General features: G+C 40.5%; 13 protein-coding genes and 1 long non-coding RNA gene across 25 annotated transcripts; 4 read left to right on the top strand and 10 right to left on the bottom strand.

Moving 5' to 3' along the window:
* Positions 1–8,040: 8,040 nt before the first annotated feature.
* Positions 8,041–24,665, bottom strand: wrap53 (WD repeat containing, antisense to TP53). 2 transcript variants are annotated; one of them, XM_057854973.1, is made up of 12 exons: positions 22,369–24,665; positions 18,762–20,357; positions 17,037–17,170; positions 16,816–16,951; positions 16,654–16,749; positions 16,472–16,580; positions 16,220–16,308; positions 14,066–14,289; positions 12,399–12,613; positions 12,230–12,333; positions 9,867–10,007; positions 8,041–9,228 (listed from the first exon to the last, which is right to left on the bottom strand). In XM_057854973.1, exons 3-12 carry the CDS (start codon positions 17,152–17,154, stop codon positions 8,988–8,990), a joined length of 1,473 nt encoding a protein of 490 aa, XP_057710956.1. In that variant the 5' UTR covers positions 17,155–17,170; positions 18,762–20,357; positions 22,369–24,665; the 3' UTR covers positions 8,041–8,987. The 2 variants fall into 2 exon arrangements, with proteins under 2 accessions (XP_057710956.1, XP_057710955.1); XM_057854972.1 differs by having other exon boundaries at positions 8,042–9,228; positions 17,037–17,235.
* A 30-nt stretch (positions 24,666–24,695) lies between these two features.
* gigyf1a (GRB10 interacting GYF protein 1a) lies at positions 24,696–56,249 on the bottom strand. Of its 5 annotated transcripts, none has more exons than XM_057854967.1 (24): positions 56,001–56,249; positions 49,802–50,453; positions 49,672–49,735; positions 40,706–40,835; positions 40,525–40,620; positions 40,329–40,446; positions 40,153–40,261; positions 37,880–38,079; positions 37,579–37,808; positions 37,224–37,515; positions 36,997–37,154; positions 36,755–36,926; positions 34,028–34,329; positions 33,786–33,886; positions 33,602–33,702; positions 33,446–33,519; positions 31,230–31,367; positions 30,949–31,161; positions 27,922–28,124; positions 27,688–27,842; positions 27,447–27,610; positions 27,328–27,372; positions 27,100–27,244; positions 24,696–24,878 (listed from the first exon to the last, which is right to left on the bottom strand). In XM_057854967.1, exons 3-24 carry the CDS (start codon positions 49,704–49,706, stop codon positions 24,811–24,813), a joined length of 3,249 nt encoding a protein of 1,082 aa, XP_057710950.1. In that variant the 5' UTR covers positions 49,707–49,735; positions 49,802–50,453; positions 56,001–56,249; the 3' UTR covers positions 24,696–24,810. The 5 variants fall into 5 exon arrangements, with proteins under 5 accessions (XP_057710950.1, XP_057710953.1, XP_057710954.1 ...); XM_057854970.1 differs by having other exon boundaries at positions 34,106–34,329; XM_057854971.1 differs by having other exon boundaries at positions 34,163–34,329.
* Positions 56,250–57,146: 897 nt separating this feature from the next.
* Positions 57,147–71,984, bottom strand: plaa (phospholipase A2-activating protein). Its single transcript, XM_057853584.1, has 14 exons — positions 71,757–71,984; positions 71,179–71,372; positions 68,779–68,879; positions 68,592–68,712; positions 66,311–66,478; positions 66,110–66,245; positions 63,198–63,367; positions 60,935–61,086; positions 60,651–60,870; positions 60,516–60,581; positions 60,376–60,447; positions 58,074–58,181; positions 57,844–58,008; positions 57,147–57,771 (listed from the first exon to the last, which is right to left on the bottom strand). Exons 1-14 carry the CDS (start codon positions 71,915–71,917, stop codon positions 57,203–57,205), a joined length of 2,403 nt encoding a protein of 800 aa, XP_057709567.1. The 5' UTR covers positions 71,918–71,984; the 3' UTR covers positions 57,147–57,202.
* Positions 71,985–73,923: 1,939 nt separating this feature from the next.
* rcor2 (REST corepressor 2) lies at positions 73,924–90,116 on the bottom strand. Its single transcript, XM_057853585.1, has 14 exons — positions 89,875–90,116; positions 85,822–85,971; positions 82,214–82,270; positions 80,535–80,615; positions 80,403–80,455; positions 80,170–80,331; positions 79,980–80,104; positions 79,846–79,912; positions 79,541–79,780; positions 79,393–79,470; positions 79,272–79,329; positions 77,437–77,504; positions 77,209–77,358; positions 73,924–75,186 (listed from the first exon to the last, which is right to left on the bottom strand). Exons 2-14 carry the CDS (start codon positions 85,943–85,945, stop codon positions 74,851–74,853), a joined length of 1,599 nt encoding a protein of 532 aa, XP_057709568.1. The 5' UTR covers positions 85,946–85,971; positions 89,875–90,116; the 3' UTR covers positions 73,924–74,850.
* A 3,406-nt stretch (positions 90,117–93,522) lies between these two features.
* On the bottom strand, positions 93,523–198,811 carry LOC130927970 (protein phosphatase 3 catalytic subunit alpha). 2 transcript variants are annotated; one of them, XM_057854124.1, is made up of 14 exons: positions 198,485–198,811; positions 160,682–160,882; positions 145,297–145,421; positions 142,817–142,928; positions 142,583–142,728; positions 140,169–140,308; positions 135,668–135,745; positions 132,773–132,867; positions 120,298–120,423; positions 120,153–120,224; positions 114,926–115,010; positions 112,720–112,817; positions 104,596–104,625; positions 93,523–97,443 (listed from the first exon to the last, which is right to left on the bottom strand). In XM_057854124.1, the coding sequence occupies exons 1-14, from the start codon at positions 198,543–198,545 to the stop codon at positions 97,241–97,243; spliced, it is 1,572 nt and encodes a 523-aa protein (XP_057710107.1). In that variant the 5' UTR covers positions 198,546–198,811; the 3' UTR covers positions 93,523–97,240. The 2 variants fall into 2 exon arrangements, with proteins under 2 accessions (XP_057710107.1, XP_057710109.1); XM_057854126.1 differs by lacking the exon at positions 104,596–104,625 and having other exon boundaries at positions 93,524–97,443.
* Positions 198,812–212,369: 13,558 nt separating this feature from the next.
* Positions 212,370–233,753, bottom strand: LOC130929192 (transmembrane protein 151B). Its single transcript, XM_057856200.1, has 6 exons — positions 232,176–233,753; positions 223,603–223,944; positions 223,404–223,538; positions 221,254–221,393; positions 221,153–221,192; positions 212,370–221,082 (listed from the first exon to the last, which is right to left on the bottom strand). The coding sequence occupies exons 1-6, from the start codon at positions 232,242–232,244 to the stop codon at positions 219,952–219,954; spliced, it is 1,857 nt and encodes a 618-aa protein (XP_057712183.1). The 5' UTR covers positions 232,245–233,753; the 3' UTR covers positions 212,370–219,951.
* Positions 233,754–235,139: 1,386 nt separating this feature from the next.
* spag17 (sperm associated antigen 17) lies at positions 235,140–268,119 on the bottom strand. Of its 3 annotated transcripts, none has more exons than XM_057853673.1 (50): positions 268,018–268,119; positions 267,830–267,872; positions 267,498–267,751; positions 266,037–266,177; positions 265,886–265,945; positions 265,675–265,803; positions 265,473–265,608; positions 262,544–262,723; positions 262,194–262,378; positions 261,979–262,131; positions 259,730–259,784; positions 259,535–259,662; positions 259,284–259,469; positions 259,120–259,218; positions 257,035–257,182; positions 256,758–256,964; positions 256,640–256,677; positions 255,103–255,219; positions 254,876–255,030; positions 254,701–254,804; positions 254,580–254,629; positions 253,694–253,951; positions 253,504–253,618; positions 253,228–253,437; positions 250,977–251,092; positions 250,803–250,893; positions 250,587–250,720; positions 250,432–250,516; positions 248,810–248,967; positions 248,623–248,743; positions 247,132–247,361; positions 246,913–247,068; positions 245,609–245,721; positions 245,419–245,549; positions 244,142–244,275; positions 243,906–244,073; positions 243,737–243,844; positions 239,830–239,881; positions 239,669–239,759; positions 239,552–239,602; positions 239,392–239,483; positions 239,186–239,263; positions 238,997–239,075; positions 238,025–238,065; positions 237,805–237,953; positions 237,547–237,725; positions 237,424–237,484; positions 237,208–237,355; positions 235,932–236,096; positions 235,140–235,861 (listed from the first exon to the last, which is right to left on the bottom strand). In XM_057853673.1, exons 3-50 carry the CDS (start codon positions 267,606–267,608, stop codon positions 235,833–235,835), a joined length of 5,925 nt encoding a protein of 1,974 aa, XP_057709656.1. In that variant the 5' UTR covers positions 267,609–267,751; positions 267,830–267,872; positions 268,018–268,119; the 3' UTR covers positions 235,140–235,832. The 3 variants fall into 3 exon arrangements, with proteins under 3 accessions (XP_057709656.1, XP_057709657.1, XP_057709658.1); XM_057853674.1 differs by having other exon boundaries at positions 250,587–250,717; XM_057853675.1 differs by lacking the exons at positions 261,979–262,131; positions 262,194–262,378; positions 265,473–265,608; ... (4 more) ...; positions 267,830–267,872; positions 268,018–268,119 and having other exon boundaries at positions 262,544–262,717.
* A 184-nt stretch (positions 268,120–268,303) lies between these two features.
* Positions 268,304–277,682, bottom strand: LOC130927745 (salivary glue protein Sgs-3-like). Its single transcript, XM_057853737.1, has 11 exons — positions 277,521–277,682; positions 274,694–274,765; positions 274,420–274,608; positions 274,260–274,343; positions 274,150–274,188; positions 274,042–274,086; positions 271,159–271,200; positions 271,001–271,105; positions 270,897–270,921; positions 270,748–270,830; positions 268,304–268,552 (listed from the first exon to the last, which is right to left on the bottom strand). Exons 1-11 carry the CDS (start codon positions 277,579–277,581, stop codon positions 268,542–268,544), a joined length of 756 nt encoding a protein of 251 aa, XP_057709720.1. The 5' UTR covers positions 277,582–277,682; the 3' UTR covers positions 268,304–268,541.
* Positions 277,683–280,918: 3,236 nt separating this feature from the next.
* Positions 280,919–288,842, top strand: cct7 (chaperonin containing TCP1, subunit 7 (eta)). Its single transcript, XM_057856089.1, has 12 exons — positions 280,919–280,997; positions 281,534–281,617; positions 281,685–281,754; positions 281,821–281,927; positions 284,053–284,231; positions 284,293–284,464; positions 284,558–284,722; positions 284,786–284,974; positions 285,104–285,201; positions 285,271–285,403; positions 285,470–285,676; positions 288,465–288,842. Exons 1-12 carry the CDS (start codon positions 280,992–280,994, stop codon positions 288,690–288,692), a joined length of 1,638 nt encoding a protein of 545 aa, XP_057712072.1. The 5' UTR covers positions 280,919–280,991; the 3' UTR covers positions 288,693–288,842.
* On the bottom strand, positions 288,775–303,315 carry hspa12b (heat shock protein 12B). Of its 2 annotated transcripts, XM_057856088.1 has the most exons (15): positions 303,145–303,315; positions 302,942–303,062; positions 301,930–301,993; positions 301,624–301,706; positions 301,398–301,522; positions 299,492–299,678; positions 299,215–299,319; positions 299,032–299,148; positions 296,527–296,704; positions 293,798–293,884; positions 293,451–293,555; positions 293,123–293,381; positions 292,870–292,973; positions 290,178–290,368; positions 288,775–289,348 (listed from the first exon to the last, which is right to left on the bottom strand). In XM_057856088.1, exons 3-15 carry the CDS (start codon positions 301,973–301,975, stop codon positions 288,899–288,901), a joined length of 2,037 nt encoding a protein of 678 aa, XP_057712071.1. In that variant the 5' UTR covers positions 301,976–301,993; positions 302,942–303,062; positions 303,145–303,315; the 3' UTR covers positions 288,775–288,898. The 2 variants fall into 2 exon arrangements, with proteins under 2 accessions (XP_057712071.1, XP_057712070.1); XM_057856087.1 differs by lacking the exons at positions 302,942–303,062; positions 303,145–303,315 and having other exon boundaries at positions 301,930–302,149.
* On the top strand, positions 296,168–305,624 carry LOC130929138 (uncharacterized). The gene is made up of 4 exons (XR_009066826.1): positions 296,168–296,736; positions 298,592–301,742; positions 305,064–305,281; positions 305,482–305,624. It is a non-coding gene; the product is annotated as an uncharacterized LOC130929138 (long non-coding RNA).
* A 921-nt stretch (positions 305,625–306,545) lies between these two features.
* On the top strand, positions 306,546–319,382 carry paip2b (poly(A) binding protein interacting protein 2B). Of its 2 annotated transcripts, none has more exons than XM_057856270.1 (4): positions 306,546–306,710; positions 313,620–313,786; positions 315,486–315,668; positions 318,149–319,382. In XM_057856270.1, the coding sequence occupies exons 2-4, from the start codon at positions 313,631–313,633 to the stop codon at positions 318,203–318,205; spliced, it is 396 nt and encodes a 131-aa protein (XP_057712253.1). In that variant the 5' UTR covers positions 306,546–306,710; positions 313,620–313,630; the 3' UTR covers positions 318,206–319,382. The 2 variants fall into 2 exon arrangements, with proteins under 2 accessions (XP_057712253.1, XP_057712252.1); XM_057856269.1 differs by lacking the exon at positions 306,546–306,710 and adding an exon at positions 309,491–309,675.
* On the bottom strand, positions 319,376–328,260 carry nagk (N-acetylglucosamine kinase). Of its 2 annotated transcripts, none has more exons than XM_057856267.1 (11): positions 328,186–328,260; positions 327,921–328,005; positions 327,750–327,848; positions 327,535–327,676; positions 324,518–324,628; positions 324,178–324,290; positions 324,019–324,106; positions 323,856–323,953; positions 321,389–321,467; positions 319,550–319,772; positions 319,376–319,488 (listed from the first exon to the last, which is right to left on the bottom strand). In XM_057856267.1, exons 1-11 carry the CDS (start codon positions 328,212–328,214, stop codon positions 319,458–319,460), a joined length of 1,098 nt encoding a protein of 365 aa, XP_057712250.1. In that variant the 5' UTR covers positions 328,215–328,260; the 3' UTR covers positions 319,376–319,457. The 2 variants fall into 2 exon arrangements, with proteins under 2 accessions (XP_057712250.1, XP_057712251.1); XM_057856268.1 differs by having other exon boundaries at positions 319,550–319,748.
* Positions 328,261–328,963: 703 nt separating this feature from the next.
* Positions 328,964–345,104, top strand: dok1b (docking protein 1b). The gene is made up of 5 exons (XM_057856381.1): positions 328,964–329,313; positions 335,865–336,182; positions 336,261–336,348; positions 336,414–336,586; positions 338,869–345,104. The coding sequence occupies exons 1-5, from the start codon at positions 329,257–329,259 to the stop codon at positions 340,183–340,185; spliced, it is 1,953 nt and encodes a 650-aa protein (XP_057712364.1). The 5' UTR covers positions 328,964–329,256; the 3' UTR covers positions 340,186–345,104.
* Positions 345,105–459,912: the final 114,808 nt, after the last annotated feature.

The raw sequence follows: 459,912 nt of genomic DNA, 5'->3' as shown, positions 1-459,912 counted from the left end.
TGCGCAAAACACAGTATGCTTGTTTATTTTAAGGGTCTGCAAGGTCGTCTTTTCACCAGGACGAACCTCGCACAGGGTTCAAGTTGGTGTAGATTTAAAATAGGGCTTCTACTGCCATCTTGTGGTCACTGAGAGTAGCAACACACAAAACTTCCAATTCATTGATGTGCCTCTTGCACCCTTATTTATTTTTTATTATTAGGGTCCGAGCACCAGGGGTTAATTTGTACCGGATCCTGCCGGAACAAGATTCGGCACCTCTTGATTTTGGCCTCCCTGTGTTCCGGGACTTATTTGGGCAGATCAGGCACCTCTTGTGTATAGAAAAAAATAAAAATACAACCCTTAGCAAACAGTATGGAATTGTATTGACTTTTGGGGCAGGCGGGGCACAACATATTGATGACCCCTAAATGCAGTGTCAGCAATAAAATTAACTTACAAGAATATTTATAATAATAAGTTGACAATGAGTATGGGTTTTTTTGTTTCCCATCAGGGGACTTCTAAATCAGGCTGCTTAGGCAATAATTTTCGCCGAGCTCGTCATTCACTGAATTTGGTACTCCCGCCAGTGTCGTGCCAATGTAGTTACCCCAGTCAAAAATTGTATCCCCTGGGCGGAACCATATGGAGGTAGATTTGTGTCTTTATTATTCAATCAAAAAAGGTTTAATCAAAATATATATTTTCAATCGATGAAAAAGTCCCTCCAAAAAAAAAAAAATGTGTTTGAATGCAAAAATAAATTCGAAACTCAAAAAAATTTGTTTGAAAACTATTTTTCTTTTAATTTTTTTTTTTTGGGGGGGGGGGGTAAGTCGTTTTTTTTTTTGTTTGTTTTTTTTTTTAAATTGAAACAGCTTTTTTTGATTGAAGCAATTTAATTTTGCTTTTGGACCACACTTTGGCTTGGACGTTTTTGTCTTTATTATTCAATCAAAAAATAAGTTGCTTCAAACAAACTAACAAAAAATGTGTTTTCAAACGAAAAATCACTTCAATCCAAAAAAAAAAAAAAAAAATTCAATCATAGAAAAACAGTTTTTGAATGCGAAAAAATATTTGAGACTCAAATATTTGCATTTGAACACATTTATTTTTTAATCAAAAAAGTTTTGATTTTAGCAATCCTTTTTGTGTTTGGGTAGGACATTTTCGTCTAAATCATTCAATCCCAATAAAAGTTGCTTTAATTAAAAAAAAAAAAAAAAAAACGTTTTTAATCAAAGAATAAAATAATTTGCAAAAATATTTTTTTTAATTTCAAATATATATATTTTATATTGACATGTCACTTTTTTTGAAAAGCAAAAAATTTTAACCTTTTTTTTTTCCAGTGGAAAAAGTTTTGAACGCACTTGTTTTTTTTTTAAGTGGAAAAAGTCGAAGTCAGTTTTTTTTTTCGATTGAATCATTTTGACACAAAGATCCAACTTCAACGCTACTTCCGACATGTTTGAGTGGCAGGTGACTACGCCAATGGCATGAAAGCATGAAGCAAGAGTAATGGCCACCAGTGCTCCATCCAGCCATCGGATTCTGCTCGTGTCCAAGCCGAAAATAGGGCACCTGTACGGGGGTGTGACATCGGCATCTCACCGGATGCACCATACTCTTGCACCCATATGCGGATTTTAAGGGGGGGCCCGGCTCCCCTGGTGGCCGAAAAGTGTCATTGCATGTAAATGACTTTCCTATATATATATATATATATAAAAGTTGTATAGGATTAAAACAGCAACAAAAATAAATGAAATGAACAAAAAAAAAAAAATTGTTATAATGGGTCAAAAAAAAAATTCAAACCGATCATGTGACTAGCAACTTAGACGGTCATTTACTTTGCATATCAATTTCAGCAAAAAAAATATATATATATACTGTATATGCACATATATTTTTCAAATTATTGTTTTTCTTTGATCGAATTTTTTTTTTTGACTGAAGCAACTTTTTGGGGGATTAAATTATTTGGACAAAAATGTCCTACCCATATTATGGCCCAAACACAAAAGATTGCTTCAATCAAAGAAAAATTTTGCGATGAAAAACTAAGTGTTCAAACGCAAATTTTTCAATCTCAAATATTTTTTCGCATTCAAAAACGTTTACTATCATAAAATTATTTTTTTTTTGATTGAAGTGATTTTTCTTTTTGAAAATATATATTTTTTGAAGCAACTTATTTTTTGATTGAATAATGACAAAAATGTCCTAGCCAAAATGTGGCCTAAACACAGTCCAATATTACTTCAATCAAATAAATTGCTTCAATATAAAAACATTTTTTTAAAATTGACTTCAATTTTTAAAAAATAAATAAATAAAATAAAAATAAAAAAAGCTTTCGCATGCATTTTTTTGAGTTTCACATTTATTTTTCCATTCACTTTTTTTTTTTCTTTTTGATTTGAATTGACTTTTTTGGGGTTAAAAATATGTATTTTGATTCAAGCAACTTTTTTTTTCATTGAATGATGAACACACAAATCTACCTCCATATGGCTCCGCCCAGGGGATACAATTTTTGACTGGGGTAACTACATTGGCACGACACCGGCGGGCATGTTGGGCAAGTTGCTTCAATCAATCAACAAAACAAAACAAAAATTTGCTTCTATAAAAACCTATATTTTCAAACAAAAAAAAAAGTCGCTTCAATTAAAAAAAAAAAAAAAAAAAAAAAAAAAATTGTTTGAATGCAAAAATAAATATGAAACCCCAAAAACTAAAAACAAATGCATGTGAAAGCTATTTTTCTTTGACTAATTTTTTATTTTTTTATTGATGCAACTTTTTGAAATAATGTTGATTTGTGTTTGGGCCACATTTTGGCTAGGACATTTTTCTCTTTATTACTCAATCCAAAAATAAGTTGCTTCAAAACATAAATTTCAATCACACAAAAAGGTTTTTGAATGCAAAAAAATATTTGAGATTGAAAAATTTGCATTTGAACACTTCATTTTTCATTGAAAAAGTTTTCTTTGATTGAAGCAATCCTTTTTGTGTTTGGGCCATATTATGATTAGTACATTTGTGTCAAAATCATTCAATCCCCCAAAAAGTTGCTTCAATCGAAATAAAATATTTTCAACCAAAGAAAAAAATCGTTTTTAAAAATGTTATTTTTCTCTAATATTTATATATATTTTTAATTATATGCAAAGCAAATGACGGTCTAAGGTGCTTGAAAAGTAATTTCAACCCATTATAAAAATGTTTTTTTGTTCGTTTAATTCATTTTAGCAGTTTTATTGCTTTCCAACTTTATATATATATATATATATTAGGGCTGTCAAACGATTAAAAATTTTAATTGAGTTAATTACAGCTTAAAAATTAATCGTAATTAATCGCAATTCATCGCAATTCAAACCATGTATAAAATATGCCATATTTTTCTGTAATTTATTGTTGGAATGGAAAGATAAGACACAAGATGGATATATACATTCAACATACGGTACATAAGTACTGTATTTCTTGTAACAATAAATCAACAAGATGGCATTAACATTATTAACATTCTGTTAAAGCGATCCATGGATAGAGGGACTTGTAGTTCTTAAAAGAAAAATGTTAGTACAAATTATAGAAATTTTATCTTAAAACCCCTCTTCAAGTTTTCGTTTTAATAAAATTTGTAAAATTTTCAATCAAAAAATAAACTAGTAACCCGCCATTGTTGATATCAATAATTACTTACACAATGTAAGGGGTACTGAAACCTATGAAATCAGTCGCACCCAAGCGCCAGCAGAGGGCAGCAAAACTCCATAAAACACAAGTGAGCGTTTTACTGTACTGTCATTTAAATCTGTCTGAGCGGAACATCTGCGTTAATTGCGTCAAATATTTTAACGTGATTAATTTTTTAAAATGTCCGTTAACGCGATAATTTTGACAGCCCTAATATATACATATATACATATATATATAAATAAAGGAAAGTCAATTACATGCAATGACACTTTTCGGCCACTGGGGGGGCTGGCCCCTCTGCCCCCCCCCCCCCTTAAAATTTGCTTATGGCCGGATCCTGCCAGAAGAAGATTCGGCACCTCTTGATTTTGGCCTCCCTGTGTTCCGGGACTTATTTGGGCAGATCCGGCACCTCTCGTGTATAGAAAATAAGAATACAACCCCTAGCAAAAATGTTTGAAATCACCAGTCTCGCTTAGACATTTTATTATGTAGAACAAACTCAGATAAAAAGCTTGAAAAAAAATAATGAATTAGTTGAAAAGTGCAACTCCTTAGCAGAATTTTTCTGTAAATTATTGTTGGAATGGAAAGATAAGACACAAGACGGATTTATTCATTCAACATACTGTACATACGTACTGTATTTGTTTATTATAACAATAAATCAACAAGATGGCATTAACATTATTAACATTCTGTTAAAGCAATCCATGGATAGAAAGACTTGTAGTTCTTAAAAGATAAATGTTAGTACAAGTTATATAAATTTATATTAAAACCCCCTCCTAATGTTTTCGTTTTGATAAAATTTGTAAAATTTTCAATCAAAAATTAAACTAGTAGCCCGCCATTGTTGATGTCAATAATTACACAATGCTCATGGGTGCTGAAGCCAATAAAATCAGTCGCACCCAAACGCCAGCAGAGGGCGACAAAACTCCAAAAAACACAAGTAACAAGTGCAAATTGCTCTGTGCTGTCATTTTAATCTGTTTGAGCGGGGCATTTTTGCGTTAATTGCGTCAAATATTTTAACGTGATTAATTTAAAAAATTAATTTAGGCCCGTTAACGCGATCATTTTGACAGTCCTAATAATGATTGATTTTTTTTTTTCATTCTGTTTTAAGTTTTTTTTCCATTGCAAGCGAAGTAAATGAAGATATTACTACCAAAGCATTTGTAATTGCAATCATTTTCTGGGAGAAATTCAGCATTATCTGACAGAATTGCAGGGGTGCCAATACTTTTGGCCAGCACTGTAACAAAGGGAATTACAGATATTTCTGCACTTAAATACAAAACTGTTTTTCTGAACACCCACTAGCTTAATGCTATCATATAGTGGAAAACACCATTCAGTCGCATATAAAAATTAGCCTCGCTTAGGTAATATTGATAGACAAGAAATATAACACTCTCGGGGATATGCTCTTTGCCTAAAACAAGTTAAATCAACAATTGTATTTTGCCGTTAGATTTTTCTATCAACTTTGAACGCCAGATGTTGGTTTTAAAGCGCAGAACGAGGCCGCGTCCGCCTCCTCCGGCGCCCTGACCTTCAACTCTCCTCCACAACTTCATCCTCTCCCCGGCGACCGTGGCTGCGGGCCTTGAACTTTGCACGCACAAAATGAGAAATGTCTCCCGCTGTCGATCATCCGTGGCAAAAAATAAATAAAAAACGAGAAAACTCAAGCTGAGATTTCTGCGAATAATGCGTATACGTGTGTGTATGAGTCAGTGTCAGTGCACGGCAGCGGCTGATAGATCTCGGTTGCGCGTCTTTATCCTTCAGCATCAGTGTGTTCCTGAGTGTGTGATTCATCTTTCTCTCACACACACCAGCGACTACAACCACCGAATTTTAGAGGCAACACAAAAGCTGGCGGTCTTGAACAATAAATGCGAGAAAAGTGTGAAATTTCCCGACCGTGGATGACGTCAAGGTTTCTTTGGTATCTTGAATTTTATGGCCGGTTTTGCCGGCGCCTCCCCGCACTTGATGACACATCCCTTGATTTTTCTTGTCCTCCCTGTCGTCTTTGTACCCTCTTATGCTCCCCCGAGGCGGCGACGGTCGCTTAGCAACAGCCGCCGCAGAGCAGCGCAGTTTGCCCCAACCTGCAAGCAATACCCCTCCGATCTCTATAATGTAACTACAGTGGGGCAAATAAGTATTTAGTCAACCACTAATTGTGCAATTTCTCCCACTTGAAAATATTAGAGAGGCCTGTAATTGTCAACCTTGTAAACCTCAACCGTGAGAAACAGAATGCGGGAAAAAATAAAATAAAATCACATTGTTTGATTTTTTAAAAAATTATTTGCAAATCATGGCAAATCAATACCAAAAATTCATCTCAATACTTTGTTATTAGGGTTGTTCCAATCATGTTTTTTTGCTCCCGATCCGATCCCGATCGTTTTAGTTTGAGTATCTGCCGATCCCGATATTTCCCGATCCGATTGCTTTTTTTTTTTTTTTTTTGCTCCCGATTCAATTCCAATCATTCCCGATAAATTTTTTCCGATCATATACATTTTGGCAATGCATTAAGAAAAAAATGAATAAAACTCGGACGAATATATACATTCAACATACAGCACATAAGTACTGTATGTTTATTAAGACAATAAATCCTCAAGATGGCATTTACATTACGAACATTCTTTCTGTGAGAGGGATCCACGGATAGAAAGACTTGTAATTCTGAAAGGATAAATGTGACTTTGTATATTGTGACTAAATATTGCCATCGAGCGTATTTGTTGAGCTTTCAGTAAATGATACTGTAGCCATTTAACTGTTCTGGCCAAATGCATGATGGGAAGTGCAACCATGACTGTGCGTACTGGTACCAATTGATATGTCTTCTCTGCGTTGGGAAATAACATAGGGTGTTAAGAAAAAGATCAATTACTACCTTTCTTCCCCACATTGCTTCCCACGATATTTCTAATCGTAGGGAGAGGGATTGTAAGGCTTTAGCCAATTAAAAAAAGGCTCCAAAGGCTGCCAAAATTCACTCTACTCGTTTTACGCTGCCTTATAGCTCTATATATAGGTAAAACGGCGCCATTACAGGTTTAACGCGACAATGCGTGAGTGGGTCGTGCAGCGCATGCGTTAATTGCGTTAAATATTTTAACGTGATAAATTTTTTTTAAAATTAATTACTGCCGTTAACAGGATAAATTTGATAACCCTACCTTAAGCCTAAACTAAAGACTCTGGATGAGTGTAACATATCATGTCTAACGTTAAATACAATTGGAAAACGACTTAATCAAAAAATATATATATATATATTAAAAAAAGGCATGTCCGATATTTTTTTGCCGATTCCGATACTTTGAAAATGACGTGATCGGACCCGACCGATCGGCGCCGATCGACCGGGACATCTCTATTTGTTATGTACCCTTTGTTGGCAATAACGGAGTTGCTGGTATTTTGGCCCATTCCTCCATGCAGATCTCCTCTAGAACAGTGATGTTTTGGGGTTGTCGTTGGGCAACATGGACTTTTAACTCCCTCCACAGATTTTCTACGGGGTTGAGATCTAGAGACTGGCAGGACCTTGAAATGCTTCTTACAAAGTCACTCCTTTGTTGCCTTGGCTGTTTGTTTGTGATCATTGTCATGCTGAAAGACCCAGCCACGTCTCATCTTCAATGCCCTTGCTGATGGAAGGAGGTATTCACTCAAAATCTCTCCATACATGGTCCCATTCATTCTTTCCTTTACACAGATCAGTCGTCCTGGTCCCCTTGCAGAAAAACAGCCCCAAAGCATGATGTTTCCACCCCCATGCTTCACAGTGGGTATGGTGTTCTTCGGATGCAATTCAGTATTCTTTCTCCTTCATACACGAGAACCTGTGTTTCTACTAGAGGCGTGCGAAATTTCCGATTCTTAGATTATTCGCGATTCGGCCATGGAAGATTCGAGAACGATTCACAAATATCCTAATTCCGATTATTGAATTATAACAGGTAAAGCGGAAGTAAAACACAGTCAGCGCGGTCTTTGGGACGCAATGAGGAACGGACCGAGAGTAAATATCATGTCGTTGAATATCATGAGTTGAAACAGGTGCCATTAATACAGGTAACGAGTGGAGCCTTGTTAGACCTCGTTAGAAGAAGTTAGACCTCTTTGACAGCCAGAAATCTTGTTTGTAGGTGACCAAATACTTATTTTCCACTCTAATTTGGAAATAAATCCTTTAAAAATCAAACAATGTGATTTTCATTTTTTTCCCCCACATTCTGTCTCTCATGGTTGAGATATCCCATGTTGACAATTACAGGCATCTCTAATCTTTTCAAGTAGGAGAACTTGCACAATTGGTGGTTGACTAAATACTTATTTGCCCCACTGTATAACTATACTAGAACTATAATAAAAAAGCCACAGGATTGGACGTGTATCACTGTCAATGGCACAGAGTTAGCGCAAACGTTTTTCGCAGCCAGCCTTCACCGTGTACAGACGCACTCTCTGAGCTCCTGAAGCACTCTAGAATCAAATCGTCAGAGAGCTCCAGTTAATTCGCGCTGAAAACGACAAACTCAAGCAGGCGTCGAGGAGAGATATGTTCGCATCAAGAGGCTGGAAATTTTGGCTGACGATCTCGACCAGTGCCGACGCGCAAATGAGCTCATCATTTCTGGATTACAACTGACGCCAAGCAGAAGTTGGAGGTCTCCTTGAATGGCTTGATTAAAAACAACCGATAAGCGCTCAGGGCCAGCAAGCTCGACTCCCAGTATGGCTCCAAAGAATTTGAAACCTGGAGACTTGAATGAAATAAAATCTAAACCCAGATTGTTGATCGTGTTATTGTACAGTTTTGTGGCCATCTGATGTATGTCCCATGTCTGAATGTGCGTCTTTAGTTGTATGGGGGACGGGAAATTGATAAGCATATGCTTCCTCCCGTCCGCCTTTGTCTTCTTCGGTTCCTTCGGGCAAATCATATCACATTTTGTAATTGTCAATGATTGTCAATGATACCGATGATGATGACAATAAAATTATTCATTCATTCATTCAAACCATTTGTTCTATGAAGAGCAAGATATCCATTTTTAAATTTGTGTATTTTGGACAAAAGTTAACATGAACAAACTCCGATTTGGATTTTTTGGGCAAATTTTAGGCACATTAAACTCAGTGGAAACTCTTCCATTAAAGGATTATAGCGCCCCCTGCAGCTTTGGAAGGCTGAAGAAAAATTGTCCTTATGTACACAATTTAGGAGTTCAATTCTATGCGTCTGAATGACCCTCGTCAGGTTTCGCGGTGTCGCGGGCGCACGGTCCGGCCCACCACAAGCTTAGTCCGTTGTCGCCCCGGTTCTCCGGCGTCCTGTCGCCCCGATTCTCCGGCGTCCTGTCGCTCCCCTCGCCGTCGGAGCAAGACGACGACGAGTCTCCCTCGCCGTCACTAGGCCACAGGAACTGCCGCTGGCCGCTGGATGTGGCGAGCAGCGGCATTGTGGGGTGGATGCTGAACACCAAGTAAAACATAAGAACAAAAACGTTCCTACGCTGGCGAGGTAACCTGAATTTTCGCATACAGTGTATCACAAAAGTGAGTACACCCCTCGCATTTCTGCAGATATTTAAGTATATCTTTTCATGGGACAAGACTGACAAAGTAGTCTGTGTGCAGCTAATATAATGCAGTTCATTTATTTTCCCCTCAAAATAACTCAAAATTTAGCATTTTATTTTTTAACCCCCTGGCAACAAAAGTGAGAACACCCCTTAGAAACGACATCCCTATATGTCCAAATTGAGTACTGCTTGTCATTTTCCTTCCAAAATGTCATGTGACTCGTTAGTGTTACGAGGTCCAGGTGTGCATAGGGAGGTGTGTTCAAATTTGTAGTGCAGCTCTCACACGCTCTCATACTGGTCACTGAAATTTCCAACATGGCACCACATTTTTAATGCTCATTTTTTTGGAGTTTCTAATTAATTTTCCGCACTAGATGGAAGCCTACGGAGATCAAATCCATCTAACAACACTCCCGGAAACAAAGCACAACGATGTAAAACTTCATTAAAATCCACCCAGCTGTTTCAGAGTCAATAGGGAACAAACACACAAACAAAGTTCCATTTAAATATAAGTATACATACCTGATTCCATTGGCGCAGTCCCAATGTGCCGGGAACTTGAGAAGAGGCTGCAGTAGCTCCTCAGTGCCAGCAGGGGGTGAAAGAGTGTCCCACACTGACACTGTGCCCTCGGTGTCCCCACTCAGCAGGTACCTGCCTGACCTGAAGTGACGTCAAACACAAAAATATTACGATATGATATCCCAGTTTATTGTTGTCACCGAAATATTCTTGTAACTATCTCTAACTAGCGTAATTTTCGAACAATAAGCCACTACATTTTCCCTCATTTTGATTCCTGCAGCTTATAGTCCAGTGCGGTCTATTTGTTGATTTATATAGGTATATAACACTTTATTTGACAGCAGCATCAAAAGCTCTGTGCTAATTATTTCTTCAGTTACTGTTCCAGTTGTTTCATGAATTGCTTGTTATGGTATTTGGCGACACTTTTATTTGACAGCGGCGTCATAAGACTGCCATAAGACCGCCATAATTAAGACATGACACGATCATTAGGATTAATGAATGCTAATGACATATGTCATTAAGTGTCAGCCGGCAAATTATGTCACTAACTCCATTTATGTCCATCTCAGATCTTTTACATTCATTCAAAAGTGAGATAATTTGCCAGATGACATAAAATGACATCTGTCATAAGCATTCATTTATGCTCATGGCAGTGTCATGCCAAAATTATGATGGTCTTATGGCAGTGTTATCGTGCCACTGTCAAATAAAGTGTGACCAAATACCATAAATAGCAATTAATGAAACAACTGGAACAGTAACTGAAGAAATAATTAGCACAGAACATGAACTGTCATTGTTATTGACATTTGTAGTGATGCAATGCATGCTAGGAGGAATGTTGGACGATAACAGTGCTGGCAGTAGGTGGCAGTAGAGGTTGACTGTCTCCCCCCCAGATAGCAGTGATGGCCGAATGAAGCTTCTTGAAGCAATAAAGCTTTGCAGCCAATTGGGTCAAAGCTTCCTGGTGGTTCATTTTGTCTTATGACAGTTTTATGGCACCACAGGCAAATAAAGTGTGACCAATTACCATACCTAGCAATTAATGAAACTACTGGAAAAGTAACTGAAGAAATAATTAGCACAGAACATGAATTTTCATTGTGATTTAAATCTTTGGCGCTGCAATGCATGCTCGGAGGCATGTTGGACGAAAACTGTTGACAGCAGAGGTTGACTGTCTAAACTAAGGGAGCAAAGGTGGCTAAATTAAGCTTTTTGAAGCAATGAAGCTTTGCAGCCAATTAGTTCAAAGCTTCATGGTGGTTCATTTGGTCCTATGACAGTCCTTTGATGCCACTGTCAAATAAAATGTGACGAAATACCATAACTAGCAAATAATGAAAAAACTGGCACAGTAACTGAAGAAATAATTAGCACAGAATATGAATTTTCATTGTTATTTACATCTTTAGCGCTGCAGTGCATGCTAGGAGGCATGCTGGACAAAAACAGTGTTGAAAGCAGAGGTTGACTGTCTCCACCAAGGGAGCAGTGATGGCCAAATGAAGCTTCTTGAAGCAATGAAGCTTTGTAGCCAATTAGTTCAAAGCTTTATGGTGGTTCATTTGGTCCTATGACTGTCCTATGATGCCACTGTCAAATAAAGTATGACCAAATATCATAACTAGCAATTAATGAAACAACTAGAACAGTAACTGAAGAAATAATTAGCACATAACAGGAATTTTTATGTATCATTTACATTTGTTGCACTGCAATGCATACTAGGACGCATGTTAAACGGCAACAGTGTTGACAGCAGGTGGCAGCAGAAGTTGACTGTCTCCCCCAAGACAACAGTGATGGCCAAATGAAGCTTCTTGAAGCAATTAAGCTTTGCAGCCAATTAGTTCAAAGCTTCATGGTGGTTCATTTGGTCCTATGACTGTCCTATGATGCCACTGTCAAATAAAGTGTGACCAAATACCATATCTAGCAATTAATGAAACAACTGGAACAGTTACTGAAGAAATAATTAGCAAAGAACATGAATTTTCATTGTGATCAGCATCTTCAGCACTGCAATGCATGCTAGGACGCATGTTGGACGAAAACAGTGTTGACAGCAGAGATTGACTGTCTGCACCAAGGGAGCATTGATGGCCAAATGAAGCTTCTTGAAGCAATGAAGCTTCATGGTGGTTCATTTGGTCTTATAGCAGTTGTATGATTGTATGTATGATGGTGAACCAATTGAAATAATGGAATTATATGTATTCTTATGGGAAAAAAACGCTCGACATACGACCATTTCGACTAACTAACAAGGACCTGGAACGAATCAATTCCATATATAGAGGTTATATACTTCCAAAATTAAGCCAAGGTAGTGGCTCACCACTTACAGGTCGAGATCGAAGTAGATGCGCTGATTGGTCGCCACATTCCTTTGAAGGGAAAACACCACCTGTCCGGGTTCTCGAATGTCCCAGCACAAGATCTCGGGATCCTGCGCACATCACGTTATTTTGTCAAGCCGAATTTGATTGAACTTGATTTGGTTTCGCCACGTACTTTGCGGCCGCCCGTGTACAGATAGTAGCCGTCGGGAGAGAAGAGGAGGTGGGTGAGGCCGCCGTGGTGGCGGGCGGGAAGCAGAGCCAGCGGAGAGCCATCCTGGCACGAGTAGAGGCCGGCGCAACGCGAGTACGAGCCGCAGGCGTAGAGCGACTGGCAGGGGCTGAAGGCCAAGCAGGAGATGATGCCGCTCTGGCCGCTCTGCTTCTTTGCTGCCGGTCGATCAGCGAAAGGAAAGATTTGTAATCAGCGAAGAAATTCACGTCTCCATACTGAGAACATGGAAGTCCGAGACATTTGAGCTTTGAAAAAAATCGACAGACCGCAAGAACCAAAAGTGGTATTTGCCATGTGGCAAACTGGATTTTGCCATGTGGCATTTTTTTTTGGGCATGTGGTAATATTGATTTTGCCACATGCGTCAATGTCATAGCCTTACTTGGGTAAGTAAGTGTATAATCAAAAATCACAGCCACACATGTATTTCTGCCACTTAAAACAAATGGAAAATTTAGACGTTCAAAGCCGTCAATGGCATAGCCTTATTTGCGTGCCAGTTGAATGTCAATGCACTGTAATGGTAAGTGTACGGTCAAAAATCACAGCCACACGTTTTACTGCCATTTAATATGAATGGAAAATTTGGAGGTGCACAGCTGTCAATGGCATGGATGTGCATGCCCTACAAAAATGCCATTTACTCCAAAAAATTCCATTTTGCCACATACTTAAAAAAGCCAATTGTCAAAATAGATTTTGCCACATACCAAAAAAATGGCACATGGCAAAATCCATTTTGCCACATGGCAAAATCCATTTTGCCACATGGCAAAATCAATTTTGCCACATGGCAAAATCAATTTTGCCACATACCAAAAAATATGCCACATGGCAAAATCAATTTTGCCACATACCAAAAAATAGGCCACATCGCAAAATCAATTTTGCCACATACCCCAAAAAAATGCCGCATGGCAAAATCATTTTTGCCACATACCCCAAAAAAATGCCGCATGGCAAAATCAATTTTGCCACATACCAAAAAAAAATGCCACAATGCAAAATCAATTTTGCCACAAACCAAAAAAAAAAATGCCACATGGCAAAATCAATTTTGCCACAAACCAAAAAAAAATGCCACACGGCAAAATCAAGTTTGCCACATACCAAAAAAAATGCCACACTGCAAAATCAATTTTGCCACATACCAAAAAAAATGCCACTTGTCAAAAATACATTTTGCCCCTTACCAAAAAATACCAAATGTGAAAATACATTTTGCCACAGACCAAAAAATACCAAATGTCAAAATACATTTGGTCACATACCAAAAAATATACCTCAAAATCCATTTTGCCACATGAAAAATCCATTTTGCCACATGGTAAAAAAAAATGCCACATGACAAAATACATTTTGCCACATGGCAAAAAAATGCCACATGGCAAAATCCATTTTGCTACATGTCAAAATTCATTTTGCCATATGGCAAAAAAAGCCACATGGCAAAATCCATTTTGCCACGTGGCAAAAAAAACGCTACATGGCAAAATCCATTTTGCCTCATGGCTAAAAAATGGCGCATGGCAAAATCAATTGTGCCACATGGCAAATACCACTTTTCATTCTCAGCCCTGTTGAAAAAACTCACTATCCATTCTGACCTGCTGTTGGCCGAACTTCGCAATCCCTGCCGGGCCGCTCGGTGTGGAATACCCTGACGGTTTTGTCGAAGCCGCAGTAGAGCCGCGAGCCATCGGGAGAGAAGCCTAGCGAGTGGGCGGCCGTCAGCTCGTCCAGGTGGTTGTAGGGCCGGAAACTGGCCCGCACCTCCCCGGAGAAGGCATCCCACAGGTGCACGGGGTTGTCGCGGCTACTGCTCGCGAGGCTGTGAAAACACTCGCTTTATGACAAGGGTCTAAATCTAAATATTTTGAAAATAAATTAAGTTTAATTACCGTATTTGTCGGACTTTGAGTCAAGAGTTTGTTTTCATAGTTTGGCCAATGGTGCGATTTAGACTGTGGAGTAGTGCTGCAACAATTAATCGATCAACTCGAGTAATTTGATTCGGAAAAAAGCTTCAAATCAAAATTTTGACGTTTCGAGAACTCATTTGATTTTAGAATGACGTTCCAATGGCTTGTCTTGAAAATGTTTCATTTAGTTTTATTAATTTGTGCCCTCTAGTGGCAGCAGTGATTATGCCATAAATCATCGAACATGGCTGAATCCTTCTGCTCCCTGTTAAGACCAACATAAGGTATGGTTTTTGTTTTGAGCTAATATGTTTATGCAGTCGTTATTTAATTTAGAAGTACATTTAGCAGTTTTTTTTTTAATCTATCATCATATTATAGCAAGCATAAACACTTGTTTTACATAACCTAAAATTCATTCTGCATCGCATTAGATGTTCTTATTGATCTTTCTAGTTAATAGATTAATCGATTACCTAATTAATAGATAGCTGCAGCCTTACCCTGGAGCGACTTATGTGTGAAATCAAAACAAACTATTACATGTGATGGCTCACTTACTTATTTTTCACCTTTCTGTCATTGTTTGCATACTATCCTCATTAATATATGAAAACCTATAATTCTTTGAGTGGCTTTAGTTCAAGCAGACACTCGTTTTTTCATCTGTGTGATTTTGACAAGGATCAGATCACATTTGAAATGTTTGAAATTACCACTGTATTTTTATTTTAAACAGCTTTTATTCTGTTCTTGTGTTGGATTATTTCTAGGGCTGTCAAAATTAACGCGTTAACGAGCGGTAATTAATTTTTTTAATTAATCCCGTTAAAATATTTGACGCAATTAACGCACAAATGCCCCACTCAAACATATTAAAAGGACAGCAAAGTGAAAGGTGTAATTGTTGTGTTTTTCGGAGTATTGCCGCCCTCTGCTGGCGCTTGGGTGGGTGCGACTGATTTTATAGGCTTCAGCATCCATGAGCATTGTGTAAGTAATTATTGACATCAACAATGGCGGGCTACTAGTTTATTTTTTGATTGAAAATTTTACAAATTTTATTAAAACGAAAACATGAAGAGGGGTTTTAATATAAAATTTCTATAACTTGTACTAGTTATTATCTTTTATTTATTTTCTATAAATGTTTTATAAATATTTATATATTTTATTAATTTATACATTTATCTTTTAAGACCTACAAGTCTTTCTATCCATGGATCGCTTTAACAGAATGTTAATAATGGTAATGCCATCTTGTTGATTTATTGTTATAATAAAGAAATACAGTACTTATGTACCGTATGTTGAATGTATATATCCATCTCAGTCTTATCTTTCCATTCCGACAATAATTTACAGAAAAATATGGCATATTTTATAGATGGTTTGAATTGCGATTAATTACGATTAATTAATTTTTGAGCTGTAATTAACTCGATTAAAAATTTTAATCGTTTGACACCCCTAATTCAAATAAATTTCCACCCAAAATGCGACTTTTATACGTTTCTTTCCCCTCTTCATTGCACATTTTTTGGCTGGTGCGACTTATAATCCGAAAGATACGGTAATGAACTCTGATCAAGATGACCTTCTGCCAGAAGTGGCTTGTCTGAGACCCTGAACCTTAGCTTATCTCTCATACACTCTCCGCTGCCAAAACTGGCCTTGAATGTATGTATATACAAAGATAAATTGCCCAGAGCTCATTGGCACGCTCTCGGTGACATGTCAGGGAATGGCAAGTCTCTCAAGGTTCTCTTAGTCTTCATTAGCAGTCACATTTGCACCCTGAAATAAGCCATTGGTAGAAAAGAGGCGGCGGATGCTCACAAGCAGGAGGTCGGCTCCAATGAGTTCATGTTGGGGAACCAGCAGTAGTCATAAATTGTGTCTCCTTCAGCCATCTTAAGGACTGGACTCTGCCATGAAGAGAAAGTAGGGGTATATGTATCAAAATAAAGGTCTTAAATAAAGAAAAAATACCTAACTCACACTTAATTTATGAAGTAATTCTTTAACATTCCACTAGAGGGAGCCAAAAAACAACTCTTCAAACGTTCTAAGAAGCTTTTTCTCACTCACCATCTCCTGCAGCACCTCCCAATCGTAGGTGTAAACTTCTGGAGGAAGGTTGTAGACACGTAGAACGTTGTCTGCGCTGTTGCTCAAGATGCAAGAACCATCCGGAGCCCTGGAAGATTGCACTTATTCCTTATAACTATTGCATGTAAACACTTTTTTTTTTCTGATGTGATTTTAATTACCACTTGCAGCCTTTGAGGTAATTCTCTGGGAAATTCGAGTATTCACTCCAGGAACGAGTCAGGAACTGAGGGGTCTGGGAAAAGTCGAAGGGAAGGCTGAGGAGCAGAAAACAAATCATGAGTTACCTTAAAACAATTGCATTTAAAACAGATTTAACTTACTGCTGTTCTTCATTAGGACTGTCTTTCGTTCCATTAAGGTTATCTTCTGGTTGCATCTCTTCCTCATGGCCTGCTTCGAGATCCTGCTGCTGCTCAGTGGCCACAACTAAAGTTGTCAGCTCTTCATCTGATGTTTCTATGAACAAGTGAGGAATCAATCTTCCAATGTGCTCCAATTGTGCAGAAATTCTCTGAAATTAAACCCAGGGAAGGTACTCTACTTTTGTCATCCTGTTCCATCTCTGCTTGTGTTGTGTTAGCTTCTTGCAGATCAGGAGGGTGGACGTCAAGATTTTCTGATTCTAGGTCCATCCCCTCCATTACTTCGCTGTCAGCCATGCCTTTGTTCCCTGAACTGTCAAGTACGCACAGGCCTTCTTGGTAAAAATGCTAGTGGGCCAGGACATAGCACCCACTAGCCTGAAAATAAAACAAAAATACTTTTTACATTTACTTGAGTATTTATAATATATATATATTATATAATAAGCAGAATTTAAGGCGGGGGCAGGCCCCCCCAATGGCCGAAAAGTGTCATTGCATCTAATTGACTTTCCTATAAAATTGTAAAGCATGATAAGAAACAACAAAAATTAGTAAATGAATAAAAAAGATATTTTTATAATAGGTCAAAAAATTTTTTTCGAACAGATCATGTGACTAGCACCTTAGACGGTCATTTGCTTTGCATATTTTTTTTTTTTTAATTCGGGGAGGGCAATTTTATTTTTCAAATTATTTTTACCTTTGTTTGAATTTTTTTTTTTTTTTTGATTGAAGCAACTTTTTGGGGGATTTAATGACTTATGTCCTACCCATAAAATGGCCCCTACACAAAAAGGATTGCTAAAATCAAAGAAAACTGTTTTAATTAAAAATTAAATGTGTTCAAATGCTAATATTTGAGTCTCAAATATTTTTTTCTGATTGAATTTTTTTATTTTTTTTTTTGATTGAAGTGGTTTTTCGTTTGAAAATATATATTTTTTGTTTGATACAACTTATTTTTTGATTGAATAATAAAGACACAAATGTCCTAGTCAAAATTTGGCCCAAACACAAAACAACATCACTTCAATCAATTGCTTCAATAAAAAAGAAATTTGACTTCAATCCCCCCAAAAATAGCTTTCAAATGCAATTTTTTGAGTTTCAAATTTATTTTTGCATTCAAACACATTTTTTGATCGAATAATGAAGACACAAATCTACCTCCATATGGCTCCGCCCAGGGGATACAATTTTTGACGGGGGTAACTACATTGGCATGACACCGGCAGGCGTACCATATTCAATGGATGACGATCTTGGCCAAAAGTATAGCTGTCCTAAGCGGCCTGATTTAGAATTCCCCTCAAGAATAATGGGAAACAAAAAACGCTCATTTTCAACTTATTATTATAAATATTCTTGTAAGTTCATTTTATTGCTGACACTGCGTTTTGGGGTCATCAACATGTTGTGCCCCCACCCGGCCCAAAAGAAACTCCGCCTGTACTGCGTGTATATAAGTTTTATGAGCCATTTTATTTTTTTAGTCCTCGATAAACTCCAAATAGAAGATGGTGTCATTATAAAAATGTTTTAAAGTAGCTTTTAGCTATATTTAAAAATATTTAGGCTATGAAATAAAAAAAATATATAGTTACAAAAGGTTTACGAAAAAACAAAAACAATATTTTCATTTTTTAAAGTAGCCCTCAAACCACAATAAACGAGTTGTACGTTCAATTCAAGCGCCATAAATGACGTCATTAACTGTGCGTCCAAATCACTCGCATTGAGCCGCAAATTTAGTTGACGCCAAGTTTATTGTATATTTATATCATACATAAATACAACTTATGTCCCACCACGAAAAAAATGCTTACAAGAATATTTTTATTAATTGCACGAAAGAACGTCGTCCGTCACATTAGCGTTAGCATGCTAACACTGCTACTTACCCGACTCGTAGCTTTTCCTTGCTTTGGATTTCTGAAAAAGCGATTTAAATACTTCATCCAGGATGCGTTTAAAATCCAGCCTTCGTGGAAAGAAACTTGTGGAGCTTAAATGCGCTCACTTAAAAGCCGAGAGCTCGACAACATGTGTAGCTAATGGATTCATTCCTAACTCTCGCGAGACTATGTCACTTCACGTGGTTTCTTGAGTCAGTGAATCACGCCAAGTCAGTCGCTAACTGCTAGTATTTATTTTGCTCTTCAAACAAAACCAAAAAACAAACAAAAAAATCAAACTATTTACATTTCTTTCAGTTTATCCTTCTCCATTGGAAGAATAAACGTTCATTAATCGCTTTCAAGACTACAGTAGGAGCCGAGCTAACTGGGTTACTTGATGTTGAGAGTTCGAGTCAAAACCAAACCGAACCAGATGCAACCATTTTTAAAACACTATAATAAATTCCAATCAAATTTTTGGTTAAGATCAGCCGCATTGTAGACAAATCAGTCTCCATTAAAAAAAAATATCAAATCCAACCGCCGATGTATATCGCTCTTATTTCTTAAATTTGTAATTCCAAGAAAATACTAAATCTAAAAATGCAGCATTTGTTGCAATTTGGGAAGCGAAGTACCGCAATTTACAGTAAAGAATTATAAGGACCTTTAAAAATCACAATTCAACTTCTGCTCTGATTTTAAACAAGTATCACAAGAAGACATCCAACCCATTAGAAGTGGGAAGGATGGCAGTCAAGTAAATTTTTTTTTTCATAAACGTGGCATTCGTACAGTATTTGCAGATACCACACAACCGGGTATCGGTGAATCACTACATTTTATGACGATCTGGCTCAATTTGGCTTTCTCTTTCTAGTCAGCTCAGCTCCAAACAGTAGACCACACATATCATATTTAGTCTGCATCAGCCGCCCATCTAAAAACTATTCTACACTGGGGTGAGAAAAAAAAAAAAAAAAAAAAAACACACAAAACACTTCCTCACCCACCCTAAAAAAAAAAAAAAAAACTAAATATATGTACATACACAAGGGTCAAGAAAAGCTTGCTGCTTTGTTCTTGAGATAACCAGAAAGCCCGTTACAAAGGCCGTCGTGCAATTTGTCCGACTTAAAATTCGTGAACGTTGTCAGTAAATCCGTTCGGGACTCAACTGTACAGTTTTAAGGCATGTTGAAGTGGAGATTTAAAGCAAAATTGATGCAGGAGAGGAAAACTCAAACACAACATACATATTAACAATATTTACAAGGCCCCCACTTGAACTGGGGTGCACATCTGTAGAATCTAAGCGACATGATAACATGTCAGGACTATTTTTTTCATGTTTTTCTTCTTTTTTTAGTCTTTAGTCTTCAGTCCACCCAAATCCACAGCTTCGCCGATGCTTCGTCTAAACTCGAAGCCAAGCGGGATTTTGTCCTTCCCGTTCAAACAGGTTAGGCTAAGGTTGCACCTGTCCGAGGCGGGTCACGATGGTTATGGCTCACAGATGGATTCCTCAAGCCTGAAGGCTGCGAAACGCTTAGAGTTCACTGGGTCGCTTAATTTTTGATCGCTGGAAAAGGTTAACTCCTGTAAGAAACAGAATCAAACCTGAGGATGTTGAGCAACAACTCAAAAGCAAACAAGCAAGGGCGTAGGTTTAGACTCAACATTGGTCGGGACGATATAACAGCATAACCTGCATGTACACTTTTTGCTGGGGACGCCATGAGAATTCATAGATTAATTGCAAATTTAATCACAAAACTTGCCGAAAGATTAAGGTATCTGAATCATCGATTCGGCGCAAAAGTATTCCGTTTATTAACCTACCACTACAACCTCATTCGCCAACCAAGATCATGTATCAGTTCCATCGACAGCATGAGAATTTATAGATTAATCGCAAAATTTGATGAATCCCAAACTTAATCTTTCAGCAACTTTTGTGATTAGGGTATCAAAACTCATCGATTCGTTGCCAAATGATTCAGCTTATTAATCCACTATAGAACCTCATTCACGACAAAAGATCATTTTTCAGTATCATTGACGGCATGAGAATTCATAGATTAATCGCATAATTAATGGCAAAAATTGCCGAAAGATTAAGGTATTCAAATAATTGATTTGTTGCAAAATGATTCCTTTTATTCATCTACCATACCCTCATTTACGACCAAAGGTTGTTTCAGTTCCACTGACAGCATGAGAACTCATAGATTAATTGCAAATTTAGATTCATCGCATAACACATCGACAGATGAAGGTATCCGAATCATTCATTCGGCGCTTAAGTATTTCGTTTAATCTACCGCTACCTCGTTCGCGACCAAAAATTATGTTTGTGCCATCGACGGCATGAAAATTCATAGATTAATCGCAAAATTAATCGCAAAAATTGCCGAAAGATTAAGGTATCCAAATGATCGATTTGTCACAAAACGATTCCTTTTATTAATCTACCATAACCTCATTCACAACCAATGATCATGTTTCAGTGCCATGGACGGCATTAGAATTCATAGATTGATCGCAAAAGTTGCAGGTATCCAAATTATCAATTTGTCGCAAAATGATTCCTATTATTAATCTACCATAATCCAATTCACGACCAAATATCATGTTTTAGTCCCACCGACAGCATGAGAACTCATAGATCAATCGCAAATTTAGATTAATCTCAAAACTTGCCGAAAGATTAAGGTGTCTGAATCATTGATTCGGCGCAAAAGTATTCTGTTTATTAATCTACCGCTCATTCACAAACAAATATCACGTTTGAGTGCCACCGACTGCAGGAGAATTTATAGATTAATCGCAACATTTGATAAATCCCAAAATTAGATTCTTTCAGCAACTTTTGTGATTAAGGTATCCACCTCATCGATTCGTTGCCAAATGATTCTGCTAATTAATCTACTACAACCTCATTCACGACAAAAGATCATGTTTCAGTACCGTTGACGGCATGAGAATTCATAGATTAATTGCAAAATGAATCACAAAACTTGCCGAAAGATGAAGGTATCCAAATCATCGATTCGGCGCAAAAGTATTCCGTTTAATCTACCGCTACCTCATTCGTGACCAAAATTCATGTTTCAGTGCCGTCGACAGCATGAAAATTCATAGATTAATTGCAAAAGTTGCCGAAAGATGAAGGTATCCAAATCATCGATTCGTTGCCAAATGATTCCGCTTATTAATCTACCACAACCTCATTCACAAGAAAAGATATTTTTTCAGTATCATTGACGGCATGAGAATTCATAAATTGCAAAAGTTGCAGTGTTTTTTCATCTGTGGTATTTTAACAAAGATCAGATCACATTTGACTGTGATTTAATGCAGAAATGTGACTGATTCCAAAAGGTTCAGATACATTGTCATACCACTGTTGAAATTCCAGACCTCTGCCCATTTTCTAAGTGGATGAACTTGCAAAAATCACAATGGGTGCAAATACTTCTGCTCCTCACGGCATAACATATATAATGCCAATAACATTGCTTAAAAGTTTGTGGGGACAATTTAAGCATTTGTTACGTCCCTACCATTCCTATGCAAACCTACGCCCATGCAAAGAAACTAGTCTTACCAGTGCCGAAATTTTGGACTTTGGATTCATTCTTCCAGCCGCGGCAACATCCTTTTGAGTCCTGCTGGAGCCGCTCACCAAAAAAAAAAAAAAAAAAAAAAAACATTTTTTTTTTGTTTTTCCACTCCAACATGAGGCGTGTGGAGTTTTCCTTCATCCGTTCACAAGCAATCTTGTAGTCTACTTTGAAAGGTGATAGAAAAATATGGTTATGTACAGGAGGCTCCAGTCTTTCAGTTCATTTTGGAAATTTTTCAGTGACGCAACCATCCTCCCGTTGTGCTCCTGTCCCCCCCTCCCCCCCTTAAAAAAAAAAAAGGTACCTCACAGCTTGAATTGAACAAAGTGCATAGGTGAGTTGGTTCGGGCAGGGTGAGCGCTGGTGAGGACTGAGCCGGGGGACTCGTATTGCCTCTCAGTTCTTTCTCCGACCGGTGTCGCCCTTGCACTCCATCAAATAAACAAAAAAATACAAAATAAAACAATCCTTGGATTTCCCCCAGTATGCCTCAGTCCATAAAAAGCTCCAGTTAGGCAGAGGTGTTGTCCACGTTTCCTCGAGATCTCCACTCAATGTCCGTCATGGCAGAAGCGCACTTGCAAACCCTGCCCATTTTACATGGAAATTTAAAAAAACAAAAGGGGGGGATGCACCCACTGATATCCATGTGGTTTGTAAACAACCAAAGCTCCAGTATGGAATAGAAAAAGTCCATTTTTTTGTGTGTTTTTTGTCGTTTTTTGATTCATAGTCATTTATACGATCATATTTGTAGAGGCAGTGTGTTCAACTGTTATCAATCCACAGTTTTTTTTTCCTCCTCCACTATTTAAAAAAAAAAAAAAACTTTAAAGAACCTTTGAAGCGTTCTCATTTCCATTTTTTTTTTGAAATCTTCAGAGGAAAAAAAATATATCAGCACGGGTTTGTCTTTTTTTTTTTTGGAATACATTCAATATCTTAAGAAATACACTTCACATGGCGAGAATGAAACAAAAAGAATGACGACTCGAGAAAAATAAACAAAAAATAGCAGCCCCAAGTGCTCGTTATCTTAGTCCAAATACTTTTTAAACTTTGTATATATCCATATATATATATATTTCTCATATAAAAGAAATTATCAAATTGCAACGATAAACAAGTAACGTAATGCTAACTTTACATGCACCGTTAAGATGCTGTAAATAAACAAAAAACTCTCAAAAATTTTCATTCACGAGTTCGAGAGGTGACAAAAGGCAATATGATCGCACCCCCGCTAACCTTCCGATGGATCGCCCCTAAACCGAACTGGAAACATCAAGGATATATATTCATATATATATTTATATATATATAAAAAACATACACTGTGCTGAGCACTGACACACGTTACACTCTCTCTCAAAAAGAGCTAATGTCTTAATGGCCACGCACCCGATCGAAGTTCTTAGGCACAAATGTGCATTCACACACCAAAAAAAAAAAAAAAAAAAAAGCACAATTCAAAACGAGTACCTGTAGTCTCGACAGTAAAGGAAGAATCTCACGCACGCTCCTGTGATTTCATTCCATTCAAACGCGACCGAAAGGAGTTTATCCCCACCGAAAGTGGGGATAAAGAGCTGCTAAGAGAAAGGATGTGTTGTGCAATTGCCCTCTCTCAAACTCGACGCTTGAACATTAAAGTACACACACACACAAAAAAAAAAAAAAAAATCATAAAAAATGGCCACTTTTGTCTCTCACATATTGGTAAGCAACTAAAAAAAACACATTGTGCACACTGATGTTATACCGACAAAAAAAAAAAAAAAAAAATCACGCATCAGTCAATCCCACACATTCACAAAAATATCCACTTCTACGGCTAACCCCCTCTTTATTTTTTTTTTTAAAGGATTTTCTTGTTTTTTTAGGCAAGTGCAAATCTTCAAGTTTTTATACTCCTTTTTTCAATAGCTTTACTTGTTTTTTATAGAAACGTAAAAAAATGCAAAACAGAAATATCAACAGTGTTTGTCTTTCGAGAAAAAGGATTTGCTCTCAACTTAAAGGTCCCCGACTTTGAAACGCTCGCCCCCCCCCCCCGAAAACCATCGCCCGTGCTAATACTTCCAGTTGTGATGCACACTGATTCTCAACACGCACGCACGCACGAAAAGAAATATTCAAATCCCGATCTCAATAAAGTGCATTAGTTCATAGTAAGGTGCTTAAAATGTCGAACGCCAGAGGATACCCATGTTTCTTTGAAACACCCCCCCCCCCCACCACCCCCCATTGCCCCTGCTTAAGTGATCAACTGGTGCAGCAGGGAGCCCCTTTTTCCGTCACAACCCCCTGACCACCCCGGTCCCCACCCCCGGGTTCCCCTAGCAGTGCACATTCATCATCAGGTTTGTCTGATTAAAAGACAAGAAGGCCTCAGGTAGCTATTGCTGCTGCGCTGCGTCACATCAGTAATCCTCCACCATCTCCATCTCATTCAGGCTCAGACACTCGGCCGTACTGTGGAATGAGTAGCCTGCACAGGGAAGGAAGCGGGTGTTGCATCAAAGCGGAGCCCGGCGCAAGTACCGTCCTAGGGATGTCCCCATCACGTATTTTCACATGCGAGTCCCGATACCGATAAATAAATACAGTGGTAGCTCAACTTACGAAATGAATTGGTTCTCGAAGTAGTTTAACTTGAAAATTGTGTAAGTTGAGACGCGTTTTCATGCTAATCCGTTCCAAGCCCCCCAAAATTAAGACAAATCTTCTATAACGCTTAAAAATGCATGAAAACACGCAACAAATACGTACATAGCCCCTCGAGGGATATCGACAAAGATAAAATAAATTTGTAACAAAACAATCTGGTAAACATTAGCATTATATAGCACGTAAGCTACCAGACTTTTGCTATGCAAGTTAGCTAGTTGTTGTAAACATTAGCATTTTGTAGCATTTCAGCTGGCAAACATTTGCTATGTAAGTTAGCCAATTGTTGTAAACATTAGCATTACATAGCTAAAGTTATCCAGTTGTGGTAAACATTAGCATTATATTGCATTTAAGCTAGAGGACTTTTGCTATGCAACTTAGCTAACTGTTGAAAACATTAACATTATATAGCATCTACGCAAGCGGTCTTTTGCAATGCAAATTAGCCAGATCTTGTAAATGTTAGCATTATGTAGCAAATAAGCTAGCAGACTTTCCTATGCAAGTTAGTCAATTGTTGTAAACATTAGCATTTTATAGCATTTCAGCTGGCAAACACTTGCTATGTAAGCTAGCCAATTGTTGTAAACATTAGCATTACATAGCTAAAGTTCGCCAGTTGTGGTAAACATTAGCATTATATTGTATTTAAGATAGCAGACTTTCCTATGCAAGTTAGCCAATTATTGTAAACACTAGCATTATACAGTATAGCTAAAGTTAGCCAGTGGTTGTAAACATTAGAATTAAATAGCATTTAAGCTAGCGGACCTTTGTTATCCAAGTTAGCCAACTGTTGTAAACATTAGCATTAGTTACTATTCAAGCTAGCAGACTTTTGCTCTGCAAGTTAGCCAGTTGTTGAAAATATTAGCATTATATGGCATTTAAGCTAGTGGACTTTTGCTGTGCAAGTTAGCCAGTTGTTGAAAATATTAGCATTATATGGCATTTAAGCTAGTGGACTTTTGCTGTGCAAGTTAGCCAACTGTTGTAAACATTAGCATTATCAAGCACTTAAGCTAACAGACTTTTGCTATGCAAGTTAGCCAATTGTTGTAAAAATTAGCATTATATAGCATTTAAGCTAGCGGACTTTTGCTATGCAAGTTAGCCAGTTATTGTAAACATTAGTATTATATAGCATTTCAGCTATCTAACTTTTGCTATGCAAGTTAGCTAACGGTTGTAAACATTAGCATTATTTAGCATTTAAGCTAGCGAACTTTCACTACGCAAGTTAGCCAGGTATTGAAAACATTAACTTATATACCAGATCTGGTAATCTATCTGGTGTTGTACGTAAAAGTCTTTCAAAATCTTGTATGACCCTGCAGGCTTGAGAAATTGTATTTTTGGACTATGAGTCAGTTGTTTTTTTTTTCCTGTTTGGCTGGGGGTGCGACTTATGTGTGAAACTATTAACACATTACTACCTTTCACATGTTATTTTCACTCTAAACCGCAAGAGGGCGCTCAAAGCCTGTGTTACAAAACTGGCAGTAATCTAAGAAGGTATGAACAAAATGGCAATGAAAAGAAAATCATATTCTGCAATTTACAAGCTGCAAGTAGTTAAATAAGTAGCCAAAAACACTAATCGAGTAGCAGAAAGAAAGTTTGGAATGCAGAGGGTTCGTTCCTGGCGGTAATGAGCGTTTTGTTCCAAAATGAACGCGTACTATAGCATCGGTGCTAAAGTAGTTCAGTGGATGGAGACACACATGAGAAACCTTGATAAATGAATTTTCTTAAAAGTTTGGGACACTGCAATAACGGCTCTCACGCCTCCTGTGTCTAACACTTCCGAGCATTTTCAAGGGTTTCACAGACCCGTACAAACCTTGTACACGATTCGGACCCTCTGAAAACGACGTGATCGGATCGGGACATCCCTACAACGTGCGCAAATTAATACACGTCTTTGCAAAATCCCAAACGCGGGAAATAAACTCAAGATTATTACGTGTCAGGGTTTATGAACCTGACGGGCTGTTGCTATTAATACTCCGACAACGAGGACGTGCGAGACGACATACCTAAGATGCTGGGATCAGTGTGCAGCATCACGGGCTGTTTTTTTTTCATCTTCCCTCCTTGGCTGTCGTAGAGACCAACCTTGCCCATGTGGTTGGCTTGAAACATGGACTGCAGGGCGCTTGCATTCATTCCTCGCATTGAGTCCTGTCAAAAGAGCGCGAGTTGAAGGTGGAATTACGTGACGTTCTTCGCATAGCTACTCAGTCACACCAAGTATTACTGCTTACCTGCAGAGGGAAGTTCATGTTCAGGCCAGCCACCTCTTTTGATAGCTGAAAGAGAAAATGAGAGCATTTTTATGTGACCGTGACTGCAAGTCTCTTAAATTCTTAGTTGTGACGTTTACCTGCTGCTGTTGTCTCTGTTGGTTGGCTTTCTGTTTGGCACGTCGTTCCAGAAACTGTTTGGCGAACTCTTTGGCTTCCACGGTGTCCCCCAGGTAGGACCGGATGAAGTCCAGCACTGCATAGGGAGACTCCACCTCCTTCAGGTAAGCCACAATCGTAGCAACTGTGACATTAGAGAGTCAAGCGCTGGAATTAAATTCCCGCCTTTTGACAGCCGAAGAGCAAAGGGCAAAATTTTACCATCCGGAGAAGAGGAGTTGCAAGCGGAGGTGTTGAGGGCGTGCAGCATCTGCTCACACCAGGTAGTGAAGCCATCTTGAGGCTTCATGCCCTGCAAGAGCTTTAGCAGCTTCTCCTCCTCATCCGTCCGCTTACGACGCATCATGTACTGCTCGCTGGGAAGGTGCCACACAAATGAGTTGGCGCCGAGTGTAACGATACAGGAACAAAAGTACTGTAAGCGTGACATTCAACCTGAGTGAAGGGCTGCTGCGACTGTTCTTCAAGCCCAGGTTATTGTTGCCGTTGCCGCGCAGGCTCCCCTGGTTCTTCACAGCCTCTTCCCACATGCCCATACTCCCACTTTTGCCCTCCATGCCTCCAGGACCTCCCCAGATGCCAACGCTGTCCACCCACTGGCTTCCCATGGACGAACTTCCCATTGACATGCCCGAGTGCTGCAAATCAGAGAGAAAGAGAACGTTCCAGTGCTGCAACGATTAATCGATTAACTCGAGTAATTCGATAGGAAAAAAGATGCAAATCAAATTTTGCTGCTTCCAGTATTCCTTTAATTAGAGTGTTTTGAAAGTGTTTGCATTTATTTTTATTGATTTGGGTGGATACACTGCTCTCCAGTGGCAATAGTGAATATGACATAACTCATTTAACATGGCTCATAGGCTCATAGTTCATAGGTATATTTAGCCGTTTTTTTGTGGGAATATGTGTTTGAAGAATTTGTTAAGAGCATTTTATAGCATTTAAGCTAGCGGACTTTCGCTAAACAAGTTAGCCAGTTGTTGTAAACATTAGCATTATATAGCATTTAAACTAGCAGACTTTTGCTATGCAAGTTACCCAATTCTTGTCAACATTAGCATTATACAGCATTTAAGCTAACGGACTTTTGCTATGCAAGCTAGCCAACTGTTGTAAACCTTAGCATTATATAGCATTTAAGCTAGCGGACTTTTGCTATGCAAGTTAGCCAACTGTTGTAAACATTAGCATTATGTAGCATTTAAGCTAGCAGACTTTCGCTAAGCAAGTTAGCCAGTTGTAAACATTAGCATTATATAGCATATAAGCTAGCGGACTTTTCCTATGCAAGTTAGCCAATTGTTGTAAACATACATTACCATCATATCACATTTAAGCTAGCTGACTTTTGCTATACAGGTTAGCCAGTTGTTGTAAACATTAGCATTATATAGCATTTAAACTAGCAGACTTTTGCTATGCAAGTTACCCAATTCTTGTCAACATTAGCATTATACAGCATTTAAGCTAACGGACTTTTGCTATGCAAGCTAGCCAACTGTTGTAAACCTTAGCATTATATAGCATTTAAGCTAGCGGACTTTTGCTATGCAAGTTAGCCAACTGTTGTAAACATTAGCATTATGTAGCATTTAAGCTAGCAGACTTTCGCTAAGCAAGTTAGCCAGTTGTAAACATTAGCATTATATAGCATATAAGCTAGCGGACTTTTCCTATGCAAGTTAGCCAATTGTTGTAAACATACATTACCATCATATCACATTTAAGCTAGCTGACTTTTGCTATACAGGTTAGCCAGTTGTTGTAAACATTAGCATCATATCACATTTAAGCTAGCTGACTTTTGCCTTACAGGTTAGCCAGTTGTTGTAAACATTAGCATCATATCACATTTAAGCTAGCTGACTTTTGCCTTACAGGTTAGACAGTTATTGTAAACATTAGGATTATACAGCATTTAAGCTAGCGGACTTTTGGTATGCAAGTTAGCCAGTTGTTGTAAACATTAGCATTATATAGCATTTAAGCTAGCGGACTTTTGGTATGCGTGTATGAGCAAATGTTTTTTATGCAATCGTAATTTAGTTCATAGGTATATTTAGCCGTTTTTTTGTGGGAATATGTGTTTGAAGAATTTGTTAAGAGCATTATATAGCATTTAAGCTAGCGGACTTTTGCTATGCAAGTTAGCCAACTGTTGTAAACATTAGCATTATGTAGCATTTAAGCTAGCAGACTTTCGCTAAGCAAGTTAGCCAGTTGTAAACATTAGCATTATATAGCATATAAGCTAGCGGACTTTTCCTATGCAAGTTAGCCAATTGTTGTAAACATACATTAGCATCATATCACATTTAAGCTAGCTGACTTTTGCTATACAGGTTAGCCAGTTGTTGTAAACATTAGCATCATATCACATTTAAGCTAGCTGACTTTTGCCTTACAGGTTAGCCAGTTGTTGTAAACATTAGCATCATATCACATTTAAGCTAGCTGACTTTTGCCTTACAGGTTAGACAGTTATTGTAAACATTAGGATTATACAGCATTTAAGCTAGCGGACTTTTGGTATGCAAGTTAGCCAGTTGTTGTAAACATTAGCATTATATAGCATTTAAGCTAGCGGACTTTTGGTATGCGTGTATGAGCAATTGTTTTTTATGCAATCGTAATTTAGTTCATAGGTATATTTAGCCGTTTTTTTGTGGGAATATGTGTTTGAAGAATTTGTTAAGAGCATTATATAGCATTTAAGCTAGCGGACTTTTGCTATGCAAGTTAGCCAACTGTTGTAAACATTAGCATTATGTAGCATTTAAGCTAGCAGACTTTCGCTAAGCAAGTTAGCCAGTTGTAAACATTAGCATTATATAGCATATAAGCTAGCGGACTTTTCCTATGCAAGTTAGCCAATTGTTGTAAACATACATTAGCATCATATCACATTTAAGCTAGCTGACTTTTGCTATACAGGTTAGCCAGTTATTGCAAACATTAGCATTATACGGCATTTAAGCTAGCGGACTTTTGGTATGCAAGTTAGCCAGTTGTTGTAAACATTAGCATTATATAGCATTTAAGCTAGCGGACTTTTGGTATGCGTGTTAGCCAGTTATTGCAAACATTAGCATTATACGGCATTTAAGCAAGCGGACTTTTGGTATGCAAGTTAGCCAGTTGTTGTAAACATTAGCATTATTTAGCATTTAAGCTAGCAGACTTTCGCTAAGCAAGTTAGCCAGTTGTAAACATTAGCAATATAGAGCATATGAGCTAGTGGACTTGTCCTATGCAGGTTAGCCAATTGTCGTAAACATTAGCATCATATCGCATTTAAGCTAGCTGACTTTTGCTATACAGGTTAGACAGTTATTGTAAACATTCTATTTCTTTCTTTCTTTCTTTATTTATTTTCCCTTCAGGTATGATTCAAACCGAAAAGGGCAGACGGGAGAAGCCGAAGCTTATTGAAACCCGCCCCCAGTTTCAGAAGCCTACCCGCTCCCTCTGCTGCTGCGCTCTCTGCTGTTGGTGCTGCTGCTTCAGGAGCCTTTCCGTCTCCTGCTGCATCTCCAGCAGAGTCAGACTTTGGGGCTTCCCAGTTTTAGAGAGCCCGGAGGAAGAAGCCCCGCTCCAGCTGGAGCCGCCTGCCTGCTGGGGACCCTGTTGCAGCAGCTTCATTATCAGCTCCTGCTGCTGACGACACTGAAGCTAAACACAGCAAACACGTTACGGTCGCATTCGACCAAAACTGGATTAGACAGAAACTTTCTTTTCACCTGCTTGCGTCTGAAGAGATCCTCGTCCTCCCTTCGTTTTTGTTCCTCCTGTTGTCTCCTCTTCTCTTCCCTCCTTTTGCGTTGCTCCTCTTCCTCCCGCTTCGCCCTGAGTTCAGCATCTCGCCTCTCCTGCTGGAGCTGGACGCAATACAATAAACCTCACCACCGACTTCAATAATCTTTTGATCTGATACTTGGTGATTCTTTGGGTCACACCTTATCAGAGGTGGCCGAGCTTCATTTAGTAATAGCCGAAGACGGTGCACGCTCATGTCGGATTTAAGCTTGGATTTACTTACGATTTAACTACGAAAGCTGCACCGCATACAGACAGGACTATTTACACAAAATAAATGCTACCAGCATAGTTTCTCTGCTTTTAAACAAGAATCGAGACTGTTTTACGTCCATATCTATGAAGAATTTGGAGATTTAAGCATTTATTCACAAGAACTTTCACCAGAAAAGCTTCTTTTACGCCAGGCGGCCGCTAGCCTAATTCGCTAACTTAGTAGCATGGTACTTCGTCAACATACATAAAATAAACACTAACTGTACGGTTTCTTTGCTTTTAACGAAGAAGAGACTTTTTTTTTACGTCCAGATCTATGAAGAATTCGGGGATTTAAGCATTTATTCACAAGAATTTTCAACAGAAAAAGCCCTTTGTGATATGGCGGCCGCTAATTTGCTTGCCTACTAGCATCATAGTTCGCAATATTTACGTAAAATAAATGCTAACTGCACGTTTTTTTTTTTTGCTTTTAACCAAGAATCAAGACGGTTTTACGTCCATATCTTAAAAGAATTCAGGGATTTCAGCATTTATTCACAAGAATTTAACGGAAAAAGCCCTTTGTTTACATATGGCGGCCGCTAATTTGCTTACTGACTAGCATCATAGTTCGCAATATATACATAAAATAACTGCTAATTGCATTTTATTTTCTTTTAACCCAGAAACAAGACTGTTTTACGTCCATATCTAAAAAGAATTCAGGGATTTAGGCATTTATTCACAAGAATTTTCGTCAGAAAAGCTCAGTTTACGCCAGGCGGCCGCTAGCCTCATTCACTAACAGAGTAGCATGGTACTTCGTCAATATACATAAAATAAACGCTAACTGTACGGTTTCTTTGCTTTTAACCAGGAATCGAGACTGTTTTACGTCCAGATCTATGAAGAATTCGGGGATTTAAGCATTTATTCACAAGAATTTTCAACAGAAAAAGCCCTTTGTGATATGGCGGCCGCTAATTTGCTTACCGACTAGCATCATAGTTCGCAATATTTACGTCAAATAAATGCTAACTGCACGTTTTTGTTGTTGTTGCTTTTAACCAAGAATCAAGACTGTTTTACGTTCATATCTTAAAAGAATTCAGGGATTTCAGCATTTATTCACAAGAATTTAACGGAAAAAGCCCTTTGTTTACATATGGGGGCAGCTAATTTGCTTACTGACTAGCATCATAGTTCGCAATATATACATAAAATAACTGCTAACTGCATTTTATTTTCTTTTAACCAAGAAACAAGACTGTTTTACGTCCATATCTAAAAAGAATTCAGGGATTTAGGCATTTATTCACAAGAATTTTTGTCAGAAAAGCTCGGTTTACGCCAGGCGGCCGCTAGCCTCGTTCGCTATAAAGGAATATTTTATTTTATAATAAGTTGTGATTGTATATAGAATTCATTAATTATCTATTTACATATTATTTATAATTGATTCTGCATGTTTTCCTCAAGTATTAAGTTTCCGATGTTAAATTGAGTGATTTATTAGCTGTTGAAAACAGTAAATTGAAAAAATTAAGCTGCTATTTTGGTCAAAAACTTATATGTTAAATATTGCTACTGAGCCTGAAAATATAGGTGATCCTCTCTGCATTTGGTGATTTTCGTGCATCTAGTGTCAAATCTGAGACTTTTATAGCCATTTTAAGTTGCGTTATACTTAAACAGAAAATAATTAATCGGGATTTTATAAGGGAATGACTTTGAATTTTTTTATGCCGCTGCTCATGGAGACTCTTATATGGCTAAGGTAGGTGCCTGTTTTGGTTTTAGGTTGGTAGCATCTTTGGTTTTGTAAATATTTGAAGTTTTGGAAAATAGGCCCCCTACGAATCGGCCCCGTGTCATGTCAATAGGTTATGAAGTCTATGACCTCACGCATAAAGTCAACGAAAAAGCCAGAATCTAAACAGACCTTTTGAAGCTGTTCCAGAGTTGGACCCTGAGTAGAAGGATTCATTGTTATGTCCCAAAGACTGGCTTCACCACCTGCGTGAAAGCGACAATTTTACGTCATCAGCATTTCTGGATTTGCCTCGATTTGATCTCCCGGCTGCAAACGAGAGCCCACCTGACGGCTGTGAAGCTGAGGTATGCATGTCCCACATGGACCCTGTATCTGGCACTGACATCGACCTGTTCATCGAAGGCATCATACCCTGCTCACTGCATCTATGATCCGCAAAAAAAATAAAAAATAAGGCGGAGCTAAAAACACACCAGCAAATGGTCCTTCTCGGTTTTGGCGCCCTTACCTGTTAATGAGCTGAAACAATTGTTGCTGCTGCAACTGCTGATAAAGAGCTGCCGCCGCCAGCTCCTGCTGTTTTTTCAGACGCTCTTGATCCAGGTTTCCCTGAAGGCGCGACAAGAGAACTGTTAGCTCGTAACGTGTGGCGACGAACGACAAATCAAGCACGTCTAACTACAAACACTGATGAAAGTCTTTTCTGCATGCATGACGTCTGAAAGTCCTTCAAATATGAAAAGCTATTACCGTGGCCTGTCTATCCATCTTCCCTCCCTTCTGCATCCACCCCTTCCCATCGTCTATGTTGGCTGAGCTCTGACTCACAGTCCCGGCGGGCCCCCGGGTGGGCTGCGGGCGCTGCGTTGGTGGTGGCTGTCTCACCAGCAGGGGCGGCGGGGAGGGACCCGGGGCGAAGGGCACGCGGCCCCACATCTTGATGACTTCGCCCAGGGGTTGGAAGCCCTCGTCGCAGCCCCGCTTGACCAAGAGGGTCATGGTAAAGTAGCCAGCTTGGAACCATTCGCACATCTCCACGGTGGTAAACGGACCTAGGAATGACCAGTGTTTTAATTAGTGCTGCAACGATTAATTGATTAACTAGTGTAATTCGATTAGAAAAAAAGATTCAAAAAAAAAAAATTCTGAGTCGAGTATTTGTTTAATTAAACTGGCGTTGTAATGACTTGTTTTGAATGTGCTCGCATTTACTTTGATTGATTTGGGTGGAAACACTGCCGTCTACTGGCGACAGGGAATATAACTCATTTCTCATGGCCGAATCCAGCTGCTCCCGATAAAGACCAACATACGCAGTTTTTTTTATCTAATTTTTTTTTAATGCATTTGTAATTTAATTTATAGTTATATTTAGCTTTTTTGTGGGAATGTGTGTTTGAACCATTTGTTGAGATCATTATAAAAAAATATCTATTTTATAGCATTTAAGCTAGCGAATATTGCTATGTAAGTTAGCCAATTGTTATTAATTAAAGTGGCGTTGTAATGGCTTCGAAAGTGTTTGGATTTAGTTTGATTGATTCGGGTGGATACACTGCCCTCTAGTGGCAACAGTGAATATAACTCATTTCACATGGCTGAATCAAGCTGCTCCCTGTAAAGACCAACATGCGCAAAGTGTTTTTTTTTTTTTCCATCTAATGTTTTTTTAATGCATTTGTAATTTAGTTTATAATAATAGTTAGCTTTTTTGTGGGAATATGTGTTTGAACCATTTGTTAGGATCATTGTAAAAAAATATCTATTTTATAGCATTTAAGCTAGCAAACTTTTGCTATGCCAGTTAGCCAATTATTGTCAATTAAAGTGGCATTGTAATGGTTTTGAAAGTGTTTGCATTTAGTTTGGTTGATTCGGGTGGATACACAGCCCTCTAGTGGCAACAGTGAATATGACCCATTTCACATGGCTGAATCCAGCTGCTCCCTGTCAAGACAAACATAAATTTTTGTTTCAGCTAATGTTTTTGTAATGCATTCGTAATTTAGCTTATACATATATTTAGCTGTTTTTGTGGGAGTATGCATTTGACCCGTTTGTTAAGAGCATTGTTAAAAAAAAACATTAGCATTGTCTAGCATTTAAGCTAGCGGACTTTTGTTATGCAAGTTAGCCGACAGTTTTTTTTTTTTTTTTTTTTTTTTTTAAAATACCGTTTGCAGTTCAGCTCTGTTATTTAAAATTTTTCATGTTCCCTATCTGATTACTCGATTATTCGATCTAGCTAGTTCATCAATTACTCGACCACTAAAATAATCGATATCTGCAGCCCTAAATAGGAGCCTAATTATTTGATAGGCTTAACCCTTTACTAACAGCCACCGGGATGGTGTGCTTGTCGACGCATTTACGTCATTGATGACGCAGACTATTTTTACCAGTAGTGACAGCTCGAAACTAAAGAAGTATTTGTTTAATTAGAGTGGCATTGTAATGGTTTGTTTTGAGAGTGTTTGCATTTAGTCTGTTTGATTTGGGTGGATACACTGGATAAAAAAATTAACATGGCTGAATCCCGCTGCTCCCTGTTAAGAACAACATAAGGCTAAGTTTTTGTTTAGGCTAATATGATTGTTTATGCATTATAGGTGTATTTAGCTATTTTTTGTGGGAATATGTTTTAACGATTTGTTAAGAGCATTATTTAAAAAAATCAAAACTGCATTTTATAGCATTTAAGCTAGTGGCTAAGTTCAGGTATTTTTAATTATTTTTTAATCAAAGTGCAATTTTCTGCTAGCTTAAATGCTATAAAAAGCTAAGTTTTTTTTTTTTTTTTTTTTTTTTTACAATGCTCTTAATAAATCGATCAAAAACATTCACACAAAAAACAGCTTATTATACCTATAAACTAAATTTTGAATGCATTAAAAAAAACATTACCTCATTGCTAGTCTTAACAGGGAGCAGTTAAATCAGCCATGTTAAATGAGTTATGTATTATTCATTATTGCCCGAAATGGGAACACTGTCAAAACAAACCATAACAACGCCACTCTAAACGAATACAAACGTTCAAAGCTTTTTTTCTATCGAATTACTCAAGTTAATCGATTAATCATTCCACCACTAAATATGGCGTATAATACATGTTATTGGATAATTATTGTGCGATTTAGAGGGTATTTATGGGTAGTTAAAGGGTTAATTCTGATTTACGTGGAAATTCTGGTTACGTTGCCAGCATAGGAGGGAAAATCGCTTGAAACCCATTTTCGATAGGATTATATAAATTACATATACTGTAAATATGATTGGTCACTGAGAGCAGAGGGCGCGGTCAGCTTGTACTGCGGGCCCTAGCTGGACCCTTCTCCTAATAGGAGACAAGAAATGGAATGATTACAAAAAGCGATGTTGGCTTGACAGCTTGCATCACTGTTCCAACAGGAGTAGAGGAGTTTTGATCATTTACGACCCAATGTGAAGATGCAAAAATCCACATTCAAAGAGTACCCTGAATCTCTCCCTGCGGGTCTTTGTAGAACCACTTCATGGCTGCCTCGTGTGACAGGGGCAGAGCGGCTGCGGTGTTCCTGCTCTCCAGCTGCTGCTGCTGCAGAGCCTGCGTAAAACACTCTTCTTCTAAAGATGTGTCCTGCAGCGACGCCACCATCTTCTCTGCCTCCTAAACAGATACACGCAAAACAGTCAATTTGCTAATATGCTAAGAGAAGTGAATTCGACAAGATGCATACCTGTTGCAGGTGTTTCATGCCCTCATCGTCCTCAGCGTCTCCAACCCCGGATGTAGGCGGGAGGGGAGCAGCAGAAGATGGGGGTGGTGGAGGCAGCACGGAAGAGGAGGCAGTGTTTGGGCCCGCTTGGGTCTTGGATCCTACAACCAGAGCCATATCTGACACAAAGCATTGACGTTTTAGACAAAGCTTAAGACATTTTCGAGGCGGTTTGTCAGTTTTTGTACCTTCGCTTGGTGCGCTACTATCTTTTAAAGGGTGGCTGTTGCTCAGCTGAGCGTTGTCGGCTGGTGGACCGCGGTTGCTGGCCTGGGGCTCCAGGGATGGAGGGGCACAATGGGTAGGAGGGGAGGAGGAAGTCGCCGCTGGCTTTGCCTCCGCATCAACTGAAGCCGATGTGGCTTCTTTACTCTCTTTATCTTTATCGCCGTCGATCCTCTCGGCGTCAGGAAGACTCTCCTCCTCTTCTTCCTCAATGCCCTTAAACTCCTCCTCTAAGATTGTATCCTTGCCACTCTTCTGAGGGACGACAATTACAGGTTGACATCGCCACTCCATTCAAAGCTCACATGGGTTACTCACCTTCATTGGCATGAACGCCCCAGAGGAGTCAAACGTTCCCATTCCGCCATCCTCTTCATCCATGCACCACTCAGGAAGGCCGTCCCTATCGTCTTCAGGCCCGTCGCTCCCCGCGCGCCGACGGCCGGGGCCCCCGGCTTCGGAACCTCCGAAATCAAAATCAAACTTGCGCCGGCGACTGTCGCCCGGACAGCCGTGATCCCGCCAGCCTGCTGAGCGGGGACCGCCGTCTGACAAAGTACCCACGAGTAAGTCATAACCGCAAACACAGAGCTAGTAAAAATATTTGCGTTCATCAGACCGTCTCTGCGAGGTCCGGCGACTCTCCAGTTGCTTCCCGGCTCGGGCTCCTCCCCTTCTTGCTCCTCCCGGAGGGTGCGCCAGTTATCGCTGTCAGCCCTTGTGTACTCCTTCCTTCCAGGGCCCCCAGGACCTGCAGACTCTTCGAAGCCGGGACGGCCCCCCTCCCGCCGGAGCGGTTTCTCAAAGCGACGCTCACCTCTGAAATTGGAACCAAACATGGTTTCCGGGGGCAAAACTCTTTCAGTGCTATTGACAAACTACTATCAGTTCACACAGGTCAAATGGATTTAGGGCTGCAGCTATGAAGTGCCATTTGTAAAGCAGCACATGCTGAAAATTACAACATTTTCTCACATTTAGCGCCACACAGTGTTTAAAATGGTGTGAAATTTTTAGTCACTTTTTTTTTTTTTGCACATTTACAACATTATTTAGCAACTTAAATATTTTTAAATAAGAAGCTTTGGTCCTGATTGTTTAAATCCAGAACTAAATATTTGATTTAAATCTTAAATTTAGATCCTAGATCCTAAATGTTACATCAGGAAACATTCGGAGCTAAATATTTAGCTTAATACGCAAATTCACATGACTGGAGACCGGAAGTAACAGAATAAAAGCTAGTGGAGCAGCTGTCTGTTTACGTTGCTTGAAAATGAATAAAACCTACTTAACGGTTGCAGTCTGCTCTTGGAAATGAGTCATTGTGATAATAACAACAAATAGGTAAAATAAATATTTAGCAAAAACTATTTAAAGAGTATTTTGTGTGCTCCAGCTTTTATTTTGTTACTTCCGGTCTCCAGTCATGTGAATTTGCATATTAAGCTAAATATTTAGTTCCAACCGTTTCCAGATTTAGCATTGAGGATACAAATGTAAGATTTAAATTAAATATTTAGTTCTGGATTTAAACATTCAGGTCCAGAACTTCTTATTTAAAAACGAATATTGAGGTTGCGAAATAATGAGTGCAAAAAATTTTGACTAAAAATTTCACACCACGTTTTCAACACTGTGGCGCTAAATGTGAGAAAATGTTGTAATTTTCAGCATGTGCTGCTTTACAAACGGCACCCCATATGCAGCTATCGATTATTATAGTAGTCGATTAATTGATGATCTAATTAGTTGGAATAATTGCGTAATCGGATAAGGAACATGAAAAATTAAAAATTTTTTTTTTTGCTTTTAACCAAGAATCGAGACTGTTTTACGTCCATATCGATAAAGAATTCAGGGATTTCAACATTTTTTCACAACAATTCTACGGAAAAAGCTCTTTGTATACATATGGCGGGCGCTAATTTGCTTACCGACTAGCATCATATTTCGCAATATTTACGTAAAATGAATGCTAACTGCAGGGTTTTTTTGCTCTTAACCAAGAATCGAGACTGTTTTACATCCATATCTATGAAGAATTCATGGGTTTAAGCATTTATTCACAAGAATTTGCAACGGAAAAAGCTTTTTATGATATGGCGGCCGCTAATTTGCTTACCGACTAGCAGCGTAGTTCTCAATATCTATGTAAAATAACTGCAAACTGCCCGTTTTTTTTGCTTTAACCAAGAATCGAGACTGTTTTACGTCCATATCTATAAAGAATACGGGGATTTCAGCATTTATTCACAAGAATTTAATGGAAAAGGCTCTGTTTACATATGGCGGCTGCGAATTTGCTCTCCGACCAGCATTATAGTTCGCAATATTTACGTAAAATAAATGATAACTGCAGGGTTTTTTTTTTTTTTTGCCTTTAACCAAGAATCTAGACTGTTTTACGTCCATATCTATATAGAATACAAGGATTTAAACATTTATTCAAAAGAATTTTCAACAGAAAAAGCTCTTTGTTATATGGCGGCAGCTAAATTGCTTACTGACTAGCGGAATAGTTAATAATATTTATGTAAAACAAATGATAACTGCACGGTTTTTTTTTGCTTTTCACCAAGAATCGAGACTGTTTTACACCCTGATCTATAAAGAATTCAGGGATTTAAGCATTTATTCACAAGAATTAAAAAAAACAAAAAACAAACTCTCTTTGTGTTTCCACTCGGTCAGCTTTGACGGAGATAGGCCCCCATTAAATCGGCCCCACGCCCCGTCAATACATTATGAAGTCTATGCTTAACCTATAACTCATATCGTCCAACTCCAATTTACCAATATATGCGGTCGTCAAATTACTCGAGTTAATCGATTAACTGTTGCAGCACAAAGTCTGAAAAGTTTCAGAAAATAGATTTCCTTTTTCCTTACCGGTCATCCCAACTCTGGCTACGATGTATCTCTCTGGAACTTCGTCCAAAGCTCACCTCGGCATCTTCAATACTTCTTTGGTAGAATCCACCTTCCCCACGGCCCCGGCCTATTTACACAACAACAAATAAGCAAGTCGCTTTATTTGAAGCCCTTTCTAAAGAGAGAAATCTTACCTCTGCTGCCCCGTGTGGCGCCTCGTCCTCGGACCGCACCGGCCGGGGAAGCTCCGCCCGCCGGCCGACCCAAGAGCCGCTGCACAGCCACGCTATTTACAGACATGGAGAAGTTCCTCTGCGAGGAGAAGGAAGATGATCTATGTCAACCAATGGAAAGGCTTTCTTCAGTATGCCATTGATTGAAAAGGCTGACCTGCTCCTCCTCAGTGAGAGGCACCAGTGCCAATGGCTGCATGGGCTCTTCTTGCAGAACAGCAGCAAACTCCTTATCCTGCATCTCCTCCGGGACCTTAAATAAACAACAACGGAGTCTTAGGGGAAACGCGCTACCAAAATAAAGGCAGATCTTCATATAGAGAGCAGAGCAAACTCACCTTGTTGTCTTTGATATAAAGTGCTAACATCTCCTCTCGGCCGTAGCGGTAATCGGCCAGCTTGTACTTTGGCATGGCGGGGGAGGGAGGGGGGGACGTCACACTCCCCCCACTGGACAGTGCACGTAGCCTGGGTTGGGACGGGAACAGGTAAACGTGTGTATAATCTAGAAAAGTAGTTAACTCACTAGGTGCTGCTGAATTAAATGACTACCTTTTACATAGGGGTGCACGATATCCATTTTTTGAAACCGATACCGATATCGATAACTTCCTGCTCCTTAAGGCTGATACATATACGATAACCGATAATATATATATAATTTTTCAATGTAAATTCACCTGAGTTTTTGAGCTCCTGTAGGTCAAAAATACTAGTGGTGGATTCAGCATAGATTTGCCTTTGGCCTGACCAGAATTTTCATGATGACATGAACAGGAGTTACGTGATTATTATCATCTAAAAACGTGATAAATATCATGTAAAAACAGGATAACTATCATGTAATAACGGGACATCTATGATGTAAAAACATGATTGCCATCATGTAAAAATGTGATATCTATGATGTACAAATTATTATGACATCATCCCAATAAATCCAATAACATTATATAGTTATGTAAAAGGAGTGGAAACAAACGCACACATCCCAATCCACCAACACCGTCCCAAAATATTAATAGGCCCGAATTGGGCCTCCCGATAATATACAATGTTATTGGATTTATTGGGATGATGTCATAATTCCTATTATCGGACCGATAATTATCGTACACCTCTACTTTTACATATTATGCAATTATAATTGTTTACATCTGAATAATTGAAAAAAAAAATCTACCCAACCAATCGCCCGCACCAAAAAAAAAAAAACAACATTCTGTGACGAATTAACTCCTACCCTGAATGCACTCGGCTTTTTTCCAATTTGCTACAAGACAGACGAGGTTCCAAGGCCGGGAGCGGAACAATGGCTCCATTCACTTGCCTCTCAGAGGCGCGTTATTGACTCACGGGCCCACATCTAAACCATATGTACCTCGGAGAGGACGTGGGCGTAGGGTGTTAGCATAGTGAGCGTGTGGCAAAGCCAACAAAGTCAAAACTTAGTATGAACAACAGCCGCAACCTTTTATTTTCACATAAAATCTCATGAGCATAATACACTGCTGGTCAAAGGTATTGGCACCTCTGCAATTCTGTCAGATAATGCTCAATTTCTCCCAGAAAATGATTGCAACTACGAATGTACCGTATTGGCCCGAATATAAGATGGCCCTGATTATAAGACGAACCCCTCTTTTTCAAGACTCAAGTTTGAAAAAAAGACTTTTTGAACACCAAATTAATTTTTATCCAGAAAATAATGACAGTACATCTGAAACTGATGATTATAACAATATATTTGAGAGAAAAAGCATGTTATTTTGCCTCAAAAATCCTAATATCTGAACATTTAAATATGTAAACTACAGATGTCCTGATCGATCAGGTCAGATCCCGTCATTTTCAAAGTATCGGAATAAGCAAAAAACTATCGGACATGCCTTTTTTTTAATATATATATATATTTTTTAATTAAATCGTTTTCTAATTGTATTTAACGTTACAGACATAATATGTTACACTCATCCAGAGTCTTTAGTTTAGGCTTAAGGTAGGGTTATCAAATTTATCCCGTTAACAGCAGTAATTTTTTAAAAAATTCATCACGTTAAAATATCTAACGCAATTAACGCATGCGCTGCACGACCCACTCATGCATTGTCGCGTTCAATCTGTAATGGCGCCGTTTTACCTGTATATAGAGCTAAAAGGCAGCGTAAAAGGAGTAGAGTGAATTACTACGCACAATCATGGTTGCACTTCCCATCATGCATTTGGGCAGAACAGTTAAATGGCTACAGTATCATTAACTCAGTACTTCTCAAATAGTGGGGCGCGCCCCCCTGGGGGGGCGCAGAGCGATGCCGGGGGGGCGCATGTGTCCTCGGGGAACATGCTTTTTTTTTTTTTTTTTTTTTTTGCCGGACTGGAATAAAGTGTACTTGCACATGCACTCAGTGGGTGGCAGTGGCGCTCTCATTTTCAGAGTGCGTGCAGTATTTTTGAACTAAGGAAGAGCACTCAGCACACAGAAAACAGACATGGAGAGCAGTGCGCCGCCGCCGTTTTCGAAAGCCGTTTTCCGACCGGACTCACTCACACAGCGACCCACTGTCTTGTCCGGTTCTCACGTCGCCGCCCGAGAAGTGCCATTTTCGGCTTGGGATCGTCACGACGACCGCCCTCACCTACGGTTCTACCTCGGCCGCCGAGAATGCGCTTTTTTCGGGCCGTTTGCCTTTTAGCTTTGACTTTTAATACAGTGGGGTGATGAGGAAAGACTACTGTTTACTGTGTCTGAAAATAATTATAGCGGACTGCCAGAAGCCAAATCAATTAAGACGCCACTTAAAGACATTCGACCCCAATCTCATAGATAAGCCGCTTGATTGTTTTTCAGCGAAAACGTGCCGAATATTGCCAACAATAGTCCTGCTTTGTCAGTGTTATATCAGTAAACCAGTGAGCATTGTTAGCATGCTCATTGCATAATGACTCCAAACCATTGCAAAGGAGGTAATACTGAGTGTGAGCAGCAAAAATAAAAACTGTCCTTCTGTCCAAGGACACTCTTTTTTTCCTTTATTCATTTTTGTTTTTTCGGTCAAATTTTTTGGCATATTGTCCTCATGAGTAAATTTTTCTAATCAATTTGAATTTGTTATTATTTACGGATTTTATTACATTTTATTTTTCTGTATCAAATGGTCAAAAATACCTTTAGTGTATTTTTACAGTTTGAATGTGACTTTTTTTTTTTTAAATTCAGGCAAATTGATGCACGTCAAGTCTTCTCTGTTACAAACAAAACAATGTTAATAAAGTTATACTTTATTATAAGTTGATCTGTTACTTTTTTTCTTTATTAGAAAAAAAGGACACAATGTTAGGCAGATGCGTATTTATAATAGTAATTTTATAGACGAATAATACTATTTACAGTGGCGGCGGAGAGTTTGGGGGGGCGCGAAACATTTACGTCTTGCTTGGGGGGGCGTAACAGAAAATAATTGAGAAGCACTGCATTAACTGAAAGCTCAACAAATACACTAGATGGCAATATTTAGTCACAATCTACAAAGTCACATTTATCCTTTAAGAATTACAAGTCTTTCTGTCCGTGGATCCCTCTCACAGAAAGAATGTTAATAATGTAAATGCCATCTTGAGGATTTATTGTCATAATAAACAAATACAGTACTTATGTACTGTAATGTATATTTTCGTCCGAGTTTTATTCATTTTTTTCTTAATGCATTGCCAAAATGTATATTGATCGGGAAAAATTACCGGAAATGATTGGAAGTGAATCGGGAGAAAAAAAAAAAAAAAAAGCAATCGGATCGGGAAATATCGGGATCGGCAGATACTCAAACTAAAACGATCAGGAGCAAAAAAACATGATCGGAACAACCCTAATGTAAACTAAAGCGCAATCACATTTGTAAATGAATGGCTTCTGTTTTTTGAAATGTAAATAAACCAATCTATTGTGATAAAACAACAAAATTGCAATAACTGCATTAACCATCAAAGTCTAACTGTGGCTGTAGTCTTGAAACAAATCTGAATAAGGAAAAAACACTGCAATAAAATAATGCAAACTGGATAAACTTGAGAGTAGCTGAGATCTCTCATGACAGAACATCGCTTCAATATTTGGCGCCATCTAGCGTTGTGAATGGGTATAACGTCTAGACCGCGAATATAAGACGACCCCCACTTTTTCAGTCTTATTTCAATGCAAAAAAAACACTATCTTATATTCGGGCCAATGCGGTAATATATTGATTGATTTTGTTTGCAATGAAAAAACACAAAAGAGAATGGAAAAAAATTAAATCATTATCATTTTAAACAAAAGTCCAAAAATGGGCCGGACAAAATATTGGCACTAGGCATGTACCGGTACGATATTCTGACGGTATAACTAAGGGTGTGACCAAATATCGAAATGGTGATATATCGTGATACTTTGCAACCCAAAACGTTATTGATACGCTCCTGCCAAGAATCGAGATAATAGTTTTGAAAAGGTGTCAATGTCAGAGCACTCACAGTCATTCGGTCCGATTTTCGGGGCATTTACAGGTCACTTGCTGTTCATTTTAGGGCATTTACAGGTCATTTCCTGTTGAGTTTGAGTCACTGCCAATCATTTGGGTGATTCCCAGGTCACTTCCTGTTTATTTTGAGTTAGAGAACTGGAACTGACCCATAAAATACCCCAAAATCATTAGGAAGTAACTGAAAATTAACAGGTAAATGACCTTAAATGGCCCAAAATTACCTCATTGGCTGCCACTGATGGCCATAGACGTTCAATCCGTTTGAAGTGGGAGGGATGGCAGCGAATGAACGAATGTTCATTCGCTGCCACCCTCCCAGTTCAAATGGGTTGGACGTCTACTAGTGATAAACTCATTCCAATTCACAGCAGAAGCTTGTTTTTCTTTTTAGTAGTTGTTTGTAGAATATCCTAAAATGATTTCCTGACCAATGTATCGATAATCGTTGTATCGCCATATCGTCAGATCACCGTTATCGTGAGCTTTGTATCGCAAATTGTATCGTGAGGTACCAAGAGGTTCCCACTCCTATTTGCTAGCAATGAAAAAACACAAAAGATAATGGAAAAAAACTAAATCATGATCATTTTACAGAAAACTCCAAAAAAATGGGCCCGACAAAAGTTGTGGCACCCTTCGAAAAATCATGTGAACCTCATCTAATTGGTGTAACCAACAGCACCTGTCACATAACAGGTGGTGGCAATAACCAAATCACACGTCCAGCCAGTTAAAATGGATTAAAGTTGACTCAACCTCTGTCCTTGTGTGTATCACATTCAGCATGGAGAAAAGACAGAAGTCCAAAGAATTGTCTGAGGACTTGAGAAGCAAAATTGTGAGGAAGCATGGGCAATCTCAAGGCTACAAGTCCATCTCCAAAGACCTAAATGTTCCTGTGTCTACCGTGCGCAGTATCGTCAATAAGTGTAAAGCCAATGACACTGTGGCTAACCTCCCCGAAAAAAATTGACGAGAGATTTCAACAAAAGATTGTGCGGATGGTGGATAAAGAGCTTCGACTAATATCCAAACAAGTTCAAGCAGTCCTACAGTCCGAGGGTACAACAGTGTCAACCCGTACCATCCGTCGGCGTCTGAATCAAAAGGGACTCTATGGTAAGATACCTAGGAAGACCTACTTCTGACCCAGAGACATAAAAAAGCAAGGTAGGAGTTTGCCAAAACTTACCTGAAAAAGCCAAAAACGTTTTGGAAGAATGTTCTCTGGTCATATGAGACAAAAGTAGAGCTTTTTGGGAAGAGGCATCAACATAGAGTTTACAGGAAAAAAACGAGACCTTCAAAGAAAAGAACATGGTCCATGGCGAAACATGGCGGAGGTTCCCTGATGTTTTGGGGTTGCTTCGCTACCTCTGGCACTGGACTGCTTGACCGTGTGCATGGCATTATGGAGTCTGAAGACGACCAACACATTTTGCAGCATAATGTATGGCCCAGTGTGAGAAAGCTGGATCTCCCTCAGAGGTCATGGGTCTTCCAGCAGGAAAATGACCCAAAACACACTTAAAAAAGCACTAGAAAATGGTTGGAGAGAAAGCACTGGAGACTTCTAAAGTAACCAGCAATGAGTCCAGACCTGAATCCCATAGAACACCTGTGGAGAGATCTGAAAATGGCACCCTTCAAATCTCAGAGACCTGGAGCAGTTGGCCAAAGAAGAATGGTTTAATTTTCCAGTAGAGCATTGTACGAAACTCATTGATGGATACCGGAAGCGGTTGTTCGCAGTTATTTTGTCTAAAGGTTGTGCTCCCAATATTAGGCTGAGGGTCTTGTGTCTGACAGTTCTTTGCTCTTCTTTCTTTTCTCCATGCTCAATATAGTACACACAAGGACACAGGACAGAGGTTGAGTCAACTTTAATCCATTTTAACTGGGTACAAGCGTTAGTTATTGCCACTACCTGTTTGTGCCACAGGTAAGTAACAGGTGCTTTTAATGACATATAATTAGAGAAGCATCACATGATTTTTCAAAGGGTGCCAATACTTTTGTCCTTTTTAGAGATTTGTGTAAAACGATTTTGATTTTTTTTTTTTTTTCATTGTCTTTTGTGTTTTTTCATTGAAAGCAAATAAATGAAGATATAACTCCCAAGGAATTTGCAATTACAATCATTTTCTGGAAGAAATTGAGCATTATCTGACAGAATTGCAGGGGTGCCAATACTTTTGGCCAGCAGAGTATGTGCAATTTTTTTTTACTGTTTTTTCTGGACTATAAACCGCACCATTAAGGATAGATTGGTTAATGACAATATATAAAAGAGGTGATATATCGTGATACCTTTTAGCCCAAAAGGTGTCTCGATATGCTCCTACTTTAATAGAATAAAATAGCCATTTATTGTCATTATACAGTTGTACAATGATATTTTGGAGCATCTCCCTTTACAGTGCAGGATAAGTTCAAATCTCAAAAGTGACTCCTTGCAAGTATAAAAGAATAAAATCTAAATTGATGATCATTTGTTTATTTTAGCTCCCGGGCCACAAGTTTGAAACTGTTGAGCTACAAAATAGCCTAACAGAGAGAGAGAGGTAAGCAGCTGCAGATGTGTCAAAAGAGAGAGAGAGAGAAAAGCATCCTCTTGTCTGGCTGCGAACCAAAAACGTTCACAGCAGTTGCGGCCTGCTCCAAATGGAGTGTGACCAAACGGCAGGCTACACCTCCCATTAATCGCTACACAAACATCCACTGGCAAGGAGGCCGCGAGAGGAAATGGAATACTCGGGAGCATATTTGGCATGAAGGGCGAGAAGGCTCCTTCAACTGTATTTTACATGGTTCGTACAGCTTTTTCATGTCTAAATTCAAGCACTTTTTCAGGAATTTGAAGGTTAAAGTTAACCTGTTTTTGGTTTTTGCCGTCAGTCAGCTGCGGCCACGGTTGCCCACACAAAAGCCTGATCAAAATCTTTTTTCATCAGCTTTTTTTGTTGTCGTTAATCGGCCGATGTTGGTAAAACGTTTATATGTATCGGCTGGCCGATAACTTGGGTTGACCTCTAGAATTAATAATCATCAACCAAAAAATAATCGCAAGGCAAGTCTTACAAATAGTCCACAAACTAATCGGGAGAAAAATAAGGAGCCCCTGAAGGGACATCGACAGAAATTAAATAAATTTGGTGCGCACCAGATTGGCACTATCTAGTAAAAATTAGCATTATTTAGCATTTAAGTAAGCGAATGTTTGCCTAAGTTAGCCTACTGAAGTTAACCTGCTGTTATGAATATTAGCATTATATAGCATTTAAGCTAGCGGACTTTGGTATGCAAGTCAGCCAATTGTTGTAAACATTAGCGTTATATTGCATTTAAGCTAGCAGACTTTCCAATGTGGGTTAGCCAACTGTTGTAAACATTAGCATTATAAAGCATTTAAGCTATCAGACTTTCCTATGTAAGTTAGCCAATTGTTGTAAACATTAGCATTATATAGCATTTACTATAGCGGACTTTAGGTAGGCAAGTTACCCAATTGTTGTAAACATTAGCATTGTGTAGCATTAAAGGTGGCGGACTTTTGGTATGCAAGTTAGCCAATTGTTGTAAACATTAGCATTGTATAGCTTTTAAGCTAGCTGACTTCCGTATGCATGTTAGACAATCGTTGAAAACATTAGCATTATATACCATTTAAGCTATCAGACTTTCCTATGCAAGTTAGCCTATCGATGTAAACATTAGCATTAGATATCATTTAAGCTAGCAGACTTTCCTTTGCAAGTTAGCCAATTGTTGTTAACATTAGCATTATATAGCATTTAACCTAGCTGACTTTCCTATGCAAGATAGGCAATCGTTGTACACATTAGCATTATATAGCATTTAAGCTAGCAGACCTTCCTATGCAAGTTAGCCAATTTTTGTAAACATTAGCATTATATAGTATTTAAGCTAGCAGACCTTCCTATGCAAGTTAGCCTATTGTTGTAAACATTAGCAGTATATAGCATTTAAGCTAGCAGATGTTCCCATGCAAGTCAGCCACTTGTTGTTAACATTAGCATTATATAGCATTTAACCTAGCCGCATTTTCCTGTACAAGTTAGCCAACTTGCGTGGCAAAAGTCCACTAGCTTAAATTCTATATAATGCTAATGTTTACCAGATATATATAGCTATAAGGCTAGCAAATGTTTGCGATTAAAGTTAGCCAGTTGTTGTGAACATTAGAATTATATAGCATTTAAGATAGCAGACTTTTCCTATGTAAGTTAGTCAACTGTTGTTAACATTAGCATTGTATAGGATTTAAGCTAGCAGACTTTCCTATGCAGGTTAGCCAATCGTTGTAAACATTAGCATTATATAGCATTTAAATGAACTGAATTTTCCTGAACAAGTTAGCCAATTTCAACAATTAGCTAACTTACATAGCAAAAGTCCGCTCGCTTAAACGAACGGAATTTTCCTGAACAAGTTAGCCAATTGCAACAATTAGCTAACTTACATAGCAAAAGTCCGCTCGCTTAAATGCTATATAATGCTAATGTTTCCCAGACAATTTCTGGTGCGCACCAAATTGCTAAAATGAATTTCATTTCTGTCGATGTCCCTTTAGGGGCTCTGTCCAAAAATAATGGTTTGGTAGAGCCCTAAACACTCACAAGCATTTTCAAGACGCAAAATTCAAGCATTTTTCAAACCTTGAAAACACGACAGTAACATCCAAGCATTTTCAAGGACCCGGACTAACCCAAATTTTAAGAACGCATCGATTCTCGTGGTTGTAGAATGCAATCAAAGTCTCTCACCATTCTGGGCCAAAGTTGAGAGTCTCAGCAGTCATGTTCTTCACGTCCACACAGAAACGAGTATCTGGGAAGCAAATGCATTTTTCGTGTCATGACTATCGTTTGCGTATTATTACGCGAACGCGCTTACCCTGTCCAGATATTTCGGAGCAGGCAGGACTGGGCAGGACCAGGCTGGAGCTGGCTAGGTTTAGTTAGGCTTGGGTGACTTGAAGGCTGAGTGGTGCTTAAGCTGTGGTCACAGGGCTCCCCCCCTCCCCAAAAAAATACACATCCACAAGAATAGCTGCCAGTTGTAGGTGCTTGAGAGGTACCGGGTTATCAGTCCGTGATCGGTAAGGAAGGTCTCCGACCACTGATTGGAGAATGGAAGCTCCTGCTACTCACAGCCGATTAAGGTTGTAAAACATTGAAAAGAAAACTTTGGAAATCATCAATGGAACAAGAAAATAGAAGAATTGCTAGGATTTTTGTTTCGATATCCTTCGCACTCTGGGTTTTTACAGCAGTTAGATCTCACATTTAAGGTCCCAACCTGAACCACTTCATCCAAAAAGGAACATTTGCAAAGTCACAGGCTACAGCCGACAAAAAATAAACAAAACAAAAAAAACAAAAACAAAAAGAAAGCTGGCTGCTGGAACAGCTGCCGAGAGCAGAGGCGACACGCACTCCTGTTCCTTCCCTTTTCTCGGTGCCTTTCTCGCTCGCTCCGACTAAAACGTGGATTGGCAGAGACCCTCCAGGTAATGCCTTGACTTCCTGTCCTTTCCTCTGCGCCCCTACAAAAGAAGAATAAAACAAACTAGTAAATTAATAATTGGTCAGCATCAGTTTTAGTGACACAGGTGGACAAAAGCGGTAGTGTTTTGCCTTAGGGAAGACCAGCACAGTGTTGTAAAATCATGATTTCTTGGTCACCTGCAGATGGATTAAACAACATTTTTCTTTCCAGTGGCTGTGTGAAAGAGGAACATCATTTTTTTTTGTGCAAGCACATATGGCACACACAGTGCTTCTGAGTTGAAGGAGATCGTACCCTTTCTTGTAGGCACCGTCTAACTGTTTGCATTATTCTAACACATTTAATTTAATCAATCAGGGAATAGTATCGTTTCTCGTAGTTACTGTTGGACTATTTGTATTACACTATCAAACCCAATATAAAATAAATAGCACTTAGCATCAGGGATAAACAACGCCTTCTTATCACAGAAGCCCACCGGTGCGTCATGATTGACGCACCAACTCTCGCAATCCCGGACAGTCCAGAACAAATGGCGGGACGCTCTGTCCCAACACAAGGAACACAGAAGAACGCTCGATATCCACCTGATAACACGACTGACAAGACTCCAAGAGCCCCTTTGACTCTGAGTTGGGAAAATCCACAACCCTCGTTGCCCGGACAACAGAAACTCCCGAATCCTCTTGTCCAATCCACAAACAAATAATAATCCCAAATAGTGCTGCAACGATTAATCGATTAACTCAAGTATTCGATTAGAAAGAAAGGATTCGAATTAAATTTTTCTGCTTGGAGTATTCGTTTAATTAAAGTGGCGTTGTAATAGTTTTGTTGATTTGGGTGGATACACAGCCCTCTAGCCTGCCTCATTTCACATGGCTGAATCCAGCTGCCCCATGTTAAGACCAACATAAGCCAAGTTTTTGTTTGAAATGTTTAATGCAGTCGTAATTTAGTTTACAGGTATACTTATCCGTATTTGTGGGAATATGTGTCCGAACCATTTGTTAAGAGCGTTGTTAAAAAAAAAAAAAAAAAAGTGTTTTATAGCATTTAAGCTAGCAGACTTTTGCTATCCAAGTTAGCCAATTGTTCTTTTGTCTTACATAGATACTTATTTATAAAGATGTCCCGATCGATCGGGTTCGATCACGTCATTTTCAAAGTATCGGAATCGGCAAAAAAATATCGGACATGCCTTTTTTTTAATATAGATATATTTTTTAATTAAATCGTTTTCTAATTGGATTTAACGTTACAGACAAAATGCCTTACACTCATCCAGAGTCTTTAGTTTTGGCTTGAAGTAGGGCTATCAAATTTATCGCGCTAACGGCGGTAATTATTTTTTTGAAAATTAATCACGTTAAAATATTTAACGCAATTAACGCGTGCGCTGCACGACCCATTTACGCATTGTTGCGTTCAATCTATAAAGGCGCCGTTTTACCCGTATATAGAGCTAAAAAGCAGCGTAAAATGAGTAGAGTCAATTTTGGCAGTCTTTGGAGCCTTTTTTTAATTGACTAAAGCCTTACAATCCCTCTCTCAACAAGTAGTCTTGATATAAGTTCTTACCAAATGCGCTACTGCCCTCCAGTGGCCAGTTTTATTGCTTTAAAATGGATTTTGAGCGTTGCGCTTTGGAGCCAAGTTGCATCAGAACCTAGAGATGTCTCTTGTGAAAAAAACGTAAAAGACGTATAAATACGTTTTTGGGACACTGAAACAATTAAAAATAGAATGGATTTATACGTTCTTGGGAGCAAATGAGTTAAGGACATCTGTCATAAGCATTCAGTAATGCCCATGATAGTGTCATGTCATAATTATGACAGTCTTATGACGCCGCTGTCAAATAAAGTCAACAAATAAACCCCACTGGACTATAAACTGCAGGATTCAAAATGAAGGACAAAAGTAGCGTCTTATAGTCTGAAAATTACGGTATGTACAAAAATAAGCATCATGTTTATACAATTTTTAATGACTACAACCTTTAAATGAATGCTTTTTAAGGCCTGAATTTTCACCAAATCTTTTAATGCTCTTCAATGACTTGCATCAACCGTATATCAGAGCATTTGCAATAATATTGCAATATGTCTGACTCATCGCACAGGCTGCAATTTGATTGGTCACTTGCAAAGGGCCCAGCAGAGCGTGTGTGTGAGGAAATGTAAGCGTCGGTGGGAGGGAATGTGTTTACCTCAAAGTTGATAGGCTTGAATCATACTAATCAAATTTATACACAGTTTTGATTTGCATTACAGAAAGAAAGTGCTCGCTGACAGCCATAAATTTAGAAAAGTGGTACTTTCAAACGCCCTTGTAGTGGGCTTTTCTCCCATTAGGCTTTGCAAGTTTTCTGGGGAAAACTCTGGAACATTTTGCATTTAGTTGTGTTGTGCTGCTGCTGTTATTGCAGGACTAAAACAGTTTATTGGCGTCCGTTATGTTACATTTAGAGTGTGAGGATCACTCAGTAAACATCCTAAAAGGCAAAAGCTACCTTGATTAACAACTCGTACAATATTTACAAAACTTTAAGCTGCAGCAGGGTCCTTCCGGGGTCCTACCATCAGTCAGGGGCAGCCACAGTTGCCTGATCAAAATCCTTTTTTAATGCCTTATCTTTCAGTTGATCGGCCGATAGCAGAATTTGGAAAAAAGTCAATATATCGGCCCGATATATCGGCCACCTCAAGTATAAATAAATCAATAATAATCATAATAATAATAGTTAGGGCTGCAGATATCGCTTATTTTAATAATCGATTAATCGGTATAAAAATAAATAAATAAATGCTATCAAACGCTAACGTTTGGGTTTTTTTTTTTTTTTTACAATTCTCTTAACAAATGGTTCAGACATATTCCCACAGAAAATGGCTCAATACAACTATAAATTAAATTACAAATGCATTAAAAAACATTAGCTCAAACAAAAACTTAGCTTATGTTGGTCTTAACATGGAGCAGTTGGATTCAGCCATGTAAAATGCGGCAGACTAGAGGGCAGTGGAGCCACCCAAATCAATAAATGGCATAAAAAAATGAATTAATGAGGATCTGAGTACAACAGAAGAACAATTGGCCAACTTATGTAGCAAAAGTCCACTAGCTTAAATGCTATAAAATCAAACGTTTTTTTTTTTTTTTTTAACAATGATCTTAACAAATAGTTCAAACACATATTCCCACAAAAATGGCTAAATACACCTATAAACTAAAATACAAATATATTTTTTAAAAAAAACATTAGCTCAAATAAAAACTTTTAGTTTATTTAAGTTTATTTTGGTCTTAACAGGGAGCAGCTGAATTCTGAATTTTTTCACCATTGTACAGATATTTATCCGTAAATCTCATTGAATATTTGGTGATTGAGTTAGGGTCGCACCAAATATTATTTTGGTAGTTGATTAATCGATGAACTAGTTAGTTCGAATAATCGAGTAATCTAAGTACAACAAAAGAACAATTGGCTAACTTGCGTAGTAAAAGTCCGCTACTTTAGATGCTATAAAATGCTAACTTTTTTTTTTTTACAATGCCCTTAAATGATTCAAACACATATTCCCTAAATACACCTATAAACTAATATACAAATGCATTAAAAAAAACATTAGCTCAAATAAAAACTTAGCTTATTTTGGTCTTAACAGGGAGCAGCTAAATTCACAATTGTTTCACCATTGTACAGATATTTATTTGTGAATCTCACTGAATATTTGGTGATTGATTTAGGGTCGCACCAATGATTATTTTGATAGTCCCTTAATCGATGAACTAGTTAGTTCGACTAATCGAGTAATATAAGTACACCAAAATAAAAACTGGCTAACTTACATAGCAAAAGTCTGCTAGCTTAAATGCTATAAAATTCTTTTTTTTTTTTTTTTTTTTTACAATGCTCTTAACACATGGTTCAAACACATATTCCCACAAAAAAACGGCAAAATACACCTATAGACTAAAATACAAATAAATTTTAAAAAACATTAGCTCAAATAAAAACTCAGTTCATTTAGGTTTATTTCGGTCTTGACAGGGAGCAGTTGAATTCAGAATTGTTTCACCACTGTATAGATATTTATTCGTAAATCTCATTGAATATTTGGTGATTGATTTAGGGTCGCACTAACGATTATTTTGGTAGTCGATTAATCGATGAACTAGTTAGTTCGAATAATTGAGTAACATAAGTACAACAAAAGAACAATTGGCTGACTTACATAGCAAAAGTCCGCTAGCTTAAATGCTATAAATTGCCAACTTTTTTTTTCTTTACAATGCTCTAAACAAAAAGTTCAAACACATATTCCCACAAAAACGGCTAAATACACCTATAAACTAATATACAAATGCATTCAAAAAAACATTACCTCAAATAAAAAGTTTATTTTGGTCTTAACAGGGAGCAGCTGAATTCAGAATTGTTTCACCATTGTACAGATATTTATTCGTAATTCTCATTGAATATTTGGCGACTGATTTAGGGTCGCACCAACGATAATTTTGGTAGACGATTAATCGATTAACTAGTTTAGTCCTGCAAAGATTAATCGATTAACTCGATTATTCGATTAGAAAAAAGAGATTCTAATTAAATTTTGCTGCTTCGAGTATTCGTTTAATTAAAGTGGCGTTGTAATGGTTTATTTTGAAAGTGTTTGCATTTAGTTATATTGATTTGGGTGGATACACTGCCTTCTCGTCTGCCTCATTTCACGTGGCTGAATCCAAGTCATTAAATCCTCCAAAAAAATGCCTCAATAAAATGTATATTTTCAAACAAAGGTAAAAATCATTTGAAAAATAAAATTGCCCTCCCCGATTTTTTTTAAATAATATGCAAAGCAAATGACCGTCTAAGGTTCTAATCACATGATCTGTTCGAAAAACTTTTTTGACACATTATAAAGATATCTTATTTGTTCATTTACTAGTTTTTACTGTTTCCTTTAATGCTTTACAACTTATATACATATAGGAAAGTCAATTAATGCAATGACACTTTTCGGCCATTGGGGGGGCTGGGCCCCCTGACCCCACCTTAAACTCCGCTTATGTTTACATATAATGTCATGGGTTAATAAAGCCAAGAGTAAAGGGAAAATAAACAGCCAGCAACACCCAACCAAAACTCGCGTGAAGCCTCGCAACCACATTATTTAGTCATGGAAGTAATTTTACCGCGTCTAGGTGAAAAAATCTGACTCGATGGTCCAGATCAGCGATTTTGTCGCGCACCACCACATTTGTGTGGCGAACGTAGCGACCACCGATGGTCGGCGTCGATGGCTGAGGCCTCCGAGGTTCAAATGACACCAGCAGCAATGATGGCGGAAGGGGGGCGGAGTGTCAGACACGCACTCCTCGGGCCTGCTCGCACACTAGCTCGGCATCCGCGCTCACCATCATGCAAAGTTGACTAGGACGACGACGATAAGGAAGAAAAAGGAGCAAAAGCAGCGTGCGACTCGTAAAAGTGGCCCGCGCGATGCTGCGCTAGCACGGCGGCTAATACTAGCTAGTTAGCTTGCGAAGAGGAACAGAGCCCAACACCGCGGCTTACCTTTACTTGTTCCGAAACACAAGCACCTCCCGGGCTGCGTCGCCTACAGCCAATGTACTGCACGCATTGTAGGCTATTCTCCGAACACTTGTAAACGCATTCGACACAATCGAACTCCCGTGCTCGCTCCGTGCTCAATGTCGTATTTTTGTTCTTCCTCGCCTTCTTCCAACGGTCGCATCAATGTATATGTGTGTGTGAGAGAGTGTGTGTGCTAGTCTTGTTGTTTGTGTTTCGGAAACATGGCCGTCCGTGTCGTACCACGTGACTGCACACTGACAAGCAGCGGCCCAATCAGAGTTGGGGATAGGACACACACTCGTTATTCTTCTAAAAAGAAGAGAAAAATTAAATCTATGAATATTAATTCAATTTTACCTGACACGGAAGTCGATTGCTTATAACGCTTCTACTTTTTATACAGTAATTTACAGCGTAAATTCTCGGCGGGATAGTCCCCTGCACAATTTGGTCTGCGCGTGCGCAGCAAGTCGGCCATCTTGGCTAACAAACGACGGCACATGCAGTGGAACAAAATAAATATAAGTGATTTTTTTTAAACCAACTTATGTTGATATGTCCTATGCGTAGTGTGAGACAGTGAGGTGAAGCGACATCAATGGGAAACGATATACTAATAACTGTAATAATTTTCGGCAGGACAGTAACATGATACGGTCCCTAGCACAATTTGGTTTGCGCATGCGTACCAAGTCGGCCATCTTGGCTAACGAATTCAGTGGAAAATAAATATAAATTGACTTCTTACCAAACTCATTCTCATTTAATCATTTTTATATTTGTCTTCAGCGCATTGTAGGCCAAAGGAGTGACGCTTCGTCAATGTGAAACGATATACTAATAACTAAGTTTGTTCGTTAATGTCTTCATTCTGCGAGTACATACTTATCTTTACGTCCACCATAGAAATACTCTGATTAAAGATGGCCGCCAGTTTTAGAAATCTAGGATTATATATGACAAAATCTGTTAAACTATGCAAATTAGTTGTATTTATGCACAGCTCCTTGCTCTTAAATTGCTGAATAAAATATGCATTCTACATTCAACTCAACCGAATGCTATATTCAAACACTATTACTTTTTATTAATTGGTGGACAAACAAGTCAATGTCTCCAACACACAATCAGCAGTAACAGCTCAACGTCAAAGTATTTTATTTTTTTGACAGTCTGTCTCATCATTGCAGTTCTTGTAAAACCAGCCGACAACACTCGCCGAGCTTAGAGGGATCGGAAACGGATGAGTATTGGGATATTTGCACGTTGACTCCCAGGGAGCGGGCCAAGTCCCGGGCCGTTTGGTCAGCGGCCACGGTGGTTCCCAGCGCGACAAGCAGCCGAAACACGGCTTCCTTGTCCTGTATGGTCTCCAGAGCTCGGCTGGCCACAGACAAGCACTGCGCTTTGGCCTCCAGGTCGGGTTGCGTGTGCAGGCAGCCGGCGTAGTTTAGCACCAGCGTGGCCAGGGCGATGTGGATGTTCTTATTGCACACGGCGGCTAAGTCTGCGGCCCGCGACAGGACGGCCTCGCGCTGGGCCAAGAGGAGCGCTCGGCCGTGCCCGCTTCCGAAACAGTTGCACAGGATCCGCAGCGCCAGCATCTGATTGGCGGCGCGACCTTCGGGCCTCATCAGGCTTAGGAGGTGGTTGCACAGCTGGACGCCCTCCGCCTCGCCGCACAGAGACTCGTTGACCTGCGGGTGGCGCACAGCCAGCCTTAGAATGTCCAGGACTGGGAATACAATATCTAGATTTACAGAGAAGAAACACTTGTTTTCAGCTCCAGTTTCCACCAGCAAAATCCCCAAATTATTGATACCTTCAGGCCAGTGCGAGGCCTTCCAGAGAAGGCTAATCTGCTGAATTGTTGGCGGGCATTCATTTGGCGAGCTGACGGAAACCAGGAGCCTCTCCAGACTTTCCAGGAAGTCTTCAGAGAGCTTGTGTTCCTGAGGAGCTCCTGCGTTCAGCTCTTTTAGCTTGCCTAATCAAGAACGGAACACATTCAGAGGACATCAAATGCTAGCATAAACAATAGAATCTGCTTACCAACAATTTGTGAAATATTGGCTTGCTCAAAGGTCACCCCATCCGTCTTGGGGAAGTAAATGTTGGTGATGTTCTGTTGAAGGGCTGCTGAAGAATAAGCACCTCCACCTGCCAGAGAAACTCGATCAAAATGCTAATCTAGCTGCTATGCGGTGTTGTTTTTGTCAATGATAACAAGGCGATAACAGGCTAAAATCGTTTTGGGAGACAAAAACATAACGAGCCTGATGCCAGTTTTCGTCAGACATGTTCACAATGTGTGACATTTTATGTGTAGTTAGCCGTTAGCCTGCATCGTAGCAGTGTCTGGTTGTGTCACTCATGTGACGTACTGCACCCTCCAGAACTCGCCAGTGTCCTCACCTCTCAAGGCTTGCACGCGTGGTACGATCTGTTTTCTCATCTTGGCAAGAGAGAATATGCGATGTTGCTTTGCCTTTATAGGTCTATGCTGAGCATAGCATTCGCGTTAGCATTAGCGAGCGTCCTCTTAAACTCTCGGACAATCAATCTTTACATACATACATAAAATAATTTACCGTTTTCCTGCTGAGTGTGTAAAAATCAGCAAGTTAGTGTTGTCCTTGTAGATGCTACAATATGTGCTCGTCTGTCAAAGTTCATTTGAAATTGTTGGAAACCTTTTCATTTTTGGAGATTTTTTTTTTTTACTTTTACAGACGAAAACATTTTGGGTAAACATCGGCTAAAACTAGACGAGTCTTACGTTTTACTCAACAAAAATAAGACTAACACACTTTTTGAGATGACTAAAATGTGACCAAGACTAGGGCTGCAGCTATCGATGATTTTAGTAGTCGATTAATCTATTAATCTGAATAATCGAGTAATTGGTTTCGGACTAATAAATAAATGAAACTAAACACAAACACTTCCAAAACTAACCATTTAAATGCCACTCTAATTAAACGAATACTCGAAGCAGCAAAATTTAATTCAAAGCTTTTTTCCAATCGAGTTATTCGATTAATCGTTGCAGCACTAAGACTAAAAAGTAGGGTTGTTCCGATTATGTTTTTTTGCTCCCGATCTGATCCCGATCGTTTTAGTTTGAGTATCTGCCGATCCCGATATTTCCCGATCAGATTGCTTTTTTTTTGCTCCCGATTCAATTCCAATCATTCCCTATAATTTTTCCCGATCAAATACATTTTGCCAATGCATTGAGGAAAAAAAATGAATAAAACTCGGACTAATATATACATTCAACATACAGTACATAAATACTGTATTTGTTTATTATGACAATAAATCCTCAAGATGGCATTTACATTATTAACATTCTTTCTGTGAGAGGGATCCACGGATAGAAAGACTTGTAATTCTTAAAGGATAAATGTGACTTTGTATATTGTGACTAAATATTGCCATCTAGTGTATTTGTTGAGCTTTCAGTAAATGATACTGAAGCCATTTAACTGTTCTGCCCAAATGCATGATGGGAAGTGCAACCATGACTGTGCGTAGTGCCACCAGTTGATATATCTTTTCTGCGTTGGAAAGTGACATATGGTGTTAAGGAAAAAATCAACCACTACCGTTCTTCCCCACATAGCTTCCCATGACATTTCTAATTGTTGAGAGAGGGATTTTAAGGCTTTAACCAATTAAAAAGAGGCTCCAAAGACTGCCAAAATTCTCTCTACTCATTGTATGCTGCCTGTTAGCTCTATATATAGGTAAAACAGCGCCATTATAGATTGAACGCGACAATGCGTGAGTGGGTTGTGCAGCGCATGCGTTAATTGCATTAAATATTTTAACGTGAATAATTTTTTAAAAAGTAATTACCGCCGTTTACGCTGTAAATTTGATAGCCCTACTTTAAGCCAAAACTAAAGACTCTGGATGAATGCAAGACATTTGGTCTGTAACGTTAAATAATTAGAAAACGATTTAATTAAAAAATATATATATATTAAAAAAAGGCATGTCCGATATTTTTTTGCCGATTCTGATACTTTGAAAATGACTTGATCGGACCCGATCGATCGGAATAAGTATTATCGTCCAAAAGACTAAGACGAAAATGAAAAGGGCTGTCAAAAACAACACTGCTGCTACGCGGAGGCGTTAGCTAAGAGTTAATCAAGCACTACGGAGTTAGCTTCAAGCTAAGAAATCAAGGTTAAATGCATTTTATTTCACAGTTGGGTGTGATGATCATGTTAATTTGGTTATTAAAGACAGTTTTGACCAATCAAATATTTCCGTGTCAATATTTTTTCTGAAATTTCATGAAAACAGGTTTGCGCTGCTGATAGTAAGGTGTGGAATTCACCTGTGAAGGGATCTGCCACACCTTCAGGAGCAACCGCATCAGTGCCAGAACCAGGGATGTAACGACCAGAGCCTAGGAGATGTTGTTAGACCATGTTAATCGGGAAACTAACACCTCCTTTAAGACAGAGAATACAGCACCTGTGAAGGGATCGCCCCCGAAATTCGGCCCTCCGTCCGAAGATCCGGGGATGTACCGAGCTCCTCCTGCCGGAACGACAAAGAAATCCGTTGTACCTCCGTTTAACGTCTTTACCAGAAAGGAGTCTTTCTCACCAGTGAAAGGGTCGCCACTGGCAGGCTGTGTGGGTCCCACCACGTGTCCTTTGGTGTTTTCGATGATAAAATTAGCGACCTGGTCCAGGAACATGGGGCTGAGGTCGTTCTTCTGCAAAAAGTTGTGCGCCGTCAGCCAGGGGTCCTCCGATACATTGTAAGGCAGCTTCATGGAAGGACCTCCCTCATTCACGTCAATCGTGAAAACGTAATCGTACTCCTGCAGATGACATAATACTGTGTGAACGAGGAGAACGTGCCAGGGTGATCGAACGTAGTCTCACCTTTCCTTCATACATGACACTTTTGGATGTCTGCTGGTTGGAGCCACCGACCACATCGCCGATTTTCACCCAGCGGCTGTCACTGACACTCCACTGGTACGCCTCCACCTTCTGCCCATCTTTTATCAGTCGAGTCTGCCCGTCACGATTCCCTAAAATGACAAAGATTGTAACGATTCCAGCCAGTTTGTCTCAAGGGGATTTCGATTTAGTCTACCTGGCCTGTTGTCACTTTTAAGCTCAGAAGACAGGTTGTGGTGAAAAAGCCACCATAAAATACACCAAACTACTGACAGGATGTGACTTTTCTTTTTAAGTGTTAACTTGTCCCTTCAACTATTCCAGTTTTATCATCTGTGTAAACTAGGGCTAAATTTTTTAATCGAGTTAATTACAGCTTATAAATTAATTAATCATAATTAATCGCGATTCAAACCATCTAGAAAATATGGCATATTTTTCTGTAAATTATTGCTGGAATGGAAAGATAAGACACAAGATGGATATATACATTCAACATACGTTATATAAGTACTTTGTTTATTATAACAATAAATCAACAAGATGGTATGAACATTATTAACATTCTGTTAAAGCAATCCAAGGATAGAAAGACTTGTTCTTAAAACATAAATGTTAGTACAAGTTATACAAATTTTATATTAAAACCCCTCTTAATGTTTTTGTTTTAATAAAATTTGTAAAATTTTCAATCAAAAAATAAACTAGTAGCCCGCCATTGTTGATGTCAATAATTACACAATGCTCATGGGTGCTTAAGCCCATAAAATCAGTCGCACCCAAGCGCCAGCAGAGGGCGACAAAACTCCAAAAAACACAAGTAACAATTTGGCATTGCACTGTGCTGTCATTTTAATCTGTTTGAGCGGGTCATGTGCGTTAATTGTAGGGCTGCAGCTATCGATTATTTTAGTTGTCGATTAATCGATGAACTATTCAGTTCGAATAATCGAGTAATCGGATAAGGAACATAAAAAATTAAAATACCTCAGCTGAGCCTCAAATGGTATAAAAAAAAAAAAAAAATCATAAAATGAAGATCTATGTACAACAAAAGAACAATTGGCTAAAATCTGCTAGCTGAAATGCTATAAAATGCTAATTTTTTTTACAGTGCTGTTAACAAATGATTCAGACACATATTCCCACAAAAAATGGCTAAATATACCTATGAACTAAATTACGAATGCATTAAAAAAAACATTAGCTCAAACAAAAACTTAGCAAATGTTGGTCTTAACAGGGAGCAGATGGATTCAGCCATGTGAAATGAGGTAGACTAGAGGGCCGTGTATCCACCCACATCAATAAAACTAAATGCAAACACTTTCAAAACAAACCTTTACAGCACCACTTTAATTAACCGAATACTCGAAGCAGCAAATTTTAATTTGAATATTTTTTTTTCATCGAATACTTGAGTTAATCGATTAATCGTTGCAGCACTAGTTAATTGCCTCAAATATTTTAAGGTGATTTAAAAAATTAATTACCGCCCGTTAACGCGATAATTTTGACAGCCCTAGTGTAAACCAAATGGAACATACCCGTCAGGTTTTTTTTCTTTTTTTCTTTTTTTTTTTTTTAAACTTCATGCATGGAACCATACTGTGGGTACACTTACAGTATGTCTTACATGTACTGTATGTCTATGTAAACTGTATGGAGACAGAAAGGTGCCATTGGATGGTTGTCTGAGGCAATGAACACCTTTAGAGGTCATTTTCTCTCCCCCCTTTCAAATAGGCTTGGCCAGTTGGACAAAACAGTTATTGCTTGTCGAACAGTGAACCGCTCAGGCAGGCAATCGGGCGGACAACCTTTTTACATCTTCCAAAAGCTGCAGTTTGCCTACGTACAAGGGACGGTGTAATAAAAATTTCCCGGGGCTAGGTGTTGGAGGTTGTTGCCGAAGCAATTTTTCCATTCTGCGCCGTGATTGCGCCCACATAAGAGTGAGCCAATTCCTTTGCAAGACCCACCAAGAAGTCCACCAGTCTCTCATATTCAAGAGGCTACTTGCAGCTACCCAGAGTGAAACCCCCCTCTTCGCACCTAAGCAGCAACTCCATAGGAGTGTGTAGGGGGGTGGCCTGCTTGATTGCTTCTTTGAGTGGTCTATTGTTTGACAAAGCCGAGTAGTCAGTTGGTATCGGGGTCATTTGACGCCTTTCTGGTATGTCTCTATAGCCAAAAAAACCCCCGGGACTTCCAGTGTTAAAAAAAATAAATAAATAAATACCGGGCTCGTCAAGGTGTTCCCGTCCAGGAAGCTCCTCCAGTTTGATGTCTCCGAGGTCTCCCGTCTTGGGGTCTATGGTGGCTTTCGAGAGCTCATCTTCAAAAGCCTGAAGGTCCTCTGCGCTGGCCATGCGATCCTCAGCCTCTGTAAAAACTCGGATGATGCCATCACTGAAAGGGGAGAGAAAAGATCGAGTCAAAAAATGCCTCGGAAAAAAACAGACCGAATTTTCCGCAACTTCTACTTCTGTTGAAGGGAATAGTACCCTCTCCCATATTTACTGTTTATATTACTCTAACACACCCAATATAAAATAGCATTTATTTTTAGTGCTGCGACGATTAATTGATTAACTCAAGTATTCGATTAGAAAAAAATATTCGAATTAAATTTGGTTGCTTTGAGTATTCGTTTAATTAAAGTGGCATTGTAATGGTTTATTTTGAAAGTGTTTGCATTTAGTTTTCTTGATTAGGGTGGATACACTGCCGTCTGGTCTGCCTTTTTTCACATGGCTGAATCCAACTGCTCCCTGTTAAGACCAACGTAAGATTAGTTTTTGTTTGAGCTAATGTCATTCATAATTTAGTTTATAGGTATATTTAGCTGTTTTTTTGTGGGAATATGTGTCTGAACCATTTGTGAAGAGCATTGAAAAAAAAAAAAAAAAAAAACTTTAGCATGTTATACCATTTAAACTAGCGGACTTCTATGTAAATTAGCCAATTCTTCTTTTGTTTTACAAAGATCCTTATTTAAAAAGATTTTTTTGTATTATTTATGTTATGTATGTATATATGTACATACAAGTTATGTATGTATTATTATGTATTTTAATTTTTCATGTTCCTTATCCGATTAGTCGATTACTCGAACTAACTAGTCCATCGATTAATAGACTACTAAAATATTCCATGGCTGCAGCCCTATTCATATTATAGTTTAAGAAAAACAAGCAGAATACATTTGATATAATGGACTCTGAATGATTGGAAATTGCAGCACCAAGATTTGGGCATAACAGAAACAGGACGCCTTGTGACCACGGAAGCCCAACGCGCATGTCATGCAGCTGAATGAGCGAGAGTGATTCCGACAAGCAGGTGATAGGCAAGACATCTACAAGCCCACGTCTGCACCACCAAATCCCGTAATCAGCTCTTCTGGACAGTCCAGAAAAAATGGCGGGACATCCTGTTTTGCCACAAGGAACGCCTGATAAGAAAAGACGCCACGGCTGATAATTTGAACACTCAGCAGAAGGTGGAGGTGCGCAAAATCTCAAATATCCGGTAGCTCTGCAACGTCCTCATGGAGGAGTGGAAGAGCATTCCAGTGGCAACCTGTGAAGCTCTGGTCGACTAAATGCCCAGGAGAGTAAAGGCAGTTCTGGATAATAGTGGCGGTCACTAGAGCAGGGCGGTAAACCGAAAATTTACCGTCACCGAAATTCTTAACGATGACCGACGTAATTTTGACCATGTCGGTAAATTCGGTAAATTAATAAAACAAGAAAATATAGTCTTTTCATCCCGCTTTGATTCTGTGTTGTTCGTCTATGTTCATTCCCCTTTAACAAAGCAGTGAATGTGCTTACGTAGGGAGTCACGTGATCATCAGGAAGCCAATCAAACAAAAGCCCGGTAAGCTAACGCTACAAGCAAAACGTGATGGAGTGTGGCTTAAGGGAGGTTCACCAAACTTTCAACCGACATTTAGTAGACTCTTGGTGGCATCCAGACGGGCTTTCACCCGCTGTCCTCCTTTGTTCTCACGATTTCCGGAGATGGTGCTTTCAGTGCTTTCTACTGGTAGCCAGGCTAACGCTAGCTAGCGGCTAACGCTACAAATGAACGTTATGGAGTCGGATAGCGGCTCTAACCTTGTCGAAACCGCTGAACTTAATGAGTGGATTGGGCACGGACTGCATCTAGCAATTACTATGTGGCGTTATTTTGTATCTCTGTCTGTGTGTGATTCCTCTGATAGCTTTTGTGATGGTAAAGCATTCAGCATAAAGTACAATCCAACGGCAAAACTTATAATGACCGAGAAATGGCCCCAGCTATTTTTATTGTGCGTGCATTTATTAAAAAATGCACTGGGGGGAAAAAAACCCTTAAACCATAAAGTAAACACTTGTATTTAATAATTATGTCACAGCAGCCATTAATAATAAGTTGTCTTTTTGAAGTGTACTGTTCAGGCTGCAAGTCATTTGTGTTACAATTACATGTTTGCACAGGCATATTGATTTTGACAATGTACATTGTTCAAGTCATACACGCTGTTATAAATGTTCATACTTGAATTCTTATTGCTTACAATACATTTTTATAAACTTAATGTTTAGACTGCATGTATAATTGTTAAATACAGTATATCAAATTGAATGCTGGTAAATAAATCAACAAGAAATAGTTAATCTGTATTTCATGCATTGATTCAGATTTTCAAATTATATAACAGTCCGCTTGGGCGAATTTATCGTCATTTATCGTTATCGAGATAAATCTGCTCAATTTATCGTGATACATGTTTAAGGCCATATCGCCCAGCCCTAGCGGTCACACAAGACATTGAAAGTTGACATGTTGTATGTTAATATTGACAAATTTCACTACGGCAGTACTCAACTTGGACATTTAGGGATGTAGTTTCTAAGGGGTGTACTCACTTTTGTTGCCAAGGGTTTAGATCTTAATGGCTATATTTTTTAGTATTTTTGAGGGGGAAAATTTTTAAATCTATTATATAAGCTGCACACAGACTACTTTTCATTGTTTCAAAGTGTCATTTTATCAGTGTTGTCCCATGAAAAGATATACTTAAATATCTGCAGAAATGCGAGGATGTACTCACTTTTGTGATACACCGTCTGCTAAATACTGTCCTAAAATTCTAAGAGTTACCTTGCGCCAACAGCAATGTCCCCATTCGGTAGGATGCAGCAGCACCATACAGACTGAGCGGGAAGGCGGATCGTCTGAGTACATTCTCCACTCCTCCATATTCTCACAGTTCGGTCCTCTCCTGTGCTGACAAAATCTAGTGGAAAAACTCACCATGAGCAGGTGTTCACCGGACAAAAATCTGATTAAATGTTAACAAACCTTGACTATTAGGGAAAATAGCAATGCTGTAGATGTAGTTAGTGTGTCCGTAGTACACTTGCGCACATTCTCCCGACACCAGCCACCTTCTGATGCTGGTGTCATTGCTGCAGGAGAAGAACTCAGTGCTGCTGATCACTACAAGTCCACGTACACAGTCCTCGTGACCTGGAAGGGAAAAGAACAAGAGGAGTAGTTTCTTTGAATTGGCGCTAAGAAATAAAATGGAATTTTCCCGCCTTTAGACGCAAATCTATAGAAAAATGATGTCATGCGTTTGTGCTAGGTTTATGCTGAAAATATCTTCGTTTGTGCTACTATCATTTTTGAGAAATTAACAATACTTTTATAGGTCAATCTGAGGTCATCCAGCCCCTAATATTGATTAAAAATGGCTAAAAACGGTGTCAATCAATTGTGCTACGTTTGTGCTTTGTAGATATTATGCTATTAATTTATAGTGATGACGTCAGGTTTTCCTGCAAAACATCCTGATAAACTTTTGAATTCATTTTTCCATTAATGATTGCATGTTGTCCAGGCCCCGAGGCAGCAAAACAGCCCCAAATCATGATGCTCCCTCCACCATGCTTCACGGTGGGGATGAGCTGTTGATGCTGGTGAGCTGGTGAACACCATTTTTCTTCCACACATGACGTTGGGTGTTACTCCTAAACAATTCAGCTTTGGTTTCATCAGTCCACAAAATATTCAGCCAAAACTTCTATGGCGTGTCTAAGTGCCTTTTTGCGAACATTAAACGAGCAACAATGTTTTTTTAGTAGCCTCTTCCATGGAGTCTATTCTTGGCCATAGTTTTACATAAAGTTGATGTTTGCACAGAGATAGTGGACTGTGCCAGTGATTCCTGTAAGTCTAGCAGACACCATGGTTCTTTTGTACCTCTCAGAGTATTCTGCGCAGAGGGTTAACTTAATTATTTTCCCCCTTCTGTCATTGTTTGCATGCTAACCTCATTAAAATATGAAAACCTATAAATGTTTGGGTGTTTTTAGTTAAAGCATACACTGTTTTTTCATCTGTGTGATTTTGACAAAGATCAGATCACATTTGTTTTATGCAGAAATGTGAGACATTCCGAAAGGTTCAGATACTTTTTCATACCACTGTATATGCTGTATAGCACTTTCACGGCGCATTCTGCCCCCCAGACTATCTTTAATTTGTCAGTTTTATCCTGGAGACCCCGTTTACAGACACTGCGCAACCGATTTTGTTTCAACCTAGCCTTAAAAAGAAGGTAAGAAATCATGTTTATTAGTCGAAATTAGTGCTGCAACGATTAATCGATTAACTCGAGTATTCGATTAGAAAAAAATATTCTAATTAAATTTTGCTGCTTCGAGTATTCGTTTAATTAAAGTGGCGTTGTAATGGTTAATTTTGAAAGTGTTTGTATTTAGTTTTATTGATTTGGGTGGATACACTGCCCTCCAGTCTGCCTCGTTTAACATGGCTGAATCCAGCTGCTCCATGTTAAGATCAACATAAGCAAGTTTTTGTTTGAGCTTATGTTTTTTTAATGCATTCGTCATTTAATTTATAGGTATATTTAGCCGTTTTTTGTAGAAATATTAGGAATATGTGTCCGAACCATTTGTTAAGAGCATTGTAAAAAAAAACAACAACAACAAACAAAACGTTAGCGTTTTATAGCATTTAAGCTAGCGGACTTTTGCTATGTAAGTTAGCCAATTATTCTTTTGTTGTATATAGATCCTTGTTTATTTATTTTTTTGAGCTCAGTTCAGGTATTTTAATTTTTCATGTTTGTTATCCGATTACTCGATTATTCGAACTAACTAGTTCATCAATTAATCGACTACTAAAATAATCGACAGCTGCAGCCCTAGTCGAAATGTCTATCATTTTTAGCTTAGAATCAATAATTGATGTATAATATTTAGTTTTGTTTTTATTTTTTTTTTAAACGACTCTTTTTAAACTTTTAAACAAATTACCTCCCGATGAAAAAAATAGACTGTAAATAGGTCATGGATATCTACCTCTAAGAGTTTTTACAGCACAAACGTAGCACAAATGATCCACACCATTTTTAGCCATTTTTAATTGAAATGGGGGGCTGGTTAACCTCAGATTGACCTATGAAAGAATTTTTAATATCTCAAAAACGGTAGCAGCACAAAAAAAAAAAAAATCACAAACGAATGACATTTTTCTATAAATTTGCATCTGATGGAGGGCCAACTTCAAGGTGATAAATGGAACAACTATACAAGTCAATGAAGTTCTGAGCTACCTGTAAATGTCTTTTCGCATCGTCCTGCTTTCCAAAGCTTAATGGTTCTGTCGGCCGATCCTGAAAGCATTAGTCCTTGTTCAGGCAACATGGCCACCGCCCATACCGCTGCAGAATGACCCTGCCGAGAAGTCACTGATATTCAAATAAAGTTCAAGCTAGCCATCGCCGGACTCGTGAAACATACCTGCAGTGTCATCATGCATTTTTCACTGAGCCACACTTTGGCAGTGGTGTCCCAAGAGCCACTCAAAAGTGTCCCGAACTTCCCGGACGATAATGTACAAACTGCGGACGTAATACATTCAAAAGGTGAACCGACAGATTAAATAGTATGTTCTAGAACATTTCAATATCAAGAGAAAGTTCATTTATGTCATAGGATTTCACCCCGAACAAACTAACTAGTAGATAGATTATTCGATTACTTAAATAATTAATAGCTGCAGCCCTCGTTGTTTTGGCTTTGCAAGCAGCCTATAATTGTAAAAAGCAGACAATGGCACGAGTCACTATGATCTGAATCACAAGCAAGTCCAGAGTCTTACCTGTTGTGGGTAAATCAAGTCACGAGGTGTTGAGTCGTGTCGAGTCAAGTCGAGTTGAGTCATAATTAGGGTTGTTCCGATCATGTTTTTTTGCTCCGGATCCGATCCCGATCGTTTTAGTTTGAGTATCTGCTGATCCAGATATTTCCCGATCCGATTGCTTTTTTTTTGCTCCCGATTCAATTCCAATCATTCCCGATCATTTTTCCCGATCATATACATTTTGCCAATGCATTAAGAAAAAAATGAATAAAACTCGGACGAATATATACATTCAACATACAATAAATAAGTACTGTATTTGTTTATTATGACAATAAATCCTCAAGATGGCATTTACATTATTAACATTCTTTCTGTGAAAGGGATCCACGGATAGAAAGACTTGTAATTCTTAAAGGATAAATGTGACTTTGTATATTGTGACTAAATACTGCCATCTAGTGTATTTGTTGAGCTTTCAGTAAATGATACTGTAGCCATTTAACTGTTCTGCCCAAATGCATGATGGGAAGTGCAACCATGATTGTGCGTAGTGGCACCAATTGATATATCTTCTCTGCGTTGGGAAGTAACATAGGGTGTTAAGGAAAAGATCAACCACTACCGTTCTTCCCCACATTGCTTCCCACAATATTTCTAATTGTTGAAAGAGGGATTTTAAGGCTTTAGCCAATTAAAAAGAGGCTCCAAAGACTGCCAAAATTCTCTCTACTCATTTTACGCTGCCTGTTAGCTCTATATATATGTAGGTAAAACGGCGCTATTATAGATTGAACGCGACAATGCGTGAGTGGGTCGTGCAGCGCATTCGTTAATTGCATTAAATATTTTAACGTGATTAATTTTTTAAAAAGTAATTACCGCCGTTTACGCGATAAATTTGATAGCCCTACTTTAAGCCAAAACTAAACACTCTGGAGGAATGTAAGACATTTTGTCTGTAACGTTAAATACAATTAGAAAACGATTTAATTAAAAAATATATATATATATATATTAAAAAAAAAGAATGTCCAATATTTTTTTGCCGATTCCGATACTTTGAAAATAGCGTGATCGGACCCGATCGATCGGGACATCTTTAGTCATAATGTTACGTCGAGTCGAGTCTCGAGGTCATGTCGAATCGAGCCAAGTCACAAGGTTGTAAAGACGAGTCATGTCAAGTCAAAAGGTTGTCGAGTCAAGTCCAGTCGAGTCACAGGCAAGTCATGAATCTTACCTGTTGCTGGAAAATCAAGTTGAGTCAAGTCACAAAGTGTCGGGTCAAGTCGACTCGAGTCATACCGTTATGTGGAGTTGAGTCTTGAGGTTATGTCAAATCGAGCCAAGTCACAAGGTTGTAAGAGGAGTCATGTCAAGTAAAAAGGTTGTCGAGTCGAGTCCAGTCGAGTCACAAGCAAGCCCCGAGTCTTACTTGTTGTGGGCAAATCAAGTCAAGTCACAAGGTGTCGGATCAAGTCGAGTCAAAATGTTATGTCGAGTCGAGTCCCGAGGTCATGTCAAATAGAGCAGAGTCACAAGGTTGAAAAGACGAGTCATATCAAGTCAAAAGGTTGTCGGGTCAAGTCGAGTCATAAGTAAGTCCCGAGTCTTACCTGTTGTGGGCAAATCAAGTTGAGTGAAGTCAGTAAGTGTCGAGTCAAGTCAAGTCATAATGTTATGTCAAGTTGAGGCCATGTCAAATCGACCCGAGTCACAAGGTTGTGAAGACGAGTCATGTCAAGTCAAGACTCAAAAGGTTGTTGAGTCGAGTCAAGTGGAGTCACAGGTTGTGAGGGCATGGCGAGAGTGGTCAAGGCAACCAAGCGGATCACTGGCAGGTGGGAACCAATCTACGATCCAAGTTTTTCGAGTGAGCTCCTCGAGTCTCGAGTCATTGTCTCACAAGTCGAGTCGAGTCTCTGAACCTCCCAGCTCAAGTGAGTCAAGTCCGTTTTCTTTCTTCAAGCCCGAGTTGAGTTGCGAGTCCCTATGACTCGAGTCCAATTGTCTGGTAAAAAGTTGGAATTGATTTGAAACACATCCACACTCACCTGTGTTTTTGTGGCCTACTAGCGTGTACAAAGGCTTCGGTTGGTCCAGTGTAAATACGCAAATGTTGTTATCATTCCCCCCGGTGGCGATGAGTCCTCGGGGGTAAATCTCACTCGGTGCAATGATGCATACACACGATACAAAATTGGAGTGGCCGGACATGCATTGCATCTCCGTGAAACCATTGTCCGGACTGTTGAAAAAAGAAATGACAAAAGAATTTTAACACTGCAAGAAAGAAATCCTGAAAGGTTAAGTACTAACAAAAATAATTATCATAATGGAGAAAATTCACGATTAACTAGATTAATCATAGAAAAATAACTACAAGACACCACTTAAAAATTAACTTGACTTGATTTTGCGCTTCAAATAATGCTGCATCTGAATGAATGACAACGCTAATTCGAGAACTTTGTACAACGGCCATGAAGCCAATTTAATAGAATTTAAGAGAAGCGAGATTAATTTTAATTTGTGATTTCTTTTCCTTATGAGTGATTCTGGAACATTTGGGACAACACAATAACTTTATACCCTGTTTTGTATACTGTTATTGCAGGCTAACGCTAGCTACCTTGAATTTGGAACCCAGATCCTTCCGGTCCGGTCTCTGGACACAGAAACGAAGCCTCCTTCTGGGAAAACAGCCGCCGCGAGCCCCCGAACGTCCATTTCGTGGCCCGGAATCGAGCACCTGAGTCTGTAAGAGTTGGACGACGCCGCATTTTCCTCCATTTTTACACTTAATCCCAGAAGAAACGTGGGAAGAACCCTGGTTGCCTGTCACCACCCGGGATAAAAGCTAGCGGAAGCAGAATGACGTCATTGTGTTAAAATTACCAATCGAGAGCCTTTATTTTGTAAAAAAAAAAAAAAAATAATTATAATAAAATAAAAAATACTTATGTTTACTTGTATTTTTATTTGATTTTTTTTTTCAACCTTTATTTAGTTTGTGTTTAAATACAATTCACTCCAAAGAACAATATTCACTCATGTTCGCAAATCAAATTAGCTTAGCATCTCACATGACTTCTGGCGCCATTTAATTTGGCAAGAAATTATTCGGAAATTAACTGTACAATTGTTTAGAAAATTAACCACGCAATATTATATTTTTGTTACAAAACGACGGCTTAACACAATCAAGACAATGTTATTCGTCTATTCCCGAAGCAAAAACTGAAGAATCCCTAAAAAATGACACATTAAATATGGCGACGACGTCGACGTTCAACTCCACGTTTAATGCAAGTGTTTACTTTTCCACTCGTTAAAATCACCAAATATATATTTTTAAATGCCTACCTTTAACACCATTCCAATTTATCCGCAAAAACGGGGATTTTTCATTCCACACGAATTGAATATTAGACCACATTTGAAAGGATAATAACGTAAATGGTCTGACGTCACGGCAGTCGTTGTACACTCGTGCAGTTTTGCATCAAGGCTCGTCATTAACTTATCAGATATGCTCTAAAAACATAGTAACTTCGGTACAACAGATCAATAACCTTCAAACTGTTCTAACGGCTTGACTGTTATTTAATAAATTAACTCAATTGGCTGCCACTGACGGCGATAGGCGTCCAATCCATGTGGATTAAAGGCTAGCAGCGTGGCTTCATATCTATCGAAATCATTATAAATGCCATTGACAGCTATGTATGTCGATTCAATTGATGCCAATGTACTTGAATTCCATTGACAGCCATGTATTTCCTTGCCATTGACGGCCATGTACGTCAATGCCATTGACAGCCATGTATGTCGATTCTGTTGATGCCATATATGTTGATTCCGCTCATGCCAATGTACATGAATTCCATTGACATGTGTAAGGGGTACACGCAGGTCCACGTGTGTGAAGAGGTGCGTGGAAAAACCTTCCCTTCCCTCCGATGCCTTCATGTGGGGATGCTGGCAGATGTGCTGTTGGCTCGAGCTCAAGGCACATCGGTTAGTGTCCCTGCACTGTCGAAAGTGAGCGCGGCGTGGGTTTGCGTCCCAGCCTGGTAAGAGAGGTGGGAGCGGGGCGCGGCGCGTTTTACACCGGTTACAATGGTACCGTGACCCGGATCGGCAGCAAGGGTTTTCGGGGGGGTGAGTGTAACGGGTACCTGCAGGTCCGCGTGTGTGAAGCGGTGCGTGGAAAAATCTTCCGATGCCTTCATGTGGGGACGCTGGCGGCTGTGCCGTTGGCTCGAGCTTATGGAGGGAATTTTGTTTTCTTCAGGCAGTCATTTTTGTATATCTCACTGGAACAGCACCAAACAAAAGTTCCAGCATCAACGCCTTGCCCAATGCAGATTCTTTACTCTTGACATGATGATGATGCTGGAACTTTGGATTTTTTTTTCCTCAGAATGGAGTGATTCCATGTACCTATTTCCCTGCACTTGCTCTATAAAAGTAACATTTACCGACCACCACAATGTTTTCTATTCATTTTTAGTGTTTCTGAATGCTAGAGTTGCACTGTTGAACTAATTCATTATTTTTTCACGCTCTTTATCAGAGTTTGTTCTACACAATAAAATGTCTGAGAGAGTGCCTGTCCCAGATTAGTGATTCCATACTTTTTGCTAGGGGTTGTACATCCATGCTATTGACATCAATGCACGTCCATGCCATCGACGGCCATATACGTCAAAATATCAACAAAAAGCGACCTGAAATCAGTAGTACGTGACCCTAAGCTACTTTCTAGTTACAATTCCCGAAATTATTTGTTGAAAGTGTGCAAAAGTTGAAACCGTGTGGACATTTCTTTATTCTAGAAAAGAAAAATGTAAACAATTTCTCACATACAGCACACACAATATTCTTTTCACGTGAAAACAAAAATACAGGTTTCTTTTCCTTGCACATTATTTAAAAAAACCAAACCAGCTTCGTGGACAGCAAACTTTTTTAACCCAACTTTACGGTCAGTCCTGACATGCCACCAAACCACTGAAAAATTTGGATAAGGTTCATTTATCAAAACATATTAGCAGCTGTCATAAGAAGGTCAGTTCCCCCCACCCCCTTCCTTGTTTGTGCTTTTAAAGCGACAACTGACTTTGGCTGAACAAGTTGCGAGTTGCAGGAGACGAGGTAAAACGACTCGCAACTCAAGTCGCACGCAAAAGGCTCCTTAGTGCTTTGTCAATAATAATTAACAACCTAAACAATCATCTACCCTATACTTCATAGTAAAAATCTAGTTTGAAATTAAAGAAAAAAAATCAAGCACACACATTTCAATCCAGTTCATACCAGGAAAACATGAGAGAATTCAAGTCAAAACGCAAAAGCTGTTTAAACGACAGGTAGTGTTCGGAACCATTAAATCGTGTTGTAACGTAAGTGGTCTGGAGGTAGGTGTGACAGTGCAGATATAGTACAAACACTTAAGAGCTGACATTTTGGAGCGCAGTGTTTAGAAGACACTGAAAACTTTAGTGGATGAGAGTCGCAAATTCTCAAAGGGGGAATCTTTCCATGGGAAACGACAAATTTGGCTATGAAAGATAAGGTGAATAGAGCTGCTATTTGAGCCAAATTCTGAAAAAGTACATTTTAAAATGGTGGTCAAAAGTTTCCAATTTGGAATCTTTCCAAAATCACTTCCCATGGAAATTTCCATCTTTTACGACCCTTGTGCACGTGTTTCACCATTCCTAGTGAGAGTTGGCCTGTTCCACTTTGATGCCCACCAGCGACGGCGGCACCTGCATGGCGACGGAGGGCGAGGAGCTGGGTGGAGAAGCCCGCAGGCTTCCGGAGGACGAGGTGACGGCGGGCCGAATCAGGGGCGGCGGCGGGTGGTTGTGAGGGGCCCGGTTTTGCAGCGGACGGGTCTGCAGCGGCGGGGGCTGGCGCAGTAGGCTCGGCGGGGCTGAGGGCGGCGCCGGGCGCAGCAGCGGGGGAGGCTGCGAGAGAGACGAGGGCGTCTGGTTGGAGGAGTGGGGCGAGGAGCTTCCGGTGGCGTCTGAAGAAGAGTCTTCCATCTTGACCTTAAAGTGCATACGACAGGATAAAAAAAATCTTAAAATAGCATTATTATCAGTGCTGTCAAATTTATCGTATTAACGGGCGGTAATTATTTCTGTAGAAATTACTCTGGGGCTTTGCTGTGTGGAGATACAGGCTTAGCCCCGCCCAGGTTGGTTTGGGGACATTTTCGGGACAATATCAGGTCGATTCCTGTTGATTTGGGGACATTTGGGAGACACATCCTGGTCATATCAGGTCATTTGCGGGCGTGTCCTCGTCAGACCAAGTCATTTGGGAACATTTGGGGGCGTGTCTTGGTCATATCAAGTAATTTGGGGACATTTGGTGGGGTGTCCTGGTTATATCAGGTCATTTGGGGACATTTGGGGGGCGTGGCCTGGTCATATTAGGTCATTTGGGGACATTTGGGGGCGTGTCTTCGTCATAACAGGTTATTTGGGGATATTTGGGGGTGTGTCCTGGTCATATCAGGTCTTTTGGGGACAAATGGTTAGGCGTCCTAGTCATATCAGATCAATTGGTGACATTTGGGGGGCGTGCCCTGGTCAGATCAGGTCATTTGGGGACATGTCCTGGTCATATCAGGTCATTTGGGGACATTTGTTTTTTGCCATTGAAAATGAATGGGTAATTTGGACGTCCATGGTCGTCAATGGCATCGACTTCCAGTTGCGTCAATGGAATCCATTGGCATCAATAGAATCGACAAACATGGCCATCAATGGCATTAAACAAAGTAAATGTATGTAGAATGTAAACAAACCAAGAGGTGTGACAGCTAGCCGACATGCTAAACCAAACCAAGTGAAGACTCAAAGTCTTATTTTGCTTTTCGAAGTGAAAAATCACACAACACTAGCCCGGACATGTCACACGGCGGCGGGGTTGTCGACTGTCTTCGCTGATCGGCAACCTGCCCGGCGGCGAGCAAGATACGGTTCGTTCCGCTGCTCCAGAGAGGAGAGATCGCCGGAGAAGCAGCTGGAGAGTACCGCCAGAGAAACCGGCTGACGTCGGAGGAGCACGTAGCTGCCACTTGGTCAACACGAATATGGAGCAAAACAATGATTTACTACACGGCGAAGACGTAAACAGTGAGTCTCGAGAGCGACGTGCAGTTGTTGTGCAGCTAACATGACAGGATGAGTCTGAGGAGAACTTTTCCACATGTCCGTCCATGATTAAACGTAAGTAAATAGTCCTTTATTTAAAGAAAGTTTGTAGTGTTTACTTTTTAATCGTTGTATTCGCGGCCATTTTTAACACAAAGTTGCAATTTCTGATGGGGTTCAAAAACACCAGGCAAACGAAGAGGGCAATAAGCCAAGTATAGAGGGGGGTGTGCAAACAAGCTGCCGGTCGTCGGCCGAGTGGCATTCTCGGCGGACAATCAGCCACAAAATGCAAGCCACCTCCATATTAAAACGTGTGCCATGATCCCAGAATTTGACATAATACAAAATATGACGTTTTACTCACTTCCTCGTAAGTCCAATGGTGCCACAGTATTAGGGTTTGTTTTGGCCAATGAACGGGAACCTTTTGAAACCCAAAAAGGCTCACATGCCTCTCCCTGGTGCAGCACCAATTTTCTACAGCCGTTTGGCTGGCGTGATGCCAAAAATAAAGGAATGAATCAGCAAAATTAGCTGAATCCGCAGTCCATCTGCATGTTATAAAGCAATGCTGTATTCTGAGATGCTGACCCGGGTGACGTCACATTCGCATTCGTCCTAAACCAGAGACTGAAGCCGGAAGTCACTCATTTTCATGGCGCGGGATTCAAAAATTGAATATATAAAACGATCGCTTCCACACACAACCAAGTGGTCCATTTCATTCAGGAGCATAAAACACTGCGTTAAATATGAAATAAACATGCTTTTAGGTGTCATACGCACTTTAAGGAAGCAAAAGGTTGGACACTGGGATCTTCCCTGTCATTTTCATACAGTATCGGTGCTGTGCTCATTTTTACCAATCTTTCATAGACATACCTGAGTATGATTAATTTTCCTCACCTCTTCCTCCTCTGCTCTTCCTTCACTCATGGCCACCATCTCATCGCCGCTCCGCCTCAGGTCCCGGGTAGCCACTTGCTCGGCGGCCCACTCCCTCAGCACTTCGTCCAGGTTGAACCTGCGGCGGTAGCTCACGAAGAACGAGCTCACCTGTCAGTGCAAGCGAGACCGGGTGACGGTGACCGCGTGCCTGTGTCTGGGGAAAGTGGGGTGTAGGAAGAAGCTTACCTGAGCTGACGTCTTGTTTCCAATCACTTCGGCGATGGCTGTGAAGTCTTTGCCGTACCGGCGGATTGCTGCAAAGCAACGTGATAAGAGAAAAATTTGAGTGCTACTTGTAGTGGTCCGATGTACCGTAATTTGCACACCCACCCACCCACCAAATTTTACACGAAAACGACATTTGTTCATAAACAAGCCACAGTGGACTAAAAGCTACAGCTGTCACTGCATTATGGGAGATTAACAGCAAAATACAGTGGGGCAAATAAGTATTTAGTCAACCAGTAATTGTGCAAAAACTCCCACTTGAAAATATTAGAGAGGCCTGTAATTGTCAACATGGGTAAACCTCAAACATGAGAGACAGAATGTGAAAAAAAAAACTGAAAATCACATTGTTTGATTTTTAAATAATTTATTTGCAAATTAGAGTGGAAAATAAGTATTTGGTCACCTACAAACAAGCAAGATTTCTGGCTGTCAAAGAGGTCTAACTTCATCTAACGAGGCTCCACTCATTACCTGTATTAATGGCTACTGTTTTAACTCATTATCGGGATAAAAGACCTGTCCACAACCTCAGTCAGTCACACTCCAAACTCCGTTTTTGGGGTTGTCGTTGGGCAATACAGACTTTCAACTCCCTTCACAGATTTTCTATGGGGTTGAGATCTGGGGACTGGCTAGACCACTCTAGGACCTTGAAATGCTTCTTACGAAGCCACTCCTTTGTTGCCCTGGCTGTGTGTTTGGGATCATTGTCATGCTGAAAGACCCAGCTATGTCTCATCTTCAGAGATTTTCACTCAAAATCTCCCGATACATGGCCCCATTCATTCTTTCCTTTACGCAGATCAGTCGTCCTGGTCCTTTTGCAGAAAAACAGCCCCAAAGCATGATGTTTCCACCTCCATGCTTCACAGTCGGCATGGTGTTCTTCAGATGCAATTCAGTATTCTTTCTCCTCCAAACAAAATAACCTGTGTTTCTACCCAAAAGTTCTATTTTGGTTTCATCTGACCATAACACATTCTCCAAGTCCTCTTCTGCATCACCCAAATGCTCTCCAGCGAACCACAGACGGGCCTGGACGTGTACTTTCTTCAGCAGGGGGACACGTCTGGCAGTGCAGGATTTGAGTCCTTGGCAGCGCATTGTGTTACTGATAGTAGCCTTTGTAACTGTGGTCCAAGCTCTCTGTAGGTCATTCACTAGGTCCCCCCCATGTGGTTCTGGGATTTTTGCTCACTGTTTTTGTTATCATTTTGACGCCACGGGTTGAGATCTTCCATGGAGCCCCAGATCGAGGGAGATTATCAGTGGTCTTGTATGTTTTCCATTTTCTAATAATTGTTCCCACAGTTGATTTCTTTACACCAAGCGTTTTACCTATTGCTGATTCAGTATTCCCAGCCTGGTGCAGGTCTACAATTTTTTCTCAGGTGTCCTTCGACAGCTCTTTGGTCTTGGCCATAGTTTGGAGTGTGACTGACTGAAGTTGTGGACAGGTGTCTTTTATACTGATGAGTTAAAACAGGTGCCATTAATACAGGTAATGAGTGGAGCCTTGTTAGAAGAAGTTAGTAGTGTTTAGTTAGTGTTTGTAGGAGACCAAATACTTATTTTCCACTCTAATTTGGAAATAAATTCTTTAAAAATCAAACATTTTTTCCACATGCTGTCTCTCATGGTTAAGGTCTACCCATGTAGACAATTACAGGCCTCTCTCATCTTTTCAAATAGGAGAACTTGCACAATTGGTGGTTGACTAAATACTTATTTGCCCCACTGTATATGCTCTCTGTATTTTTGATTATTTATGATGTATATGAGTCGTTCACCTTGCACAGCTAGCAATTGCTCCTCAGTTGTCCAACGAGCATTCATCTTGGAGTTGGGCTACAAAAGAGGAGCATGTCAGTTCGGAGTAACAAGCAAATGCCAGGAGAAATATATATATACCTCAATAGGTCTGAAACTGTCAACACCTTCATTGAGACTCAGTTTCAAACTGCTGTTGCTCTGTTTAATACTTTGGACCTGAAAGCGCAGCAAGTGTTTAATTGGCAGGTGGCACATAGACGTCGAATTTCCAGGGGAGGCCAGGCACCTGTCGCTTGAGTGATACCAGCTGCGTGTCCAGCTGTCTTATGGTCAGCACACCGGAGTCTTGCGAGGCGGACAGAGACGTGATGTCGGCCTGCTCCAGGTGCATCCCCTTAGGCGGCCGGCGACGCGCCCGGAGAGGGTGGTGGCGATACTGAGCCCCGACGTTTTCCTTCTTGATCGGGCCGGAGCGACCGGGTATGACTTTGTCCGAGGTGGTGTTGTTGGCGTTCTGTTTAGCTGCCTGTGCAGAGACGAGAGTTAACTGTATAGACTTTTCGGGAGACTTTTTCTCCCGTTAACGCTCACCTCCTTCTTGGCGTCGAGCTCAAAGTCACTGTCGCTGCCGGGTTCTCCTTCCTCCAGCTCATCATTGCTAGATTCGAAGAACACAAGTTTCATACTCCCCGTTCGCTTCTTTTCGCCGTTGTTGTTGTCCTCACCTATCCTCTTTCTCTCTCTTGCTGACCAGCCTCCTGGCCTGGCGATCCATGACAGAGGTTCTGGTTCTCGTCTTCTTCCAGCCGTAATAGTACTTCACCAGGCTAGATATCAGCTTATCTGGAAGCTAAAAAACAAATGATTCTCTCCCATCAAGTTTTATAAACATTGACGCGTCATGTGGCGTCTCACCATCTGCTGAATGCGGTGGAAGCTCTTCCCGTGGAAGCTGAAGGCCTGCTCGAACAGAACTTTGTCCTCCACCGTCCACTCGTCGGGGAATGGCGTAAAGTTGGCCAAGTCGGCCAGCGAGCGCTCCACGTCGTGCTTGTGCCACAGCAACATGCCGAGCGCCTGCCGGGGAAGCGTTCGCACGTCCGATCGCATTCGCGGTGACAATAGCGAGGACGTCCGATCTACTCTACCTGTTCCATGTTGTAGCCGTGTTTTTCTTTCGCCATCAGGATGTATTCATCCACTGCACGTGACCAGAACATAAAAACAATGAAGATTTTGCGAAATGTGTAAAAGCGTGCAAATGCGGCGAAAGTGCGTACGCATTGCATCCGAGAGCTGTCCGTTGGGACACCAGACCAACATGCTCCTTTGGTCCTTCTCATCGTAACGCGCCGGGCTATCTGCAATTGAAACTGGATTTCAAGACTCGTTTTATCTCGGTAACGCTGCCAGGTCAAACAGGTTTGGTGATCACCAGACGACACAGGAATCACATGTCTGTTGTGATCATAGTACTAGCTTAACTCAAATGATCATTTCAGACCTCATAATACTCCTACGTAAGGGCACTCGCAAGTAGGGGTGTGTCAAAATATCAATATTGTGATATGTCATGATTAGGGCTGCAGCGATCGATTATTTTAGTAGGCGATTAATCGATGAATTAGTTTGAATAATCGAGTAATCTGATGAGGAAAATCAAAAATTAAAATATCTGCGCTGAGCCTCAAACCGTACAAACGCTAATAATGAGGATCTAAGTACAACAAAAGAACAATTGGCTAACTTGCATAGCAAAAGTCCGCTAGCTTAAATGTTATAAAATGCTAACTTTTTTTTTACAGCGCTCTTAACAAATCAAACACATATTCACTCAAAAACCAGCTAAATATACCTATACGCTTAATTACATATGCATTAAAATACATTAGCTCAAACAAAAACTTATGTTGGTCTTAACAAAGAGCAGCTGGATTCAGTCATGTGAAATGAGTTATGTCATATACACTCTTACCACTAGAGGGCAGTGTATCCACCCAAAGCAATCAAATTAAATGCAATAACTTTCAAAACCATTACAGCGCCACTTTAATTAACAACAATTCGCGAACTTACAGAGCCAAAGTTCGCTAGCTTAAATGCTATAAAAATTTTTCTTTAACAATGATCTTAACAAATGGTTCAAACACATATTCCCACAAAAAATCTAAATATAACTATAAACTAAATTACAAATGTTATAAAAAAAAAATATATGAAAAAAAAAATGCGTATGTTGGTCTTTACAGGGAGCAGCTGGATTCAGCCATGTGAAATGAGTTATATTCACTGTTGCCATTAGAGGGCAGTGTATCCACCCAAATCAATCAAACTAAATGCAAACACTTTCAATACCATTACAGCGCCACTTTAATTAACAACAATTCGCTAACTTACATAGCAAAAGTTCGCTAGCTTAAATACTATAAAATATTTTCTTTAACAATGATCTCAACAAATGGTTCAAACACATATCCCCCCCCCCAAAAAAAACTATAAACTAAATTACAAATGCATTAAAAAAAAACATTACATGAGAAAAAAAAACTTTGCGTATGTTGGTCTTTACTGGGAGCAGCTGGATTCAGCCATGCGAAATGAGTTATATTCACTGTTGCCACCCAAATCAATCAAACTAAATGCAAACACTTTCAATATAAGCCATTACAAAGCCACTTTAATTAAACAAATACTCAAAGCAAAAAATTTTAATTTGAATCTAATTTTAAACACTGGTCATTCCTTGGTTCGTACACCACGGTGGAGATGTGCGAGTGGTTCCAAGCTGGCTACAAATCATTTCAACACCACTTTAATGAATGCTCGAAGCAGCAAAATTTAATTCAAATTTTTTTTCTACTAATTACTCGAGTTAATCGATTAATCGTTGCAGAACTAGTCGTGATACTTGTATATACAGTATATACCGCTCTTTGTACTTCTTGAGTTCAGCCCTTACCTGGTTTAAACTCTGGGATCTGGGCCTGGTAGTCTCCTCCCACTCGAATCATGCTGTCTGTGGAGGAGAGAAATTGTTATTTCTCTTGTTTTATCATGGGTGTGGTAGGTGAGGCTCAGAAAATGACACGGCTTCTGTTTAACAAGCGGCCGGGTAGGATTGTAAGAAGACAACCATGACACTGAAAAACTCTTGGTTCATTGACCTGAACCAATATTCACACATCCAAATGACAACACTCAAAACAACTGTAAAAACAATCTAATACGAAAACTACCGTAATTTTTGCCCAATGAGGGACACCTGACTATTAGCCGCCACCTACCAAATTTGTAAAACAAATGACATTTGTTCATAGATAAGCTGCACTGGACTATAAGCCGCAGCTGTCCTCACTGTATTATGGGATATTTAAACCAAAAGATATTAATCGGTAACACTTATTAGACAGAGGCGTCATAGGACTAAATGAACCACCATGAAGCTTTGAACCAATTGGATACAAAGACGCTTTATTTGGTCATCACTGCTCCCACAGTCAACCCCTGCTGCCACCTCCTGTCAACACTGTTGTTGTCCAACATGCCTCCTAGCATGCATTGCAGCGCTACAGATGTAAATAACAATCAAAACACATGTTCTGTGCTCATTATTTCTTCAGTTACTGTTCCAGTTGTTTCATTCATTGCTAGTTATGGTATTTGTTAACACTTTGTTTGACAGTGGCGCCACAAGACTGTCATAAGACAAACCTAATTATGACATGACACTGTCATGAGCATTAATGAATGCTTATAACATGTCATTCAGGGTTATCTGGCAAATTATCACACATTTGAATGGATGTAAATGGAGTTAGTAACATAATTTGCCAGATGACACTTAACTCATTTGCTCCCGGAACCGTATAAATACGTTCTATTTCCAAATGCTTCAGTGTCCCGATTACGTATTTATACGTCTTTTGCGTTTTTTTGTACAAGAAGCATCTAGAGCTTTCGATCTATCGCCAAAACAAAAAACAAGCCTCAAAACCCATTTTAAAGCAATAAAACTGGCCACTTGAGGGCAGTAGCGCATTTGTTAAGAGACCACAACTCAATTCAAACAGTACAACTTTATTAGGGAAGCTAGCAGAGCCCCTCCGCAGCTTGCTGCTCACTTCCACCGCACGCTCGAGGGTCCTGCACGGAAACGCGCACGGCCAAACCAGTTCCCCCCCAGGAACATAAGTTCCCCTGGTGAACGAGACAGTGGTCACCACAAAAAAAGACTTTAAAAAAAATCCATCTTTACGAGACAGTCGGCAATGAGGGAAAAGTTTAACCGCTGTCGCAGCCACCAAACGTCATCTCTCAGTTAGGTAAGTGTGAATAAATTGTTACTTTGCGATGAAAAGCTCTATTTGGCTGGTTGTTCATGTTATTTTGTAAAAGGAAAACATTATTCAGATGTTTGGGATGTCACTGAAGCTAAAAATAGCCGTGTTAAAGTCAAAATTATGTTTGAAATTTTTGCGTTTACAAAAAGCTCATTTTCTCCGTTTTTTCATCAGAAATTGGAAAAATGCTCAAACTAAGCTATTTTCTAATGCTGATTTCTAAAGAATGAAATAACGTATGAACTTACTTTTTTTCTGCTGAAAGAAGAGAGTCTAATCTTTCTTTTGGTGGGTTCCATGTTTATAAAGCAATAGAACAGAATTTTTTGTGGGCCGTGCAAAATCAGTCAAAATCCAGTAAAATGGCCTTGCTCCGGTGAAAATGGCTGGGAGTGAATGAGTTAATGACTTCTGTCATAAGCATTCAGTAATGGCCATGATAGGGTAATGTCATATTTATGACTGTCTTATGACGCCACTGTCAAATAAAGTGTTACTGATTATCCCCCCCGAAAAGCAAAAAATTAGCAGCAGGATTAAAAATGAAAAAAGTAGGGGCTTTTAGTCCGAAAATTATGATACTCGAAAGCGAATGAATGGGCTGAAGAGGATTTTTTTTTTTTTTTTTTTTTTTTTTTTAAACAAATGTGCTGACGTAGACATAATTATTTTTTTCCGGACGTATTAGGGCAGGATCCTCGGTTTAGAAAAGTTTTTTTTTTTTTTTTAATGTGTCAGTGTAGAGACGACCTAAATCAAAAGCTAATATGCTTCTCCAAAACATAATTCAAACGAACACTAAAGACGCTGATTAGCATAATGGCTAACTAGCATAGCGCAACGTCTCATCAGGAAACAATCCAAACAATTGGCTTTATTTACTCACTTCTGACGTAGGCACACTTGATCTAACAACACAAAAGACAATCCAACTTTCGAGACTTTGTAATATTATTGATTGAGCAACCCAACATGAGTGTAGCAGTGAACTCTCTCTCTCTTGCTCGAATCATTGGTGCATGCGGAGCCTCGCATTACACACAAACAAGGACCCAAACGGGACTGCTCATTGCTGCTTGCAAAAATCGACGATCAAATTAGTTGGCAACTAATTTATAAATCGATTTTAATTGATTAACGTAATTTTCAGACTAGAAACTGCTACTTTTTTCCCCTCAGTTTGAATCCTGTGACTTTGTAGTCCAGTGTGGCTTATCTGTTGATTTATTGGGTTAATGGGTAACACTTTATTTGATAGTGGCGTCATAACACTGCCGTAAGACCGTCATAATTATGATATGACACTATCATGGACATTAATGAATGCTTATGACCGATGTCATTAAATGTTATCTTGCAAATTATGTCATTAACTCCATATATGTCCAGCTCGAACATTTTACATGTATTTGAAACGGGATAATTTGCCGGATGACACAAAATGACATCTGCCATAAGAATTCGTAATGCTCATGGCAGTGTCATGTCATAATTATGATGGTTTTATGACAGTCTTATGGTGCCACTGTCAAATAAAGTGTTACCAAATACCATAACAAGCAATTAATGAAACAACTAGAACAGTAACTGAAGAAATAATTAGCAAAGAACAAGAATTTTGATACGTTATTTACATCTGTAGCACTGCAATGCATGCTAGTAGGAATATTGGACGACAACAGTGTTGATAGCAGGTGGCAGCAGAGGTTGACTGTCTCCTCCAAAGGAGTAGTGATGGCCAAATGAAGCTTCTTGAAGCAATGAAGCTTTGCACCAAATTAGTTCAAACCTTCATGGGGTTCATTTGGTCTTATGACAGTCTTATGACGCTGCTGTCAATTAAAGTGTTCCCGATTAATATATTTTGGTGTAAATATCCCATAACACAGTGAGGACAGCTGAAGCTTTTAGTCCAGTTCGGCTTATCTATGAACAAAAGCCGTTTTCATGTCAAATTTGGTGGTTGGCGGATTATATTCAGGTGCGCCTTATAGTCCTAAAATTACGGTAGTTGTTACATAAGCATTAATTAATGCGCAAGACAGTGTCATGTCATAATTATGTTGTTTGTCTTATGACAGTCTTATTACGCCACTATCCAATAGATTTTTTTCTATCCATATTGTCTGATCTTGATTGTTATTTTTTAAGTTAGGAATGTCACAATTTGAAATTCCTTCTAAACAATGTTGAAGCAGTAACATAACATTTGTTTGTTGGACCGAACCGTGAGCGTGCTCCTCATCGCTGCTCTCCTCCTCGGAATGTGGCTGGCTATTGCCATTGGTTACGGTCTTGGCTCGGCTCCTGGATAGGACGCCGGCCCCGGAGCGCTCCATCACTGAGGGCATGGCTTCCTAAGAGACCGCTAAGGACCCTAGACACATAACAAATAGAAAAAAATGTATTACATTATTTGACTGAACAAAAGATTTTTGAATAGAATGAGTTTTTTTCACCCGAAATTTAAACGTTTTAACAACAAAAACAGTTTTTATGTCGGTAGTATTTGCTGTAAAAACAAAAGAATGCGAAAAACAAGCTACGCATTTTCAATTCTTCTCCTATGAATGAGTTTATCACGAGTAGACGTCCAATAATTAATCTATTATGAAAATAATCGTTAGTTGCAGCCAGTGTTGTTTTCGTCAATGATGACAAAAATATTTCGTCGACGAACAATTTTTTCATGACGATGACGAGACAATGACGAGCTAAAAACGTATCTTCGGAGACTAAAACTTAACGACAATAATGCCAGTTTTCGTCTGACGAGACGAGACAAAAATGTGCCGTAGTTTTGTCGCTTGTTCACAATGTGTGACATTTTATGTGTCGTTAGCCTGCCAGGTTGTGTCACTCATGTGAGTTGCTGCGACCCCCCAACTCATCAACTAGTCTAGTGTCCTCTCCAGTCTCCCCATTGCTTGTTTTGAGACACACAGTAAGATTTGTCTTCTTATCTCGGCAATAAAGAATATTATATGTTGTTTTAGCCTAGTAAGGTCTGTGCTGAGTGCTAAATGTAGCTCGTAGCGTTAGCATAGCATTCACGTTCACGTTAGCAATAGCGAGCGTCCTCCTAAACTCTCGGACAACTTTTGTACAAACAGTTCAGCAGGTCACTTGGAGTGAAACTTTTGAATTTTACAGACGAAAATACTGAGTTAACGTCGACTAAAATTAGATGAAATTAGTCTGAGTTTTAGTCAACAAAAATTAGACGACGACAGACACATTTTGAAATCATAAGCGGATTTTAAGGGGGGCCCTGGTGGCCGAAAAGTGTCATTGAATGTAACTGACTTTCCTATATACGTATATAAAAGTTGTAAAGCAATAAAACTGCAACAAAAATGAATGAAATGAACAATGGACAAAAAAAAAAACATTTTTAAAATGGGTCAAAATTATTTTTCAAGCACCTTAGACTGTCATTTGCTTTGCATATAATTTAAAAAAAAAATCAAAATTAGAAATACAAGATTTTTAAAAATGTATTTTGTTTTCTTGTTTTCTTTGATCGAAAATTAATCGTTAATCGATTAACTCGAGTATTCGATTAGAAAAAAATATTCGAATTAAATTTTTTTGCCTCGAGTAGTCGTTTGATTGAAGTGGCGTTGTGAAGTTTTATTTTGAAAGTGTTTACATTTAGTTTATTGATTAGGGTGGATACATCGCCCTCTGGTCTGCCTCATTTCACTTGGCTGAATTCAACTGCTCCCTGTTAAGACCAACGTAAGCTAAGTTTTTCTTTGGGCTAATGTTTTTTTCATGCATTCCTAATTTAGTTTATATGTATATTTAGCCGTTTTTGTGGGAATATGAGTCTGAGCCATTTGTTAAGAGCATTGGGAAAAAAAAGTTAGCATTTTATAGCATTTAAGCTAGCGGATTTTTGCCATGTAAGTTAGCCAATTGTGCTTTTGTTGTACATAGATCCTCATTTATTTATTTTTAATACCGTTTGAGGCTCAGCTCAGGTATTTTATTTTTCATGTTCCTTTTCCGATTACTCAATTATTCGAACTAGTTCATCGATTAATCAACTACTAAAATAATCGATAGCTGCAGACCTAGTCCTAATCATAATGTGGCCCTAACACAAAAAGGATTGTTTCAATCAAAGAAAATTTTTTCAATGAAAAATTAAGCGTTCAAATGCAAATTTTTCAATTTCGAATATTTTTTCGCATTCAAAAACTTTTTCTATAATTGAAATTTTTCTTTTTGATTAAAGGTATTTTCTTTTTGAAAATCTTTTTTTTTTTTTAAGCAACTTATTTTTTGATTGAACAATAAAGACAAAAATGTCCTAGCCAAAACGTGGCCCAAAAATAAATCAACATAACTTCAATCAAAAAAAAAAAAAAAATCTAAATAGGTTTCACATGCATTTTTTTTTCCAATTTTATTTTTGCAATCAAACACATTTATTTTTGATTGAAGCTACATTTTATTGGGTTGAAAATATATTTTGATTGAAGCAACTTTTTTGGGGGGATTGAATAATAAAGACACAAATCTACCTCCATATGGCTCCGCCCAGGGGATACAATTTTTGACTGGGGTAACTACATTTGCACGACACCGGCGGGCGTACCATATTCAATGGATGACGATCTTGGCGAAAAGTATTGCCTAATTTAGAATTCCCATCAAGAATGATCAAAACGCTCATTGTCAACTTATTATTATAAATATTCTTCCAAGCAGGGCCGGCCCAGGCCATTTGGGTGCCCTAAGCAAAATAATGCCAAGGGGCCCATATTTTTGGCCTACCATTTCGTCACAGTGTACTGTGAAACCCATACATGCAATCCAACCAATATGTCCATATTTTGTATATTAATCAGATTTTGTGGCACTGCATTCTTCAAACTTCTCACCCCAAATTATTGTCAGTACTTACAGTAGATATCACCAAATCTTTTTCTAAAAGAGGAAAGAAGTTAAGGAAGAACTTTTATCTTTTAAGCTTGTAATCAAGTATCAAAACTCACAAAAGTCAAATAAAGCAAACTGTAGTAAAAAAAAATATATATATATGAATTAAACAATTGCCAGATTGCCCCCTATCTGGGCCCCCTAGTGGTCAGGGGCCCTAAGCAGCTGCATAGTCTGCGCATAGGCTGGGCCGGCCCTGCTTCCAAGTTAATTTTATTGCTTACTCTGCGTTTCGGGGTGATCAACATGTTGTGCCCCCCTGCCCCAAAAGTCAAATTCCGCCTACGTTTGAAATTACAAAAATATGACTGATACTAATAAGCATTTTCATCCAAAAGACGAAAATTAAAATGGCTGCCAAAAACAACACTGGTTGCAGCCCTAATTGTCACACCCCTATAGGTCAAATGAGGACATCCCATCGCATTAGCATCCAAAAAACGCACAATCAAATCCTTAACATCCCCTAAATTTGTTACCACCTCAAAAAAGGTTTTAAACAGGAATTGTCGGGTAACGCGAGGCTCTGTAAGGGGGTCTTTGTCTGTCAAAACGCCCCCCTCTTTCCGCCCCCAAAACAGCAACAGCTGTCCAGACATGAACACCCCAGTAATTGTTCAAAATATATTTCTCTGTTTTAGCTGGTGCGTTCATATGACAGCAAATGACTAATCTCCGCCTAACTTTTTTGCTTTGTAATTGTATTTTTTTAAGAACAGCACTAAACTGAGAGCGCCTGCAGTAGCCTCGGTCACACTGATGGTAGCCTCGGAATTATTACATACACAGAAAATAAATTTTTTAAAAATTATAAAAAAAATTGAGCAGAACCAAAAACGTTACCGAAAGCCGATAGTTGATTTTTAGCCGCATTCATGTTTTGATAATACGCACTATATCATTACTCAACTCGTAATAACCCCGAATTCAACGGTTTTACGTATTTATAAAGCCCAAAAACCCGCCATACGGGCTTTAATTACGAATTCCCTTCTTTGTTTGTGGTTCTTGTGACAAACACAAGTCCGTCCCTTTTGTTTTCAACACGCTCAACGTCGTCCCGGGAGCGAGTCAATCTCGTGGAAGTCATTTAAAGTCGCCCTTTTTGGCTCAAATACCTCCGTTCCTTTCGTGGTGTTTCGTCGCTTCGTATAAAGTTGATATTTATTTGAAAATAAGGCCCGTAGTCCTGTTTCATACTCCGGTGTGTGTTATTCAAACATAGTTGGGATGCTAGCATTAGCCACTTAGCTCGTTGAGGCTACAACCTCCGCGTTACATTAGTAACGTTTACTCCTAGTTGAGAGTCAACATAACAGTCGCGTTGTACCTGCGTGCCTCGTTCCTCTGCCGGATTGGAAACTTATGTATAGCTCTCAATTTCACGCTGGCTTTGATAATCTCCTCCGGACTTCCAAAATAAGGAGTTATTTCCCCAAATAACGCGTTAATTCCTCAAATTGAGTACAATGAACGCAAGCGGCGGCGTGGAGCACAAATGGAAGCAGCCGGCGAGCCGCATATCTCCCTCGGAATTGGCCGGTGCTCCTCCGCCGACCAGCCTCGCCAATTGAAGCGAGGGCGAAATAGTCCGCGTTAAAGTCGTCGGTCTATCTCGAATGGTGCTCGCCTTCACGGTTGTTGAAAAATTGAAATACCCGCGTTGGAATGTTTGGCGTATCGATCAAAAACATCAGTTGGGGACTACTTTCACGAATGCCTGCGGAGGGATGTGTCAAGTGTGCATCTCTGTACTCCGGCAGGCTGTCCAGACTTGCACTCGTGTATGCAGGGTGGGGGAGTTGGAGTTGGGGTGTGGTACTGATAGTGGTGGGGGGCATTTTCGCGATGTTTCATGATCCATGCCTTCTAGAGACTTTCTTCTGCATGTGTGTGCTATCCACATCTGATAGTGGTACATAGTCTCCCATGCATGCGTGGAAGCTGCAAAAAAAACAGAAATACACATACTCCTTCATTCTTCATGGGCTTCTTCCACACTCCATCCATGTTTCTGTTGCCGTGTCACTCTCAGGCCTCCCTTCCCCTCCCCCATCCTAGCACAATGCTACTTTACACTTGCCTCCTCCTCTCAGTCAAGTCCAAGGTGCTCACCATTCCTCTTCATCCTTCCATCCTGGAACATAGATTGGGATGTGATAGAGTGAAGTCATCCTGGTGTCAAGTGACTTTCAAGAGAGGACGACCTCCCTCGATTGCCTCTTCTGCATGCAAATACGTGTGGAAAATGGAGATTCATGTTTTAACTCTTCCAATTTTTTTCTTACATTTTTAAAAACAGTGGGGCAAATAAGTATTTAGTCAACCACCAATTGTGCAAGTTCTCCTACTTGAAAAGATTAGAGAGGCCTGTAATTGTGAAAATGGGTAAACCTCAACCATGAGAGACAGAATGTGGGGAAAAAAACAGAAAATCACATTGTTTGATTTTTAAAGATTTTATTTCCAAATTAGAGTGGAAAATAAGTACTGTAATTTTCGGACTATAAGCCGCTACTTTTTTCCTTAATTTTGATACCTGTGGCTTATAGTCCAGTGCGGCTTATTTGTTGATTTTTTTTTAGGTAACACTTTATTTGACAGCGGTGTCATAAGACTGTCATAAGATTATCAAAATTATGAAATGACACTATCATGGACATTACTGAATGCTTATGTCATTAAGTGTCATTTGGCAAATTATGTCACTAATTCAATTTTTGTCCATCTTGGATCTTTTGCATCCATTCAAAAGTGAGATCATTTGCCGGATAACACTTAATGACATCTGTTATAAGCATTCATGAATGCTCCGGACAAAGACATTTCATAATTATGATTGTGTAATGACAGTCTTATGGCACCACTGTCAAATAAAGTGTCAGTAAATACCATAACTAGCAATTGATGAAACAATTGGAACAGTAACTGAAGAAATAATTAGCACAGAAGATACATTTTGATTGTTATTTACATCTGTAGCACTGCAATGCATGCTAAGAGGCATGCTGGATGACAACAGTCAATAGCAGGTGGCAGCAGAGGTTGACTGTCTCCCCCAAGGGAGTAGTGATGGCCAAATGAAGCTTCTTGAAGCAATAAAGCTTTGCAGTAACTGGTTCAAAGTTTAATGATGGTTCATTTGGTCTTATGACAGTCGGTCGTATGATGCTGCTGTCAAATAAGGTTGTACCGGTTAATATCTTTTGGTGTAAATATCCCATAATACAGTGAGGACAGCTGCGGCTTATAGTCCAGTGCATCTTATCTATGAACAAATGCCATTTTTGTGCCAAATTTGGTGGGCTGTGGCCTATAGTCAGGTGCGCCTTATAGTGCGAAAATTAGGGTATTTGGTCATCTACAAACAAGCAAGATTTCTGGCTGTCAAAGAGGTCTAACTTCTTCTAACGAGGCTCCACTCATTACCTGTATTAATGGCACCTGTTTTAGCTCATTATCGGTATAAAAGACACCTGTCCACAACCTCAGTCAGTCACACTCCAAACTCCACGATGGCCAGGACCAAAGAGCTGTCGAAAGACACCAGAGACAAAATTGTAGACCTGCACCAGGCTGGGAAGACCAAATCTGCAATAGGTAAAACGCTTGGTGTAACGAAATCAACTGTGGGAACAATTATTAGAAAATGGAAGACATACAAGACCACTGATAATCTCCCTCGATCTGGGGCTCCATGCAAGATCTCACCCCGTGGTGTCAAAATGATAAGAACGGTGAGCAAAAATCCCAGAACCACACGGGGACACCTAATTATTAACATTCTTTCTGTGAAAGGGATCCACAACTTGTAATTCTTAAAAGATAAATGTGAGTTTGTATATTGCGACTAAATATTGCCATCTAGTGTATTTGTTGAGCTAAACAAAACGTTTGAATAGTTTGACCAAAGCTATTATGATTGGGAAGGCCAGTTCTCTTTGCATTGAGCGCTTTTCTTTTTGTGAACAATATTTTTTTTGAGAGATAGGAATATTATTTTTGTTTTGCTTTCAGTAAATGATACTGTAGCGACTTAACTGTTCTGCCCAAATGCATGATGGGAAGAATGATAGTATGTAGTGTCCACCAGAAATAATTTGGTAATCTGGTGTGCACCAGAAAAAATCTGGTTCACACCAGAAACCATGTGGTGCACCCCAGAAACCATCTGGTGCACACCAGATAGTATCTAGTGCGCGCCTGAAACAATCTGTTAATTTTATGAACACCAGATAGTATATAATGGGCACCAGAATCAATCTGGTAATCTGGGTCACATCAGAAACAATCTGTTGCACACCAGATAGTTTGTAGTGCCCACCAGAAACAATCTGGTGCACAGTAGATCGTATTTAGTGCGCAACAAACAATCTGGTAACCTGATTCACACCAGAAACCCTTTGGTGCGCACCAGAAACAATCTGGTGCTCACCAGACAGTATGTAGTAGTGCACACCAGAAACAATCTGGTAATCTTATGCACACCAGATAGTATGTAGTGCACACCAGACACAATCTGGTAATCTTATGCACACCACATAGTATGTAGTGCGCACCAGAAACCATCTGGTAATCTGGGTCACACCAAAAACAATCTGGTAATCTGGTGCACACCAGAAACCATCTGGTGCGCACCAGAAACAATCTGCTTCACACCAGAAACCATCTGGTGCGCACCACATAGTATATAGTGTGCACCAGAAACAATCTGGTAATCTGGGTCACATCAGAAACAATTTTATGCACACCAGATAGTATTTAGTGCGCACCAGAAACAATCTGGTGCGCACCACATAGTATGTAGTGTGCACCAGAAACAATCTGGTAATCTGGGTCACATCAGAAACAATCTGTTGCACACCAGATAGTATGTAGTGCCCACCAGAAACAATCTGGTGCGCACCAGGTGTTTTCTAGTCCGCACCTGTTAAACATTAGCATTAATATAGCATTTTAGATAGCGGGCTTTTGCTATGCAAGTTAGCCAATTGTTCTTTTGTTATACTTAGATCCTCATTAATTTATTTTTTTACATTGTTTGAGTCTAAACTAAGGTGCTATTTATGATGTGTTCCCCCGCAATGGTTCATAGGTAGTTTCCGAGCAATGCCGGGCCAAACCGCTAGTGTTAATTAAAATGAGTGGAGTCGAGGATGGCTGGAGTTGAAATTCATGCACATTTTTATTGAACAGTTATATAAAATACTAATTTTTCATAGTTGCAAGTGCATGCCTCATCTGCCAACAGTTTTGAAGTAAATTACAAAAAGCAAGGCTTCATGTCATGTAGTGAATTACTTGGGCACTTAAGCAGTTTCTTAAAAAAGATCAACATATATATATTTTTTTTGTTTAAAGTATTGAGCAGTATCAAACCTGTAACTGATATACAAAGCAGAGTTTCCAAATAATAATGGTTAGAATAGAAGAACCAAATGACAAATTCTGTGGCACATTTAAAAAAAAAAACTTTTCGAAACCTGTTATATGACACCGAGGGCTAATCATGCATTTTTGAGCTCCGACATGGTAACCAACACACCTCACGAGAATTTTCAAACATGCGTAAATTGGACATGTGTGCACGTACAAGCGCCGCTGAAAAAACAGGAGTCGTCATCTTAAAAAAGAAGGCATAGCGCGTCGTGGTGTTAAATGTTTCCAGTATATGTTCACTAAAGAGCAATATAGTTCAAATATTCCCATTTTCTTTTTCAGTTCTTTGACTTTTTAGAAAACATGCATAGGCAGACACTTGTTTTTTTTTTCTTTTTACACAATATAAGTTTCCTATTCTCACTTTGTTCGTAATACTTCAAAAGAGAAAATGAACACTCGTTTCCAGCAAGCCTTATTAAATCGAACCTTTCCTTCTGAAAACATATTAGCAAATGATAAATGAAAATTCCAGTTATGAAACTCAATAAAATATCGCTCCTTATCGAGTCATTTAGCCATTATACAGGAGAGAGAAAGAGAAAAAATCAGGTCAAAGCACACACCAAAAGAACCTGAGGTAAGCGTAATATGTACATAACCATAAAACGTTCCATTATTTGGCATTTCCACAACATTCTTTTTAAGACTGCCTAATTCATTTCAGAGCTATAATATAAGAAGAGCAACAAAAAAAAAAAAAAAAAAAAGAAAAATCATCAATAAATAGTTCTTAGTTTGTACACCCTTACATTATATTTTTTTAAAAACGGCAGCTCGTTCTGTCCTTTTTAGTGCTGTGTTTTTGTAAACGTACAATAGTTAGTAAGAAGGTAAATGTACGGAGCCCTTAAAGGGACATTGACAGAAATAATTTTAAACAATCTGCTGCGCACCAGATAGTATGTGGTGCGCACCAGAAACAATCTGGTAATCTGGTGTGCACCAGAAAACATCTAGTGCGCACCAGAAAAAAATCTGGTAATCTGATTCACACCAGAATCCATCTGGTGCCCACAGAATAGTATATATTGCACACCAGAAACTACCTGGTGCGCACCTCATCACATGTAGTGCGTACCAGAAACAGTCTGGTAATCTGTGTCACACCAGAAAACAATCTTGTGTGCACCAGATAGTATGTGGTGCGCACCACAAAATATCTGGTAATCTGGTTCACACCAGAAACCATGTGGTGCGAACCAGAAACAATCTGGTGCACACAGAATAGTATATAATGCGCACCAGAAACAATCTGGTGCGCACTACATAGTATGTAGTGCACACCAAAATCTGGTGCGTACCACATAGTATGTAGTGTGCACCAGAAACAATCTGGTAATCTGGGTCACACCAGAAACAATCTGGTAATGTGGGTCACACCAGAAACAATCTGGTGCACACCAGATAACATGTAGTACGCACCAAATTCTGGTGCGTACCGCATAGTATATAGTGTGCATCAGAAACAATCTGGTAATCTGTTTCACACCAGAAACTACGTGGTGCGAACTGGAAACAATCTGGTAATCTTGGTCACACCAGAAACCATGTGGTGCGCACCAGAAACAATCTGCTAATCTGGTGTCCACCAGAAACCATCTAGTGCGCACCAGAAAAAATCTGGTAGTCTGGTTCACACCAGAATCCCTCTGGTGTGCACCAGTTAGTATGTAGTGCGCACCAGAAACAATCTGGTGTGCACCAGATAGTATGTAGTGTGCACCAAAAACAATCTAGTGCATACCACAAGTATGAAACAATTTGGTGCGCACAGAATGGTATATATTGCACACCAGAAACAACCTGGTGCACACCACATCATATGTAGTGCGCACCAGAAACAGTCTGGTGCACACAGAATAGTATATAGTGCGATTCAGAAACAATCTGGTGCACACCACATACCAGAAACAATCTAGAAATCTGGGTCACACCAGAAACAATCTGGTGCACACCAGATAGTATGTAGTGCGCACCAAAATCTGGTAATCTGTTTCACACCAGAACCTACGTGGTGCGAACTGGAAACAATCTGGTAATCTGGGTCACACCAGAAACCATGTGGTGCGCACTGGAAACAATCTGGTAATCTGGGTCACACAAGAAACAATCTGGTGTGCACCACATAGTATGTAGGGCGCACCACAAACAATCTGGGTTGTATCGCATAGTATGTAGTGCGTACCAGAAACAATCTGGTCATCTGGTTCACACCAGAAACCATCTGGTAATCTGGTGCACACCAGATAGTATGTGATGCGCACCAGAAACAATTTGGTGCATACCAGATAGTATGTAGTGCGGACCAGAAAGAACATGGTAATCTGGGTCACACCAGAAATAATCTGGTAAACTGGTGTGCACCTGATAGTATGTGGTGCACACGAGAAACAATCTGGTGCGCACCAGAAACCATCTAGTGTGTACCAGATAGTATATAGTGTGCACCAGAAACAATATGGTAATCTGGTTCACACCACAGAAACCATCTGGTGCGCACCAGATAGTATGTGATGCGCACAAGAAAAAAACTGGTGCATACCAGATTGTATGTAGTGCGGACCAGAAACAATCTGGTGCATACCACATATTATGTAGTGCGCACCAGAAACAATTTGGTCATCTGGATTACACCAGATAGTATATAGTGCGCACCAGAAACAATCTGGTTCAAACCACATAGTATGTAGTGCGCATCAGAAGCCATCCTGTGTGCACCAGATGGTTTCTAGTCCGTATCTGGTAAACATTAGCATTACATAGCATTTAAGCTTGCAGACTTTTGTGATGCAAGTTGGCCAATTGTTGCAAACATTAGCATTATATAGCATTTAAGCTGCAGAATTTTTCAATGCAAGTTAGCCAATTGCAACAATGCAACAATTGACTAACTTATAGCATAGCAAACGTCAGCTAGCCTAAATGCTATATAACGCTAATGTTTACCAATTTTTTCTGGTGCGCAGATGGTTTCATTCATTTTATTTCTGTCGATTTCCCTTTAGGAGCTCCGTATAAATGAGCAAGGGTCTTCCGAGAAGAAAAGAAACAAGAAAAAAACCATCCTTATCGCTCTCGCGTGCAGAGTGGCGTCCGACCAAGCGCCCTTGGCGCTTTTAGCAATAACTTAGCAGATTTGACGAATAATTTGAAGGCATATCCAAAGACTAGCAAGTGACATGACACCCTCCCCGGTGCGACCCGTACATGCCTTACTCCCGTTCCCGCCCCACCCGGAGCCCCGCCCTGGGGATCTACTGGATCCCTCCGCCGCCGCTGGTGCTTCCTTTGCTGTCCGTGCCGTTGGTCTCCGAGCACAGCGCCTTGTTGAGCGAGTTGAGGCTGGCGTCCGAGGGGAGTGCGTCCCGCCGCGGCGGCATCCTCTCGTTGATGCGGTCCAGACCCTTGGCTTCCTCGAAGCTGGTGATCTTGTGCTGGGGCGAAAAGCCCTTGATGGCTGAGGAAAGGAGAAGAAAAAACAAGCACAACAGGCTGTGATTTCCATAAAGTTAAGGTGAAAGAACAGCACACTGTCCCACCTTCACCGATCGGACCCCCGCCATAAACCTTTTCAAAATTTTGGGAGGAAAAAAATAGACACCAGAGTACTTTCAGTTGGCAGAAAGTGACAATTGAGCCCAAGAATGTGTTGTGCTTTGGGAATTTGTAGTACAGGTAGTCCCCGGGTGACGACGTACTCGACTAATGTGATTTTCTGACGCCAGAGTGTCGTCCGCCATTTTGTCGCCAGTATTTTTTAATTTTTTTAGTTGCATAAAAATCTCGGGGGAGGGCAACCGGGTATGTTGTCCCGGGCCTCAGGACCATAGGGGCCCCTGAATGACCCTTAATTTATTTTACTTTATATTCACTTGCACAATTAGTGGTTGACTAAATACTTATTTGCCCCACTGTATTTATTTTTTATTCAAATCATTGTCTGATTTAAAATTATGTTCTACTCGATATATACTTAAAAACTTAAACATTAACAAAAAATTCCCTTTTGTTTTTTGCACAACGTGAGCGTTGAAGTCCCCCAGGAGAACAAGGGAGTCCCCAGAGGGGGCGCTCTCCAGCACACCCTCCAAGGACTCCAAAAAGGGTGGGTACTCCCATGGGCTCATGGGAAAGGGAACGAACCCATGTTGCTTTTTCGGGCTGTGCCCGGCTGGGCCCCATGGGGACGGGCCCGACCACTAGACGCTTGCCTTCGAGCCCCACCCCCAGGCCTGGCACCAGAGGGGGACCCCGGTAACCCGCGTCCGGGCAAGGGAAACTTGAGTCCATTTGTTTAACTCATCATTAGGGGTCATTTTGAGCCATGCTTTGTCTGGCCCCTCACCTAGGACCTGTTTGCCATTGGTGTCCTCCATCATTAAACAAAATACAATACTTTTAGGCCTTTTTGGGTGGTTATTTTGAGATTTAGAGGTACCTAAAGGGTTAACTCTAATTCCCGTGGAAATTCGGGTTGCGTCGCCAGCGTCGGAACAAAACTCGGGGACTACCTGTATTTTCTTTTACATTCAACTGATGGCTTATAATGTTTTGCGTCCTTTCTGTGTTTGCTCTTGTGAGGCACCACTTGTCAAATAATGGCCACAGAATCCATGTTGGAATTCTTGTCGAGTCTTCCAAGTGTTTACTCATATACCCTTCATATCCCACTTTGTCGTTTTCACCCCCACACCATTAAAACCTCGTCACTTGACAGGCATAAGAATTTGAATATCCCCTAGAAACGCCACATTGTTCCCGCTTGGCATCGGGGTGAACGGGCCGCCTTTTATGAGCATTTTTAAGCTAGCGTAAGTTTGCTCAAAAAGGTTGCCCGAGGACCCCGAAGACAGGTTGCGGGCTGGAGAAAAGGAATTCATCGGAGACAAAGACAGAGGGAAAGAAAGTAAAGAGTCGTGGAGACATTCACGTCCACAAATTCGAAACACGATGAGATTTGCGCTCACGTACAAAAGACAGTACAGAGGAAATCGGGGTGCTAACCACTTGGCTCGTCTGCTTGGAGCATGCAGCAAATCGGGGGCGTCGGGGGAGGAACAACGACATGAAAGGTTTGAAGGACAAGGTAACATAGACTTCACCATCAGTTGACAAGACACGTCTTCCCATTGGGGGCCGACCCAGGCAGAACGTTTGGCTTTCAGTGTGATCAACTCAAACACACGCTGCGTTCAAACGCCGGATTTAGGTGGAAATAGGACTATGTTTCACTGCATAGAAGCAGGCAGTAGTATCTCAAGAGTAATTTGGTCGAGGACTCAAGGTAATTATTATATTAAACAGCACCATATGAGCGCTTTGAAACGTGGAAAAAAAATGAATGGAAAAAATTTGCGTAGTTTTAGCTTGAAATATTTACGTCAAATGAACAATAACTGCCTGTTTTTTTGTTGTTGTTGTTAATTTTAACCAAGAAACTAGACTGTTCTATGTTCATATCTATGGAAATTCCAGGATGTACATATTTATTTACAATAATTTTTTTCAATTTAAAAAGCTCTTTTTTTTTTTGTGATGGCTACTATGTTGTATCCATACACAGTAGCGTACCTTTACAGTCAAATGATCACGTAATTTTCGGCTAACTGCCCGTTTTTTTGGCCAAATTAAAGTAGTAATTCAGATATTTCTGCGTCTATACGAAAAACATTCACCTTTTACGTGTTTTATTTTATGTAATATTTCAATCTAAAAATGACGAGGGCCAGATACACGTGCTGAGGCAACAGTGACATCAGAATTCAACAATCAAGTTTGTGATTGTATATTGAGTAAAATTAGGACTATTCTGCATGCTTTCCTCAAGTATTTAATTTCTGATAATCTGAAAATTGCAGCAGAGCCGAGAACGAAAAGTGGTATTTGATATTTGGCAAAATGGCTTTTGTCATGTGGCATTTTTTTTTTTTTTTTTTTGTTACGTGGCAGTTTTTTTAGTATGTGCCATTTTTTTGAGTATGTGGAAAAATTGATTTTGTAATGTGGTATTTTTTTTAGAATGTGGAAAAAATTGATTTTGGTATGTGGCATTTTATTTGGTATGTGGCAAAATTGATTTTGGAAAGTTGCATTTTATTTGGTATGTGGCTTTTTTTTTTTTGGTATGGGGCAAAATGAATTTTGGTACATTGAATTTTTTTGGTATGAGGCAAAATGGATTTTGGTATGTGGCATTTTTTCGTTATGTGGCATTTTTATTTGGTATGCGGCAAAATTGATTTTGGTATGTGGCTTTTTTTTTTGGTATGTGGCATTTTTATTTGGTATATGGCAAAATGGATTTTGGGATGTGGCATATTTATTTGGTATGAGGCATTTTTTAGGTATGGGGCAAAATAGATTTTGATATGTGGCATTTTTTTGGGGTATGTGGGAAAATGGATTTTGGAGGCAAAATGGATTTTGGTATGTGGCATCTTTATTTGGTATGTGGCAAAATGGTTTTGGAATGTGGCATATTTAATTGGTATGTGGCATTTTTTAGGTATGTGGCAAAATGGATTTTGGTATGTGGCATTTTTATTTGGTATGTGGCAAAATGGATTTTGGTGGAAAATGGATTTTGGTATGTGGCATTTTTTGTATGTGGCAAAGTGACTTTTGACATATAGCATTTTTTTGTATGTGGCAAAATTATTTTTGGTATATCAAAATGAATGGTAAATTCATCAAGCCGTCAATGGCCTGCAAAAATGCCATATACAAAAAAACAAAAACATATACCAAGTCATTTTGCCACATAAAAAAAGATATTTATCAAAAGCCACTGTGGCAAAAAAAAAAAAATGCCACATACCCAAAAAAAATTGCTACATACCAAAATCCATTTTACCACATACAAAAAAAGCCACATACCAAAATCAATTTTGCCACATACCAAAAAAAAAGCCACATACCAAAAAAAAAGCCACATACCAAAATCCATTTTGCCACATACCACAGCACCAAAAAAATGCCACATACCAAAATCCATTTTGCCACATACCAAGAAAATGCCACATTCCCCTAAAAAAAGCCACATACCAAAATCCATTTTGCCACAAACCAAAAAAAATGCCACATCCCAAAATCCATTTAACCACAAACCCCCGAAAAAATGCAACATACCAAAATCCATTTTGTCACATACCAAAAAAATGCCACATGCCAAAAGCCATTTTGTCACATACCAAATACCACTTTTCATTCTCACTATCTCTCGAAAATTGAGTGATTTATTGAAGTTTTATTCGAGAGTTAAAAACTTGCACTAAATAAAAAAACATTGAAATTGCTATTTTGGGCAAAAACGTATATGATATGTTAAATATTGCTATTGATCCTAAAAATATAGGTGATTATCTCTGATTTTTGTGAATCTAGCGTAAAATTTGAGAATTTTATAGCCATTTTAACTTTTGTTATACTAAAAAAAATAATTAATCGGGATTTTATTCGGGAACGACTTTGAATTTTTTGATGTCGCTGCTCATGGAGACTCATATATGCCTAAGGGAGGCGCTTGTTTTGGTTTTAGCTCGCTAGCGACTTTGGTTAAATATTGAATTTGAACTTTTTGAAAATAGGCCCCCTACGGATCGGCCCCGAGCCCAGTCAACTGATAGTGAAGTCTGTGAAGTCCAATTGTTCCAAAGAAAACAAATTCCAAAGATTTTTGTGTTACGTCCCCCGTTATCAAGGCTGGACTTGCAGTTTACGCCTTTCCATTTGCACGGAAATGGGCATGTTGGCTAGTTGTTGCTGCATAGCACAGGTCAGACGCAGGTTATTAGCACACGACACAGCAGGGCCACAAAGGAACCACATAGAAGAGGAAGCTGAGAAGGGTTCCTCCCACCACGTTCTTCTTGTTGTTCTCGCCCAAGTGGCCAAGCGGGGAGGTCAACGTGGAAAGTCGTTTGAGCATCCCGCCAAAATCTCCAGCTTTTGAGCTCATGTGACACCAGCCGAATACCGAGAACGTGAAAGAAATGCTCAAACGGCTTTTCGTAAAGGGGACCGATTTCGACGTTAAAGCAATAACAAGGCGGTTTCAAAGGGGAAGTTGAGAAGCTTGGATGCTTTTTTGGAGCGGGCGTGTCCAAACTTTGTCCACATTTTGAAAAAAAATGACTCATTTAATACTTTCGTGACTAAGTATTGTTTACAATCACGATACGATACGATTTGCGATGCAAGGCTCACGATAAGGGTTATCTCACGACAATTATCCATACATGCGTCAGGGAATCATTCTATATTATTTTATTATTCAAATGACTTTTGTGATGGGAAATACATTCACACACCTAGGAGAAAAAAACCCTATTGAATAGGGTCCTACAAAATAGGAGGCACTACTGAGCAGTGCAGCCACATCCTTATTCAAAACCAAAATGAATCTTCTAATTGGTCCAATTCGACCAAGTGTGCCAAATTTTATGGCTCTATAAGCTGCCGAAGTCCCAGAAGAAATCCCTTTTAATGGCTAACAAAGGGTCATCGGACATGTCAGACGTCAGACACGTGGACATGGGCCTTAAAATGAAATATTACAAAAGGTCTTGTAATTAAAATGACCAACCTGAAAAGAACTAGACATGTATAAGTAAAATGACTGACTTTCTGTTGCCACTAGTTGGCGCTGCAGAGTTGATGCAAATGACCCATGACAAGCACGGGAAGTTTGGCACAGATACGTTGTATGCCTGCCAAGTTATGACTGTTCAAAATTTGTGGCGAGACGGTCATTTTCACTTTCCTGTTTGTACCCCTCTGCTTCAACGAAATATCAATATTTTTCATACGGCACCTCAAAACATGTCTTAAGGCTCCCCTGAAACAGGTTTGAGGTAAACTGATTTTTTTCCCTTGTAGGAGGAGCCTGTCTAGTAAAAAAAATGCCATTTCAATGCAATCGTGTTCAGGCTGGGATACCTCTCATACATGCCAGATATGAAAAAGACTTAACCTTGTATCAGGGAGTTATTAGTCATTTACTGAAGATGGCATGTTGCCAAAAAATATCCAACTTTGGCACCCTGCTTAGGTCAGACACGTGAGTGAAAACTCACCATTTTTGAAAATTTAAGCTCTTATGTCTCATGAACAGTCTCACCAATTTTGAGGAGGATCAGACTTATGCACCCTGTAACTCGATATAAATTTCACATTCAATCCAAAATACCTGTTGGGTTTGGAAAATGGGTGCACGAGACTTTTTGGAGCAGTTTTGCACAAAGTATCGACTCCCCAAATTTCATTGCTATAGGTTAAAAAAACCTAATAGAAAAGGTAAGGCTTCGTCTTTCTTTCCTCCCTGCTGCCGCTTGCTGCTATCTTCGTCTAGTCTAGTCTGTCTGCTTTTTTTGTATTTCCTCTGTGGATCAACCGTGCTGGTCTCATACGAAAATGGATCTGATTAGTTGGTCTCTCAGCGCAATTGACAAGATTTTTTCAACAAGACATGGTGCACCTGGACAGCCGTCTTGCCCGGACGGGACCTTCGCCGCTGGTTATGTGAGAGATTCATGGGATCACTGGAAGCCAGCGTGTCTTACTGTCATGTCAGTAGAAGATATCAAGGATATTTGGCGTGTTGTTTGTGGCGTTCCTTCTGCTTGGCTTAGAAAGTGGCCTGCTCTACCGGAAAGTTTCCAAGACGGCAGCTTTCAAGGCAATCAATAAATTGACCACGGATCAAACGGTGCGATTCAAGGCATCGGAAGGTCGCGTCGAGGCTCGGACCGAGAACTGGCTGCGTGGACTCGCAGTTCGGTCCGAGGAAGGATGGAGAAAAGTGGATGCTGCCTTGCGCCAGGTGACGGAACAGTCGGGGCAGACCGCGACTATTGGCAATGACTTAAGGGACCTGAGATCTCGCCTACACCATGAGGAGCAGGAATTTGACTGAAGACCAGCCATATTTCAACATATTAAATTACTTATTTGGCTTAATTTGATTATAATTTTCCATTCCTTTCCCAAACACCCTTACCCCACCATCCCCTTTTCCTGGGGAGAGCCGCGCAGATGGCCCTATATCTTGCGCTTGATCCCTTCCCAAGGCCGGTCGCAGGGCCCTGCGACTCTTATTTTGTCTACAGACACGTACAAATACTGATACATTTGCGCATACACACACTCACACACAACTTCCCCTCTTCATTCCGCCACCGCCTTTTTCTTACTCTACCCTCCCAGTTCAAACGAAATGGACGTCCACTAGTGAAAAACTCAATTATAGTATGTCGTAGTATAGTAAATTTCCTGATACATGCATCGCTAACTGTTGTTTCGCCATATCGTGAGATAATCGTGAGCCTTGTATCGCAAATCGTATCCTACCGTGAGCTATCCAGAGGTCCCACCCCTATTGGACACCCCTGTTTTTACGCCAATTGACTCTGAAGATGTTCCCCTTTCAAACATGCGTGGCCACAGGGCTTCCTACGTACGAACGCACGCACGTCTCTCGCACAGCTACCACGACGCCCGGCGTCGTTCTAGCCCAGACACCCAACACACGCTACTCAAGCACCAGCGAGATGGATGGAAATCCCGTACAGCCCCCTCTTAGACGGGAGGGCCGCCGGACCTGGTTATTTACCTTCGTCAGCCTCAATGGCTTCAATAGTAGCTGAAGAGAAGAAGAGGGGGGTTGCAAAACCAATGAGAGAGGTGAGCAAAGAGGAGGTCATTTTCGTCAATGCCGACAACACTTATTATCTAAACATTTCTCGTCGCGAAGGACATGTCAGCACAGAAAGAGAAACAGAAAGAGATAGATGAAGTGTTCTAAAGGCCTAAAAAAACATTAAACTCTCACAAACTCACAAAAAAATACTAATAATCACAAATGCACACATCTATACACAAAACCACCCAAGTAAATCTGACACACACAAAAAAAAAACGAAGTATCCAGTACTCAAAATTTTCTAAATGTACATGGCGGAAAACACAGACAAGACTGAAAAAGCAGTTTTGGCTCTTGCACTCCTCTTTAAAAGAATCTGCTGTATTTTAAGCCAAAACAACTGTTGTGTTTGATAGAACAATATGTCTATATGCTGCCATAGCAGATTCATGGCGCATTAAGCCCCCGAACAATTTTGAATTTGTCCGTTTTACCCTGGAAACCCCCGTTTACAGACGTCGCGCAACCGCTTTTGTTTCAGCCTACCCATAAAAAGAAGGTAAGTAATTGTATTTGTTATTCGAAATGTCTGTCATTTTTAGCTTAGAATCCTTAATTGATGTCTAATATTTCTTTTAAAACAAAAACAACTTTCAAGAATTATTCACTCGCATATTTTAAACTTTTAAACAAATTACGTCACAATTAAAAAATTAGCGTCTGTAAAAAAGTCACTGATATCTACCTCATAACTGTCAGGGAAGTTCAAGTTTGAACTCCGAGACAAGTATTAATCAATAGCTCAGAAAGAGAAAGAATCAAACTCAGCCAAGGATTGCCTGTAGAGCTGAAACGAATCCTCGAGCAACTCTAGTAACTCGGGTTTAAAAACTGATCCGAGTAATTTTATTCACCTCGAGTAATCGTTTATTTTGACAGCTCTAAGCATCACGTTTTGCTCGGACTACTTTTAATGCGGGACAACGCGCTGATGTCACGTGCGTAGAGGAAAAAAAAAAAAAGAAAAACAAAACAAAAACTTACTGCAACCGACAGCCGCTACAAACGACGCCGACGTTGCTAAATAGTAGCCCGCACGATGCTACGTTGGTAGGTAGCGTCTAATGAGTCTCATAGGCTACGTTCATACTACAGGTCTTAATGCACGAATCCGATTTTTTCGTGTTTTTCCGACTCGAGTGAGGCATTAACTTGACGGTCTGAACGTGACAAGTCGCATAGAACGGGACCATTTCAAATCCGATCTGGGTCACTTTCGTATGTGGTCTAAATCCGATCTGGACCACATTTTTCCAGACTGTCGCGGCGGTCTGTACTGTCCAGTCCCGCAAATCGGATTTAATGCAGCAATTACGTCATCAAATAGCGAGAGAGTCGTTACCGTAGCGACGCACCTGTGCGTTATTAGCGCCTAGCTTGCAGTGAACATGGCTTTTGGGGAAGGGCTGAGCTTGACAATAGTCATAAAAAATAAAAATGGGTTGAGGATAAGCCTGAGAATGCTCAGTTTTCTCTCTGTTCCAAGTGAGCAATATTTCAACATTGCCTCCACGGCCGAGAGTCGGGACAAACTGCCCGTATGTGTGTGTGACGTGCACAGACAGTGCGTGCATGCTATCGATCCATATAAACTTTGAATATAAGCCTAAACGGGGATTATTTATGTCTGTTATTTGTGTCCACCTTTTGAAAAGCAAAATATGATATCCCTGGAATGACGGATGACGTCTGTCATTTGTTTTGATGCTTCTGCGCATGCGGGTCTTCTTGCTTAGCGTGTGTCGGACTGCGAATTAGTGCGCATGCGTAATACTTGAACGGTCTCAATGGATAGAGGCAGTCTGAACGGGCACGCCAAAAAAATGGATATGACAAAAAATCGGATTCGTGCATTAAGACCTGTAGTATGAACGTAGCCATAGAGATAACATGTATGTTGAACTAGATGCGAAAGGACAGACTCGGCCGCGTCTAGGCAGCGTTAGTAAACAGCCGCCATCTTAAAGCAGTAGAGCGCCAAGCGCTAATAAAGAGCGCTAAGCGCTAATAAATAAAGATTAACGTTACTGTAACTAACTCAAGCAACGTTAGCCCTGCGGAGGGCTAGGTTTCTATTAATTATGACCACTGTCGATGCGTGGCTAACGTGTCTTATATACAGGCTTTAACATAACAACGTTGTGGAGTGATGAGGGTATAAAATAAAAACTCAATCATGCTAACTATCAATTTTAGCTCAGTAGGCATTGCTGGATAAAACACTAAGTAGCACTGGTCCCTAATGTGCTCCAATACAGCCTGTATCATACATTTATTTTGAACACTGCAAAAACTCAAAATCCTATCAGGACTTACAGTTTAGACTAACTTAAAACTTAACTAGAACTTAAAAACGGCTTGACACAAATTGAAATCCAATTGAAACACGTGGGAAAAAATCCTAACTTTTAAGTGATGTGTGTTATCAAGCGTAACGGCATTTTTAGGTATATATATATATATTTTAATAAGATCTAAAGGTTTTTGAGTGAAAGCAGTGAATTAGTCTTTTTTTTTATTCTAGTTACATCTGAGATGCAATTGTTGGCTGTTTTCAACAATATACATCGAAAATAAAGACATTGATTGACTGAAAATGGTTCAAGATTAGATAAAATGTCTTGTTTTCTCATATATATTTATAATTGCTCTTCACCTAAAAATATATTTGTTTTATCCGATTACTCGATTAATCGATAGATTTTTCAGTCGATTACTCGATTACTAAAATATTCGATAGCTGCAGCCCTAATTGCCTGCATCGAAGACTTTATAGAACACAAGATGTATATCCAGGGTACAATGGTGTGCTCCAGCCAGATGCTTTGAACACGCAGGAGAGCAAAGAAGTACAATAGAGGCTGGACATTTATACTGTTGAAAGGGCGTTACCTAAGGATGCTTACTGTGAAACGATACCTACGAAAACGAAAGTGAAACTTAAGTATCAACTCTGGTGGTTTTCCACAGAAAAACATCATGAGTTATGACCTTGGGAACTTAGCCGTAGCTGGCACGAGAGGGGGTAAAATCAGATAAGGCTGTTGACAGAAACTCTTTGTATTATATTCAAAGAAATACATGTGGATACAGCCTCACAAATGAATATAGTATTAGCGCAGTTATGTTTTATAAGCATGAATAAAATATTCTTTCACAATAATTTTCGCTTAATTGTATTTTTTTCGTTACTGTCGCATTTTCCCCAATATTTGAGGTTATAAATAATCGTTCCAAAGTTAGAAAATTCAGAAAAAAAAACGTTTAAAAGGGTAAATATATGAAAACATTTCGACCGATCCTTGATGTCTGCGATTTCTGCATCGTGACCCTTGTTAGATTACCATGTTTCACCCATAAAATCCCCCCAAAATCCGGTTGTGGCCATTCACAGCTGTGTCTTGATACTCGGTGATACGTGTGACACAGAGTTTTTGGATCAAAACAAGGTAAGTACGCGATAATATTTCGTTAAAATCATGGCGTCTTTAATTCTGCTCTCGCGTGCTCTCACCTCCAGTTAGGGTTTTGCTGTTAAAAAATGTATATTTTTTTTTCTAACAAATGCCCTCCTTTTCAAAATTTTTCTTCCCCCAGACAATTAAGATTTTAAGTAGGGCTGTCAAAATTATCACATTAACGGGCGGTAATTAATTTTTTAAATTAATCACGTTAAAATATTTGACGAAATTAACGCACATGCCCCGCTCAGATTAAAATGACAGCAGTGTAATGTCCGCTTGTTATTTGTTTTTTTGTTATTTGGCGCCCTCTGCTGGCGCTTGGGTCCAAATGATTTTATGGGTTTGGGAAGTGAGCATGGTGTAATGACATCAACAATGGCGAGCTACTAGTTTATTTTTTAATTGAAAATTTTACACATTTTAATTAAATGAAAACATTAAGAGGGGTTTTCATATAAAATTTCTATAACTTGTACTAAGATTTATCTTTTAAGAACTACAAGTTTTTCTATCCATGGATCGCTTTAAGAGAATGTTAATAATGTTAATGACATCTTGTTGATTTATTGTTATAATAAACAAATACAGTACTTATGTACGGTATTTTGAATCTATATATCCGTCTTGTGTCTTATCTTTTCAATCCAACAATAATTTACAGAAAAATATGGCATATTTTATAGATGGTGAATTGCGATTAATTACAATTAATTTTTAAGCTGTAATTAACTAGATTAAAAATTTTAATCATTTGACAGCCCTAATTTTAAGCTTTCCAATGATGTATCACACATGCATATCAGACAATTTTGAAATTTGGCCAAATTGGGGGTCTCAGAGCGGAACTACAAGTCACCTGAGTGTTTTCCGCCATATACTTTTGTGAGTTTTTATCAAATGGCCAAAACGTGCTTTGCACAGCCTGAAAATCAAAGTTTGGCCATAAAAACTCAAGTTGTGTACTGCATTAAAACGACGTATCCAGTACACAAAATTTCAAATCTACTTAAAAAAAAAACAACAACTCCTACACTCACCCCAAACTTTCAATTTTGTTCAAAACTTCTCATACATTCTCAAAAATCTTTCACAGTAAAACTCATATCACAAACTCACACACACAAAAAAAGCTCTCAAGTTAAGGTAGCGTTAATGTTATTTTAGGCCTAGATGGCACCTCACAGAAGAATGCGCCATTGCTTCAGGAGTACTCGTGTAAAAGGTGACAGATGTCAGAGCTGACCTGCCGATTGTTCTCTTACGGAGCACAAATGAACATGAGTGGATGTACACACACATAAAGCGGCAGCGCGGGAAGTCGGATGGCGCCGCATCTCGAATTCGCGTCGTGTATCCGTCACTTACCATTCTGAAATGAGTGGGGAAAATGGCACAAGGAGACCAATACACACGAAAGAAATGGGAGGATGATGTCGACAATGTATAGCTGCACGCAGGCGTCTAGTCATGTGATTGTACCTGTGTGCTACAGGAATCCGGAAAGCTCTCTCTGGCTCAAATAGGAGTTACAATTTTGATATCAGTCAAGGGTTCTCAAACTATGGAATATTATTACTTATTTTGAAATCTATTAAACATTTATAATTGATATATATAGCTTTGCATGTAATAAAAAAAATCATTGTTATTCTTTTTCTCTTTAATCTTATTTTCCTCCTTTTTTGGGTAAGCTACTCATTTGACACACTTTCACCTATTGACAACCATTCCAACTTCAAAATATCACAAAAATTCAGGTTTTTTTGCCAAAATTAGCGTTTCCTCCAAAGCATTTTTTATGACCAAAAAAGTCCCGTTCATTTCCTGTGGCACATTCAATATTTCAGTTTGGACCTAACCCTTTTTCATCACATTCACATTAACTTCAATATATTAAATATTTCATATTTTCAATTCTTCACATTTTTCATCAAAACTTCAGAAAGTTTCACAAAAATGTCAGTGTTTTTCACCAAAACTTCAGAAAGTTTCACCAAAGCACCAGGAGGTGTCAAAAAGACCTTGGATAGTTTCACCAAAACCTTGGTTTTTCACCAAAACTGCAGAAAGTTTCACCAAAACCTCACAATATTTGACCAAAACATGACAATATTTGACCAAAATGTTACAATTTTGCACCAGGACTTCAGTTAATTTCACCAGAAAATCACAATTTTGCACCAAAACGTTGCAATTTTGCACCAAAACTTCAGATAGTTTCACCAAAACATCAGGAGGTGTCACAATAACCTCAGAAGGTTTCACCAAAGTGTCACAATATTTGACCAAAACATGACAATATTTGACCAAAATGTTACAATTTTGCACCAGGACTTCAGTTAATTTCACCAGAAAAATCACAATTTTGCACCAAAACGTTGCAATTTTGCACCAAAACTTCAGATAGTTTCACCAAAACATCAGGAGGTGTCACAATAACCTCAGAAGGTTTCACCAAAGCGTCACAATATTTGACCAAACCGTCACAATATCTGACCAAAACGTCACAATTTTGCACCAAGATGTTCGTTTCACCAAAATGTCTCTGTTTTGCACCCAAATCGCTGATGTTTTGTACCAAAATGTCGCTGTTTTTCACCAAAATTTCACAATTTTAGACCAAAACTTCACAGTTTGAGACCAAAACCTCACAGTTTTAGACCAAAACTTTCAATAATTTCACCAAAACGTCAGATAGTTTCCCCATAACTTCCGATAGTTTCACCAAAACATCGCTGTTTTTCACCAAAACGTCGCTGTTTTTCACCAAAACGTCACCGTTTTGCACCAAAATGTCGCTGTTTTGCACCAAAACCATCAGTTTTAGACCAAAACTTCCAATATTTTCACCAAAACGTCAGATAGTTTCAACAAAACCTCAGAGTTTCGCCAAAACATCGGTGTTTTTCACCAAAACATCAGTTTCATCAAAACGTTGCAGTTTTGCACGAAAATGTTGCCCTTTTGCACCAAAACCTCAGAGTTTTAGACCAAAACTTCCAATATTTTCACCAAAACGTCAGACAGTTTCACCAAAACATCACAGTTTCACCAAAACGTTGCAGTTTTGCACGAAAATGTTGCCGTTTTGCACCAAAACCTCAGAGTTTCAGACCAAAACTTCCAATATTTTCACCAAAACGTCAGATAGTTTCAACAAAACCTCAGAGTTTCGCCAAAACATCGGTGTTTTTCACCAAAACGTCGCTGTTTTTCACCAAAACGTCACATTATTTGACCAAAACATCACAATAATGACCAAAACATCACAATATTAGACCAAAACTTCACAATATTAGACCAAAATTTGAAAAAGTTTCACCAAAACGCCTTTGTTTTTCACCAAAACTTGAAAAAGTTTCACCAAAAATCACAATATTTGACCAAAACCTCAGTTTTTCACCAAGACTTCACAAAATCTGATCAAAACTTCAAAAATGATCAACCAAAAAAATCAACCAGAAGTGACCCTAAAGGGTTACCTGCCAAAACAAAGTTATCATTGCACTTCCTACAGAAATTGCATTTTCTACTCAACTATGCTACGCTATATTTAAATCAAGTCACAAAGTTGCATTAATTGAACTAGTTTAGTCTAAACTGGACATCCATATTATCATACAAATAAGGAAATACATATTTTTCCTAATAAATATTCCTTGCTTATCGTATAACTGACATTTTACTTACGACACCTCCTTATCGATATGTTGTGTTCTCTCTTTTTTAAAGGTTCATGTGGTATAGTAGTCAGGTTAAATTAGTGTTTGGATTATGACCTGAATTTCTGTGCCCAAAAAGTTTGAGAACCCATGTTTTGTACAGGACTTTTTTTTAAAGAAAAACATTCCAAACAACAACTCAGTGATTCTATTCTAGGGATGTCCCAACATATTTTTCCCTTTCGAGTCCTAATCCGATACCTCGGAAATGTAGTAAAAAAAGATTTAAACATATGTCGTATAAAATGCACTGTAAATATTGTGTGTGTTTTTGCCTTTTTTTAAAAAAATCCGCTAAAAACGATGCGATCGGATCGGGCACATCCCTACTACATTCGCTATTTAACGAGCAGAGCCAACCGGATTCCTGTGTGATTTTGTGGATAAAAAGGCAGTCAACTCCCCTTTTCATTCACAACAGCTTGACAACTAACATTGGTTCACTGCTGAGATCCAAACGACTATTTCTTTTTTTTTTTTTTCTTATCTCAGATAAAAACATCCGTTTCTGGTGGCGAATTGGTGGCGCTGTTTGGAATTCAACATGAGATGGCGAGCGGGACATCTAAACTGGTCTCACAAAATGAATAGGGCGGGGAAGCGGGGGGATAACGGAATACTTGCACAACCGATTATACCTGCAGTTGCTAGGGAGAGAGGAAAAAAGAAAGAAAAGATAGATGATATTTGAAAGCCAAGCAGTAGAACGGACAAGGATGCACGACATCATTTGCTCAAATGACACGGTTAGGGTTTTAATCTAGCGGTTTCCTCGGGGCGTCACCCGGCGAGCGCCGGGACCTGGGAGCGGGCGAGGACGCCTTCCGGTGGTGCACATGCGGGCTTACCGTTCTGCAGCTTTTCCTTGCCGCCGGACAGCACGCCGCTGGGTAGCATGCCCGTCGGGGTGAGTCCCTTCAGCGTCAACACGCTCTCACTCTCCTCTCTTGACATGTAAAGACACAAGGTACAAATGATGCAAGCTCCTGTGATGTTTTGTCTTGCTAATATCATCAAAAGTCCCAAGAAAAGTTATGGTTGAACGGGGTTGGTTGTCACCCCAAAAAAATTTTTTTTCACCAAAAATTTGATTTATGATCCTGCTGATTTCAGGTCACTTTCTGTTGATATCAAGTCACTTCTTGTTGATTTTGGGACATTTCAGGTTCACTTCCTGCTGCTAATTTGACATAGATGGCCGTCAATGGCATCAACTCACATATGTGTCAATGGAATCCATGTACATTGGCATCAATAGAATCGACATACGTGGATCTCAATGGCATCTGTGTACATGGGCGTCAATTAAATGTAAATGGCATTGGAAATGAAGGAGAAATTTGGACGTACATGGCCGTCACTAGCATCGACTTAAATATATGTCAATGGAATCCAAGTACATTGGCATCAATAGAATCGGCGTACATGGATGTCAATGGAATCGATGTGCATAGCCGTCATTGGCATCGGTGTACACGAGCGTCAATGAAATGTAAATGCCAATGGAAATGAATCGGAACTTTGGACGTACATGGCTGTCAATGGCATCGACTTACATATGCGTCAATGGAATCCAAGTACATTGGCATCAATAGAATTGACATACATGGCCAAAAATGGCATCTGTGTACATGAGCGTCAATGAAATGTAAATGCCATTGGAAATGAAAAGGAAATTTGGACGTACATGGCCGTCATTGGCATCGACTTAAATATCTGTCAATGGAATCCAAATCCATTGGCATCGATAGAATTGACGTACATGGATGTCAACGGAATGGATGTGCATAGCCGTCATTGGCATCTGTGTACATAGGTGTCAATTAAATGTAAATGCCATTGGTAATGAATGGGAAATTTGGACGTACATGGCCGTCTATGGCATCGACTTAAATATGCATCAGTGGAATCCAAGTAAATTGGCATCAATAGAATTGACGTATATGGCTATCAATGGAATGGACGTGCGTAACCGTCATTGGCATCTGTGTACATGGGAGTCAATCCAAGGTAAATGCCATTGGAAGTGAATGGGAAATTTGGACATACATGGCCGTCAATGGCATCGACTTACAAATGCGTCAATGGAATCTAAGTACATTGGCATCAATAGAATTGACATACATGGCCGTAAATTGCATCTGTGTACATGAGCGTCAATGAAATGTAAATGCCATTGGAAATGAATCGGAAATTTGGATGTACATGGCCGTCAATGGCATCGACTTACATATGTGTCGACGGAATCCAAGTACATTGGCATCAATAGAATCGACATACATGGCTGTCAATGGAATGGACGTGCATAGCCGTCATTGGCATCTGTGTACATGGCCGTCAATCCGATGTAAATGCCATTGGAAAGGAATGGGAAATTTGGACATACATGGCCATCAATGGCATCGACTTACTTATGGGTGAATTGAATCCATGTAAATTGGCATCAATATAATCGACATGCATAGCAGTCAATGGCATGGACGTACATTGGTGTCAATGGCATGGACGAACAGAGCTGTCAATACAATCCAAGTACATTGGCATCAACAGAATCGACATGCATGGCCGTCATTGGCAAGGACATAACTGTACATTGCCGTCAATGGCATGGACGTGCATGGCTGTCAATGGCATCGACTGCATTGACGCCTATGAATACAAATGTCATCGACAGCCATGTATGTCAATTCTATTGATGCCATTATACTTGGATTCCATTGATGCATATGTAAGTCGATGCTATTGACGGCCATGTACGTCCAAATTTCCCGTTCGTTTCCAATCGCATTTATGCTGCATTGACACCCATGTACACAGATGCCATTGGCATGTCAATTCTATTGATGCCAATGTACTTGGTTTCCATGGCCGGAAATTAACTCTTAATTGTCTGGGATTGGCTGCCACTGACGGCCATTGACGTCCAATCCGTTTGAACTGGGAGGGTTCATTCGTTCATTCGCTGCTACTCGTGATAAACGCAACAACGCCACCCTCTGGTGGTCGAGTTATAGCAAGTGTGACAACCACCCACCGTTCACCAGGAATCGTTACCTGAGCACAGAGAATACCCGTGCCATCTTCCCAATGGCGCGGATCTTGTTGCGGATGACTTCCTTGCGTGCAGAAGCCGTGGCACCTGCGGGTGAGTCACAACTGATCAGCTGCCGCTCAAACGCGCACACTTCCAAGTGGTGAAATGATGTAACTGGGCTTTTCAGATGGAGCCACACATCACAGCAACGGTGCATACATGCCACCGGTGTTACATCATTACTCACAAAGTATCCCGTAAACTTCAGAAAAGTATGACAGTGGTGCCTGGAATTACGAGCCTTGTTGCCGTTGTGGACTAAAACTACTTGCAAATCTCTTATTTTAATTCATTATAAATATAATCGTCCTCTGTCATGGAGGACTACAGATATAAGACAATATTAGCTGAAGAGTGGATCAGCTCTATACCCTCAGAAGGGTTTTCAGGGGTCATGGGAGTTCGCCCAACCAGTGTACATGTGATTTGGGACTTGGAAAAGGCATTCGACCGTGCCCCCTGGAAAGTCTTGTGGCGGTTGTATGGGGTATTGGAATTCCTGATAGGGGTTCGATCCCTGTATGACTAGTGTCAAGAGTTTGATCCGCGTAGCACAGCCGAAGCGTTGAAGGGGTCCGGTTTTGTGCCCTTAGCATTGCATCTCTGCTTTTTGCAGATAATGTGGTGCTGTTGGTTTCATCAAGCCGGGACCTCCAACTCACTGGAGCGGTTCGAAGCCGATTGTGAAGTGGTTTGCATGAAGATCAGCACCCCCAAATCTGAGACCATGGTCCTCAGTCAGAAAAGGGTGGCGTGACCTCTCCAGGTCGGGGATGAGATCCTGCCCCAAGTGGAGGAGTTTAAGTATCTTGGGGTCTTGTTCACGAGTGAGGGTAGGAGGGAGTGGATCGGTGCAGCATCTGCAGTGATGCGGACTCTGCACCAGTCTGTAGTGGTGATTTACCTGTCGATCTACGTTCCTACCCTCACCTATGGTCACGAGCTGTGGGTTGTGACCGAAAGAACAAGATCGCGGATACAAGCAGTCGAAATGAGTTTCCTCTGCAGGGTGTCCGGGCTCTCCCTTAGAGATAGGGTGAGAAGCTCTGTCATCCGAGATGGACTCTGTGTCGAGCCGCTACTGTTCGCGTTGACAGGAGCCAGTTGAGGTGGCTCTGACATCTGGTTCGGATGCCTCCCGGACACCTCCTTGGAGAGGTGTTCTGGGTATATCCCACCGGCGGGAGGCCCCGGGGACGACCCAGGACACGTTGGAGAGACTATGTCTCTCGGCTGGCCTTGGAACGCCTTGGGATCCCGCCGAAAGAGCTGGTTGAAGTAGCTTGGAATAGGGAAGTCTGGGCTTCCCTGCTAAAGCTGCTGCCCCCGCGACCCGACCCCGGATTAATCGGTAGATGATGGATGGATTTTGTTCGTTCCATAGTTGAATGTGTTGAAGACAAAATCACGCAAAAATTATCAATGAAAATCAAATGTATCAACCTAAGGAGTTCTGGAATTTGAGTTATACGCAAAATAAAGTGGAAAAACACATTGCAAGCTGATCTAACTTTGATGTAACACCCTTTAAACAAGTGAAAAAAGTCAAAATGAGGCTTCCGTGTACCTGCATGACCTCCCTGGGACAACATCTGGGCATTTTCCCAATGAAACGACAGAGCGTGTCCTGGGGGATCTCCTCCCAGATCTGGACCAGGGCATCACAGGACAGACTGAGGAGCCACTTGGTGGCCCTAAACATAATGTACCAGAGGTGTTCTATTGGGTTTAGGTCAGGTGACCGTAGGGCCCGGCCAATTTCATCAATTCCTTCTTCCTCCAGGAACTGCCTGTATACTCTAGCCCCATGAGGTTGGTATTGTCATGGACCAGGAGGAACTTTGGCCCCACTGCACCAGCCTAGCTTATTACAATGGGTCCAAGGATTTCATCCAGATACTTAATAGCAGTCAGGGTGCCATTACCTAAACTGTAGAGGTCTGAGCGTCCTTCCAGGGAAATCCCTCCCCTGACCATCACTGACCCATCACCAATTCGGTCATGCCGGCATCTCCACGTTCTCCACGGCATCTCCGGACCCTTTCACTGCTCTCATCGGTGAAGAGCACAGGGCCAGTGGTGCAGTGGCAAATTCTGATGGTCTATGGCAAATGCCAGTCGAGGTCCACGGTGCTACAGGGCCCCATAGCGGATGTCGGTGCCTCAGACCATCCACATGGAGCCTGTTTCTGATTGTTTGATAGGTCATTTTGTAGGGCTCTGGTATTACTCCTTGAACAAAGGACCGGATACCGATCCTGCCAAGGTTTAAGGACCTTCAACAGCCCTGCCTAGCTCTCCTGGAGTCACCACCAGGCTGCCAGGTGGCTACTCAGACTGTCCAGGAGCTCACTGATACCCTGGTCCACATCTGGGAGGAGATACCTTAGGACACGCTCCGTCGTTTCATTAGGAGCATACCTAGACCTTGTAGGAAGGTCATATAGGCAAACGGAAACCTCATTTTGACTTGTTTAAAGAGCATTAAGTCAAAGTTCAGGATCAGCTTGTAGTGTGTTTTTCTACTTTCATTTTGAGCATCTCCAAATCCATGGATTGATACATTTGGATTTTCACACTCTGGAACAATTCGCAGCCTAGTGTGAAGATGTCGGGCTGTGAATCGGCCCCTCCAAATCTGAGACAATCGTCCTAAGTCGGGTGGAATGCCCTCTCCGGGTTAGTGATGAGGTCCTTCCCCAAGTGGAGGGGTTTAGGAGAACCCAAGGTACTTATCTTATCTTGATTATCTGATGAATCAAAATTGTAGGTAAGAACAAGCTTTAGATTGCTTTAAACAGAGTTACGAGCCAATTTAACTCATAACTCAGGGCACCACTGTCGTTTAATTGTAAAATTTTCGATTTATTTATTTTCCCCTGGGATGGCGACATGACACTAAGGCACAATGACGAGCCCCGGTCACAGGTTAGTCGTTTTTGAGTTTGGCAAGCTGCTGCACACACTGGCTCGTGTTTGTACCTTTTTTGGGGGGATATATTAGCTGTCCTTCTCATCAAACACCCACAGAAGAGGAGACAAGAAAAAGGGGATAGAGAGGTCAGTGATGGCTGCAGCATGAAAATGGTGGCGAAGAGGAAGGCAAGGGAAGGGGACAGAAAGCAAAGAGACAACCACAAGCATAAAAAAAAGCGATGCCTTGAACACAAAAACTCTGGAAAACAGAGAAGAGAAATTAGATAAAGTAAAAACAGAATGTGACAACATCACAGCATGTGAGAGGAAATGATAATGGAAAATGAGCGCATGAGTGATAGAAGCTTTAAGGAGAAAAAAGCTAAAGAAATAAGTCGATATGAATGAAAAGAAACGCCAAGGGCAGAGTTTGAACTTCCTGTTTGGCGAGACAAGGACACTGCCATTATGTCATGTGACTTTATTTTGAATTACATAGTTACTGTAGCGCACCTGATAACGCTATAAAACAAACTATTACCATTTCTTTAGCATCAATGTTGACGCTGCTCTTTGGCAAGTTAGCATGTCGTGCTAAGTGCTAATGCCAACTAAGTGCTAAAAATAGTGTCAGTTGTTTGTGTTTTAAAAATTTTTGTTTGTGCTGCAGCGGTTTTGTCGATATTCTACTTTTAATTCCTACTGATAATGTCACGCAGCCCCCTTATTTACTGCAAAATACACCGGAAGCAAAACTTTATGTTTAGCGAGGACAGAAGACGTCATATTAATAACAAAGTAAAAAAATAAGGTACTGTTTACCCGACTAAAAAATAAAAAATACAACTTGAGACAAGATGGCGGACGAGACTATAATGTTGACTTTTTATGGAGCCCCTGAAGTGACATCGACAGAAATAAATAAATTTTAGCAGTCTGGTGCGTACCAAAGTGTTTCTAGTGCGCACCAAAAACTATCTGGTAAACATTAGGATTATACAGCATTTAAGCTACTGAACTTTTGCTAAGCAAGTTAGCCAATTGTTGCATTGTTGCAATTGGTGCGCAATTGGTATATAATGCTAATGTGTACAACAATTGGCTAACTTGCATAAATTGGCTAACTTGCATAGCAAATGTTAGCTAGCTTAAATGCTATTTCATGTGAATCTGTACAACAATTGGCTAACTTCCTGAGCAAAAGTCCGCTAGCTTAAATGCTATGTAATGCTAATGTGTCCAACAATTGGCTAACTTGCACAGCAAAAGTATGCTAGCTTAAACGCTATATAATGCTAATGTTTACAACAATTGGCTAACTGGCGCAGCAAAAGTGTGCTAGCTTGAACTCTATATAATGCTAATGTGTACAAGTTGGCTAACTTGCACAGAAAAAGTGTGCTAGCTTAAACGCTATATAATGCCAATGTGAACAACAATTGGCTAACTTGCGTAGCAAAAGTCAGGTAGCTTAAATGCTATACAATGCTAATGTGTACAACAATTGGCTAACTTACACAGCAAAAGTCCGCTAGCCTAAATGCTATTTAATGCTAATGTTTACAACAATTGGCTAACTTGCAAAGTCTGCTAGCTTAAATGCTATCTAACTCTAATTGTGTCCAACTAAAGGCTAACTTGCATAGAAAAAGTCCACTAGCTGAATTGCTACATAATGCTAATGTTTACAACAATTGGCTAACTTGCGGCGCAAAGTCTGCTAGCTTAAATGCTATATAATGCTTATGTGTACAACAATTGGCTAACTTGCGTAGCAAAATTCAGCTAGCTTAAATGCTATGTACCGCTAATGTGTCCAACAGTTGGCTAACTTGCATAGCAAAAGTCCGTTAGCTCAGTTGCTATATAATGCTAATGTTTGCAACAATTGGCTAACTTGCAGAGCAAAAGTGTGCTAGCGTAAATCCTATATAATGCCAATGTGTACAACAATTGGCTAACTTGCTTAGCAAAAGTCCGTTAGCTTAAATGCTATGTAATGCTAATGTGTACAACAAATGTAATTACCTAATCACCCACGACTGACATAATCTTTTATATAGTTTGCGTCTGATGGGGGGCCAACTTCACAGAAGTTCGATAATAGATTTTGAATTTATTTTTTAAGCGAAAGACTTGATTAAAGGATTTCCTTTACGTCATACTCAGGGAATTCCTTATGTGTTTATATCTAATCCTGTCATAAAATTTGGCGACTTAAGTCACATAACCCCAGTCCTCAACCGATTACCGTGGTCAAAGTTCGCTTACCGTCAAGCTCCTCGTCGGTCGTCAGCTCGTCGTTGGAGCAGATGCTCAAGACGTTCACGAGCATCTCAGTCACTGCAGAAACGAAAACCCAGAAATCTTATTTGTCTGTAAAGCTTCATGGGGAAATACATTAAAGCTAGCCGACCCTTCTCGCCGACAAACGGCAGCGACCAGGTGAAGACGTCCATAAAGTTGGGCAGCCAGTAGGGGTGAGGCGAGCAGTTGAACTGTCGGATGTTCATCACGTTGTTCTCATACTTCAGCACGGCCGCTGCGAGAAAACGCATGAGATTTCAGGGAGCGCATATCAGGGATGCCGAACACTGTCTGGCGAGCAATTGGGATCAGGCGTAAACGGACACCGCCGCTAGGTCACCGAAGGGGACTTCCCCCCGCGGTGGGAATAGCGAGGAGGCTATCACCTCCCTAGCGAGAAAAATTGGGGTCAATTACCCTCTCACACTATAGCGGAAAGCTATGGGAACCTTTATGTAGAGTCTCATAGATATCACATGTAAATAAAACATAACACGACAGACTCGACAGCGTTAGTAAACAGCCGCCAACAAAAAGCAAACTTCATATAGTACAGCTTACGAAATCTCCATCAGAGATGAAACAACTACCTATGAATCATTGCGGGGGAACACATCATAAATAGCACCTGAGCTGAGTCTCAAACGGTATAAAAAAATAAAAAAAAAATGAGGATCTAAGTACAACAAAAGAACAATTGACTAACTTACATAGCAAAAGTCCGCTAGCTTAAATGCTATAAAATGTTTTTTAAAGAATGCTCCTAACAAATGCTTTAAACATATATTCCCACAAAAAAAATGGCTAAATATACCGATAAACTAAACTACGAATGCATTCGAAGAACATTAGCTCAAACAAAAACGTAGCTTATGTTGGTCTTAACAGGGAGCAGCTGGATTCAGCCATGAGAAATGAGTTGCATCATATTCACTGCTACCACAAGAGGTATCAACCCAAATCAATAAAACTGAATAAATTCAAATCTTTTTTTCTATATGAATTTCTCGAGACGTCCAATCCAGTCAAAATGAATTGGATGTCGAGCACCGCTAATGGTAGCCAGTGAGCTAACGTCAGTACTCTTCTAATGAAGGATTTTGGTAGCAACCTGTTGATTTTTTTTTTTTAATCAGTGACACGTTTTTAAAACGATCTTTAAGCAGATTGAACATCTATGGCAGCCAATGAGTTCATTTTGGGTCATTTCCTGTTGATTTTGGAGCATTTACAGGTCATTTCCTGTTGATTTCCAAATCTACCACTCAACTACATAAGTTTGTGACTCCAGCTTTCAGCTAACAAAAAATCTTGTAATCCTGATACTGAGCTCATATTTTTCCCAGATCCTGTACTACTCGTCTGCCTGCCCGTTCACCTGTTCTACAGAAGTGACTCAAGAATGCCCCCAAAGTGACTCAACATGAACAGGAATTGACCTGTAATTGCCCCCAAACCCAGGAAAACTGGCTGTGAATGCTCTGGTTTCAGTGCCATTGACGGCACTAGACGTCCAATCCAGTCAAAATGAATCAGATGTCAAGCTGCATCGATGGCAACCAGTTAGCAAACGTAGACAGTGTTCTAATAGAAGATTTTGGCAGCAACCTGTTGAATGTTTTTTTTAATCAGTGACACCTTTTCAAAACGATCTTTAAGCAGACTGAACATCTATGGAAGCCAACTTTGTTCATTTTGGGTCATTTCTGGTTGATTTTGGAGCATTTACCTGTTGATTTCCAAATCTACAACTCAACTACATATGTTTGTGACTCCAGCTTTCAGCTAACAAAAAATCTTCTAATCCTGATACTGAGCTCTGATTTCAGTGCCATTGACAGAGCTAGACGTCCAATCCATCTAGCTCTGCCAATGGTGTCTATGTTAGCCATTGAGCTAACATAGACACTATTCTAGTACAAATTTTTGCTAGCAACCTGTATAAACAGTGGCACCTTTATATAATGATATATCGATCATATAGATAATTTTTTAGGATATAAAGTATTGCGATTTATCATCATTTCAATTTATTGTCCCAGCTCTAATAAAAAAAGGACACGAACAAAACTAACATTACCATTTAATTCTAATGTTTTTTAAATGCATGCATGAGTAGCCGTTAGATAAACATTACAGAGTGCATTAAAATCATCAAGGTGGCGCTTGATTGAATGCAGCCATGGATGTTGATGAGGAGGCCGAGTGCATTGCCTTTAAAGGAACAGGAACCCCCCAACAACCTGCGCTGTACAAAACAAACATGTCCCCCTGTTTATTTTGGATGTTGTAAAGACAAATGTCACTCCTTGCTAGGAGGGCAGGCCGCTAAATTTAACACCGCATAACAGCCGCTAGGTGTCTCTGCTGAGCCGACAACGGGCGGGATCCAGTTGCGTGGGGGTAGCTGAAGCCGAGACTGCTGCCACGGCAACACCGAGAGGTGACGCCTGCTCATTAATTATTTATCGGGGAGTGCCTCCAGCCTGTTTCCCCAGTAACGGCCGCTGTTAATACTGCTGCGGTGAGCTCCGCGGAGATTCCCAATATCCTGGCCTGACTTAATGCGTGTCACATGCGTCCCCGAGGGCTCCGGGATCAGGTTGCGCTGCGTCGCTTCTCCAGTGTGGGACTGTGAGCTATATAAGTCAACCAAAACTATGGTGCTTTAGTATCACTTGAAAAGAAAATGGCAACGTCAATGTTATAAACAGTACTAGTTGTTTGACTCAAGCACTTAGCCACACGGTTGCTAAACATCATATGCTATTGTTTAGCCAAAAATGGATTCATTACCTTATTACTTACTATACATCAATCACAAAGCCACTGGAAACAGAAATGTTGTTTAATCCATCTGCAGGTGATTGAGTTTATGACACTGTACGGGTGGGTGTGCACTGGTCCTCATGAGTAAAGCAGTCTTCCTTAAGGCAAAACAATACCGCTTTTATCCAACGGTGTCGCTAAAATCAACCAAAACTGAAAAGTTAGGAAGTGTTGATTTAAGTACATTTTTGTGTATCTGTACCCAAATATGAAGTCCCCGTTAGCAGGCGACTGTGTGCCGGATCTGGCCTCAGCTCGCCAGATCCGCATAACAATAACGTCAGTGCGCCAGATGCGGCCCGGGTCAGCACTAAGACAGTCCAAAGGATAGGTTACGCTCTGTTCTGGGGCGGACCCTGCAGACCGGACTCGCTAAAAATCTGAACTATAACGGTCGACGTGTGATGTCACTATCAGCACATCTGAAAGGCAACTAATCAGAAGAGCACATAGGAGTCACGACTCGTCAGCGGACGGCAAATTTGTATGGTAAGTGCTTTATTCAAAGTCCTTGTCGCGTTTTGAAGTCACTGTTCGACTGTTCAACAAGTTATTCAATCAAGCGTTAATAAAATGGCCAGAGTATTGAAGTGATCCGCCATGTCTGCAAGTTAAGTCATTCAAAATTTGTTGCATACAACATATGGAGGGAGAAAGTATTTACTCTGTGTTGCTGTAAATGTTTCAATGTTTGAATACTATTATTCAAACTGAGCCCTTCCTGCTTGTGTTTGCGTATTTATGTCACTGCCTTGATTGCACAGATGGGTGAGGTTGGGACCAGGTGATCATTGTCAGCAGCTTACTTAAACTGGTCCTTGGCCTCACACCATCGTCAAATCTACAACTCAACTACACGAGTTTGTGACCATAGCTTTCAACAAACAAAGAATCTTGTAATCCTGATACTGAGCTAATGTTTGTTTTTTACCTCTGAGATCATGTACTACAAGCCTGCCCGATCAGCTGTTCTATCACCAAACTGCCCACCGGATTCTTCGGACACTATCTACCACTCGCTTTCATCGACAATTAATTAGGTCCCCATTTACCCCAGAACCTTAGCAAATACAATATGTTGTTAACAGTCTAAAAATGGGTCACCTTTAATGTGGAGTTGCTTGTTCAAATCAAAATACTTTGTGGAAAAACATTGTTGTATTGACATTATTGCTTTTAATAGACAAATTGAATTTGAAATATAAACACATTACAGTATGATATATTGAACAAAATATACCCCAAATCTAATACTGAATCTGGAATTGGGTAACATATGTGCCACATCCGGGCAATACATTAATGTCGTGTCTGCTACTTTGGACCAGTTCTGGCCCAAAAATGGTTGCTGATCTGGCAAGGGAAAAATTTTCCGTTCGCCCGTTAACGCAGAATTTTTTTTCACCGATTTTTCGATTAAAAAAAAAAAAAATTCAAAATTTTCAAAACGTATCTAGTCCAACAATTTTTGACCAAATCACATAATTTGGACATCAAAATTTCCGGGATGGTAAGGGGCATAAAAGTTGTGTACAGAATTTGGATAAAAATGTACGGTTCCCCGGAAATTTGCCCAAAAATTTCCCATTCATTTTTAATGGGATGCAACGTTTAAATTTCCCATTCACTTTCAATGGAATTTTCATTGCATTGATGCCATTGACCACCATGTATGTCGAATCTATTGATGCCAATGTACTTGAATTCCATTGATGCATATGTAAGTCGATGCCATTCACGGCCATGGACGTCCAAATTTCCCATTCATTTCCAATGGCATTAACATTGCATTGGGCCAATTTAGACAGATGCAATTGATGGCCATGTACGTCAATTCTATTGATGCCAAAGTACTTGGATTCCATTGACGCATATGGATGTCGATGCCATTGACGGCCATGGACGTCCAAATTTCCTCTTCATTTTCAATGGCATTTACTTTGTTTAATGCCATTGACGGCCATGTTTGTCGATTTCTTTTGATGCCATTATACTTGGATTCCATTGACGCAATTGTAAGTCAATGCCAATGACAGCCATGGACGTCCAAATTACCCATTCATTTTTAATGGCATAAAAAGAAGTGTCCACAAACCAACAGGAAATGATCAGATATGACTAGGACACACCCTCAAAATGTCCCCAAATGACCTAATATGACCAGGACCTGATATTATCCCTGAAACCAACCTCACGGGGCTAAGATCTGTATCTCCACACAGCAAAGACCCAGAGTAAGTTCTCCAGAAATTGCAATTTCTAGTTTTTAAATGCGTTTATTGCTGTTGTGAAATTAAAATGCAATTCTGCATAGTTTGAAAATAACATTCTTGCATTTAATGCTCTATCAAAAGTGCAATCTCATCTCCTAAAATTTATTCTGCAACGCACTAAATGTCCCTAACACAATTATTCGAACTAACTCACACATTTAATCGATTACTTAAATAATCGATAGATGCAGCCCTAAACGAGTTTGCCTCATATATAGGGCTGCAGCTATCGAATATTTTAGTAGTCGATTAATCGATGGACTACTTAGTTCGAATAATCGAGTAATCGGATAAGGAACATGAAAAAATACCTGAGCTGAGCCTCAAATGGTATAATTTTTTTTAAAAATGAGCATCTGTGTACAACAAAAGAACAACCGGCTAACTTACATAGAAAAAGTCCGCTAGCTTAAATGCTATAAAATGCTAAAGTTTTTTTTTGTTTTTTTACAATACTCTTAACAAATATTTCAGACACATATTCCCACAAAAAAATGGCTAAATATACCTATGAACTAAATTAAAAATGCATTAAAAAACATTAGCTCAAACAAAAACTTAGCTTATGTTGGTCTTAACAGGGAGCAGTTGGATTCAGACATGTGAAAAGAGGCAGACCAGAGGGCAGTTCATCCACCCTCATCAATAAAACTAATTGCAAACACTTTCAAAATAAACCATTAAAACGCCGCTTTAATTAAACGAATACTCGAAGCAACAAAATTTAATTCGAATATTTTTTTGTGATCGAATACTCGAGTTAATCGATTAATCGTTGCAGCACTACTCATATACAAGACCAGCTTAGTCTCCGATCAGATAATCAATCGGCATAAACCACCCCTCTCGTTCGGAATAGAATCTTGATCGTAATTGGAATAGAACAGTCCGAATACGGTGTGTACATGAATGTATTTCAATCTGAATAAGTGTCCATGTAAACATACCTAATGTCAAACTAAAGAAACAAGGCTGCAAGAAACAGAAGGGGAGCCCGCTAATGGCCTGAGCGATAACAGATGGGCGTACATCTGTAGCGGGGAATACTCCTCTCCTCTGTCGAATCCCCTTTGAGCGCACCTGCCGCCAAGCCAAATGATAACGTGCCAGGAAGAGCTCCGTTTGACCTAACGGATGCTCCATCCATCCATTCCGGCATCCAAAAACAAGACAAGAAGCCATTATGCAAGCTGACTCCAAATCCAGCCACCGCGATCCAAGGGGCCGTGTTTTAAAAAACTAAAATTATTATAACTATCCCCCTTAGCGCTGGAAGCCTTTGTGATATTTGGCTTTTATTACAACCGAACGGCAAAACCATTAAGGCTTGTTGGCTTTCGGGTGCACTCAATAACCATGCAGCAGAAAACATTCCATTAATTTGAAACCACAAGCAATATTGCCAACTCCCCCACCTCACTCTCTTATGCACACACATACCTACACTTCGCTCCCTCAGTCAGAAGCACAGAACTACAGTGCTTTTATAACCTGTTTGTACACCAAAACGACTGGAATTCTCATGCGACGCGGGCTCTCTTTCGTTTGACACCCATGCACGTACGCATTTCTCGTAAGCAGCAACTAACTGTTTGCATTATTCTAACACACTTAATATAATCAATTAGGGAATAGTGTGGTTTCTCGTATTTACTGTTTGATTGTTTGTATTACTCTAGCACACCCAATATAAAATAAATAGCACTTATCCCATCGTTTATGGAAAACAAGCAGAATATAGGGCATAAAATATACACAACGCCTCCTTATCACGGAAGAACAAAGTGTGCGTCATGAAAATTATTGGCGCTGACAAGCCCACATTTGTCCCACCAACTCTCGCAATCAGTTCTCCTGGATAGTCCAGAACAAATAGCGGGACGCCCTGTCCCAACACAAGGAACGCCCGATATCCAACTGATAAGACTTCAAGAGCCCCTTTGACGCTGAGGTGGCAAAATCCACAACCCTCGGTACCCTGATAACAGTAACTCCCGAATCCTCCTGTCCAATCCACAAACGGACAATAATCCGAAACACACCTTTATTCCTGCCGCCCTGCGAGAGCCTTCAAAAGACTGAATGTTTAGCTAAGCGTTGTCATAGACTTTAGGGCTGCAGCTGTCGATTAATCGATGACCGAGTTAGTTCGAATAATCGAGTAATCGGATAAGGAACATGAAAAATTAAAATACCTGCGCTAAGCCTCAAACGGAATATAAAAAAAAATAATAATAATAAGGATCTGTACAACAAGAGAACAATTGTCTAACTTACATAGCAAAAGTCTACTAGCTTAAATGCTATAAAACGCTAACTTTAAAACTTTTTTTTTTAATTTATTTATTTTTTTTACAAAGTTCTGAACAAGTGTTTCGGACACATATTCCCACAAAAAACGGCTAAATATACCTATAAACTATAACAAAAGAATAGTTGGCTAACTTACATAGCAAACGTCCGCTAGCTTAAATGCTATAAAGTGCTAACATTTTTTTGCAATGCTCTTAACAAATGGTTCAGACACATATTCCCACAAAAATGGCGAAATTTACCAATCAACTAAATTACGAATGCATTAAAAAAACATAAGCTCCAACAAAAACTTGGCTTATGTTGGTCTGAACAGGGAGCAGCTGGATTCATCCATGTGTAATAAAGCAGAATAGAGGGCTGTGTATACACCCCGATAAAACAAAATGCAAACACTTTCAAAATAAAGCATTACAACGCCACTTTAATTAAACGAATAGTCGAAGCTGCATAATTTAATTCAAATCCCTTTTTCTAATCAAACACTCGAGTTAATCGATTAATCATTGCAGCACTAATAGACTTCACCTCCACCCCTTTCACAGGGAAGGGATATTAATTAGATGGGTTTTTTTTCGGCCAGCAGCAGCCACTGTAGCTTTCTTTTTTTTATGAGTTTGGCTGTGCTTGTGGACAAAAGCAGTAGTGTTTTACCTAAAGGAAGGCTCCATTTTTGTTTATTTTTGTTATTTCCTAACTAAGAAATTTTTTCAGATATATTTATTATTTATTTAGACAATGTTGAGTGTCAAATGTTTATTTTTTTTTCTATTTCTGGAAAGTTTAGATATTATTAACAAGTTTGTATTGTGTATGTTATGTAATTTAAGTTGTGTTCAAATATTACTATTTAAATTTGCAAATAAAATCCAGACATTTATTCTGGAAGTTTTCAAAATGTTTCTTTAGTAGTTTTTGAAAACAAAGGTTTGAATCGAACGGTGTATCACCTGAACCAATACATATGAAAGTAAGTATAACACAGATTTATTTTGCAATGATCAATTAATTAGGTTCATATCACCCAATCTGTACGGTCTGATTCATGTCCCGTCCCCAACAAAAAGTGTTCGTGCAGGTTATGTTGATATATGGTTCCTACCAATGTTGAGACTAGGGCTGCAGCTAGCGATTATTTTAGTAATCAATTCACATAGTACAGCTAACGAAATCTCCATCAGAGACGAAACAACGACCTATGAATCATTGCGGGGGAACACATCATAAACAGCACCTGAGCAGTCTCAAACGGTATAAAAAAATAAATAAATGAGGATCTATGTCCAACAAAAGAACAATTGGCTAACATACATACAAAAGTCCGCTAGCTTAAATGCTATAAAATGCTAACTTTCCTTTTACAATGCTCTTAACAAATGTTTCAGACACATATTCCCACAAAAAAACGGCTAAATATTCCTATGAACTAAATTATGAATGCATAAATAACATATACTCAAACAAAAATCTCACGATATGGCGAAACAACAATAATCGATTATTTTAGCAGTCGACTAATCGATTAACTCGTTAGTTCGAATAATAAGTAATCGGATAAGGAGCATAAAAAATTATAATACCTGAGCTGAGCCTCAAACAGTATAAAAAAATAAATACATGAGGACCTAAGGACAGCAAATGAACAATTGGCTAACTTACATTGCAAAAGTCCGCTAGCTTAAATGCTATAAAATGCTAACTTTTTATTTTACTATTTTTTTGCAATGCTCTAACAAATGATTCAAACACATATTCCCACAAAAACGGTTAAATATACCTATAAACTAAATTATGAATGCATTAAAAAAACATGAGCTCAAAAATAAACAGCTTGCGTTGGTCTTAACAAGGAGCAGTTGGATTCAGCCATGTGAAATGAGGCAGATCAGAGGACAGAGTATCCACCCTAATCAATAAAACTAAGTGCAAACACTTTCAAAAGTAGACATTTACAACGCCACAGTAATTAAACGAATACTCGAAGCAATAAAATTTTCAATTCGAATACTTTTTTCTAATCGAATACTCGAGTTAATCGATTAATCGTTGCAGCACTAGTCGAGACCAAACCTACGCCCTCGTTATGAAGTCTATGGCGTTGTCGGTTTTCTCGGGAACCTTTTGTTGATTTCTGATATGGTGACTTTGGAACAAGTTTGCCTCCTCGCCTGAGTCTGTTTCGCCTTTGTTTGATTGCTGTCGACACGAATAAATTGTCAACTTGTTCTCGCTGAGCCTTCTTTAAAGCTTTCAGAATGGATCAGTACAAAATGGTTAAGACTAAGGTGAACGCGCGGAGTTTGGCCTTCTGGCCGGATTGTTGGGGTCTCGCCGGCCAACCGAAAACCATCCGGCACATCCCCTCTCTGTCTAAAAAGACATTTTCCGTGTAAATTGCAGGTCACTTTCCACGTTAATGTTGCAGTATTTATATCTGAAAACGGCTTTAAGTCCTCACTGAACCGCAAATATGCACAGATATAAGTGGATGCAAACGAGACGGTACATGCCTGAGTCAAAACAAGTGACAGACAGCTGGGTCAGCAGCTGACACTTGCTCCAGAACTGGCTGGTGAGCAGAAAAGCTGGACCGAGGCCCACCTCACTGCATAATTACGCAACAAGTTTTCTCTACCGCCTGCTCCTTATTGACAGAAGCGTGGAAAGTCTCATTAGTTCATCGGGCCGACCCCGCGTTGAATGAATTGATGGGACCTACCGTTACCGCTGCCCCCCTTTCAAGATTTATGTGCGCACTAGATTGCGCATCAATCACGAGCGGCGCTGCCCGGGCTCGGGCGAGTTGTGAAGAGCGACCGATTCATTACTGAGGTTTACTTCAAACAGTGGACCCAACAAATATGACTGATTAGAACAGGAGCGAGCAATCTAGGGTCTCTTAAATTTGATAAAGGATATATCTTTATATGGGTTCAATTAAACAAACATGCTCCTCTTAAATTTAAATTTGTGACAATTTATCAAAACGGTTGTATACTGCGATACTTTGTCACATTTTAATAAGGTGTCACAGGGAATAGAGTCTATATTAGCTCGTTGGCTGCCATTGACGCTAGCTCATTCGCCCCTCCCAGTCAAGATACAGTCGTATGAAAAAGTATCTGAACCTTTTGGAATTCCTCACACTTCTACATAAAATCACCATCAAATGTGATCTTTGTCAAAATCACACAGATGAAAAAACAGTGTCTGCTTTAACTAAAACCACCCATTTATCGGTTTTCATATTTTAACGAGGATAGTATGCAAACAATGACAGAAGGGGGAAACATAAGTAAGTGAACTCGGGCTGCAGCTATCGATTATTTTAGTAGTTGATTGATCGATGAACTAGTTAGTTCGAATAATCGAGTAATCGGATAAGGAACATGAAAACTTAAAATGCCTGAGCTGAGCCTCAAACAGTATAAAAAGTAAATAAATGAGGATCTATGTACAACAAAAGAACAATTGGCTGATTTACATAGCAAACGTCCGCTAGCTTAAATACTATGAAATGCTGAAGATTTTTTTTTTTGTTATATACATTTTATATTAAAACCCCTATTAGTGTTTTCGTTTTAATAAAATGTGTAAAATTTTCAATCAGAAAATAAACTAGTAACTCGCCATTGTTGATGTCAATAGGGGTGGCGTGGCTCAGTGGTTAGAGTAGTTGTCCCCCAACCCAGAGGTTGTGGGTTCAATTCTCCGCCCTGATGAACTCGCCTAAGTGTCCTTGAGCAAGATACTGAACCCCACGTTGCTCCTGGTGCTGCGTCACCAGTAGGTGGATGGCGAGATAGTGTAAAGCGCTTTGAGCGCCTTGAAAGGTGGAAAAGCGCTATATAAGTATAACACCAATAATTACACAATGCTCATGGTGCTGAAACCCATAAAATCAGTCGCACCAAAGCGCCAGCAGAGGGCGACACTACACCAAAAAACGCATGTAACAAGTGGACATGACACTGTGCTGTCATTTTAATCTGTTTGAACGGGGCATGTACGTTAAATGCATCAAATATTTTAAATAGGGCTGTCAAATGATTAAAATTTTCAATCGAGTTAATTACAGCTTAAAAATTAATTAATCGTAATTAATCGCAATTAATCGCAATTCAAACCATCATAAAATATGCCATATTTTTCTGTAAATTTATATATATATTCTGTAAAATAAATTGTTGGAATGGAAAGATAAGACACAAGATGGATATATACATTCAACATACTGTACATCAGTACTGTATTTGTTTATTATGACAATAAATGGCGGGCTACTAGTTTATTTTTTGATTGAAAATTTTACAAATTTTATTAAAACAAAAACATGAAGAGGGGTTTTAATATAACATTTCTATAACTTGTACTAACATTTATCTTTGAAGAACTACAAGTCTTTCTATCCATGGATCGCTTTAACAGAATGTTAATAATGTTAATGCTATCTTGTTGATTTATTGTTACAATAAACAAATACAGTACTTATGTTCCGTATGTTGAATGTATATATCCATCTTGTGTCTTATCTTTCCATTCCAACAATAATTTACAGAAAAATATGGTATATTTCATAGATGGTTTGAATTGCGATTAATTGCGATTAATTAATTTCTAAGCTGTAATTAACTCGATTAAAAATTTTAATCATTTGACACCCCTAATAAAAACCTAAAAATGTTTGGGTTAAAGCCGACACTGTTTTTTTCATCTGTGTGATTTTGACAAAGCTCAGATCACATTTGATGGTGATTTTATGCGGAAATTCCAAAAGGTTCTGATACTTTTTCATACCACTGTAGAAAAAGAAGCAACAGGTTGTGACATTGTCAACGCTAGCTCATTCGCCCTTCCCAGTCAAGACAGATTGGACGTCTATCACCGTCACCAGAGCATTCACAGACAGTTTTTCCAGTTTTGGGGGCAATTCCTGTTCATTTTGAGTTACTTTAGAAACATTCTTGAGCCACTTTCTTTTAAGTAACCCAAAATAACCTGTAAATGCCCCCAAAAGGAACTCGTATCCTGGCTTGGCTGCCACTGACGGTCATAGACGTCCAATCCATTTTAAGTGGGAGGGTGCCAGCGAATGAACGAAGTCTACTCGTGATAAAGTCATTCCAATTCAGCCTTGCATTGTTTTCCACCCCCCTAAAAGCTACTTACCTTTGTTGTTATAGACATCAAGGTAGTTGGGTGCAGAGAAAATGGTGATAAGGGACGGGAAGCCAGTGGTCTGACTCTTTCTGTACATGCGATATCTGGTGAAGAAAAACAAATGAGGATTAATTTCCCCGTTAATGTGACAATAGTTCAAATAAATCAATGAATTAATGGTAGACATTCGCGTCCTACGAAGGAAAGCCTAACTACAACGCCCTTAGGGATATGATTAGTGTAATCGCCTGACATGGCGACCTGTTTGTCTTGTAAGGTGATGCATAGTCAAGCGGGGGTTACCTGATGTAACCCTAGGAGGTCTTGCAAGTCAAGTAACTAGAAGCAAACAGTGTGACTTTCAGGGAATCTGTGCTGACCAAGCTTGGTGCATTGCATTCTTTAGCTTCGGATGATTAATGCACCGTATCACACCCTTGCAGCAAGTTTATTCCTATTTTTTTTCTCTAAAGATGCAGCACCTTCGAAGCAAAACACAAGTGAATCGTGGGTGTGCGGCCCCCGGGGGCTGCAGCCCCTTGTGTCGAGGTGTCCCAAGCGTCCCTGCAATGATAAACAAGAGCGTGCCGCCATTGCAAACCCTGGACGAAACCATTTCAAATGTGAATAAACTGTTGAATAAGATTTTTAAGCAAGTAATAAAAATGTTATTGTCAGCTTTTTGCTAGCACGCCAAAAAATTCATAAAAACAATGGTAATAAATGCGGTCAAGGCTGCTTCTTTCATATTTCTGCTTCTGTCGTTATATCATTATGATTATTTTGAGGTAAAATAAGCTCCATTAAATACAGTATTTTTTTAAGGATTGAACCAGCCCTCGCAGTTTGGCGCAACTTTTACGTCACAGTTCAGGGTGGTGGCAGATCGTCCCCCTTAAAACGTGCCTCGTTTTTTTTTGTGTGTGTAACTTTTTTTGTGTGCTGGGCATGGCTGACAGAGATTTTTTTTAATATCCCGGGATAAGAAATTCATTCACACGCCTAGGTGAAAAAAAACCTATTTATGTGTGTCCTACAAAAAAGGAGGCTCTTGTTTTTTATTCAAAACCAAGAATCTCCTAATTGGGCCAATTCGAGCAAGTGTGTCAAATTTCGTGGCTCTAAAAGCTGCCTAAGTGTTTTGTTTTATGAGAAATTCATTCACACACCTAGGTGGAAAAAAACCTATTGAAGAGTGTCCTACAAAAAAGGAGGCAATTATTATTACACAAAACCAAAATGTATCTTGGGACTGGGCCTTTACAAGCAACTGTGCCAAATTTCATGCCTCTAAAACAGGGGTGGGCAAACTGGTCCTCAAGGGCCGTAGTGGGTCCTGGTCTTTGCTCCAGCTGATCCAGCAAGGACAGTTCAACCAATGAGGTTTCTGCTGAAACAGGAAGCACCTGACTGCGATCAACTGATTGCGCTTGCAAGACACCAGATTGGTAAAAAGGTTTCCTCTTGATGGGTCGGAACAGAAACCCTCACCTACTGCGGCCCTTTGTGGAATAGTTTGCCCACCCTTGCACTAAAAGCTGCCTAACTGCTTTGTTTTGTGTTGTTTTATGATAAATTTATTCACACACCTAGATGAAAGAAACCCCTATTGAAGAGTGTCCAACAAAAAAAGAATGCAATTATTATCATTCAAAACCAAAATAAATCTTCTAATTGTGCCAATTCGTGGAAATGTGCCAAATTTTGTAGCTCAAAAAGCTGCCTAAGTGTTTGTTTTATGAAAAATTCATTCACACATCTAGGTGAAAAAACCCCTATTCAAATCTGGAATGAATCTTGAGCCAATTTGAGCAACTGTGCCAAATTTCGTGGCTCATAGTGGTGGCAGATCATCCCCCTTGAAATCCGCTTCTATTTTTGTGTGGTACCTGTTTTTTATTTTTACCATGGATGACAGAGATGATTTTGTACATACTGAGATAAGAAATTCATTCACACACCTAGGTGAAAAAATCTTATTGAAGAGTGTCCTCCAATCATTCGAACTCAAAATGAATCTTCTAATTGGGCCAATTCGAGCAAGTGTGCCAAATTTCGTGGCTCAGCGTAGTGGCAGATCGTCCCCCTCGAAACTCGCCTCTTTTTTTGTGTGTGGAACCTCTTTCGTGTTTTGGGCATGAATGACAGAGATGTTTTTGCATAGCCTGAGATAAGGGATTTAATCACACACCAAGGTGAAAAAAAACCCTTTTGAAGAGTGTCCTACAAAAAAGGCTGCAATTAATATTCAAAACCAAAAAGAATCTTCTAATTGGACTAATTTGAGCAAGTGTGCCAAACTTTGTGGCTGCCTAAGTGTTTTGTGTTTTATGAGAATTTCATTCACACACCTAGGTGAAAAAACACTATTGAAGAGTGTCCTTCAAAAAAGGAGGCTATTGTTTTTATTCAAAACCAAAATGAATCTTCTAACTGGGCCAATTCGAGCAACTGTGACAAATTTCTTGACTCATACATAAATAAATAAATACAGTATTTTTTTAAGGATTGAACCAGCCCTCGCAGTTTGGCGCAACTTTTACGTCACAGTTCAGGGTGTTGGCAGATTGTCCCCCTTGAAACTCGCCGCTTTTTTTTTTTGTGTGTGTGTGGAATTTCCTTTGTGTTGTGGGCATGGCTGACAGATGTTTTTGTATATCCTGAGATGAGAAATTCATTCTTACACCTGGGTAAAAAAAAACCTTAAAATAAAAAACAAAAAAATGTAACTGAAATATAGTCCTCCAACCACTATGAACTAGTTCTATCCAAATTCGTACATGTTCTTCGATCTCCAGCAAATCTACTCCCCTCATATCTCTTTTTACATGCTGTTGACTTTTGTTTTTGTCATACAACATTAAGCAAACCACCCATGACGTGATAAGAGAAGATACAACTCACCCGGCATCCTGCGCTTCATGGGCCCGGATGATAGATAGTAAATTATTGTGATGTAGGAAGTCGCAAACGGCGGGATAGCTGCAGCATAAAAGACAGGGAAAAAATGCATTCAGTTTATTCACAGATCAAGAAACACAACTACCGTATTTTCCGGACAAATATATTGATACACGAGGCATGCCCTCTACTTCGAGATGGTGCAGTAATTCAAAAGTGAAAATAAAGATCAAGACTTGAATGGATTTTGGTAGTTATTTGGAGTGAAATCCAGTGTTTATTAAATGCGAGTACAAAATAAAATTGTCGTGTGTTTTTTCAAACAATGCTGAATTGCACTTTCATTTCACAAGAGCAATAAATGCATTTAAAAATAGAAAACAGAACAATTGGCTAACTTGCGTAGCAAAAGCCTGCTAGCTTAAATGCTATTAACTCAACTTGACATAACCTTATGACTTGACCCGACGTTACTCGACATAACCTTATGACTCGATCCGATGTGACTCGGCATAACCTTATGACTCCACCTGACATAAACTTATGACTCGACTGGACATAACCTTATGACTTTACTCGACTCGACATAACCTTATGACTCGACCCAATGTGACTCGGCATAACCTTATGACTCCACCTGACATAACCTTATGACTCGACTGGACATAACCTTATGACTTTACTCGACTCGACATAACGTTATGACTGGACTCGACATAACCTTATGACTCGACCCGACGTGACTCGACATAACCTTATGACTCGAAATAACTTGACATAACTTTATGACTCGACATGATCTTATGACTTTACATGACTCGACATGACCTCATGACTTGACTCGATATAACCTTATGACTTGCCCAGACTCAACATTACCTTATGAACTGATCTGACATGACTCAACATAACCTTATGACTCAACCAAACGTGACTCAACATAACCTAATGCCTCTATGACAGTATGACTCAACCCGATGTGACTCATCATCAACTCATGACTCGATCAGACATGACTCGACATAACCTTGACTCGACCCAACGTGACTCAACATAATCTAATGCCCCTATGACATTATGACTCAACCCGATGTGACTCATCATCAACTCATGACTCGATCAGACATGACTCGACATAACCTTATGACTCGACCCAACGTGACTCAACATAATCTAATGCCTCTATGACATCATGACTCAACCCGATGTGACTCATCATCAACTCATGACTCGATCAGACTGGACTCGACTTAACCTTATGACTCGACCAGACTCGACATAACCCTATGACTCGATCCGACATGACTCGACATAACCTTATGACTCGACCCAGACTCGAAATAACCCTATGACTTGATCCGACGTGAACATAACCTTATGACTCGACCCAACGTGACTCGAAACAACCTTATGACTCGACCCGACTCGTCGTGGAGTACCTTATGACTGTACTCCACTGAACCTTATAACTCGACTCAACATAACCTTACGACTCGACTCGATATAACCTTATGACTTGTTCGATGAATTGTGGCATATTCACCGCTGCCACTGGAGGGCAGTGTATCCACCTAAATCAATAAAACTAAATGGAAACTCTTTCAAAACAAACCATTACAACAACACTTGAATTAAACGAATCCTCGAAGCATCAACATTGGATTCGAAGCTTTTCTATTATCGAATTACTAATTAATTGTTGCAGTACCTGACTGAACATTTTTAAAAATAAACAGTAGCACATAATAGTTAAAAAAAAAAATCACTATAGTCGAGTAAATGGGTCACATCAAATTAATGGGAACGGTTATATCATAGTTTGTCTCCAAATTTCACCCAAAAGTTTTTGTGAATAGCATACCACCACCATTTGCAGGGAAAACACTGTATGACATCACCTAAACGCTATCCGCAGTATTAGCTCGTCGCCGAAGAAAATGCATACTTGGCGACCGAAGGCATTTCTGACTGCTTGCGCTAACTCGCCGCAGGCCCGCCACAGCCAAAGACGCATCACTCAGGCCGTAATGAACGGCAGGGACTGCTGAACGCATTAGAGGGAGGGCTGCTCCTTGTGGCTATGTGCCAGCTCATTACATTCTGTGTCGGCCCGGGTCCGGCCTGCTTCTCGCGTTTCTTCTGTTTGCTCAGATATTCAACTCAATCGAAGCTAATGTGGGTTACATAAATCCTACCGAGAGTCTCGCGAGCGTCACGCTCGGCTCGACGACAGACGACTTTACCGGATCAAGAATATGAAGACGCGAGAGATGATGATTCGGTAGGAAAGCATCGTTGAAGGAACTTGCTTGGCATACCATGTAAGCTAGGATCAAATATTTGGTCTAATTATAATAAGCTAGGGCTGGGGAATCGAGCCAAAAAAGGATCAGAAGTTTATTGCTCATATCAAACAATCTCAATTCCTTTTGCGAGTTTTTCTTTCAGTTTCTTTTTAACTGGTAGTTTTAAATAATCTGCAATGAAAACATTTCATTCACATATGAAGAGCCGTAATTGATTTGAGAGTTAAACCCAATGGAGCTAAATTTCATTAGCGTGTGAATAGCGTCTTTGATTGTATATTAGCAGGTCTATTAATCAGACAATTGGGCTCGAGTCGCAAATTTGACAACTCGGACTCGATTCGATTGAGCTGTGAGGGTCCAAGACTCGACTCGAGTCGTGAGACAATGACTCAAGACTCGACAAGTTGACTCGAAAAACTTGGTCACCTTTGCCGCTCTCGCTACGCCCTCACGGAGCAACCTGTGACTCGACTCGACTCGACTCGACATTATTTTATGACCCGACTCGACGTGACTCGACATAACCTTATGACTCTATATAACATTAAGACTCGACGTGACTCATGATAAACTCGTGACTTGACCCGACCTCGAGATGACCTTATAACTTGAGCCGACTCCACATAACCTGATGACTTGACTCGACTCGAGGTAACCCTATGTCTCCTCTCGAAGTGACTCGACTTGACCTTATGACTCAACCCGACGTGACTTGAAACAACCTTATGACTTGACATAACCCTATGACGACCCGACGTGACTTGACATAACCTTATAACTCGTCCAGACGTGACTCGACATAACCATATGACTCGACCTGACGTGACTCGACATAACCCTATGACTCTATATAACATTAAGACTCGACCCGACGTGACTCATGATAAAATCATGACTCGACCTCGACATGACCTATAACTTGATCCGACTCGACGTAACCATATGACTTGATCCGACTCGACGTAACCATATGACTTGTCATAACCTTATGACTCAACCCGACGTGACTCGACATAATCTTATGACTCGACCCGAAGTGACTTGACATAAACTCATGACTCGACCCGGCTCGACATAACCTTATGGCTCAACCCGACGTGACTCGATATAACCTTATGACTCTATATAACATTAAGATTCGACTCGTCATGACTCAACATAACCTTATGAGTCGACCCGACTCAACGTAACCTGATGAATCGACCCGACATGACTTGACATTAACTCATGACTCGACCCGACTCGACATAAGCTTATGGCTCGCCCCGACGTGACTCGATATAACCTTATGACTCTATATAACATTAAGACTCGACTCAACGTGACTCGACAAAACTTTATGAATCGACCTGACTCGACATAACCTTATGACTCGACTCGTCTCATGATAAACTCATGACTTGACCCGACCTCAACATGACCTTATAACTTGAGCCGACTCGACATAACCTTATGAATCACCCGACTGGGTAACTTTATGACTCAACCCGACGTGACATGACATAAACTCATGACCCGACATAACCTTATGACCCGATTCTATATAAACTTATGGCTCGACCAGAAGTGACTCGATACAACCTTATGACTCTATATAACATAAACCTCGACCCGACAAGACTCATCATAAACTCGTGACTCGACGTGACTCGACATAACCTTATGAATCGACCCGACTCGACATAACCTTATGACTCAACCCGGCTCGACGTAACCTTATGACTCGACCCGACGTGACTCGACATAACCTTATGGCCCTATTCGACATAACCTTATGACCCGTTTCGACATAACCTTGTGACTCGACTCGACATAGCCTTGTGACTTGACCCAACGCCACATAACCTAACGGCCCCATTCGGCATAACCTTACGACTCAACTCGACATAACCTTACGACTCGATATAACCTTACGATTCGATTCGACTAGACATAAGGGACATAACTTTGTCCTTGTAAATTCGGATCATAGTGACTCATGCAATTGTTTTCTGCTAGCTATCCGACAAACTAGTCAAGCTGCATATCCACCATGTTTGGTCGATAAAATATGTGAGAATGGATTGACCTAAAAAAAGAAAAAATCCCAAGCCCCAATCTCGTAAAAATAACCGTCAATACTTGGTCAGGTAGACCAACTGTGTTTTCTCCAGTTTTGTAAGATACTTTTATAACAACCAGGTAGCAATACTGACCTGTAGAAGTAGGAGCAACCTCGCACTGTGTTATGTGTGAAATGCTCCTGACTCTTCTCGTTCCCAAAGTCCTCCAGGGGGTCGGACCAAAGCAGATCACACATAGGCCCGTATGCTGGAGGCTCTTTGAATCTGTCTAACTGCGAAAAGAAACATTGGACGTCAGCAAATTTAAGTCACATTTGTCCTTGTAAAACCCATGAAGTGGGAGGTTCATTTCTGAATCTACATATTTTGAAGATGGGATGAGGCGATGAGACAGATTGCAACCACGTACAGGAGGTCGTTTTATATCAGATTTGGACAAGATCCTTCTCAGTCTGAACAGCTCAAATGGGATTTGACTGTCCGTGACGCAACTCTAACATGTCAAGTGTGTCAACAATTTGGCCCAGTGATGGCAGAGATGAATGACGGAGATGTTTTTGTATATCCTGAGATAAGAAATTCTTTCACACACCTAGGTGAAAAAAACCTATTGAAGAGTGTCCTACAAAAAAAGGAGGCAATTATTATAATTCAAAACCAAAATGAATCTCTCTTAATTAGGCCTTTTCGAGTAAGTGTGCCAAATTTCGTGGCTTTAAAAGCTGCCTGAGTGCTTTGTTTTGTGTTATTTTATGAGAAATTCATTCACACATCTAGGTGAAAAAACCCTACTGAAGAGTGTCCTGCAAAAAAGGATGCAATTAGTATCATTCAAAACCAAAATGAATATTCTAATTAGGCCGATTCGAGCTAGTGAGCCAAATTTCGTGGCTCTAAAAGCTGCCTAAGCGTTTTATGAGAATGTCATTCACACACCTAGGTGAAAAAGACCCTATTGAAAAGCGTCCAAGAAAAAAGATTCCATCATTTTTTTATTCAAAACCAAAATTAATCATCTAATTGGGCCAATTAGATGATTAAACTGCCAAAATTCTTGGCTCAGGGTGGTGGCAGATCGTCCTCCTTGAGACTCCCCCATTTTTTGTGTGTGTGTGGAATGGCTTTTGTGTTGTGGGCATGGCTGACAGAGATATTTTTGTATATCCTGAGACAAGAAATTAATTCAAACACCTATGTGAAAAAAACCCTATTGAAGAGTGTCCTACAAAAAAGGAGGCAATTATTATTATTCAAAATCAAAATGAATCTTGTAATTGGGCCTTTTCGATCAAGTGTGCCAAATTTCGTGGCTGTAAAAGCTGCCTGAGTGCTTTGTTTTGTGTTGTTTTATGATACATTCACACACCTAGGTGAAAAAACACTACTGAAGAGTGTCCTACAAAAAAAGATGCAATTATTATCATTCAAAACCAAAATGAATCTTCTATTTGGGCCGATTCGAGCAACTGTGCCAAATTTCTTGGCTCAGGGTGGTGGTAGATCGTCTTCCTCGAAACTCGCCCCTTTTTTTTGTGTGTGGAATGTCTTTTGTGTTGTTGGCATGGCTGACAGAGATGTTTTTGTATATCCTGAGACAAGAAATTCATTCACACACCTAGGTGAAAAAACCCCCGATTGAGGAGTGTCCTACAAAAAAAGGAGGCAATTATTATCATTAAAAACCAAAATAATTCTTGTAATTGGGCCCTTTTTGAGCAAGTGTGTCAAATTTCGTGGCTCTAAAAGCTGCCTGAGTGCTTTGTTTTGTGTTGTTTTATGATAAATTCATTCACACACCTAGGTGAAAAAACCCTACTGAAGAGTGTCCTACAAAAAACGATGCAATTATTATCATTCAACACCAAAATTAAATCTTCTAATCGGGCCATTTCGAGCAAGTGTGCCAAAGTTCTTGGCTCTAAAAGCTGACTAAGAGTCTTGTTTTAGGAGAATTTTATTCACACCTAGGTGAAAAAGACCCATTGAAGAGTGTCCTACAAAAAAAGATGCTTTAATCATTTAAAAGGAGCAGACAGGTTGTTAAGACTGACTCTAGTGACATTTTTTCCCCACTTTACAGTACTTCCCAGATAGCAACTTATTTTGTAGCTCCTGAGAGCAGCAAACATCATCCGAATAGACACTTTGAAGAGTTCTGGCTTGTCCACTACTACGGCAAGTCTATGGTCTCCATGGCATCCAGCATATGCCATATGAATAACGAGGCTATAATTATAACATATTGCCGCTTGATTTCAGTCGCACTCAGCTAAGATTGCAGATTACCGGCTGAATCGCGCGATGGACACTTGAATCTATGACGCACATTCTCTGATTAGACACCCACAATCCATTTGGAATTATTGAATTAGCTCGCATCCAGGTCTTCCAGCCGTTTTAATTAGCGCCAGGATTCATTGCGCCCGGGCTGTCGTCGGCGTTACTTTCCCCGAAGTATGTTTACCGAGTCGGTCCGCCCGCTATTATAACACACACACAGACTAGCAAAAAAAAAAAAAAAAAAGTGTCTCAAAAAAGCCACATACTTTCCTGATGTCGTCAAGATTCGTGATTTCTGGAGAAAGTCCTCCGTGTACACAGAGGAACTGCTGGTTCATAAGTGCAGCCAGGGGAAGGCAGTCAAAGGCGTCCATACACGCGTCATACACCCTTTCTGAATACTTAATTCTACCTAGAATATAGACAGGGAAACACACACCGTTTCAGACAAGCGTACAGGAAAAAAAAACAAGCAATATAAGAAAAAAAATGCGACTTACATTCCTGCTTAAATGTGAAATACTCTGTTAAATGTCTACATTCGTGGTTCCCGCGCAGCAAAAAAAGGGTTTTGGGGTAGAGGATCTTTAAGGCCCACAAGTACAGCACACACTGCAAACACGAGAAAAACAACAGGCGGTTGAAACGCAAAGCATCATGGTCTGCTTACGGTGAAACATTCACGCAGCTGTGCTTGGCAAATTGGCTTCAGAAGATGACAGACTGACTAATGTGGAGGCAGGAGACCGACTGAGTACTACATGCATTTAAAACCACTGCAACATTCTATTAGCATGAAAAAAAACCCAGCATTTTCTTGCTAGCCTAAACACCGCCAGGGAACCTGACCTATATTTGCAATTGGTGCTGCAACAATTAATCGATTAACTAGAGTAATTTCATTAGAAAAAAAGCTTCGAATCAAATTTTGCTGCTTCGAGGATTTTTTCCGAGTGGCGTTGTAATGGTTTGTTTTGGCAGTGTTTGCATTTAGTTTTATTGATTTGGGTGGATACAATGCCCTCGAGTGGAGAGACAGTGGGAACCAAAAGTGGCATATGCTATGTGGCAAAATAGATGGCAAAAAAATATTCAACATGGCAAAAAAAATGCCACATGTCAAAAAACATTTTGCCACATGTCAAAAACCATTTTGCCACTTGGCAAAAAAAATGCCACAGGGCAAAAATGCAACAGGGCAAAATTAATTTTGCCACATGGCAAAAGAAAATGCCACAGGGCAAAATTAATTTTGCAATATGGCAAAAAATATGTCAAATGGCAAAAAATGCCACATGTCAAAAACCATTTTGCCACATGGCATAAAAATGCCATATGGCAAAACCCATTTTGCCACTTGGTAAAAAAATGCCACATGGCAAAAAAAAATGCCACATGGCAAAAACCATTTTGCCACATAGCAAAAACCATTTTGCCACATGGCAAAATTAATTTTGCCACATGGCAAAAAAAACAGCCACATGGCAAAATGAATTTTGCCACATGGCAAAAAAAATGCCACGGGGCAAAAAATGTCACAGGGCAAAATCCATTTTGCCACATGGAGAAAAAAAATGCCACAGGGCAAAATCCATTTTGCCACGTGGAAAAAAATATACCACATGGCAAAAAATGCCACATGTCAAAAACCATTTTGCCACATGGCAAAAAATGCCATATGGCAAAAAAAACAATCCACATGGCAAAATGAATTTCGCCACATGGCAAAAAAAAATGCCACATGTCAAAGACCATTCTGCCACATGGCAAAATGAATTTTGCCACATGGCAAAAAAAATGCCACAGGGCAAAATCAATTTTGCCACATGGCAAAAAAATGCCACAGGGCAAAAAAGTGCCACAGGGAAAATCAATTTTGCCACATGGCAAAAAAATGCCACATGGGAAAAAAACATTTTGCAACATGGCAAAAAAAAAATGCCACAGCGCAAAGACTATTCTGCCACATGGCAAAAAAAAATGCCACATGTCAAAGACCATTCTGCCACATGGCAAAAAAAATGCCACAGGGAAAAATCAATATTGCCACATGGCAAAAAAAAAAAAAAAAAGCCAGATGGTACCAAAAAAAAAATGCCACATGGAAAAATCAACTTTGCCACATGGTAAAAAAAACTCCGCATGGCAAAAAAGCAGCTGTATCCAGCCATGTTATATGAGTTGTGTCATATTCACTGTTGGCACTACAGGGCAGTGTATCCACCCAGATCAATTAGACTAAATACAAACACTTTCAAAACAAACCTGTGCACGATTTATGATGAGAATTTTATATTACTATGAGAATTGTAAATATGTGAGCATTCATAGCATTTAAGCTAGCGGACATTTATGAAGCTAATTAGGCTATTTTAATCTACTAAATTTACATATTGATCAGAGTAGATGGACGTTTGAACACCAATCGTTTGTGTCAAGTGTTTTATTGCTAGCTTTACAAATTGAAAGAAGTAAAAAGCTTCAAAAAGCCCAATTGCTTTGTTTGCTGTCCGTCAAGCTGAACAACTTCACGTTTAGTGAGGACAGAACAAGTCATGTTAATGAAGTAAAGTAAAAAAAAAAAAAAGATGCTGTGAGGTACAATAACAAACTGTTTGTGAGATAAACAAAGCAAAAAAAGACTTGACAAAATAAATAAAGTCGAAATCGAGTCAGTCGAGTACGTCGTAACCCGGCGACTTCCTGTACAGTGTTAAACTCTTTCCATTTATTCCCTATAGTCTACTTTCATCATATGGTCACGTTTCTCTTGGCTGCACACTTTCCTATCTATGTGCATTTTATTTTGTCCAATCAGACTCTAGCCTCATGTTACCATGGCGATGTAACCTGCCCAGAGCTTTCAGAAACAGTCGCGTTGGCCTATCGGTTTAAACTACATACGTACATGACTCGTTTAAATTCACAGCAGAATGATGAAAAGAGCCACACGATTTGAACAAAAAACAACAGTACTCACTTCAATACTGAAATACCCTCTGTCGACGTAGTCCCCCAGGAAAAGGTAGCGCGTGGATGCCGGTGAGCCTCCCACCTCAAAGAGTTTCATCAGGTCAAAAAACTGCCCGTGGATGTCGCCGCACACTGCATTTGCCAAACACAAACAGACATGAGGAAGATGGAAAGACAACGAGAACGTATATGAAGAGGTATCTGCCATGTTGCAAAATGGATTTTGCCATATGGCAAAATCTTGTGACATTGTTTTTTGCCATGTGGGATTTTTTTTTGCCATGTGGCAAAATGGATTTTGACAAGTGGCATTTTTTTTGGTATGTGGCAAAATGGATTTCGGATTTTGGAAAATTTGGACGTGCATAGCCACCAATGGCATAGCCTTGCCATGTGGTATTTTTTTGCCATGTGACAAATTTGATTTTGCCATGAGGCAAAAAGTATTTTGCCATGTGGCATTTTTTTACCTTGTGACATTTTTTTTTGCCATGTGGCAAAAAGGATTTTGCCATGTGCCATTTTTTTGCCATGTGGCAAAATGGATTTTGACACGTGGCATTTTATTGGTATGTGGCAAAATGAATTTGGATTTCGGAAAACTTGGACGTGCATAGTCGTCTATGGCATAGCCGGACTGTCAGCTGAATATCAATGCGTTCTAATGTTAAGTGTATGGTCAAAAATCTTAGCCACACGTTTTTCTGCCATTTAAAATGAATGGAAAATTAGGACGTGTATAGTCATCAATGGCATGGACGTGCATGGCCTTCAAAACTGCCATATACCCCCCCAAAAAATGCCAAATACCCCCCCACTCGAAAAAAAGGGCAACAAACCAAAATCCATTTTGCCACACACCCCCAAAAAATGTCATGTCGAAATCCATTTTGCCATATGGCAAAAAAAACGCCATGTGGCAAAATCAATTTAGCCACATGGCAAAAAAATGCCAAATGGCAAAAAAAAAAAAAAAAAAAAAAAAAAAAAAAAAAACATGGCAAAATCAATTTAGCCACATTGCAAAAAAATGCCAAATGGCAAAAAAAAAAAAAAAAAAAAAAAAAAAAACATGGCAAAATCAATTTAGCCACATTGCAAAAAAAAAAAAATTTAAAAAGCCACAAGGCAAAATCCATTTTGCCACATGGCAAAAAAAATGCCACATGGCAAAATCCATTTTATCATAGGGTAAAATAGCGACATGGCAAAATCCATTTTGCCACATGGCAAAAAGAATGCCAGATGGCAAAATCCATTTTGCCACATGGCGAAATCCATTTTGACAGATGGCAAAAAAAATGTCACATGGCTAAATCCTTTCTGCCACATGGCAAAAAAAACACCACATGGCAAAAAAAAAAAATCCCACATGGCAAAATCCTTTTTGCCACACGGCAAATACCGCTTTACAAGCCTTTTCTTCACATCCTTGTTCTTACTTTCTTGTCAATCTTAGCTTTCCTTCTTTTAATTTGGCAAGCAAAGTAGGATTTCTGCAGACACCTACATAACTGAAACGAGCAGAAGAACCAGTTTTGTCGCTTTCTGAGAACTCGGGATTTGGACCTTGGCAGGTGGCTGCCCTGGGGCACCGTTTCCCTTACCCCATTTTGAAAAAAAAAGGCATCCTAAAGCTATAGCATCCCGTTCTCTTTTCACAGGTTCTTTAATTCTCTTCATGAACAGGAGATGACGACACACACTTCAGAATGACCCATATTTTGCATGCTTCTATAAATTGGATTTTTGTACTGTGTTCTTTGACCGTTCAGCCTACTGGAAACCTTGAAGCCATTCAACAGCCTTAACATGAGCACAGCAGGCCTTGCCAAACACATTGGCGGAAAGCGCTGGAAAACGTGTCATCGCCTTTACGGACAGATACTCGCTTTGAAAAATCCATCCCGATGTTGCCTGAAGTCTTTTCACCCCCACGTAAATTCCGCGGAATACTTCATCCAGCTCGATTAATCCCTAGTGGGCTCTCCTGGATTTATACGACGCAGCAGTAAAACATTACGCCAAACAAGTTGAAATGGCTCCTGGTTAGCGAATTGGGCCAAACGCCACGAGACGGGAACCGCAAATCATTCAATGCGGATTACTTTCCTGTAACCTTTGTGACCTCACACTCCATTACACCCAGGAGAGGAGGTGGAGTGGGTGTCAAAGGCAGGGCTGTGATTTGCGCCAGCTGCCTTTGCTCGTGTGCCGCTCAGATTAAGGATCTGCCGGTCAATTTAGCGGAATCTGTAAAGGTTAGCTCAGATGGCTGAGTAACCCTTGATTATGGACTAATACACCTCACAGGAAAAAATCAGAGACGATATAGGGCACTCTATAGAAAGACAGCGAGAATGAAAAGTGGTATTTGGTATGCAGCAAAATTGATTTAACCACCTGGCATTATTTTTGCCATGTGGCAAAATGTATTTTGGCATGTGATATTTTTTTTGCCATGTGGCAAAATGGATTTTGTATGTGGCATTTTCTTTTTCCAAGTGGCATTTTTTTTTTTTTGGTATGTGACAAAATGGATTTTGGTATGAGGCAATTTTTTTGATATGAGGCAAAATGCATTTTGGCATGTGGCATTTTTTTGCCATGTGGCAAAATGAATTTTTCAATGTGGCATTTTTTTGCCATGTGGCAAAATATATTTTGGCATGTGGCATTTTTTTGGCACGTGGAATTTTTTGGGGTATGTGGCATTTTTTTGGTACGTGGCATTTTTTTGGTATGTGGAAAATGGATTTTGGCATGTGGCATTATTTTTGGTATGTGTCAAAATGAATATTTCCATGTGGCATTTTTTTTTTTTGCCATGTGGCAAAATGGATTTTGGTATGTGGCATTTTTTTGCCATGTGGCTTTTTTTTGTATGGGGCAAAATGGATTTTGCCATGTTGCATTTTTTTGCAATGTGGCATTGTTTTTGGTATGTGGCAAAATATATTTTGGCATGTGACATTTTTTTGGCACGTGGAATTTTTTGGGGGTATGTGGCATTTTTTTGGTTCGTGGCATTTTTTTGGTATGTGGCATTTTTTGGGTATGTGGCAAAATGGATTTTGGTATGTGGTAGGTTTTTGGGGTATGTGGCATTTTTTGGTATGTGGCAAAATGGATTTTGGTATGTGGCATTTTTGGGGGATACTGTATGTGTCTTTTTTTTTTTGGGAGGTGGCAAAATGGGTTTTGGTACGTGGATTTTTTTTTTTTTTTTGGTATGTGGCAAAATGATTTTTTCAATGTGGCATTTTTTTTGCCATGTGGCAAAATGTATTTTGGCATGTGGATTTTTTTTTGCATGTGGAATTTTTTTGGGGTATGTGGCATTTTTTTGGTACGTGGCATTTTTTTTGCAATGTGGCAAAATGGATTTTGCCATGTGGCATTATTTTTGGTATGTGGCAAAATGAATTTTTCCATGTGGAATTTTTTTTTGCCATGTGACAAAATGCATTTTGGCATGTGGCATTTTTTGGGTATGTGGCAAAATGGATTTTGGTATGTGGCATGTTTTTGGGGTATGTGGCATTTTTTGGTATGTGGCAAAATGGATTTTGGTATGTGGCATTTTTTTGGGGATACTGTATGTGGCCTTTTTTTTTTGTATGTGGCAAAATGGGTTTTGGTATGTGGCATTTTTTCTTGGTATGTGGCAGAATGGATTTTGGTATGTGGCATTTTTTGGGGGTATGTGACAAAATGGATTTTGGTATGTGGCATTTTTTTTGACATGTGGCAAAAATGTATTTTGGCATGTGGCATTTTTTTCCATGTGGCATTTTTTTTCCATGTGCCAAAATATAATTTGGCATGTGGCATTTTTTTGCCATGTGGCATTTTATTTTGGGTATGTGGAAAAATGCATTTTGCCATGTGGCATTTTTGTTTGGTATGTAGCAAAATTGATTTTACAATGTGGCATTTTTTTGGGCCGAGTGGCAAAATGTATTTAGAAATGGATTTTGGTATGTGGCATTTTTTGGGTATGTGGCATTTTTTTAGGTATATGGCAAAATGGATTTAGGTATATGGTCGTTTTTTTTGCCATGTGGCATTTTTGTTTGGTATGTAGCAAAATTGATTTTACAATGTGGCATTTTTTTGGCGGTATGTGGCAAAATGGATTTTGGGATGTGGCATTTTTTTTTGTATTTGGCATTTTTTGGGTATATGGCTTTTTTTGCAGGCCATTGCCTGGCATGCCTGAAAAATGCCAAATGTAGAAATCATTTCCTGACCTGTGTATCAATAATTGTTGCATCGCCATATCATGAGATGATCGTTATTGTGAGCCTTGCATCGCAAATCATACCGTGAGCTACCCAGAGGTTCTCGCTCCTCTTGAATACTTCTAATAAATGTACCAGAAAACCAAAGACATGAAGGTAACAAAACGTCCTCTGATAGTGGAACGACCCTTTTGCCATTTCCTATTGTGAAGAGCAATTAACAATCTCGAAAATTTGATTCCGCGTTCAAAATCTTTTCTTGCAAACAAAAACAACGGAGCAAAGGGATAATTAAGCAACCAACAAGTACAGTGAAATGTGTTAGTATATTAGACAGCTATTTTGGCTTTCGGCTGTTTTACGACACGCATCTACAAATAAAAGAAAAAGGCAACCAATTATAGTGAGCTGCAGGACAGTGTTGGAGAGCAATTAAGTCTTGTTACAGGTCTCACGAGACGGGTGAAGAGAATCAACTCTCCTAGAGTGCGTCGTAAACTTCCCTGTTACTATTTGGATTTCATTATACCCACACATTGACACAATTTGAATGCGCCTGCCGCAAAAATGGAGCCTTTGAAGCCTTAGATCTCTAAAAATGTCCTCAGTCGCTTTTACAGTCGAGCCAGCACTACGCGCCGGACCATTTTAAATAGCTTGTTTTGCGCATCCTGGTGCTTTTACTGGCCGGCTCGTCAAAGTCACAGTGTCGATATGGCGTCAACAGGAAGTGGCTAAATATTGTTTTCTTGTGTCAAGACAATGGGGAAGCTCTTTTCTTTATTTGCAACCCGGATTGTTAATAGTGGAGAACAGGGTTGTTTTTGGCAGCCCTTTTAATTTTCGTCTGCGGCTACATCCACACTAGGACAGATAATGGCCTTAAACGTGTAGTTAGTTAGAGTATACGGCATGTCGGTTACACGAATGTATCTCTTCGTATTTTTGTTGCACTGTAAATGCACAAATCTGAATAGATACAGGGTAAGGTTGGTGAATATTAGTAGTGGACCTCTCTGACTACTTCCATACTCAAAACTATGCCTTTTTACTGTTTCAATGGTTGGAAAAATGAATTAAAAGTCCTACATGTATACAGTACTTTTATCAGGTTACAGTTCTCATTTTTGTGGTACTGTAAATCCACAATTCTCATTCAGTTCTGGACAAGGATGGTGAATATTAGAAGTGGACCTTTCTGACTAGTCCCACACTCAAAACTATGCATTTTTACTGTACATATATAGCTAATTTGAATTAGAAGTCCTACATGCAGACTTTGATCTGGATACTAGGTTACAGTTCTCATTTTTGTGGTACTGTAAATCCACAATATTGAATAAGTTCTGACCAAGGTTGGTGAATACTAGTCATAGATCTCTCTGGCTACTCCCATACTCAAAACTATCCATTTTTACTGAATGAATATTTAGAAAAATGAATTAAAAGTTCTACATGTATACAGTATTCAGGTTACACTTCTCATATTTGTGGTACTGTAAATCCACAATTTTGAATAAGTACTTGTCAAGGTTAGTCAATATTAGTAGTAGACCTCTCTGACTACTCCCATACTCAAAACTATGCATTTTTACTGTACCAATATTTGGTAAAAATGAATTAAAAGTCCTGCATGTGAACTTTAAACAGGTTACAGTTCTCATTTATGTGGTACTGTAAATCCACAACTCTGAATAAGTTCTTGTCAAGGTTGGTGAATATTAGTAGTAGAACTCTCTGGCTACTCCCATACTCAAAACTATACACTTTTACTGAATCAATATTTAGAGAAATGAATTAAAAGTCCTCCATGTATACAGTACTTTATTCCGGTTACAGTTCTCATATTTGTGGTACTGTAAATCCACAATTCTGAATAAATTCTTGTCAAGTTTGGTGAATAGTAGTAGTAGAGCTCTCTGACTACTCCCAGACTCAAAAATATGCATTTTTACTGTTCCAATATTTGGAAAAATGAATTAAAAGTCCTGCATGTGCACTTTAAACAGGTTACAGTTCTCATTTATGTGGTACTGTAAATCCACAATATTGAATAAGTTCTGGCCAAGGTTTATGAATATTAGTAGTAGACATCTCTGACTACTCCCAAAAACAAAACTATTAATTTGTACTGTTCAAATATTTAGAAAAATTGAATGTCCTAAATGTGGACTTTCATCTGGTTACAGTTCTCATTTTTGTGGTACTGTAAATCCACAATTCTGAATAGGTTCTGGCCAAGGTTGGTGAATATTCGTAGTAGACCTCACTGACTACTCCCATACTCAAAACTATGCCTTTTTACTGTACCAATACTTGGAAAAATGAATTAAAAGTCATGCATAAGAACTTCAAACAGGTGACAGTTCTCATTGATGTGGTACTGTAAATCCACATTTTTTAATAGGTTTGCTGGTCTGCAAGGTTGCTGAATATTAATAGTAGACCTTGATGACTACTCCCATACTCAAAACTTTATTGTATCAATATGTAGAAAAAAGAATGAAAAGTCCGACATGTATACAGTACTTTGATCAGCTTACAGTTCTCTTGTTTGTGGTACCGTAAATCCACACTTTTGAATAAGTTCTGGTCAAGGTTGGTGAATATTAGTCGTAGTCCTCTCAGACTACTCCAATCCTCAAAAACTTGGCTGTATCAAAATTTACAAAAATGAAGTAAAGGTCGTACATGTATCAAGTACTTTGATCAGGTTACAGTTCTTATTTTTGTGGTACTGTAAATCCACATCTCTGAATAAGTTTTCGCCAAGCTTGGTGAATATTAGTAGTAGACCTCTCTGACTACTTCCATACTCAAAACGTTCTATTTTTACCGTTCAAATATATATAGCAAATTTGAATTAAAAGTCCTACCTGTCAACTTTGATCAAGTTACAGATTACAGTTGTCATTTTTGTGGTACTGACAATACTACATTTTGAATAAGTACTGGCTAAGGTTGGTGAATGTTAGTAATTGACCTCTCTGAATATTCCCATATGCACAACTATGTATTTTTACTACACTAAAATATGGCAAAACGAATTTAAAGTCCTGCATGTGAACTTTAATCATGTTTCATTTCTCATTTATGTGGTACTGTAAATCCACAATTTTGAATAGGTTCTGGCAGGGCCGGCGCTAGTTATTTTGGTGCCCTAGGCATAAATGCTTTGTGGTGCCCCCCCAGCGATAGAAATGAACAATATCTGAACATTTGTCAGTATTGCTTTATTTTACGAAATAACTTAGTTGTCAACAGTAATATTTCACAAACATTCACATTCACAAATGTTTCACAAACTGTCAAACCAAACAAAAACAAAATGAAACAAAAACCAAAAATAATAGATAAATAATAATAATTAAGTCCTTATAAAAATAAAAAAAACTACCAATGGCACCAAATACTCAAATAAACAAAACTAAATAATTTAAAATAAAAAATATAAATTCCTCAACTATTTACAAATAAACATCTGTAAATGAACATAAATAATGAACTTTAAATACAAACATTAAAGTGCAAGAATCAGTTGTTAGTGGCCCTACAAAGTTTTATTTTAAATGCTATATATTGTTGTTATTACTACAATTACTATTTTTTAGGATTTTTTACAAACTTTTTTTTTTTTGGTGCCCCTTCAGGCAGTTGGTGCCCTCCGCGCAGTGCGTGTTATGCATATGCGGAGCGCCGTGTCTGGGTTCTGGCCAAGGTTGCTGAATATTAGTAGTAGACCTCTCTAACTAATCGCATCAAAGACTATACATTTTTACTGTACCAATATTTTTTTTTAAATCATCAAAAGTCCTACATGTATACAGTACTTTGATCAGTTTACAGTTCTCATTTTTGTGGTACTTTAAATCCACAATTCTGAATAGGTTCTGGCCAAGGTTGGTGAATAATCGTAGTAGACCTCTCTGACTACTCGCATGAAATATGGGGGACGGGAAACTTATAAGCATATGCTTCATCCCGTCTGCCTTTGTCTTCTTCTTCAGTTCCTTCGGGCAAATCATATCACATTTTGTAATTGTCAATGATTGTCAATGATACCGATGATGATGACAATAAAATTCCATTCCATTCCATGAAAGACTACATTTTTACTGTACCAATATTTAGAAAAATGAATTAAAAGTCCAACACATATACAGTACTTTGATCAGTTTACAGTTCTTATTTTTGTGGTACTGTGAATAATAGAATTGGACCTTTCTGACTAGTCCCAGGCTCAAACCTACGCATTTTTACTGTTTCAATATTCAAGAAATTTTGAATAACATGTAACTAAATGTGGACTTTGATCTGGTTACTAGGTTACAGTTATCATATTTGTGGTACTGTAAATCCACAAATCTCAATCGGTTCTGGCCAAGGTTGGTGAATATTCATAGAAGACCTCTCTGACTACTCTCATACTCAAAAGTAAGCCTTTTTACTGTACCAATACTTGGAAAAAATGAACTAAAAGTCATGCATGTGAACTAAACAGGTTACAGTTCTCATTTTTGTGGTACCGTAAATCACAATTCCAAACCAAACAATATTTGGAGCCATTTTGGGGACATGTCCTGTTGCATAGCTGTCAAAGGCATCGACTTATATGGGTGTCAGTTGAATGTCATATTTGGGGACATTTCGGGGACATGTCCTGTTGCATGGCTCTCAATTGCATAGACTTATATGGGTGTCAGTTGAATGTCATATTTGGGGACATTTCGGGGACATGTCCTGTTGCATGGCTGTCAATTGCATCGACTTATATGGGTGTCAGTTGAATGGGCTATAATGCTAAGTTTTTGGTCAAAAATCACAACCACATAGGTTTTTCTGCCATTGAAAATCAATGGGAAATTTTGACGTACATGGATATGCATTGACTTACTTGGGCGGCATTTGAATGTCAATGGGCTGTCAAGGTAAATGGTAAAAAATCACAAGGACTTATGTATTCATTCCATTGAAAATGAATGGGAAATTTGGACAAACATCAGCTCTAATTAAACCCACCTAGAAGCCACGAACTGTACGTATGTAAAAAACTGGCATTCGTCTTGTTATGTTCTAGTCTCCCAAGCCACGTTTTTAGCTCGTCATCGTCATGAAACAAATTGTTTGTCGGAAAAATATTTTCGTTATCGTCATTACTGACAAAAACAACCCTCCATGGAAAGTTTTAAAATTTGGGAGAAAATTTATACAAGCGAGTTGCCATTGAACGACATGGGATCCACACAATGAAGCCGGACAATGCCGGCAAGCAATAAAGAGCATTTCTATTCAGACAAGGCTAAATCATTTCCAGGTGATTCATCTTGCTTCATGTAGTGAAGGATGCTTATTGCTATGGAAACGCCAGAGTAATTGAGTCTTGTCATTGAGAAATGCAAGTAATCTAAGGGGAGGGAGGATTGAATAGTGGCACGCTCTTCTTCTTTATTCTGGCAGAGAGACAATCTGTCCGTCATTCGGCTTCAGTCCACCTACAGTCGTGCCGACCCCCCCTCCTTGTCGCTGCAAACGCGAGGCGAGAATCCAGCCCACATAAGAAGAACAGGTGGGAGTAAATTAGCCGGAGCGAGAAACAATTCGTTCTGACCACAGCTTGCTTGTTGCGCTAAAAGCGAGCTCCCCGAGAAGCGGCACATCAGCAGGCTGCAGCTACTGTGAGTGGGCGGGCGGGCGGGCATTACACAATGTTGCTTCAGAACCTACACAGGCCACTCCAAGGCCGGGCGGGCGAGCGGGGGGGCTCATTGAGTGGCAGAAGACTGGGCCGGATCGGAGCCGTGACAACAACAACACGCTTTTATCACGAAGCACTCCCGCGCAAAGATCGTACAAGGCGGACGGGCTTAATGTAAGTGCTATTTTCACAGGTCAGCCTTTGAGGTATGACAGAAAAATACGATTAAACGACTGGGATAAAAGCATTCCACGCTTATAGGGATTGACAGGAACCGCCTTGATTGGTCACGGCTGTGAAAACCTTTCTCAAAAACTTGTCAAACTTGCCTAAGACCTGCATTAGGGGAACCATAAGACATTTGTTCAGGTATATGATGAACAAGGAGAGGGGTCCAAGCAAGAAAGTGAAAAAGACCGTCACCCTTTTGTTCCACCACAAATTTTGATCAGTCATAACTTGGCAGATATACAACATCTCTGCGCAAAATTCCCATGCTTGATGAGAGTCATACTCTGAAGGGGTACTATAGGTAGGGTTGTCACAAAATATCGAAATGGTGATATATCATGATACTTTGTATCCCAAAAGGTTATCAATATGCTCCTGCCAAGACTCGAGATATCGTTTTAAAAAGGTGTCAATGTTTACTGAGGGAATTTTCATGTCTTCTTCGGGCAATCATCTTTGTAAATCTCACTGGAACGGCACCAAACAAAAGTTCCAGCATCATTACCTTGTCAAGAATAGGCATTGGACAAGGTGTCAAGAGTCAAGAATCTGCATTGGACAAGGTGATGATGCTGGAACTTTTGTTTGGTGCTGTTCCGGTGAGATTTACAAACGTGACTGCCTGAAGAAACCATTAAAATTCCTTTAGTCCTTGATGATATGGGGCTGCTTGTCGCGCAAATGCACTGGGGAGATCGCTAAGGTTAAATCTTCAATAAAAGCACATGTTAACATTGAAATTTTAGACAGCTTTCTTATCCCTTCAATTGAAAACATGTTTGTCATTTTCCAAGATGACAATGCATCCGGCCAGAGTTACAACTGTTAAAGCATTCCTTGGAGAAAGACTCAGCCAGTCAATGTCATGGCCTGCAAATAACCCAGATCTAAACCCTATTGAAAACCTGTGGCGGAAATTGAAAAAAATGGTCCACAGCAGGGCTCCGACCTGCAAGGATGATCTGGCAACTGCAATCAAAGAGAGTTGGCACCAAATTGATGAAGAATACTCATCAAGTCCATGCCTCAGAGACTGCAAGCTGTCATAAAAGCGGTGCTACTGAAGCAAGATTGACGGTGACCAGCCCACCTCTGCACCACCAAATCAGTTCTCCAGGACAGTCCAGAACAAATGGCGGGACGCCCTGTCCCAACACAAGGAACACCAGAGAATGCCCGATATCCAATGGATAACACGACTGATAAGACCCAAAGAGCCCCTTTGATGCTGAGGTGGCAAAATCCACAACCCTCGTTGCCCTGACAACAGCAACTCCCGAATCCTCCTGTCCAATCCACAAACAGACAATAATCCCAAACACACCCTTTCGTTCATTCGCTGCCATCCCTCCCACTTCAAACGGATTGAACGTCTATGGCTGTCAGTGGCAGTCAATGCCAGGCAATTAGGTAATTTTAGGCCATTTATGGTCTAACTGGAACAGCACCAAACAAAAGTTCCAGCATCATCACCTTGTCCAATGTAGATTCTTGACTCTAGACACCTTGTCCAATGCAGATTCTTGACTCTAGACACCTTGTCCAATGCAGATTCTTGACAAGGTGATGATGCTGGAACTTTTGTTTGGTGCCGTTCCAGTGAGATTTACAAAGATGATTGCCTGAAGAAGACATCAAAATTCCCTCAGTTAACATTGACACTTTTTTAAAACGATATCTCGAGTCTTGGCAGGAGCATATTGATAACCTTTTGGGATACAAAGTATCACGATATATCATCATTTCGATATTTTGTCACACCCCTACCTATCGTACCCCTTCAGAGTATGACTCTCATCAAGCATGGGAATTTTGATATGTTGTATATCTGCCAAGTTATGACTGATCAAAATTTGTGGTGGGACAAAAGGGTGACAGTCTTTTTCACTTTCTTGCTTGGACCCCTCTCCTTGTTCATCATATACCTGAACAAATGTCTTAAGGTTCCCCTAATGCAGGTCTGAGGTCAATTGACTTTTTGCTTTTGGAGGAGGAGCCTGTCTAGAAAAAAAGAGTGTTTCCTGTTCCCAGCAGGGGGCGCCGGGCCAAATGGGTAATATTTCAATCAAGTTGTTGGTTTGGTCTCGACATTGGTAGGGTTGCTATAACAGCATAACCTGCATAACCCAGGGACTACCTGTAGTTGTTTTCCTTTTAGTAGTTGTTTTGTAGAATGATATCCTGACTCATGTATCGATAATTGTTTTATCGTCATATCGAGTAGCATGTGCAGTATGCTACGAATATTTTTTAAAATAATTCACTTTACAGTTCAACCAAACATATATTGCCGGAAGCCACTGACAACTTACGGATATTGACATTAATATCACGATAATTAGCATCAAAACATACAAACGGCGCAGCCAAGTACTGTATTCTCTATGTTCCAATTAAAAATTCATGAGTGGCAAGGGATTACTGTTCTGTTTGTAAAAGCATGTTGCCTGGTGATGTGGCTTTATAAGCTTTTTCTGACAGGCAACAAATGTGTGTTTGCGTGTGTGTTTGTGACTGCTACTCTAATTGTCATAGCGCCCCCCGCCCTCTGGAAAACTCCACCGGCCATCTGGCGTGACCAGGAAGTAAGTGTGCGACATGTCGTGGCTCCACGCGTCAACACAAAATATTTACAAATGACTTCTCTGGCCTGAGTGATACAGCGGAACAATGAGTACTTGGCGGCAACTAATGAGCTATTACTTGTATTTCAGATTTTGTCCCATCCAGTTGCCCCAACTCGGATCTTACGTAAGAGACACTGTCACTTCTTTGCTTTCTTCAAGCTCTACAGAGCGCACGAATAGCCTCCGAGGAAGAGTCATGGCTGCTAGGGTGCTTTAACTACAACTACAAGATGCAATTTCCGGAGAAATTGTTTGGGGATGCTTTGCTCTCTTCCAGTGGGTCAATTTCTGTAGTTTTTTAAAGTCACTTCCTGCTCATTTGGGGGGATTTTCTGGTCACTTGCTTGTGATTTAAACAGACAATTGGACTCGAGACACAGGGACTGGGACTCAAGTCAACTCGACTCGCAGCTCGACCTGGACTTGAAGAAAAAAAAAACTGACTCATTTTAGCTGGGAGGGTCCAGGACTCGAGATTTGACTCGACTTGTGAGACAATGACTCGAGACTCGACAAGGTGACTCGAAAAACTTTTCCACCTGCTAGTGATCCGCTTGGTCGGCTTGGCTGCTCTTGCTACACCCTCACAGAACAACCTGACACTTGACTCGGCTCGACCTGACAAAACCTCGTGACTCGGCTCGACCTGACAAACCTCGTGACTCGGCTCGACCTGACTCGACGCAACCTCAGGACTAGACGTAACCTCGTGACTCGGCTCGGCTCGACGTAACCTCGTGACTCGGCTCGACAAAACCTCGTGACTCGGCTCGACAAAACCTCGTGACTCGGCTCGACCTGACGCGACAAAACCTCGTGACTCGGCTCGATCTGACGCGACAAAAACCTCGTGACTCGGCTCGATCTGACGCGACAAAACCTCGTGACTCGGCTCGACGCGACAAAACCTCGTGACTCGGCTCGACCCGTCATAACCTCGTGACTCGGCTCGACCCGTCATAACCTCGTGACTCGGCTCAACCCGACATGACCTCGTGACTCGGCTCGACCCGACACGACCTCGTGACCCGGCTCGACCCGACATGACCTCGTGACCCGGCTCGACCCGACATGACCTCGTGACCCGGCTCGACCCGACATGACCTCGTGACCCGGCTTGACCCGACATGACCTCGTGACCCGGCTCGACAAAACCTCGTGACCCGACTCGACAAAACCTCATGACCCGACTCGACAAAACCTCGTGACTCGGCTCGACCTGACTCGACAAAAACCTCGTGACTCGGCTCAACCTGACTCGACAAAAACCTCGTGACTCGGCTCAACCTGACTCGATATAACCTCAGGACTCGACATAACCTTGTGACTCGGCTCGACTCCACATAACCTCGTGACCCGGCTCGACAAAACCTCGTGACCTGACTCAACATAACCTCGTGACTTGGCTCAACCTGACTCGACAAAACCTCGTGACTTGGCTCGACCTGACTCGACATAACCTCAGGACTGGACAACCTCGTGACTCGGCTCGACTCAACATAACCTTGTGACTTAGCTCGATTCCACGTGACTCTGCTCGACATTATCTCATGACTCGGCTCAACCTGACCCGATTTAACCTCGTGACTTGGCTCGACCGGACTCGACATAACCTCGAGACTCGGCTCGACTCGTCTTTACAACCTCGTGACTCGGCTCGACTCGTCTTTACAACCTCGTGACTCGGCTCGACTCGTCTTTACAACCTCGTGACTCGGCTCGACTCGTCTTTACAACCTCGAGACTCGGCTCGACTCGTCTTTACAACCTCGAGACTCGGCTCGACTCATTTTTACAACCTTGTGACTTGGCTCGACTCGACATTGGATTCGCCTTTAAATCGGCAAGTGAATCTGCAGAAAAGGCCACCCGTTGGCTTTGGTTAAAGAGGACTGACCTGTAGTCTACCACTGGAACACAAGTCGGGGCTTGATCAACTCCGGCTGTGTCGCCTAATCGAGGATGTATGGTGCCCGAACAGAAACACCCAGTGAACCCCGGATAAATCACTGATGATGCGTCCCAGTGCATGCTTGAGGTGTCTTGCACAATGAGCTTGGCCCATGTCTGTTAATTTAGGGGGATTCTCAGGTCACTTTCTGATCATTTTGGAGCAATTTCTCTCCGTGTTTCTTTTGGGTCAGTGTGACTTGACTGTGACTGTTAGGTTGAATGTGCCATTGGAAATGACTCAGGCTTTTTGTTGCAAAATGTGATGGTCAAAGCATTCTCACAAGGGATGTCCCAATCGCATACTTTTGCACCTGAGTCTGAGTCACCTGATTTTGAGAATCTGCCAATACCGAGCCCCGATCCAATACCGAGAAAAAAGATGTTACAGTCTCACTGTGCCGCCTTCATAACATGTATTAATTGTAAACAAGAATAACATAGAAAAATGCTTGTCTTGATTAAATGCTTCATTGAGTGAGTCCACTCAAATCAACGCACGCTGCTGAGAACAGCCTCTCACTTACACAACTTATGCAAGTTTAATGATGATTAACACATTAACACAGGACAGGACATCCCCAATTTTCATGACGACTATAATTTATCACTGCAAGACATGAGTGCGTCTTGGCTCCTACTGACCTGTCACCGGCGCTTCAATGTCCAGCAGGTTCTTCTCCGAGCGCAGGATGGCGGCCCCCTCGCCGATGAGCCTCAGCGCCACCGCCTCCTCCACGCGTCCCTCCTTGGTCAGATGAGCTTTCAGCACGTCAACTTTGGGCTTGCCCTCGCCATCAAACACCTCTTTGGCCGTCAGTCGATGACTGGGTGGGAATGGAACGGCTGCGGGACGATACAAAAACGTCTAAATTTAGACTCCTTTAGCAAAACGCAAAGAGTAAAATTTCACGGTCATTTTGACGGAATTTGTCACCGCTACTAGGCATTTGAAAGGCCAACACACTTGCAGAGCCTGCCTTCATTTAAAAATAAGACTTCACTTTGTGCGGGCTTTGCACTTTGAACAGGTGTGACGCTTTAAGCCAAGACTCGTGCACTATGGGAGAGTGTTTGAGTAAGTATGCTAACATCCATCCTTCCCTGAAGGTGACATCAGCAGTAACCAGACCTTTACTTTGGCGTCCTATTGCCAAGTGAAACGATATTTGCTCTCCCAACTGACCCATTTTTAAATCTATTTAACAGCTGTGCGTTACGACATATTCAAAGTTAGGGCTGGGAACCTCCGGGTGCCTCACGATATGATACTAAACCCTAACTCGCTCACACATAACTCCACAAATGCAAATGCATACACAAACATATATTAGCTGAAACAACTTACAACCTTATGTGGGCCAAACCAGAGCGCAGTTCTCCTTTATCCATGTCAGACGAGTCTGCTCCTCAGTCATACAAATGGACAGTCTAGCCAGACACAACACTGCCACCAGAGGGCAGTGTAACCTCCATCATTAAATGGAACCGTATGCTCTAATAAGCCAGAATAAACACATAAAATATTGCCATTGATATAAAAATCTATCATTTTTAGTACATGTTTGAACCTACGGAGGGCGCCATGGTTTATGTGCGCAATGATGACGTAGTTTTTTCGCTATCACTAGACGAACACTACCGGTGTTCTGCAATTCCTTCCTAAGCGGCGAGACAACCAACATATGCGCACATTGGTTAAAAGGTATCTAATATACCTTTTCCACTGAAACTAGTGGGTCAACGTGCGTTTTTCCAAGCCGATGCATCCCACTAGCAATTGGCATTTGGCACCTTTCCCATTGACGAAAAAAAGCCGTGTTTTTTTTTTCACCCGTCTAACCCCCACTCCTCCTCAGCTGTGCGTGACGTCACCACGCTAAGATGCGCTTCGACAAGTGCGACCAAATTCATTCAGTTCAAGGAAGTTACAATGCAAAGCAACATGGAAGCCTCCTTTCCGTTTGTGTTGTTTTCATGCTTTTTACTGCCCACAAAATGGTCGAAATGCAGCAAAGGATCATCAACACTCTGCTTGTGCTGAGGCAACGTACGCAACGTAAATTTTGGTTTGAAATTGAAAGGAGTCGTGTACGTCACAGACGGAGGAGAAGAGCCTTTGTTTCATCTGTTATGGCTATTGCTAATGCTGCGACACCGACTGTTCACCGTATGTGGATCCGGGCTAGAGCACATGGTTTTTGTTTTTTGTTATGACGCATCACGTACTAGCCTACGTCACCACGTAGATTAGGGTGTTGACTGTTGACCTGGGGTTTTGCTTTCACACTGCATGGCGATCAGAGCCGAGGTGATTTTAACGCGGGTCGCTTGGCGGGTTGATTGACACGGGTCGAGGCGGGTCGCTGCACCTTTCCCACTGCCAACAAAAGCAGATTGTTAGCGGGTTGACACGGGTTTTTTGGCCAGTGGGAAAGGGGTATAAGTTAAGGCATCTTTAGTATGTTCTGTCTGAAAACTCACGGTAGAACTTTAGGTGTCAAATTCGCTTCTTGTAGGACAGCTCGCCGGTGTAGCACTTTTTTTTTTTTTTCCTACTTCCGTCTCGTCTCATCCCGGTCCTTTTGCCTTTACCACTTTTCTTGTGAAATATCGACACTGCTGTCATGCACATTAATGTTCCTCTCGGGTTCGAAATAAAAGGATTGAACAGATGACATGTTTATGCTGCTAGAGTCATACTCTGGAAGCCCGGTAGCACAACCCAGTGACGTCAACAACAATGCCGACCTACGAGTTAAACACATTTTTACAAATTGTATTAAAATGAAAACATTCCAACACATTGTCAAGGACCACAAGGTGGCTGATGGCTAGAAATCCGAGCAGCTCTTGAATGCGACACCAACCGTCGCTTCAAAACACGTCGATGGACTATTTTGTTCGCCTTCGTGAAAACACAGAGAAACAGGCAACTTTTTGGATAAAAACTACAAAGGTAAATAAATGAGAAAGCCCTCAAAGCCAGTTACCTTGTTGCTGAACTTGTTGCTAAATCCAAAAAGTTCCACACTGTGACAGAAACATTAATACTACCTGCCTGCAAAGCCATTGTCAGCAAGATGCTCGGCCCACACGCAGTTAAAGACATTGCTAAAGTCCCCCAGTCTGATCATTCTGAGCTTTTCAAGCCTAACTGCTACATAAAAAAAAAAAACAGAGAGACAGAGCTCTTGACGAATATTCCTGCCAGGATATCGGCTTTGTGTTCATCTAAACAGGCTCAAGTTTCACACTATTTATAAATATGGACAAATTATTTAATAATTAAATATACTGTACATAAAGTAATCTCAGAACATTTTTGATATGTAGTGTGCCGCGAGATTTTTTCCAATGAAAAAACATGCCGTGACACAGAAAAGGTAGACAAACACTGGACTAGACGTCCAATCCATTTGAACTGGAAGGGTGGCAGTGAATGAACCTTCCCACTTCAAACGGATTGGACGACTATGGCTGTCAGTGGCAGCCAGTGCTAGGCAATGAGTATATTTCCGGGCATATAACGTCATTTCCTTTTGATTTTCAGTCACTTCCTTTTTCTTTTGGGGCCTTTGCGGGCCACTTCCTGTTGATTTTGGGCTACTGAAAACAAAGCGACTCACGAATGTCCTCAATTGAATAGGAAGTGACTCAACATCAACCTGTAAAAACCCTAAAATGTACAGGGATTGACCTGTAAATGCCCCTAAAAGTGCACTTGTTTCAGTGCCACTGACGACGGACAATCCAGTTAAAATGAATTGGAATCTAGCGCCATCAATGGCAGCCAGCGAGCTTGTAAATAAAATATTAGGGAGCTCGAACTGTTGATGAAAGAAAAAAATGACTGAGCCATCGTAGCATTCTGCTATTTTAAGCTAACTTGGGTAAATATCCTTCATTACCGTAATGGATAGCTTTCATATGAATCATCCATACAGTAATAGTAAGCTATGTCCCACGACATACAGTAAACATGATTGCGAGCATTGCCTCGAAAACATCTTCCAATCCTCCACTGACTGATTCAAACACTGTTACAGGCTTGAATGAACTTGTGGTTCATTGCCTTGGATGAAATCACATTAAGACAACTGCCTGATTGCTAGTGTATTGACCAGATACGCAGCAATTACCGCGCCGGAGAGCTCAATCCCGCCATACGCAGCATCTTCCCATCTCAGCCCCGAAAAAGCTGACTGTACGTGGTGGTAAGCCCCCAGGGAGTAAGCAATGCTCAGGTTGTCACTGTCCACCCATAAGTCAAACTTGACGCAGAAAAAACACTGTCCAGCAGTGTTGTTCTTGGCAGCCATTTTAATTTTTGTCTTGGTCTTTTGGACGAAAATACTTACAGTGGGGCAAATAAGTATTTAGTCAACCACTAATTGTGCAAGTTCTCACACTTGAGAATATTAGGGAGGCGTGTAATTATCAACACGGCTAAACCTCAACCATGAGAGACAGAATGTGGAAAAAAAACAGAAAATAACATTGTTTGATTTTTAAAGAATTTATTTGCAAATGATGGTGGAAAATGAGTATTTGGTCGATACCAAAAGTTCATCTTAATACTTTGTTATGCACCCTTTGCTGGCAATAACGGAGGCCAAACGTTTTCTGTAACTCTTCACAAGCTTTTCACACACTGTTGCTGGTATTTTGGCCCATTCCTCCATGCAGATCTCCTCTAGAGCAGTGATGTTTTGGGGCTGTCGTTGGGCAACACGGACTTTCAACTCCCTCCACTGATTTTTTGAGTGGTTGAGATCTGGAGACTGGCTAGGCCACTCCAGGACCTTGAAATGCTTCTTACGAAGCCACTCCTTTGTTGCCCTGGCTGTGTGTTTGGCATCATTGTCATGCTGAAAGACCCAGCCACGTCTCATCTTCAATGCCCTTGCTGATGGAAGGAGATGCTCACTCAAAATCTCTTTATACATGGCCCCATTCATTCTTTCCTTTACACAGATCAGTCGTCCTGGTCCCTTTGCAGAAAAACAGCCCCAAAGCATGATGTTTCCACCCCCATGCTTCACAGTGGGTATGGTGTTCTTCAGATGCAATCCAGTATTCTTTCTCTTCCAAACACGAGAACCTTGTTTCTCCCAAAAAGTTCTGTTTTGGTTTCATTTGACCATAACACATTCTCCCAGTCCTCTTCTGGATCATCCAAATGCTCTCTAATGAACCGCAGACGGGCCTGGACGTGTACAATGCTGCCCAGATTGCTAGAATGTTCTGTTTTTATGCATATACAGTACAGTGCATATACAGTGTATATATATATATATATATATATATATATATATTAGGGCTGTCAAAATTATCGCGTTAACGGGCGTTAATTAATTTTTTAAATTAATCACGTTAAAATATTTGGCGCAATTAACGCAGATGTCCCGCTCAGACAGATTTAAATGACAGTACAGTGAAACGCTCAGTTGTGTTTTACGGAGTTTTGCTGCCCTCTGCTGGCGCTTGGGTGCGACTGATTTTATAGGCTTCAGCACCCATTACAACGTGTAAGTAATTATTGACATCAACAATGGCAGGCTACTAGTTTATTTTTTGATTGAAAATTTTACAAATTTTATTAAAATGAAAACATTAAGAGGGGTTTTAATATAAAATTTCCATAACTTGTACTAACATTCTTCTTTTAAGAACTACAAGTCCCTCTATCCATGGATCGCTTTAACAGAATGTTAATAATGTTAATGGCATCTTGTTGATTTAGTGTTATAATAAACAAATACAGTCCTTATGTACCGTATGATGAATGTATATATCCATTTTGTGTCTTATCTTTCCATTCCAACAATAATTTACAGAAAAATATGGCATATTTTTTAGATGGTTTGAATTGCGATTAATTGCGATTAATTATGATTAATTAATTTTAAAGCTGTAATTAACTCAATTAAAAATTTTAATTGTTTGACAGCCCTAAAATATATATATATACACATATACATATGTATATACATATATATGTATGTATTGTATATATATACATGCGTATATACATATACACATACGTATCTACATATGCATATACATATATACATACGTATCTACATATGTATACATACGTATATACGTATATACATATGTACATACATATATACGTATATACATATGTACATACATATATACACATGTATATACATATATACACATATGTATATATATATACATACGTATATACACATGTATATACATATATACACATATGTATATATATACATACGTATATACACATGTATATACATATATACACATATATACATATATATACATATATACATACGTATGTATATATATACATATATATACATACGTGTATGTATATATATACATATATATACATACGTATATACATATATTCATATATATACATACGTATATACATATATATACATACGTATATACATATATATACATACGTATGTATATATATATATATATGCATATATATATATATGTATATATATATATATATATATATATATATATATATATATATATGTATATATATATATATATATATACACAGTATATATAGGCAGGACACCTGCCTAAAACTTTTGCACAGTACTGTATGTATGCAAGAAATCTGGTTGCTATGATGACACTGGGGAAAAAAAAAAATCCCTTAACTTCTATGAAATTCTTCATTGATAGCCAACCTTAATTTTGTAAATTATTTGCTTAGAACTGTTGAACGTATCCAATTTCTGGTAGACATGGACAAAAAAAAATGCTCTGTGAATTTAAGCTAACACGCGAGCGCGCTTATGTCAACTTAATAATGAGAGGACTTGATAAAATAGTAGGCCTGGAGGCTTCAGCCACTTCGAAATTGGGCGCGTGGCACTTGATGATGCATTAGTCATGGAAGGCAGCCTGAACAAAACGCTTAGCTTTGTAGCTAAGTGTATTTGAGTGAGCTGATTACATCTGTGCGCAGTAAGGGAACGACGGCAGATAGCGGCAGGTGCCTCGCGCGGATGGGCTGAAGTAGAAATGGAAAAAGCAGGGAAAAGAGGACTATCGGGAGCATCGGCGGTAATAAAGATGCAGACGGGAAGTGAACACAAGTGTCGCGAGGGAGCCGTAGAGACGATCCCTGATAGCGCGACTTCATTTGCCCTCGGCAAGCTTTAATTCATGCCCCGAAATCATACACCCGGGGCTAAATTAGCAATCAGTTGTGATATAATGTCATAGTCATTTATATTCAACGCTCATCAGTGCGATAACTGCAATCATAAGATATCCAACAGAGATTTAGCTCTTAATTTGAACGACGAGCGATAACTCAGGTGGATAAAAAGCCAATTCTTTCTGTCTTGGTGAAGACTGTAGCTGTATATCAAGTGTCAACATAAGGCAAAATAATTTGTTTGGGTTAGTTTTGACTGTTTTTAACTCAATTTTGGGTGTGGAAAAAGACAAACTAATCTAATATTCATATTAAATCAAGTTTTGGAAATATGAAAAACACTGTACTAAACATGTGTACTTGTTTTATTTAAAAAATCATATGTACTATGAAATATATACCGTAATTTTCGGACTATAAGGCGCACCTGACTATAAGCCGCCACCCACCAAATTTGACAAGAAAACATTTGTTCTGCTGTCAACACATTTGTCGTCCAACATGCTGCTTAGCATGCATTGCAGCACTACAGATGTAAATAACAATCTAAATTCATGTTCTGTGCTAATTATTTCTTCAGTTACTGTTCTAGTTGTTTCATTAATTGCTAGAAATGGAATTTGGTAACACTTAATATGACGGTGGCGCCATAAGACTGTCTTAAGGCCAAATGAACCACGATCGCTTGAAGAAGCTTAATTTGGCCATCACTGCTCCCTTGGGGGAGACAGTCAACCACTGCTGTCAACACTGTTATCGGCCTACATGCCTCCTAGCATGCATTGCAGTACTTCAGATTCATGTTCTGTGCTAATTATTTCTTCAGTTACTGTTCCAGTTTCATTAGTTGCTAGTTACGGTATTAGGTAACAACAGCGGTATCATAACTCTGCCATAAGAGCAAATGAACCACTATGAAGCTGTGAACCAATTGGCTTCAAGAAGCTTCATTTGGCCATCACTGCCCCCTTGGGGAAGACAGTCAACCACTGCTGTCAACACTGTTGTTGTCCAACATGCCTCCTAGCATGCATTGCAGCGCTTCAGATTCATGTTCTGTGCTAATTATTTCTTCATTTACTGTTCCAGTTGTTTCATTAGTTGCTAGGTATGGTGTTGGTAACACTTTATTTTGACAAGCAATTTTTTTTTCGAGCAACATATGAGGTTATGTGTGAACATCTTATACGCATATCAATCTATATCTCTCTCTCTCTCTCTCTATATATATATATATATATATATATATATATATATATATATATTAGGGCTGTCAAAATTATTGCGTTAACGGGCGTTAATTAATTTTTTAAATTAATCACGTTAAAATATTTGACGCAATTAACGCAGATCCCCCGCTCAGAGAGATTTAAATGACAGTACACAGTGAAACGCTCACTTGTTGTGTTTTGCCGCCCTCTGCTGGCGCTTGGGTGCCACTGATTTTAAAGGCTTCAGCATCCATGAGCATTGTGTAAGTAATTATTGACATCAACAATGGCGGGCTACTCGTTTATTTTTTGATTGAAAATTTTTAAAATTTTATTAAAACGAAAAAATGAAGAGGGGTTTTAATATAAAATTTCTATAACTTGTACTAACATTTATCTTTTAAGAACTACAAGTCTTTCTATCCATGGATCGCTTTAACAGAATGTTAGTAATGTTAATGCCATCTTGTTGATTTATTTTCTTAATAAACAAATACAGTACTTATGTACAGTATGTTGAATGTATATATCCGTCTTGTGTCTTATCTTTCCATTCCAACAATAATTTACAGAAAAATATGGCATATTTTATAGATGGTTTGAATTGCGATTAATTAATTTTTAAGCTGTAATTAACTCGATTAAAAATTTTAATCGTTTGACAGCCCTAACATATATAAAATATGAACTTCCGGTATCGATATCGGATCGGGATCGCAATATTTGGCCTTGGTATTACATGGTATCGGATCGAATCCAAAATCACTGGTATCGCCCATCACTAGTCGCGAAATATACAGTAGGATTTATTTGGACAAAAAAATATGTGCAAGTTTGCATAATTCATCTTTCATCCCTAATCCATTTACATGTAAACATTTGACAGCAAGTATTTAAGGTTGCATACAAACACCCGCGCGAGCTACTGATCAGAAACAGACTTAATTGAAGTCTTGCTCGTCATTTCGGCGTAACCTGGCTCCAAATTGAAGAGCCTTTCACTTCATTAGAATGACCTAAAGTCAATGTCATAATCAATGACGTTCATTAGTGCCTATTAGCGTGACGCTAACAGTTCTTGACCGCGGCTGCTAACACGCAAGCTTTTTTTTTTTTACAGCGTCAACAAGCAGGTGAGGAGATATTACATGAAAGTGAGTAAAGCGGGTTGCCAGGGAAACAGCCCTGTAGAGTCAAAGTCTTAATCTTTTATCCATCAAAGCTTATTACGTGATGGTCGGAGGATGAAAAATGAGAGCAGCAAATACATGCAACGTCTTGCGAAACGACAGACGAGCGTAAATTCATGCACCATTCTGATGAGTGTACACAGTGATTGAGAATGCGCAACGTTACTAAGATGGACAAGCCAACTAGAGCGTCCATCATGGCGCAGCTGTCAAGCCGACGTGAGCCGTCAATGCTTTTGAGACCCGAGTGACATGAGGTCCGGCGGTCGCCGTTAATCCTGCTGTTTGTTCAACAGATTTTAACCTCGGCGATTGCGCGCTAGCGAATGATCAAACCCACCCCCCGCGATCAATTAGTGCGACTAGAGCAGAAGCCCGGGAGGCGTGATGACTGTACAGTATGGATGCCAAGTAAGGAGGGATGACAGGAAGTAGGTGGAGGATGACGAGGGGGAGGGGAGCCGGGTGGTCACTGTGTGAGGGAAGTCCCTGCAGTGGATTCCTGCTGGAAAATGGTTGCGCAGCGAGCCATCAGAGTGGCAGCAGATCAATGACACAGTTAGAGGCCACCAGGGACCCCGATCACAGATGCCATATACGACAGCGGTGACGCTGGCTGGGGTGGAGGGCGCATGTCTGAGAGATCAGTCAATGAAACCATATGCAAAAAAAAAAAAGGGAACAGAAAGACTAATGATGGTACACCATAGGCGTGAATGATATTGGAAAAAACTATTGTTGCGATTTTTTGGGGGGTTTGCGATATATTGTGATATTATATTGAGATTTTTTTTTTAATTACATTTTTTTTTTTTAAAGACATTTTCACTAGATGACTTGAATAGCTGTTTGGAAAGACTTTGGATGACTCACCATCACCACAGTGTACAGTGATCCCTCATTTGTTTTTGTCCACAAAATTGCCCATACATTTTTTCAACAGCTAATAAATCACTCAATTTTCACATCAGAAAATTAATACTTGAGTAAAACATGCAGAATCAAATATTAATAATTTATAAATAGATTATTATTAATTCTATATGCAATCACAACTTACTATAGAATAGAATAGCCCTTCAGTGTCATTATACAGTTGTATAGTTAGTTATATAGTTGTAGTGACTGAGGCTAGTGGCCTCCTGACGTAAACAGAGCTTTTCTGGGGAAAATTCTTGTGAAGACATGCTTAAATTCCCAAATTCTTCATAGATATGGACATAAAATAGTCTTGATTCTTGGTTAAAAGCAAAAAAAAAACAAAGAAAAACATGCATTTAGAGTTTATTTTACGTACAGTTGGGCAAATAAGTTTTTAGTCAACCACCAATTGTGCAAGTTATCCTACTTGAAAAGATTAGAGAAGCCTGGAATTCTCAACATGGGTAAACCTCAACCATGAGAGACAAAATGTGGAGAAAAAAAACAAACAGAAAATCACTTTTTTTTTTTTTTTCTAAAGAATTTATCTCCAAATTAGAGTGCAAAATAAGTATTTGGTCACCTACAAACAAGCAAGATTTCTGGCTGTCGAAGAGGTCTAACTTCTAACGAGGTCTAACGAGGCTCCACTCGTTACCTGTATTAATGGCACCTGTTTTAATTCATTATCGGGATAAAAGACACCTGTCCACAACCTCAGTCAGTCACACTCCAAACTCCACTATGGCCAAGACCAAAGAGCTGTCGAAGGACACCAGAGACAAAATTGTAGACCTGCACCAGGGTGGGAAGACTGAGGTAAAACGCTTGGTGTAAAGAAATCAACTGTGGGAGCAATTATTAGAAAATGGAAGACATACAAGACCACTGATAATCTCCCTCGATCTGGGGCCTCCATGCAAGATCTCACCCCGTGGCGTTAAAATGATAACAAGAACGGTGATCAAAAATCCCAGAACCACAAGGAGGGACCTAGTGAATGGCCTAAAGAAAGCTGGGACCACAGTAACAAAGGCTACTATCAGTAACACAATGCGCCGGCAGGGACTCAAATCCTGCACTGCCAGACGTGTCCCCCCTGCTGAAGAAAGTACACGTCCGGGCCCGTCTGCGGTCCGCTAGAGAGCATTTGGATGATCCAGAAGATGACTGGGAGAATGTGTTATGGTCAGATGAAACCAAAATAGAACTTTTTGGTAGAAACACAGGTTCTCGTGTTTGGAGGAGAAAGAATACTGAATTGCATCCGAAGAACACCATACCCACTGTGAAGCACGGGGGTGGAAACATCATGCTTTGGGGCTGTTTTTCTGCAAAGGGACCAGGACGATGGATCTGTGTGAAAGAAAGAATGAATGGGGCCATGTATCAAGAGATTCTGAGTGAAAATCTCCTTCCATCAGCAAGGGCATTGAAGATGAGACGTAGCTGGGTCTTTCAGCATTACAATGATCCCAAACACACAGCCAGGGCAACAAAGGAGTGGCTTCATAAGATGCATTTCAAGGTCCTGGAGTGGCCTAGTCAACTCCAGATCTCAACCCCATAGAAAATCTGTGGAGGGAGTTGAAAGTCCGTGTTGCCCAACGACAGCCCCAAAACATCACTGCTCTAGAGGAGATCTGCATGGAGGAATGGGCCAAAATACCAGCAACAGTGTGTGAAAAGCTTGTGAAGAGTTACAGAAAATGTTTGGTCTCCGTTATTGCCAACAAAGGGTACATAACAAAGTACTGAGATGAACATATGGTATTGACCAAATACTTATTTTCCACCATGATTTGCATATAAATTCTTTCAAAATCAAACAATGTGATTTTCTGGGGGTTGGGGTTTCCCCACATTCTGTCTCTCATGGTTGAGGTTTACCCATGTTGACAATTACAGGCCAGAAGTTGCACAATTAGTGGTCGACTAAATACTTATTTGCCCCACTGTACGTAGTTTCTATGGGGTGTACTCACTTTTGTTGCCAGGGGTTTAGATATTAATGGCTATATTTTGAATTATTTTAAGGCGAAAATAAATGAACTATTATATAAGCTGCACACAGACTACTTTTCATTGTGTCAAAGTGTCATTTTGCCAGTGTTGTCCCATGAAAAAATATACTTAAATATCTGCAGAAATGCGAGAGGTGCACTCACTTTTATAATTGTGTTTGGAGCAACAAGTGCGATGTTTTGACCTCTGCCCGATTCTCCATTTCCCGGAGAAGCCACCCTGACAGTTCCTGAAGAAGATGTTCCCCGCCGGCTTCGCCTGACTGAGGTCTGCGCCCGCCCCCACCTTCCACAATGCCGTGACACGGGATTAGCTTTCATTAGAGACGGAGCTGTAATCAGCTTTGGAGCATAGCGACAGCGGAACAATGAAAGGCTCCGATAATCTACAGTATTCCTGCACAAGAAACCCCCGCGGCGCATGAAAGCGAGATCACTTCACCTTCAGAAAACAAGTTTTCCGAAGAAACGCGACGGGATTTTTACCCTATTTTGAAGACAGACCCTAGCAAGACTGCAGTGTCGCCTGCGGCGCTTGCTAAAAATGATTGGCGGCAGTTGATGAGAGAAGAATTTGGCCCAGTTTGTTTAATCGAATTTCTATTTAGTGTAGAGCTTTTACTCATCCTCAAGCTAATGGCCGCTTCCGGTGGAGAGAAATGCGAGTGCCGTTGATAATGAAACCCACTGGGGATGAAGTACGCTTCCTATGGTTAAAAGCCTATACCGCAGAGAGACCATAAAAAAAAGGACTTTTAATGGAAAATGCTCATGATTTTTAATAAATATGCTAAATGATGTAGCGCCGCTAAGTGTTTCTGCCGGAAGTCAACCAGCAAAGTAGGTTGGCAGGGATTTGTAGGCCTGTTTGTATTCCTGTCAGGGCAAAGACAGTCTTTTGAACATGCACAGACCACCTTTGTGAGCTGGCCCGCCACTCTCCATCAAGCTGTCAACTGGTGCTTGTAGTGGGAGGGACTGACCACACAGTTCTATTGCGAACATATGTTCCCCCACTAACCCTGGAGAGCCCGCCCGACCAGTAGTACTTGTTGTTTGAGTGACACGCTAACGGGGGACGTGACAGACTGTCGTTCCAACAACATAAGGTTCTCGTGCAAAACAACATAAAGTGCATCGAGGTATCGTACAGAAAGACTTGTAGTTCTTAAAAGAGTTATAATAATTTGATATTCAAACCCCGTCTTATTTGCATAGGTCGCCATTGTTGTTGACTGCGCAATGCACTTTGGGTGTTAACGTCAGCGTTGCAGTACTTTCACGGTGTCACTCGTTAGCTGCATGTTTTCCGAAATTTCCGGGTTCGCGGTGAGTCAGCAACCAGCACACTTTTGCTCAATAGACGATGTTTATTGATTCGAAAATGCAGAATTAATGAGATTTCTTGATTACAATCCCACAAGAGCAAGCAACAAGTATCAAAACAAGTGGTAACGATGACGTTAGATCTAGTTTGTCAATCCCAGAATCCCCGCGTTACCGTTACAGCACAACAAACTGTTCCTTAACAATGAAAATCGCTTACCGTTGACAAATGAGCGGTGAGTCAAACGCTCCGGTTGAGCGGCGAAGGAACAAAGCCAAGCGACCCGTACGTAATCCTCTGGCAGACTTCCGGGGAGTTGGGGGAATCTCCCGACTCTTATAGGCACGTCTGACATGGGGACACGGGTGGCCACTCCCTGCTCCCACGAAAACGCACCACCCGAACTCGTGAGACCCCCCCCCCCCCGCAAGATTCCCCCCAAGTTGAGGCTCCCAGCGGTTAAAGTAGAATGTTTATTTAAGTTATCTCGTGAGATTCCCTCCTAACTATGAAACTCACGCGCGTACTATGGTGCAAAACAAGTTATCTCGTGAGATTCCCTCCTAACTATGGGACCCAAGGTGAAAAACAATAGAAGTTGTTACAATCTAGGTCACAGAAGCAATCATACATCACAAAGGAATAATGTGCTAATGTTAAGGCATCACATAATATTTTCCCCCATCACTGCATAAACATGTCGTCGTGTCTCCCCTTCCAATTTGAACCCGTGCGGAAAATTGATGACCAGAACAGCACTGTCGATATTTCACAAAACGAGCAGCAAAAGCAACTAGAGACTGCAATTTCTGGAGAAAATACTCTGGGTCTTTGCTGTGTGGAGATACAGGTCTTAGCCCCGTCCAGGGCTATCAAGAGAATGGACAAAAATGCCAGTCAATGGCATTAAACAAAAGTAATTGCCATTAGAAATGATTGGGAAATTTGGACGTCCATGAACATCAATGGCAGCACCCTCCATAAGCGTCAATGGAATGGGGGAGTTTTGGGGGACACGTCCTATTCAAATCTGGTCATTTCCTGTTGATTTGGGGACATTGTTTTTTGCTATTGAAAATGAATGGGAAAAATTTTGGACTTCCATGGCCGTCAATGGCATCAACTTACATAGGGGTCAATGGAATCACAGTACATTGGCATCAATAGAATGGACAAATACCCCGTCAATGGCATTAAACAAAGTAATTGACATTAGAAATTAATGTGAAATTTGGACATCCGTCAATAGCAGCCCCCTCCACAAGTGTCAATGGAATGGGGGACGTTTGGGGGACACGTCCTATTGATATAAGGTCATTTCCTGTCTACTTGGGGATATTGTTTATTTTCCCTTTTAAAATGAATTGGAAAAATTTGGGACGTCCATGGCCGTCAATGGTATCGAGTTACATAGGCGTCAGTCAATGGCATTAAACAAAGTAAATGCCATTAGAAATGATTGGGAAATTTGGACGTCCATAAACGTCAATGGCAGCACCCTCCATAAGCGTCAATGGAATAGGGGAGGTTTGGGTGACACGTCCTATTGATATCTGGTCATTTCCTGTTGATTTAGGGACTTTTTTTTTTTTGTCATTGAAAATGAATGGGAAAATTTTTGGACGTCCATGGCTGTCAATGGCATCAACTTACATAGGGGTTAATGGAATCCAAGTACATTAGCATCAATAGATTGTTTAATGACATTGACGGGCATATTTGTCCAAAGTAATTGCCATAAGAAATGAATGGGAAATTTGGACGTCCATCGCCGTCAATGGCAGCACCCTCCATAAGCATTAATGGAATGGGGGACGTTTGGGGGACACGTCCTATTGATTGACATCTGGTCATTTCCTGTTGATTTAGGGACATTGTTGTTTTTTTTGCCATTGAAAATGAATGGGAAAATTTTTGGACGTCCATGGCCGTCAATGGCATCAACTTACATAGGGGTCAATGGAATCCAAGTACATCAGCATCAATAGAATGGAGAAAAATGCCCGTCAATGGCATTAAACAAAGTAATTGCCATTAGAAGTTAATGGGAAATTCGGACGTCCATGGCCGTCAATGGCAGCACCCTCCATAAGTGTCAATGGGACATTTGGGGGACACGTCCTATTGACAGCTCTATAAAATACTGCATTTATTTATTTATTTATTTATTTTTTAATTGGAAAAAAAAAAAAAAATCCGCGATGGACTGAGGGCACAAAGATTGAAACGTGAAGTAGCAACAGATCACTGTACGTCAAATTTCTAAATATCGGCTTGATATCGGCCGGCCGATATCATTTCTCAAGCCAACTTTTTGTTCATACCTAATCACAGTTTGACACGAACGCGCCTCTCAGGAAGGCCTTGGCAGCTGAGTGGTGGCCATTTCTCCACTGCAATTACCACACTCGTACGAAGGGGATGAAGGCGGGTCTATATTTGCACCCGCACTTAGTCAACGGAGCATACCGGACCTGAGGATGACCCAAATTAAACACCAGCACCAACAAGGTTTGTTGAAAATGACACCTGCTTGTCCTAAAAAAAAAAATACCACTCTCCAACTATCACGCTGGTGTGTTAATTGGGGCAAACCCTAGTGAGGATGCAGGAATAGCACTCTCGGATATGTGAGGAAGCATTCTACCACAGAGGTGGGTTGAGAAGCCAAAAATTTTACTCAAGTAAAAGTAGTCATCATGAAGAACTGCTTACAATGTCTGATTTTTTTAAAATGTTTTTTTTCTCAGCACAACTTCATTTGCGCAGGGTTTCCCCTACACATAAAAGATTGTGGCGCACTGCCACACCAAAACAAAAGCCGCCACGCCTTGCAAATTTAAATAATCGGTCCGATAATAGGAATTATGACGTCATCCCAATAAATCCGATAACATAATATATTATCGGCCCTATTAATAATATTTTTGGCACGGTGTCGGATTGGGATGTGTGCGTTTGTTTCCACTCCTGTTTTTCTAGTATGCAAAGCTTTGTTACTGTTTTTGTTTTGTTCATTATAATAATGTTCGTGTCATCATGAAAATTCTGGTTCGGTCAAAGGCAAATCTATGCTGAATCAACCACAAGTATCTTTGACCTACAAGTGTTCAAAAACTTAGGTGAATATACATTGAAAAATTATATATATATTAACAGTTATCGGTATCGGTTTCAAAAAATGGATATCGTGCACCCCTAAATTTAAAGATTCATTTTAATTTATAATTTTTATATGCACATTTATCAAGGTTTCATCAGCCGTGATTGCGTACATCAGTCTGCCGAACCAGCCCGATAGCACAGATATAAGTATGCCAGCCCCTCTGCTACTGGATGCGTTTTTGACGTAAGCGTAGCTTATTCATTCGACGAAAGGTCCGATCCAAAATACTGTAATGCCCCGGATAGGGGGAAGAAGGAGAGTATTGGCTTACCACTTCATTGTGGCAACAATAATAAAGAAAAAGTATAACAAAATAAATGCGGGCTGCCGTGACATGCGACCGCTATCTTTTGCTATCTCTTCGCCTTAAAAAAACGACAACAAAAAACCTCTCATCTGCAGGGCATGGCAGCTTTTATTTTGGTGTGGCGGTATGCCACAGTCTTTTATATGTAGGGGAAACCCTGGCGTGGTTAAACTACCCTAAGAAGTACATTTTTCTCAACAGGTTACTCAAGCTAATGTGAGTAAATGTAACACGCTACTACCAACCTCTACTCAAAAAATGAAAAAACTCCAAGAGCGGCTTTTGATTAAAGTACTGAATCGCGTCTAGTAGCACGCCGTGTGTTTTGTGGTTGACTTTTATTCCTGGCATAGTGACAGCGGTATTTCAGAGGACAGGTGGCGAGGCAATGGGATGGCGCAGCCAGCCACCTCCTCCTGCTTCTTGCCAAGACAACAAGAGCCCAAAAAAAAAAAAAAAATCCCCCGTCCCTTACCGTGGCTTCCTGGTCTCCCTCGCCCACGCCCACTTCTCAAGCTGTATCAGGGCCATGACTGCGTAGGCGTGGCAGGTTCTCCCTCTTGCCAGGAATACCCAACAGCCAAGAAGTGAAGGACTAATCTCTCCGACAAGCGAAGGAATTCTGAGTCAGCACGGTATATAAGTGAACTCGCACACCTTGTCTCGCCATTACCAGCTCCCCAGTGGTGCTCCGTATAACAGGAGAAGCTGTGACGGAGCCCCTGAAGTAGCTGCGATTATGCAAGCCCGGAGGGCTAAAAGGGACTGTAGAGTAAATCATCCTCCTCTGCCGCCAGCCTGACCTCCATACTGCAGAGAGAGCACTTTCCAAATTCACTGGCAGCGTATTATGCACAAGGCACCATCTGTGCAGGCTTTACCGGCAGCCGCGAGATTAAAGGTAGTTAGCGTCACATTCGCGACCCCGCGTTCAGTCAGAGGGTCGGGGCCTTCTTTCAATAACACAGGTTGCGGCTGCCCAGGCAATCGTGCTGATCCCAGTCTCCTCTTCAGTCCAAAAACATCCGCTCAGAGATGTCATTTTGATGTCAACACATAAACCTGACTTGTTGTTCAACTCAACAACAGAGCTGCATTACTAGTGCTGCAACGATTAATCGAGTAACTCAGAGGAGGAAGGACAGCCGAGGAGGTTTTACAGCTCCTCTAAATTTTTCTACAACGTATTAAACGCTCGTAGTACGATTACTCGATTATTCAAACTAACTAATCGATGGATTAATCAATTACCAGAATAATCAATAGCCGCAGCCCTATGCATTACCATTTTAAATATGCTCGTTGAAACAGTTTCCTTCACTGTAAAGTCTAACAGACCATATGGTGCGTGCCCTCATATTTGCTGTGTCACAACACATTTTATTTATTTTACTCAAGAGCAAATACATCTCAATGGAGGCGGCCCTCTATGTATACGCCATCTGTTTGGGCTCAAAAGAAGGGCTGGCTCTGAAACAAACAGAAATGAAAGAATGCTACATGCAGCTCGCGGATTATTTCATATACCATACATAAAATACATACAATACACATATATATGCCGGATGAAACAAAACGATGTCTGTCATCAGCATTCAATAATGCTCATGGCAGTGTCATGTCATAATTATGATGGTTTTATGACAGTCTTAAGGCGCCACTGTCAAATAAAGTGTAACCAAATTCCATCACTAACAATTACTGAAACAACTACAACAGGAACTGAAGTAATAATTAGCACAGAACAAGAATTTTGACTGTTATTTACATCTTTAGCACTGCAATGCATGCTAGGAGGCATGTTGGACAACAACAGTGTCGACAGCAGGTGGCAGTAGAGGTTGAATATCTCCCCCAAGAGAACAGTGACGGCAAAATGAAGCTTCTTGAAGCAATGACGCTTTCCGGCCAATTGCTTCAAAGCTTCATGGTGGTTCATTTGGTTTTATTACAGCCTTATGATGCCACTGTCAAATAAACTGTCACCAAATTCCATAACTAGCAATTAATTAAACAACTACAACAGGAACTGAAGTAATAATTAGCACAGAACATGAATTTTGACTGTTATTTACATCTGTAGCACTGCAATGCATCCTAGGAGGCATGTTGGACAACAACAGTGTCGACAGCAAGTGGCAGTAAAGGTTGAATATCTCCCCCAAGAGAACAGTGATGGCCAAATGAAGCAATGACGCTTTCCAGCCAATTGGTTCAAAGTTTCATGGTGGTTCATTTGGTCTTATGATGCCACTGTCAAATAAACAGTGACCAAATTCCATGACAAACAATTAATGAAACAACTAGAACAGTAACTGAAGAAATAATTGGCACATAACAGGAATTTTTATGTATTATTTACATCTGTTGCACTGCAATGCATACTAGGACGCATGTTAAACGGCAACAGTGTTGGCAGCAGGTGGCAGCAGAGGTCGACTGTCTCCCCCAAGAGAACAGTGATGGCCAAATGAAGCTTCTTGAAGCAATGAAGCTTTTCAGCCAATTGGTTCAAAGTTTGATGGTGGTTCATTTGGTTTTATGACAGTGTTATGATGCCACTGTCAAATAAACTGTGACCAAATTGCATAATTAGCAATTAATGAAACAGCTAGAACAGTAACTGAAGAAATAATTAGCACATAACAGGAATTTTTATGTATTATTTACATCTGTTGCACTGTAATGCATACTAGGACGCATGTTAAACAGCAACAGTGTTGACAACAGGTGGCAGCAGAGGTTGACTGTCTCCCCCAAGACAACAGTGATGGCCAAAAGAAGCTTCTTGAAGCTTTGCAGCCAAAGCCAAATTAGCAATTAATGAAACAACTAGAACAGTAACTGAAGAAATAATTAGCACAGAACATGAATTTTGACTGTTATTTACATCTAAGATGCTAGGAGACATGTTGAACGATAACAGTACTGACACCAGGTGGCAGCAGAGGTTGAATGTCACCCCCAAGAGAACAGTGATGGCCAAATGAAGCTTCTTGAAGCAACGAAGCTTTGCAGCCAATTGGTTCAAAGCTTCATTTTGGTTCATTTGGTCTTATGATGCCGCTGTCAAATAAATTGTTACCGGTTAATATCTTGTGAATACCCCATAATACAGTTTGGACATCTGAGGCTTATAGTCCAGTGCGGGTTATCTATGAAAAAATGCCATTTTCATGTCAAATTTGGTGGGTGGCGGCTTATAGTGGAAAAATTACGGTACTGCACAGGGCACATCTTAACTCAAAAATTCATGGGCGCAAATTAAAAAAGTATATTTTAACAGCTCATTTGAGCATGATCGTTAATGACTGAGCCCAACAACAACAACAACAAAAATCAAAGACAAAAAACAAACCAGACCAAATTTACTAGTCACACTGACACGAGCGAAATTTTAGGGGCAAAATGCCCCTATTCAAGCTAGTCTGGAGTTCTGTACAGGATGGAAAATTACCATGAATGCAGTTTTGGGGATGGCGGAGGCCAACTGGATTTATCTTCAGCCAAGTGCAACCCAAGCGCTGGCTTCAAATCACTTAGTTACACCATTTGTGGGCGGGTCGGCCGATTTGTACTTCACTTTGGCCCAATGCATTCCTCCGTGGGGTTCGCGTTACATTCTATACAGGGAGAGCAGCCTGAAGCATCATGGGTGTTTTGTTATTACGACATTGGGCTGACATGTAAGCATTGCAAAGGTGCAGAAAAATGCTAACAACTAGCGCAACGAGGCTAAGTAAGGATATACTGTATGCACACTGCTTTAGTTAAGTTAAGCTAGGCTAAACTGATTTGGAACAATAAGATACAATGAAATATGAAAAAAGCACGTTATTTTCAGGATGCAGCTATCGATTATTTTAGTAGTCGATTAATCTATCCACTAGTTAGTACAAATAAGAGAGTAATCGGGTTAGGAACATTTAGTGTGTTTCAGAATGTAAAACAAAGGCTTGCTAAGATTGCACTTTCAAAAGAGCAATAAATGCAAATACGAGGGCTGTCAAACTATTAAAATTTTTAATCGAGTTAATTACAGCTAAAAAATTAATTAATCGCAATTCATCGCAATTCAAACCATCTATAAAATATGCCATATATTTCTGTAAATTATTGTTGGAATGGAAAGATAAGACAAGATGGATATATACATTCAACATATGGTACATAAGGACTGTATTTGTTTATTATAACAATAAATCAACAAGATGGCATTAACATCATTAACATTCTGTTAAAGCGATCCATGGATAGAAAGACTTGTAGTTCTTAAAAGAAAAATGTTAGTACAAGTTATAGAAATTTTATATTAAAACCCCTCTTAATGTTTTTGTTTTAATTAAATTTGTAAAATTTTCCAATCAAAAAATGAACTAGTAGCCCGCCATGTTTGATGTCAATAATTACTTACACAATGCTCATGGGTGCTGAAGCCTATTAAATCAGTCGCACCCAAGCGCCAGCAGAGGGCGGCAAAACTCCATAAAACACAACAAGTGAGCTTTTCACTGTACTGTCATTTCAATCTGTCTGAGCTGGTCTTCTGCGTTAATTGCGTCAAATATTTTAACGTGATTAATTTAAAAAAATAATTAACGCCCGTTAACGCGATAATTTTGACAGCCCTAGCAAATACATAAATAAAATTCCCGAGTGGTTCTACAAAACTTTGCAGAATTGCACTTTCATTTAGTGCTTAAACGATTAAAGCATCTGCTTTTCCCGTCTTTCCTTTGTCTGTCTTCGTCTTTCTTTCGGGCAAAATTCCACACTCTGAAACTGTCAATGATTTTGATGATGATGACAACGACAATAAATTCATTCATTAATCGATTAACTCGAGTCATTTGATTAGAAAAAAGATTCAAATTAATGTTGCTGTTTCTCGTATTCGTTTAAATAAAGTGACGTAGTAATGGTTTGTTTTGAAAGTGTTTGCGTTCAGTTTTATTGATTCCGGTGGATATACTGCCCGCTAGTGGCAACAGTGAATATGACATAACTCATTTCACATGGCTAAATCCAGCTGCTCCCTGTTAAGACCAACATAAGGTAAGTTTTTGTTTTCGTAATTTAGTTTATAGGTATATTTAGCCGGTTTTTGTGTGAATATGTTTTTGAACTTTTTGTTACGAGCATTGTAAAAAAAAAAAAAAAAAAAAAAAAAAAAAAAATTTGCATTTTATAGCACTTAAGCTAACGGACTTTTGCTATGTAAGTTAGCCAATTGTTATTTTGTTGTACTTAGATCCTCATTCATTTATTTTTTATATACCGTTTGAAGCTCAGCTCAGGTATTAAATTTTTTTATGTTCCTTATCCAATTACTCGATTACTCGCACTGGCTAGTTCATTGATTATTCGACTAAATAATGAAATAATTGTTAGCTGCAGCCCTACTTTCACTTAAAAAGAAATTAAAATTCCTGAGCTTAGCCTCAAATGGTATAAAAATAAATAAATAAATAAATGATCTAAGCACAACAAGAGAACAATTGGCTAACCTATAGCAAAAGTCCGCTAGCTTAAATGCTATAAAATGCTAACTTTTTTTTTTTTTTTTACAACGCTCTAAACAAATCGTTCAAACAAATATTCCAACTATAAACCGCTACTTTTTCCCGTCATTTTGAATCCTGCAGACTTATTTGTTGATTTATTTGGGTTATTAGGTAACACTGTATTTCACAGCGGAGTCATAAGATTGTCATAATTATTACATGACACTATTATGGGCATTAATGAATGCTTATGACAGATGTCATTAAGTGTCAACTGTATAGTCATATGGCGCTCCTCTCAAATAAAGGGTTACCAAATACCATGACTAGCGATTAATGAAACAAGTGGAACGGTAACTGAAGAAATAATTAGCAAAAAACATGCATTTTGATTGTTATTTACATCTGTAGCGCTGCAATGCATGATAGGAGGCATGTTGAACGACAACAGTGTTGACAGTAGGTCAATCATGCAATCATGGTGGTTCATTTGGTCTTATGATGCCGCTTTCAAATAAAGTGTTACTGTTTAATATCTTTTGGTGTAAATATCCCATAATACAGAGAAGACAGCTGCGGCTTATAGTCCGGTGCGCCTTATAGTTACGGTATTTTACGGTAATTACGGTAAATATACCTATAAACTGAGTTATGAATGCATGAAAAAACAAACAACGAACAAAAACTTTCCTTATGTTGCTCTTAACAGGGAGCAACTGGTTTGAGCCATGTTAAATGACTTATGTCACATTCATTGTTGCCACTAGAAGGCAGTGTATTCAATGCAACTAAATGCAAACACTTTCAAAACCAACCTTGACAATGCCACTCTAATTAAATGAATACTCCAAGCAGCAAAATTTGATTCGAAGATTTTTTCTAATTGAATTGATCGAGTTACGGTCATCGATTAATAGCTGCAGCACTAGTTTATTTATATATTCATACGAAGGAAAAAATTTGACTGCAATTTTTTCAATCAGAATGCCAATTTTAATCTTAATCAGCATCGAGAATTTCTTTTCAAACTGTTCCTATTGAAAAGGTGATATATCGCAATTCTTTGTAGCCCAAAAGGTTATCGATACGTTCTAGGACTGCAGCTGGTGCCGTAACGATTAACTCAAGTACTTCGATTAGAAATTTTTTTAAATTTTACTGCTTCGCGTATTCGTTTAAGGTGTTGTAATGGTTTGTTTTGAAAGTTTTTTGCATTGAGTTTAATTGATTTTGGACGATACACTGCCCTCTAGTGGCAATGGTGATGATGACATAATTCATTTCACATGGCTGACTTGAGCTGCTCCCTGTTAGGACCAACATAAGCTAAATTTTTGTTTGAGCTAATGTTTTTTTAATGCATTCATTATTTAGTTTATAGGTATATTTAGCCATTTTTGTGGGAATATGTGTTTGAACCATTTGTTAGAGCATTGTAAAGAACCAAAAGTTAGCATTTCATAGCATTTAAGCTAGCTGACTTTTGCATTGTCAGTTAGCCAATTGTTCATTTGCTGTCCTTAGGTCCTCATCTATTTATTTTTTACACTGTTTGAGGCTCAGCTCAGATATTTTAATTTTTTATGTTCCTTATCCGATTACTCATTATTCGAACTAAGTAGTTCATCGTTTAATCGATTACTAAAATAATCTATTATTGTTGTATAGCCATATTGTGAGATTTTTGTGAGCCTTGCATCGCAAATCGTATCGTGAGGTACCCTGAGATTCCCACCTCTAGTTTTAAATGAGTAACAGACCAAAACAAGCTCATTGTTGATAGCATTTACTTGAAAAAGGCTCAATTCAATTGCTCGATAACAGGTTATTTCTTCCGACTTCAGTGTTTTCATTTGTTTCTATATTAGAAAACCTTTGCAGCATCTTCACCGAGGGGCCTCGTTGCTTGCAGCAATACTCGTGAGAGAGGGAGTTCCCCGCCTACAAGCTTCACCGATTCACTCCGCTATAGAGCGAAAGTGCATCGGGGGAATCAAACAATTGCTCATCGCGATGCAGGACTCCCCAGTGATATCCAGAATAATCAATGGGAGCCGTGGGACGTACTAACCTCCACGCAATCTGGCCAACGGAGGCTAGCTGTTAGGCAGGCTGATGAGATATGCGATTGCCTGGCCGACTCTCAATGAGTGGGCTTCATTTACAGCCTCAGGCTTACGGCATAGCGCACTTTATCACAGTGAAAAAATCATTTAACTGCAAAGTAGAGAAATTGAATGTACCAGGAGTGAATGAACGTGCGGTGTTAATGAATTTTCACGTCAAGGATAGAGCGGCAGATGAACGCCAAGTCTTGCCTTGACAACAACATAAAACACTGTTATGATTCTGCCTCTCTACACTTCCAGCCTCTGCAAAGTTTGTTTTGAGCGAGTGGGCCGGGTCGTCATCCCTCCTCCTGCCACGTGGGCAGGAAAGGCTGAGTGGCCTGGCTCCAGTGTTACCAACCTGAAGAGGTGGGTCGTAACGTTTACTCAGATACATTTACAGCAGGGCCTAAAACTAAACGTGGTTTTTGCCATGTGGCAAAAAAATGTTGCCATGTGGTATTTTTTTGCCAAGGAACAATTTTTTTTAGCCATGTGGCAAAAAAAATTGCCATGGGGCATATTTTTTGCCATGTAGCAAAAAGTTTTTGCCATGTCGCAAATTTTTGCCATGTGACAAAAATTTTTTTCCCATATGGCATTTTTTTTGCCATGTTGCGTGCAAAAATTTTTTGCCATTCGTCATTTTTTTTTTGCTATGTGGCCATGTGGCATAAAAATTTTGCCATGTGGCATTTTTTTCTCCATGTGGCAAAAAAATTGTCATGTGGCATTTTTTGCCATGGAACAAAACTTTTTTGCCATGTGATTTTTTTTTTTGCCATGTGGCAAAAAATGTTTGCCATGTGGCATTTTTTTGCCATGTGGTAAAAAAAAAATTCCGTGTAGCAAAAATTTTTTGCCATGTGGCAACATTTTTTTACCATGTTGCAAATTTTTGCCATGTGACAAAAAAAAATTTCCCATATGGCATTTTTTTGCCATGTTGCGTGCAAAAAAATTTTGCCATGTGGCATTTTTTTTCCATGCGTCAAATTTTTTTTTGCTATGTGGCCGTGTGGCAAAAATTTTTTGCCATGTGGCACTTTTTTTCCCATGTGGCAAATTTTTTTTGCCATGTTGCATTTTTTTTTGCCATGTGGCAAAATTGATTTTGCTTTGTGGGAGGGTATTTGGCATTTTTGGGGGTATATGGCTGTTTTGCAGGCCATACAAGTCCATGCCATTGACGGCTATGCACGTCTAAATTTTACTTTCATTTTAAATGGCAGAAAAACATGTGTGGTTGTGATTTTTGACGATACACTTTACTTTAGAGCTTATAGACATTCAATTGGCACCCAAATAAGGCTCTGCCATTGACGGCTATGCACGTCCAAATTTTATTTTCATTTGAAATGGCAGAAAAACATGTGTGACTGCGATTTTGACCATACACTTTAAATTAGAGTGAATTGACATTCAACAGGCACCCAAATATCATTAATCACTAGTTATGCAATTTGGTCACAGTTTATTTGACAGTGGCATCATAAGACCAAATGAACCACCATGAAGCTTTGAACCAATTGGCTCCAAAGCTTAATTGCTTCAAGAAGCTTCATTTAGCCATCACTGCTCCACCTACTGTTCACACTTGTCGTCCAACATGCCTCCTAGCATGCATTGCAGTGCTACAAATGTAAATAACAGTGAAAATTCATGTTCTGTGCTAATTATTTCTTCAGTTACTGTTCTAGTTGTTTCATTAATTGCTAGTTATGGTATTTGGTTAACACTTTATTTGACAGTGGCTACATAATAATGACATGATACTTCCATGAGCATTAATGAATGCTTATGACAGATGTCTTTTTGTGTAATCCGGCAAATTATCTCACTTTTTATTGGATGTGAAAGGTCCGAGCGGGACATAAATGGAGTTGGTGACATAATTTACCGGATGACACTTAATGACATCCGTCATAAGCATTCAGTGATGCCCATTATAGTGTCAAATAAAGTGTTACCTATTAACCCAAATAAATCAACAAATAGGCCGCACTGGACTATAGGCCACAGGATTCAAAATAAGGGAAAAAAGTAACGGCGTATAGTGGGAAAATTACGGTATATCACCATTTTGATATATTGTCACACCCCTATTGGACAATAAAGCTAACGATAATTAGCATAGATTTGCTTTATTTAGCTCTGAAAATAACTAAACAATTGAAAAACCTAGCTTGAAAAAAAATGAAGGCATTAGAATTGAAAACACACCTAGAGCACCACGTGGAAGAAGAAGCTTCACTCGACGCCGTTCAGCCTGTGATCAGCGAATGCCAACCAATGTAAATAAACCTTGAAGCCGCCACTCACCTCCAGCTGTATTTGTATAGCTGGAGTTTCTCTTAAGTCCACACAATGAGGTTAGTGAGCTAACGACACCTGAAAGATAGGAAAACTTCTCCCTCGGGTTGTCATTTCAAACAGCAAGGCTTCAACAACAACACTGTGTCATGCTAACGCCCAGCTGTAATTAGGGCTTTTCTCAATTAGCCACATTTTTGCTCATTTGCCTAATGGCCGCGAGATATAAAATATAGCAAATCCTCGCCGTTAAAAACTGCAGCCTCATCTAAATGCCATCAAAGCCCTTGATGCCATTAGCAGATTAAAAACCAAACTAGTCAAACTCCCAACTGAACCTGCGGCGGAATTCTGTGCTACACCCTACAAGTCAAATGGGAATAGCGCTACTTTGACAGCTTATATGCTTTATTTAACACTCTGAAAGCAATGATGTACTCGACCGTACGGGCAAGCTCGGCCCACAAGCGGGTGCGTTTGTATGTATCTGCGCCAAAACCGCATGCAGGGGCTTGCCTAGCTTGCGCGCACTGTAGAATTACACTAAGGTATGTTGTTTTCATCACATGGCGTCTCCTCATGATAATAACAGTGACGTGTGTATGTGTGTTTTCTTACATAAACAGTCAGGCCAACTAAGGTGTGGCATGTATTTTATAAAAATGGGAGATTTATATGCTCATAAAGTGAAAAAATAAGCCAACAGAACAAGGAAGGCTGACATACTGACCTAATTCCATTATAGGACACTTTTAGCATGCTATGTGTGGATGGAGCATACTGTACATACAGTAGTAGGGGTGTGATAATATATCATCCATCCGACACCTGATTTTGAGAATCTACCGATACCGATTCCCGATCCGATACTGGTCTTGTGGCGCAACTGTTACTGTGATACCAAATACCATAACTAGCAATTAATGAAACAACTAAAACAGTAACTGAAGAAATAATTAGCACAGACCATGAATTTTGATTGTGATTTACATCTGTAGCACTGCAATGCATGCCAGGAGGCATGTTGGATGATAACAGTGTTGACAGTAGGTGGCAGTAGAGGTTGACTGTCTCCCCCAAGGGAATAGTGATGGCCAAATGAAGCTTCTTGCAGCCAATTGGTTCAAAGCTTCATGGTGGTTCATTTGGTCTGATGACAGTATGATATTGCTGACAAATAAAGTGTTATCAGTTATTATCTTTTGCTGTGAATATCCAATAATTCAGTGCGGCTTATATCTGAACAAATGCAGTTTTCGTGTCAAATTTGGTGGATTGCGTCTTAATAGTCAGGTGCGCCTTATAGTCCGAAAAGTACGGTCTTCCAATAATCAAATAATTGGATAAGGAACATAAAAAATTAAAATACCTGTTAAAATACCTGAGTTGAGCCTTAAACAGTATTAAAAAAATAAATAAATAAATGAGGGTCTAAGTACAACAAAAGAACAATTGGCTAGTGTAAATGCTATAAAATGCTAATTTTGTTTTGTTTTTTTTGCTCTGAACAAATGCTTTAAACACATATTCCCACAAAAAATGGCTAAATGTACCTATTTAAATTATGAATGCATAAAAAAAAATTTTTTTTAAAAACTAGCTCAAACAAAAACTTGGCTTATGTTGGTCTTAACAGGAAGCATCTGGATTCAGCCATTCAGCCAATTAATTGTTGCAGCACTACTAAATACAGTCCATTACAACAACATTTATCGTAGCGCTAGCTGCTATGGTGCTTAGCAGTCCCGAGTCGGGCTACAGCTATCGATTATTTTAGCAGTCGATTATTCATAGAACTAGTTAGTTCAAATAATCGGGTCATCGAATAAGGAACATAAAAAAAATTAAAATACCTGAGGTGAGCCTCAAACTGTATTAAAAAAATGAATGAATAAGGAGTACAACAAGTACAACAAAACAACAATTGGCGAACTTACAGAGCAAAAGTCAGCTAGCTTAAATGCTAATGTTTTTTTTTTTTTTTTTTTTACAATGCTCTTCACAAATGGTTCAAACACATATTCCTGCAAGGAAAAACGGCTAAATATACCTATAAACTAAATTACAAATGCATAAAAAAACATTAGCGCAATTAAAAATTTGCCTTATGTTGGACTTAACAGGGAGCAGCTGGATTTAGCCATGTGAAATGAGTTATATTCACTGTTGCCACTAGAGGGCAATGTATCCACCGAAAAAAAACAAACAAAAAAAACTAAATGCAAACACTTTCAAAACAAACCACTACAATGCCACTCTAATGAAATGAACAATCGAAGCAGCAAAATTTGATTCGAAGCTTTTTTTCCTAATCGAATTACTTGAGTTAATCGATTAATTGTTGCAGCACTACTGAAGTAGTACAGTCTATTACAACAATATTCAACAATTCATTCATCGTAGCGCTAGCTGTTATGGTGCTTAGGAGTCCAGAGTAGGGCTGAAGCTATCGATTATTTTAGTAGTCGATTATTCGATGAACTTGTTAGTTCAAATAATCGAGTAATCGGATAAGGAACAATACCTGAGCTGAGCCTCAACCGGAATAAATAAATAAATAAATAAGGATCTAAGTACAACAAAAGACCAATTGGTTAACTTACATAGCAAAAGTCTGCTAGCTTAAATGCTATAAAATATTAACTTTTTTAACAAATGGCTTTGGCTAACAAATGGTTCAAACAAATATTCCCTCAAAAAAAAAAAAAAAAAAAAAACGCAAAATATACCTATAAACTAAATTAAAAATGCATAAAAAAACATATTAGCTCAAACAAAAACTTAGCTTATGTTGGTCTTAACAGGGAGCAGCTGGATTCAGCCATGTGAAATGAGTTATATTCACTGTTGCTACTGGAGGGCAGTGTATCCACCCAAATCAATAAAACTAAATCAAAAACACTTTCAAAACAAACCATTACAACCCCACTTTCATTAAACGAATACTCAAAGCAGCATCATTGCAGCACTAGTCCAAAGTGTACCCCGCCTCTCAGAAAAAGTCAACTGGGATCAGTTCCAGCACCCCCGCGAACCTAATGAGTAACTCGACGTATCCACACTTCCCAGAATGTAGAGAATACATGCCTGGCAGTATTGTTGCATGTTCAAGAACCCATTAGCTCGGAGTGCTAGCCTTTCCTCCCTACTGACATGCTAATATTGTCGCCCGTCCAACTGTTTTTTTGTGAAGCGCTAATGCTCACAAAAGGGGAGGCGTTGATGTCCCGCGGCCATGAGATGAAAGCCGAGTGTTGACTTTTGATGAGAGCACTATCAAAAATGGGCACAATGGCGCACATTCAAACTTCAGCTTGTCATTCCTAAAGTTGTTGCTGCTCCTTCACATCCATTTGTTAACGTGAATTAGCAGGCGTAATGCACAGAGTCAGATTACAACCTCCGGGCAGAGCCGCCTTTATCCCCCTATATGGAGCTTAATCTGACCAAATCCATCGCTTTGCCGTGCCCTAAATCCACAACAGAGCCTAATTCCTCCTTAATCTAATGAGTGGCAAAGGTTGGAAGAGGATGCACCTCCACAACCGTGACGCAAAAGACGCGCCAAGGGAACTGCAAGGGGAAGATCAGACAAACAGGCTCAAAATGTGAATAAGAGATGTCATCGTTGAAATAATTGATCAGCATTTGAAAGGGTTTTTTTGCATCTAATTAACTCATTTGTTCCCAAAAATGTATAAATACTTTCTATTTTTAATTGTTTCAGTGTCCCAAAGACGTATTTACGTTTGTTTTTTTTTTTCCACAAGAGAAATCTCTAGGTTCTGATGCAACTTCGCTCCAAAGCACAATTCTGAAAATCCATTTTAAAGCAATAAAACTGGCCACTGGAGGGCAGTCGCGCATTTGGTAAGACCCGCAACCCGATTCAACGGGCTGCACAGCTGGGGCCAGAGCCGGCCCAGCCTATACGCAGACTACGCAGCTGCTTAGGGCCCCTGACCACTTGGGGGGCCCCCCCAATTTGGCAATTGTTTAATTTATATTAGGGCTGCAGCTATCGAATATTTTAATAGTCTATTAATCGATGGACTAGTTAGTTCGAATAATCGAGTAATCGGATAAGGAACATGAAAAATTAAAACACCTGAGCTGAGCCTCAAACGATATATATATATTTTTAAATGAGGATATGTGTACAACAAAAGAACAATTGGCTAACTTGGATAGAAAAAGTCTGCTAGCTTAAATGCTATAAAATGCTAAAGTTTTTTTTTTTTTTTTTTTACAATGCTCTTAACAAGTGGTTCAGACACATATTCCCACAAAAAACAGCTAAACAATTTAAACTAAAACTACTAACAAACTAAATTAAGAATGCATTAAAAAAACATTCACTCAAACAAAAACTTAGCTTATGTTGGTCTTAACAGGGAGCAGCTGGATTCAGCCATGTGAAAAGAGGCAAACCAGAGGGCATTGTATCCACCCTCATCAGTAAAGTTAAATGCTAACACTTTTAAAATCAACCATTACAATGCCATTTTAATTAAACGAATACTCGAAGCAACAAAATTTAGTACGAGTATTTTTTTCTAATCGAATACTGGAGTTAATCGATTAATCGTTGCAGCACTAATTTATATTCTATTTAGTTTACTACAGTTTGCTTTATTTGACTTTTGTGAGTTTTGATACTTGATTACAAACTTAAAAAAATAAAAGTCCTTCCTTAACTTCTTTATTTCCTCTTTTAGAAAAAGGTTTGGAGCTATCTACTGTAAGTTCTGACAATCATTTGGGGTGAGACGTTTGAAGTATGTAGTGCAAGAAAATCTGATTAACATACAAAATATGGACATATGGGTTGGATTGCATGTATGGGTTAAGTACACTGTGACGAAATGGTGGGCCAAAAATATGGTCCCCTTTGCATTATTTTGCTTAGGGCCCCCAAATGGCCTGGGCCGGGTTTGGCTGGGGCGCCGGCGGAAGACGACCAAGTGCGACGACCAGGCACATCCAGGATGCCAGGCGGCGGACCACCGAGCACAACAACCAGGAGGACGCCCGGGATGCCAGGCGTGGACGACCGAGCAGAACTACTGGGACCACCAGTGCAGTGGGAGATGCCGTTGAGTCCGTGTTGCTCGTCAAGCAGAGCCCCGCCACCGTGCTCGACCGCTCGCGTCCCCTGCTACTCAGCCGGAAACGCGCACGGCCAAACCAGTTCCCCCCCAGGAACACTACATGCCCCATACAAGTTCCCCAGGCGAACTCTGCCATGAGGCAGTGGTCACCACAAAAGAAACACTCAAAAAAATCCATCTTGATGAGTCAGGCGCCAATAAGGGAAAAGTTTACCCATGCTGCCGCGGCCACAACAGTGTCATCTCTCAGTTCAATAGTTATGTGTAAATAAATTGTTACTTTGCTATCAAAAGCTCTATTTGTCTTGTTGTTTATGTTATTTTATAGAAGGAACACATTATTCAGATGTTTGGGATGTCACAAATGCAAAAAATAGCTGTGTTAAAGTCAAAGTTATGTTTGAAATGTACGCTTTTACAAAAAGGTCAATTTCTGTTTTTTCATCAAAAATTGGAAAATTGCTCAAACTAAGCTATTTTCTAATGCTGATTTCTAAAGAATGGAAAAAGATATGAACAAAGTTTTTTTCCTGCTGAAAGAAGAGAGTCTCATCTTATTTTGGTGGGTTCCGTGTTTATATAGCAATAGAACAGTTTTCTGTGGGCCTTGCAAAATCAGTCAAAATCCAGTAAAACGGCCGGGAGCGAAGGGGATTGCACCGGTGAAAATAGCTGGGAGTGAATGAGTTAAGCATTTCTTCAGGTTTTGAAAGAGCAACCAAAATCCTCAAAAACGGCTAACATGCCGAGGTTGTCTTTTTGACAAATACATCCAGTGTAATCCAATTCCAACTATAAATCAACCTTTGAAATCTATTTTGAAGCAAATAAAGACCCAATCCAGATATGCACGAGGTGGTAGACACACAAGTAGAGGCATACGCTGATGATAAGGATCAAATACGTGGCTCTTGTTCACGTTCTGGGCTAAAAATGACTCCGGTTGGCTGCCGGTTTACACTTGCGCACATGCATGTCCGCGCACGCGCCAGGTGGCCTCCCAGCAAAAGTCAAATTGTCGCATGCGATCCATCTCCACTCACGGTGACGAGGAGCCCGCTGCCCCGCCGGGGACTTGGAAGGCTGGCGCCTTCACAGAAAAACACCATCACTGTCATTTGGAGCGTGGCACCTTAACACACCGACTTGTGCCGCTAGCTAAAATTTGAGCTACGGCTAGATGACTTCAGATACAAAAAAGAAGGGCACTTTGTGGCATTTAGTGTTAAAATATCAATAACGTATTTAAAATATTTACATAAGATAAAATGAGTCCAGCACCTACAACTACTGCTAACGGCTAACATGCTAACAAACAACTATAGCAACTGAAGTAAACTCAGTAGACAGAAGAGAAGAACAAATATATTATTCCACACCTATGAACATAGTGGTGCTATCGTTAGCTAATTACTGTAATTTTCGCGCTATAAGGCGCACCTGACTATAAGCCGCCACCCACCAAATTTGACACAAAAACGACATTTGTTCAGCGATAAGCCGCACTGGACTATAAGCCGCAGCTGTCCTCACTGTATTATGGGATATTTACACCAAAAAATATTAACCGATAACATTTTATTTGACGGCGGCATCATACGACTGTCATAAGATCAAATGAACCACCACGAAGCTTTGAACCAATTAGCTGCAAAGCTTCATTGCTTCAAGAAGCTTCATTTGGCCATACTGCTCCCAGCACTGTTGTTGTCCAACATGCCAGGACCCACAGCAGCCCTTGAGGACCGGTTTGGAGACCCCTGGGCTGGACTATCGACTTGTTTGACAGAAGCAAACTCAGACATGGCTAAAGAATAGCTGCGCTCTGGTTTGGCCCAAATAAGCCTGTAAGTTGTTTCAGCTAATATCCATGTGTGTATGCATTTGTAATGTAATTTTGATCGATTTGCTATGAGAATTGTAAATATGTTAGCGTTCATAACATTTAAGCTAGCGAACGTTTGTTAGGCAAATTAGGCTAATTTGAAAATGAGACAATAATGAGCTAAACACGTCTTGCTAGACTCAAACATAGCGCAATGAATGCCTGTTTTCTAGAGATGCGACCGAAACCCCAAACTTTTTAACTGTAGTGTATCATATGGGATTTTTCATTATGTACAATCCGGTTGAAAAGTTTGGGATCAAAGCGACCCCAAACCTTTGAACGGTAGTGTATTTACAGTACGGTACAGTAGTGTATTCGTGTATTTAGGCTGTAAGTTGTTTCAGCTAATATGTTTGTGTATGCATTTGTAAATAAGTTTAGATCAACAGTTTGTGGAGTTGCGTGTGAGCGATTTGCTATGAGAATTGTAAATATGTTAGCATTCATAGCATTTAAGCTAGTGAACGTTTGTTAGGCAAATTAGGCTATTTAATCACGAGACAATAACGAGCTAAAAGCGCCTTGCGAGACTAGAACATAGCGCGATGAATGCCTGTTTTCTAGAGATGTGACAGAATTCCTTTAGCTAAAAGTAGCTAAAACTGCATTTTTTGGTTTTCAGCCAACATGTCCGCGGTTTGGAAGTATTTACATCTGGCAGTAAGTTGTTTCAGCTAATATATGTTTATGTATGCATTTGTAATTAAGCTTACAGCTACAGTTTGTGGAGTTACATGTGAGTGATTTGCTATGAAAATTTTAAATATGTAAGCGTTAGTAGCATTTAAGCTAGCGGACTTTGTTAGGCAAATTAGGCTAATTTAATAAGGAGGCAACAACGAGCTAAACGCATCTTGCGAGACTAAGACATAGCACGATGAATGCCTGTTTTCTAGTGATGTGACGGAATTTCTTTGGCCAAAAGTAGCTAAAACTGCATTTTCAGTTTTCAGTTAAAAGACTGCAAGTTTACCCCCTAATAGTGTGAAGAACCGTAGTCTCAAGAAACAGAAGCAACACTACCGGCTCACAGCCAACATGTCCGCGGTTTGGAAGTATTTACATCAGGCTGTAAGTTGTTTCAGCTAATATATGTTTATGTATGCATTTGTAATCAAGTTTACAGCTAGTTTGTGTAGTTACGTCTGAGTGATTTGCTATAAAATTGTAAATATGTTAGCATTTGTAGCATTTAAGCTAGCGAACGTTTGTTTGGCAAATTAGGCTAATTTAGTAATGATAATAACGAGCTAAACGCGTTTTGCGAGACTAAAACATAGCACGATGAATGCCTGTTTTTGTAGAAATTTGATGGAAAACCTTCGGTCGAAAGTAGCTAAAACTGCATTTTCAAACGAGTTCCATCCCTATGCTGGCGACATAAACCGAATTCCCGCGGAAATCGGAATTAACCCTTGAAGTAGCTCAAAATAGCTATCCAAAGACTCCAAAAGTATTGTATTTAGTTTAATGATGGATGGATGGATGGATGGATGGATGGATGGATGGATGGATGGATGGATGGATGGATGGATGGATGGATGGATGGATGGATGGATGGATGGACGGACGGATGGATGGATGGATGGATGCCCTCTGGTGGCAGAGTTGGGTCTGGCTGGACTGTCGCCTTATATGACTGATGGATGAATAAAAGACAGCTGCTGTAGGTTGTTTCAGCTAATATATGTTTGTGTATGCATTTGTAATTAAGTTTACAGCTACAGTTTGTGGACTTACGTGAGAGAGATGTGCTAAGAGAATTGTAAATAGCATTCGTAGCAATTAAGCTAGCGGACGTTTGTTAGGCAAATTAGGCTAATTTACTCATTTTAAATACCTCTTGTGATCAACAGATCTTTAGCAACTCCATTAACATGGAAGGGATGCAACCAAGCAGTGAACAGATGATGCAAAAAGCTCCTTATTGCATTCTCAGTCACGAGGCTATCGAGCGGTGCCAATGCACCGAAAAAAGTTGGATGCGAAGCTCGTAACGGGACCAAATGGGCGGCGGACAAACAAGTGACTTCACACCTTTTTAGCCTCGAGGACCTTTGTAAAGCTGCTTTGTACACACAACACAAAGCAGCCGCGTTGTCAAAACACACACTCGTGGTGCCAGAGTAGTTCTGCTTCACTGGTATTTTATATATATATATATATATATATATATATATATATATATATTAGATTAGAATCAAGATTTGATCAAAATTAAGGCAGAAAACAAACACGTGACAACGCACGGAAGGGTCTCGTTTAAGCATCCTGAATATATTGTTCAATCTCTTCAAAAGCCATACTTGTCATATCTATTTTTAATTAGCCTTCAAGTTGTGGGAGACTGTCTGGGGGTGATCTTTTGAAAAATTCAAAAGCAACTGAGACATGATGCATCTGTCTTTTAATGCTCGGCGATAGAAGAATTTTGGCCGGTTTTGCAAGAATTCAAAGGTTCTTTGATGATCTTGAGATTTAGTTGTCTGCAGTCTGGCGATCCAACTCTAAATTGAATTAGTGGGGTGTTCAGATAGGACTTCAATCATAAAATTCACGAATTATTGACGCTAACGTGCTCATGTTTGTTTCCCCTGAGAATGGGAGGTTTCCACCACACGGCAGCAGTTACGAGTACAGTTATTTTACTGTATGTCTGCATTTGTACCTTCAAGGTTTTGCATTGTTCATACGGGTGCGCCGATCACGTATTTTTGCAGCCAAGTCCGAAGGACCTGATTTTAAGAAATCTGCCGATAATGAGTGCCCATCCAATACCAAATTAAAAAATATATATATTTGAACAAAAATTCCAGACGTGTTACAATACTGTGCCATTTACTAGACGTTAGACGTTATACCTATTCACGACGCTAGATGGCGCCAGATATCACTGAAGCGATGTTCTGTCATGACAGATCTCAGCTACTCTGAAGTTTAACCAGTTGGCATTATTTTATTGCAATATTTTTCCTTATTCTGATTTGTTTCAAGACTACAGTTACAGTTAGACCTCACTTTGATGGCTAATGCAGTTATTGCAATTTTGTTGTTTTATCACAATAGATTGGTTTACTTACATTTCAAAAACCAGAAGCCATTCATTTACGAATGTGCACTTTAGTTTACATATTTAAATGTTCACGCTTTTTCTCACAAATATATTGTTATAATCATTTGTTTCAGATGTACTATAATTATTTTCTGCATAAAAATTAATTTGGTGTTCAAAAAGTATTTTCTCAAACTTGAGTCTTGAAAAAGAGGGGCTCGTCTTTTAATCAGGGACATCATATATTCGGGCCAATACGGTATAAATCTACAGTGCAGGAATTGAAAACACATCACAAAATAACCGGAATTAACCTGCTTGGCTTTATTTCCAGGGCAGAATTGCACTGGAATTGTGCAAAATGGCTTCAAAATCCGACAAAAAAATAATTGTTACGCAGTTGCCACGGGAACCAACAGGTTCCCATTGATTAAAATACTTTTTCCAAGCGATTGTTACTGAAAGAAATAGCCTCGTATGAATCCAAATCGCTAAAATCCACATAGTACTAGAACTCTGAAATCCCCTAAAATGCACCTTATCATATTCAGAGCGTGTGTGTACAGGTATCAATAAAGTAAAGGACGTCACATACAAAAACAGTACAGAAATGGGGCGGGTACGGCGTGTATGGGGGGGGGGGGGGTAATCCTTGTCAGCATGAGAGGAAAACTCGCATGCAACTGGCTGCATTGCTTCGATTGGGATCTTTAACGCGTTCTTCTGCGAGATTGCAAAGGTGGAATGTCAGACGTCCAAGGCAGAGTAAGGCAGACGACAGGAATAGTGTGAAAAAATCCCGCCCCCCATAGACAATTTTTTTCTCAAGCAATGGTGGGGGGCGAAAAGAAACCCGAGTAAAAAACTATGCTTTATGGTACATGCAAAATGCGTCCTCAGATTGAAGGCAACGCTTGTGCACAATGTGTCATACGTGCGTGCGGGCTGCAATGGTGGCTGCTGGAAGGGAAAAAAGGTATTATACGGAGCTCAATTGGGTCTACACATCGGAGCAAGCCTCACTTCCTCGTACGGATCTGCTGTCACCGTTCGGCTAACACCCTTCTTTTTCCTCCGCGACCAGCCAACCGACTGCGAATTCGGCTAGAATTAAAAATAATCATAAATAAATAGGAAAACAGAGCTACTCACATTTCACCACCCTGTCCGTCGTGGATAACTTGGGCTCGTCATTCGGCTTGTTTTCGGACATTTCCAGTGTGAAAGTATATTGATCTCGAGCAGAAAGTAGGCGGAAAACGCTTTGACGGCGTCGCTCTCGCCGGATAACTCTCTCGGTGGATCGCGCCGAGGAAGGAAAGACAGCGCCGGGGTCTCAGTCGCTCCTGTCAGCGGCCAAAAATACAGCGACGAGGTTTACGGGTTTACGGTTTCACTGCTCCGGCTGCGAGGTCTGATTTACTGTTACTCCGCTTACAGTTGCCTCAACGCAACGCGGAGAGAGAGAGCGAGAGAGAAAGCACGCAAACGTGCTGGTTCGGTGAACCAACCCACTCAGAAAATGAACCGCTCCTATTGGTCCACAGCGTCCTGTACCACGCCTGTATATTGCTTTTATATAAGATAATTAGATGGAGCTTTGCAAGGCGAACCCCCATATAGCAGTGGCATCGTTCGGCATATTTTAGGAGGGCTTCAGCCGATGCATCAGTCGATGCCATTGACAGCCATGCACGTCCATGCCATTGACGGCCATGTAGGTCCAAATTTCACATTCATTTTCAATGGCAGAAAACCTGTGTTGTGATTTTTGCCCCCCAAAATTACCATTACAACCTATTGACGTTCAGATGGCACCCATGCAAGTCGATGCCATTGCCGCCCATGCAACAGGACGTGTCCCCGAAATGTCCCCAAATGAACAGGAAGTGTCCAGACATCAATGGAACGTGTCCCCGAAATGTTGTCAAATCGACAGAAAGTGACCTGATGTTAACAGGAAGTGTTCTCCCAAATGTCCAAAAATCAACATGAAATGACCTGATATCAACAGGACGTGTCACTGGAATGTCCCCAAATAAACAGTAAAGGACCTGATATCAACAGGACGTGTCCCCGAAATGTCCCCAAATCGACAGGAAGTGTCCTTATATCGACAGAAAGTGACCTGATATTAACAGGAAGTGTTCTCCCAAATGTCCAAAAATCAACATGAAATGACCCGATATCAACAGGACGTGTCCCCGGAATGTCCCCAAATAAACAGTAAATGACCTGATATCAGAAACGACCCGATATCAACAGGACGTGTCCCCGGAATGTCCCCAAATAAACAGTAAATGACCTGATATCAACAGGACGTGTCCCCGAAATGTCCCCAAATCAACAGGAAGTGTCCTGATATCAACAGGACGTGTCCTCGAAATGTCCCCAAATCAACATAAAATGACCTGATATCAACAGGACGTGTCCCCGGAATGTCCCCAAATTAACAGGAAATGACCTGATATCAACAGGACGTGTCCCCGAAATGTCCCCAAATCAACAGGAAATAACCTGATATCAACAGGACGTGTCCCTGAAATGTCCCCAATTTAACAGGATGTGTCCCTGAAATGTCCCCAAATCAACAGGATGTAACCCGATACAAACAGGACATGTCCCCAAAATGTCCCCAAATCGACAGAATGTGTCCTGACATCGAAATGACGTGTCCCCGAAGTGTCGTCAAATCGACAAAAAGTGACCTGATATTTACAGGAAGTGTCCCCCAAATGTCCACAAATCAACAGGAAGTGTCCTGATATCAACAAGACGTGTCCCCGAGATGTCCTCAAATCAACAGGATGTCGCCTGATATCAACAGGACATGTCCCCGAAATGTGACCAAATCAAAAAGTGACCCGATATCAACAGGAGGTGTCCCTGAAATGTCCTCAAATCAACAAGAAGTGACCTGGTATCAACAGGAAGTGTCCCCCAATCGACAAAAAGGGACCTGATATCAATAGGACGTATCCCTAAAATGTCAACACATCAACAGAATGTGATCCGATATCAACAGAACGTGTCCCCGAAATGTCCCCAAATCAACAGAATGTGACCTGATATCAACAGAACGTGTCCCCAAAATGTCCCCAAATCAACAAGAAGTATCAACAGGACGTGTCTCTGAAATGTCCAAAAATCAACAAGAAGTATCAACAGGACGTGTCCCCAAAATGTCCCCAAATTAACAAGAAGTTTCAAAAGGAAGTGTCCTGATATCAACAGGACGTGTCTTCGAGATGTCCTCAAATCAACAGGATGTCGCCTGATATCAACAGGACATGTCCCCGAAATGTGACCAAATCATAAAGGGACCTGGTATCAACAGGAAGTGTCCCTCAATCGACAAAAAGGGGCCTGATATCAACAGGATGTATCCCTAAAATGTCACCACTTCAACAGGAGGTGACCTGATAAAAAATGGATATGTCCCTGAAATGTCCCCAAATCAACAGGAAATAACCCAATATTAACAGGACATGTCCCCAAAATGTCCTCAAATCAACAGGATGTGACCTGATATCACCAGGACGTGTCCCCGAAATGTCCCTAAATCAACAGAATGTGACCTGATATCAACAGGACGTGTCCCTGAAATTTCCCCAAATCAACAAGAAGTACCAACAGGACGTGTCTCTGAAATGTCCGCAAATCAACAAGAAGCATCAACAGGACATGTCCCCGAAATGTCCTAAAATCAACAGGATGTGACCTGATATCAATAGGACGTGTCCCCGAAATGTCCCCAAATCAACAGAATATGATCTGATATCAACAGAACGTGTCCCTAAAATTTCCCTAAATCAACAAGAAGTATCAACAGGACGTGTCTCAGAAATGTCAAAAAATCAACAAGAAGTATCAACAGAACATGTCCCCAAAATTTCCTTAAATCAACAAGAAGTATCAACAGGACGTGTCTCTGAAATGTAAAAAAATCAACAAGAAGTATCAACAGGACGTGTCCCCGAAATGTCCCCAAATCAACAGAAAGTGACCCGATATAAACAGGACCTGTTATAAATGGCTAAAGTTCACATGCTAGTGTATCAATGTTACATTTCGACAGTCACTTTTAACATGCAATTTGAATCAGTCGGTCACCCATTCCGCACGGTGAATGACTTAGAGAAATTAGCCAATTGGCCGTACCCAAACCTTTGCTTCTAATTGATCGGCTGCGCGACTTGGAAAGACTGCCGGTAATTCAATCTGCATTGTTTATGTGCACCCCTTGGAAATGAAGAGACTGCAGATTCCAGCCACTTGATTTGATTAGCCATCTTCTGCTGAAGGGACAAATGCTGGGCAATCCTTTAAAGCCGTCCGTCCAACCGTCCGTCCGTCCATCCGTATGCAATGACGTGGACCGCTTGCGACACGTTCTATTATTTCCTGGCTCATTGTGCCAAAGATTGATGGCTTCATCAGCTTCTGCCATTGATCCTCAACTCTGCTAAAACAGGACACGGCAATAAGTTCCCATGAGCCCAATAAGTGCCTCCAAGCTCTGTTTAATTGACTTTTCTTAAGGTTGCTAAACATTGCAGCTGTTCAACCCCCAGACAGCTCATTGCTCTTTCACTGCCTTGAAACATTTTCTGGAAAAGTGTGGAATGCTGCCTCTAATAATAAGAGTCAAGCACTATCTGTTACGTGTTCTAGTTAAGGAGTACAGGTGTGCCAACATTTCGCAAATCAAATCATATCGTGAGGTCCCCAAAAAGTCCTACCGATATAATAAAGTGTGTAAAACGACCATTCAAACTTTCTCTCCCGCATCGGCTCATTGAGAATTGTGCCTCTGGAGAAATTTGGACAGTGATGCAGCTGTAGCAAACGTATCTATATCCCCTAGCAACAGTGCTAATTGAGACTGAGAGTACAGATGGAGCGTGGTTTGATCAGACGGAGAGTAGATTTTTTTTTGTTTTTAGGGAGGGCGGGCAGCTCGGCTCGCAAAGCCTCTTGGCAAGAGTCGTGGATGTGGGTGGGGTTTTTATCACTGCAGTTTCATGAGAGGGTTCCCTCCCGTCCGGCCTCCAATTAATCAAGGCGTGATGCATTAGCGATTTGGGGCGTCGGCGGGCGCAGCAGCACTGTCGATAAATCCGAGACGGATCACTCCCCTGCTTCACGCACCGGTTGAATCACTCACGGAACCTGCGTCACATCCGCAAGTAACTGGCGAGCCCTTGGCAGCGTGCTTCTTTGTTAATTAGCTGTGAACGCTCCAGAGGGGGAAACTGAATTATTCAGTTTAGAGCACAACTAGGATATAAATACAGCAACAACAACAAAAAAATACTTCACGATGGTGTCAAACTTAAGGCTAGAGGGACAAATCCAGGACAGCTCAAGTGTGTCTACTAGGGGTTTGACAAGACATCGAAATGGTGAGATATCGTGATACTTTGTAGTCCGAAAAGTTATGGATACACACATACGAAGAATTGATATATTGTTTCAATAGGTGGGTGGGGGTGGGGTTGTTGTATCCAGCGGCCACAGTCCCCTCCAGGGTCGGTTTGGCCGAAGTCGTGTCTCCTCGTACCGGGTACCGGGGAGGTCCTCCCTGGTGTCATACCACGCACCCCTCCTGGTCCGGGGGTTGGGTGGGGGGTTGCGCCTCCGTCCGTTTGGTCTGGTTTAGGCCCTGTCTGCCTCCCCGGGACCGCAGCGGCTGCCGCTGCCCTCCCGTCGGCGGGGTTGTCAGAGGTGCCTCCTGGGGTCCGTGGGGCCTGGGGTGGGGTGGATATCCGCTTGTCTGCGGAGCTCGGTGTGGCACCTGTCCAGGGTGCAGGGTGGGTGCTTGGGCTGCGGGGAGGGGTGGGTGGGTGGATGCAGGCGCACTGGGGGTGGTCTGGGGCGGGGGTTGATTGGGGCCCTGGCGCTTCCCCTGCGGGAACGTCCCTCTTAATTCACGCACTCCTCACTTTGGGCTGTAAATATCTTTCACCCTGGCACCTACATACTCATTCATGCCTCCGGGGAGAGTCGGGACGGGGCTATACAGTCCTGGATCGGCTCGGCTCCCCCTTGATTTTAATGCATCACACACAAAGGTTGTAGGATGGATGGGACCTGTTGGGGGGGTGGAGTGACATCATGCCTCCTCACGGCAGGCCCCGCCATTCCTGCACCTATTATACAACCACACACATCATACTCCACAGGGGAGCTCCAGCAAAGGGCGGTGGGACGGGTGGCTGGGTAGAAATTCCATGCAGCGGTCCCACTGCCCCAAGCCGAGCGCCCCTATTTTAATGCATACACTGCACTACCCTCCCCACACAATCCAATCACGGTGCTGGGTAATGGCTGCTAGTCGGGGACCTGGCAGCCACAGTAATAGGGTGGTAGGTGGGTCCCACACTTTTTCTCTATGCCGTGGCTACCGGGGCGTCGCCTCCCCTCTGCCTGGGCTGCCGGCCACGGGTGTAGGGGGGAGGTCGGGGCTCCGGTCTCGCGTCGCCCCGCAGCAGCTCCTCAGGCATTCTCCTGCTTCCGCCTTCCCCTCTCTTCTCTGCCTGGGAATTCACCCTACGCTCCGGCGCGGGTCACTGGCTGGACGCCGGTGTGTCGGCTGGATGTTGCCTGCTCCGGCGGGGAACCCTGCCCTGCCTTGGGCTTGGTGGGACGCTGGGGGTCCCGTGATGTGCTGTGCCGGTTGGGGGTGTGTGGCTGTGGTTCGTGGGCCGAGTGGGCATGGGGGTTGGTGATGCGTCCCCTCTTCCCATCCCTGAAGGCTGGTTGATGGGGGCGCAAATAGCCCGGGGGACCACCCTGGATCCCTAGGGGATGACGATGGCTTCTTTGCTGGGCTGCAGGAGGAGGGATGGGCTGCGCTGGCTTGCCCGACAATTAATTGACTGGACTGGACGTCAATGGCACTGAAACCAGAGCATTTCTTGTGGGTATTTACAGGTTAGAGTTACTACCTATTCATTTGACAACATTCTTGAGTCACCCCCTTTTCAGTAACCCAAAATCAACAGGAAGTGACCTGTACATGCCCCAAAACTCAACAGAAAGTGACCCATAAATGCCCCAAAAGGTAAAAGACTTGACAGAAAATCAACAGGAAATGACCCGAAATGCCCCGGTAACCCAAAATCAACTGGAAATGACCCGTAAATGTCCCAAATTCAACAGAAAGTTACCCTTAAATGACCCAAAAGGAAAAGTAAGTGACCGAAAATCAACAGGAAACGACTCATTGCCTGGTACTGGCTGCCGCTGAACATTCATTCATTCGCCACCAATGTCCCGCTTCAAACTGATTGGACATCTACACGTGATGAACTCATTACAATATGCAGCAGAAAGTACAGTGTAGGCTTAATTTTCAAGAATTCCATGATTATACTGTATTAAAAAAAAAAAGATGTGATGAGACACTGCTCTCTTGGACATCCTGGATAAATCCCATCATGCTCTGCGTGCAGTTTCCAAGCAACACAGCCAGTCATGGCTGAATTACAATATTCCACTTGTCCCAGTCCTGCCAATGACTTCTTAGCTGCGCTGAATGCATTAGCCAACAGGTGTACTGAGTGTGTGTGTTTGTGTGTGTGTATATATACTGTATATATGCACAAAGCTTATTATGATGGCTGGATGCGGCACTGGAGTGCGCTGAGCTATTATCCGCCTTATGTTTATTAACGAGCAGCACAACTGCTGAATGGCTTTTTCGCAGGTGTCTGAAACAGCAGCCAAGCCACTACGCATCAATTCCAGTCGGTATTAAATGTGGCCGCTATCGCCGGGTACCGTCACTCAGTCTTTTGACGTAGCGGCTCTGCACTTGAAGAGTGGCTTGTGACAAGAGGCGCTTGATGTTGTCATGGGTTACCTCGGTAACCAGAAAACGTATTGTCCTCAATTGACCGTTGGAACTGCAACATTAGCTTTGTAGTGGCTGTGTATTAAAGCTCACGCTCAGTGGCGGAACAAATGTATTGGCTCAGGTCAGGTGCGATAAGTGTAAACGGGCCCCCCGAGTGAACCTACGGCGGGTGGGGATGCTGTTATATTAGTGGTAAAACAATTGTGAACAGGCCCCGAGTGCGATGAGCATAAACGGGACCCCACAAGTGGTTTGTCTGACGGGGTAAGGGTGTGCTACTGGACAATTATTCGCCGGCCCCTCCACATTTTTGCTGGCAAGACAATCGTCCGGTGTGCGTGTGTGTTTGTGTGGTGTCAAGTGGAAATTTTACGACCCACGCCCAACCACGTTTTACCCTCTCTTCGCCCAACTATGCCCGCAAACCAGGCCCCCTAAAGGCCTTGGTGGGGCCGGATGGGGGGTACAGCATATTTTAACATTTAGATACTATATTAAATCTCTGCGTATCATCCTACCTTTCCGTTTGACCCACCCCTCGCCCAACCACGCCCCTTTACACCCACAAACAAGGCCCCCTAAAGGCACGGGTGGGACCGGATGGGGGGGTACAGTATATTTTTACATTTAAACACAATATTGCAGCTCCTTGCATCATCCTACCTTTCCGTTTGACCGACCCCTCGCTCAACCACACCCCCTTTATACCCACAAACCAGGCCCCCTAAAGGCATATGTGGGGCCAGATGGGGTGGAGTACAGTATATTTTAAAATTTGAACACTATATTACAGCACCGCGTATCATCCTACCTTTCCGTTTAACTCTCCCTTCGCCCAACCACGCCCCCTTTTACGCCCACAAACAGGGCCCCCTAAAGGCCTGAGTGGGGCCGGACGTAAGGTTGGAGTATATTTTAACATTTGAATACTATATTATATCTCCACGTATCACTCTATATTTCCGTTTGACCCACACCTCACCCAACCACGCCCCCTTTACAGGCACAAACCAGGCCCCCTAAAGGCCCGGGTGTGGCCAGACCTTTCTATTTGACACTCCCCTCGCCCAACCATGCCCCTTTACGCCCGTAAACCAGGCCCCCTGGAGGCCAGGGTGTGGCTGGACGGAGGGTACAGTATATTTTAACATTTAAACACTGTATTACGGCTCATCCTGACTTCCTGTTTGATAATCCCCTCCCCCAAACAAGCCCCCTTTACGTTCGCAAACCGGGCCCCCTAAAAGCCTTGGTGGGGCCAGATGGGGGGTACAGTATATTTTAACATTTAAACACTATTTTACAGCTCCGCATATCATATTACCTTTCGGTTTGACTCTCCCTTCGCCCAACCACGCCCTCTTTTACGCCCACAAACTGGGCCCCCCAAAGGCCCAGATGGGGAAGATGGTGGTGGTTGTGGTGGGGGGGAGGTTACAGTATATTTTAACATTCAAACACTATATTACGGCTCAACCTGCCTTTCTGTTTGATACTCCCCTCCCCCAACCAAGACCCCTTTACGCCCGCAAAGTGGGGCCCCCGGGGCCGGACGTGGGGGTACGGTATATTTTAACATTTATATACAATATTACATTTCTGTGTATCATAGTACCTTTCTATTTGACACTTCCCTCGCTCAAACATGCCCCCTTTACGTGCGCAAACTGGGCCCCTTAAAGGCCCAGGTAGGGCCGGATGGGGGCACAGTATATTTTAACATTTAAACACTGTATTAGAGCTCCGCGTATCATCATACTTTTCCGTTTGATTCTCCCTGGCCCAACCACGCCCCTTTTACGCCCACAAACCGGGCCTTTAGGGGGCCGGCTGGTGGGGGGGTTATAGTAAATTTTAACATTTGAACATTATATAGCGGCTCATCCTGCCTTTCTGTTTGATACTCCCTTCCCCCAACCACACCCCCTTTACGCGCAAACTGTGCTGCCCCCAGCACCCTCCTAAGCTCCGCCCCCCCCTTTTTTTTTTTTTTTTTTAAAGAAGTTTAGTTTTGACTCCCGAAAACTACACGCGGCTGTTGCCACGTGGGCCGATTTGTCGTATTCAAGCACCTCTGTGCGAGTGAGAGCACACGCTAACATCTTGATAGGAGTGCAGAGTCCGTGTAAATGCCAAGTGGCACTCAGCCATTTTTGTCGCCAGGCGGTGAAATGTTAAATAAGGACAACGTGTGTTTGGACTGCTAATGAACACAAAGGAGCGCAGGGCCGAGGACACCGACGCTGCAGTTGGGGGCAAACTCATTTCGGGTCAAATTGTTGTTATGCCCGCTCGAGGCCTTTCTGACTGTGAATCATAGGGTTGCAAAGCTGTACTGTCATCTTTTTCGCAGGAGTATAAGCTAGCTGCTGTGTGCGCTAATGTGAGTTTAACATAAGGATTAAGACTACTAAACACAATTTTTTGTTTGTGATGCAGTAGACATTAGGAACAAAAGCCACCTTAACTCATTGGCCACCATCGACGGTGCTTTCCAGAAAAGGCGATTTTCTAGTCATCAGTGAAGCGCTAGTTGGTAAATCAACGCAGCCAGCCAACAAGCAGCTCCCTAAATGACACGTTTGCTCTAAAAGGGGAAGATGTCTAATTTCATAATTACACTGATCGCGGCACAACTTGTCACTCAATGTGCTGTTAGCAAATAGGCCTTGCTCGAAGAAGGGAAGATTACTGTTGTTGCGCTACAAAGATAGAATGAGGAAGCGCTCATGCTATTACGTCTGCTCATTCAGGAAGCATCAGGTGCAACCATCTTGCTCAAGGACACTTGGAACCACCCATCAGAATGTAATGGAATCGTCTCCGACTGTTTTCTTTTTGACAAAACATCGTTACGTAGCAAATGACGTGTGCAGATTGAAATAGCTGCCCATCTAAGTCATTCACTGCCATTGGCATTGCTAGACATTAAATCTATTTCAGCTAATATGACTGGCAATGACGGCAGTGGACATCCAATCCAATTTTGTTTGTATACTCAATGTTACGCTCGCAATGGTTCACGGGTCGTTCTGGCAACCATGACCGAGAGTGTTGGTTGCCGTTGTTATGTTCTGTTTTTTTTCTGTTCAATATAGGTGCAGTCTCTTGGGGAAACATAAAAACTCCTCTAGAGCAGTGATGTTTTGGGGCTGTCGTTGGGCAACACGGACTTTACACTCCCTCCACAGATTTTCAATGGGGTTCAGATCTGGAGACTGGCTAGGCCACTCCAGGACCTTGAAATGCCTCTTACGAAGCCACTCCTTTGTGCCGTGGTTGTGTGTTTGGGATCATTGTCATGCTGAAAGACCCAGCCACATTTCATCTTCAATGCCCTTGCTGATGGAAGGAGATTTTCACTCAAAATCTCTCGATACTTGGCCCCATTCATTCTTTCCTTTACACAGATCAGTCGTCCTTGTCCCTTTGCAGAAAAACAGCCCCAAAGCATGATGTTTCCACCCCCATGCTTCACAGTGGGGATGGTGTTCTTCGGATAAAATTCAGTATTCTTTCTCCTCCAAACACGAGAACCTGTGTTTCTACCAAAAAGTTCTATTTTGGTTTCATCTGACCATAACACATTCTCTCGGTCCTCTTCTGGATCATCCAAATGCTCTCTAGCGAACCGCAGACGGGCCTGGAAGTGTACTGGCTTCAGCAGGGGGGCAAGTCTGGCAGTGCAGGATTTGAGTCCCTGGCGGCTCATTGTGTTACTGATAGTAGCCTTTGTTACTATGGTCCCAGCTCTCTGGAGATCATTCACTCGGTCCCCCCGTGTGGTTCTGGGATTTTTGCTCACCGTTCTTGTTATCATTTTGACGCCACGGGGTGAGATCTTGCATGGAGCCCCAGATCGAGGGAGATGATCAGTGGTCTTGTATGTCTTTACACCAAGCGTTTTACCTACTGCAGATTCAGTCTTCCCAGCCTGGTGCAGGTCTACAATTTTGTCTCTGGTGTCCTTCGTCAGCTCTTTGGTCTTGGCCATAGTGGAGTTTGGAGTGTGACTGACTGAGTTTGTGGACAGGTGTCTTTTATACCGATAATGAGTTAAAACAGGTGCCACTAATACAGGTAACAAGTGGAGCCTCGTTAGAAGAAGTTAGACCTCTTTGACAGACATAAATCTTGCTTGTTTGTAGATGACCAAATACTTATTTTCCACTGTAATTTGGAAATAAATTCTTTAAAAATCAAAGAATGTGATTTTCAGTTTTTTTTTCCACATTCTGTCTCTCATGGTTGAGGGTTACCCATGTTGACAATTACAGGCCTCTCTAATATTTTCAAGTAGAAGCACAATTGGTGGTTGACTAAATACTTACTTGCCCCACAGTAGTTTCACACACACAAATTATAAGTAGAGTTTTCCTATAATGACTTTTTAACCGACGTCGTCCAACTCCCAAAATCCAATATCGATATCAAACTGATACCGATATATGCGGACGTGGACGTAACACATTATGGCGAATTGCATTGTGATGCCCCACTGGATACTTTAATAATGATAAATGTAACAACTTCAAGGTTTTCCAATAAACATTCTATGAAAAATAAAACTTCAACTGAATTTTTGGAGAAAGTGCCTATATTGCACTGCTAAATTCATTGTTGAAATCAAAATAGTGCACACATCATTTTTTTCATTGATGAAAAAAAAAATCACATTGTAAGCAGATACTAACAATGTTACTCATTACTTTTTTTCAACAAATACTTTTTTACTTGTACATGAGTACGTTTTTAGATGACTACCTTTTACTTTTACTTGAGTAATATCATTTAGAAGTAACACTACTCTTACTTGACTCAAATTTTTTTGCTACACTGCCTTATAGTGGTATTGATTCATGTACATACCTTTGTCCACAGAGTGGATTTGCGCGTGGCATTTGTCAGCGTGAAAGCACATCAGAGGCTCTCGCTCGCTCCAAACCATAAACCACATTCAAGCCTCGCCACTGTAAAACAAACACAAGCGGGGAGGAGGGAGGCTTGCAATCGGAGCGCGCCGCCTGGAACTGTTCAATTTCAGAGCCATGAATATTTCACCGAGATTAAACTTCCAAATGTGACTGGCGTTATTAAGGCTGATAAATAATTGAGAAAGCCCTAATTGCCTTGTTTTAACTTCACAAATACAAACAACCTGCTAGAAGTCTACTGTAGATAGGCTCTCCAAAGCAAGAAAAAATGAAGTTTAAAAAAAATGATCAACTGCTTTGCTTGGCATCTGCAACCAATCGAGAGCTGAGCCAGCCGGAATAAGTCATTACACATGTTTTCCACCGTCCTTGTCCCCAAAATGTGAGGAGACCAGACCAGCACATCACAGGATCCATCCCAATTTTGACACATAAATGACTGAAGGTTCACTTTATCCTCAGCTGTGACATGTTTTCATTCATCATTTTTTTTTTTTTTTTGCTGGTGCAACTTATACAACCTCTGGCAAAAACTATAGAATCACCACTCACTCGGACATTTTAACATGTCAAATAAACTCAGATAAAAAGCTTGAAAAAATAATGAATTTGTTCAAAAGTGCAACTCTTTAGCATTCAGAAACACTAAAATAAATTAATAAAAACATTGTGGTGGTCAGTAAATGTTAATTTTATGGAACAAGTGCAGGGAAATTTATATATATTCTTTAATTCAATCGTTTTCTAATTGTATTTAACGTTACAGACATAATATGTTGCACTTATTCAGAGTCTTTAGTTTAGGCTTAAGGTAGGGTTATCAAATTTATCCTGTTAACGGTGGTAATTAATTTTAAAAAATATTTATCACATTAAAATATTTAACGCAATTAACGCATGCGCTGCACGACCCACTCACGCATTGTTGCGTTCAATCTGTAATGGCGCCATTTTAGAGCTAAAAGGTAGCGTAAAATGAGTAGAGTGAATTTTTGCAGTCTTTGGAGCCTTTTTTTAATTGGCTAAAGCCTTACAATCCCTCTCCCTACGATTAGAAATATGGTGGGAAGCAATGTGGGGAAGAAAGGTAGTAATTGATCTTTTTCTTAACACTCTATGTTATTTCCCAACGCAGAGAAGATATATCAATTGGTACCACTACGCACAGTCATGGTTGCACTTCCCATCATGCATTTCGGCAGAACAGTTAAATGGCTACAGTATCATTTACTGGAAGCTCAACAAATACACTAGATGGCAATATTTAGTCGCAATATACAAAGTCACATTTATCCTTTAAGAATTACAAGTCTTTCTATCCGTGGATTCCTCTCACAGAAAGAATGTTAACAATGTAAATGCCATCTTGAGGATTTATTGTCATCATAAACAAATACAGTACTTATATACTGTATGTTGAATGTATATATTCGTCTGAGTTTTATTCATTTTTTTCTTAATGCATTGCCAAAATGTATATGATCGGGAAAAATGATCGGGAATGATTGAAATTAAATTGGGAGCAAAAAAAAAAAGCAATCGGATCGGGAAATATCGGGATCGGCAGATACTCAAACTAAAACGATCGGGATCGGATCGGGAGCAAAAAAACATGATCTGAAAAACCCTAATATATATGGAATCACTCCATTCTGAGGAAAAAAAAATATGGAATCATTAGAAACCAACAAAGAAATAACAATCAAAACACATCTTTAGTATTTAGTAGCACCACCTCTGGCTTTCATGACAACCTGCAGTCTCTGAGGCATGGACTTGATGAGTATTCTTTATCAATTTGGTACCAACTCTGCAGTTGCCAGATCATCCATGCAGGTAGGAGCCTTGCTGTGGACCATATTTTTTAAATTTCCACCATAGGTTTTCAATAGGGTTGAGATCTGGGTTATTTGCAGGCCACAACATTGACTGGATGAGTCTTTCTCCAAGGAATGCTTTAACAGTTTTAGCTCTGTGGCATGATGCATTTTCATCTTGGAAAATGACATTTTCAAGAAAGCTGTCTAAAATTTCAATGTTGGCTATGCTCACACATAGCCAACCAAAATCACATGGGTGTTTGTTTCTCATGATTCCATATTTCTTTCCTCAGAATGGAGTGATTCCATATATATTTCCCTGCACTTGCTCTATAAGATTAACATTTACTGACCACCACAATGTTTTTTTATTCATTTCTTTTAGTGTTTCTGAATGCTGAAGTTGCACTTTTGAACTAATTCATTATTTTTTCAAGGTTTTTATCTGAGTTTGTTCTACATGATAAAATGTCTGAGTGAGTACTCGTCCGAGACTGGTGATTCCATACTTTTTGCTTGGGTTTTTTGTACACCAAAAAGTATAGAAATCTTAAAATACTCGAGAACAGATATCTTATTATCAACACCAAAGAATGTTTTAAGAAGCAGACTTTATTTGCATCCTGCATGTTTATTGTCATCACGATCCGCAGTGTCATGTACCACCGAATGACCACGCCAGTGAAACTCTTTTAGCAAAGAGAAGGCAGATTCGTCCTTGCATATTGCCGTGGTTGGTTCGCACCCATTCAACTCCCTTAAATGTGCTAACTTCGTTCAGTTTTGGTCCTAAAAAATTATGGGCTTGATTTAACCAGTTGCTTTTTTCAGTTATTACACATCAGTGACATCACAGTGCTTTTCGTTATTGTTGTTGTTAATCAGCTGCCAAGGACGAACGACCTGCTTGATTATCACTGTATGCAAAACTTTGCACTAGTTGACATCCACGTGCTACTAGTGCTATTACTGAGGTGCTAGGAGAATTTTACATCAACTAGCAGGATTACTAGTATATTGTTGATTAGTATTGGAAGCAGGACATCAAAATTGAGTTGTTTCAGCCTTTTTGCGGCGCCTTGAGATACGAATGACCCGACTTCTAACTTTTTTTTTGGTTCTACCTTGACTTGCAAGCAGAAATTTGAGATAAGAGTTCTATATGGTTGCATCACTTTGGGAAAGAATGAAAAATTACGAGTCACTATGATCCGAGTCACAAATAAGTCCTGAGTCTTATCTGTTGTGGGCAAGTCGAGTTGAGTCACGAGTTTGTGTCGAGTCATAAGGTTATGGAGAGTCAAGACGAGTCATCTCGAGCTCGGGTTGAGTCGAGCGGAGTCACAAGGTTGTAAAGACAAGTCAAGCTGAGTCGCAAGGTTGCGAGTCAAGCCAAGTCACGAGGTTGTGTCGAGCCAAGTTGAGTCAAGTCTCGAGGTCATTTCAACTCGAGCCGAGTCACAAGGTTGTGAAGACGAGTCCAGTTGAGTCACAACGTTGTAAAGACGAGTCAAGCCGCGTCACAAGGTTGTGAAGACGAGTCCAGTTGAGTCAGAACGTTGTAAATACGAGTCAAGCCGAGTCACAAGGTTGAAAAAAAACGAGTCGAGCCACAAGGTTGTGTTTAGTCGAGTTGAGTCATAAGGTTATGGAAAGTCAAGTCGTCTCGAGGTCATGTCGAGTTGAGCTGAGTCACAAGGTTGTAAAGACAAATCCAGCCGAGTCACAAGGTTGTAAAGACGAGCCGGCCCGAGTCACAAGGTTGTGAAGACGAGTCCAGTTGAGTCACAACGTTGTAAAGACGAGCCGAGCCGAATCACAAGGTTGTGAAGTCGAGTCCAGTTGAGTCACAACGTTGTAAAGACGAGCCGAGTCACAAGGTTGTGAAGACGAGTCCAGTTGAGTCACAACGTTGTAAAGACCAGTCAAGCCGAGTCACAAGGTTGAAAAAAACGAGTCGAGCCACAAGGTTGTGTCTAGTCGAGTTGAGTCATAAGGTTATGGAAAGTCAAGTCGTCTCGAGTTCATGTCGAGTTGAGCTGGGTCACAAGGTTGTAAAGACGAGTCGAGCCGAGTCACAAGGTTGAAAAAACGAGTCAAGCCACAAGGTTGTGTCTAGTCGAGTTGAGTCATAAGGTTATGGAAAGTCAAGTCGTCTCGAAGTCATGTCGAGTTGAGCTGAGTCACAAGGTTCTAAAGACGAGTCGAGCTGAGTCACGAGGTTCTGTCGAGTCAAGTCTCAAGGTCATGTCGAATCAAGCCGAATATAGGTTGTAAGGACGATTTAAGTCAACCAACTCAAGTCCGTTGTCTGCATTTTTTTTCTTCAAGTCCGAGTCGAGTCGTCAAATTTGCGACTGAGTCCAAGTCCCTGTGACTCGAGTCTAATTGTTTGCAGTTAAAGATAGTTATGACTTCATTTTAATGTCAATGCATTGTAGTGCTGAAAGATTGTAAAGACCAGTCGAGTCACAAAGTTGTAAAGACGAGTCGACCTGAGTCACAAGGTTGTGAAGACGAGTCCAGTCAAGTCACAAGGTTGTGAAGACGAGTCGAGCTGAGTCACAAGTTTGTAAAGATGAATCAAGTTGAGTCGTAAGGTTATGGAGAGTTGAGTCATGTCTCGAGGTCATGTTGAGTTGAGCCGAGCCACAATGTTATAAAGACAAAACGAGCCGACTCACAAGGTTGTAAAGACGAGTCGAGCTGAGTCACAAGGTTGTGAAGACGAGTCGAGCCGAGTCATGAGGTTGTGTTGAGTTATAAGGTTATGGAGAGTCTACTTGTCTCGAGGTAATGTCGAGTTGAGCCGAGTCACAAGGTTGTGAAGACGAATCGAGCTGAGTCACAAGGTTGTAAAGACGAGTCGAGCAAGGTCACAAGGTTGTGAAGACGAATCAAGCCGAGTCATGAGGTTGTGTTGAGTTATAAGGTTATGGAGAGTCTACTTGTCTCGAGGTAATGTCGAGTTGAGCCGAGTCACAAGGTTGTGAAGACGAATCGAGCTGAGTCACAAGGTTGTAAAGACGAGTCGAGCAAGGTCACAAGGTTGTGAAGACGAATCAAGCCGAGTCACAAGGTTGTCGAGTCACAGGTTGTTCCGTGAGGTCGTAGCAAGAGCGTCCCAGGCGACCAAGCGGATCACTGGCAGGTGGGAACTAATCTACAAACCAAGTTTTCCCAGTCAGCTTATCGAGTCTTGAGTCATCGTCCCACGAGTCTTCAGTTACTGCCTCACAATTCGAGTCGGGTCTCGGACCCTCCCAGCTCAAGCGAGTCAAGTCCGAGTCTGCGTTTTTTTTTTTCTTCAAGTCCGAGTCAAGTTCCGAGTCGTCAATTTTGCGACTCGAGTCCGAGTCTCTGTGACTCGATTTCAATTGTCCGCAATTATAGTTATGGCTTCATTTTATTGTCAAAGCATTGACGATGATGGGAATGTTGCCTCTACTAGGTCTTGAAATGAGTTGAGCGTTCGTTCTAGTGCTGCAACGATTAATCGATTAACTCGAGTATTCGATTAGAAAAAAATATTCCAATTAAATTTTGTTGCCTCGAGTATTCGTTTAATTAAAGTGGCATTGTAATGTTTTATTTCGAAAGTGTTTACATTTAGTTTATTGATTGGGGTGGATACATTGCCCTCTGGTCTGCCTCATTTCACATGGCTGAATCCAACTGCTCCCCGTTAAGACCAACGTAAGCTAAGTTTTTCTTTGGGCTAATGTTTTTTTAAATCATTTGTAATTTAGTTCATATGTATATTTAGCCGTTTTTTGTGGGAATATGAGTCTGAACCATTTGCTAAGAGCATTGGGAATTTAAGCATTTAAGCTAGTGGACTTTTGCCATGTAAGTTAGCCAATTGTTCTTTTGTTGTACATAGATCCTCATTCATTTGTTTTTAATACCGTTTGAGGGTCAGCTCAGGTATTTTAATTTTTCATGTTACTTTTCCAGTTACTCGATTATTCGAACTAACTAGTTCATCGATTAATCGACTACTAAAATAATCGATAGCTGCAGCCCTAGTTCGTTCATTTGCAAATGGACTGGACGTCTATTGACGTCAATGGCATGAGTTAAAGCAGAGTCAGACCAAGCCATGATAACATTTACTTTACATGGAATCGGTATCAGGAGCAAAAAAATATTATCGGTGCATTACTATTTAGTTCCTAGCATTATCATGGGATGAATTGAATTCGTATCTCAAGGCATTCGTGTAATCTCATAACCGTGCAATTCTATTTTATTCGACCGGCCAAATTTTTGACGACTATAAAATCAAGAATATTGAATAAATCCTCCATCAGATTCAGATTTGGAAGTGTCTTCTACCCTGTCTGAGTCACTGTTACATCAAGGCTCTTAAAAGTGCATTACGGAACTTTTCTGCCCTCTAGCGGCCGTCTCAAACATGTGCGTTCTCAATTTTCTGGGCTTTTTAGTGTCAAGTGGTAGCACATGAAGGCAACGTAGGACATATCCATGTTTAAATGTCTAAGCAGGGGTGAGTTAAGTGGCCAAGTGGTTACAGCATATGCACAGATTATAAGTAGAATATAGTATTATATCGTATAAGTGCTTTCCATCAGTACATTCTAATCATAAGAAAAATAGTTCCGAGTGGCCGATTGAGTTCTTTGTGCAGCCCGCCTTCATTCGTGTTATTTATTATTCAATGTGTGTGCTTTCAATCCGTATGGAGAAGAGGGGGAAGTGTTCAAATACAGTAGCAGGTGAGGTGCACGCACTTAGCTGGCCTTCCTCCAAATTCGAGCAGAAGAAGTAGGCCAGGGAACTGATCCCTCCCATCGGCCAAATGGAAAGTAATGGAGGCCAAGTTTGCTATTCTTGAGTCACGTTCGTACTTGTGCTGATGTCGGAGGCGGCGTGGCTTCTTATTGACGTCCTGGTCAGCACTTGAGTGGAAAAAGCTCGACGTGGACATTTACTAGATTTGGAAAAGCACCAAATTGTACGAAATGTCGGCGCTGTTTTACAGACGGAAGACGCTTTTGTGTTTCGTCGGTACAGAAAGGCCCGGTGTGGAAGAACTGGACTACGAGTGTCGTGGCATGGCGGATGCTCTTTGTGGTTCCCCTCCTACTCCTGCTCTTGCATAGATAGAACTTAAACTTTCGGATTCCCTCTCTCTGGCTGTGCTGGGATTCACTATTGAGTTAGTGGATTTTCACAACTCTCAACAGTGCCCGCCATCCAGAGATTTTTAATGGATGGTAAAGTCCCTACACAGAGGTACCTTGACTTAAGAGCGACCTGAGGTTTTCCAAATTTTTCTGCAGCGGTTTGGAACAATTCTTCATAGACTTGACCATCAGTTGATGAGACAGCTACTACAGATATTGCGGGGGGCCGGGCTGGCAGAGCTTCATGGCAGCTTTCACCGCGATAAACTCAAACACACGCCGCCTTCTAACGCTGGATTTAGGTAGAAACAGGACAAAGGTTTTCAGTGCATACAAGCAGGCAGGAGTTTCTCAAGAGCGGTTTGCTTAAGGATTCTAGGGAATTATTATAATTATGTATATAATTATAGCACCAAGCATACACTTTGAAATGTTGTGGCAAAAAATGAATGGAAACAAATTTGCGCAACTTTAGCTTGAAATATTTACATAAAATGAACGATAACTGCCCGTTTTTTTGCTTTTAACCAAGAATCTAGACTGTTTTACGTTCATATCTATAAAAATACTGGGATTTACGCATTTATTAACAAGAACTTTCAACTTAAAAAGCTCTTTGTTTTGTGCTGGCCGCTATGTTCTATATATGTATACACAATAGCGTACCTTTAGCTTGAAATATTGACGTAAAATGAATGATAACGACCCAGTTTTTTTGCTTTTAACCAAGAATCTCGACTGTTTTACATTCATTACATATATAGAAATTCCAGGATGTACACATTAATTTACGAGAATTTTCAACTTAAAAAGCTCTTTGGTTTGTGACTGCCGCCATGTTGTATTTTGTATCTATACACAATAGCGAAACTTTAGCTTGAAATATTTACGTAAAATGAACAATAACTGCCCATTTTTTTGCTGTTAACCAAGAATCTAGACTGTTTTGTATTCGTACCAATAGAAATTCTGGGATGTACTCATTTATTTACAAGAATTTCCAACTTAAAAAGCTCTTTGTTTTGTCACAGCTGCCATGTTGGATTCTGTATCAATACACATTAGCGTAATTTTAGCTTGAAATATTTACATAAAATGAATGATAACTGATAATTTTTTTGCTTTCTACCAAGAATCTAGACTGTTTTACGTTCATATTGAAGACTGTATCATAGGATATTGTGCCATGCCCATATTTGGCCATGTTTGTGTGCTCCAAATATTACTTTGAACAATCAAAATGGGTATCTCTTGATACAGTGTTATCCATAGAAATTCTGGGATTTACGCATTGATTTGGAAGAATTTTCAATTTATAAAGTTCATTTTGTGACGGTCGCCATGTTAGATTTTGTATCCATACACAATAGTGTAACTTTATATTCAAATAATCAGGTAAGTATCGGCCAACTACCCATTTTTGGCCCCAAAAAAATAGTAAGATAAGACATTTCTGCGTCCATACAAAAAAAAATTCGGCTTCTACGTGTTTTATGTGATATCACATTTCAATCTAAAAACGACTAAGGCCAGATAGCCGGTAAGACGTGCTGAGGCAAATCAACCAAAATAAATTGTGATTGTATACAGAAAAATGCAAAATTTGCTTTGTTGAATCAAATTAAGATGATTCTGCATGCTTTCCTCAAGTATTAAGTGTGTGATGTGGAAATTATGATTTATTAGCTGTTGAAAACATGTCAAAATTGCACTAAATAAAAAAAAATTAAGTCGCTATTTCGGGTATAAACTTATATATGTTAAATGTTGCTATTGATCCTGAAAATATAGGTGATTATCTCTGCATTTGGTGGCGTTTGTTAGCATAACTGAGAGTTTCATAGCCATTTTATGTTTTGTTATAAAATTATTAATCTGGATTTCATTAGGGGACGACTTTGAATTTTTTTATACCGCTGCTCATGGAGACTCATATATGCCTAAGGGAGGTGCCTGTTTTGGTTTTAGGTCGCTAGCGGCTTTGGCTTTGAAAATATTTGAATTTTAAGTTTTGAAAATATGCCCCCTACGGACCGCCCCCGTGCCCCATTTCTGGTCAACTGATATTGAAGTCTATAGTAGCAGATTAGTTGCCGTCTTTTAGCAAACTGGCTATGAATACGAATATGTTAATTTGATATGTGTTATTTGAACTGTATAAATATTGATGCTATTTATTGCTATTTGCTTATATGACCAAAATGAATAGAATCAATCTGAATGAATGAATGATTTGCCTATCTTTGGGATATAACCTCTAACAATTTTGTATGTGTGCTTATCTTAATTTCCAGCTGTTTTACAAGCATTTCATTTGTTACTGCAGTCCCTGTAATCTGTAACAAGACACCATTACTCTTGCAAATGGATATTAGAATGTTATTTGCTCTCAGCAAGAAGGAATGAGAGCGGTAAGCTAGGTAACCCACCTAGGCAATATAAACCACTTTTAGGTCATAACCTATGCCCCAGTATGGTATTAGGTCGAGTCACGCCCCTGATTTGTGTGTTGAACCAAACGTTGATTAAAGTCTACTAGCTTAATGCTAACGCACAATCTCACAAACCACACACAGGCTAACAAGAGTAGCGTCATTGTTAGGGTGTTATAGACTGCTCAATTCTACGCAAAACTTCAATCCCAGACGTGCAAAATCAACTATTATAGTTGTGCTCGTCTTCCTTGTGTTTACGTGCAATAGTCTGGAGTGCTATTTTTCTTATTCCGAAAAGATGGAGTTTGCCTTCATATCAAATGGGTAATGGTCACGAAATGAAGTAAACCCGTAAGTCAAGGCGCCGCTGTATAGTGATTACGAGAATGAATCCAAACACAGCCGAGTGTTTTGGAGGTTCAGAGACGGTCGCCGGCATGGCAGCTCTCGTCTCCGTGGATGATAAGCACGGGGAAGAAGAAGGCATCCTGATAAGAAGGCGGACGATCCCTCTCACCCGTGCCCGCGCTACCGCCCGGCTCCGTCTCCTCGTCCCCCTCTCTGTCTCCATTGTCCCCTCTCGCACCCTCCACCTCCTCGTCCTCATCCCCGTCTCCCTCCAACACGCCTCGGGTCTCTTCGTCTTCCTGCCTGGATCCCAAACCCAAGAACCCGCCCGCGCTCCCTCCTCCAGCTCCATCCTCCCGACTTCCCGCCAGGCCTCCCCCCACGCTGCGGGAATGCAGCAGGCTGTTCCGTCGCCCGCCGCCCAGCCTCCCTAAGGAGAAGCCGCTACGACTGAGCACTAGCCGGCCGCCGATCGCCCCTCCGCTGTTCCCGGCCGCCCTCAAGCCCGCAACCGTGGCGTTGAGCAGGGCCGTGGTTCCCATGGGCGCCCTCAGTCGGGAGGGAAGACTGGAGCTGGACGTGGTCCGTCGACATCTGGGGCAGCTCTGGAGGAGGTACGTTGAGTTGAACACGGCGGGAAGCGCCAAGGGTGGGCGGTTCCCCTCCAGGTTGGGGACCGTCCCCGGGGGCCCGGACACGGGCGTGTAAGCGGCGGGGTTTGTCCCTCCGCTAGTGTCCAAGTCCATGAGAATGGCCTCAGAGTAGCTGGGAACCAACTGTTGGTTACAGCGAATGTGCCACTCCAGTTCCGTCATGTCCACCGTGTTGACCCGTGAGATGGATCTATAGCTGGACCCGTTCATAGCGATCCCCACCCCGCCGTTTTCAATCTCTCCTTCGCCTCTGCCGCCCCCTCCCGGTCCGCCGCCACCCCCTCCGCCGAGATCCTCGTCCTCCCCAAACAGCTTCTCCACATGGTAGTGCACGTAGGCCGTGCGGTACTCGGACACCACCCGCAGCGGCCACGACAGCAGGAAAGCGGAAGCCAGCCAGAACACTCTGTACCTAGAGAACCACGGCTGGTGAGCGGGGTCCGGGAAGGCCAGGATGTGTTCGCGGAAATCCACGTTCTTCAGGTGCATGCCCTCCCTGGCTTCCATGTAGTCATCCAGGCCCTCGTTCTCGCCGAAGAATCGCGCTCGCTTGCGACAGGAAGTAGAATTGAGGTGAGAACGTGTGAAAGGACTCCCCATTGCCTTCCTTCTCACTTACCTGGGTGAGATACGCAGCCTCAGCACGTGCGCTGGAGAAGCTGAGGATGAGAGAAGCGCTCAACTTTCAGAAGGAATACAACGTGAACATCGCGTGCTAACCTGAAGCACTTGGTGAAGCGGAGACGGACTGCCGAATGCAACTGGAGGTCCAGCAGCTCCTTGGACACATCTTTGACACCGTAGCGGGCGTAGTCAAATTCTGAGCTGGACGCGTGAGTGTTGACCCGCTCGTGGTAGACCTGCATGCCGTCAAAAAAATAAAGGTCTCCAATTTTCACTCGGTAACAGATTTAACCAAAAGAATATGACAGAAATCATTTAACATGGCTGAATTCAGCTGCTCCCTGGTAAGACCAACATAAGGCACGTTTTTGTCTGAGCTAATATGTTTTTTAATGTATTTGTAATTTAGTTTATAGGTATGTTTAGCCGTTTTTTGTGGGAATATGTGCTTGAAAAAAAAAACATTAGCATTTTACAGCATTTAAGCTAGCGGACTTTTGCTATGTAAGTTAGCCAATTGTTTTTTGTTTTTTTTTGATGTACTTAGATCCTAATTTGTTTATTTTTTTTATACCGTTTGATGGTAAGCTCAGGTATTTCAAATTTTTTATGTTCCTTATCCGATTACTTGATTATTCGAACTAACTAGTTCATCGATTATTCGACTACTAACATAATCAATAGCTGCTCTACACGAAAGCCTTACGGTATGTCTGGGTGTCTATGTATATTCGATATTCTTTTGCAAGTAAAGTTGCAACAACTAATCGATTAGTGCTGCAACGATTAATCGATTAACTCAAGTAATTCAATTAGAAAAAAGCTTCGAATCAAATTCTGCTGCTTCGAGTATTCAATTCAGGGGTCGCGTTAACCGAATATTTTCCGTCGTTGACCGATTTTTTAAAACGGTGACGGAAAAAAGTAAGTATGTTTAGCCATTTTTTGTGGGAAAATGTGCTTGAACCATTTGTTAAGAGAATTGTAAAAAAAGGGTTTTGCTATGTAAGTTAGCCAATAGTTCTTTTGTTGTACTTAGATCCTCATTTATTAATTTTTTTTATACAGTTTGACGCTAAACTCAGGTATTTTAATTCTTTATGTTCCTAATCTGATTACTCGATTACTGTAATTTTCGGACTGTAAGCCCCTATCTTTTTCACTAATTTTGAATCTTTCAGCTAATAGTCCTGTGCGGCTTATTTGTTGATTTATTTGGGTTAATAGGTAACACTTTATAATACAGCGGCGTCTTAAGACTGCCATAATACCATCATATTTGTGACATGACACTATCATGAGCATTGATGAATGCTAATGACAAATGTCATTAAGTATAATCTGGTAACTTACGTCACTAACTCCATTTATATCCAGCTTGAAACTTTTAGATCTATTAAATAGTGAGATAATTTGCCGGATGACACAAAATGACATCTGTCATAAGCACTCATTAATGCTCATGACAGTGTTATGTCATAATTATAATGTTCTTATGACAGTTTTATGGCGCCACTGTCAAATAAAGTGTTACCTAATACCAGAGCTAGCAACTGATGAAACAACTAGTTGAGTAACTGTAGAAATATTTAGCACAGAACATGAATTTTGATTGTTATTTACATCTGTAGCGCTGCAATGAATGCTAGGAGGCATGTTGGATGACAACAGTGTTGTCAGCAGGTAGCAGCAGAGGATGACACTCCCCTCCAAGGGAGCAATGATGGCCAAATGAAGCTTCTTGAAGCAATGAAGCTTTGCAGCCAATTGGTTCATAGCTTCGTGGTGGTTCATTTGGTGTTATGGTGCTGCTGTCAAATAAAGTGTTCCTGGTTAATATCTTTTGGTGTAAATATCCCATCATACAATGAGGACAGTTGCGGCTTATATGCTAGTGCGGCTTATCCACGAACAAATGCCGTTTTCGTGCGAAATTTGGTGGGTGGCAGCTTATAGTCAGGTGCGCCTTATAGTCCGACAATTATGGTATGTGTATCACTGCCTTGATTGTCCGATTGGACAGATGGGTGAGCCTGCAACTAGGTGCCGGTGATCATCGTCAGCACCTTACTTACTGGCCTCATATCGCCAGATCGTCAACTCAACTCCACGAGTTTGTGACGCCAGCTTTCAGCTAACCAAAGAAGTTACGGTATTCGAACTAACTAGTTCATAGATTAATTGAGTACTACTACTACTACTTAAATAATCGATAGCTGCAGCCCTGAACTAAAACTGTTACTCACCTGCGTGGTCGTGTACGCGTCTCCGTTGCGATATCTTGTCACCTGCCTAGTCCTCCTGACGTAGTGGTAGCTGATGGCCTTCCACCAAATGCAGGGTGTGGCCTGCTGGAGCCGCTGCACACGTTCGTACACATCCTGCCAGGCGACAAAAACGACATCGAAACTCCTCCAACGTCCCCTCCCAAAAAGTTGGACATACCTGGAATTCAGCGTGAGCCAACACCGCCGTCTTGGAGAAGCAGTGCCAACACTCCACCAGGTAGACCACATAAAGCATCGCCAGGAAGGCCAGCGGGATGTAGAGGTAGCCGCTGGAGCACGGGCTCTCCAAGCGTTGGACATCGCTGTAGTAGGCGGCCGAGGTAGAGTTGCCGTCGGCGGCCACCACGCGCACTGGCGAGGAGCTGAGCACTGGCACGCGGCACATGGCGCACCAGATGAGCGTGGCGAAGCAGCCGTACATGAGGAGGGTCAGAAGGAGGCACTTCCAGTGGCACTCCCGGCACAGGGACGTCGCCACAGACTGCTGGACCGGACGTTGCTAAGAAGAGGGTGAGACGGCGCGCTCTATGGTTTGATATACTCATTTGTCCAATCAATCAAGCGGCGGCCGTGTGTTGCTATGTTGGCTCATACTCATATAAGAAGATCTTTAACTTTTTCAGGGACAGTGGTCACTACACTGGACCCCTATTCAAACCTCTCTGACTACTCACAAACTCAAAACTGCATTTTTATTGTACCAAAATTAAAAAAAAAAAAAAAAGAATTTGCATGAAAGTCATGCATGTGTACTTTGTGTACAGGTTACAGTTCTCTAATGGTTCACTCATGTTATAATTGATTGTATCAATGACCTGTTTGCATTAAAATCACTACATGCTTTATAATCACGACACTTTTGTAATTATTTTACTGTAGGCCAGTTCTTAACCTGGGTTCAACCAAACCCCAAGCGTTCCGTGAGCAGGTCTAAGGGGTTCGGTAAAGGTTAAGACACACAGGGTCCTATTTTCGTACACTGACCAAAGGCAAAGTGTCGTTCTAGACTAAGTTTCGGACTTGTTTGCCTCCAATTTACAAGCTTACTGTAATTTAATTTCTTTCAGCAACTACTGTAGCCCCCTCTTTTTTTTTTTTTTTTTTTTTTAATTAAAAAAAAAAAAAAATAGCCCTCTATCTAATAAGAGGAGAAACTGGTTTGCTCAGTGGACGTTTGACACGTAGTTGGTGCGAGCTAGCATTACCAAAATTAAAAACATTTTAGTCATATTTTACACAATAAAAATAGTATGTGAATCAAGGATGCAACACAAAAATGAGAATGTAGAAATGAAAACAAAAAAAATATTTCAATGTGAAATTTAAGAGCAAAAGGCACAATTATTCAGCAGGGCCGAAAACCAAAAGTGGTTTTTGCCATGTGGCAAAATTTTTTTGCCATGTGGCATTTTTTTTTTTTGCCATGTGGGTTTTTTTTTTTTTTTTTTTTTTTTGCCACATGGCAAAAACAAACATTTTCCCACATGGCAAAAAACATTTTGCCACATGGCAAAAAAATGCCACTTGGCAATTTTTTTTGCCATGTGGCAAAAAAAAATAGCACACGGCAAAAACATTTTGCCACATAGCAAAAAAAAAAAATGCCACATGGCAAAACATTTTTGCCACATGGCAACTACCACTTTTGGTTCTCTCTGTCTCTCCAATTATTTGTAGTATATTTGAAATTTCAAGTGATTTGAATGGGAATTCACTCAGACATTAGCTTGCTACAGCTTAGCTATATCGATTTTGTATTTGAAAAAGTTTGCTTTATTATTTAATTTCGAAGGGTTCAGCGTATGCACATGTGAAACATGCGGGGTTCAGTGCCCTTAGCAAGGTTAAGAACCACTGGTCTAGGCTAATTAGGGCTAGGACAGATCAGTTGTCAGCTCGCAGGTCTAACATAGCAATCACACCCGCTGAACAAAAATCCGCCTGATGCAGCCGGGATCATCAATCCAACAGTCCAAATGAAAGGTTACACAATGTTCCGGGGCGGACCGTGCAAACCGGACGCGCTAAAAATCTGAAATTTAACTGTCAACATGTGACGTCACAACACCGCGCACCCTGAAGACCCTGATTTCGGATTAATTTTTTCCTTCATTTTGATCCTGCGGTTTATAGTCCAGTGTGGCTTATTTGTTGATTTATTTGTGTTAATAGGCAACACTTTATTTGACATAAGACTGCCATAAGTCCATCATAATCATGACATGACACTATAATGAGCATTAACGAATGCTTACGACAGATGCCATTAAGTCTTGTCCGGCAAATTATGTCACTAACTCCTTTATGTCCAGCTCGGATCTTTTACATCCATTGAAAAGTGAGATAATTTGCCGGAGGACACAAAATGACATCTGCCATGAGCATTCGTTAATGCTCATGGCAGTGTCATGTCATAATTATGATGGTCTTACGGTGCCACTGTCAAATGTATTACCAAAACACTACGTTTACAATTAATGAAAGAACTAGAACAGTAACTGAAGACATAATTAGCAAAGAACATGAATTTTGATTGTTATTTACATTGTAACACTGCAATGCATGCTAGGAGGCATGTTGGACGATAATAATGTTGACAGCAGTTGGCAGCAGAATTTGACTGTCTCCCCCAAGGGAGCAGTGATGGCCAAATGAAGCTTCTTGAAGCAATAAAGCTTTGCAGCCAATTGGGTCGAAGCTTCATGTTTGTCTTATGACGCCACTGTCAAATAAAGTGTTACCGGTTAATATCTTATGGTGTAAATATTAGGGTTGTTCCGATCATGTTTTTTTGCTCCCGATCCGATCCCGATTGTTTTAGTTTGAGTATCTGCCGATCCCGATATTTCCCGATCCGATTGCTTTTTTTTTGCTCCCGATTCAATTCCAATCATTCCCGATAATTTTTCCCGATCATATACATTTTGGCAGTGCATTACTGTATTTGTTTATTATGACAATAAATTCTCAAGATGGCATTTACATTATTAACATTCTTTCTGTGAGAGGGATCCACGGATAGAAAGACTTGTAATTCTTAAAGCGTAAATGTGACTTTGTATATTGTGACTAAATATCAACATCTAGTGTATTTGTTGAGCTTTCAGTAAATGATACTGTAGCCATTTAACTGTTCTGCCCAAATGCATGATGGGAAGTGCAACCATGACTGTGCGTAGTGGCACCAATTGATATATCTTCTCTGCGTTGGGAAGTAACATAGGGTGTTAAGGAAAAGATCAACCACTACCGTTCTTCCCCACATTGCTTCCCCTGATATTTCTAATTGTTGAAAGAGGGATTTTAAGGCTTCAGCCAATTAAAAAGAGGCTCCAAAGACTGCCAAAATTCTCTCTACTCATTTTACGCAGCCTGTTAGCTCTAAACATAGGTAAAGCGGCGCCATTATAGATTGAACGCGACAATGCGCGAGTGGGTCGTGCAGCGCATGCGTTAATTGCATGAAATATTCTAACGTGATTTATTTTTTAAAAATTAATTACGCTGTTTACGCGATAAATTTGATAGCCCTACTTTAAGCCAAAACTAAAGACTCTGGATGAATGTAAGACATTTTGTCTGTAACGTTAAATACAATTAGAAAACGATTTAAATTTAAAAAATATATATTAAAAAAAGGCATGTCCGATATTTTTTTGCCGATTCCGATACTTTGAAAATGACGTGATCGGACCCGATCGATCGGGATGTAGTAAATATCCCATTATACAGTGACGACAGCGGCTGCTTCTAGTCCAGTGCGGCTTATCTATGAACAAATGCTGTTTTTGTCAAATTTGGTGGGTGGTGGCTTCTAGTCAAGTGCGCCTTATAGTCCGACAATTACAGATGGGTGAGCCTGGAACCAAGTGCCAGTGATCATCGTCAGCACCGTACTTACTGGCCTCATATAATCACCAGATCGACAACTCAACTGCACGAGTTTGTGACTCCAGCTTTCAGCTAACCAAGAATCTTGTAATGCTGATACTGAGCCCGTTTTTGTTTTTGCCTGCTTGCCTTCCAGAACACCTGCCTGCCCGTTCACCTGTTCTATCACTAAACTGCCGAGCGGATTCTTCGGATACTATCCACCATTCCTTGTTATCATCTCATACTCATCGTGAAAAACGAAATATTTTCGTGATTGTCATTAGATCGCCGTCAATAGCAATGGGCTCAATAAGTGCCTTGTATAAAAAACAAAAAAGAGTTTGTAACGACCTTCCCGCTTGGTAAAGGGTGTCACATTTCATAGTGTGCAAGCTTGCGGCTGTGACCAAAACAGATGCATTACCGCCACGAATGTATCACAGCATTAGTGCTGAAAATTACACACAGACACAGTAAATGCTTGTCTAAGTGCACGTGGCCTCAATTGCACTGAGAGGACATCATATTTCGATCATCACGATGCAAGTTAATAATTTAGCCAGGCAGGATTTCTTCGAGACAGTTTACGAAAGGCACACATTCTGTCGTCTCTTTGCCGAAAAAAATCCTAGCGTCTAATCCCGTCGGAACGACTCCTCTCCTGTCCTCCTACCTTTGGTTATGTAATCATTCTCCATCTTCGAATTTTCTCTCCCTCCTTCCTTCTGTCTAAGAGTTCACTCTCCATCCTCCTCACCCCCCACGTCTCCGCTGCTACATCCTGCCTCCCTCGGAGACTGTCTCTAAGTGGATCGGAGTGGGAGAGTCACCAGGCAGTGTGAGGAATCTTCATGGAATTTGTATGAAGTCTTCCTCGTGTAACGATGTCGGCTAGTTTGCCACAATTTTTCCGTCCTCAATGAACATGTTCCGCAAATTAATTTCCGTTGTCTCGACAGTGGAACCGACAACCTCTCGGTTACGCGTGGCCTTCACCTCAATTGCGCTGCTGATGTGACTGGAGAAGCTATAATTAGCAAACCCCAGCATGTAGGCGGCCAATGAAGTGAGGATCTAAAAAATGGGCCGCCAAAGTAGGCCTGAAACACATTCTGAGCAGAAAAGCAGGGGAAAAACTCTACACCGTATTTGTTTTTCGGGGCACAGAGATACGTGCAGTCGTGACCAAGGGTGGACTGACATACGGGGATAACGGATTTACCCTGTGGACCCATGGTCAAATGAGCAGACCCTAGTGTGCTCGCGTTGTTCTTAAAAACACTCTCAAGCCAGGTAGGAAGAAGGATGTGTTTGGGATTATTGTCTGTTTGTGGATTGGACAGGAGGATTCGGGAGTTACTGTTGTCCTGGCAACTAGAGTGTTGGATTTTGCTACAGCAGCATCAAAAGGGCTCTTAGAGTCTTGTCTTATCAGATTGATATTGGCCGTTCTCCTGTGTTCCTTGTGTTGGGACAGAGCGTCCCGCCATTTGTTCTGGACTGTTCGGGAGAATTGATTGCGAGACTTGGTGGTGCAGACGTGGGCTTGTCAGTGTCAATCCTGCTTGGTTAATTGCATGATGCACAGTTTGGGCTTCCGTGATAAGAAGGTGTTGTTTATCTCTTACGGCCTATATTCTGCTTGTTTTCCTTAAACTATGGTATTAGTGTATTTATTTTATATTGGGTGTGTTAGAGTAATACAAACAGTCAAACAGTAAATACGAGAAACAATACAATTGATTGTATTGAGTGTGTTAGAATAATGCAAACCGTTTAGTCGTCTCTGATTACTCACATATTCAAAACTATGCGTTTTTACTTTAGGAAATTTCAGAACATTTGAATTAAAAATCCTCTATGCATACTTTAATCAGGTTACAGTTCTCATTCTTGTGGAACTGTAAATCCACATTTCTGAATAAGTTCTGACCAAGGTTAGTGAATATCAGGAGTGGACTCCTCTGTGTTTCTGGCTGGATGGATTCCAACACCCTCCATGAAGTGGGCCGGTCTTTCAATGACTCCTGGACTACTGCACCCCCCTAGTCCTCCCCCGCTTATGACCAAAACTCTAATAAAAGGAATGAATGACTCCACTGCACTTTGGCAGCTGACTATTGACGAAAGGTAAATGAGATAAGTGCTTGAGTGCGAGGTGGGAGGATGAGGCCATATCGTCCACGCTGCGCCAGCCCAAAACAGGAAGGCCGCAGTAATGGGAAATGAGGGTAATGATGGCACACTTGATCCGATGCATCACTCAAGCAAGGAGTGCTATAAAGGACTGAAACTAAAAAAATAAAGAAAAGATGTCCACTCTGTAAGCATGCTTATATATTCCCCTTTAAGAAATGTCAACTTTTATTTTCCACTCTGTCATATTAGATGATCCAAAATGTAGCCAACTTGCGAACTGAAAGTGCTCATTAAATGCTAACATTAGCAAAACATTTCCACCCTGTCATTGTTCGGTTTACCAACAAGCTTTACTGTTCGCTCATAGTTTCACTATATGGAACATTAGGTGCAGATTAAATAGTTGTCCACCCTGTCATTATGGGATAACTGGCCGTTAAAGTAACATTTAAATGATGCTGAAATAATAGACAGTTGCAAAATATTAAGACGTATGCTTTGTAACAATGAGTTACTAGCCTTGATAGCAATTACTTTACAGTTAAGTGAGTATGCAATAATTGAGTACCGGAACTAAAATAATGATTTTATTTTTTAACGTGGTATCGGTATAGTATCGACATGGCCAAAAAATTGTATCGTTGCAACACTATTGCTAATTGAATGGTGTACTTTTTAAACGTTAACATTGGCCAAAAATGTCCACCCTGTCATCACGTTAGTATATTTGACTGTCTGCTTGCAAGTACAATGCTTAACAAATAATGTTGTAAGTCTGCTAACATTAGCAAAACATGTCCACCCTGTCATTGTTCGCCCTATCAACAAGCTTTACTGTTCGCTGATTGTTTCACTTTTTGGGAAATTAAGTGCAGATGAAATTGTTGTCCACCCTGTCATTATAGGATAACTGGCCTTCAAAGTAACATTTAACTAATGCTGAAATAACTGACAGCTGCAAAATAGTAAGACTTGTGCTTTGTAAAAATGAGTTAGTTTAACGTGGTATCGGTATAGTATCAGCATCGTCAAAAAATGAGATCATTACAACAATATTGCTTATTGAATAGTGTGATTTTTAAATGCTAACATTGGCCAAAAATGTCCACCCTGTCATCACGTTTGTATATTTGACTGTCTGCTTGCGGTTAATGAAAAAGCAAGTTGCTTAACACAGAACACTGTCGGTCTGCTAACATTAGCAAAACATGTCCACCCTGTCATTGTTCGCCCCTTCAACAAGCTTTATTGTTCGCTTAGTTTCACTATATGGAACATTAAGTGCAGATGAAATAGTTGTCCGCCCTGTCATGGGATAACGAGCCTTTAAAGTAACATTTAACTGATGCTGAAATAATAGACAGTTGCAAAATATTAACACTTATGCTATGTAACAATGAGTTACAAGGCTTTATAGCAATTACCGTAATTTTCAGACTATAAGGCGCACCCAATTATAAGCCGCCACCCACCAAATTTGACACGAAAATGGTATTTGTTCATAGATAAGCCGCACTGAACTATAAGCCGCAACTGTGCTCATTGTATTATGGGATATTTACACCAAAAGATATTAACCGGTCAAACTTTACTTGACAGCGGCATCATAAGATTGTTTAAGACCAAATGAAGCACCATGAAGCTTTGAACCAATGAGATGCAAAGCTTCATTGCTTCAAGAAACTTCATTTAGCCATCACTGCTCCCTTGGGGGAGACAGTCAACTTCTGCTGCCACCTGCTGTCAACACTGTTGTTGTCCAACATGCCTCCAAGCATGCATTGCAGCGCTACAGATGTAAATAACAATCAAAATTCATGTTCTGTGCTAATTATTTATTCAGTTACCGTTCCAGTTGTTTCATTAATTGCTAGCTAAGGTATTTGGGAACACTTTATTTGACAGTAGTGCCAAAAAAATGTGATATGACCATTAAAATTATGACATGACACTGCCATGAGCATTAATGAAGGCTTATGACAGATGTCATTTTGTGTCATCCGGCAAATTATCTCACTTTTGAATGGATGTAAACGCTCCGAGCTGGATATAAATGGTGTTGGTGACATAATTTGTCGGATGATACTTAATGACGTCAGTCATAAGCATTCATTAATGCCTATGATAGTGCCATGTCATAATTATGAATGTCTTATGACAGTCTTATCACACCACTGTCAAAAAAAGTGTTATCTATTATCCCAAATAAATATAAGAAATAAGCCGCACTGCAAGCCGCATTCAAAATGAGGGAAAAAAGTAGCGGCTTATAGTCCAAAAATTACAGTTCATTACAGTTAGGTGAGTACGCATTAATTTAGTACGCATTGATTTGTGGCATCGGTATAGTATCGGCATGGCCAAAAAAACTGGATCATTGCAACACGATTGCTAATTGTATGGTGTGTATTTTAAACGCTAACATTGGCCAAAAATGTCCACCCTGTCATCACGTTCATATATTTGACTGTCTGCAAGTACAACGCTTAATTAACACTGTAGGTCTGCTGTTTAAATTGTAAATAATTAGAATTTTATTTGGCGTTGGCTGACTGAAGGACATTCAGCACCACAATAACAACAACAACGCATCGTGCACATCGGCATGCCTGTTTAAGTGCACTTGTGTCCTTGACTCAGTGGTAATTGGGGTCTTTTCCATCATAACACAACGTCCGCTAAAAAGAAAAAAAGTGCGCAACTTGTCATCGTCCTTACCTGCTCTCGTCCTGACCCTTCCTCCAAAATGGGCTCTTGTGCAGAGGCCCTCTCCTCCTCCGTCCGCATCTTCCTCGCCTCCTCCCCCCTCTAGAAGCGGGCACAGGCGGCGGCAGCGTCCGAAGCCAGGGACCTCCTCCCGGGTGGAGCAGCTGGCTCGGTCACCCCATCCGCCGCAAGTCGGTGTCCGATTTCACCATGGCGGTGCCTGCGGCAAACGGGCATCATATAGTCCGCCTCTAGCAGCTCAAGGTTCCTTCAACCGGCTCCGTCATTCTGCATTGAGTGGTGAAAAAAAATACAAAAGTCACGCCGTGTCCTTGTTGCTGCCGCAAAACGGGGAGACGCAAAGACGACTGTTATCGCCGCAAAACAGAAGACGCCGAGGATGACAGACAGCGCCGCTTCTGCTTTTGCACCTTGCGCTTCTCTGACGTCATCTCCAGTTCACACACGGAGGCGCGCGACATATCTTCCCCACCGTGCGCGCGCAATCATTCTGCACGTGGCCACGCGGATGAGGAGAGCGCTTTTAATTAGATGCGCAAATGGCCAAAGAGCGCTTAGGTACGACACATAGGATGCGGGAAGTCACTTATAGCAAGGGATGCTGAAGATCTTTATTTAGTTTTTCCCATCCAAAAACAGCCGTGGGACTCATCTTCAGCCCGGGAGTTTCATGCCACAGACCGGCCCACTTTATATTATGACCTACCGTATTGAAATATTGTAATAATAATCATGCTTTCAATTAATTGCATGCGATCAATAGTAAACTTGTGATTAGTGGAATTTTTTTTAAATGCAAAAAATATATATAATTTTTAAACACACCTATGTATGAAAAAGTATCAACCTTTTGGAATTTCTTACATTTCTGCTAGGGCTGTCAAAATTATCGCGTTAACGGGCGGTAATTAATTTTTTAAATTAATCACGTTAAAATATTTGACGCAATTAACGCACATGCCCTGCTCAGACAGATTTAAATGACAGTACAGTGAAATGCCCACATGTTAATTGTGTTTTATGGAGTTTTGCCGCCCTCTGCTGGCGTTTGGGTGCGACTGATTTTATAGGCTTCAGCACCCATGAGTATTGTGTAATTATTGACATCAACAATGGTGGGCTACTAGTTTCTTTTTTGACTGAAATTTTTACAAATTTTATTAAAAGGAAAACATTAAAAGGGGTTTTAATATAAAATTTATATAACTTGTACTAACATTTATCTTTTAAGAGCTACAAGTCTTTCTATCCATGGATCGCTTTAACAAAATGTTAATAATGTTAATGCCATCTTGTTGATTTATTGTTATAATAAACAAATAGAGTCCCTATGTACCGTATGTTGAATGTATATATCTATCTCGTGTCTTATCTTTCCATTCCGACAATAATTTACAGACAAATATGGCATATTTTATAGATGGTTTGAATTGCAATTAATTGCGATTAATTACGATTAATTAATTTTTAGCTGTAATTAACTCAATTAAAAATTTTAATCGTTTGGCAGCACTAATTTCTGCATAAAATCACCATCAAATGTAATCTGATTTTTGTCAAAATCACACAGATGAAAATACAGTCTGCTTTAACTAAAACCACCCAAATATTTACAGGTTTTCATATTTTAATGAGGATAGCATGCAAACAATGACAAATGTGGGGGAAATAAGTGAACCCTATGCCTAAGGAGACTTAAAGAGCAATTGAAACCAATTTTTACCAAACAATTTAAATCAGCTGTGTGCCCAATAAAGCTGCCCTGCCCACTATAAAACATACACCTGGTAAGAATTGTCTCGAGGGGAAGCATTGTCTGATGTGCATCATGGCTCGGTCAAAAAAGCTGTCTGAACACCTGCGATCAAGGATTGTTGATTTGTATAAAGCTGGGATAGGGTTCAAAACCATCTGTAAAAGTCTGAATGTTCATCAATCGACAGTCAGAGAAGCTGTCTACAAATGGAGAGAATGGTTTGGCACTGTTGCTTCTCTCCCAAGGAGTGGCTGTCCACCAAAGGTGACGCCAAGAGTTCAGCGCAGAATACTCAGAGAGGTAAAAAAGAGCCATAGATTGTCTGGTACTAGACTTACAGAAATCACTAACACAGTCCAATATCTCTGTGCACACATCAACTATATGTAAAACTACGGCCAAGAATGGTGTTCATGGGAGGACTCCACAAAGGAAGCCACTGCTGTCTTAAAAAAAACATTGTTGCTTGTTTAATATTCACAAAAAGGCACTTGGACACTCCAAAGAAGTTTTGACAAAATATTTCGTGGACTGACAAAACCAACGTTTAATTGTTTGGGAGTAACACACAACGTCATGTGTGGAGGAAAATGGAACAACTCACCAACATCAACACCTCAACCCCCACCTTAAAGCATGGTGGAGGGAGCATCATGATTTGGAGCTGTTTCGCTACGTCAGGGCCTGGACAACTTGCAATCATAAATGGAAGAATGAATTCAAATGTTTATCAGGGTGTTTTGCAGGAAACCCTGAGGCCATCTGTCAGACAGTTGAAGCTAAAAAGAAGATGGATGCTGTAACAAGACAATGCTCCAAGACACAGAAGTAAATCAACATCAGAATGGTTTCAGAAGAACAAATTACACGTTCTGGAGTGGCCAAGTCAAAGTCCAGACTTGAGATGCTGTGGCATGACCTAAAGACAGCAATTCATGCCAGAAATCCCAGGAATCTGACTGAACTACAGCAGTTTTGTAGAGAAGAATGGGCAGCTACGGGAAGTGTCTGGTTGAAGCTATTGCTGCCAAAGTGGGTGCCACAAAGTATTAAATGTGATGGTTCACGTACTTATTTTTCCCTCTTCTGTCATTGTTTGCATACGATCCTCATTAAAAATATGAAAACTTGTAAATGTTTGGGTGCCTTTAGGCAAAGCAGACACTGTTTTTTCATCTGTGTGATTTTGACAAGGATCAGATCATATTAAATGGTGATTTTATGCAGAAATGTAAGAAATTTCAAAAGGTTCAGATACTTTTTCATACACCTGTATGTTCTTTACAGTCTAAAAATGAGTCATCTTTAATGTGAAGTTGCTTGTTCCAATTCAAATATTTGCGGAAAAAAAATGTTATGGTGTGTTAATATCTTAGCTTTAATAAATGGCATAAAAAAGAAGTGCTGTCATTACTGGTCTTACTAGACAAATGCAATATAAACACATTACAGTATGATATATTGAACAAAATGGACCCCAAATTTCATACTGAAAACGGTTTTGATACAAATCTGGCCCAGTGCTGGCCCAGATTGGGAAACGTGTGCCATATCTGGGCCATTAATTAATGTGGTTTCTGCTACTTTGGACCAGTTCTGGCCCAAAACTGTTTGCTGATGCGGCAAGTGAATCCATACTGAGTTTGGCCCTTTTTTCAGAAAGATATTGGGGCGAAATTTGCAGGACATCTGGCCCATGTCCGCTCCAGTTATATTTTGCTATCTGGGTAGTCACCCTGCCTTACCTTCCCTATGCAAACCTACGCCCTTGAATAGCGACGATTATGTTCAACACTGTTTGGAAACTTACCCAGTGTGTCTTTAAATTCAAATGACAACAAACATGCATACTGTGGTGATCACTGTTTTATTTGAAAGGACAGATGTGCTCTTCACAGACTAGCAGTGCGTTTATGATGCCCTGTAAAAACAGGAGATAAATTAGGAAAACAGTGCGTGTGTGAAATTCCAGGTTTTGACGTGGACAGTACCTATGACTGCAGCAGTAACGGGCCTTTGTATGCTAGGCAGGTTCTGTCGACATTCCCGGGTTATTGGGAGGCTTCGGGACTGTTTGCGTGCTACGGAACGTCTCCTGCATTGTAAACTGAGGTTACCGCTTAAAAAAAAGCTATACAAGGTCGCCGGAACGATGGGTATTCTTGTCAAGGAGGTTTACTTTGAGCACCGTAATTTTTGCACTATAAGGCGCACTTGACTATAAGCCGCCACCCACCAAATTGACACGAAAACGACATTTGTTCATAGATAGGCCGCACTGGACTATAAGCCGCAGCTGTCCTCACTTTATTATAAGTGTATGTCATAAGACCAAATGAACCACCATGAAGCTTTGAACCAATTGGCTGCAAAACTTAATTGCTTCAAGAAGGTTCATTTGGCCATAACTGCTCCCTTGGGGGAGACCGTCAACCTCTGCTGCCACCTGCTGTCAATACTGTTGTTGTCCAACATGCCTCCTAGCATCCATTGCAGTGCTACAGATGTAAATAACAAAAATCATTTTCCATGCTAATTATTTCTTCACTTACTGTTCCAGTTTTTTCATTAATTGCTAGTTATGGTACTTGGTATCACTTTATTTGAAGGTGGTGCCGTAAGACTGTCATTAGACAATCATAATTATGACATGACACTGTCATGAGCATTAATGAATGCTTATAACAGATGTCATTTAGTGTCATCCGACAAATTATCTCACTTTTGAATCAATGTGAAAGATCCTAGCTGGAGTTAGTGACATAATTTGCCGGATGACACTTCAAGACATCTGTCATAAGCATTCAGTAATGCCAATGATAGTGTCATTTCATAATTATAACGTTCTTATGACAGTCTTATGACGCCACTGTCAAATTAAGTGTTAGGAAATACCACTACTAGCAATTAATGAAACAACTGGAACAGTAACCGAAGAAATAATTAGCACAGAACATGACTTTTGATATTTACATCTGTAGCATTGCAATGAATGCTCGGAGGCATCCTGGACGACAAAGCGTTGACAGCAGGTGGCAGCAGAGGTTGACTGTCACATTTTAACCCAAATAAATCAACAAATAAGCCGCACTGGACGATAAGCATCAGGATTCAAAATGAGGGAAAAAAGTAGCGGCTTATAGACCGAAAATTATGGTATTTTTTTCCCAACGCTATCAATTTTGACTAAAGAGGAAGAATGAAAACAGGAATAATCCTTTTCGACCATGATTTCAAGACACTACGCCGAGTATATTTGAAGGATATTGGCCTTGACGGGCAAATAGATGATGTTGGTCTCTGTTGGGATGACGATGTTCTCGGTGATGTACCTGGCCGGGTCCGCGTAGTCCGCGTGTGCGTCACACATGGCGTACAGCTCGATATCTAGTTCAACATGCAAGCCTGCGGGTACCTAAATCAGACCGGTTGTACGTGTTTGAGTACGTAAATGTAGCTCACGTGATTTTGTTTGGAACTCACAGGCCCTGGGTGGTACTTGACACGGAGGCCTGAAGAGATCGGCGGTTGTTTCACATGGAACCTGGACGAGAAGCCGAGTGTGAGCTCACTCGACGGTTAAAACCGGTTATGTCGTCGTCCCACCTGAGGGTGTCGACGCCGATGTTCTTCATGACCACGGTGACGGCAGATGACGTGCCGTCCTTCAGCAAGCCGAAGTCGACGCTGGAAGGACGTAGCTCAAAACCTCTGATGATAGTACTTGCGTTACATAGCGAAATGGTGCGACACCTTCGCCGCACTGGCTCCTCCACAGAGCGGAACTGGAGATGGATTTCCCAGAAATGGGTCAACGTATAAACATTGCCCTGGCTTGCTCTCAAACTATTCTGGCTGTCTCACGTGATCATTGGGCACACTGAAGGGTTTGGAGCTAATAATCGATGGTGGAAGTCTGACTGCCACCCGCCTGGGCTCCCCGATGACATTCATCTGGGCCGAACTTAGAGGCCTGGAGGTATCCGTCCGAATGATCGGCGCTGGTAAGGACACTAATAGAGACACAGCACAGTCAGAATCACATTCATATTAGAGTTCCTGCTGAAAATGCATTAAAAAGTACCTGATGCAGCTGGAGGTGTCATTCCATCAATCCTGCTGTAACTGAAGAAGTAAATCATTAGCTTCTTCTTCTTATCATGAGACCTGAACAACTAACTGTGTGACGTAGGCTTTTTAACGATTCGAGCATGCAACATAGGCTTCAAACTCGGGAACATACATTTAGTCAGCTTAAGTGAAATGTACTATCCGGCTCGAAGGACCAATTAATGTGTCGGAGGTTTTGTGATAGTTGTGGAAATCTTGACAGTAGATTTGGGTGGCTCAATTTTCTAACGCACACTAGCTGGATTGCCGGCCAGAGCGCTACTCCATGGCCAGGATGTCAAAGGACAGATGAAAGAAAGCAGAAAATTGAGGAGGCAGATTGCAGTAACTCAAATTTCCTATATCCAATATTGGCAGATCCAATTTGTATAGCAAATGGCGACAATGTCCGCTGCATGTAGATGGTTTGAATGGGATGTGGCAGGCAACAACGCTTGATATTGCTTAGTAGGAAATAGTGCAGGTGAGTATGTAGATGAGTGTGTTACAGCACAGCAGTGATAGCTAGGCTAACATACTAACAAGCAACACACAGTGGACATGGAAATTACACGTTAGCAATTCGCTAATTAGCTTAGCTAACATACTAACAAACAACACACAGTGGACATGGAAATTACACGTTAGATTTTCGCTCATTAGCTTAGCATTTAACGCTAACCTGTAGTATCTCAAAACAACAACAATAAATGCTAAACAACATGAGACGGTTCATGCACTCAACTCTTATAGACACACACCAGACTTGAAAACTCACTCAGGACATTTCTAGATCAACGTGACCCGAAACTACTGGCGGACAACTGAAAGGCGAGGAGCAACAAACTTCTTCTCTTGCTCTAAATTAACTTGCGCACATGCAGGCACACAGAACAGGATCCAAAACGTAACCGCCGGAGCCTTTTGTACAAACTGTACGACAAACCTGGGTGGCAATGAACCGGGAACACGTGGTGGTGTAGGAGAAGGTGTCGGGGCCGAGGGTTGTGGCGTCCTCATGCCGTCTAAAACAGAACGCAGAATATAGTTTGCCGTTTTCCTGTGACTCGTAAGGTTCCTCACATTATTGGCTAATGCAACTTAGACGCCGAAGCCCATAAAATATTGTACTTACTGAACTCTTCATCCGTCCGGGACGTGTCTTCCGTATCGTCTGACTCTATGGACGATTGGACGCTTAAGATTGGCTTCTTTTTCAGAAGATTATGGAATACAACGATATTACAAGTAAACACCAATGTACACTATATGAACCAAACAAACATCCAAATGAGGAATTTTGATTGGGCGCTGGGACGGACAATCGGTCAATACTTTCCTGGTGTAATAAGATGTTTTCCGGGTGAAAGAACGGCACAATAAATCGCTTTCTCAGAGCTTCAACGCATGCCTTCACTTCACAAAGTTCCATTCTGAAGGACACATTCACAGAGATTATCAGTCGTTTTGTTTTCGATTCAAGTAAATTTGTGAGTCATACCTGTACTGTTCCAGTATGTCTGGCCACTGTGACTGTTTAACCTGGGCAGAGCTGCAAGAACACCAGAGTGATAAAAGCTTCCAAAGACGTCACGTTGCGTACCAACGAGTTCTTTACCGGATGCTGTCTGTCATTTTAGGATCCTCTAACTTGTCAAACAGTTCAACTGGTGTATGCACGGATTGGCTGTACAGACTGCCAAAGTCCCCTGTGGACATACGTGACTGTTTAACCTAGACAGAACATTCAACTCGAACATTACTAATAAACACTCTTACCTGTGGTCCTTTCTGCAATAGTGCCGGCTTCCTGCACATCCTCTGTCAGAGACTTTTAATGAACAAAGTCTAGTGTCATACTTTGTATAGTACAATTTTCGCTAATTTTGAAGCTACTGTCGATGTTTTTTGTGTAATTCCACTGTCCACCACTAGATAGAGCAGGGCTGAGAATGAAAAGTAGCATTTGCTATGTGGCAAAATGAATTTTGTGATGTGGCATTTCTTTGCTATGTATCAAAATGGATTTTGTCATGTGTTTTTTTTTTTGCCATGTGGCAACATTAATTTTGCCATGTGGCATTTTTTGGCTATGTGGCAAAATGGATTTGCAATGTGACATTTTTTGCCATATGGCAAAATGGATTTTGCCATGCGGCATTTTTTTTTCCATGTGGCAAAAAGAATTTTGCTACTTGGCTATTTTTTTTTTTTGCCATGTGGCAAAATCCATTTTGCCATATGGCAAATACCACTTTTGTTTGTCGCTGTCTCTCCATTATGCCACATGGCAAAAAAATGCCACATAGCAAAATCCATTGGCAATCCATGGCAAATACCATTTTTGTTTGTCACCGTCTCTCCATTTTGCCAAATGGCAAAATCCATTTCGCCACATGGCAAAAAAATGCCACATGGCAAAATCCATTTTGCCACATGGCAAAAAAATGCCAAATGGCAAAAATCCATTTTGCCAGATGGCAAAATCCATTTTGATAATTGGCAAAAAATGCCACATGGCAAAAAAATACCGCATTGCAAAATCCATTTTACCACAGGGCAAAAAATGCCACATGGCAAAAACATGCCACATGGCAAAATCCATTTTGCCACATGGCAAAAAATGCCACATGGCAAAAAAAATGCCATATAGCAAAATCCATTGGCAATCCATGGCAAATACCACTTTTGTTTGTCACCGTCTCTCCATTTTGCCAAATGGCTAAATTCATTTTGCCACATGGCAAAAAAATGCCACATGGCAAAATCCATTTTGCCACATGGCAAAAAAATGCCAAATGGCAAAAATCCATTTTGCCACATGGCAGAAAAAATGCCACATGACAAAATCCATTTTGATAATTGGCAAAAAATGCCACATGGCAAAAAAAATACCACATTGCAAAATCCATTTTACCACATGGCAAAAAATGCCACATGGCAAAAACATGCCACATGGCAAAATCCATTTTGCCACATGGCAAAAAATGCCACATGGCAAAAAATGCCACATGGCAAATCCATTTAGCCACATAGCAAAAAAATGCCACATGGCAAAATCAATGTTGCCACATTGCAAAAAAAAGCCACATGACAAAATCCATTTTGCCACATACCACACAAATATCACTTGTGGTTCTCGCTGTCTCTCCAATTTTTGCTGAAGATAATCAAATGCCTCTTTCCCACGGGTATCCAACTCCGGTCCTTAAGAGCCCTAATCTAGCTTATTTTCCATGTCTCCCTCCTCCAACACACCTGACTCAAATAATCAGGATCGTTATCAGGCTCCTGCAGGGCTTGCTGATGAGCTGATTATTTGATTCAGGTGTGTTAAAGGAGGGAGACATGGAAAACAAGTAGAGCTGAAACTATTACTCTAATAATTCAAGTAACTATTTTTAAATTTGATCAAGGAATTTTCTCTATCTCGAGGAATACTTTAATTTTGCCAGCTCGAAGCATGACGTTTTGCCCGGACTACTTTAAATGCGGCACAACGCACTGACATCACAAGTGTTCGGGAAGAAAAGAGAGGCGGCGGATATATTTGATTTCAACCACGCATGAATATAGAGGTAACGACGAAGAAGCCGATGAAAGCGAGGAGAAAGGCACCAAGAAAAAGCAGAAAATGTCAAAAGTGTAGGAGCATTTCAAGATGGACACAAGGTGAACACTGTTTCATGTGTTCACTGTAAGACAGCGCTTTCATACCACTACCGCACGTTTTCAATGCTGCAGCACCACCGAAAGCACCCCGTTTACTCCGAAAGCGGAGGAGTGATACTCGTGACAAGGTCAAATTAAGTTAACGTAGCGCTAACAAATAAGATTAACATTACTGTACTGTTACTGTTGTTACCGTAACGCTAGCCAGCTAGCTAGCTAGGAGGTTTCTATTAATTATGACTACTGTCGATGCGTGGCTAACATGTCTTTGATACAGGCTTTATTTAATCTGTAAAAACACATCACTGTAGAGTGATGCGGGTGTAAAATAAAAACATCATAAAGCTAACTGTTAATTTTAGCTCAGTAGTCATTGATGGATAAAACACCAAGTAGCACTGGTGCCTAATGTGCTTCAATACAGTAGGTATCATACATTTATTTTGAACAAAACTAAAAAATCCTATCAGGATTTACAATTTAGACTTTGATTTAAAACTTAGCTAGAACTTAAAAATAGCTGACACATATGGATATTCAAGTGAAAGACGTGGGAAAAACACATAACTTTTGATGTGTGTTATCAAGCGTAATGACATTTTTAGGTAAGAAATAAGTTGTTTTTTTTTTTTGGGGAGTGAAAGCAGTGAATTTGTTGTTGTTTTTTCTAGTCATATCTGAGATGTTGGCTGTTTCAACAATGTACATCCTAAAATAAAGACGTTGATTGTCTAAAAATGGTTCAATATTAGGTGAAATGTCATGTTTTCTCATGTATATTTATAATTGCTCTTTACCTAAAAAAATACCGTAATTTTTAGACTATAAGGCGCACCTTACTATAAGCCGCCACTCGCCAAATTTGACACAAAAACAGCATTTGGTCATAGATAAGCCGCACTGGACTATAAGCTGCAGGTGTCCTCATTCTATTATGGGATATTTACACCAAAAGATAGTAACTAGGAACACTTTATTTGACAGTGGCATCATAAGACCAAAAGAACCACCTTGAAGCTTTGAACCAATTGGCTGCAAAGTTTCAGTGCTTCAAGAACCTTAATTTAGCCATCACTTCTTCCTTGGGGGAGACAGTCCACATCTGCTGCCACCTGCTATCAACACTGCTGTCGTCCAACATGCCTCCTAGCATGCATTGCAGCCCAACAGATGTAAATAACAATTAAAATTCATTTTCTATGCTAATCTTTTCTGAAGTTACTGCTCCAGTTGTTTCATTAATTGCTAGCTCTTGTATTTGTTAACACTTTATTTAACAGCGGCGCCATAAAACTGTCATAAGACCATCATAATTATGACATGACACTGCCATGAGCATTAAATAAAGCTTATGACAGATGTCATTGTGTGTCATCCAGCTAATTATCTCACTTTTGAATAGATGTAAAAGATCTGAGCTGGACATAAATGGAGTTAGGGACATAATTTGCCGGATGATACTTAATGACATCTGTCATAAGCATTCATTAAGCCCATGATAATGTCACAATTATGACGATCTTAGGGCAGTCTTATGACGCTGCTGTCAAATAAAGTGTTACCTATTAACCTAAATAAATCAACAAATCAGCCGCACTGGACTATTAGCCACAGAAATCAAAATGAAGGAAAAAAGTAGCGGCTTATAGTCCGAAAATTACAGCATTTTTTATCTGATTACTCGATTGATCGATGGAGTTTTCAGGAGAATATTCGATTACTAATAAAATTGATTGCTGCAGCCCTAAAAAAAGCTGGATAGGGGCTCTCAAGGACCAGAGTTGGATACCCCTGCTCTATCCTCTCCACATTTTCACTTATCGCAGATGGACATTGATCATGTCTCTCGTAATAAACATGTACAGAGAGTCCCCGAGTTACGACGTACCCGACTTATGTGATTTCGAGTTTACGTCACCGTCTTATCCGCCATTTTGGCTCCTGTCGTTTTATTTATTTTTTAATAATGTTGATTTGTGACGGGGGACTACCTATACTTTACTATGCTTCGCACCTGACTGAGCAGCACCCCAGCTTGGGCTTGCTCCACTTCACTGCGAGGATCCTTAAGCATCACGTCGGAGGACCACTGCGCCTTGACCATCAAACTTTCAATATATTCCTACAAAAACAATTGTCACGTATGAGCCAAACAATTCATAGCGTTTTTATCCAGTACTTGCCTTCAGTCGCATGTCCACCATGTTTCTGAGCTTTTTGCTCAAGACGCTATGCTGGTAAAGTTCCCTAATTTCCAAGATTTTAGGACAGCTGCGTATGGCTACACGTGCTACGGTGAACTTTCGCGGGCTGAGCCCTGAAGTGCTCCCGAATAAAGGACTGGAAGGTTTCTGCGAGAGATAGAAGGCGCAGTCAAAAGATGTGTTGGTTTTCGTACGCTCCATTTACTCTCTGGTACCTCGGAACCAGGTGAAAGATGACCGATACTGTTATGGCGGTTCGGAGGTATGGAGTCACGGTCCAGCTTCGCGTGGACCCATTTGGACCGAGCGCTTTCGATGCTAGGTTTCAGGATGGTGATGCCATATTCACCTGGAAGATTCCCAAGCACACTCTGGAGTAGGGGTGTCACAATATATCAAAAAGGTGATACATCACAATACTTTGTAGTCCAAATGGTTACCGTTATATCATTTTAAAAAGGTGTCATGCTACGATGCCATTGACAGCGCTAGTTCACTGATCTAAAAACCACTCCTTCTACATGTGCGCTGTCACGTCAGTACAATATTATGTGATTCCCTTTAGTAATGGGTCGTTGTAGTAGATGGTAGGTTACAGTTCTCATTTTTGTTGTACTGTAAATCCACAATTCTGAATTAATTCTGGCCATGGTTGGTAAATATTAGTACTGGACACCTCTAGGTACTCCCATACTCAAAACTATGCATTTTTGCTGTACCGATATTTAGAAAAATGAAAGTCCTAAATGTATACTTTGATCAGGTTACAGTTCTCATTTTTGTGGTACTGTAAATCCCCAATTCTGAAATAATTCTGGCCAAGGTTGGTAAATATTAGTAGTGTTCTCTGGCTACTTCCATACACAAAACTATGCATTTTTATCTCTACCACTATAGCGCAAATTTGAATGAAAAGTCCTACATGTGGTCTTTGATGTGGTTACAGGTTACAGTTCTCATTTTTGTGGTACTGCAAATCCACAATTTTTAATAAATTCTGGCCAAGGTCGCTAAATATTAGTAGTAAGACTCTCTGACTACTCCTATACTCAAAACTATGCATTTTTACCATACCAATATTTAGAAAAAACAATTAAAAGTCCTATACGTATACTTTGATCACGTTACAGTTCTCATTTTTGTGGTACCGTAAATCCATAATTCTGATTTAATTCTTGCCCAGGTTGGTAAATATTAGTAGTGGACCTCTCTGACCACTCACAAACTCAAAACTATGCATTTTTACCATAACAATATTTAGTAAATTTAAATGTAAAAGTCCTACATGTGTAATTTGATCTGGTTGCAGTTCTTTAATGGTTTACTCATGTTATAGTTTACTGTATCATTGACCTGTTTGCACTAAAATCATTCCATGGTTTAAAATCACGACAGCTGTAATTATTTTAAACAAGGACTCGGGTTATTGTTATTCCCACCCCTTCTCTGTAGTCATTTACGTCACTAAAACGTCAAACTGACTGTCACTTACCTCGTGTGTCGGGCAAAGGGTCTTTCAAAAGAGCCACATTAGGGTCCAGGTTGGCCTTGTACAACAGCTCCTCCGCAGTGTGTCTACTAAGTAGCTCCGTACCGGAACCGTCCTCGTGCACTACGAACAGCCTGTGTTTAAAGAGAAGTCAAGAGGTGGAATATCGCACTAATACATGTGTATGTGTCACCTGGGACAATGCTCTCTCAGTATCATCTCTTTCTCCCTGTCATCCTCTTCTTCGTCGCGTACTGTGTTTGAAGGTGGGTGAACGCGCGCTGTCACCTGGCCATCTTCCAACACCTGGTGACAGGGAGAATCTTGGGAATTTTCTTTAACTGTAACGATCAGAAAACTTGGTGGTAGCGAAGGCCACCAGCGGAAAGAAAAGGCAAGCCCGCCAGGCTTATAAAGCTCTGAGGGAAACACTGAATGACATAATTCGTAGAAATTGGTTATCCAGAAATGACCCACACATATAATGTACTCGTGACTCAGCGGTATTAGCTTAGCAGAAAGATGCTACATGTATTTTATTCATGCTTATAAAACACATAACTGCTGTGAAACTATATTCATTTGTTAGACTGTATTCATCTATGTTCTTGCGCTGCACATGTATTTCTTTGAATAAAATACAAAGAGTTTCTGTGGACTGCCTTATCTGATTTTACTCCCTCTCGTACCAGCTACGGCTAAGTTCCCAACGTCATGACTCATTATGTTTTTCTGTGGAAAACCACCAGAATTGATACTTGAGTTTCACTTTCGTAGGTATCTTTTCATAGAAAGCAACGCCCTTTCAACTAGGGGTGCACGATATCCATTTTTTGAAACCGATACCGATAACCTCCTGCTCCTCAAGGCTGATAACGATACGATAACCGATAATTATATATATATATATATATATATATATATATATATAAAAAAGTTTTCAATGTATATTCACCGGAGTTTTTGAACACCTGTAGGTCAAAAATACTAGTGGTTGATTCAGCTTAGATTTGCCTTTGACTGAACCAGAATTTTTTACATTATTATAATGAACAAAACAAAGACAGTAACAAAACTTTGCATACCGGAAAAAACAGGAGTGGAAACAAACGCACAAATCCCAATCAGACACCGTGCCAAAAATATTATTAATAGGGCCGATAATATATTATGTTATCGGATTTATTGGGATGACGTAATAATTCCTATTATCGGACCGATAATTATCGGACCGATAATTATCGTGCACCTCTACTTTCAACAAGCATATAGACCCTTGACTGTATTCTTATTATACTCCCGCGTGTTCACAGCTCCTGGCTGGATCACCCATTGTACCCCTGATATCTATCTAGCTTGTGTTCTATAAAGTCTTCGAAGCAGGCAATCCTTGGTTGTGTTGATTCATTTCTCATTTGAGCTATCTGTTGATACTTTTCTCAGAGTTCAAAATTGAATTTCCCTGACATATATGAATTATCATCTTTTACAACTCACCTGAAAATAGTTTCCATCCAGGTCCGTTATGTCGCAGACCACTTTGTCAGTGTGACTCATGATGTAAGCAGGGACGCCATCCTTTGGGCGGCCACTGGTGTAAACACACTTGCCATCGCTTTGGATGTTCAGGAAGCCGACGCTGCCTGGGATCACCTTGGACAACAAAGAAGTGTTATTTGAAAGCCCATGAAAACTAACCCAACATGAGCAGCCCACCTGATAAACTCCTTCGTAGTTGCCGGTGATAATCGTTCCATCCGCCAAGCAGATTTCAGCCATGTGTCGTTCGGGGTACATGGACACAGTGGCGCAAGCCTCATTCTCCACCAACAGGACTTTCTCTTTGTGAGCCGGGCTCCCAACTTCGTGTGTTTTGGAGTTCATTGCTGCAGATTCATCAGGAGACTGGCCGTCTACTCCAGTGCAGCCATTGACGACGTCATCAGCTGGGAAGAATGCATGTCACGTCAGCATTGACTCGTCTCAATCAGAGACTCCTCGCAGGAATCCCTGGGGTTCGGTTTGAAGGGATTTGTATCCTTTCCCATATTTACTGTTTGACTGTTTGTATTGTTCTAACACACCCAATTTAAAATTAATAGCATTGATATCATAGTTTAAGAAAAACAAGAATATATTTGATATTATTAATAGTTGGAATAATTGGAATTTGCAGCGCCAAGACAATGGGCAGTAAGGGCATAACAGATACAGGATGCCTTCTGACCACGGAAGCCCAACACGCGCGTCATGCAGCTGACTGAGCGAGATTGACGCTGACAGGTGACAGCAGGTGATAGGCAAGACATCTACAAGCCCATGTCTGCACCACCAAATCCCACGATTACCTCTTCTGGACAGTCCAGAACAAAAGGCGGGACATCCTGTTTTGCCACAAAGGAACACCTGACAACATCCAAGACTCAGCGCGGAGGCTAACAAAATCTCCAAAACTGGTTGCCTTGGCAACAGTGACAAACCGACTCATCGGCCAAATCTGCAACGGAAAATTACCCTAAACAACTCCCAAACACACCCTTCTTCTGGACCATAGCCCACATCACCAGCATCTTCAAACAACTAAAGTCTTTCGCTAGTATAGTCTTTTCTCGGGAATCTTTTGTTGACTGATTTTTGGTTGGCATCGGCAACAAAAAAAAAACATATTTACAAAGATGGACGATGAACTGTATCTTCCTCAGGCTGTAAGATCCAGTAGCAATTTAATTTCATTATCTTTTCAGTTTAATTTAGCTATTTTCAGTTTGCTATGTTGATAATTGCAAAGTTTGTTTACCGCTTTTTGTCTTACTGTGAATAAAGAGGAAATGACGATCAGCCCGCCATGATATTTACATCATCAGCCTTCACGACGTGACCCAGGAATTGAACGGCTGCACACATGCCACATCCCGGGTAAATCATGGACGTTATACCAGGACGCGACCCGGTTAATCTCCGTGTCAGTCGACCCGGGAAATTGCTTTCAGACATGAGGGCTGCCCGTTTAAATCCCGAGATTTAAACGGAGTTCAGTGTATGAAAGGGGCTTAAGATAATTATGAAAATCTCCGGTTCAACTCAGAACAACGGAATTTAATCACTTGCTTGATCACATTTGATCACTTATGTATTTGTGGACATTTTGGGGAAAGCTGTCTTAGAGCAATCACTTCTGGTCTGGGGCTGTTACGTATGCTCACTCACCTGTGCTTGATGGCCTTCCTTGGTAAAACGTGGTGATCCTTGTCCCGTCTGCATGATCCACACTCATACCTCCATCCGGTTTCTGCACCATCACCACCAGATCTTCCCGGCTCAGCATCACCTGCAAGCGAAACACAGATGATCCAGCAAACGTGGCCACTTCGTGAGCCTGCTATAGAAGTCTCACCTCTTGCGTGGCCGGGTCCGACGTCTTGTAGATGAGCAGCGTGCAGTCAGGGCTTTGTTCGTGCGTGTTAGCGACTGTGCTGAAACACATACCGCAAGGAGTGGTCGTCGTCCAAAACCCTTGAGGGGGCGTCGTCACTTGCTTCTCTGGATTTTGCTCTAGAGGAACACGGAAAACAGTGAAAACTAGGCCTGCAAGCAGGACTGAATGGGCACTCACAGTTGGGCGCAACTCGGACGGCACACAGCTCAGAGTGGTGGCATATCGTCCCCCTCTCATGTTCTCATGAGGTTCTAACGTGTGCTTGAAACTCACCTCTTTTGTATTATGGGCATGGTTGACAGAGATGTTTTTGTCTATCCTGAGTTGAAAAATACATTCACACACCTAGGTGAAAAAACCCCTTTTGAAGAGGGTCCTACAAAATGAGCCACTACTGAGCTGTGCAGCCATGCCCTGATTCAAAACCAAAATGAATCTTCTCATTGGGCCAATTCAACCAAGTGTGCCAAATTTAATCTTTTATTGGTGAACATAGGGCCGCCATGGCAACAGACAGACATGTTGACATGGGCCTTAAATGTTGTATTACAAAAGGTCTTGGAATTACACTGACCAACTTGAAAGGAACTGGACATGTAAAAAAATTGACGTCCTGTTGCCACTAGTTGACGCTGTAGCACTAGCTGGTGCTTGAGCCGTAATTAACACTGAGCAAACGCAGATATGTCTGACGGTGACGCCAGTCAGGGACCTGGCAGCCACAGTAATAGGGCAGTAAGTGGGTCCTACACTTTTTCTTCAAGGCTCTGATCCCGCGCCGCCCCGCTTCTCAGCCCTCTCCTGGTTCGCCTTCCCCTCTCTTTTCTCCCTGGGTATCCTCCCTGCGCTCCATCGCGGATCGCTGGCTGGGTGCCGGTGGGTCGGCTTGGTATCGCCCGCTCCAGGTGGGGATCCTGTCCTGCCCTGCCCTGGGCTTAGTAGGCCGTGGGGGTCATGCAGTGTGCTGTGTCGGTTGGGGGCCTGCGGCGGTGGCTCGTGGGCCTTGGGGGTGGGCGTGGGGGGTGGTGGCGCGTCCTCTCATCCCATCCCTGAAGCTCGGTTGATGGGGGCGTGGATGCTCCAGTGTACCACCCTGGATCTGCGGGAGGAGAGATGGGCTACGCTGGCTCGCCCCCCACCTGATTGGCTGGGAATGGCCATGTCCACCCGTTTGCAGGACTATCACATGTCTGACGGGATTCACGCATGACCAGGTGCAATTAGACACAGTCAAGTACAGAAACAGTGTCAGGATTAGCGATCAGGCTGCATAGAATAGGATGCCAACATATCCATACTCACAAGGGATTCACACCAATACTGGGTTCTACACCTCACATGGCTGATTTGTGTACACTTCACCCCTCCCAATCACGTAGCTTTCTGACTCACCCCCCCAAACCGGAAATACAACTAGCCAACAATGGCACCAACATATTCATAGTTAGTGTAGGCGTTCAATGTATTTCTTGGTGTTGTTTGTGCTTCTTCGGTCTCTCTCTCCTTCTTTTTTCTGTCCCCCATAACCCTAACAATAACAGGTTTAAAAAGAAAAAAATGAAGTTGATGTGTTTTCTTACCATCTGTGCCGACATCCTCTATTTCCTCCACCCACACCGGGCCGGAGTCTGAACTGGAACTGACCGTACCGTCGGCAAAAAGCACCTGCAGCGTGACAAAAAATACTGTAGTGAGAAGTTACAACCACTAAGAGTGAGGCGGATAGCTTGTTTACTTCGCTGGAGCCGTCCTTCATGTATCGGATCACGGTGCCCTGGCTGGTGATGGTGCGGGACGCCTCTTTGGCGAAAGAGGGGTCCTGGGGCCCTGCAGCGTGAAAGCTCAGTCGCACCAGCATGTCCCGCCCTTCTGAAAACATGCAAATTTTGGTGTTAGTGTGCTGTTTAAAAAAAAAAAAAAGATGTTTAAAGAAGATAAAGACATCACAGACCGTCTTCACGCATGAACTGCACAAGCAAGCCATTCGGTAGAGAAAGATTGAGGCTGTTGAGTGGACCCAGGGGCAAAGGGCTTTCACACCGCTTCACGCAAAAAAAGCACAACACAGCAAAAACTTCAGTTTATACATCCCACACTTGTTTTGTACATTGAAACCATGTAAAACCTGCTCCTCTGCAGGCTCGGCGTCGTTTTTCAGGTCGTCTGTCTGTTCTGCGTCCACTTCCTTTGCCAACTCTTGCGGTGCTTTCTCCGTTTCCTCTGGACTCGCGACCACAGTAGCTGTGGGATGTCATAATTGCGGTAAATTTAAGATGGAGAACCCACTAACAAACTGACAGGAGATTGTGCATATTCAAATTTGAAATAGAACTAGGCCTGCAACCAGGACTGAAAGAGCCCTCGCAGTTTGGCTCAAGTTGGACGTCACGCAACTCCGGGTAGTAGCAGATCGTCCGCCTCTTATCATGTTATGAGAAGCTAACATGATTGAAACTCGCCTCTTTTTTGGGGATTGGAAATACATTCACACATCTAGGAGGAAAACCCCCTATTGAAGAGGGTCCTACAAAAAAGGAGGCGATACTGAGCTGTGCAGCCACGCCCTTATTCAAAAGGAAAATGAATCTTCTAATAGGGCCAATTCGACCAAGTGTGCCAAATTTCGTGGCTCAATAAGCTGCCTAACTTTCTGAAGAAATCTACTCCTTTTAATGGCGAACAAAGTCCTTAAAATGTAGTATTAAAAAAGGTCTTGTAATGACACTGATCACCCTGAAAACATGACATGGATAAGTAAAATGAGTAATTTTCCGTTACCACTAGTTGGCACTGTAGGGCTGATGCAAATATCCCCCTTAGAACCGTTCGGCGAACGACTCTCAACAATCATAGGAGGTTTGGCGCAGATGTGTTGTATGTCTGCCAAGTTATGAATGTTCCAAAAATGTGGTGAGACAAAATGGCAACGGTCTTTTTCACTTTCCTGTTTGGACCCTTCTGCTTCAACAAAACCTCAATATTTTTCATCAGGCACCTGACCACATGTCTTAAGGCTCCCCGATGCAGGTTTGAAGTCAATTGATTTTTTTTTCCCTTGAAGGAGTAGCCTGTCTAGTAAAAAAAAAAATAAAATAAAAGGACGTTTCCAGTACCCAGCAGTGGGCACCAGGCTTAATGAGTAATATTTCAATGCAGTTGTGCTTAGGCTGGTATACCTCTCATACAGGCCAGATATGGAAAAAGACTGAACCTTGTATCAGGGAGCTATTAGTCAATTGATTTTTTTCCCTTGGAGGAGGAGCCTGTCTAGTAAAAAAGGGTGTTTTGCTCTTCCCAGTAGGGGGCACCAGGCTTAATGGGTAATATTTCAATGCAATCGTGGTTAGGCTGGGATACCTTTCATACAGGCCAGATATGGAAAAAGACTGAACCTTGTATCAGGGAGTTATTAGTTGTGACGGCCCTTGGCCGTTTAATAGTCAATTTTCTGAGACTCTTCCAGTCAGCTGATCGTCGCCTCCACCAGCTGGCTGCTTCCCCTCCCACTGTGACGACAGCTGATCGACGCCGGACGGACCGACGACGTCGCCGCCGCTGATTGGCCATGAAAAAAGGCGCCAAGCTTCAAAAACCTGCCGCTGTCAACGCTCTGGGAGGTCGCATTTCACAGCATTCTGCCGTGGTCCTCCTCGCCAGCTGTTTGCTCGCCATTCACTCTCGTTTGCATTTGATCGATAGTTTGATACACTCCCGCTTTCTCGGTGAGGTCTTTTGTGTTTATTCGTTATTGGATCGTTTTTGTTCACCACTGTAAAGAAGAGCACTGAAGCAAGTAGGGGTAAGTCGCCATTTCTGTTCAACCCGTTTTCTCCTGTTTTGTTTAGCGTACGAAGCTAGGTTAGTGGCTGTCTTTTCTTTGTTCTTTTTCATGATCAGGGTTTAGTTAGCGTGAAGGGTTTAAGTGTAGATTCCTTTTGTTTGTTGTTTTGGCCTGGGCTTACCCTGAAGCCGCGCTTCATCCACATTTTGTACATATTCATTGCGAGTTTGATTGTTGTGTAAATAAATCTGTGCCACTTGTGAATTTGTGTGGCTCGTTTTATGTTACGCCCTTCGCGAGCCGTCCTTGGGACGTAACATTTGTCATTTACTGAATTTGGCGTGTTGCCAAAAAATGGCCGACTTTGGCACCACACTCAGGTCAGGCCTGTGAATGAAAACTCAACATTTTGATAACTTAAGCTCTCAAATGTCTCATGAACAGTCTTACCAATTTTGAGAAGGATCCAACAAACTCCCTAGGTGTCAATGTCTTAGATATACATACATATAAAACCTTTGCAAAACAATAGAGCTCTCACACCACTTGGTGCTCGGTCCCTAAATATCCAAGAATTTGCTAGGAAGGTACACACCTTTGCAGATTTCTGGCGGTCTTTTATAAGTGTACGACAGCCGGACGCCGTTATCCAGCAAGGCCGAGAAGGACCGCTTGCACGTTGATATCTCAGGAGGCTTTTTTGGAGTGCTGTCACTATTAGCTTTAACTTCATTTCTCGCTGTATTGATGTGTGTGTAGAAGTGATGAGCATCCTTTCTCACAGCCACCTTCAACATGCTGGAACCTACAGTAACATAAATATAAATGATTGCCGGTCAGAAAAAGCTGCTTAACATGGGAATTACTTTACGTTCAACGAAGCTGATGGTCTCTATGGTAATGTGCCCGCCAGATGCTGTGAAGAGGTAGTGGAGACACCCTGATAGATGGACCAACATTCCATCCATATGGAAGCCTGTGAATCCCTAAATGAAAGACACACAAAATAGTTTCTCTCTAGCATTTTGCATGTTTATTAGCACTGTTCACACAGTACTGACCTCATCTTCGTCGTCTTCTGTACTGGAAAGCGTCTGGTCAGAGGTGGTGGAATCTGTGGACGTACGTTTACTCTTCCCTTCTGCGGTGTTAGATTTGGTTTTTTTGGCCTCTGGCACTTTCACGTCCTCCGTCGGCGGCGGTGGTGGCGGTGGCGCCTGGGGCTGTGACTTCGCCGGCTTCTTGGCCGGTTCTTTTCCTCCCTTCTTCCCTTTCTTGGATTCTTCGTCCTTCAACCGCTCCTCTTCCAGCTTGATAGCCTGTTAGTTTGGATGACTGCTCAATATAAAGAGCTACCGTAATTTCCGGACTATAAAGCTCACTGGATTATAAACCGCACTGGCCAAATTTCACAAAATGTTATCAATAAATCCACATATATGCCGTACCTGACTATAAGCCACAGGTGTCCATATAGTCCAATATATCTATTAACTAAATAAACACGTATAAACACCAGCAACCCGGGTTGTCTAAATGCTTTTTAAAAACAGGCTACCACAAAGATATATAATGGTTTTTTTCCCACATTCTGTCTCTCATGGTTGAGGTTTACCCATGTTGACAGTTACAGTCATCTCTAATATTTTCAAGTAGGAGAACTTGCACAATTGGTGGTTGACTAAATAATTATTTGCCCCACTGTAGCAGGTTTGTTGTAATATCCTGTGGCAAAAAAGTCCAAGTGCTAGATAAAAACGGCTACCGCCCAATTAATGTGGCCAGGTCCCCGACTGGCAACCATTACTGTGAACCGTGAATTCCACTCCTTACAAAATGATCCTGATGTGATTTTATCTTAAAAATTCCTCCACAACATTGTAATTTCCATGTGTGTTCTCAGTTTTGTGTGTGTGTGTGTGTGTGCGCGTGTGAGTGGTTACAAACTTTTAGTGAGGTTTTTGTGATGTATGGCTCTTCCTGTTCCTCTGGCCAGCCTGAAACATTTTCATCAGTTATTAAAACCGTGATAGACAATATTGCAGTCACACTTTTAGACGATCCGTACATTGCGATGGAGGATTTGTATTGGCTTTTTCCAACAACTCTCTCTTCATCTCCTCTTTCTCGATCCAATCTGTAATGGTGCCTGCTACGTGCTCCAAATACCTCCTATTATGAAAAATAAACACAAAACATGGATGTCTTTTGCTGTAAGTAAAACAAAAGTAAATCACTCTTACCTAAACTTGACATCCGTGTGAATAGCTACATTCCAGAATTCCTTGCAAGAACGTTGGGAACTCATGGGATTGTGGCAGAAAATGTACATCACGTTATTATGACTGCCTCTGAGTGTGTCTAGGCAGCGATATTGCTGAAAAGCTGATTGGAGGACCTAAGCGGAAAAGACAAAAAGCTCACATTTTGAACATTTCATAAGTTGATGTTTTCAATGATTGCAGGTCACCTGAGCAAAGACAGAAGCTTCATAGTGTTCAACATAGCACCAGTCTGAAAGCGACCTACGTCGGCAATTCTGAATGTCAGACAAGTCGAGCTCAATTGCATGGTGATTGCCGCTTTTCTAGGGTAGGAAAAAACAAGCAAAAGTGATGTTAAAGTCAAAGTTTCAACTTCTACGTCTCGGCGAAACTGTATTGGACCTCCACGAAATTGGCTCCCCACAAGATGAAAATTTATATCAAAATGATGTCAATCGTTTGAGCCATGTTTGTGCTGTAGCTGTTTGTAACCAGCCATGTGGCAAAGTTTTTGCCATGTGGCATTTTTTTTTGCCGTGTTGCAAAATGGATTTTCCCATGTGGCATTTTTTTGCCATGTGCCATTTTTTTGCCATGTGGCAAAATTGATTTTGCCATGTGGCAACATTTTTTTGCGATGTGGCATTTTTTTGCCATGTGGCAAAATGGATTTTGCCATGTGGCAATTTTTTTTTGTAGCAAAATGGATTATGGATTATGCAATGTGGCATTTTTTTGCCATGTGGCAAAAAAATTTTGTGGCAAAATGGATTTTGCCATGTGGCATTATTTTTGCCATGTGGCAAAATGGATTTTGCCATGTGGCATTTTTTTTTTTTTTTTGCAATGTGGCATTTTTTTCGCCATGTGGCAAAAATGTTTTGCCATGTGCCATTTTTTTGCCATGTGGCAAAGTGGATTTTGCCATGTGGCATTTTTTTTTGCCGTGAGGCAAAATGGATTTAGCCATGTGGCATTTTTTTTTCCATGTGGCAAAATTGATTTTGCCATGTGGCAACATTTTTTTGCGATGTGACATTTTTTGCCATATGGCAAAATGGATTTTGCCATGTGGCAATTTTTTAGTGGCAAAATGGATTTTGCCATGTGGCATTTTTTTTCCATGTGGTAAAATTGATTTTGCCATGTGGCATTTTTTTGCCAGGTGGCAACAAAATGTCACTCAGCGCCCCATTCACTTTAAAATGGACCCGGAGCGGTGCCCTTCGTATGTGCTATGTTTGCGCTGTTAAAATTTTCGTTTCTGCTGCGATCGTTTTATTGCTATTGAGATATTCATTCCGAGCGATGTCGTCACCGGAATGGAACCGCAAAGGTTGCAGCACAAACTAATTTTTTTACAACAGAAACAAAGCACACATGTACCTCAAAAGTACCTATAAAATAATTGTCAATATGTCAAAAACGATAGCAGCACAAACTTTTACGGTACAAATTAGCATAAACGTAGCACAAACGAACTGCACCTTTACGGTTCCGTTCCCCCGTAGATGGGGGACTGTGTGACGTCATCACCACAAATTAAGAGGAGAATATCTACAACATCTATCCATATCTATCTGAGGGCTTTTTTTTTTAACTCAGATTGACCTATGAAAGAAATGTAAGTATCTCAAAAACGGTATCAGCACAAATAATTGACATCATTTGTATATAAATTTGCATCCGACGCTGAGCCAACTTCATGGAGGTCTGTTTAGGATCTCATTAGATGATGAACACCTTGGTAGAGCGAGAGCCGTCATCTAAAAACGTCCGCCCTGCAGCAAAGAAAAAGGAAAAATAAAAAGTAAACTCAAAGGCAACACATTTCAGTAAAAAACCCTATCAATTAACGCACATTTCTTGCGCAGGATACGTAGCTTCTGCTTGGCGAAAGACAATGGGTTGTCCCAGGGGTTGACGGGGTGTTTTTTTGTGTGTTGCACCATGCCCAACAGCCTAGAATCTTTTCCCAGAACGCCGTCTTCATTCAATCCGGTCAGCTGCATGCTCTCAAACACGCTCTGGTGTAAGAAGCGTTCCACCTGCGGCCATGACACCTCGTCTGTGGAGCACCGTCCTAGTCAAGAAGAATTTACGATTTCACAAAAAACAACAATTTTTCCATTTCAAACCATCGGTGCATTGGCGCTGAAGCTGCTGCTTGATGGCCATCCAGCACAAGGTGTTGGAACGCCGCCGAGCTACTGAGTTGATGAGTTTCCAAGCGGGCGAGCGCATCATCATGGAAGCCTCTTCCTGGGCTGGATCCAAGCCTGGAATCTTCAACAAATAACCCGTATGCGAGAAGTGAGGCATTGCAAATAGATGACGGCAAAACAGAGATGATCGTAAAACATCGACAGCATATACAAGTACACAATCATGAACTGATGCTACATAAACGTCTGTATTCGGCAATTAAAATAATCTATAAGAGCAAATTACATTGACATGAGACGTCAACTTTTTACATTTTCACATTTGTACATGATAGTATCACGTTTTTTGAATGTTAAGATCATGTAAAAACGTGAGTTATCTTGTAAAAACTAGTTATCAGGTTCTTACATACAGTGATTATCACATTTTTACATGATAGTTTGCATGTTTTCGCATTTTAGTATGACGTTTTTAAATGATTATATCACATTTGTACGTGATAGTTCTCAAGATTTTAAATGATAGTTTTCACGTTCTTATAGTTTCACGTTTTTAAATGATAAACACATGTTTTTACATGATCATTATCACATTTTTAATTGATAATGATCACATTTTTACATGTTTTGGCATTTTTTACATTTTAGTATCACATTTTTGCATGTTATGATCATGTAAGAAAGTGAAAGTTATCTCGTAAAAACAAGTGATAAAGTTTTTACGTGATCGCACTGTTTTTAGATGATAATTACCAGGTTTTTAAATGATAGTTTTCACGTTATTACCTTATAGTTTAACGTTTTTAAATGATAAACACATGCTTTTACATGATCATTATCGCATTTTTAATTGATAACAATTAGATAGCTGCAACATGTTTGGATCATATTTTTCGCACTTTTAGCTGATAGTATCATGTTTGTAAATGATAAATACCACATTTTTACATTTTGCATGATAGTATCACGTTTTTACATGATCATTATCATGTTTTTACATGATACATTTCACGTTTTTACATGATAGTATCACATTTTCATATCATAAATACCGGAATTTTACGTTTTGCCTGATAGTATCACGTTTTTACATGATCAATATCACGTTTGTACTTGATAGTTTTCGCGTTTTTACATGATTGTATCAGGTTTTTAAATGATAAATACCAAATTTTTACACTTTGCATGATGATATCACATCTTCACATGATTGTTTTCACGTTTTTACATGATAACTATTCTGTTATTAAGTCATAATTACCATATTTTTACGTTTTTGCATGATGGTATCATGTTTTTACTTGAAAATCTTCAGTTTTATAGATAGCATTGCGTTTTTACATGATAATGATTAGGTTTTTACAATATAATCACATTTTTACATGTTTTGGCATTTTTTACATTTTAGTATCACATTTTTGCATGTTATGATCATGTAAAAAAAGAAAGTTATCTTGTAAAAACTAGTTATAAAGTTTTTACATGATCGTACTATGTTTTTACATGATAAATATCAGGTTTTTAAACAATTACGTTTTTACATGATAGATGCCACATGTTTGGATAATATTTTTCTCACTTTTACCAACAAACCCATGTTTGTAAATGATAAATACCTCATTTTTACATTTTTCATGATAGTATCACATTTTTACATGATCTTTATCATGTTTTTACATGATACATTTCACGTTTTTACATGATTGTATCAGGTTTTTAAATGACAAATACCACATTTTTACACTTTGCATGATGATATCACGTCTTTACATGATTGTTTTCACGTTTTTACATGATAACTATTCTGTTATTAAGTGATAATTACCATTGTTTTAGATTTTTGCATGATGGTATCATGTTTTTACTTGAAAATTTTCAGTTTTATAGATAGCATAGCGTTTTTACATGAAAATGATTACGTTTTTACATCATTATCACATTTTTACATTATTGTCATCATGTTTTTACATGACAGTTATGCTGACCTTATGATAACATCATGTAAAATCGTAAATTACAGCAAATAAAGGAGGAATAAAGTCAATTATCCGGACTCACAGTTAAGCCAATAAACCGCAGCGCCCTTTCGTCGTGGTGTCTGATGATGGACGGATGTTCGATTGGCATGTCCTCTGCGTCAAACTGCTCCTTAAGCATCTAACAGAACGCGTATGACAGGCTGGAGAAGAATAATTTACGGCACGCGTTGCGCCTTCACGCACCTCTTTGTTGTCTTCATTCTGTAGTGTCGTCAACAAACTCTGCAGAAGGTCTCTCTTCTCTTCTTCTCCATCCACCTGAGGCAGGACCCCTCGCAGCATTTGCGCAACCACGTGATGATCCAAAATGGGAGCAGTCTGAGCGTCCGAGTCGTCTGGCGCTTGCGGCTGTTCGCTCGTGAACACGACCTGGATGCGCAAAAGTTAGAGCGCGATCCTGATGCAACCCCAAAAACGTCGGCGGACGCCCCGACCTGCTCCAGCATGCAGTGCAAGATGAGCGGCACGGAGCAGGCCTCGGCCGGGACGTTCTCCAAAAGGCCGTTGTAGTGATTCATGTCCACGTCAGTGGTGAGAGACGGGCTAGACGACGGCACCTTCTCTGTCAAACATAGAAAATGACTAGTGATGGACTTGGTGCTGATGATGTAGGAGAGGAAAACTCTTACTTGGAGCGGGTGGGCGGCCTGGCTTCTTAGAGCGCGGGGACACGGCAGTTACAGTCTAGAAGGAAAAACACAAAAGGGAGTCAAAACAGGAAGCATCTGACGACCGCTAGATGTGAGCAAGGTCATCATTGGTGATAAGTTAGGTCTTTGTACAGGATGGGTGATTGCAGGTGCCCTAATGGCAAGAGTCTCCAAATTATTCCACACAAGACTGCAGCGTAGCTGCAACCACAAAATCCAAAGCTTTTTAAGTTGAAAATTCTTGTAAATAAATGCGTACATCGCGGAATTCTATAGATATGAACATACAACAGTCTAGATTCTTGGTTGAAAGCAAAAAACTCCTGCCTCCTTGTATGCAGTAAAAACCTTTGCCTGTTTCCACCTAAATCTGGCGTTAGAACGCAGTGTGTTTAAGTTTATCACAGTGAAAGCCACCACAACGCTCTGCCTGCACCGGCCCCCTACGGGAAGGCATGGCGCAATGTCTGTAGGAGCTTTCTCGTCAACTGATGGTTAAGTTTATGGCAGACATTCAAATGCTGGTCGACGGCGTAGCATCGACAACATAGCCCGAAGCAGAAGCGTAAACCAGGCGTTACAAGTGTAAATTAGCCAAAATTAGAAATATTTGGTCTAAAAACGATGCAGAAAAATTCACGCGTTCGTTACATCTAGATTGGATTATTGTAACTCCTTACTTGCAGCTTGTCCTAAAAGTTCCCTAAAAGGTCTTCAACTAGTCCAGAACGCAGCAGCAAGACTTTTAACAGAAACTAATAGAAGAGAGCACATCACACCTGTGCTCCAATCCCTTCACTGGCTTTCAGTCGAGTTTAGAATTAAATTTAAAATCCTCCTTCTTACATTTAAGACCATTAATGGTTTGGGGCCATCTTATCTCACCGATGCTCTGGTTCCATAACGTCCCAACAGAACACTCCGTTCTCAGAATGCAGGTCTACTAGTAGTTCCCAGGGTCTCTAAAAGTACAGTAGGAGCTAGAGCCTTTAGCTACCAAGCTCCTGTCTTATGGAATCAGCTTCCAGCTAGTATTAAAGAAGCCGATACAGTCTGTACATTTAAGATTAGACTAAAAACGTTCCGATTTGACAAAGTTTATGGTCAGGCTAGTTGAAATCGGACAAGACCAGGGGTTCCCAAACTATTCCAAATCGGGCCGCTGTGGGTGCTGGATTTCTTTCCAACAAAACAGGATGACACATGTGGACCATCTGGTGTTTTACAAGTGTAATCAGTTGATTGTAGTCAGGTGCCGCTTGTTTTAGCGGAAACCTCATTGGTTAAACGGTCTGTGCTCGATCGGTAGGAACAAAAAACAGGAACCACAGGGGTCCTTGAGGACCGGTTTGGGAACCACTGGACTAGACTCACAGTTCAGTCTAAGCTGCACTAGAAGCTATAATGCTGGGGTAAGTACAGCCACCGAGTCCTATCCCCTGTTTCTCACTCTGCCTACCACTTGTCTTTACTTTATTTCTCTTTTCTAATTCTAATATCTAGTTGACTAGTCTCTTCATCACTAGTCAACCGGTGTCCTCTTTCCCCCCTCCCCTCTGGGGGAGGGGCTATTGTTCAGCCGCAGCCTCCTGACTATCCTGACCCCGTGTCATCCGCCTAGATGGACCCCCTCTTGTTTCTTCACTCCAATGCATCTCTACAAACTGGACCTCCTGCTGCTAATACCCACCATCAGTCCTGGTGCATCTATAGCCTGTCCGTCCTGGGAGTGGATCTCTCCTGACTGTGGTTCTCCCCAAGGTTTCTCATTTTTTCCCAAAGGGTTTTTGGAGTTTTTCCTTGCCGATATGGAGGGTCTAAGAATGGGGGATGCTCAGGACATTCACTTCATCTAGTTCAGCTAATGTTTCTGACTGTGTATCATATTGACTCTGCAAAGCCCTCTGAGACAACCTTGTTGTGATATAGGGTTATACAAATAAAATTGAATTGAATGGAATAGTGCTGCTTGTTTTAGCAGACACGTCATTGGTTATCCGGTCTGTCCTTGATCGGTAGGAACAAAAACCAGAACCAACAACGGCCCTTGTGGACCGGTTTGGAGACCCCTGCCTTACGGGGTTAACTTGTGGGCTGGCATCAGCCTTAGTATAATAAAAAAAAGTGTATTATTGAGGGGTGTTTGTACCGAATCTCCTCAAACGCATTTTGCGAAACTGCATTTTAATTGTCATTTCTTAATAGATATGTTAAACTTAGTTAAGTACCTCAGCAGGTTGTATAATGTCCTGCCCCGAGAGCACAGCGGGCACACGAACGAAGTTGACGCTGTCCAAATAATGCTGGTGCTGCCTGCGCCAGTCCAGACAGTCGTAGATGAGATTAGCCACGTCCTCGAAAATTTTGCTCCCCACCGCCATCTGTGGGCAGACGGCAGGCGTCAGCGCCCGAGATAAACGGCGGATGCAAATTGCTGACGCACCACAGACTCATAATCCTGAGGATCATAGGGAATCAGTGAATCTGGGACGGCGTATTCTAGGTGGGCCACGTCGTGAAGTCTTGAGTTGACCCCGCCGTTGTCTAGAACTTGTCTGAGACCTGCCCAGAAGTGATCTAGCAGCTTTGCCTGCGCAGCCATCGCCTCTCTAACGGCAATTTCATCCGCTGATGGGAGCGAACAAAGTCTTTCTTAACATTTACTAAGATAGGGAAGTAAATTCGGCCTATTAACACTTCTAACACTGAACCAGATGCACAAATTTCATACTGTTTCGACCGCTTTAAAGTTATTTAATGAATAAACTGCCATTGACAATAAGGGATTCTCACCGCTGGGCTCTGAGATTTCCTCATCTGACTCACTGGGCTCCTCAACAGGCGTATGCGTGGCGCTCAATCTGATGACATTGGCAACGTGCACGCCGGCAGCATCCAGCGTGCCCACTAGCTGAGGCTGGTGAAAACCCAGGATTAGGACGTAGTGTTGAGGGCCGTCCTTCGGCTCGTCGTCTTTGCGGCAACACAAACAAAACGCACGCGTGGTTACGCGAAAGACCCTCGTTAATTCGCAGAACAACAGTATGGGATTGAAAATAATTCATCGTTTTAAGGCAGGCTATGATAATGCTAATTGATGGTAGCTTTGCATATAATACAAATTGTCTATCCATATATGGTATTCCCAAACCGTTTGATCCAATGACGCCGTTCCTACACCAAAACTACCAGATTTCTCATGTGGCCTTTATTTATTTATACATGAATTTAGTTATAACAGTTTTTGTTAAAAACTTACGGTGCAGCCAAAATTTGCCAAAAGCATATCCATTCATTTCTAATGGCCAAAATTTCCCATTGATTTACAATGGGAAATTTGCCATCTATTTCAACAGGACCAAAACTTCCATTCACTCCTATTAATTTCCAACCAAAGTGACCTCGAAATCAACAGGAAGTTACCCAATATGAACAGGAAGTGACCCAATATCTACAGGAAGTCCGAGATGCCTCTATACCAACAGGAAGTGGACGGTAGCCTTGCATGTAAAACACAAAAGCTATCATCTACCCTCATCCCCAAAAAATTATTGTTTGCGCCCCCAAAAATTTTTTCTCAACAATTTTTTTCCAAAATGTATTTCATCCAACATTTTTTATCACATTCACATCAACCATCCATCAAAAATTTCAGGAAGGTAAAGGGCATAAAAGTTGTTTACAGAATTTGCCAAAAACTCTCCCTTTCATTTCTAATGGGAAACCTTTGACGGCTATGAACGTCCTTCCATTCATTTTCTAAAGGCAAAAATTTGCCTTTCAATTTAAATGGCAAAAAACATGAGTAGTTGGGATTTTTTACCAAGAACTTAAAATGACAGCGCATTGACTTCAACTGGCGCCAATGTAAGTAAATGCCATTGACAGCCATGCACGTCCATGCCACTGACAGCCATGCACTTCCACGCCATTGACAGCCATGTACGTCCATGCTATTGACGGACATATACGATGATTCATTGACTTCCTAATTGTATTGACGGGTCACATCAGCCAGCCACCTGTCAAACGCTTTCAAGGAGGGGGCAGTCCTACAGTGCGCATCAGTTATTCGCATTCACAATCACACAGATGAAAAAACAGTGTCTGTGTTAACTAAAACCACCCAAACATTTCTAGGTTTTCATATTTTAATGAGGATAGGATGCAAACAATGACAGAAAGGGGAAAAATAAGTAAGTGAACCATCACATTTGATATTTTGTGGCCCCTCCTTTGGCAGCAATAACTTCAACTAGACGTTTCCTGTAGCAGCAGATCAGTCAGGCACATCAATCTTGGCCCATTGTTCCCTACAAAACTGCTGTAGTTCAGTCAGATTCCTGAGATTGTCTCGCATGAATCGCTGTTTTTAGGTCATGCCACAGCATCTCAATGGGGTTCAAGTCTGGACTCTGACTTGGCCACTTCAGAACGTGTATTTTGTTCTTCTGAAACCATTCAAAAGTTGATTTACTTCTGTGTTTTGGATCATTGTCTTGTTGCAGCATCCGTCCTCTTCTTAGCTTCAACTGTCGGACAGATTTCCTCCGGTTTTCCAGCAAAACATCCTAATAAAGTTTTGAATCAATTCTTCCATTAATGATTGCAAATTGTCCAGGCTCTAAGGTAGCAAAACAGCCCCAAATCATGATGCTCCCTTCACCATGCTTCACGGTGGGGATAAGGTGTTGATGTTGGTGAGCTGTTCCATTTTTCCTCCACACATGACGTTGTGTGTTACTCCCATACAATTCAACTTTGGTTTCATCAGTCCACAAAATATTTTGCCACAACTTCTGTGGAGTGTCCAGGTGCCTTTTTGCGAACATTAAACAAGCAACACTGTTTTTTTAGACAGCAGTGGCTTCCTCTGTGGAATCCTGCCATGAACACCAATCTTGGCCTTTAGCAGACACGCTAGGGTTCTTTTTTACCTGTCAGAGTATTCTGCGCTGAACTCTTGACGTCATCTTTAGTGGACGGCCACTCCTTCGGAGAGAAGCAACAGTGCCAAACTCTTTCCATTTGTAGACCACTTCTCTGACTGCCGATTGATGAACATCAAGACTTTTAGAGATGGTTTTGTAACCTTTCCCAGCTTTATACAAATAAACAATCCTTTATCGCAGGTCTTCAGACACCCATTTTGACCGAGCCATGATGTACATCAGGCAATGCTTCTCATCAAGACGATTCTTACCAGGTGTGTGTTTTATAGTGGGCAGGGCAGCTTTAAACCACTCATCAGTGATTGGACACACACCTCACTTAAAATTTTTGGTAAAAATTAGTTTCAATTGCTCTTTAAGTCTCCTTAGGCAGAGGGTTCACTTACTTATTTCTCCCTTCTGTCATTGTTTGCATGCTATCCTCATTAAAATATGAAAACCTATAAATGTTTGGATGGTTTTAGTTAAAGCAGACACTGTTTTTTCATCTGTGCGATTTTGACAAAGATCAGATCACATTTGATGGTGATTTTATGCAGTAATGTGAGAAATTCCAACAGGTTCAGATACTTTTTCATACCACTGTAGCACCAAAACTTCCATTCACTGCTATTGATTTCCAACCTAAGTGACTCGATATGAACAGGAAGTGAACCCTAAATGCCCGCAAATCGATGGAAGTGACCCGATATACCGACCGTCACGGCAAAGCTACCATCCCAATGTCTTCAGAAATTGCATTTTCCAGTAATAATAATAATATTGATTACTTATGTACTTGGGTGGCTCGACATCATCCCTCCGTTTAAGCTTCGTTTTGGGTTTAGGAGGTGGCTCTTCGACTGTCTTCTTATCTTTGCCTTTGCCGGCTGGTTTTGGAGCGGCTTTAGGAGGCATCGCAGCAATCTTAGAACAAAAAAAGTCATGACTTTAGAGTAAAACTAAAGAGCAGATTTTGTTCACATCTCTTACGTGCTCAGCTTTTCTCCGTTGCTGGTCGGCTTCCTTAATCTGCAGGAGCATAAATTTGACTATTGGGCCCATGAGCTCAGCCGGGATCTCTTCTCGGGCCTCGAGCAGCTCCCTGGCGGGCTCGGTCACCTGAAAGGAAACACGTAACAAACATTCGAGGAGTTGAAAGATGAGGTTGCCGCTCAACATTGTGTCTTTTTTAATCACAAACCTCGTAGTACTGAGGAAAAGCGTCACGCTTTTTCACCTTGGGATTACCGTATTCGCGAATCTGTGAAGACCAAAGTTTCAGATTGGACGGCAGCGACATTCACACACATACGCAGATATTCATCAAACAGATCTGAATTATAACAGCGTACTTTGGCTTCGGTCTCCTCCCTGGTGAGCGAAGTGAAAAGCTTGCGTTGTGGTAGCTGGACAGCCCGGGCAAGGAACCGGATCAGCTCTTCGTCTTTCGGACCCTGACCCACCACCAGGCACACGCATGCTTTCCAGTTCTCCTGAAACAAGAGCAAGGATGCACAATGTTTTCTTGTATAAAAAGTTTAATTCGCAACATAAGACACACATAACAAGCATATTCTTGCATTTTCATGATGTGACGCAGCATTGTATTGATGCCTTTTTTGTAAAGAAAAAATGCTTAAATGCAAGTGGTAAAAAAAAAACCTATTTGATTATAGGTGAAAACGTGAAAAATTGTCAATTTTTGTAGTAAATGTAAAATATGGTCATAGAAAAAGATGCGAACCTTATTTTAGAGTTTTTAAATGGCATTTTGGTCAATAACGATTGATTTTGTGGGTCCTAGTTTAATTTCTACAACCCCTAACAAAAAGTATGGAATCACCAGTCTCGTACGAGCACTCACTCAGACATTTTATCATGTAGAACAAACTCAGATAAAAAGCTTGAAAAAATAATGAATTAGTTCAAAAGTGCAACACTTTAGCATTCAGAAACACTAAAAGAAATTGTCCAATACAGATTCTTGACTCTTGACACCTTGTCGAATGGAGATTCTTGATTCTTGACAAGGTGATGATGCTGGAACTTTGGTTTGGTGCTGTTCCAGTGAGATTTACAAAGATGACTGCCTAAAGAAAACATCAAATTTCCCTTAGTCCTTGATGATATGAGGCTGCCTGTCAGGCAAAGGCACTGGGGAAATGGCTGAGTTAAAATCTTCAATAAATTCACAAGTTTACATTAAAATTTTAGACAGTTTTCTTACCCCTTCAATTGAAAATATGTTTGTCATTTTACAAGGTGACGATGCACCACAGAGCTTAAACTGTTAAAGCATTCCATGGAGAAAGATTCATCCAGACAATGTCATGGCCTGCAAATAGCCCAGAACTCAACCCTATTGAAAACCTGTGGTGGAAATGGAAAACAATGGTCCACAGCAAGGCTCCAACCTGCAAGGATGATCTGGTAACTGCAACCAAAGAGAGTTGGCACCAAATTGATGAAGACTACTCATCAAGATCATGTCTCAGAGACTGCAAGCTGTCATAAAAGCCAGAGGTGGTGCTACTAAATACTAGAGATGTGTTTTGATTGTTATTTCTTTGTTTGTTTCTCATGATTCATGAATCATCAGTCTGTGTTTTCCGCCATACACATAAAAAAATGAAGAGATTTCTGTCATAGCGTTAAAAATGCCAAAAATTATTATTATTATTATTTTTTTTTTTAACAATTCTTCCAAATTCATATTCATTGTGATACAGCTGAATACAAAGCAAAACAAAAAACGTTTGAATATAGCTTATGGCAAAGTTTACAGCATTTTTGTTGCTATCAAACAAACGAACCTCGTCAAAAGGTGCATTGGCGAGACCACTCTCCCAAGTTTGGACGTCGCCCCCCTGAGCAGCGGCGGTCTTCTTGGCCGCTGCGCCTTTTTTAGCTGCCTTGGGTGCCATTTCGCCTCAAACAATGGCCAAAAATTGAACTTTAACACCTAATTCGTGGCCGAATTCCCATGCTCGACCGTGCTGTCAACTCGCGTCCGTGTTGCCATTGACGACCACACAGAAAGCGATGGCTGGGTTCTATCTAGCATCCACTAGATGGCAGTATTGCATGGTTATATTGCATGTGATAAAACATCAACAGGTGTCAATTCGGAATGAAATTTACTTACTGTTCATTTAAAAGGTTCCAGTTGTAAACTTTATACCAACCAACTGATGGGAAAACGGGCATTAAAACAAGTTAATTTGTTTTTGAAATGCTTAAGTAAAGCTCTCCAACAACTTCAAAATCAATTGTTTTAGACGTACTCGTTCTAATTAGCAATTCTTGAGACAGAAAAGGGGCAAGAAAACTTACTATTTTCGCTCACTCGCCTCCTCATTAAGTATTGGAATTTGTATGTAGCTTCTAGTAACCAATTTTGATGCAGTTTATTGACGCTAAAATGACATAAACTCAAATAAATGAAGCTAGCTTTCACATTGACAAGGTGCTGCTTCTTCATTGGCTGTTCAGTCAATTAGGCATGATATCATTGGTCAATACATACACGAGTTGACTTTTTTTCCCCTTCTTTTTGACAGGAGTAACCCGAATGAATAAATGGATGAATGAATGAATGAATGAATGAAAGAGTACTGAATTTGAGTAATAAAAAGCTTTATTTTAATCATTCTTCAAAAAAGATATTCTCAATATCCGAACAGCGTGTAGTTTTTCTCTCTCTTCTATACACACAAAGATGTACACAGTAATTTAAAAAAACAAAACAAAAAAACAGTACTTTATTTTTAAAGGCAATTGTCCAAATTGCTTTGGATTTTGTTTGGTCAAGGTGAACATGTAAAGTTTACTTGAGGCTGGACAGCAGCTTGGCCTCTTCATTTTGTGGCTGAAACATAACCAAAAAACGACCAGTTTTTAGTTCCAAAATGATTGGGAACAAAAGCATGCAAATACAAACATAATCTGCGATAAAATCCAGACTGAGTTTGGAAGAACGTCCCGTAATTTTCGGACTATAAGGCGCACCTATAAAATGAATATAAGCCGACACCCAACAAATTTGACACGAAAACAACATTTGTTCATAAGTAAGCTGCACCAGAGTATGAGTCGCAGCACTGTATTGTGGGATATTTACACCAAAGGATATGAACCGGTAACTCTTTATTCGACAGCGGTATCATAAGACTGCCATAAGACCAAATGAACCACCATGAAGCTTTGAACCAAATTGGCTGCATTGCTTCAAGAAACTTCATTTGGCCATCACTGCTCCTTTGGGGGAGACAGTCAACCTCTGCTGCCACCTGTTGTCAACACTGTCGTCGTCCAAAATGCCTCCTAGCATGCATTGCAGCGCTACTGATTCATGTCCTGCGCTACTTATTTCTTCAGCTACTGTTCCAGTTGCTTCATTAATTGCTCGTTATGGTATTTGGTAACACCTTATTTGACAGTGGTGCCATTAGACTGTCATAAGAACATCATACTTATGACATGACTCTGCCATGAGCATTATTGAATGCTTCTGACGGATGTCATTTTGTGTCCCCCAAACATCCCTGACTCCATTGACGCTTATAGGGGGTGCTGCCATTGATGTCCATGGACGTCCAAATTTTTTCCATACATCTTCAATGGGAAATGTTTTTTTTCCCCACAATCAACAGAAAATGACCAGATATCAATAGGACGTGTCCCCCAAACTTCTCCAATTCCATTGACGCTTATGAAGGGTGCCGCCATTGACGGCCATGGACGTCCAAATTTCCCATTCATTTTCTAATGGCATTTCAGCATGTTTGTTCATTCTATTGATGCCATTGTACTTGGATTCCATTGACGCTTATGTAAGTTGATACCATTGACGTCCATGGACGTCCAAATTTTTTCCCATTCATTTTCAATGGGAATTTTTTTTTTTTCCCCAAATCAACAGAAAATGACTAGATATCAATAGGACGTGTCCCCCAGATGTCCACCATTGCATTGACGCTTATGGAGGGTGATGCCATTGACGTCCATGGACGTCCAAATTTTTCCCATTCATTGTCAATGGGAATTTTTTTTTTTTTCCGAAAATCAACAGATAATGACCAGATATCAATAGGACATGTCCCCCAAACTTCCCCAATTCCATTGACACTTATTAAGGGTGCCGCCATTGGCGGCCATGGACGTCCAAATTTCCCATTCATTTCTAATGGGATTTAATTTGTTTAATGCCATTGATAGGCATATTTGTCCATTCTATTGATAGCCTTGGGCGGGGCTACGATCTGTATAACCACACAGGAAAGACCAAGTGTAATTTCTCCAGAAATTGCAGTTTCTAGTTAGAAGAAGTTAGACCTCTTTGACAGCCTTGCTGTCTTGCTTGTTTGTAGGTGACCAAATACTTATTTTCCCTTTTAATTTGGAAATAAATTCTTTAAAAATCAAACAATGTGATTTTCTGTTGTTTTTTTTCCCCACATTCTGTCTCTCATGGTTGATGTTTACCCGTGTTGACAATCACAGGCCTCTCTAATCATTTCAAGTAGGAGAACTTGCACAATTGGTGGTTGACTAAATTCTTATTTGCCCCACTGTACGTGTATGAGGTATAACTGACATCATAACATTTTTTTGTTTAAACATGATCTTCTCCATTATCAGAGGTCTTTGCTACTTACGTACATGAACACTTTGAGGAACTGCCTTTCTCATGAAGGCGTTATCTGTCCCTTTCCGAGGATTTCTGAATGTTTCCCAAGTCATCGGACGTGCACTAAACACTTTCTTCCTTTGTGAAATTCCTTCAAAATGACTCAATTTCCTTCTCAAGCTTACACACGACACAAACTGTACACGCACAAGACCACGGTGACATTTGGTAGGCGCACAATAGCCAACCGTTTAAAGCAAACCAGTGTTTACTTAAGGAAACGTCTATCTTTTGGGCCCTGCTTCTGGTCAGAGGGCGGCTGCTCCAAATCACAGGAAACACCTTCCGCGGCCCACAATAAGATATTAAAAGCCCGTGACTTCCCGCCTCGCCAAAAGAGAGGAAGTACGCCACGCACGGCGAAGGCGGCTCACCGTTCTCCTCGCCACCTGACGACTTGACGCCGAGAAGCATGACGCCGTCTTTGGTGCTTTCTGGGCGGCTCTGGAAAGACGCGCTGCGGACACGCATGGAATCGTTTAAGAGCGTCCAGTCAACACGGGATTTTATACTTGCAACTTACTTCTCAGTTCCGGTATCAATCGTCTCTGGTCCCAGAAAAACAAACAATAAATTCAGCATGGTATCGAGTGGATGTACAAAATCTGTTACACGTGAGTGATATACCTGTGTGGTCGTGGATCTTCTTGCATTTGAACCGGAAAACGATGATGGCGGCGGAAACGACCAGTAGGATGGGCAGTAAAATCCACCAAAGTCTTTTATCTGTGGCTGTAACACCTTTGCTGTGAGTTGTTCGATAGCAAGAATTAGCACAACCTTACCTGCTTTTGCAGTCTCTTTGTCACCGCCGCCGACCTGAAGACCTTTTAAAACAGAATCAGGATCAGCTTTTTTGTAAGGAACAAAATGGGGTCTTTTATTGGTCAATTTGAGGTCAACCATCCCCTTATTTTGATCCAGATCAGCTAAACTAAAACACAGACTTGGACTTGACACGCTTGTGCTGGGAGGGTCCGAGACTTGAGACTCGGGACTCTACTTGTGAGGCAATAACGCAAGACTCAACTTGACTCGTGAAAGACTCGAGACTCGACAATCTTACTCGAAAAACTTGGATCGTAGATTAGTTTCCACCTACAAGTGATCTGCTTGGGCGCTCTCGCGACACCCTCACGGAACTTGTGACTCGACCTGACTCGACTCGACGACCATTTAACTTGACACGACCTTTCTTTGCAACCTTTTTACTCGGCTCGACTCGACTCACTTGAGCTGGGAGGGTTGGAGACTCGACTTGTGGGGCAATGACTCGAGACTCGACAATTTCAGTCGATAAACTAGGATTGTAGATTAGTTTCCACCTACCAGTGATCTGCTTGGGCGCTCTCGCCACGCCCTCACGGAACTTGTGACTCGACTTGACTCGACTCGGCAACCATTTGACTTGACACGACTCTTCTTTACAACCTTGTTACTCGGCTCAATTCGACTCACTTGAGCAAGGAGGGTCCTAGACTCGAGACTCAACTTGACTCGTGAGAAAATGACTTGAGACTCAACAAGCTCACTCGCAAAACATGGGTCATAGATTGGTTGCCACCTGCCAATTTTCGGCTTGGTCACCTTGGCCGCTCTCGCTACACTCTCACAGAACAATTTGTGACTCGACTCGACAGCTATTTGACGTGACACGACTCTTCTTTACAACCTTGTCACTCGGCTCAACTTGAGTCACTTGACCTGGAATGGTCCGAGACTCGACTTGTGAGACAATGACTCCAGACTCGACAAGCTCACTTGTAGAAAATGGATCATAGATTGGTTCCCACCTGGCAGTAATCCGCTTGGTCGCCTTGGCCACTATTGCCACGCTCTCACGGAACAACCTGTGACTCGACTTGACTGGACTCGACAACCATTTGACCTGGCACGACTCTTCTTTACAACCTTGTTACTCGGCTCGACTCGACTCACTTGAGCTGGGAGGGTCCAAGGCTTGACTTGTGAGACAATGACTCAAGACTTGACAAGCTCACTCGTAAAAAATGGATCATAGACTGGTTCCTACCAGCCAGTGATCCACTTGGTTGTCTTGGCTGCTCTCGCTACAACCTCACAGAATAACCTGTGACTCGACTTGACTCGACTCAACAAACATTTGACAACACATGACTCTTCTTTACAACCTTGTTACTCGGCTCGACTTGCTTGAGCTGGGAGGGTCCGAGACTTGAGACTTGACTTGTGAGGCAATAACTCGAGTCTCGACTTGACTCGTGAGACAATGACTCAAGACTCGACAAGTTCATTCGTAAAAAATGGATCATAGATTGGTTCCCACCAGCCAGTGATCCACTTGGTTGCCTTGGCCGCTCTCACTACACCCTCACAGAACAACCTGTGACTCGACTTGACTCGACTCAACAAACATTTGACTTGACATGACTCTTCTTTGCAACCTTGTTACTCGGCTAGACTCGACTCACTTGATCTGTGAGGGTCCGAGACTCGAGACTTGACTTGTGAGGCAATAACTCAAGACTCGACTTGACTCGTGAGACAATGAATCCAGACTCGATAAGCTCACTCGTAGAAAATGGATCATAGATTGGTTCCCACCTGCCAATGATCAGCTTGGTCACCTTGGCCACTCTCGCTACACCCTCACAGAACAATTTGTGGCTCGACTCGACAGCTATTTGACGTGACACGACTCTTCTTGACAACCTTGTCACTCAGCTCGACTCGAGTCACTTGAGCTGGGAGGGTCCAAAACTCGAGACTCGACTTGTGAGGCAATAACTCGCGACTCGACTTGACTCGTGAGACAATGACTCCAGACTCGACAAGGTCACGCTTAGAAAATGGATCATAGATTGGTTCCCATCTGCCAATAATCCACTTGGTCGCCTTGGCCGCTCTTGCCACGCCCTCACAGAACAACCTGTGACTCGACTTGACTGGACTCGACAACCATTTGACTTGACACGACTCTTCGTTACAACCTTGTTACTTGGCTCGCTTGAGCTGGGAGGGTCTGAGACTCGACTTGTGAGACAATAACTGGTGACTCGACTTGACTCGCGACACAATGACTCGAGACTCGACAAGTTTACTTGAAAAACCTGGATCGTAGATTGGTTACCACCTACCAGTGATCTGCTTGGTCGCCTCAGCCGCCCTCACCACACCCTCACAGACAACCTGTGACTCGACTTGACTTGACTCGACAACCATTTAACTTGACATGACTCTTCTTTACAACCTTGTTACTCGACTCGATTCGCTTGAGCTGGAGGGGTCAGTGACTTGAGACTCGACTTGTGAGGCAATAACTAGAGACTCGACTTGACTTGTGAGACAATGACTCGAGACACGACTCGTCTGGACAACCGTTGCCCTGACATGACCCGTCTTTACAACCTTGTGACTCGAATCAACTCGACCTCGAGACTCGACTTGACTTGCCAACAACAGGAAAGACTCAGGACTTACTTGTGACTCGGATCATAGTGACTTGCGCAATTGTCTGGCATTTTTGTGGCAGACAGCCAAACGGCCTTTAGTTGATGTCATCGCCGAAAACAACCAAGAGTACCCAATAACGCCAATTGAGTTTTCATTTGTCGCTGACAACACGTATGACTGATTTGAAAACAAATAATGCCTGTAAAAAACTATGCTGAATTTCAAAGACTTCTCACCTGGACTTTTCTGTGTGGTCAGGCCTGTCTCGAGTCGAGGCTTGACTGAAAGTACAGTGAAGTGTTGAAAACAATCTCATGATGGACGGATTTGACGAAATACGCTACCGTTGTCAGGTTGCAATGCAGCCATGGTTGAACTTGGTCCTATGTACATGTAAATGACATTGAATTATAAGTTCTGTTAATGTCAAGCATGCAATGTTGAGCACATTTACCATGAGTCTGTTCGTTCACGGCAATCGTCTGCGAGCTGGCGCCGCTGGGCTGAGTACTGTTTCTTGGTACAGTTTCTGTCGATGCTGATGAACAACGAAAAATCCAACGTAAAACAGAAAATAAAAGCAATATTTATGTTTGTATGTGACAATGCCTTACATCGACTTTTCTCGTCTGTCCCTGCTGCCGACGAGATGGACGTCACGTGGAACCGCGTCGGCGCGGGAGTCGTCACCGCCTTCGCCGGGACAGTTTTCACAGGTCTTATAGTGGTTTGGGCCAGAGGCGCTACCGTGGCCGGTGCCCGGCTCGTCGGCGCTTGTGTGGGAGCCTCGGACTTTGTCAGTGCTGTTCAACGATCCAAAGAGCGCCACATAGGCAATTTGATAACACTTGTGGTCTCCAATATCGTACACATGCAACTTTCATTCACCTTTTTTTGTCGTGGCTTTGACAGTCGTTGCACTCCTTGACGTCTGGTTCTCGACAATATCATTGGATGATACTTCAAAGCAGAAAAACATGGAAAAGCGACAACGCAAATGAATCTAAGGATCACAGAATGTCCATTGAATTGATGTCAAAATATGACAAAAAAATAAAACCAGTTTTGTCGACAGTCAAATCCTGAATGCCAGCAATTTTAAAGCATTTTGCCTAATTTCTAAGACCCGCAAAATATTGCTTTCTTTTTGTATGCATAGAAATCTACCAAGTGAAACAATTGAAACATGTTTTTGAATAGTTATTTTGAGATTTGGGGGGTATTTGGTGGTACTTAAAGCAACACTTGGTAACTTTTCAGTTTTAGTCCATTTTAGCGACGCCGGTGGACAGAAGCAATAGTGTTTTGCCTAAAGGAAGACTGTTTTCCATGAGGACCAGAGCTGTGTTTCCCATGAGAACCAGCGCACACCCGCACAGTGTCGTAAAATCATCAATCAATCAAAAATCAATCTCCCTGTCGCTTGTAGATGGATTAAACACCATTTCTGTTTCCAGCGGCTGTGTGACGGATGAAAAGTAATAAGGTGATGAATCCAGTTGTGGCTAAACAATAGCATATAACGGTTAGCAACCGCATGGCTTTAGTGTGGCTAACCCGTCTTCCCTGTTTTCTGAGTGAATCTCGGATCCACGCGGGCTCCAGTAGGTCTCCTGCAATATTTGCGGCGATTGTGGTATAATTCAGTGGAAGATTCATATGAAAAATCCACGTTTTGCCACAAAACAGTGAAGTTTGGTGGTGGCAAAATCATGGTCTGGGGTTACATCCAGTATGGGGGTGTTCGAGAGATCTGCAAGGTGAAAGGCAACATAAATAGTCTGATATATCAACAAATCTTAGCTGCCTCTTACATTCCTAACCATAAAAAGGGACAAATTCTGCAGCAGGATGTTGCTCCATCGCATACTTCAATCTCAACCGCAAAGTTCCTCAAGGTGAAGAAGATCAAGATCCTCCAAGGACTGGCCAGCCCAGTCACCAGACATAAACAGGATGAAAGAGGAAGCATGGAAGACGAAACTCAAGAATTTTGATGAACTCTAGGAGGCATGCAAGACTGCTTTCTTTGATGTTCCTGATGACTTCATCAATAAATTGTACGAATCCTTGCCGAAGCCCATGGAAGTCATACAAAATATTAAATTTGGACCTCACAGCACCACTCCTTAATTCACATATGTTATGTAACATATTTTTGTATTTGAAGTACATTTTTTGTTCAAATTTCACACTACAAAATGGATAAGCGACAAGACTTTTGTCAGGGACTGTACTGTACATCGTTGTGTTTAACAAATGAAGGTGTTGGGTCTAAAACACCTTCTTCAATTTAGCTGTTGACCCAGAGCGAGGTGACAAAGGCAGAACACAAGGAGGCAGGAGTCAGAGAGTAGACTTTTACCAAGCTGCAATTTGGGGAGAGGTCTGAGACTGTTGTCCAACCTGGCAGTTTCGATCGGGCAAGTTCCTCATTCTAGTCATTGATTAAATTAACAGTCACACTCATTGATTAAATTAACAGTCACACTCTTGAGCGAGCAAGATAATTTTGTTTTGAACACACATTTGCACTCGAAGTAGCTCGGTGGAAAAGTACTGAGACGTTGTGGGATGAATCAACATATGTGTGTGTATCTATTTATCAGCAGAATGTGAGCAATTGCCGGTAATAAAAATGTAAGCACATGATTATGGGCTAAAACGGTATTCTTCAAATTAGTTGTGGGAGAGCAAACTTGTATAACCCGCTGAGTATAATGGTGATACAATCAAGCATATCTTACAAAAGTGGAAGGATTTCAAGATGAATCTCGCATCCTTGGACACTCCTTATTTAGAGGTTAACTGAAGGTCACGTGAAGCTCATTTGTAAAAAGCCCAAAACCCGAGAATGGTATGCACAACAATTGTTTAATTTCTGAGTTATTCCGGCCATCCTCGCCCACCCGTCAAAACAGTTGACATCCTCATGAGGGGGGCAAGTTAACTTTGCATCAGACTGAATCTGCATCCTGTCCAGCGTGCTATTGTTGTCCCCTGACCTCTGAATCCGCACTTCCTCTCCTCACACTTGTCATCGTCTGGCGTTTCTAAGTCTTCGGCCCTTTCGCAGCTCGCTCGCTTCACCCACGACGTCTGTTTCCTCCAGATGTTTACCGTTTCTTGCCCCGTGAGAGCGACGGAACTTTGGTTATCTACCAGTGGATCACCCATCAAGCCAGCGCAAGCAGATAAAGCTGTTTTGGCCGCGCAATGAGAATATAAACATAAAACTTCAAGAGACTTTTTCCTCTGCGTCAACCCCATTGTCGCTCTTTCCCTGGAGATCTCATTTAGTACGCGTCCGTTTCGGTGGTTCAAAGCGCCAATGTTTCTGGGTGGAGCCAGTCAAAATTGCCCTAAATTGTTAGTGGATATGAGTTAAATCCCAGCCTTCAAATTGTATATAGACCAGATATAAAATACTAAAACATGCAGTTTCTGATTCAGTTTACCTGTTGGGAGACTAAAATGAAGAAAAGTAAAGCCTTAAAATATTAAAAATACCATATTAAAAATGCCATTTTTCTCTTGATGAAAGCTAAATCTCAATTAAAATCAAATTGAAATTCATTTTTGGGATATTATCTAATAGAAGAACAATTCAACAGTTGTAACCGGAGTAATGTTAATGTTAATGACTGCGCATTCTAAACCATACCACCATTTGGAAAGAACATAACAGCTAAAAATGATCTAAATGAAAACTTACCTGGTGTAAAAATATGCACCGACGCAAGCAGGAGGAGGATAAAAACCCTGATGGTCTTCATGGCGGCTTTGTGCCTGTGACTTTGACAAAGAAAGGTGTTCAAGCTGGGCCGTGCCGCCCCTCCTGCTTATTTGGGCACTTCCTTCCTTCCTCCCAGGCTGACGCAGAGCAGTCAGGACGGCTGCGGAGAGCAACAAGAGGGTCAAAACAAGGAATCTAGGGAGCGCTGAACTGTTAAGCTGTAGGTAATGTCGGCTCAAAATGGAAAATTAGCAGGAGCTGCTCTCCAGGTTTAAATGAATTGGATGTCCATCAATGGCAGATACTGGTCTTGATGGGGAAGCTCAAAGTTTGCGTGCTGGGTAGGGAAAGAAACTAGAGTGCCAGAAGTCTAGTCTCCAAACACAAGCCGCTACGATAGAAAAAAAACACCAGAAATAGAAGCTCGATTTTTCGCTAGTCGTTTTTACTTTTTTGTTTGTTCATATTATTTTGAATTAAGCAGGACATGTGTTATTTTTTTCTCATACAGTGGGGCAAATAACTATTTAGTCAACCACTAATTGTGCAAGTTCTCCCACTTGAAAATATTAGAGAGGCCTGTAATTGTCAACATGGTTAAACCTCAACCATGAGAGACAGAATGTGGAAAAAAAAAAAACCCAGACAATCACATTGTTTGATTTTTAAATAATTTATTTGCAAATCATGGTGGGAAAAAATTCCCAAAACTTCATCTCAATACTTGGTTATGTACCCTTTGTTGGCAATAACGGAGGCCAAACGTTTTCTGTAACTCTTCACAAGCTTTTCACACACTGTTGCTGGTATTTTGGCCCATTCCTCCATGCAGATCTCCTCTAGAGCAGTGATGTTTTGGGGCTGTCGTAGGGCAACACGGACTTTGAACTCCCTCCATAGATTTTCAATGGGGTTGAGATCTGGAGACTGGCTAGGCCACTCCAGGACCTTGAAATGCTTCTTACGAAGCCACTCCTTTGTTGCCCTGGCTGTGTGTTTGGGATCATTGTCATGCTGAAAGACCCAGCCACGTCCCATCTTCAATGCCCTTGCTGATGGAAGGAGATTTTCACTCAAAATCCCTCGATACATGGCCCCATTCATTCTTTCCTTTACACAGATCAGTCATCCTGGTCTCTTTGCAGAAAACAGCCCCAAAGCATGATGTTTCCACTCCCATGCTTCACAGTGGGTATGGTGTTCTTCGGATGCAATTCAGTATTCTTTTTCCCCCAAACAAGAGAACCTGTGTTTCCACCAAAAAGTTCTATTTTAGTTTCATCTGACCATAACACATTCTCCCAGTCCTCTTCTGGATCATCCAAATGCTCTCTAGCGGACCGCAGATGGGCCTGGGCGTGTAGTACTTTCTTCAGCAGGGGGACACGTCTGGCAGTGCAGGATTTGAGTCCTTGGCGGCGCATTGTGTTACTGATAGTAGCCTTTGTTACTGTGGTCCCAGCTCTCTGTAGGTCATTCACTAGATCCCTCCGTGTGGTTCTGAGATTTTTGCTCCCCGTTCTTGTTATCATTTTGACGCCACGGGGTGAGGAGGGAGTTGAAAGTCGTGTTGCCCAACGACAGCCCCAAAACATCACTGCTCTAGAGATCTGCATGGAGAAATGGGCCAACATACCAGCAACAGTGTGTGAAAAGCTTGTGAAGAGTTACAGAAAACATTTGGCCTCCATTATTGCCAGCAAAGGGTACATAACAAAGTATTGAGATGAACTTTTGGTATTGACCAAATACTTATTTTCCACCGTGATTTGCAAATAAATTCTTTAAAAATCAAACAATGTGATTTTCTGTTTTTTTTTTCCACATTCTGTCTCTCATGGTTGACGTTTACCCATGTTGACAATTACAGGCCTCTCTAATATTTTCAAGTGGGAGAACTTGCACAATTAGTGGTTGACTAAATACTTATTTGCCCCACTGTATATTTTGAATTAAAAGGATATGAGAACTATCATTGCTGATAATTATTGTTTTTCATGTGTTTTATCCACACTCGTTGACGGGGGGGCAGCCGGGTATGTTGTCGCAGGCCTCAGGACCATAGGGGCCCCTGAATGACCTTTAATTTAACCTTTACATTCACACATTTCTTTTTTATTTAAATCATTGTCTAATTAAGTATTATGTTCTACTCGATATATACATAAAAACTCAAACATATTAAATATTTCAAATACTGTAAATATAGTATATATAACACTGAACGCTTACATTCGCGATCACCGTGACCGAAGCCCGAGCCGAGAAGAGAGAGGGTGATGGGAGATCAGAGATATATGGTAGTCTTTGGGGAGCAGGTGTGCAAGGCTGAACAGACTCAGGTCCGGCGACGCATTTTCTTGTCTTTGCCAGTGTCTGTAGCCGGAGGAGAACGAGCCTTTAGTAAAATGAAAATAATAAGAAAACTACCTACGCTCCACCATATCACAAGGCAGGCTGAACAACCTAGCCATGTTCTCCATTGAGCGTGAGCTTGCTCAAAAACTGGATTTCAGTGATGTTATAAATGACTTTGCTGTCAAAAAATCTAGACGCATCTCTGTTTGAGGGCTTGATAACCCCAAGGATGTGGAGGGGGCGGGCACAGGATGTTGAGTTATAATGTTATGTTGCTTAGCAGGCAGGCTTAGCACTCTCAGTTGTATTGTACTGTAGCCTACATGGGACAATAGCTGGAAATTGTTTGTTTTTATTGTGTCACATCACATTACGGTCTGTTAAATTTAACTGTTCATCTCAAATTAAATTATTTGAAAATTTACACTGTTGTTGGTCGCAAAGTATTAAAAGTACTGCGTATGTTTTCGTGACAAGCCGGTGGCAGGGGTGGGGTGGGGTAGGGTGTGTGGGGGCCCGATAATGGTCTCATTTCCCCGGGCCCCTGCAAGTCTTTTGACAGACCTGCTTATATCACTCGAATAATGATGTAATTAATTCAGGTTTGAGTGAAATTATGATAATAATAGTAAGTTTTTGCATCCAAAAAATTAAAATAATTAAAGGGTGACGGTTATCGGGCTGGCTGTTGTTCTACCAATATAGTGTCCCTTTTTTTTCAGGGAGTTGGCGGTCACTAAAAGGGTTAAAATGTTTGGAAATAACTTTTCCCCACTTCAATTCATTAGACAACTATTTATCTTTACTAGAAAGGCGGAAATGATTTAATAACATTTCAATGAGTTATAAAAACCGTGTCTATTTTTAGTTGCGAGGGAGAAAACGGAACATTAACCTCGAATTTAAAGACGCCACTGTGTTTTATGTTGATTTCGTTTCGTAAAACATTTAATTAAAACCGTTTGTTCTATTATTATTCGTTTGTGTTGCCGTGACGACGCAGTGTTCACTTTCCCGCATGCGTTTGAACGCACCACCGCAAAGCACTGTGGGATTTTACGCCGGTGTAAGCTTCTCGAAGGAACTGCAAAGATGATGGTGAGTACGTTAGCATCCATGCCTTTTTTCCACGTACAATCCGTGTCCATCGAAGTATTTAATGGCGTGGGTTCGCTTTCTGAAGAACCTGAGCTGAAATACGATGACGTTCTTGTTCGCGGGGAGCCATTATTTGGGAAGATGACATTTTTAAACGGCGAGAAGTGTTAGCATTGTCAGGCTAACAACTGTCAATGGGCGTATAGGAGACGTGCTGTGATGTTAGCGATTGCGAATTACAGTAAAATAAATGAACGAAGCGGAGATGTAAACGCATTGCAACCGTTTTAATGTTTAGGTTTTGACATTTTAGTTAGCTGCTAGTTTCTTTGTTTGGGTGGAGGCTGAAGTAGTAGCATGGGGCTAACGTAGCATGAAAAAAAGTGACATTTTTTAAATAAAAATCTGCAATGCAGTTTCTGTTGACATGGTCATAAGAACGTTATTTGGCAGCATTTGCCTTCAAAAACAATTATATATTGATAAATGATGAAATGACCTGGACTCATTGTGGTATCCATGATGCTTGTCCACAGCCCACTCCGGTTATCCTGCTAAAGGAAGGGACAGACACGTCCCAGGGAATCCCGCAGCTCATCAGCAACATCAATGCCTGCCAGGTTTGTTCATCTTGTGATTATTGCATGTGGAAGCAGTTTAAGGATGCGTTTATATATATTTTTTAAGGTTATATCCGAGGCTGTCCGGACTACTTTGGGGCCCAGAGGGATGGACAAACTCATGGTAGACAACAGAGGTGAGACAGATAAGCAAAAGATTTTGTTTTGGGAACCTGTGTTAATAGTAGTTATGTTATTCCCAGGTAAGGCCACCATTTCCAATGACGGCGCTACCATCCTGAAGCTGCTGGATGTGGTCCACCCGGCTGCCAAGACCCTGGTGGACATTGCCCGGTCTCAGGATGCCGAGGTTAAAATTATCTGAAATTTGCACCTCTGTGAAGTTTGCCCCCACATCAGACTCAAATTTATATAGAAATCATTTCTATTGTTTGTGCTGTCAAAAGTTTCATTTCATTCCACTATTTTGAGATAGTGATCCCTTGCTATATCGCGCTTCATGCCCTCAGTCCATTGCAGATTTTTTTGTATACATGTACAAATCCTTGTTTTCTTTGATATATAAAGTGCGGCAATTAAGTATTTAGTCAACCACTGATTGTGCAAGTTCTCCCACTTGAAAATATTAGAGAGGCCTGTAATTGTCAACATGGGTGAACCTCAACCATGAGAGACAGAATGTGGAAGAAAAACCCAGAAAATCGCATTGTTTGATTTTTAAAGAATTTATTTGCAAATCATGGTGGAAAATAAGTATTTGGTCAATACCAAAAGTTCATCTCAATACTTTGTTCTGTACCCTTTGTTGGCAATAACAGAGGCCAAACGGTTTCTGTAACTCTTCACAAGCTTTTCACACACTGTTGCTGGTATTTTGGCCCATTCCTCCTCGCAGATCTCCTCTAGAGCAGTGATGTTTTGGAGCTGTCGTTGGGCAACACGGACTTTCAACTCCCTCCACAGATTTTCTATGGGGTTGAGATCTGGAGACTGGCTAGGCCACTCAAGGACATTGAAATGCTTCTTAAGAATTCACTCCTTTGTTGCCCTGGCTGTGTGTTTGGGATCTATGTCATGCTGAAAGACCCAGCCACGTCTCATCTTCAATGCCCTTGCTGATGGAAGGAGATTTTCTCTCAAAATCTCTCGATACATGGCCCCATTCATTCTTTCCTTTACACAGATCAGTCGTCCTGGTCCTTTTGCAGAAAAACAGCCCCAAAGCATGATGTTTCCACCCCCATGCTTCACAGTGGGTATGGTGTTCTTCGGATGCAATTCAGTATTCTTTCTCCTCTAAACACGAGAACCTGTGTTTCTACCAAAAAGTTCTATTTTGGTTTCATCTGACCATAACACATTCTCGCAGTCTTCTTCTGGATCATCCAAATGCTCTCTAGCGAACCGCAGACGGGCCTGGACGTGTACTTTCTTCAGCAGGGGGACATGTCTGGCAGTGCAAGATTTGAGTCCCTGGCGGCGCATTGTGTTAGTGATAGTAGCCTTTGTTACTGTGGTCCCAGCTCTCTGTAGGTCATTCGCTAGGTCCCCCATGTGGTTCTGGGATTTTTGCTCACCGTTCTTATCATTTTGACGCCACAGGGTGAGATCTTGGATGGAGCCCCAGATCGAGGGAGATTATCAGCGGTCTTATATATCTTCCATTTTATAATAATTGCTCCCACAGTGGATTTCTTTACACAAAGTGTTTTACCTATTTAAGATTCAGTCTTCCCAGCCTGGTCGAGGTCTACAATTTTGTCTCTGGTGTCCTTCGACAGCTCTTTGGTCTTGGCCGTTGTGGAGTTTGGAGTGTGACTGGATGAGGTTGCGGACAGCTGTCTTTTATACCGATAATGAGTTAAAACAGGTGCCATTAATACAGGTAACGAGTGGAGCCCCGTTAGACCTCATTAGAAGAAGTTAGACCTCTTTGACAGCCAGAAATCTTGCTTCTTTGTAGGTAACCAAATACCTATTTTGTACTCTAATTTGGAAATAACATTGTTTGATTTTTAAAGAATTTATTTTCTGTTCCGCCTTATATGATGCTATCAGCGCTCGCTGGTTTACTAATGTAATACTGGCAAAGCGGGACGATTGTTGACGATATTCGGTACATTTTTGCTGAAAAGGGTTAGGGTTACGCTTCATCATATTTCCTAGTCTTATCTCTTCATATCTCCAGTGCTCTTTACTGTGTGCTCTCGAATTGTTCAAAATTACTGTGCACACTCTGAAAATGTGCGCGCCACTGCCCCCCACTCAGTTGATGTGCAATTACACTTTATTCTAGCACAGCAAATGTATGTTCCCCTGAGAATTGTAAATATCTCAAAAACAATAGCAGCACAAATGATTGACACCATTTGTATAAAAATTTGCGTTTGATGGGGGGCCAACTTCACTGAGGTAAAATTTCTTCTTTCAAACCTGAAAATAAGTTAAAAATCCACGATTGTGCTTCAACTCAGGTAGGTGATGGCACCACGTCGGTCACGCTGCTGGCGGCGGAGTTCCTGAAGCAGCTAAAACCGTACGTGGAGGAAGGGCTCCACCCTCAGACCATCATCCGAGCGTTCCGCACCGCCACCAATCTGGCTGTCGCAAAGATCAAGGAGATCGCCGTGCCTGTCAAAAAGGAGGACAAACAGTGAGGTCTTCTACTATTTTGCTAAAGTGAGATAGTTTCTATATCTTTATGGTTGCTTCAGAGAGCAGAGGCAGTTGCTGGAAAAGTGTGCCGCCACAGCACTTAACTCCAAGCTGATTGCTGGTCAGAAGGAGTTCTTTTCCAAGATGGTGGTGGATGCCGTCACGTTACTGGACGAGCTGCTGTCTCTTAAGATGATCGGCATCAAGAAGATCCAAGGAGGCGGTCTTGAGGTGGGGTTCCTCCAATTTTTTTTCATCAGTAAATAAAAAGGAAATGGGCTCCCACTGTATTTCATGGAAGTGAAACATCCATTTATCATCCAGGATTCCCAGTTGATTGCCGGGGTGGCCTTCAAAAAGACCTTCTCCTACGCCGGCTTCGAGATGCAGCCCAAGCGATACGAGAATCCAAAGATCGCGCTGCTCAACGTGGAGTTGGAGCTGAAAGCCGAGAAGGACAACGCCGAAGTTCGAGTGAAATCCGTGGAGGTACGACATCCCCGACACGACTTTGCCCGAGTTTGTTCTTCATCCTCTGATGATAATCCACAGGATTATCAAGCCATCGTAGACGCGGAGTGGAACATCCTTTACGACAAGCTGGAGAAGATCTACAAGTCGGGAGCCAAAGTTGTTCTTTCTAAACTGCCCATCGGCGATGTCGCCACTCAGTATTTTGCGGATAGAGATTTGTTCTGTGCCGGGAGGGTCCAGGAGGAAGACCTTAAGAGAACCATGATGGTAGGCCTTGTTTCATGACCATGGTTGAGTCAATTCTGGCTCAAATTTGTCATTTTTCTGGGACCGTTTTTGTTTAAAAGAATATTAGAAGTACAACAGAACAATCTAAACGTGTCACGTAAACTCCAGGCCTGCGGGGGGTCCATCCAAACTTCAGTTGGTAATTTAACAGACGACGTCCTGGGTCAGTGCGAGCTCTTCGAGGAGGTCCAGATTGGGAGAGAGAGGTAATACTCGTCATGTGGCTTCCATTGCGACTGGTTGTCGGTGACAAATGCGATGGATCTCTGGCTCAGGTTCAACTTGTTCACGGGTTGCCCCAAAGCTAAGACGTGTACCATCATTCTACGAGGCGGGGCGGAGCAATTTACAGAGGAGGCGGAGCGTTCGCTGCACGACGCCATCATGATCGTGCGAAGGGCCATCAAGGTTCGGGAGAAGACTGGAAGAAATTTCCGTTTTCAGGACTCCCTCAAATTTTTCTCTCTCTTCCAGAATGACTCGGTGGTCGCAGGCGGAGGAGCTGTGGAGATGGAGCTGTCCAAGTACCTGCGGGATTATTCCAGAACCATCCCGGGAAAGCAGCAGCTGTTGATCGGCGCCTACGCCAAAGCCCTGGAGATCATCCCCAGACAGCTGTGCGACAACGCCGGATTCGACGCCACGAATATCCTCAACAAGCTTCGCGCTAAACACGCTCAGGTAGGAACGCTTGAAGTAGGTCATCTCTTACTAGTTTTAAGACATGCCTGTGCACTCATTAGGAGTAGACTCTAAAACCACTGAAAAATGACAAAGGTTCTTCCTCTAGTTTCACCAATCAGACGTAACAAAGTCAAATGACCACACACAAAGAGGCTTGCATTTGGAAGTCCTACGATCACGCCGGCGTGATCAATCACGTGCTGTTAAGATATAAACTATTTCACATAGAGCGTTGTGGTAAACATTACTCGAAAGTGCAGATTTCAAACGCTTTTATAGACGCTACTCACATGACGTCACAACCACGCCCCTGCAGATCTCTCGCACACCCCTATACTGGATGTAACCCCAGACCATGATTTTGCCACCACCAAACTTCACTGTTTTGTGGCAAAAGGTGGATTTTTCAGATGAATCTTCCATTGAATTACACCACAGTGGCTGCAAATATTGCAGGAGACCTACTGGAGCCCGCATGGATCTGAGATTCACTCAGAAAACAAAGCTGCAAAGCTTCATTGCTTTAAGAAGCTTAATTTGGCCATCACTGCTCCCTTGGCGGAGACAGTCAACCTCTGCTACCACCTGCTGTAAAAACTGTTGTTGTCCAACATGCCTCCAAGTAGAGGTGTGCGAAATTTCCGATTCTTAGATTATTCGCGATTCGGCCGGGGAAGATTCGAGAACGATTCACAAACATCCAAATTCCGATTATTGAAATATGTCAAGTAAAGCGGAAGTAAAACAAACTCAGCGCGCCGCGTGGTCTTCAGGACGCACTAAGGAACGGAGCGAGAGTAGCTAAACATCATGCATGTCATTACCCGGCCCCTCGGGTAATGCCAATGCTCAACTCGCGGCTCTAGCTCAACTCATGCCGCGAGATTAAAAAAAACAAAAACATACCTGACTGCTGCCGACAGCTGCTACAAAGTACTCCACATAATGCTATGGTAAATATCATATTTATATAGGACTAGATGCAAAATAGCAGCACCTGTACAGAAAGCTAGATGCTGGCGTTAAACAGCCGCCATCTTAAAGCAGTAGACTTCCCTGCAAGTCTACTACGAACCTAATTAACTTTTCATCTAAAATACTCCTAAATAGGTAAAATATTGACTTGAATCTATCTTTAAAATTGTTTTCTTTTACAGGTCGAAAGTAGACAAAAGGGAAATTATGAATGAAAAATTCATGTTCTGTGCTAATTATTTCTTCAGTTACTGTTACTGTTAATGAATGCTTATGACAGATGTCATTAATCATCCTGCAAATTATGTCACAAACTCCATTTATGTCCAGCTCAGATCTTTTACATCCATTCAAAAGTGAGATAATTTGCCGGATGACACAAAATGACATCTGTCATAAGTATTCATTAATGCTCATGGCATTGTCATGTCATAATTATGATGGTCTCATGATGGTCTGATGGTGCCCGTGTCAAATAAAGCGTTACCAAATACCATAACTAGTAATTAATGAAACAACTGGAACAGTAACTGAAGAAATAATTAGCACAGAAAATTAATTTTGGTTGTTTTTTTCCATCGGTAGCGCTGCAATGCATGCTTGGAGGCATGTTGGACAACAGTTTTTACAGCAGGTGGTAGAATAAGTTGACAGTCTCTGCCAAGGGAGCACTGATGGCTAAATTAAGCTTCTTAAAGCAATGAAGCTTTGTAGCCAATTAGTTCAAAGCTTCATGGTGGTTCATTTGGTCATATGACAATCTTTTAATGCTGCTGTCAAATAAAATGTTACCGGTTAATATCTTTTGGTTTCAGTATCCCATAATAAGCTAAGGACTGACTGCTGCGGCTTGTAGTCCGGTGCGGCTTATTTATGAACAAATGTTGTTTTCGTGTCAAATTTGGTAGGTTGGCAGCTTAGTCAGGTGCGCCTTATAGTCCGAAAATGACGGTATTTTCACAACATTAGTGGTTGAATTGTTAAAAAAAAAATTGACAAAAATATCGCATATCGGCAATTAGTGCTGTAACGATTAATCGATTAACTCGAATATTCGATTAGAAAAAAATATTCGAATTAAATTGTATCGCTTCGAGTATTCGTTTAATTAAAGTGGCGTTGTAATGGTTTATTTCAATAATGTGTTTGCATGTAGTTTTATTGACTGCCATCTGGTCTGTCTAATTTCGCCAGTCCAACTGCTCCCTGTTAAGACCAACGTAACTAAGTTTTTGTTTGAGATGTTTTTTATGCATTCATAATTTGGTATATAGGCATATTTAGCCGTTTTTTGTGGGAATGTGCGAACCATTTGTTAAAAGCATTGTAAACGTTAGCATTTTGTAGTATTTAAGCTAGCGGACTTTTGCTATGTAAGTTAGCCAATTGTTCTTAGATCCGCATTAATTCTTTTATAGCGTTTAAGGCTCAGCTCAGGTATTTTAATTTTTCACGTTCCTTATCCGATTACTCGATTATTCGAATTAACTAGTTGATCGATTAATCGACGACTAAAATAATCGATAGCTGCAGCCCTATAGGCAATAATTCATGACACAATATGTCGCCTACTAAAATTCTTGTAAATACACAAAATTTTAAACTTTTGATTTAATGTGTGTATTAAAATTGATTATAGACTGGTAGACAAGATGCAAATAAAATCTGAGACTAGTCGGGAGGGAAATTAGCCAAAATTCCCGTCCCTAGGCTGAAGTATTAACCACTGTGGAAGGCTGCCCCCTGGTGGAGAAGATCCACGTGGTGAATTAGACGTTCAGATATATTTGTTGTAAAAATACATGTGCAGGGTGGCATGTGGTACGGCGTGGACATCAACAACGAGGACATCGCCGACAACTTCGCCGCTTGCGTATGGGAGCCGGCGATCGTTCGGATCAACGCGCTGACCGCCGCCTCTGAGGCGGCCTGCCTCATCCTGTCCGTCGACGAGACCATCAAGAATCCGCGCAGTACAGTCGACGGACCGCCGGGCGGAGCGAGGGGCAGAGGCCGCGGACGACCCCACGCTCACTAAAAAAACCTTTCTCCCTGTTTTTGAGGTCCAAATGTAACAATGTCAGCGGGATGTTAGTTTATAGGTAACAAAGCACTGAAAGTCTCTGCAAGGTGTGCATCTATTTATTGGCCCGTTCTTTACAATAAATGCACAGAGGAAATCAAGTCGACTCAGGTGTGATACTTCTAAAGTAGTAAAGCCGATTACGGTGAAGATCTTGCTACTCAGTTAGAAAGGAAGTCAATGGAAGCCTTGACCGAGCGTTTGGAAACTACATCCAAGGCAGTCACTTTAATTTCCGTATCCCCGAACTGCATAGTGGCCCTGATCTCCCTCCTGCCCGCCCCTCGTGCCGGGGTGGAAACCAACGGCAGTTCTAGGGTCACCGTCCCGCATTTTCTGACCCCGGGGTCTGATATGTACGTGACGTCGTCCGTGGCGCTGCAGTAGACGTTGATGATGATCTTCCTCTGGCACGGACGAGCGGGCGTGTAGCTCCGTCTCACCACCTCGCCCAGAGCCACCGACTGGTCAACGGAGACGAAGCGGTCCAGGATGTCGGTGCACCAGTGCCGGTCGTCCTTGATGATGAGCTTCTCCCTGGGGTGGCGCCCCTCCACGAAGCGATTCAAGACGCCCACGCCGTACGTCAGCGGACATCGACGCACTCGCACCTGGAAATGCACGGTTAGTAATCAGCTTTTAATTATTGGCGGTAGCACTGCAACGATTAACTCGAGTAATTCGATGAGGAAAAATTGCTTTGGATCAAATTTTGCTGCTTTGAGGATTTGTTAAATCAAATGGCGTTGTCAAGTGTTTGCATTTACCATTATTGATTTGGGTGGATACACTGCCCTCGAGTGGCAACAGTCAATATTGCATAACTCATCTAACATGGCTAGATCCAGCTGCTCCTTGCTCATGTACAACCTAACATGAGGTTGTACGTTTTTGTTTGAACTAATATGATAGTTTATACATTCATATCTAAATTTTGAGGCATATTTTGCAGTTTTTTGTAGGAATTTTTTTGAACAAACTAAGGGCTTAAAAAATGTTAAAAAAAAAAAAAAAATGTATAGCATTTAAGCTAGCAGACTTTTGTTACGCAAGTTACACTTGTTCGTTTGTTGTACTCCATTTTTTAACACCCTTTGAGGCTAAGCTTATTTTAGTCAAGGGTGTAGGTTTGCCTTTTCAGGATGCTCAATTTGTCCCCACCAAATTTGAAGCAACCTTATTTGCATTATATGTTTATAAAATTAGTTCAGTAATATCATCAGCATTTCTCCAGAAATGTTAGTTTTAATAGTGCTAATCAATTTTGCAATTATTTGAAGCAGTTTATATATAAATTGAATTTTGAATAATGAGTTAAGAGACTTTCAGACAATCCTGAGTCTAACACTGCCTCTGAACGATGAATCGACTTTCAAAATAGTTGTGAAGCGCGATCATTGATAAGTTCTCAATTAATCGTAGCAGCCCGAGTAGCCTCACCACAGTGGGATCCAGTCCGAACAACACCGCCCCCTTCAGGATGGTCAGACCAACATTGTGCGGGATGATGATACGGCATGTGCGTCCCAAGGCTTTTTGAATGGCTTTCTGCAGCATGGGCGACTCTGCAAATCCGCCTACGAGGAATAGGAAACGAACGCCACGCACCTCGGCCTTGGACATCAGCTCCTCTGCAGCAAAAGACGGCAAGTCAATGTGTAAAGATGACTTCGAATGATATACAGTGGGGCAAATAAGTATTTAGTCAACCACTAATTGTGCAAGTTCTCCCACCTGAAAATATTAGGCCTGTAATTGTCAATATGGGTAAAACTCAACCATGAGAGACAGAATGTGGAAAAAAAAAACAAGAAAATCACATTGTTTGATTTTTAAAGAATTAGCAGATCATGGTGAAAAAAATATTTGGTCAATACCAAGTTTATCTCAATACTTTGTTATGTACCCTTTGTTGGCAATAACTGGTTAACTGTTGCTGGTATTTTGGCCCATTCCTCCATGCAGATCTCCTGTAGAGCAGTGATGTTTTGGGGCTGTTGTTGGGGAAACACGGACTTTCAACTCCCTCCACAGATTTTCTATGGGGTTGAGATCTGGAGACTGGCTAGGCCACTCCAGGAATTTGAAATGCTTCTTGTGAAGCCACTCCTTTGTTGCCCTGGCTGTGTGTTTGGGCTCATTGTCATGCTGAAAGACCCAGCCACGTCTCATTTTCAATGCCCTTGCTGATTGAAGGACATTTTCACTCAAAATCTCTCGATACATGGCCCCATTCACTCTTTCTTTTACACAGATTAGTCGTCCTGGTCCCTTTGCAGAAAAACAGCCACAAAGCATGATGTTTCCACCCCCATGCTTCTCAGTGGGTATGGTGTTCTTCGGATGCAATTCAGTATTCTTTCTCCTCCAAACACGACAATCTGTGTTTCTACCAAAAAGTTCTATTTTGGTTTCATCTGACCATAACACATTCTCCCAGTCCTCTTCTGGATCATTCAAATGCTCTCTAGCGAACCACAGACGGGCCTGGACGTGTACTTTCTTCAGCAGGGGGACACGTCTGGCAGTGCAGGATTTGAGTCCCTGGCAGCGCATTGTGTTATTGATAGTAGCCTTTGCTACTGTGGTCCCAGCTCTCTGTAGGTCATTCACTAGGTCCCCCTGTGTGGTTCTGGGATTTTTGCTCACTGTTCTTATTATTTTGACGCCACGGGGTGAGATCTTGCATGGAGCCCCAGATGGAGGGAGATTATCAGTGGTCTTTTATGTCTTCCATTTTCTAATAATTACTCCCACAGTTGGTTTCTTTACACCACGCGTTTTACCTATTGCAGATTCAGTCTTCCCAGCCTGGTGCAGGTCTACAATTTTGTCTCTGGTATCCTTCGACAGCTCTTTGGTCTTGGCCATAGTGGTGTTTGGAGTAGTGCTGCAACGATTAATCGATTAACTCGAGTATTCGATTAGAAAAAAAAGATTCAAATTAAATATTGCTGCTTCAAGTATTCGTTCAATTATTGTGGCGTTGTAATGGTTTATTTTGAAAGTTTGCATTCAGTTTTATTGATGTGAGTGGATACGCTGCCCTCTAGTCTGCCTCATTTCACATGGCTGAATCCAGCTGCTCTATGTTAAGACCAACATAAGCCAAGTTTTTGTTTGAGCTAATGTTTTTTTAATGCATTCGTAATTTAGTTTATGGGTATATTTAGCCATTTTTGTGGGAATATGTGTCCGAACCATTTGTTTTTAAAAAAAATTAACCCTTAAATACCTGCAACATGAAGCAATTATCAGAGAATCCCAATAATTGAAATATAAGATCCTAATGAAACCTTTTTTTTCCAAATTTGTAAAAAGAAAAGTCAAAATGAATATGTGTAATAAGCGCTCTGATATCAATAACCCTTGCTAAATCCGGTTTGTTTTTCTCGTGGAACCCGCAGATGCATGTGTTGACTTGAATCCATCATTTTTTTTTCAAAAAGAATTGTCAAAATTCTGAATTAGTCTCAAAATCATGAAAATTTAGTATCAAATGTGATATGTTTGGCAATAAAGGGTTAAGTTAGCGTTTTATAGCATTTAAGCTAGCGGACTTTTACTATGTAAGTTAGCCAATTGTTCTTTTGTGGTACATACATCCTTATTTAATTATTTTTTTATACCCTTTGAGGCTCAGCTCAGGTATTTCAATTTTCCATGTTCCTTATCCGATTACTCGATTATTCGACAAACTAGTTCATCGATTAATCGACGACTAAAATAATCGATAGCTGCAGCCCTAGTTTGGAGTTTGACTGACTGAGGTTGTGGACAGGTGTCTTTTATACCGATAATGAGTTAAACCAGGTGCCATTTATACAGGTAACAAGTGGAGCCTCGTTGAACCTCGTTAGAAGTTAAGACCTCTGACTGCCAGAAATCTTGCTTGTTTGTAGGTGACCAAATACTTATTTTCCACTCTAATTTGGAAATAAATTCTTAGAAATCAAACAATGTGATTTTGTTTTTTTTTTTCCCCCTCATTCTGTCTCTCTTGGTTGAGGTTTACCCATGTTGACAATTACAGGCCTCTAATCTTTTCAAGTAGGAGAACTTGCACCATTGGTGGTTGACTAAATACTTATTTGCCCCACTGTAAATTTGGAATTCTTTGCTTTCTCCTCACCGATATGTCGCACGATATTTCCAACGGTGGGCTGGAAGAGTTCGTTCATGGCCTCCTGGGTGAGTCGCAGCATGCCCTGCGACGACCACTTGACGATGTTCATGCTAGCACAAATGATGATGGTTAACTCATTGATGGCATTGACTAGAGTTCTCTAATAACTTTCTAACCGATATCCTGATATTGTCCAACTCGGAAAATCGTGCACTGAATATTTTGGAGAATATACGGTATTTTGAACACAGCTACTGACTTGCTTCTCCTCAGTGCAGCCTCCACGCTCTGCCCTCTGTGTCTTTTGTAGTAGTCGATGAAAGAGAAGGGCAAGGAGATGTTTAGGGCGTTGGTCCTGCCCGGCGCCGCCGTCCGCTTCCTGGCCTCGAAGGCAATGGTGAGGTCCACCCAGGCGGCCGGCCTCTTGGCTTTAAAGCTCTGGATGAAGTCTTCGCCAAAGATTTGGCTCAGCATGGACTCGAAAGCCAGGTCCACGCCAACGGAGCCGTGAGGACCGCCTGAAAACAGATTTTCATTTTTGGGGGATTTTCCACTAGAAATGTCAAATTCGCAGAGGGAAACTGCACCTGAGGCCTTGTAGAGTTCTTTCAACGTCCCTTGCGGCTGCTCGATTTGATGGACCGTCAGATCCACTGTTCCTCCTCCGCAGTCTGCTACGATGTACTTGTCACCTGCGTAAGACTTTAGTCATTCGTTTTGGGCTACAAAATGTCGCCTTTTCGATATATTGTCACACCCCTAGTTAAAATGCCTCAGTCTAGCACGAGCAGCTTCCAGGCATGTTAAGATAGCTGCACTCACTCCAAGGCAGTGTTTTTTTTTTTTTTTTATGATAAGTGACGTCAGCTGAAGTTCGGATTGAACGCTCCGAATCATCGCCAAAAAACACAAGGGAGATTAACGTAAACCTTACCGGTCTGCAACTCGGACCACAGCTCTCCAGTTCCGCTCTCCACGATGAAGGTCCTGCTGTGTCTGGATCGCCTCAACTGCTCCCTGGCTGCGCCACAGCAAAAAAGATAACACGCTTTGATTGACACGCATTGAACATTATGTTTGCTTTCATACTTGAGCGACTATAGTCAGAGGACGATGAGGGATTTTAAAAATAAACATCCACTCGGCCATTTGACCAAGTGCATAGTGGGGGAGCTGTTTTTTTTAAGTTCCCTCAGAAACCCCCACAGTGATGACTGCAGTAAGGAAAATAAAAATGTGATATATATGTGACTGAATAGCTTTGTCTTTAGTTCTTTGAGGCCACCATGTGTTCGAAAGCAATCTTATTAAGGCTGGAAGAGTTAACAAACTCATTGATTGTCGCTTTGCCTGTAATGCAGCAGTATGATATTGTAAACGTCGACTAGCTTAAATGCTACAAATGCTAATGTATTTACTAGGGTTGTTCCGATCATGTTTTTTTGCTTCCGATCCGATCCCGATCGTTTTAGTTTGAGTATCTGCCGATCCCGATATTTCCCGATCCGATCGCTTTTTTTTTGCTCCCGATTCAATTCCAATCATTCTAGATAATTTTTCCCGATCATATACATTTTGGCAATGCATTAAGAAAAAAATGAATAAAACTCGGACGAATATATACATTCAACATACAGTACATAAGTACTGTATTTGTTTATTATGACAATAAATCCTCAAGATGGCATTTACATTATTAACATTCTTTCTGTGAAAGGGATCCACGGATAGAAAGACTTGTAACTTTGTATATTGTGACTAAATATTGCCATCTAGTGTATTTGTTGAGCTTTCAGTAAATGATACTGTAGCCATTTAACTGTTCTGCCCAAATGCATGATGGGAAGTGCAACCATGACTGTGCGTAGTGGCACCAATTGATATAACTTCTCTGCGTTGGGAAGTAACATAGGGTGTTAAGGAAAAGATCAACCACTACCGCTCTTCCCCACATTGCTTCCCACAATATTTCTAATTGTTGAGAGAGGGATTTTAAGGCTTTAGCCAATTAAAAAGAGGCTCTAAAATTCTGCCAAAATTCTCTCTACTCATTTTACACTGCCTGTTAGCTCTCTATATAGGTAAAACGGCGCCATTATAGATTGAACGCGACAATGCGTGAGTGGGTCGTGCAGCGCATGCGTTAATTGCATTAAATATTTTAACGTCTTTAATTTAAAAATAAATTACCGCCGTTTACGTGATAAATTTGATAGCCCTACTTTAAGCCAAAACTAAAGACTCTGGATGAATGTAAGACATTTTGTCTGTAATGTTAAATACAATTAGAAAACGATTGAATAAAAAAAAAAAAAATATATATATATATATATTAAAAAAAGGCATGTCCGATATTTTTTTGCCCATTCCGATACTTTGAAAATGACGTGATGCCGATCGATCGGGACATCTTTAGTATTTACAATTCTCATAGCAAATCGCTCACACGTAACTCCACAAACTGTAGCTCTAAACTTGATTACAAATGCATACACAAACATTTCTTAGCTGAAACAACTTACAGCCTTATGTGGGCCAAACCAGAGTGTAGCTACTTGCTATCCTTTATCCATGTGAGACGTCTGAGTGCTCCTGTATGGAAGCATTATTGAATGACACTCCAGCCAGACCAAACTCTGCCATCAGAGGGCAGTGTATCCTCAACTATTAAACAAAATACTTTTGACTTTTTAGACAGTTTTTTGGGGGGGTTAATTCCGATTTACGCGGAAATTCAGGTTACATCGCCAGCGTAGTACTGAACTCGTTCGTAACCCGGGGACTACCTGAACTGTGTAATATTCCTTTATTTATTTTTTTATGTGGCGTTTTGTCCAGATGCTAAGAGGCACATTTCTTTACAGTTTTTTGCTAAAACCGTAGTGTTCAGCCAAAATTTGCCAAAAGCATGTCTATTTATTTCAATGGGCAAATTTTCCCATTTACTCCTGGTCCTCCATAAATTATTTGCGTCATTTCCTGTTGATTTTTGCTCACTTTCTATTAATTTGGGGGTCATTATTGAGTCACGGCTGAATCCAGCTGCTCCCTGTTAAGACCAACTTAACGTAAGTTTTAGTTTGAGCTTTTTTTTTTTAAATGCATTCCTAATTTAGTTATATTTAGCCGTTTTTTGTGGAAAAATGTGTTCTAACAATTTGAATTAAAAAAAAAAAAAAAAAGTTGCATTTTGTCGCATTTAAGCTAGCTGACTTTTGCTATGCAAGTTAGCCAATTATTTTGTTGTGCTTGATCCTCGTTTGTTTCATACTGTTTGAGGCTAAGCTCAGGTATTTTAATTTATTTTTAAATTAAAGTGCAGTTCTGCATAGTTTGAAGAAATACTGAATTCATTTTTATACGGAACGCGATTATCGTAACTCACGCGATTAATCACAGCTAAAGGAACTGAGAGTGGAGTAAAGGGGGGGAAAAAATTACAAGCCAGGAGTGGGTGAGGTCATAGTTTGGCTACACCTTGTTCCAATTACAATATCCTGTGTGTGTGCATGTCTGAGAGATTGAATGGTCCCTCAGTTATTTGTAAGACGAGCTGTGTAGCGGAGAGGGGAAAAAGGGGTTAGGACTGCACCGAAATATTCTTGAATAAGTAATAACTCCCTGTCTGAACGCTTGTTTCCATTTGATCCAACACACAAGTACCTTGTCTGAAGCTGGTGTCAAAAGGTCGTGATACATTTGCATCCAGGCCATTAACGATTGGCTGCAGACTCAGGTCCATCACCTGGTGGAGGCGCAGTTTCCGACAGTAAATGGAGGCCGCCTCTGGTTCCAGAGCGATGAGGAGTTGCTCGGGACAGTCTGGGGACACCAGACCCGCCTGCGAGGGGGAAAGGAAGACCAAAGGAAATGGTTAGCGAGCTATTTTGGCTTCAAAGTCATCAATAATAGCGAATAAAACTATCAAAGGCATGATTATCCTTTAGTTAAAAACAATTAAAACTGTTTTAAAGGAGTAGACACAATAAACATTGTCAAAGTAGCATGTAAGAAGGTTGCAAATCTGTACTAATGTTAGCTTTATCTCAGGGGTAGATGCTAGCTGTTTAGCTAGCTGTTACTGTTGACAAAGAGGACGAACCTAGTAATGTAAATAAGTGAAGACAAAAATAATTGTCTTAATTTGGTCATATGGATAGTTTTGCAAATCCGGAGTAATTTTAGCTTTTCCTTAAGCGTAGATGTCAGGTTTTTAGCTAGCTGTTATTGTTGACAAAGAGGACAAGCTTACTTATGTAAATAAGTGTAGATAAAATTAATGGTAGTAATGTGGGCATATGCATAATAGGGCTGCAAATGTGTACTAATGTTGGCTTTTCTCAGAAGTAGATGCTAGCTGTTAGCTAGCTGTTACTGTTGACACGCGTACTAATGTTAGCTTTTCTCAGGAGTAGATGCTAGCTGTTAGCTAGCTGTTACTGTTGACAAAGAGGAAAAAATACGTATGTAAATAAGTGAAGACAAAAATAATTGAAATGTGGTCATATGTATAATAGGGTTGCAAATCCGCACGAATATTAGCTTTTTCTCGAGTTATTGCTAGCTGATTTGTTAGCTGTTTAACTAGCTGTTATCTTTGTCAAAGAGGAAAAGCTTACTTTTGTAAATAAGTGAAGATAAAAATAATTGTAGTAATGTGGTCGTATGCATAATAGGGTTGCAAATCCGCACGAATATTAGCTTTTTCTCAGTTTTTGCTAGCTGTTTTGTTAGCTGTTTACCTAGCTGCTATTTTCGTCAAAGAGGAAAAGTTTACTTATGTATATAAGTGAAGATAAAAATAATTGTAGTAATGTGGTCATATGCATAGTAGGGTTGCAAATGCGTACTGATGTTAACTTTATCTCAGGAGTAGATGCTAGCTGTTAGCTAGCTGTTACTGTTGACAAAGAGGACAAACTTGCTTATAGTAATAAGTAAAGACAAAAACAATTGTCTTAATGTGGTCTTACGCATGATTGGGTTGCAAATACACATGAATATTAGCTTTTTCTCAGGACTTATTGCTAGCTGTTTAGCTAGCTGTTATTGTTGACAAAGAGGACAAACTTCTTTATGTAAAAAGGTGAAAACAAAAACAATTGTAGTAATGTGGTCATATGCATAATAGGGTTGCAAATGCTTAATAATGTTAGCTTTCTCTCAGGCATAGATGCTAGCTATTTAGCTAGCTGTTATTGTTGACAAAGAGGACAAAATTGTTTATGTAAATAAGACAAAAATAATTGTGGTCATGTATGATAGGTTTGCAAGTCCGTAGTATAGTTAGCTTTTTCTCAGAATAGATGCTAGCTGTTTAGCTTGCTGTTACTGTTGACAACGAGTACAAAAGTTATGTGCTTATGTAAAATCAGTAAAGACAAAAAAATTGTCTGGAGTTATGCTGTTTTGCTAATTGTTTAGCTCGCTGTTAATGCTGTTCTGACAAAGAGGACAACATTATGTAAATGTATTAAGAAAATACTTATTGTATAATATGTATAAAGGGCTTGCGTGAGTGACACATTCAATCTTTGATAACTGGCTACTCCAGACTTATTTGCTATTTTAAAAATATTTTTCAAGCATTTTTTCAGGACTCTCAGGATAAGTAAATCGACTCAGATCTGGCATGTTTTAGTATTTTCTATGTGGATTATTTAAAATATAAAAGGGTTAGATGCACAATATTTCTGGAGTGAACCTCATTTGTTCTGGTTTCTTATAGGAGGACATCAAGTTCAATGGAAGATCTCAAATTTCCAAGCAGTTGTAAGTATATGATAGGATGGGGATGGACTGGAGGTCAACCAGAAGAGGTCAAAAGGTCACGCTGGGTAAACTACAGTCATGCGCAAGATGTAAGGCACCTGTCAACTTTACGAGGGCTCATAAACATAGGGTGAAGGGTGATGGCGGGGTAGGCTAATTAGAATGGTCTATACTGTACATACGGTAGGCGTGTGTGGGGGTTAACACTGGGCGGTGTCTGCTCACAACTTCCCGTGTTTGTGTACCGGTCTCGCTCATTGTTCCCTGCTGATGACATCATGACCAGCAGGAAGCACGCGTGCACACACCCGAGAACTGTCCAAAGCGTGCGTCCACGTGATATTGTTTACGGAGTAGATGTAGATGCTATATTGTTTGGAAGTTTGCAGCACTAACCAGGTATGCGGCCTCCCTCATGAACTGTTTGGCGGGTTGTCGCCACACGGCAGGAACGGTGATCACCCATCTGATATCGTCTCCCTCTAGCAGGGTGGAGGTCTGCTCCTTCACTTCCTAAAACGAGGAGCTGTCATGACCTTTTCGGTTCAATCGCAAATGTGCAATACTCCAGTGTCCTACTTTAAGTGCGTGCTCCCTGAAGAAGCGCAGAGCGTGAGCAAACACCTCAATGGCTCTCACCCGCCGACCATTAACCGCCTCCAGCTCTGTCTCCATTGTGAGATCCTAGGTTTTTTTAAAAAAGTGCTTTTTTAGTTTGCATTGTCCTACAGTTTTTGCCCATTTAAAAAAAAGCACAAAAGTTCCCGAGATAGTTAAGCAGTGTCTGACCAAGTCGTGATAGCAATTACTTATACTGCAACGGTATCAGTTAAAAACTAGTCTGGAGTCCGCTTACACAAGCACTATGGATCTTCATCTTGAATTTATCAAAGTAGAGCCAGTGCCGGGATTCGTCCGGATCAAGGTCATGGTAAAAGTCCCGAGCTGCGAACCCAAAACTGTGGAAGCGCAAGTCAGGACTCAGCAGCAGACAAGTGGGGCTCTTCTGATTGGCCACACCAGGGTCCCCGCCTTCCCAGCGCCTGTCCGCAACAGAAGAGATTTGAATAGATTAGATAAAATAGATTACCGTTTTTTTCAGACTATAAATCGCCACTGAGTATAAATTGCACCTGCCTAAAAATGCACAATGAAGGAGAATAAAAACATATAAGTCGCATTTTTGCACAACGTCGCATGGAGATCGCGGACAGTGCCTCTGGATTGGCAAACTGGGGTGGTGGTCCCCCTTTTTAAGAAGGGAGACTGGATGGTGTGTTCCAATTATAGAGAGGCCATACTCCTCAGCATCCCCAGTAAAGTCATGGTTGCTGGAGGGGAGGGTCCGTCAGGCGGTCGAATCTCAGATTCAGGACGAGCGGGGTCATTTTTGTCCTGGCTGTGGAACAGTGGACCAGCTCTATACCCTTGGTAGGGTCCTTGAGGGTGCATGGGAGTTTGCCAACCAGTCTACGTGTGTTTTGTGGATTTGGAGAAGGCGTTCGACCGTGTCCCTCAGGGAGTCCTTTGGGAGAGTGCTTCAGGAGTACAGGTACCAAGCCCCTTGATAAGGGCTTTCTGATCCCTTTACAACCGGTGTAAGAGTTTGGTCCGCATTGCCAGCAGTAAGTCGAATCCGTTCCCAGTGAGGGTTGGACTCGGCCATGGTTGCCCTTTGCCAACGATTCTGTTCATAAGTTTTGTGTCCTCAGCACTGCATCTCTGCTTTTTGCAGATGATGTGGTGTTGGCTTCATCAAGCCGTGACCTCCAACTCTCACTGGAGCGGTTCGCAGCCGAGTGTGAAGCGGTCGGGATGAAGATCAGCACTTCCAAATCCGTGATCATGGGCCTCAGTCGGAAAGGGGTGGCATGCCTTCTCTGGGTCGAGGATGAGCTCCTTCGCCAAGCGGAGGAATTCAAGTATCTTGGGGTCTTGTTCACGAGTGAGGGCAGGAGGGAGCGAGAGATGAGAGAGAGGCGGATCGGTGCAGCGTCTGCAGTGATGCGGACTCTGCATAGGTCGGTTGTGGTGAAGAAGGAGTTGAGCCAAAAGGCGAAGCTCTCGATTTACCAGTTGATCTACGTTCCTACCTTCACCTATGGTCAGAAGCTGTGGGTCGTGACCGAAAGAACAAGATCCTGGATACAAGCGGCTGAAATGAGTTTCCTCCACAGAGTGTCTGAGCTTAGAGATAGGGTGAGAAGCTCGGCCCTCCAGGAGGGACTCTGTGTTAAGCCGCTTCTCCTCCATGTTGAGAGGAGCCATTTGAGGTGGCTCGGGCATCTGGTTCAGATGCCTCCTGGACGCTTCCCTGGAGAGGTGTTCCGGGCATGTCCCACCGGCAGGAGGCTCTGGGGATGACCCAAGACACTCTGGAGAGACTACGATTCAACTCCGGATGGATGGATGGGTGGATGGATGGAAAATCCAACACCAAGAACAGACATGTCATTTTGAAAGGCAATTTAAAATAAAAATAGAATGTTACATGACTCATAAACAACATCCTCAGAATGTGCCTGTTATGTTATGGTAACATAGCTATTAAGAGTTATTGTGATAACTATAGTGTAAAGAACATGTTAACAAGTTTACCAACTATCATCTTGCGGTTTAGTGGGAAAATAGCATGTGAAATGATGTAATAATGTGTTAATAATTTAACTCATAAGTCGCACCCTTGCCAAACTATGAAAAAAAAAAAAACCCCGACTTATTGTCCGAAAAATACGGTAAACTCCAGGAAGCTCTTTACTTACTTCATCATGTGTATGGCATCAGAGTCTTCTGTGAAGCTGAAAGCGTAGCCGCTTGACGTTGTCCCAAAGTCAATCGCCACAACCACAGAGAACGGACAAGCCATCCTTGGTCTGGCCTCCGCCCTCTAGAGGCAAAAATGACTATTTTAAGACCATCAGAATGTGTCTGAGTATACATGTAAACTGAATCTACAAAATGAAAAATATTCTCAGGTGGTGTCGTTACCGGCGAGGGTGACGGTGTGAGCGGAGTGATGGCGCAGTCATTTCTCGAAGCAGCCGACGATGAGGCAACTGATAAACTATCACCTACAAAGAAGAAAAAACCTTACATTGGAAAATCAAGTGAGTGGAAAAAGGGAGGCTGGCATGCGCTGATAAATGAACTGCTTATAAGCGTCTGGTTTTTTTTCTGTAAACACACTTGGTTTGGGATTAAATGAGAAGAAATGACCGGAATGTCTCTGGAATGCCAAGTGAATAGTAAAGTGGAAGAAGCTTAAGTAGAGGTTGGTGTGTGAACGCATCTCACATGACAATTGATGACTGCTGGGGTCCGACTGCTCCGCATCAGCCATCTTTGCATGAGCCACAATCTGGGAGGGACCAGAATATATCATCATGTCACATTCTCAGTCGTAAAACACTATTAACATTATTTCCTATGATTGATGACCGTGGCGATTGCTCTAAGACTGCAAGGGAAGTTTAGTTTCCCCCAGAATCCATCCATTATCTGCCGCTTAATCCGAGGTTGGGGTCGCGGGGACAGCAGCTTTTGCAGGAAAGCCCAGACATCCCTTTCCCCAGCCACTTCAGCCAACTCCTCCGGCGGGATCCCAAGGCATTCTCTGGCCAGCTGAGAGACACGATCTCCCCAGCGTGTCCTGGGTCATCCCCGGGGCCTCCTGCCGGTGGGAGATGCCTGGTACACCTCTCCAGGGAGACGTCCAGGAGGCATCCGAACCAGATGCCCTAGCCACCTTAACTGGCTCCTCTCAATGCGGAGGAGTAGTTGCTTGACATCGAGTCCCTCCCGGCTTCTAACCCCTATCTCTAACGAAGAGCTCAGACACCCTGCGGAGGAAACTCATTTCCACCGTTATTTCTGTTTGTTCTTTATTATTGCTGCTTGTGTTTGGAGACTTGACTTCTGGCACTCTAGTTTCTTTCCCTACCAAACCCACTCATTGAAAGGCCAGCATCCGCCACTGATTGATGAATATGTAGCAGAAAATGTGAACATAAAAGAATTTCGACGCCATAAGCTTCTACTCAAAAGCTGTGCTGATCAAAATCCAAGGTGATACAACACTGCCACCTACAGGGACCTGTTAGTCAGTGGTTTACCAATTTGAATTTCGCAGATAAGCTGGACAACGTTGAAAAATAATAATTCGAGTTGTCGAATGAACATGAAGGAGTGAGTTTCAAGTTGGAGCGATGATGAAAAAATCCTACGAAATGCAAATCTGCCGTTATTCGCGCTGTTGGAACATGCAACTGAAAAGCCTGAATTCCATGCGATTTAAAAGCCGACTCACCCCCTTGAGTGCTGCAGCAACAAGACCCTTTTCGGTTGAGGATGCCTTTCTTCAAATCCCAAATTGTTGGAGTTTCTCCCTCGAACAAAAGTGTTCAGTGCTCTCTTCTCGGCCCTCTGTGCTGGAGAGGCAGAGAAAAGTAGTGAAGCACACTCAAGTAACAGGAGTGGGAGGACTGTGACAGCACAGGGGAGGGGATTTACCTCCATTTTTGTGTGTGTGTGTGTATGGAACTGAGGGTCCTCCAGCCTTGAGTGGAGTCTGGAAGCCATTACCTGCCCCCTGAAAGGGACCCCACCATCACATTGCGAATGTCACCCGTTCCACTCTGTGTTTGACTCTTGCATTTGCTGCGTTTTAGCAGAAATGTGGGCTGACACAAAAACATAAAACAGATGCCGAACAGTTTGGAGGTGGACGCAGGAAGCCAAACATAGGAAGGGAGGGCGTCAGGTGACAGGAAAGGAGCCATGTACAGAAATCTTCTCATGAATTCCTCGATATCTTTGGAAGTCCTGAGCAAACTGAGGCACACCCTCAACGCAAGCACGTCATTCCAGAATTTTGCCTTCAAAATTCTTGAAAAGTAAAACTTTGCTAATCTAATACTATGGGTAGTAAGGCTTCTTTCACCCATTTTACTCCTCAATTGTAACATTTTAATAACATGATGGATATATATCGTGTTTACAGTATTTTTGGGAGTATATTTGCAGTAATAACGTTAGCTTTTTCTAAAGAGTAGAAGCTAGTTGTGCTTATCAATAGGGCTAACTTTCTCATGTAAATAAATGGCGATAAAATGATGTCGTGACTGGCCTACTCATGAGGCATTTTCAACATGTTTGACAAGCGTCCTCTACTGGAGATTTTAGGTACTTCAGTTTAAAGGAAATTAAATGCAGATGTCTTTAAATTAATTTCCCGAGCAAAACATACACGGACTACACCAGGCCCCAGGGCCGGCCCAGCCTATACGCAGACTATGCAGCTGCTTAGGGCCCCTGACCACTAGGGGGCCCCCCAATCTGGCAATTGTTTGATTTATATTCTATTCTGTTTACTACAGTTTGCTTTATTTGATTTTTGTGAGTTTTGATACTTAATTACAAGCTTAAAAAAATAAAAGTTCTTCCTTAACTTCTTTCTTTCCTCTTTTAGAAAAAGGTTTGGCGCTATCTACTGTAAGTACTGACAATCATTTGGGGTGAGAAATTTGAAGTATGCAGTGCAACAAAATCTGATTAATATACAAAATATGGACGTATGGCTTGGATTGCGTGTGTGAGTTTCACAGTACACTGTGACGAAATGGTGGGACAAAAATATGGGCCCCTTTGCATTATTTTGCTTAGGGCCCCGTAATGGCCTGGGCCGGCCCTGCCAGGCCCAACCATGTAGCTTTGAGCCCCGCCCCCCCGACCAGAGAAAATTGATGAAATATAATTTTAAAAAATATTTTATATTTTGCCAAAACACTGTAGAAGCTATTGTTTGTAAATATAAATGAGTAGCAACTTACATGTAGGCTGTAAGTTGTTTCAGCTAATATACGTTTGTGTATGCATTTGTAATTAAGTGTACAACCACAGTTTATGGAGGTACGTGTGAGCGATTTGCTGTCACAATTGTAAGCATGTTAGCATTCGTAGCATTTAAGCTAGCGGATTTTTGTCAGGCAAATTAGGCTAATTTAATCGACTAAATTTACATATTGATCAGAGTAGATGGACGTTTGAACACCAATTGTTTTGTGTCTAGTTTTTTATTGTAAAAATACTTGTCGTTTTGAACATAAGTGTACAAATGTGTGTTACAGCTTTGCAAATGTTCAAAAGTGGAGGAATTTAAAAGCTTCAAAAAGCACAATTGCCTTGCTTGATGTCTGTCAAGCTGAACAACTTCACGTTTAGTGAGGACAGAACACGTCATATTATTGAAGAAGTAAAAAATAAGATACTGTCAGGTACGATAAGGTACTGTTTATCGAAAACCACGTAAGTTGAGTACCTCGTAACCCTGGGACTACCTGTATCCTTATAGCACTTGTTGCATTTTGTTCATACAGTAACACAATCACATTCATATTATTTTCTTAAACTGTTTGCCTCTCTGGCTTCAGGATCACTTGATGGCGCCATAGAGCAAATGAACCACCATGAAGCGTTGAATCAATTGGCTGCTATGCTTCATTGCTTCAAGAAGCTTCATTTGGCAATCACTGCTCAATATAATCTATCAAACCCGTTGGGAGTGACAACCTCTGCTGCCACTTTCTGCCAACACTGTGGGAGTACAACATGCCTCATGCCTCCCAGCATGTATTGCTGCACTCCAGATGTAAATAACATTTAAACTTCTTATTCCGTGCTAATTATTTTTTTAGTGTTCCAGTTGTTTCGATAATTGCTAATTATGCTATTTAGTTTATTATGTGTTAATCTTTGTTTCGTTTTAAAACCGTGAGTTTGAATGACCTTTGATTTCATCAGTTGCCATTATTTGTCAATTTTAAGTGTGGACTGTTCATCCCAATCCAGGTTGGAAACTAAATATTTCGTATATGTAGCCTATTGGCTAGCATTCCTGGCATCCAATTGGCTAAAAGGGGCCTCTACTGTATGTGCATGTGTGTATCCCAGCGTCCTCTCTTCATCTCGTGTTCCGACAGCTTTACATCCAGGTAATTGTATTAACTTTTATTCTTGCTTTTTTTACATTATGCACAACTCAGATTTTATGTTTATTGTGCAATAATCTAATTATAGTATATATTTGTTCCATGTTTTGATGCATTTTTATGCATTATAAAAGCGTTGTGTCTGAATTTTGGGGGCCTTTGAACAGTTTAAGGCATTTACATGGAAAACGCGTCTCCCCTTACAGAGTTTCAAGTTACGAAACTACTTCCAGAATCAATTAATTTCGTTTGAGGTACCACTGTACTTTATATCGTAAAAACTTTCTGTGTAGCGGGAAAATTTAGTTTCCGTGTATTCTTTTTTTTTCCTCAAAGCAATTTGGCGCCCCCGCCACTAGATAGCGCCCTAGACAACCGCCTAGCTCGGGTATGCGCAGTTTAGTCTTCCTTCTTCTTTTTCAAAATTCGTTTCAATTTGTTTTAATATTTTAAAAAATCTATATATTTTTTAGAATTACATATATGCATTATTGCCCATTGTAATTTTGTTTAAAATTTGATAACTGAATTTTTCCCCCTAAAAAATAAATCCTTCAAATAATTGATTTAATTGATTTAAAATTGTTTATTGCCCATTGCAAAATACGTACGAACAGTACCAACACTACAATGGAAGTGTAGACATTGATAAAATAAAAAACGTTTAGGGGGCGGGGGAAATCGTAATTTGCGCATGAAAAGGTTAAATACATGCAACAAACTTTACTTTTCCATTAATTTGTTAAATATTTCCACGCTAAAATAATTTAAAAGGCACAAGAACACGAGGTATATTTTTTTGTTTACTTGTGTGAATGGGGACATGGGGCGGGGCGTGTTCACGGATTGACCAATCACAATGCAGCCAACAGTTGTTTGACGCCGATTTTGACCAATGGACAGCACGTTCAGCTGCACGGAGGCGACACGGCACAGGGCTCTTCTAGCCTGAACGCTGCAGTGGCTTTCTCTTGCTTTATCGCCAACAAACTGTCAAAGAAGCCACGTGTTTGTTTCCAAACCACAACACAAGCGTGACATCCGGAGCCAAAGACGACCGTTTACCCTTTTAATTCAACCCCTCGTTTGGTGAGTCCGTGTTTTATGTTTGTGAAAAGTCTGCGATAAGTGTAAATGTAACTGTTAAGTAGTCAGTTCCTTTCTGCGACTGCACGAAAAACCTTTTTATGACAATTGTAACCAGTCAACATGGAGTAGAGCCGCCCCAACCTCCTCTTAACGTCTCAAAATAGCTTGTTATTCCGTCACTAAGCTCTTAACGAAAGCGATTTTATGTCTTTTTAATGATGCAAGAGGTTTTACGAAGCCACGCAAGCATTTGTTTTTGCTGTGAGTAATGACGCGTTCCGGGTACCTCGGAACTTTGGGTTTCTCAACCACGAGAATCTCCTTGACTGGAAAAGCAAGACCCACATGAGCACACTATCACCCCCATTAAAGTCCTCGTTTCAAGGACACGTGAGGGAGACGATTAAACGGGACGTCACTGTGGTAGTTTCGAGTGAAAAAACAACAACAAGGACTTATTTGAAACACCGGTTAAACCAGGAATTCCGACTTTCTCGTTACGTCAACGCACATTATTTACGGAGGTCCATGAACTATACATTGTTTTCTTTTACGATATTTTAGGGTTTTTGCTAGTTTTTAGCCAATTTTGTATTCTTTCCACTTTTTTTTTTTGTGCTACTTTTCGTGGTTATGGTGTGCGGGGGCGCATTTTTGGGTGACTGCCTGTTCATTGATCACTCTTTGGATTTTAGAGCTTTCTCAGAGCACATCTTGTTGATATTGGGATGTTTTAGTCAAATTTTGATTACAAAATAGGTTTTCATAAAAAACTAAACCACTTTTTTGTGCGTCTTGATTTCCTCCGTTTATTTTAATGTGTCAATGATGTGAATTGGATAAAAACTTAAAGATATATACAGATGATAGATTTTGGTTCCAAATTTTCTTGACGGAAGTGAAAATCGACTGGGATGCAAATGAGCTTTAAACATAACAAACAAGCCTAAGGAATAATCATGAATCAAACATCAGAAATTACAATCACGTTATGAATGTACCGTAATTTTCGGACTATAAGGCGCACCTGATTATAAGCCGCCACCCACCAAATTTGACACAAAAACAGCATTTGTTCATACATAAGCCACATTGGACTATAAGCCGCAGATGTCCTCATTGTATAATGGGATATTTATTTGGCCCTCACTGCTTCCTTGGGGGAAACAGTCATCCTCTGCTGCCACCTGCTGTCAACACCATTGTTGTCCAACATGCTTCCTAGCATGAATTGCAGCGCTACAGATGTAAATAACAATCAAAATTCATTTTGTGTGCTAATGATTTCTTCAGTTACTGTTCTAGTTGTTTCATTAATTGGTAGTTATGGAATTTGGTAACAATTTATTTGATAGTGGCGCCATAAGACTGTCATAAGACCATCATGGTGGTTCTTATTGGCTGTAAAGCGTAAATGCTTAAAGAAGCTTCATTTGGCCATCACTGCTCCCTTGGAGGAGACAGTCATCCTGTGCTGCCACCTGCTGTCAACACTGTTGTCGTCCAACATGCCTCCTCGCATGCATTGTAGCGCTATTGATGTAAATAACAATCAAAATTCATGTTCTGTGCTAATTATTTCATCAGTTACTGTTCCAGTTGTTTCATTAATTGCTAGTCATGGAATTTGGTAACACTTTATTTGACAGTGGCGCCATAAAACTGTCATTAGACCATCCTAATTATGACATGACACTGCCATGAGCATTAATGAATGGTTATGACATATCATTTTGTGTCATCTGGCATATTATCTCAATTTTGAATAGATGTAAATGATCTGAGCTGGACATCAATGGAGTTAGTGAAATAATTTGCCGGATGATACTTAATGACATCTGTCATAAGCATTCATGAATGCCCATGATAGTGTCATGTCACAATTTTGACTGTCTCATGGCATTCTTATGACAATGCCGTCAAATACAAGTATTACGTATTAATCTAAATAAATCAAAAATTAAGCTTCAAGCTGCTGAAAAATAATGACATACTTTTTATGAAGAATATCAAAATTTTGAATAGATTTGAAATATTTATACATACGTATGAAAAATTCACCAAGAATTATAATTGTGTTGATGGCTAGCCCATGCGATGAATCTAATACAGAGTTACCATTAAAACATTTTCTTTTGTTGGGTTGGCGCCCGTGTGGCGTCTCCGCTCGTCTTCGTGGCTGTCGCGTGCTTGGTGGGGCTCACGTGCAGCTGGATGTGATTGGGCGCGCTCGGGTGCTGCTGCAGGGATTGGCGATGGGGCAGCGTAGGGTCGGTCGCCAACGGGCTTACACTCACAAGGGATTCACACAATTACTGGGTTTTAAATCACAGAGCTGATTTGTGTACACTCTACCCCTTTCAATCACTTAGCTTATAGACTCCCCCCACCCCCATCCCCTTCTTTCCCTGGTCAACAGCCCCCCCACATGGTGCCAACCGGAAATACATCTAGCTGACGATAGCACCAACATATTCATAGTTAGTGTAGGCGTTCAATGTATTTCTTGTAGTTGTTTGTGTTTCTTTTTTTTCTTCTCTTGTGTTTCTTTTCTTCTGTTCCCCCATAAGGTTGCAAGATTCAAGGGGGCCGAATACTTTTGCAAGGCACTGTATATATATATATATATTGTGAATCAACAGATTGGACAATTTGGGAAATAACCAGTCACATTTTCCAGAGAGCATTTTCTTTTATTATTATTATTAAACCTGTCCTTTTCATTTGAATGTATAAATAAAAGCAAAAATGTCGAATTTTGACATTGGGGAAAACCTACAGACGCACACGCACAGGTATCACGTGATCTTCCCCCAGATCGCTCACGTAGCAAGGCGGCTAACGAGATTTAGCCGACTGGTGCACCATCGCAAATCCCGACGGACGCACTCCGCGACGCTCAGCGACAAATCCGACGTTTGTGTCACGTCTCGCTTGGAATTGGACTTTAAAAGCGCGATGCCAGGTAACTGGGAGGGCTCTAAACGTCGAGGCCGCGTCGTTTCGCCCTTTGTCCGCGCGTTGCAGGCAACCCCCGTAATAACGCCGCCTTGTTGTTGTTGACTCGCTCCTGCCGCGATGCTGCCATGCTGTTAGCATCGCGCTAACAGCCGAGCCGATCGCTCGTCTTTTGTTTGGCGCGCACAGTTTGCCCTTGGATTGTTTTCAGGTGCCGCAGCGTTGCGTTTACGGACCAGCTAGCGATAGCATTTGTTGTTGTTGATGGCGGCCCGCTCGTTAACAGCGCTGCTCGTCGCTTATTAACGCCCCCTCGGCTAAGACGACGGTGCAATCCTCTGAGCAACTTTGCAGGTAGGCCCGGGCTACCTGCTTTAGCCAGTTAGCAGATGCTACAGTAGGCTGGAAGCCACGACGGCACCCGTTACATAACCTGTTATGAAGCCTCGGATGCTACGCGAGGCTAACGCGTCTGTTTTCGCATCAGCTAGCCACCCGACACCACCGCGGCCTATTACGAAAAACAGATTGTCGCTGCTTCCTACATTGGCAACCATTGACGGCAGTACACGTCCAATTCCTTTTACTTGGGATTCTTGGATAAGTACTATCGTACCAACTATCTTTTTTTTGTCCCCTAAACGCATCATGTAATACATGGCTTTTCATGCCATTCACAGACCTGTAAACTGTTTTTATATATTCCATCAAATAATACCTCTACATTTTGATTGAAGGTGGCTGCATTAGATAAATGTTCTGGACTTCATCGCTGAACTAATTGATTAATTTCCAGCTGATAAAGTCAAGCCGATAATGTTAAAGTACCGTATTTTTCGGACCATAAGCCGCACTGGAGTATAAGTTGCACCAGCCCAAAAATGTGCAATAAATAGGGAAAAAAACATATAAGTCACACTGGAGTATAAGTCGCATTTTGGGGGGAAATTTACTTGATAAAATCCAACACATAGAACAGATATGTCATTTTGAAGAGCAATTTAAAATAATACAATAGAGAACAACATGCTGATTAAATGTTATATGATGCATGAACAACAAAATGTGAACGTGTTCATCATTTTAACATAACATAGCGATTAAGAGTTATTCAGATAACTATAGCATAAAGAACATGATAAGTTTACCAAACCATCAGTGTCACGCTAAAACACCAAAATAACGTGAAATGATATAATATTGTGTTAATAATTTCACACATAAGTCGGCTCCAGAGTATAAGTTGCACCCCCAGCCAAACCATGAAAAAAAAAAAAAAAAAAAACTGCGACTTGTACAAAAATGAAATTCTTTGCTACTTTTCTCACATTAAATGTGAACAAGTAGTAAATTCCAACATCTAAACAATGACAGATTGTATGACAATATGAAATGGTAAGCTTTTGGCAACAATTTCCATAATTTTCGCACTATAAAACGCACCTGTTTACAAGCCGCACACATCAAATTTGGCACGAAAATGGCATTTGTTCATAAATAAGATGCATCGGCGTATAAGTCGCAGCAGTCCTCACTGTATTATGGGATATTTACACCAAAAGATGTTAACTGGTGACCAGAGGTTGCGCTAGACTTTTTCGTTGTCTCATTTTGACTGACAGGGTCATAAAAATCCGGTCATAATCAATTTTTACCCGTCACTTAAATTTTTAAAATGATAATAATGATGTGTTCAATAGTGTTTAGTTTTCATTCATTTTTAATTAATATTCTGTCCGAACAAGCTTAACAGAGAATCCACACCGTGCCATCACACATCAAGCAGATGAATATAACTTTTTCTCCGCAGTGACAAAAACAGCTGACTGTGGCCCCAGTAGGTAGGCTACATATGGAACAATGAAATTAACAGTTCACCTGCTGTGGCCTGAACGCAGTCTCACACCTTCCTCCTGGTGCGCATGGACTTGAATTGTGTGCCCGCTTGTGCAGTCCCTCTTTTTTCACCTCTTTTATCAACACCATCGCCGTTTTGTGGTTTTTTGAAGAAACTTCGGACACTCAGTTGCCTTGACATTTTTCCGAGTAAGGCCAACGACGTCATGCATCAAGAGAAAATAGCTAATTAATATGCTCACTCACCACCATGTGGTCTGGGGTGTGAATTGCAACCTGTCCAAATGACAGATGGACTTCAGTTTTTTCCGTCACCATTTTAAAAAAACCGGTCAACGACGGAAAATATTTGGTTAATGCGACCCATGCTGGTGACTCAAGACTGCCATAAGAACAAATGAAACCCCATGAAGCTTTGAACCAATTGGCTTCAAAGCTTCATTGCTTTAGGAAGCTTAATTTGGCCATCACTGCTCCTTTAGGGGGAGACAATCAACCTCTGCTGCCACCTGTTGTCAGCGCTGTTGTCATCCAACATGCCTCCGAGCATGCATTGCGGCGCTACAGATGTACAGTAAATAACCATCAAAATTCATGTTCTGTGCTTATTATTTCTTCAGTTACTGTTCCAGTTGTTTCATTATTTGCTAGTTATGGTATTTAGTAACACTTTATTTGACAGAGGTGCAGTAAGACTGTCGTTAGACCATCATAATTATGACATGACAATGTCATGAGCATTAATGAATGCTTATAACAGATGTCATTTAGTGTTATCTGGCAAATTATCTAACTTTTGAATGGATATAAATGATCCAAGCTGGATGTAATTGGAGTTAGTGACATAATTTGCCGGATGACACTTAGTGACATCTGCCATAAGCGTTCAGTAATGGCCAGTAAAGTGTCATGTCATAATTATGACGGTTGTATGCCGCCGCGGTTAAATAAAGTGTTACCTATTAACCCCAATAAATCAACAAATAAGCCACACTGGACTAGCACTGCAACGATTAATCGATGAACTCGAGTATTCGATTAGAAAAAAAGATTTGAATTAAATTTGGCTGCTTCGAGTATTCGTTTAATTAAAGTGGCGTTGTAATGGTTTGTTTTGAAAGTGTTTGCATTTAGTTTTATTAATTTAGGTGGCTATACGGCCCTCTAGTCTATCTTTTCACATGGCTGAATCCATCTGCTCCCTGTTAAGACCAATATATATTTTTGTTTGAGCTTTTTTTTTTTTTTTTTAATGCATTCGTAATTTAGTTTATTGGTATATTTAGACATTTTTTGTGGGAATGTGTCTGAACCATTTGTTAAGAGCATTGTAAAAAAAAAAGTTGGCATTTTATAGCATTTAAGCTAGTGGACTTTTGCTATGTAAGTTAGCCAACTGTTCTTTTGTTGTATATAAATCCTCATTTATTATCATTATTTTTATACCGTTTGAGGCTCAGCTCAAGAATTAAAAATTTGTTCTTTATCCGATTACTCGATTATTCGAACTAAATAGTTAATCGATTAATCGACTACTAAAATAATCGATAGCTGCAGCCCTACACTGGCCTATAAGCCGCAGGTGTCCTCACTGTATTATGGGATATTTACACCAAAAGATGTTAACCGGTAACACTTTATTTAACAGTGTCATCATAAGACTGTCATAGGAATAAATGAAACTCCATGAAGCTTTGAACCAATTGGCTGCAAAGCGTCATTGCTTTAGGAGGCTTGATTTGGCCATCACTGCTCTCTTGGCGGTGACAGTCAACCTCTGCTGCCACCTGCTGTCAGCGAAGTTGTCGTCCAACATGCCTCCTAGCCTGCATTGCGGCGTTACAAATGTAAATAACCATCAAAATCATGTTCTGTGCTAATTATTCAATTCAGTTTATGTTGCACTTGTTCCAGTAATTGCTAGTTATGGTATTTGGTACACAACCCGTTGTCATGAGACTTGTATCGTGAGGTTCTGATATGCCCTTTTGAGGATTTTGTGACGCCTCTTCTTTCCTCTGCCTTCTCTAAAGCGGTCGAGGACCATAAATGTGCCAAAAATAACGTCCATTCCGACCTTCATTTCTCCCGCAGAGCCGGCCGAGATGAGCGGTCCCGAGGTGGCCAAGACACCGGGAGGAGGCGCTCCAGGGAAGGAGGGTAAGGAGCCAGTGGCCAACGGGCACGCGGGCGACAACAATGACGCCAACCCTTTTGCTGAATACATGTGGATGGAGAATGAAGAGGAGTATAACAGACAGGTTTGTGCATCAAGCACATCTATCACAATGCATGTATCAATAAATATTCGTGAAGTTCAGTTACAGGCATAACAGTGGAACCAATCAAAAAAAGGGAACCGACAGGTTTCTATTAATCTTATTAATCTTCTACTAATCTATTTGAATAGTGTCTACGTTAACTCACTGGCTGCCATTGACGATGCTAGATATCCAATTCATTTTGACTGGATTGGACGTCTAGTGCTGTCAATGGCACTGAAACCAGAGCAGTCTTATGTCGGCATTTACAAGTGACTTCCTGTTCATTTTAGTGCATTTATAGGTTGCATTGTTGATTTTGGGTTACTGAAAATGTAGAGACTCAAGAATGAATAGGAAGAGACAAAGGAAGTAACCTGTAAACACACTAAAATGACCAAGAAGTCACCTTTAAATGCCCACATGAGATTACTCTGGTTTCAGTGCCATTGACTGCGCTGGATATCCAATTCAGTCAAAATGAATTTGATATTTAGCGCTGTCAAGTGAGGTAATGTAGACACTATTGTAATAAATTATGCAATGCCTCAAATTGTCCAGTAACCCAAAAATCAACCAAAAGTGACCCGTACGTTCCCCAAAAATGAGCCGGAAATGAGCTATACGTTCCCCAAAAATTTGTCGGAAGTGAGCTGTACTTTCCCCCAAAATTTGCCGGAAGTGAGCCGTATGTTCCCCAAAAATGAGCCGGAAGTGAGCTGTACGTTCCCCAAAAATGAGCCGGAAGTGAGCTGTACGTTCCCCAAAAATGAGCCGGAAGTGAGCTGTATGTTCCCCAAAAATTTGCCGGAAGTGAGCTGTACGTTCCCCAAAAATTTGCCGGAAGTGAGCTGTACGTTCCCCAAAAAATTTGCCGGAAGTGAGCCATCTGTTCCCCAAAAATTTGCCGGAAGTGACCCGTCCGTTCCCCCAAAATTTGCCGGAAGTGACCCGTCCGTTCCCCAAGAATTTGCCGGAAGTGACCCGTCCGTTCCCCAAGAATTTGCCGGAAGTGAGCCGTCCGTTCCCCAAAAATGAGCAGGAAGTGAGCCGTCCGTTCCCCAAAAATGAGCAGGAAGTGAGCCGTCCGTTCCCCAAAAATGAGCAGGAAGTGAGCCGTCCGTTCCCCAAAAATGAGCAGGAAGTGAGTCACCCGTTCCCCAAAAATGAGCCGGGAGCGAGCCGTACGTTCCCTAAAAATTTGCCGGAAGTGACTGAAAATCGACGGCAAATGACCTGAAATGGCCCAAAATTTTACGTAAAATTATCAGGAATTTTTGTAATCACTTCCTGATGATTTTGGGGCATTTATGGGTCACCTCCTGTTCAGTAACACAAAAATCAACTGGAAATGACATCTAAATGCCCCCCAAATCAACAGGAAGTCAGGCAAAATGCCCAAAAATGAACTCTTAATTGTCTGGCCTTAGCTGCCACTGACTGCCATGGACGTCCAATCTGTTTTAAGTGGGAGGCGGCGTTCATTAGCTGCCACACTTCCACTTCAAATGGAATGGACGTCCACTAGTGATAAGCTCATTCACAGCAGAAGCATGAAAAGTTTTTGTTTTTCAGTTATTTTGTGGGATGATTTCCTGACCCAGGTATTGATAATTGTTGTATCGCCACATCGTGACTTCAAGGAGAAAAAGTACGGCTTATCGTTCGGGTTGGATTCCACTGACTTTTTGCCCCGCAGGTGGAAGAGGAGCTGCTGGAGCAAGAGTTCTTGGACCGCTGCTTCCAAGAAATGCTGGAAGAAGAAGACCAGCACTGGTTCATCCCATCGCGTGATCTCAACAACCAGGGGGTGGAGCAACTGCAGCAGCAACTCAACGGCCTGTCCGTCAACGAACACCACAACAATCTGGAGGAAGTGGCGGTAAGAAAAACAAACCAAAAAAGCCACGCGCGTTTAAGGCTGTTTTACACTTGCGGCAGCCCAGTCGGAAATGACGCGTGGCAACTAGGGTTGAACGGGATTGGAAAAAACTGACATTGCGACTTTTTGGGGGGTTTGCAATGGATTGCAATATTAAAACTAAGAATTTCCACCAGATGACTTGAATATACTGACGCTCTAGTTGACTCATCATGACCAAATTGTATTCCTATAATGCTGTTTAATCCAGGCTAAGGCTGATGTCTGTCAAATAGAATAGCCCTTTACAAAAACCTGAGGTCCACAAAGTGCTTCAGAACAAAGCAAAATATACTGCATGATAAACTGAAATTAGAAACATATTTCATCGGCGCTTTCGGCGTCTGTGTTATTTTTCAGATTTAATGTTATTTTCACATTAAACCGCAAGAGGGCGCTCAAGGCCTGTGTTTCAACATTGGAGTGACACTGATGGTTTTAGTGAGCTTGTTAGCATGTTCTTTATGCTAGTTATCTGAATAACTCTGAATAGTTAGCATACCGGGCGCTTTCTCAGTTCGTTGTCGATGCGTCATGTAACGTTAGCATACCCAGAAAATTCAAGATGACTTGTCTGTTCTAGGTGTTGGATTTTTTTTATCTAGGGATGTACCGAAAGCAAAATTCTTGGCCAAAACAAAAAAAAAAAGAATATTGGAAACTTTTGGCCAAAAAATACACAAGCATGTAATTATTTTGTTTTAAAAATTTATTTCGTTTTCCAATTTTGAATAAAACCGGGACACTTAGGTGACCATTCAAATTAGAGAGGGGGCCAGTGCCCCTGTGCCCCCCCCCTCTTAAACCGCCACTGGTAGGGTGTTTTCCCAGCTGCAGTGAGCGCTGGCGTCGTTATAGCATTCTGTTTGGTGAAAGTGAAAAACGGGTCTCACGCCTCCAATTGCTAAGCTAAATGAGATCTCAAAGTACGTTTGTGTGGAACTGTAGTTCACAACAACAAACTATCCCGTTCTCACCGAAACTAGTAAAGCTCTATATAAGAGCTTTGATATGTATATCGAGTTACAGGGTGCATATCTAGGACATTGGCACTACACTGCAATTGGCTCCTCCTCAAAATTGGTGAGAGTGATAATGAGACATATAATATCTAAAGTTATCAAAATTGTGATTTTCAATTCACGGACGTGGCCTTGGCGGGGTGCTAAAGTCTGCCTTTTTTTTTTTTTTTTTCCAAAACGCAAAATTCAGTAAATGACTCATAACTCACTGATACAAGGTTGTCTTTTTCCAAATCTGGCATGTATGAGAGGTATCACAGCCTGAACACGACTGCATTGAAATATTACCCATTAGGCCTGGTGCCCCTGTGCTGGGAAGAGGAAACACAAACACCCCCTTTTTTATTTTATTTTATTTTATTTATTTATTTATTTATTGTTTTAACTACAAAATAGCTTCCTCCTCCAAGGGGAAAAAACAAATTGACCTCAAACCTGCATCAGGTGAGCCTTAAGACATGTGTTCAGGTGCCTGATGAAAAATATTGAGGTCTGGTTGAAGCAGAGGGGTGGAAACAGAAAAGCCAAAATCATCGTTGTCATTTTGTCTCGCCACAAATTTTGAAGTCATAACTTGGCAGACATTCAACATATCTGTGCCAAGCTTCCCGTGCTTAATGAGAGTCGTACCCAGTAGGGTCCGGTAGGGGTCATTTGCATCAACCCTACAGCACCAACTAGTGGCCAAATCACTAATTTTACTGACGCATGTCCATTTTTTCCTAGTGGCTAAATCACTAATTTTACTGATACATGTCCGTTTTTTTTTTTTTTTTTTTTTTCAAGTTGGTTGTTGCAGTTACAACACCTTTTGTAATACTATGTTTTAAGGCCCATGTCTCCGTCTTTTGCGTGACGACCCTTTGTTCGCCATCATTAGGACATATATTTTTTCAGGGACTTAACCAGCTTACAGAGCCACAGAATTCGGCAGACTTGGTCTAATTGGCCCAATTAGAAGATTCATTTTGGTTTTGAATAAGGGCGTGGCTGCATAGCTCAGTAGCTCTTTTTTGTAGGACCCTCTTCAATAGGGGTTTCTCCACCTCTGTGTTTAAATGTATTTCTAATCCCCCAAAAAAGTTTCGAGCATGTTAGGTTCTCATGAGATGGTGAGAGGGGGACGATCTGCCACCACCCCGACCTGTGTGCCGTCCGAGTTGTGCCAAACTGCGAGGACCCGTTCAGCCCTGAATTCCCCCCAAAATGCGATTATCAAATTAGTTAGCGACTAATTTATTAATCGATTTTAATCGATTAGCCTCCCTGGCAACAGAACATAGACTATACATAGACACACGCACACACACCGTATGGCTCTCGTGAGGTCTCATTTTCAAATATTTTGGCTATTTTGGATGACTCTCTGGATCAAAAAGTTTCTGCCTCCTGGTTTAATCCCTCCTCTCTTTTTCGCAGAGGAAGAGCATTTTGAATCCCGAGGCAAAGGAGTTCGTCCCAGGGAAGAAATACTAGGAGTCCCCCTCACCCCCGTGGAGCCTACACGCAGTCCTCACATATTCTCAAAGACTCTGGTGGCGATGAGTGAGCACACTGATTCTCATACACACATGAACACACACACACACACACTTGAAGAACCACTGTGTGGGGAGGCCCAGTCGGGGGGTGGGGGGATGACTTTTTCAGTTTGTTTGTTTGTTTTTCCCTTTTTATTTCCTGTTTGTTTCTTGTAAAAGGGGGCGGGGTGTAACATGTCCAGCCCTTACGCGGGCACTAGTGCATCGCTGTGAATACACAGAGGCTCCACTAAGCACACGGACCCCCACGGATGTCTCTTGAGAATAAGAGGCAGCTACCAGAGTGATGGCACACTCAACAACTTGAATCCCCCGCTCCTCCCAAAGTGTAAAAATAAAGTTGAATTGACATTAGGTGTAAAATTGGGGTTTAAAAGCCATGTGATTGTAGGTTTCCATACCAGTCAGGTGACTTCTACTTGTACTTCCGGGGGACTCCGTGGGCGTCTCGTCGCTCTGTTCAGCCATCACGAGCCGATCCGTTCACGCCTGCGACGCCGCGAGGAGCTCCTCGCGACATGGCAGACAGCAAAATGACGGGGTCAAAATCCCGATATGTATCCAGACTCGCATCGATTTTTGAAATAGTTTCTCCTCCAGTTTGCGTTTTATCCTCATCTGAGGACGGCGACGTTTTGTGTCTACTGCTCGGTCCTGTAACGTAGGGAGGAGATTTGTAGGGGTGTTTTGTCACCGTCACTGGCCGCCTGGTTTAAAAGCTGCGAGCCCCGCGTGGCCTCTTGTACGATCTGTTTTGAATGAGGAAGTTATTCTCTCGAGCCTGTTACATTGCAAGTCATAGGAAGAAGCTGAATAGGAAAAAAAGTGTTCTCAAGTTCTCAAGCTATTTTTTTTTTTTTGTGTCTGCATAAATGTGACTAAGCGGTAAAAACATTTCACTTTGATAGTATCAGTCATGTCTCGAGTCAAAAAACTTCCTCACGCAGCAGAGCTAATGGGAATGTTCGCCAGGCGGATTGTGCAACGTCGAGATCATTGATGGTGAATTTTGTTTTGAAGTAGTCGACAGAAGCCGTTAAAAAGTAAAGAGGTCCAAAGACACACAGAGTATGAATTTCAATTAAAATAACAAATAAAGATGCTAAAGACAACTGGTTTTGGTGTTTTTTTTAATCAATATTGACGATGAAATGCACAAAATTCAAAGCTGGGTCACTTCTTCCGGATTAGCTGACATCACCGCGCTGTACGTGACACCTGAGGATGAGAAATCTTGAGATCCAAATTGTCTCTACAACACGGGAGATTGCGCTCTTACTGCTCGCTTTTCCAGGAGTGACGATAGAAGACGTCAACATTGGCTGCGTAGTCCATTTTGAAGACTGCGCCTAAACTCTGCGCTCCAAGACTGGCGCCGCCGAGCGCCGAGGATTGCCTTAACGACAAGAGGCTGTAGCCGCGGAATCGGCCCTTGAGCTCGTCGGATGACGCCGCCAGATCCAGGACCTCTGTGAAGCCTACAGAAGGAAGGAAATGGTCGTCTGACGTTGTGAAAAAGCAAAGACGGGTTAATTTGTGCCGGATCAAGATCCTGCACCTCTTGATTTTGGCCTCCCTGTGTTCCGGGACTTATTTGGGCAGATACGGCACGTTTCGTGTATAGAAAATCATAATATACCGTATTGGCCCGAATATAAGAAGGCCCCTATTATAAGACGACCCCCTCTTTTTGAACACCAAATTAATTTTTATACAGAAATTACAGTACATCTGAAAAAAAAATGATTATAACAACATATTTGAGTGGAAAAGCATGTTATTTTGCCTCATTCAAATCTTAATATAAGCCTTTAAATACGTAAACTAAAGTGCAATCACATTTGTAAATGAATGGCTACTGGTTTTTGAAATTTAAATAAACCAATCTACTGTGAAAAAACAAAATTGCAATAACTGCAATAACCATCAAAGTGAGGTCTAACTAACTGTAGTCTTGAAACAAATCTGAATGAGGAAAAACATTGCAATAAAATAATGCAAACTGTTTAAACTTGAGTAGCTGAGATCTTTCATGACAGAACATCGCTTCAATGATATCTGGCGCCATCTAGCGTCGTGAATGGGTATAACGTCTAGACTGCGAAAACACTTTTTCAGTCTTATTTCAATGCAAAAAAACCCGGTCTTCGGGCCAATACGGTAAAAACGTTTTTAAAAAATGTATAAAAATATGCATAAATTAATTTATAAACGCATGCAATTCTTTGGATTTGTTCTGTAAAATTTAACGTCATTTGAAAGAGTCGGAGATTTGTTGATGCACTGAAAAGCTAGACCAACAAATGCACCTGACACAAAAAAAAAATTGGAAATTTGCGGCATCTGGGGAGCAAATAGCCAGGATCAAACATGCCAAAAAGACAGTTACATTTACTTTTTTTGTTGTTGTTTTTTTTTCCAAAAAGAAGGTTTAAAACGAGTCAGAATAGCAACAACTGCCGATGAGGCCAGCTGCAGCGATCATGCTAATAGGCAGGACCGGGTGCAGGAGGAGGCTAGCGCCGCAGCAGCTAGCCAGGTTCATGGACAGCCAGCCAAGCCGGGGCAGGAGGCACCAGCTGGTCGGGTTCAGTGCCACCCGGAGTGGGAGCCAGCTACAGGGACCGCAGTCAGCCAGGTGGACCACCAACAGCCAGAGCAACAGGCCAGTACCCTTGGGAAATTCAGGTTTGGACTGCACAATTTGTAAGGCGGTGGGAACTTTGGAGCTAGGGGAGGGGGGGCGGTGAAACTTGCAAAAGAATGGGTTTGTGTTATTTATTGTAATCTATTATTATTTTAAAAAAATATTTTACAAGTTAGATTGTGCGTTACTGTAAGTCCCAACTGTGATTACGTGGGAACTTGCCCGCGCTGTGCAGAGTACAGCCTAAATAATTGTAAATTGTTGTCAAAACATTTATACCATGGATATTATCTGAAATTGAAGCTTGTAAGTCCCACAACATGGCAAGTGGGCATTTGTGTGTTGTTTTCAGCACTATTTTCTGCGTATGTTCCGGGACCTGTGCCCGTCTCGTCATCCCTACGCTGTTATGTGCACCCTATGATTTACAAATTAAGCACTGAGTAAAGAGGACGGATGTTGGATGCTTACCAGGTTTCAGAAGCTCCCAGCTCTTCCAGACGGAGCCCACACACAGGATGGGCAGGCCGAGGTCGCCGCACAGGAGAGGCTAAAGTAGTAAAGTAGAGTCTTTAATCGATAAAAGCATTTAAAATATCTATTGAAGCAGTATGAATGCTGGGCTATAAGCAGAGTTGGGTAGAGTAGCGTTACTTCAAAGTAATATTACTCTAGTAAAAGTCATATAAGTAAAAAAGTGGTGAAAACAATACTCAGAACCTGAGTGCCCTCTAGTGGCGAAAACATTTCCAATTATGAAACTAAAATGATCACTTCTCCAGTTTCGCGTGGTCAATCGGCGCCAAGTAAAAGCAAGAATCTCCCGCAAATGAATAGGCAGTGACTCCAACTCAACAGAAAGTGACCTGTAAGCACTCCAACGATCTCTCGATAACCTTTTGGGATACAAAGTATTACAATATATCACCATTTCGACAATTATTGATACACGGATCAGGAAATCATTCTGGATTCTAGGAAAACAAGCTATTTTCATCCCTCTGCTGTGAATTTGAATGAGTTTATCACAAGTCGACGTCCAATCCGTTTGCAGTGGAAGAGATGGCAGCGAAAGAACGAATGTTGATGGCCGTCAGTGGCGAACAAAGGGGCAATGAGTTTGTTTTGGGACGTTCCACGTGATTTCCCGTTGATTTTCGGTTACTTTCAGGGCATTTACAGCTCACTCCCTGTTGATTTCGGAGCAAAATTGGGTCACTTTCTGTTGATTTTTGGTTACTGAAACGCCTTAAACGCAGGTTTTTTTGGAAATCCCCCCCCCCCAAGATGGTAAGGAGCATAAAAGTTTTATACAGAATTCACAAAACTGTCCCATTCATTTCTAATGGGATACCATTGACAGCCATGTTTGTCCAAATTTTCCATTCATTTTCATTGGAAGGAAAACTTGGGTCCTTGTGATTTTTGACCATTTACCATTATAGCCGATTGACATTCAACTGGCGGCCATGTACGACAACGCCATTGACAGCCATTCACGTCCATTCCATTGACGACCATGTACGTCCAAATTTCCCATTCATTTTCAATGGCAGAAAAAGCTGTGTGGTTGATTTTTGACCAAAAACTTACCATTGTAGCCCACTGACCTTCAATTGGTACCCATGTAAGTCGATGCCATTGACAGCGAGGTACGTCCAAATTTCCCATTCAATTTCAATGGCAGAAAAACGTGTGATTTTGAATTTTGACCAAAAACCTACCATAGACCATTGACATTTAACTGGCGCCAATGTACGTCGACGTCGACGCCATTGACAGCCATGAACGTCCATTCCATCAACGACCATGTACGTCCAAATTTCCCATTCATTTTTAACGGCAGAAAAACCAGTGCAGTTGTGATTTTTGACCAAAAACCTGCCATTATAGCCCATGGACATTTAACTGGCGCCCATGTTCGTCGATACCATTGACAGTTATGTACGTCAAAATTTCCCATTTTCAATGGCAGAAAAACCTGTGTGGCTGGTTTTTGACCAAAAACCATTATAGCACATTGAAATTCAACTGGTATCCATGTACATCGACGCCATTGACAGCCATTCATGTCCATTCCGTTGACGGCCATGTACATCCAAATTTCCCCATTCATTTTCAATGGCAGAAAAAGCTGTGTGGTTGATTTTTGGCCAAAAACTTACCATTATAGCCCATTGATATTCAACTGGTGCCCATGTACGTCGATGCCATTGACAGCCATGTACATCCAATTTTCCCACTCAATTTCAATGGCAGAAAAACTTTGGTTATTGTGATTTTTGACCAAAAACCTACTATCATAACCCATTGACATTTAACTGGCGCCCATGTACGTCGACGCTATTGACAGCCATGTACATCCAGATTTCTCAATAATTTTCAATGGCAGAAAAAACTGTGCGGTTGTTATTTTTGACCAAAAACTTACCATGATAGCTCATTGACATTCAACTGGCAACCATGTAAGTCGATGCCATACAGGACGTATCCCCAAATCAACAGAATGTGATTGGACATCAACAGGACGTGTCCCCAAAATGTCCACAAATCTATCGGAAGTCATCTGATAGATCTTTAGCTACCACAGCAAAGCTCTATCATAATTTCTCCAGAAATTGCAGTTTCTAGTACTCTTAAAAATCTGTGCAAATGCCCAGCAAACATGCATCTTGGGAATTGTCATTGCATTGGAATGTTCTATGATTGCCTGCCTGTATTTGTAATGCATTATCGCCCTCTATTGGCTCTCTTGGGTAATTAGTGTAAACCTGATTTATCATTATTCAAGCATCCAGAACGGCATCACAATTAGCAATAATATGTCCATAATAAGTCCAAGACCCCATGTATCGGATTTTTGGAGTTGGACAACATCGGCATATATGTTAAAAAGTCATTTTCGGACAACTCGAGACACAATGTGTAGGTACGTTACCTCCTGCGCTGCGGGTAAGACTGCTTCCACATGTTTGGCGAGGACTCTGCCAGCTTGAGTGAACACGTATCGACAAAGCGCATCACCGGCCTCGGCTCCTTTTTCCAACCAAGTTTTTTGTCAGTTTTCCCCACTTGAAAATGACAACGATCAAATGTTTTACCTTCAGCCAGCTTCTTACAGAACCCAGCAAAGTGGGACTTCTGGAAGTTTCTGTAGAGGTGCGGCAGCATCCCCATTAGATCTGACACCTAGGGATAATCCCCCGTCATTTTTGTGCTCGAGAAACTAACAGTGCTTTGACGGTTAAATGAAATCTTACCGCAAAATATTCCTCCATGGCTTTTCTCACATGTGTAACATCATGAGGAGGCGTGGCCAGCTTGTCCCGAGCGTCAAATACCGTTTTTACAGCCAAATGAGCGATCCAGAACGCTACGGATAAGTTGAGTAGGACACACATTTTGAAATGACCTCAGACTGAGAAGTATCGTCCAAAAGACTAAGACAAAGGCAATAATTAAAAGGGACCGCTATATTTTAATTATCAACATCGACCAATACCGCAGTCCAGTATCAGGACCCAAAAAACGGTATGTGTGCAACACTAAGACACAAGTCTAACCAAAGGTGGACAAATATCATGAGGTGGACCTTCTCACCTGATCCTTCGTCACCCATCATGTGACCCCAACCCCCACAGCCAATCTGGGACCCATCTGGATTAACTAATTTGCAGTTTGAGCCGGTCCCAGATATTAAGACAACGCCTCCTGGTCAGAAAGAAAGACAAAGTCACCTTTGCACTCCAGACCTGATCAAGTAGTAATCTAGCAAAGATAAAGCCACACCTAAATAGGCAAATGTTGACGGACTGGAATACGGGGGGATTTCCGTACACTCAACAATCTAAAATATATAATGTCACCATTATCATCATTTAATGATCTGATTTTAAAACCGGTCCATCTATATGTGCGTTATGTTAACTGTTACGTCAGTACAATATTATGTGATTCCCCTGAGAAACGGGTTGTTTTAGTGGATGGTACATTACAGTTCTCATTTTTGTGGTACTGTAAATCCACAATTTCTATTAGATTCTGGCCAACGTTGGTGAATATCAGTATTAGACCTCTCTGACTACTCCTGTACTCAAAACTATGCATTTTTACTGTACAAATATATAGCAAATTTGAATTAAAAGTCCTACATGTGGACTCTGATCTGGTTACAGTTCTCATTTTTGTGGTACTGTAAATCCAAAATTTCGAATAGATTCTGGCCTAGGATGATGAATATTAGTAGTAGACCTCACTGACTACTGCCATGCTTAAAAAGATGCATTTTTACTCATCCAATATATAGCAAATTTGAATTAAAAATCCTACATGTAGACTTCGATCTGGTTACAATTCTCATTTTTGTGGTACTGTAAAGCCACAGTTCTGAACAAATTCTGGCCAAGGTTAGTGAATATTAGTAGTGGACCTCTCTGACTACTCCTGTACTCAAAGCTATGCATTTTTACTGGACCAATATTTAGAAAAATGAATTAAAAGTCCTACATGTATACATTAATCAGGGTACAGTTCTCACTGTTGTGGTACTGTAAAGCCACAATTCTGAATAGGTTCTGGCCAAGGTTGGTGAATATTAGTAGTAAACCTCTCTGACTATTCCCATACTCAAAACGATGAATATTACTAAACCAATATTTTTTTTTAAATGAATTAAATGTCCTAAATGTGGACTTTAATCTGGTTACTAGGTTACAGCTCTCATTTTTGTGGTACTGAAAATCAACAATTCTGAATAAGATCTGGCCAAGGATGGGGAATATTAGGAGTAGACCTCTCTGACAACTCCCATGCTCAAAACGGTGCATTTTTACTGTGCCAATATATAGCAAATTTGAATTAAAACTCCCTACATGTGGACTTTGATCTGGTTACAGTTCTCATTTTTGTGGTACTGTAAAGTCACAATTCTGGAGAAGTTCTGGACAAGGATGGTGAATATTAAGTGGACTTCTCTTACAACTCCCATGCTCAAAACTATGCATTTGGCTCGTACAAATATTTAGAAAATGTGAGTTAAATGTCCTAAATGTGGACTGTAATCTGGTTACTAGGTTCGAGTTCTCACTTTTGTGGTACTAAAAATTCACAATTCTGGCCAAGGATGGTGAATATTAGTAGTAGACCTCTCTGACTACTCCAATGCTTAAAACGATGCATTTTTACTCCACCAATAGATAGCAAATTTGAATGAAAAGTCCTAAATGTAGACTTTGATCTGGTTACAGTTCTCATTTCTGTAGTACTGTAAATCCACAATTTTGAATAAACTCTAGCCAAGGTTAGTGAATATTAGTAGTGGACCTCACTGACTACTCCTGTACTCAAAGCTATGCATTTTTACTGGACCAATATTTATAAAAATGAATAAAAGTCCTACATGTATACATTGATAAGGTTACAGTTTTCATTTTTGTGGCACTGTAAAGCCACAATTCTGAATAAGTTCTGGACAAGAATGGTGAATATTCGTAGTAGACCTCTCTGACTACTCCTATACTCAAAACGATGCATTTTTACTGTACCAATATAGAGAAAATTTGAATTAAAAGTCCTACTTGTGGACTTTGATCTGGTTACAGTTCTCATTTGTGTGGTACTGTAAATCCTCAATTTTGAACACATTCTGGCCAAGGTTAGTGAATATTAATAGTGGACCTCTCGGACTACTCCTGTACTCAAAGCTATGCCTTTTTGCTTTACCAATATTGAGAAAAATGAATTAAGTCCTACATGTATACATTTATCAGGTTACAGTTCTCATTTTTGTGGTACTGTAACTCCACAATTTTGAATAAATTCTGGCCAAGGTTGGTGAATATTTATATTAGACCTCTCTGACTACTCCTATACTCAAAACTATGCATTTTTACAATACCAATATTCAGAAAAATGATTTAAAAGTCCTACATGTATACTTTGATCAGGTTACAGTTCTCATTTTTTTGGTACTGTAAAGCCACAAAGTTCTGGACAAGGATGGTGAATATTAGAAGTGAACCTCTCTGACGACTCCTTGACTCAAAACGATGCATTTTTACAGTACCAGTATAGAGAAAATGTACATGTGGACTTGGATCTGGTTACAGTACTCATTTGTGTGGTACTGTAAATCCTCAATTTTGAACAAATTCTGGCAGAGGTCAGTGAATATTAGTAGTGGACCTCTTGGACTACTCCTGTACTCAAAGCTATGCCTTTTTTTTTTTACCAATATTGAGAAAATTAAGTCCTACATGTATACATTGATCAGGTTACAGTTCTCATTTTTGTGGTACTGTAAAGGCACAATTCTGAATATGTTAGTAGACCCCTCCGACTACTATACACAAAATGATGCATTTTAACTGTACCAATGTATCGCAAATTTGAATTAGAAGTCCTAAACGTGGACTTTGATCTGGTTACAGTTCTCATTTTTGTGGTACTGTAAATCCACAATTTTAAATAAATTCTGGCCAAGGTTAGTACATATTAGTAGTGGACCTCTATGTGTTGCTTGCTGGACGACTTCCAACACCGTCCATGAATTGGGCCAGTCTTTCAATGCCTCCCGGGCCAGTCCGCCCCTGATTTCAACAAATTGAGTGTGTAATCACCGCGATCGCTAGCTGTAGCCATGGCTCCGATAGCATCCGTCGTGATAAAATAATGTTGGCTAAGATTGGGAAACTGGTCCTTCATGCGAGCGATCAGTTTCTCGATCGCGTCCTTCTGCTCACCCCCGCTCAGAGACATGCCCTGGACACACAAACACACATTGATTAGATCATTGACGGCAACAGATGTCCTAATTTTTATTTATTTGACAGACTAGCGAGCGCAGTGGCGTGTCTGGATTCAGTCCTGCGCTCGTCTTGGCATTCTGGACCATTTTGTTGATGGTTTCAATACATATGTCAACTCCCACCAACTGTACAAACACAAATACATTTATTAAAGCAATGGTATTGCACACAGTCTTAGTAGGATTACCAAAAATTACCCAGTGGTTGGTGGAGGGTCCGTCAGTTTCTGCAAGAATTCTTCCATCTTCTGCCAAGAGTATAGCTTTGGAGTGGGTACCCCCGCTGCACATAAGACCACAAATAGACGTTTAGACTTCATCTGAACTCAACTGTAAAGCCAAAGAATGTGACAATAAAACCAGCAATGTAAAGTAAGCTAAAGTCTTCAGGAAATAATAAATTCTACACGCCTACAATTATCACTTTAAAACACTTAAGACCGTATTTTATCTGAATTCTTACCCTTCTACACCGCCGAACACTGATGCCATGCTTCACTTCCTGTTTCGTTCTTCATGATAAAGCGCTGAGTTGGACATTTTTCAACTGCCATGTTCACTAATGACCAGTAGGTGGCAGCATTGTGCACAGGAAATTCAATCAACGCGGCGCGTGATGCCTTGCAACGAATCCAAATGTAATTGCTTCCCCACATGCGTACAAGATGGTTTTTATTTTTTTATGACGCGAAAAATGACTAAAATCGGCTAAACACTGCTTGTTTTGATCTAGAAAACAAAACAGTAGACATCTGCAGTCCATTAAAAGGTGATTTTAGGGTGAGTCCCTTAGCAACATTGCTTTAAATTAGCCAAGGAAGCGAATTTTAGAAGTGAATAACTCCACTTTTTGTTGTTTGATTGTTGCTTAATTGCTTTTTAATTATATATTAAAAAAAAAAAAAGGCGTGTTAAGTGCGAGGGCTGAGAGCTAAAGAGACGTTACGCAAGAGTGTGAAAGAAGAGGAAGATGAGCACTATCAAGTGAGCGTTCAGCAACAGAAAAGGAGTAATTTAACTTCAAAATAAAATATTTAATGGTTAAATCCATAAGGTTAGTGTGACCCGGCTTTTATTTAAGCGTGATGAGTTGTATGCTAGCTTAAACTACGAGTAAAATAAAGTGATTAACTCTTAATTAACTCCAATTGAGTCGGTTTAGGGACTTTTTTCCCCCTTTTATACTGAAAAGTTAAAGGAAATATGTTGTTATTAATGCAAACTTTTTTTCCACAGTCCGATTTTAAGGCAGCCGTCAGATGCGTCAAGCTGAAGATAAGTTTACGGTCAACATTTTGGACCTTTTTTTTTGGATTCCGGACGGGACCACCTAGTGGTCGTTTGGGTGTTTTAATTTCTTTTGGTCCATGCTATTTTGCCGTTATCGCTTTTTTCACGGACAGTCAGCGGAAGTGAGAGAAGTGGGGAAGTTGTGGGGGATGTAGGGTTGGGGCGGGGGGGAGAAAAAGAACAACAAACTCAATATTTTTTTTTTTTGTTGCTGTCAAGTTCAAGTCAAATTTGGGCCGGGGTCATGGACACCCACATTAAGGAGGGACAACTTTATGTACAGCACCAAAAGTTTGGCAAGGTAATTATTTACTGTTTTTATCGTAGCTAAATGTTTAAAAATAAAGCGAAAATTCTTAGTCATGAGCTGTCAATATTGGGCGATGCTATTTGACGTTGATAGGCGTCCAATATTTCACACGAGTTTATCACAAGTAGACGTCCAATCCAAAGGCGTAGGTTTGGTAGGGACGATATGGCACATAACCTGAATGTAAACTTTTTGCTGGGGACGGGACATTCATAATCATCAATTTAAACTAAATCTGTATTGATTTATACTAACTTTTATGTTAATTGGTTTAGCCAACACTGTTCAATTCAAACCTTTGTTTTCAAAAACTGCTGAAGAAACATTTTAAAAACTTCCAGAAAAAATGTCCGGATGTTATGAGCAAATTTATTTGAACATAACTTAAATTACACAATAAATACAAGCTTGTTAATCATCTCGTAACTATCCAGGAATTAAAAAAGAAAATAAACATTTGTCTTAAGTTGTCTACTTAGATTAAATATAACTGAAATACCGTAATTTTCGGACTATAGGCTGCTACTTTTTTCCTTCATTTTGAATCATGCGGCTTATTTGTTGCTTTATTTGGGTTAATAGGTAACACTTTATTTGACAGCGGCGTCATTAGACTGTCATAATTATGACATGACACTATAATGGGCATTGTTGAATGCATATGACCGATATCATTTTGTTTCATTCGGCAAATTATGTCACTAACTCCATTTATGTCCAGCTCGGATCTTTTACATCCATTCAAAAGTGAGATCATTTGCCGGATAACACTAAATGAAATCTCTTTTAGTATTCATTAATGCTCATGATAGTGTCATGTCATGATAATGATAGTTTAATGACAGTCTTATGGTGCCACTGTCAAATTAAGTGTTACCAAATACCATAAATTAATGAAACAACTGGCACAGTAAATAAAGAAATAATTAGCACAGGACATGAATTTTGATTCTTATTTACATCTATAGCGCTGTATTGCATGCTAGGAGGCATGTTGGACAGCAACAAGTGTTGACAGCAGGTGGCAGCAGAGGTTGACTGTCTCCCCCAAAGGAGCAGTGATGGCCAAATGAAGCTTCTTGACAGTCGTATGACAGTCGTATGATGCCACTGTCAAATAAAGTGTTACCGGTTAATAACTTTTGGTGTAAATATCCCAGAATACAGTGATGACAGCTGCGGTTTATGAACAAATGCCATTTTCGTGCCAAATTTGGTGGGTAGCGGCTTATAGTCAGGTGCGCCCTTTAGTGCAAAAATTACGGTAACTTATTTGTCAGGGAATAACAAAAAATAAATAAAAATGGAGCTGTCCTTCAGGTAAAATACTACTGCCACAAGCACGGCCAAACTCAACCCAAAACAAAAAGAAAGCTCCTTTGTAAGATGCTTTAAGACCACATAAATAAAATAAAAAGTAAAACTGGGCAAAGGGGGGCTAACCTCGGTTCACTACATTTCTCACAGTTAATTTAACGTTAACAGTAGGAAACATATACAGGAGGACACAGGAGCAGATTCCTACTCGAGTTTTGCAGGTTAGCAAGTTCACAAAATTTAATGTTATGCTAACTCTGATGCAGGACGGACTTTCAGTAGTGAAATTAGTGGTGTGTTCCCCACTTCCACAACATTGATGTATTCTTACATTTCTTAAAGTGGCTCCTGCTGGCTGAAATAAACTTCTAATATCCCTAATATGTAATGTGTATTGGGTCAATTCATCAGCCAATGTGCGTTTAGGAGGAAAATATGGACATGGAGGAGTTACATGTAAGTCTAAACTAGGGTTGTTCCGATCATGTTTTTTCGCTCCCGATCCGATCGTTTTAGTTTGAGTATCTGCCGATCCCGATATTTCCCGATCCGATTGCTTTTTTTTTTTGCTCCCGATTCAATTCCAATCATTCCCGATAATTTTTCCCGATCATATACATTTTGGCAATGCGTTAAGAAAAAAAATGAATAAAACTCGGACCAATATATACATTCAACATACAGTACATAAGTACTGTATTTGTTTATTATGACAATAAATCCTCAAGATGGCATTTACATTATTAACATTCTTTCTGTGAGAGGGATCCACGGTTAGAAAGACTTGTACTTCTTAAAGGATAAATGTGACTTTGTATATTGTGACTAAATTAGGGCTGCAGCTATCGATTATTTTAGTAGTTGATTAATCGATTAACTAGTTAATTCGAATAATGGAGTAATCGGATAAGGACCATAAAAAATTAAAATACCTGAGCTGGGCCTCAAACAGTAATAAAAAAATTTAAAAAGGAGGATCTTTGTATAATAAAAGAATAACTGGCTGACTTACATAGCAAAAGTCCGCTAGCTTAAATGCTATAAAATGCAAACTTTTTTTTTTTTTTTTTTTTTTACAATGTCCTTAACAAATGGTTCAGATACATATTCCCAACTAAAAAACCTAAATATACCTATAAACTAAATTACGAATGCATTGTTAAAAACATTAGCTCAAACAAAAAAATAGCTTATGTTGGTCTTAACAGGGAGCAGCGGGATTCAGCAATGTAAAATGAGGGAGACTAGAGGGCAGTATATCCACCCAAATCAATAAAACTAACACACTAACACCTTCAAAATAAACCATTACAACGCCACCTTAATTAAACGAATACTCGCAGCAGGAAAATTTAATTTGAATCTTTTTTTTCTAATCGAATACTCGAGGTAATCGATTAATCGTTGCAGCACTAGACTAAATATTGCCATCTAGTGTATTTGTTGAGCTTTCAGTAAATGATACTGTAGCCATTTAACTGTTCTGCCCAAATGCATGATGGGAAGTGCAACCATGACTGTGCGTAGTGGTACCAATTGATATATCTTCTCTGCGTTGGGAAGTAACATAAGGTGTTAAGAAAAAGATCAACCACTACCATTCTTCCCCACATTGCGTCCCACGATATTTCTAATTGTTGAGGGATGGATTTTAAGGCTTTAGCCAATTAAAAAGAAGCGCCAAAAACTGCCAAAATTCCCTCTACTCATTTTACGCTGTCTGTTAGCTCTATATATAGGTAGAACGGCGCCATTATAGATTGAACGCGACAATGCGTGAGTGGGTCGTGCAGCGCATGCGTTAATTGCATTACATATTTTAACGTGATTAATTTTTAAAAATTAATTACCGCCGTTAACGCGATAAATTTGATAGCCCTACTTTAAGCCAAAACTAAAGACTCTGGATGAATGTAAGACATTTTGTCTGTAACGTTAAATACAATTGGAAAACGATTTAATTTAAAAAAATATATGTATTAAAAAAAGGCATGTCCGATATTTTTTTGCCGATTCCGATACTTTGAAAATGACGTGATCGGACATCTTTAGTCAAACATAATGAACAAAAATTCACACTGAAGTCATTATATAACGCAAATAAGGTTGCTTAAAAGTTGGTTAGGACAATTTGAGCATCCTGAAAAGGTGGTAGTGTTTTGTCCCTACCGTCCCTATGCAAACCTACACCTTTGGTCCAATCCATTTGAAGTGGGAGGGTTGGCAGCCAACACTGAATTGATTAAAAAAATACATAGTTGCAGCTGGCCTTGTGGTGAGCTAAATTTAGTGAGCTGCACAAACACGCAAGACGTGTTTTTATTTATAACCTTCTTCACCTTTGTACTTAGTACTTTACACCTTCTGCATTTTATCAGGAAATGATGCCATTGAGACAGGAAGCTTGTTTTCAGACAGATCACCCTCTAAACCCCACGCAAGCTCCAAAAAAAAAGGGTCTTTGTCTCTCTTGCGCGCTCTTTTCTGGTCATATGACAGTGACCGACAGAATGTTTTGACCTTGCTTCCTGCCGAAATTGATATTCATAGTTGTAAGAATGTGTTCTTTTTTAATACATTGTTATAGTGCGCTGATGGAAACATTTTTTAGTTTCTGTTTCTAACTTTTTCCTGTTACTCATTTCCTGTTTTCTGCTCATTTTTCCATGTGCCAGATGAACGCTTCTTCAGATATTAGAACAGAACAGAGGTGTGACAATATATCGAAATGGTGATCAGTGAGGAGCAGAAGTATTTTCACCCCTTGTGATTTTGCAAGTTCACCCACTAAGAAAATAGGTAGAGGTATGAAATTTCAATCATACAACGGTATGATAAAGTATCTGAACCTCTTGGAATTTTTCCACATTTCTGCATAAAATCACCATCAAATGTGAACTGATCTTTGTCAAAATCACACAGATGAAAAAACAGTGTCTGCTTTAACTAAAACCACACAAACATTTATCGGTTTTCATATTTTAATGAGGATAGTATGCAAACAATGAAATAAGTAGGTGAACCATCACATTTAATATTTTGTGCAGTAATAACTTCAACCAGACGCTTCCTTTAGCTGCATATCAGTCTGGCATATTGATCAGGACTAATCTTGGCCCATTCTTCTCTACAAAACTGCTGTAGTTCAGTCAGATTCATGGAATGTCTGGCATGAATTGCTGTCTTTGGGTCATGCCACAGCATCTCAATGGGGTTCAAGTCTGGACTTTGACTTGGCCACTCCACAACATGTATTTTGTTCTTCTGAAATCATTCTGAAGTTCATTTACTTCTTTGTTTTGGATCATTGTCTTGTTCCAGCGTCCATCCTCTTTTTAGCTTCAACTGTCTGACAGATGGCCTCAGGCTTTCCTGCAAAACATCCTGATAACCTTTTGAATTCATTCTTCCATTAATGATTGCGAGTTGTACAGGCCCCGAGGCTGCAAAACAGCCCCAAATCACATACCTGTCAACCCGAGGCCATTGGCAATCTTACAAATAGTGACGTATGCCCTTACAAGTTGGTGACTAATCTTACAACGTCGTATTTAGCGAGCAATATGAAACAAAAATAAAACTCCGTTTTTAAAATAATATGAATTTATTGGTAATATTTTAACATATAACCTGGTGCAATCAATATCTTCAGCTACATCATGATTACTAAAATTTAACAGTTTGTTGTAATTGTATGTAGCACTTTTGGCAATTTCTATCATGTCTTTTGATGGCTGCACTTCATCTCGCAATTCAGTTTGACTTGAAGGTAGTTCGTTAGTGTGTCCAATTATAAATTAACAAGGTCAATTGATAAAAATTAACTTACTGATGCAATCTTTGAGTCAGGGAACATTTGTTTAGCTAATTCTGGGAAGTGATTAGCAATAGTTGCGGGCAAATTGTTTGTTCGGCAGAATAAAATCTCCGTTTTCGTCACTTTTCATTCTGCAGACTTCATTTTTATGACCAGTGTTGTTAATCTTACTTTTAAAAAGAAATTAATTACAGTTACAACTTACTTCTCCCAAAAAGTTAAGTTAGTAACTCAGTTACCTGAATGTAAGAGTAATTAGTTTCTTGGCAAAGTAACTTGTGTTACCTTTCATGCTTTTTTTTTTTAACCCCCCCCCCCAAAAAAACCCCCCAAAACAAAACAAAAAAAAACATACTAACCTTTGCTATGTTTGGAAGTCATTTAATGTTGTGAATCAACTGTTAAAGTTGTTAAAATTGCTCCTGTTTTTGCATTAGTTCCTGTTGAAATTCGCCCTCCTGGCCAAGACTCACTCGGGAACAGCGACAGCCAAAACAAGTGCTGCTTGGCCGACGCTGCCCCCGCGCGCGCCAACCGGGAAGGCAGAACTTCCCGCGTTCTCTCTGACATTAACCCTTTGTACTGACTTCATGTTCCAAAAGTTTGAAAAAGACTCGCCGAAAGCAGGTTGACAATTTATTCGTCGACAATGGTAAAAACAAGGCAAAAACAGACGACGGAGGGACAATGCATGTTTCAACATGTTTCCAAACAGCAAAAATCTGTGTTATCTCAGTGTCCAGTCTTTTTAAAGTCTTTGCTGAAGCGGGCCGGGTCAAAGGTGTGTCCGAAGGTGTGTCTGGGCGTTGCTTTTGGGTCTTCCCCTCTGTGGCCGGTTTTGGGCGGCTTAGGTTCGTGCGCGGATGGGACGCCCGCTATCAACTTTGTTGTCCGGGCTGGCTTGTACTTGTTTTAGGACAAACCGCTTTGTCCTTGGAGTTTGCCGGGAGAGCTGATTGCAAGAGTTGGTGCGTCAATCTTGTTCGTGACGCATGCGTTGGGCTTCTGTGATAAGACGGCATTGTGTATCTCTTCTATTTCTTCTCATTAAACTATGGTGTGCTATTTATTTTATTTTAGTAGTGCAGTCCTACCGTAAATATGAAAATGATACTATTTCTTGATTAATTATATATTACGTGTGTTAGAGTAATGCAAACAGTTAGACGGTGCCTATGAGAACCTGTACCATATGTATGTGTTAGACCATATATGGTCCTTCTGGTCCTCACTGTACTGTAGATCCAATCCGTTAGACGAGGGAGCAGAAGTTCGGAAAGAGCTTGGTTTAGGGTTCCCATCCTTAGAACAGGTTTTAGCTAAAGGACATGTAGAATGTTGAAAAAAAAAAACAAGAATTAAAAATATTTGGCAATGGCTTCTAATTTTGTTGTTGTTTTCCCTTTAGAAATGGAAAAAGAACTGGTTCGTCCTTTACCCGGCCAGTCAAAACGGCATCGCCCGCCTTGAGTTTTTTGATTCATCCGGGTCGGCAGGTGTGGGCAATAGCTCGGGTGCGAATTCCAATGAGAAGACCAGAAAGCTAGACAAGAAGATTATCCGCTTGTCCGAGTGCATTTCCATCCTGCCGGCGCTGACTGAGAACTGTCCCAAAGACAACATGGCGGCGTTTTGCGTGGAGACCAACGACAAGATCCACGTCTTTGCTGCCGAGAAGAACGCCGCCAAGGAGTGGATGGATACCATGTGTGATATTGCATTCCAGGTATCCTTTTTTTCTTCGGCTTCTCAGGCCTTTAGCTAGCAAAGAATTCACAAAGGCAGCATTGGTTGTCCGCGACAGGGTGGAAGTGGCGCAAATGGGGAGTCAGATGGGGGAGCACAAGACCTGATGATGTCAGAGAATCTCATCTACTACTCCCGAGAGCAGAGTGAGTACACGACGGAAGCTTAAAAATGTAACACGGAGACTGATTTCTAAACAATATATCCTTAGCAAATGAGTTCTGGGTGAGCGTTCAGAGAACAGAGGCTTCGGAGCGCTGCGGCCTGGCCGGCAACTACTGGCTGAAAGCCGAAAGCGACGTCCTCATCTTGAAAGAGCCCAAAACGAAGCGGGACGTCCTCGTCTGGCCGTACAAGCTGTTGAGGAGATACGGGCGAGATCGGGTGAGTGCCAGAAGTCTTCCTCTGTTTCACTGTGTTGCTGTCTATGAGGAAATTGTGTTTGAAAGTGCAGAGTTGACAGGATGGAAAGATTGCAAGGTGTCAGAAAAACAATTTTGTGAGAATGTCATGTTGTGGTGACAAGAGCGAAGTAATGGTAAGAAGAAGGAAGCAGTGACCTGCAAAATATAATTGGTAGAACTTGACTTTTCACTTTAACCATACGCAGAGAATACGTATTATTAGGGCCTGAGCACCAAATGGTGTGAAGACCTATTGTAATGGAAATGATTCATATGACCAGGACAGACACCCCAAATGTCCCCAAATGACCTGATATGACCAGGACACGCACGACCACCAAATAACCGGATATGACTAGGACATGCTCCCAAATTGTCCCCAAATGATCTGATATGACCAGGAAACGCCCCCAAATGACCTGATATGACCATGACATGCCTCCCAAATGTCCCGAAATGACCTGATATGACTAGGACACACCCTGAAATTGTCCCCAAATGACCTGATATGACCAGGAGACGCCCCCCAAATGTCCCCAAATGACCTGATATGACCAGGACATGACCTCCAAATGTCCTCAAATGACCTGATATGACCAGGACATGCCCCCAACATGTCCCCAAATGACCTGATATGACCAGACATGCCCTCCAAATGTCCCCAAATTAACTAATACGACCATGACAAATGTCCCTAAATGACCTGATTTGACTAGGACACGCCCCAAAATGTCCACAAATCAACAGGACGTGACCTGATATCAAGAGGACGTGTCCCCCAAATGGATATCAACAGGAAATGTCCCCCAAATGTTGCTAAATTAACAGTTAGTGACCTGATATCAACAGGATGTGTCCCCTAAATGTCTCCAAATGAACAGGAAGTGACCTGAAATCAACAGGACGTGTCCCCCCAAATGGATATCAACAAGACATGTCCCTAAAGTCACAGGAATCACCTAATATCAGTGACTTGATAGATCTGTATCTACCACAGCAAAGTCCTATTGTAATTTCTCCAGAAATTGCAGTTTCTAGTTATTATTATTATTATTGTTTTTAGGGGCGGATAAAAATGGACAATTTGGAGGCCTTAACTCACCAAAATTTGTACATACATGAGGCTTGGCATAAATTTCGATAATTTTGCGACCTTGCGAGAAAACGTGATAAATTGGCTCAGTGGCGCTCCCCTTTAAGTTTTTTTTAAAAAGGCCTCTCCTATTACGTTTTTCTAACGTAGAACCATGAAATTTGGGGAGTCAATATGTTGTGTAAAACGGCTCCAAAAAGTCTCTGCACCCATATTCCAAGCCTAACAGGAAATCGGATATTTTGGATTGAATGTGAAATTTATATCGAATTACAGGATACATATCTGAGACATTTGGACCTAGAAAGTTAGTTGGATCACCCTCAAAATTAGTGCGACTGTTCATGAGACATATGAGATCTAAAGTAATGAAAATGGTGAGTTTTAATTCACGGGATTGACCTGCGCAGGGTGCTAAAGTCGGACATTTGTTTTGAAGCAATGAAGCTTTACAGCCAATTGGTTCAAAGCTTCATTGTTCTTCATTAGGTCTTAGACCTTATCATGCCACTATCAAATAAAGTTTTACCGGTTAATATCTTTTGGTGTGAATATCCCATAATACAGTGAGCACAGCTGTGGCTTATAGTCCAGTACGGCATATCTATGAACAAATGCTATTTTCATGTCAAATTTGGTGGGTAGCGGCTTGTCGTCAGGTGCGCCTTATAGTCTGAAAAGTTCGGTATACAACATATCTGCGCCAAACTTCCCGTGCTTCTTGAGGGTCGTACCCTGAAGGGTCCTGTAGGGGTCATTTGCATCAACCCTACAGCGCCAACTAGTGGTAACAGAAAGTCACTCATTTAGTCATTGTAGTTACTCATTGTAGTTACAAGACCTTTTGTAATACTACAATTCAAGGCCCATGTCCACATGTCTCTGTCTGTTGCCGTGAAAACCCTTTTTTTCATGGACTTCGGCAGCTTATAGAGACACAAAATTTGGCACACTTGGTCAAATTGGCCTGATTAATTTTGGTTTTGAAGGAGGGCATGGCTGCACAGCTCAGTTGGGCCTCCTTTTTTGTGGGACCCTCTTCAATAGGGTTTTTTTTCCCTAGGTGTGTGAATGTATTTCTGATTCCCAAAAAATAAGAGGCGAGTTTCAAGTTTTACAGTTGTTTGGTTTTCATGCTAAATTGAAATCTTTTTATTTTCCTCCTCCAGGTGATGTTTTCCTTCGAGTCTGGCCGGCGCTGTGACTCAGGCCCCGGTAACTTCACCTTTGACACCAAACAAGGCAATGAGATCTTCACGCTAGTGGATCAGGCCATCAAGTCCCAAAAGGCCCTAGCTGAGGAGCGACCCCTCAGCTGCCCCATCTATTTTGACCCAGATTGCCCGCCGTCACTGCTGCACATACGCAATCCCGTGGCGCCCGGCAGCGGGGATAGCAGCAGTTGCGGCAGCTGGGAGGCCGACGGCGATTCTGGCGGAAGCAAACCGGGTTCTGCGGATGGCGTGCTCGGTAAGCGGGAAGGTTTAGATGGAGGAGGCGGGACGAGAGGGCAAGCGAGCAGCGGTGCGGAGAGACACAAAGGGAGAAGTTTACCAGAACTGCCGGGAATCCAGGGGTTCGCGAGCGGAGGGAACACGCCTCCGCGTTCTCCGAAAGGTCAGGGGAAGGGCAAAGGTACTTCCTCGGCCGACGATCGAGCCGCTCTTTATTCCGAGCCGGTGGACGCCATCCGTCTGCCCTCGCGTTTAGCCGACAGTCTCTATTCTGACCCCGTGGACAGTATCGGGTCCGCGCAGCCCGTGCCTCGCCTGCGCCCTACGGGTGACGAGTCCTCCGGAGGGGCGTCCCAAACAGAGCATCAGCTAGCAGGTAGCAATCCTAAGAAATCCCAGGATCTTTATTCACATGTGTATGACCACATAAGTCTGAAGCTGAGCCAGAAGACCAGCGCATTAAGTCTGAATGAGACAGGAGGCGGCGCGAGAAGCAGAGGCGCGAACAATAACAAGCGAACCATCGGCGAGGGAGGTCAATCCCCTCGTATTTCTTCTCAGGAGCACATTTACGACGAACCAGAAGGATGCGCCAAAGGAGTTCCGAACACGAGCAATTCAGCGGGGATGACTGTTTACAACGAAGCACGTTTGGAGCCTCAGGGCTCGAAGAAGCAAGAGGAAGCTGCTGCCCCGTCTGGACCGGAGGGAAACTACACCAACCCCTTTCAAGGAAAGTCGTCCGAGTTCCAAAAACAGCTTCCGACTCCGAGATGGCCCAAACCCGTCACCGCCCCCAAACCCAGCGGGCTGAATTTTACTCGGAAAGATCCCGTACCGTGGCCTCCGGGGAAACATTGCGAGCCTGTTGATAACACCAACAACAGCAACAACATTAGTGACAGAGACAGCGGAAGGGATGTGGAACTTTATAGCAAAGTCTCAAAACCTTCCAAATTATGGTCACATCAGTCCAAGCCGAAACCACTGAGCTCGCCTGATATTATCTATGATAACTTGGGAGATATTTGACAATGACCTTTATCGATTCTTTGCCATCAGGAAGCATGCAATGTGAAAGAAATGGACAGAACTGTGGTCGTTCAATGTTATTTGATTTTTTTTTGTCACTGTATCTACATAACTTTGAATTTCCTGCAATATGTTTATATGTAAGAAACAGCTGCGCTGTCTGTAAATATAGCTAACAATAAAGTATAGCTTGAAAAGACTCTGTTCTCCACTACCGATAAACAGACATTTTGTTCTGAGCTGAGTAAGTCTGACCTCATCCACAACTTCCCCTTTCTCTGCCACGCTGTTTTTTTTGTTTCGCTCTGTTTCCAACCACTTCATTACACCGTTAAGGCGTGAAGCAGCAGCTTTCTTCTCGTCTTCTTCCTCTCGCACACGTTCTTCGCCTTGATTAGAATTCAGACAAAAATGTGGAATGAGCATGAGCTGGGATGATGAGGAAGGGTCCACTAGCAGCCAAAAACAGCCTGTGAACAGGACAAAAAATATGGCAGACACTGACTCGATGAATGCTGGCAAGAGGGGACTGTATGTGTCAGTTGGCTTGCAAAACAGGGACAGACTGTTCCATTTGTTGCTCCAATCTTAAATCCACTTCGTCACTCTGCTTTTTATTTCCTCAAATGCTAGCGGAATGCTTTGAGAACAGCTTGAAGGATAGATAGATAGATTGGGGCAAATAAGTATTTAGTCAACCACTAATTGTGCAAGTTCTCCCACTTGAAAATATTAGAGAGGCCTGTAATTGTCAACATGGGTAAACCTCAACCATGAGAGACAATGTGGGAAAACCCACCCAGAAAATCACATTGTTTGATCTTTAAAGAATGTATTTGCAAATCATGGTGGAAAATAAGTATTTGGTCAATACCAAAAGTTCATCTCAATACTTTATTATGCACCCTTTGTTGGCAATAACTGAGGCCAAACATTTTCTGTAACTCTTCACAAGCTTTTCACACACTCTTGCTGGTATTTTGGCCCATTCTTCCATGCAGATCTCCTCTAGAGCAGTGATGTTTTGGGGCTGTCGTTGGGCAACACGAACTTTCAACTCCCTCCACAGATTTTCTATGGGGTTGAGATCTGGAGGACCTTGAAATGCTTCTTACGAAGCCACTCCTTAGTTGCCCTGGCTGTTTGTTTGGGATCATTGTCATGCTGAAAAGACCAAGCCACGTCTCATCTTCAATGCCCTTGCTGATGGAAGGAGATTGTCAAGTTCAAAAATAGATTCTTAGGTAGACATTCGTAAAATTACCCAAAAATAAGGAGAGAAGACACTCAGTTTTCTTGGCCAAGGAGAGCAAAGAGGAACTAGATAGAGAAATGCTAGATTACGCTGTACAGTCACCAAAATGTATCTAGCCCCCCCCCCCTTTGCTCTCTCTTTTATTTGTCCTGACACAGAAAGGGTGCCACCCTAAAGGGAGTGGGAAAGCAAGCTGGAGACACCCATGTGATTTTGGTTGGCTATGTGTGAGCAAACTAAATACACGTGTGTAAGCAAGGGCACAGGTAAAGTGGTCAGAATGACCCAGACACTTCAGTTATTCAACACTGCGGCCATGGAAGATGTCCTCGAATGGAAAATTGTCCTCGAAAGTCTAGACGTAAGATGCTGACGATGTCCTAGAAGGTCTAGTTACGCAATGTTGCGGCCATGAAGCAAGGCAGTTGTCACCCCGACCCTCTTTACTCTTTGTAACACTTAAACATTATACTACACCCTAGTATAGCAAGCAATAATCATTTACTGGTTATATCAATAAGAAAAAATATGGCAATATGTATTATGCACAAGCAAATATTCAATCAATCAAGCAAATATTCAATCAACCCTCGATAATTAACTCAACAGAGATTTTCACTCAAAATCTCTCGATACATAGCCCCATTCATTCTTTTCTTTACATAGATATGTCGTCCTGGTCCCTTTGCAGAAAAACAGCCCCAAAGCATGATGTTTCCGTCCCCATGCTTCACAGTGGGTATGGTGTTCTTCGGATGCAATTCAGTATTCTTTCTCCTCCAAACATGAGAACCTGTGTTTCTACCAAAAAGTTCTGTTTTGGTTTCATCTAACCATAACACATTCTCCCAGTCCTCTTCTGGATCATCCAAATGCTCTCTAGCGAACCGCAGACGGGCCTGGACGTGTACTGGCTTCAGCAGGGGGACACGTCTGGCAGTGCAGGATTTGAGTCCCTGGCAGCGCATTGTGTTACTGATAATAGCCTTTGTTACTGTGGTCCCAGCTCTCTGTAGGTCATTCACAAGGTCCCCCCGTGTAGTTGTGGGATTTTTGCTCACCGTTCTTGTTATCATTTTGACGCCACGGGGTGAGATCTTGCATGGAGCCCCAGATCGAGGGAGATTATCAGTGGTCTTTTACGTCTTCCATTTTCTAATAATTGCTTCCACAGTTGATTTCTTTACACCAAGCGTTTTACTAATTGCAGATTCAGTCTTCCCAGCCTTTTGTCTCTGGTGTCCTTCGACAGCTCAACCCAAAACCCTTACCCTGGCCATAGTGGAGTTTGGAGTGTGACTGACTGAGATTGTGGACAGGTGTCTTTTATACCGATAATGTTAAAACAGGTGCCTTTAATACAGGTAACGAGTGGAGCCTCGTTAGACCTCGTTAGAAGGAGTTAGACCTCTTTGACAGCCAGAAATCTTGCTTGTTTGTAGGTGACCAAATACCTATTTTCCACTCTAATTTGGAAATCTTTAAAAATCAAACAATGTGATTTTCTTTTTTTTTTTTCACATTCTGTCTCTCATGGTTGAGGTTTACCCATGTTGACAATTACAGGCCTCTCTAGTATTTTCAAGTAGGGGAACTTGCACAATTGGTGGTTGACTAAATACTTATTTGCCCCACTGTATGGCGGAAAACACAGACAAGACTGAAAAAGCAATGTATTTTTTTTTGTTACTCTCGCATTTTCCCCGATGTTAGATGATAAATAATCGATCTAAACAAAGAAAATTAGAAAAACGTATGAAAGGGTAAATATATGAAAAAGACTCCTTGATGTCTGCGATTTCTGCATCGCGACACTTGCTATATTACCATGTTTCACCCATAAAATCCTAATAAAATCCATCTGTGGCCATTCACAGCTGTGTCTTGACACTCGGTGATACATGCTACATGGAGTTTTTTGATCGAAACAAGGTAAGTACGCAATATTTCGTTAAAGTCATGGCGTCTGTAATTCTGCTCTTGCCTCCAGATAGGGTTTTGCTGTTTAAAAAAAAAGTTAAAAAAAAATAAAAATAAAAAAAGCCCTCCTGTTCAAAAATTCTCTTCCCCCAGAAAATTGAGATTTTAAGCTTTACAATGTTGTATCACACATGCATATAGGACAATTTTGAAATTTGGCCAAATTGGGAGTCTCAGAGCAGAACTTCAAGTCACCCAGGGCCGGCCCAGCCTATACGCAGATTATGCAGCTGCTTAGGGCCCCTGACCACTAGGGCCCCCCCCAATCTGGCAATTGTTTAATTTATATTCTATTTTGTTTACTACAGTTTGCTTGACTTTGTGAGTTTTGATACTTGATTACAAGCTTAAAAAAATAAAAGTTCTTCCTTCTTTTTTTCCCTCTTTTAGAAAAAGGTTTGGCGCCATCTACTGTAAGTACTGACAATCATTTGGGGTGAAAAGTTTGAAGTATGCAGTGCAACAAAATCTGATTAATATACAAAATATGGACGTATGGGTTGGATTGCATGTATGGGTTTCACAGTACACTGTGACGAAATGGTGGGCCAAAAATATGGGCCCCTTTGCATTATTTTGCTTAGGGCCCCCAAATGACCTGGGCCGCCCCTGAAGTCACCTGAGTGTTTTCCGCCATATATATAATATATATATATGTGTGTGTGTGTAGAGAAAAACGAGTGCTCAATTACTTCCTACTTGAATAGCTTTCCGGCGATGACGTAATCACAAAAAATAAAATAAAAAAGGAGCATAACATTGAGAGGTGGATGCGTACCCAGCCCATCTGCACCGGAGTCACGCACACAAAAGAAATAGTCAATCTGCTACTTACAATGTTGGTGTATCTTGGTAAATTTGTCTGATCGACACCAGCTGAAGACCTCAGTCTTCACTTTAAATATATATGATAAATATAACCTCCAAACGTGCAACAGGCAAGACATCAGTGATCGAACGGTTAACGCTTGTACTTTTCAACCCTTTTCCAAGCGAGCATTTATATTGCTAAATGCAACCGTTAGAGAGACTCGGACCCGTTTCGCCTGAATCACAGGTAAAACCTCACGCCGTTCACCGTAACGTTGGATCGCTGGCAGGGTTCTTGCTCATATTCATAAAGGTATGCGGGAGCTGACCAGGTCGACTATGGGATACAAGTACTGGAGTTGGGTGTTCATGACTGGATGCAACACCTCAAAATGACCACAAGACGGCAGCACTTTCATATATATCTGGTAAATAGAGTAGCATGAGTTAACACTTGACCAGGGGTCTGCAACCCTGGTCCTCGAGAGCCGCTATTCAGCTTGTTTTCCATGGGGCTGTTGTAAAAAAATTGGATTTGATTTAATTTGACGTATGTATGTATAAACGTATGTATATACAGGATGCCCATAAAGTCTCTTTACCATTTCAAAAATTTATTAAAAATGCAATTGATTAGATATTTTATCCAGATTTGTTCTATTGTATTCAAAGTTTATTGAAGTGTTTAATACACTTCTACATGGGCACCATTAGTTGCACGAAGCACATCAAGACGGTACTCGATTTCTTGCCATGTTCGCTGTAGCATAGCCTCATCAATTGTGGCAATGGCATCAGTAATCCTTTGCTTGAGGTCAGTAATGTCCCTTATCTTTGTTCGATACACGATATCTTTACCTCAGCCCAGGCCATTTGGGGGCCCTAAGCAAAATAATGCCAAGGGGCCCATATTTTTGGCCCACCATTTCGTTACAGTGTACGGTGAAACTCATACATGCAATACAACCCATACATCCATATTTTGTCTATTAATCTGATTTTTCGTTTCTCTGCTCCAGAAGGATAAATTCTCTTCGACATATTCGTTCAAGCAAGTCTGAGCACCAATCATCGCAAAGCAGGTTCAACGTCACTCCCCAGGTTGCCAGATTGGGGGCCCCCTATTGGTCAAGGGCCCTAAGCAGCTGCACAGTCTGCATATAGGCTGGGCCGGCCTTGCCGTAGCTCCATAGAAAGAAGTCCAGGGGAGTGATATCTGGTGAACGTGGAGGCCAAGGAATTGGCCCATCCCTTCCAATCCATCGGTCTGGAAATGTTTCATTGAGGAACCCACGAACATGCAGCCCCCAACGTGGTGGTGCACCATCTTGCTGAAAAGTGATGGTTGGTTGAAGGTCATTCAGTTGTGATGCCACATATTCGGTTAAAAGGTCAAGGTAAACATTTGCAGAAATTGATGTCTCGATGAAGAAAAAAACACAAATGCTGTGTAATAAAAAACTTTAATAAACACTGAATACAATAGACCAATTCTGAATAAAATATCTAATCAATTGCATTTTTAATACATTTTTGAAATGGTAAAGAGACTTTATGGACACCCTGTATGTACATTTGTATGTATGTATGTATACATGTACATGTATACATACGTACGCATAAGAAAGTATGTTTGTATGTATGTATGCATGCATGCATCTATGTATGTATTTTTGTGTGTACAGTATGTATGCATGTATATATGTATGTATCTATATATATTGTGTAAACATGTATGCATGTATGTATGTATGTAAATATGCCTGTATGTATGTATGGATGTATGTTTGTATGTATGTATGTCTGTTTATATGTATGTATGTCGGCATGCATGTATGTAAGTATGTATGCATGCATTTATATAAGTATGTAGGTATGTTTCTATACAAGTATATCTGTACTGCATGTATGCATGCATGAAGAAAAAAAAAAAAGCCTTACTATACTTGGTCGTTTTTGGAAAGAAAAAAAAAAGCCTTACTATACATGGTCGTTTTTGTAAGAAAAAAGCCTGATAAGACTTGGTTGTTTTTGTAAAGAAAAAAAAAAAGCCTTACTATACATGGTCGTTTTGGTAAAGAAAAAAAAAGCCTTACTATACTTGGTCGTTTCTGTAAAGAAAAAAAAGCCTTACTATACATGTTCGTTTTTTGCAAGAAAAAAAAGCCTTACTATACATGGTCGTTTTTTTAAAGAAAAAAAGCCTTATAAGACTTGGTTGTTTTAGTAAAGAAAAAAAAAAGCCTTACTATACATGGTCGTTTTTGTAAAGAAAAAAAAAGCCTTACTATACATGGTCGTTTTTTTAAGAAAAAAGCCTTATAAGACTTGGTTGTTTTAGTAAAGAAAAAAAAAAAAAGCCTTACTATACATGGTCGTTTTTGTAAAGAAAAAAAAAAGCCTTACTATACTTGGTCGTTTTTGTAAAGAAAAAAAAAAGCCTTACTATACATGGTCGTTTTTGTAAAGAAAAAAAAAGCCTTACTGTACATGGTCGTTTTTTAAAGAAAAAAAGCCTTACTATACATGGTCGTTTTTGTAAAGAAAAAAAAAGCCTTACTATACTTGGTCGTTTTTTGCAAGAAAAAAAAAGCCTTACTATACATGGTCGTTTTTGTAAAGAAAAAAAAGACTTACTATACATGGTCGTTTTTGTAAAGAAAAATAAAGACTATAGTTGGTCGTTTCTTTCAAGAAAAAAAAGCCTTACTATACATGGTCGTTTTTTGCAAAAAAAAAAAAGCCTTACTATACTTGGTCGTTTTTTGCAAGAAAAAAAGCCTTACTATACATGGTCGTTTTTGTAAAGAAAAAAAAAAAGCCTTACTATACATTGTCGTTTTTGTAAAGAAAAAAAAAGCCTTACTATAGTTGGTCGTTTCTGTAAAGAAAAAAAACCTTACTATACATGGTCGTTTTTTGCAAGAAAAAAAAGCCTTACTATACATGGTCGTTTTTGTAAAGAAAAAAAAAGCCTTACTATACATGGTCGTTTTTGTAAAGAAAAAAAAAGCCTTACTATACATGGTCGTTTTTGTAAAGAAAAAAAAAGCCTTACTATACATGGTCGTTTTTGTAAAGAAAAAAAAAGCCTTACTATACATGGTCGTTTTTGTAAAGAAAAAAAAAAAGCCTTACTATAGTTGGTCGTTTCTGTAAAGAAAAAAAACCTTACTATACATGGTCGTTTTTTGCAAGAAAAAAAAGCCTTACTATACATGGTCGTTTTTGTAAAGAAAAAAAAAAGCCTTACTATACATGGTCGTTTTTGTAAAGAAAAAAAAAGCCTTACTATACATGGTCGTTTTTGTAAAGAAAAAAAAAGCCTTACTATACATGGTCGTTTTTGTAAAGAAAAAAAAAAAGCCTTACTATACATGGTCGTTTTTGTAAAGAAAAAAAAAAAGCCTTACTATACATGGTCGTTTTTGTAAAGAAAAAAAAAGCCTTACTATACATGGTCGTTTTTGTAAAGAAAAAAAAAAGCCTTACTATACATGGTCGTTTTTGTAAAGAAAAAAGCCTTACTATACTTGGTCGTTTTTTGCAAGAAAAAAAAGCCTTACTATACATGGTCGTTTTTGTAAAGAAAAAAAAGCCTTACTATACATGGTCGTTTTTGTAAAGAAAAAAAAAGCCTTACTATAGTTGGTCGTTTCTGTAAAGAAAAAAAACCTTACTATACATGGTCGTTTTTTTTTTTTAAGAAAAAAGCCTTATAAGACTTGGTTGTTTTAGTAAAGAAAAGAAAAAAAGCCTTACTATACATGGTCGTTTTTAGTAAAGAAAAAAAAAGCCTTACTATACTTGGTCGTTTTTTGCAAGGAAAAAAAGCCTTACTATACATGGTCGTTTTTTTAAGAAAAAAGCCTTATAAGACTTGGTTGTTTTTGTAAAGAAAAAAAAAAAGCCTTACTATACTTGGTCGTTTTTGTAAAGAAAAAAAAAAAAGCCTTACTATACATGGTCGTTTTTTGCAAGAAAAAAAAGCCTTAATATACATGGTCGTTTTTTGCAAGAAAAAAAAAGCCTTACTATACATGGTCGTTTTTTGCAAGAAAAAAAGCCTTACTATACATGGTCGTTTTTGTAAAGAAAAAAAAAGCCTTACTATACATGGTCGTTTTTGTAAAGAAAAGAAACAAGCCTTATATGACTTGTTGTTTTTGTAAAGAAAAAAAAAAGCCTTACTATACATGGTCGTTTTTTAAGAAAAAAGCCTTATAAGACTTGGTTGTTTTTGTAAAGAAAAAAAAAAAGCCTTACTATACATGGTCGTTTTTGTGCAAGAAAAAAAGCCTTACTATACTTGGTTGTTTTTGTAAATAAAAAAAAAGCCTTACTATACTTGGTCGTTTTTTGCAAGAAAAAAAGCCTTACTATACATGGTCGTTTTTGTAAAGAAAAAAAAAAAGCCTTACTATACTTGGTGGTTTTTTGCAAGAAAAAAAAGCCTTACTATAAATGGTCGTTTTTGTAAAGAAAAAAAAGCCTTACTATACATGGTCGTTTTTGTAAAGAAAAAAAAAGCCTTACTATAGTTGGTCGTTTCTGTAAAGAAAAAAAACCTTACTATACATGGTCGTTTTTTGCAAGAAAAAAAAGCCTTACTATATATGGTCGTTTTTTTTTTAAGAAAAAAGCCTTATAAGACTTGGTTGTTTTTGTAAAGAAAAAAAAAAGCCTTACTTTACATGGTCGTTTTTTGCAAGAAAAAAAGCCTTACTATACTTGGTTGTTTTTGTAAAGAAAAAAAAAGCCTTACTATACATGGTCGTTTTTTGCAAGAAAAAAAGCCTTACTATACATGGTTGTTTTTGTAAAGAAAAAAAAAAGCCTTACTATACATGGTCGTTTTTGTAAAGAAAAAAAAGCCTTACTATACATGGTCGTTTTTTAAGAAAAAAGCCTTATAAGACTTGGTTGTTTTTGTAAAGAAAAAAAAAGCCTTACTATACATGGTCGTTTTTTGCAAGAAAAAAAGCCTTACTATACTTGGTTGTTTTTGTAAAGAAAAAAAAAGCCTTACTATACTTGGTCGTTTTTTGCAAGAAAAAAAGCCTTACTATACATGGTCGTTTTTGTAAAGAAAAAAAAAAGCCTTACTATACTTGGTCGTTTTTTGCAAGAAAAAAAAGCCTTACTATACATGGTCGTTTTTGTAAAGAAAAAAAAGCCTTACTATACATGGTCGTTTTTGTAAAGAAAAAAAAAGCCTTACTATAGTTGGTCGTTTCTGTAAAGAAAAAAAAACCTTACTATACATGGTCGTTTTTTGCAAGAAAAAAAAGCCTTACTATACATGGTCGTTTTTTTAAGAAAAAAGCCTTATAAGACTTGGTTGTTTTAGTCAAGAAAAAAAAGCCTTACTATACATGGTCGTTTTTGTAAAGAAAAAACGCCTTACTATACATGGTCGTTTTTGTAAAGAAAAAAAAAAGCCTTACTATACTTGGTCGTTTTTTGCAAGAAAAAAAAAGCCTTACTATACATGGTCGTTTTTGCAAAGAAAAAAAGCCTTACTATACATGGTCGTTTTTGTAAAGAAAAAAAAAGCCTTACTATAGTTGGTCGTTTCTGTAAAGAAAAAAAACCTTACTATACATGGTCGTTTTTTGCAAGAAAAAAAAAGCCTCACTATACATGGTCGTTTTTTAAGAAAAAAGCCTTATAAGACTTGGTTTTTTTAGTAAAGGAAAAAAAAGCCTTACTATACATGGTCGTTTTTGTAAAGAAAAAACGCCTTACTATACATGGTCGTTTTTGTAAAGAAAAAAAGCCTTACTATACATGGTCGTTTTTGTAAAGAAAAAAAAAGCCTTACTATAGTTGGTCGTTTCTGTAAAGAAAAAAAAACCTTACTATACATGGTCGTTTTTTGCAAGAAAAAAAAAGCCTCACTATACATGGTCGTTTTTTAAGAAAAAAGCCTTATAAGACTTGGTTTTTTTAGTAAAGGAAAAAAAAGCCTTACTATACATGGTCGTTTTTAGTAAAGAAAAAAAAAGCCTTACTATACTTGGTCGTTTTTTTATAAGAAAAAACAAGCCTGAATATGCATGGTAGTTTTATGGGGGAAAAAAGCCTTATTATACATGGTCGTTTTTGTAAAGAAAAAAAAAGCCTTACTATACTTGGTCGTTTTTTGCAAGAAAAAAAAGCCTTACTATACATGGTCGTCTTTTTAAGAAAAAAGCCTTATAAGACTTGGTTGTTTTTGTAAAGAAAAAAAAAAAAGCCTTACTATACTTGGTCGTTTTTGTAAAGAAAAAAAAAAAGCCTTACTATACATGGTCGTTTTTTGCAAGAAAAAAAAAGCCTTACTATACATGGTTGTTTTTGTAAAGAAAAAAAAAGCCTTACTATACATGGTCGTTTTTGTAAAGAAAAGAAAAAAGCCTTATATGACTTGTTGTTTTTGTAAAAAAAAAAAGCCTTACTATACATGGTCGTTTTTGTAAAGAAAAAACGCCTTACTATACATGGTCGTTTTTGTAAAGAAAAAAAAAAGCCTTACTATACTTGGTCGTTTTTTGCAAGAAAAAAAAAGCCTTACTATACATGGTCGTTTTTGCAAAGAAAAAAAGCCTTACTATACATGGTCGTTTTTGTAAAGAAAAAAAAAGCCTTACTATAGTTGGTCGTTTCTGTAAAGAAAAAAAAACCTTACTATACATGGTCGTTTTTTGCAAGAAAAAAAAAGCCTCACTATACATGGTCGTTTTTTAAGAAAAAAGCCTTATAAGACTTGGTTTTTTTAGTAAAGGAAAAAAAAGCCTTACTATACATGGTCGTTTTTGTAAAGAAAAAACGCCTTACTATACATGGTCGTTTTTGTAAAGAAAAAAAGCCTTACTATACATGGTCGTTTTTGTAAAGAAAAAAAAAGCCTTACTATAGTTGGTCGTTTCTGTAAAGAAAAAAAAACCTTACTATACATGGTCGTTTTTTGCAAGAAAAAAAAAGCCTCACTATACATGGTCGTTTTTTAAGAAAAAAGCCTTATAAGACTTGGTTTTTTTAGTAAAGGAAAAAAAAGCCTTACTATACATGGTCGTTTTTAGTAAAGAAAAAAAAAGCCTTACTATACTTGGTCGTTTTTTTATAAGAAAAAACAAGCCTGAATATGCATGGTAGTTTTATGGGGGAAAAAAGCCTTATTATACATGGTCGTTTTTGTAAAGAAAAAAAAAGCCTTACTATACTTGGTCGTTTTTTGCAAGAAAAAAAAGCCTTACTATACATGGTCGTCTTTTTAAGAAAAAAGCCTTATAAGACTTGGTTGTTTTTGTAAAGAAAAAAAAAAAAGCCTTACTATACTTGGTCGTTTTTGTAAAGAAAAAAAAAAAGCCTTACTATACATGGTCGTTTTTTGCAAGAAAAAAAAAGCCTTACTATACATGGTTGTTTTTGTAAAGAAAAAAAAAGCCTTACTATACATGGTCGTTTTTGTAAAGAAAAGAAAAAAGCCTTATATGACTTGTTGTTTTTGTAAAAAAAAAAAGCCTTACTATACATGGTCGTTTTTTAAGAAAAAAGCCTTATAAGACTTGGTTGTTTTTGTAAAGAAAAAAAAAAGCCTTACTATACATGGTCGTTTTTTGCAAGAAAAAATGCCTTACTATACTTGGTGGTTTTTGTAAAGAAAAAAAAAGCCTTACTATACTTGGTCGTTTTTTGCAAGAAAAAAAGCCTTACTATACATGGTCGTTTTTGTGCAAGAAAAAAAGCCTTACTATACTTGGTTGTTTTTGTAAATAAAAAAAAAGCCTTACTATACTTGGTCGTTTTTTGCAAGAAAAAAAGCCTTACTATACATGGTCGTTTTTGTAAAGAAAAAAAAAAAGCCTTACTATACTTGGTGGTTTTTTGCAAGAAAAAAAAGCCTTACTATAAATGGTCGTTTTTGTAAAGAAAAAAAAGCCTTACTATACATGGTCGTTTTTGTAAAGAAAAAAAAAGCCTTACTATAGTTGGTCGTTTCTGTAAAGAAAAAAAACCTTACTATACATGGTCGTTTTTTGCAAGAAAAAAAAGCCTTACTATATATGGTCGTTTTTTTTTTAAGAAAAAAGCCTTATAAGACTTGGTTGTTTTTGTAAAGAAAAAAAAAAGCCTTACTTTACATGGTCGTTTTTTGCAAGAAAAAAAGCCTTACTATACTTGGTTGTTTTTGTAAAGAAAAAAAAAGCCTTACTATACATGGTCGTTTTTTGCAAGAAAAAAAGCCTTACTATACATGGTTGTTTTTGTAAAGAAAAAAAAAAGCCTTACTATACATGGTCGTTTTTGTAAAGAAAAAAAAGCCTTACTATACATGGTCGTTTTTTAAGAAAAAAGCCTTATAAGACTTGGTTGTTTTTGTAAAGAAAAAAAAAGCCTTACTATACATGGTCGTTTTTTGCAAGAAAAAAAGCCTTACTATACTTGGTTGTTTTTGTAAAGAAAAAAAAAGCCTTACTATACTTGGTCGTTTTTTGCAAGAAAAAAAGCCTTACTATACATGGTCGTTTTTGTAAAGAAAAAAAAAAGCCTTACTATACTTGGTCGTTTTTTGCAAGAAAAAAAAGCCTTACTATACATGGTCGTTTTTGTAAAGAAAAAAAAGCCTTACTATACATGGTCGTTTTTGTAAAGAAAAAAAAAGCCTTACTATAGTTGGTCGTTTCTGTAAAGAAAAAAAAACCTTACTATACATGGTCGTTTTTTGCAAGAAAAAAAAGCCTTACTATACATGGTCGTTTTTTTAAGAAAAAAGCCTTATAAGACTTGGTTGTTTTAGTCAAGAAAAAAAAGCCTTACTATACATGGTCGTTTTTGTAAAGAAAAAACGCCTTACTATACATGGTCGTTTTTGTAAAGAAAAAAAAAAGCCTTACTATACTTGGTCGTTTTTTGCAAGAAAAAAAAAGCCTTACTATACATGGTCGTTTTTGCAAAGAAAAAAAGCCTTACTATACATGGTCGTTTTTGTAAAGAAAAAAAAAGCCTTACTATAGTTGGTCGTTTCTGTAAAGAAAAAAAACCTTACTATACATGGTCGTTTTTTGCAAGAAAAAAAAAGCCTCACTATACATGGTCGTTTTTTAAGAAAAAAGCCTTATAAGACTTGGTTTTTTTAGTAAAGGAAAAAAAAGCCTTACTATACATGGTCGTTTTTGTAAAGAAAAAACGCCTTACTATACATGGTCGTTTTTGTAAAGAAAAAAAGCCTTACTATACATGGTCGTTTTTGTAAAGAAAAAAAAAGCCTTACTATAGTTGGTCGTTTCTGTAAAGAAAAAAAAACCTTACTATACATGGTCGTTTTTTGCAAGAAAAAAAAAGCCTCACTATACATGGTCGTTTTTTAAGAAAAAAGCCTTATAAGACTTGGTTTTTTTAGTAAAGGAAAAAAAAGCCTTACTATACATGGTCGTTTTTAGTAAAGAAAAAAAAAGCCTTACTATACTTGGTCGTTTTTTTATAAGAAAAAACAAGCCTGAATATGCATGGTAGTTTTATGGGGGAAAAAAGCCTTATTATACATGGTCGTTTTTGTAAAGAAAAAAAAAGCCTTACTATACTTGGTCGTTTTTTGCAAGAAAAAAAAGCCTTACTATACATGGTCGTCTTTTTAAGAAAAAAGCCTTATAAGACTTGGTTGTTTTTGTAAAGAAAAAAAAAAAAGCCTTACTATACTTGGTCGTTTTTGTAAAGAAAAAAAAAAAGCCTTACTATACATGGTCGTTTTTTGCAAGAAAAAAAAAGCCTTACTATACATGGTTGTTTTTGTAAAGAAAAAAAAAGCCTTACTATACATGGTCGTTTTTGTAAAGAAAAGAAAAAAGCCTTATATGACTTGTTGTTTTTGTAAAAAAAAAAAAGCCTTACTATACATGGTCGTTTTTTAAGAAAAAAGCCTTATAAGACTTGGTTGTTTTTGTAAAGAAAAAAAAAAGCCTTACTATACATGGTCGTTTTTTGCAAGAAAAAATGCCTTACTATACTTGGTGGTTTTTGTAAAGAAAAAAAAAGCCTTACTATACTTGGTCGTTTTTTGCAAGAAAAAAAGCCTTACTATACATGGTCGTTTTTTAAAGAAAAAAGCCTTATAAGACTTGGTTGTTTTTGTAAAGAAAAAAAAAAAGCCTTACTATACTTGGTCGTTTTTGTAAAGAAAAAAAAAAGCCTTACTATACATGGTCGTTTTTGTAAAGAAAAAAAAAGCCTTACTATACTTGGTCGTTTTTTGCAAGAAAAAAAAAGCCTTACTATACATGGTCGTTTTTTGCAAGAAAAAAAGCCTTACTATACTTGGTTGTTTTTGTAAAGAAAAAAAAAGCCTTACTGTACATGGTCGTTTTTTAAAGAAAAAAAGCCTTACTATACATGGTCGTTTTTGTAAAGAAAAAAAAAGCCTTACTATACTTGGTCGTTTTTTGCAAGAAAAAAAAAGCCTTACTATACATGGTCGTTTTTGTAAAGAAAAAAAAGACTTACTATACATGGTCGTTTTTGTAAAGAAAAATAAAGACTATAGTTGGTCGTTTCTTTCAAGAAAAAAAAGCCTTACTATACATGGTCGTTTTTTGCAAAAAAAAAAAAGCCTTACTATACTTGGTCGTTTTTTGCAAGAAAAAAAGCCTTACTATACATGGTCGTTTTTGTAAAGAAAAAAAAAAAGCCTTACTATACATTGTCGTTTTTGTAAAGAAAAAAAAAGCCTTACTATAGTTGGTCGTTTCTGTAAAGAAAAAAAACCTTACTATACATGGTCGTTTTTTGCAAGAAAAAAAAGCCTTACTATACATGGTCGTTTTTGTAAAGAAAAAAAAAGCCTTACTATACATGGTCGTTTTTGTAAAGAAAAAAAAAGCCTTACTATACATGGTCGTTTTTGTAAAGAAAAAAAAAGCCTTACTATACATGGTCGTTTTTGTAAAGAAAAAAAAAGCCTTACTATACATGGTCGTTTTTGTAAAGAAAAAAAAAAAGCCTTACTATAGTTGGTCGTTTCTGTAAAGAAAAAAAACCTTACTATACATGGTCGTTTTTTGCAAGAAAAAAAAGCCTTACTATACATGGTCGTTTTTGTAAAGAAAAAAAAAAGCCTTACTATACATGGTCGTTTTTGTAAAGAAAAAAAAAGCCTTACTATACATGGTCGTTTTTGTAAAGAAAAAAAAAGCCTTACTATACATGGTCGTTTTTGTAAAGAAAAAAAAAAAGCCTTACTATACATGGTCGTTTTTGTAAAGAAAAAAAAAAAGCCTTACTATACATGGTCGTTTTTGTAAAGAAAAAAAAAGCCTTACTATACATGGTCGTTTTTGTAAAGAAAAAAAAAAGCCTTACTATACATGGTCGTTTTTGTAAAGAAAAAAGCCTTACTATACTTGGTCGTTTTTTGCAAGAAAAAAAAGCCTTACTATACATGGTCGTTTTTGTAAAGAAAAAAAAGCCTTACTATACATGGTCGTTTTTGTAAAGAAAAAAAAAGCCTTACTATAGTTGGTCGTTTCTGTAAAGAAAAAAAACCTTACTATACATGGTCGTTTTTTTTTTTTAAGAAAAAAGCCTTATAAGACTTGGTTGTTTTAGTAAAGAAAAGAAAAAAAGCCTTACTATACATGGTCGTTTTTAGTAAAGAAAAAAAAAGCCTTACTATACTTGGTCGTTTTTTGCAAGGAAAAAAAGCCTTACTATACATGGTCGTTTTTTTAAGAAAAAAGCCTTATAAGACTTGGTTGTTTTTGTAAAGAAAAAAAAAAAGCCTTACTATACTTGGTCGTTTTTGTAAAGAAAAAAAAAAAAGCCTTACTATACATGGTCGTTTTTTGCAAGAAAAAAAAGCCTTAATATACATGGTCGTTTTTTGCAAGAAAAAAAAAGCCTTACTATACATGGTCGTTTTTTGCAAGAAAAAAAGCCTTACTATACATGGTCGTTTTTGTAAAGAAAAAAAAAGCCTTACTATACATGGTCGTTTTTGTAAAGAAAAGAAACAAGCCTTATATGACTTGTTGTTTTTGTAAAGAAAAAAAAAAGCCTTACTATACATGGTCGTTTTTTAAGAAAAAAGCCTTATAAGACTTGGTTGTTTTTGTAAAGAAAAAAAAAAAGCCTTACTATACATGGTCGTTTTTGTGCAAGAAAAAAAGCCTTACTATACTTGGTTGTTTTTGTAAATAAAAAAAAAGCCTTACTATACTTGGTCGTTTTTTGCAAGAAAAAAAGCCTTACTATACATGGTCGTTTTTGTAAAGAAAAAAAAAAAGCCTTACTATACTTGGTGGTTTTTTGCAAGAAAAAAAAGCCTTACTATAAATGGTCGTTTTTGTAAAGAAAAAAAAGCCTTACTATACATGGTCGTTTTTGTAAAGAAAAAAAAAGCCTTACTATAGTTGGTCGTTTCTGTAAAGAAAAAAAACCTTACTATACATGGTCGTTTTTTGCAAGAAAAAAAAGCCTTACTATATATGGTCGTTTTTTTTTTAAGAAAAAAGCCTTATAAGACTTGGTTGTTTTTGTAAAGAAAAAAAAAAGCCTTACTTTACATGGTCGTTTTTTGCAAGAAAAAAAGCCTTACTATACTTGGTTGTTTTTGTAAAGAAAAAAAAAGCCTTACTATACATGGTCGTTTTTTGCAAGAAAAAAAGCCTTACTATACATGGTTGTTTTTGTAAAGAAAAAAAAAAGCCTTACTATACATGGTCGTTTTTGTAAAGAAAAAAAAGCCTTACTATACATGGTCGTTTTTTAAGAAAAAAGCCTTATAAGACTTGGTTGTTTTTGTAAAGAAAAAAAAAGCCTTACTATACATGGTCGTTTTTTGCAAGAAAAAAAGCCTTACTATACTTGGTTGTTTTTGTAAAGAAAAAAAAAGCCTTACTATACTTGGTCGTTTTTTGCAAGAAAAAAAGCCTTACTATACATGGTCGTTTTTGTAAAGAAAAAAAAAAGCCTTACTATACTTGGTCGTTTTTTGCAAGAAAAAAAAGCCTTACTATACATGGTCGTTTTTGTAAAGAAAAAAAAGCCTTACTATACATGGTCGTTTTTGTAAAGAAAAAAAAAGCCTTACTATAGTTGGTCGTTTCTGTAAAGAAAAAAAAACCTTACTATACATGGTCGTTTTTTGCAAGAAAAAAAAGCCTTACTATACATGGTCGTTTTTTTAAGAAAAAAGCCTTATAAGACTTGGTTGTTTTAGTCAAGAAAAAAAAGCCTTACTATACATGGTCGTTTTTGTAAAGAAAAAACGCCTTACTATACATGGTCGTTTTTGTAAAGAAAAAAAAAAGCCTTACTATACTTGGTCGTTTTTTGCAAGAAAAAAAAAGCCTTACTATACATGGTCGTTTTTGCAAAGAAAAAAAGCCTTACTATACATGGTCGTTTTTGTAAAGAAAAAAAAAGCCTTACTATAGTTGGTCGTTTCTGTAAAGAAAAAAAACCTTACTATACATGGTCGTTTTTTGCAAGAAAAAAAAAGCCTCACTATACATGGTCGTTTTTTAAGAAAAAAGCCTTATAAGACTTGGTTTTTTTAGTAAAGGAAAAAAAAGCCTTACTATACATGGTCGTTTTTGTAAAGAAAAAACGCCTTACTATACATGGTCGTTTTTGTAAAGAAAAAAAGCCTTACTATACATGGTCGTTTTTGTAAAGAAAAAAAAAGCCTTACTATAGTTGGTCGTTTCTGTAAAGAAAAAAAAACCTTACTATACATGGTCGTTTTTTGCAAGAAAAAAAAAGCCTCACTATACATGGTCGTTTTTTAAGAAAAAAGCCTTATAAGACTTGGTTTTTTTAGTAAAGGAAAAAAAAGCCTTACTATACATGGTCGTTTTTAGTAAAGAAAAAAAAAGCCTTACTATACTTGGTCGTTTTTTTATAAGAAAAAACAAGCCTGAATATGCATGGTAGTTTTATGGGGGAAAAAAGCCTTATTATACATGGTCGTTTTTGTAAAGAAAAAAAAAGCCTTACTATACTTGGTCGTTTTTTGCAAGAAAAAAAAGCCTTACTATACATGGTCGTCTTTTTAAGAAAAAAGCCTTATAAGACTTGGTTGTTTTTGTAAAGAAAAAAAAAAAAGCCTTACTATACTTGGTCGTTTTTGTAAAGAAAAAAAAAAAGCCTTACTATACATGGTCGTTTTTTGCAAGAAAAAAAAAGCCTTACTATACATGGTTGTTTTTGTAAAGAAAAAAAAAGCCTTACTATACATGGTCGTTTTTGTAAAGAAAAGAAAAAAGCCTTATATGACTTGTTGTTTTTGTAAAAAAAAAAAGCCTTACTATACATGGTCGTTTTTTAAGAAAAAAGCCTTATAAGACTTGGTTGTTTTTGTAAAGAAAAAAAAAAGCCTTACTATACATGGTCGTTTTTTGCAAGAAAAAAAGCCCTACTATACTTGGTGGTTTTTGTAAAGAAAAAAAAAGCCTTACTATACTTGGTCGTTTTTTGCAAGAAAAAAAGCCTTACTATACATGGTCGTTTTTTAAAGAAAAAAGCCTTATAAGACTTGGTTGTTTTTGTAAAGAAAAAAAAAAAGCCTTACTATACTTGGTCGTTTTTGTAAAGAAAAAAAAAAGCCTTACTATACATGGTCGTTTTTTGCAAGAAAAAAAAAGCCTTACTATACATGGTTGTTTTTGTAAAGAAAAAAAAAGCCTTACTATACATGGTCGTTTTTGTAAAGAAAAGAAAAAAGCCTTATATGACTTGTTGTTTTTGTAAAGAAAAAAAAGCCTTACTATACATGGTCGTTTTTTGCAAGAAAAAAAGCCTTACTATACTTGGTTGTTTTTGTAAAGAAAAAAAAAAGCCTTACTATACTTGGTCGTTTTTTGCAAGAAAAAAAGCCTTACTATACATGGTCGTTTCTGTAAAGAAAAAAAACCTTACTATACATGGTCGTTTTTTGCAAGAAAAAAAAAGCCTTACTATATATGGTCGTTTTTTTTAAGAAAAAAGCCTTATAAGACTTGGTTGTTTTAGTAAAGAAAAAAAAAAGCCTTACTATACATGGTCGTTTTTGTAAAGAAAAAAAAGCCTTACTATACTTGGTCGTTTTTTGCAAGAAAAAAAAAGCCTTACTATACATGGTCGTTTTTTGCAAGAAAAAAAGCCTTACTATACTTGGTTGTTTTTGTAAAGAAAAAAAAAGCCTTACTGTACATGGTCGTTTTTTAAAGAAAAAAAGCCTTACTATACATGGTCGTTTTTGTAAAGAAAAAAAAAGCCTTACTATACTTGGTCGTTTTTTGCAAGAAAAAAAAAGCCTTACTATACATGGTCGTTTTTGTAAAGAAAAAAAAGACTTACTATACATGGTCGTTTTTGTAAAGAAAAATAAAGACTATAGTTGGTCGTTTCTTTCAAGAAAAAAAAGCCTTACTATACATGGTCGTTTTTTGCAAAAAAAAAAAAGCCTTACTATACTTGGTCGTTTTTTGCAAGAAAAAAAGCCTTACTATACATGGTCGTTTTTGTAAAGAAAAAAAAAAAGCCTTACTATACATTGTCGTTTTTGTAAAGAAAAAAAAAGCCTTACTATAGTTGGTCGTTTCTGTAAAGAAAAAAAACCTTACTATACATGGTCGTTTTTTGCAAGAAAAAAAAGCCTTACTATACATGGTCGTTTTTGTAAAGAAAAAAAAAGCCTTACTATACATGGTCGTTTTTGTAAAGAAAAAAAAAGCCTTACTATACATGGTCGTTTTTGTAAAGAAAAAAAAAGCCTTACTATACATGGTCGTTTTTGTAAAGAAAAAAAAAGCCTTACTATACATGGTCGTTTTTGTAAAGAAAAAAAAAAAGCCTTACTATAGTTGGTCGTTTCTGTAAAGAAAAAAAACCTTACTATACATGGTCGTTTTTTGCAAGAAAAAAAAGCCTTACTATACATGGTCGTTTTTGTAAAGAAAAAAAAAAGCCTTACTATACATGGTCGTTTTTGTAAAGAAAAAAAAAGCCTTACTATACATGGTCGTTTTTGTAAAGAAAAAAAAAGCCTTACTATACATGGTCGTTTTTGTAAAGAAAAAAAAAAAGCCTTACTATACATGGTCGTTTTTGTAAAGAAAAAAAAAAAGCCTTACTATACATGGTCGTTTTTGTAAAGAAAAAAAAAGCCTTACTATACATGGTCGTTTTTGTAAAGAAAAAAAAAAGCCTTACTATACATGGTCGTTTTTGTAAAGAAAAAAGCCTTACTATACTTGGTCGTTTTTTGCAAGAAAAAAAAGCCTTACTATACATGGTCGTTTTTGTAAAGAAAAAAAAGCCTTACTATACATGGTCGTTTTTGTAAAGAAAAAAAAAGCCTTACTATAGTTGGTCGTTTCTGTAAAGAAAAAAAACCTTACTATACATGGTCGTTTTTTGCAAGAAAAAAAAGCCTTACTATATATGGTCGTTTTTTTTTTTTAAGAAAAAAGCCTTATAAGACTTGGTTGTTTTAGTAAAGAAAAGAAAAAAAGCCTTACTATACATGGTCGTTTTTAGTAAAGAAAAAAAAAGCCTTACTATACTTGGTCGTTTTTTGCAAGGAAAAAAAGCCTTACTATACATGGTCGTTTTTTTAAGAAAAAAGCCTTATAAGACTTGGTTGTTTTTGTAAAGAAAAAAAAAAAGCCTTACTATACTTGGTCGTTTTTGTAAAGAAAAAAAAAAAAGCCTTACTATACATGGTCGTTTTTTGCAAGAAAAAAAAGCCTTAATATACATGGTCGTTTTTTGCAAGAAAAAAAAAGCCTTACTATACATGGTCGTTTTTTGCAAGAAAAAAAGCCTTACTATACATGGTCGTTTTTGTAAAGAAAAAAAAAGCCTTACTATACATGGTCGTTTTTGTAAAGAAAAGAAACAAGCCTTATATGACTTGTTGTTTTTGTAAAGAAAAAAAAAAGCCTTACTATACATGGTCGTTTTTTAAGAAAAAAGCCTTATAAGACTTGGTTGTTTTTGTAAAGAAAAAAAAAAAGCCTTACTATACATGGTCGTTTTTGTGCAAGAAAAAAAGCCTTACTATACTTGGTTGTTTTTGTAAATAAAAAAAAAGCCTTACTATACTTGGTCGTTTTTTGCAAGAAAAAAAGCCTTACTATACATGGTCGTTTTTGTAAAGAAAAAAAAAAGCCTTACTATACTTGGTGGTTTTTTGCAAGAAAAAAAAGCCTTACTATAAATGGTCGTTTTTGTAAAGAAAAAAAAGCCTTACTATACATGGTCGTTTTTGTAAAGAAAAAAAAAGCCTTACTATAGTTGGTCGTTTCTGTAAAGAAAAAAAACCTTACTATACATGGTCGTTTTTTGCAAGAAAAAAAAGCCTTACTATATATGGTCGTTTTTTTTTTAAGAAAAAAGCCTTATAAGACTTGGTTGTTTTTGTAAAGAAAAAAAAAAGCCTTACTTTACATGGTCGTTTTTTGCAAGAAAAAAAGCCTTACTATACTTGGTTGTTTTTGTAAAGAAAAAAAAAGCCTTACTATACATGGTCGTTTTTTGCAAGAAAAAAAGCCTTACTATACATGGTTGTTTTTGTAAAGAAAAAAAAAAGCCTTACTATACATGGTCGTTTTTGTAAAGAAAAAAAAGCCTTACTATACATGGTCGTTTTTTAAGAAAAAAGCCTTATAAGACTTGGTTGTTTTTGTAAAGAAAAAAAAAGCCTTACTATACATGGTCGTTTTTTGCAAGAAAAAAAGCCTTACTATACTTGGTTGTTTTTGTAAAGAAAAAAAAAGCCTTACTATACTTGGTCGTTTTTTGCAAGAAAAAAAGCCTTACTATACATGGTCGTTTTTGTAAAGAAAAAAAAAAGCCTTACTATACTTGGTCGTTTTTTGCAAGAAAAAAAAGCCTTACTATACATGGTCGTTTTTGTAAAGAAAAAAAAGCCTTACTATACATGGTCGTTTTTGTAAAGAAAAAAAAAGCCTTACTATAGTTGGTCGTTTCTGTAAAGAAAAAAAAACCTTACTATACATGGTCGTTTTTTGCAAGAAAAAAAAGCCTTACTATACATGGTCGTTTTTTTAAGAAAAAAGCCTTATAAGACTTGGTTGTTTTAGTCAAGAAAAAAAAGCCTTACTATACATGGTCGTTTTTGTAAAGAAAAAACGCCTTACTATACATGGTCGTTTTTGTAAAGAAAAAAAAAAGCCTTACTATACTTGGTCGTTTTTTGCAAGAAAAAAAAAGCCTTACTATACATGGTCGTTTTTGCAAAGAAAAAAAGCCTTACTATACATGGTCGTTTTTGTAAAGAAAAAAAAAGCCTTACTATAGTTGGTCGTTTCTGTAAAGAAAAAAAAACCTTACTATACATGGTCGTTTTTTGCAAGAAAAAAAAAGCCTCACTATACATGGTCGTTTTTTAAGAAAAAAGCCTTATAAGACTTGGTTTTTTTAGTAAAGGAAAAAAAAGCCTTACTATACATGGTCGTTTTTGTAAAGAAAAAACGCCTTACTATACATGGTCGTTTTTGTAAAGAAAAAAAGCCTTACTATACATGGTCGTTTTTGTAAAGAAAAAAAAAGCCTTACTATAGTTGGTCGTTTCTGTAAAGAAAAAAAAACCTTACTATACATGGTCGTTTTTTGCAAGAAAAAAAAAGCCTCACTATACATGGTCGTTTTTTAAGAAAAAAGCCTTATAAGACTTGGTTTTTTTAGTAAAGGAAAAAAAAGCCTTACTATACATGGTCGTTTTTAGTAAAGAAAAAAAAAGCCTTACTATACTTGGTCGTTTTTTTATAAGAAAAAACAAGCCTGAATATGCATGGTAGTTTTATGGGGGAAAAAAGCCTTATTATACATGGTCGTTTTTGTAAAGAAAAAAAAAGCCTTACTATACTTGGTCGTTTTTTGCAAGAAAAAAAAGCCTTACTATACATGGTCGTCTTTTTAAGAAAAAAGCCTTATAAGACTTGGTTGTTTTTGTAAAGAAAAAAAAAAAAGCCTTACTATACTTGGTCGTTTTTGTAAAGAAAAAAAAAAAGCCTTACTATACATGGTCGTTTTTTGCAAGAAAAAAAAAGCCTTACTATACATGGTTGTTTTTGTAAAGAAAAAAAAAGCCTTACTATACATGGTCGTTTTTGTAAAGAAAAGAAAAAAGCCTTATATGACTTGTTGTTTTTGTAAAAAAAAAAAGCCTTACTATACATGGTCGTTTTTTAAGAAAAAAGCCTTATAAGACTTGGTTGTTTTTGTAAAGAAAAAAAAAAGCCTTACTATACATGGTCGTTTTTTGCAAGAAAAAAAGCCTTACTATACTTGGTGGTTTTTGTAAAGAAAAAAAAAGCCTTACTATACTTGGTCATTTTTTGCAAGAAAAAAAGCCTTACTATACATGGTCGTTTTTTAAAGAAAAAAGCCTTATAAGACTTGGTTGTTTTTGTAAAGAAAAAAAAAAAGCCTTACTATACTTGGTCGTTTTTGTAAAGAAAAAAAAAAGCCTTACTATACATGGTCGTTTTTTGCAAGAAAAAAAAAGCCTTACTATACATGGTTGTTTTTGTAAAGAAAAAAAAAGCCTTACTATACATGGTCGTTTTTGTAAAGAAAAGAAAAAAGCCTTATATGACTTGTTGTTTTTGTAAAGAAAAAAAAGCCTTACTATACATGGTCGTTTTTTGCAAGAAAAAAAGCCTTACTATACTTGGTTGTTTTTGTAAAGAAAAAAAAAAGCCTTACTATACTTGGTCGTTTTTTGCAAGAAAAAAAGCCTTACTATACATGGTCGTTTCTGTAAAGAAAAAAAACCTTACTATACATGGTCGTTTTTTGCAAGAAAAAAAAAGCCTTACTATATATGGTCGTTTTTTTTAAGAAAAAAGCCTTATAAGACTTGGTTGTTTTAGTAAAGAAAAAAAAAAGCCTTACTATACATGGTCGTTTTTGTAAAGAAAAAAAAGCCTTACTATACTTGGTCGTTTTTTGCAAGAAAAAAAAAGCCTTACTATACATGGTCGTTTTTTGCAAGAAAAAAAGCCTTACTATACTTGGTTGTTTTTGTAAAGAAAAAAAAAGCCTTACTATACTTGGTCGTTTTTTGCAAGAAAAAAAGCCTTACTATACATGGTCGTTTTTTGCAAGAAAAAAAAAGCCTTACTATACATGGTTGTTTTTGTAAAGAAAAGAAAAAAGCCTTATATGACTTGTTTTTGTAAAGAAAAAAAAAGCCTTACTATACATGGTCGTTTTTTAAGAAAAAAGCCTTATAAGACTTGGTTGTTTTTGTAAAGGAAAAAAAAGCCTTACTATACATGGTCGTTTTTTGCAAGAAAAAAAGCCTTACTATACTTGGTTGTTTTTGTAAAGAAAAAAAAGCCTTACTATACATGGTCGTTTCTGTAAAGAAAAAAACCCTTACTATACATGGTCGTTTTTTGCAAGAAAAAAAAGCCTTACTATATATGGTCGTTTTTTTAAGAAAAAAGCCTTATAAGACTTGGTTGTTTTAGTAAAGAAAAAAAAAAGCCTTACGATACATGGTCGTTTTTAGTAAAGAAAAAAAAAGCCTTACTATACTTGGTCGTTTTTTTATAAGAAAAAACAAGCCTGAATATGCATGGTAGTTTTATGGGGGAAAACAGCCTTATTATACATGGTCGTTTTTGTAAAGAAAAAAAAAGCCTTATTATACTTGGTCGTTTTTTGCAAGAAAAAAAAGCCTTACTATACATGGTTGTTTTTGTAAAGAAAAAAAAAGCCTTACTATACATGGTTGTTTTTGTAAAGAAAAGAAAAAAGCCTTATATGACTTGTTTTTGTAAAGAAAAAAAAAACCTTACTATACATGGTCGTTTTTTAAGAAAAAAGCCTTATAAGACTTGGTTGTTTTTGTAAAGAAAAAAAAAAGCCTTACTTTACATGGTCGTTTTTTGCAAGAAAAAAAGCCTTACTATACTTGATTGTTTTTGTAAAGAAAAAAAAAGCCTTACTATACTTGGTCGTGTTTTGCAAGAAAAAAAGCCTTACTATACATGGTCGTTTTTGTAAAGAAAAAAAAGCCTTACTATACATGGTCGTTTTTGTAAAGAAAAGAAAAAAGCCTTATATGACTTGTTGTTTTTGTAAAGAAAAAAAAAGCCTTACTATACATGGTCGTTTTTTAAGAAAAAAGCCTTATAAGACTTGGTTGTTTTTGTAAAGAAAAAAAAAACCTTACTATACATGGTCGTTTTTGTAAAGAAAAAAAAAAGCCTTACTATACTTGGTCGTTTTTTGCAAAAAAAAAAAGCCTTACTATACTTGGTCGTTTTTTGCAAGAAAAAAAGCCTTACTATACTTGGTTGTTTTTGTAAAGAAAAAAAAAGGCTTACTATACATGGTCGTTTTTGTAAAGAAAAAAAAAGCCTTACTATACATGGTCGTTTTTGTAAAGAAAAAAAAAGCCTTACTATACATGGTCGTTTTTGTAAAGAAAAAAAACGCCTTACTATACATGGTCGTTTTTTGCAAGAAAAAAAAGCCTTACTATACATGGTCGTTTTTGTAAAGAAAAAAAAAAGCCTTACTATACATGGTCGTTTTTTGCAAGAAAAAAAAAAAAGCCTTACTATACATGGTCGTTTTTGTAAAGAAAAAAAAAGGCTTACTATACTTGGTCGTTTTTTGCAAGAAAAAAAGCCTTACTATACATGGTCGTTTCTGTAAAGAAAAAAAACCTTACTATACATGGTCGTTTTTTGCAAGAAAAAAAAAGCCTTACTATATATGGTCGTTTTTTTTAAGAAAAAAGCCTTATAAGACTTGGTTGTTTTAGTAAAGAAAAAAAAAAAGCCTTACTATACATGGTCGTTTTTGTAAAGAAAAAAAAGCCTTACTATACTTGGTCGTTTTTTGCAAGAAAAAAAAAGCCTTACTATACATGGTCGTTTTTTGCAAGAAAAAAAGCCTTACTATACTTGGTTGTTTTTGTAAAGAAAAAAAAAGCCTTACTATACTTGGTCGTTTTTTGCAAGAAAAAAAGCCTTACTATACATGGTCGTTTCTGTAAAGAAAAAAAACCTTACTATACATGGTCGTTTTTTGCAAGAAAAAAAAGCCTTACTATATATGGTCGTTTTTTTTAAGAAAAAAGCCTTATAAGACTTGGTTGTTTTAGTAAAGAAAAAAAAAAGCCTTACTATACATGGTCGTTTTTGTAAAAAGAAAAAACGCCTTACTATACATGGTCGTTTTTGTAAAGAAAAAAAAAGCCTTACTATACTTGGTCGTTTTTTGCAAGAAAAAAAAAGCCTTACTATACATGGTCGTTTTTTTAAGAAAAAAGCCTTATAAGACTTGGTTGTTTTAGTAAAGAAAAAAAAAGCCTTACTATACATGGTCGTTTTTGTAAAGAAAAAAAAAAGCCTTACTATACATGGTCGTTTTTGTAAAGAAAAAAAAAGCCTTACTATACATGGTCGTTTTTTAAGAAAAAAGCCTTATAAGACTTGGTTGTTTTTGTAAAGAAAAAAAAAAGCCTTACTATACTTGGTCGTTTTTGTAAAGAAAAAAAAGCCTTACTATACATGGTCGTTTTTGTAAAGAAAAAAGCCTGATAAGACTTGGTTGTTTTTGTAAAGAAAAAAAAAAGCCTTACTATACATGGTCGTTTTTTGCAAGAAAAAAAAAGCCTTACTATACATGGTTGTTTTTGTAAAGAAAAGAAAAAAGCCTTATATGACTTGTTTTTGTAAAGAAAAAAAAAGCCTTACTATACATGGTCGTTTTTTAAGAAAAAAGCCTTATAAGACTTGGTTGTTTTTGTAAAGGAAAAAAAAGCCTTACTATACATGGTCGTTTTTTGCAAGAAAAAAAGCCTTACTATACTTGGTTGTTTTTGTAAAGAAAAAAAAGCCTTACTATACATGGTCGTTTCTGTAAAGAAAAAAACCCTTACTATACATGGTCGTTTTTTGCAAGAAAAAAAAGCCTTACTATATATGGTCGTTTTTTTAAGAAAAAAGCCTTATAAGACTTGGTTGTTTTAGTAAAGAAAAAAAAAAAGCCTTACGATACATGGTCGTTTTTAGTAAAGAAAAAAAAAGCCTTACTATACTTGGTCGTTTTTTTATAAGAAAAAACAAGCCTGAATATGCATGGTAGTTTTATGGGGGAAAACAGCCTTATTATACATGGTCGTTTTTGTAAAGAAAAAAAAAGCCTTATTATACTTGGTCGTTTTTTGCAAGAAAAAAAAGCCTTACTATACATGGTTGTTTTTGTAAAGAAAAAAAAAGCCTTACTATACATGGTTGTTTTTGTAAAGAAAAGAAAAAAGCCTTATATGACTTGTTTTTGTAAAGAAAAAAAAAACCTTACTATACATGGTCGTTTTTTAAGAAAAAAGCCTTATAAGACTTGGTTGTTTTTGTAAAGAAAAAAAAAAGCCTTACTTTACATGGTCGTTTTTTGCAAGAAAAAAAGCCTTACTATACTTGATTGTTTTTGTAAAGAAAAAAAAAGCCTTACTATACTTGGTCGTGTTTTGCAAGAAAAAAAGCCTTACTATACATGGTCGTTTTTGTAAAGAAAAAAAAGCCTTACTATACATGGTCGTTTTTGTAAAGAAAAGAAAAAAGCCTTATATGACTTGTTGTTTTTGTAAAGAAAAAAAAAGCCTTACTATACATGGTCGTTTTTTAAGAAAAAAGCCTTATAAGACTTGGTTGTTTTTGTAAAGAAAAAAAAAACCTTACTATACATGGTCGTTTTTGTAAAGAAAAAAAAAAGCCTTACTATACTTGGTCGTTTTTTGCAAAAAAAAAAAGCCTTACTATACTTGGTCGTTTTTTGCAAGAAAAAAAGCCTTACTATACTTGGTTGTTTTTGTAAAGAAAAAAAAAGGCTTACTATACATGGTCGTTTTTGTAAAGAAAAAAAAAGCCTTACTATACATGGTCGTTTTTGTAAAGAAAAAAAAAGCCTTACTATACATGGTCGTTTTTGTAAAGAAAAAAAACGCCTTACTATACATGGTCGTTTTTTGCAAGAAAAAAAAGCCTTACTATACATGGTCGTTTTTGTAAAGAAAAAAAAAAGCCTTACTATACATGGTCGTTTTTTGCAAGAAAAAAAAAAAAGCCTTACTATACATGGTCGTTTTTGTAAAGAAAAAAAAAGGCTTACTATACATGGTCGTTTTTGTAAAGAAAAAAAACGCCTTACTATACATGGTCGTTTTTTGCAAGAAAAAAAAGCCTTACTATACATGGTCGTTTTTGTAAAGAAAAAAAAAAGCCTTACTATACATGGTCGTTTTTTGCAAGAAAAAAAAAAAGCCTTACGATACATGGTCGTTTTTGTAAAGAAAAAAAAAGGCTTACTATACATGGTCGTTTTTGTAAAGAAAAAAAAAGCCTTACTATACATGGTCGTTTTTGTAAAGAAAAAAAAAGCCTTACTATACATGGTCGTTTTTTAAAGAAAAGAAAAAAGCCTTATAAGACTTGGTTGTTTTTGTATAGAAAAAAAAAAAGCCTTACTATACATGGCCGTTTTTTGCAAGAAAAAAAAAGCCTTACTATACATGGTCGTTTTTTGCAAGAAAAAAAAAAGCCTTACTATACATGGTCGTTTTTGTAAAGAAAAAAAAAAGCCTTACTATACTTGGTCGTTTTTTGCAAGAAAAAAAGCCTTACTATACATGGTCGTTTTTGTAAAGAAAAAAAAAGCCTTACTATACATGGTCGTTTTTGTAAAGAAAAAAAAAAAGCCTTACTATAGTTGGTCGTTTCTGTAAAGAAAAAAAACCTTACTATACATGGTCGTTTTTTGCAAGAAAAAAAAGCCTTACTATACATGGTCGTTTTTGTAAAGAAAAAAAAAAGCCTTACTATACATGGTCGTTTTTGTAAAGAAAAAAAAAGGCTTACTATACATGGTCGTTTTTGTAAAGAAAAAAAACGCCTTACTATACATGGTCGTTTTTTGCAAGAAAAAAAAGCCTTACTATACATGGTCGTTTTTTGCAAGAAAAAAAAAGCCTTACTATACATGGTCGTTTTTGTAAAGAAAAAAAAAGGCTTACTATACATGGTCGTTTTTGTAAAGAAAAAAAAAGCCTTACTATACATGGTCGTTTTTGTAAAGAAAAAAAAAGCCTTACTATACATGGTCGTTTTTTAAAGAAAAGAAAAAAGCCTTATAAGACTTGGTTGTTTTTGTATAGAAAAAAAAAAAGCCTTACTATACATGGCCGTTTTTTGCAAGAAAAAAAAAGCCTTACTATACATGGTCGTTTTTTGCAAGAAAAAAAAAAAGCCTTACTATACATGGTCGTTTTTGTAAAGAAAAAAAAAAGCCTTACTATACTTGGTCGTTTTTTGCAAGAAAAAAAGCCTTACTATACATGGTCGTTTTTTGCAAGAAAAAAAAGCCTTACTATACATGGTCGTTTTTGTAAGGAAAAAAAAAAAGCCTTACTATACATGGTCGTTTTTGTAAAGAAAAAAAAAAGCCTTACTATACATGGTCGTTTTTTGCAAGAAAAAAAAAAAGCCTTACTATACATGGTCGTTTTTGTAAAGAAAAAAAAAGGCTTACTATACATGGTCGTTTTTGTAAAGAAAAAAAAAGCCTTACTATACATGGTCGTTTTTGTAAAGAAAAAAAAAGCCTTACTATACATGGTCGTTTTTTAAAGAAAAGAAAAAAGCCTTATAAGACTTGGTTGTTTTTGTAAAGAAAAAAAAAAAGCCTTACTATACATGGCCGTTTTTTGCAAGAAAAAAAAAGCCTTACTATACATGGTCGTTTTTTGCAAGAAAAAAAAAAAGCCTTACTATACATGGTCGTTTTTGTAAAGAAAAAAAAAAGCCTTACTATACTTGGTCGTTTTTTGCAAGAAAAAAAGCCTTACTATACATGGTCGTTTTTTGCAAGAAAAAAAAGCCTTACTATACATGGTCGTTTTTGTAAAGAAAAAAAAAAGCCTTACTATACATGGTCGTTTTTTTTTAAAGAAAAAAAAAGCCTTACTATACATGGTCGTTTTTGTAAAGAAAAAAAAAAGCCTTACTATACATGGTCGTTTTTTGCAAGAAAAAAAGCCTTACTATACATGGTCGTTTTTGTAAAGAAAAAAAAAAAAGCTTTACTATACTTGGTAGTTTTTTAAGAAAAAAGCCTTACTATACATGGTCGTTTTTGTAAAGAAAAAAAGCCTTACTATACATGGTCGTTTTTGTAAAGAAAAAAAAAGCCTTACTATACATGGTCGTTTTTTAAAGAAAAGAAAAAAGCCTTATAAGACTTGGTTGTTTTTGTAAAGAAAAAAAAAAAGCCTTACTATACATGGCCGTTTTTTGCAAGAAAAAAAAAGCCTTACTATACATGGTCGTTTTTGTAAAGAAAAAAAAAGCCTTACTATACATGGTCGTTTTTGTAAAGAAAAAAAAACCTTACTATACATGGTCGTTTTTGTAAAGAAAAAAAAAAGCCTTACTATACATGGTCGTTTTTTAAAGAAAAGAAAAAAGCCTTATAAGACTTGGTTGTTTTTGTAAAGAAAAAAAAAGCCTTACTATACTTGGTCGTGTTTTGCAAGAAAAAAAGCCTTACTATACATGGTCGTTTTTGTAAAGAAAAAAAAGCCTTACTATACATGGTCGTTTTTGTAAAGAAAAGAAAAAAGCCTTATATGACTTGTTGTTTTTGTAAAGAAAAAAAAAGCCTTACTATACATGGTCGTTTTTTAAGAAAAAAGCCTTATAAGACTTGGTTGTTTTTGTAAAGAAAAAAAAAACCTTACTATACATGGTCGTTTTTGTAAAGAAAAAAAAAAGCCTTACTATACTTGGTCGTTTTTTGCAAAAAAAAAAAGCCTTACTATACATGGTCGTTTTTTGCAAGAAAAAAAGCCTTACTATACTTGGTTGTTTTTGTAAAGAAAAAAAAAGGCTTACTATACATGGTCGTTTTTGTAAAGAAAAAAAAAGCCTTACTATACATGGTCGTTTTTGTAAAGAAAAAAAAAGCCTTACTATACATGGTCGTTTTTGTAAAGAAAAAAAACGCCTTACTATACATGGTCGTTTTTTGCAAGAAAAAAAAGCCTTACTATACATGGTCGTTTTTGTAAAGAAAAAAAAAAGCCTTACTATACATGGTCGTTTTTTGCAAGAAAAAAAAAAAGCCTTACTATACATGGTCGTTTTTGTAAAGAAAAAAAAAGGCTTACTATACATGGTCGTTTTTGTAAAGAAAAAAAACGCCTTACTATACATGGTCGTTTTTTGCAAGAAAAAAAAGCCTTACTATACATGGTCGTTTTTGTAAAGAAAAAAAAAAGCCTTACTATACATGGTCGTTTTTTGCAAGAAAAAAAAAAAGCCTTACTATACATGGTCGTTTTTGTAAAGAAAAAAAAAGGCTTACTATACATGGTCGTTTTTGTAAAGAAAAAAAAAGCCTTACTATACATGGTCGTTTTTGTAAAGAAAAAAAAAGCCTTACTATACATGGTCGTTTTTTAAAGAAAAGAAAAAAGCCTTATAAGACTTGGTTGTTTTTGTATAGAAAAAAAAAAAGCCTTACTATACATGGCCGTTTTTTGCAAGAAAAAAAAAGCCTTACTATACATGGTCGTTTTTTGCAAGAAAAAAAAAAAGCCTTACTATACATGGTCGTTTTTGTAAAGAAAAAAAAAGCCTTACTATACTTGGTCGTTTTTTGCAAGAAAAAAAGCCTTACTATACATGGTCGTTTTTTGCAAGAAAAAAAAGCCTTACTATACATGGTCGTTTTTGTAAGGAAAAAAAAAAAAGCCTTACTATACATGGTCGTTTTTGTAAAGAAAAAAAAAAGCCTTACTATACATGGTCGTTTTTTGCAAGAAAAAAAAAAAGCCTTACTATACATGGTCGTTTTTGTAAAGAAAAAAAAAGGCTTACTATACATGGTCGTTTTTGTAAAGAAAAAAAAAGCCTTACTATACATGGTCGTTTTTGTAAAGAAAAAAAAAGCCTTACTATACATGGTCGTTTTTTAAAGAAAAGAAAAAAGCCTTATAAGACTTGGTCGTTTTTGTAAAGAAAAAAAAAAAGCCTTACTATACATGGCCGTTTTTTGCAAGAAAAAAAAAGCCTTACTATACATGGTCGTTTTTTGCAAGAAAAAAAAAAAGCCTTACTATACATGGTCGTTTTTGTAAAGAAAAAAAAAAGCCTTACTATACTTGGTCGTTTTTTGCAAGAAAAAAAGCCTTACTATACATGGTCGTTTTTTGCAAGAAAAAAAAGCCTTACTATACATGGTCGTTTTTGTAAAGAAAAAAAAAAAGCCTTACTATACATGGTCGTTTTTTTTTAAAGAAAAAAAAAGCCTTACTATACATGGTCGTTTTTGTAAAGAAATAAAAAAGCCTTACTATACATGGTCGTTTTTTGCAAGATAAAAAGCCTTACTATACATGGTCGTTTTTGTAAAGAAAAAAAAGCCTTACTATACTTGGTCGTTTTTTGCAAGAAAAAAAGCATTACTATACTTGGTTGTTTTTGTAAAGAAAAAAAAAAGCCTTACTATGCATGGTCGTTTTTTTTAAAGAAAAAAAAAGCCTTACTATACATGGTCGTTTTTGTAAAGAAAAAAAAAGCCTTACTATACATGGTCGTTTTTTGCAAGAAAAAAGCCTTACTATACATGGTCGTTTTTGTAAAGAAAAAAAGCTTTACTATACTTGGTCGTTTTTTGCAAGAAAAAAAGCCTGACTATACTTGGTTGTTTTTGTAAAGAAAAAAAAGCCTTACTATACATGGTCGTTTTTGTAAAGAAAAAAAAAGCCTTACTATACATGGTCGTTTTTGTAAAGAAAAAAAAAAGCCTTACTATACATGGTCGTTTTTGTAAAGAAAAAAGCCTTACTATACATGGTCGTTTTTGTAAAGAAAAAAAGCCTTACTATACTTGGTTGTTTTTGTAAAGAAAAAAAAGCCTTACTATACATGGTCGTTTTTGTAAAGAAAAAAAAGCCTTACTATACATGGTCGTTTTTGTAAAGAAAAAAAAAGCCTTACTATACTTGGTCGTTTTTTGCAAGAAAAAAAAGCCTTACAATACTTGGTTGTTTTTGTAAAGAAAAAAAAAAGCCTTACTATACATGGTCGTTTTTGTAAAGAAAAAAAAAGCCTGACTATACATAGTCGTTTTTTAAAGAAAAAAAGCCTTACTATACATGGTCGTTTTTGTAAAGAAAAAAAGCCTTACTATACTTGGTTGTTTTTGTAAAGAAAAAAAAGCCTTACTATACATGGTCGTTTTTGTAAAGAAAAAAAGCCTTACTATACATGGTCGTTTTTGTAAAGAAAAAAAGCCTTACTATACTTGGTTGTTTTTGTAAAGAAAAAAAAGCCTTACTATACATGGTCGTTTTTGTAAAGAAAAAAAAGCCTTACTATACATGGTCGTTTTTGTAAAGAAAAAAAAAGCCTTACTATACTTGGTCGTTTTTTGCAAGAAAAAAAAGCCTTACAATACTTGGTTGTTTTTGTAAAGAAAAAAAAAAGCCTTACTATACATGGTCGTTTTTGTAAAGAAAGAAAAGCCTGACTATACATAGTCGTTTTTTAAAGAAAAAAAGCCTTACTATACATGGTCGTTTTTGTAAAGAAAAAAAAAGCCTTACTATAGTTGGTCGTTTCTGTAAAGAAAAAAAACCTTACTATACATGGTCGTTTTTTGCAAGAAAAAAAAGCCTTACTATACATGGTCATTTTTTTAAGAAAAAAGCCTTATAAGACTTGGTTGTTTTAGTAAAGAAAAAAAAAAAAGCCTTACTATATACATGGTCGTTTTTGTAAAGAAAAAAGCCTTACTATACACGGTCGTTTTTGTAAAGAAAAAAAGCCTTACTATACTTGTTTGTTTTTGTAAAGAAAAAAAAAGCTTTACTATACATGGTCGTTTTTTTTTTTTTTAGGAAAAAAGCCTTATAAGACTTGGTTGTTTTTGTAAAGAAAAAATAAAGCCTTACTATACATGGTCGTTTTTTGCAAGAAAAAAAGCCTTACTATACATGGTCGTTTTTGTAAAGAAAAAAAAAAGGCTTACTCTACATGGTCGTTTTTGTAAAGAAAAAAAAAAGCCTTACTATACATGGTCGTTTTTTAAAGAAAAAAAAAAGCCTTACTATAGTTGGTCGTTTCTGTAAAGAAAAAAAAGCCTTACTATACGTGGTCGTTTTTTTCAAGAAAAAAAAGCCTTACTATACATGGTCGTTTTTTTAAGAAAAAAACCTTATAAGACTTGGTTGTTTTAGTAAAGAAAAAAAAAGCCTTACTATACATGGTCGTTTTTGTAAAGAAAAAAAAAGCCTTACTATACATGGTCATTTTTTTTAGAAAAAAGCCTGATAAGACTTGGTTGTTTTTGTAAAGAAAAAAAAAAAGCCTTACTATACTTGGTCGTTTTTGTAAAGAAAAAAAAAAAGCCTTACTATACATGGTCGTTTTTTTTACAGAAAAAAAAGCCTTACTATACATGGTCGTTTTTGTAAAGAAAAAAAAAAAGCCTTACTATACATGGTCGTTTTTTGCAAGAAAAAAAGCCTTATTATACATGGTCGTTTTTGTAAAGAAAAAAAAAAGCCTTACTATACTTGGTCGTTTTTTTAAGAAAAAAGCCTTACTATACATGGTCGTTTTTGTAAAGAAGAAAAGCCTGACTATACTTGGTCGTTTTTTGCAAGAAAAACAGCCTTACTGTACTTGGTTGTTTTTGTAAAGAAAAAAAAAAAGCCTTACTATACATGGTCGTTTTTGTAAATAAAAAAAAAAGCCTTACTATACTTGGTCGTTTTTTGCAAGAAAAAAAAAGCCTTACTATACATGGTCTTTTTTTGAAGAGAAAAAAAATTGTATTTTTTTGAGCTCTCAAACAGGCTTCATTCCAATCACTCTCAGCAATATTTTCTTTCAGGTCATTTCTCCAAGCATTCAATGTGTCAACTGATGACTCTTTACAGTTAAAAATAAGTAAATTATAGATCTTTGACAATAGACCATCTTTTGGTTGCTTGTGCGTTATTTCCTCGATCGGTGATAGATTGGGAGAATATATGGCATCTCCAAAGTTTGTGTAAATGAAATTTCTTACTTGCAAATATTTGAAAAAATGTCTGGAGGGGATTTGATATTTTTCACATAGAGAGCTACAGTGCCTTGCAAAAGCATTTGGCCCCCTTGAATCTTGCAACCTTTCGCCACATTTCAGGCTTCAAACGTAAAGATATTAAATTTAATTTTTTTGTCAAGAATCAACAACAAGTGGGACACAATCGTGAAGTGGAACAACATTTATTGGATAATTTAAACTTTTTTTAACAAATAAAAAACTGAAAAGTGGGGCGTGCAATATTATTCGGCCCCTTTACTTTCAGTACAGCAAACTCACTCCAGAAGTTCAGTGAGGATCTCTGAATGATCCAATGTTGTCCTAAATGACCGATGATGATAAATAGAATCCACCTGTGTGTAATCAAGTCTCCATATTAATGCACCTGCTCTGTGGTAGTCTCAGGGTTCTGGTTAAAGTGCAGAGAGCATTATGAAAACCAAGGAACACACCCCCCTTACGAAAAAGTCAAAAATGGACTTTCCCCAAAAGTCCAGTTTTTTTGCATATTTGAGCTGTGCCGAGAGTCCTGACGTGTTTTTGGAACGTTTCCCGGCGCTCCCTGGCCCAAAAGTGTTTTTTGACCGATTTTGAAATTTTGAAAAAATGCGTAACCACCCCCCCTTACGAAAAAGTCAAAAATTGACTATACCCAAAAGTCCACTTTTTTTGCATATTTGAGCTGTGCCGAGAGTCCTGACGGGTTTTTGGAACGTTTCCCGACCGATTTTGAAATTTTGAAAAAATGCGTAACCACCCCCCCTTACGAAAAAGTCAAAAATTGACTTTCCCCAAAAGTCCACTTTTTTTGCATATTTGAGCTGTGCCGAGACTCCTGACGGGTTTTTGGAACGTTTCCCGGCGCTCCCTGGCCCAAAAGTGTTTTTTGACCGTTTTTGAAATTTTGAAAAAATGCGTAACCACCCCCCCTTACGAAAAAGTCAAAAATTGACTATACCCAAAAGTCCACTTTTTTTGCATATTTGAGCTGTGCCGAGAGTTCTGACGGGTTTTTGGAACGTTTCCCGGCGCTCCCTGGCCCAAAAGTGTTTTTTGACCGATTTTGAAATTTTGAAAAAATGCGTAACCACCCCCCCTTACGAAAAAGTCAAAAATTGACTTTCCCCAAAAGTCCACTTTTTTTGCATATTTGAGCTGTGCCGAGACTCCTGACGGGTTTTTGGAATGTTTCCCGGCGCTCCCTGGCCCAAAAGTGTTTTTTGACTGTTTTTGAAATTTTGAAAAAATGCGTAACCACCCCCCCTTACGAAAAAGTCAAAAATTGACTTTCCCCAAAAGTCCACTTTTTTTGCATATTTGGGCTGTGCCGAGAGTCGTGATGGGTTTTTGGAACGTTTCCCGTCGCTCCCTGGCCCAAAACTGTTTTTTGACCGTTTTCAAATTTTGAAAAATGCGTAACCACCCCCCCTTACGAAAGAGTCAAAAATTGACTACACCCAAAAGTCCACTTTTTTTGCATATTTGAGCTGTGCCGAGAGTCCTGACGGGTTTTTGGAACGTTTCCCGGCGCTCCCTGGCCCAAAAGTGTTTTTTGACCGATTTTGAAATTTTGAAAAAATGCGTAACCACCCCCCCCCCTTACGAAAAAGTCAAAAATTGACTTTCCCCAAAAGTCCACTTTTTTTGCATATTTGAGCTGTGCCGAGACTCCTGACGGGTTTTTGGAATGTTTCCCGGCGCTCCCTGGCCCAAAAGTGTTTTATGACCGTTTTTGAAATTTTGAAAAAATGCGTAACCACCCCCCCTTACGAAAAAGTCAAAAATGGACTATACCCAAAAGTCCACTTTTTTTGCATATTTGAGCTGTGCCGAGAGTCCTGACGGGTTTTTGGAACGTTTCCCGGCGCTCCCTGGCCCAAAAGTGTTTTTTGACCGATTTTGAAATTTTGAAAAAATGCGTAACCACCCCCCCTTACGAAAAAGTCAAAAATTGACTTTCCCCAAAAGTCCACTTTTTTTGCATATTTGAGCTGTGCCGAGAGTCCTGACGGGTTTTTGGAACGTTTCCCGGCGCTCCCTGGCCCAAAAGTGTTTTTTGACCGATTTTGAAATTTTGAAAAAATGCGTAACCACCCCCCCTTACGAAAAAGTCAAAAATTGACTTTCCCCAAAATTCCACTTTTTTTGCATATTTGAGCTGTGCCGAGAGTCCTGATGGGTTTTTGGAACGTTTCCCGGCGCTCCCTGGCACAAAAGTGTTTTTTGACCGTTTTTGAAATTTTGAAAAAATGCGTAACCACCCCCCCTTACGAAAAAGTCAAAAATTGACTATACCCAAAAGTCCACTTTTTTTGCATATTTGAGCTGTGCCGAGAGTCCTGACGGGTTTTTGGAACGTTTCCCGGCGCTCCCTGGCCCAAAAGTGTTTTTTGACCGATTTTGAAATTTTGAAAAAATGCGTAACCACCCCCCCTTACGAAAAAGTCAAAAATTGACTTTCCCCAAAAGTCCACTTTTTTTGCATATTTGAGCTGTGCCGAGACTCCTGACGGGTTTTTGGAACGTTTCCCGGCGCTCCCTGGCCCAAAAGTGTTTTTTGACCGTTTTTGAAATTTTGAAAAAATGCGTAACCACCCCCCTTACGAAAAAGTCAAAAATTGACTATACCCAAAAGTCCACTTTTTTTTCATATTTGAGCTGTGCCGAGAGTCCTGGCGGGTTTTTGGAACGTTTCCCGGCGCTCCCTGGCCCAAAAGTGTTTTTTGACCGATTTTGAAATTTTGAAAAAATGCGTAACCACCCCCCCTTACGAAAAAGTCAAAAATTGACTTTTCCCAAAAGTCCACTTTTTTTGCATATTTGAGCTGTGCCGAGACTCCTGACGGGTTTTTGGAACGTTTCCCGGCGCTCCCTGGCCCAAAAGTGTTTTTTGACCGTTTTTGAAATTTTGAAAAAATGCGTAACCACCCCCCTTACGAAAAAGTCAAAAATTGACTATACCCAAAAGTCCACTTTTTTTTCATATTTGAGCTGTGCCGAGAGTCCTGGCGGGTTTTTGGAACGTTTCCCGGCGCTCCCTGGCCCAAAAGTGTTTTTTGACCGTTTTTGAAATTTTGAAAAAATGCGTAACCACCCCCCCTTACGAAAAAGTAAAAAATTGACTTTCCCCAAAAGTCCACTTTTTTTGCATATTTGAGCTGTGCCGAGACTCCTGACGGGTTTTTGGAACGTTTCCCGGCGCTCCCTGGCCCAAAAGTGTTTTTTGACCGTTTTTGAAATTTTGAAAAAATGCGTAACCACCCCCCCTTACGAAAAAGTCAAAAATTGACTATACCCAAAAGTCCACTTTTTTTGCATATTTGAGCTGTGCCGAGAGTTCTGACGGGTTTTTGGAACGTTTCCCGGCGCTCCCTGGCCCAAAAGTGTTTTTTGACCGATTTTGAAATTTTGAAAAAATGCGTAACCACCCCCCCTTACGAAAAAGTCAAAAATTGACTTTCCCCAAAAGTCCACTTTTTTTGCATATTTGAGCTGTGCCGAGACTCCTGACGGGTTTTTGGAATGTTTCCCGGCGCTCCCTGGCCCAAAAGTGTTTTTTGACTGTTTTTGAAATTTTGAAAAAATGCGTAACCACCCCCCCTTACGAAAAAGTCAAAAATTGACTTTCCCCAAAAGTCCACTTTTTTTGCATATTTGGGCTGTGCCGAGAGTCGTGATGGGTTTTTGGAACGTTTCCCGTCGCTCCCTGGCCCAAAACTGTTTTTTGACCGTTTTCAAATTTTGAAAAATGCGTAACCACCCCCCCTTACGAAAGAGTCAAAAATTGACTACACCCAAAAGTCCACTTTTTTTGCATATTTGAGCTGTGCCGAGAGTCCTGACGGGTTTTTGGAACGTTTCCCGGCGCTCCCTGGCCCAAAAGTGTTTTTTGACCGATTTTGAAATTTTGAAAAAATGCGTAACCACCCCCCCCTTACGAAAAAGTCAAAAATTGACTTTCCCCAAAAGTCCACTTTTTTTGCATATTTGAGCTGTGCCGAGACTCCTGACGGGTTTTTGGAATGTTTCCCGGCGCTCCCTGGCCCAAAAGTGTTTTATGACCGTTTTTGAAATTTTGAAAAAATGCGTAACCACCCCCCCTTACGAAAAAGTCAAAAATGGACTATACCCAAAAGTCCACTTTTTTTGCATATTTGAGCTGTGCCGAGAGTCCTGACGGGTTTTTGGAACGTTTCCCGGCGCTCCCTGGCCCAAAAGTGTTTTTTGACCGATTTTGAAATTTTGAAAAAATGCGTAACCACCCCCCCTTACGAAAAAGTCAAAAATTGACTTTCCCCAAAAGTCCACTTTTTTTGCATATTTGAGCTGTGCCGAGAGTCCTGACGGGTTTTTGGAACGTTTCCCGGCGCTCCCTGGCCCAAAAGTGTTTTTTGACCGATTTTGAAATTTTGAAAAAATGCGTAACCACCCCCCCTTACGAAAAAGTCAAAAATTGACTTTCCCCAAAATTCCACTTTTTTTGCATATTTGAGCTGTGCCGAGAGTCCTGATGGGTTTTTGGAACGTTTCCCGGCGCTCCCTGGCACAAAAGTGTTTTTTGACCGTTTTTGAAATTTTGAAAAAATGCGTAACCACCCCCCCTTACGAAAAAGTCAAAAATTGACTATACCCAAAAGTCCACTTTTTTTGCATATTTGAGCTGTGCCGAGACTCCTGACGGGTTTTTGGAACGTTTCCCGGCGCTCCCTGGCCCAAAAGTGTTTTTTGACCGTTTTTGAAATTTTGAAAAAATGCGTAACCACCCCCCCTTACGAAAAAGTCAAAAATTGACTATACCCAAAAGTCCACTTTTTTTGCATATTTGAGCTGTGCCGAGAGTTCTGACGGGTTTTTGGAACGTTTCCCGGCGCTCCCTGGCCCAAAAGTGTTTTTTGACCGATTTTGAAATTTTGAAAAAATGCGTAACCACCCCCCCTTACGAAAAAGTCAAAAATTGACTTTCCCCAAAAGTCCACTTTTTTTGCATATTTGAGCTGTGCCGAGACTCCTGACGGGTTTTTGGAATGTTTCCCGGCGCTCCCTGGCCCAAAAGTGTTTTTTGACTGTTTTTGAAATTTTGAAAAAATGCGTAACCACCCCCCCTTACGAAAAAGTCAAAAATTGACTTTCCCCAAAAGTCCACTTTTTTTGCATATTTGGGCTGTGCCGAGAGTCGTGATGGGTTTTTGGAACGTTTCCCGTCGCTCCCTGGCCCAAAACTGTTTTTTGACCGTTTTCAAATTTTGAAAAATGCGTAACCACCCCCCCTTACGAAAGAGTCAAAAATTGACTACACCCAAAAGTCCACTTTTTTTGCATATTTGAGCTGTGCCGAGAGTCCTGACGGGTTTTTGGAACGTTTCCCGGCGCTCCCTGGCCCAAAAGTGTTTTTTGACCGATTTTGAAATTTTGAAAAAATGCGTAACCACCCCCCCCTTACGAAAAAGTCAAAAATTGACTTTCCCCAAAAGTCCACTTTTTTTTGCATATTTGAGCTGTGCCGAGAGTTCTGACGGGTTTTTGGAACGTTTCCCGGCGCTCCCTGGCCCAAAAGTGTTTTTTGACCGATTTTGAAATTTTGAAAAAATGCGTAACCACCCCCCCTTACGAAAAAGTCAAAAATTGACTTTCCCCAAAAGTCCACTTTTTTTGCATATTTGAGCTGTGCCGAGACTCCTGACGGGTTTTTGGAATGTTTCCCGGCGCTCCCTGGCCCAAAAGTGTTTTTTGACTGTTTTTGAAATTTTGAAAAAATGCGTAACCACCCCCCCTTACGAAAAAGTCAAAAATTGACTTTCCCCAAAAGTCCACTTTTTTTGCATATTTGGGCTGTGCCGAGAGTCGTGATGGGTTTTTGGAACGTTTCCCGTCGCTCCCTGGCCCAAAACTGTTTTTTGACCGTTTTCAAATTTTGAAAAATGCGTAACCACCCCCCCTTACGAAAGAGTCAAAAATTGACTACACCCAAAAGTCCACTTTTTTTGCATATTTGAGCTGTGCCGAGAGTCCTGACGGGTTTTTGGAACGTTTCCCGGCGCTCCCTGGCCCAAAAGTGTTTTTTGACCGATTTTGAAATTTTGAAAAAATGCGTAACCACCCCCCCCTTACGAAAAAGTCAAAAATTGACTTTCCCCAAAAGTCCACTTTTTTTTGCATATTTGAGCTGTGCCGAGACTCCTGACGGGTTTTTGGAATGTTTCCCGGCGCTCCCTGGCCCAAAAGTGTTTTATGACCGTTTTTGAAATTTTGAAAAAATGCGTAACCACCCCCCCTTACGAAAAAGTCAAAAATGGACTATACCCAAAAGTCCACTTTTTTTGCATATTTGAGCTGTGCCGAGAGTCCTGACGGGTTTTTGGAACGTTTCCCGGCGCTCCCTGGCCCAAAAGTGTTTTTTGACCGATTTTGAAATTTTGAAAAAATGCGTAACCACCCCCCCTTACGAAAAAGTCAAAAATTGACTTTCCCCAAAAGTCCACTTTTTTTGCATATTTGAGCTGTGCCGAGAGTCCTGACGGGTTTTTGGAACGTTTCCCGGCACTCCCTGGCCCAAAAGTGTTTTTTGACCGATTTTGAAATTTTGAAAAAATGCGTAACCACCCCCCCTTACGAAAAAGTCAAAAATTGACTTTCCCCAAAATTCCACTTTTTTTGCATATTTGAGCTGTGCCGAGAGTCCTGATGGGTTTTTGGAACGTTTCCCGGCGCTCCCTGGCACAAAAGTGTTTTTTGACCGTTTTTGAAATTTTGAAAAAATGCGTAACCACCCCCCCTTACGAAAAAGTCAAAAATTGACTATACCCAAAAGTCCACTTTTTTTGCATATTTGAGCTGTGCCGAGAGTCCTGACGGGTTTTTGGAACGTTTCCCGGCGCTCCCTGGCCCAAAAGTGTTTTTTGACCGATTTTGAAATTTTGAAAAAATGCGTAACCACCCCCCCTTACGAAAAAGTCAAAAATTGACTTTCCCCAAAAGTCCACTTTTTTTGCATATTTGAGCTGTGCCGAGACTCCTGACGGGTTTTTGGAACGTTTCCCGGCGCTCCCTGGCCCAAAAGTGTTTTTTGACCGTTTTTGAAATTTTGAAAAAATGCGTAACCACCCCCCTTACGAAAAAGTCAAAAATTGACTATACCCAAAAGTCCACTTTTTTTTCATATTTGAGCTGTGCCGAGAGTCCTGGCGGGTTTTTGGAACGTTTCCCGGCGCTCCCTGGCCCAAAAGTGTTTTTTGACCGATTTTGAAATTTTGAAAAAATGCGTAACCACCCCCCCTTACGAAAAAGTCAAAAATTTACTTTTCCCAAAAGTCCACTTTTTTTGCATATTTGAGCTGTGCCGAGACTCCTGACGGGTTTTTGGAACGTTTCCCGGCGCTCCCTGGCCCAAAAGTGTTTTTTGACCGTTTTTGAAATTTTGAAAAAATGCGTAACCACCCCCCTTACGAAAAAGTCAAAAATTGACTATACCCAAAAGTCCACTTTTTTTTCATATTTGAGCTGTGCCGAGAGTCCTGGCGGGTTTTTGGAACGTTTCCCGGCGCTCCCTGGCCCAAAAGTGTTTTTTGACCGTTTTTGAAATTTTGAAAAAATGCGTAACCACCCCCCCTTACGAAAAAGTAAAAAATTGACTTTCCCCAAAAGTCCACTTTTTTTGCATATTTGAGCTGTGCCGAGACTCCTGACGGGTTTTTGGAACGTTTCCCGGCGCTCCCTGGCCCAAAAGTGTTTTTTGACCGTTTTTGAAATTTTGAAAAAATGCGTAACCACCCCCCCTTACGAAAAAGTCAAAAATTGACTATACCCAAAAGTCCACTTTTTTTGCATATTTGAGCTGTGCCGAGAGTTCTGACGGGTTTTTGGAACGTTTCCCGGCGCTCCCTGGCCCAAAAGTGTTTTTTGACCGATTTTGAAATTTTGAAAAAATGCGTAACCACCCCCCCTTACGAAAAAGTCAAAAATTGACTTTCCCCAAAAGTCCACTTTTTTTGCATATTTGAGCTGTGCCGAGACTCCTGACGGGTTTTTGGAATGTTTCCCGGCGCTCCCTGGCCCAAAAGTGTTTTTTGACTGTTTTTGAAATTTTGAAAAAATGCGTAACCACCCCCCCTTACGAAAAAGTCAAAAATTGACTTTCCCCAAAAGTCCACTTTTTTTGCATATTTGGGCTGTGCCGAGAGTCGTGATGGGTTTTTGGAACGTTTCCCGTCGCTCCCTGGCCCAAAACTGTTTTTTGACCGTTTTCAAATTTTGAAAAATGCGTAACCACCCCCTCTTACGAAAGAGTCAAAAATTGACTACACCCAAAAGTCCACTTTTTTTGCATATTTGAGCTGTGCCGAGAGTCCTGACGGGTTTTTGGAACGTTTCCCGGCGCTCCCTGGCCCAAAAGTGTTTTTTGACCGATTTTGAAATTTTGAAAAAATGCGTAACCACCCCCCCCTTACGAAAAAGTCAAAAATTGACTTTCCCCAAAAGTCCACTTTTTTTGCATATTTGAGCTGTGCCGAGACTCCTGACGGGTTTTTGGAATGTTTCCCGGCGCTCCCTGGCCCAAAAGTGTTTTATGACCGTTTTTGAAATTTTGAAAAAATGCGTAACCACCCCCCCTTACGAAAAAGTCAAAAATGGACTATACCCAAAAGTCCACTTTTTTTGCATATTTGAGCTGTGCCGAGAGTCCTGACGGGTTTTTGGAACGTTTCCCGGCGCTCCCTGGCCCAAAAGTGTTTTTTGACCGATTTTGAAATTTTGAAAAAATGCGTAACCACCCCCCCTTACGAAAAAGTCAAAAATTGACTTTCCCCAAAAGTCCACTTTTTTTGCATATTTGAGCTGTGCCGAGACTCCTGACGGGTTTTTGGAACGTTTCCCGGCGCTCCCTGGCCCAAAAGTGTTTTTTGACCGTTTTTGAAATTTTGAAAAAATGCGTAACCACCCCCCCTTACGAAAAAGTCAAAAATTGACTATACCCAAAAGTCCACTTTTTTTGCATATTTGAGCTGTGCCGAGAGTTCTGACGGGTTTTTGGAACGTTTCCCGGCGCTCCCTGGCCCAAAAGTGTTTTTTGACCGATTTTGAAATTTTGAAAAAATGCGTAACCACCCCCCCTTACGAAAAAGTCAAAAATTGACTTTCCCCAAAAGTCCACTTTTTTTGCATATTTGAGCTGTGCCGAGACTCCTGACGGGTTTTTGGAATGTTTCCCGGCGCTCCCTGGCCCAAAAGTGTTTTTTGACTGTTTTTGAAATTTTGAAAAAATGCGTAACCACCCCCCCTTACGAAAAAGTCAAAAATTGACTTTCCCCAAAAGTCCACTTTTTTTGCATATTTGGGCTGTGCCGAGAGTCGTGATGGGTTTTTGGAACGTTTCCCGTCGCTCCCTGGCCCAAAACTGTTTTTTGACCGTTTTCAAATTTTGAAAAATGCGTAACCACCCCCCCTTACGAAAGAGTCAAAAATTGACTACACCCAAAAGTCCACTTTTTTTGCATATTTGAGCTGTGCCGAGAGTCCTGACGGGTTTTTGGAACGTTTCCCGGCGCTCCCTGGCCCAAAAGTGTTTTTTGACCGATTTTGAAATTTTGAAAAAATGCGTAACCACCCCCCCCCTTACGAAAAAGTCAAAAATTGACTTTCCCCAAAAGTCCACTTTTTTTGCATATTTGAGCTGTGCCGAGACTCCTGACGGGTTTTTGGAATGTTTCCCGGCGCTCCCTGGCCCAAAAGTGTTTTATGACCGTTTTTGAAATTTTGAAAAAATGCGTAACCACCCCCCCTTACGAAAAAGTCAAAAATGGACTATACCCAAAAGTCCACTTTTTTTGCATATTTGAGCTGTGCCGAGAGTCCTGACGGGTTTTTGGAACGTTTCCCGGCGCTCCCTGGCCCAAAAGTGTTTTTTGACCGATTTTGAAATTTTGAAAAAATGCGTAACCACCCCCCCTTACGAAAAAGTCAAAAATTGACTTTCCCCAAAAGTCCACTTTTTTTGCATATTTGAGCTGTGCCGAGAGTCCTGACGGGTTTTTGGAACGTTTCCCGGCGCTCCCTGGCCCAAAAGTGTTTTTTGACCGATTTTGAAATTTTGAAAAAATGCGTAACCACCCCCCCTTACGAAAAAGTCAAAAATTGACTTTCCCCAAAATTCCACTTTTTTTGCATATTTGAGCTGTGCCGAGAGTCCTGATGGGTTTTTGGAACGTTTCCCGGCGCTCCCTGGCACAAAAGTGTTTTTTGACCGTTTTTGAAATTTTGAAAAAATGCGTAACCACCCCCCCTTACGAAAAAGTCAAAAATTGACTATACCCAAAAGTCCACTTTTTTTGCATATTTGAGCTGTGCCGAGAGTCCTGACGGGTTTTTGGAACGTTTCCCGGCGCTCCCTGGCCCAAAAGTGTTTTTTGACCGATTTTGAAATTTTGAAAAAATGCGTAACCACCCCCCCTTACGAAAAAGTCAAAAATTGACTTTCCCCAAAAGTCCACTTTTTTTGCATATTTGAGCTGTGCCGAGACTCCTGACGGGTTTTTGGAACGTTTCCCGGCGCTCCCTGGCCCAAAAGTGTTTTTTGACCGTTTTTGAAATTTTGAAAAAATGCGTAACCACCCCCCTTACGAAAAAGTCAAAAATTGACTATACCCAAAAGTCCACTTTTTTTTCATATTTGAGCTGTGCCGAGAGTCCTGGCGGGTTTTTGGAACGTTTCCCGGCGCTCCCTGGCCCAAAAGTGTTTTTTGACCGATTTTGAAATTTTGAAAAAATGCGTAACCACCCCCCCTTACGAAAAAGTCAAAAATTGACTTTTCCCAAAAGTCCACTTTTTTTGCATATTTGAGCTGTGCCGAGACTCCTGACGGGTTTTTGGAACGTTTCCCGGCGCTCCCTGGCCCAAAAGTGTTTTTTGACCGTTTTTGAAATTTTGAAAAAATGCGTAACCACCCCCCTTACGAAAAAGTCAAAAATTGACTATACCCAAAAGTCCACTTTTTTTTCATATTTGAGCTGTGCCGAGAGTCCTGGCGGGTTTTTGGAACGTTTCCCGGCGCTCCCTGGCCCAAAAGTGTTTTTTGACCGTTTTTGAAATTTTGAAAAAATGCGTAACCACCCCCCCTTACGAAAAAGTAAAAAATTGACTTTCCCCAAAAGTCCACTTTTTTTGCATATTTGAGCTGTGCCGAGACTCCTGACGGGTTTTTGGAACGTTTCCCGGCGCTCCCTGGCCCAAAAGTGTTTTTTGACCGTTTTTGAAATTTTGAAAAAATGCGTAACCACCCCCCCTTACGAAAAAGTCAAAAATTGACTATACCCAAAAGTCCACTTTTTTTGCATATTTGAGCTGTGCCGAGAGTTCTGACGGGTTTTTGGAACGTTTCCCGGCGCTCCCTGGCCCAAAAGTGTTTTTTGACCGATTTTGAAATTTTGAAAAAATGCGTAACCACCCCCCCTTACGAAAAAGTCAAAAATTGACTTTCCCCAAAAGTCCACTTTTTTTGCATATTTGAGCTGTGCCGAGACTCCTGACGGGTTTTTGGAATGTTTCCCGGCGCTCCCTGGCCCAAAAGTGTTTTTTGACTGTTTTTGAAATTTTGAAAAAATGCGTAACCACCCCCCCTTACGAAAAAGTCAAAAATTGACTTTCCCCAAAAGTCCACTTTTTTTGCATATTTGGGCTGTGCCGAGAGTCGTGATGGGTTTTTGGAACGTTTCCCGTCGCTCCCTGGCCCAAAACTGTTTTTTGACCGTTTTCAAATTTTGAAAAATGCGTAACCACCCCCCCTTACGAAAGAGTCAAAAATTGACTACACCCAAAAGTCCACTTTTTTTGCATATTTGAGCTGTGCCGAGAGTCCTGACGGGTTTTTGGAACGTTTCCCGGCGCTCCCTGGCCCAAAAGTGTTTTTTGACCGATTTTGAAATTTTGAAAAAATGCGTAACCACCCCCCCCTTACGAAAAAGTCAAAAATTGACTTTCCCCAAAAGTCCACTTTTTTTGCATATTTGAGCTGTGCCGAGACTCCTGACGGGTTTTTGGAATGTTTCCCGGCGCTCCCTGGCCCAAAAGTGTTTTATGACCGTTTTTGAAATTTTGAAAAAATGCGTAACCACCCCCCCTTACGAAAAAGTCAAAAATGGACTATACCCAAAAGTCCACTTTTTTTGCATATTTGAGCTGTGCCGAGAGTCCTGACGGGTTTTTGGAACGTTTCCCGGCGCTCCCTGGCCCAAAAGTGTTTTTTGACCGATTTTGAAATTTTGAAAAAATGCGTAACCACCCCCCCTTACGAAAAAGTCAAAAATTGACTTTCCCCAAAAGTCCACTTTTTTTGCATATTTGAGCTGTGCCGAGAGTCCTGACGGGTTTTTGGAACGTTTCCCGGCGCTCCCTGGCCCAAAAGTGTTTTTTGACCGATTTTGAAATTTTGAAAAAATGCGTAACCACCCCCCCTTACGAAAAAGTCAAAAATTGACTTTCCCCAAAATTCCACTTTTTTTGCATATTTGAGCTGTGCCGAGAGTCCTGATGGGTTTTTGGAACGTTTCCCGGCGCTCCCTGGCACAAAAGTGTTTTTTGACCGTTTTTGAAATTTTGAAAAAATGCGTAACCACCCCCCCTTACGAAAAAGTCAAAAATTGACTATACCCAAAAGTCCACTTTTTTTGCATATTTGAGCTGTGCCGAGACTCCTGACGGGTTTTTGGAACGTTTCCCGGCGCTCCCTGGCCCAAAAGTGTTTTTTGACCGTTTTTGAAATTTTGAAAAAATGCGTAACCACCCCCCCTTACGAAAAAGTCAAAAATTGACTATACCCAAAAGTCCACTTTTTTTGCATATTTGAGCTGTGCCGAGAGTTCTGACGGGTTTTTGGAACGTTTCCCGGCGCTCCCTGGCCCAAAAGTGTTTTTTGACCGATTTTGAAATTTTGAAAAAATGCGTAACCACCCCCCCTTACGAAAAAGTCAAAAATTGACTTTCCCCAAAAGTCCACTTTTTTTGCATATTTGAGCTGTGCCGAGACTCCTGACGGGTTTTTGGAATGTTTCCCGGCGCTCCCTGGCCCAAAAGTGTTTTTTGACTGTTTTTGAAATTTTGAAAAAATGCGTAACCACCCCCCCTTACGAAAAAGTCAAAAATTGACTTTCCCCAAAAGTCCACTTTTTTTGCATATTTGGGCTGTGCCGAGAGTCGTGATGGGTTTTTGGAACGTTTCCCGTCGCTCCCTGGCCCAAAACTGTTTTTTGACCGTTTTCAAATTTTGAAAAATGCGTAACCACCCCCCCTTACGAAAGAGTCAAAAATTGACTACACCCAAAAGTCCACTTTTTTTGCATATTTGAGCTGTGCCGAGAGTCCTGACGGGTTTTTGGAACGTTTCCCGGCGCTCCCTGGCCCAAAAGTGTTTTTTGACCGATTTTGAAATTTTGAAAAAATGCGTAACCACCCCCCCCTTACGAAAAAGTCAAAAATTGACTTTCCCCAAAAGTCCACTTTTTTTTGCATATTTGAGCTGTGCCGAGACTCCTGACGGGTTTTTGGAATGTTTCCCGGCGCTCCCTGGCCCAAAAGTGTTTTATGACCGTTTTTGAAATTTTGAAAAAATGCGTAACCACCCCCCCTTACGAAAAAGTCAAAAATGGACTATACCCAAAAGTCCACTTTTTTTGCATATTTGAGCTGTGCCGAGAGTCCTGACGGGTTTTTGGAACGTTTCCCGGCGCTCCCTGGCCCAAAAGTGTTTTTTGACCGATTTTGAAATTTTGAAAAAATGCGTAACCACCCCCCCTTACGAAAAAGTCAAAAATTGACTTTCCCCAAAAGTCCACTTTTTTTGCATATTTGAGCTGTGCCGAGAGTCCTGACGGGTTTTTGGAACGTTTCCCGGCGCTCCCTGGCCCAAAAGTGTTTTTTGACCGATTTTGAAATTTTGAAAAAATGCGTAACCACCCCCCCTTACGAAAAAGTCAAAAATTGACTTTCCCCAAAATTCCACTTTTTTTGCATATTTGAGCTGTGCCGAGAGTCCTGATGGGTTTTTGGAACGTTTCCCGGCGCTCCCTGGCACAAAAGTGTTTTTTGACCGTTTTTGAAATTTTGAAAAAATGCGTAACCACCCCCCCTTACGAAAAAGTCAAAAATTGACTATACCCAAAAGTCCACTTTTTTTGCATATTTGAGCTGTGCCGAGAGTCCTGACGGGTTTTTGGAACGTTTCCCGGCGCTCCCTGGCCCAAAAGTGTTTTTTGACCGATTTTGAAATTTTGAAAAAATGCGTAACCACCCCCCCTTACGAAAAAGTCAAAAATTGACTTTCCCCAAAAGTCCACTTTTTTTGCATATTTGAGCTGTGCCGAGACTCCTGACGGGTTTTTGGAACGTTTCCCGGCGCTCCCTGGCCCAAAAGTGTTTTTTGACCGTTTTTGAAATTTTGAAAAAATGCGTAACCACCCCCCTTACGAAAAAGTCAAAAATTGACTATACCCAAAAGTCCACTTTTTTTTCATATTTGAGCTGTGCCGAGAGTCCTGGCGGGTTTTTGGAACGTTTCCCGGCGCTCCCTGGCCCAAAAGTGTTTTTTGACCGTTTTTGAAATTTTGAAAAAATGCGTAACCACCCCCCCTTACGAAAAAGTCAAAAATTGACTATACCCATAAGTCCAATTTTTTTGCATATTTGAGCTGTGCCGAGAGTCCTGACGGGTTTTTGGAACGTTTCCCGGCGCTCCCTGGCCCAAAAGTGTTTTTTGACCGATTTTGAAATTTTGAAAAAATGCGTAACCACCCCCCCTTACGAAAAAGTCAAAAATTGACTTTCCCCAAAAGTCCACTTTTTTTGCATATTTGAGCTGTGCCGAGACTCCTGACGGGTTTTTGGAATGTTTCCCGGCGCTCCCTGGCCCAAAAGTGTTTTTTGACTGTTTTTGAAATTTTGAAAAAATGCGTAACCACCCCCCCTTACGAAAAAGTCAAAAATTGACTTTCCCCAAAAGTCCACTTTTTTTGCATATTTGGGCTGTGCCGAGAGTCGTGATGGGTTTTTGGAATGTTTCCCGTCGCTCCCTGGCCCAAAACTGTTTTTTGACCGTTTTCAAATTTTGAAAAATGCGTAACCACCCCCCCTTACGAAAAAGTCAAAAATTGACTACACCCAAAAGTCCACTTTTTTTGCATATTTGAGCTGTGCCGAGAGTCCTGACGGTTTTTTGGAACGTTTCCCGGCGCTCCCTGGCCCAAAAGTGTTTTTTGACCGATTTTGAAATTTTGAAAAAATGCGTAACCACCCCCCCCTTACGAAAAAGTCAAAAATTGACTTTCCCCAAAAGTCCACTTTTTTTGCATATTTGAGCTGTGCCGAGACTCCTGACGGGTTTTTGGAATGTTTCCCGGCGCTCCCTGGCCCAAAAGTGTTTTATGACCGTTTTTGAAATTTTGAAAAAATGCGTAACCACCCCCCCTTACGAAAAAGTCAAAAATGGACTATACCCAAAAGTCCACTTTTTTTGCATATTTGAGCTGTGCCGAGAGTCCTGACGGGTTTTTGGAACGTTTCCCGGCGCTCCCTGGCCCAAAAGTGTTTTTTGACCGATTTTGAAATTTTGAAAAAATGCGTAACCACCCCCCCTTACGAAAAAGTCAAAAATTGACTTTCCCCAAAAGTCCACTTTTTTTGCATATTTGAGCTGTGCCGAGAGTCCTGACGGGTTTTTGGAACGTTTCCCGGCGCTCCCTGGCCCAAAAGTGTTTTTTGACCGATTTTGAAATTTTGAAAAAATGCGTAACCACCCCCCCTTACGAAAAAGTCAAAAATTGACTTTCCCCAAAAGTCCACTTTTTTTGCATATTTGAGCTGTGCCGAGAGTCCTGACGGGTTTTTGGAACGTTTCCCGGCGCTCCCTGGCCCAAAAGTGTTTTTTGACCGATTTTGAAATTTTGAAAAAATGCGTAACCACCCCCCCTTACGAAAAAGTCAAAAATTGACTTTCCCCAAAAGTCCACTTTTTTTGCATATTTGAGCTGTGCCGAGAGTCCTGATGGGTTTTTGGAACGTTTCCCGGCGCTCCCTGGCACAAAAGTGTTTTTTGACCGTTTTTGAAATTTTGAAAAAATGCGTAACCACCCCCCCTTACGAAAAAGTCAAAAATTGACTATACCCAAAAGTCCACTTTTTTTGCATATTTGAGCTGTGCCGAGAGTCCTGACGGGTTTTTGGAACGTTTCCCGGCGCTCCCTGGCCCAAAAGTGTTTTTTGACCGATTTTGAAATTTTGAAAAAATGCGTAACCACCCCCCCTTACGAAAAAGTCAAAAATGGACTTTTCCCAAAAGTCCACTTTTTTTGCATATTTGAGCTGTGCCGAGACTCCTGACGGGTTTTTGGAACGTTTCCCGGCGCTCCCTGGCCCAAAAGTGTTTTTTGACCGTTTTTGAAATTTTGAAAAAATGCGTAACCACCCCCCTTACGAAAAAGTCAAAAATTGACTATACCCAAAAGTCCACTTTTTTTTCATATTTGAGCTGTGCCGAGAGTCCTGGCGGGTTTTTGGAACGTTTCCCGGCGCTCCCTGGCCCAAAAGTGTTTTTTGACCGTTTTTGAAATTTTGAAAAAATGCGTAACCACCCCCCCTTACGAAAAAGTCAAAAATTGACTATACCCAAAAGTCCACTTTTTTTGCATATTTGAGCTGTGCCGAGAGTCCTGACGGGTTTTTGGAACGTTTCCCGACCGATTTTGAAATTTTGAAAAAATGCGTAACCACCCCCCCTTATGAAAAAGTCAAAAATTGACTATACCCAAAAGTCCACTTTTTTTGCATATTTGAGCTGTGCCGAGAGTCCTGACGGGTTTTTGGAACGTTTCCCGGCGCTCCCTGGCCCAAAAATGTTTTTTGACCGTTTTTGAAATTTTGAAAAATGCGTAACCACCCCCCCTTACGAAAAAGTCAAAAATTGACTATACCCAAAAGTCCATTTTTTTTGCATATTTGAGCTGTGCCGAGAGTCCTGACGGGTTTTTGGAACGTTTCCCGGCGCTCCCTGGCCCAAAAGTGTTTTTTGACCGATTTTGAAATTTTGAAAAAATGCGTAACCACCCCCCCTTATGAAAAAGTCAAAAATTGACTATACCCAAAAGTCCACTTTTTTTGCATATTTGAGCTGTGCCGAGAGTCCTGACGGGTTTTTGGAACGTTTCCCGGCGCTCCCTGGCCCAAAAATGTTTTTTGACAGTTTTTGAAATTTTGAAATATGCGTAACCACCCCCCCTTACGAAAAAGTCAAAAATTGACTATACCCAAAAGTCCACTTTTTTTGCATATTTGAGCTGTGCCGAGAGTCCTGACGGGTTTTTGGAACGTTTCCCGACCGATTTTGAAATTTTGAAAAAATGCGTAACCACCCCCCCTTATGAAAAAGTCAAAAATTGACTATACCCAAAAGTCCACTTTTTTTGCATATTTGAGCTGTGCCGAGAGTCCTGACGGGTTTTTGGAACGTTTCCCGGCGCTCCCTGGCCCAAAAATGTTTTTTGACCGTTTTTGAAATTTTGAAAAATGCGTAACCACCCCCCCTTACGAAAAAGTCAAAAATTGACTATACCCAAAAGTCCATTTTTTTTGCATATTTGAGCTGTGCCGAGAGTCCTGACGGGTTTTTGGAACGTTTCCCGACCGATTTTGAAATTTTGAAAAAATGCGTAACCACCCCCCCTTATGAAAAAGTCAAAAATTGACTATACCCAAAAGTCCACTTTTTTTGCATATTTGAGCTGTGCCGAGAGTCCTGACGGGTTTTTGGAACGTTTCCCGGCGCTCCCTGGCCCAAAAATGTTTTTTGACCGTTTTTGAAATTTTGAAAAATGCGTAACCACCCCCCCTTACGAAAAAGTCAAAAATTGACTATACCCAAAAGTCCACTTTTTTTGCATATTTGAGCTGTGCCGAGAGTCCTGACGGGTTTTTGGAACGTTTCCCGACCGATTTTGAAATTTTGAAAAAATGCGTAACCACCCCCCCTTACGAAAAAGTAAAAAATTGACTTTCCCCAAAAGTCCACTTTTTTTGCATATTTGAGTTGTGCCGAGACTCCTGACGGGTTTTTGGAACGTTTCCCGGCGCTCCCTGGCCCAAAAGTGTTTTTTGATCGTTTTTGAAATTTTGAAAAAATGCGTAACCACCCCCCCTTACGAAAAAGTCAAAAATTGACTATACCCAAAAGTCCACTTTTTTTGCATATTTGAGCTGTGCCGAGAGTCCTGACGGGTTTTTGGAACGTTTCCCGGCGCTCCCTGGCCCAAAAGTGTTTTTTGACCGATTTTGAAATTTTGAAAAAATGCGTAACCACCCCCCCTTACGAAAAAGTCAAAAATTGACTTTCCCCAAAAGTCCTTTTTTTTTGCATATTTGAGCTGTGCCGAGACTCCTGACGGGTTTTTGGAATGTTTCCCGGCGCTCCCTGGCCCAAGAGTGTTTTTTGAATGTTTTTGAAATTTTGAAAAAATGCGTAACCACCCCCCCTTACGAAAAAGTCAAAAATTGACTTTCCCCAAAAGTCCACTTTTTTTGCATATTTGGGCTGTGCCGAGAGTCGTGATGGGTTTTTGGAACGTTTCCCGTCGCTCCCTGGCCCAAAACTGTTTTTTGACCGTTTTCAAATTTTGAAAAATGCGTAACCACCCCCCCTTACGAAAAAGTCAAAAATTGACTACACCGAAAAGTCCACTTTTTTTGCATATTTGAGCTGTGCCGAGAGTCCTGACGGGTTTTTGGAACGTTTCCCGGCGCTCCCTGGCCCAAAAGTGTTTTTTGACCGATTTTGAAATTTTGAAAAAATGCGTAACCACCCCCCCCTTACGAAAAAGTCAAAAATTGACTTTCCCCAAAAGTCCACTTTTTTTGCATATTTGAGCTGTGCCGAGACTCCTGACGGGTTTTTGGAATGTTTCCCGGCGCTCCCTGGCCCAAAAGTGTTTTATGACCGTTTTTGAAATTTTGAAAAAATGCGTAACCACCCCCCCTTACGAAAAAGTCAAAAATGGACTATACCCAAAAGTCCACTTTTTTTGCATATTTGAGCTGTGCCGAGAGTCCTGACGGGTTTTTGGAACGTTTCCCGGCGCTCCCTGGCCCAAAAGTGTTTTTTGACCGATTTTGAAATTTTGAAAAAATGCGTAACCACCCCCCCCTTACGAAAAAGTCAAAAATTGACTTTCCCCAAAAGTCCACTTTTTTTGCATATTTGAGCTGTGCCGAGAGTCCTGACGGGTTTTTGGAACGTTTCCCGGCGCTCCCTGGCCCAAAAGTGTTTTTTGACCGATTTTGAAATTTTGAAAAAATGCGTAACCACCCCCCCTTACGAAAAAGTCAAAAATTGACTTTCCCCAAAAGTCCACTTTTTTTGCATATTTGAGCTGTGCAGAGAGTCCTGAAGGGTTTTTGGAACGTTTCCCGGCGCTCCCTGGCACAAAAGTGTTTTTTGACCGTTTTTGAAATTTTGAAAAAATGCGTAACCACCCCCCCTTACGAAAAAGTCAAAAATTGACTATACCCAAAAGTCCACTTTTTTTGCATATTTGAGCTGTGCCGAGAGTCCTGACGGGTTTTTGGAACGTTTCCCGACCGATTTTGAAATTTTGAAAAAATGCGTAACCACCCCCCCTTACGAAAAAGTAAAAAATTGACTTTCCCCAAAAGTCCACTTTTTTTGCATATTTGAGCTGTGCCGAGACTCCTGACGGGTTTTTGGAACGTTTCCCGGCGCTCCCTGGCCCAAGAGTGTTTTTTGACCGTTTTTGAAATTTTGAAAAAATGCGTAACCACCCCCCTTACGAAAAAGTCAAAAATTGACTATACCCAAAAGTCCACTTTTTTTGCATATTTGAGCTGTGCCGAGAGTCCTGGCGGGTTTTTGGAACGTTTCCCGGCGCTCCCTGGCCCAAAAGTGTTTTTTGACCGTTTTTGAAATTTTGAAAAAATGCGTAACCACCCCCCTTTACGAAAAAGTCAAAAATTGACTATACCCAAAAGTCCACTTTTTTTGCATATTTGAGCTGTGCCGAGAGTCCTGACGGGTTTTTGGAACGTTTCCCGGCGCTCCCTGGCCCAAAAGTGTTTTTTGACCGATTTTGAAATTTTGAAAAAATGCGTAACCACCCCCCCTTACGAAAAAGTCAAAAATTGACTTTCCCCAAAAGTCCACTTTTTTTGCATATTTGAGCTGTGCCGAGAGTCCTGATGGGTTTTTGGAACGTTTCCCGGCGCTCCCTGGCACAAAAGTGTTTTTTGACCGTTTTTGAAATTTTGAAAAAATGCGTAACCACCCCCCCTTACGAAAAAGTCAAAAATTGACTATACCCAAAAGTCCACTTTTTTTGCATATTTGAGCTGTGCCGAGAGTCCTGACGGGTTTTTGGAACGTTTCCCGACCGTTTTTGAAATTTTGAAAAAATGCGTAACCACCCCCCCTTATGAAAAAGTCAAAAATTGACTATACCCAAAAGTCCACTTTTTTTGCATATTTGAGCTGTGCCGAGAGTCCTGACGGGTTTTTGGAACGTTTCCCGGCGCTCCCTGGCCCAAAAATGTTTTTTGACCGTTTTTGAAATTTTGAAAAATGCGTAACCACCCCCCCTTACGAAAAAGTCAAAAATTGACTATACCCAAAAGTCCATTTTTTTTGCATATTTGAGCTGTGCCGAGAGTCCTGACGGGTTTTTGGAACGTTTCCCGACCGATTTTGAAATTTTGAAAAAATGCGTAACCACCCCCCCTTATGAAAAAGTCAAAAATTGACTATACCCAAAAGTCCACTTTTTTTGCATATTTGAGCTGTGCCGAGAGTCCTGACGGGTTTTTGGAACGTTTCCCGGCGCTCCCTGGCCCAAAAATGTTTTTTGACCGTTTTTGAAATTTTGAAAAATGCGTAACCACCCCCCCTTACGAAAAAGTCAAAAATTGACTATACCCAAAAGTCCACTTTTTTTGCATATTTGAGCTGTGCCGAGAGTCCTGACGGGTTTTTGGAACGTTTCCCGACCGATTTTGAAATTTTGAAAAAATGCGTAACCACCCCCCCTTACGAAAAAGTAAAAAATTGACTTTCCCCAAAAGTCCACTTTTTTTGCATATTTGAGTTGTGCCGAGACTCCTGACGGGTTTTTGGAACGTTTCCCGGCGCTCCCTGGCCCAAAAGTGTTTTTTGATCGTTTTTGAAATTTTGAAAAAATGCGTAACCACCCCCCCTTACGAAAAAGTCAAAAATTGACTATACCCAAAAGTCCACTTTTTTTGCATATTTGAGCTGTGCCGAGAGTCCTGACGGGTTTTTGGAACGTTTCCCGGCGCTCCCTGGCCCAAAAGTGTTTTTTGACCGATTTTGAAATTTTGAAAAAATGCGTAACCACCCCCCCTTACGAAAAAGTCAAAAATTGACTTTCCCCAAAAGTCCTTTTTTTTTGCATATTTGAGCTGTGCCGAGACTCCTGACGGGTTTTTGGAATGTTTCCCGGCGCTCCCTGGCCCAAGAGTGTTTTTTGAATGTTTTTGAAATTTTGAAAAAATGCGTAACCACCCCCCCTTACGAAAAAGTCAAAAATTGACTTTCCCCAAAAGTCCACTTTTTTTGCATATTTGGGCTGTGCCGAGAGTCGTGATGGGTTTTTGGAACGTTTCCCGTCGCTCCCTGGCCCAAAACTGTTTTTTGACCGTTTTCAAATTTTGAAAAATGCGTAACCACCCCCCCTTACGAAAAAGTCAAAAATTGACTACACCCAAAAGTCCACTTTTTTTGCATATTTGAGCTGTGCCGAGAGTCCTGACGGGTTTTTGGAACGTTTCCCGGCGCTCCCTGGCCCAAAAGTGTTTTTTGACCGATTTTGAAATTTTGAAAAAATGCGTAACCACCCCCCCCTTACGAAAAAGTCAAAAATTGACTTTCCCCAAAAGTCCACTTTTTTTGCATATTTGAGCTGTGCCGAGACTCCTGACGGGTTTTTGGAATGTTTCCCGGCGCTCCCTGGCCCAAAAGTGTTTTATGACCGTTTTTGAAATTTTGAAAAAATGCGTAACCACCCCCCCTTACGAAAAAGTCAAAAATGGACTATACCCAAAAGTCCACTTTTTTTGCATATTTGAGCTGTGCCGAGAGTCCTGACGGGTTTTTGGAACGTTTCCCGGCGCTCCCTGGCCCAAAAGTGTTTTTTGACCGATTTTGAAATTTTGAAAAAATGCGTAACCACCCCCCCTTACGAAAAAGTCAAAAATTGACTTTCCCCAAAAGTCCACTTTTTTTGCATATTTGAGCTGTGCCGAGAGTCCTGACGGGTTTTTGGAACGTTTCCCGGCGCTCCCTGGCCCAAAAGTGTTTTTTGACCGATTTTGAAATTTTGAAAAAATGCGTAACCACCCCCCCTTACGAAAAAGTCAAAAATTGACTTTCCCCAAAAGTCCACTTTTTTTGCATATTTGAGCTGTGCAGAGAGTCCTGAAGGGTTTTTGGAACGTTTCCCGGCGCTCCCTGGCACAAAAGTGTTTTTTGACCGTTTTTGAAATTTTGAAAAAATGCGTAACCACCCCCCCTTACGAAAAAGTCAAAAATTGACTATACCCAAAAGTCCACTTTTTTTGCATATTTGAGCTGTGCCGAGAGTCCTGACGGGTTTTTGGAACGTTTCCCGACCGATTTTGAAATTTTGAAAAAATGCGTAACCACCCCCCCTTACGAAAAAGTAAAAAATTGACTTTCCCCAAAAGTCCACTTTTTTTGCATATTTGAGCTGTGCCGAGACTCCTGACGGGTTTTTGGAACGTTTCCCGGCGCTCCCTGGCCCAAGAGTGTTTTTTGACCGTTTTTGAAATTTTGAAAAAATGCGTAACCACCCCCCTTACGAAAAAGTCAAAAATTGACTATACCCAAAAGTCCACTTTTTTTGCATATTTGAGCTGTGCCGAGAGTCCTGGCGGGTTTTTGGAACGTTTCCCGGCGCTCCCTGGCCCAAAAGTGTTTTTTGACCGTTTTTGAAATTTTGAAAAAATGCGTAACCACCCCCCTTTACGAAAAAGTCAAAAATTGACTATACCCAAAAGTCCACTTTTTTTGCATATTTGAGCTGTGCCGAGAGTCCTGACGGGTTTTTGGAACGTTTCCCGGCGCTCCCTGGCCCAAAAGTGTTTTTTGACCGATTTTGAAATTTTGAAAAAATGCGTAACCACCCCCCCTTACGAAAAAGTCAAAAATTGACTTTCCCCAAAAGTCCACTTTTTTTGCATATTTGAGCTGTGCCGAGAGTCCTGATGGGTTTTTGGAACGTTTCCCGGCGCTCCCTGGCACAAAAGTGTTTTTTGACCGTTTTTGAAATTTTGAAAAAATGCGTAACCACCCCCCCTTACGAAAAAGTCAAAAATTGACTATACCCAAAAGTCCACTTTTTTTGCATATTTGAGCTGTGCCGAGAGTCCTGACGGGTTTTTGGAACGTTTCCCGGCGCTCCCTGGCCCAAAAGTGTTTTTTGACCGATTTTGAAATTTTGAAAAAATGCGTAACCACCCCCCCTTACGAAAAAGTCAAAAATTGACTTTCCCCAAAAGTCCACTTTTTTTGCATATTTGAGCTGTGCCGAGACTCCTGACGGGTTTTTGGAACGTTTCCCGGCGCTCCCTGGCCCAAAAGTGTTTTTTGACCGTTTTTGAAATTTTGAAAAAATGCGTAACCACCCCCCTTACGAAAAAGTCAAAAATTGACTATACCCAAAAGTCCACTTTTTTTGCATATTTGAGCTGTGCCGAGAGTCCTGACGGGTTTTTGGAACGTTTCCCGGCGCTCCCTGGCCCAAAAGTGTTTTTTGACCGTTTTTGAAATTTTGAAAAAATGCGTAACCACCCCCCCTTACGAAAAAGTCAAAAATTGACTTTCCCCAAAAGTCCACTTTTTTTGCATATTTGAGCTGTGCCGAGAGTCCTGACGGGTTTTTGGAACGTTTCCCGGCGCTCCCTGGCCCAAAAGTGTTTTTTGACCGATTTTGAAATTTTGAAAAAATGCGTAACCACCCCCCCTTACGAAAAAGTCAAAAATTGACTTTCCCCAAAAGTCCACTTTTTTTGCATATTTGAGCTGTGCCGAGAGTCCTGATGGGTTTTTGGAACGTTTCCCGGCGCTCCCTGGCACAAAAGTGTTTTTTGACCGTTTTTGAAATTTTGAAAAAATGCGTAACCACCCCCCCTTACGAAAAAGTCAAAAATTGACTATACCCAAAAGTCCACTTTTTTTGCATATTTGAGCTGTGCCGAGAGTCCTGACGGGTTTTTGGAACGTTTCCCGGCGCTCCCTGGCCCAAAAGTGTTTTTTGACCGATTTTGAAATTTTGAAAAAATGCGTAACCACCCCCCCTTACGAAAAAGTCAAAAATTGACTTTCCCCAAAAGTCCACTTTTTTTGCATATTTGAGCTGTGCCGAGACTCCTGACGGGTTTTTGGAACGTTTCCCGGCGCTCCCTGGCCCAAAAGTGTTTTTTGACCGTTTTTGAAATTTTGAAAAAATGCGTAACCACCCTCCTTACGAAAAAGTCAAAAATTGACTATACCCAAAAGTCCACTTTTTTTTCATATTTGAGCTGTGCCGAGAGTCCTGGCGGGTTTTTGGAACGTTTCCCGGCGCTCCCTGGCCCAAAAGTGTTTTTTGACCGTTTTTGAAATTTTGAAAAAATGCGTAACCACCCCCCCTTACGAAAAAGTCAAAAATTGACTATACCCATAAGTCCACTTTTTTTGCATATTTGAGCTGTGCCGAGAGTCCTGACGGGTTTTTGGAACGTTTCCCGGCGCTCCCTGGCCCAAAAGTGTTTTTTGACCGATTTTGAAATTTTGAAAAAATGCGTAACCACCCCCCCTTACGAAAAAGTCAAAAATTGACTTTCCCCAAAAGTCCACTTTTTTTGCATATTTGAGCTGTACCGAGAGTCCTGACGGGTTTTTGGAACGTTTCCCGGCGCTCCCTGGCCCAAAAGTGTTTTTTGACCGATTTTGAAATTTTGAAAAAATGCGTAACCACCCCCCCTTACGAAAAAGTCAAAAATTGACTTTCCCCAAAAGTCCACTTTTTTTTGCATATTTGGGCTGTGCCGAGAGTCGTGATGGGTTTTTGGAACGTTTCCCGGCGCTCCGTGGCCCAAAAATGTTTTTTGACCGTTTTTGAAATTTTGAAAAATGCGTAACCACCCCCCCTTACGAAAAAGTCAAAAATTGACTATACCCAAAAGTCCACTTTTTTTGCATATTTGAGCTATGCCGAGAGTCCTGACGGGTTTTTGGAACGTTTCCCGGCGCTCCCTGGCCCAAAAGTGTTTTTTGACCGTTTTTGAAATTTTGAAAAAATGCGTAACCACCCCCCCTTACGAAAAAGTCAAAAATTGACTATACCCAAAAGTCCACTTTTTTTGCATATTTGAGCTGTGCCGAGAGTCCTGACGGGTTTTTGGAACGTTTCCCGGCGCTCCCTGGCCCAAAAGTGTTTTTTGACCGACTTTGAAATTTCGAAAAAATGCGTAACCACCCCCCCCTTACGAAAAAGTCAAAAATTGACTATACCCAAAAGTCCACTTTTTTTGCATATTTGGGCTGTGCCGAGAGTCCTGGCGGGTTTTTGGAACGTTTCCCGGCGCTCCCTGGCCCAAAAGTGTTTTTTGACCGTTTTTGAAATTTTGAAAAAATGCGTAACCACCCACCCTTACGAAAAAGTCAAAAATTGACTATACCCAAAAGTCCACTTTTTTTTGCATATTTGAGCTGTGCCGAGAGTCCTGACGGGTTTTTGGAACGTTTCCCGGCGCTCCCTGGCCCAAAAGTGTTTTTTGACCATTTTTGAAATTTTGAAAAAATGCGTAACCACCCCCCCTTACGAAAAAGTCAAAAATTAACTTTCCCCAAAAGTCCACTTTTTTTGCATATTTGGGCTGTGCCGAGAGTCCTGACGGGTTTTTGGAACGTTTCCCGGCGCTCCCTGGCCCAAAAGTGTTTTTTGACCGATTTTGAAATTTTGAAAAAATGCGTAACCACCCCCCCCCCTTACGAAAAAGTCAAAAATTGACTTTCCCCAAAAGTCCACTTTTTTTGCATATTTGAGCTGTGCCGAGACTCCTGACGGGTTTTTGGAACGTTTCCCGGCGCTCCCTGGCCCAAAAGTGTTTCTTGACCGTTTTTGAAATTTTGAAAAAATGCGTAACCACCCCCCCTTACGAAAAAGTCAAAAATTGACTATACCCAAAAGTCCACTTTTTTTGCATATTTGAGCTGTGCCGAGAGTCCTGACAGGTTTTTGGAACGTTTCCCGGCGCTCCCTGGCCCAAAAGTGTTTTTTGACTGTTTTTGAAATTTTGAAAAAATGCGTAACCACCCCCCCTTACGAAAAAGTCAAAAATTGACTTTCCCCAAAAGTCCACTTTTTTTTGCATATTTGGGCTGTGCCGAGAGTCGTGATGGGTTTTTGGAACGTTTCCCGGCGCTCCGTGGCCCAAAAATGTTTTTTGACCGTTTTTGAAATTTTGAAAAATGCGTAACCACCCCCCCTTACGAAAAAGTCAAAAATTGACTATACCCAAAAGTCCACTTTTTTTGCATATTTGAGCTATGCCGAGAGTCCTGACGGGTTTTTGGAACGTTTCCCGGCGCTCCCTGGCCCAAAAGTGTTGTTTGACCGTTTTTGAAATTTTGAAAAAATGCGTAACCACCCCCCCTTACGAAAAAGTCAAAAATTGACTATAACCAAAAGTCCACTTTTATTGCATATTTGAGCTATGCCGAGAGTCCTGACGGGTTTTTGGAACGTTTCCCGGCGCTCCCTGGGCCAAAAGTGTTTTTTGACCGTTTTTGAAATTTTGAAAAAATGCGTAACCACCCCCCCTTACGAAAAAGTCAAAAATTGACTATACCCAAAAGTCCACTTTTTTTGCATATTTGAGCTGTGCCGAGAGTCCTGACGGGTTTTTGGAACGTTTCCCAGCGCTCCCTGGCCCAAAAGTGTTTTTTGACCGATTTTGAAATTTTGAAAAAATGCGTAACCACCCCCCCTTACGAAAAAGTCAAAAATTGACTATACCCAAAAGTCCACTTTTTTTGCATATTTGGGCTGTGCCGAGAGTCCTGGCGGGTTTTTGGAACGTTTCCCGGCGCTCCCTGGCCCAAAAGTGTTTTTTGACCGTTTTTGAAATTTTGAAAAAATGCGTAACCACCCCCCCTTACGAAAAAGTCAAAAATTGACTATACCCAAAAGTCCACTTTTTTTGCATATTTGAGCTGTGCCGAGAGTCCTGACGGGTTTTTGGAACGTTTCCCGGCGCTCCCTGGCCCAAAAGTGTTTTTTGACCATTTTTGAAATTTTGAAAAAATGCGTAACCACCCCCCCTTACGAAAAAGTCAAAAATTGACTTTCCCCAAAAGTCCACTTTTTTTGCATATTTGGGCTGTGCCGAGAGTCGTGATGGGTTTTTGGAACGTTTCCCGGCGCTCCCTGGCCCAAAAGTGTTTTTTGACCGATTTTGAAATTTTGAAAAAATGCGTAACCACCCCCCCTTACGAAAAAGTCAAAAATTGACTATAACCAAAAGTCCACTTTTATTGCATATTTGAGCTATGCCGAGAGTCCTGACGGGTTTTTGGAACGTTTCCCGGCGCTCCCTGGGCCAAAAGTGTTTTTTGACCGTTTTTGAAATTTTGAAAAAATGCGTAACCACCCCCCCTTACGAAAAAGTCAAAAATTGACTATACCCAAAAGTCCACTTTTTTTGCATATTTGAGCTGTGCCGAGAGTCCTGACGGGTTTTTGGAACGTTTCCCGGCGCTCCCTGGCCCAAAAGTGTTTTTTGACCGATTTTGAAATTTTGAAAAAATGCGTAACCACCCCCCCTTACGAAAAAGTCAAAAATTGACTTTCCCCAAAAGTCCACTTTTTTTGCATATTTGAGCTGTGCCGAGACTCCTGACGGGTTTTTGGAACGTTTCCCGGCGCTCCCTGGCCCAAAAGTGTTTTTTGACCGTTTTTGAAATTTTGAAAAAATGCGTAACCACCCTCCTTACGAAAAAGTCAAAAATTGACTATACCCAAAAGTCCACTTTTTTTTCATATTTGAGCTGTGCCGAGAGTCCTGGCGGGTTTTTGGAACGTTTCCCGGCGCTCCCTGGCCCAAAAGTGTTTTTTGACCGTTTTTGAAATTTTGAAAAAATGCGTAACCACCCCCCCTTACGAAAAAGTCAAAAATTGACTATACCCAAAAGTCCACTTTTTTTGCATATTTGAGCTGTGCCGAGAGTCCTGACGGGTTTTTGGAACGTTTCCCGGCGCTCCCTGGCCCAAAAGTGTTTTTTGACCGATTTTGAAATTTTGAAAAAATGCGTAACCACCCCCCCTTACGAAAAAGTCAAAAATTGACTTTCCCCAAAAGTCCACTTTTTTTGCATATTTGAGCTGTGCCGAGACTCCTGACGGGTTTTTGGAACGTTTCCCGGCGCTCCCTGGCCCAAAAGTGTTTTTTGACCGTTTTTGAAATTTTGAAAAAATGCGTAACCACCCTCCTTACGAAAAAGTCAAAAATTGACTATACCCAAAAGTCCACTTTTTTTTCATATTTGAGCTGTGCCGAGAGTCCTGGCGGGTTTTTGGAACGTTTCCCGGCGCTCCCTGGCCCAAAAGTGTTTTTTGACCGTTTTTGAAATTTTGAAAAAATGCGTAACCACCCCCCCTTACGAAAAAGTCAAAAATTGACTATACCCATAAGTCCACTTTTTTTGCATATTTGAGCTGTGCCGAGAGTCCTGACGGGTTTTTGGAACGTTTCCCGGCGCTCCCTGGCCCAAAAGTGTTTTTTGACCGATTTTGAAATTTTGAAAAAATGCGTAACCACCCCCCCTTACGAAAAAGTCAAAAATTGACTTTCCCCAAAAGTCCACTTTTTTTGCATATTTGAGCTGTACCGAGAGTCCTGACGGGTTTTTGGAACGTTTCCCGGCGCTCCCTGGCCCAAAAGTGTTTTTTGACCGATTTTGAAATTTTGAAAAAATGCGTAACCACCCCCCCTTACGAAAAAGTCAAAAATTGACTTTCCCCAAAAGTCCACTTTTTTTTGCATATTTGGGCTGTGCCGAGAGTCGTGATGGGTTTTTGGAACGTTTCCCGGCGCTCCGTGGCCCAAAAATGTTTTTTGACCGTTTTTGAAATTTTGAAAAATGCGTAACCACCCCCCCTTACGAAAAAGTCAAAAATTGACTATACCCAAAAGTCCACTTTTTTTGCATATTTGAGCTATGCCGAGAGTCCTGACGGGTTTTTGGAACGTTTCCCGGCGCTCCCTGGCCCAAAAGTGTTTTTTGACCGTTTTTGAAATTTTGAAAAAATGCGTAACCACCCCCCCTTACGAAAAAGTCAAAAATTGACTATACCCAAAAGTCCACTTTTTTTGCATATTTGAGCTGTGCCGAGAGTCCTGACGGGTTTTTGGAACGTTTCCCGGCGCTCCCTGGCCCAAAAGTGTTTTTTGACCGACTTTGAAATTTCGAAAAAATGCGTAACCACCCCCCCCTTACGAAAAAGTCAAAAATTGACTATACCCAAAAGTCCACTTTTTTTGCATATTTGGGCTGTGCCGAGAGTCCTGGCGGGTTTTTGGAACGTTTCCCGGCGCTCCCTGGCCCAAAAGTGTTTTTTGACCGTTTTTGAAATTTTGAAAAAATGCGTAACCACCCACCCTTACGAAAAAGTCAAAAATTGACTATACCCAAAAGTCCACTTTTTTTTGCATATTTGAGCTGTGCCGAGAGTCCTGACGGGTTTTTGGAACGTTTCCCGGCGCTCCCTGGCCCAAAAGTGTTTTTTGACCATTTTTGAAATTTTGAAAAAATGCGTAACCACCCCCCCTTACGAAAAAGTCAAAAATTAACTTTCCCCAAAAGTCCACTTTTTTTGCATATTTGGGCTGTGCCGAGAGTCCTGACGGGTTTTTGGAACGTTTCCCGGCGCTCCCTGGCCCAAAAGTGTTTTTTGACCGATTTTGAAATTTTGAAAAAATGCGTAACCACCCCCCCCCCTTACGAAAAAGTCAAAAATTGACTTTCCCCAAAAGTCCACTTTTTTTGCATATTTGAGCTGTGCCGAGACTCCTGACGGGTTTTTGGAACGTTTCCCGGCGCTCCCTGGCCCAAAAGTGTTTCTTGACCGTTTTTGAAATTTTGAAAAAATGCGTAACCACCCCCCCTTACGAAAAAGTCAAAAATTGACTATACCCAAAAGTCCACTTTTTTTGCATATTTGAGCTGTGCCGAGAGTCCTGACAGGTTTTTGGAACGTTTCCCGGCGCTCCCTGGCCCAAAAGTGTTTTTTGACTGTTTTTGAAATTTTGAAAAAATGCGTAACCACCCCCCCTTACGAAAAAGTCAAAAATTGACTTTCCCCAAAAGTCCACTTTTTTTTGCATATTTGGGCTGTGCCGAGAGTCGTGATGGGTTTTTGGAACGTTTCCCGGCGCTCCGTGGCCCAAAAATGTTTTTTGACCGTTTTTGAAATTTTGAAAAATGCGTAACCACCCCCCCTTACGAAAAAGTCAAAAATTGACTATACCCAAAAGTCCACTTTTTTTGCATATTTGAGCTATGCCGAGAGTCCTGACGGGTTTTTGGAACGTTTCCCGGCGCTCCCTGGCCCAAAAGTGTTGTTTGACCGTTTTTGAAATTTTGAAAAAATGCGTAACCACCCCCCCTTACGAAAAAGTCAAAAATTGACTATAACCAAAAGTCCACTTTTATTGCATATTTGAGCTATGCCGAGAGTCCTGACGGGTTTTTGGAACGTTTCCCGGCGCTCCCTGGGCCAAAAGTGTTTTTTGACCGTTTTTGAAATTTTGAAAAAATGCGTAACCACCCCCCCTTACGAAAAAGTCAAAAATTGACTATACCCAAAAGTCCACTTTTTTTGCATATTTGAGCTGTGCCGAGAGTCCTGACGGGTTTTTGGAACGTTTCCCAGCGCTCCCTGGCCCAAAAGTGTTTTTTGACCGATTTTGAAATTTTGAAAAAATGCGTAACCACCCCCCCTTACGAAAAAGTCAAAAATTGACTATACCCAAAAGTCCACTTTTTTTGCATATTTGGGCTGTGCCGAGAGTCCTGGCGGGTTTTTGGAACGTTTCCCGGCGCTCCATGGCCCAAAAGTGTTTTTTGACCGTTTTTGAAATTTTGAAAAAATGCGTAACCACCCCCCCTTACGAAAAAGTCAAAAATTGACTATACCCAAAAGTCCACTTTTTTTGCATATTTGAGCTGTGCCGAGAGTCCTGACGGGTTTTTGGAACGTTTCCCGGCGCTCCCTGGCCCAAAAGTGTTTTTTGACCATTTTTGAAATTTTGAAAAAATGCGTAACCACCCCCCCTTACGAAAAAGTCAAAAATTGACTTTCCCCAAAAGTCCACTTTTTTTGCATATTTGGGCTGTGCCGAGAGTCGTGATGGGTTTTTGGAACGTTTCCCGGCGCTCCCTGGCCCAAAAGTGTTTTTTGACCGATTTTGAAATTTTGAAAAAATGCGTAACCACCCCCCCTTACGAAAAAGTCAAAAATTGACTATAACCAAAAGTCCACTTTTATTGCATATTTGAGCTATGCCGAGAGTCCTGACGGGTTTTTGGAACGTTTCCCGGCGCTCCCTGGGCCAAAAGTGTTTTTTGACCGTTTTTGAAATTTTGAAAAAATGCGTAACCACCCCCCCTTACGAAAAAGTCAAAAATTGACTATACCCAAAAGTCCACTTTTTTTGCATATTTGAGCTGTGCCGAGAGTCCTGACGGGTTTTTGGAACGTTTCCCGGCGCTCCCTGGCCCAAAAGTGTTTTTTGACCGATTTTGAAATTTTGAAAAAATGCGTAACCACCCCCCCTTACGAAAAAGTCAAAAATTGACTTTCCCCAAAAGTCCACTTTTTTTGCATATTTGAGCTGTGCCGAGACTCCTGACGGGTTTTTGGAACGTTTCCCGGCGCTCCCTGGCCCAAAAGTGTTTTTTGACCGTTTTTGAAATTTTGAAAAAATGCGTAACCACCCTCCTTACGAAAAAGTCAAAAATTGACTATACCCAAAAGTCCACTTTTTTTTCATATTTGAGCTGTGCCGAGAGTCCTGGCGGGTTTTTGGAACGTTTCCCGGCGCTCCCTGGCCCAAAAGTGTTTTTTGACCGTTTTTGAAATTTTGAAAAAATGCGTAACCACCCCCCCTTACGAAAAAGTCAAAAATTGACTATACCCATAAGTCCACTTTTTTTGCATATTTGAGCTGTGCCGAGAGTCCTGACGGGTTTTTGGAACGTTTCCCGGCGCTCCCTGGCCCAAAAGTGTTTTTTGACCGATTTTGAAATTTTGAAAAAATGCGTAACCACCCCCCCTTACGAAAAAGTCAAAAATTGACTATACCCAAAAGTCCACTTTTTTTGCATATTTGGGCTGTGCCGAGAGTCCTGGCGGGTTTTTGGAACGTTTCCCGGCGCTCCATGGCCCAAAAGTGTTTTTTGACCGTTTTTGAAATTTTGAAAAAATGCGTAACCACCCCCCCTTACGAAAAAGTCAAAAATTGACTATACCCAAAAGTCCACTTTTTTTGCATATTTGAGCTGTGCCGAGAGTCCTGACGGGTTTTTGGAACGTTTCCCGGCGCTCCCTGGCCCAAAAGTGTTTTTTGACCATTTTTGAAATTTTGAAAAAATGCGTAACCACCCCCCCTTACGAAAAAGTCAAAAATTGACTTTCCCCAAAAGTCCACTTTTTTTGCATATTTGGGCTGTGCCGAGAGTCGTGATGGGTTTTTGGAACGTTTCCCGGCGCTCCCTGGCCCAAAAGTGTTTTTTGACCGATTTTGAAATTTTGAAAAAATGCGTAACCACCCCCCCTTACGAAAAAGTCAAAAATTGACTATAACCAAAAGTCCACTTTTATTGCATATTTGAGCTATGCCGAGAGTCCTGACGGGTTTTTGGAACGTTTCCCGGCGCTCCCTGGGCCAAAAGTGTTTTTTGACCGTTTTTGAAATTTTGAAAAAATGCGTAACCACCCCCCCTTACGAAAAAGTCAAAAATTGACTATACCCAAAAGTCCACTTTTTTTGCATATTTGAGCTGTGCCGAGAGTCCTGACGGGTTTTTGGAACGTTTCCCGGCGCTCCCTGGCCCAAAAGTGTTTTTTGACCGATTTTGAAATTTTGAAAAAATGCGTAACCACCCCCCCTTACGAAAAAGTCAAAAATTGACTTTCCCCAAAAGTCCACTTTTTTTGCATATTTGAGCTGTGCCGAGACTCCTGACGGGTTTTTGGAACGTTTCCCGGCGCTCCCTGGCCCAAAAGTGTTTTTTGACCGTTTTTGAAATTTTGAAAAAATGCGTAACCACCCTCCTTACGAAAAAGTCAAAAATTGACTATACCCAAAAGTCCACTTTTTTTTCATATTTGAGCTGTGCCGAGAGTCCTGGCGGGTTTTTGGAACGTTTCCCGGCGCTCCCTGGCCCAAAAGTGTTTTTTGACCGTTTTTGAAATTTTGAAAAAATGCGTAACCACCCCCCCTTACGAAAAAGTCAAAAATTGACTATACCCATAAGTCCACTTTTTTTGCATATTTGAGCTGTGCCGAGAGTCCTGACGGGTTTTTGGAACGTTTCCCGGCGCTCCCTGGCCCAAAAGTGTTTTTTGACCGATTTTGAAATTTTGAAAAAATGCGTAACCACCCCCCCTTACGAAAAAGTCAAAAATTGACTTTCCCCAAAAGTCCACTTTTTTTGCATATTTGAGCTGTACCGAGAGTCCTGACGGGTTTTTGGAACGTTTCCCGGCGCTCCCTGGCCCAAAAGTGTTTTTTGACCGATTTTGAAATTTTGAAAAAATGCGTAACCACCCCCCCTTACGAAAAAGTCAAAAATTGACTTTCCCCAAAAGTCCACTTTTTTTTGCATATTTGGGCTGTGCCGAGAGTCGTGATGGGTTTTTGGAACGTTTCCCGGCGCTCCGTGGCCCAAAAATGTTTTTTGACCGTTTTTGAAATTTTGAAAAATGCGTAACCACCCCCCCTTACGAAAAAGTCAAAAATTGACTATACCCAAAAGTCCACTTTTTTTGCATATTTGAGCTATGCCGAGAGTCCTGACGGGTTTTTGGAACGTTTCCCGGCGCTCCCTGGCCCAAAAGTGTTTTTTGACCGTTTTTGAAATTTTGAAAAAATGCGTAACCACCCCCCCTTACGAAAAAGTCAAAAATTGACTATACCCAAAAGTCCACTTTTTTTGCATATTTGAGCTGTGCCGAGAGTCCTGACGGGTTTTTGGAACGTTTCCCGGCGCTCCCTGGCCCAAAAGTGTTTTTTGACCGACTTTGAAATTTCGAAAAAATGCGTAACCACCCCCCCCTTACGAAAAAGTCAAAAATTGACTATACCCAAAAGTCCACTTTTTTTGCATATTTGGGCTGTGCCGAGAGTCCTGGCGGGTTTTTGGAACGTTTCCCGGCGCTCCCTGGCCCAAAAGTGTTTTTTGACCGTTTTTGAAATTTTGAAAAAATGCGTAACCACCCACCCTTACGAAAAAGTCAAAAATTGACTATACCCAAAAGTCCACTTTTTTTTGCATATTTGAGCTGTGCCGAGAGTCCTGACGGGTTTTTGGAACGTTTCCCGGCGCTCCCTGGCCCAAAAGTGTTTTTTGACCATTTTTGAAATTTTGAAAAAATGCGTAACCACCCCCCCTTACGAAAAAGTCAAAAATTAACTTTCCCCAAAAGTCCACTTTTTTTGCATATTTGGGCTGTGCCGAGAGTCCTGACGGGTTTTTGGAACGTTTCCCGGCGCTCCCTGGCCCAAAAGTGTTTTTTGACCGATTTTGAAATTTTGAAAAAATGCGTAACCACCCCCCCCCCCTTACGAAAAAGTCAAAAATTGACTTTCCCCAAAAGTCCACTTTTTTTGCATATTTGAGCTGTGCCGAGACTCCTGACGGGTTTTTGGAACGTTTCCCGGCGCTCCCTGGCCCAAAAGTGTTTCTTGACCGTTTTTGAAATTTTGAAAAAATGCGTAACCACCCCCCCTTACGAAAAAGTCAAAAATTGACTATACCCAAAAGTCCACTTTTTTTGCATATTTGAGCTGTGCCGAGAGTCCTGACAGGTTTTTGGAACGTTTCCCGGCGCTCCCTGGCCCAAAAGTGTTTTTTGACTGTTTTTGAAATTTTGAAAAAATGCGTAACCACCCCCCCTTACGAAAAAGTCAAAAATTGACTTTCCCCAAAAGTCCACTTTTTTTTGCATATTTGGGCTGTGCCGAGAGTCGTGATGGGTTTTTGGAACGTTTCCCGGCGCTCCGTGGCCCAAAAATGTTTTTTGACCGTTTTTGAAATTTTGAAAAATGCGTAACCACCCCCCCTTACGAAAAAGTCAAAAATTGACTATACCCAAAAGTCCACTTTTTTTGCATATTTGAGCTATGCCGAGAGTCCTGACGGGTTTTTGGAACGTTTCCCGGCGCTCCCTGGCCCAAAAGTGTTGTTTGACCGTTTTTGAAATTTTGAAAAAATGCGTAACCACCCCCCCTTACGAAAAAGTCAAAAATTGACTATAACCAAAAGTCCACTTTTATTGCATATTTGAGCTATGCCGAGAGTCCTGACGGGTTTTTGGAACGTTTCCCGGCGCTCCCTGGGCCAAAAGTGTTTTTTGACCGTTTTTGAAATTTTGAAAAAATGCGTAACCACCCCCCCTTACGAAAAAGTCAAAAATTGACTATACCCAAAAGTCCACTTTTTTTGCATATTTGAGCTGTGCCGAGAGTCCTGACGGGTTTTTGGAACGTTTCCCAGCGCTCCCTGGCCCAAAAGTGTTTTTTGACCGATTTTGAAATTTTGAAAAAATGCGTAACCACCCCCCCTTACGAAAAAGTCAAAAATTGACTATACCCAAAAGTCCACTTTTTTTGCATATTTGGGCTGTGCCGAGAGTCCTGGCGGGTTTTTGGAACGTTTCCCGGCGCTCCATGGCCCAAAAGTGTTTTTTGACCGTTTTTGAAATTTTGAAAAAATGCGTAACCACCCCCCCTTACGAAAAAGTCAAAAATTGACTATACCCAAAAGTCCACTTTTTTTGCATATTTGAGCTGTGCCGAGAGTCCTGACGGGTTTTTGGAACGTTTCCCGGCGCTCCCTGGCCCAAAAGTGTTTTTTGACCATTTTTGAAATTTTGAAAAAATGCGTAACCACCCCCCCTTACGAAAAAGTCAAAAATTGACTTTCCCCAAAAGTCCACTTTTTTTGCATATTTGGGCTGTGCCGAGAGTCGTGATGGGTTTTTGGAACGTTTCCCGGCGCTCCCTGGCCCAAAAGTGTTTTTTGACCGATTTTGAAATTTTGAAAAAATGCGTAACCACCCCCCCTTACGAAAAAGTCAAAAATTGACTATAACCAAAAGTCCACTTTTATTGCATATTTGAGCTATGCCGAGAGTCCTGACGGGTTTTTGGAACGTTTCCCGGCGCTCCCTGGGCCAAAAGTGTTTTTTGACCGTTTTTGAAATTTTGAAAAAATGCGTAACCACCCCCCCTTACGAAAAAGTCAAAAATTGACTATACCCAAAAGTCCACTTTTTTTGCATATTTGAGCTGTGCCGAGAGTCCTGACGGGTTTTTGGAACGTTTCCCAGCGCTCCCTGGCCCAAAAGTGTTTTTTGACCGATTTTGAAATTTTGAAAAAATGCGTAACCACCCCCCCTTACGAAAAAGTCAAAAATTGACTATACCCAAAAGTCCACTTTTTTTGCATATTTGGGCTGTGCCGAGAGTCCTGGCGGGTTTTTGGAACGTTTCCCGGCGCTCCATGGCCCAAAAGTGTTTTTTGACCGTTTTTGAAATTTTGAAAAAATGCGTAACCACCCCCCCTTACGAAAAAGTCAAAAATTGACTATACCCAAAAGTCCACTTTTTTTGCATATTTGAGCTGTGCCGAGAGTCCTGACGGGTTTTTGGAACGTTTCCCGGCGCTCCCTGGCCCAAAAGTTTTTTTTGACCATTTTTGAAATTTTGAAAAAATGCGTAACCACCCCCCCTTACGAAAAAGTCAAAAATTGACTTTCCCCAAAAGTCCACTTTTTTTGCATATTTGAGCTGTGCCGAGACTCCTGACGGGTTTTTAGAACGTTTCCCGGCGCTCCCTGGCCCAAAAGTGTTTTTTGACCGTTTTTGAAATTTTGAAAAAATGCGTAACCACCCCCCCTTACGAAAAAGTCAAAAATTGACTATACCCAAAAGTCCACTTTTTTTGCATATTTGAGCTGTGCCGAGAGTCCTGACGGGTTTTTGGAACGTTTCCCGGCGCTCCCTGGCCCAAAAGTGTTTTTTGACCGATTTTGAAATTTTGAAAAAATGCGTAACCACCCCCCCTTACGAAAAAGTCAAAAATTGACTTTCCCCAAAAGTCCACTTTTTTTGCATATTTGGGCTGTGCCGAGAGTCCTGACGGGTTTTTGGAACGTTTCCCAGCGCTCCCTGGCCCAAAAGTGTTTTTTGACCGATTTTGAAATTTTGAAAAAATGTGTAACCACCCCCCCTTACGAAAAAGTCAAAAATTGACTATACCCAAAAGTCCACTTTTTTTGCATATTTGAGCTGTGCCGAGAGTCCTGACAGGTTTTTGGAACGTTTCCCGGCGCTCCCTGGCCCAAAAGTGTTTTTTGACTGTTTTTGAAATTTTGAAAAAATGCGTAACCACCCCCCCTTACGAAAAAGTCAAAAATTGACTTTCCCCAAAAGTCCACTTTTTTTGCATATTTGGGCTGTGCCGAGAGTCCTGACGGGTTTTTGGAACGTTTCCCGGCGCTCCCTGGCCCAAAAGTGTTTTTTGACCGTTTTTGAAATTTTGAAAAAATGCGTAACCACCCCCCCTTACGAAAAAGTCAAAAATTGACTTTCCCCAAAAGTCCACTTTTTTTGCATATTTGGGCTGTGCCGAGAGTCCTGACGGGTTTTTGGAACGTTTCCCGGCGCTCCCTGGCCCAAAAGTGTTTTTTGACCGATTTTGAAATTTTGAAAAAATGCGTAACCACCCCCCCCCCCTTACGAAAAAGTCAAAAATTGACTTTCCCCAAAAGTCCACTTTTTTTGCATATTTGAGCTGTGCCGAGACTCCTGACGGGTTTTTGGAACGTTTCCCGGCGCTCCCTGGCCCAAAAGTGTTTCTTGACCGTTTTTGAAATTTTGAAAAAATGCGTAACCACCCCCCCTTACGAAAAAGTCAAAAATTGACTATACCCAAAAGTCCACTTTTTTTGCATATTTGAGCTGTGCCGAGAGTCCTGACAGGTTTTTGGAACGTTTCCCGGCGCTCCCTGGCCCAAAAGTGTTTTTTGACTGTTTTTGAAATTTTGAAAAAATGCGTAACCACCCCCCCTTACGAAAAAGTCAAAAATTGACTTTCCCCAAAAGTCCACTTTTTTTTGCATATTTGGGCTGTGCCGAGAGTCGTGATGGGTTTTTGGAACGTTTCCCGGCGCTCCGTGGCCCAAAAATGTTTTTTGACCGTTTTTGAAATTTTGAAAAATGCGTAACCACCCCCCCTTACGAAAAAGTCAAAAATTGACTATACCCAAAAGTCCACTTTTTTTGCATATTTGAGCTATGCCGAGAGTCCTGACGGGTTTTTGGAACGTTTCCCGGCGCTCCCTGGCCCAAAAGTGTTGTTTGACCGTTTTTGAAATTTTGAAAAAATGCGTAACCACCCCCCCTTACGAAAAAGTCAAAAATTGACTATAACCAAAAGTCCACTTTTATTGCATATTTGAGCTATGCCGAGAGTCCTGACGGGTTTTTGGAACGTTTCCCGGCGCTCCCTGGGCCAAAAGTGTTTTTTGACCGTTTTTGAAATTTTGAAAAAATGCGTAACCACCCCCCCTTACGAAAAAGTCAAAAATTGACTATACCCAAAAGTCCACTTTTTTTGCATATTTGAGCTGTGCCGAGAGTCCTGACGGGTTTTTGGAACGTTTCCCAGCGCTCCCTGGCCCAAAAGTGTTTTTTGACCGATTTTGAAATTTTGAAAAAATGCGTAACCACCCCCCCTTACGAAAAAGTCAAAAATTGACTATACCCAAAAGTCCACTTTTTTTGCATATTTGGGCTGTGCCGAGAGTCCTGGCGGGTTTTTGGAACGTTTCCCGGCGCTCCATGGCCCAAAAGTGTTTTTTGACCGTTTTTGAAATTTTGAAAAAATGCGTAACCACCCCCCCTTACGAAAAAGTCAAAAATTGACTATACCCAAAAGTCCACTTTTTTTGCATATTTGAGCTGTGCCGAGAGTCCTGACGGGTTTTTGGAACGTTTCCCGGCGCTCCCTGGCCCAAAAGTGTTTTTTGACCATTTTTGAAATTTTGAAAAAATGCGTAACCACCCCCCCTTACGAAAAAGTCAAAAATTGACTTTCCCCAAAAGTCCACTTTTTTTGCATATTTGGGCTGTGCCGAGAGTCGTGATGGGTTTTTGGAACGTTTCCCGGCGCTCCCTGGCCCAAAAGTGTTTTTTGACCGATTTTGAAATTTTGAAAAAATGCGTAACCACCCCCCCTTACGAAAAAGTCAAAAATTGACTATAACCAAAAGTCCACTTTTATTGCATATTTGAGCTATGCCGAGAGTCCTGACGGGTTTTTGGAACGTTTCCCGGCGCTCCCTGGGCCAAAAGTGTTTTTTGACCGTTTTTGAAATTTTGAAAAAATGCGTAACCACCCCCCCTTACGAAAAAGTCAAAAATTGACTATACCCAAAAGTCCACTTTTTTTGCATATTTGAGCTGTGCCGAGAGTCCTGACGGGTTTTTGGAACGTTTCCCAGCGCTCCCTGGCCCAAAAGTGTTTTTTGACCGATTTTGAAATTTTGAAAAAATGCGTAACCACCCCCCCTTACGAAAAAGTCAAAAATTGACTATACCCAAAAGTCCACTTTTTTTGCATATTTGGGCTGTGCCGAGAGTCCTGGCGGGTTTTTGGAACGTTTCCCGGCGCTCCATGGCCCAAAAGTGTTTTTTGACCGTTTTTGAAATTTTGAAAAAATGCGTAACCACCCCCCCTTACGAAAAAGTCAAAAATTGACTATACCCAAAAGTCCACTTTTTTTGCATATTTGAGCTGTGCCGAGAGTCCTGACGGGTTTTTGGAACGTTTCCCGGCGCTCCCTGGCCCAAAAGTTTTTTTTGACCATTTTTGAAATTTTGAAAAAATGCGTAACCACCCCCCCTTACGAAAAAGTCAAAAATTGACTTTCCCCAAAAGTCCACTTTTTTTGCATATTTGAGCTGTGCCGAGACTCCTGACGGGTTTTTAGAACGTTTCCCGGCGCTCCCTGGCCCAAAAGTGTTTTTTGACCGTTTTTGAAATTTTGAAAAAATGCGTAACCACCCCCCCTTACGAAAAAGTCAAAAATTGACTATACCCAAAAGTCCACTTTTTTTGCATATTTGAGCTGTGCCGAGAGTCCTGACGGGTTTTTGGAACGTTTCCCGGCGCTCCCTGGCCCAAAAGTGTTTTTTGACCGATTTTGAAATTTTGAAAAAATGCGTAACCACCCCCCCTTACGAAAAAGTCAAAAATTGACTTTCCCCAAAAGTCCACTTTTTTTGCATATTTGGGCTGTGCCGAGAGTCCTGACGGGTTTTTGGAACGTTTCCCAGCGCTCCCTGGCCCAAAAGTGTTTTTTGACCGATTTTGAAATTTTGAAAAAATGTGTAACCACCCCCCCTTACGAAAAAGTCAAAAATTGACTATACCCAAAAGTCCACTTTTTTTGCATATTTGAGCTGTGCCGAGAGTCCTGACAGGTTTTTGGAACGTTTCCCGGCGCTCCCTGGCCCAAAAGTGTTTTTTGACTGTTTTTGAAATTTTGAAAAAATGCGTAACCACCCCCCCTTACGAAAAAGTCAAAAATTGACTATACCCAAAAGTCCACTTTTTTTGCATATTTGAGCTATGCCGAGAGTCCTGACGGGTTTTTGGAACGTTTCCCGGCGCTCCCTGGCCCAAAAGTGTTTTTTGACCGTTTTTGAAATTTTGAAAAAATGCGTAACCACCCCCCCTTACGAAAAAGTCAAAAATTGACTTTCCCCAAAAGTCCACTTTTTTTGCATATTTGAGCTGTGCCGAGACTCCTGACGGGTTTTTGGAACGTTTCCTGGCGCTCCCTGGCCCAAAAGTGTTTTTTGACCGTTTTTGAAATTTTGAAAAAATACGTAACCACCCCCCCTTACGAAAAAGTCCAAAATTGACTTTCCCCAAAAGTCCACTTTTTTTGCATATTTGGGCTGTGCCGAGAGTCGTGATGGGTTTTTGGAACGTTTCCCGGCGCTCCCTGGCCCAAAAATGTTTTTTGACCGATTTTGAAATTTTGAAAAAATGCGTAATCACCCCCCCTTACGAAAAAGTCAAAAATTGACTCTCCCCAAAAGTCCACTTTTTTTGCATATTTGAGCTGTGCCGAGACTCCTGACGGGTTTTTGGAACGTTTCCCGGCGCTCCCTGGCCAAAAAGTGTTTTTTGACCGTTTTTGAAATTTTGAAAAAATGCGTAACCACCCCCCCTTACGAAAAAGTCAAAAATTGACTATACCTAAAAGTCCACTTTTTTTGCATATTTGAGCTATGCCGAGAGTCCTGACGGGTTTTTGGAACGTTTCCCGGCGCTCCCTGGCCCAAAAGTGTTTTTTGACCGTTTTTGAAATTTTGAAAAAATGCGTAACCACCCCCCCTTACGAAAAAATCAAAAATTGACTTTCCCCAAAAGTCCACTTTTTTTGCATATTTGGGCTGTGCCGAGAGTCCTGGCGGGTTTTTGGAACGTTTCCCGGCGCTCCCTGGCCCAAAAGTGTTTTTTGACCGTTTTTGAAATTTTGAAAAAATGCATAACCACCCCCCCTTACGAAAAAGTCAAAAATTGACTTTCCCCAAAAGTCCACTTTTTTTGCATATTTGAGCTGTGCCGAGACTCCTGACGGGTTTTTGGAACGTTTCCCGGCGCTCCCTGGCCCAAAAGTGTTTTTTGACCGTTTTTGAAATTTTGAAAAAATGCGTAACCACCCCCCCTTACGAAAAAGTCAAAAATTGACTATACCCAAAAGTCCACTTTTTTTGCATATTTGAGCTATGCCGAGAGTCCTGACGGGTTTTTGGAACGTTTCCCGGCGCTCCCTGGCCCAAAAGTGTTTTTTGACCGTTTTTGAAATTTTGAAAAAATGCGTAACCACCCCCCCTTACGAAAAAATCAAAAATTGACTTTCCCCAAAAGTCCACTTTTTTTGCATATTTGAGCTGTGCCGAGACTCCTGACGGGTTTTTGGAACGTTTCCCGGCGCTCCCTGGCCCAAAAGTGTTTTTTGACCGTTTTTGAAATTTTGAAAAAATGCGTAACCACCCCCCATTACGAAAAAGTCAAAAATTGACTATACCCAAAAGTCCACTTTTTTTGCATATTTGAGCTGTGCCGAGAGTCCTGACGGGTTTTTGGAACGTTTCCCGGCGCTCCCTGGCCCAAAAGTGTTTTTTGACCGATTTTGAAATTTTGAAAAAATACGTAACCACCCCCCCTTACGAAAAAATCAAAAATTGACTTTCCCCAAAAGTCCACTTTTTTTGCATATTTGAGCTGTGCCGAGACTCCTGACGGGTTTTTGGAACGTTTCCCGGCGCTCCCTGGCCCAAAAGTGTTTTTTGACCGTTTTTGAAATTTTGAAAAAATGCGTAACCACCCCCCATTACGAAAAAGTCAAAAATTGACTATACCCAAAAGTCCACTTTTTTTGCATATTTGAGCTGTGCCGAGAGTCCTGACGGGTTTTTGGAACGTTTCCCGGCGCTCCCTGGCCCAAAAGTGTTTTTTGACCGATTTTGAAATCTTGAAAAAATGCGTAACCACCCCCCCTTACGAAAAAGTCAAAAATTGACTTTCCCCAAAAGTCCACTATTTTTGCATATTTGGGCTGTGCCGAGAGTCCTGGCGGGTTTTTGGAACGTTTCCCGGCGCTCCCTGGCCCAAAAGTGTTTTTTGACCGTTTTTGAAATTTTGAAAAAATGCGTAACCACCCCCCCTTACGAAAAAGTCAAAAATTGACTTTCCCCAAAAGTCCACTTTTTTTGCATATTTGGGCTGTGCCGAGAGTCCTGGCGGGTTTTTGGAACGTTTCCCGGCGCTCCCTGGCCCAAAAGTGTTTTTTGACCGTTTTTGAAATTTTGAAAAAATGCGTAACCACCCCCCCTTACGAAAAAGTCAAAAATTGACTTTCCCCAAAAGTCCACTTTTTTTGCATATTTGAGCTGTGCCGAGACTCCTGACGGGTTTTTGGAACGTTTCCCGGCGCTCCCTGGCCCAAAAGTGTTTTTTGACCGTTTTTGAAATTTTGAAAAAATGCGTAACCACCCCCCATTACGAAAAAGTCAAAAATTGACTATACCCAAAAGTCCACTTTTTTTGCATATTTGAGCTGTGCCGAGAGTCCTGACGGGTTTTTGGAACGTTTCCCGGCGCTCCCTGGCCCAAAAGTGTTTTTTGACCAATTTTGAAATTTTGAAAAAATGCGTAACCACCCCCCCTTACGAAAAAGTCAAAAATTGACTTTCCCCAAAAGTCCACTTTTTTTGCATATTTGGGCTGTGCCGAGAGTCCTGGCGGGTTTTTGGAACGTTTCCCGGCGCTCCCTGGCCCAAAAATGTTTTTGGACCGTTTTTGAAATTTTGAAAAATGCGTAACCACCCCCCCTTACGAAAAAGTCAAAAAATTGACTATACCCAAAAGTCCACTTTTTTTGCATATTTGAGCTATGCCGAGAGTCCTGACGGGTTTTTGGAACGTTTCCCGGCGCTCCCTGGCCCAAAAGTGTTTTTTGACCGTTTTTGAAATTTTGAAAAAATGCGTAACCACCCCCCCTTACGAAAAAGTCAAAAATTGACTATACCCAAAAGTCCACTTTTTTTGCATATTTGAGCTGTGCCGAGAGTCCTGAAGGGTTTTTGGAACGTTTCCCGGCGCTCCTTGGCCCAAAAGTGTTTTTTGACCATTTTTGAAATTTTGAAAAAATGCGTAACCACCCCCCCTTACGAAAAAGTCAAAAATTGACTTTCCCCAACACTTTTTTTGCATATTTGGGCTGTGCCGAGACTCCTGACGGGTTTTTGGAACGTTTCCCGGCGCTCCCTGGCCCAAAAGTGTTTTTTGACCGTTTTTGAAATTTTGAAAAAATGCGTAACCACCCCCCATTACGAAAAAGTCAAAAATTGACTTTCCCCAAAAGTACACTTTTTTTGCATATTTGGGCTGTGCCGAGAGTCGTGATGGGTTTTTGGAACGTTTCCTGGCGCTCCCTGGCCCAAAAATGTTTTTGGACCGTTTTTGAAATTTTGAAAAATGCGTAACCACCCCCCCTTACGAAAAAGTCAAAAAATTGACTATACCCAAAAGTCCACTTTTTTTGCATATTTGAGCTATGCCGAGAGTCCTGACGGGTTTTTGGAACGTTTCCCGGCGCTCCCTGGCCCAAAAGTGTTTTTTGACCGTTTTTGAAATTTTGAAAAAATGCGTAACCACCCCCCCTTACGAAAAAGTCAAAAATTGACTTTCCCCAAAAGTCCACTTTTTTTGCATATTTGAGCTGTGCCGAGACTCCTGACGGGTTTTTGGAACGTTTCCCGGCGCTCCCTGGCCCAAAAGTGTTTTTTGACCGTTTTTGAAATTTTGAAAAAATGCGTAACCACCCCCCCTTACGAAAAAGTCAAAAATTGACTATACCCAAAAGTCCACTTTTTTTGCATATTTGAGCTATGCCGAGAGTCCTGACGGGTTTTTGGAACGTTTCCCGGCGCTCCCTGGCCCAAAAGTGTTTTTTGACCGTTTTTGAAATTTTGAAAAAATGCGTAACCACCCCCCCTTACGAAAAAATCAAAAATTGACTTTCCCCAAAAGTCCACTTTTTTTGCATATTTGAGCTGTGCCGAGACTCCTGACGGGTTTTTGGAACGTTTCCCGGCGCTCCCTGGCCCAAAAGTGTTTTTTGACCGTTTTTGAAATTTTGAAAAAATGCGTAACCACCCCCCATTACGAAAAAGTCAAAAATTGACTATACCCAAAAGTCCACTTTTTTTGCATATTTGAGCTGTGCCGAGAGTCCTGACGGGTTTTTGGAACGTTTCCCGGCGCTCCCTGGCCCAAAAGTGTTTTTTGACCGATTTTGAAATTTTGAAAAAATACGTAACCACCCCCCCTTACGAAAAAATCAAAAATTGACTTTCCCCAAAAGTCCACTTTTTTTGCATATTTGAGCTGTGCCGAGACTCCTGACGGGTTTTTGGAACGTTTCCCGGCGCTCCCTGGCCCAAAAGTGTTTTTTGACCGTTTTTGAAATTTTGAAAAAATGCGTAACCACCCCCCATTACGAAAAAGTCAAAAATTGACTATACCCAAAAGTCCACTTTTTTTGCATATTTGAGCTGTGCCGAGAGTCCTGACGGGTTTTTGGAACGTTTCCCGGCGCTCCCTGGCCCAAAAGTGTTTTTTGACCGATTTTGAAATCTTGAAAAAATGCGTAACCACCCCCCCTTACGAAAAAGTCAAAAATTGACTTTCCCCAAAAGTCCACTATTTTTGCATATTTGGGCTGTGCCGAGAGTCCTGGCGGGTTTTTGGAACGTTTCCCGGCGCTCCCTGGCCCAAAAGTGGTTTTTGACCGTTTTTGAAATTTTGAAAAAATGCGTAACCACCCCCCCTTACGAAAAAGTCAAAAATTGACTTTCCCCAAAAGTCCACTTTTTTTGCATATTTGGGCTGTGCCGAGAGTCCTGGCGGGTTTTTGGAACGTTTCCCGGCGCTCCCTGGCCCAAAAGTGTTTTTTGACCGTTTTTGAAATTTTGAAAAAATGCGTAACCACCCCCCCTTACGAAAAAGTCAAAAATTGACTTTCCCCAAAAGTCCACTTTTTTTGCATATTTGGGCTGTGCCGAGAGTCCTGGCGGGTTTTTGGAACGTTTCCCGGCGCTCCCTGGCCCAAAAATGTTTTTGGACCGTTTTTGAAATTTTGAAAAATGCGTAACCACCCCCCCTTACGAAAAAGTCAAAAAATTGACTATACCCAAAAGTCCACTTTTTTTGCATATTTGAGCTATGCCGAGAGTCCTGACGGGTTTTTGGAACGTTTCCCGGCGCTCCCTGGCCCAAAAGTGTTTTTTGACCGTTTTTGAAATTTTGAAAAAATGCGTAACCACCCCCCCTTACGAAAAAGTCAAAAATTGACTATACCCAAAAGTCCACTTTTTTTGCATATTTGAGCTGTGCCGAGAGTCCTGAAGGGTTTTTGGAACGTTTCCCGGCGCTCCTTGGCCCAAAAGTGTTTTTTGACCATTTTTGAAATTTTGAAAAAATGCGTAACCACCCCCCCTTACGAAAAAGTCAAAAATTGACTTTCCCCAACACTTTTTTTGCATATTTGGGCTGTGCCGAGACTCCTGACGGGTTTTTGGAACGTTTCCCGGCGCTCCCTGGCCCAAAAGTGTTTTTTGACCGTTTTTGAAATTTTGAAAAAATGCGTAACCACCCCCCATTACGAAAAAGTCAAAAATTGACTTTCCCCAAAAGTACACTTTTTTTGCATATTTGGGCTGTGCCGAGAGTCGTGATGGGTTTTTGGAACGTTTCCTGGCGCTCCCTGGCCCAAAAATGTTTTTGGACCGTTTTTGAAATTTTGAAAAATGCGTAACCACCCCCCCTTACGAAAAAGTCAAAAAATTGACTATACCCAAAAGTCCACTTTTTTTGCATATTTGAGCTATGCCGAGAGTCCTGACGGGTTTTTGGAACGTTTCCCGGCGCTCCCTGGCCCAAAAGTGTTTTTTGACCGTTTTTGAAATTTTGAAAAAATGCGTAACCACCCCCCCTTACGAAAAAGTCAAAAATTGACTTTCCCCAAAAGTCCACTTTTTTTGCATATTTGAGCTGTGCCGAGACTCCTGACGGGTTTTTGGAACGTTTCCCGGCGCTCCCTGGCCCAAAAGTGTTTTTTGACCGTTTTTGAAATTTTGAAAAAATGCGTAACCACCCCCCCTTACGAAAAAGTCAAAAATTGACTATACCCAAAAGTCCACTTTTTTTGCATATTTGAGCTATGCCGAGAGTCCTGACGGGTTTTTGGAACGTTTCCCGGCGCTCCCTGGCCCAAAAGTGTTTTTTGACCGTTTTTGAAATTTTGAAAAAATGCGTAACCACCCCCCCTTACGAAAAAATCAAAAATGGACTTTCCCCAAAAGTCCACTTTTTTTGCATATTTGAGCTGTGCCGAGACTCCTGACGGGTTTTTGGAACGTTTCCCGGCGCTCCCTGGCCCAAAAGTGTTTTTTGACCGTTTTTGAAATTTTGAAAAAATGCGTAACCACCCCCCATTACGAAAAAGTCAAAAATTGACTATACCCAAAAGTCCACTTTTTTTGCATATTTGAGCTGTGCCGAGAGTCCTGACGGGTTTTTGGAACGTTTCCCGGCGCTCCCTGGCCCAAAAGTGTTTTTTGACCGATTTTGAAATTTTGAAAAAATACGTAACCACCCCCCCTTACGAAAAAATCAAAAATTGACTTTCCCCAAAAGTCCACTTTTTTTGCATATTTGAGCTGTGCCGAGACTCCTGACGGGTTTTTGGAACGTTTCCCGGCGCTCCCTGGCCCAAAAGTGTTTTTTGACCGTTTTTGAAATTTTGAAAAAATGCGTAACCACCCCCCATTACGAAAAAGTCAAAAATTGACTATACCCAAAAGTCCACTTTTTTTGCATATTTGAGCTGTGCCGAGAGTCCTGACGGGTTTTTGGAACGTTTCCCGGCGCTCCCTGGCCCAAAAGTGTTTTTTGACCGATTTTGAAATCTTGAAAAAATGCGTAACCACCCCCCCTTACGAAAAAGTCAAAAATTGACTTTCCCCAAAAGTCCACTATTTTTGCATATTTGGGCTGTGCCGAGAGTCCTGGCGGGTTTTTGGAACGTTTCCCGGCGCTCCCTGGCCCAAAAGTGGTTTTTGACCGTTTTTGAAATTTTGAAAAAATGCGTAACCACCCCCCCTTACGAAAAAGTCAAAAATTGACTTTCCCCAAAAGTCCACTTTTTTTGCATATTTGGGCTGTGCCGAGAGTCCTGGCGGGTTTTTGGAACGTTTCCCGGCGCTCCCTGGCCCAAAAGTGTTTTTTGACCGTTTTTGAAATTTTGAAAAAATGCGTAACCACCCCCCCTTACGAAAAAGTCAAAAATTGACTTTCCCCAAAAGTCCACTTTTTTTGCATATTCGAGCTGTGCCGAGACTCCTGACGGGTTTTTGGAACGTTTCCCGGCGCTCCCTGGCCCAAAAGTGTTTTTTGACCGTTTTTGAAATTTTGAAAAAATGCGTAACCACCCCCCATTACGAAAAAGTCAAAAATTGACTATACCCAAAAGTCCACTTTTTTTGCATATTTGAGCTGTGCCGAGAGTCCTGACGGGTTTTTGGAACGTTTCCCGGCGCTCCCTGGCCCAAAAGTGTTTTTTGACCAATTTTGAAATTTTGAAAAAATGCGTAACCACCCCCCCTTACGAAAAAGTCAAAAATTGACTTTCCCCAAAAGTCCACTTTTTTTGCATATTTGGGCTGTGCCGAGAGTCCTGGCGGGTTTTTGGAACGTTTCCCGGCGCTCCCTGGCCCAAAAATGTTTTTGGACCGTTTTTGAAATTTTGAAAAATGCGTAACCACCCCCCCTTACGAAAAAGTCAAAAAATTGACTATACCCAAAAGTCCACTTTTTTTGCATATTTGAGCTATGCCGAGAGTCCTGACGGGTTTTTGGAACGTTTCCCGGCGCTCCCTGGCCCAAAAGTGTTTTTTGACCGTTTTTGAAATTTTGAAAAAATGCGTAACCACCCCCCCTTACGAAAAAGTCAAAAATTGACTATACCCAAAAGTCCACTTTTTTTGCATATTTGAGCTGTGCCGAGAGTCCTGAAGGGTTTTTGGAACGTTTCCCGGCGCTCCTTGGCCCAAAAGTGTTTTTTGACCATTTTTGAAATTTTGAAAAAATGCGTAACCACCCCCCCTTACGAAAAAGTCAAAAATTGACTTTCCCCAACACTTTTTTTGCATATTTGGGCTGTGCCGAGACTCCTGACGGGTTTTTGGAACGTTTCCCGGCGCTCCCTGGCCCAAAAGTGTTTTTTGACCGTTTTTGAAATTTTGAAAAAATGCGTAACCACCCCCCATTACGAAAAAGTCAAAAATTGACTTTCCCCAAAAGTACACTTTTTTTGCATATTTGGGCTGTGCCGAGAGTCGTGATGGGTTTTTGGAACGTTTCCTGGCGCTCCCTGGCCCAAAAATGTTTTTGGACCGTTTTTGAAATTTTGAAAAATGCGTAACCACCCCCCCTTACGAAAAAGTCAAAAAATTGACTATACCCAAAAGTCCACTTTTTTTGCATATTTGAGCTATGCCGAGAGTCCTGACGGGTTTTTGGAACGTTTCCCGGCGCTCCCTGGCCCAAAAGTGTTTTTTGACCGTTTTTGAAATTTTGAAAAAATGCGTAACCACCCCCCCTTACGAAAAAGTCAAAAATTGACTATACCCAAAAGTCCACTTTTTTTGCATATTTGAGCTGTGCCGAGAGTCCTGAAGGGTTTTTGGAACGTTTCCCGGCGCTCCTTGGCCCAAAAGTGTTTTTTGACCATTTTTGAAATTTTGAAAAAATGCGTAACCACCCCCCCTTACGAAAAAGTCAAAAATTGACTTTCCCCAAAAGTCCACTTTTTTTGCATATTTGGGCTGTGCCGAGAGTCCTGGCGGGTTTTTGGAACGTTTCCCGGCGCTCCCTGGCCCAAAAGTGTTTTTTGACCGTTTTTGAAATTTTGAAAAAATGCGTAACCACCCCCCCTTACGAAAAAGTCAAAAATTGACTATACCCAAAAGTCCACTTTTTTTGCATATTTGAGCTATGCCGAGAGTCCTGACGGGTTTTTGCAACGTTTCCCGGCGCTCCCTGGCCCAAAAGTGTTTTTTGACCGTTTTTGAAATTTTGAAAAAATGCGTAACCACCCCCCCTTACGAAAAAAATCAAAAATTGACTTTCCCCAAAAGTCCACTTTTTTTGCATATTTGAGCTGTGCCGAGACTCCTGACGGGTTTTTGGAACGTTTCCCGGCGCTCCCTGGCCCAAAAGTGTTTTTTGACCGTTTTTGAAATTTTGAAAAAATGCGTAACCACCCCCCATTACGAAAAAGTCAAAAATTGACTATACCCAAAAGTCCACTTTTTTTGCATATTTGAGCTGTGCCGAGACTCCTGACGGGTTTTTGGAACGTTTCCCGGCGCTCCCTGGCCCAAAAGTGTTTTTTGACCGTTTTTGAAATTTTGAAAAAATGCGTAACCACCCCCCATTACGAAAAAGTCAAAAATTGACTATACCCAAAAGTCCACTTTTTTTGCATATTTGAGCTGTGCCGAGAGTCCTGACGGGTTTTTGGAACGTTTCCCGGCGCTCCCTGGCCCAAAAGTGTTTTTTGACCGATTTTGAAATCTTGAAAAAATGCGTAACCACCCCCCCTTACGAAAAAGTCAAAAATTGACTTTCCCCAAAAGTCCACTATTTTTGCATATTTGGGCTGTGCCGAGAGTCCTGGCGGGTTTTTGGAACGTTTCCCGGCGCTCCCTGGCCCAAAAGTGTTTTTTGACCGTTTTTGAAATTTTGAAAAAATGCGTAACCACCCCCCCTTACGAAAAAGTCAAAAATTGACTTTCCCCAAAAGTCCACTTTTTTTGCATATTTGGGCTGTGCCGAGAGTCCTGGCGGGTTTTTGGAACGTTTCCCGGCGCTCCCTGGCCCAAAAGTGTTTTTTGACCGTTTTTGAAATTTTGAAAAAATGCGTAACCACCCCCCCTTACGAAAAAGTCAAAAATTGACTTTCCCCAAAAGTCCACTTTTTTTGCATATTTGAGCTGTGCCGAGACTCCTGACGGGTTTTTGGAACGTTTCCCGGCGCTCCCTGGCCCAAAAGTGTTTTTTGACCGTTTTTGAAATTTTGAAAAAATGCGTAACCACCCCCCATTACGAAAAAGTCAAAAATTGACTATACCCAAAAGTCCACTTTTTTTGCATATTTGAGCTGTGCCGAGAGTCCTGACGGGTTTTTGGAACGTTTCCGGCGCTCCCTGGCCCAAAAGTGTTTTTTGACCAATTTTGAAATTTTGAAAAAATGCGTAACCACCCCCCCTTACGAAAAAGTCAAAAAATTGACTATACCCAAAAGTCCACTTTTTTTGCATATTTGAGCTATGCCGAGAGTCCTGACGGGTTTTTGGAACGTTTCCCGGCGCTCCCTGGCCCAAAAGTGTTTTTTGACCGTTTTTGAAATTTTGAAAAAATGCGTAACCACCCCCCCTTACGAAAAAGTCAAAAATTGACTGTACCCAAAAGTCCACTTTTTTTGCATATTTGAGCTGTGCCGAGAGTCCTGAAGGGTTTTTGGAACGTTTCCCGGCGCTCCTTGGCCCAAAAGTGTTTTTTGACCATTTTTGAAATTTTGAAAAAATGCGTAACCACCCCCCCTTACGAAAAAGTCAAAAATTGACTTTCCCCAACACTTTTTTTGCATATTTGGGCTGTGCCGAGACTCCTGACGGGTTTTTGGAACGTTTCCCGGCGCTCCCTGGCCCAAAAGTGTTTTTTGACCGTTTTTGAAATTTTGAAAAAATGCGTAACCACCCCCCATTACGAAAAAGTCAAAAATTGACTTTCCCCAAAAGTACACTTTTTTTGCATATTTGGGCTGTGCCGAGAGTCGTGATGGGTTTTTGGAACGTTTCCTGGCGCTCCCTGGCCCAAAAATGTTTTTGGACCGTTTTTGAAATTTTGAAAAATGCGTAACCACCCCCCCTTACGAAAAAGTCAAAAAATTGACTATACCCAAAAGTCCACTTTTTTTGCATATTTGAGCTATGCCGAGAGTCCTGACGGGTTTTTGGAACGTTTCCCGGCGCTCCCTGGCCCAAAAGTGTTTTTTGACCGTTTTTGAAATTTTGAAAAAATGCGTAACCACCCCCCCTTACGAAAAAGTCAAAAATTGACTATACCCAAAAGTCCACTTTTTTTGCATATTTGAGCTGTGCCGAGAGTCCTGAAGGGTTTTTGGAACGTTTCCCGGCGCTCCTTGGCCCAAAAGTGTTTTTTGACCATTTTTGAAATTTTGAAAAAATGCGTAACCACCCCCCCTTACGAAAAAGTCAAAAATTGACTTTCCCCAAAAGTCCACTTTTTTTGCATATTTGGGCTGTGCCGAGAGTCCTGGCGGGTTTTTGGAACGTTTCCCGGCGCTCCCTGGCCCAAAAGTGTTTTTTGACCGTTTTTGAAATTTTGAAAAAATGCGTAACCACCCCCCCTTACGAAAAAGTCAAAAATTGACTATACCCAAAAGTCCACTTTTTTTGCATATTTGAGCTATGCCGAGAGTCCTGACGGGTTTTTGGAACGTTTCCCGGCGCTCCCTGGCCCAAAAGTGTTTTTTGACCGTTTTTGAAATTTTGAAAAAATGCGTAACCACCCCCCCTTACGAAAAAAATCAAAAATTGACTTTCCCCAAAAGTCCACTTTTTTTGCATATTTGAGCTGTGCCGAGACTCCTGACGGGTTTTTGGAACGTTTCCCGGCGCTCCCTGGCCCAAAAGTGTTTTTTGACCGTTTTTGAAATTTTGAAAAAATGCGTAACCACCCCCCATTACGAAAAAGTCAAAAATTGACTATACCCAAAAGTCCACTTTTTTTGCATATTTGAGCTGTGCCGAGACTCCTGACGGGTTTTTGGAACGTTTCCCGGCGCTCCCTGGCCCAAAAGTGTTTTTTGACCGTTTTTGAAATTTTGAAAAAATGCGTAACCACCCCCCATTACGAAAAAGTCAAAAATTGACTATACCCAAAAGTCCACTTTTTTTGCATATTTGAGCTGTGCCGAGAGTCCTGACGGGTTTTTGGAACGTTTCCCGGCGCTCCCTGGCCCAAAAGTGTTTTTTGACCGATTTTGAAATCTTGAAAAAATGCGTAACCACCCCCCCTTACGAAAAAGTCAAAAATTGACTTTCCCCAAAAGTCCACTATTTTTGCATATTTGGGCTGTGCCGAGAGTCCTGGCGGGTTTTTGGAACGTTTCCCGGCGCTCCCTGGCCCAAAAGTGTTTTTTGACCGTTTTTGAAATTTTGAAAAAATGCGTAACCACCCCCCCTTACGAAAAAGTCAAAAATTGACTTTCCCCAAAAGTCCACTTTTTTTGCATATTTGGGCTGTGCCGAGAGTCCTGGCGGGTTTTTGGAACGTTTCCCGGCGCTCCCTGGCCCAAAAGTGTTTTTTGACCGTTTTTGAAATTTTGAAAAAATGCGTAACCACCCCCCCTTACGAAAAAGTCAAAAATTGACTATACCCAAAAGTCCACTTTTTTTGCATATTTGAGCTGTGCCGAGAGTCCTGACGGGTTTTTGGAACGTTTCCCGGCGCTCCCTGGCCCAAAAGTGTTTTTTGACCATTTTTGAAATTTTGAAAAAATGCGTAACCACCCCCCCTTACGAAAAAGTCAAAAATTGACTTTCCCCAAAAGTCCACTTTTTTTGCATATTTGGGCTGTGCCGAGAGTCGTGATGGGTTTTTGGAACGTTTCCCGGCGCTCCCTGGCCCAAAAGTGTTTTTTGACCGATTTTGAAATTTTGAAAAAATGCGTAACCACCCCCCCTTACGAAAAAGTCAAAAATTGACTATAACCAAAAGTCCACTTTTATTGCATATTTGAGCTATGCCGAGAGTCCTGACGGGTTTTTGGAACGTTTCCCGGCGCTCCCTGGGCCAAAAGTGTTTTTTGACCGTTTTTGAAATTTTGAAAAAATGCGTAACCACCCCCCCTTACGAAAAAGTCAAAAATTGACTATACCCAAAAGTCCACTTTTTTTGCATATTTGAGCTGTGCCGAGAGTCCTGACGGGTTTTTGGAACGTTTCCCGGCGCTCCCTGGCCCAAAAGTGTTTTTTGACCGATTTTGAAATTTTGAAAAAATGCGTAACCACCCCCCCTTACGAAAAAGTCAAAAATTGACTTTCCCCAAAAGTCCACTTTTTTTGCATATTTGAGCTGTGCCGAGACTCCTGACGGGTTTTTGGAACGTTTCCCGGCGCTCCCTGGCCCAAAAGTGTTTTTTGACCGTTTTTGAAATTTTGAAAAAATGCGTAACCACCCTCCTTACGAAAAAGTCAAAAATTGACTATACCCAAAAGTCCACTTTTTTTTCATATTTGAGCTGTGCCGAGAGTCCTGGCGGGTTTTTGGAACGTTTCCCGGCGCTCCCTGGCCCAAAAGTGTTTTTTGACCGTTTTTGAAATTTTGAAAAAATGCGTAACCACCCCCCCTTACGAAAAAGTCAAAAATTGACTATACCCATAAGTCCACTTTTTTTGCATATTTGAGCTGTGCCGAGAGTCCTGACGGGTTTTTGGAACGTTTCCCGGCGCTCCCTGGCCCAAAAGTGTTTTTTGACCGATTTTGAAATTTTGAAAAAATGCGTAACCACCCCCCCTTACGAAAAAGTCAAAAATTGACTTTCCCCAAAAGTCCACTTTTTTTGCATATTTGAGCTGTACCGAGAGTCCTGACGGGTTTTTGGAACGTTTCCCGGCGCTCCCTGGCCCAAAAGTGTTTTTTGACCGATTTTGAAATTTTGAAAAAATGCGTAACCACCCCCCCTTACGAAAAAGTCAAAAATTGACTTTCCCCAAAAGTCCACTTTTTTTTGCATATTTGGGCTGTGCCGAGAGTCGTGATGGGTTTTTGGAACGTTTCCCGGCGCTCCGTGGCCCAAAAATGTTTTTTGACCGTTTTTGAAATTTTGAAAAATGCGTAACCACCCCCCCTTACGAAAAAGTCAAAAATTGACTATACCCAAAAGTCCACTTTTTTTGCATATTTGAGCTATGCCGAGAGTCCTGACGGGTTTTTGGAACGTTTCCCGGCGCTCCCTGGCCCAAAAGTGTTTTTTGACCGTTTTTGAAATTTTGAAAAAATGCGTAACCACCCCCCCTTACGAAAAAGTCAAAAATTGACTATACCCAAAAGTCCACTTTTTTTGCATATTTGAGCTGTGCCGAGAGTCCTGACGGGTTTTTGGAACGTTTCCCGGCGCTCCCTGGCCCAAAAGTGTTTTTTGACCGACTTTGAAATTTCGAAAAAATGCGTAACCACCCCCCCCTTACGAAAAAGTCAAAAATTGACTATACCCAAAAGTCCACTTTTTTTGCATATTTGGGCTGTGCCGAGAGTCCTGGCGGGTTTTTGGAACGTTTCCCGGCGCTCCCTGGCCCAAAAGTGTTTTTTGACCGTTTTTGAAATTTTGAAAAAATGCGTAACCACCCACCCTTACGAAAAAGTCAAAAATTGACTATACCCAAAAGTCCACTTTTTTTTGCATATTTGAGCTGTGCCGAGAGTCCTGACGGGTTTTTGGAACGTTTCCCGGCGCTCCCTGGCCCAAAAGTGTTTTTTGACCATTTTTGAAATTTTGAAAAAATGCGTAACCACCCCCCCTTACGAAAAAGTCAAAAATTAACTTTCCCCAAAAGTCCACTTTTTTTGCATATTTGGGCTGTGCCGAGAGTCCTGACGGGTTTTTGGAACGTTTCCCGGCGCTCCCTGGCCCAAAAGTGTTTTTTGACCGATTTTGAAATTTTGAAAAAATGCGTAACCACCCCCCCCCCTTACGAAAAAGTCAAAAATTGACTTTCCCCAAAAGTCCACTTTTTTTGCATATTTGAGCTGTGCCGAGACTCCTGACGGGTTTTTGGAACGTTTCCCGGCGCTCCCTGGCCCAAAAGTGTTTCTTGACCGTTTTTGAAATTTTGAAAAAATGCGTAACCACCCCCCCTTACGAAAAAGTCAAAAATTGACTATACCCAAAAGTCCACTTTTTTTGCATATTTGAGCTGTGCCGAGAGTCCTGACAGGTTTTTGGAACGTTTCCCGGCGCTCCCTGGCCCAAAAGTGTTTTTTGACTGTTTTTGAAATTTTGAAAAAATGCGTAACCACCCCCCCTTACGAAAAAGTCAAAAATTGACTTTCCCCAAAAGTCCACTTTTTTTTGCATATTTGGGCTGTGCCGAGAGTCGTGATGGGTTTTTGGAACGTTTCCCGGCGCTCCGTGGCCCAAAAATGTTTTTTGACCGTTTTTGAAATTTTGAAAAATGCGTAACCACCCCCCCTTACGAAAAAGTCAAAAATTGACTATACCCAAAAGTCCACTTTTTTTGCATATTTGAGCTATGCCGAGAGTCCTGACGGGTTTTTGGAACGTTTCCCGGCGCTCCCTGGCCCAAAAGTGTTGTTTGACCGTTTTTGAAATTTTGAAAAAATGCGTAACCACCCCCCCTTACGAAAAAGTCAAAAATTGACTATAACCAAAAGTCCACTTTTATTGCATATTTGAGCTATGCCGAGAGTCCTGACGGGTTTTTGGAACGTTTCCCGGCGCTCCCTGGGCCAAAAGTGTTTTTTGACCGTTTTTGAAATTTTGAAAAAATGCGTAACCACCCCCCCTTACGAAAAAGTCAAAAATTGACTATACCCAAAAGTCCACTTTTTTTGCATATTTGAGCTGTGCCGAGAGTCCTGACGGGTTTTTGGAACGTTTCCCAGCGCTCCCTGGCCCAAAAGTGTTTTTTGACCGATTTTGAAATTTTGAAAAAATGCGTAACCACCCCCCCTTACGAAAAAGTCAAAAATTGACTATACCCAAAAGTCCACTTTTTTTGCATATTTGGGCTGTGCCGAGAGTCCTGGCGGGTTTTTGGAACGTTTCCCGGCGCTCCATGGCCCAAAAGTGTTTTTTGACCGTTTTTGAAATTTTGAAAAAATGCGTAACCACCCCCCCTTACGAAAAAGTCAAAAATTGACTATACCCAAAAGTCCACTTTTTTTGCATATTTGAGCTGTGCCGAGAGTCCTGACGGGTTTTTGGAACGTTTCCCGGCGCTCCCTGGCCCAAAAGTGTTTTTTGACCATTTTTGAAATTTTGAAAAAATGCGTAACCACCCCCCCTTACGAAAAAGTCAAAAATTGACTTTCCCCAAAAGTCCACTTTTTTTGCATATTTGGGCTGTGCCGAGAGTCGTGATGGGTTTTTGGAACGTTTCCCGGCGCTCCCTGGCCCAAAAGTGTTTTTTGACCGATTTTGAAATTTTGAAAAAATGCGTAACCACCCCCCCTTACGAAAAAGTCAAAAATTGACTATAACCAAAAGTCCACTTTTATTGCATATTTGAGCTATGCCGAGAGTCCTGACGGGTTTTTGGAACGTTTCCCGGCGCTCCCTGGGCCAAAAGTGTTTTTTGACCGTTTTTGAAATTTTGAAAAAATGCGTAACCACCCCCCCTTACGAAAAAGTCAAAAATTGACTATACCCAAAAGTCCACTTTTTTTGCATATTTGAGCTGTGCCGAGAGTCCTGACGGGTTTTTGGAACGTTTCCCAGCGCTCCCTGGCCCAAAAGTGTTTTTTGACCGATTTTGAAATTTTGAAAAAATGCGTAACCACCCCCCCTTACGAAAAAGTCAAAAATTGACTATACCCAAAAGTCCACTTTTTTTGCATATTTGGGCTGTGCCGAGAGTCCTGGCGGGTTTTTGGAACGTTTCCCGGCGCTCCATGGCCCAAAAGTGTTTTTTGACCGTTTTTGAAATTTTGAAAAAATGCGTAACCACCCCCCCTTACGAAAAAGTCAAAAATTGACTATACCCAAAAGTCCACTTTTTTTGCATATTTGAGCTGTGCCGAGAGTCCTGACGGGTTTTTGGAACGTTTCCCGGCGCTCCCTGGCCCAAAAGTTTTTTTTGACCATTTTTGAAATTTTGAAAAAATGCGTAACCACCCCCCCTTACGAAAAAGTCAAAAATTGACTTTCCCCAAAAGTCCACTTTTTTTGCATATTTGAGCTGTGCCGAGACTCCTGACGGGTTTTTAGAACGTTTCCCGGCGCTCCCTGGCCCAAAAGTGTTTTTTGACCGTTTTTGAAATTTTGAAAAAATGCGTAACCACCCCCCCTTACGAAAAAGTCAAAAATTGACTATACCCAAAAGTCCACTTTTTTTGCATATTTGAGCTGTGCCGAGAGTCCTGACGGGTTTTTGGAACGTTTCCCGGCGCTCCCTGGCCCAAAAGTGTTTTTTGACCGATTTTGAAATTTTGAAAAAATGCGTAACCACCCCCCCTTACGAAAAAGTCAAAAATTGACTTTCCCCAAAAGTCCACTTTTTTTGCATATTTGGGCTGTGCCGAGAGTCCTGACGGGTTTTTGGAACGTTTCCCAGCGCTCCCTGGCCCAAAAGTGTTTTTTGACCGATTTTGAAATTTTGAAAAAATGTGTAACCACCCCCCCTTACGAAAAAGTCAAAAATTGACTATACCCAAAAGTCCACTTTTTTTGCATATTTGAGCTGTGCCGAGAGTCCTGACAGGTTTTTGGAACGTTTCCCGGCGCTCCCTGGCCCAAAAGTGTTTTTTGACTGTTTTTGAAATTTTGAAAAAATGCGTAACCACCCCCCCTTACGAAAAAGTCAAAAATTGACTATACCCAAAAGTCCACTTTTTTTGCATATTTGAGCTATGCCGAGAGTCCTGACGGGTTTTTGGAACGTTTCCCGGCGCTCCCTGGCCCAAAAGTGTTTTTTGACCGTTTTTGAAATTTTGAAAAAATGCGTAACCACCCCCCCTTACGAAAAAGTCAAAAATTGACTTTCCCCAAAAGTCCACTTTTTTTGCATATTTGAGCTGTGCCGAGACTCCTGACGGGTTTTTGGAACGTTTCCCGGCGCTCCCTGGCCCAAAAGTGTTTTTTGACCGTTTTTGAAATTTTGAAAAAATGCGTAACCACCCCCCCTTACGAAAAAGTCAAAAATTGACTATACCCAAAAGTCCACTTTTTTTGCATATTTGAGCTATGCCGAGAGTCCTGACGGGTTTTTGGAACGTTTCCCGGCGCTCCCTGGCCCAAAAGTGTTTTTTGACCGTTTTTGAAATTTTGAAAAAATGCGTAACCACCCCCCCTTACGAAAAAATCAAAAATTGACTTTCCCCAAAAGTCCACTTTTTTTGCATATTTGAGCTGTGCCGAGACTCCTGACGGGTTTTTGGAACGTTTCCCGGCGCTCCCTGGCCCAAAAGTGTTTTTTGACCGTTTTTGAAATTTTGAAAAAATGCGTAACCACCCCCCATTACGAAAAAGTCAAAAATTGACTATACCCAAAAGTCCACTTTTTTTGCATATTTGAGCTGTGCCGAGAGTCCTGACGGGTTTTTGGAACGTTTCCCGGCGCTCCCTGGCCCAAAAGTGTTTTTTGACCGATTTTGAAATTTTGAAAAAATACGTAACCACCCCCCCTTACGAAAAAATCAAAAATTGACTTTCCCCAAAAGTCCACTTTTTTTGCATATTTGAGCTGTGCCGAGACTCCTGACGGGTTTTTGGAACGTTTCCCGGCGCTCCCTGGCCCAAAAGTGTTTTTTGACCGTTTTTGAAATTTTGAAAAAATGCGTAACCACCCCCCATTACGAAAAAGTCAAAAATTGACTATACCCAAAAGTCCACTTTTTTTGCATATTTGAGCTGTGCCGAGAGTCCTGACGGGTTTTTGGAACGTTTCCCGGCGCTCCCTGGCCCAAAAGTGTTTTTTGACCGATTTTGAAATCTTGAAAAAATGCGTAACCACCCCCCCTTACGAAAAAGTCAAAAATTGACTTTCCCCAAAAGTCCACTATTTTTGCATATTTGGGCTGTGCCGAGAGTCCTGGCGGGTTTTTGGAACGTTTCCCGGCGCTCCCTGGCCCAAAAGTGTTTTTTGACCGTTTTTGAAATTTTGAAAAAATGCGTAACCACCCCCCCTTACGAAAAAGTCAAAAATTGACTTTCCCCAAAAGTCCACTTTTTTTGCATATTTGGGCTGTGCCGAGAGTCCTGGCGGGTTTTTGGAACGTTTCCCGGCGCTCCCTGGCCCAAAAGTGTTTTTTGACCGTTTTTGAAATTTTGAAAAAATGCGTAACCACCCCCCCTTACGAAAAAGTCAAAAATTGACTTTCCCCAAAAGTCCACTTTTTTTGCATATTTGAGCTGTGCCGAGACTCCTGACGGGTTTTTGGAACGTTTCCCGGCGCTCCCTGGCCCAAAAGTGTTTTTTGACCGTTTTTGAAATTTTGAAAAAATGCGTAACCACCCCCCATTACGAAAAAGTCAAAAATTGACTATACCCAAAAGTCCACTTTTTTTGCATATTTGAGCTGTGCCGAGAGTCCTGACGGGTTTTTGGAACGTTTCCCGGCGCTCCCTGGCCCAAAAGTGTTTTTTGACCAATTTTGAAATTTTGAAAAAATGCGTAACCACCCCCCCTTACGAAAAAGTCAAAAATTGACTTTCCCCAAAAGTCCACTTTTTTTGCATATTTGGGCTGTGCCGAGAGTCCTGGCGGGTTTTTGGAACGTTTCCCGGCGCTCCCTGGCCCAAAAATGTTTTTGGACCGTTTTTGAAATTTTGAAAAATGCGTAACCACCCCCCCTTACGAAAAAGTCAAAAAATTGACTATACCCAAAAGTCCACTTTTTTTGCATATTTGAGCTATGCCGAGAGTCCTGACGGGTTTTTGGAACGTTTCCCGGCGCTCCCTGGCCCAAAAGTGTTTTTTGACCGTTTTTGAAATTTTGAAAAAATGCGTAACCACCCCCCCTTACGAAAAAGTCAAAAATTGACTATACCCAAAAGTCCACTTTTTTTGCATATTTGAGCTGTGCCGAGAGTCCTGAAGGGTTTTTGGAACGTTTCCCGGCGCTCCTTGGCCCAAAAGTGTTTTTTGACCATTTTTGAAATTTTGAAAAAATGCGTAACCACCCCCCCTTACGAAAAAGTCAAAAATTGACTTTCCCCAACACTTTTTTTGCATATTTGGGCTGTGCCGAGACTCCTGACGGGTTTTTGGAACGTTTCCCGGCGCTCCCTGGCCCAAAAGTGTTTTTTGACCGTTTTTGAAATTTTGAAAAAATGCGTAACCACCCCCCATTACGAAAAAGTCAAAAATTGACTTTCCCCAAAAGTACACTTTTTTTGCATATTTGGGCTGTGCCGAGAGTCGTGATGGGTTTTTGGAACGTTTCCTGGCGCTCCCTGGCCCAAAAATGTTTTTGGACCGTTTTTGAAATTTTGAAAAATGCGTAACCACCCCCCCTTACGAAAAAGTCAAAAAATTGACTATACCCAAAAGTCCACTTTTTTTGCATATTTGAGCTATGCCGAGAGTCCTGACGGGTTTTTGGAACGTTTCCCGGCGCTCCCTGGCCCAAAAGTGTTTTTTGACCGTTTTTGAAATTTTGAAAAAATGCGTAACCACCCCCCCTTACGAAAAAGTCAAAAATTGACTTTCCCCAAAAGTCCACTTTTTTTGCATATTTGAGCTGTGCCGAGACTCCTGACGGGTTTTTGGAACGTTTCCCGGCGCTCCCTGGCCCAAAAGTGTTTTTTGACCGTTTTTGAAATTTTGAAAAAATGCGTAACCACCCCCCCTTACGAAAAAGTCAAAAATTGACTATACCCAAAAGTCCACTTTTTTTGCATATTTGAGCTATGCCGAGAGTCCTGACGGGTTTTTGGAACGTTTCCCGGCGCTCCCTGGCCCAAAAGTGTTTTTTGACCGTTTTTGAAATTTTGAAAAAATGCGTAACCACCCCCCCTTACGAAAAAATCAAAAATTGACTTTCCCCAAAAGTCCACTTTTTTTGCATATTTGAGCTGTGCCGAGACTCCTGACGGGTTTTTGGAACGTTTCCCGGCGCTCCCTGGCCCAAAAGTGTTTTTTGACCGTTTTTGAAATTTTGAAAAAATGCGTAACCACCCCCCATTACGAAAAAGTCAAAAATTGACTATACCCAAAAGTCCACTTTTTTTGCATATTTGAGCTGTGCCGAGAGTCCTGACGGGTTTTTGGAACGTTTCCCGGCGCTCCCTGGCCCAAAAGTGTTTTTTGACCGATTTTGAAATTTTGAAAAAATACGTAACCACCCCCCCTTACGAAAAAATCAAAAATTGACTTTCCCCAAAAGTCCACTTTTTTTGCATATTTGAGCTGTGCCGAGACTCCTGACGGGTTTTTGGAACGTTTCCCGGCGCTCCCTGGCCCAAAAGTGTTTTTTGACCGTTTTTGAAATTTTGAAAAAATGCGTAACCACCCCCCATTACGAAAAAGTCAAAAATTGACTATACCCAAAAGTCCACTTTTTTTGCATATTTGAGCTGTGCCGAGAGTCCTGACGGGTTTTTGGAACGTTTCCCGGCGCTCCCTGGCCCAAAAGTGTTTTTTGACCGATTTTGAAATCTTGAAAAAATGCGTAACCACCCCCCCTTACGAAAAAGTCAAAAATTGACTTTCCCCAAAAGTCCACTATTTTTGCATATTTGGGCTGTGCCGAGAGTCCTGGCGGGTTTTTGGAACGTTTCCCGGCGCTCCCTGGCCCAAAAGTGTTTTTTGACCGTTTTTGAAATTTTGAAAAAATGCGTAACCACCCCCCCTTACGAAAAAGTCAAAAATTGACTTTCCCCAAAAGTCCACTTTTTTTGCATATTTGGGCTGTGCCGAGAGTCCTGGCGGGTTTTTGGAACGTTTCCCGGCGCTCCCTGGCCCAAAAGTGTTTTTTGACCGTTTTTGAAATTTTGAAAAAATGCGTAACCACCCCCCCTTACGAAAAAGTCAAAAATTGACTTTCCCCAAAAGTCCACTTTTTTTGCATATTCGAGCTGTGCCGAGACTCCTGACGGGTTTTTGGAACGTTTCCCGGCGCTCCCTGGCCCAAAAGTGTTTTTTGACCGTTTTTGAAATTTTGAAAAAATGCGTAACCACCCCCCATTACGAAAAAGTCAAAAATTGACTATACCCAAAAGTCCACTTTTTTTGCATATTTGAGCTGTGCCGAGAGTCCTGACGGGTTTTTGGAACGTTTCCCGGCGCTCCTTGGCCCAAAAGTGTTTTTTGACCATTTTTGAAATTTTGAAAAAATGCGTAACCACCCCCCCTTACGAAAAAGTCAAAAATTGACTTTCCCCAACACTTTTTTTGCATATTTGGGCTGTGCCGAGACTCCTGACGGGTTTTTGGAACGTTTCCCGGCGCTCCCTGGCCCAAAAGTGTTTTTTGACCGTTTTTGAAATTTTGAAAAAATGCGTAACCACCCCCCATTACGAAAAAGTCAAAAATTGACTTTCCCCAAAAGTACACTTTTTTTGCATATTTGGGCTGTGCCGAGAGTCGTGATGGGTTTTTGGAACGTTTCCTGGCGCTCCCTGGCCCAAAAATGTTTTTGGACCGTTTTTGAAATTTTGAAAAATGCGTAACCACCCCCCCTTACGAAAAAGTCAAAAAATTGACTATACCCAAAAGTCCACTTTTTTTGCATATTTGAGCTATGCCGAGAGTCCTGACGGGTTTTTGGAACGTTTCCCGGCGCTCCCTGGCCCAAAAGTGTTTTTTGACCGTTTTTGAAATTTTGAAAAAATGCGTAACCACCCCCCCTTACGAAAAAGTCAAAAATTGACTATACCCAAAAGTCCACTTTTTTTGCATATTTGAGCTGTGCCGAGAGTCCTGAAGGGTTTTTGGAACGTTTCCCGGCGCTCCTTGGCCCAAAAGTGTTTTTTGACCATTTTTGAAATTTTGAAAAAATGCGTAACCACCCCCCCTTACGAAAAAGTCAAAAATTGACTTTCCCCAAAAGTCCACTTTTTTTGCATATTTGGGCTGTGCCGAGAGTCCTGGCGGGTTTTTGGAACGTTTCCCGGCGCTCCCTGGCCCAAAAGTGTTTTTTGACCGTTTTTGAAATTTTGAAAAAATGCGTAACCACCCCCCCTTACGAAAAAGTCAAAAATTGACTATACCCAAAAGTCCACTTTTTTTGCATATTTGAGCTATGCCGAGAGTCCTGACGGGTTTTTGGAACGTTTCCCGGCGCTCCCTGGCCCAAAAGTGTTTTTTGACCGTTTTTGAAATTTTGAAAAAATGCGTAACCACCCCCCCTTACGAAAAAAATCAAAAATTGACTTTCCCCAAAAGTCCACTTTTTTTGCATATTTGAGCTGTGCCGAGACTCCTGACGGGTTTTTGGAACGTTTCCCGGCGCTCCCTGGCCCAAAAGTGTTTTTTGACCGTTTTTGAAATTTTGAAAAAATGCGTAACCACCCCCCATTACGAAAAAGTCAAAAATTGACTATACCCAAAAGTCCACTTTTTTTGCATATTTGAGCTGTGCCGAGACTCCTGACGGGTTTTTGGAACGTTTCCCGGCGCTCCCTGGCCCAAAAGTGTTTTTTGACCGTTTTTGAAATTTTGAAAAAATGCGTAACCACCCCCCATTACGAAAAAGTCAAAAATTGACTATACCCAAAAGTCCACTTTTTTTGCATATTTGAGCTGTGCCGAGAGTCCTGACGGGTTTTTGGAACGTTTCCCGGCGCTCCCTGGCCCAAAAGTGTTTTTTGACCGTTTTTGAAATTTTGAAAAAATGCGTAACCACCCCCCCTTACGAAAAAGTCAAAAATTGACTATACCCAAAAGTCCACTTTTTTTGCATATTTGAGCTGTGCCGAGAGTCCTGAAGGGTTTTTGGAACGTTTCCCGGCGCTCCTTGGCCCAAAAGTGTTTTTTGACCATTTTTGAAATTTTGAAAAAATGCGTAACCACCCCCCCTTACGAAAAAGTCAAAAATTGACTTTCCCCAACACTTTTTTTGCATATTTGGGCTGTGCCGAGACTCCTGACGGGTTTTTGGAACGTTTCCCGGCGCTCCCTGGCCCAAAAGTGTTTTTTGACCGTTTTTGAAATTTTGAAAAAATGCGTAACCACCCCCCATTACGAAAAAGTCAAAAATTGACTTTCCCCAAAAGTACACTTTTTTTGCATATTTGGGCTGTGCCGAGAGTCGTGATGGGTTTTTGGAACGTTTCCTGGCGCTCCCTGGCCCAAAAATGTTTTTGGACCGTTTTTGAAATTTTGAAAAATGCGTAACCACCCCCCCTTACGAAAAAGTCAAAAAATTGACTATACCCAAAAGTCCACTTTTTTTGCATATTTGAGCTATGCCGAGAGTCCTGACGGGTTTTTGGAACGTTTCCCGGCGCTCCCTGGCCCAAAAGTGTTTTTTGACCGTTTTTGAAATTTTGAAAAAATGCGTAACCACCCCCCCTTACGAAAAAGTCAAAAATTGACTATACCCAAAAGTCCACTTTTTTTGCATATTTGAGCTGTGCCGAGAGTCCTGAAGGGTTTTTGGAACGTTTCCCGGCGCTCCTTGGCCCAAAAGTGTTTTTTGACCATTTTTGAAATTTTGAAAAAATGCGTAACCACCCCCCCTTACGAAAAAGTCAAAAATTGACTTTCCCCAAAAGTCCACTTTTTTTGCATATTTGGGCTGTGCCGAGAGTCCTGGCGGGTTTTTGGAACGTTTCCCGGCGCTCCCTGGCCCAAAAGTGTTTTTTGACCGTTTTTGAAATTTTGAAAAAATGCGTAACCACCCCCCCTTACGAAAAAGTCAAAAATTGACTATACCCAAAAGTCCACTTTTTTTGCATATTTGAGCTATGCCGAGAGTCCTGACGGGTTTTTGGAACGTTTCCCGGCGCTCCCTGGCCCAAAAGTGTTTTTTGACCGTTTTTGAAATTTTGAAAAAATGCGTAACCACCCCCCCTTACGAAAAAAATCAAAAATTGACTTTCCCCAAAAGTCCACTTTTTTTGCATATTTGAGCTGTGCCGAGACTCCTGACGGGTTTTTGGAACGTTTCCCGGCGCTCCCTGGCCCAAAAGTGTTTTTTGACCGTTTTTGAAATTTTGAAAAAATGCGTAACCACCCCCCATTACGAAAAAGTCAAAAATTGACTATACCCAAAAGTCCACTTTTTTTGCATATTTGAGCTGTGCCGAGACTCCTGACGGGTTTTTGGAACGTTTCCCGGCGCTCCCTGGCCCAAAAGTGTTTTTTGACCGTTTTTGAAATTTTGAAAAAATGCGTAACCACCCCCCATTACGAAAAAGTCAAAAATTGACTATACCCAAAAGTCCACTTTTTTTGCATATTTGAGCTGTGCCGAGAGTCCTGACGGGTTTTTGGAACGTTTCCCGGCGCTCCCTGGCCCAAAAGTGTTTTTTGACCGATTTTGAAATCTTGAAAAAATGCGTAACCACCCCCCCTTACGAAAAAGTCAAAAATTGACTTTCCCCAAAAGTCCACTATTTTTGCATATTTGGGCTGTGCCGAGAGTCCTGGCGGGTTTTTGGAACGTTTCCCGGCGCTCCCTGGCCCAAAAGTGTTTTTTGACCGTTTTTGAAATTTTGAAAAAATGCGTAACCACCCCCCCTTACGAAAAAGTCAAAAATTGACTTTCCCCAAAAGTCCACTTTTTTTGCATATTTGGGCTGTGCCGAGAGTCCTGGCGGGTTTTTGGAACGTTTCCCGGCGCTCCCTGGCCCAAAAGTGTTTTTTGACCGTTTTTGAAATTTTGAAAAAATGCGTAACCACCCCCCCTTACGAAAAAGTCAAAAATTGACTTTCCCCAAAAGTCCACTTTTTTTGCATATTTGAGCTGTGCCGAGACTCCTGACGGGTTTTTGGAACGTTTCCCGGCGCTCCCTGGCCCAAAAGTGTTTTTTGACCGTTTTTGAAATTTTGAAAAAATGCGTAACCACCCCCCATTACGAAAAAGTCAAAAATTGACTATACCCAAAAGTCCACTTTTTTTGCATATTTGAGCTGTGCCGAGAGTCCTGACGGGTTTTTGGAACGTTTCCCGGCGCTCCCTGGCCCAAAAGTGTTTTTTGACCAATTTTGAAATTTTGAAAAAATGCGTAACCACCCCCCCTTACGAAAAAGTCAAAAAATTGACTATACCCAAAAGTCCACTTTTTTTGCATATTTGAGCTATGCCGAGAGTCCTGACGGGTTTTTGGAACGTTTCCCGGCGCTCCCTGGCCCAAAAGTGTTTTTTGACCGTTTTTGAAATTTTGAAAAAATGCGTAACCACCCCCCCTTACGAAAAAGTCAAAAATTGACTATACCCAAAAGTCCACTTTTTTTGCATATTTGAGCTGTGCCGAGAGTCCTGAAGGGTTTTTGGAACGTTTCCCGGCGCTCCTTGGCCCAAAAGTGTTTTTTGACCATTTTTGAAATTTTGAAAAAATGCGTAACCACCCCCCCTTACGAAAAAGTCAAAAATTGACTTTCCCCAACACTTTTTTTGCATATTTGGGCTGTGCCGAGACTCCTGACGGGTTTTTGGAACGTTTCCCGGCGCTCCCTGGCCCAAAAGTGTTTTTTGACCGTTTTTGAAATTTTGAAAAAATGCGTAACCACCCCCCATTACGAAAAAGTCAAAAATTGACTTTCCCCAAAAGTACACTTTTTTTGCATATTTGGGCTGTGCCGAGAGTCGTGATGGGTTTTTGGAACGTTTCCTGGCGCTCCCTGGCCCAAAAATGTTTTTGGACCGTTTTTGAAATTTTGAAAAATGCGTAACCACCCCCCCTTACGAAAAAGTCAAAAAATTGACTATACCCAAAAGTCCACTTTTTTTGCATATTTGAGCTATGCCGAGAGTCCTGACGGGTTTTTGGAACGTTTCCCGGCGCTCCCTGGCCCAAAAGTGTTTTTTGACCGTTTTTGAAATTTTGAAAAAATGCGTAACCACCCCCCCTTACGAAAAAGTCAAAAATTGACTATACCCAAAAGTCCACTTTTTTTGCATATTTGAGCTGTGCCGAGAGTCCTGAAGGGTTTTTGGAACGTTTCCCGGCGCTCCTTGGCCCAAAAGTGTTTTTTGACCATTTTTGAAATTTTGAAAAAATGCGTAACCACCCCCCCTTACGAAAAAGTCAAAAATTGACTTTCCCCAAAAGTCCACTTTTTTTGCATATTTGGGCTGTGCCGAGAGTCCTGGCGGGTTTTTGGAACGTTTCCCGGCGCTCCCTGGCCCAAAAGTGTTTTTTGACCGTTTTTGAAATTTTGAAAAAATGCGTAACCACCCCCCCTTACGAAAAAGTCAAAAATTGACTATACCCAAAAGTCCACTTTTTTTGCATATTTGAGCTATGCCGAGAGTCCTGACGGGTTTTTGGAACGTTTCCCGGCGCTCCCTGGCCCAAAAGTGTTTTTTGACCGTTTTTGAAATTTTGAAAAAATGCGTAACCACCCCCCCTTACGAAAAAAATCAAAAATTGACTTTCCCCAAAAGTCCACTTTTTTTGCATATTTGAGCTGTGCCGAGACTCCTGACGGGTTTTTGGAACGTTTCCCGGCGCTCCCTGGCCCAAAAGTGTTTTTTGACCGTTTTTGAAATTTTGAAAAAATGCGTAACCACCCCCCATTACGAAAAAGTCAAAAATTGACTATACCCAAAAGTCCACTTTTTTTGCATATTTGAGCTGTGCCGAGACTCCTGACGGGTTTTTGGAACGTTTCCCGGCGCTCCCTGGCCCAAAAGTGTTTTTTGACCGTTTTTGAAATTTTGAAAAAATGCGTAACCACCCCCCATTACGAAAAAGTCAAAAATTGACTATACCCAAAAGTCCACTTTTTTTGCATATTTGAGCTGTGCCGAGAGTCCTGACGGGTTTTTGGAACGTTTCCCGGCGCTCCCTGGCCCAAAAGTGTTTTTTGACCGATTTTGAAATCTTGAAAAAATGCGTAACCACCCCCCCTTACGAAAAAGTCAAAAATTGACTTTCCCCAAAAGTCCACTATTTTTGCATATTTGGGCTGTGCCGAGAGTCCTGGCGGGTTTTTGGAACGTTTCCCGGCGCTCCCTGGCCCAAAAGTGTTTTTTGACCGTTTTTGAAATTTTGAAAAAATGCGTAACCACCCCCCCTTACGAAAAAGTCAAAAATTGACTTTCCCCAAAAGTCCACTTTTTTTGCATATTTGGGCTGTGCCGAGAGTCCTGGCGGGTTTTTGGAACGTTTCCCGGCGCTCCCTGGCCCAAAAGTGTTTTTTGACCGTTTTTGAAATTTTGAAAAAATGCGTAACCACCCCCCCTTACGAAAAAGTCAAAAATTGACTTTCCCCAAAAGTCCACTTTTTTTGCATATTTGAGCTGTGCCGAGACTCCTGACGGGTTTTTGGAACGTTTCCCGGCGCTCCCTGGCCCAAAAGTGTTTTTTGACCGTTTTTGAAATTTTGAAAAAATGCGTAACCACCCCCCATTACGAAAAAGTCAAAAATTGACTATACCCAAAAGTCCACTTTTTTTGCATATTTGAGCTGTGCCGAGAGTCCTGACGGGTTTTTGGAACGTTTCCCGGCGCTCCCTGGCCCAAAAGTGTTTTTTGACCAATTTTGAAATTTTGAAAAAATGCGTAACCACCCCCCCTTACGAAAAAGTCAAAAATTGACTTTCCCCAAAAGTCCACTTTTTTTGCATATTTGGGCTGTGCCGAGAGTCCTGGCGGGTTTTTGGAACGTTTCCCGGCGCTCCCTGGCCCAAAAATGTTTTTGGACCGTTTTTGAAATTTTGAAAAATGCGTAACCACCCCCCCTTACGAAAAAGTCAAAAATTGACTATACCCAAAAGTCCACTTTTTTTGCATATTTGAGCTGTGCCGAGAGTCCTGAAGGGTTTTTGGAACGTTTCCCGGCGCTCCTTGGCCCAAAAGTGTTTTTTGACCATTTTTGAAATTTTGAAAAAATGCGTAACCACCCCCCCTTACGAAAAAGTCAAAAATTGACTTTCCCCAACACTTTTTTTGCATATTTGGGCTGTGCCGAGACTCCTGACGGGTTTTTGGAACGTTTCCCGGCGCTCCCTGGCCCAGAAGTGTTTTTTGACCGTTTTTGAAATTTTGAAAAAATGCGTAACCACCCCCCATTACGAAAAAGTCAAAAATTGACTTTCCCCAAAAGTACACTTTTTTTGCATATTTGGGCTGTGCCGAGAGTCGTGATGGGTTTTTGGAACGTTTCCTGGCGCTCCCTGGCCCAAAAATGTTTTTGGACCGTTTTTGAAATTTTGAAAAATGCGTAACCACCCCCCCTTACGAAAAAGTCAAAAAATTGACTATACCCAAAAGTCCACTTTTTTTGCATATTTGAGCTATGCCGAGAGTCCTGACGGGTTTTTGGAACGTTTCCCGGCGCTCCCTGGCCCAAAAGTGTTTTTTGACCGTTTTTGAAATTTTGAAAAAATGCGTAACCACCCCCCCTTACGAAAAAGTCAAAAATTGACTATACCCAAAAGTCCACTTTTTTTGCATATTTGAGCTGTGCCGAGAGTCCTGAAGGGTTTTTGGAACGTTTCCCGGCGCTCCTTGGCCCAAAAGTGTTTTTTGACCATTTTTGAAATTTTGAAAAAATGCGTAACCACCCCCCCTTACGAAAAAGTCAAAAATTGACTTTCCCCAAAAGTCCACTTTTTTTGCATATTTGGGCTGTGCCGAGAGTCCTGGCGGGTTTTTGGAACGTTTCCCGGCGCTCCCTGGCCCAAAAGTGTTTTTTGACCGTTTTTGAAATTTTGAAAAAATGCGTAACCACCCCCCCTTACGAAAAAGTCAAAAATTGACTATACCCAAAAGTCCACTTTTTTTGCATATTTGAGCTATGCCGAGAGTCCTGACGGGTTTTTGGAACGTTTCCCGGCGCTCCCTGGCCCAAAAGTGTTTTTTGACCGTTTTTGAAATTTTGAAAAAATGCGTAACCACCCCCCCTTACGAAAAAAATCAAAAATTGACTTTCCCCAAAAGTCCACTTTTTTTGCATATTTGAGCTGTGCCGAGACTCCTGACGGGTTTTTGGAACGTTTCCCGGCGCTCCCTGGCCCAAAAGTGTTTTTTGACCGTTTTTGAAATTTTGAAAAAATGCGTAACCACCCCCCATTACGAAAAAGTCAAAAATTGACTATACCCAAAAGTCCACTTTTTTTGCATATTTGAGCTGTGCCGAGACTCCTGACGGGTTTTTGGAACGTTTCCCGGCGCTCCCTGGCCCAAAAGTGTTTTTTGACCGTTTTTGAAATTTTGAAAAAATGCGTAACCACCCCCCATTACGAAAAAGTCAAAAATTGACTATACCCAAAAGTCCACTTTTTTTGCATATTTGAGCTGTGCCGAGAGTCCTGACGGGTTTTTGGAACGTTTCCCGGCGCTCCCTGGCCCAAAAGTGTTTTTTGACCGATTTTGAAATCTTGAAAAAATGCGTAACCACCCCCCCTTACGAAAAAGTCAAAAATTGACTTTCCCCAAAAGTCCACTATTTTTGCATATTTGGGCTGTGCCGAGAGTCCTGGCGGGTTTTTGGAACGTTTCCCGGCGCTCCCTGGCCCAAAAGTGTTTTTTGACCGTTTTTGAAATTTTGAAAAAATGCGTAACCACCCCCCCTTACGAAAAAGTCAAAAATTGACTTTCCCCAAAAGTCCACTTTTTTTGCATATTTGGGCTGTGCCGAGAGTCCTGGCGGGTTTTTGGAACGTTTCCCGGCGCTCCCTGGCCCAAAAGTGTTTTTTGACCGTTTTTGAAATTTTGAAAAAATGCGTAACCACCCCCCCTTACGAAAAAGTCAAAAATTGACTATACCCAAAAGTCCACTTTTTTTGCATATTTGAGCTGTGCCGAGAGTCCTGACGGGTTTTTGGAACGTTTCCCGGCGCTCCCTGGCCCAAAAGTGTTTTTTGACCAATTTTGAAATTTTGAAAAAATGCGTAACCACCCCCCCTTACGAAAAAGTCAAAAATTGACTTTCCCCAAAAGTCCACTTTTTTTGCATATTTGGGCTGTGCCGAGAGTCCTGGCGGGTTTTTGGAACGTTTCCCGGCGCTCCCTGGCCCAAAAATGTTTTTGGACCGTTTTTGAAATTTTGAAAAATGCGTAACCACCCCCCCTTACGAAAAAGTAAAAAAATTGACTATACCCAAAAGTCCACTTTTTTTGCATATTTGAGCTATGCCGAGAGTCCTGACGGGTTTTTGGAACGTTTCCCGGCGCTCCCTGGCCCAAAAGTGTTTTTTGACCGTTTTTGAAATTTTGAAAAAATGCGTAACCACCCCCCCTTACGAAAAAGTCAAAAATTGACTATACCCAAAAGTCCAATTTTTTTGCATATTTGAGCTGTGCCGAGAGTCCTGAAGGGTTTTTGGAACGTTTCCCGGCGCTCCTTGGCCCAAAAGTGTTTTTTGACCATTTTTGAAATTTTGAAAAAATGCGTAACCACCCCCCCTTACGAAAAAGTCAAAAATTGACTTTCCCCAACACTTTTTTTGCATATTTGGGCTGTGCCGAGACTCCTGACGGGTTTTTGGAACGTTTCCCAGCGCTCCCTGGCCCAAAAGTGTTTTTTGACCGTTTTTGAAATTTTGAAAAAATGCGTAACCACCCCCCCTTACGAAAAAGTCAAAAAATTGACTTTCCCCAAAAGTACACTTTTTTTGCATATTTGGGCTGTGCCGAGAGTCGTGACGGGTTTTTGGAACGTTTCCCGGCGCTCCCTGGCCCAAAAGTGTTTTTTGACCGTTTTTGAAATTTTGAAAAAATGCGTAACCACCCCCCCTTACGAAAAAGTCAAAAATTGACTATACCCAAAAGTACACTTTTTTTGCATATTTGGGCTGTGCCGAGAGTCGTGATGGGTTTTTGGAACGTTTCCCGGCGCTCCCTGGCCCAAAAATGTTTTTGGACCGTTTTTGAAATTTTGAAAAATGCGTAACCACCCCCCCTTACGAAAAAGTCAAAAAATTGACTATACCCAAAAGTCCACTTTTTTTGCATATTTGAGCTGTGCCGAGAGTCCTGAAGGGTTTTTGGAACGTTTCCCGGCGCTCCTTGGCCCAAAAGTGTTTTTTGACCATTTTTGAAATTTTGAAAAAATGCGTAACCACCCCCCCTTACGAAAAAGTCAAAAATTGACTTTCCCCAAAAGTCCACTTTTTTTGCATATTTGGGCTGTGCCGAGACTCCTGACGGGTTTTTGGAACGTTTCCCGGCGCTCCCTGGCCCAAAAGTGTTTTTTGACCGTTTTTGAAATTTTGAAAAAATGCGTAACCACCCCCCATTACGAAAAAGTCAAAAATTGACTATACCCAAAAGTCCACTTTTTTTGCATATTTGAGCTGTGCCGAGAGTCCTGACGGGTTTTTGGAACGTTTCCCGGCGCTCCCTGGCCCAAAAGTGTTTTTTGACCGATTTTGAAATCTTGAAAAAATGCGTAACCACCCCCCCTTACGAAAAAGTCAAAAATTGACTTTCCCCAAAAGTCCACTTTTTTTGCATATTTGGGCTGTGCCGAGAGTCCTGGCGGGTTTTTGGAACGTTTCCCGGCGCTCCCTGGCCCAAAAGTGTTTTTTGACCGTTTTTGAAATTTTGAAAAAATGCGTAACCACCCCCCCTTACGAACAAGTCAAAAATTGACTTTCCCCAAAAGTCCACTTTTTTTGCATATTTGGGCTGTGCCGAGAGTCCTGGCGGGTTTTTGGAACGTTTCCCGGCGCTCCCTGGCCCAAAAGTGTTTTTTGACCGTTTTTGAAATTTTGAAAAAATGCGTAACCACCCCCCCTTACGAAAAAGTCAAAAATTGACTTTCCCCAAAAGTCCACTTTTTTTGCATATTTGAGCTGTGCCGAGACTCCTGACGGGTTTTTGGAACGTTTCCCGGCGCTCCCTGGCCCAAAAGTGTTTTTTGACCGTTTTTGAAATTTTGAAAAAATGCGTAACCACCCCCCCTTACGAAAAAATCAAAAATTGACTTTCCCCAAAAGTCCACTTTTTTTGCATATTTGAGCTGTGCCGAGACTCCTGACGGGTTTTTGGAACGTTTCCCGGCGCTCCCTGGCCCAAAAGTGTTTTTTGACCGTTTTTGAAATTTTGAAAAAATGCGTAACCACCCCCCATTACGAAAAAGTCAAAAATTGACTATACCCAAAAGTCCACTTTTTTTGCATATTTGAGCTGTGCCGAGAGTCCTGACGGGTTTTTGGAACGTTTCCCGGCGCTCCCTGGCCCAAAAGTGTTTTTTGACCGATTTTGAAATCTTGAAAAAATGCGTAACCACCCCCCCTTACGAAAAAGTCAAAAATTGACTTTCCCCAAAAGTCCACTATTTTTGCATATTTGGGCTGTGCCGAGAGTCCTGGCGGGTTTTTGGAACGTTTCCCGGCGCTCCCTGGCCCAAAAGTGTTTTTTGACCGTTTTTGAAATTTTGAAAAAATGCGTAACCACCCCCACTTACGAAAAAGTCAAAAATTGACTTTCCCCAAAAGTCCACTTTTTTTGCATATTTGGGCTGTGCCGAGAGTCCTGGCGGGTTTTTGGAACGTTTCCCGGCGCTCCCTGGCCCAAAAGTGTTTTTTGACCGTTTTTGAAATTTTGAAAAAATGCGTAACCACCCCCCCTTACGAAAAAGTCAAAAATTGACTTTCCCCAAAAGTCCACTTTTTTTGCATATTTGAGCTGTGCCGAGACTCCTGACGGGTTTTTGGAACGTTTCCCGGCGCTCCCTGGCCCAAAAGTGTTTTTTGACCGTTTTTGAAATTTTGAAAAAATGCGTAACCACCCCCCCTTACGAAAAAGTCAAAAATTGACTATACCCAAAAGTCCACTTTTTTTGCATATTTGAGCTATGCCGAGAGTCCTGACGGGTTTTTGGAACGTTTCCCGGCGCTCCCTGGCCCAAAAGTGTTTTTTGACCGTTTTTGAAATTTTGAAAAAATGCGTAACCACCCCCCCTTACGAAAAAGTCAAAAATTGACTATACCCAAAAGTCCACTTTTTTTGCATATTTGAGCTGTGCCGAGAGTCCTGAAGGGTTTTTGGAACGTTTCCCGGCGCTCCTTGGCCCAAAAGTGTTTTTTGACCATTTTTGAAATTTTGAAAAAATGCGTAACCACCCCCCCTTACGAAAAAGTCAAAAATTGACTTTCCCCAAAAGTCCACTTTTTTTGCATATTTGGGCTGTGCCGAGACTCCTGACGGGTTTTTGGAACGTTTCCCGGCGCTCCCTGGCCCAAAAGTGTTTTTTGACCGTTTTTGAAATTTTGAAAAAATGCGTAACCACCCCCCATTACGAAAAAGTCAAAAATTGACTATACCCAAAAGTCCACTTTTTTTGCATATTTGAGCTGTGCCGAGAGTCCTGACGGGTTTTTGGAACGTTTCCCGGCGCTCCCTGGCCCAAAAGTGTTTTTTGACCGATTTTGAAATCTTGAAAAAATGCGTAACCACCCCCCCTTACGAAAAAGTCAAAAATTGACTTTCCCCAAAAGTCCACTTTTTTTGCATATTTGGGCTGTGCCGAGAGTCCTGGCGGGTTTTTGGAACGTTTCCCGGCGCTCCCTGGCCCAAAAGTGTTTTTTGACCGTTTTTGAAATTTTGAAAAAATGCGTAACCACCCCCCCTTACGAAAAAGTCAAAAATTGACTATACCCAAAAGTCCACTTTTTTTGCATATTTGAGCTGTGCCGAGAGTCCTGACGGGTTTTTGGAACGTTTCCCGGCGCTCCCTGGCCCAAAAGTGTTTTTTGACCGATTTTGAAACTTTGAAAAAATGCGTAACCACCCCCCCTTACGAAAAAGTCAAAAATTCACTTTCCCCAAAAGTCCACTTTTTTTGCATATTTGAGCTGTGCCCAGAGTCCTGACGGGTTTTTGGAACATTTCCCGGCGCTCCCTGGCCCAAAAGTGTTTTTTGACCGTTTTTGAAATTTTGAAAAATGCGTAACCACCCCCCCTTACGAAAAAGTCAAAAATTGACTATACCCAAAAGTCCACTTTTTTTGCATATTTGAGCTATGCCGAGACTCCTGACGGGTTTTTGGAACGTTTCCCGGCGCTCCCTGGCCCAAAAGTGTTTTTTGACCGTTTTTGAAATTTTGAAAAAATGCGTAACCACCCCCCCTTACGAAAAAGTCAAAAATTGACTTTCCCCGAAAGTCCACTTTTTTTGCATATTTGGGCTGTGCCGAGAGTCCTGACGGGTTTTTGGAACGTTTCCCGGCGCTCCCTGGCCCAAAAGTGTTTTTTGACCGATTTTGAAATTTTGAAAAAATGTGTAACCACCCCCCCTTACGAAAAAGTCAAAAATTGACTATGCCCAAAAGTCCACTTTTTTTGCATATTTGAGCTGTGCCGAGAGTCCTGACAGGTTTTTGGAACGTTTCCCGGCGCTCCCTGGCCCAAAAGTGTTTTTTGACTGTTTTTGAAATTTTGAAAAAATGCGTAACCACCCCCCCTTACGAAAAAGTCAAAAATTGACTTTCCCCAAAAGTCCACTTTTTTTGCATATTTGGGCTGTGCCGAGAGTCCTGGCGGGTTTTTGGAACGTTTCCCAGCGCTCCGTGGCCCAAAAGTGTTTTTTGACCGTTTTTGAAATTTTGAAAAAATGCGTAACCACCCCCCCTTACGAAAAAGTCAAAAATTGACTATACCCAAAAGTCCACTTTTTTTGCATATTTGAGCTATGCCGAGAGTCCTGACGGGTTTTTGGAACGTTTCCCGGCGCTCCCTGGCCCAAAAGTGTTTTTTGACCGTTTTTGAAATTTTGAAAAAATGCGTAACCACCCCCCCTTACGAAAAAGTCAAAAATTGACTATACCCAAAAGTCCACTTTTTTTGCATATTTGAGCTGTGCCGAGAGTCCTGAAGGGTTTTTGGAACGTTTCCCGGCGCTCCTTGGCCCAAAAGTGTTTTTTGACCATTTTTGAAATTTTGAAAAAATGCGTAACCACCCCCCCTTACGAAGAAGTCAAAAATTGACTTTCCCCAAAAGTCCACTTTTTTTGCATATTTGGGCTGTGCCGAGACTCCTGACGGGTTTTTGGAACGTTTCCCGGCGCTCCCTGGCCCAAAAGTGTTTTTTGACCGTTTTTGAAATTTTGAAAAAATGCGTAACCACCCCCCATTACGAAAAAGTCAAAAATTGACTATACCCAAAAGTCCACTTTTTTTGCATATTTGAGCTGTGCCGAGAGTCCTGACGGGTTTTTGGAACGTTTCCCGGCGCTCCCTGGCCCAAAAGTGTTTTTTGACCGATTTTGAAATCTTGAAAAAATGCGTAACCACCCCCCCTTACGAAAAAGTCAAAAATTGACTTTCCCCAAAAGTCCACTTTTTTTGCATATTTGGGCTGTGCCGAGAGTCCTGGCGGGTTTTTGGAACGTTTCCCGGCGCTCCCTGGCCCAAAAGTGTTTTTTGACCGTTTTTGAAATTTTGAAAAAATGCGTAACCACCCCCCATTACGAAAAAGTCAAAAATTGACTATACCCAAAAGTCCACTTTTTTTGCATATTTGAGCTGTGCCGAGAGTCCTGGCGGGTTTTTGGAATGTTCCCGGCGCTCCCTGGCCCAAAAGTGTTTTTTGACCGTTTTTGAAATTTTGAAAAAATGCGTAACCACCCCCCCTTACGAAAAAGTCAAAAATTGACTATACCCAAAAGTCCACTTTTTTTGCATATTTGAGCTGTGCCGAGAGTCATGGCGGGTTTTTGGAACGTTTCCCGGCGCTCCCTGGCCCAAAAGTGTTTTTTGACCGATTTTGAAATTTTGAAAAAATGCGTAACCACCCCCCCTTACGAAAAAGTCAAAAATTGACTTTCCCCAAAAGTCCACTTTTTTTGCATATTTGGGCTGAGCCGAGAGTCCTGACGGGTTTTTGGAACGTTTCCCGGCGCTCCCTGGCCCAAAAGTGTTTTTTGACCGTTTTTGAAATTTTGAAAAAATGCGTAACCACCCCCCTTACGAAAAAGTCAAAAATTGACTTTACCCAAAAGTCCACTTTTTTTGCATATTTGAGCTGTGCCGAGAGTCCTGACGGGTTTTTGGAACGTTTCCCGGCGCTCCCTGGCCCAAAAGTGTTTTTTGACTGTTTTTGAAATTTTGAAAAAATGCGTAACCACCCCCCCTTACGAAAAAGTCAAAAATTGACTTTCCCCAAAAGTCCACTTTTTTTGCATATTTGGGCTGTGCCGAGAGTCGTGATGGGTTTTTGGAACGTTTCCCAGCGCTCCCTGGCCCAAAAGTGTTTTTTGACCGTTTTTGAAATTTTGAAAAAATGCGTAACCACCCCCCCTTACGAAAAAGTCAAAAATTGACTATACCCAAAAGTCAACTTTTTTTGCATATTTGAGCTGTGCCGAGAGTCCTGACGGGTTTTTGGAACGTTTCCCGGCGCTCCCTGGCCCAAAAGTGTTTTTTGACCGATTTTGAAATTTTGAAAAAATGCGTAACCACCCCCCCTTACGAAAAGGTCAAAAATGGACTTTCCCCAAAAGTCCACTTTTTTTGCATATTTGGGCTGTGCCGAGAGTCCTGACGGGTTTTTGGAACGTTTCCCGGCGCTCCCTGGCCCAAAAGTGTTTTTTGACCGATTTTGAAATTTTGAAAAAATGCGTAACCACCCCCCCTTACGAAAACGTCAAAAATTGACTTTCCGCAAAAGTCCACTTTTTTTGCATATTTGAGCTGTGCCGAGACTCCTGACGGGTTTTTGGAACGTTTCCCGGCACTCCGTGGCCCAAAAGTGTTTTTTGACCGTTTTTGAAATTTTGAAAAAATGCGTAACCACCCCCCCTTACGAAAAAGTCAAAAATTGACTATACCCAAAAGTCCACTTTTTTTGCATATTTGAGCTGTGCCGAGAGTCCTGACTGGTTTTTGGAACGTTTCCCGGCGCTCCCTGGCCCAAAAGTGTTTTTTGACCGATTTTTAAATTTTGAAAAAATGCGTAACCACCCCCCCTTACGAAAAAGTCAAAAATTGACTTTCCCCAAAAGTCCACTTTTTTTGCATATTTGGGCTGTGCCGAGAGTCCTGACGGGTTTTTGGAACGTTTCCCGGCGCTCCCTGGCCCAAAAGTGTTTTTTGACCGTTTTTGAAATTTTGAAAAAATGCGTAACCACCCCCCATTACGAAAAAGTCAAAAATTGACTATACCCAAAAGTCCACTTTTTTTGCATATTTGAGCTGTGCCGAGAGTCCTGACGGGTTTTTGGAACGTTTCCCGGCGCTCCCTGGCCCAAAAGTGTTTTTTGACCGATTTTGAAATCTTGAAAAAATGCGTAACCACCCCCCCTTACGAAAAAGTCAAAAATTGACTTTCCCCAAAAGTCCACTATTTTTGCATATTTGGGCTGTGCCGAGAGTCCTGGCGGGTTTTTGGAACGTTTCCCGGCGCTCCCTGGCCCAAAAGTGTTTTTTGACCGTTTTTGAAATTTTGAAAAAATGCGTAACCACCCCCCCTTACGAAAAAGTCAAAAATTGACTTTCCCCAAAAGTCCACTTTTTTTGCATATTTGGGCTGTGCCGAGAGTCCTGGCGGGTTTTTGGAACGTTTCCCGGCGCTCCCTGGCCCAAAAGTGTTTTTTGACCGTTTTTGAAATTTTGAAAAAATGCGTAACCACCCCCCCTTACGAAAAAGTCAAAAATTGACTTTCCCCAAAAGTCCACTTTTTTTGCATATTTGAGCTGTGCCGAGACTCCTGACGGGTTTTTGGAACGTTTCCCGGCGCTCCCTGGCCCAAAAGTGTTTTTTGACCGTTTTTGAAATTTTGAAAAAATGCGTAACCACCCCCCCTTACGAAAAAATCAAAAATTGACTTTCCCCAAAAGTCCACTTTTTTTGCATATTTGAGCTGTGCCGAGACTCCTGACGGGTTTTTGGAACGTTTCCCGGCGCTCCCTGGCCCAAAAGTGTTTTTTGACCGTTTTTGAAATTTTGAAAAAATGCGTAACCACCCCCCATTACGAAAAAGTCAAAAATTGACTATACCCAAAAGTCCACTTTTTTTGCATATTTGAGCTGTGCCGAGAGTCCTGACGGGTTTTTGGAACGTTTCCCGGCGCTCCCTGGCCCAAAAGTGTTTTTTGACCATTTTAGAAATTTTGAAAAAATGCGTAACCACCCCCCCTTACGAAAAAGTCAAAAATTGACTTTCCCCAAAAGTCCACTTTTTTTGCATATTTGAGCTGTGCCGAGACTCCTGACGGGTTTTTGGAACGTTTCCCGGCGCTCCCTGGCCCAAAAGTGTTTTTTGACCGTTTTTGAAATTTTGAAAAAATGCGTAACCACCCCCCATTACGAAAAAGTCAAAAATTGACTTTCCCCAAAAGTCCACTTTTTTTGCATATTTGAGCTGTGCCGAGAGTCCTGAAGGGTTTTTGGAACGTTTCCCGGCGCTCCTTGGCCCAAAAGTGTTTTTTGACCATTTTTGAAATTTTGAAAAAATGCGTAACCACCCCCCCTTACGAAAAAGTCAAAAATTGACTTTCCCCAAAAGTCCACTTTTTTTGCATATTTGGGCTGTGCCGAGAGTCGTGATGGGTTTTTGGAACGTTTCCCGGCGCTCCCTGGCCCAAAAGTGTTTTTTGACCGATTTTGAAATTTTGAAAAAATGCGTAACCACCCCCCCTTACGAAAGAGTCAAAAATTGACTATACCCAAAAGTCCACTTTTTTTGCATATTTGAGCTGTGCCGAGAGTCCTGACTGGTTTTTGGAACGTTTCCCGGCGCTCCCTGGCCCAAAAGTGTTTTTTGATCGATTTTGAAATTTTGAAAAAATGCGTAACCACCCCCCCTTACGAAAAAGTCAAAAATTGACTTTCCCCAAAAGTCCACTTTTTTTGCATATTTGAGCTGTGCCGAGACTCCTGACGGGTTTTTAGAATGTTTCCCGGCGCTCCCTGGCCCAAAAGTGTTTTTTGACCGTTTTTGAAATTTTGAAAAAATGCGTAACCACCCCCCCTTACGAAAAAGTCAAAAATTGACTATACCCAAAAGTCCACTTTTTTTGCATATTTGAGCTGTGCCGAGAGTCCTGACGGGTTTTTGGAACGTTTCCCGGCGCTCCCTGGCCCAAAAGTGTTTTTTGACCGATTTTGAAACTTTGAAAAAATGCGTAACCACCCCCCCTTACGAAAAAGTCAAAAATTGACTTTCCCCAAAAGTCCACTTTTTTTGCATATTTGAGCTGTGCCCAGAGTCCTGACGGGTTTTTGGAACATTTCCCGGCGCTCCCTGGCCCAAAAGTGTTTTTTGACCGTTTTTGAAATTTTGAAAAATGCGTAACCACCCCCCCTTACGAAAAAGTCAAAAATTGACTATACCCAAAAGTCCACTTTTTTTGCATATTTGAGCTATGCCGAGACTCCTGACGGGTTTTTGGAACGTTTCCCGGCGCTCCCTGGCCCAAAAGTGTTTTTTGACCGTTTTTGAAATTTTGAAAAAATGCGTAACCACCCCCCCTTACGAAAAAGTCAAAAATTGACTTTCCCCGAAAGTCCACTTTTTTTGCATATTTGGGCTGTGCCGAGAGTCCTGACGGGTTTTTGGAACGTTTCCCGGCGCTCCCTGGCCCAAAAGTGTTTTTTGACCGATTTTGAAATTTTGAAAAAATGTGTAACCACCCCCCCTTACGAAAAAGTCAAAAATTGACTATGCCCAAAAGTCCACTTTTTTTGCATATTTGAGCTGTGCCGAGAGTCCTGACAGGTTTTTGGAACGTTTCCCGGCGCTCCCTGGCCCAAAAGTGTTTTTTGACTGTTTTTGAAATTTTGAAAAAATGCGTAACCACCCCCCCTTACGAAAAAGTCAAAAATTGACTTTCCCCAAAAGTCCACTTTTTTTGCATATTTGGGCTGTGCCGAGAGTCCTGGCGGGTTTTTGGAACGTTTCCCAGCGCTCCCTGGCCCAAAAGTGTTTTTTGACCGTTTTTGAAATTTTGAAAAAATGCGTAACCACCCCCCCTTACGAAAAAGTCAAAAATTGACTATACCCAAAAGTCCACTTTTTTTGCATATTTGAGCTATGCCGAGAGTCCTGACGGGTTTTTGGAACGTTTCCCGGCGCTCCCTGGCCCAAAAGTGTTTTTTGACCGTTTTTGAAATTTTGAAAAAATGCGTAACCACCCCCCCTTACGAAAAAGTCAAAAATTGACTATACCCAAAAGTCCACTTTTTTTGCATATTTGAGCTGTGCCGAGAGTCCTGAAGGGTTTTTGGAACGTTTCCCGGCGCTCCTTGGCCCAAAAGTGTTTTTTGACCATTTTTGAAATTTTGAAAAAATGCGTAACCACCCCCCCTTACGAAAAAGTCAAAAATTGACTTTCCCCAAAAGTCCACTTTTTTTGCATATTTGGGCTGTGCCGAGACTCCTGACGGGTTTTTGGAACGTTTCCCGGCGCTCCCTGGCCCAAAAGTGTTTTTTGACCGTTTTTGAAATTTTGAAAAAATGCGTAACCACCCCCCATTACGAAAAAGTCAAAAATTGACTATACCCAAAAGTCCACTTTTTTTGCATATTTGAGCTGTGCCGAGAGTCCTGACGGGTTTTTGGAACGTTTCCCGGCGCTCCCTGGCCCAAAAGTGTTTTTTGACCGATTTTGAAATCTTGAAAAAATGCGTAACCACCCCCCCTTACGAAAAAGTCAAAAATTGACTTTCCCCAAAAGTCCACTTTTTTTGCATATTTGGGCTGTGCCGAGAGTCCTGGCGGGTTTTTGGAACGTTTCCCGGCGCTCCCTGGCCCAAAAGTGTTTTTTGACCGTTTTTGAAATTTTGAAAAAATGCGTAACCACCCCCCCTTACGAAAAAGTCAAAAATTGACTATACCCAAAAGTCCACTTTTTTTGCATATTTGAGCTGTGCCGAGAGTCCTGACGGGTTTTTGGAACGTTTCCCGGCGCTCCCTGGCCCAAAAGTGTTTTTTGACCGATTTTGAAACTTTGAAAAAATGCGTAACCACCCCCCCTTACGAAAAAGTCAAAAATTCACTTTCCCCAAAAGTCCACTTTTTTTGCATATTTGAGCTGTGCCCAGAGTCCTGACGGGTTTTTGGAACATTTCCCGGCGCTCCCTGGCCCAAAAGTGTTTTTTGACCGTTTTTGAAATTTTGAAAAATGCGTAACCACCCCCCCTTACGAAAAAGTCAAAAATTGACTATACCCAAAAGTCCATTTTTTTTGCATATTTGAGCTATGCCGAGACTCCTGACGGGTTTTTGGAACGTTTCCCGGCGCTCCCTGGCCCAAAAGTGTTTTTTGACCGTTTTTGAAATTTTGAAAAAATGTGTAACCACCCCCCCTTACGAAAAAGTCAAAAATTGACTTTCCCCGAAAGTCCACTTTTTTTGCATATTTGGGCTGTGCCGAGAGTCCTGACGGGTTTTTGGAACGTTTCCCGGCGCTCCCTGGCCCAAAAGTGTTTTTTGACCGATTTTGAAATTTTGAAAAAATGTGTAACCACCCCCCCTTACGAAAAAGTCAAAAATTGACTATGCCCAAAAGTCCACTTTTTTTGCATATTTGAGCTGTGCCGAGAGTCCTGACAGGTTTTTGGAACGTTTCCCGGCGCTCCCTGGCCCAAAAGTGTTTTTTGACTGTTTTTGAAATTTTGAAAAAATGCGTAACCACCCCCCCTTACGAAAAAGTCAAAAATTGACTTTCCCCAAAAGTCCACTTTTTTTGCATATTTGGGCTGTGCCGAGAGTCCTGGCGGGTTTTTGGAACGTTTCCCAGCGCTCCCTGGCCCAAAAGTGTTTTTTGACCGTTTTTGAAATTTTGAAAAAATGCGTAACCACCCCCCCTTACGAAAAAGTCAAAAATTGACTATACCCAAAAGTCCACTTTTTTTGCATATTTGAGCTATGCCGAGAGTCCTGACGGGTTTTTGGAACGTTTCCCGGCGCTCCCTGGCCCAAAAGTGTTTTTTGACCGTTTTTGAAATTTTGAAAAAATGCGTAACCACCCCCCCTTACGAAAAAGTCAAAAATTGACTTTCCCCAAAAGTCCACTTTTTTTGCATATTTGAGCTGTGCCGAGACTCCTGACGGGTTTTTGGAACGTTTCCCGGCGCTCCCTGGCCCAAAAGTGTTTTTTGACCGTTTTTGAAATTTTGAAAAAATGCGTAACCACCCCCCCTTACGAAAAAGTCAAAAATTGACTTTCCCCAAAAGTCCACTTTTTTTGCATATTTGGGCTGTGCCGAGAGTCCTGGCGGGTTTTTGGAACGTTTCCCGGCGCTCCCTGGCCCAAAAGTGTTTTTTGACCGTTTTTGAAATTTTGAAAAAATGCGTAACCACCCCCCCTTACGAAAAAGTCAAAAATTGACTTTCCCCAAAAGTCCACTTTTTTTGCATATTTGAGCTGTGCCGAGACTCCTGACGGGTTTTTGGAACGTTTCCCGGCGCTCCCTGGCCCAAAAGTGTTTTTTGACCGTTTTTGAAATTTTGAAAAAATGCGTAACCACCCCCCATTACGAAAAAGTCAAAAATTGACTATACCCAAAAGTCCACTTTTTTTGCATATTTGAGCTGTGCCGAGAGTCCTGACGGGTTTTTGGAACGTTTCCCGGCGCTCCCTGGCCCAAAAGTGTTTTTTGACCAATTTTGAAATTTTGAAAAAATGCGTAACCACCCCCCCTTACGAAAAAGTCAAAAATTGACTTTCCCCAAAAGTCCACTTTTTTTGCATATTTGGGCTGTGCCGAGAGTCCTGGCGGGTTTTTGGAACGTTTCCCGGCGCTCCCTGGCCCAAAAATGTTT

This window comes from Corythoichthys intestinalis, chromosome 13 (assembly GCF_030265065.1).
Source record: "Corythoichthys intestinalis isolate RoL2023-P3 chromosome 13, ASM3026506v1, whole genome shotgun sequence".
Classification (NCBI taxonomy): Eukaryota; Metazoa; Chordata; class Actinopteri; order Syngnathiformes; family Syngnathidae; genus Corythoichthys; species Corythoichthys intestinalis.
Note: the sequence above shows the minus strand (reverse complement) of the source record. Positions and strands in the feature narration are given on the sequence as shown.

Bases quoted from the DNA above. Each gene is read 5' to 3' on its own strand.
- hspa12b (XM_057856087.1), bottom strand. From the start codon at position 302,020: ATGATGATATATTCTGGTCCCTCCCAGATTGTGGCTCATGCAAAGATG. The intron at 301,523-301,623 runs GTAACGACACCA...TTTTGCCTCTAG, and splicing joins TCACACCGTCACCCTCGCCG to AGGGCGGAGGCCAGACCAAG. The intron at 299,679-301,397 runs GTAAGTAAAGAG...TGTTGCGGACAG, and splicing joins GATGCCATACACATGATGAA to GCGCTGGGAAGGCGGGGACC.
- rcor2 (XM_057853585.1), bottom strand. From the start codon at position 85,945: ATGCCCTCAGTGATGGAGCGCTCCGGGGCCGGCGTCCTATCCAGGAGC. The intron at 80,456-80,534 runs GTACGCACTTTC...GGTCACGTGCAG, and splicing joins ACAGCTCTCGGATGCAATGC to TGGATGAATACATCCTGATG. The intron at 79,471-79,540 runs GTGCCTGGCCTC...CTGCGCTTTCAG, and splicing joins TGGTATCACTCAAGCGACAG to GTCCAAAGTATTAAACAGAG.
- plaa (XM_057853584.1), bottom strand. From the start codon at position 71,917: ATGGAGGAAAATGCGGCGTCGTCCAACTCTTACAGACTCAGGTGCTCG. The intron at 61,087-63,197 runs GTATTTATTTAT...TTGTCATTTTAG, and splicing joins GGAACACCTTGACGAGCCCG to GGAATCGTGACGGGCAGACT. The intron at 60,871-60,934 runs GTGAGACTACGT...TGTCATCTGCAG, and splicing joins GTGTCATGTATGAAGGAAAG to GAGTACGATTACGTTTTCAC.
- gigyf1a (XM_057854967.1), bottom strand. From the start codon at position 49,706: ATGACTGCTGAGACTCTCAACTTTGGCCCAGAATG. The intron at 31,162-31,229 runs GTGAAAAGAAAG...TGCTGTGTTTAG, and splicing joins ATCTCTTCAGACGCAAGCAG to CTTCAGTGTCGTCAGCAGCA. The intron at 27,245-27,327 runs GTAAGCAGTAAT...CTCTTTTGACAG, and splicing joins ACATGAACTTCCCTCTGCAG to GACTCAATGCGAGGAATGAA.
- paip2b (XM_057856269.1), top strand. The intron at 313,787-315,485 runs GTTTGTGCATCA...TTTGCCCCGCAG, and splicing joins AAGAGGAGTATAACAGACAG to GTGGAAGAGGAGCTGCTGGA. The intron at 315,669-318,148 runs GTAAGAAAAACA...TCTTTTTCGCAG, and splicing joins ACAATCTGGAGGAAGTGGCG to AGGAAGAGCATTTTGAATCC.
- dok1b (XM_057856381.1), top strand. From the start codon at position 329,257: ATGGACACCCACATTAAGGAGGGACAACTTTATGTACAGCACCAAAAG. The intron at 329,314-335,864 runs GTAATTATTTAC...TTTTCCCTTTAG, and splicing joins AGCACCAAAAGTTTGGCAAG to AAATGGAAAAAGAACTGGTT. The intron at 336,183-336,260 runs GTATCCTTTTTT...TGTCCGCGACAG, and splicing joins TGTGTGATATTGCATTCCAG to GGTGGAAGTGGCGCAAATGG.
- wrap53 (XM_057854973.1), bottom strand. From the start codon at position 17,154: ATGGCTGACAGCGAAGTAATGGAGGGGATGGACCTAGAATCAGAAAAT. The intron at 10,008-12,229 runs GTAAGTGGTGAG...ACGTCACTTCAG, and splicing joins ATCTACTTCGATCTCGACCT to GTCAGGCAGGTACCTGCTGA. The intron at 9,229-9,866 runs GTATGTATACTT...CTTGGTGTTCAG, and splicing joins GACTGCGCCAATGGAATCAG to CATCCACCCCACAATGCCGC.
- spag17 (XM_057853673.1), bottom strand. From the start codon at position 267,608: ATGGCACCCAAGGCAGCTAAAAAAGGCGCAGCGGCCAAGAAGACCGCC. The intron at 262,724-265,472 runs GTAATCAATATT...GTTGCCGCAAAG, and splicing joins CGAGCCACCCAAGTACATAA to ACGACGAGCCGAAGGACGGC. The intron at 251,093-253,227 runs GTGTGTACCTTC...GACATCCCACAG, and splicing joins ACCGCCAGAAATCTGCAAAG to CTACTGTGGTCGCGAGTCCA.
- LOC130927745 (XM_057853737.1), bottom strand. From the start codon at position 277,581: ATGAAGACCATCAGGGTTTTTATCCTCCTCCTGCTTGCGTCGGTGCAT. The intron at 271,106-271,158 runs GTAAGGTTGTGC...AAGGTGTTACAG, and splicing joins CAAAGAGACTGCAAAAGCAG to CCACAGATAAAAGACTTTGG. The intron at 270,922-271,000 runs GTATATCACTCA...TTCTGGGACCAG, and splicing joins GAAGATCCACGACCACACAG to AGACGATTGATACCGGAACT.
- cct7 (XM_057856089.1), top strand. The intron at 281,928-284,052 runs GTTAAAATTATC...GCTTCAACTCAG, and splicing joins CCCGGTCTCAGGATGCCGAG to GTAGGTGATGGCACCACGTC. The intron at 285,404-285,469 runs GTTCGGGAGAAG...TCTCTCTTCCAG, and splicing joins TCGTGCGAAGGGCCATCAAG to AATGACTCGGTGGTCGCAGG.
- LOC130927970 (XM_057854124.1), bottom strand. From the start codon at position 198,545: ATGTCCGAAAACAAGCCGAATGACGAGCCCAAGTTATCCACGACGGAC. The intron at 142,929-145,296 runs GTGAGTACTGTT...TCGTGTTTGCAG, and splicing joins GAGGGTATTTCAGTATTGAA to TGTGTGCTGTACTTGTGGGC. The intron at 135,746-140,168 runs GTCAGTATTGCT...TTTATGCTGCAG, and splicing joins GGTTGCTCCTACTTCTACAG to CTATCCCGCCGTTTGCGACT.
- LOC130929192 (XM_057856200.1), bottom strand. From the start codon at position 232,244: ATGCGGACGGAGGAGGAGAGGGCCTCTGCACAAGAGCCCATTTTGGAG. The intron at 223,945-232,175 runs GTAAGGACGATG...CCCTCTTCTTAG, and splicing joins AAGGGTCAGGACGAGAGCAG to CAACGTCCGGTCCAGCAGTC. The intron at 221,083-221,152 runs GTAAGTGAGAAG...TCCTGTCGCAAG, and splicing joins AGGCTGCGTATCTCACCCAG to CGAGCGCGATTCTTCGGCGA.
- nagk (XM_057856267.1), bottom strand. From the start codon at position 328,214: ATGGCATCAGTGTTCGGCGGTGTAGAAGG. The intron at 324,107-324,177 runs GTAAGATTTCAT...GATTATCCCTAG, and splicing joins CCATGGAGGAATATTTTGCG to GTGTCAGATCTAATGGGGAT. The intron at 321,468-323,855 runs GTAACGTACCTA...TTACTACTTTAG, and splicing joins TCTTACCCGCAGCGCAGGAG to CCTCTCCTGTGCGGCGACCT.